The 459,522-nt window shown below is 46.0% G+C and overlaps 11 protein-coding genes across 24 annotated transcripts; 3 read left to right on the top strand and 8 right to left on the bottom strand.

The window, feature by feature from the left end:
* Positions 1 to 1,317: 1,317 nt before the first annotated feature.
* Positions 1,318 to 13,766, bottom strand: SRP54 (signal recognition particle 54). The gene is made up of 15 exons (XM_078858652.1): positions 13,229 to 13,766; positions 11,229 to 11,320; positions 11,044 to 11,128; positions 10,110 to 10,214; positions 9,242 to 9,308; positions 8,413 to 8,470; positions 8,001 to 8,151; positions 7,668 to 7,816; positions 7,196 to 7,296; positions 6,983 to 7,069; positions 6,306 to 6,379; positions 6,053 to 6,161; positions 4,633 to 4,803; positions 3,725 to 3,820; positions 1,318 to 2,978 (listed from the first exon to the last, which is right to left on the bottom strand). The coding sequence occupies exons 1-15, from the start codon at positions 13,304 to 13,306 to the stop codon at positions 2,887 to 2,889; spliced, it is 1,515 nt and encodes a 504-aa protein (XP_078714778.1). The 5' UTR covers positions 13,307 to 13,766; the 3' UTR covers positions 1,318 to 2,886.
* Positions 13,767 to 17,172: 3,406 nt separating this feature from the next.
* On the bottom strand, positions 17,173 to 24,847 carry POLR3F (RNA polymerase III subunit F). Of its 3 annotated transcripts, XM_078858653.1 has the most exons (10): positions 24,665 to 24,847; positions 23,556 to 23,658; positions 20,688 to 20,805; positions 20,234 to 20,301; positions 20,060 to 20,127; positions 19,802 to 19,914; positions 19,165 to 19,308; positions 18,535 to 18,642; positions 18,216 to 18,407; positions 17,178 to 17,463 (listed from the first exon to the last, which is right to left on the bottom strand). In XM_078858653.1, the coding sequence occupies exons 1-10, from the start codon at positions 24,717 to 24,719 to the stop codon at positions 17,386 to 17,388; spliced, it is 1,047 nt and encodes a 348-aa protein (XP_078714779.1). In that variant the 5' UTR covers positions 24,720 to 24,847; the 3' UTR covers positions 17,178 to 17,385. The 3 variants fall into 3 exon arrangements, with proteins under 3 accessions (XP_078714781.1, XP_078714779.1, XP_078714780.1); XM_078858655.1 differs by lacking the exons at positions 23,556 to 23,658; positions 24,665 to 24,847 and adding an exon at positions 20,963 to 21,674 and having other exon boundaries at positions 17,173 to 17,463; XM_078858654.1 differs by lacking the exon at positions 24,665 to 24,847 and having other exon boundaries at positions 17,179 to 17,463; positions 23,556 to 23,887.
* A 423-nt stretch (positions 24,848 to 25,270) lies between these two features.
* On the top strand, positions 25,271 to 31,669 carry LYSET (lysosomal enzyme trafficking factor). 6 transcript variants are annotated; one of them, XR_013637070.1, is made up of 2 exons: positions 25,271 to 25,586; positions 26,376 to 26,576. XR_013637070.1 is itself a non-coding variant. In XM_078858656.1 (2 exons), exon 2 carries the CDS (start codon positions 29,265 to 29,267, stop codon positions 29,667 to 29,669), a length of 405 nt encoding a protein of 134 aa, XP_078714782.1. In that variant the 5' UTR covers positions 25,294 to 25,586; positions 29,243 to 29,264; the 3' UTR covers positions 29,670 to 31,669. The 6 variants fall into 6 exon arrangements, 2 of the variants coding, with proteins under 2 accessions (XP_078714782.1, XP_078714783.1); XR_013637069.1 differs by having other exon boundaries at positions 25,271 to 25,568; XR_013637071.1 differs by having other exon boundaries at positions 25,271 to 25,510.
* A 2,055-nt stretch (positions 31,670 to 33,724) lies between these two features.
* On the bottom strand, positions 33,725 to 46,897 carry LOC144933358 (ankyrin repeat and SOCS box protein 2-like; the record flags this gene model as incomplete). The annotated part of the gene is made up of 9 exons (XM_078858041.1): positions 33,725 to 33,938; positions 34,491 to 34,644; positions 35,916 to 36,483; positions 37,894 to 38,065; positions 39,124 to 39,369; positions 40,589 to 40,744; positions 41,867 to 42,036; positions 44,188 to 44,295; positions 46,632 to 46,897. Coding segments are annotated over 9 exons (1,995 nt in total), but the record flags the coding sequence as incomplete, so codon positions are not given.
* A 4,452-nt stretch (positions 46,898 to 51,349) lies between these two features.
* On the bottom strand, positions 51,350 to 68,892 carry LOC144933314 (ankyrin repeat and SOCS box protein 2-like). The gene is made up of 9 exons (XM_078857997.1): positions 68,624 to 68,892; positions 65,160 to 65,264; positions 62,032 to 62,201; positions 61,235 to 61,390; positions 58,207 to 58,452; positions 56,514 to 56,685; positions 54,602 to 55,163; positions 52,268 to 52,421; positions 51,350 to 51,492 (listed from the first exon to the last, which is right to left on the bottom strand). Exons 1-9 carry the CDS (start codon positions 68,890 to 68,892, stop codon positions 51,350 to 51,352), a joined length of 1,977 nt encoding a protein of 658 aa, XP_078714123.1.
* A 21,147-nt stretch (positions 68,893 to 90,039) lies between these two features.
* LOC144933639 (ubiquitin thioesterase OTUB1-like) lies at positions 90,040 to 99,884 on the top strand. Of its 5 annotated transcripts, none has more exons than XM_078858660.1 (7): positions 90,040 to 90,103; positions 94,547 to 94,605; positions 94,755 to 94,877; positions 95,942 to 96,060; positions 96,379 to 96,463; positions 96,607 to 96,801; positions 97,440 to 99,884. In XM_078858660.1, exons 1-7 carry the CDS (start codon positions 90,052 to 90,054, stop codon positions 97,638 to 97,640), a joined length of 834 nt encoding a protein of 277 aa, XP_078714786.1. In that variant the 5' UTR covers positions 90,040 to 90,051; the 3' UTR covers positions 97,641 to 99,884. The 5 variants fall into 5 exon arrangements, with proteins under 5 accessions (XP_078714786.1, XP_078714785.1, XP_078714787.1 ...); XM_078858659.1 differs by having other exon boundaries at positions 90,042 to 90,103; positions 94,544 to 94,605; XM_078858661.1 differs by having other exon boundaries at positions 90,042 to 90,103; positions 94,544 to 94,605; positions 94,755 to 94,853.
* Positions 99,885 to 100,013: 129 nt separating this feature from the next.
* Positions 100,014 to 109,102, bottom strand: LOC144933315 (leukocyte elastase inhibitor-like). Its single transcript, XM_078857999.1, has 5 exons — positions 109,067 to 109,102; positions 105,546 to 106,431; positions 102,873 to 103,146; positions 101,378 to 101,531; positions 100,014 to 100,337 (listed from the first exon to the last, which is right to left on the bottom strand). Exons 2-5 carry the CDS (start codon positions 106,363 to 106,365, stop codon positions 100,149 to 100,151), a joined length of 1,437 nt encoding a protein of 478 aa, XP_078714125.1. The 5' UTR covers positions 106,366 to 106,431; positions 109,067 to 109,102; the 3' UTR covers positions 100,014 to 100,148.
* A 14,825-nt stretch (positions 109,103 to 123,927) lies between these two features.
* LYST (lysosomal trafficking regulator) lies at positions 123,928 to 263,454 on the top strand. Of its 2 annotated transcripts, XM_078858664.1 has the most exons (56): positions 123,928 to 124,410; positions 126,945 to 127,050; positions 152,960 to 153,051; positions 175,795 to 176,164; positions 178,644 to 178,734; positions 191,522 to 193,883; positions 195,441 to 195,678; positions 196,983 to 198,137; positions 198,631 to 198,792; positions 199,379 to 199,553; positions 200,264 to 200,514; positions 201,307 to 201,373; positions 202,015 to 202,124; positions 202,790 to 203,285; positions 204,682 to 204,835; positions 205,362 to 205,535; positions 206,892 to 207,058; positions 209,220 to 209,410; positions 210,810 to 211,061; positions 212,184 to 212,357; positions 214,356 to 214,508; positions 215,826 to 215,963; positions 218,227 to 218,425; positions 219,259 to 219,405; positions 219,924 to 220,944; positions 222,039 to 222,219; positions 223,211 to 223,380; positions 224,492 to 224,725; positions 225,364 to 225,530; positions 227,622 to 227,774; positions 229,248 to 229,382; positions 229,733 to 229,927; positions 230,687 to 230,880; positions 232,693 to 232,899; positions 233,666 to 233,851; positions 235,126 to 235,202; positions 235,337 to 235,525; positions 236,459 to 236,604; positions 237,449 to 237,548; positions 238,840 to 238,901; positions 239,227 to 239,282; positions 239,536 to 239,688; positions 240,167 to 240,411; positions 242,981 to 243,047; positions 243,515 to 243,671; positions 245,295 to 245,435; positions 246,517 to 246,734; positions 248,559 to 248,798; positions 250,294 to 250,486; positions 250,864 to 251,000; positions 252,142 to 252,240; positions 252,528 to 252,667; positions 254,175 to 254,272; positions 259,055 to 259,211; positions 259,724 to 259,795; positions 260,526 to 263,454. In XM_078858664.1, exons 2-56 carry the CDS (start codon positions 126,973 to 126,975, stop codon positions 260,659 to 260,661), a joined length of 13,122 nt encoding a protein of 4,373 aa, XP_078714790.1. In that variant the 5' UTR covers positions 123,928 to 124,410; positions 126,945 to 126,972; the 3' UTR covers positions 260,662 to 263,454. The 2 variants fall into 2 exon arrangements, with proteins under 2 accessions (XP_078714790.1, XP_078714791.1); XM_078858665.1 differs by lacking the exons at positions 123,928 to 124,410; positions 126,945 to 127,050; positions 152,960 to 153,051 and adding an exon at positions 164,589 to 164,810.
* A 1,563-nt stretch (positions 263,455 to 265,017) lies between these two features.
* On the bottom strand, positions 265,018 to 305,891 carry LOC144933316 (guanine nucleotide-binding protein G(I)/G(S)/G(O) subunit gamma-2). The gene is made up of 3 exons (XM_078858000.1): positions 304,560 to 305,891; positions 268,790 to 268,917; positions 265,018 to 266,073 (listed from the first exon to the last, which is right to left on the bottom strand). The coding sequence occupies exons 2-3, from the start codon at positions 268,874 to 268,876 to the stop codon at positions 265,945 to 265,947; spliced, it is 216 nt and encodes a 71-aa protein (XP_078714126.1). The 5' UTR covers positions 268,877 to 268,917; positions 304,560 to 305,891; the 3' UTR covers positions 265,018 to 265,944.
* A 9,871-nt stretch (positions 305,892 to 315,762) lies between these two features.
* On the bottom strand, positions 315,763 to 346,835 carry LOC144933359 (FERM domain-containing protein 6-like; the record flags this gene model as incomplete). The annotated part of the gene is made up of 14 exons (XM_078858042.1): positions 315,763 to 319,418; positions 321,726 to 321,829; positions 322,496 to 322,594; positions 323,199 to 323,420; positions 326,144 to 326,318; positions 328,446 to 328,514; positions 329,497 to 329,562; positions 331,172 to 331,327; positions 332,596 to 332,782; positions 333,136 to 333,209; positions 333,643 to 333,722; positions 335,524 to 335,614; positions 336,017 to 336,196; positions 346,695 to 346,835. Coding segments are annotated over 14 exons (1,989 nt in total), but the record flags the coding sequence as incomplete, so codon positions are not given.
* A 91,180-nt stretch (positions 346,836 to 438,015) lies between these two features.
* DACT1 (dishevelled binding antagonist of beta catenin 1) lies at positions 438,016 to 447,614 on the bottom strand. 2 transcript variants are annotated; one of them, XM_078858002.1, is made up of 4 exons: positions 446,962 to 447,614; positions 445,030 to 445,147; positions 442,166 to 442,492; positions 438,016 to 440,664 (listed from the first exon to the last, which is right to left on the bottom strand). In XM_078858002.1, the coding sequence occupies exons 1-4, from the start codon at positions 447,328 to 447,330 to the stop codon at positions 438,497 to 438,499; spliced, it is 2,982 nt and encodes a 993-aa protein (XP_078714128.1). In that variant the 5' UTR covers positions 447,331 to 447,614; the 3' UTR covers positions 438,016 to 438,496. The 2 variants fall into 2 exon arrangements, with proteins under 2 accessions (XP_078714128.1, XP_078714127.1); XM_078858001.1 differs by having other exon boundaries at positions 445,030 to 445,162.
* Positions 447,615 to 459,522: the final 11,908 nt, after the last annotated feature.

Genomic DNA, 459,522 nt, shown 5'->3' on the forward strand with positions numbered 1-459,522 from the left:
CTTTACGCCATACGTATTCGTCACTCGTTAACCCATACTGGAAATAGGCGTCGTCGTTGTGCTGTACCCTAAATATCTCAGTGTCATGTGACCCAGGTCACCAGCTACCTGGAAGTTGTTGGCACAAGGGCCAGACATCGGGGCTTTAAGTGAGGTACCGGAACGATATGATTTCGTGGCTTAGCGATTCAATAAGGAATAATTGCTCATTGTGCTATACGGATGAGCAACTAAACACTACTGCCATCATGCGGTTGGGTCGCAGTCCGATGCCTCATCGGTGATGTGCCATTAATTTTGAGTTTCGACGTCCGCTCATTATGTGAACCAAGTATCAATCTTGTGCGTAGTACGTGCAGTGTACGAGTAATAGCCCCGGGGATTGTCGAGGTCTCAAAGGGAGTGTCGAATATGATGGCACTGTCACCGTGACCTGCTCTTTTGACAGCTGCAAAGAGACGAATCGGTTGGACATCACCTCCGAGCGCTGGTCTGCTTAAGTGATGTTTAACTATTAAGCGTGCCCTTCTGAATGTTATCACCCTTTCATAACCTCGCTGGCATGAATAGCAGCTCATCGGCAAGCACTCATCCACGGTCACCGACTTGTCTTGTAAATAAGGCTCGTCGGAAAAATATGGGGGGTTTATTTATTTGTTTTGTGTGATGTGCATTCAGTTCATGTGCCGGCTAATCACTTACTTATAAACGAGTTATACGTATCTCAGTGTGGTCTGGTGACTGTTGTTTTTGCTGCCTTGGCCAAGCTTGATAAATCGGACTTACACAATGTATTTGTTATAGCTACTTTATGTACCCTTTTCTCTATTGTGCACTGATGGTTGTACCTCGCTGACCCCGTGGCCATACTGTACACCCGTGAAAGAGCCTCATAGCTCATCGGATTCCTTCTGCAGTGTAAATATTAATTCTGATATATCACGTGTATATGTGTAATGCATTTCTGTCGTGTATTTTGGATGAAGGATCTTATTAGATACTTGGCAGCCATAGACTATCCCCGAATGTTGTCTGGCTAACACAAACTTTGGCCAAATTATAAAATGAGCCCTTCTTATTATTGGTTCTTTCGGTAAAGTCACGTGGAAGGGAAATAATAAAATAAAACACGATCAGGATAGAGAGTGTTATTGTTTTATTGGTATTATTTTATTATCTCCCTTCTACGTGACTTTACCGAAAGAACCAAGAATATGAATCCCTGCAGTCACGAAAGCTTTAAATCGAAATTTGAGCCCTTCTTGTTCGGTATTCGATTCAATTTAATACCAATGAAAAACCACTCCATCGTATCAGTAATTGTTTATTCAAATGAAAAGACAACAGCACGCTTTAAGAACAGAATGTTAACATTTGTTGACCGTTTACATTTTAAAAAGTGTCAACCCTAAAACATAAAAACAAATCTAATAGCGGCATTAATGGGGGTGGCAGATGCGTAACTTTACGCTTACTTCCGAAGGTAATCTACGCAGCGAATGTACGCCTTTGGCTGCTCGCTACTCAATTAATCTGGGTAAACGTTTACAAGTGACGTGGCCATATAAACTTAAAATATATATAAAGATCTCATTTAGAATTTAGCAAATGTTTTATAGTACATGCTTAGACCAAGTTTCCCACCATACACAACCAACACGGCGAGTGAAGACACCCGTGGTTTGTGTTGCCAATTATCCTCAAGCATTCTGCACTCATCAGCCTCTAACCGTATAACAAGCAGCTGGGCGGAAACGAGTTCAGTTTGGGAAGACAACGCTGTCCCACATTGTACGTTGCATTTAAAAAGTCAGTGCCTGCTCAATTATGCTTCGAACAAAACTCACCGGTTGGCAGTTGCGATCCAACCGTGGAAATCTCACTCTCATTGCAAGCGCCTCGCAATCAACCAAAAAGACAAACCGCTGAGTTACGTTCCACATAAATGCTACTGAAATTTACTGACCCTGAAAGGGATGGCCGAAGTTTAGCCAGCCAGGATTTTTACTTGTAACCTTCCAATTGAGTCGAGCACACAACCAAAGGAACAATAGGATACATACTCAAACCAGATTTAACCACGAGGCACCTCAACAAAAAGAACGTTCAACTTTTAACACCTTAGGTGAGAAAGTTAACAGTATACATTTTTTTGTTCCGTCAGATGTCAAAAACACTTGTGTTGATAATAGGTGACGCTTTGAAACAACGGCCCTTCTTTACAGCACAGTCCTCTCTGAGCTATAAATAAACGTTACCTATTATGTTACTTTTTTGTTTTTATTTGTGCTTGTGTACCGCTGCCAACCCAGCAGCAGTAGCTGCATCACAAGATATTATCATTTAATGCAATTCTACACGTGTGCCTCACCATCCACATCTTTGAATGAAAAGTTGACGATGCATCCTCTTGTTACATCACTGTCACACTTGTATTTAAGTATTTGAACACTTCAAAGAGTGTGTTTATAAATCACATCTAATTGCTGGATATAAGATAATTTTCCAAATATTTTTGGAATAGGCATACAATTACCAAAACATAGTTTGAAAGCAAAAGCAATGCTAAAGAAGCCAACAGTCCCAGTTAACAATTCAGATGCCTAAATTGTAAACCCCTTACAATTTCCCAAATAATCGAGTACGATCATTATAAATAAAGTAGTATTGTTTACAGAAAATAACCCTCATCAGCTGGAATATTGTGTTGCAGACTGGGACAAAGTCAATATGCATTTTAAGTCAACGTTGACCAATGTATGTACACGAATGTCCCATGCACCACTTTTAATCAACAATGGTAACGTCAATGGCGAGGTTACTTTAACAACGAGTGAACTTCTTCCTGCCAAAGTTGCACGCCGGATCCACAGAGGTGAACAACCTTTAGAGGCTATCCATGCCCAATTTCCCCTTGGCACTGCCTGCAGCTCCTTGCTGGAATTGCCTCATTATGTGCTGCAAGCCTGACATGCCACCTGCAAAGGACACAGAAAGAACACTGCAGATGAAACGCTGTCCCCCCCCCCCAGTGCCGCTGTAGAGTCCAACACAGTATGCACAATCAAATGTGGGGCCTGATTGTATTAGAAATGTAAACAAAAAATATAAATTGCCTTTTTTTTCCTGTTAAGTAGCATACAACTCATGACATGTAGTTATGGAGCATCGGGGGGGGGGGGGGTAAATGGTTTGATATTATTATGCAGAATTTGTTTAAACAGGCAAGACTCGGCACCGATTTCAACTTTCTGGGGTCTCATGACTAGCAGCCCTGATGTTAAGCAAATAGCACTGAGTTTGCCAGATGTCATTGGCCTGGTCGTTCCAAATCTAAAAATCACAGGGTTCTAGGTCAACACAAAAAACAATATACAAAAAAAACCGGTGCATTTTGTGGAGCATGATTAGTGATGAACAACAGATATTGACCTCTGTTCCGTAAATCCACATTTAAGTGTATTTGATTTGTTACACTGATGCTCCCATTAAGCCAGTTTCCCGGCTATTTAAGAAAAGAAACATCCATATTGCAGCGAACAAGTACAGCGTCCTTATGCAATATTGAACAAAAGAGGTCGTAAATGAAACACGAAAATAAAAAAACAATGCAAATATGAGGGCATGAGGCACCATAAAAAAGTTAGGTGCATGCACAAGTAAACTGTGCGTTTTGGCTTAATGGTAAAAAGAAGAGGGGGAGAGAGTGAAGGAAGGTGCATACCCATCTGCTGCAGCACACGGGGGTCCATCATCCGCGCCATCTGCTGGTTGAGTTTTGCCATCTGTGCCGAGTTCACGTTCTTTGCCATGTCGCCACCTGATGCCACACGCAACGGAAACGACGCTTAACAGCTTCCGAAACCGATGATCGGTGGTACAAGCCTTGAACCATTACACGTACCCTGAATTTGAGTTAACGAGTACAACTTTTAAGATGGCAAGGTGACACTCGTGCAACGTAATACCGTGGCCTCATTTTCATTGTAGAAATATAGATGTTATGTATACATAAACACACATTTATTTATGCACAAAATGCAATATCTGTTTAACATGTAGGCTTTCGCGACCTATATTATCCATAAGAGGGTGTTTTTCAGGTTAGATCATGTAAATATAAACGTGTCTTTAATCCCCCCACAGCCAATTAATAAGGTTTGCCATGTAAACAAAGCACGCCAATTTGTTACTAATTCAGGATACTCGTGTGTTGGGGAGTAAACCCACATTTACGTGACAAACCTTACGAATTGGCTGTGTCAGGTGATGGCGGGTTTAAAGACACATTTATATTTACGCCAGCGAACCCAACAAAAACCTTTCTTATGGAAAATGCGATGTCTTATTATTTTACTTTGTGACAGCCATGACACCAGGGAGGGATCCCCACTCACCTCACTGGTCAGTGAAATTAGTGGAGGGGGTAGTAGAGGCCAAGACAGATTAAGTTACCACTCACCACTGATGTTAGCCGTGGCCAGGAATCAAACTCGATTAAGTGTCAGCCGGTTCAAACCACTGCACCACTGATGCCCCCTGACACTATATTACTCCTCTCATACAAAAGTTCATTCCTCACAAATTGCCATTCGGATGGTCATTGTGCCAGACACTGCTTCGCACTGGTACCTTTGAAAAGCCCCTTGATTCCTCCCATCTTCTTGACCATCTGTGCAAACTTGGTGTACTGCGTGAGCAGCTCCTGCACCTCGCGTGTCGACACCCCGGCCCCACGCGCCACGCGCTGCACGCGCCCGGGCTGCTTCGTGAACAGCTTTGCCCCGTCCTTGTTGTCCAGCTCTGCCACCATAGACATCCACAGCGTCGCTCCAATCAATCAACACGCAGCCAAAGCCACACATCTCACAACTTGTCGCTCTCCAATTGGTTAACACACAGCCGTATCCACACAACTTGTGTTTCCCCAATCGGTCAACATACAGTCGTGTCCACACATCTTGTGTCTCTCCAGTTAATAAACATGCGGGGGAAAGGTGCACGTGACCCGATGGATGATGTTATACACTGACAATTAGTGTTGGTGTCCTCTATACACAATGCATGAATGTAATTAGTACTGAATTCATGAATATTCACAAACACAAGCGCAGAGGAGGTACATATCAATAACGCATTTTGTGCACTGCCCTCTGCTGCCCAACTCGTAGTTCCGCAGCTCCGTGACAACCTGTGCGTACATGATGCTTGGCCATCCAAGCACCTGGGATTAGCGTGGTTGGCTATCTACGGTGCGAAATAAGTTCAACATACACACATACAAGCACTACCCAGACTGAACCCTGTGGAGCTGACAAGATTAGATGCAGTTCGGATGGTTTCGTCACAGGCAGATATTATGAATAAAACACATTCCTGCGGAGGGAGCTGGTAGGAACGTTGGATTGCTCGGTCAATGGCCAGGGTCAACGGCGGCGTGGTGTATTCCGCAAATATGCCCGACTGTGAGGGCGGGCACAAGCCGGCGTGAGTAGGTTAAACGTTGAGTTTTATAAGGGCACCACGGGGTGACCAAGCCTCTCCCCACCCAGCCCCACCCCTCCCACACCCCACCCAGCCCCACCCCTCCCACCCCCCACCCAGCCCCTCCCCACCCTCCCCACCAAGCCCCTCCGGACCCAGCCCCTCCCCAACCAGCCCCTCCCCACCCTAAAAAAAAAGTCGATCTGCATGTAAAGTGTCCATATAACTGCATATATAGTATTTGTCAATCAACGCTTCTGTTAAGGATTGAGAAAGTAGTTTGGACTTGAACATTATCAGAAACATATTTATACTGGAGGAATCTGAATGAACTACAAGCTCTTTTTCACAGATGTACAACATAATTTTGCTGTTGGAGAAAAGTGTGCTCGAACCCACCCAACAGTCTAAACTACATTGATAATTTTCAGTCCAGGTATGGATAATGGGACATTCTACGTATTGTACGTCACAATGTTTGCAACCATGCTCTCTTTTAGATGGAGAAGATGAATACAACATTATAATGTATGTCCTGTTCAGAAGTGCAATGTCCAAGTCCACACACCTTGGTCATTCATGCTGTCCATAATGGTCATGAGCTTTTTGAGACGCGCCATCGACTCTTGTTCGTTTCCTTTGCTCATGAAATCTGTCCCGAAGCCTGGGATCATACCCTAGACAATGGAAAAAATTAAACATGTTACGTTCGAAAAAATCGAAACTTCAGACATGTGCAAACTTTTTTTCTTTTCACCATTGCATTATTCGTTGATATTTTGTATTCGTTATTGGGAAAAATGCAGGAGAAAATTGCTCACCATTATCTGACTGAAGGGTCCCATTTTCATGATGTTCTGGAACTGTTCGTACATGTCTCGTAGGGTAAATTGACCTACAAAGATAGATAAGTCCTCGTTTAACAAGTTTTCACAATAACACGGTTCTTCTACGAGGGAACACTGTTCGCAAAACAAGGAGCACACGGTCGACGATAACCTACTTTCCTGAGCTACGCGGCTGAGCGGTGCGGGAATTCTGGCTATGCGCCCCTCCACTCTCCACCCACCACCACAATAAGCAACCACAATCTCAGGTAAGTGAAATGTTGCATACATTTTATTAGTTTAATAATTGTTACATACATCTCTATCCTCGCTCTCCCTCCCTCACACACATAGCAAATGTAACGAGGCTCACATACACGCACACATGTATAGGTACATGTGGCATTTAAGTTATTCAGGCGTGTTAAATACGCGAGTGAGAAAGTGTGCACTTTGGCATATATCCCCGATTAGAAGCCGGGATTACACCGTTGAGGATATCCTTCTCTACTGGTTGCCTACGCCATCATCAGCTCGGGAGTGAGGTGGTGTGACAAATTTAGAGGGCCGGTGTATCTAAAAATGCTAAACCTTTCAAAATGACGACAAGAATGATCAGGTCTGATAGTGATGGAGTCGTCGCATGATTACATTCTCCAGAATCGGCTTACCGTGCTTGAGTTTATCAATCAATTCTTCATTGTCATCAAGTTTGAGCTCATTCACTTTATCGATAAGCCCTTCAATATCTCCCATTCCTGCAAGAATAATGAGAAAACAATGTTAAGTTCATCCAACTCGCTGTCATTAAGATCAAAATCAGAGAAGTAAACAAACAACAAAATCAGTGACTTAAAAATTATTCAATACAAGGTGCAACTCACCCAGCAGTTTGCTGATGAAGGGCTGTGTCTTAAAAGGCTCAAAGTCATCAATGTGTTCTCCTGTGCCAATAAAAATGATCGGACTTCTTGTGGCTGCCACTCTGTTGGAAAATGTTATTAAATGTACTCATCAGACGTGCTGAATTCATAACAGAAATACCAGAAAATGTACACCAATGCAAGCAAACTTTGAACAAAAAATGCGTGCTCTGGCGTTGCAGTGTTGCACATGCACAAAGAAAAACTTAACACATTCAACAATAGCACTGCCCACAAAGGGGAATAATACGCGATTTGTCAGCAAACGTCCAACTCGTCGTCTACGATTTCCTTTTTAAAAGCGATTGACACAAACGTTGGGGTTTATGAATCGTAGAACATCGCAATACACCACTGTTTAAAGATTAAAAAGCCAGGCATTCCTGAGGCTCAAGCGGGTGACATTGTTTAGAAAAGGGGAGGAGACACCTACGCGCTGAGTGCACCGCCGCCCTTGGCATGGCCGTCCAGCTTGGTAACGATGACCGAGGCCACGTCCACTTTGTCTTTGAAGGCCCGGGCCTGTGCTTCACACGCCTGGCCGATGGAGGCATCCATCACGTACACGATGTTGTCTGGGTTCTGAAAGATGAAAATTGCAACATTTTCAGTCGGTACGAAAGTAAACCGATTCAACATTCATCACGTAAGAACTGAATCGCTTCCGCAGACTGTTCCAGCATGCGGAGTGAAACGTGAGGAATGCTGAACAACTCTTCGTTGCAACCCAAAAATGCCCGAGATCACTCTGGCTAAGAGTACTGACCACAGCATTGGAAACTTGCAGCATTTCCTCGAACAGCGACTCCTCCTGCTTGTGACGGCCACTCGTGTCCACCACAATAATCTCAAAGTTCTCTCTCTTAAACTTGTCCACTCCATCCGCCGCGATCACCACTGGGTCAACCTCTGTGTAACTGCAAACATAAGTTCGTCAAAGTCGCTCAAGCTACAAAGGACTGCAAAAAAAACACGTTAAAAGGTCATGATGAGGTGGTGCTTATTAGTAAGCACGCAGCTTTTACGCATGCAGCCCTTGATCAATCCACCAATGGATGAAGGCCTCCCCACACCGTGTGGGTCGTGGGAGATATTGAACCATACTTCATCACACAGATCAGTGCGGGTTGGTGAAGATGGAGAGCACTGAATGTTGAAGCATATGACATGCAGCTTACCTGCCGTAGAACGGTATGCGGGCTTTTGTGGCATTTTGCTTCAGTTGATCGAAGGCACCTATGTGGGAAAGAGTAAATTACACTCAGTTCAGGATGTATTTGTGGATGATGGAATATGACAACATAAGATGTTCCCACTACTTTTGTATTGAAAAATAGTTTTACTGTGATTCTTTCTTTAGTCGACAGAAATTAGCTTTACCGTGTGAACGAAGTTAAAAATACATACACAGAACTGAAAATGGTATATAAGCTGTGTTTGGAGTGGTTACTACAGATAAAATCTTATACGGATGCAGTTAAAGCATACAAATATATTACAGTAAATTACGATACATTTCTAATGTAGTCTACTACTTTTTGTAAGTTACAAAATACAAATACCACAAAACAATTTCATGATGATAACATTTAGAAAGAAAAACATTATTTTGTTCCTTGCTTAATTTTGACTTGAAACTTTCATGACTGCAGGAAATCATATTCTTGGTTCTTTCAGTAAAGTCACGTGTAAAAAAAAAATTTAAAGCAAAAAACCCACGACATTTCGATCGCAACACAAGCGGTCTTCATCAGGCGGAGAAATGAAGACTGCTTGTGTTGCGATCCAAACGTCGTGGGTTTTTTGCTTTTATTTTTTCTTTTAATAATATTTTTATTTTCTATCTACGTGCCTTTACCGAAAGAATTAAGAATATTAATTGCTTAATGTTTGTCACTAATTACAGTTCACTGTTGAACAAAGTCTTTGAAAAACGATGCCACTTCCAGGTTGGCTACAGTATCACAAGGTGTGTTGAAATTTAGTTTCCATGACAAAAGAACTTACCAGCTCGGAAAGTATCGGCACAGACCAGACAAGCTTTCCACCCTTTTCTTTGGTAATAGTAAGCAAGCTATGAAAGGGAAATTAGGAAGCATTAACCAATACACATAGCACCAGTGCAGTCACATCTTAAATGCTTTTGAAACCACAATTAACATAAGAGGTACCCCCCTTGGACTCCAGGATCATTTTAAAATATTTTCAAATAAATGTCATTCTCCCAATGTATCCATTGTGCGACCGGCTTTATGTCCTGAGACAAAGTATCCATTCCGATCTCTCACAGAGCAACGCATCCCATTGTGTTGAGGATAACCTAAAGAAGAGGACATCAGAGCTATCGATGTGGTCCCTTGAATTGGCTTCTGAGCTACAAAGGAGATGCCAACACTTTACCACTTGCTCTGCCAAAGAGATTAATGTTGGTTGCATGGCAGTAACATTTATATTTATATCTCAGAGCAGGCTTCATGCCATTAAGTGTAGCACCAAAGTTAATGTCATGGTTATTTTGTGTGTGTTATCATTGGTCACCTGGGCGACCTGGCCACCTCCGATAATTGGATCTCAGAGGCTGTCTATGGCTCTAATTTGTGTGGGTGGGCTATTTTATCCCTGGGTCTCCGATGCCCTTTACTCCTTGTGCTTTTACGTCTAATTTTTTTCCCTGTTTTCTTTTTTCTCCCTGTTTTTGCCCTGGTAACTTTATTTTATTAATTGAGTTTCTTAAGGTGCTTTGAGACACTGTGGCATTTAAGCGCCAAAAAAAGTCAAATCCTGATCCTTCAAAAAGCACGCACAGAAACCCTGCGAATACAATCTAGTATATACCCATGAGAATATTAACATTCATGCTTTTTCAAGGTCTCACTTTTGTGCACGTGGTGGTTTTTCCACTGCCCTGCAGTCCCACAAACATGATGATGTTGTGTTTTCCTTTTACAGGGGTCCATGCCTTCACCCCAGGGTCCACCAGCTGGAAAAAAAAACACAATCAAGTGAAATTAGTGACCTCAAAAAGTAATAATAGTAACCATACCAAAATAAGTAAACCAAACATAATTTTTGGTGGCAACTCCTTGTTTTATACTGGCCTCTATGAACTCCAAGCTTATATCAGTGTTGGCTATTATTGCTAAGCATAAATGCACATTGTGACATTACTTGATCCCATTAAACCTTCACCCTCAGACAACCCAGCATCACTCGTTTAATGTCACATTCTGCTGATGAGATTCAGAAGTTAAAAACCAATCCAAAGGTTGCCATGTGAAACAAATGTTGCTGGAAACATATGGGTCCAGAAGGCCCATAGAGCAATGGACCAAAATGTTATTTAGTCCTACATGGTGGATATCTCTTATTTTGATATTGGTATAGGCTACAATTAGTGTCAAGATGGTCTTGCATCCTTTACTCAGCCAACACTTTATTTTTGGAAATGTAATGGTATTCATAATATTACAAAACAGAACCTTATACAAAATATGAGTGTTCTAAATCTTGGTCAATAAACATGTTTCCCATAATGGGAAAAAGCCAAACCTACATCAAATGTGTCACAAAGTATAAGTGTGCACGTCACCTGTAGTCTTATTGAGTGTTAGGATTCCCTTTCAAGATGGTGCTACATTAAGATGTATGGCCAATTCGATTCGAGTGTTTGGCAAGTGGGAAAAAATCACAGCGTGCAGAGAAAACCCACACGAGAGGACAACACTCAAAAGTTCCACAGAATGTGACTCTTTTGCTTTCCTGTCATGTACTGGCCACGTCCGAGCCCGAGACTCAGAATGTGATACAACCTTGACAAGTTCCTTGAACACTGTGTGCTGGATCATCCTCCTCTTGTTGAGGCCAGTCGCCATCTCTTCCAAGTCGATCGCGGACCTGCACACACAAAGCCACTTATAATATATCTACTTTGTTACACGTTGCTGGACTTCATGTCACGTTAAGCAAGGGAGAAAAAGCGTGCAACACAACATACTTGACATTTTCTCTCAGTGTCTTCACAAGCTTGACGTTGACATCCGATTCCAGCAGAGCCGCACATACTTCCTTCAGCATAGAGTTGAGGACCTAGATTTTTCAAACAAGGAGAAACGACCATTCGTTACCCAATGTACACACACACAACTCAAAACCTGTTCCCCAATAATAGACAGCAATCATTGGCAATTTTGCAGTGGTTATGTCAACATGAGGCTTGTACCAGGCTAGGTGCACTTTGTGGCCAGTAAATATTTTAAGGCTCACTGTTAGGTCAACCAGACATCATGAGATTTACTGGTTAAAACAAACCGTGGTTATTGGCAGCACCTAGCATTGAGATACGCAGCTCAAGTCATATGATTTCCCCTAGAGCAGTACTCATGATATGCTTTGGGTCTTTCGGTAAAGTCACATAGAGGTTGAAAGAAAATTTAAATAACAAAAAACTACGACGTTTCGATCACAATGCAAGCTGAGGCCTCAGCAGCTTTCCTCTGTTTTTTCAGCCTGAAGCCGACCGCTTGCGTTGAAATCGAAACGTCGTAGTTTTTTGTTATTTTCTTTGAACCTATCTACGTGACTTTACCGAAAGACCCAAAGAATATGAATTCCTGCAGTCACGAAAGCTTTAAGTCAAGAAGTACTCATGATCTTTATAATGCGCAATTCTTAGAATCGGTATCAAAGCTCACTCTGTTGTTGACCAGGAGCATTCCAAGGGTGGAACATTCCGCATTCCTATGGCGGGGTCCAGTCTGTACATCAACATGGACCATATGGTTGGGTTGCCAATTGACCACATGAGCCACTTAACAATGTTATGCTGACGGCCTTCCAGCACTGCCTGGTCAACACTCCGCGAGTATAATCGAACAGGAAGACATCTGCATGAGTGGTCTACGTTAATAAATATTAACAGGGATCATTAAAATGGTTAACCTATAGCGTATAAACGTAGACGAATACACATACATATCGTTATTCAATGTGAATACGTCGTGGACATAAACAGAGTCAATGGCATATGGGTGCTGTAACTTTAAAACTCATGGCAGTTTCTAGAACTGTGTTGTTTTCATACTCTTTGGTTTTTTCGGTAAAGTCACGTAGGTAAAATTTTTTAATAAATTTAAAAAAATTAATACATTTTTACCTACATGACTTTATCGAAAAAACCAAAGAATTAAAAAAGTAAAAATACATTTTTACCTACGTGAATTTACCGAAAAAAACAAAGAGTACGAATCCTTGCAGTCACGAAAACTTCAAATCTAGAATTACGTGTTGTTTTCAGTTTTCTTAAATGACACAATCGCATCTAGCAAATCATACTGTGGCACCTTTGTGAGCCTTCAAGGCGCAAAGCGCCAGTCCCTTTTAGGCTTCACAGAGATCAGTGCCAATTGTCAGAAGGCCGAGCCGCGCTGTTGAAACACTTGGGATCCATCCCATTCGGTGTTAAACCCCTGGAGGAGCACGGTTACCCAAGGGCCAGGCATGTCCCCGACCCTTGCTGGTGGTTCGTGTCCATCACACGGTCTCTTCGTACCAAGGCGACCTTTGAGGATTCGCGATTTTGGCACGAGGGCCCACAAAGCCGCATTGAAATCTCCACGAGGACGCCTCTGGTAACCGTGTGGAGGCCATCCTCATGTGAAGCTTTCGTGACTGCAGGAATCCATACTCGTTGGTTCGTTCTTTCGTTAAAGTCACGTCGGTAGAAAGCTAAAATAATAAAACATCACGACGTTTCGATCGCGACACAAGCGGTCGTCCTCAGGTGGAACAAATAATCCAGAGGTGCAACTACTGAACCAGCGAGAGAGATGTTACAACAATGTTATATATACACCGTTATATATACACAATTTGTGACTTCTGGAGGTGTTCTTTAACAGCAACAACAACAACAATGGCAATACTCTCGACGGCGGCGTGAGGCCATCGCCGGTCACAGAGAGGCCCCCCCAAGATGGTTCGACGCTTCGTCGTCACCTCCTCGTTGATGATGGTCGCATTGCTGAGGGAGCGCAGGGCCGCGGTGATCTTCCTGCCGAGGTCCGCGAGCACCATGGTGCCTGCTGTGTCTCCCCCGCGTCTTTATATCAGTGCGTCTGTCGTCTCCCCCGTGTCTGTCTCTCTATCGCTGTGTCTCTGTGTATGTCTCTCTCTCCGTGTCTCTATCGCTGTGTCTCTCTCTCTCCGTGTCTCTATGTGTGTCTCTCTATCGCTGTCTCTCTCTCTCCGTGTCTATGTGTGTGTCTCTCTATCGCTGTGTCTCTCTCTCCGTATCTCTGTGTATGTGTCTCTATCGCTGTGTCTCTCTCTATCGCTGTGTCTCTCTCTCCCTGTGTCTCTCTGTGTATGTCTCTCTATCGCTGTGTCTCCCTATCGCTGTGTCTCTCTATCGCTGTGTCGCTCTCTCTTGTTTCTCGTTATTTTTTCGTGGTCGAGGAGCCCCCGGCCCAGCTAAGCAACAGCAGGCGGCGGTTGTGGACGCAGCGATTGGGGCCCCAACTCTCCTTGAATCGATTCCCACCGGAACGATTCGAATCTCGGATCGATTCCTCTTTCAGAATGAGAATGATTTATTTATTTATTTATACAGAAGGAATCCGATGAGCTATAAAGCGCTTCCCCCTCCCCCCGCCACCACACAGATGTTTCCAGCAGGGGCACGTCAGGTCAGATTAAGTGTGTACAGGGCGATCCAGATGTCTTGTGACTCTCGTTTCATTATTTAAAACTTAAAACAAAGTAAGGTGTATTGCAAACATTAATTAATATGCAAATAGGATAAAACAATTGTGTGTGGGGGGGGGAGGGTAATTAATTGGGGGTCACAAGACATCTGGACCACCATGTACATATCCGTACAGTACTGTGCATTAGTGTCAATCCACTGCTGGATGAGGGCCTCCCCCAAGGCGTGGTGCGGGTCAGAGGTTGATGTCGTTACGTGCCACAAGTGACTCGGACAGGAACAATTTGGTTCGTGTTGTCACCGTTCACCGTGACGATTCATCTATCCATGTCCACACGATGAATCTCTTCCTTGAGCTGTCATTTGTGGCCAGCTCGCTTCTAAACACATTCCTGCGGAGGGAGCTGGTAGGAACGTTGGGTTGCTCGGTCAATGGCCTGCAGGGTCAACGGCGGCGTGGTGTATTCCGCAAATATGGCCGACTGTGAGGGCGGGCACAAGCCGGCGTGAGTAGGTTAAACGTTGAGTTTTATAAGGGCGCGGGGTCACGAATAAGGTCTGAATTGGTCTGCTATATGGTAGGGCACTGATAAGGGGTTGACAGGGATGATTTTCTGACCCCCCCCTCCCTACGGCAAATCAATTAATAGCCAAGTTGTTTGACAATAAAGATTCGATTCAAGAATTGTATCATTTTTATTGGCGGCCTCTAGAGGCTGTAAACCGCACACACCTTAGAGACGATGTGAAAAAAAAACAAGTATGTGTTTTACCCTCTCTGGCAATAAAACAGGAGTTGTGTTAAGATGTTCAAACACCAAATATAAACATTTTGCAAGGAATCAAGGACTGCATTAACCACAGAGTACTTGTGGCGAACATTCAAATATGCTCTAATATATGGCATCGTCTATACCAGAAACATTAGCCTTCTAGATTTGAAGTTTTCGTGACTGCAAGGATCCATACTCTTTGGTTCTTTCGGTAAAGTCACGTAGGTTAAAATAATGTTTCTATTTTGTGGTTTCAACATCTTACCATTATTTCTTGCTGTGGCTGTCCTACCTGATAACGGAGGCTTATGTTGCTTCCGAAAGGTCGTGATTTAATGTAGTTGTTTTCATTTTATTTTTATTTTATATTTTTATTTTATTATTTGTTATTATTATTTTCACCTACGTGACTTTACCGAAAGAACCAAAGAGTATACATCCGCCTTCTTTATGGCCTAGTCTCGCCAATATCAGACCAGAGAACGCCAACAGACGAACATCACAAGGGCAATGCACTATCAGGGCATGTAGACATAGCTCTGGGTGAGCTGCTACAAAATGGGAAATGTTTTGCCAGTATAAAAGTATTAAATTATAATAATAGGTTTTTACCCTTTTTGGCAATAAAACAGGCGTTAAGATGCTCAAACACCAGATGGCAAGCTTTTGCAAGGAATTAAGTTCACATTAACCACACAGAGTACTTGCGGTGAACATTCAAAATGTTTATATTTGGTGGTTTGAACATCTTACCACTTTTTTTATTGCCAGTAAGGGTAAAACCTATTTTAGTTTTTTTCATACTTTGATACTGGCAAAAAAAGGTCCCATTTCTTCAGAGACAATGTTGAACTTTAAATCAATCCGTGAATCGGGAAGTGTGAATCGAGTTCACTTCAGAATCGATTTCTGCCTTGTGGTGGGAGGAAGTCCGGTTGGGGGTGTTTCCGTCGCCTTCCGACGTCAGCGACTTCCGGGTCAAATTAATTCAAGGTTCGGAGCTTTAATGGTGTCATTGCCTTTTATTTATTTTAAGTCAATTCTCTTGCTGACCAATTAGACGAATAAAACGCCGCAAACATTGAGATAACCATTCGTGAAAATCCGTTTTAGTGAGTGTCACCCACTTTTTTTTCACCGTCACATGTTCATTTACACGCGGAACTCAATATCCGAGCGGACCGAGCTCGGGGGATTACCGCTCTGAGCGGCCGCCGATTGGCTGGTTAGCGAGGCCACGTGTTCCTTCCACGCGTGCCACGTGGAGCTTCCACGCGATCACTACTCAACCCGTGCACGGCGGAGGCAACGTCGTTTTTGTTGTTTAGAACTGGTGCCCATGGTCGAGGTGTGGAGTGCGCCTGCCAAATAACGAGTCAACTCGGCGGCGTGTTTAACAAGCCTGCCCGCCTATGAGACACAGGATGGTCGAAAGCAGTCAAAATATCAGAATGTATCTTTATACTGGAGGAATCTGATGAGCTATAAAGATTGTAAATATTGTGGATTTGCTCTCCCAACACACCGGTGTTGCTGTACTTAATAGCGAATTGGCATGTTCTGTTTACGTGACGATCCTTACTAATTGGCTGTGTCGAGTAGTGGCGAGTTTAACGCCACATTTACGTGATCTAACCCAAACACCCTATATTATGAGCTATAACGCTTTTTCACAGATGTCCAGTACAGTAGTTCTCTTGATTAAAGGCCGCTATTGGGTTATATTGATCTGAAAGTAGTCCGGTGGATAAATTGTTGGTGTGTAGACGATATATGCAGTTACAAGCACTACTAATCGGGGCTGTCCGCTTATGCTGGTGGCATTCAGCTCACCGTGCAAAATCCTACATTGTCCCTTTTTGTGGACTTTATTTAAAAGTGGACTTGAACATGACACCTTGCTGGAATGATTGGCAACCAAGAGATACATCCACATCGCAGGCTCATGAACTATGTAAACATCCTCCGGAGGCCTTCATCCAGCAGTGGATTGCTCATGGCTAATATAACTACTTTCAAGTGCAGTTTTCAGCCCATCTACGTGGAAGTCACTGCTGCTCCGAATCAGGGATTTGTCACTTGGCCAGTTCTGCAGTATCCTGAATATGGACATTTTTTTTTATAATTCATGATCTTTGTACAGCAGGAATGGCTTGAATACCAAATTAACTACTCGTCATACACTTAATTTCAACATTTATACAAGCCATGTCCAAACATGAAAATACTTTTCAAGATAATGTAAACTTGAGTTGTGCAAATATTCAGCGCTTCCAAGTTAACGTGTCAATAATTTTCCAAAAATTAAAGATTATTTTAATATCAATGTTTAAACGTACAACTTTAATACATCTTTCATACAAAATAAATAATATTCCATTTTAAATAAAGCTTCCCAGATGGATACCTTCAGGTAACTAAAGTAATGGTTGGCAATGTACAAGGGGTTTGTTAACAAACATTAAGATATGATTAACTTTGGGCATTTTGTGACACGAAAGTAGTATCTGAACTTGACCTGATATTTTACTTTTCTTAAAAATAAAAAATGTATCACATGGTTTGCACAAATTTAAATCATGGATTTTGTTAACATTCAAATAAATTACATTTTGCAATAAAGATCGCATTTATAGACTAATTTCAAAGCAAAATGGACACATTAAAAAAATATATCAGAATGCCATCCATTCTGTCATGTAGACGCATGTTTCTGGAGAGATGTCTCCACCTTCGTGACATTCATGAAATATCTGGTGAAAATGAAAACAGTAATTAAATACCATACTTTATGCATCTGAGATGTGTAAAATTCTCATTGACAAAGATGTGGTCATCTATATATATAAAAAAGGGAAATTTGTGAATACGTGTGTCTGTTGGAAATGTTTAACATACTTCCCGACATGCAACAAACTTGAAATGTAGCATGTGGGTAGCTTCCAGACTGTACACAATGCAAAATGTATAAAACTAGACTTTTGTATTTTGGGGGACGGCACAATGGATATATTTTGCACTGCAAGTGAGTGGTGACGTCACATCTGTGATGTCACCCGCATGCGGCAGCGTCACGCATCCCCCACCCTCCGCGTAGACCGTGTACTAATCCAAGACAAGAATCCAAGTCTCGGGCGAAGCCGGGTAGTAAAGCTAGTCTGGTTATAAAGTCAAAAAATCAATGGATATGACACAATTTCTATTTTTTTGGTTATAGCCACATGAGGCCTTCCACTTGATATATACCTCTTTGTCCATCAATGCAAGCTGCTCAATTCGGTAACTATAGAGAATAGTTTCCACTTGGCAACACTGGTTGCCGTGAGCTTGGTCAATTTATTTGTGTCTGAAAGAATCTCTTGTGGAGATATAAGTGACTGAGATGTGCTAATATATGGCCTGCCAAAGTATCTGAAAGTTGCATTAGGCCCTCAAGAATGAAACGATTGATTCCCCACACCCATTACAAAAGTTGAAATTGGTTTGTGAGCATGGCAATACTTACGGGGCAGACACCACATGGTGTCCGTACAAGCCCTGTGGGAGGCACCAGTGGGTTGATGGCACGGAAAAGTTTTATGTACCCATCGACACATCCTACAGTGCCCTCCTTCGCAGACAAAATCGTCCTTTCTACCTTCCCATCGTAAATAAGCGTGTTCAGAATTGTCTCCACATCCTCCATTGAAAGTTCCACCTACCAGGCAAAGCAGACAGTGATGCATCTGTCAACCCACATCTTAAGTAGATTGTTAAATGCTGCAAAGAGTCAGAATTTACTGCAGAATAAAATATAGAAATGTGTGTGAGGTGCAATGAGAGACCTTGCTAATGCCGAGCTCACAGATGTATTTCCACACTTCATGGGAAGAAGCGTAAGAACTATTCCTTTGCAGCAATGGCCCCTGCTTGCTCTCCTGGGCTGCTTCAGCCTACCGAAACAAAACAATTCAAATTACACATTCTACAATACGGAACTGATTCCCCAGTAGATTGGATCGAATGACAACTACAGCCACTCTAGTTTTGCACAATATGATCCACAATAACTTACATTGATATTGCAAAATATATTTTAAATCTGTAAGTTACAGTCAACTATCAATTTTTCAGAGTAATATTAGGGAGGTCCAGATAAAACAATAACATACAAAGGTATATTCAAATTAGATGACACACATGTATTAGTTTACCTTTGTAGAATAGGCGTGAAGATATAGAATGCATTGTCTGTTTTTATTGTTACTTAAGAGTGAATGTAATCGGTCCCTAAGTGTCACGTGAGCAGTTAATCGTAGAACCAGCACATGTGTAAAGGCAAGAACGAGTGTGCAATGCCACATTTTCTATGTTACCGTCGTCACAAGCCCAGTTAATCTGCAACCCGGACAATCGACACACGGAAAGTCGAGAGTTAACTGTTGTTTACTACTACAGTGATACATGCTCCATACCTTTTGCTGCAAAAACTTGCAGCACTGCTGGTTGAGGATTTCCACAAACTCCGCTTCAAAATCTTGATCACTGTACCAGGCACCGCCAGTTACAGAGCGATCCGGCTCAATGTTGTACAGCATGTACACCTTTTTCTTGGAAGCCTACATAATGCACAAACATTTAAAGTTATAGAATTAATATGCACGTGATCGGTTACAGCACAAGTTAACCGACTGAAATCTCCATTGCGACTGATGTAATAACTCCCCTTTTCCTCCTCCCCCCACTAGTCTGATGCATTGTCTAATTTCTACCATTTATACTGCAGCTACTCTCTCGCTTGTCAATTCTTGTTTGTACTGCCTTATTCATTCCCACCAATCTTCAAATTATATAATTTGCGTAAACAAGTCATTTAAATAATTGATTCTCGCACACATCTTGATACACATGTATTCTGGACCCAAGAGCTGATTTTACTCTGATTATTACATACCTACTTATGACCCACCATAGTGCTATTTTCTGAGGTAGCTAATAGCATCATAGCAGGTAAAACGTGTTCATAAGTTGGCAGTATAAAACATTGGGCATATTTTTTTTATAGTGCATACATGTTTATGGCAATGACGTGCGTTTCAGTCATTTCCATACCGCAACAGATTTGACTGCTTTGATGAGCTTCTTGCTTTCCAGACTTTTGAGGATTTTGTTAATCTCGGTCAAGGGCAGGTTGCTCTTGTACCTTATATCTCTGCTCCAAATCCCTGCGCCGGAGAAACAGAACATGCCATTTACATAAGTGACTAGATTCTTTATCTTTATTCACCACAGTATGTGGTTTCAGCCTGTCACTAAGAATGGAGCCTTTGATGCGGAATCATATCTTGTAACGTGCGATTACATCCTTACCTTTATTCCCAGCGTCCTCTATTATTTGATACACGAGCTTTTCCTGATTATCGGCTCCTTTCACTTTGCTGCAATGTAAAAAAAAATGCACTTTCTGTAAAGAATGCTTCAGTGACGAAATCTGATGCAATGAATCACAAATGTAAATAAGTTGAAAACAAAACCAAACAGTACCTGGCAGCTTGAGCATCCTTAAGTCTGTAAAGTAAACCTGCATTGCTTCTTAGTAAGTCCAGCCGGCCCTGTGTAAATAATACTTTCAGATTACGAAGGCAATGATAAAACAAATATATATAGACACATACTATTCACCTATATTCTACGTGCAAAGTAGATTGATAAATATTGAATACACGATCATGCAGTAAGACAGCGAGGCGGTTCAGCTGTAGAGTGAGCAGCCGGAATTCAAACTCTAACGGACAAACAAGATTTATTATGGTGTAGACACGGAACAATATGCTCACGACTTCAGAATAGTAGCACAAGACAGAGAAGAAAGTATAAACAAATGACAAAATGGGATATCTGCCGATGGATTGTGACGATACCGATGATAAGACACAAAACTATTTGTACAAATTTGGTAAATCACGTGTGTGTGTTGCAAATGCGAAACTCAAGTCACCGTAGAGAGCAGACGGTTGATGGCCATGGCTCTCTGCTGGGGCTCCAGTTGTGGCATGTCATTTTGGATCACCTGGTCCGTGATGCCATGTGGGAACTGCTGGCACAGCTCGATTATTCTGAGAACGAAGACGGCAATTGGTAGTGGCGTTACTGCTCCATCATCACCATGTAGTGTCTGTATTGTAAAATGTAAATGAAAGCGAAAAGATGACTGAAATGCATTATAAATATGCAATCAGTGAAATGATCCTATGCCTGAAATGCCACACGCACCGTTGTAAATTATTGTGGAAAACAAAGCTTGTCGGTGCCGAATATAAAAAGCAGTCGTAATGAATTTGGTTCCGATTGAGCTAAACTCGATGCTATATTTCTCCATTCTTCTTGTCTTGTGGTTGTTGTTGTTTGACTTGCATCCCACTGGGATTTTTGCACATCGTTGGTGTACGGTGCTTTTTTTTCTGGAAGACTTTGCAGTTTTTTCCTGGATGTTTCTGTTTGCGCATAGTCACACAGTCACTTTAAGATGTTTTCTTGTTCATATTTTAGTTTTTTGTTTGTTGCGGTTGCACCCGATTCAAGAGCCGAATGGCTCACAGGGCTATACCAAATAAATGAAACTGAAAAAACTGAAACTGTCTAGTAGTGGCCTACAAAGTCTTTGATTTAATCTTGCCATCTTCCTCCGCTGTCTCCCTCTGCTTCTTTTTGCCTATCTCCACTCCGCAGATAATTTTATCTCTCATCTCTCGACATTCTTCTTTTGATGCGTTCTGCCCATTTCCAATTTGATTTATTTTGCTTTTTTTTTTAGTAAGATCACCAGTGACCACTGTTAACCTTATTTAATAATTAATTCATTAACCTCTCTACAATATAAAGTACGTTTAAAATACTTCTCTCCATAGATCTTTGGCAAGCGTATAGTTTTCTTGGCTCGGTTTAGCTCATCTAAAACTGAAAAAATAGAGAATACACCCTGCTGAAATTAACACAGCACCCCTTATAAAAAGGTACATCGTAAGCTTAAAACAAGGTAAACAGCACGTATTTAAGTGTTGCTACTTTATTGTAAACCTAAAATTTCAAATTCATCTTGTTTAACCGGGTGAGAACTAGGGGGACAAGGTTAAATTAGTCTCGTCTGCAAGACTGATCTGGGCCACATTTGCAAAGCTGTTTGCAGAGGTGTGGACTCGAGTCATGTGACTTGGACTCGAGTCAGACTCGAGTCATGAATTTGATGACTTGCGACTCGACTTGGACTTGCATAACAATGACTTTGTCCCACCTATGAGATGTGGACTCGAGTCATGTGACTTGGACTCGAGTCAGACTCGAGTCATGAATTTGATGACTTGCGACTCGACTTGGACTTGCATAACAATGACTTTGTCCCACCTCTGGCTGTTTGTCACCATTGCATAGCTACACGCACCAACCTTTTGCTTGAATACTAATGAGTCCTGTGTGCGTTAAATGCATGCATGACCTTCCAACGATTAGCGGGAGTGCCCCTACTGACTGGTCATGTTCACTTATGATTCATGCTCACCAGAGGGCTCATGTATAGAACTCTTAATTGGTGTATCTGCTCCGAGTTCGTGTAGTCCAATACTGTAACTCAATTAGATGTGTCCATCGTTCATAAAATGCTGGATGATGACCTCAAGACGTCACCATCTCTCACGGACCAGAGATGAAACGGTCCATTTGACTCACTCACATGAGCTTCATTGCCGCTGCTTCATCTCCGCAGTCGAGTACTCTGTTGTGTCTGCCACTCCGTCGTTAGTCTCGACCGCCACGTTGGCGAGGTGTCATTTCCAAAACCTGATGATATGCAAGGAGGTCGTGGGTTCAATCCCAACCCTGACCGCCTGCTGTATATTCGGAGTTTGCATGTTCTCCCCCGTGATGGCGTGGGTTTTTCTCCGGTCCTCCGGCTTTTCCCTCCACATTTCAGAAACATGCGTTTACATTATTTGGCTGCAATAGATGTCCACATAAGCCACTTCGTTGCGCCATCATCTCTGGCCAGGTGGCTTCTGGGAAAAGAGCTGCAGAGCTGTGTGCCTTACCTGATACAATAAAAAATAGTATAGTATAGTCATCGTCCCTTCTAGCTATGACATGTCCTGACCAAACTCGGCCTTCCTGACAATTCATTGCCTCTTTACTTGCTTTCTAAACTAAGCCTATCTCGTTCTCTCGGTGTCACTTTAAGCGTGCGCCTTAACTTTTCAAACTGTTCAGCTTTTGTTCGATTTGCTTTGCCTATATACAACCACGGAGTGGGCTAAAGTACTCGAGCGAGTCTACGTTCCTATAAACCGATAAAAAAGCCAACAGGTGGATGAGCTCCTAGTCCAGGTGCTCTCATTACGTCAACAGGATGCTGCTGTTTACCCACAAGTATGAGCACGCCTTGGCAGTCAATCGGCAGGTTGCTTGCGGTCACGTATCGTGAGATTTCCCCCACCTATTTATTTTTCCAAGATGCCTAAACCACGGTAATGTTGTTGAACTTCTTTCGCACCGTACGTAGCCACTCGTGATGATCGGGGGTGCGGGCGGGGGGGAGAACAAACTCAACGCAACAAACCGTTTTAAAGAAATTAGTTTTCGATCTAGATTTGGCAGAGGAGTTCAATGGCCATTTAGACAAGCAGGCCCTTCCGCTAGCAATGCGACGGAGCAAGCAATTGCAGGGTTGCGCCTTTATATAAATAGGCGCAGGACATGTTCACGAATTTGCTCAATGGGTGGCCCGTGTGTTCGACCCATGTGTGCCCCGTCCAGCAACCCTGGGGGCACGTGGGCGAGTGGATGTAGCCACTGCTCTTCTCCAGCTCGGCGCCTCTACCTGCTCTCCAGGTCCACGGCGTCGGTAGCCTCTTGCTTCACCACCACGTCCGTCATTGTCGCCTCCACGACAGCGAGCGAGAGAGAGACGAAAAACCTCAAGCCTGAACCACGCGCGGGGAATAGACGCCCCCCATCCCGATACTCCACGGCGACGGATCGATTCGGGCTCAACTCAACGCACGTGTCGTTCGCGCGTTATGTCAAGCACCGATTGATTACGGTTTGTGGGAAAGTTGCGCAAGATGCACAGTTGACCCGTTCGGTGTGAGAGCGAGATAATTATAATAATGACTTTAAAAAATAAGAGACCGAGCGAGGCGAGAAACTTTATCTCGCCTCTTAAATGGAACGCAGCGGATCGCGGACTCGAATCTTCGATGCACGGGTACCAGCTGACTGGCGTTACGTCACGTCCGGTGGAACCCCACCCCGCCTGCCTCCGTGTAACCCCTCCCACCCCCCCCGTGTAACCCCTCCCACCCCCCCGTGTAACCCCGCCCACCCCCGTGTAACCCCGCCCACCCCGTGTAACCCCTCCGAACCCCGTGTAACCCCGCCCACCCCCCCGTGTAACCCCTCCCACCCCCCGTGTAACCCCGCCCACCCCCCGTGTAACCCCTCCCATCCCCCGTGTAACCCCTCCCACCCCCCGTGTAACCCCGCCCACCCCCCCGTGTAACCCCGCCCACCCCCGTGTAACCCCGCCCACCCCCGTGTAACCCCTCCGAACCCCGTGTAACCCCTCCCACCCCCCGTGTAACCCCGCCCACCCCCCGTGTAACCCCTCCCATCCCCCGTGTAACCCCTCCCATCCCCCGCGTAACCCCTCCCACCCCCCGTGTAACCCCGCCCACCCCCCGTGTAACCCCTCCCATCCCCCGTGTAACCCCTCCCATCCCCCGCGTAACCCCTCCCACCCCCCGTGTAACCCCTCCCATCCCCCGTGTAACCCCTCCCATCCCCCGCGTAACCCCTCCCACCCCCCGTGTAACCCTGCCCACCCCCCGTGTAACCCCTCCCACCCCCCGTATAACCCCTCCCTCTCCCGCCCCCCGCGTGCCCCCGCCCTCAAGCTGCTTCCGGCGGCCATATTACGTGAGGTCCCACCTGATGACGGAGACTTGTGTTTCCTCCGAAACGTCGTGATTTGTTTTATTTTCATTAATTTTGATGTTTTACCTACGTGACTTTACCGAAAAAACCTAAGAATATGATTCCTTGCAGTCACGAAAGCTTCAAATCTAGAATATTACGTGAGGTTTGGGAGGCGTCAGGCGACGCGGGCGTTCTGCGTTAAGCCTGGCGATGCCGTCTGCACGTTACCCCCGCAGTCGACCACGCCAATAGGACACAGCAAGCAGCCATGTCCCTGCGAGTGTTCACATCACAACACTGAATACATGAAGCTTAGTGGCCTGCGATCCCTTACAGCAAACCCCGCCCGCCTGTCCCATCCTATGTTTTATTTTTGTGTTTATTCTTGTTGACGGTCCTATTCGCTCCCCCTCTCTGTACGTCTGTGAAAAAAAACAATCTTTACAAGCTCATCGGTTTCCTCACGCAGTTCTAAGTGAGCGTTCTGATTCCATCGGCGTGACACGGAGCGCACCAGAACGCACCAGCCCCTTTAGCAACGTGGCCGCTGGATGCCGTGCGCACGCGTGACGTCATCAACGACGACGTCGTGACGTCACGCGTCGGCGTATCGCGGCTCGCGCCGATGCCGCCGGCTTCCTTCTGTGGCCGCTGCAACAACAACAACGACGACGACGACAACGACGACGGCGGCGGCTATCGACACAAATACGTGGCGACGGTAACAAACGCCACGACTCCCGCGGTGCCTCCTCCGCCGTCAACTCTCTGCGCGTGACACCGGCACGCGAGGCACTGCGCGCACGTGCGCGGGACAGTGAGAGACGGCGAGTCACGTGACGGGTTCTCGCTTCCCGGGTGAGGAGGAGGAGCAGGCGCGATCGCGAAGCCCGACGTTTCGCCGCCAGGCCCTTGGGTAGCTCTCGCGTTGCACGTAAGGGAACCTTCATTGTCTAGAAGGTGGGGTTTTTTTACGACGCGTCACCTCTAAGCCGGTGACCTGGGATGTCTTCATCCAGCACTTGGGTGACTTTCCTTTAGGACCTGGGACATTTTCTCGAGGAACTCTTTCAGAAACTGGGATGTCCGTCTGGAACCAGAGACCTCTCCTATAGGACCTGGGACATTCTCTCGAGGAACTCTTTCAGAAACTGAGAGTTCCGTCTGGAGCCAGGGACCTCGCCTCTAGGACCTGGGGATTTCTTACCCGTTCCGCCTAGGATCTGGACGCGCTCTGCTTTAGGATTTGGCATTTTTCACCACAGGACTTGAACCTGCTCGTCTAGGACCTTGGGATTTTCCCCTTGGATCTGATACCTCTTCACACGAACTTGGGATCGATACGAGCCAGATTGCCTAAGACCTAGGAACGCTTATCCAAGATCTGGGAATTGGTGTCCCAAGTACATTGTGCTTTGTACATTGTGGGGCCCGCTCAATAGTTTTGTGCCTTGTAATAAACGGGACATGGCTGGACCTTTGCCTCTCGCAGTCCCAGAAGCTCAACATTAGGCACTACAGAATTGGAGACCTCTGCTCTAGTACTTGAGAATTATCGTCCTGGATCTGGAACCTCATATATGAACCTCCATTCTAGGACTTTAACATTCCACAACCAAGATTCCTCTCATCTATGTCACCCCATACGTACCTTATAGTTCTATGGGATCTGTCGTGTAGGACGTGGACCTCTCATTTGGGAACCCTGAAATCTGTCTTCCAGGATCAGAGAACTCCTCTCTCGGGAGCTGTAACAACACTAGACTCTGGACTCTCCACCACTCACCCCGGACCTGAGCTCACGCCTTCTACCCGGGAACCAGGGCCGCTGCTTCCGAGCTCATAAAAGCCGCCCCATCACCGCTCCAACATCTCCCGGGGCCTGAGCTGAACAGCGGAGCAACAAAGCACCTGGGCCGCTCCTCCCCCCCCCCCAGGAACCGAACCAGAGTCGTCCTCTTCACCACTTCTTCCTCCCTCTCCACTACATCAGCAGCCGTGGTTTCAACCACGTCCGAACACGGGTAGATACGTACTTGTGGTTGTTGTTGTTTGACTTGCATCCCACTGTGATTTTTGCACACAGCGTTGGTGTACGGTGCTTTTTCTGCAATATTTTGCTGTCTTTTCTTGGATTGTTTTGTTTGCGCATAGTCACATAGTCACTTTAAGATGTTTTCTTGTTCATGTTTTTGTTTGTTGCGGTTGCACCCGATTCAAGAGCCGAATGGCTCACAGGGCTATAAAAATGAAACTGAAAAACTGAATCATCCTCCTCCTCTCTTCTCCCTCTTGACTACATCAGCAGCCGTGGTTTCAACCACGGGTAGATACTCATCCTCCTCCTCCCCGCTTCACATCTTTTCACTACATCAGCAGCCGTGATTACTCATCGCTTGCACAATTAGAGATGTTCAACCTGCCGATGTGTGTTAAGGATAAAGACATTGCACTCTTGGCCTGGCTTAACAAGTGCAACTCATTCCTTGGGCCAATTTACATTTTTCCTGTGGAGTTTATTATTAAACGGAGCTTGCCGACTAAGTAAATGTCGACGCGAAAGAGGCTCTTGGCAATTTTGTGTGGGTAAACGCCAAGAAACTGTTGTGTATACTTGCTGCCTATTCGTGAATATATGATTGTTCCTTTTAGGGGGTGACTTTATGATGACAGATCTGACATGTGACACGGCTTTCAAAATAACTTCAAAGTCTGCCAGTTGCCATACAGTGGTACAAGTCAGGGCTTGTGCTCAATGTTTTATTATTGCAGTGGTTTAATGTACATTGACAAACTATAGAATGTTTCATGCGTCTTCAATACGTCTAGGCCAGGGGTCTGCAACCTTTAAGACATAAAGAGCCACTTGGACCCGTTTCCGAAGGAAAAAATAAACTGGGAGCCGCAAAACCATTGCAACTATTAAAACAAATATAACACTGCATATATTGTTTCTTACCTTATTGCTATATACAGGATCGTGCAGTCAGCTGTCAATCTGAATAAAAAAAGGACTTTTTCACTTAACAATGTAAAATATATTTTTGCTAATTAATAGCTAAATTACCTGGTTAATGGGATTTTTGCTCCTGAACCTCAGTGCACAGTGTCTGCACATCAGGGCTGTAAGACGTCACCTTCATTTTCACACAGGCTTGCAAGCTGTCATCTGTGAGGCGTGATCGATGTTTGTTTTTAATATAGTTCATGTTGGAGAAGACCTGCTCACATACATATGTGGAGCCGAAGATCGACAGGACTCCAAATGCATACTTTTTCATGTTTATATAAGTGTTGGGGATGGCATTCCATGTTTCGAATACAAGTTTGTCCTGTTTGGGAAGGTTTTCAATATCACTCCATTTATGATTCTGAGCCAGAATGGCCTTCTGACGGGCAACATCCTCAAGAGTAGCGGTCAAGCATTTGAACTTGGACACCCATATATCTTTGTCAGCTATATCGGCCAGTTCCATCTCAAGATCAGGTTGACTTACACCTGCAAATGCAGTCATATTCAATAGGGATGGATCGATCGCCAGGGGAGTGACAGGGAAGGATAATGTCGTTTTTTCCTCTCTGAACTCACAGAATCGTTTCCCAAACGAACTTTGCATTGTGGTGATTGCAGACTTGAAATATTCCAAATTTATCGTATCATGACTTTGTTTGAACTCTCTCAAAGAGGGAAAGTGAGACAGTGTACCTCTCTGTAAATCTTTGACAAACACTGTCAACTTGCGCTCGAATGCCAAAACCTCCTCCAGCATGTGCAGGGCTGTGCCTCCTTTCCCCTGAAGGGTTGTATTTAGCGTGTTTAGATGTGCTGTCATGTCTACCATAAAATGTAATTTTTCCAGCCACTCTGGCTGTTCCAGCTCAGCAAAGGTGAGCTCTTTGCTGCCCAGGAAGGTTTTTACTTCTTCCAAACATGTGACAAAGCAACGGCAACGTTATTGCCTGTCACCGGGCGGGCAGTGTGGAGCGGAGCGGCGACCTGTCAGCAGCGGCAACGCCAGAGCAGGTGTCACAGTGCGCCTCCTCCCCTCGCTAGCATCCGCCCCGGAGCCGCGGTCAAGGTTCAAAAGAGCCGCATGCGGCTCCGGAGCCGCAGGTTGCCGACCCCTGGTCTAGGCAGAGTACATGTGTGCAGGTGCTTGAGATAAAAGAAAGAGTTCGTTTTACTTGCCTGAGCTATTTGTAAGTAATTTATTGATAATATTTGTAATGCTTCGCAAATGAAATAAGGTGGAAATCGTTTGTGCATTAACTCTGCCCGTACCTAACAGGATCTTCTCTACTCGTGCAAACACAACCCCGTATAAACCAAACCTGTAGCGTAAAGTTTTTGCTCCCAATTCGCAAAGTGCTCTCTTGACAGCTACACAAATTGATCAAAGGCTTTGCCCAACACTTGGAGAGGAGACTGAAACCAAAGCAATAAGGACTATTTGCGAATTCAGGCTACAAATTGATATTACCCCTACAGCTACCCGTCGTACTAACGAGCATTACACAACCGACACGTGTGCAGAATAATTTTCACCAGCTTGTTATTTATTTCCCCCCCCCATACCCACGTCATTGCAGGCATGTTGGCTTCAGCATCCATATGGCATGGAGCAACATGAACTTCCGCCAGCGGATGGGCTGGGTGTGCCTGGGTCTCTACATGCTGGCCAGCCTGGCGCTGGCACACTACATGTTCGACGTGAGCGACTCGTACGGGGCCCTTGCCCTGGACCGCGTGGCCTCCGAGTCTGGCGCCCGCGCAAGAGGCAGACTCGCGTGGCTCAGGGACGCTCTGCTGTCGGCGCCGCTCGCGCTGTGGGTGGCGCTGCTCCTCTTCGTCTACCTCCAGGTGTTTTGCTTCTTGGTGTCGTGCACCCGAACCGAGCCCAAGAAGGTCGGCTACTGCCTCTTCCCGCTCTGCCTGCTCGTGCTGCTGAGGCCACGGCAGCCACGCTTGAAGACGTATGCTCACGCCAACAATGGTGTGCAAGTCATTAATATGTGAGGACGCTTTTGAGTACCGTGTGTGTGTACCGCCTATAGGCGCTCGCTTACCGCCCCAATAGTATGTTAAGGCTATACGGGGGATCTTTGTTATCGCCTAACCATCTTAGCGGGGATAGGGTGGCCGCGATGGGCCATTGAAGGCTCAGTTGGACACACGAGTTCCTTGTGCGAAAGAAAATAATTGTACAGTTCGTTATTGTGAACACCTCAATTTGGGGGATCTATTCCACAATGAAAAACAGATGGACCAAGGCCCATGATGCTTGTATTTGCCTGTTGCTGTGATAGGTGTATTCGTATAAACACTATCAAAAGCTAAAACATTTATTTGTGACCCTTTTTTTCGACATATCACTGCTTGGGCCGGGATTGTAATTTATAGAGATGTACTATGTTTCATGTTTGTTAAAGGTGGCTTTGGGAAAAATAGATTATTTTCAGAACATGGCTTCACGTAAGAGTATATTATTGGAGAGTTTGAATTTGATGGTGGCTTTTTGTATTATTGACATTGAATACTGTGCATTTTACCCTGTCTAATAAATGATCAACCAATTTTATAAAAATTCAAACTTTGAAAAATATGATGTATAATTATTACAAATTATGGTTTCTAACAAACTCTCGTTACACACTAGCTATCGTATTTTACAAAGATGGTATTTGTACAAGCGTTACCATAATTGTGGTGATTCAGCAATATTGCACGCTTCAATTTGGACATCATCTCATGAGTTTGCAGTTGGTCTCCTAATTGCACCTCCTAAATGTCTTTGAGGAACAATATATTTGTATAGGATTAAAAAATGTACCATTTACACTCCAAAAAGTATGGAGACCAGGCCTCCTAAATAGGAAACTTTTATTTATTTTTCCCTTGAACAATTAATTTTCTCTTTTTTTTTCTTTAATGATTTATGTAAAAAAATGTGAATTTCAATTTGTATTAATTTTTAAAAGTGCCTTCTATAAATGGTTGTAATATATTTGTGTTAAGGATATCATTTGTACGTGTGATACCCATGGTAACGTGTGCACAAGAGCAGGTGCTGGAATATTGCCGTTATGTCTTGATTATAAAACATTACACGACGCACCTCAAGAGCTGGGATGCGTCACATAATCTGTTAGGTACGTGTGTGTGCTTATGATCAAGTTTGTATAACCGTATTGATGCCCGGCAGAATTCTTTGGGATGTCTTACTTTCAGAAGTGTCTTACAATCTGGAGGATATGGTAAATTGCTTTAACATAATAGAATGTAGAGTTATACCTTTTTTGTTTGGCATTTTTTTCCATCCAATATACGAATATGATACATTGTATCACCACTGCATGATGGGCAGTATAATAAGAGTTTTTGGTGTATTTTACCCTTGGTTTTATATGACACATAAAACTGGGATATCTTTTATATATGTATATAAATGGCATAATGAACAAATTGCATGACAGTATACAGGATCTGTTTTTTGGCCAGTGTTGACTACATGAGACTTAGGTTAAAGTTGATTGTCTATGACTCGGAGTTTGATGCTGCGCTATTCTATACTTACAAATGCATAAGGTAACTTTGGGTTGCATGTTAAATGGCATAATCCGGGGTGAAACCTTGTGGTCTCTTCGTGGTTTGTCGTTTTTTCATAAGTGTATTCTGTGGAGCTGTTGGCAAAGAAACATTTTGGAAAGTGTAACTTCAACCAAATTAAGTAATTCAGGTAACATCTATGTAAAATTGCACTTTTTCCATCTTTTGTACATAAGGTGTACATATTTCTATCCTCCGCCATATTTCCAAGCCCTAGCGATTACAAGCATATATTACAATGGCTTTGTAATTGCAAATAACATTCACTGCAAGGTTAAAGAGCGAATTAAAATACTGTACATACATTCAAGTTGAATGTTTCTTCATTGAGGTGGAATAAAAGTGATTCACAATACATCTCGCAGTATCTGCTTCGTGTGTTGTATGGTATAACTGCAAATTACAGCTCTTTGTTAATCCACTGCTGGATGAAGGCCTTCCCGCAGAGTGTCAGTTGTGGATGTTCGACCATACTTTTGTGAAATGTGATTTTAAAGAAAAATATAGTCTTCTAAATGTTGTGCTCATGTTCTTGGCGTCAATGTGCAAGAGGGGGCACTGTTGAGTTCTGTCCAGAGGATTGAGGGCTTTTCTGAAGAAGAAAAAGAGAAAATAATTTAGCCCTACTCTTTGGTTCTTTCGGTAAAGTCACGTAGGTCAAAAAGTAAATAAAAAAATTAAGAATAAAAATAGAAATAACTAAATTAAATCACGACGTTTCGGAAGCAACACAAGCTTCCGTCATCAGGTGGGACAACCACAGTAAGAAACAATTTTTTTTGCCCACTCCAGTAATTTTTGTTTCTTACTGTGGTTGTCCCACCTGATGATAGAAGCTTGTGTTGCTTCCGAGACGTCGTGATTTAATTTAGTTATATATTTTTTTTATTCTTCATTTTTATTTTTTCACCTACGTGATTTTACCGAAAGAACCAAAGAGTATGGATCCTTGCAGTCACGAAAACTTCTAATCTAGAACTTAGCCCTAATCACAGTGAAGTGCACTAACCACTGTGCCACCACTCCCCCTGGAGCTCCCTCTTGGTGAGCCCCTACTGCTTAGCAGTGGTGAGCGATTGCAGGGCTGAGCCTTTACCTTGTGAAATTAAACACGAATTGGCAGTGATATATTTATAAAGTGGGATTTGCCAGCAGTCATTCTTTAATATTGCAACGTGTATGCATGAGTCGTGTTCATGTGAAGATGTATATACATTTCCATGTGCACACGAATTCACTTTATTATTATAATTGCACAAGCATAACAGACAATTGAAAATGCATTTTAAACATGTCTGTTCATGAAACGCTTAAAAATTTACTTTCAAATCCAGGCAACATTTTCTATGGGATAATGTTTCACTGAAAAGTTCTTGAAAGTAAATGATTTCAATGTACGGTGCGCAATTACAAAAAATAACATTTATAAGCTATGTTCTATTGTGGTTCTTAAATGTATACCTTTCTATTTTTTATTAAAAATTACACTACCACAAAAGGTCCTATTCTGTTCACCTAACCATAAATAGTGCTGGGATTATTTTCATAATTTGCACTTAGGATGTTTTGTCTTGACTGTATAGCACTGCGTCTTTTGAAATTAATTTTCTGCTTAAATGTACTAAAGCTATTGCACCATTTTTTTTGTTGACATCCACAAACAATGCAAAGCTATTTCAAAAGTCATCCAAATGAAAGTGCAAAACAAACAAAGTTAATGAATGAAACCTCCATTAACTTCGTTATACATGGACGCATAAAAAAAAGAGCAAAGAAATGCATCTGTATAAATGTGGAGGGGCAGATAAAATATAAAAAGAGCACCTAGGTGGACCGGGTGGAAAAAACAATCGTCGGACTGAATCCCCACCATTGTCATCCTGAGTTTACATACGAATTTCAGTCAACCCTTGTTTAAACCTGGTTATCAAAATGTAGAAATGTGATGGTCTCAAGCCAGTCAACAGTGACCGCACACACAAAAACGCACTTTACATTATTTTTTTTGTTTCACTTAATATGGCTATAGTCCAGGTCTTACAGTCACAATATTGTTTATATATATATATGTCGCAGGGCATTTGGATACGGGAGGTGACTTGAATTTATGTTATTGATCATTTTTCAATATATTCTGCAGGTTGAAGAACTGGCTTGCATTCCGAACGAACGCTTTATCTCATTGGGAAACACTCATACGGAATAATTGGAATAAAAATTGGCAAATAAAATGAAATGGCACCGACCACTTAACCAATTTCAAACTCACCTCCAACGTCGGCAGGCATTAGTGGCCCGAAATACCAAGGAGCCAGCAACAAACAGCACCCTTAAACTTGTAATAAATAAAGAGCTAATACGTGGGCAGAGCAAAGTTATTAGGACTTGGAAACATCAACGATAAGCGGGAAGCAGGAGAAATAGAAGTACCTTGACCCGCACTGTTATAGTTGAACACTGGGTAAGACTGATAGCTAGTCCATCTGGGTGGACGAATCAACGTATGGGGGGAGTTGTATTGCCATCAGACTGCCACGCTGTCGGCGTCGTTGTCTTTGTGGCGCAGATAGTTGAGCAGCGGGCGAGGCAGGGGCAGCTTTTCCAACAAAACCACTCGTTGAGTTCCCACGCTGGCACGGATCTGCAGCCTGCACAGGTGCGCCAGCGGTCGTGGGCATTCTGTCGTGCGAGAGTGACAGGCCAACAGGGTAACTGGCATATCGTCACAGTACGTTCAAATTTGGAATGTGACTTAAACCTGTTTAATCAGCTGTGCTGTGCCCATTGGCAATATCTTGATGGACGGCCTCGGTTGGTTCACTCTTATGAATGCGAGCGGTTGATGTTAAATGTATACTCTTAGTTTTTTCCGGTAAAGTCACGTAGGTAAAAAAATTGAAATTAAAATTAATAAAAATAAAATAATAATAATTTATTAATTTTATTAATTTTTATTTCATTTTTTTACCTACGTTACTTTACCGAAAAAACTAAGAGTATGAATCCTTGCAGTCACGAAAGCTTCAAATCTGATGTTAAATGCTCTATTTGTGGTTGCTGTGCTCTGTAATTTTCTTATTATTCATGACCCCCCACCCCCCCTCCTGTCACTTGTACACTGAAACAACTTTCTATAGCAGCGAGCATCTCTGGATCACCTAGGATGGAAGCAGACTAAAGGGAATCATACTTCATGAGTATGAGTTTCAACACACACACACAAATACGCACCTGCAATGTCTTTGACCAAGGTCCATTCTTTGAAGGTGTCGAGCTGCTCCTTAAGTCTGGAGCACAGGCGCACGTTGGCCACGAAGTGCAGGATGGTGTCTATGATGGGCCCGGCCCAGCTGTTTATCTCTGAGGACGCTATCATCTCACAGAACTGCACACGGAACAACAACAACGACGACGACGACGGTGCCGTTCGACCCCAATGGCAACTTTCATTGCAGACACCACACAGCCATTATGTAGCCTACAGTTTAAAGCAAACTTTGAAATGTATGTTGAGCTTCTTTCGCACCGTAACTAGCCAACCGTGCTAAGCGGGGAAAGGACAACAACCTAAACACAAAAGCAGTTTTACAGAAATGAGTCTTCAATCTAGATTATTTAATAGTGCACAGCGCCAGTGGCTTCCTTTTTTCGGAAAGAAGAGCATTCCAGACGGCCGCAGAAGCACATCTGAAAGTACTGCGATGTGGTGACAGTCTTTGTAAATCCGACACGTCCGTGCATGTACAGCCCCCTTTGTAAATCCACCGTGGGATGAGGGCCTCCCAACGGCGTGTTAGTCATGGCCGTTGGCTGACCATACTTCACCACGATGGTCAGTTCATGCTGGTGAAAGGGGTGGTGGGGTGGAACCAATTCACTCGCTTCTGACGTTAGGGCTAGCCTGGATTTGAATAGAAGTTGCCGGAATCGTAGTACAGCGTGTGAACCACTGCGCCACCGCTCCACTCTCACACAGCATCGTATACCAATAGCAAGTGATAATGGATCTCGAATATTTGATACACTGTGTGTATCGTGAGCGCAATCGATTTTAACCATAACCAGTATAGCCAACTTTGCAATTGTGTCGTATCAACATTGTGGGTTTCCCGAGTGACAACACTGTCAAAACGACGTTCTGAGACGAGGACCTTGTGCAGGTTGAGGAGCGATTCCAGGCCCTGTATTAAATAATCTGCATTAGTTTTGACTTCGTGTAGAGTACTTTGTAAATTGCCTCGCGACACGCTTTACTATGTTGAATTCAAGTTTTTTTTTACGTTGGTAAAATCGTCCGGTCATTTTTATTAACTCAAAAGGATCTGCGCAAGCGACAACGAGCGACTCTTCCAGGCTCCATAAGAGGTGTTTTTTTGGGTTAGATCGCGTAAATATTAATGTGTCATTAAACCCGCCACCACCCGACACAGCCAATTAGTAAGGTTTGCCACGGAAACAGAACACGCCAATTCGTTACGAGTACAGCGCACCGGTGTGTTGGAGAGTAAATCCACAACATCTACAATGTGAGTACGACGTTTCGCCAGTTGGCCAAACGAGGCTCGATTTGGCCAACTGTGCCCCCCCCCCCCCCGCCACCTCTCGAGGAGTGAACAACGCCGCGCATCAACTCGGCAGGTGACCGACCGCACAGACCTGCAGGACGTTCCCAGGCCCGTTGAACCACCTCTCCTCCCACGGCTTGAGCTTCTCGGGCAGGGGCGGGTGCTCCCCGCTGCCGAAGGGGCAATCGAAGCAGGCGCCGCCGTCGGCGCCGCGTTCCAGCACCAGCTTGAGGATGCGCAGGTCCCGCAAGCACACCATGATTGTGGCCGGGAAGGCGGTGGGCCGCGCGGGGATGTACGCGTTCACATTGGCCCCATGGTTTAGCAGGAGCCTCACCAGGGCGTAGGCGTGCATGCGCGAGGCGACCAGCAGCGGATTGAGGAGGTCGATGTTGGGATCAGCACCCGCCTCCAGGAGCAGCTCGGCGCAGCGGTAGTCGCCGTTGATGATGGCGAAGTAGAGCGGCGTGGAGCGGCAGTCCTCGTAGAGGCGTGCGCGGTCCATGGAGAGGGTCGCGTTCACGTCCAGCCCGCCGCTGCTGAGAAGCAGCTCCAGGACGTCGCTGTGGCCGTTCTTGGTGGCCAGGTGCAGCGGGCTGATGCCGCTCCGCCTCACCTGGAGCTCGTTGGTCACGGGCATCAGCAGCTGCTCGACGATCCTGCGAGATAACGCGTGTTCGCGCGCGTGTGTACACACGCATTCGTGTGTACACACACGCGCTTGTACATAACACACACCAAGGCCGTAGCCATGGAGTCAACATGGGGGGGACCAAATCTTCCGGGGCGTCTGGGGGGTCCCCCCCAGAAAAAAAATATCGAAATTTGAAGATGAATTCCCTGGCTAAAATATGAAAAAAAATCACTAAAACACGGGATTTACTTTTTTTTATTTTATACAATAATGTCTAATAGAGTATTGCATTACATTGCTCTGTTTTTTCTTTTTTACCTTTTCTTGTTTCATTGTATGTAATGGCAGAGATTGGGGATTTATAAAGTACAACCATAACCACAATCATATACGCAGAAATCTATTTTATTGCAATATATTGGGGGGGGACATTTTGAGTATATTTGAATATTGAGGGGGGTGTGTCCCCCCCAATACATATTATAATTACGCCCTTGACACACGCATAGGTGTGTACACGCGCGGCGGTGCAGCGATTATTGACGCTGCGCTACGAACCCAAGTTCGATTCACGCTCACGGCCAACACCAGTGACGATTATCTGAACCGGTTCTGGGCCTCCTCCCCTAGGTCGACTGAGCCTCAAATGAGTACCTGGTGCGGTGTGTAAACATCGCCACGAGGGAGACAAAGGCGGTCGGCAGAAAAAAATATTTTAATAGCAATTCCAGCAACCTACCCAGTGGGCTTCGGGAGGGATTTATTTTTGTTATTTGCATCCCGAAGTCCTAATATCAGAGAAGAAATTGCCAACTTTGTTGAAAAATAAATACTTGTGCTCAGGAGGTGACTGGGTAGGTCAAAGGTCAGAGTGCTGAACCAGCACCGCTGAGATCCTGGATGTGAATCCAGGCCTGTGATTAAATCGGGCTCAACAGTATATGGAGTTGATGGTCTCCACCCCGGCACCAATTACGACACAAAATACGTAATCACATTTAATTTGTTTCTGCACTCAATGTCTAAAATTCCAGCTCTTGAGAATTATGCAACGAACATGTGCGCTCGGGAAAGTGCTGCCCTCTGCTGAGTTTTCCAGCAGGGTTTCCACTTGTCCTATTTATTTTCCAGGATTGTCCTCTTGTTGATGTAGCAGCTATCTTGCTAAATTATTAAGTCTTTCCGGGACATTAAAAGCCGCATTTTTTTGTCAGTTACACAACAATACACCACTCATATTCTTGCTCCCGTGATGTCCCATTTTATCCTTCTAAAGTGGTAGCTTTGCGATATCCACCAACACGAAGGGTCACGCTGCCCTGCGTGATATTTCAATGGATAAAGAATTAATTAGTCTCATGACAAGTGAATAAAATTGGGTGGGGGAAAACAGAAATATTATTTTTCAAAACAAGATAAAATATTCGTCACATACCCTTCATTGCCATTGGCTGCCACCACGTGTATGGGCAGCAGCCCGTCCTTGGTAGGTCGGTTGGGGTCGGCTCCCTGAGACAATAAGAACTCTACCACATCCGCGTGGCCGTTCTTGGCGGCTTCAAACAGCACCGTGGTGCCGTCACAGGCCTCGCTGTTCACATCAACACCTGCAAAAAAGCGGTCGTCAAACCAGTGGCTCAAGCACACGTTCGTGATGGTGGTGGTGGGAGTGCCTCCAGGCAGACGGACGCCAAGTTGGACAGGGGGCACGGAAGGGTTTCTGCAGCCCCCTCGATAGATACAAATTGGTCGTCAAGTATAATAAAAGGGTTTTTCCCCTTTTTTCTGGCAACAAAAGTGAAACCTTTTTACAAGGAATCATGTGTGCATTAACCACAATACTTGTGGTCAAAATGCAAACAAAAAACACACTCTGATAATATATGTATTGTCCATGAAACTGATTGGTCCACACCAGAGACGGCTTTCTTTTGAGCCTCGTCTCAATTGGTACTAGACCAGAGGACCCCAAAAAGTGTACAGCTCAAAGACAATGCACTATCAAAGTAACTATTATTATATTTTGGTACTGGCAAAGGAGGTCTAATGATGTAGATGCTTACCCCGAGCCCTCATTACCCCCTCCGTGTTCCCCGGAAGGGATGCCGTGAAGGTGCGCGTTATAACTACTCCCTCTCTGCGTTCCTCCTCGCCTTCATCACTGGCGTCAATATTGGTGGTAAACTATCGCCTATGCCCAGCAAAACAGTAAAAGGACAGCACGGTTGTGCCACAGTGATGCTATCATGTGCGCACAGTTGGGCTTAAATGAAATTAGCTAAAGTCATCATTGTCACCATCAGCCATGATCTTTCCACTGCTGGATTAAGGCCTCCCCAAGCTGAACATAGTTTGTATGGTCAATCCATGTAGATCCTTGGCACGAGCTGATTTTCATTGCTCTTTGAGTGGCGATGCTGTTTGTACTCTTCAAGCCCCGTGGTGCAAAGTGCAGTCTCCAATTCTTATTGCCCACCCTGTCTCTCTAACCTCTCTACTTGTGTGTGCTACGAATAAGAAGTAGGCCCATTGCCCGAAACGTTGCCTATCACTCACTTTTCTTCTTTACGAGGCCACGGTGTTATTGAAGGACGTGTTGTTGTTGTTTTCAAGGAAAATATTCGGTAAAAAACCGAAGACCCCCCCCCCCCCACGTGCCGCTTACCCAGAGACACGAGGTACCGGACGACCTTCAGGCACCCGCACTGAGCCGCCATGAAGAAGGGACAGATGCCGAACTTGTTCTTGAACTGGAGCTTGGCCCCGTAGGCGACGAGCAGCTTCACCAGCTCCAGGTTGCCCTTCGACGTGGCCTCGTGCAACGGCATGTTGCCGTAGATGTTGCGGTAGTTCACGTCGGCTCTGCGAGCGATGAGCAGCGACGCCACCTCGGAGTTGTTGATTTCGCAGGCTGCGGCGACAGGTTTGTGAATGCGGCAAAGAGTTTATTCAGAGATTTTGTTTTTCGAGACAGGGTCCATTTAATCGCTTTGCCAGTCGTAGCAACTGCCACGTCCGGGAGCTTGCATCGGACTGGCGACGCATCTATTTAAGCATTTTTAAAGTGTTGTACATACATATAATGTGTACAATGTATATCCATAAATGCAATGCATGTACATATATTCAATGTATGTAAATACGTTCATGCATTGAGCCATAACCATGGTCATTGAATAATAGTAAAAGGTAAAGGTAAAGCCCTACAATTACATGTTCATGACATTGCCGCCAGAAGGACCGCCATTCACACTGCTGGGTGGATAGAGGTTCAACTTTCATGCTGGGAGATTGAACCGGTCATTTCTGGACTGCAACTCCAGTGTGCTAACCATTCACCGTGGCAGCACGCCTCCCCCAAGAACTGGAGATTACTTTTAAGGATTGCAGCGGGGGTTTGATGGCAAGCAAAGGGTGGAGATCAAGATCAAAGTTCAGACCACAAGACAGGCCTCGTCGAAATGTATCAGTGGCACTGCACTACGAAACTGGTTATTGGAGTTCAATTCCTTGTCATGGCCAATATCAGTTAAGCGATATACCAACCGGTCCGGGGCACCCCCCCCCCTCACCACACACCCGTCACCAACGCGTATTAACCAGCATGGTGAAGTATGGGCACAGAGGGACATGTGTCTGTCAGTGGGTTCAAAAAAGGTTGTGCACTGCAGCACGTGAATGATACAGTCCAAGTGTAAATGGGGACAGGGAGATGGCAACGTCATTCGGGGTTGTGGAAAGTGCACGGAATTACAAATGTATTCTGACGTGAACAAAGCAAAAAAACGTAACATCGTCCTTTAATGTTTGAGTTCGGGCACTCCATGTCCACACTGGGTACGTGGTGGTTTATATACTGGGGTGGAAGAGGTGGCAGTGGCAGAATGAAACTAAAACAGCACCCACAGACGCAAACACGCATCCACAACAGCATCATCATCATAATCCCGACAGTGGCCTCAACCTAAATTGCTTCCCACCAGCCTTGAACTTAACCTTGACCTTGTGGCTTTCAGCGTCGGCCACTCATCCCTTTGTCCTCGTGGGGCGGGGAGGGGGCCGTTGTTCCTCCGGACTCCGAGACGATTCGTCTGCTTGCGCGTGTGGATGCCGGATCGGGAACGACTCGCCTTTGTAGAGCGGGGTCTCCTTGACGTGCCTGCAGACGTCCACGGTGGCGTTCTCCGCCAGCAAGATGCGAACGCAGGCCACGTGGCCACGGTACGCGGCGAGGTAGAGCGGCGTCTCGTTCTGCTTGCTGCGAGCGTCCACCGTGTCCGGGTGAGCTGCAGCAGCGGGCGGAAAGTTGAACGCGACGGCACAGCCAACGTGGCGACATGCTACGCCGACAGTGGCAGATGCATGGGTCGTGGGGAACGATTGGGGTACACCCCACCCCCCATAATGAGACCCTGAAAATTTGTGTTTTATTGATATTCGCCTGATAAACTATTGTTGAATGTTCTATTCATTTTTTCATTTATTTTTCTTTTGTTATGTTTGTTGCCAGAAAAAAGTGGAAAACCTATTCTCATACTGAGAGTAGGGCTCTTTTTTAAATGTTGGCATTTCAGATCCGTCACCCCCCACCACCACCCATTATAAATCTGCGTTTGTACATTGATGTGTTTGTTATGATTGAGTTTTTGGTGTTGTTTTATTATTACGTTCATGTTGGATAATTTACCAGAGTTATTGTGCGTATGTGTGACACATACAGTTGGAAACCCTGTGGTCAATGTGGCTGGTTTTTTTTCCTCTCGGGTCAGTCCCTGATAGCAGGAGCACAACTTTTACGAAGTTTTGTTCAAATTGGGCAGAGAGTTCTCGCGTGCCCACGGTACAGCCAGACGGACAGAGCTTATTCATGCGTGGAGCCTTACGCGCTCATAGTCACTCCATGAGTCCAGATCAGACATTTCACTCGTCGGTGCATCTTGAGGTGACATAACGAGAGCGGTTCTGATTTAATGATGCGGCCAACAACGGCGAATTGTGTGATAACTATTTGAAATGAGTGCGGATATCAAATAATTCACTCTCATTGGCCGTGTAAATAAATAGTTTCTCCTAAAGTTGTGCTACCTTGGCTGGTACCGAATTCTGCTATGGTGTATCGATTATTTCAAACCCAACACTTTCGTTAATAACACTACCTTAAAAGGAAATATATATAATGCGCGACGTTTTGGGCAAAGGCCCTACTTCATAGCACCAAAGAAAAAGCCATTTACCCAAAACGCAGCCTTATATATGTTTTCTCTTTTTTAAAGCCACGGTGTTATTGACGGGCGTGTTGGGAATTTCTGAGTGTTCAGAGTATTTGTGCCGCTGCACAACGCAGCAGCAGCATCACCAACTACAAGACACGCGGAGCGACCAGCGGGCTGCAGCTGCTGCTCGCTCACCCTGCAGCAGGATGCCGAGGCAGCACGGCTTGTCGTGGTAGGCCGCCTCGTGCACGGCCATCCAGCCGTGTGGCGTGGTGACCCTCAGCTCCGCGCCGCTGCGCCGCAGCCGAGTCAGCGCCGTGCCGTCATCCGCGGAGACGGCTTCCCACACCGGGTCCAGCAGCCTCCTCAAGGATGGCAACAGACGCGGAGCCTCTCTCAGATATCGGAGATTCGTTTTAGCCGCAGCTGTCCCCGGGCTACTGAGCTCCAGAAGAAAAAAAAATTAACCCGTAAAAACAAAGTTTTTCACTCTAAATCCTTTATATGCGTGGCGGCTAGAGTCCTCTCGTCCTCTGGCTTGAGATGACTGCCACCTATGGGTCAGATGATTGTCTGCCAGCATTAAGCAATTGGTAATTAAATATTTTTAAAAAATTCCCTAAACAGTGTAAAATTTTAGAAAAAATGTTTCACGAAAATTAATTGTCACGCACAACGAGTCTGTGTGGAAAATGTCAGCTCGATTTGATCACGGGAAGTGGGTTCAAAAACGACCGAAAGATTTGCACGGTCGTAAGCAAGCACGCAAGCACGCAGGCAAGCAAGCAAGCGAACTTAATATAAAGGATTTAATAAGTATAACCCGTAAAAACAAAGTTTTTCACTATAAATCCTTTATATGCGTGGCAGCGAACTTAATATAAAGGATTTAAAAATATATTCGCCTGTGGAGGACGCGGGGATCAATCCCGCGACCTTTGGCATGGGAAGCGAGGGCGCTACCAACTGCGCTACTCCGCCACGGCCTGTGGAGGGGTTACGCTCTGGGCTCTTATACTGTTACGTTCAGCCAAAGCGATGAATGAGTTCTATTTGAATATATGTAAAATAAAAAAATTTTGCCTAAAAAGTGTAACATTTTGGGAATTTTTTTTCACGAACATTAATTGTCTGGCACAACGAGTCTGTGTGGAAAATGTCAGCTCGATTGGATCACGGGAAGTGGGTTAAAAAACGACCGAAAGATTTGCACGGTCGTAAGCAAGCAAGCACGCAAGCAAGCACTCAAGCAAGCAAGCATGCGAACTTAATATAAAGGATTTAAAAAGAGAGAGATTTCTGCGCTCTGAACACCGCATCAAGTAACGCCTTTCGCAAAGCCGGTGGTGGCTTCTAGTTCTGCAATGCACCACACCTCCCGTTCCTACCAGGGTCTCCAGGATAATGTCTCCACGCCCGGCACATGTATCAGTGGCACAGTTGTAAGAATACCGCACCACAAACCTGGTTATCGAAGTTTCGAATCCTGGTCATGGCCAACATCAGTTTAGAGATATATGAACCGGTGCTGGGCATCTCCCCCCCCCAACACACCCGTCACTAACTCGTATTGACCAGCATGGTGAAGTAGTATCACCTCTCGCAAAAGGCTGTAGTCACGTGCCACCTCCCGTTTATACCAGCGCCCCGGATAACATTCATGCACGCATTAAGCCCTCGGTCACCGTAAATTGTCCGCCTTATTTGGAAGAGTAGGAAGAGCCCCTTGTTGGCAGTCACGGCTATGACCCGGTGCGCGCGGTCCCCACACACGCGGGAGGCGCGCGCGTGACACGGGGGAGACGCGCGCGTGACACGGGGGAGACGCGCGCGTGACACGGGCGCGCGGCCAGCCAGCGCCGTGCGCCACGTGGTGTTTGCTGTGGTTCCATGTGGTGGCTATTTAATCGCCTGTATTGTATTGCAGGGCGACAACACTGAGCCCTAGTCGTGTTCGCCGCATGCTTATTGCACAATAATAGTAACACGTAAAGGTGCAGCCCTTGCAATTGCTTGTTTACGCTATTGCTGGCGGAAGATCCTCCGATCCAGTTCTAAAAATAAATGCTCAGTAGGTGTCCATGTTTATATGTAACTTGCATACACGTTAGGGATGAGTTTTGGGATTCTTACAAATATATCTGAATGAGGACTTTCACATTTCTAAGGTCCATTTCGGATGTTCTCTTCGAAATTTCGGAGAATGTACATTCTATGAGAGCTTAACGTTTCTTCTAGCTAGCAAAAGTAACATCGTCGTATGCCATGTGATGCCACTATTAGGGGGGGAGCACAGAAGTGGTGTAATCTAAGTGACACGTTTTTCTGTGATAGCAAACATTTTTTTTGTAATTCTAGAAAAAAAATCTATTCTGATCAGAAGTTTCGTACTGAAGCCTGATTTCCAGATTTTTTTTTCGGCTTAATCACACACTCCGAGACACAAACTTTGGAGTTTATGCACAGAGTATATGCACGGGAGAACCTTTATTAAACACATACACACACACACCTACCCTGTCTGTTCTTGAACTGGTGGTGCAATGCTCCTCCATGGACTGACTTTGTTTGTTGGAGGCTTGAAGAGGCCCTCCTGGTCCTGCGAGCCATGTGAGAACACGACCCTAACAACCCGAGAAGGGAATAATTGTTTGATCATCATATCAGCCATTGTCGATCCACTACTGGACGAAGGCGTTCCCATGCCAACACCATCGCTGGTGGTCCTGCGATGCCACAATCCATCTCAACGAGAAATACATATTTGGAACAAATATAAAAAATATATATATACTGTACATTACAAACAAGTAAGGTTATAGGTGGCTTGAAATAATATATTAGTGCTGAAGCAACAATTGACAAATTGGGAATTTGATTCAATGCAGGCCTTAAAAAGGAAAAAAATATCTAAATATTGAACAAATTAAATTATCAGGCATAATGAATCGGTTCCTTGCCTGCCACGACGAGGGGTTTTAATGGACTGCATGGGAAACAGCGAACCAGTAAATTGGATAAGCCGCAGTGCGAATAATGCCCAGCCTGGATAATGTATGTAAGAATACATTTAATCTAGCCACAGATGCCAGATGTTCCCTATGCCTGGTAACGATGGGGGAAGGCACGGCACAGTCTGTTAAACAAAATTGAATCAAATGTTAAACGCTAAGCAGAATGAGTAACGATACGATCCGCTTGTGTCTATCGTGCATTCCGCTCGAGCTCCTCTGATTAGCACGCACCTCTAATGAGCACAGTTGGCTACGTCTGGTGCGAAATAAGTTCAACGTACACACGTACATCGCTCCCACCCCCTCCTGTGTCCACGAGGAATGGCTGCGACACCCATCGTGTCATGGCACTCATGTGTGCTCCAAATGTTTAACGCCACGGTGGCGAGATGCGAACTACCTCGTCTCGTATACATGAAGTTGTAGGTTCGATATGGAGCCTGACGCTTGTATATTTGGAGTTTGCGTGTTCTCCCCGTGGTGGCGTGGATTTTTCTCCGGGTCCTCCGGTTATTCCATCCACATTTAGAAACATGCGCTGAGAGTATTTGGCTGCGATAAATTTCCACACGATGAGCCACCTCGCTGAGCTGTCATTTGTGGCCAGGCCACTGCTGAACAAGCTCAGTGGGCCTTAGCTAGTAAAATAAAAAAAGTAAAAAAAATACTTCCATAATACAGGTTTTTTTTATGGGTTAGATCGCGTTAATATAAATGTGTCGTTAAACCCGCCACCACCCGACACAGCCAATTAGTAACGTTTTGTCACGTATATAAAGCATGCCATTTCGAATCTGGCTGTCACAAATCTGGCTGTCCGCCTGATGATGCTGGTTGTAATTACTGGCGAAACGTCGTGCTCAGATTGTAAATGTTGTGGATCTGCTCTCCAACACACAACCGGTGTGTTGTACTAGTAACGAATTGGCATGTTCTGTTTACGTTCCAAACCCTTACTCATTGGCTGTGTTGGGTGGTGGCAGGTTTAACGAGACATTCATATGTACTCGATCTAACCTAAAAAACTGTATTGTGGATGATATTGGTCACGAAAGCCTACGTGTTAAACAAAAAAAATAGTTCACTATAATAACAAAAATGTTTTACTTCCTACCGGGAGTGGGCTTAGCTCACTTCAGCCAACACTCCTAGGGCTGATGCCTGGCATGGAATTCACCGACAACCCCTAGCAGTGTCTCACCACCCACGAACATTCTGAACTGAGATCAGCAGACAGGGGAGGGCTAATTTGAAGCCAGGGGTTGTACACAACGCTAGGTGATTATACGGTACAAGTCAATGTCACGGTGTCTCCACACTTAGGCGAGCTTTGGGAAGTGTTCACATACATTGGTAAAAGCAAATATCAGCAGAACTCCATTCTATCTCGCCACATATAAATATGTTTTAAATGTTTGAGTCGATTAGCCTATTGGGCTACCATATCAAGATTATCAAGCAGCACTGGCCCAAGTCAGCAAAATCTGAACCGATTGCAATATTCTGCGTCCTGTTGGCAGTCAGGCTTGCCAAACATGCTATAGGATTACCAGATGTTATTGGCAAAGGCACTCCATACAACATGCGGGACCCTGTTCAGCGGCATATACGGTATTGGACAAACCTGAATGGGTGACGTTATTTCATTACTTAAATGCCCTGGCGTCTCAAGAGTGACTTACAAATCCATAGAAAATACAAAAAAAACATCAAGGCAATAAACGGAAGAGAAGAATAGTGACTACCCTTTTGACCGCTCCAGCTAAGAGCGTCAGCCGGCAAACATCAATCACTAAACACCTCAACTCAACGTGTCGAGCGATGCGCAACGCCTATTGTTTCGACTGCCTCGATGCCATTCGCACTTCTCGAACAACCCACCGATTGTTTTTTTTTCCCCCTCGAGCGCGTGACCTGTGGGCGGAACTCAAGGGTTTGGAATTCACCGGCGGCCCTGGCTCCCCGGCTGCCTGCGAAGGCCCGGGTTCGCCGTGGCCGTGGCCGCGTTGAGTTGCTGGAACGGGGCGCCGTCACCGCCACACACCTCCTGCAGACTCTGCTCCACGCCCATCCTGATGAGCTCCTCTTCCCCCAGGCTGCTGTAGAGGCTGTAGTCTTCCGCATCGAGGCTGTGGCCCGATGCCATGCTTTGTGAAGTGTGTGCGTGCTCTTCACACCGATCCGAGATGTGCGTGTGCGCGCAGAGGGCACGGGCAATGGTTTTGTCATTAGAAAGTCAGGGCCGTCTGGAGCACAAATCTGTTCGGATAAATCGATTGCAATTTTGGTGACTATTTTTTTTTTTTCTAATAATACCGATCGTGCTTTATGAGTTTCATCCCATTCAAGGAATATAGGCAGAGGAAGCATATTCTCGAATTTTTGAGTTCTGAAAATGTTTTGATCAAATTCTTAGACACACTAAAACGTCTTTGAGTAGCCTGCCAAATGTATTCTCAGTACAGTGCAGTGGTTGTGCTTTAAGAAGCACCGTGCCAGCACAAATCTGTGACATTTCCTTCAGCAACCCGACACGGACACTCGATGCCCCACTCCTGCACAAAGCCAGCCACATGTCGACGCACATTGCGATAAAGCTCTTGAGCATGTCAATAAACCATTACACCCTTCTACTTTAGCTGCAGTAACGATTCAGCAATCTCGTATGTACGTATGTTGAACTTTTTACGCACCGCACGTAGCCGTACTGCGCTAATCGGAGGTGCAATCTCGATAGCAATTGGCCACTATGCCGCTTCTTAATATTTCCGTACAGTTTAGCAACACGGTAGAACAAAACAAAAAACATGCCGCAACGCGCCGTCAACCTGTAACAAGTGGCAAAAGCATGTGGCCTTCGTTACTGACACTGACAAAAGATAATATGAGCACATTTAAAAAAATACATTTCAGTTTCAAATTTTATTTTTACATGGCTACGCGTAAGGGCGGGAAACCCGTAAGCGTTTCCCTCCGGCACGTTCTCACCGTGAAGCTGTGGCGACAGTGGCCAGGGTCCCAATGTCAGGGTCCAGACCACGTGAGTGGAGGCTGCTCGGTATTTTTGGACGAGTACATGGCATGACTTTGGTGGAGGACAGGCGAGTTTACACTTTGACTTTTACATAACTACGCAGCACCGAGTAAAAAACAACTGCAGGAACTTTCTCTGTGAGTGGGGGGGGAAGGGGGGCAATGACGCAGCCCAGTGGTAGGATGTGCGCCGATTGTTGCGGAGGTTCGCGGTTCGAATCCGGCAGGCCACCCTGATTCATGCTGCAAGGCGTAAGTTGACCGTTAATTGCTATGCTCCGTCTGCTTCACGGTGGACCTTAAAGATCCCGTGTTGTCGTTCGAAAAGAGTCGGCAACTGTGCGCTGGCATCGTGCTCCGAATAAAAAAAAATACTGCAAATTACTCAATTACGACGACACAGAGCAACAACACACAATGCTCGTACATTACATGTATGCATGCACGTTGAACTTCTTTCGCACCATACGTAGCCAATAGTGCTAATCGGACATTCTTATACTTAAGAGGAATTGCGGAAAGGCTGAGCGGAAATGGAGACAAACCAAATGGTCAACTATGATATTCTAAAGGGGGCATCTCACTATATTAAATAACGCAATTAGAAATGCTCGATGGTCTTATTTTTCGAAATCGGTTGACGAACCATCAGAACAAGCCAAGAGTACTTTTCTCAACAATTGAGAGCCTTATTAATCTGGCCCCTAAGCACATCTCGGACCACATCGCTGTTTCGAAATGTGAAGAGTTTGCGGCATACTTCAGAGACAAAATAACTACAGTTAGCAATTAGGTAATCCAAGATAAACATGACATGTGCGAATCCTTGCTCCAGTGCCCCAGCCCACTGCATAAAAAAACAATGAGCACCTTCACTTTTGTCAACTCGGAGATGCTAAAAAACAGAAGTAATGCACCTCGACCCTTCAACCTGCTCACTTGATCCTATCCCGACCTCCTTTTTTCAAAATGGTTTATAATTGTGTGGCCGAGGATTTTCTTGCCATTGCAAACCACTCCCTAGCAACAGCTATTTGTCCCAAGAAACTTAAGGCCACCATGGTGGTAAAACCGCTTCTTAAGAAAAGTCACCAGGATCCGCTGATGGCTCAATAATTTCAGGCCAATTTCCAACATTGCATTTTTAAGTAAAATTCTAGAAAACTTAGTTCGCAAACAACTAAATGTTTACCTCAATACTAACTGTATATTTGGAAAAATTCCAATCTAGTTTTCATGCTCTACATAGCACTGAAACAGCTCTTGTTAAAATTGTTTATGATCTAAGAGTTCACACGGATGACAACAAAGCATCCGTTCTTGTACTTTTGGACCTGAGCACAGCATTCGCATAGGTTGATCACAATATTATCTTTGATTGACTTCGGAGATGGGTTGGCCGCTCCGCCACAGTGGCTATTTGACCGGTAGAGATCATTTTGTATCTCTATGTGATCTTTCTTCCTCAAAAATTGAAATTACGTGCGGTGTTCCACAAGGCTCCATTCTTGGACCTGTTTTTATTAAATCTTCATATGCTACCACTAGGCGGTGTCATCATGAAAGAAAGGATTCATTTTCATTGTTATGCTGATGATACACAACTTTACATTTCTGTATCGCCTAATGATGTAAGCCCCATTGAGTACCTGACGAAGTGCACTGATGATATTAAAATGTTGATGTCACAGAGTTTTTCTGGTACTCAACAAAGATAAAACAGAGGTGCTAGTCATTGGAGCAAAGAGATCACAAATTTAAGTTCGTTGACAGAAAACGCCAAACTGCAGATTAAAAATGTCGGTGTTTTGTTTGATCCGGATTTGAACTTTGAAGCCCACATTAGACATGTCACTAAAACCGGCCTTTTATTATCTCAGAAACATATCAAAGGTACAGCCTTTTCGCTCTCGGTCTGCATCTGAGGGCTTCAGAATCATTAAGCACTTTTAACATATATATCTAAGAACTTACTTTTTTAAACTTGATTTTAATAAGGATTCTCCTACAATTTAACTTCCATTGTTCATGCCTGTAAAGCACTATGTATTGCATTTTTTTGCACGAAGTGTTACAGAAATAACGTTTGATTGATTGATTGACAATACACTAAACACAACAAATAAAAGCGTTTCCAAGTAAAATGCATTTATTGCACATTACAACACTGCCTTTGGATATCTTACAAACTGACTGATGATTTCTATGCAATAAAAAAATGCAAGTAAAAAATAAAATGCACATTGAACGTAAAATGAAATCCGAACGCTCTCATCTAGTGCAGAGAGGCATCGTTAGAATGCCTGTGCATAGAAAGAGTGTACACAATCAGCTTATAAAATAGAGTAGACATCATTAAAGATATGGCTTTGCAATGCTCGTGCCAATAAGTTGTAGAAGTCTATAGATTAGATGTGATTTAAAGTAAATCCTGCTTATCGTATATCGCATATAAACAGTACACACAAGGCGCTTAATAATAGCAAGCCAGTTTACGCTATTAGCCTGAATTCAGCTTGTTTACATGCAGATAATCCAGGCACAACTTACTATGGAGTTATCTACACTGTTGAAAAGTATTTGCAGCGTACAATTTGGATTGCATAATATATTACTTTCACATTTTTGTTTAGCACGTGTGTTATGAAGCTCAAAGCCCTATACTGTATCGGGCCTATAGAGTCGGGACATGTGATAGGCACGAAATAAAGCATCCCTATGAATTGTTACGACATGGGACCGCAATTAAGATTCGAGATTCGATTATTTTTTATTTCGCTTTTGTGGTTCACGTAGAATCGCGAGTGGATCCAGGGTTATAGCGGATAGAGGACACACCGATCAAAATTAACAGACTCATACGTGCACAGTTCAACGTGTGGACAATTATAAGCCGAACAATCAATCTGAATTGACGTATCAATGCATCGCTGCATTCAGAACCCTGTGTTGTGAATGCTGTACAATCACATATCCCAGGATGAGTTACTGCACAATTGGATTTTACGTAGCTCCCAGCATGCTGTGGCCTTTTGTGGAACAGTTTAACACGAATTGGCACGTTCTGTTGACGTGACAACCCTTACTAATTGGCTGTGTCGGGTGATGGCGGGTTTAACGACACGTTTATATATTTACGTGATCTAACCCCCAAAAAACCTGTATCATGGATGTGTGGAACTGCAGATAATATTTGACGAAACGACCACAGTTCTGGTATACATTAACACACTGCTGCGGGGTTGTACTGCACCCGAGGAGAGAAGAAGATACGACCCCTGACTGACCTAAACATCATCTTCGGGGATGGCTCGCACATCAGCCATGTAATTGTAAATGTTGTGCATTTACTCTCCAACGCACCGGTGCGCTGTAGTAGTGAACTAATTGGCGCGTTGTTTACGTGACAAACCTTACTGGCTGTGTCGGGTGGTGGAGGGTTACGACACATTTATACTTAGGCGATCTAACCCCAAAAACCTTTATTGTCAATACACTTGACGTATCGGTGGCACGAAAGGACGGCTCGCGCTCGGAAGCATGAGCCTCAGTGGAACACACAGAGCCACCCCTTACCAAGCGAGAAGTCTGCTCTCAGTAATGGCACAGACGTGCGGCGTGAAATTCATGCTCAGTCCTCTTCTCCTGATTTGTGGAGCAAGTAGTCACGCAGCCTCTTGGGCAAAGGCAGCGAATCGATCAGGCGCATGCGTTGAGATTTAAACAGGCTTCTGATCGTCATCCTGCACAGGTGGGAGAGCGGACGTGGGTTTTCTGCGGGAGCACAGAGAGCGGAGCATTACCGTCGGCACAGATAAACACCCGGGACGTTTTTTTTTATCAGTTCGAAACTCAGGTGCGCGGTGTGCAGTTGCTATCGGGAGATCAATGCAGAGCGGCAGGAAAACACCGAGGCGTTCGATGTTCCTCCAAACTGAGAACTCAACGTGTTTGTCAATGCCACTGTGACCTTACAAAGAAAACGTGTATAATGGACGACATTTCGGGGCAATGGGGCTTCTTCAAAGCACCTAAAACATCTACATCTGGATATTTTATGTTTTTGGATTGTTATCCGTCGAGCAGCGGTGTAAACAACGGGCATCTGACGACGTGCGTTGAGTTTTATGAAACTGCATTTGACCATTTCTCAAGTCCACTTAAATGTATTGTAAAGCAGTACATTGTGTGATGCTATACTCAACTCAGTACCCATGACGGACGGCTAGAGTTTAAGCACGAGTTTGTTGTTGTTTCCACCCCCCCTCCACCAAAGGCTCAGCACAATCAATTCACTGCGCTCGGCAGATCGAAACTTTTGAATCGACGGCGCTTTGTCGCCCGTCAAGGAAAAAAAATACTCTTCCCCAACAACGACGCAGCGACGACGTTCGACCGCGACGGTCGCTCGCACACTTCCCCCTCCAGGCACGGCCCCCCAATCGATCGGACGCAAGTGCGCGCACCCCTCTCTCTCCACAGCCCCCCTTTTCCGAAGCCCGCGTACGGAAACGCGGCGCGTAAATCACCCGCAAGCCGCGCCACGCACCTGCCATCTCGATGATGGGGCTCCACTCGTGGTAGCTATCCAGCTGCTCCTTGATGCGGGAGCACAAGCGCACGTCGGTCACGAAGTTGAGGAGGACGTCGACGATCGGCCCAGCCCAAGACTCGAGCTCGTCGGAGACCAGCAATTCGCAGAACTGCACACGCGGAACGGCGCGCCGTGGCGTTAGGACCCTTTCGCAGCGACTTACGCCACGCGCGCAATCGTTGTTTGTTGTTGTTGCTGTTGTTGTTGTTGTTGCCGGCCTGTGACTTCCACTGGTGGACAAAGACCTCCGCCATCCTCCTTCACACCCTTCCCTTGCTGGGCTGCTCTTGTCCACAAGTGAGCTCGTGATGCGTCACGCACCTTGTGCGCTTTCATTTGTTTTTGTTTTAACGACGGCATCGGCGACGTTCTTATTCTTCTCCTTATTTCTTCACTGCTAAACCCATCGCCCTCGTAGATGACATGCAGCTTTTATTACAGGCGCCAAACATACTGCGGATGGAGCCTGCACTTTAAATCGAGTTTTTATTATATCCAGCACGTTTGCACAATCCACTGCTGGATGAGGGCCTTGTCAACCTGCGCAGTTCATGGAATTTATTTGACTAAACTTCGCTGCACTTGTCAGTGCGGGTTGGTGAAGGCGGGGTGGATAGACGTAAGGGCAAAGTACAGTCCAACAATAGGTTTTTTCTGCGCTGCCCTCTGAAAACCAGCGCATCACCCCATAAATGTTGAATCATTACACTCGGCGAGAATTGCCTTTGCCACATATTGATGGATGGCAATGTCAGCACGACCTGCTACACTGCAGGATGATGTGGATGCCTTCTCAGTAGGAGCTAAGAGGCTCTATGCCTTCCACATGTAAGTGCAATTGATCGCTCTGTGTTTGCAGACTCGAAGTTGTGTTTTTTTCCCCAATCTTACTGACCTTGGTGCTGTTTGGCAATACTTTTTGTGTGTGATGTGTGCCATCAGCCACGCTGTGCTCTTTGCCTTGGTTGTGCCAGCCTGACGCACAACCAAGTTTCCTTGGTGCCACCAGGTCCCTGATTGAAAATGAGCAATTATTGCCCAATGGGGTTTACCCGTGCCACAATAATCCAAACCAAACGCAGGACTTCTAATCGGACTGGAGAAGCTTCCAATCAACTCCTTTGTGCCGGCAGGATGAGTTGAGAGAAATCAGGGATCAGCTCGGGAGCTCGGCCTATGGATTGTTGCATCGCCGCAAAGAGCGGTGATGACTTGGGAAGGTCTTCATCCAAAAGTGGATAAAACATGGATGATTAGGATGAAGGTGTTGATGAATCCACTGGCTCTCGTTGGATTAAAACAACTCTAAAGCACAGCACAATGTGTGCAATGCACTCAGAACTCAACTGAATATCCTCAAAACAAATGCGGGTGTTACAGGCCCTTCTTGTCAATCACACCGCTGGATAAGGGCATCTCCACACGGTTCCAAACAATTCCCAGTGCGATGGATTTTTCTGCACCACGCTCTGCACGGCGGTCACACGTGCGAGCATCACCCAGGGCTCTTCAACCCTGCCGAGGTTGGCGAGACCCCATCCTCGACTGCCCCCCCCCAACGCGTCCACCCCAAACCGGACACGGACACATAGACACAAGGACATGCAAAGACAAAGATCCCACTCATAGCCTGAACAGACTGTTGGGGCGAGTGCTGTTAGCGAGTAGCAGCACCTATGAAGGCCGGCACGGCACACAAGGGGGTGGGTGGCCAGCACCACACCCGAACCGCCTTTGTTTCCGCAGCGGCGATGTTTACGCACCGCACCAGGTACTCATTTGAGGCTGAGTCGACCTAGGGAAGGAGGCCCAGGACCGGTTCAGATAATCGTCACCAGTGTTGGGCGTGAGCGATAAATCGATCTCGGGTCGCCGGGTTCATAGCGCAGCGCGCTAACCGCTACACTACCGTTCCCCACACGGACACACAAAGATAAAGATCCTCCGTATAGCCTTAACAGACTTTAGGGGCAAGTGCTGTTAGCGAGCACCTTTGAAGGCGGGAACGGTACACGAGGGGGTGGGTGACCAGCACCACGCCCGACCGCCTTTGTCTCCCCAATGGCGATGTTTACACATCACACCAGGTACTCATTTGAGGCTGAGTCGACCTAGGGGAGGCCCAGGACCGGTTCAGATAATCGTCACCGGTGTTGGCCGTGAGTGATAAATCGATCTCGGGTCGCCGGGTTCATAGCGCAGCGCGCTAACCGCTGCACCACCGCTCCCCACACACGGACACGCACAGACATGCGCGCTTCTCCCGCACGACACGCCGCGCGCACTTACGTGCACCACCCTGGGCTGGGCGTTCACCCAAGTGTCGTCCGAATTCCTCCTCTTGGGCGGCACGGGCGGGTGCTTCCCGCCGCCGAAGGGGCATCGGAAGCAGGCCTCCCCGCTGGCGCCGTGCCTCAGCACCAGCTCGAGGGTGCGCAGGTCCTGCAGGGAGAACATGACGGCGGCCGGGAAGGCGGTCGGGTGCGTGGCGACGCACGCGTTCACGTCGGCCCCGTGCGCCAGCAGGAGCCCGACGAGCGGGTGAGCGTGGAGGCGGATGGCGACGAGCAGCGGGTTGATGGGGTCCAGGTTGGGGTCGGCGCTGGACTCGAGGAGCAGCTCGGCGCAGTCGACGTCGGTGGCGGCGACGGCGAAGTAGAGGGCGGTGGTGCGGCGGTCCTCGTAGAAGAACGAGTGGTCGTCCGACAGCTGGAAGTTGACGTCGAAGCCGCTGTTGATGAGGATCTGCAGGACGTCGTAGTGGCCGTTCTTGGCGGCGAGGTGCAGCGGGCTGATGCCGCACCGCTTGATGCGAGCCTTTTTCGTGCCGGGCAGCAGGAGGCAGACAATTCTGTGTGGGTGGTTTGCGGACAAATGGGGGGGGTGGGGGGTCAAAATTAAAAAAAGTGTTAAAATATTTTTTTTATTTTACGTATACCGTTAATGCATATCGCATCTCAAAACTCTGAACACTGCGACGCATATTTTTTACCTATAAAAACGGACGAAAACGCCGCAGAGAAACAAAACGGGAAAGATCAAGGGTACAGGCATAAACAATACGCATGACTGTAACATTAAAAGTTAGGCATAGCAGTTTGCAAAAAAAATGTTTCTTGATTTTACGTGAGATTCAATAAAATCGGGTTACATAGGCCACGAAGCGGCAGCCAAGGAATGGAACACGTGTGAGAGGCAGCCCGCCGTGGAGACGGAGCTATGATATCAGTGAATGTGCGGGTGCTGGGTGGACTAATTATTGCGTAGCCAGGATCGTGAGGGGAGACGGCGGCTAGGGGAAGGCCTTCATCCAGCAGTGGATTGACCACGTTTTTTTAGAATGATAGGAAGAAATTGCATCTTTTTTTTCTTTTTACGCACAAGATGAAATGAAATCAAGTTGCATCGGCTAAATGAATGCGGTGGTGCCTGGTGGCAAAAGTATTGTGGAGCACGGAAGCCGTTGTGGGTGGGGGGGAAACCAGTGGTGGTGTATACGAGCTACAACACTGGTCAACAAAAAAATACATTTTTTTCTGGCCTGGACTTTTGCAGCTGTTTTAGACTAATTTCAGGGTGCTGATTCCAAATCTGATCTCAGATTTTCTCTATCGCATCTCATTATTATGCTATCGGCATACCCAATTTTCATTGATTTTACCCGAAATTAACTCTGTCACTTATGATTGCAAGTTGTTGCGAGTCAGTGACTGCTTTAGTGTTAAAATATGGTGCTGTATTTTTAGGATAGTGTGTTTATAATATCATTTTATGTAGATATCCACATTTATTTAATATTTTTCTTCTGCAGTATTTATTGAAAATGCTATATTTGATATCTCAAAAACATGATGTGATTGACAAAAACTGATGCCAGATTTGGAATCAGCACCCCAAAATTACATTAAAACCGTTGGAATACCTTATGCCAGAAAAAGTGTGTTGACCAGTGCAATCTTTAAAAATAAACCGGTGTTTTTTGTTTGAATTATGACTGCAGGTATTGTGGTCTATGCAAACATGACTCCTTGTAAAAAGGTGTCAGTTTTGTTGCCAGATAGAAGGGTAAAAAACCAATTATCATGAACCGGTAAGTTTTGATCAGGTTCAGTTTTGATGTTTCGGTGAGTGGCGGCCGGCCCCAATGTCCCCCCCCCCCCAACCACCACCGACGAGCCGCTACGGTGCGTGGGGGTCTCACTCCTCGTTTCCGTTTGACGCGGCGATGTGCAGGGGCAGCAGGCCCTCCTTGGTGGGCTTGTTCGCGTTGGCGCCCACCGACAGCAGAAACTCCACCACGTCCCCGTGGTTGTTCTTCGTCGCCTCGTAGAGGGCCGTCGCTCCGTTCCTCGCCTCCGTGTCAATGTCAGCACCTGCAGGCGGCCGTTCCGGAATGTTTTAACCAATTAACCCTTTAACTGTCCCGAGACGTCTGCAAGTCGCAGGGTGGGTGGTCCCGTTCACCGCTGAATCTAGGAACTTGCGAGCGATTCAGTATGTTAGTTTTGTTTGGAGAGGCGTAGCGCCGTCGTTTTTAAAGACGCTGTACTCACCGCAGAGAACTGTAGCGACACGACCGCACTCTACAATAGCTGGCACCAAATTGTGCCACGCACTCCCGCGTGGCCTTGTGGGAGCCTCGGTACCGATAAAGTTATTTTACTTTTAAAACGGATGATGTACACGTACGTCATCGGAACGGGAAAGGGTTAAGTTATCGCATATTTAACTGCGCCGCTTGAATCAAATATGTTGACGTTCCTTTGCCGTATCTTTTCGTAAAAATAATTGAAAAGTATATATTTTGACAAAGTGTATTTGTAAAAGACATTCTCGAGAAACACAATAATCATTAGTGTCATCGTGGCAGAGGTGTGGACTCGAGTCATGTGACTTGGACTCGAGTCAGACTCGAGTCATGAATTTGATGACTTGCGACTCGACTTGGACTTGCATAACAATGACTTTGTCCCACCTATGAGATGTGGACTCGAGTCATGTGACTTGGACTCGAGTCAGACTCGAGTCATGAATTTGATGACTTGCGACTCGACTTGGACTTGCATAACAATGACTTTGTCCCACCTCTGCATCGTGGAAAATATAAGGTACCCTGAATGCCGAAACAAGTCCACAGTTCGTTTATGTTAAACCAAAGTTTCTAAAGAAAAGAAAAAAAACACTCGCAGAAGGCCATGTCGTCGATGGGATGACGTGGATACAGATATGGGAAGGGGGCGTATTGTCTGCTTATTTATTTTGAAATTCTGAAAGCGCCTCTTTGGCCGACAAGTTTCACTTCATTCATTTCCAAACAAATAAAAATCAGCAGACCATCAATCACTCTGGGAATATATCTCGCGCCCTATAATTCCTATCCAGTGGAGATTTAACGTACAACCTTAACCATTGCGCGCTCCCCGAATTGTCAGGCCTGCCTCAAAAGAACGCTCTCCCACAAACACGATTTTTCTCATGCCCTGCTGGTCGCACTCATTACACACGAAGTGCTTTCTTCAGAATAACCACAATACCTTGCTGATTTCGTTAAGGCACATAAACCATCACGCAAACTCCGGTCATCCTCGCGGCAGCGGCTTGTGCCAGCCATCGAAATGAAGACGGCCACCGCATCGAGCGCCGTCTGGAACGCTCTTCCATCCGATATTAGGAAGCCACTGGAGCGATGCACTTTTAAATCTCCATTGAAAACGAATTTCTTTAGAACTCCTTTTTGTGTTTAAGTTCGTGGTCCTTCCCCGGCACCTCCGATTCGCGCGGTTGGCTACGTACGGTGCAAAATAAGTTCGACATACATAGACACACACGTGCATGCATACATACATACATGGACACACACGTGCATGGATGGATACATACATACGTGCTCGTACCAAGGCTCACGAGGTGTCTCAGGATGGCCAGGTGGCCACATTCGGCCGCGACGAAGTGCGGTGAGACACCGTAATCGTTGACCACGTTCATCTTGGCCCCGGCGGACATGAGGAGGATCACCATGTCCAGGTTGTTCTTAGAGATTGCCTCGTACAGCGGCGTGTGGCCGTGGTTGCCGCGGAAGTTGACGTTGGCGTTGAACTTGATGAGGAGCGAGGCTGCCTCGATGTTGGCACATTCGCAGGCTGCGGAGGACAACGAGTTGGAGCGTTCACGGCGAGACTACGAACGCAGGTATGTTACAAACAAACAAAAAACAATTTCGATTTAAAGCTTTCGTGACTGCAGGGATTCATCTTCTTGGTTCTTTCGGTAAAGTGACGTAGAATGGAAATAATAAAATAATAAAAATAAAACATTATAAAATAACTCTCACGACGTTTCGGCCACACGCAAGCTTGCGTTTCGGCCACAACGCAAGCTTGCGTTGTGGCCGAAACGTCGTGAGAATTAATTTATTATGTTTTTTTTTTATTATTTCCATTCTACGTGACTTTTCCGAAAGAACCAAGAAGGAGAAACAAAAACACTTTACACGCGTATCTTAGCAGTTTGAACAATGGTACAAATGGATTAAATCCCGCCCCCCTCCATCTCTGCTTATTTCCACCCTGCAGCGGAACTGGGTCTGCAATCGGCAGTTTGCGAGTGGCGGGGGGGAGGTGTGGGTACTCCCATCTCTTCCAAGACACCCGGCCAGTGTAGAAGAGTAGGCCAAGATACCATCTAGAGGGGCTGTCCAGAGCGCCCTCGAGTGGAGGCCCTTCTGCCAGCAGCGCCATGAGCATGCAACTGCAGTGCTGCGACTTTACCTTCAGATCACGGACTTGACACAGCCGGTCTTTGGAGAATGCATATTTTCAAGTTTGAAGTTTGCTTCAGAAAAAAACGCTAAGTGTCATTTGTTTTCTTCTCTGGACCAATGGCGCTCATTTATTTTTCAAATAGCCGTAAAACAGACTTCACCGAAAAGAGCTATCAGTCTCAGTTCAACAAAAAAACATCGATAATATAACATTTTAAAGTCACCTCCTCTCTCAACACATTTTGGCTACCCCCCTAGTGACGTCTCTTGACCTTATAGCGACGTTGAGTTTTTTTGTTGGTATTTTTTTAATTTTAGTATTTTTGTTAGTATATTTTTTGTTAGTATTTTTTTGTGAGTGTATTTTTTTAAATATTTTTTGTCAGTATATTTTGTTGTTGTTTTTTTGTTGTTGTTGGTATTCATTCGTAACATTGAGCAAACAACAAAACGCGCAATGGCTCTCGCGTTGACGCATTCCTTTCTGCTTTCGGCTAACGGCGTCGTGCTCAACAATCCACGCGGTGTCGCTCGCGGCTCGTCTGCGTTCCCAAAGCGCATGGTGCCCTCTAGGGGAGAGTGACCACCATCGACTCAACACCAACTACAGTACCGTAAAAAAAAATGGGACCTTTTTTCCAGTATTGGCGTTCTCTGGTCTGACACTGCTGAGACGAGGCTCTAAAGAAGGCTGTCTCTGGTGTAGACCAATAGGTTTCAAAGACAATGCCATTGATTATTATAAATGATCATTATCAGAGCGTGTTTTGTTTGCGTGTTCACCACAAGTACGTGTGGTTAATGCAGACACGATTCCTTGCAAAAGGTTTCATATCTGGTGTTTGAACATCTTAACACAACTGTTCTTTGCCATAAAGGGTAAAACCTATTCTTATTTTTTCATACAAACAACCGTATGTCCCTTCCATCAGGACCGAGATCCCATAACGTGAAGCCACGGGCACCAGATCAATAAGACATGAATACAGATTAAACCACAGTCCCGCGGGGCTGGCGAGGGTAATTGATTTTTGGGAAATAATTTAAACGTCACACACTTTTAATGTCGCAGAACTATTACGAGAAACCCCGTGGCTTTCAGTTGTAGGAATGTAGCACCACAACCTCTCCTCGGCACGGCAACTCGTCGGCTACACATGAGCAGACTGCAACGAACGCAACGGTGTTCAGCTCGTAACTTGCAGCACGACTGATTGGAAGCATGCCGCTGTGCAAGAGAAGCAAAATTCCTGCCGAGGTGGCCGTGATTGGGACTTGAAAACCGCGCAACGCTCTTGAGATGAATCTCAGCGCCACTCTGAGTGTCGTGTGAGGGTGGTCGCGTGGGGGTGGGTGGTCACGCCACACGATTCATCACCGCTTCAGTTTGACGATCCGTCGTGATTCGCGACCGCAATTCGACTCGCAAACCCCTTTTTTCGGTTTACCACGGCTTTCGCGACCAATATTTATTCATAATAAAGGATTTTAGGTTAGATCGGGTAAGTATAAATGTTGTGTCGTAACCCTCCACCACCCGACACAGACAATTAGTTAGGGATTTGTCATGTAAACAAAACGCCAATTAGTTACTGCTTCAGCTCACCGGTGTGTTGGAGAGTAAATCCAGTAGTCCGACGTTTCGCTGGTAATCACATCAATCAGCATCATCGGGCGATTTGCCAGAATCGTTTTTTTAATTGTAATGCTCTTGCCGTCTGGCTTGCTTATTGATACAGATTCGTGTGCGTCGGTAGCCTAAATCTAATGTGAGCGTTTATTTATATATATATAGTATGCACTCATCGTAATTAGTTGATTCTTAAGTGCACGATTCAATTACAAATGCATCTAATTTAGTCCATGAATGGGTACATGTTTCAACATCCCTGCTCGCAGCTGACGTTTCTCAGTTCCAATCGTGCAAGCTTTCCAGAGAACAAGATATTCATGTACGCCAGGTAATTGATATGCGTTGCACTTAATTCAAATTAAATTTAAACGTGCTGGCCTTGCACAAGAAGCGGAATCATCGCGTAGCGGTCACGCAAAATCGGCCTTGAAAACCGCCAAGACTTGGTGATCAATGTCCCCTCCCTCCCTCCCTCGACATTCGGAGCGAGTGACCTGGGGCGTGCGTCACGACATGCGAGCGGATTTGCCTTGGTGCAGTGGCGTCTCCTTGTAGCTCTGGCAAACGTCCGGGGAGGCGCCCATGCCCAGCAGCACCTTCATGCATTCCAGGTTGCAAGTGCCAGATGCCAGCGTCAACGGAGTCTCGTTGTTACGCGACCGCAGATTCACCAGCTGCGGGTACTCTGGATTCCAGAAACACGCGCGGTGCAACGTCGCATATTCGAGCCGCTGGGGCACGGAGGTACAGGCACAAATGTGGAGAGGTCCGAGACGTGAACGTCTACGGCAAAGAACAGGCTACAACGCCACCGTAACACCAATAAGTTGAACGTATGTATGTTGAACTTATTTCAAGCCGTGCGTAGTCAACCGTGCTAATCGGATGTGCCGGGGAAGGGCAACAAACTAAACACAAAAAGCAGTCCTAAAGTTTATCCCACTGATGAAACGAAGGTAACCAATTGCTGCTACGCGTGGCGGCGTAGTGGTTAGCACTCACCGCCATAAACCCAACAACCCGAGTTCAATTCGCAGCCACTGCGAACGTCAGTGTTGAGTTGACACCTGCACCTGTCCCGAGCCTGCCACCTTCACCTGCGATTAGCAGTGCACACGTACGTACTGACCCGCACCAACTAGCATGGTGGAGTAGAGTCAAGCAACCCGTGTGACCGACATGGCACGGATACGGCCTCCGTTGACGATCGAGCGTGAGAGCTCCGAGGTCGAGGGTGGGAGGAGTGAGGACTGGGTGGTGAAGGGAGTGGAGGGGGGGGATTGGTGGTGAGCAGGGTGGGAGCGCGTCCATTCAGGCCACACGTACTCTGCAGAAGCAACCGCAGGCAGCGGGGCTTGTTGAGGAAGGCTGCCGCGTGGACCGGGTGGACGGTGTCTGGGCCCTGGACTTTGCTGAGGTCGGTGCCGGTCACGATGATCCTCTGCAGCATCGAGACGTCGTCATTCTCGATGGCCAGCGCCACCGGGTTTGTGCTCCTGCACGCAGACGCGCGATGACAGTTACTGGTAGGAACCTCCTGGTTACACCAGCCCACAGGGGATTATTGTGTCCGTCGTGCATGGAGGGGCTGGGTGGGGAGGGGCTGGGTGGGGAGGTGGGGAGGGGCTGGTGGGGAGGGTGGGGAGGGGCTGGGTGGGGAGGGTGGGGCTGGGTGGGGGGTGGGAGGGGTGGGGAGGGTGGGGAGGGGCTGGTCACCCCGTGGTGCCCTCATAAACTCAACGTTTAACCTACTCACGCCGGCTTGTGCCCGCTCTCATAGTCGGGCATATTTGCGGAATACACCTCGACGCCGTTGACCCTGCCCATTGACCGAGCAATCCAACGTTCCTACCAGCTCCCTCCGCAGGAATGTGTTAACAGGGGCGCCGTGGCGGTGAGATATGAATGATCATCCTCGCCTGGATTCGATCGCGACTCAGTGCCGGATTATCCTAGGAGCAAAAGTAGCAAATGCTCCAGGCCCCGCACTTCCAAGGGCCCCGCGCTAAATGCTTTGAAGCTATAAAATTTCTGATCGTGTCCGCGAGCACAAGTCAGATCTGAAACACGGCAGAACTGATTCTTCTGCCGTGGCCGATCATTGCTACAACTCGGTGGGCTCTCATGAAATTGTCTTTTCCGAGACCAAGGTTCTCTGCAAACCTCCCGGCTACCATCAAAGGTTTGTACACGAAGCCATACAAATATACAAACACAGACATAATTTCAACCGTGATGATGGGTACAAACTTAGTAATCATTGGAAAGATGTTATCAACCACGCAAAAAAGACTTAATCACAAATTTTTTGGACCATCTTATCTGACAGGCACTATTTTACTGTACTTTACCGAGTGTTAACATCCCCAGTTATTTTAACAGTACTCTCTTCATTGTTCAGCCAGCATAGGTATAAACATGGGCATTTTCGTTCTTTTGTCTATCATGTGTATCAGACCCCCCACTCCCCCTCTCTCTCCATTGTGTTGGCGTGTGCAGTAATTGGCCGCTTGCGCACAAGCGCTTCCACGTCCGTCGCCCACCCTTTGGCCTCGCCCCCCCCCCCGCCCCCCCCTCCCTCCCGAACACGTTCCATTCATTGGCTACCATAGTCTGATGAGCTCCCCCTAAGTTTGTACCCATCATCATTTTCGTTCTTTTGTCTATCATGTGTATTAGACCTCCCCCTCCTCCTCTCTGCCCATTGTGTTGGCGGGTGCAGTGGCTGGCCGCTTGCGCACAATCGCTCCATTGTGTTGGCGTGTGCAGTAATTGGCCGCTTGGGCACAAGCGCTTCCACGTCCATCGCCCACTCTTTTGGCCTCGCCCCCCCTCCCTCCCGATACGTTCCTTTCATTGGCTACCATAGTCTGATGAGCTCCCCCCTCCCTCTCCCTCCCCCCTCAACTCGCTTTTAAGGGATTACATCTTGAATCATTGCCTCACTTGATACAGCTAATCTGGCTGTGACGGTCCCACCTGATGACGGAGACTTGTGTTGCCTCCGAAACGTCGTGATTTTTGTTTTTATTTTATTTTACTTTCTACGTGACTTTACCGAAAAAACCTAAAAAGACTATAAATTACGGTTCAGTGATTCTGAACTTGCTATATTACTATAGTACTATACTGCCTTCAACTTTTATGAACGACTGGGTGTTTAAGGTTAGCGATTTTTCGTATTATCTGGCTGTATAGCAAATGAAAAAATATAATTACTTTACTATGCAAGTAAAACATGTGTTTTAATATTTACGTTTTTTTTTTCATTTAGAACCCCTTTATAACATATGCTACAGGCCCCGCACTAGCTTAATCCGGCACCGTTCCGACCCTGACGCCTGCTTGTATATTTGGAGCTTGAGTGTTCTCCCCGTGATCGCATGGATTTTTCTTCCTCCGGTTTTTTTTCCCCTCCGCATTTAGAAACGTGCGTCTTAAGGGTATTTGGCTACTACTATAAGTTTCCACGTGATGATAAGCTACTTCTCTGAGCTATAAAAAATATCTATATAAATCAGTGGGCCTTACCTGGTAAAATAAGCCAATAGTTAGAAAAACAATCATGGTATTGTTAGTTACATTCCGAGCCAGACGAGACATCACACGGCACGCAATGCGTTGTTTCGCGAGATGATGTCAAGTGCAGTGACGTCATCGGGAGCTTAGTTTTTAATCGATTAATTATCAATATTTCTTATTTACAGGGCAAGTTCCTAACAGCAACACAACTTTTAGACTTAAAGTTGACTTTACAAGCGTTAGCGTAACCTCCCGCTACAGAGAGCCAGAAGAGGTGGTTTGAGAGTTGAGTGTATCTCAGGCCAGGTGCTGAGTCAAAGATAAAGATTCCCCGTATAGCCTTTAACAGACTGTTGGGGCAAGTGCTGTTAGCGAGCAGCACCTATGAAGGCCGGAACGGCACACGAGGGGGTGGGTGGACAACACCACGCCCGGCCGCCTTTGTCTCCCCAGCGGCGACGTTTACACACCGCACCAGGTACTCATTTGAGGCTGAGTCGACCTAGGGGAGGTCCCGTGACCGTTTCAGATAATCGTCACTGGTCGCTGGCCGTGAGCGAGATTCGAACTCGGGTCGCCAGGTGCTGAGTCTCACGCACGCACACAACAAACAGCGTTGAGGATCTCGTGAGCAGTGCCGGATTATCCTAGTAGCAAAAGTAGCAAATGCTACGGGCCCCGCACTTTCAAGGGCCCCGCGCTAAATGCTTTCAAGCTATCAATTCCGGTTCAGTGATTCTGCACTTGCTCTATTACTATAGTACTATAGCGCCTTCGACTTTTATGAACGACTGGGTGTTTAAGGTTAGCGATTTGTCGTATTATCTGTCTGGATAGCAAATGAAAAAATACAATTACTTGACTATGCAAGTAAAAAAAAATGTGTGGCAATATTTACGCGTTGTTTTTTCGTATTTAGAGCGAGCACTCACTGCTGATGCTCCTGAAAGATCTGGCGAGGGAGGGAGCGCCAGTTGCGGGCGCCCTGCCGTGACACGAGCCCCTCTGTCGTCTGCTGCTCGTTCCTCTGGTTGCTCCTACGAGGAAGAGGGGGGGGTTGAGAGAGAAATCCACACCGCGCGCGAGTCAGTCAGCTGAGCGGCGCTCCCCGTCAGCGATTCTCATGCAAGGGGGCAGCAGCGCCGAGGACAGCAAGAGTGCTGAGGTTGCGCGTTCATACAGCCCGGTGCATTAGAATTCGACTCTGAGCGGTCCCCGATGCTGCGGTGGATTTTTGTTCATTTTATTTCGCAGAGACATGGGGGGCGGGGAAGGTGGTGGTGGTGGTGTTCACTGCACCACTGCCCTATCTCTTGATTGAAATCACGAAGTGAATTTAGCTGTGATGCACAACTAAAGTTTGACAAACGGAAAGTGATGCCTTTGAACGTGCGTGAACCAGCTTTCCGATTCGATTGACGCGCATTTCAAGAATCTTGAAACGCCAAAAGGTAGCGAATTAAAGTTTACAACAACGGGAAACTCGATGGTCTATAGCGTATTTCGGAGTTTCACAGCTCAGCAAAATGTATGCGAATTACACCTCTTGTTCTCACACTTTCTTGTTTGTCAGGGTAGACGTAGACTATGGACGCTTGCAATGGAAAACACGACCTGTCAGTACGTGACAGATCGACACCAGCGCCTTGTTTGCATCGTCTACGTTGAGAGTTCAGTGTGCCAGCCAACCCCAAAACGGGGTCGCACCTGTCCCCGAGTGAACCTGTGTTTTCAAGTTGCGCTGTTGGAGAGTGCTGGAGGGTTTCGGCGGTGTCATTGGGAACTGGAGCTGGGGTTGTTGGCTTGTGTGTATGTAAGTGACTCGTACGTTAGGCATGGAGAAAAACATACTAGCGGCTAATTATAGTCTTGGAGAATGTAGCGTGCACTCGGTCAGGTGAAGCCGCAGCAAACATCTGATCTGTGCATTCGTGTCGCTGCTTCACAGCCATATCATCAAGGTGCCTTCCGTGTGTTCCATGTGTTCGACTTTTACAGGCGTATACCACATCACGTGACGGACACATCGCAGGTTTTTTTCCCCACTCACGTGTTGTCAATATGCCACAAAGTCAGATTTCAAGACCTCTCTAAATACCTTTTGTATTTGCCCAAAAAAGCCTCACCTACACCCAGACCATGTATTTATCTCTCTCTCTCCAGGAAGATTGGGATGTTTCGCCAATTCTTCATTTGTAAGTTTATTCTTGCAGTCGTTAAATCCCAAGAAATTATGACATTTACAAATCTCCATCCATGCGGGTATCATACAAAATGCATCGCTCGACATGAAAAACACAACAATCTAGAGGGAACAACACGTGCATTGAATGTGTGTTGTACTTCTTTCGCACCGTACTTAACCAACCGTGCTAATCAGAGATGATCACCTCATGTCAAACATTAATTAGCAAAGATTTGAAAAGAAATCGGTCATGCTCAATCCACCGATGGATGAACGCATCCCGGCTGGACGGGGAGGGGGCAGTGTTTGAGCATACTTCACCACATTGGTCACCACATTAGCTTGACGAAGGGAGTGCAGGCAGGACTGTTTCTAATATCGCCGCCACTGAACATTCGCCGTGGTCAGGAATCGAACTCCGTTCTCCGGATTCATGGGGCAGCACGCTGGCCACTTTGCCACCACTCCACCCCTCCGATGTCGGCCGAGTGAATTTAAAGACAGAAACGGAAAAGACAAATTTCTCGAGGCCGTGTTCTGGCATGTCTAACGCAAGGAATGCAGCTTCTTTAAATGATACAAAGATGTCCATTTAAAATCACGGGCAGGTGTGTTGTCATCGCGCTTTCGTGATGTGACTGTCTAGAGGTATCACAACGGACGCGTCACATCGCTGCACAGTCATCGTGATAAACCCTGAAAACAGCTGTAAACTTTTTTTGTTTATGAACATAGTTTCAAACTCGTGTCTGACACAGCTTGGGTATCGAGAGAGCCGTGTATATATTCAGGGTTGCGTCTTCGACGTTTGGCACGTCTGCAAAAAGCGAAACGTTGAGCCCAAGAATAGCGCACTTCCCTCAAATAGAAAGCCGTGAAACCTCAGAGCGGGTTCTGCACGGTCACCGCGGAGACGGCGAGCACTGGGAGCAAGGCGTATATGTGAAGGCCAGCTTCAGTTTCACGTTCGGCTGAGAGCTCCTCTCAAACTCGCCCTCAACACGCGCCAATGTCCAGGAATCACAACAGACGAGAGACAACGCCATCGGCCAGGGGAGAGCCGAACACATTTACTCAGGAGCCAATAGGACGCGCAAAAAAATACCTACTCTTAGGCTTTTTCGGTAAAGTCACGTAGGTAAAAAATTAAAATTAATAAAAGTAAAATAAAAATAAAATAACAAAAATTCACGACGTTTCGGAGGCAACACAAGCTTCCGTCTTCAGGTGGAACCGTCACAGCACGATAGCTCTTACTTTATACAGATATCGTGCTTTGACGGTTCCACCTGAAGACGGAAGCTTGTGTTGCCTCCGAAACGTCGTGAACTTTTGTTATTTTATTTTAATTTTACTTTTATTAATTTTTTACCTACGTGACTTTACCGAAAAAACCTAAGAATATGAATCCTTGCAGTCACGAAAGCTTCAAATCTAGAAATAAATACCTCTTGGTGGAGCCACGCACACACACACACACCTCAGCGCTACCCAACAATCAGTGGGGGGAGTACACATCGACCAAGTAAAGTGTAAAGAGGCCAGGGAAGCGAGTGAGCGCACTAAAATTAGAAGCACCGCTGTTGCCACGGAAAAAATATATTCCCTCTACGTGCCCAATCAGACACTGCCGGTGATGGATGGACGCCCTTTGCTGGCCGCTTCGAAGTTGGTGGGTCCCGTCCGGCCGCAACCCGAATGAGATCAAGTTTTGCAACCACGGCCAGGTTCTCCAGTGCTGCCATAGGCGGTGCCACTTGTAAGAAGGCACTGGCACTCCCGACTTGGCAAACTGGGTGGGTACGATATATACATTTATCCATACCCCAGTTAGGAAGCCAGATTACTTAATTTGCACGGTAAAATGTGTGTAAATTAACACGTGCGTATTGCTTTGGACAAAGTGAATAATTGAACATTACTCAATCACACACTCCCCCCCCCTCTACCACCACCGTGGCCTCGCTCTTGCTGCCCCCTCCCACACCTGCTGCCCCCCGTGCCCCTCTGTGCCCCACCCCCCCCATTGCTCACGCCCCACTCCCGCTGTCCCCACTACCACATTCCCCTTATGGGCCCCCAACTGCTGCCCTCCCTCGTGACCCGCCCCCCCTCCCCCATATACTGCCACGACCTCTCCCCACCCCCTTGCCAACATCCCCTTGCCACCACCAACCACCCCACGCCCCCCCCCCCACCAACCCCCACCACCTGCTGGCCACGTCGTTCGCCGCTACGGGGCGATGCGTCGGTGCGGCCGGCGTATGGCTCCTGCCCGTGACGGCGAGCACGGGCGCCGCGCCGGGCTTGTGCGGCGGCGAGCCTCTGCCCGCGAGCTCCTGCAGGCTCTGCTCGATGGCGAGGCAGATCTGCTCGTCCTCGCTCAGGCTGCCGTACAGGGAGTAGTCCTCCTCCACGCACATCCGCTCGGCGCTCTCAAAGTCGGGCGCGCTGCTGTGGCGCTGCAGCCCCGTCGCCATCGCAGGCCGTGTTTTGTGTTCCTACTGAAAGGGGGTACGGGGGGGGGGATGCGAGTGTGGATGTGGTTCACCACGGTTTTTTTATATTACAAGCAGACCTCGCTTAGCGCTCAAGATGCGTTCCTGGAGAAGTAAGCGCTCGTCGAATCGGCGCTAAAGGGGTCATTATAACCATTGTATACGTGGGGATGCGTTCCCGACAGCGTTAACTTCTTTCGTTTGCTCAATATATAAGGGCTTTATTGGGGTATTGTTCATCGCGCTAATATTACATATGGTAAACATTTCATAAATGCAAATTTATTATAACATATACACTAATCGGGTTGACTGAAAAAAACGATTACACCGGTTATGGCTCGGTTGCAAATGGCCGGTTTCGTTCTGGTTAACCGATTGCCTAACACCCGTGTAATCCGGTGCTGGGCAATCGGCCAATAGTATCAAGCAACACACATCCAAGCAAACAAACGCTGGACCGGTTACGACGTTCTGGACCTCAAAAGAACAGCACCAACAGCAGTGCACACGCCACGAGCAATCACACCGAACAATACACGGTACAGTACCTCAAATTTGATTTCATTATTTACTTAAATCTATTCCAGCAAAATGCTACAGCTAAACCCTGACCCGATTAATTTTCCTTCGAAATGTTAAGAGAAAATGAAGTTCGACTCGTCGGCGGGACAGCCACCTCTATCCGTGTGTCCGTCTGCGTTATAAGTCTCTGTTGAGTCTCCGCGTCTCGAGTGGGGGCGTCTCACCGTGTCGTCTGTGCCGAGTGCCGACCTCCCTGCAGAACTTTTGCCCCGACAGATGTGGGCTCCCCCCGCCCCCCCCCCTCCTCTAGCGTCCTCAAAGTGAACTTGGCACAGGGATCACGATCGGTTTCACTTTTAATAACCCACAGCCACACAAATTTGGCTGTGGACCGGTTAAAACCTATAACTGAATTTAAATTTTAAATTTCCGGATGAAAAAAAATGTGTTCGGGTTCATGACAGCGGTTAGCAGTGTTCTGCACGGTTCGACGCTAGTTGTCACGCTTTCCATCTGAGCGTGTTAGCGTTAATCCACGATCTCTGTCCGTATGTAATCGGGAGTGCACATCAACTTTCCCAAAGATTAAGACGAACGTTTGTACGAGGTTGTGTTTCTATTAGGGACGTAGTTTCCCATTGGAAACCGACCAGGTTAAATAAGAAGTACCGCCCAAACATTTGCAAACGCAAACCAGAGCAAAGGGAATGTAATGACGCAAACGCACCTTGCTCCAATAGTTACTCGTCGACTTCGTTACTGCTGCTGCTTGAACAATTCCACAGATAAATACGCATGTTTACAAACGCGACGGAATCCATGCGTATGGGGGGGGGGGTTTCTTCCCCCCGGCCCCGACTTGTTTTTAGCTGATACTGCCCACTTCGTTTGCCTCCGAAGCCCATGCACCGCTCAACATTGAATTTGTATTCGTTATCACAGCTTGGACTGATTGTTACAAACCCAGTGACGGTTCGCTACGTCGTGGCCGCTTGATGTTGTTGGCTGCGAAATTGACACGCGGTGCCCTGTGCGCATGCTGTGTTTATACCCTGCACGCTTTATAGCTCATCGGATTCCTCCGCTATGAGTAAATGTTATGATTCTGAACTCCACGTGCGTGTGTGGCCGTGGCAATGTGGCACGCGTTATCACGACCACGTGAGCGCTGCACGTTGCAAGCGGTGGTGGCGCTACGACTTAAATTAGCAAAAGCAAAAACGTAGGAACGCCCGTCTCAGCGCAAGATGCTCCGGGTTCACGAAACAAACGTGGGCGTGCATCAAAACTCACCTCGAAATTTAAACGCCAACAATCACGAGCTCATCAACATCGCACGTGCAGCCAACTATTATCTCGACCCGATTATTGTCTTGCGTCTCTTTTGCCTCACCCTCCCCACATCTCCTACCCCTTGTCAACACCTCTTCGGCCACCTCATTAGGGTTTTAGAAACTGCCGAGTTCCCCCATTTCGCCACCACCACCACCTCTGTGTGCAAGTGCCTTCTTACTCCACGTGTGCCACTCACTCGCTTACACGTGCGCGTGACATTACGGCTCGCTGCCGCGTGCGAGCCGTGCGTGAGGTGCCCGCCGTACCTCTGTCTCTCTGTGTCTCTCTCGGGACGTGTCGCTGCGCTCGGAGCGCGCACACAGCGAGCGGGTGAATATGGGGCGCGGGCCTCTGCCACGGAGGACTTTTATAGCGAGAAAGTCGGGTGTGTGTTTACATGCCAACTCCTCCTCTCCTCCACCGCCGCCTCGAAATAGCTGCAGAGCGCATGACCCTCCTGCTCGCCGGAAGAACGTTCCATATACTTCCAGATGTGTTATTTCAGGCCCCAGCAGGTGGAGAAAAACGTCGGACCAAGGAGGCCAGAGTCGGTGGAGTGGCGGGAGCTTGCTGGAACGCATGTACTGTATGTATGTTGAACTTCTTTCGCACCGTACATATGCAACCGCCCTAATTGGAGGTGCGGGGAAGGACAACAAACTAAACACAAAAAAGCAGTTCTAAAGAAATGAGTTTTCAATCTCGATTTAACAGTGCCTATCCCCGGTGGCTTCCTAATAGAGGAGATGTACATATATACAGTACATTCATTAAATAGGTATGCACACAGAGGACAGCTCCGGACAATGAGCTCAGTTTATAAACATCGTGCAGTCATCTCCAGGGCCAAACACAACACACCTCTCACCAGGGAGGCCGCGTGTGCTTGGATGCCCTATGTAGTATGCAGCGATTGAGATGTGGTGCCAATACAGTTCACGAGTAACGTTGCTCGTGCTAATATTGTCCCTTTGTCAATCCACTTCGAGACGAAAGCCTCCCTGCGTCGTGTCAGTCGTTTGTCCATACTTCACCAAGCGGGTCAGTGCAGGTTGGTGAAGGGGGTAGGGAACCTCGGTCTGGTTCATGTATCACTCTCAGCCGGTGCTAGCGGTGGTCGAAAATCGAACTCTGGTCTTCAGGTCCATGGCACCGCGCACTAACCACTGCGCCACCGCTCCACCGCTCCACCCACAACTAGCAATATCATCATCCTCCTCCTCATCATCGTCGTCATACCTGTTGAGTAATACTCGTTCCGAGCTTTTCTCTATGCCGGTATTCGCGAATATTCAGTCATTCATTCAACATTACGTGCATGGGATAGACATTGCGCAAAGAAGACGACAACAACAAAGTCCGTTTATAATCGTCGTCTCCAGGGCCTTACTCTCGCGACCACGAAAATCGTGGTTCAACGGCCACGAAAATCGTGGCTTCACGGCCACGCGTCCGACGACGCCTCCGGCCGCCCTCGTGTACCCCTCCTCCATCCATCCTCGGCTGACCCCATTCTTGAAATTTCATGGCACGTTCATTTATTTTTAACCAGGTGCGTGCCCCCCCCCCCCTCCACCGCTAACACGATGGCCGTACATCAATTGAAACACGCAGCGCTTGGAAAATGGCTGCAGGTGGAGGGATAACCGTTGCGATGTTTCCTGGTGGAGTCTAGTTGGCTGAAACGTCGAAATACTGTAATTTTGTGTTCCTGTCGGTGAGAGTAAAAAAGTTCAGCTTTTGTTATATTTTACATTTTCATGGGATTCCGTGTACAGGCTCATGAGAGTAATTTGAAGCATTGCGTTGATCGTGGGAATAGAGCAAGAAACACATACTTTGCAACCTAGAAACACTACAAAGTAAACACGTGCTCTTAGAAGACAGGGCAATTGTCAACGACGTTAAAAGATAACAGGTAAACCGGCACCTGTTTTCAAAATCGAATCACGATTCCGAAAGTTTGGGACCAATAATCGATTGCAGTAGAATCTGTATTCCTCATAAGTGCACGAATTTACGCCTGCGAACGTACAAACCACACGGTGGCAGGTTTAAGGGTAAATAATAGTTTTGTAAATAGAATCAGAATCGGCATCTTTATTTATCCCGGAGAAAATACAGGTAAAAGGTGCAGCCCTGCAATTGCATGCTAACACCACTGCGGGCAGAAGGGCCTCCATTAAAGGTATCTCCGTAGGGTATTTGGTCTACTCTTCCACATTGACCAGACGTGTTGTATATGTATGTTGAACTTCTTTTACACCGTACGATTCCAACCGTGCTAATTGGAGGTGTTGGGAGAAGTTGGCGTATCCACACGTTACCCCACCACATGCAAACCGCCGACCAACTAACTGTGGAGCTACAATGTATACCAATGGGTGGACAGAAGGGGGTGGATTTAAGAAACTTCCCCCAATGTTCCACTGCCTCAACTGCCCCTCCGGGCGGCGCAATCGAAGCAGCCACCTCGAGGTGGCAAGGCCGGCCCAGTGTGACACCCGTTACACCACCGTGACATATCTCTTCATTTCCCAGTTAAAGAGGTGAACACGTGACGTTTATACCGAGACATTTCTATGTGTGCGGTAGTCTTTTTAAATCCTTTATATTAAGTTCGCTTGCTTGCTTGCTTGCGTGCTTGCGTGCTTGCTTGCTTGCTTACGACCGTGCAAATCTTTCGGTCGTTTTTTAGCCCACTTCCCGTGATCCAATCGAGCTGACATTTTACACACAGGCTCGTTGTGCGTGACAATTAATTTTCGTGAAAATTTTTTTCCTAAATTTTACACTGTTTAGGGAAAAAATAAATATTTAATTACCAATTGCTTAATGTTGGCAGACGATCATCTGACCCATAGGTGGCAGCCATCTCAAGCCAGAGGACGAGAGGACTCTAGCTGCCACGCATATAAAGGATTTAGAGTGAAAAACTTTGTTTTTACGGGTTAATTTTTAAATCCTTTATATTAAGTTCGCTTGCTTGCTTGCTCGCGTGCTTGTTTGCTTGCTTATGACCGTGCAAATCTTTCGGTCGTTTTTTAACCCACTTCCCGTGATCCAATCGAGCTGACATTTTCCACACAGACTCGTTGTGCGAGACAATTAATGTTCGTGAAATTTTTGTTTAAAAAATTTGACACTTTTTAGGCAAAAAAATATGATTTTACATTTATTCAAATACAACTCATTCATGGCTTTGGCTGAACGTCACAGTGTAGGAGCCCAGAGCGTAACCCCTCCACAGGCCGTTGCGGAGTAGCGCAGTTGGTAGCACCCTCGCTTCCCATGCCAAAGGTCGCGGTATCGATCCCCGCGTCCTCCACAGGCGAATATATTTTTAAATCCTTTATATTAAGTTCACTTGTTTGCTTAGGACCGTGCAAATCTTTCGCTCGTTTTTTAACCCACTTCCCGTGATCCAATCGAGTTGACATTTTCCACACAGACTCGTTGTGTGTGACAATTAATTTTCGTGAAAAAATGTTTCCAAAATTTTACACTGTTTAGGGAAAACAAATTAAATATTTAATTACCAATTGTTTAATATTGGCAGACAATCATCTGACCCATAGGTGGCAGCCATCTCAAGCCAGAGGACGAGAAGACTCTAGCCGCCACGCATATAAAGGATTTATAGTGAAAAACTTTGTTTTTACGGGTTTACTTGTTCCATTTTGTTTCCTGACTGTGGCCTCGTGATAATACAAGCAATGTTTGTCTATCTTGTTTCAAAATGCAAACTCACCAGACCTCGACTAAAATACTCGCCAACCAATTATTTGTTGAAATGCTGTGAGAGGAAAACAAACTAATTGACAGCTGATTTTAAATCTGTTCCGTTATCAGCTGGTGAGCTGTGGGAGCACATGCGTTATTTTTTAGACACCTCATGCTATTATTAGGAGTAGCACTGTGGTTGTTTTTTTCTACTTGAAACCCTCCTGAATATAATTTTCCAAAGGCCAACCTTCTCAATTGAGTGTGCGTCTCAGTGACAAGCCAAGTTATACATCCAGCATTCACGTGGCCATCAAAAACAATACTCAATGTTGCGACAGAGTGAACACAATCATTCATGTTGGTTTAGTATGTTGACAAATAATACCCAATACAATGTTATGATATTTTATTTTTTAAACAGTCTTAAAGTTTGAAACCCAAATGGTATAGTTGTCAATATATGAAATATATTGCAGAACCTGTTGTTGAATGCATCTTAGTTTGAAGTAATACGATGTTGGAAATGATATGGACACTCATTAAACGTCTATATTTGTACGTTGAAGGTTCGTATTAAAAGCCGAGTTAGGATATTTTACAACTACAAGAACATTTCAAACGGACTGATATCGTATAAAATGATTTGGTGTTTCTGCGTTGGCAGTGGTGTACAAGCACACAACATAAATAAAAACGGTACAGACATTACTCGCCACTGATGTCAAGCCATGGCAAGGACTCGAACTTGGGTTACCGGTTTCATCATGCAGCAAGCTGTGCCATTACTGCACGTGGGCTCTGTATGTATATCGTTGTTGTTGCTGCTGCTGCAAACATGTGCTTAAACCGGCAAAGCGTAACCAGCCATAATCGCAAACTAAATGCATTGCAAGCATTTTGCAACCACGTGGATACAAATGCACGAGGGGCCGTCTCCCGTGAGCTCCTCCAGAACGCATCATCCCATCACTCCATGGCAAGTTCAGCCGTGGGCAACCCAGCTGACCTTGGCAAGCCAAGCAAGCAAATCTGGGCCATGTAAACCAATGCGCAAAAGACACGACGGGAATGGGGAGGGGAGGGTTTGTGTTCTTGTGTCCTTTTGACAATAAACGCGTGTATGCAGTCGACACCGAGCATTTTGGGGGACTATCGATGCACCGATTCATCTGTTAAGATCAATTGCTAATCTCAGAGGTAAATGCGTCGAAGTCATGTGAGTGATAACCGATGGTGTTTCCGATTTGTACATTCAAGGATGGGCAAAAAAAATCATGAACACATCCGTAAGACCGATGTTTTTGTTGAGATAAGTCGATGTTTTGACATCGATGTTGACCCTATCTGAACATCAGGGTTTTCGTTTCGATGTTTTTTTGTCGATGTCGATGTCGTATGTGTGTGTGTTTTTTTTTTCACGCTGAAAAAAAAGGTAGAATTTTTTTTAGGCTTTGATTTTTTTTTTTCAAAAGGTCCCTCTCTAAACGTTGTTGCTAGGTGTATAAACCAGAAACTACTCTAAAAGTGAACACTTATGTATCGTAAACGGGATTGTGCTATTTTCGTATTCTTTTTGTTCTATATTTACATTGCACATTTTTTTAATACGAAGTTTATTTGGAGTGAAAAAAATCGAACATCGATGTGATTGTTCCGATGTTATGATGAATATCGTCGAGTGTTCGATGTGTCGATGCTCTTTTTTCGATGTGCCAACTCTCATGTCACGGCTGCCAGAGGTCGCTACATACGTCCCAATGTTGAAAAGAAATCATTGATTCTGAAATCGAATCGTGACTATTCATTACATCAGTGCACCCCGTTTACTTAGTGTGAAACATGACAAAAAAGTCAAGTTCACTTAGACGAGAGAAAACATATTTTTCCTTAACAGTAGCCTTATCCGAAAAAGGCCCACTGCCCGAAACGTCGGCCTATTTTATATGTTTACACGGCCGTGTTCGTACGAAGGCGCATGTGCATTGTGTATTCACCACATGTCATGTGACTCATTTGGAGGTCAGTCATTGAAGTCCAGTCAAAATGAGTGTGCAGAGTGTTACAAGTGCCTGCTGGCATACCACAAATAAGTCACGAGTGTTAGGGGACAACAGCATCACAAATGCATTTTGGGTGAAGTGGGCACACGGGGAATAAAGCAAGCTGAGCTATGCACCCAGCTGATGGCACAGAGTAGGGAATTGTCTCGACCCCCTTGAGAACGGCAGGAAGGTGTTACAAACTGCGACTGAACGAGTTCAGTTAGGCGCCGTGGTGGTGAGATGTTAACTACCTCGCATGGTATACAGGAGGTCGTGGATTCGATCCCGACCTCGCCCTTGACGTCTGTATAGTATATTTGGAGTTTGCGGTGTCTCTCTCTTCCCGTGGTCGTGTGGAATTTTTCTCCGGGTCCTCCGGTTTTCCCCTCCACATTTAGAAACATGCGTTTTTAAAATTTGACTGCTATACATTTCCACGTGATATGCCACATTGTTCAGCTATCATTTGTCGCCAGGTCGCTTCTGACAACAAAAAAAGATGTCAAGCTCAGTGTACCTTAACCTGGCTAAATTTAAATAGTTTTAGTTTAGATTTTAGTTTAGTTGGGATAAGCAAGTCTGGTGCTACTGGCATGCTCTGCTTCTATAGAACTCAGACGCACGCTTTGTCGTGCATGCGATGAACGTCTACATCTGTTTCTACGGATTAATATGATTACATTTGTTATCTGGCCATGATCTTGCTTAACACCTGCAATTATATTTACATATTTACTTACACATCGTCTTCGCCAAAACCCGCACTGACCAGCGAAGTGAAGTATGGTCAAATTTCCCCCAAGACCCGCAAGGCGTTGGGAGACACTCATCTAGCAGTGGACTGACATATAAATAACGTGTGCCATACATTTCATCATCCACATTTAGCGCATTTAAATCATACAATACCTTGTAGGCTTTTACTATGTTGCCTCGAATAGAATCTGTCATCGAGGCACCTCAGCTGCACTTGGAGACAAAAATAGGACATAGTGAATGTGTTAAAGGGTCACTGGATCATACTCTGTTATTTATTCAATGCAAAGTTTTGTATTATTTAGCACCGAGCCTTGAACAAGTGTAATCCAAGGAGACTGATATTTACGGACCGAGTTCGTTTCAAAGGGGATGGAGCAGCAGTGCAGTTGTTAGCACATTGAGCTATGAACCCGCAAACCCGAGGTCGATTCCCAGCCACGGTTCACATCAGTGGTGCGTGGTATCTGAACTTGTTTTGGGCCTTTCCCCCACTGTCACTAATCCACACTTGACCAGCGTGGTGAAGCACGGTTGAACTATCGCCATGACTGACGTGTTGTGGAGATGACACCATCCATCTGTAGATTGACAACCCGCTGATAACTATTCTGGAATATGCTCAATATACAAATAACGATCGTGTTAATGTCTCTTTTTTCATAATACAGGTTTTTTTTGGCTTAGATCGCGTAAATATATAAATGTGTCGTTAAACCCGCCACCACCCGACACAGCCCATTAGTAAGGGTTGTCACGTAAACAGAACGTGCCAATTCGTTACTAGTACTGCACATTAGTGTGCTGGAGAGCAAAGCCTCAACATTTACAATCTGAGTACAACGTTTTCGCCAGTAATTGCAACTGGCTTCATCAGGCGACAGCCAGATTTGTGGAGAAATCCTCCTTTTTCGTTCCTTAAATAGAGGGGTAGATGTGATGACGTCATTTGTGTGCTCTTTTTGCGCGAAGTGGGGTGGGGGGTTAATGAATGCATATAAATGAATATGGGTATCCATTGCCGTTTGAGTTATTTATATGGTAATCAACGTACATTATGCAGGCCCACTGCTCTTGCCCCTCCTGTCGATTGTGTGTAGTAAAATATATATTTACGCCATCTAACCCAAAAAAACTGTATAATAGATGATATTGATCGCGAAAGCCTACGTGTTAAACCTCCCTTTTTAATGTAAAATGTCCCTACGTCTTGAAATTGCTATTACTGTACAGTACATTGCTCTGCTTCTCTTATGCTGTTGTCTTCCCATCTTCCTCGATCTTCCATTGCACTTACCTGGCATGATGTCCTTTCTGGGATTTGTCACTGTGTTGTCAGCCCAGCTCTGCTGTAGACCCAATAGGGAAATGTTCTGTAAAGCTAACAACGTACCGCATGAACACAGTGCTTTCATTTATCGCCTTGTAAGCTATAGGGAATTATGTGAATACCAAATGCACTTACTCAGTACTGCCGATCCCAAAAAGGGAGGTGCATCCTGGGGGGGGGGAGGGGGGGGCAGGTGCCACGTTATGAAGATGGGGCACATTGGATAGGGGGCCTCATTTAATTCCTCACACCAGGGCCCCCTACCGCTTACTAACTAATTTTTTTATTTTACCACGTAAGGCCCACTGAATTTTATAGCGATTTTTCAGAAGCTACCTGGCCACAAATGATAGCTCAACCGAAGTGGCTTACCAATGTGGAAATTGTCCGAATACTAAATGCAATGTTTCCAAATTAGGGGAAAACTGGAGGACCCGGAGAAAAATCAATGGGGGGAACACGCAGACACCAAATATACAAATAATCTCAGCGTTGGGATCGAACCCACAACCTCCGTCATACCCAGGCAAGCATGTTACCATCTCGCCATCGTTGCTCCCACTAATGTCAAGCCGCTGGTCACAGTGCTCATATTTACACCGTATTAAAGGGTGCCATTGCTCTACATTAGTGTATGTCGCTGTGCAACAAAAGGGACGCGTGCTTAGGCACTTTACAATAAATGGAGAAAATAACAATCGAGTGGGTTTGTTTATTGTTTTACGATTTGTATAATCGGCATAAGATTGTGGGCAGTCGTAACACAAAAAAATTACGATGTGTGTCCACGACAGCGGACAATGTGGTATAATGTTTTAGGGTGGAACCGTAAAATGTCATGGGCAAAAGGTCAAAATTATTCGAATGTGTCATGCACCTATCGCATGCGATAGGCTTCAACTTGCGCGGTAATGCACCGTGAACACATTCCAGGAAGATCATACTTTATTTAAAGTAACAACAACGCCGCCCAACGCACACATTTGACGTATCGTCACCGCGTATAAATAGCGCCGTATGCACAAACTTGGTTTCTTTCGCGTGTCTCTATCACGGCGCAAGAGTTGGCAACAGCAAAAACAACAATAACAACAACAACACTCGAGCGTGAAATTCGATCGGTTATCATAAAGCCACATCTACAAGCAGACAGAGACATAGAAAACCCCCGTCGTTTGTGACCGTGGAAAGAGTAGAGGGGCAGAGGTCCTGATTACAAGGCTGCACCATACATTGGGCGTGCAATGATTCACTGGCGTCCCCCCCGACCAATCTAAGTTTTTATCTAGACTAATAAATAACCACAATTATTTTTTTACTTAAAACTTATAAGAATAAAATAATAAAAATAAAGTGAATATTTTTTATTCACTTCATTTTCATTTTTTTTTACTTTTAATTCACTTTCTTTTCATTTTTATAATTGTATTGTTATTATATTTTTTTTCTATCTACGTGACTTTACCGAAAGAACCATCGAATACCACGTTTTTTGTATAATTTTTACTGTCACATTTGTATTGGTCATGGTGTTATTTTGTTTCTCATTTGCACAGTTTTGCTCACTCTGTTTATCCTACATGTAACAGTTCGGATTTGCATATATATTTAGTACAATGCATGTTTACATGCATGAGTGAATGCAAGCGTTCGTGAGTATAGGAATCGAATTTATTCGATGAATCGATGCCAATCAAAGCATCCAAACACTTTCTCGCCAGTGCATCAGGTCATAAGCTGCTCATACGAATGTAACGCAATAGCCGTGCACACTGCGTTTAGAAGTAAAATAAACATCCATGAATAAAGACGGAACAGCCGCACTAAGATCCCACGACGTGCCAACGAAAAGGTGATGCGCTCTTCGCCAAAGGTCATTCCCAGCGTCATCAAGAGACGTTTCTGCGATTGGAAAAACGAAGGAATGCATGTTCACGGAGAAACACGTGAATTGACCATCTCAGACTTGCTGCCGACGCTCACGTTAGCGATGCAGATTTTCACGGCTCGATGTTTGAGAAATGAGCTTCAAAGGACAACAACTGACAGATGCGGACTTGGAATTACATTGAGAGAAAGAGGAGCGCGTGGATTGAGGAACATACGTAGGTGAATGGCATCATCCAAGCTATTTTAAAAAACACACACAATAAGTGGGCTTGGGCAGGACGTCGTGGTTACACGGACGATGTATGAGTCAAGAATAATGATGGGAGTGGCGGCCAAGGAATGGAACGCGCGCGGGGACATCCACCGAAGAGACGCAGTGATGAAGCTAGTTCACGTGCAGGTGCTGGAGAGGTGGTTGCTGGCTTGGGGAGGCCTTAGTCCAGCAGTGGATTGAGCGTGGTCGATGAGCTGTGCACGCGATGCAAAGCAATGCGCGGGACTAAATATAGGCGGTGACGGTACGTCTCTCATGCTGTTGTGTGTGTTTTTTTTTTATTTTGGCACTTGACCCAAACTGTTGAGGTCAGTAACGCTCTCCACATGGCACAGCAACAGCCTGCTGAGTGTGGGGTGGTTTGTGCTTTATAGAGAAGCTCGCACACTCCTCGCAGTAGCCAGCTTATCCCACGTGTCGTGTCCGTGGCACACACGGACGTGCTGCTTTACAACAGATTTAGTCATCAACACCCATCACTCTTTTTAAGCAGAATACACTTACAATAGGGACCGATACTTTGTAAAATATAAATGAAATAGCAATGTTTAGGGTTTGAAATGGGGCACCATCACCGCTATCAAACATTCACTAGCCTGATTTAAAGCTTTCGTGACTGCAGGGATTCACATTCTTGGTTCTATCGGTAAAGTCACGTAGAAGGGAAATAATAACATAATATAAATATAAACAAGTGCTGTCGGTGACACGGAAAAAATTCATACGATTGACGGTATCTGATCATTGTTTTATATTTATATTATTTCATTATTTCCCTGCTACGTGACTTTACCAAAAGAACCAAGAATATTCACTAGCCTTTGATCTTCCACTGAATATCACTGATTATAATGAGACGGATGATGATGATGATCAACGGTAACGGTGGTGATGATGTTAATGATGATACTACTGCTGCAACTATTGATTATCCACCAACCCCTAGTTCACCTACCTGCTCCAACACCTATCTCGTGGTTATCCACTCACTATATGCGCACACCGCACCTCCGATTGCCACGGTTGACTAAGTACGGTGCGAAAGAAGTTCAACATACTGTACATACAACACACCAAGCAAGCATTCAAGGCTGAGTTGCTCGTAGGGGAGGCTTGGAACAGATACTACAGCAGGGTCATTTCGATATAATTATCCATATTGAATATAGCTTCAAATGTTACGTAAACATTGAATATTATTCGAGATGAAAAGGAGGGTTTAAATAACCATCTTTACGAAGGGTGGAAAGCTTTGTTTTAACAGTTGGAATGCTACCGGTTAATTGTAATCTTTAAAGGGTAAAGCATGAGAAACCATGAACTTAATTTAGAACTCGTCGGCCCGCTGTGTTGGCAGCTAATGCTGCGAATGTCAACAAGCCAAAGGGTGCAGGGGGATAATCTGTCACGGAGGACAAACAGCAGCCACGGAACGAAAATATCAGCGAATTAATCACCAGCATCTCTTCTCGCATACGCACATTGTCCTCTTTAATGAGTCGCTGAAATAAAAAATAAAACGTCCCGCGTGAACGTGCCTATGTTGGGACCAATGCAGTGCACGCCGAGAGGAAATGGATTGCGTGCAGGCGCTAGATTTCTGCATCACAGCTCTGTGCCGTCTACTCAACAATGGATAGATCATCGCTAATGATGATGACCTTTATCCAGTAATAGATAGATCATGGCTAATGATGATAACAATAATTCTTAACCTATAGATTCATAGGTTAAGAATTATCCAGTAATGGATAGATCGTGACTAATGATGATAACAATATTTCTTAACCTATAGATTCATAGGTTAAGAATTATTCTTAAACTCACAATGCATGCATCGAATCGCGTAATAATCATTGTTTAGATTCGTCAATGTTTATTTATTGAGCTCAAGTCGCCTCTATAGCCACTAGAGGTGCTATCACGGACCGGAACGCACAAAACAATCTGATCGGATCGCGACCCTCATCAAATTGACGGAGGGTGGTGATTTTAAGTTGTACCCTGTATGCCCTGTACAATTTACAATCAACCTGGGCTTGTTCCAGTGGTAAAGACAACCTGCAGTTTGTATGACTTATCGATGCACCGCCCTCTGCTCGACTAAGGCGAAACAAAGCTACCTGCTTGCCTTATAGAATGGCCTTGTCACAAAGCATAATGCCCCTCATTATTTACGTGCATGGAGCCCATTAGCGGGTAGTTGCTGATTGATATTTTGGCTTGGAGGCACGGCGCCCTTCGCCCTTAGAAGAGTCCACCCTGTACGACCCTCTGGTTATCCATTCGGCTCCAGGCGTGGTTCACGGCCAAATTCCTCGCCAAGCCACTCCATCGGTGGTTCTGCGCCATGACCTCAGTGTCGAGGCACGCCTGGCCGGGTGCATGTGACAATGATGAAGCACCAGCCCTGGAAAATATCACAAATTACAACCGGTCCTGGCGTGTGGTTCTGCACGCAGGCCGACGTGGAATCTCGAGGTTGAGGGCTCGGATCGAATATCGTGTGTCTTGGCAAGAATTTACAATTTCCTGAAAATGCCCTTTGGGTTGAAATATGTTGACCTTATACCCCGAGTATGGGCCCTTACAAGTGGCCAGATACAGAACGAGAGATAGCCGAATGAAGGCTGCTACTTACACTATCTTGCTGACCTACTTTTTTTTTTAAGTGGGGCTCTGCTCAGGATACAAAGTTTGTCAATATTATGCGGTGTTTGCCTGTGTATTTACGAGGGTTGCCGTGGTATGACGAGCCTATGAGACGTTGTACGATGCAATATCCACGACCATTGTGTAGTTTGTTTGGAAAGCGCATCGTCGTGTCGTTATTGCCGTTGCTCGTTTAATCCGTTTTATTTCGAATAAAATAATAAACTCAATAATTAAACAGCTATTACGCATTCACTTACTAATTTGAAGAAAAAAGGCATTTACGCAATGATTAGATACCGTCAATCGTATGCATTTGTTTCCGTGTCACCGACAGCACTTGCATTGTAAGCATAATGCAGTAGATGCACATCGCAGCGACCATAGCGTTTGGGTAGACACCACAAAACCCCTTCACGACACTTCTAAAAAGTCTGAACCGCAATGCTACGACTTTAGGATATAATTATTTGAGTGGGAATACAGTGTTTATAATAGTTCGCACTGTTCTGCGGGTGTTTGCAAGAAAACAAGGCAAATCATGGCATCCAACTTTGCAAACATGTTGAGTGTTTAAAATGAAACAGATGTACAAAATATACTAATCGGCACAACACTGACCATTGCTAAATTTACGCCCAAAGACCTTTGCCCAGAATAAGAGCACAGGGTTTCTAGATCGGTCATTCTAGGGGCCAGTGGTTGGTTCGATCTCAAATTGCCAATTATTTTGGTCCTCTCTGATCTTTGCGAAACAATGTACACACTGCAATTGGTCGAGAGAAAAATAAAAATAGGAGGAAAAAACAACAACAACAACGCTTTCAATTGCGCATCATAAAGGACTGGCACTGGATAAAGTGAACTTTTACTTATTCAAGAGCACTTCTTTACTTAGGCGGCTGCTCTTAGCTGGAAGTAACGAAGCCGGTGGGCTTAGCCCCCCAGGCAAACACGCGCGAGCTTGTGCCACCCTTGCCACCTGCTGTGAAGCAATCTCGTCATCATCATCATCATCACGATCCATGGGGCAGATAGCCTCGCAGCTGTCCACTGCACGTTTGTTTCCACTTTCCTCCTCTGTCTTGTAGCGCCAATATGCTGAAATAGCGCCACGTGTCAATGGCACCGATCTCTTGTGATGTCGTCGTCAAGCCATGACTGTTAGGTCTTCCTCTCTTTGCCGTTCCATCCATTTTGCGAACAACACACTTTTACATGTTCTTGTTTGTTGTCAATCCTCAACATGTCCCAATAGTTCCAGTTTCCTTCTCATTACTGCCTGCGTCATCAGGTCGTCTTTTTTTCTGTGCAACATTTTTCCTACGTCTACGTTTCGATGCAGCATCCTCCTGTAGCAATGCATGTCGAATGCCAATATCTCTTTTTACTCAGTGACAGTAACTGAATTAGCATCGGCATGTATTACACCACTGCAGCGGATATGCACGATGGCGCACGCGCTTTATTGTTGTTTGAGCATTGTTGTTACTTTGAAATGCCGAGGCACACCAGCCTCGGTCCCTTTTCATTCTCCTTACTGTGTTTAAATACCTGAATAACAGGAACACACCTTGCCCCATGGCCGGAGTTTGGGGGGGAGGGTAATGCACCCCAAAACTGAACACCTGTAATTTATTTTCAGTAGTTGACAATTCAGATTTCAAAATATATATAAATTATTATATATGCTCATGCCTTGCCCCCTTCCATCGCCTCCGTCCACGACAAATATATACCACACTAGACAAAATATACCCAAGGCCTTCGGGGATTAAATTGGGACTGCGTTCCTGTTCGGGCAATGACAAATCACTTGGCGCTACATTGCTGGGCGTATTCATCAGAGGTGTGGACTCGAGTCATGTGACTTGGACTCGAGTCAGACTCGAGTCATGAATTTGATGACTTGCGACTCGACTTGGACTTGCATAACAATGACTTTGTCCCACCTATGAGATGTGGACTCGAGTCATGTGACTTGGACTCGAGTCAGACTCGAGTCATGAATTTGATGACTTGCGACTCGACTTGGACTTGCATAACAATGACTTTGTCCCACCTCTGGTATTCATATACACGTTACATCGTGACATAAATCCTTGTCAAAGGAAAAAGATATGCTAATCGAAGTAAGTAAACAATAAGCATGTTTGTATAGCCTAATCGACAACTGTAAGTTTAATGCTCTGATTTGCATGATGAAAATATCCCGGCCAGATGTGTATACAACAAATAACCGAGAGTTCGTTGTACTTACAAATATCAGTATATGTTGCTGTCACTGAGTAAAACGTAAGATTTCGGTGTTTCAGACAATTGCATTTTTCAGGAAATTTTTAGATTTATAAAGACATGGGGAGCAGCGGCATTTTTTTTTGCCAGATGAACGCCGTGCAGATCGTGGAAGTTACTCTGACCATGGGTCATTTCAGTTTGTTGAAGGCAGGGATAATAAAAGTAAGGTCCATATACGTACAGGACAATAGTGATATTAGTAAGTAAGTCAAACTCAGCTGTGCATCTTGCGCCATTCACACAAGACCTCACGGCGCTCTACAATACAATCCCAATACGAACTCTTAACATTAAATGAAGAGGAAAACAACAACAACAACCTGACACAGATGGATACGCGAGAGGAAATGAATGTTTTTAAATCCTTTATATTAAGTTCGCGTGCTTGCTTGCTTAGGACCGTGCAAATCTTTCGGTCGTTTTTTAACCCACTTCCCGTGATCCAATCGAGCTGACATTTTCCACACAGACTCGTTGTGCCAGACAATTATTGTTCGTGAAAAAAAAATTCCCAAAATTTTACACTTTTTAGGCAAAATTTTTTTATTTTACATATATTCAAATAGAACGCATTCATGGCTTTGGCTGAACGTCAGAGTGTAAGAGCCCAGAGCGTAACCCCTCCACAGGCCGTGGCGGAGTAGCACAGTTGGTAGTGCCCTCGCTTCCCATGCCAAAGGTCGCGGGATCGATCCCCGCGTCCTCCACAGGCGAATATATTTTTTAAATCCTTTATGTTAAGTTCGCTTGCTTGCTTGCGTGCTTGCTTGCTTGCGTGCTTGCTTACGACCGTGCAAATCTTTCGGTCGTTTTTTAACCCACTTCCCGTGATCCAATCGAGCTGACATTTTCCACACAGACTCGTTGTGTGTGACAATTAATTTTCGTGAAAGAAAATCCAAAATTTTACACTGTTTAGGGAAAACAAATTAAATATTTAATTACCAATTGCTTAATGGTGGCAGACAATCATCTGACGCATAGGTGGCAGCCATCTCAAGCCAGAGGACGAGAGGACTCTAGCCGCCACGCATATAAAGGATTTATAGTGAAAAACTTTGTTTTTACGGGTTTGCTTGTTTTCGGATGAGCCCTAAAAAAATTCGACTGAGGACAAGACATTTCACAATCGAGGCGCCTCTGCCACCCGCTGAACGCAGATGTGTCCTTGGTGCACTATTGTTCTGCTCTGCCGTCTGCCACCCCACGACAGCCCCCATAGTATGCAACAACTGATAATTGGTTTTTTACCCTTTTATCTGCCAACAAAACTGACACCTTTTTTACAAGGAGTCATGTTTGCATAGACCACAATACCTGCAGTCATAATGCAAACAAAAAACATAACTCTGATAAAGTATGCACTGTCCTTGAAGTTGATTGGTCCACACCCAAGACAGCTTTCCTTAGAGCCTAGTCTCACATGGTGTTGGACCAGATGACGCCAAAAGGCGCTCTAAGGAAAGCTATCTTGGGTGTGGACCAATCAACTTCAAGGACAGTGCATACATTATCAGAGTTATGTTTTTAGTTTGCATTATGACTGCAGGTATTGTGGCATATGCAAACATGACTCCTTGTAAAAAAAAGGTGTCAGTTTTGTTGCCAGATAAAAGGGTAAAAAACCAATTATCATATTTTTTACTGGCAAATGAGGTTCCAATGGTATGTAACACCTGTTATGCATGGTGGTCGCCTATGCCAGGCATTGTTCACTCGCGACGCAGCTTGTATCGAAACCACCCCCTGGTGGATGCACAGTGAATGTCCACAACAGTCGCGCGTGCGGTCAGACGAACTCGCAGTCACGGGGTGTCCCAAAAACTCCAGTCTTCGCGATCCATGCGCGTTGACACACTTTACTCCCATTCAAATACACGTCAACTCCTTCCACGCTGCACGCGTCCGATGATTGTTGAACACGGCCCGCCTGACGCGCTAAGCAATTAACGCTGTTTACGTTATTCGGGCAGATTCAAATAAATGTTGAATACTGTGTGCGTGTGTGCACGTGTTCTGCGGGACGCTACTCACGATAAAGAGGGCTTCAGGAGTTCGTGTAAAATATTATTGAACAAAAATAGTAAAATTGCACAAAGATGTTGATGAAGTCAACACTCATCTGCAATCTTAAGTTTACCTTCAGAATATGAACAGTAACTCTATCTCCAGCATGCACACCTGCCAATAACGTTTAGAGAGGAATAAGATTATTCATCACGAGATTAACAAAAATGTGTTTTTTTTTCAGCAGTAATAATACGATCGGAAGCAAAACATCGCATTCATGTTCCAATGCTTTTGTTGGTGTTCCTGTGCGGTGCAGAACAGTGCTCCCTGGACATCTGTGAAAAAGAGCTTTATAGTTCATCGGATTTCTCCAGTATAAATAAAGATTCTGATTTTAATCTCGGTTCAATTTGGGTTGTTTCTTTTTAAAACTTATTTTTCATTAATTTTTATGGTTCATGTGCGAATACCTTTCGTCGAAGTTGATTTATTTTAGTTTATTATTTCAGTCCTTAAGGCCGACCTGCACTGCGTGTTGTGCGCCCTGTGCTTCCTGACTTCTTGCACATGTTTATGTTGTACTATTTTCTCTTTTTATCATTTACATTTAACTTCTAGTTGATTTTCTTAATGTTAAAAATGCATTTCATTTTCTGTTACATTTTATTTGGTGTCATTATCTTTTCTACGGCCTTCCTGTGTCTGCCGAAGTGTAAAGGCTCAGCCGTGCATTTGTTTCCACGAGAGAGGGCTCTTGAAGGTATTTGGCCTACTCTTCCACGCTGGCCAGACGTCTCGGAAGAGTTTGGAGTACCCACAATTTACTGCAGCACACGATACCTGTCCCTACCGATCGACTGACTGTCGCGTTACGCTTGATATTGCTGGTTAGAGTCCAGCGTGCCAACCATCGCAATACTTAAATAACACCTTCACTTTCATCAGTAGCGTCACCAGCGTGGGGGCAGGAGGTGCCTTGGCTCCCCTGGTGGCTAAATCTACGAGTTGGGGCCTCCTTGACAACCGCCATGAGTTCTGTTTTCAACAACAGTGAAAATAACATAACACCATATTTTAAAAGCGGTTTAAAATAATTTTTAGTGAAAATGCTTTCACATAGAACACGTTTTCTGGGACATTTATATAATTAAATACGCGCCAATTGTATTGCAAAGAGACAATTACGGAGCAGTAGTGGCTGCATTGTGCGAAGACGGAGCGACCCCTACAGCGTCAGATGTTCGAGACCGTGAGAGTAACGACGATGCGATTCGGGCAAGAGGAGTCGGCGAAGAAGCATTAGCCTCTTAGGTGCGAGCGTGCGAGACAAATCAAATATTGGGGCCCCACCTGACCAATTTCCGCACCACCTGAGCTGATAATGTAGTTAGGCCACTGACTTGCGTGCTTTATTTGGGGAGGGGGGTACTTTTCGCTCGAATGATGATTTAACATAGCTGTGAACCCATACGGTTAAGGAATCGCTCTTTGGTTATTTCGGTAAAGTCGCGTAGAAAGAAAATAAATTAAATAATAGAGTACGACGTTTCGATTGCAAGACAAGCAACCGTCCTCAGGTAGAACTATTTGTTTGTGTTTCTTCCTTGTGATGGGACTTTGTAGAATTAACGTTGAGATTTACAAGGGCACGGGGTGATCAATAAGGTCTCAATTGGCCTGTAATAAGGGGCCGTCCATACATGACGTCACGCGATTTTACACGATTTTTGACCCCCCCCCCCCCTTGTCACATGGCGTCACAAAAAGTCAGACCACCCCCCTAAAATATGACGTCACAAAGCTCTGCCCTCCCCCCCAGGTGCGTGACGTCATTTATGGACGGCCCCTAAGTTAGGGCACTGAATAGTCCATACTATTCTGGCAAATCGCTCGATGATGCTGGATGTAATTACCAGCGAAACGTCGTATTACTCAAATTGTAAATGTTGTGGATTTACTCTCCAACACACCGGTGGGCTGAAGTAGTAACTAATTGGCGTTTTGTTCACGTGACAAATCCCTTACTAATTGTCTGTGTCGGGTGGTGGAGGCTTACGACACAACATTTATACTTACGCGATCTAACCTAAAAGCATTTATTATGAACAATATTGGTCGCGAAAGCCTACGTGCTAAACTCACTTATACGTCGTAGACCGGTTATGATTTAATCTCAGAAACCGCGATTAATCGAAACCGGCCCACAACGAACTCGCAGGTCACGTGGCCCCCCTCCGCCCCGCCCCGCCCCCCGCTTCCACCCCCTCCCTCCTCCTCCTCCCACAAGGCACTGCGCGGCGAAGATGGCGGAGCAGCAACAGCAGCAGCCGGAGCAGGTTAAGCTGGAAGTGCAAGGTTCGTGTTGAGCAGTGAGAGGGCTTCGTCGATGCAACCAAAATAAAACCACACACGCAGTCCTCTCTCGCGGGGGGGGGGGCGTGTAGCGTGGGGAACGACACGGAAGCCGGCGAGGGTTTTGAGTTGAAGCGGGCGGGGGGGGGGGTAGAAAGTGCGGCGGGGTTTTCCTAGCGAGGGCCCCGTGGACGCGGCCCTGTCTCTCCCGGCGACAAAGGCGGCGGTCCCGAGGCCTCGAGTTTAGCGCCGGGCAGTGTTGCCGACGTTACAATATATACACAGACGTGTACACATGAGTGGCAATGACGATACACTCGCAGGGTTGGTGCGGGGATTTTAAGTAATTGTTGGTTTCCGAGGGTAAGCAGCACCTGAGCAGATGCCGTGGTGACGGGGGTTGAGGGGTAATCGGTATATTTATCATCGGTATTGGCTTTATATATTAGCACCGTTGATGAAAACATACTCAATCGCACCCGACTGTGAAAAACTTGGCCTGGAGCTTCCTGAATGAAAGAGTCGTGAACCCCCGCAGAGGCTCTCCTGGGTGATGATGACAATTGCAAATAGTTGTGCTTGCTGGCACCCGCCATATTCAGGTCATTTTCTCCACTGGTGTTGAGGACCACCGGTCGAAACGCACGTACGGGGTGTACAGCACTTCCTCGTGGTGTTATTGTTACGTTTGAGCGCGGACACATCGGTTTTAGGTTCTTCGAATTTTAGTGGTGCAGTCGGCGTCGTACAAATCCAAATGGGGACTCATTTCGAGGCAGGATCAGTGGCATCCCCGTGCCAAGAGAATCGTGACTCTGGGATATGACGCCACGCGACTTGTAAATTCGGAAGACCCGACGACATTGGGAGGTTTAATTTATATTACCTGCCTCGTGTTCGACGCATGCCGACCGAACTGAATTTATTTTTACTTCTCAAAAGCTGGAATAAGACAAAACGGATTGTTTTTACACCATTGGAACCTCCTTTGCCAGTAGCAAAATATGATAATTGGTTTTTTACCCTTTTATCTGGCAACAAAACTGACACTTTTTTTTTACAAGGAGTCATGTTGTGGTCAATGCAAACATGACTCCTTGTAAACAAATGTGTCAGTTTTGTTGTCAGATAAAAGGGTTAAAAAGCAATTAAAACTGATTGTTTTGTTTATGCAGCCACTGATGTGGTATGAGCATAAGCCACGCTTACACATAACCCATGTTGCTCGCGGGCAGCTGAAACCCGGATTCAAACCCAGAATCTCGGCAGTGTTGACTTAGTGCTCTGACCATGAGCCAACTTGGACACGTTGACTTGCTGGTCGTCTCTTATTCTAACTGACCCAGAGTTAAAGTAACCATCCTGGTCACCCATGATCAAACAAGCCCAATGCCATTGTTGTAATGCATTTCAGCAAACAATAAAATTTGGCTTTCACTCATTTGAAATGTAATTTCAGTGTACAATATATGTCTGGAGTTATTGATATCTGGTGAACCACTCGTTTCATTGCACGGAGTGTCATATAGCTTTAAGTGAGAGAGACCTGTTTCAATTGCACTGGGTTATGTCGATTTCCAAGAGTGTGCGTTGCATAATTTCCATGACTGGCTTGAGTCAAGTTCTGCCAAGCTGGAAACTGCCGAGCAACAATATGGGGGCAAGCTCCACACCTGCAGTCATTGGACACGATGCTCAATATTAAAATGGGTCGATGTTAAATCGGCCTTGACAATGCCTACCTTGCTTCCCTCCTATTCCACTTACCACGTGACCTCGTAGCATGGTGACTAAACCAAGTGGCATGCTGTTTTGTTACAAAATATAGCATGAAAACTGTAGGGTCGGGTATTCATGGCAATGTAGTTTTCAAGCTTCAGTGCTATGGACAGGCAGTTGAGCAAGGTGTGTGACAGTGCGGCTCTCACTGCCGAGGTACCCATTAAGATAGGAGTGGTTGCAGGGTTGGCCCAGCTAAAAGCAGGTAATTCATTTCTGAATGTTCCCCAGCCCTCTAGGTGAACCATGCGCAAACTGTTCTGTCAATAGAGAGATTGCATGGGGATATGGACTGTCTGAACTTGCCAAGTTCCAGCATGGTTTACAATTATCTAAGAAAATGGGGGCATTGACAGGTTGCGAGGTCTTGGAGGAGAAAGGGAGTTTATAAATGTTTCCTTAATAGATACGTTATCACAATGGGGTTATGATTGGTGATTTTTAAACATGCCATTATAAGGTATTTGGTCAATACTTACATCTCTTAATTTAGGCTTTGACATGCGCAATAATGGTGACCTACTACTGATATTTTTTTGTGTAGAGCACACAGTTGGCAGGCTTGGGGTAATTCACCTGGGAAATTCTGTCCACGGCACCTAGAATCAAACATTATACACACGCTAACCTGCACCATGTTGGCCATGGGGGATATCCAGGTTCCTCAGCTACTTTAAATACATTTATATCGATAATTACGTAAAATAATTCACTTGAAGGGCAGGCGAATTTAACTGAATCAGATCACGCAAACATTTTGAACATTTCTATAGTGACGTGCAATAATGGAAGATTTATATTTACTTTTTGTAACCATGGTGTACATTTAAAGTGATTGGGTAATTCACGTAAACATGAGTAATATATAACTGGATTTGTTAACTTATAACTCAAATGTTTAGCTTCACCCACAGGTCAGCAAATGATAATAATTATAACTCAATAGTATGGATTTAATATCTAAAGAGGCAAGATTATTGTCCACATTTAAGTGGCATAATAACACATTCCTTGAAGTATTGCAAATAGTACCCGAATTGTGTTTAGAATCCTAGCAAATTGCAACCAATGACAGAACACGATGGACTTAAATGAACTGAGGAAAAAGACAGTTTTCTTTACAGTTGTTGGGTGGAGCAGTGGGAGGGGGGTGGGGGGCTTGGGATTTGGCAGTGCATGTGGCACGAGTTTCCATGGTTTTTCATTGTCAGATCTACAATGGAATTGCCTTCTAAAGGAAATAAGGGAAATTACTGAGGCCCCATATCCCATTGAAGGCAGTTGTCATTCCGCATAATGAGTTTAAATAGCTGTGATATTTAAATAGATTTTTGGCTTTTGAATGTTTTTGATGCCTCAAGATAACGTTGCAATCTGAGGGGGGAAAAACACAAAAAGGCTACAGGTAGAAATATGTACTGTAGTTCAATTGATGCATAGATGTATTATATATTTGTCATCCCATTGAACTGTGATATGGACTCGCATAATATTTGATAGTAGAGAGAACATTGTAAACTCTTTCGCTAACATGAACTAATTCTGGCTGTCCCTTTACCAACCTGCACTGACAAGCATGGTGCATTATCGTAAAGCAACCTCCATTACTGACATGGTTATTTATTTTTCTGTTTGTAGAAATCCAAATCAATAATTTCATATTAATGAAAGAATAAAAGTAATTTGACCTTGTAAGAAATACTTCCTGTTAAAGGGTGCATTAACGAGGTAAGATACACTGCATATTATTGTAATTTAAGTTATAGCTTTGGGGCAGGATTTTACACGTACAATTTGACTACACAAGACCTTGCCTATGCAACTAGTGCTAACACTACATCTTCACAGTTGGAAGCATCTCAACGATTTTTGCCACGTGAACAGCATTCATTAACGTTCCATTAATATCTAAAATTATATGGAATAGCACTTGTAAGTGACAGTTAATTTCTGGCATTTGAGGTGGAGCGGAGCGATATAGCATAGTGGACTGCGCACTGCGCTGTGAACCCAGTGAGCTGAATTTGATTCCCGGCCACGGCTAACATCAGTGGGAAGTTATATCTGAAGTAATTCTGTCTGTCCCTTCGCCAACCTGCGCTGACAAGCATGGTGCATGATAGTAAAGCAACCTCCATTACTGAAATGGTTCATGCGTATTCAGTAATGCCTTCATCCATCAGTGTATTCACAAACAGCTGTAATTAAGCATTATATGTAAGGTCATATTTATAACTTTAGTTGAACATTGTGTTTTGGTGGCGTTTTTTAGTTGAAATTATAGTACATTTACATATGCAATATTTAATGTCTAGCATAGATATTAAGATATATTTATTGTATATCTTACACGGTTCGTTGCATACCACTTTTGTATTTTTCTGACTTTTCAATAATGCTTCTCAAAAAACTGTTGGAACAAAAATGAGCATTTTAAATACTTGTCATTCGTTTTAATGACCGTGACTGATGTATGAACAGGTTGTTTTGGGCTTGGAAAAAACAAAGTGCTTGTCCATACACCTCGAACGATTATTCCTCTTGGCTATTCCTAGGATTTGAGTAAAAGTAGAATTTAAATCTGAAGCGTTTGTAAAACTTTGTAATTCGATATTGAGCCACTCACCTGATGCATTCATGTGAATTATTTTTTGTCGGTTTTAGTAGACGACACTCAGGCGTATGATGAAGCCATTATCGCCCAACAAGAGAAAATCCAGCAAGAGGTAATTTCAGTTTTGCATCGTAAGTTATTTGAAAAATATTGTAAAATGTTAACACTTCCTTAACACTATAACATATATTGTAATTCTTAAATATTTCATGTTTTTTGTGTTTTTGAGAACACACTTCAACTAACATGTTTGTTTTTCAGATTGCCATGGCAACACCTCTAGTCTCAGACAAGCACGACATATCTGTTCTAATGAGGGAATACAATGATGATGATGAAGTTTACCAAAAAAAGATCAAGGTATTATTTTGCTTTTCTCCATCGGTGATTTTTTTTACCTTCGCTTCACAATCCACTCCTTTGCTGATGACTACTCTTCATCGTCGTCGTCATTAAAATCACAAGCAGAGAGTAATAGACTCTTAAATTCCGAAAGTGCCAAAACATCACTACTGGCTTGAACACATTTCTTGAATGGGTTGACAAGTGCCTGCACAAATTATATACAATGGATATGAAATCAAGAATGTACAAATCAAGAATGTATATGAAGCAGAAATTCGCTATTCTTACATGCCCCTTTCTCATGTACGTTTTGTGGGTATAAAAACCGATGAATCGATGCATTTGTCATTCCAATAACGTTTAATGATGTTGATCGTGTCCGTAGTGAATCTATCGAATGTGCTGGGCATGCTAATTTATCATGCCGAGTCATGGAGCAGCTAAGTAATGCATCTGGCAAAGCAGACATCGAGAAGCTAAAGTATGTTTTGAGTCAAAGGCTTCATCGCTTCTGGCTAGTTACTTTTACTGTTATAGAATTAACTTCTACTGTTATAAAGCACTGATTTGGCTGCAGTTGTAATGCTGTGCTCATGTCTTGGATGTAGCCCCTGTTTCATATATTTCAAGCAGTTCAATTGGGTCATGATTCTACACTCACAGATTCACTCCAATCACTTCCCGTCATTATTCAGTTGCTGCTTTCGTATCGCTTTAATTATTAAGACCTGAAGTAATTGCTTGCGTGAGCTGCACACCTTGATACCTAAACACATTTTTGCGGACTCGTTCTGCCAGATCGACTGGTTCTGCTTGTGCATGCCTTATTGTAGATTGCATTTCTTCTTCTTTCCTCTGGCGGCTCGGCTTTGGAATTCCCACATCTCTCTATCCAGGGTTCCTATAACCTCACTCAATTAATTGACGCTCTGTATGTTGCTGCCTGCGTCACATTATTCAGACCTTTAGGCGTACGCTCGGCATGTGATTATCGAAACAAAACGATACATTTGCAAAACCATTAAAGGTACGAATTGTTTGATGTTTAAACGTACAGTATAATGTGTTTTCAATAATTGTTGGCTTGCGATTGAATTCTGCAGGACTTGTGCAACAAATACTCTCACATCAGGATGACGCGACGGGACGGCAACTGTTTCTACCGTGCCTTTGGCTTTGCGCATCTCGAGGCACTGATGGACAACCCGAAAGATCTTCAAAAGTTTGTTAACTTTAGACCTCACGTCTGAGGAAGCCTGAGATCGAACCTTTTTTTTTCCGCATCAACTGTATATACATCATTTCGATTTAAAGCTTTCGTGACTGCAGGGATTCATCTTCTTGGCTCTTTCGGTAAAGTCACGTAGAAGGGAAATAATAAAATAATATTTTATTATGCTTTTATTATTTCCCTTCTACGTGACTTTACCGAAAGAACCAAGAAGATATATATACATGCACGATGCTATTTGGAGTGTTACGTTAAAACGTCTTTCGTAACTTTACGTGAAAGAAACCCTGTAATTCGATATTTCAACAGGTTTAAGGCTGTTGCAGCAAAAAGTAAAGATGAGCTGGTGTCGTTGGGTTTTCCTGAATTCACGATAGAAGATTTTCACAGTACGGTGAGTTTGGTTAGACTCTGTTTTGTCTTGAGAAAAAAAAACTACTTTGAAAGTACAATTTTCTTGTTACACTAAAGGAAATAATATTGTCACTCTATATGTTGACCAACTTTGCAATTTGCTGTTGTCCTTTATTTTTGTAGTTCTTGGATATCATCGAGATGGTAGAGAAGCAGGCCACTCTCGAGGATGTGCGTGGATCCTTCAACGAGCAGAGCACATCCGACTACGTTGTTGTCTACCTACGCCTTCTTACCTCTGGCTACCTCCAGAAAGAATCTATATTTTTTGAACACTTTGTGGAGGGTGGACGGACTGTTAAGGAGTTCTGCAGCCAGGTTGGCAGAAACGTCTGTGTGTCGATTGACATTGATGGGTCCGATTTTCACACAAAAACATGCCGCTCTTAATGTTTTGTGTTACGACATAGAATTGTACGGGAATATTTTAAAGTCAAATTTCCAATATCTTGGTGCTCATCTGACAAGTGCCATTTTGGGTTTTTAGCTGTACTCTGTAGTTAAAAAGCTTAAATGTTCAATATTTTGATAATTTTTAAAAAACACACAATTTCATTGGTTGTTTCTGCAGTGTTGGTTTTTGTTTGTTTGGAATCTCAAGTGAAAAAAATATCTGACAGATTCTCAGAAAAACGTCTAACCATCCATATGCCTAATTTTCTTAGTTCATGAAGGGCATGTGCAAATATAAATTATGTGAAGCTCTTGTAATACGTTGAAATTGAGTGTAATACAATACTAAATGCAGCTGATAAATTCGCAGGTGTTATATATTTAATACCGCGTCTAAATGACATGTATACGTAAAAACAAGCATGATAGCATTACATTTTTCTTGCTGATACACACTATAGCTCTAGTAAATTCTAAAACTTGAAACCATACGGTGATGGGGTTTTTTCCTCCCCATTGATTGCAAGAGCCATTTCCATGACCGATCGTTGTCGTTGTGGCAGGAGGTTGAGCCGATGGCGAAGGAGAGCGACCACATCCACATCATTGCACTGGCGCAGGCCCTTGGCGTCTCCATCCGCGTGGAGTACATGGACCGGGGAGAAGGCGGTTCTGTCAACCATCATGACTTCCCCGAGGGTACAGAGCCCTTTGTCTACCTGCTGTACCGCCCAGGACACTACGACATCCTTTACAAGTGCTAGACAAGCGTGCGTGTAGCCCCCATGCGTTGTGTGTGCGCGCGTAACAACATGTGAAAAGTTTTTGTGTGTTGCACGAATGCCCCAACCTTCAGTTCCAACTTCTGAGCATTAAGGCATCCTGGTACTGGTTTTAAAATGCATAATTTTGCAATTTGTTTGATCCATGGTAACAGATAAAAACAAATTGAAAGTTTCATCCCTGGTTTCTTTTTGCCTTGTATCGTAAGAGGGCGATTTAACATCCTGTACAAATACTGTAATCACGACAAAACATGCCGCATACATAAATATACCAACTTAGATCTTGCCTGTTGTGCTGCCTTTTTAATTGCTACTTGCTGTAAAAATCCCCTTTTCTTGCAATTCATGGTGTTTCTGTTTAATGTGCTTCTGATGTAATGTGCTTCAATGTACATAACCTACCCTTCATTGATAAAGTAATGCATACATTGCACATTTTCTGAGTTGTATTTAAGAGTGATATTGCCCAAACAGGTAAGAAACAAAAGGTTTGCTTTTTGGAATCTGTCCTCAACAGATGTTAATATTCGTTTCTAATTAAACCGTTTGCCATTGCAGTCATTTTCATTGAAATACCTCGACATTTAACAATAAATTAGGGAAAATTTTCATCACACTTATTTAACGTCTTGTGTGTTCTTGAATTGCCAAGTGTAACTTATTTTCACATCTGTACCCCTGATTATTTGTTAGCCTTGTGAACATGTTGCTACATCTGAGGCAAATGTGTAAATAATGGGGGGGGGGTGTGCTGGTTGGATTGATCACGATCGTTTATCCAGGAAAAGCATCGCTGAGTTTCAAGACTCTTTTTCAGGAGGGTCCTGCCAAGATTTCTTATTGGTGATGTTATTTAAGTCACAAACAATGCTTTTTAATTGGTTTATGCTTTTGAGATGGGTTGTAATTTGATCAGCTTAACAGCATTCCATCTTTAAAAGCATATGGTTAAAATGTGGAAATATGGTAATAAACTGTTACTCTCTGGCTTCTAAAAGCTGACAAATGGTGCATTTACAATTACCGTGTAATAAAATGAATTGATATTCTTGAAAAGCAAAGGAAATATTGTCTATGTAACACGTATTTTAAAATATGAGCATATACAAAGTTAAACACTTGAGGTGACTGCTTGGTAAAGTAAACATTTTTAAACAAAATATTGTAAAGTATTCACACGTCTTCACCAACTAAAGGTTATAATTGATCCAGGTTTGCCAAATACATTTTACAAAACATTCAAACCCCTACATAATGGCTCATTACAGTAGTGTCATTGTAGAACTGGCCAGATTTGGTGGAAAATATGGGGAGCATTGGTGTGGACACCGACAAAGGTGCGTGTAAGTGGCCAGGATGATTTTGCTCGTTTAAATGGTTGTAAAATATTTCAATGATTTTAATTTTGTTGTTTAAAGATTTAATTTATCATAAAACCATCTGTAAATGATCGAATGAGATCATCTCTGTATTCTTCCCAAAACAGATTGTCACTCAAGCAACATTAATGTTCAGATTATTTGTACCAACACATGCTTGTGCATGGAAAGCACATCGTCTTAAGCATCATTTCAGGCATCCTGCGTATTTTTCTTTGTGCTTGGGATATCCACCAGCCAACAGTAATGCTCAAAACATTGCACATTTTGTAAAATATTGATCCAGTGGCGTGCTCGTTCCTCGTGCGCGCACGTGTGGTTTATCTTTGCGCAGCCCATTTACACGTGGACCGATCGGTGATGCAGCAGTTATGGGTCTTTTTTTCTGTTGGGTTTTTGTTTAGCGGTGTTGGCCAACTTTGCAACCAAATTCCATGGTTACCACGCATTAAAGACTGTTTTCAATTCAACATGTACGATGGATTCAAGTGTTCTAATTTAAATGTGGGTCAGCTGGTCATTTACCTTAAAAAGCCAACGCCTTTGAAGCTGAATTCTTAAGCAATTCTACCTTTCTGTGTCTATAGTTAATTTTATATTCAGCCTCGTAAGCAAAATAAAGGTATGACAATAAAGACAATGCAGACGTTTGAATTTGCGTGTAATTGCCCAAAACGGTTCAAGTTCACAGTCTCCCAAACCAGCCAAGTATGTTTTGGTTCTTGAGGTATGATGGGCAGCTTTATTTGTCTTCATACAAGATATCTGCACTCTACAAACAGGTTATACATTGTCATAACTTTCATTTTATTACGAAGCCTCCAATAAAACGTTTTGTTTCTACCAGAATGCATGGCGTGTGCTCCCTTTTATTTTAAATGAGGGGGGAGGGCAACTTTGTAGATGTTACGAGTATGGTATTAATCCTGGTCATTTTAGATGTGTAAAAATCATGGTTACAATTAGGAATTGATGCAAGTGTATCAAATCACATTTTAATGTTTGGGGAAAAAAAGTAAAACATTTTAATGCTTAAATGGCATTTTCAAACATTTGGACAAGGATCAGCAATAAGTTTGCTAAGCTCTTAAGAATGTGAAGTGTGTCATCACTGCTTGGGATCTGCCACTCGGCCCATAAAGATCACAGCTCTCGTTTTCTCATCGTATATGAGCACCACAAAGGGCCTGTCCACGGTCACCGTTGGTGGCATGGATATGGGCATGATGCCAACGACGGTCTCGGCCTTGGCCTCTGTCCCTTCCTCGTTCACATGCAACACTGACTTATGAGTGATCTGGAAGAAAAGAGACATGTGGGTGCTTAGCAACACGATTTTTTAAAATGCATATTAATCATCGGTTTTTATAACATTGCCTAAGGTGGTTACAGTCCAAGGAATGTCCTCGGTTCAACTCGCCCCATCAACCGTTTGTAATCAGACAATCTGGTCATGGATTGCATGTCATTGTGCCTTGGCAATTGCACAAGAGGCATGCTACTTCAAAATTAAAGTAACCATTAACGTGTGAGTTATAACTAATAGCATCTGCCAAGTTGGTTGTGGACATTTCTAGGATGCCTAATTTGAACAGGTTTTGTGTATAAATGGTAAAAGTGTTTCCCCATTCTTGAGTTATAAGACATGAATGCCTTGTTTCCACTGCTAGTGGGGACCATGCCGAGTTAGTTCGCCTTCCCAGCTGGGCTCAGGAGCGGGTGTGTTTGAAATCCCAGCCTGGCCACACTGAATCCCATGGTATTCCAAAGCCCCAACGCTTCTGGGGCCATTCCATACACTTCTAGCCAGGGCACGCCTGGGACAGTTTTGCGTCACGGTGGAATGCATTTGCCGTGACGCCACTAGCTTTGCATTTCGTCAGCTAAAAATGCATTCGTACGACAAATTACAAAAGTGATATCCTGACTCTCATCCCGTGCCTACACGGAGTAAAGGAAATTGATTAGGGGAGGAGCACAGGCCTGGACCTTGAGGTGAGAGGATTGGTGGTTTGTGTGGACCAGGACCTGGGCCCTGGTGTTGTTTCTGGACCAATCTGGGCCATTCCTGGGCTGCAAGAGTCTCGTTTCCAGTGGGCATGGAAATAAGGAATCAATTAAGCAGCTACTAAATTTTACAGGCTCTGCACATTTGGGTAATGTGACATCATTAAAAAACTGAACACTTGTATTTTACGGAAAGGCAAACTTTTGTATCACGGCAAGAGAAGAGACTCCACTCTCTAAGAACAACTGAGCTTCACAGGGCTTTGAATGCACCCTTGTTGCTGCACGTGAGAACAGGTATGCTGTTTCCACAACCACACGCCAGCTTACCTTGTCCACGTGTAGCTTCTGCATGCCGGTGATCCGAGACAAGTCTGCTCCGTAGCTGAACATGCTGGACATCCCCATTGCACTCAGGTAGGCTTTCAGGTCATAGGACACGCTGATCTTGAACTTTGGAAGAGATAGCTGGACATAGTGGTTGCTGTAAGAGTTTAAATGTGTCAGGCCACTGTCGGTATTTTCACAGTCATGGCATGGGTTGGTCCCACATAGGCATTCACACATGTAACAGTGCAGTATAAAACACTTGATATAATTTCATTGTTTCTCACATTGCGGTTTTATGTGGGCGGTGAGGGAAGTGCATGGGGGCACTTATGAGTCATGCTGTTTTATTTATGGGAAGGACATTTATAAACAGTTATTCAGGAAAGTATTGACATTTACATCATAAAAGCCATTTTCCTGATTAAACCTCATTATTCATCTGGTCATTTAACTTTGCTTGTTAGTAAAAACAAAACAAATGTAGCTTGTACAGCACTGATGTGGAATATTTTCATAGTGGCTAGGAACCTTTCGAAAATTAGCTCTCGAGATATAACACGCTATGTGTGAAGAGGTACAAAAAGGTGTATGTTTTTTTGGCCTCAAAGGACCTTTGCTTGCCTTCTGTAAATGCAATAGATCCATTGATCCGTATCAGTTAAACCATAACAACAAAGGCTCCTCTGTAAAATGTGGAATTTGCAAGAATCAAAGACATAATACTTGTGAGATTAATTATGTAAGTAGACATACAACTCTGACAATCCACTGTTAGATGACGGCCTCCCCACATCATTTGGGTTATGGGGTGGTTAACTAAACTTCTGAAAATGAAGCAATCAATTTGACGATTTTGCAATGAACGTTACACTCATATGCACAGTCGGTGGATAAGCGCTGCCCTCGACTGTGTGGACCAGAGATCAACTGAAAGGACCTCAGAGATAGCTTCGTGATACCTGCTTCTGCGGATCATTCTCTAACACCAAGGGTTGCACTACTCTGCAACAGACCCGAACGGATACTTCGTCTCATTACATGATGCCAATAGCACAAATTGGGGTAACATTGTTGGGGCTGGGGTGGGATAATAATAATGATACTTTAAAGCTTTCGTGACTGCAGGGATTCATCTTCTTGGTTCTTTCAAGGTACGCCTTCTGGTGTCATCTGGCCCTACACCAATGGGGACTAGGCTCTAAAGAAAGCCGTCTCGGGTGTGGGCCAATCAACTTCAAGGACAGTGCATATTATCATCCTTATCAGAGTTGCTTCTTTTTGTTTGCTTTTTTGACTACTTGTGTTGTGGTCATTGCAAACATGATGCCTTGAATAAAGGTGTCAGTTTTGTACCAGTTAAAAGGGTAAAAACCTACTATTATCTTTCAGTAAAGTCACGGTGACTTTACCGAAAGAACCAAGAAGAATAATGATACTAATTTGCTAATGTCATTGCACCTGCAATCATTGTGCTCATGTCGTACACTTTTCGTACCTGGGACCCAGCAAAGAGAGCCACTCCTCCAGCTGCTCCTGGGAGACGCTCTCCTCCACCTTGGGCAGGTCCTCTGTCCTGTGCGGAACGATGACCAGCATGCTCGCGCCGCCCTCATACGGCAGCTTGACGACTGTGGAACGCAACTTGCGGTCCTGTGTGTAGCTGAGCTTGGCCCTTTGGTGCATTGTGGGCACCATCATCGAGTAGCTGCTGTTGACCCAGAAGCGGACGTTCTTCGTGAGGTCGGGTTCAAACTTGTTTCCCCACGATCCTGGTGACGAATAATTCACATGTTCAGACCTTGAATGTGTGTGTGTGTGTGCTTTAATGTGTGTGTGTGCTTTAATGTGTGTGTGTGCTTTAATGTGTGTGTGTGTGTGCTTTAATGTGTGTGTGTGCTTTAATGTGTGTGTGTGCTTTAATGTGTGTGTGTGCTTTAATGTGTGTGTGTGCTTTAATGTGTGTGTGTGCTTTAATGTGTGTGTGTGCTTTAATGTGTGTGTGTGCTTTAATGTGTGTGTGTGCTGCAAAAGGAAGGAAAGAGAATCACAGTTCTTTTAAGCGCATCAGATCTCAGAAGCTTCGTGGGTCTAAGCTTGGATAGTACTTTGATATGCGATCACCATACATAAACAGGTTGTGTGCAGTTGAGTGCAGTGCAGTAAAATCCATTAGTGTATAGTAATATACAGTACTCTCTCGTCTGTACTCATCTTCACCAACCCACTGACCAGCATGGTGAAGTTTGTTTTAAAACCTCAGCAGTGGATTGACAAAAGTTACGACATTTTGGCTAGCAATTAAAACGTCTATATTTGCGAGTTTTATATTTGTTTTATGTCATGGTCACAAACAGATTTGGTTCCACTCATACAATAACGTGTTAGAAATATCAGAGCAGAGTCAACACCTTTGTGGTGCTCTTAATGTTGAACTATCCGCATATATATCCTCAGCGTTTACTTTGGCGTTATTGTATTATTGTTATAAATCTCATCGTGGTATTATAGAAATGTAGAGTGCAACAAGATAGGCCTGTTATAGACATGCATGGCCTTGTACTCTAGTGGTAGTGCCGTACACCAATAATCCCTACTCCTAACTCAGCCTAGCAGCGTTCCGTGAAAGAAGAAACGCCTTAGACATCAAGCTCCCTTTCTTGCTTTTCAACGGGCGAATGGACATGCCACACCTCGTGACACCAGCGACACGGGTTCGATTTGGGATTGAACGGAAAGAGTGGCAGAAGCTGTTAATAGCTGAGACTGTGGGGATATCTATAAATGGATCAGTCCACCCTAAACACGCCGAGGCTGACTGAGTTACAGCCTCTCCTGCGAAAGTCATTATCGTCTCCTCCCGAATTATAAGATGCACATTTTCCTCCTGTGAACGTTGGGGGTGCGTTTCATAATCCGTTAAAACACATTTGTGTACGTTTATTGGCACATGTCAGAGGTTTGGGTGGGAGTGCGTCTTAGATTATGGAGCGTCTTGTTAATCCGGAGAACGTCGACTCAATACCGTAACTACACTGTTTGGTTAAAATAAAATAAGACTACATTGCGGCACATGTGTCGCGTAAAATGTTACCCCTTGTTTCATAGGGAGCCAGACGGCTCCAGCAAATGTACGTCTGCCCGTTAATTTGAGGACACCTCCAAATTGTCACGAACACTACAAAACAATAAACCTACCGCTACGAAACTTTACCACGCTGCTTAACGAATGCCAATATCCAGATCCGTATGGAGGTTTTTTTGGACAAGATTGGCAATATATATGTATTAATAAAAGTTTCGTATATTTTTTTATATCTTTCAAAAAGATTATTGTGCTGCTTTCCCAGCGAGTTTAGGTCGCGCGCTTTGAGGCCCCCTTAATTGAGGCTACCTTCGTAGACCGGTTTGCCAGTAACATCGCTTTTTAAAGCCATATTTGATTAAATCCACTGCTAAATGAATGGCTCCCACGCCATGTCGGTCACGGGGGTTGTTTGACCATACTTCACCACGCTTGCCAGTGCGGGTTGGTGAAGAGGGAGCTTGCCTGCAACCGGTTCAGGTATTACTCGCCACTTGATGGGAACCATGGCTGGGACTCGAACTCAGGAAGCCGGGGTCGCAGCGCAGTGCCCATAGCTGTCAACCCACACGGTTTACCCCGTGTTCTTGTCCAGGTCCATACGGCGTCCAGCAGTTTCAATACGGGTAATATTTTATTTACTCATTGTTTTTTTCGGTAAAGTCACGTATGTAGAAATAAAATAACATTTAAATAAATACAATTAAATTAAATGAAAACATTAATTACATTTTATTTATTAAAATTGTATTTTATTTCTACATACGTGACTTTGCCGAAATAACAAATGAGTATAATTTCTGCAGTCACGAAAGCTTCAATTCTAGATTTAACATTTGTTTTGTCTATTTGTTCGTGTTTCTCCCTTGTGATGGGACTTTGTAGGATGAACTTTGAGATTTATATGGACACGAGGTATCCAGTAAGGTCTGAATTGGTCTATAATATCGGCACTGATAAGGGGTTGACAAGTATGCATCCCAGATTTCTATCGCTTGATAAAAAAAACACAATGAGGTATAGTTTTACGATTAAAACAACTGAGAAGGGGTGGGGGGGGGGAGAAAGCAATGAGATGGGTGGTACCTTTGAAATAAATGACATTGACGATCACGAGGGAGGTATCCGTGTCCACGTCGGAGATGACATCCGGGAATTTCTTCGAGGTGACCTTCTCAATGTAAGCGTTCATGAGCTCCACCGCATTCTTCGAGTCGCCAAAGTCCACCGACCTCACGTTGCTCTTGAACAAGTGGGCGACCGTGCGCGTGAACTGCCGGTACAGCCAGAGGCCCCTCTTGCTGAAGACCACGTTCTTGCCCATCAGCTCGAAGCCCGCGCTTCTCTTGTAAAGGGCGCCGTTGAGCCTCGCGAAGTACTTCATGGACTTGGCCTTCTTCTTTCCGTGGAGGAACTCCTTGAAACCGAGCGCCGTGTCCAGGTCGGCCCGCGTGCTTCCGTTCGCGCCCGCGGTCACGACACCCAGAGCCGAGGCGATGCTCAGGGGCGAGAAGAAGATGTTGTCGGCCGGTCCCGCGCCTCCCAGCACCTGCTTGTAGAGCCTGAAGCCCAGACCGTTGACGGCAGAGGCGATGCGCTGAGTCTTGGACTTTTTCTTGTCCTTTCTACCCCTTTTGCCTTCGTCTCCGTGGGGCTCCCTCTCGTCCCCCTTCTCCTCGGAACTGCCCTCTTCCGATGAGGCCGCGGGACTTTGGCCGGGCGCCAGCGGCTCGGGGTAGTCCCACGTCTCGTTGGAAGCGAGCGGTTGCTCCGTGGCCTGGACGCTCAGGGAAGGTGGGATTAGATGGAAGGGCTGCATGTAGGGCCGTTCGTCGTAGTCCTCTTCGCCCACGCAGGGGGAGCAGAGAGCAGCGCAGAACGCGAGGAGTACGATGAAGAGCTTCATCGCGGCAGCTTCACCACCGCCGAACAACCAGCTGCGGGCGAGCAGAGAGAGAAGAGCTTCTGGAACCTGAGGCATCACAGGGAGATGGTATTACAACGCGCGCGTGTGTGCGTGCGACAGTGCTCGCTAACGGCACTTGCCCCAACAGTCTGCTAAGGCTATACCGGGGGGAGGGGGTTCTTTGTCTTTGTCAGGGGGCACAGCCACAGGTTACTAATGGTGAGCGGCGGTGCAGCGGTTAGCGCTACGCTGCGCACACGAACCTGGCGGGTGACCCGTGTTCGATTCCCGCTCACGGCCAACACCCAGTAACGATTATTTGAACCGGTTCTGGGCCTCCCCAAGGTCGACTCGACCTCAAATGAGTACCTGGTGTAGTATGTAAACATCGCCACTGGGGAGACAAAGGCGGCCAGGCGTGGTGCTGGCCACCCACCTCCCTCGTGTTGCCCTGCCCGCCTTCATAGGTGCTACTCGCTAACAGCACTTGCCCCAACAGTCTGGTCAGGCTATACGGGGGATCTTTGTCAGTTTAACACGTAAGCTTTCGCGACCAAGTTTATTCATAATAAAGTTATGTTTTTATTAGATCGCGTAAACATAAATGTGTCGTACCCCTCCACCACCCGACACAGCCAGTCAGGTTTGTCACGTAAACAATGCGACAATTATATTCTTGGTTCTTTCGGTAAGGATCCAAGAATATTAATCCCTGCAGTCACGAAAGCTTTAAATCGAAATTTAAATGCGCCAATTAGTTACTACTTCAGCCCACCGGTGCGTTATTATGGGGGGGGGGGGGGGGGTCTTCATTGTCTTTGCCACATGTGGTAAGCAGCGGGTGCCCTACCAGCGGAATGGTTGTGGAGCCTTCAGACGCCTGAATCGGCGCTTCGCCTACTGCAGCGGTAGTAGATGCGCTCCAAGAAAAGGCGCACAAAGCGAAACGGTTCGAGACAGCTGCCTGCCGAGGAGCGCATAGAGCAGAGGCGGGGAACCTTTTTTCTGCCGAGGGCCATTTGGATATTTATAACATCATTCGCGGGCCATACAACATTATCAACATAAAAATTAGCCCGTTATATTTGGTCAAACATTTAATTAACTCGCCCCTAATGCGATGGCTGGAACTGCTTCTCTTTGGCGAGGCGTGTGATGTTAGCTGGTATTGATGATGTTGCTGCTGCTACTCGCAACTGCTTTTCCAGGTTTGCTCCTAGATTTATTGAATTTCGAGTCCCGCCTGCGGTTGCCTTGGCAGGGCCACACCAAATGATTTCGCGGGCCTCATACCGCCCGCGGGCCGGACGTTCCCCACCCCAACAATGACGCACACAATGTTTCGATTTAAAGCTTTCGTGACTGCAGGGATTCATCTTCTTGGTTCTTTCGGTAAACGTAGAAGGGAAGTAATAAAATAATAAAAAATAAAACATAATAAAATAATTCTCACGACGTTTCGGCCCTTCTACGTGACTTTACCGAAAGAACCCAGAAGACGACACACAATGTTGTCACACGTCCAACCGCGTATCCGCGTATGTATGTTTAACTTCTTTCGCGCCGTACGTAGCCAACCGTGCTAATCGGAGGTGCGGGATATGAGTGAATTCAACCCGAATCCTGAATAACAAAAATGCGGATATAAATAGGTTCGCCACATTTACCCGAAATCGCACCAACAACCGAACCCGCACAAAGCGAGGGAAGTCGGTATTCGAAGTGCACCGTCGGCATTTATCGCAGCTTGACGAAGAGAGAAATCGGCGGACTCAATGAGCGCGTGACCACGTTCACACGGAGCGCTTGGCACGCCGTTCGTTTTACGAGCAAAGACCGAGACCACGTCCACAGCGGAGACGGAGCGATGAAATCGTCTGGCTGTTGCCGGTGCGAGGTGGATTAACGATAAGTCGCGGGGGACCGTAACGGCGCGGGAGCAGGCGGTGGGTTGGCGAGGCTTGCCGAGGCTTTTCACTCAGCAGTGGATCGATGATGTGGCTGATCGTGATGGAGAATACGCGCCTGCAATTGATAGGTTTCGTGGAACTGGTTTTTGGGTGTGGGGGGAAAAGTACCTGGCTCGAAATCGATCAAATTCGTCTGTGTAGCAGCCTCGGTGGTAGACGCCACGTGTGTGGTGAACACGTATCACGAATTGCACGACTGCGTGGCGAAACATATTAAGATTATAGGCCTGCCGAACGCAGGCAGAGTCATTGTCGGGTTTTGCTCGAGCATACATCAGCACGCGTAAATGTATCTTGTAATTGTATTGTGTGTTGCGGTTGCACCCGAATCAAGAGCCGAATGGCTCACGGGGTTATTCCAAATAAATGAAACTGAAACTGTACCTTCACCGGTTTAGATTTCACTCGCCGCTGACGTTCGGCGTGGCCGCGTGTCGAACTCGTGGTCTTACAAAATGCGCCGCCGCTCTCCTCCGCACATTTGATGAAATTATTTGAAGCAAATTTTGAGATCGAACAGCTCTTATACATTTCGCATTCATAGATAATAATAATAATATCGACGGTCAAATTAAACACAAAAACACACGTTTACTGTAGTAGTAGTATATACATTGCTTCTTCAATAGAGAGCTACTTGCGCGATAAGGGCCAGGTGGAGGCTGAACAAGAACAGCGCTGAGGTGCCTTGATGCTGGTGGGATGACAACCGCGCTTCGCATCATACTCACGACCAGGAGATGATCCGAGTCAAATCCACTCCCTCTGCCGAGCCGACATACGCATTTATGCGAGGCACACACGCGACTCGAAAATGTCAATATTGTCTCTTCTGCTAATGTTGCATCTCTCAAAGTTAATTATTCACGCTGTGCCATCCTAGCCACCCCCCCACCCTACCCCGGGCAAACAACGGCCCTGACCCCTCCTCGTGACTAATCACCACGTGCACGACTCCCCTCGATCGTCCCACGCGTTGACTTCCCAACGCAAGACGAAGTTAATTCGCAAGGCGCATAAATGCGACCGCATCTCAAGACGGCTGTGTTAGTCGCTGAAGGTCGTGGCGGGTCTGTTTTCTCATTCCCGTTGATCTGTGCAAACCCCCCCCCTCCACACCCCCGCTGTGTCGTTTCCGTTCTGCTGGAGTGTGCACCGATGCTTACTTTATTGAGGGCGACGTTGGCACATGAAATAAAGATTGACTGAGAAAGAACGCCATATAGACAGTATCCATTAGTTATTGGAACGTTGAGGACAAACGGAGATTACAAACGAACGCGTGTTTCGGCTATCCGCGGTTGACCTAATGAGGTCTGTTTTACGGAACACGGGGATGATGTTTTCGGCTATGCGCGGCTTGACGTTGCTAAGATTGTTGCTAAGATAGTTGTTGGATGGGCATAAGAGAGGTAAGAGTTGCTGCATCCGTTGGAAGGTACATACCATAGGTGGGACAAAGTCATTGTTATGCAAGTCCAAGTCGAGTCGCAAGTCATCAAATTCATGACTCGAGTCTGACTCGAGTCCAAGTCACATGACTCGAGTCCACATCTCATAGGTGGGACAAAGTCATTGTTATGCAAGTCCAAGTCGAGTCGCAAGTCATCAAATTCATGACTCGAGTCTGACTCGAGTCCAAGTCACATGACTCGAGTCCACATCTCATAGGTGGGACAAAGTCATTGTTATGCAAGTCCAAGTCGAGTCGCAAGTCATCAAATTCATGACTCGAGTCTGACTCGAGTCCAAGTCACATGACTCGAGTCCACATCTCATAGGTGGGACAAAGTCATTGTTATGCAAGTCCAAGTCGAGTCGCAAGTCATCAAATTCATGACTCGAGTCTGACTCGAGTCCAAGTCACATGACTCGAGTCCACATCTCATAGGTGGGACAAAGTCATTGTTATGCAAGTCCAAGTCGAGTCGCAAGTCATCAAATTCATGACTCGAGTCTGACTCGAGTCCAAGTCACATGACTCGAGTCCACATCTCATAGGTGGGACAAAGTCATTGTTATGCAAGTCCAAGTCGAGTCGCAAGTCATCAAATTCATGACTCGAGTCTGACTCGAGTCCAAGTCACATGACTCGAGTCCACATCTCATAGGTGGGACAAAGTCATTGTTATGCAAGTCCAAGTCGAGTCGCAAGTCATCAAATTCATGACTCGAGTCTGACTCGAGTCCAAGTCACATGACTCGAGTCCACATCTCATAGGTGGGACAAAGTCATTGTTATGCAAGTCCAAGTCGAGTCGCAAGTCATCAAATTCATGACTCGAGTCTGACTCGAGTCCAAGTCACATGACTCGAGTCCACATCTCATAGGTGGGACAAAGTCATTGTTATGCAAGTCCAAGTCGAGTCGCAAGTCATCAAATTCATGACTCGAGTCTGACTCGAGTCCAAGTCACATGACTCGAGTCCACATCTCATAGGTGGGACAAAGTCATTGTTATGCAAGTCCAAGTCGAGTCGCAAGTCATCAAATTCATGACTCGAGTCTGACTCGAGTCCAAGTCACATGACTCGAGTCCACATCTCATAGGTGGGACAAAGTCATTGTTATGCAAGTCCAAGTCGAGTCGCAAGTCATCAAATTCATGACTCGAGTCTGACTCGAGTCCAAGTCACATGACTCGAGTCCACATCTCATAGGTGGGACAAAGTCATTGTTATGCAAGTCCAAGTCGAGTCGCAAGTCATCAAATTCATGACTCGAGTCTGACTCGAGTCCAAGTCACATGACTCGAGTCCACATCTCATAGGTGGGACAAAGTCATTGTTATGCAAGTCCAAGTCGAGTCGCAAGTCATCAAATTCATGACTCGAGTCTGACTCGAGTCCAAGTCACATGACTCGAGTCCACATCTCATAGGTGGGACAAAGTCATTGTTATGCAAGTCCAAGTCGAGTCGCAAGTCATCAAATTCATGACTCGAGTCTGACTCGAGTCCAAGTCACATGACTCGAGTCCACATCTCATAGGTGGGACAAAGTCATTGTTATGCAAGTCCAAGTCGAGTCGCAAGTCATCAAATTCATGACTCGAGTCTGACTCGAGTCCAAGTCACATGACTCGAGTCCACATCTCATAGGTGGGACAAAGTCATTGTTATGCAAGTCCAAGTCGAGTCGCAAGTCATCAAATTCATGACTCGAGTCTGACTCGAGTCCAAGTCACATGACTCGAGTCCACATCTCATAGGTGGGACAAAGTCATTGTTATGCAAGTCCAAGTCGAGTCGCAAGTCATCAAATTCATGACTCGAGTCTGACTCGAGTCCAAGTCACATGACTCGAGTCCACATCTCATAGGTGGGACAAAGTCATTGTTATGCAAGTCCAAGTCGAGTCGCAAGTCATCAAATTCATGACTCGAGTCTGACTCGAGTCCAAGTCACATGACTCGAGTCCACATCTCATAGGTGGGACAAAGTCATTGTTATGCAAGTCCAAGTCGAGTCGCAAGTCATCAAATTCATGACTCGAGTCTGACTCGAGTCCAAGTCACATGACTCGAGTCCACATCTCATAGGTGGGACAAAGTCATTGTTATGCAAGTCCAAGTCGAGTCGCAAGTCATCAAATTCATGACTCGAGTCTGACTCGAGTCCAAGTCACATGACTCGAGTCCACATCTCATAGGTGGGACAAAGTCATTGTTATGCAAGTCCAAGTCGAGTCGCAAGTCATCAAATTCATGACTCGAGTCTGACTCGAGTCCAAGTCACATGACTCGAGTCCACATCTCATAGGTGGGACAAAGTCATTGTTATGCAAGTCCAAGTCGAGTCGCAAGTCATCAAATTCATGACTCGAGTCTGACTCGAGTCCAAGTCACATGACTCGAGTCCACATCTCATAGGTGGGACAAAGTCATTGTTATGCAAGTCCAAGTCGAGTCGCAAGTCATCAAATTCATGACTCGAGTCTGACTCGAGTCCAAGTCACATGACTCGAGTCCACATCTCATAGGTGGGACAAAGTCATTGTTATGCAAGTCCAAGTCGAGTCGCAAGTCATCAAATTCATGACTCGAGTCTGACTCGAGTCCAAGTCACATGACTCGAGTCCACACCTCTGGTACATACTATGGTGTAAATGAATCGACTTTGAGAACGATATATTTACCACGCAAGTTATGTATGGTTTTTTCCCGTGTGTATTTGTGCAATAGTGTAAAACTCGCCTTTTGCACGTCCATGGACGGGTGTATTGCAGTAAATCTGAAACTAGCAAGCGAAAAGCAGACCGCGACATGATATTCATTCATTGCTTCCATTCGTGTGACACAGACCTATTTAATTTTAAGGTTATAATCCCTTGTTCATCATGACGTCCTTTTTACTTTGATGTCTCGACAGCGTTGCGGAGATCACGTGACGCGAGGGTTTTGCCTTTGTAGTGAGGGTTACAAGTTGACGCCGAGGAGGGGGGGGGGCAGGCGCCTCGCCCCCCCATGTGGTGTGACGTCACCCGCTAACTATTATTAATGGGGGGGGGGGGGGTGTCCATTTGAAGGACGCTACCTATATTCTTTGGGTCTTTCGGTAAAGTTACATAGATAGGTTCAAAAAAAATAACAAAATCTACGACGTTTCGATCGCAACACAAGCAGTCGCCCCTTTTCCTGATGACGACCGCTTGTGTTGCGATCGAAACGTCGTAGTTTTTGTTATTTTCTTTGAACCTATCTACGTGACTTTACCGAAAGACCCAAAGAATATGAATTCCTGCAGTCACGAAAGCTTTAAGTCAAGGACGTCACCTGCTCATGATTATTATTGAGGGGGGCTGTTCGATGTGGAGTGGCGTCACTTGCTCATGATTATTAATGAGAGGGGTGGTTCTCCAGGCGGAGTGACGTCACCCGCTCATGATTATTAATTAGGGGGCTGGTCGACGTGGAGTGACGTCACGCGCGGGACACACAGACATTCTTTTCAACACGCATCTAGCCATCCGCTCGTTGAGGACGCCAGTCATACGGACGCCTATAAGGTGGTGAATAAATATAATTTACGTTGACGTGACAGTGTTCGGGGCGAGCGTCTGGCTGGCAAATCAGTGTCAGGGGTTTTGTGTTGAGATTCAATTAAAAGTAAAGAGTTTAGACATGCATGCACAATAATTGGAGACCGACTTAGTATCGTTTAGTACAACAAAGGCGGAAATCATGTAGAATTAGTGAAACAAAAAGGGAGGGGGCCTGATAATTTCGGACCGAGGAATGCAACCATATTGTTTCCCCATAAGGTCCATTATTTGATCCTCATGGCGGTACCCGGGGGTTCCAAATAATACAAAATGTCCGAGGCAATTATATATTGTATTTCTGGGACACTATTTTTTTCAGGGGTGTACTTAACTCCACGACTGGGGTACCAATCCGAATTCATTGCTACTCTGCGATGTCGAAACGCCAAACAGCATTAAAAAAATCCGTTATCGAAACATTTTACTTGGAATGGTGCATCGGGTACAGCTCGTCGAGATGAGTCGATTGCCTCATCGCCAACCATCAACAGACTAAAAATGACTGCATCACGGATATTATGCGAGAGCCGGGGCACTATGGGACTCCGGGGTACCGCCATAAGGTTCATCTGTCAAACGCGGTTTTGCACAACACAGCATTTTCCAGGAACTTAAACCCCCGCGTTCGGCGAGGTTTTCATGCCGGATACTTGTTTTTAAGTGGAGGTGGGGTGGGTGTGTGGTGTCAGTATGGCCAATGAGCAAGGTCGCTGCCCCAACACTGGACCTCTACATTTAAACTTTCCCCAACTTATTTGTGTCTATATGGGAAAATAATTGCTCCTCACCACCAATGTCAATACCTCATATTCACTGTATGATAACCAAATCTGTAAATGACAATAACAACAAAAACCCACCAACATAAAAAATAGTACAGGTCGGAAAACCAACATTTTCAAAGAACACACCAACACGTGCACAAAAGGATATCGGCCTCTGCACATTCCGTAACGAAGCACCACTATCTTCTTGGTTCTTTCGGTAAAGTCACGTAGAAGGGAAGTAATAAAATATTAGAAGAAGATGAATCCCTGCAGTCACGAAAGCTTTAAATAGAAGCACCACTATTTACCGGACTCTTCTGCCCTTTCCCTCTGCTTCGTGGCCTTCTACTTTTCACTGCCGGTCTCTGACGATGAAAACCCTCTTCTTTTGATCGTCTTGATGTACATCTTTCTCGTTCCGTTGCATTTCCTCGAGATGCTGTCAGAGTGGGGTACTTTATACGTAAATACAAATTGCGTTGTATGGAATGCGACTTTCATGATTCCAACCCTTAGTCAGAGAAGGGACTGCAAAACATTTTTGCTGACATTTGCAGGCCAACGTTTACTCACAACAAACCAACAAGCCATATTTGCTCCGATCGTTGCGTTCAATAAGTTCAGAGATAAAATTACATATTAACCAGAATAATGAAAGTTAGCTTTACTTACATTCATGTGCCTCGGTTTCTTTTGAAGTATTGCATGGGGGGTATACAACATTTTATTACAAATGGGGAATTGTGAATACAGTATACATATGTTTTACACATGTGAAATATATTGATATTGAAATTTACATTTTATTATGCTTGTGTACGGAATTTAGTTGAATTCTCTGCATGTACGATCATACCCTAATGATTATACACAGTGCAAATAAATGATTGTGTGCTGAACATAAACTACACATTTCGTTTTTGGTGATTGTGAAATTTTAGTGACGCTGTAAGACAAAGACGCATTTAGAGAAATGTCAACATCCTCTGTATAAAAAATATGCCCATAATACAGCAGTAGAGTTTTTCTTTTTTCATCCATATATTGTTGTGCAGGAAAAATTGCACGTCTAGCCACGTGATGCGCTTGTTGGCTTGTACTGCCTACGCGGCATTGATATCCAACGTTTTACTCCGTGTTACTTCGAGCTTCCTCGGCAAGTGACTTCTTTCTGAACAAGCTTCCAGCACGTGGAGCGAAACGTCGGACATCAGGCAGCTCAAAATGTTGTACAACCTGAAAACACCTATACTGCTAAACCACAAAAAATCTACTTCATTGGAAAAAAATGGCAAATCTGTCGGTTAAAGACGAACTCCGCTTACTTTCCTTTTCTCGTTAAGCACCTGGCTGGGCAATCTTTTTCTCTTTTCTCCAAATTACCTTTGTACTCCTACTGCTAATGCATGTGACCGGCGGTGGGTCATCGCGACCTCCACAAAAGCCAGCTACGAGCAGCGGCGCCACATGTGATCTGGAGCTCGAAACCAGAGCTACCACAGCCGGGTAGGTGGTGGTGGATACGACGATCAGGGGTTCTCCTCCAGGTTCGTTCCTACCTGAGCCCGTGGTACATCTGAATAGTGAGCTGGAGGACCAGTTGTGCTCGAGCCAGGTCATTCATCTGGCAGACATGCCCAAATAATGTTCCAATTGTGATATCCATGTCGTGCGATGAGACGAAATTTATATTTGGAGCCCTCACAGCAAGCAGTGCACGACATTGTCTCAATGAATGGTCCTGGAAGTTGACATAACATTACTATTTCCGAAGTCACTTTATCCACACATCCACAGCTTCTATATTCCATGTCATGAGTGTTTGTTTCATATCAAACTTATTTTCTATTTCAGACCTGTTATAAAACTCACGATGCCAGAGAAGACATTTTAACAATGTGTGACTGCTCAGATTGGATCCCGGGATTTCAACCGTGCCAGCTGAAATCTCGAACGTGGTGTTAGCACCCAGAACCACCCAGCCACCTCCACCACGTCAAACTGTAAACACTGCAGGCAAGGCAGAGCAGGCTCTCCCGTTTTCTGTGAAGCATGGCAGATGCGTGTTGTGTAACAGCAGACCTTGCACGAGGAGTGCATGCGGACAGACAATAATTCACATAATTGTAACATTACGTAGGGGCACGATCTAGTTGACACGTGTTGCTATTCATCAGCGATAGCTCTGTGAGGTTCGCTTCAGCATTGACCCATTTTTCCCGAAAGTAACGAATTGCCGGTATTAAATATATATCAACTCTTACCGACACTTCGTCACATTATCTGCTCCCAACACATTATCACCGTTCACTTTAAACATTTGAAAAGCAATTTTCCGTCAATTGATGATTTACAGAGGTGGTCTTATGCACGGAAACGTGCCTGTCACAGGGGGATGATAAAGAAAAGAAGACCGTTGCTCGACCGCCTCCCGAGTGTGGCGCTATAATTAAGATAACTCTGCTAAGGTTATAGGTCAAGGTAAGTGACAACTGTCTGCACTTGACGAGTGTTGATGGATCGCTCTGCTGGCGCTGCATTCAGCACACAGCGTGCAAGCAAAGCTCAAAATCAAGCCGGCATGCAACGGGAATATTCAGTTTAACACGTAGGCTTTCGCGACCAATATTGTTCATAATCAACGATTTTTGGGTTTAGATCGCGTTATTTATAAATGTGTCGTAACCCTCCACCACCCGACACGGCCAATCAGTAAAAAAAAGTGTCACGTTGACAAAAGACAAATAGTTCACTGCTTTAGCCCACCGGTGTGTTGAAGCGTGAAACCACAACATTTACAATTTGAGTACGACGTTTCGCTGGTAATTGCATCCAGCATCATCGGGCAATTCGCCAGAATGGTGAGGCTCTGCTGTGTCTCCCGTTCTTATATAGAGCAGCAGCAGGGTGACGTCATCATTAACTCATTAATTCATCAGGTGCAAAGATTTGAGGGGGGGGGTTATTGTAATTATATACTTGATTAGTAATAAGGCTATTGTTACGATGCGAGTTGTAGATTAGTAATCATTTGGAATGTGTTCTATTGTGATTATGCTACATTAATAATCAGTTAGTGCTTGTTTCCCTTATAAGGAATTGTAATGCATCTTATTTAATAGAACACATTAGAACACATTCCAAATGATTACTAATCTACAACTCGCATCGTAACAATAGCCTTATTACTAATCAAGTATATAATTACAATAACCCCCCCCCCTCAAATCTTTGCACCTGATGAATTAATGAGTTAATGATGACGTCACCCTGCTGCTGCTCTATATAAGAACGGGAGACACAGCAGAGCCTCACCATTCTGGCGAATTGCCCGATGATGCTGGATGCAATTACCAGCGAAACGTCGTACTCAAATTGTAAATGTTGTGGTTTCACGCTTCAACACACCGGTGGGCTAAAGCAGTGAACTATTTGTCTTTTGTCAACGTGACACTTTTTTTACTGATTGGCCGTGTCGGGTGGTGGAGGGTTACGACACATTTATAAATAACGCGATCTAAACCCAAAAATCGTTGATTATGAACGGGAATATTACAAGACGTGGTGGCTCTGGTACACCGTGCCAATTGGTGACGACTTTTTTCCATGGACAGAATGTATTCATATAAAATAAATAAAGGCTGTGGTGTGTGACACTTGTGTAAGGGTAGTCAAATGGTTTTGAAAATGTAATATTAGATGTTTCGACGCATGAACACTTAAGGGTTTAATTGTGACTAAACGTACCAAGTTGGGCCCACGTCAAAGAGTGCTGAGTAGTTGTATGGCGTTTTCCTGACTAAACATATTGCAGTATTATAATTTATCTATTGTTATGATATTTGTCATATAACGTTTTGGTGGTCGTGATGAAGCTGCCCCATCACTACCTCCTGACTCGGCCCACCACTACCGCTGTTGAACGCACTCCCTCCCCACACCCCCCTTCCACAACCCCCACCACTACCCACACCACAACCCAAACCATTATACCCACACCAGCCTAACCCCGTGTCCGAGATGAAGGGGCGGGCAAATACAAAAAGAGGCGGAGCCTAAATAATAAGGGGCGGAGCCGAAAAAGGAAAGGCGCGCACCAGGGCCGAAAGAGGAAGAGACGAAGGCTGCGATCGACCAGCTCCGTATGAATGCAGTGAATCGATTGGCGTACTGGTTAGCTCACTGCGCTAACAGACCCGACTACCTGAGTTAGATTTCTTTCCGGTAATATCAGTGGCGAGTGACATCCGTGCCAGTTCTGGGGCTACCTCTTCATCAATCCGCGATCACCGGCTTGGTGAAATGTGGCTAAACAAACCCCGATGGCCAACTCGGCATGGGGAGGCTTGGACGAATGGCGTGACAGCAAGAGGGCAGCTCCCATATGTAGCTGGCTCCCAACATTTATTCAGATCTGCTGCAAATGAGTACGCATTTGTATGATCATAACAAGTATTAAGATATTAAATAGAGGAACGCTATATTATAGAATGCATGTAGATTTAATAATTAAAACCGATTGTGAAACTAAGTGGGCTTGATTTCGATTTAAAGCTTTCGTGACTGCTGGGATTCATCTTCTTGGTTATCTCGGTAAAGTCACGTAGAAGGGAAATAATAAAATAATAAAAATAAAACATTATATTGTATTTTATTATGTTTTACTTTTATTATGTTATTATTTCATAATATTGTATTTTATTATGTTTTACTTTTATTATTTTATTATTTCCCTTCTACATGACTTTACCGAAAGAACCAAGAAGATAAGTGGGCTTGGGCAGGAAATGTCACGGGCAGGGATGCCGTCCACCAAAGAGATGGAGTGATGAAATCTGTTCGCGTGCAGGTGCTAAGTGACATCGCAGAGATGGCATCGGCTTGATGATGCCTTCATCCAGCAGTGGATTGACCATGGCTGATGATGTTGATATGCTTACTCACTCGCCCTGGTTGCCGCTGTCTGGAAGAACAATTTGCTTCATTTTCCAGTGACAAGCAGCCATGTGATGAGCCACACACGGGGCATTTTGTAATTTAGCCTCGAGTGTAGTCGTGCCTCCGCAACGGATTTCATACACTATGTCGCGGTGTTCGTGTTATATTCGTGACTAATGCAGCCTTCTATTAAAAGACGGGTGAATCAAGCAGAACAAGTATGTCTGGGATATCTGCATTGTCATCAGTGAGAGCAATCACACTCGGAGACAGAATCCATTACCAGTGCTTTCTAGCGGCATGAATGTTTTCTTTTGTAATACATTATAGGGCCCTATTTGGGGCGGTAAACGTTGTTTTAAAACCATTGTTCCTCATTGCAAGGTCTGTGGGCCATTGGCGGCCGATGGCGGTCTTTCATGCGGCCCTTGACAATACACAAATGTGAAAACACCCCCATCGTGCTGCCAACCCCCAATCGTTTCAAATGTGTGGTGGCCCTCACACCAATGCCTTATCGGCGAAAGTGTCCCCCCCTCTGAAAATTAGTGAAGAACACTGTTTTAAATAGTTATCCATTGCGAGCCAAGTCTAGTATAGGTTTTAAGATCTTTCATATCCTGCTCAGTCTCACAACTGTGTCTGTGTACACAACAGTCGTTTTGTCAATCCCCTGCTGGATGAGGGCCTCCCCATGTCATGTGGGTCATTAGGGGCTAATTGACCATACTTCACCATGTTCGTCCATGCAGGTTGGTAAAGGTGGGTAGCATAGACTAGGGAGCATCGAATTATAGACAACAATGTATTCTTCTGCATTGTCCTTTGCACACAATAACACACCCGACGGCCTATAACACCTGTGTGGTATGACAATCGCCCGTTCAAACAAACCAATGTCCAGGCTCTTCCTGCGTGACATCCGAGATCTGACAAGATTGGGCGCATTCCAGATGATTTGGTCATACTGCACATTATTTGTAGTGCCCTTCTAATGTATAAACCGGGCGACAGTTCACTGCAATCATTATTTTTCCAAGCAGACACGCGGCGTGAACATTGTGTTTGAATCATGTCTCAAACAATAAAAATCAATACGAGCGTGATACACCACTGTCCTTCACAAACAATGCAAGCTTGCAAACACATAAACAGCACAGAGCACAAAACACAATTTCAACTAAATGTGTAGCTTCGTGCAAAGCAACGGCGTGCAGTATTTTAATGTTTTATTCGTTTTATATGTGAGTTTGATTTTCGAATTCTTCTCCAGTATGGACCAATAGCTATACACATAGGGATAATCTCGTGTCATATTTTCATTGCGTCTAGCTATTAACTTAGCACCACGCACACGTACTTCTGTTGACTGTAATCTTCCTCGTGAGTGCAAATTGGAAATGTATTTCAGAAGTAAATATTAATTCATTCTGACATCAACAGATAACAAGTTCACATTGGCAAATATAATTACACAGAGGTGATGTCAAGCTAAGTATAATATACAAATGGCATGCAATACTATATGTTTTCCTCTGTTTAAAATGTAAAAATGGAATGAGGATGAGCCTTTTAATTACTGTTTAAATGTACATTTAAATGAATGTGTTTAATTCAGTGGATACAGATTACTGCACAGAGGCAAACCTGAAAGAACTTCATGTAAAATTCACAAGCTACAACATGGACTTTACGTATTACCATTGCAATCTGAATTTATAGAGCATCTAAATGCCACTTGTCACGTCACTGTGCAAAAAGTGGGACTTGTACATCCTTCCGACAAAAGGTAGGCTGTTCATATTTGTAACATAAGAAATTCAAGTTTTCAAGTAAATGTTGTTTCACCCGGTAAGAACGCATTGAGACAAGGGTAGGCTGTTTTACAAGAGTGACGTCGTTCACCAAAATGACAACAAAACTAAAATTAAGTACAGCAATGAGGCAAATGGAAATCAGGGCAAAAATCAATTGTGTCCTATGAGAAATCGAAAATATTACACAAACCTTAAATAATGTTAGATAATACATTTTGCTGGAGCATAAGTCACTTTAAAAGTGGGGATCAGTTATATGCCTTGAGCTTGGACTGATTGCTGAAGTGTGGCATTTCCTAATCCTCTGGGGCAGCAGTGAAGAAGGAGTCACCTCCCATGGAGTTGATATCATAAAACACAACACGTTACTAAATAACACTTCCTTTAAAGAAAACATATATAACGGACGACAATTATGGCAATGCCCCTTCTTCATAGCATGTAAATAGAGGCCATTGAGTGGAGTTTGATTGAGTGTGTAGTAGGAAAAGTCAGATGACGAGAGCAGAGTGAGTCCGTGGAGGATTCTTTTAATTGTGAGGTTATCCATGTGGTTGATCGGGATTGAACTGGAAGCCACCGGAGGGATTTGAGGATTGGGGTGATTTTATCTAATTTGAATGTGTCGGTGAGAAGTCTTGCAACGGCATTCTGGAGAATTTGGAGTTTCAAATACACCCCAAATGTACATCATACTAAGAGCATGCTTAAACCACTACGATGTATAATTACTTTAATTATCGGAGCTGATAATAAAAATGAGAATTTTTTCATAAGTAGTCATCTATTTGAGTGTGTAGCCAGCTAGCAAATGTGAAATGTGCATGTGCATTTTTCAAGCATCACTTTCCATCTGATGAAAGTATTTGACTGCATCATGCACTCAATTATATGTTCCAAATTGCAGCCCAAATTCCATTACAGCTGCTTTGAAATTCCCAAGGCGTCCTAGCACTTGTCTGAGTGTTTATAATGGGTTATGTCAGGAGAGCATATTTAACTCTCAGCCGTTTTGGAGCGGAAGTTCTGCCGGGTCTTCGATGCCCATTGTACCTCTCCTGAATTATATCCGGATGCTTCCAATGCCCCAGAATGTTAAAAAAGATATCGAGTAGATTACTCACTGCCTGCATTTGCACCAGCGAATATGTGTTTCTGTTGCAGGAAGCATTTGCATTTAGATGCAGACCGTACAGCTTACAGTACAGAATGAATTGTGTTGTATAAATCTAACTCTGTTCAAAAATCATATATCATACGAAATAAATATATCTCATTGGCCTCACAACCATTTGGGAGGAGGGATTTTTTTTGCAGCAGCATTGGTTAAACGTAAGCAAAGGGTGGACTAGTTTCACCGTTCATTGTCTCATCAGCAGAGTCCGATTGTATAAATCAATGCTGGTAAACTGCCAGATGGCTATCGGCAAGTTTCTATATGGGTACTAGATCGACACAAATCTTTATAATACGTGACCAGCAATATAAATGGGTACACCATGGTTGGTCAAACAGCAGACAACTTAACTCAAGGTCTCACACGTCTAATTATGAAAAAACATCAGACAATCATGGAAACACCACTTAAAAAAAATCAAGTTATCCATAAATTCGAGATTTGGGGGGAAATCATACCACTGAAACGCAGTGTAGAATGTCATTCTGACTCACCATGTATAGGGGCCGTCCATAAATGACGTCACGCACCTGGGGGGGGGGGTCAGACATTTGTGACGATGTGTGACGAGGGGGGGTTTGAGAAATGTGAAATCACATCAAAATGCGCAACTTTAAATAAATATATAATTGCTATAACAACACTAATTGTTATAACAACACTCCTACAACATCAGAGTGCAGCGCCACATTAAATACGCAATACAATGACAATAGTTTAAAGCGATTTGAAGCATGTTTTAATTTCTAAATGGAAATATGGTTTTGGGGGGGGGGGTTAGAGCTTTGTGAGGTCATATTTGAGGAGGGGTCTGACTTTTTGTGACGCCGTGTGACGAGGGGGGGGGGGTCAAAAATCGTCCAAAATCGCGTGACGTCATTTATGAACGGTCCCATAGCAGGTTTGAAATCCTCTTTTTGATGTGGCTGTCCTAGGAAATCGAATTATTCCCGGCACATTAAAAGTCCCGAGTTTTGTCAGTTGCATAATACAAGATTACGCATTTTAAATATTCTTCTCGCCTCTTCCAGTACATTATTGTGAGAAATGCCTCTTCCCATGACAGGCCCTGCTTATTGTTGCTGTAACATTTGAAGGTGGGAAAACTCTCAGTGGCAGGCCCTCATGCACATGTCCACGGGCCGTTTTAAAGTGAAGTCGTGGGGCCATTTAACCTCAACAACAACAACAAATATATTCTTGGTTCTTTCGGTAAAGTAACGTAGAAGGGAAATAATATAAATATAAAACAATACAAATTGTCACGACGTTTCGACTGCAACACAAGCAATCATCATCAGGTGTGAAATCCACAGCAAGAAAATCTACAGCAAGAAAATGTTCTTGCTGTGGATTTCACACCTGATGATGATTGCTTGTGTTGCAGTCGAAACGTCGTGAGAATTTTATTGTTTGATATTTTTATTCTTTTACTGTTTTATATTGTTATTATTTTATTGTTTTATATTATTATTTTATTGTTTATATTTTTATTATTTTATCGTTTTATATTTTTATTATTTTATCGTTTTATATTTTTATAATTTTATTGCTTTATATATTTTTTTATTTATTATTTCCCTTCTATGTCACTTTACCGAAAGAACCAAGAATATGAATCCCTGCAGTCACGAAAGCTTTTAATCAAAAACAACAAAAAAGTTGCATTGCACCGCCCAATGTCATGCAGCAGGGGGCGCTTAGCCTCCCACTGGAGCCTCGTCCCCACGGACTCACGTGGGCCCGGGCACCGTCAGAGGAGGCCGATATCCGCGTTGCGTTGTCGGCGTGGGAGGGGACCGAATGTCGACACCCAATGCATAAGAGGCGGAGCGATCCCACGACGTTCCGTGGGGGGGTGGTGGCGGTGGTGGGAAGTGGTGGTTCACGTTGCGAACCGAGTGCCGTTCGCAGTCCCACACGCTACAGTCCACGCTCTGCGTGCGCAAGCACCCAGCATATCTGTCGGCAGACAGACGGGCAAGATAAGACGAAGAGGAGGAGGAGGACGAGGAAGGAGGAGGTGGTGGAGGTGGTGACAGGCCTGTGTTGTACCGTGGTCCGCCCGTGTTCGAATTGCCCAGCATGGGGTGGTTGAGTGGGTGAGCAGCTAGCGTGGAGCGGACGAGGAGGAGGGCAACGGGGAGAGTGGTGGCGTGGTGGGTTAGAGGAGGTTCAGAAGAGGTGAAAGGGGGAGCCCTGTTCTGTACAACTCGAATGAGTGCGCGTTGAGGCGGTGTGGAGCAAGTGGGGGTGGCTCCGGTCTCTTGCCGAGGGGAGAGGGCACACGGAACGCGTCCTGACCGACGTCTCCATCCTGAGATCTCGACGCGGTGAGTGGAGGAGGTTGTTGTGTGTGGAGGAGGATCATTCAGCCAGGGACGCCGCAATGACCTCTCGCTTTGACAGACAGACCGACCTACATCTCACACATCTCTCTCGTTGAGCTTCACGGGCTGTGTTGAGCAGAGGGGAGTGATGTTTGGTGTTGAGCCATCGCCGTTTCATGCGTGGCACTGGTTGGTAATGCTGCTGCTGCTGCAGCTGCTGCTGCGTTGGCAGTGGTGCACGGCGTTTCGGGCAATGGGCCTCATTCAGGGCGCATAGATGTTGGAATGCGTACCGGGTTAGAGTAAGCGGCGCAGTGGTTTGCTCGCTGAGCTGTGAAGGCAGTGAGTGAATCGTGGCCCCGGGCAAATGTCAGTGGCGAGTGATCACGAATCCGGTCCTGCGTCTCAAATTTACCAATCCGCACCGACCAGCGTGGTGAAGTATGGTCAAACAAGGCGCGTGATTGACAAGGCGTGTTGTGGGGAGCCATCACCTCGGAGATCTGTTGCCAAAAGGGCTCTGAAATGTGTCATTGTTTTATACATTGTTGGGGGCCACTGCTGTATAGATCAGAATCCCTCTCTGTATGGCACACACAGAATACTGTTTGTGCACTTAAACATGTGTTTGCAAGTGGTCCCAGTATATGTTGAAAGATTTACTGATGGGTTTTTGTTGTTTGGCCAGCGATAGATAAGGCCACACAATGATGGTTGCTGGCACATTTAGGGGCCCTATGCAGAAATAATGTTTTGGCCCATGCTCTTTTTTTTTACTTACAAAAAAACTCCTCGTGGAGATGACAGAAGAAAAATAGGCAAGAGATGGAGATGTTGATTGGTGAGAGAGAAATGTGGACAAAAGATAAAGAAGTGTAATTCGAGGTGGGAAGAGCGATTCAGATGATACTGAAATGTGGAATGCATGAATGTTGATCTTCGACGTAGCCAAACGTGCTCGTCATAGGTGCGAGAGATTAATTCACTGATTGTGTTAAATGGATTTTTTATATGCGTATTAGGATCTGAATTCGAGCCACTGATGCAATCATATTTGATCATGATTTTGGATCCCGCTTGAGCTACTTGGAGCACGACGCTTTTGTTTACTTTGCTTGTGCCTAGCGATACCACAGAGACCCACACACGGTTGTCAGAGCCTGGAGAGGGATCAGGCTACCTGTCCGATTCATTCGTTCTAGAATGTATTGGATATTAGTCCTGCTTAAAAAGTGGATTCGATCTTGGTTTTGTATTGTTGCGTTAGATAGGTTTGCCTCCGTGTTTCCATGTGAGTTTCATTCGCATACAAATGTTTTTTGCACGAGGAAATTACTTAATCACGTGCATGCATTTTTTAAATCTAATTGCATTATTTATCCTTTAATCCAGTGCAGAATGAATGCCAGTTAATTCACACTGTGATGAGAAGAGGTTTTCCCCTTTTTTCTGGCAACAAAACAGGTGTTAAGATGTTAAAACACCAAACTGAAACCTTTTACAAGGAATCATGTCTGCATTAACCACAATACTTGTGGTCAGAATGCAAACAATAAACATACTCTGATAATATATGCATTGTCTTTGAATCTGATTGGTCCATACCAGAGACGGCTTTCTTTCGAGCCTCGTCTCAAACGGTGTTAGACCAGAGGACGCCAAAAGGCGAACAGCACAAAGACAACGCACTATCAGAGTAATGAGAGCACGGGGTCAGCAGCTACATCATGGGACCTCCTTTGCCAGTACCAAAATATGATAATCTTAAGCATAATAGTAAGCATATATTATCAGAGTATGTTTTTGGTTTGCATTCTGACCACAAGTATTGTGGTTAATGCATACGTGATTCCTTGTAAAAGGTTTCAGTTTGGTGTTTTAACATTTTAACACCTGTTTTGTTGGCAGAAAAAAGGGGAAAACCTATTCTCATATTTTGGTACTGGCAAAGGAGGTCCCATAATGTAGCTGCTCGCCCCGAGCCCTCATTACTCTGATAGTGCATTGTCTTTGAGCTGTACGCCTTTTGGCGTCCTCTGGTCTTGCACCGTTTGAGACGAGGCTCAAAAGAAAGCTGTCTCTGGTGTGGACCAATCAGTTTCAATGACAATGCATATATTATAAGTGTGTTTTTTGTTTGCATTCTGACCACAAGTATTGTGGTTAATGCAGACATGATTCCTTGTAAAAAGTTTTCAGTTTTGTTGCCAGAAAAATGACCAATTTGACTTTTTATATATATAAAAAAAATACTTGACATAGCCCCCCCCCCCCCCCAAGTCTGGAATTTGATATAATCCTTTTTGTAAAGGTGGTTCAGACTGGATGCACATTACTTACCACAGCATCACTTACATTCACAGATTAAATAAAAGGGCATTGACCCAGGTGACAAAGGGCACCCGTTATTCTGCATCGCCTTCAACAAATACACGAGTCCAAGCTTGGAGAAGTGGGCTTTGCATTCAGGAGGGTTATTATTTGAGCCGTTGTAGAGATATTCATTGCGATGCTCTTGTTCTGGTGTTTGATGTTAGAGCTGTGACTTTGAAGCCAGAAGAAGCGATGTACAGAGCCTCGGCACTCAGCCTGTACCGGGCGTGGGAGAGCTTCAATGAGGCACGATCTGCTGACGATGCCGAGGTAAGGCTGGGGGGGGGGGGGGGTCTCGGGGTCTCCTTCAGGTTCCCACTATTGGTTCTAAATCAAGAGGTTTTACTCCAGATAAAAAAAAGCAATACTGCTTCCATGTTTGCCGACTGTGGGTGGATTTATGTAAAATTGCAATTGTGCTGCAAGCCACAAATGGGTGTGACTATTCTTATTTAATTCAATGCGTATAACATATTTAAACTTTGTGACATATAGGGGGCTCATCAGCATGAAGAAAGCGCTGATTAGTTTAATTGTAGGCTCTTTATTTATCTCAATATCTTCTTAAACTGTAAAATTTGCTGAAACGTTTGGGCCTGTAATATCGCTATCAACATGGCATAATCTTAAAGAATGTATTCGTTTTCCAGCATAATTAGTGAGTGCTGGTAGGCACCGAATCAATTTCAAGTTCTAGGATGTTCATGTGTCTATAATTATGAGGCTACGCATGCCTTCAAGCACTGACCCAGACCACAGAACACCCAGTTTGGGCAGCAGTTTGAAAATTAAGATGTTTATACCTGAGCCTTGATAATGACTTTCTTTTTTGTATTTATTTATGTATGTTGAACTTTTTTCCACCGTACGTAGCCAACCGTGATAATCGGAGGTGCAAAAGTTTTTAAATCCTTTATATTAAGTTCGCTTGCTTGCTTGCTTGCGTGCTTGCGTGCTTGCTTGCTTGCTTACGACCGTGCAAATCTTTCGGTCGTTTTTTAACACTTCCCGTGATCCAATCGAGCTGACATTTTCCACACAGACTCGTTGTGCGTGACAATTAATTTTCGTGAAAACATTTTTCCAAAATTTTACACTGTTTAGGGAATTTTTTTTTAAATATTTAATTACCAATTGCTTAATGCTGGCAGACAATCATCTGACCCATAGGTGGCAGCCATCTCAAGCCAGAGGACGAGAGGACTCTAGCCGCCACGCATATAAAGGATTTAGAGTGAAAAACTTTGTTTTTACGGGTACATTTTTTTTATGCTGATGGTCTCTTACATATGTTATCTGACTACTGTCACTGGACAGCCGTTTTTGTCTTTTTCGAGTCTGCTGGATTATGGTGGAATGTGGTATAATATCACTACTGTTTACTCGTGAGAAGTAATTATTTTACTAAAGTCTTCTTACAGACATGTGTACATGTGTTTCTTGCTAACATTCTCAACTGGTAAACGCTTCCTTCAGGAAATTGAGCAATGCATGGCTACTTGTGATAAAAAGATCAACATTGCAATATCTAACAAGAATTTAAATTTCAAACCGCGATCAAACTTGGCACCAGTGACTGTCTTTGTGCAGCACTTTTTGGGGATAGAGAGAGTTAAAATCTGCTCATGTTTGAACACATGACTAAAATGGCTGACAGTTTCCACCTTGTTCTCAGCTCACACCTTATGTATGTATGTACGTATTAATCTATCTACGGACATATTTGGAGTAAACAGAATTAGCCTTTGATCTGGTAAAAATAAGCATGGCCGTTTTAATCAAAGCACCTGTGTTTTTGTTAAAGCACAGGAGAAGAAATACATAAAAAGGCACTGCTATACTTTCATCTTCCACAGATCAGTCAGTTTGAACATCGAACGCACATGCCACATAGATGTTGAATCATTTCGAGCTAATTTGGACAGCGAGAGTGCTGTTTCACACATCGTTATCAATTCTATGTGCCCTCGGTGCTTGCGGGCAAATGCCCGCGAATGATGGTAGCTGCTTTTTCTAGGCTAACAAAGCAACCTGGCTTTAACTATTTACTCCCCACATCAGAAATGTAATGAATCGTCGCGATTCAGGGTAGTGATTCGATGAATTTATTTATTGCATGGTTAATGTACTGGTCTTCAGTGGCTGCAGGGGTCACGTGAATCCCATTTACAAGCAATGCATACACATTTTTAAATAAAACAACCCATCGATTCTTAAACGTGCAATTCTCCGCCTGCGTCGTGAGCCGAAGATTCAATCATAAAATAAACGATGCACCATTTTCACCTCTGTTGGATACAGATCTACTTGAATGCATGTTTTTTTTGGTAAAAAAGACACATTTCCCATTTTACTGTACTCCCAAATCAAATTAACACATGGAAATGGTGTTATTATGTTGATGCGGATTATTTTTAAATAATTTTCTGGTTTTGTGAAATCACAACCCTTTGTGTTCTTAATGAATCGGGAGTAGATGATCACTAATGTATTCCCCTGATGGATGTTATTTCAAGTGACTTTGCATGGGAAACGTGTCGTCACACTGCAAACCGGGCACATTGTAAAAGCATTTACTGCCAAACGGACATTTGGCTAAATATGATATTTGATGCAATTATTATCATTTGTTTAATGTGACCGAACAAAAAAATAATTAGAACTTATGAACTCGAAATTTTACATTTCTTAAATTGATCAATGCTTTTAAAGCATTGCTTTACTTGAGCACTTAGTCGATCGACATGTTGTGTGCAATTGGGGTAAAGCGTGGGTGCTGCCACTTCTTCCAGAAACACCTGGCGAGCGTGGACGAGTGGGCCAAAACCCCTCTACAGGGCTCTTGAGTTGCTTCGTGTAGCGAAGGCCCATCGTCCAACAGTGACGCGAGCAAGCAATTGCAGGGCTGCACCTTTACTTGAGCATGGTTGATCTCCGACTGCTTTTATGGGTGACTACAATCCTTGAAACAGGTGCTGTATTGCTACTGTGGGGCTAAATTGTCAGCAGTGCAACTCGGTGCATTGTATTGTACTTTGCTCCTTCGTCTGTCCCTCCCGCCTTGCATGTATGTATGCTGAACTTATTTCGCATCGTACGTAGCCAACCGTGCTAATCGGAGGTGCGGGGGAAGGACCACAAAACTAAACACACACAAAAGCAGTTCTACAGAAATTAGTTTTCAATGTAGGTGATTTAAAAGTGCGTTGCTCCAGTGACTTCCTAACATCGGAAGGATGAGGATGCCATTACCCAAGCACTGGCTTTTTATTTCCCTTGTACATCTAGAAAATGTTTGGCTGAAGAGAGATGCGTGCATCATTACCCCCGAGGATTATGCGGTGGCAGAATGTGACACCTTTACGTGAGACCAACACGGGCTTGGCTCCGTTTAATACCAGCTGCCCTGATTATCATTCGCCATTGAGATTCCGTTCCCATAACGATGGGCGCTTATCCCGTATGCCATTGAATAAATAGTGACGGGAAATGCAGATCTGCGTGACATTATGCACAACAGATAGGGCGAATAACAATGATCGTCTGGATGCTGTTCTGAAAGCCGGACTGATTGAGTGGAAAGCCTTTCTAGTGTTGGAGGATGTCCAGCTTTCTGAATGATTGTACAATTGAGAAATGATATGTGTATGTCATTAACATCAAATACAGACAAATACCTGCCAAAGATATGACACTTTATATTTACAATTTGATAACAAAGAACACCACTGCGCAGTTCCACCCCATCGCCTTGAAATAGAGGGTTGAGCCTGGCGTTCACTGCATGTGGAAGGCTGAATAGATTTTCTAATGAGCATGACAGACTTATTTTGGTTATTAATAAAATGAAGGTAAATTAAATGTAAAGAAAACGAGAGAGAGCACGTGGTTTTCCAAAGGAAGTGATTTCTGAACTCCGTACAACAGACCATATCTATATAGCTTTACAATTTCTCATGCACATGCGCACCCAGTTTAATTAGCGTGCTAACAATGGTCCAGGCAGATGTACTGGATGTTGAACTTCTTTCGCACCATACGCAGCCAACCGTGCTAACCGGAGGCGTGGATTTATTTTCATTTATTTCAGGAAGCCGTGTGGATTAACCTCATTCTTTTTTCTTACTCGAGTCCTGCTAACAGAAGATGTTTTGCTATACATCACGCTTATTTGTGCATCTGTTTATTTTTTTGCATTGTAGAATATTTACTGTATGCATCACAGCATGTCATTTCATGACGACGCTCCGCTATATGTGTGGCATGTTAATAACGAAGCGTTAATTTTGGGATTCACGACATATTTAAAGAGAATCTGGCGGCGGCGCTGGGGACGCAAATCGTTTAGTTTTGTGAATCACGTTCCACGGGACGCGTCTCCTCCACAAAGCCTCCCAACCAGTGACAAGTCTTGGTTCGGAAGCTGCAGCTTGCAGTCACGAGATCTGGTGAGGGTTGTTCAGACTGTGGAATTTCAACTTCGAAGGCAAACACCCGGGGAATAGAAAGCCACAGGGACATACATGGGGCACAAATACATTACCGTCCTCAAAAACCGTATGCCTTCTTCATATCAGTATCGTGACTGTGGCTGACAGTATTAAGGACTGCTCATACATTTTTAAAGTACTGTACACTACATCAGTATGATATTTCCAAGTAATTCAAGGTATACCTAAAATACATTCCGCTAGGAATTGTAATTTATATCCCCTGTGTAATGGTAGTTGTTTGACCATACTTCACCACGCTGGTTCATGCGAGATGGTGAAGGGGGTTGGAGGTTGCATTTAGGACTGATTCATTATCATTCACCATCGCTGGGATTTGAACTCGTGTGGGCAATTTTATATTACAATAAGCTAACCGATGTGCCACTTCTAATACTTGTCTAATATATTTTTGAAGTTTTAACTTATATTTTATAAAAGGGTGGCATTAACGTTTTACTACATCATGTGACCTCCTTTACCAGTACCAAAATATGTGAATAGGTTTTCCCCTTTTTCCGGCAACAAAACTGAAACCTTTTTGCAAGGAATCATGTCTGCATTAACCACAACACTTGTGGTCAGAATGCAAACAAAAAACACACTCTGATAACATATGCATTGTCCTTGAAACTGATTGGTCCACACTAGAGACGGCTTTCTTTTGAGCCTCGTCCCAAACGGCGCTAGACCAGAGGACGCCAAAAGGCGCACAGGGCAACTGCCCCGGGCCCCGCGCTTTGAGGGCACCTATGCTTCGACGTCACGATGTCAGACGGAGTATAATACTTGCGGTTTAGTTTGAAGTTGTCGGGGGGCCCACACAGTCGCATTTTCCCCAGGCCCCCTCCTCCCCCCCCCCGCCATGGACGGCCCTGGTGATGAGTATTAGTGTACGAAGTGGTCTAAGATGAATAAATACGGGAGCACAGCTCCTCCGTTCACTACTGCATCTGCGATTCGTATTCTGTGCGGACACGTTTAAATCCGTCTCGGTATTAGACCCCGGATGCTTTGCTCATGTCATTGTGATGGGCCAGTGGCCTAGCATGTCAGTTCCCTTGTTATATTCATTGCTTTGGTTCTTTTTTTTTAAACAACCCTGGAGATTTACCAGTGCTGCTGTATCCTTGTCAATCATTCTCTCAGTACTTAACGTGACAACAACCCACTGCTGTATAATGTATAACTTTTAGCCTCGATGCAATAACTACAGTAGTAGAATGTACTTGAACACGTCCAATACAAATCTTTGCTGTGTAACATGCGAGACCAGAGAGACTTACTGCTTTAAAATGAACTTTGTTTCATCGGTGCAGTTGTAAATGCCCAGATTGTATGGATGCTCGGTCGTTATAAAATAAGTAATTTCTCAGTCATGTGATTGTGGAGAGTTTTGGGCACACCAGCTGGGGACAAATATGCGCATTTTTTTTACATTTGCAGGAAGTTTTTTTAAACAGTTATGGTCAACGTCAAGTTGAACAACGCACCACATGCGTGCAACGACATCGGTTCAATTGTCAAAGTGATTTCCTGCTCACCATGAGCCAGTGCTGGAAGACCACATTTTTCTATGGCGGGCATGAGTCTATCCATAGCACAACCTCCGGTGATGTACCCGCAACGTGGTACTGTACATATTTTATCGACCCTGGAGGGATGATTGGCTGAGTCAACCCTCCCCAACCCAGACCAGGATGTTTGTGTTTGCTGTAATTATGAAAAGGTTAACATTTACTGGATGCAGATGTTTACTGGGTATATTTAGGGGGAGTGAAATGTACTTTTGTGCTAATGTACATGCCAGGTAAGGTATCAAATCAAATCAAACTTTACTTATATCGCACAAATCGTGCATAAAACGCATTACAAAATACTTTACAAAACACATTAAAAGTGACTGACACAATTTGAACAAGAATAAGCTTAGAATAGGGTTTCCCCTTTTTTTCTGGCAACAAAACAGCTGTATTAAGATGTTAAAACACCAAACTTAAATCTTTTACAAGGAATCATGTCTGCATTAACCACAATAATTTTGGTCAGAATGCAAACAAAAATACGTACTGTAATATATGCTTAATACATTAAAAAAATATGTAACATAGTGAATTGAAGTATAATAAAAAGCATAATAAGCACACAATCATGGCATCCTAATTAAAAGCCAATTTTGAAAAAGGTGCGTTTTTAAGATGTCGTTTAAAAACATTCACTGATTCTAATGCCCTCACATCCTCTTGTCAGGCCGTTCCAAAGGCCAGGACCATAGAAGAAGCTAAAGGCTGCCCCTACTCATTAGTTTTACTGGTAGGAACCTCCTGGTTACACCAGCCCACAGGGGATTATTGTGTCCGTCGTGCAGGGAGGAGCTGGGTGGGGATGGAGGGGTTGGGTGGGGAGGGGAGGGTGGGGAGGGACTGGGTGGGGAGGGTGGGGCTGGGTGGGGGGTGGGAGGGGTGGGGATGGGGAGGGGCTGGTCACCCCGTGGTGCCCTTATTAAACTCAACGTTTAACCGACTCACGCCGGCTTGTGCCCGCCCTCACCGTCGGGCATATTTGTGGAATACACCACGCCGCCGTTGACCCTGGCCATTGACCGAGTAACCCAACGTTCCTACCAGCTCCCTCCGCAGGAATGTGTTAGTCCTGGCCTTTGGCACAACCAAGACATCAGCGCCGGAGGGCCTGAGTGATCTCCTGGGTTCATTCCTTAAAAGCATGTCAGACATGTTTTCAGGTGCCGGTGCATTTAGTTACTTAAAAACCAAAAAAATAATCTTGAAATAAATGATAAAACTGACAGGCAGCCAGTGTAGAGACTTTAAAACAGGTGTAAGGTACAAAATCAAATTTTAATTGCTAAAATTAGGAGTGATATAAACACAAGGTGAGGGGATGCAACTTACAATGGGGATCAATGGCTTAACTTTATGGAATGCAAAATAATAATAATAATGCGAACATAATCCAGATGATCTGTTTGAGTCTTTTCTTATTTTTTTTTAAGATTACAGCCTCCGAAGGATTTAGGCAATGTATCAAGTGTGTGCCAAATCATGCACGTGTATCTGAACTGCAAATTGCCCTGGACACCAAGTCTAATACAGATATTTTAGGATATTTCATCACTTTGTGTGGATCATTGGATTTTTGAGAAGTCTTTATATATATCTGTGCACTTGTGTGTGGTGCTCTCGTGCAGTTAGTTTCACATGTAATTCTAAGATATGCACGTACTGTTTGAAAATAGAGCTGGGATGATTAGTGGATTTAATCGGCCCAAAAATGTAAATTGACAGTTTTGTTGTGCTTGATTCCTCTAAACCCTTTACAAAATCAATCTGCCATGTGATGCGGCCCACGATGTGGATGACCTCATCAAGCCCCGCCCATCACCTCCCATCCAGTGGCACTCGTGGGAATGGAGGCGAGAGTTTTTTTTCTCCCCAATTTTTTTTCCCCATGCTATCCGATTTCATCGAGTAATCAGTAGAGTGACCGATTGCTAAAATGATCGGATAGCCCGGCTCTTATAAAATATTAGTTTGTGAAGTCCTTTCCACTTGGTAAAGTGTTACTTTGCCAAGACTCAGAGTAAATCGCAGCCAATGCCGATTTCTGCCACCACAACACCTGCCCTTGCTTCCTTATACAACTTGAAGTTATTGCAAAATGGAAGTCAGCAAAATGTGTTGGAAAACCTAATTTTATCCAGTGGGATGTTTGAGCGGCGATTGGCTTGACTTGGCCTGAGACCACGAGACCCCTTCACAGAAGAAGCTGCTTTAATCACCGCCGGATACTCACGTTCTCGCCCTCCTCCTACCACCCAGCCACCACATGCTTACCCTGTGCTCATTTAATGGATTCATTTAATGTGCACCTCGTGCCACGCTTTATAACCGCGAGTAGCGGATATAAAGTGTATTAATACGAGTGTAGTCTTAAAGATACAAGTTAAATGTTTCGTTTTACAGTCTGAACAAATACCGTATTTGTAATAATTTGTCTCACTTTCTTGTATTATATTATTGCTGTAGTAAACGCATGTCTATTGTAGTATGTTGTACTGTTTTATATTTGTAAATGTAGTTTTTGTTAAGTTAAATATTTATCAACATTATTAACCAGTTTAATGCCTTATAGAGAAATAAAAACAGATCAGTCAATAAATGTTTTTCTTTGTAACAAAAAATTCATACTTTTTAAACAGTCAATATTTTCAGGTCACAATTATGATCAAATTTAGTAGTTTGTGTAACTGTTCCGATCGTGAGGAGCAATTCTAACTTTTCTATTTTAATTCCAATTGAATAGTAGGAAATATCATTGTGTAACCATACATTTTTGGCTAGCCATCGAACGGAGATGGTCACTGCATCGCGCGTTTTCAGATGTGCTTTTGCGGCCGTCTGGAACGCTCTTCCTTCCGATATTAGGAAGCCACTGGAGCTATGCACTTTTCAATATATATTGAACACTTATATCTCTAGAACTGCTTTTTGTATTTAGTTTGTTGTCCTTCCCCCACACCTCCGATTAGCACGATTGGCTACGTATGGTGCGGATTGAAGTTCAGCGTGCATACATATCAACAGAAGTATTTCTGGTCGTATTGCATCAATCAAGCAATCGGGTCGCAGCAGGCCTCGGCTGGAGCCTAGCGGATTATTACTGAGAAAGGCCGTCGATGATTGCACACACGCACAGAGTATCACATGGTAGAGTTATAGTTAACTGCAATTATGGTGTTGCAGTGACAGTTGAATGGCATTGGAATATATGGTTGTAGTGGGATGATTGCTATTAAAGTTGTGATTTATAGTCATCACATTGGTAAAACTGTAGTCACAGTGTTATTTGTGGTAGCGGAATGTTGGGTTGTAATAGGAGTTGTGATTGTCGTAGTTTGTTGCTGGAGTCAGCTGTAATTTCTATTTCTCGGTCGTGGTTTCATGGTCGCCTGCATGAGCAGAATACCATTTCCCCTCTGTTGAGTGGGTATCTTCACTTCCCCACGCCTACCAGTGTGGTGAAGTACCGTTCCGCATTTCCCGCAATGAACCACAGCTTTGGCGTCACTAAACATCGCATTGGCTGGGAAAGTGAAGGAGCAGGATTATGAAATATTAGGTCGTCACCATTTTACCACCCCAGTAAACGTGAAACATTGAGCCAACGTTGGCTCATTGTAGGCTCAAAGGTTCCAACCTCGTGACAAAGTTGGCCAAAACGTTTGATGTCTACTGTGATCACAATGCACAAGACGCGGGCTCTATCTAGAGAACTTGACATCTGTGAAAAAAGAGCTTTAGTAGCTCATCGGATTCCTCCAGTATAAATGCCTTTTCTGATTCTGAGCGAAACCTTGTCGAATTTGAGACAGAACTGAGCGGAGTAGATCGTAGCGCGTGGTTCAACGCGGGGAGGTGAGAACAAAAAGGGGTTAATTCCATACATTCGGAAACGGTGCCGTGTCGTGCATTAGCGTTGCCGTTACCGCACAATACCTGCCCTTGTACAGATTCGCTGGCGTGTTAACCCAACGCCGAGCTTGAAAAGTTGAGGGCAGGGTTAAAGAAAATATGATTTTCATTATTGACATTTGCGCGCCCCAATGCAATATGTGTACCCCGTTGAAAATGTTGCTGAAGCTGCATGTTTTATGTGCTCATGCCTCCGGGGTAACTGTACAGACTGTCCAGTGCGAAGGGAGCAATGTTCTCATTCGTCTTGTATGTGCATTATATTGTGCGGGGGGGGGGGTATTGGTGAGCGTATTCGGCTACTAACCGGCTCGCATGAGTATAATACCTGGCCTCGGTTCAACAACAGCGGCGATTATCTGAAATGGTTCTGGGTTTTCCCCAAGGATGACTCAGGCTTTAAATGAGTAGCTGTCGTGGTGTGCGAACATCAGCACTGGGGGAGACAAAGGTGGCCGGTCCGCCGGCTGGTGGAAGCCACACCAACTCCACGTGCACCGGGCAGGCATTGCCGCACTCGCTCAAACAGTCTATGTAGGCCACATCGGGGATCTTTGTCATGTTTGTTATATTGACAACCCGGTTAGGTGACACTGCTTGTTTACTAAAAAATCTGGAGAATGAAAATAAACGCAACTATTGCGCGCACCCAAAAAATGCTACTCGTTAGACTGGTTGCCACACAAGCTCTCCGTGTGATGGGCGCAGATGCTTGTGCATGCGTGCACTCGTGGCATAAATTGTGACGTGTTTATTCTGCAGACTTGGTGCACAAGGCGGGGTCGAGTTGCCGTTATTGCCCAGAGGCTCTTCACGCAGGCCAGACAGCTGAAGTCCTGCCACCCAGTGCATGCGTGGGTGCTCTAACAAAGTGTGCCAACATCTGATCTAATACTCTTTGGTTCTTTCGGTAAAGTCACGCAGGTAGAAGAAAAAATAATAGTAGATCACGACGTTTAAATCGCAACACAATCGGTCGTCCTCAGGTGGAAAAAAAAAACAATCCAGCTGTGGCTTTACCGAAAGAACCAAAGAGTATGGATTCCTGCAGTCACGAAAGCTTCAAATCAAGATCTGATCTAAGGTGGATGCTAAATGCCCTCCGATGTAAGGGTTGGTTATGGCTCCCGTTGTTTTCACTTGCTCATACGAGTACTGTGCAGCCCCTTTTGTCAATCCACTGCTGGGCGAGGGCCTACCCCCACACCGGGCAGGTCGGTGGGGCTTATATCACCATATTTCTCCACGCTGGTAAGTGCGGTACAGCTTTGTTGAAGTTGAAGGGCATAGACGGATTCGTGAATGCAGTACGATGATGGGTTTTGCCGCAATGCCCACTGCGTAGCCCCGCAGCCATATGGCAATCCTGTATGTACTTGGTGGCCACGCAAATCGAGCACGATCCAGGTTCCACTCCAGATTAGCTTTCGACATGCGATGAGATTGGGCACATTCCAGCCGGTTTCGAAATAACACGCCACGAGTTTTCCATCTTTGAAAATTACATGCAAGATATGTAAAAAGAGATGTAAATATATAGCCCTGAAATGTGATTCTCAACGGTTTATTTTTACGATTCAAAAGCAAACTACTGTATTAGATATTTTCTTACGTGGAAACATGCATGTAATATTTAAGACCGAAACGGGAGGTTTTCTCCACAACTTTGGCTGTCGCCTGATGGTTATTACTGGCGAAACGTCGTAATCGAATTGTAAATGTTGTGGGTTTACTCTCTCACACACCGGTGTGCTGTCCTCGTAGCGAATTGGCGTATTTTGTTACGTGACAAACCTTACTAATTGGCTGTGTCGATTGGTGGCGGGTTTAACGACACATTTACGCGATCCAACCCAAAAACCTCTAATGGATAATGTAGACATTACTTTCTCTCCCATGTTGGAAAGTGCTATATGCAGCACTGGCCTCTAGGTGTCAGCAAGGGAACATCTGATAGTTGAGGAGGAGGCACTTTATATCTTCTGCTCGCCTCCACTAAACAAACCCCCCCCCGTCTCCCCCACCCCACGAACAACCCATCTTCCCTATGCCATCCCTCCCGTAGCTCACACGTGACAATGAGCAGCGTGGGCGGGCTGTTTTAATCTTTCTGACTCTGCGGGGTGTAACAGATTGCATAAAGCTGTCTGGGAAGGCACTTTGTGGGACTGCGGCATCTTCATTTGTGGTCAATTTCAGAGGCTACAGCTCAGCTGATGGTCATCCGCTGAAGGTAATTATCGTCCGGACGGTATTTACTCCTGCTGACGTGGTGCGTTTTGAATTGAGTAAAAAGAAAAATCATTATTTTACCGAGTGAGCGACGGCTGCTTTAATTGAATGACGCGACAGGGACACCCATGGTAACGTGCGTAACAAGACCAGGATCTGCGCTTTGATCAGTCGAGCCGAAATGATGGCAGTGGTTTGTGAACGTGAGCGACGAGGTGACGTGAACCGGACCCAAGGTCGCTGCATTATTCGTATGACTTAATTGGCGATATGTCGTCGCGTCTCCTAAACACAAATATTGGGTAAATGTCACGTCCCATGTAGCCACTGGATTTTTATTCCAGCAGTCAAAATCTGACCTTCCATTGTCGTACCAATTGTGAGGAGAACGTGTCTCCGTTACCTCTGGTTACCAAGGTTGGCTCGGAGAACACGCACGCTCTGACGGTGGATCCCGCTCGAAAGACATTCTCTCTTCACGCTGGATTTCTCTTGGTGCCAGCGCTCTCTGACGAACACACGTGCGTGCCTTTCAATCGCGGTGGCATCTTGCGCTCAAACAGAGTCGGCGCCGCCAGGGATCCGAAATCTGTCCGAAACCATCAGGTGGTGGTGCGGAGATGCTATGCGCATCGTCGCGCCGTCTGCTTCTCTCTCTCTCTTTCATCTGCGGCTGATTGGTTAGTGTGATGGGAGAAACGCGGCGGAGGGGATATAATGAAACAGAACTTGTGCTGTTAAGGTTACGTTGCCTGCTTGTTGTGTGTCATGGTTGAGGCACAATGTGTCTGCGTTCGTGTTGCTCGGCAGGCTTGCCGGCTGAAATGGTGTTATTTCGTTTGATTTTTTTAAACAATTCCGTGAACATATGTACATATTTATGTTACTGTTATTGAAGCAGCTGCGCTCCATGCAATGCATTTTTATGCACAGTAAACTGTAGGAGACACATACGTTGAGTTACATATTCATTTCAATCACTGTATGATCCACTTAAAGATGTTGCTATATGTTGTGTGTGTGGGTATAGTGGGGAACGTTGGCACAGTGGTTATAACGCATGTGGAGCTAAGTTCGATTCCTAACCACAAGGTCACATCAGTGGCGATTTGTATCTGAAGCAGTCCTGGGTCGTCTCCCTCCTCTGCACAAGCCCACAACTCGCTATTGTGGTGAAGTGTGGTTGGTCATGTAGCTCCCATGACTAACCGGGCATAGAGAGGCCTTTATCCGGCTGCGAATTGATAAAGGCATGCTAATTATTATTATTATTATTTATTTCGTTCGCATGTTGATTTGCATTTAATAATCGTGGTCACACGCAAGCAGATGTGCTTAGTAAAAATCAACCATTGCTCGTGGCTGGCCATCATGCTCCATTCTCTACGCAAGCTCCACACTATTGATTGCAGATATTTGGAAGGAGCACTTAGGATTTTGCAGAGACAAACAAAAAAATCGGTCGGTTTTATCTTGATCTCACCTTGACGTGGTTCGTGAGACGAGTGCATCTAAAAGCACGATAGGCACATATTTCTAGATATTAATTTGGCAATGTAAAAACTGGCCCAATAAGATTGAGCACATGCCCGGTTCATTTGCATCGTCCGCATTAGCCGTCGAAATAGAGGCTTAGGCAACACCAGTGGTGTTGCAGCCACCACAAATCATACATCCGTGTGGCAGGATATTTTTTGTGCTCCAGCAATCCAGAGTGTGTGTGTAGACCTAAGGTGCCGCTATCGAAGGCTGATCGTGACCAAAGTTGAGACACTGAAGAGTTGTATGAGAGTAGGTTGTAATGCTTTTGGAAAATGTAACTTGGCAGTGAAGAGCAGCATAACAACGTGTCTAAAGGAGAACGCTTTACCTACCCTGACATTTGGAGCAGCAAACATGGCCCACGGACAAAGGGAATTGAGCAAAACAAAGTGTATAAAGTGCGCAGAGAAGCATTGTGGGGGAACATGCTTCGAATTACGCTGAGAGGCTGAATGGATCGGAGACGGGAACGTAAGTTAGAGGCGTCGTAATGACCGTTCGGAAAAGTAAGGGGGGGCTTTGGCAGGATTTCGTGCCGGATAGGCTACGTCCACCACGGAGGTGAATCTGTGAAATTGTCTCGCTTGTGGGAATTCAACGTGAGACATGGCGATGGCTTGGGATGCTCATACAGCAGGGGATAGATCAAGAATGATGATAGTTCTTCACAACGGTGCATTCTGTGCTTTAAACCTCGAGTGACGAGGCACATGTGGAAGTCAGACTTTTTCCAGGAGGAGTTGCCCATTTCCTCTATGTGTACTGTAGTCTTCTTTCACCGTCTTATTAAGATGCATTTCATTAACACAATCAGCCAACGCTTGAGCTGATTTCTTTTCTCAATCTGTGAGAGTTCTTCTCCTTTGGTTGCCACTCGATAGTTCGTATATTGATCACGGGCCATCGTCCTTTCCAGCGACGAGTCCTGGCCAAGCCCGCTTACTTTCATTATCACTCAGCGTGTCACTTCATTTTTGGAACTAAATTATACGATGGAGAAACGAGCATATTTTCGTTGTCCTTTTTTATAAAAATGTCTTATATAGCCATGCAATCTGGAATTTTTCACTTGCGGTTATGAATACAGAATCTGTATAGTACGGTGCATTAAGCCGCAGGAAATTTATGCGGGGCCACTTTGCAAAATGGCATCCTGCAGGATTCTCCGGAAAAATAAAGCAAAACGGTTGGTAATTACGTTGCTGTCATGTCCCTTTATCTGCAAACTATGTGCACATGCAATATACCCAATCTTCCGATTAGTCGCAGCGTTCCATTATGTGGTGTGTTTTAAGTTAACGGGATTTTTTTTATCCTCTCCCCCTTGATGGAGAGTGACATTTATTAAATATTTCAACTGGGCACGTGGACACATCGGTCAACAGCCTGCTGGAAAGCCCCTGCATTCATTAACTTTTGCTTGAAATGTTGATGAGGTGGATCAATTTATATGTTGGCATGTGATACACGGGGATAAAGGTCTAGGGCGCAAGTTCACAATTCAGAATTTTTTTTTAATAATTATTTGTTGGATTGCCGTCATATTGTTCCTCCGGTGTTTACAAGTCAGCGTTAGTCTGTCTTCTGTGAACCCTCTTCATGAATTATAACCAGCGTGTTTATGCATATGCACGTGTACACGTGCGTGTGTGTGGTTATCTTAGACGTGTTCATGTTTGCGTGCATTTATGTCCGTGCCGTGCTGGGTGATTTTTTTTTTTGCCGATCAGCACAGACCGCCAAAACCCACAGCAACGCTTGTTCTGTATGTAAACAAGAGATCCAATTTCACTTTTGAAAGAAGTGGATTGCGTAAAAGTGATTTATGTTGTGTGTGCGTGGCTTCCTCTTGTTTAATGTACCTCCAAACAATACGGCCTGGCTAGAGGCTTGTTTAATGGGCCCTGCCACCTGCTTTAGGCTTGTGCACAAATTGGTTTCTAAGGACACAGGCCAACGGACGGAAGCTCTTCTTGGTGTGTGTAAACCCCAAGTGTTACCACACTGTCCTCTTTTGATAAAAACTCAACACGGTCGTCAATAAACCCTCTTGCATTAAAACCACACTTCTATCAGGGCCCCCCTAATGTGTATCCTACCATATTCAACTTATTTGCTCAATATTCTTTGCCCTCTCCTCTATCTCTCTGTTATAGAAAGGAGCTGTTGCCCAAACTGTTGGAAATCATCTAATTTTTCCTCTTTTTTTAAGGGCAGTGAAATTGACGAATATGAGTTTGTTTTATAATTTTATCTTGTGCACCACTGCGAACGCAGCATGCAACATTTTTGTCCTCTTTTTACCATTAACACAACGGCCAAAGTATAATTTTAAATCCCTTCACTCAAGAGAAAGGTATCTTAAAGTCACGGTCGATTATAATTGCAATGATATTAACACGAGGGGTGCATGTATGCAAAATAAATGACAATATTGTCATGCACGTGCGTGTGGAGTGGTTGTGCAGGCGTTACGTTACAACATTGTCTTGTATAAGGAAGTATTAGACCATGCTGTCAGCGATGTTGTGAGCACAATTACAGCCAATGGTTTCACAGAGACTGTTTCTCAAGTCTTGCTGTGGTTGTCCCACCTGATGACAGATGCTTGTGTTGTGCCCAAAACGTCGTGATTCAATTTATTTTATTTTTTTATACCTACGTGACTTTACCGAAAGAACGAAAACTTCAAATCTAGATTCCCAAGTTTTGTTTGTAAAGATACTTTGTCTTCATTATGGGTTCTAACCTGGATTATGTATAGAAATGCATTTAGAGTAAATAAAGTCCTTTGCAGAACGATTAAAACGCAGCAAGAAGAGACAGACTTAGTCTTGTTTTCAAGCATGGGAGAGAATGACAGTTTATGAGTGACATGTTTACTTCAAAACTACAATGGCTGCGATGAACTCAACTGTCATAGACACATTGGGATAGCTGGGATGGTTCTCGACTGTTTCGCGTGCATACTCAAAACTTCGTGCCGTATTCATTATTCATGATAGTCCATCATCTGTCTTCCATTTAAGTCCTGTAGGATGTGATAGTGCTAGAATTCATTTGGCTTACTTTCAGGCACAAGGTCATGGGGCCAGCTGTGTCCGAGTCAAACTTCCGGCGAGACATTTATCCGCATATGGATGATGCCTTTCAATGCCATGTGGTGGCAGGATAGCTTAGTGCACACGCATCGGATAGGCAAGGCACACACGGAGGATTTCCGAGTCTAAAACCGTTGCCTTGAGTCCTCCATCAAACAAGATATGCTGCACGAGTATGCCCCGTCACTTACATGAACCACAAGTGTGGTAATGATGATAATAAATATCATTCACGTGGCATAGTGGTGTACCCAAGTTGGGGGTCGCTTACAGGAGGAGCACACGTTCTCGCTGTCACTTTGTCTTCTCTGGGCACCACGCTCACCTCCGTGGCGACAGGGGGAACTGATGTGAGGTGCACAGCAAGGGATGGGCTATTACATACGAGTTGCTTTGTGTTGTTGAGGAGTAACACCGGTAGCCTAGTGTGGCTTTTGGCATGGGCCGCCCTGGTGCAAGGAATGGAATGGGACCACCTGTCCAATATAACAACTCCTTTGGCCGGCGCCTGGACCCCCTCGACCCCTGGGCCCTCGGGCAGTTGCACCGCCTGCACACTTGATAGCTACGCCAATGAGTAATGCACACCGCCAGACCTCGCACTGGGCAAGAGCCAGGAAAACGAATAAATAATGCAGCGGTGCGTTTCAACTCTGGCCACGTGCGAGTCAGTTGCAAGTCGTTCATCCACACTGTCTATCGTGTTGTGCATTTCTAGGGAAACACGTTTACTGCAGATTAAGCAGGCCTGTTGGTCGGTGTGTGTGTGTGCGCGCGCCTCCGTTGTGTGCCTGAGAGGTGCTGCAGACTTAAAAGCTAGCCCCGAAGCAGACACTTGCTCCAATGTTCGTCACTCGGCACATGTCATTGCACACGTCGCCCCCCGGTCATCCCACTCTGTGTGTTATTTTGGCACAAAGCAGCATTATGGAAAATTTGGCGGGGGTCAGGGAGAGGCTCTGCTGCTGCACACCTGGGGGGCCTGGGGGGCCTGGGGGGGGGGAGCTGTCGGGCCACGTGGACTAGCCGTAGACACACGGCCGATGCCTCGCCCACAGAACTTCCCTGATTCCACCCCGAATTGGTCGTGGAGTTCGCTCAAGACGCGAGGGCCCATGGGACCTCGGTAGACATGCAGCAGCAGCAGCAGCTCCGTGTGTTTCCTAGCATATGCACGAGCCAGCTATGTGTGTCTGTAGCCTTGGCTGTAGCTGAGTACAGTGGTGCTTCACCCAACAGTTTTTTTCAATGGCTTTTGTGTTTTCTGTTTATAAGCCAGGTCCCACGTGAACAAAAATAGAGTCGAGTACCGGGTACTTTCCAAGTTGTTATATTTAATAAAAAAAAGACCCGAGTTAAATGATCAGCCAAATCATGCACGTGTTAATATGAAATATGAAGTATAACAATTCCCGCGGTTGGAATTTCGTGGGTTGTGACTTTGGTGTATGCATGCTTGTGGTCGCAAAGAAATTATTGTCTGGGAAATTGAGAGCCAATTGGGCAGTGTGTGAAAAAGAAAAAACCCAACTCACCCAACGATAATACTGTGGTCTTAAAAGGAAAATATATAAAAGGTGACGTTTTGAGTAATGGCCCTTCTTTGTAGCACATTAAATGTGCTATGTATGTACGCATGTTGAACTTCTAACGCGCCGTACGTAGCCAACCATGCTAGTCGGAGGTGCGAAAGTATTTCTTAATCCTGATGGTCTCTTGTATAGGTTGTCTGACTACTGTAGCTGGGCAGACGTTTTTGTCTTTTGCGAGCCTGCTGAATTGCGGTGGAACGTAGTATAATATCACTGCTGTTTGCACGCGAGAAGTTATTATTTTACTAAAGTCTTCTTGCAAGCGTGTGTGTGCGCGCGTTTCTTTCTAACACCGTACATTCTCAACTGGTAAACACTTCCTTCAGGAAATTGGCAAATGCCGTAGCAATGTTATTGATGATGAAAGTTTTGACTTTTTTTGTTATTTGTGGTTGTGCACCACTGCAAAGGCAGTAGCTTCCCAATAAATGAACAATGCGTAACGCTTGGCAACATTTTATTTGATCGCGAACCAAACGAGTAAAAAAAACTGTGTGTCACATTTGCCGTTTTAAAGCCGGAGTGCACATCGGTTTTCAGTTACAGGAGAAGGCAGCTCTTACCGAAGGGTTGTCCCTGTAAATGTTTGTGCTGACAACTGCTGGAGGGGTGTTGGTGTCCTGTCAAGAGCGGGTTCGAGATGACGGCTCACAGTCCCAGCATCAAGGGTTGACAACGTAAAAAATATTAAATACTTAATGGGATAAAAAGCTTTGCTCGTTATCGCTCCCAAGAGTGGCACTGTAAGTTGAATAAGAAGACTGTAAATTCATTTATTTATATTGACAATATTGTGGAATGAAGGAAAGTATGAAGTGCTTTACATTTATTTTTGTAGAAAGTGATTTTTTGCTGTTTAGAAAATGCACCGAGTATCAATCGAACTCTGGGTGATGTTTGGAGGAGTTTTTATTTTATTTTACATACCACCACGTGGTCTGTGTCGATCAGATTTGGTGAGTCGATTCAATTTGCCACGGTTTAGATAATATTTTAATAATAATGCAGGGTTAGATTCATTAACTAGAACAGGTTAATCGGATTATGCATGGAATGAGTGGGGCGTGCAAGAATCGATGGCATCTTTTATGATCGACGCAGATCTGTAATGGTACGTAAACGTGCGAGAATCAGACTGGAGGAGGAATCTGATGAGCTATGAAGCTCTTTCTCACAGATCTCCAGTGTGGGCACGGGGTCAGCAAGTTACAAAAAAATAGAAGGAAGCTCAAAGACGAGACAAATGGAACCATGAAAATACATGAGGAGTAATTAGGTTGTGTAATTGACCCTTGAAGATGAATAGTGACAAATTGTTTAATCATGAGGTTGCTGCACCATTAAATGTTACTAGTTATAAAAAAAAACAGTTACAAGCCAAGATAAGAGAGTCGTTTGCAGTATTGGCTTCTTCTGTTCATCTATTTAGTCTTTATTTCCAGTTTAATTTTAACGGTCATCTCTGCTTGTTTTAAATATTTATTGTTATAAAATTATACTTTTACGACGTGCAGCCACTCCGTTTATTTTCTTAGTTTTTTTGGTAAATTCACGTAGAATAAAAATATGAATAATAAAAAAAATGTCATAACTGGCTGTAATGTTTCTATTTAAAACCTGGCAGCCCTTTAATTGGTGGGAGCCCACCACCTGTAACATCATTACCCACTACTACCATCACCTCTAGCAGCAACCTCCACCGTCAGCCGTGCGAGTGTTTAAAGAGAGGTGCAATGATTACTTGGCAGCCCTTTAATTGGTGGGGAACCCACCACCAAAGCCGGCCATCACCCATCACTTACATTAACATGAGCTGCCCCGCCCATGCTGCTGACAATTGGGCTACGCCCATTTTAAACCTTTATAGGCAGTTTGCCTTTAGAGGCTATAACCCCCTTTTCCTGATGACGACCGCTTGTGTTGCGATCAAAACGTCGTGGTTTTATTTTTTTTCTACGTGACTTTACCGAAAGAACCAAAGAATATGAATTCCTGCAGTCACGAAAGTTTTAAGTAAAAATTTCACTCCATTTATTGTTATATAAGATTTTGACTTTAATCTGTGCGAGTAAAGTAAATGATCAATATAAAAGAAAACAGATTCTACATAATCGAAATACAACAAATTATTTAGCGATCCAATGGTCTTTCCAGTCAATTGTGACGGCAGTACTGTTCAGCCGATCGCCCAAACATAGGTCTGTGACTGAGCAGTTTCCCTGTGATGACCCCTGTGATGGAACACTCTTGATGCAGATCATTGGGGTGTTTTTAAAACACATTGATTGTCAGCGGTAAAGGTGCAGCCCTGGAATTTGTTGCTCAAGCTGCCACAGGCAGAAAGGGTACTCTTGGGGGCCCCTCCAGAGGATATTTGGCACACATACTCTTCCATGCTGGTCAGATATCTTGGAAGAAGCACCCACACTTGACCCCATGGCACGTGACCGGCTGTTTGACTGTGGTGCACCCATTTATACTGCTGTGTGGACAGCGCGAGGGGGAATTGAATATACTCACCCATTTGGTTTCAGTTGCCATACCAGGGGAATAGCCAGTCCAGTGTGCTGACCATGACGCTCGGATGGCATCCGTATGAATGCAGCGTGTTGCGTAGCAGGTGTACCTTTCACTGGTGAAATATTTCTGGCTGACACTGCTGCTTCGTGTTTCATATTTCATTTTTAGAAGTGTGCGTGTTTTTTATTCATGCAAATGTACAACATTTTACACAAAGTAATCGCGTCAAGCAGGTGTGTAAGTGTTAAGTAATGGTCTGCAAGTTTGAAATTGTGTTATTTGCTAAACTGCAAATAGTGCAAAAGGGCTGTTCTGCTCAGTTTCAATGGAACAATGTGTTATTGTATGCTCACTGCAGCTTATGATTATGTGAACCTGTACCTATACTTTAGTCTGGTAATGGATTATTTATGATTGTATCCACTACAATATCTTTACCAAACAGAACTGTCTTGCAGGTTTGCCCGATGTGGAGTTTGCACAGGCAAGCATTGTCACTGCCCAACAATTGTGAATTGTAATCGTTAAGTGAAACAAGGTTGATGCAACAAGCATTCGATAATCACGTTGAGTCTTGAGTTGGTAGCACTTCGAGAGGTTAATTGTTGGGCTCACTACAAACGCAACATTTCAAATGGCATATGCTTTGGCACGTTGGGCATACAGCTTGCAGCAATTTTAACAAATGTTAAATGTTTAAGTGCTTTCTGTAAAATAACATTTAAAAAAGGTCCACTATTTATTGCGACCACATATTGCGCAAAATGTGAACGGTCAAAACTTAGAAACGAGATAATTAACTCCGCACAAAAGTTTGGGAGCCAGAGAGTGCGCGGTGAGATTAAATATTCATGCTGCCCCCTTGACGGGTTGCTTACGAGTGTTTCATTAACATTTGGAGAAGTGCTGCCCAGTTCCGGCCGGCCTCTTGCCAACTGGCCCCCACAGGACACTTGAGGGGCAATTTATTTATTTATTCATTGTTGTCATTTCTCTCTTCTGTCAAAAGGGGTGGATGTTTCACGGGATGAGCGGGGCGGCTCGGAGGCCACGAGGGGTGGGCGCTATCTTCCTGTTGGTCACGCTGGATAAGTGGAGGCCTTGGAATGACGCTCTAGAGACCCCCCCCCCCCAGCTGCCAATTGACCGCAGGGTTTATTTGGCAAAAACTCCAAAGCAATTACGGCTACTTGAGAGATAGAAGCTGTCGGGGTGCCCACCGGAGCGCCGTTTGAATTTAATCGGACGACTCCCTGTTTTTTTTCGTACATTTTCTAAAATAATTACGTCAAGGCCTTCTGTGAGCACCACTGCTTGGATGATGCCCCCAGGGCCTCCCACACACTGGTGCACATTGTGAGGCTTATTTTGACAAATGCTCCACCTCGCTCGTCAGTGTGGGTTGGGGATAAATAAATAATGTTGCAACGTGTATATATATAAAATAAGTGTGTGCTGCACTCTGTACGATTGATATCTGCTGTACTGAGATGGTTATGAGTCACTCCTTCGGTAATTCAATGAATTGTCACGAATTGAACAGACTTTTAAAAAAATGCATCAATCGTTATGCGTGTTTCCACTGACGTTACGTGCTTGTATACTGAAGCAGTGTGGGAAGGTAAGGTTTATAAGCTACTTTTTTAAGGGGGGGGGGGCATTTAGATCTTAGGGCTAGGGTAGTTTAATCAGGATAGTTTGACTAACTTCATTTTTAAATGAAATATAAGTAAAATATGCATTCATGTCCGAAACAAGGGGTATAAACTTTGTCATTATTTCTGGATCGACCTGCGTATGCATCACAGCCCCACAGACCACCTGGAAGATTGTCGCAGACCACCCACTGGTGGTACCGGGGAACCAACACTTTTGTGACCTTCATCGTAGCGATTCTAATGTAATTGCCGAATCACCTAAACGCCCCGGTGCAGGCACGCACACACACAAAGATCCATGCACACGCGTGCACATGCACGCGTGCACGTGCACGCGTGCACATGCACGCAAAAAAAGGGGAAACTTGACTGCCACGTTCGTTGTGAAATTGTTGCGCCCGGTGGAAGTTGGCACAGCCGAGGTGGTGTGGGTGGGTTTGAGTGGAACGAGATAAGCGCAGACGCAGATGGCCGGTTGCAGGCCCGGCTCGATGCCAGTGTTTAAATCCAGGTCCGTGAGCCGCTTTTGTGGTGGGCTCATTTTTTTGTGTTGGGTGCGCACGGGAAATTAATCTCCTCTTGGACAGAGAGCCCTTCAGGTTTGGCTTTCTTCCGTGCCTCATTTGCGCACTGTACCCCACGAACACTAAAAGCTGCAACGTAAATCTAGAGAAGGGTAACCTTGGCTTGCTTCTGCATGGGAGCCACTGTTACACGTGGTAGCTGTACGTACGTATGTTTAACTTCTTTTGCACCGTGCTAATCGGAATTGCGGGGGAAGGACGGCAAACTAAACACAAAGTAGTTCCAAAAAAATTAGTTTTTAATCGAGGTGATTTCAAAGTGCATAGCTCCAGTTTGCTTCCTAATATCGGAAGGAAGAGGATGTCGTTACCCAAGCACTGGCTTATGCATAAATGTTTGGCTGCACGAGGATTTTTAATGCATCTCAATGGTAATTGCACTGCCTGGAGAGAAGTGCATCTGAAAGCGCGTGATGCAAGTGACCGTCTTTGTTCGATGGTTCGCCAAAAAAGGAAAAGCCTCACTTCTGATGTCATGTGCTGCAAAGTAACGCATACTTTGCCCAGCATTTTCTGCTTTTTGGAATCTGTCCTCAACGGATGTTAATGTTAGTTTCTAATTAAACTGTGTTTGCCATTGCAGTCATTTTTATTGAAATACCTCTACAGGTCATAATAAATGGGGGAATATTTTCAGCACACTTGTTTAACGTCTTGTGTGTGTGCTTGAATTGCCAAGTGTAACTTATTTTTTTTACATCTGTACCCCTGATTATTTGAGGGTCCTGCCAAGTTTTCACAGAAGGAGGTGATGTTGTAATATGTACTCCCAATTGTATGTATGTAGGTTGAACTTCTTTCGTACTATACGTAGCCAACCGTGCAGGTCATTTTTTACAATAGGATGCTTTAGCCAACACCGGTTACATTGTACGTTTGATTGTAGCTTTGGGGGGACACTGTGTAAAACCTAGAGGAAACGCATGCAGAACAGGGGGAGAATATTGCAAACTCCACACCAGTCCCTTCTTGCTCTGAGGCATGAGCGGTAACCAATGCCCGCCGCCACCCTGCTGCCCAGTTTTTCCCGATCACCAAATCGCCCGAAATGCACCCGATCTCAACAGATCTCAGCAGACCAAGGCAAAGTTGGGCCTGCACAGTGCGTGGATGGGCGATGTCCACGCGTAACACAGGTAGTATTGCAGGCTGCTGCGGGGCTATGTGGGGGGCAGCAGAAGGAAGTCACAGCGAAAATGAATTGTTGCACTCATTTTCAACGCTTCCACATCTGCAAAAAGCAATATCAAGTCATAAAATTCCGCTATTATGTAACGTTGCTGTAAAACTGTCAGAGGCATCGGGCGGAATGGTGTCTCGTACCGGGAATGGATTTTTTTGTGCGACTACACGAGCCTGCAAGCGTTTTAATGTACTTTTTATTATTACATTAATAACACAATAAAGTCTCAATGTGTGGTGTCACGGGAATGAATGCAAAGTGTTGCGTAAGACTGCTTCGCATTTATTAGATCTCAAATAAGGTGCAGCCTTTGAAATTCCTGAATGATAGGCAGCCTGGGAACTATTTCAGCACATAAACATCACATATGCACACACATTACATTGATAACCGCTGCATTTATATGCAACTCGCATTATAGTAATTAAACTTATACTTAATAAGCACGAGTCAGCATGTTGTAAAGTTTGTGCTTTTTGAGACTCTGGCCTCTGTCTTCTTTCTGCGACTGTGATTTTTTTTTCATATTTACGTGATCTAACCCAAAAAGAAAACCTTTATTATGGGTCATATGGGTCACATGGGTCGTGGAAGCTTACGTGTTTCACTGATTTCTAAAGTCTGCACTTAGGGGAAGTATCTGACTGGCTCAGAGGTCAGAGCAGTGAGGCCAACGCAGCTGCGACGGCTTCAGTCCAGGAAGCCGCCTGTGATGCAATACATTTCCCAAATGTAATTCACTGGTTTCTCCACGCTTCTTGCTTGTGTCTGCGACTTGCCGTCATAGATTTGTTATCAATTAAACTTATTATTCTTTTTGTGAATTCATGGTCTCATGTTGTTGCCATGGTCTGCACACAAAAAAATTGACGTTCAAATGTTTTTTTCACGTGATGTAGCACAAATTCCTGACTAATGAACATATACGTATTAAATGTCGTCAAATGAACGTGTGTGTGTACAGCAAGATACAAAAAGTTGACTTAAAGGGATCTAAGTTTCGGTCCTGTGATTTCTGCCTCCACTAGTTGTTCTCTAACACCTTGTCTCTTATCTGTAATGCGATTGTAACGAAATTGAGAAAATATGTAAAAAATAGAAAAGGCTTCTTTCAGGCAGACTTCCATTTCAGATTGTTTATTAGGCACAGGTGGAGCGTTTGCTACTTCCTTTGAAACCCCTATTGAAAACCAATAAGTAAATCACACAATAACACATCCAGTGACTTTCTATTTACAGTTTAACCTTCAGTGCTGCTGTTCATTGTCTGCACATTTATCAGATGCCCTTCCCTTAAAGATGCTCGCCCTATTGATTTTGCGCCCGAAGCTCCGTTATACTTTGGGTTTTTACTGCGGTAAAATATACGCTTGCAACTTAAATAAAATGTTCTCGCTTGATCTTTCTGAACCAGCTTGTTATTTTGAGACTTGGAAGTTTTCTTGGCCATCTATGACATCAGAATGTGCTTGCGAGCACATTTTGTGTGTACGGTACACACATCTTTTTTTAACGATTCAGTTTGAACTATATCAAAGTGCATTTGAGAATCATATAACAGGCACGGAGTGCCGCTATTCTCTTTGATTGAAGCAAAAGTTTAGTGGAAAAAGAAATGACCGGCACCTTAATATTGTACCACTCCTTGCAATGGCTTGGTTGAATCTTTTTTTTCAAATGCAAAAACTGCGTTATTGATTAATTGCCACTTTAATTCATCCTTTCACGGGAAGAGTTGGCGATCTGCGCATCTCTTAATGCTCTGCGTCATTGTTTGTGCTGCAGGAGAGGGAGGCCCGGCTCGACAAGTTCCTGGCTCTGCTCCACCATTACCGCTGGAAAGGAAACCTTTGTCTTTTCGAGCTGGAAAAAATCTGGTAAGATCTCGAGTTATCCCACGTATGTTGAACTTCTTTCGCAATGTACGTAGCTATTCGTGCTAATCCGAGGTGTGGGGGAAAGAAAACAAATGAAACATAAAAAGTAGTTGTAAAGAAATTGGTTTTCAATCTAGAATTAAAAGTGCACAGCTCCATTGGCTTCCTAATAGCAGAAGGAAGAGCGTTCCAGACGGCCACTGAAGCGCATCTGAAAGCACGTGATACAGTGACCATCTTTGTTCGATGGCCAGCCAAAAGCTGCCCTGAAGGTTTACGCTCCTTGACAAGATGGGCAAGGTATTGTGGTCCATCCCAATGGTTAATGTGGTGTTCGATCGTTAGATTTAAGATAAAATTACTGCAGCCACTCTTGTCACTCATTTTCACTTACAATACCTAATTAATATCTTCACGATATAGTAATAAGAGTAATAATTATATTATTGATGTAGTACGATCAGAAACCTGTTACTCTCACTGAAATGCTTGTGGGAAGCTGTGACATTATATTCCTTCCAGCCGATGGCACAACACCCGAAGGATTCACCAAAATATTTGTTGTCGACAGTAACACTTTTGCAAAGACGTGAATGCCCGTTTGATTAAATTATCTGGTTTTGTAGAAAGTTGCATGTCATTAACAGCCTTTTTTTTCAAAGTAAGTGGAGCGGTGTTGCGTAATTGGTCGCGCACTGCGCTGTGAACCCAAAATCCTGAGTTTCCACTCCTGGCCATGGTTAACATCGATGGCTCGTGATGGCTTAACTGGTCACCAACCGGTCACCAACCCGCACTGACCAGCACGGTGAAGTGTGGCACATTATATTGATTAATTTTCTCCCTTGCCCCAGTTTCATTACAGTTGAGATGCCTCTTTATATATGAAAATTGCTCGTTATTTCACATTCGCCACGTGATTTTCATGCAGCGACCGGATTTGGACGCGTCAATATTGATCAGTGCTGTCAATGAGAGCGTTCATTTTAAATACAGGGAATGTCTACTGTAAATGCTACTGCATGCGCCAATATATTACTCGCCCAATTAGGCATTTCTCTGCTCGCGCGAACTTGCATTCATTAAGTGGCTGTCTGCTTTCACGCTCTGCAACGCTGTAAGTGCATGGCATATACCCCATGGCTTGGAGAACTGCAAGAGATTGTGCGCATTTATTGAAGCAATAAATAACGAGAATCACAAAGCGTGTTGTGTGTAGAATATGTAAGCAGAATCCCGTTCTGTATCTGCACGTTCAGATAAAAATACGTTTGGCCCATCAAAAATTAGTCTTTCTCGACTAATATTCCTCGGCAGCGTTTTGTTTAAGGAAGCAAACGCTGTGCCGGTTTCTACCTGCTGGATTTCATCAGCAGATTTGATATTTGTCGAATTAATTCACGAAGCTATCTTGAATTATGAGCTTGTTGCAGCCTAGAGACCCTTTTTAAAATGAATAAAAAAACGTGGGCTCTGTGGACCATGTCTCCGTGTTTTGGTGACAGACCAACCCCCCCCCCCCCCGCAGGGAGACTTGACGCGAGTGCACTTTACAAGCTGGATATTAATTTCCTCTTGAGCAGCACTCCCTAGCGCGGTGCACGCCTACGTACACTTTCGGTTGCGGGCGGGGGGACGGTTATATTTTTTAATTTTATGCTGCCAGTCTTACTTGAGGAATCCCTTGATGGAAGAACTGGGCGGCATGATTTGCGCCTCGTCGCGCAGCATGTCTCCCCGGCAGTGCGTTCACGAGAGCCCTCGTGTGTGTGTGTGCGTGCGTGCGCGCGCGCATTCGGTCATGAGAGACCCATCCTGCTGTATGCTGGACCACGTGTGCCTCGAGCTCGAGTCGTCTGGGAGATAAAAACGAGTGCGTGGAGGCAATGAGGGAGCAGACGGAAAAACACTATGTGCGAAAATAATTTCATGCATAGCTCTCTGCAATGTTGTTGGCAGTGTTTAGCTCAGGGGGGGAGGGGGGGGAATTTGTTTGTGATTCGCTGGAGTTTAGCCGAGAAAATGGAACATACGGAGACGGTGTTTGCGCTGAATTGTCATGCATTAGTCTGACATCACGGATAACAACGTAGACGTGAAAATTATGTACGTGGGCAATTTGAGCTTTCACTTTTGGAGTCAACGGGATTTTCTACCGGTGCTCACATTGTGGGCCATACCTGCAGAGTGTTTTTTCATCGCCAATTGTTTTAGAAATGTTTATTTTTTGCATTATGTCCTCCATTGAGAAGTGTTGCCTCCTTAGAATTGTGCTGTTTTTGGCAGCTCATGGGAAGAATAAAACATCTGTTGAGTGAACAAAGGCATGATTTTATGGCACAGACTGCTCCCGCGGGGTAATTACCCATCATTGCATACATTACGAAGTAAACATCACCATGCCATTGGCTGTTAGTGTATGTTTTGTATGCCAGGACTGCTTCATCACCATATAATAGTGCAGTTAATTTCTGCACGATAAAAAAATTACCAATTGAAAAGAAAGACCTGAAGAAGTGGCTAAGAGTGTCGATATAACAGTGTACATTGAGAGACGTGTCTGTCCATTATCACAGTGCTGTTCTAGCAATCGCAGCGATTTCATGAAAATTAAAATTAACTGCAGGTCTAAAAGTGAGTGCCCCCTTTGGCTTAATGAGGCGGGTTTGATTGTGCCACTGTTGATGTGAGATCACAATGTTATTTTGGAAGTGCACATTATTTTATCGATCTGTTGGAGGTTGATTTGAAATGTTACTATGGAATGAGAGCATTTGGCACGGGTCCGCTTTGGGGGATCGAGTGGTGAGAGGCCATCGGGGACACGAGCCTATCCTTCACTTTCCCCGTCTTAGCTCGTGCTATCTATGAAGCGCACGTCGCAAATAGAGTATTGCAATCGTTCCATCGTTTCAACTATACACTAATGCTGTATGATGATGATAATAATAATTAGCAATGCTTTGTCATTCCCTTGCTGGAGGAAATAAACAAATATCCACGCCGTAGCGATCTTAGAGGTTTATAAAAAAAGTTTTGTTCCTTGTCACTGGGGTTTGTATCCTGTATAACTTGCTTTTTCATGAACTGGAAGAGGCGTGTATGATGTGTACATCGTTGTGTGTGGTTTTTTTTCCGTTCCTCATTTTTTATCTTCCTACACATTACTCTGCCGAAAAAGGAGGGTGGGTGGGTAGGTGAGGGAGACATTATCCGTGAAGCGTTTCTGGATTTACCCACATATGCAGCAAACACAAGGTGTCAATATGAAGGGGGGGGGGGTGTCGACTCAAACAGTATACATACGGAATATGCAAACGAATAAAAATGCACCGCGTTTTTTTCCTTTGATGCAGAGCGACGAGCTTCATCAAAGCGCAACGGTTAATTGCGCGTGCCGTGCCATTCGCATTGTGCCCTGCGCACACCCATTTCCTCCGCGGGTTTTGCGAGAGCTCACCCGCATCCTTTGCGAATTGTTCGACGGCCAAATGAATTTTCTATTTAGCTCGGTGTGGAGTAAAAACCCTATTGACTTGCGATCAATGCTGGGTTTTTTTACGAACGGTTTTTCGTCATGGTTTTTATATTGCTGACGCATTGTCTGGATCATGACACCCTCCAGGAAAATCGGCCGCACACCCCTGAACTTGCACCCGGTGTCAGTGACGTTGCACAAATCTGGCCATAGCCAACTATGCTCGCCAGGTAATTGATTATAGTGAAAAGCTGCGTTCACAATGGTGCAGCAAGCACAATTAACAAACGAACACAAAGCTCAAAACATCCGTCCATAATATTGTCTCAAAAGAAACAAATATATAATCGGTGACATTTCTGGCAACGACCCTTCCAATTTGTGCTCTAAGGAACGGCCATTGCCCAAAGCGTACCCTATTTTATGCACGCTTTATTTTAAGGCAATGTCATTGATGAATGTTTTTGACTTTGTCAATTGTACCAGACAATAAGAAAAGCGTGTCTAATAATCCAGAAAACGTGGGAGCTGATTTTAGTTATTTCTTTATTTTTTCAATGTGGCCCAACATTGGCATAGGTGTGCACCTTAACCAGCAGCAGCAGTCTGCCGTCTGGGTTACAGACGGGGGGGGGCGGGCGGGGGGGACACACACACTCGAGCGCTGTGAGAGGCATGCGCGCACACCACAACAACAACCGTCATTCGCCACTAAGTGGCGGTGACGTCACCACGACGCTTGTGCCAGGCCATGTGCACCTTGAGACCACGTGAAGTGTCGAACGCCTGCTGGCAGGAGGTCACGGGGCAGACCCAGCAGGTGCCACGGGTCGACTGACCGAGACCGCTCACACACACACGCACACAACAAAAACCCTCGGCACATTAGCAATATGAGCGCACGTTCCGTGGTGCGCGCTCCTCTGGTTGCGCGGGTCAGCAGAAACAGTGGGGTCGGAGAGAAATGATTAAATAGAGTGAGACAGCACGCACGGCAGGTGAAATCAGTGTAAGCTCGGCTGCGGGATAATTCATGACTCTGTCGAGTAAGCGTGTCCCGCTTTCATTATCCTAATCTCTGTGGCTCCGGTATATATCTAGATATATGCAGCAGATACTGCAGTGTTCTGTAGGGTTCATTTTTTTCTGTTATTCCTTCCCGTGTTATTGGCTCCTTACACGTTCTCTTTTACACGTGCTACACTGTAAGCATCGCCCGGTTTTCTTATCTCCGTGTAATGCCTTGTCTTTTTTTTATCATCACTACAACGGAGTCTTTTGTGAGCGGGAACCCCTGTTATCTGGTGTCACGAGCCCATTTCCTAATCCCAAGTGTTGTGTGATTCTTTTTTATGGAGAAGAGGCCTTGGGGGAAGTTGGTGTAAAGAGGTTTCGTTTGGAGTGGAGGGCAGGAGTCGTCTATATATTTATCTCCCACGAAGGAAAGCAAAAGAAATGTACTCTGTCATAACCATAGTTATCATGGTTATTGTCCAGATATTTCAGACTGTCAGGCCTTGTCAGAATGTTACGAGGATGAACCACAAATGATCACGTGTGGAGTATTTTAATGTAAATGCTTGTAAACTGGAACACCTACGTAACGATAATAGGTCACGTTTAAAACTAGTTTTTTGTTCTCTTTGGTGGCAGAGACATTGTTGACTTTTGTGTATCCAATATAATCTGTTTTAATGTAAATGCTTGTAAACTGGAACACCTACGTAACGATAATACGTAATTTTTTTAACTGGTCTTTTCTCTCTCTTTGATGGCAGACACTGTTGTTGACCTTTGTGTTTTCAACAGAATCTCAATATTTAAAGGTAATCTCAAGTCGAGTTTGCTAATAGATGTACCCCATGTGCGTGACGCGTGTACCGTACACTTCAGACGTAAGTGCGCTCCGGTGAGCGTCGCGCAAATCACACCGCCGGTGATTAATCACGCATCTGCAACAGAGACTCGCTTGTATCAATCAGGCGTTGTAGGCTTCCCCCTGCCTTACGGGGGGGATGTACATTACATGCTTACAACTAGTTTATATTCGGCATGACTCCCTGCTCTTTTTGGGGGCGGGGGGGGCTCTCTATCTCGCTTCGCAAGCCCCCCCCCCCCGCGTGTCGCGAGTGCGCACCACGAGCTTTTCAGTTTGCGGCTCTTGACTCGGGTGCAACCGCAACAAAATAAAAACAAGAAACATCTTAAAGTGACTACACGCAACAGCAAAAATCCTGGGAAAAAACAGCAAAGTCTTCCAGAAAAAAAACACCGCATTTCAACGCTGTGCGCAAAAAATCCCAGTGCTTGGTGTGGTCGGTGGTGCCGTGACGCACATCGACCGCCGCCCCCATCACGTTATCGGGACACCAGTCAAGCGGCGTATATAATTCGCAGCTTGGACGTCAAATCCACTGCTAGATGAAGTGCCTCCCGCACGACCGACACGGCGGGCTTGCGGGTTGTTTGACCGTGCCTCAAACACGCTGGTCAGTGGGGAGAGGCGGTCAGGACCATTCCAAATATCACACGCCATTGATGTGAGCCGTGGCCGGATGTTGAACTCGGATTGATGGGTTCATCGTGCACTGCACGCTCCACGGAGTGTATCCAATTCTGACGTTTTTTCGTTTCCCCCTGTAGCTTTACAGCAAAATGGATGAGTTAGCGCAAATAATTGGTTTAAAACTACGAATACAGTATATGCGCTTTCCATTGTTGTTGGAACCAGTCTATCAGTGATAACTAATATAATGTATTTAAAATGCAAACAATGCAATGAGCTTACGTGTTAAACTGAGTCATTATCCCCCACAGAGGCAATGTCCCATGAGAGATCTACTCCCTGTCGGTCAGAGCACTTTGAAGCTCTCTCTCGCACGGAACGCAACTTAATCACCGAGCGTCATTGTGCAGCAGAATATAAACAAGACAATAAACAATCAGACGAAACACCTTCTTCCGTTATCTGTCCCTTCGGAAAAAAATAAATTCGGTGCAATTATTTTTTTGACAAACGTCCCATCAGCCACGCGGTCTTCCGGGAGCGAATTTATTTCGGAGTGCGTAACCCGACGAGTTGCCAACTCGGAGGAGGCACACTCATGATGTGCAGCAGGAGTTAAAGATACCCAACTCCACCCGCTCCTCTTTCCGTCCACGAAGCATATACCCCCCCCCTTCCCTCCAATCCCAACCCTCATTGGCCGCAGCCTTTCAATTCCTTTAGATGATTTGTGTTGTTCAGTGTAATTACTGATAAGAAGCTTGAAGAGGGCAGATGGAGGATGAGCACAGAACCTTTGTGTTGCGTCCGAAGGGATTAAACCCAGCACTGTGCTGTACAATCATGTCTGATTTTTCCCAACAAAACAAGACTGTTGGGTATAATAATTGTGGTCGCGTGACATGTGCGATATTACGTTTTACTTGTGATGTGCAGTCTAAAACTCCTTTTAGTCTGTCTTGCTTTATTTAATCATAGCTGCTGCTGCAGCAGCTAAATTGAATCGTTCCCCCAGCATGCGTTACACGGAATGAAGATTCGGTTTTTGGGGGGGGGGGGAGGGGGCGGTTATTCGTGGGGGTAGGGAGAAAAGGGGGGCTGATGTGCTCATTTGGTGGATTGCAGCCGTTAGGAGCTATCTCTGTAGTGGAATTTGATAAAGTGCAGATAAATTTGGAGTGGGGAGTAAAGATGGATTAGGGGGTGTTGGGTTGGCTGAAAGGGAAGCCAGCGAGTATATGTTGCCAGACGTAGCGACGCGCAGTGTTGTGCGCGAGCGCGCACAACGCAGAAGAGGATTTCAAAGCGGAGCACTGACGCACTCTTGATGTGTAATGCACGGTGTGCTGAATGTCCACGGCGAGCGGTGCCAAAGTGGTTAGCCGCTGCTTGATGAACCACCCGGAGCCCGAGTTGGAATCCCAAATCGCGGGTGACGTAAGTGGCGAGGGTGTATCTGAACCAGTCATCGGTGGTCCCTCCTTTGCCAACGTCTATTAACCAACGTGGTGAAGTATGGTCAAACTAATCCCACTACTAACCGGATATGGAGAGGTGTTTAAAAATCCATGGATTGGCATTCCTTTTATTTCTATAATATAGTTTTTATGGAACGAAATATTCGTGTCGTATTCTAATTGTGTACACATTGTAATGCAAAATGAATCGGGTTGTTTATATTTTGTATCCACAGCACAAGCAGGGTAGGGATCCAGCTAATAAGCTGTGGCTTCGGTGGTGTGAACCATCAACATCTTTACTCTTTAGTTTTTTCGGTAAAGTCACGTAGGTAAAAAATAAAAGAAATTTTAAATGAAAACAACTAAATTTTTATTTATATTTTTTTATTTTTTACCTACGTGACTTTACCGAAAAAACCAAAGAGTATGGATCCTTGCAGTCACGAAAACTTCTAATCTAGAATACATCAACATCTTGGCTGCACACAGCCACACCCTTCACATTCTCCCCTATTCCACTAAGCCCGGAAGTCGGATGTAATATTTATGAAATCGCTTTCAGTAGCTGCAGCTGCTCCTGTTGTAGCATTTCATTACTGCGCGTGTGTTTTTCATTCACGTCGTAGCATCGAGTCATCCTTTACTGGGTGTCAAACAAATGAATGAAGTATACTTTGTCTAAACACAATGACTTTTGTGGCTCTGAGGAATGGGTCGTCATCCTTGATGGTATTCTATTTCCACATAATCATTGTAATGCACGTACGTTGTTGTGCACGTATTACTCATTAAAGATCAATTATTTCCTGCCTCGGTCAACGAGTTCAGCCGCTGACGTAATTTTCAGATCAAAGAATGAATGTCAACTTTTATTTTGTCGGGTTTTTTTTTAGCTGACGTCTTTCTCACATGAAAATGATTTCACTATCAACGACTTGATGAGTCTAGCAATCGCTTTGAAATGTATCCATCGAGACATCATCAAGATTACATTGTATAATTTATCAGCGACCCAGGACATTTTACAAAAATTCACGTTAAAAGTTCGACTCGGAAAATCAGATATAGTATATTAAATTAGACCTTTGTGTAGAGGGGGCGTGTGTGTGTGTAGAGGGTGTAGTGATATTTCTGTGTGTATGCACAGTGTTAGGAGAGGCAGCAAGCTTTAAAATAAAATGTCAATTTCATTGCAAATAGCGGGGACGTCCATCACAAAGCCATAGCCTCTGGCAGGGTTTGCTGTTGCTTCAATTGACGCTGCATTACCGTGCTCGCAGGAAAGGTCCCTGAATTAGCTAAAATGAAATGTCGGCATCTCAACCTCATCTCTTGATGCGCAAATGTAGTCCCGTGTTTCTGGAGAAGAACATGCAGTGGGTTGGCAGTGCCTTTTTTGGAAAGTAAAGCGAATCATTGGTGCTGCCTATGGACTTCGTGGCCTAAGCAACAAATATTATTTGAACTCACGGACGACAAAAAAACCCCATGCGGTGGAGGGAGCTTGTAAAATCCATGCAGCACTAGGTAAGGTAATGATGGAGATATCAAATACTTTGTTAAGCATTTAATGTATGTTCTCATGTCCCTGGATTTTTTTCGATTTTTTGTTGTTTTCCCCCACGCTTTTTATTAAATGTCACATCTTTAGATGAAATTTCATACGCGATTTCTGCCCAAGGCTTTTTTTTTTCTTGTAGCTGTGCCAAGTTTAACAAATTGTTGTTCATTCAATCTTGCAGAGGTCTTTCAAGTTAATTGGTACCTTTGGAAAATACCAACAGAAACTCAAATTTCCTCATCATGTATTCATGAAATCCACAAAAAACTCAGACATTCAAATGCTGCACAGCATTGTATGATAGTATAATTGAAAATACTATGGAGGAAAAAATGTGGTTTTAAGTTGAAACTAAATACCTTGCGTTGCTTCCTTCCCCGACGAGAAGGGATCTTGCGCACGTACCACACAACGCTACGGTCCGACACGTCCACATTGATTGTCCGAGCCGCCTATCCCACTATGCACCACTCGCCTGTTGCGGAAGTTCTACACCCTCCCACCGTGGTTGGATCAATAAAAAAATAATTTACCAAAAAAATACCTTGCGTTGCAATAACCTGCAGTGAATGCAGTTTTCCTAGTTGATGCATTGCATCCATCAAGAGAGAATTGCAATGACTATCAGTCAGAAGATTCCCTTGTGCATACATAATCCCACCTAACGCCAGCATGCCGGGGTCAGGCAACCTCATAACAAGGGCACTCATTAGTGATCCTTCTTTAGGCTCATCTATCTCTGGGCGGCTTAGAATGCTGCTTGCCAAGTGCCGGCACCGCACGCTGCAAGGAAGCCCGGACGGTGGTCGCTCAGAATTCCATAAACCTCATCATCATTGTTTCCCGGTGCGGTTAATATCCGTTTCACGTGTGTATCTTACTGGCTTCGTTAACCACACGCGGGGCTTCTTTCGCGCCGATTCATGTGAGAGAAATTGGATAATTTCGCACGCACCGTTGCCACAGAGTCCTGGTTGTGCTAATTGGTCGGCACACGCACAGAAATCCGTTAGAGATGGCGCTCCTGTTTTTGACGAGCATGATTAATCCATAATCATTCCCCCCCCTCCCTTCAAACCACATGCACAGTTCACAAATCTGTCCACACCCTGCCATGGTGAATATTAAATAATAATCCCTTGCATTTCACGTGTCCTGTTATATGCGTGGCCACCACTGCTCTTGAAGCGTGTACAGCAGCTTCTGTTACAAAATATGAAGGCGTCTGAACCTTCTTAAAGCAAACGTTCATTTTTCACCAAACGTGCTCTCCCATCATCGATGCAATTAATGTATCACTTTAATTACCAATGCAATAGCTTGGTTTTTACTGCTCCCATCGTCTTAACCACTCCCTCCTAATTTTTGTTATTGCTTAATGCCAGGGGCAGAGGTCTTGACGATAAAATTGCTTTGCTGAATTTGTTAGTGTCAAATAAATAGCTTCTGTGGACGCTCTACCCGCGGGGAGTGGTCCAGAAATCTCGGTCGGCTTACGTCTCGTGCGCCAAGGGAACGCGTGAAATGTGAAGGAGGAAACATTAATAGAGATTGCCCACAAATTGGATGGGCTTAACCAACTGTGATGGCGGTATAAGTTAATGAAGGGTGTTCCGTATTCACGGCAGCGCTCTTACCGATGTGACAGTGACGTCATTATGGGACTCCACGTCACTGGGAGGAGGGGAGGGAAGGTGGGGGGGGGGAGTTACCCTTGGCCCAGCAAGGCCGCTGGTTAAGATTAGTGGGGGTGCAGTGGCAGTGGGGGGTGGTGGGGGTTTTCTCTTGGAAGGAAAAGGAATCTGGTGAATGAATGTCTATGAATGAATGTCTATGGCTATAAAATTGCCGAATCGTTTGCAGAGAAAGTCCCAGAGGCAGCACTTTGAAGACGATTGAAATTTGGCAAAAATTGAATTCCATGATAAGCTCCCTAAGGGATAAAAGAATGCTTTTGATGAATTTGTTTCTGCTTTCACGGTTAATACACATCTCGTTTAAACGACATGCTTCAAATGACATGAATCATTTTTATTGCATGTCGCTTTAATTATTTTGCTTATGGATAGTAATATTAGCTTGGACACGCGCAGCACCGCTGACCACGTTGTTGCCCTTGCTTGCATTCGCCACCGCACAGCACGCTCTCCGCATGCGTCGAGGGGCTTAGCCAGTTTTCGGCAAACGCTCGCAAAGGCGTCCAAGCAAACTTGAGCAAGGGGGACGCGCCGGAGCCCCGCGCTCGCCGTGCATGGTGGCACCGCAAGCCCCGCTGTGATCGAATGCACGAGGGCCGGGATGCAAATGCTCGTGCGTGAAACAACGAGCGCGCGCGCGCTCCTCTGTGACCGCTCCTTGGGGGGGGGGGCGGCGGTGGTGGGGGTGAGGTGCGTGCTGCGTGCTGCAGAGAGCTCAGCCCACGCACAATTTGAAAGCGCGCGGCCTGCGCGGAATGTGGCCGGCGTCGTTGGCGCAGAGGGAGAGCTGCTCGAGCACGGTCCCTGCCTTCTCCCTCCGCGCTCCTCACGGGGGGTGGGGGGGGGCACGTCCTGCAGCCGAGACGGCGCGACCACCGTGGCGGGCGAAGTGTCGCCACCGCGTTGTCCGGTTTTTATTTCGTTGGCCATCGGGGCGGAGCGTGCAGCTGCTCCCAGCATCGGATCTGCTCGCCAATCAGGAATGCCTCCACTTGGTCCCTTTGTGAGCAGACATGGAAGGAGGTGATCTCACCTGTCTGTGCATCCCCGACAAAAGGTTGGTTCTGTTTGATCTCTTGCCTGCAGGGGCCGTGCCTGCCATTCATCTTCACTCCTCTGCATGGTGAGTGAGGGGCAGAATGATTAGTTGCATCTTTCCGTTGTCGTCTCTAGATTTTAAACACTACCTTACTTCTTTTTGCCTGTGGTGGTAATTGCTACGGTCAATTAGTGTAAATGCTTGACAGCAAGCACAGGTTCCCTCTGATACCACTAATTATGCAGATATATCTCATTTAGCAGACTGATGATATTGGTTAATTTGAAAGTTTGCACGTCTCTCTTATCATTTGCATGAAATCTGCATTTACAATGCTAATGATGGCATTAATGTCATAGTTTATACTGTAGGAATTTGTTCGATTTTTGTTCACATTTTTTTTGTTCTGAAAGGCAACATGACAAATAACAAACGTGTTTTGGCAGTTAAATTATAAAGCCACAGTTTTTATTGTGTTAGATGCATGTGCAATACGTCACCGCAGTGTCTTGGTTATTGACTCAATCCACCCTTGTGTATTTAATTGCATATGACCAAATCATCTGAAATGCACTCAATCTTTGTCAGATCTCAGAAACTAAGCTGGCTTGAGCCTGGATATAGATGGGTGACTACCACTCATTAAACAGGTGCTGTAGGCTGCTTGCATGGGTCTCGTTTTCACCAGAGACCACTATATCCTAACGTCTGTTTGTCCCGCCTTCACTCACCCCCCGTACTAACCTGTTTGCGGTGAAGTATGGTCAAGTAACCCCCACGAGCCCCACGACATGAGGAGGCTCTCATACAGCGGTGGATTGACTATGAAGGGTTGATTCTAGATTTGAAGCTTTCGTGACTGCAAGGATTCATATTCTTAGGTTTTTTCGGTACTTTTATTAATTTTAATTTGTTACCTACATGACTTTACCGAAAAAACCTAAGAATATAAAGGGTTGTGCACGTATTTAATTATTTTCCAGTTTGTTGACAATAGACTGACTGCCTTCGATTGAATTCTTCATGACTCATTGATGATACACGGCCATGTGACATTGGTATCCGAATGCCGTGGTATTCGCTTGGGATTTAAAATAACAAATGCGACCCTCCATCCAGATAGTGGGGGCAGTTTAAGCGTTCTTGATTGTACGCGTATAAATATTATTCTAAGTGGATTTGCGGTGGCTCAACCGTGTGATTCTGTTTGTCTTTTGGCACTCAAAATTTGACATTGGGAGATTTCAGGTTTTTTTGCGTTATTACGTTCATGCGACGAACTGAGAACATTCATATGTGCACACGAGCTTGATTTGATCATGCGATGGCAGAAGCTGTCCTGAGGAAGCAATTGGTTTTTGTGCTTAATCACGCAAATGAGTAGAGCAGTATTATATTCCGTAGTCAAAGTGCACTCATGTGAGCTCATGTTTTTGTTTTATCAAAAATAATATGTTTCAGCCATTGGCTGGTGCAGCCCCGCTATTTCCTGCTCTCGTGCTACCAATACATAATGCATCTGTCAGCTCGGTGTTTATATGCGTGCCATATAAAACTTGTTATGGAAGAAATTTCTAAAAATTACTTTCACGTGGCCTTCAATGGGTATTTAGTCCTCCATGCACTGCCAAGAAGAGTAACGTTGCCCTCATGCACTGATAGCCACTCACTTTTTTGAATGCCAGATTGCATTTTTGTTGTTGTTGTACCTCTCGAGAACCGTTGTTGTTGTTAAGATTTTAACTCTGTACTTTCGGTGTTATTACATCGTAGGCTCATAAGAGATGACAACTTTGGGGAGGCCTTCATCGTGGTGGATGATGCCCGTCGCGGGCCCCGAATGGGGCATAGCGGCCAGGGGGCTGGCATGGCACCAAATGGATGAGTCACGGATTGATTATGGTCTTGATGATGTTGATTTTAGTTTACTGCACTCTAGAACCATTCACCAGTCTGACCTTTGCAAAGAACATCTTTGCCGTATGATGTGTCATGTTTTAAAACCAGTGGGGGGGGAAAAAACTTATGGGCTTTGATTTAAAGCTTTCGTGACTGCAGGGATTCATATTCTTGGTTCTTTCAGTAAAGTCACGTAGAAGGGAAACATTAAAATAATAAAAATATGAAACAATAAAATTCTCACGACGTTTCGACTGCAACACAAGCAATCATCATCAGGTGGGAAATCCACAGCAAGAAAAAAAATTCTTGCAAGAAAAATTGTTCTTGCTGTGGATTTTCCACCTGATGATGATTGCTTGTGTTGCAGTCGAAACGTCGTGAGAATTTTATTTTTTATATTTTTATTATTTTATTGTTTCCCTTCTACGTGATTTTACCGAAAGAACCAAGAATATGAAACTTATGGGCTCTTTAAAATGAATTGAATTGACATGATACCTCATAGAATGTTAAGCCACTGTCCAGACAACATTGTGGAGTAAAAAAACACACTTTATTGATTTAATTAAACGACTAACTGTAAAATTCTGCTGCTGCTGCTGCTGCTGCTGCACTCATTATTGTGTTCAAAGATCATTTTCAACCGTCAAACTCACAAGTGCAATGAGACATTAGTTTTTTTCAAAGAATATGCAAGCATGCTGCCGAGTTCTTGGACAATCTCAGCAGCAAGAAAATTATAAAAATATATTTTTTTAATCTTCACATGTTTTTTTATTTGAGCTAGTTACATTATAAAAACACCATTAACTATATTTTCAAAGGGAAAATGTAATTGCACAAGCTTATTTTGTACCCCTATAGTCATTAGCATCGTTATCATCCATATGGTTTGTAATGCCTCGAAGTTTATCGCAGAGGAGAATCCTGCCGGCTGGTCGTGGAGGCATTAATCTGCCACTAATAGACCGAACATTTAGTAATTCAGGGATAATTACATTTGCTGCATTACAGCATATTACGGCCTTCCAGTATGTATAGGTATCCCTCGATTTACGAAAGGGATGCGTTCTTCAAAAACACGCTTAAAAGAAATGTCGTTAATCTGAAATGTCTTTTTTCCTTTTAATGACAAAACGGGATGTGTTTTGGACAGTCATTCCAACTCTACTCCTACCTTGAAAATAAAATACACCTATACCACTTTTTACAGTACAAAAATAATATTAGACGATGTTAATATTAAAACGATTGAATATGAATGAATTTAAAGCAAAAATAATTAACCTTTTTAGGGAACACCACAAACGATTTGCATGTGACTCTTGTTCTGCAGGGACAACACCGTGACGATGTCGCGGATGGATGAAACAGCCTCCCGGCTGCTTCTTATGTGACCTCGTGGCGCGTGGCCGTAGCGAAATTTTTCTCAAGCGGAAATTCGATTTCGTTAATCACAATTGTCCATAATTTGTCAATTGGCATTCACGTGAAATGTCGTAAACCGAGCGTTCGTAAATCAAAGGATACGCCTGTATGATGTCCTTGGATAAGTTACTTTCGTGCAAATTAGTGAAGCCACTCTTGTATGATTACACTGTCTAACAGAAAAGTGTTTTGTCCCTGGGCAGTAAGTGTTATGTCCTAATTCCTTATGCCTCAAAAGTACAGAAAATGGCTTATTCCCCACAAACTTTGCTTTTGTGACCAGGACAGTGATATTTTGAAATTGACCTATTTTCAATGAGAAAACGTGGTGTGCATTTGTGTCATTCCTTCCCATAAAGTCCTGGTCACAAAAGCAAAGTTTGTAGGGAATAATAGACATTTTCTATACTTTTTAGGCATAACTAATTAAAAAAATAACACTTACTACCCAGGGACAAAAATCGTGTTACAGAGTGTAATGCTTGTTCAGTACATTTTAAAGGGGCTGAGGCTTGATCTGGACCCAACATACTTGGAACCATAGACCAATGGCCCACCGAGCTGATTATGTTAACTAAATATTTCATTTATAACAACAATAAATATTTCAGTACGGTTACAGCGATTCGCGTCCGCTCGCGGTTCGCTCAATTGTCACGATTCAGGGCTGCGATGCAGTTCAAGATGATTTTTTGTTCTTTACATTTTAGCCTCTCGTGGCTGGATGTCAAATAAAGAACCCATTCCAAACAAAATACACGAACTTAACATTGATTCTGACCCGTGCCATTCTCTGCGTGTATTGTGTACTAAAGAATTTGCACACCTAATTATGAGTACTGCAAGAGTACAACAAAACCTTGGCACCTGTCCCCTCGCTCAATGTGTAATTTCAACTCGGTAGAGATTATTTGCGTGTTGCTTGTTGCTTGTTGCACACGCTGTCCTGGTAGAGCCGATGGCAGCGGTGGCTGATGAGATAGAAAAGACACGCATTGGGAACACTTTTTGGAAATGTAGTGCCACATAATCTAATGACATGCTTCTATTGGGACACCAAAGTACCGTGGTGACAAAAATACACATGTACTACACGACCAATTCTACAGATATATATATACACACACAGACAGTGGAATGAAGGGGTGGCACAGTGGTTAGCCTACTGCCCTATGGATCTCGTGACGGTCATGGCTAACTCGGGGGCGAGTGATATCTAAACCAGTCTTAGACCTCCACTTCCCCAAACCCACTTTGACCAGCGTGGTTATATGGTCAAGCAACCTCCATGACACACATGGTATGGGGAAGCCTTCACGCAGCAGTGGATTGTCAAAGGGCTGTAAATGATGTACTTTGATGTCTTACGTATACAGGATGTGGTGCAAGTACATGAAATGTGGAATTTTTTGAAGTCCGTGATGTCTCATTAAGCCAAATTTGAGTTGTTTATTTGTTACGATGAAATTGTCACGATTCTCGGCTGCGATTGTCTTTAAGAGTCGAATTTTTTTTTACATTCTGGTGAACGGATCGGCCTCTAGTGGCGGGTGGGGTAATCTGAACTCAATGGATATAATAAATATGAATTGAAAATATTTTTACACTTGAAATTTGATGGATGTATCATGAAGTTAAGAATCCATATGAATTAGAGAATCGACCCTACCCATCATTCTTACAGAGTATATAAAATAAGTACCATTGTGTGGGAAGTGAATAGTGGTTATACCGGGGGATTGCTGCCCCCTCCCCCCCAACTTTGGGAAAGTGGAATTTCTAACATTGTCTGAGGGCCCTCGGCGGAAGTAATTTTAAGTGATGCCCCATTGTTTCATCACGCCATACATGGTGATTGCATCATGCAGACAGCCTGATTTTTGACCACTGTTCATCTGACTTGAACATGTCTCGTATAAACCTGACGTTCTCTATTGGGCCAATCAAAGCAGCCCATCGAGGTTTTGGTTTTCACATTGATCTCTCAACGTTTGATGTTTGATGCCACCCTAAAGGTTACCGTTGAATCCATGGCCCTTGCATTACAGCGCCCCAACTCTCGTCCCTGTACCACAGTCCCAGCCACGCCTGTCAGCTGCTTGCTTCTAAAAAAAATCTGCAAAATAAATAGTGGGGAGAAAAGAACTTGGTCTCTAATATTGTAACGTCTTCTAATTTTCTACAGTGCAAATTTAGAAGTTTTGGGGGGTAAGTGTATGAATCGTACTATACCGTATTACCAAAATCTGACCTTGCTGCGTCCAATTGATTCTAGATTTGAAGTTTTCGTGACTGCAAGGATTCATACTCCGTCACAGTAAAATTACTGTATCAAGATGATACAAGATGATACAGTAATTTTGCTGTGACTGTTCCACCTGAAGACGGAAGCTTGTGTTGCCTCCAAAACGTCGTGATTTAATCTATTTATTTAACCTACGTGACTTTACCGGAAAAACCAAAGAGTATGCGTCCAATTGCTTTCGTCAAGTACTGAGCCCTTATTGACTCGTATCTTTTTGTGAAATGCCGACAATGTCATATTTAAATGAGGCTCAACCAGCCTGAACATATTTCAATTCAATCATTTAGTGGGCCAGTGTCTTTTATAAAAGCTCAATCTCTCTCGGTTGAACACCGGGGACTTAAGTGGCCAAGCAGTGACAGGAGGTCAGCTATTGTGGCTGGTGCCCGGAGCGCACAAAAAAGCACACTCTGGACATGGCCTGGAGTTCATTAAAATTCAGAAATCCAATCCCATCTTTTTTTGTTCCGTCGTTAGCTCGCGACACGTAAATTATTCAGGGTCGTTGGATGCTTGGGTGTGTGTGTGTACAGGTACAAAAACAGTTTTTCAAATGCATTGCTGGGCAGAGCGTTTTGCCATGTTTTATAATAGAACTGTTAACCTCGAAGAAATTATCCATTTTAATGGGTTTTACAGGACGTATGGCAGTGCTTCCGTCTGCTCAGATAATCTGACAGAAATGCACTGGGAATGAGTCAGGGTAATGCGTGCTTGTTATTTTTGGGTTCATTACCCATCGGCAATGAATCTACCTTTTTTGCCCGTCTACGCGGTTGATTTGTCTCGGCTTATGATGTCCGATGCATGGCTGCGGCAGCAGCGAATATTGACGGCGGTTAATATATCGAAGAACTGCTTTACTGACGACCGCTGACTGCTTTTGTAAGTTTGTTTCCTCACTTGGCATTTGGAGGCACTTCATTTCATTACTCGCTTGCTCGTGTGTTTGTGCGATGTGACCCACTCGGAAGACGCTCGAACATGCGGTGTGCGGCTTCAAATACCTCCGGCGAGAGTCTGAATGGCCAAACGCACACTGCGTGAAAAGTGAATATTGTAACCCCCTTCGAAAACCATACTTTCTTGTATACAGCTGTCAGTAAGTTCATTCAGTCAGTCTCGTCCTTGTTCATGCACTGTGATGTTGGCAGAGCAGTCGGTGCCGAGTATGTACGTTTTGAAAACTGTGGGGGGGTTTTTGTGTAAAAATAAACTCTGCTTGCTGCTGCTAGAAATTGAAAGCACAATAGTAGCTGATGTTCAATTATAAATGTTGTGGTACTTGGCTAAAGGTCGTTGTTAGTGTGCTTCTCTTGCGGTTTCAACTTTGAGTGATCTCTCTTGCGATTTCAACTTTGAGTGATCTCTCTTGCGGTTTCAACTTTGAGCGATCTCACATCTTTGGTTACATCTTGCTTTGCGGTGCACAATGCATTTTATGCAGGGGATTATAGATATAGGAGTTCTACATTGAGACATTGCTGTTTGACATGTATTGGCTTGCTCTTAATAAAGTGTTAATAAGATGACGTCAAAACATCCACGTGTGTATAATTCATACTTCCCAATTCCGTAGCATTTTCCTTTAATGTAATTTCACGAAACTGTTTTATTTTTACATTGGCACCCCCAGCTTTATGTTATTATGAGTAAAATAAGGTAAACGTTATTTTCCAATAAGTTTACATTCCCATGCTACAAGCATGGGAATGTACACAAACGTCTTGAAGATAATGTATTAACCACGCGTTTGCAAATCATCAGGGGTTATTGTTAGGGGGCAGGGCTCTGAGATGTTAAGGATTTTACCCAGGGGTTCACACATCATCAAGGGGACCTCAAAGGCAAAGGAGAGTCCACTACACTTTGACCTTGGCTGTGAGGGGTTCTTGACCCCAGCAATCTTGAGAGCCACTGCAGAAGGCTGCCGCAGTAGCTCTGAAACCAGATTCCTCAGTTTGTCTGACATTATTTATGTATCGTTTAGCATAGTTTAGAAATATTGCAGTATTGCTTTTGTCTGCTAACAGGATTTGCTATATTAAAACCCTGCGGGTTCATATTGCATTTATTTACGTAACGATTTAATGACCCGAATTGATTTGAACCTTGTGTTTGCTGATGGGGGTTGCGTAACCCTAGTGAAGGAAATTGCATGAAAATTCATGCTTGCGAAAATGTCGACTTTTGTCAAATGTTAATGAGCAGGGCTCGTTTGCAGCATTTGTCCAAAGTTTGGCAATGCTGTGCGCAGATATTTTACGTCGTATTTGAATTGGTTCTTTCCACGATGTTTAAAACTATGCTGCATTGCAGACCATAGCTTCGACTGGGATGCGTGCTTGCCTGTTATTGGTATGACTGGGATGTGAGTCAGAAAACTAATTAAAATGTTCCGAACAATTATTTTCAAATTATTGGCTATGCTTTTTATTCCGGGTAATGGTCCCCTATACCTGATTTTTTTTCTTTTTTTACAAACTGGCTATAGCACCACATATCGATTGGACAAATGTCTGCTTGACCATAACAAATGAGCGGTCAAACACCATTAACCACTGAGACTGGCTCCCAGTGGATTTAGCGAAGCTTGTGAACAATTGAACGATTCTGACAGCCTTGATATTTAGCTGCTTTCACCCATATTTTTCAGATAAATGTATTTCAATGCATTCGTGGATTTCTTAGACATTTCGAGAGGCGCTGTTGGGCTCCGTGATTAACTTGTGCGGGTGAATTTGTTAAATGGCCCACTACCACGTTACTCGAGAACAGATTTGCGTCTTTATTTTGTAACAACTGAGACTACTGTCTGTGTCGTTTGATTATTTGTGAGCCATGATACGGGGCGCAGTGGTTCGCTTGCTACTTTATGAATTGCCAGCAATGCTTGAGTTTTAATCTTGGCCACAGAAATCGTCAGTGGTGAGTGATATCTAAACCAGTCCTGGGTTCCCCCCCCTTCCCTCTCTTTTGATCAACTCACACTGATGAGTATGGTGAAGTATGGTCAAACAACCATTACGATGGCATAGAGAGAGGCCTTCACCCGGTGGTTGATAGACAAAGGGCTGTAAACGATATGAATCGTGTATTTTTATTAACCATGATAACCCTTGAAGCCAATACCTAACAATCACTTACTTATTATTGATGAGTCATTGATGCCCCCATTGAATATATGTCATAGTTAATTGATGTGCATTGAGGTCCTGTTTCGTTTGCATAAACACAGTATTGGCGTGTTTGTTGCTATAGATTTATGTGACCATTACCACATTTGATACATTCACACAGCTCATCTCCTCTCTTCATCTGGAATTGATTAGATGTACGTACGTACGTATGTTGAAAATCATAATAATCCACGGACTTTGGAAATCCACTGCTGGATGAAGGCCCCTCCCCGCACAGTGTCAGTCATCGGGGATGTTTGAACATACTTTGCCGTGCTGGCCAGTATGTGTTAGTGTGTCAGGGGTTCAGAGCCGGTTAGTACATTATGTCTGTATGTATGTTGAACTTCTTTCGCATCGTACACAGCCGACCGCGCTAATCGAAGTGACGTGAGCCAGTGCCTGGAATTTATTTTCTTTCATTTAGTTTCATTTATTAGGTATACCCCTGTGAGCCATGCGGCTCTTGACTCAGGTGCAACCGCAACAAAACAAAAACATGAACAAGAAACATCTTAAAGTCGCTACACGCAACAGAAAAATCCAGGAAAAAACAGCAAAGTCTTCCAGAAAAACACCAGTAGCAGAGTTTCAAGGCATCACATCCCCTAGGACTGCATTCTTTAAATGAAAATTCAGAAAACACACAATATATTTTGGTTTTTATGGTCAATTCTGGAACAATATAAGAAGAACCAGTTGATGGCTCGGTAGATTGTTTGCTTGCAAAAAAAAGAGATCATGGGTTTCAAATCCCAGCACATAACTCTTTCTGTTCTCACGGGTCTCAACGCTGAACTGATCCATTGAACTAAATAAATGCGTTCCTCTGCTTTTTTATAGATGTGATCCCATGTACAGTATACCAATGTGTGCAATGAAATATTTTTATTGATGCTAACGGTAACTTTTAGTCCCAGCTCGATATATCCGTACTTATTTCTCGCACTGCTTTGATTGAACTAAAACGGGCTGAATATAATGTACGCTTTTCATTGACAATACGTATCGGAGTAAATATCTCACAATTGCGGAGGTCAATATTTGTGATTATTGAGGATTATTCGTCTCCCCACGGTTACAATTTAGCATCTGCTCCTCCTCGTGGTAGAGTCGGGATGTCTGACTTTGCTGCATGTGCCAGGAGCTTCTTGAAGAAGAACCTCCGAGCTGGTGGAGCGGTGTTTGGTATACGCTTGAGTTGATGACCGCCGGAGTTTTCCAGGCATTCTACGCTTGGCAGAAGGGAATTATAAGGGGGAATACTTTGCACTAAAGGGAATTATCACGTTGTGTTTTCAGGTCTGGGCTTCAGGGCAGCCGCATCCAATCAGATCCCTCTGCCAATCCATCGTCCGCTGAATTCTCGATTCAAATATTCCCGAATTGGCAGGACATCGTGTGGCTAGAGAACATTAATGTTTTATGCAAATGGATTCTGGCCGCCCTGTACGTGCACACACAACACCATCGTTTATGTTACTTTGTTTGTTCATGCGATCTAATTGTTGTTCAACATCTCTCTCTCTATTATCCGGGATAATGGGAAGAGGGGTGGCACAGATAAAATAAAAACACAAATAACATTTAACACGTAGGCTTTCGCGACCAATGTGTGTTGAAGCCACAACATTTACAATTCAACACACCGGTGGGCTAAAGCAGTGAACTATTTGTCTTTTGTCAACGTGACACATTTTTACTGATTGGCCGTGTCGGGTGGTGGAGGGTTACGACACATTTATAAATAACGCGATCTAAACCCAAAAACGTTGATTATGGACAAATAACATTATATGTTATTAGGCTTTTAATAAAATCGTGTTTATTGCTTATCTATGTAGATTGGGAGTGAAGGTGTAGAATGTGTTATCTCTCTTTTATCGTGTTGTTTTAAGCAAGCCTTTTACTTGCAAAACATTTTCGTGGACGAGTGTACACCAAGTCAGTGACCCTCGACGAGTGAGGAGCTGCTCATAATTAAACCATCCGGCGAGTAAAAAAAATACACGATTGAGCTCGGTTAAACCCGCAACCCTGATAACCCGGCCTTGGATAGCCGATAAGTTAACCGCCGTGTATTACAACGCCTGCATTTATGGCAAGTCGGTTGATTTGTCCAAATTGACATTCAAATCCCCCCCCCCTTGCCGCACCCCTGGCCTTGTTCCAACTTCTGCCCCCTTAGCCCGGCCATGAATGCAGGCGCCTGTAATGTGCTGGCACGGGAGCTGCTCACGGACATCCACCAACTGTGCCGCAACCTGGCGGAGCAGAGCACCTCCTCGCCGGGCGGCTCCGCACCCGTCACCAGCGGCACAGTCTCGGGGCCCCAAGACAGGCGGGTGCCGGGCAGTGGCGACGGTGACGATGATGATGGAGGAAACGGTGATGGAGATGAAGACGAGGAGGAGGAGGTGGAGGATGACGAGGAGGAGGAGCGGCGGCAAGAGCAGCAGCGGCGGCGCGAGAGTGGACACGTGACGGCGCTGGCGGATTACCTGCTCGCTGGCCGCGGGTTCACTTTGCTGCTCACGCTCGACTCGCTGCTTAATCAGGTATCGGCGTATAAACTTTTTTCTTTGTTTTGATCCGTTAGCATTGTCTCTCTGTGTGTCCGTCCGTCTGTGCATCTGTAACGGTGGGGTGGGCGGGGCGGGGGGGGGGGTCGTGATAATTCCGTAGAGATGGTGCAATATATGCAAAACTTCAGATTCGGGAAAATCGACTAAATTGAACAAAGGTTTACCCAATAAGCCTCATTCTTTGGGTCTTTCGGTAAAGTCACGTAGATTGTTTCTTAGAAAATAACCAAAAACTACGACGTTTCGATCACAGGAGGAAACAGGATGATGACGACCGCTTGTGTTGTGATCGAAACGTCCTGGTTTTTTATTTTCTTTGAACCTATCTACGTGACTTTACCAAAAGACCCAAAGAATATGAATTCCTGCAGTCACTAAAGCTTAAGTCAAGATCCAATAAGCCTCGTCAAGCTTTGTGATGTTACACGTTATGCGCCGTAATCTCATTAAACAGCTCAGAAGGCAACGTTAACATCAATTGAATATTGATTTAAAGCTTTCGTGACTGCAGGGATTCATATTCTTGTTTCCCTCCTACGTTACTTTACCGAAAGAACCAACAATATCAATTAAATATTTGGAATTACGAATTGGAATTACGAATGCAAGTTGGATAGTGTTACAACAGCCTTCCTTGTTTAATCTTTTTCCATAATTCTATCCCAATTGTGCTGTCGGCATCATGAGCCGAGAGCGCAGGGCAGTGCAGCCCTTGGTGTTAGATAGCGCACCACAGAAGTGGATGTCGCAGAGCTATCTCCAGAATACCTTCAAACGACCTGTCCTGAGCAGTCTGCTAATTTGGCCTGCTTCGGTTTGACACTCGGCAGTTTATTAACGAGCGGAAAGTCTCTCGCGCCGCCGTGCTGGTGTCTTCACTCGAGCTCTCGCCCCCGTGTGACAAGTGCCAGTGGCACCGCCACTCCTACAACCCGTGCCCAAGCCTCGTGGCCCAATCATGTGCGGCTGGGTGGTGGGGCAGTACCAGCCAGAATTCCCTGTGCTTTGGGTGGGTGGGGGTGGTATAAGCGGGATGCCAAAACCGCAGCGCACTCATTTTTGGAAAACTTCTACGTGGAGAATGAGTTAGAGTTTCTGAAGGATATTTCAGTTTTATTTGTCTTTTCATGAACACATTCCGCAGCTTTGCGGTTTCGTCTTGAAACGAAATTGTGAACAAAATAGTGGCGAATGATATCCGTGAGTATCATTGTTTTTATCTTATTGTGTAATTTTCACAATAAATGCTTAATAATTAATCAGTGTAATTTCTCATCTCAGTGGTGGCTAAACTATCAGATAAACCAATAATCATAATAATCTGGAAACATTTCTGAAAGCCCAGAAGTTAACTCAAAATAAGCTACTTTTGATTTTATCCGGTCCCCTAAATATTGCCATCCTACTACTGCTTCTCTAAGCAACCTGGGTGTTGTTGTTAACAAGCTGCATTTTATTTGAAATAATGCATTTTAAAGATTTGCTCTTAATGACCTTTAGATAGCTGTGAAACGGCTTTGTGAAAACATTGTGTATTATGGTAATGGCGCCAGTTCATTGCGTATTTCGCTACCAAATGTCTATGTGCTGTTTTGCATTTCCATGCCCTGCTGTTGTTATAAGAAATTAATCAAAAACTCCCCATGAAAGGTCCGTTTATTTCATTATTTCAAAAACTCTTCGCAAGTGCATCCAAAACAAATCTACGTTGGATGTTGTGTATGCCTGCGGGCGACTCGTGTTAGGCTTCTTGTAATCTTCTGTGTTTACTTTTGGCCCGCTGCTGGAAGAACGTGTCTGCAATACATCAACAGAGCCATGCTGGTGTAACAGCGGACATTTTGTTTGATGTTTTCCTAAGCCTCTCGCAGCAAGTGAAACTTAGTTACGACGTGGTCGGTCGTGGTTTTGTTTTTCTATTTCAAACACTGTACATTTTGTTTCGTTTATAATTAATATACATTTTTATAAAATACAAATGTCTCCGTTTTAGGGAATTTCTGCTTCATATTTATCTTCAATTACAATAGAAAACGAGCAATCCACTGAAAAAAAAAATCACTTGCAGCACCATCCTTAAGGAGAACGATGATGACCTGATCTCTGGCCCCAAGAAACAGGTTTGCAGATTTGCTGAGTGCCAGATCTCTAAATACAAGGTGGCACAGTCATCATTTAACCCATAACACCTGGGCATGCACTGCAACCTCTGTCCAGTGAACCTTGGAATCTTCAAAGTGCACTTAGCCTGGAACAAGCGCGGGTGGGGCATACACCGCCAATTAAAGGTGTATCGTGTTTGTTTTTGCATGTGTATCGTGTTGTGTGTGTATATGCTCAAAACAAGCCCACTGTTTCTGGACAGCATCTTGAGATGTGGCCACATTTAGGCGCGATGTAAACCCAAGTTGTATTGTACGGTATGCCTGTGTGTGTTTTTTTTTTTGCACAGGAACTGGCCTGCCGAGAAGATCTTCTGAATCTGTTGCTCTCCCTGCTGCCGCTGCTGTGGAAAATTCCAGTGCGAGAAGAGCAAGCACGTGGTTCGTCCACAATTGAATTAAATACACTCTATACACTGCTAATCTTCAATGTATTGATGTAAGATTATGGGTTTTTTTTGTACCGTCAACGGTGATGGAGCTAAGAGCATCAACTCTCTGTACTTAAGAAACCATTTAATTCCCAAGATTTGCTTGGAATTGAACCTCGGATGTCGGCCTTGCCAGATTATTTCTCTGACATGGAATTAGTGCTCTGAGCCGCCTGGATATCCCGTTATGGACGCCAGAGGCATCCATCATTTTTCGTATTGAGGCTTACCTCTGACTTGACAAGTAGGCCACCACGGGGTCCACGTGACTGTGGTTAGCGAGAGAGTTGGGGTGCCACGTCTGATCTATAACATCACAAGTCAAAGCAACCATGCCATCTGCGAACCAAGATATTAGCGATGTATTAATATACCATAATATAATGGATATGAGGTGAAATTAAAGTACACATACAGCATTGTAAGTAGAATATACTTTAAAACTGTGCGCAAAAAAACGTCCATCATTAAACCCACCAGTATTGGCTATTTAAACAAAAATTTAAGGTTTTCCCACACAATATCCAACTCATAGAACACTGTTCACATATCAATACCAAACTGAATTTGTCACCTTTCTTAACAAGACCTCGTTTTCATTGAACACCACAGTGTAAGGAAAAAATGTTTCCAATATAAGCGCAGTAAATCACTCTGCTCTCCCCGTGCACTCTCTCCAAAGCGTCAGCCTTTTTTTCTGTTATTACTGCAGCGTTCGGTGGTGACTTTCTTAAAGAAAGTGATTACACAGCTGCTAGTAAAGCGATGAATAATTTGTATAATCTTGGCACTATGTTATCCATTTAGGTATTCTGTCCACTGAGTCATCGATGCAGATTGCACACCTGGTGCTGGCGGGGGGAAATCATAGCTCATACTGCGTTACCATTTACTTTAGTCTTGTATTTTGGAAAGAATCAAGTTGTACTTGAAGTTACTTTCTTCACAGCAATTGCTCTGATGTCGTGTTTTCTTGTGCGCCTGTGCGCACCCAAGAAGCCCACTGCTGTTGCTATCTTCAAGTACATCTTGAGACGTATTCTTTCCCACTGGATTTCCCAAAAAATGTTATCATTATTTGCAGTCCCCATAGTGTAAATTGCAGTCTCAAGCTCTTATTATATTTTACGTATTATTGTCTCTTTGACCTCTCTATGTACGTGCCATGAAGAAGGGACCATTGTCCAAAACGTAACCGAATGTACATTTTTTGTTTTTTCAAGGCCGCTGTGTTGTTGACAATTTTGTTGACTTATTTACATGAAGGATTATTTTCTTCAATTGCCACTCAACGATGCGCCGTGAGATTTTCTGAAAGTGTGGAATGCAATGGAATTATAAATGTGTAATTGTCATACGCTAACTTAAAAAAGAAAGTTTATTTTCACTTGAGTTCAAACAGGTTAGGTTTAGTGATGCTGGAGATTGTACGAATCAATTTCCGAACTGAAGATCTTTGTGTTTTCACAGTAAAACCTTTAATGGCCAAAAATACAGGACACATGGAAAAGCGCATACATGCAACTTGCTGGTATTTCCTTACACGTGGGTTTCGTGCAATTAAAATGTTTCCTGTTAACCTAGCTGAATTTAAAATATTTCCCAAAGAAAAGTAATTGCATAGATATGGGATGTGAAGATGAAACCTTTGATGGCCGAGTCGTGATGCCGCGTTCTTCGCAGTGAATACTCACGATAAATAGTTCTATACCGCACTGATATAAGTGCACACAGGGATTGACACACAGCACAGGAATTGACACACTACACAGGGATTGACACACAGCACAGGGATTGACACACTACACAGGGATTGACACACAGCATAGGGATTGACACACAGCACAGGGATTGACACACTACACAGGGATTGACACACTACACAGGGATTGACACTACACAGGGATTGACACACTACACAGGGATTGACACACAGCACAGGGATTGACACACTACACAGGGATTGACACACAGCACAGGGATTGACACACTACACAGGGATTGACACACTACACAGGGATTGACACACTACACAGGGATTGACACACTACACAGGAATTGACACACTACACAGGGATTGACACAAAGCACAGGGATTGACACACTACACAGGGATTGACACACAGCACAGGGATTGACACACTACACAGGGATTGACACACTACACAGGGATTGACACACTACACAGGGATTGACACACTACACAGGAATTGACACACTACACAGGGATTGACACAAAGCACAGGGATTGACACACTACACAGGGATTGACACACTACACAGGGATTGACACACAGCACAGGGATTGACACACTACACAGGGATTGACACACTACACAGGGATTGACACACTACACAGGAATTGACACACTACACAGGGATTGACACACAGCACAGGGATTGACACACTACACAGGGATTGACACACTACACAGGGATTGAAACACTACACAGGAATTGACACACTACACAGGGATTGACACAAAGCACAGGGATTGACACACTACACAGGGATTGACACACTACACAGGGATTGACACACTACACAGGGATTGACACACAGCACAGGGATTGACACACTACACAGGAATTGACACACTACACAGGGATTGACACACTACACAGGGTTTGACACACAGCACAGGGATTGACACACTACACAGGAATTGACACACTACACAGGGATTGACACACTACACAGGGATTGACACACTACACAGGGATTGACACACAGCACAGGGATTGACACACTACACAGGAATTGACACACTACACAGGGATTGACACACTACACAGGGTTTGACACACAGCACAGGGATTGACACACTACACAGGAATTGACACACTACACAGGGATTGACACACTACACAGGGTTTGACACACAGCACAGGGATTGACACACTACACAGGGATTGACACACTACACAGGGTTTGACACACAGCACAGAGATTGGCACACTGCTGGATACATTCCTGATGACGAACCTGATTACTGAGTTAACTATCACATCAGGACATAACAATGTGTTCATGACAGTGGTCTGAGCAAGTTTACAGGTTTTATATTGCATTGAATTAAGAGTGTGCAGTATCTACTTTATTTTCTATCTGGTACAGTGTAAACAGAAATATATAGTTTTGTACATTGGAGAGGTGTGAGCGTAGTTATAGTGTAATGTTTTCATACACTCGGAGATTCTGTCTTCATTAGCGTTGTTATTAATAGACGCAATCGTGCAGAATAATTATCTTTGCACAGTACTAATGGCGTTAGATATTACGCAAAAATAAATATCAACGGCATGATTTTCGGAACATATACGTGTATGCCTCCTGATATTTAAACTTTTATGAACCATAACCTTTTGCAACGTAATTGTATTCGCGTTTAGCACGACGCTTCATATTTCAATTTTATACAGACTCTGCGTTGTTCTTCGAGTCCCTTTTCAGGTTAGATTCTATTATCGTATTTTCACTTTCGCCTAATCTTTGAGAGCCCGTTAAATAGTTGAAATTTCAAACGGTCTTGTTTTTGAAAACAAACATGAACGTCTTGTTATGAATCGACAAGCACGTATGTGATGATATTCTGCTTGGATTACGGTATACATCCTATCAAGATTCTGCTCAGGCAACCATGCTGTGTTTAAACTGCCACAAAGAACATGAAAATGTTTGTACTGTGGTACCACGGTCGGTATCTTTATATATGTGTGTGTTTTTCAGTAAATGCTGAAATTTAGGTGATTTCTAGTTGTCTGTATTCAAACGTGTCAATGGCCTTCAGTTATGCTGCCAGCCTTTTGATTTATATTCTTAATGGCATTGTACCACCAAAGATTAGTAAGAATAGTAGACATGTTTCACTTAGGTTAAGCTTTGTGCACATATACAGTATCTGCTTTAAATATTTCAAAACTGTGGCATTATTACGTTGTGCAAATATGGTTTTCTTAAAGATCATATAGTTTCTGGTGCTGTTGCTCCTTAATTTGCAATGGCAACATTTCCCCCATGAACTACGAAGCAAAACGCAATGAAAATGTGTTAATGGCAAACACGGTGCTTTGTTGTGTCACCAAAGTCGCGCAAACGGTATCTCTGGTGGTGAAACGTTAGCTGTGTAAGGAACCAGTTAATCCTATTTTTGTATTCGGTAAAAATCTTTTGCCGATTTTCTTGAAACCACATTGTGTGTGTACCTTAGCAAATTGATCCTTCCTTGGGGGCGGGGGGGGGTGGAGAAGATATCCTGCCCTGGAGCCTTCCCTTTCTTAGCCACTGCAAATTCCAGAGTGTGTGCTCTAATGTAAAACGCTCAGAGACACATGGCAGAGAATAGAAATTAGTTTATTAAAGTGCACATTTTTTCCCCCCATCACATGAAGAGCATGCCATCGATTAGTCAGACCAACAGTGCCGGCGTGACTTCTGATTTTAAAATAGCAAACATCTGCATTCAAACATGCACGGTGCTTCAGCAAGGCAAAAGAAAACATTAAATATTTGAACAAGCTGCTATTCCAGTTCATTAAATGAGGATGATGTTTTTTTTTTAATGCACTGGATCATGCTGTGTTATTTTCAAACATGCCCAGCATTTACGTTTGTCACCCAATATATAAGGGCACCTTAGTGCCATTCCCTGAGCTACAGATATTGATACGGCACAATAGGAGTCTTAAAATTGCCGAGTTGGGCTTGTGGAGTCTCGGATATAAACGCTCCTTCGAGAGGTCCCTGAGATCTTGGGATGGCCTTCTTCTAAGTAGTCCCGAGGTCAAGGCTCTGTTCCTGGGGTGTTTGGGATTTTGACATTGTGTACCTCCCAGACTATGGAACAACGCTTTGCCTTTGTCAGTAAGACAATGGGAGTCTTTAGAGCTAGTTGAGTTTGAAAACGCGCCTCTTTAAATTTGTCTTTACCCCCGAGTTCTGTCCATTTACCCTGCAGTTCCCTTTCTACTCTTTGGTTCTTTTGGTAAAGTCACGGAGATAGAAAATTCATAGATAACGACGTTTCGATCGCAACACAAACAACCTTCATCAGGTAAAACAAACACAGCGGCAGGACTGCTGACGTAGATCCTGCTTTCATAAATGGTGCACATTGGGATCTACGGATGAAATGCGCCTTTACAAATGTAGGATATTATTATAACTCGACAGGTTCCCTTTTATAAGTCTGTCTTTAACGTGTAACCCTTTCATAATGGTTACAGTTTTTTTTTTATAATTACGAAGGGTTCAACAATTCCCAGATTTATGGCTTTCAATTGACAGACAATCGTGGGAATATCCCGGAGAAAACACATCCACCGCTGAGATGGAGTGATGAAATCGGCTCGCGTGTAGTAGGTGCCTGATGGATTATGACATCTTAGAACCATGAGAAATAGTGATGGCTTGGGGGAGCCCTTGCAGCAGTGGATAGATCATGATCTATACTGCTGCTGATCATGATAGAAACGTTTTATATTCGTATAAGGGAGAGCTTTACTCGCCTTGTCCAATATCCCATCTTTTGAGAATTAGAATTCCGTCTAATATAATTATTGCACAATAATATACTTAAAGTTTCAATATACATATCTGGAAGTGCCTAGGGTAATTGGCTCTCTTGAGAGAATTCAAACCGTTTTATTTTCACGGTTAAGCTGCTGGAGGTTCTTGTGGAGGCCACCCGAGTCTATAAATACACCTTAATCATGCTTCACATCACAGGGTCACTTGGAATTTGGCACGGTTAAAAATAATAGAATATTTTTCAAATGTGACTCAAACCGGAAGTGGGTGTCGGCTTACCGCCCACAGTCATCCATTACGGTATTTGGGGGGCGTGGAACGTTTCGTTTTTTGGGGGCATTAATCCTCGACTTTTTAATTGGCTTGGCGCCGCTTTTGTGGGCCAGAACAAATCAAGTGAGTGGGGTCATCCTTTAGAGGACAAGTTCTGAATGCTTCATGAATGTAAAAAAAAAATCACGAGTCGTGTATCACTCGTGTAAAATTCGGCAAAAGACCATGGTGACCCGAGTTTAATATATGAAATAAAGTGAGTATTAGTGAGAATTTAATTGTTTTATATTTTTATTATTTTATTGTTTCCCTTCCGCGTGACTTTGCCGAAAGAACCAATAATATAAAAGTGAGTGTTTTTCTTCCACATTTATAAAACCTACTTCAATAAAATGGGAATGAAAACAAATTGCGACCTCAAAAAATAATATATAAATAACCATGACCAAGGTAAGAACTCTTGATTTGAAGTGATTGAGCACCGGGTATCAGCTCTCAAGAACCTGGTTCGAACTCACGTTGCTGACCACCAGAGCTTTCCAGGTGTTGTAGGTGGGGCTGTGACATTGTGGCCAGGAGATGGCGGCAAGCATGGGGATTTTCTGCTGGGGTGTTAAATTGCCCTCCCACTTACTGACGGTGGGATTTAAGACGTGCCCCATTGTTTCAACTGCCTGCTGGTAAAGTGAGGCCGTTAACCTCCTCTGGATTGCGAGTCCCAGTGGCAGAGGTGTGGACTCGAGTCATGCGACTTGGACTCGAGTCAGACTCGAGTCATGATTTTGATGACTTCAGACTCGACTTGGACTTGCCTCATCTTTGACTCGACTTGACTCGGGACTCGAGAGCAAAGACTTGAGACTTACTTGTGACTTGCACAACAATGACTTTGTCCCACCTCAGAGGTGTGGACTCGAGTCATGCGACTTGGACTCGAGTCAGACTCGAGTCATGATTTTGATGACTTCAGACTCGACTTGGACTTGCCTCATCTTTGACTCGACTTGACTCGGGACTCGAGAGCAAAGACTTGAGACTTACTTGTGACTTGCACAACAATGACTTTGTCCCACCTCAGAGGTGTGGACTCGAGTCATGCGACTTGGACTCGAGTCAGACTCGAGTCATGATTTTGATGACTTCAGACTCGACTTGGACTTGCCTCATCTTTGACTCGACTTGACTCGGGACTCGAGAGCAAAGACTTGAGACTTACTTGTGACTTGCACAACAATGACTTTGTCCCACCTCAGAGGTGTGGACTCGAGTCATGCGACTTGGACTCGAGTCAGACTCGAGTCATGATTTTGATGACTTCAGACTCGACTTGGACTTGCCTCATCTTTGACTCGACTTGACTCGGGACTCGAGAGCAAAGACTTGAGACTTACTTGTGACTTGCACAACAATGACTTTGTCCCACCTCAGAGGTGTGGACTCGAGTCATGCGACTTGGACTCGAGTCAGACTCGAGTCATGATTTTGATGACTTCAGACTCGACTTGGACTTGCCTCATCTTTGACTCGACTTGACTCGGGACTCGAGAGCAAAGACTTGAGACTTACTTGTGACTTGCACAACAATGACTTTGTCCCACCTCAGAGGTGTGGACTCGAGTCACGCGACTTGGACTCGAGTCAGACTCGAGTCATGATTTTGATGACTTCAGACTCGACTTGGACTTGCCTCATCTTTGACTCGACTTGACTCGGGACTCGAGAGCAAAGACTTGAGACTTACTTGTGACTTGCATAACAATGACTTTGTCCCACCTCTGCCCAGTGGTGCTAGAACCGGTAACACCACGGCAGCATCAGTTGTGTACGCCGTATACAACAACATACATTGCAATACATATTTTGGAGTGTGGGGAAAGATTCTTTTAGCAAGCCACTGTAAAAATGTTTTGTGGCAGTTGTATTTTCGCCGATAGCTTACGCTAACGTGTGACTTCTCGAGTGGCCATGCAAGTTTGTTTAAACATTCTTTCTTGCAGTGCAGTAAACAAATGCAGCCCCACAACCCAGTGGAACAAATGGTAGTCAAATCATTCATTGCAATCCCAGTGGTGCAGCACCATCTCCCACCATTCTATGATCTCAATCAATCAACACGTTTGATCAGTTCTAGATTTGAAGTTTTCGTGACTGCAAGGATTCATACTCTTTGTTTTTTTCGGTAAAGTCACGTAGGCAAAAAATAAAAATAAATTAAATGAAATCACGACGTTTCGGAAGCAACACAAGCAGCCGTCATCAGGTGTTGACTGCTCCAGCAAAATTACTGAGTCTGATGCCTCCGTAATTTTAATTTAATTTATTAAAATTTTTAACCTATATGACTTTACCGAAAAAACCAAGGAGTACATTTAATCAGGTCCTTTATCAAAGGTCAGTTTAGAGCCACTATTTGAGAACTTTGTTTTTAAAATTTCAAAATAATTTGAGAGCCCTCTTTCAATCCCCGCTGCTGGATGAAGACCTCCCCATGCTGTGCCGGTTTCTGAGCATACTTCACCATTCTGAGCATACTTCACCATTCTGGCTAGTGTGGGTTTGCGCAGCAAGGCAACCCAGGGCTGATCACGGCATCCTTCGCCAATCTAACGTAAGCCGTGGGTGGGAATCGATTGTGGTTTGCTGGGGCTTCTAGCATAGTGTGTGAGCCACCATTTAAATTACAATTTGAAGAACATTTAAGCACCATTAAGATGAAACCGAACGTAATATTTGCTCGTGCTTTGTCGACTCGTGGGCAGTGCAGGGGTTTTAGCTGCTACGTGCGCAAAGCATTTACGTAGTGCGCGCGCTATTGCGTCACTCGGTATTATGGCATGCAGGTTTGTGCTTTGGATTATAGGGTGGCGAAAATTAAATGTCTTTTTTTACTACCCTTTGTACGCATACATTTTTTTCCAAATAATAACAAAATATATAGAGGGCATGACTTGCGTTGACAAGAAGCGGGCATTTAATAATGACATCAATAACGGTGCCCTTTTCGAAGCCGTTGAGTGACTCATCGATTTGTATTGCAAAGTAACTGAGATGCGTACACAATGTGCAGATTACAGGGGTGGGGGGGGGGGGCTGGTAAACAAGTCTTCTGTGTTGGCATAGCCGCCATGTGGCATTCTCACCCACGACAGTGTCGGTGTTGGGGGCCGTCCGTAAATGACGTCACGCACCTAGGGGGGGGGGGGGGGTCAGACATTTGTGACGATGTGTGACGAGGGGGGGGGGGTTGAGAAATGTTACGTCACATCAAAATGCGCAACTTTAAACAAATATAGACAACACGTTCTACTTAATTAAATATACTGTACTTTTAAATAAATGTTTTCTCCTACAACATCAGAGTGCAGCGGCACATTAAATACGCACTACAATGACAATAGTTTAAAGCGATTTGAAGCATGTTTTTTGGGGTGGGGGGGGGGCAGAGCTTTGTGACGTCATATTTGAGGTGGGTTCTGACTTTTTGTGATGCAGTGTGACGAAGGGGGGGGGGGGGCAAAAATCGTCCAAAATCGCATGACGTCATTTATGGACGGCCCCTTGGGACAAAATTAACCTGACCTCTTTTTGTTAAATGTTGATGCATAAATTAAATACAGGTTTCCCTTGAGCTTCATGCGGGAGATACGTTCCGAGAAAAAGGGCTCGCACAGCGGAAACCGCACGAGGAGACATTCGCCTGCCGAGTAGCGCGTAGAGTACACGCACAACGTTGTCCCGCGTACGACCGCATAGCCACACACGAGCGAATTCAGGCCGCATTCAGCGAATTTTTGGTAGAAATAGCTTAGCTCTTCATATGCCCGTCACATCGCACAAACCGAACCCGCATAGAGCGAGGGAAACCTGTAACCTCACTCGTGGAATGGGCCCATCAAGTAATTCTTCTCTTTTAAAAAGCTGTAATAATGGACTTGTATTGTGTGCATGCACGTGTGCTTTTGTTTGGGGTAGTTTTATAATTTTCGCGCAGTCAGCCATATTATCTCATGCTTTTGTACATCTGTGCACACTGCACATTGTGTGTATTATTTGCAAAGGTTGTGTCTCCTTTCTATTTAATAATAATTACATTCATCTAATGTTTTTCATCAAGGATCTCAAAGCGCTGAACAGGACACAGCAGCAGCTGACACTCAGCATAAAAATAAGAATAATTTACAAAATGAACTAAAGGTCTAATAAGCAGAAGTGTATAAATAGGTTTTAAGGCGGATTTTAAAAATGAATATATCATTTCATTTTTTTTTTAAATGTGTTCATGTACATCTAGGTACAGTACATTGCCTGTTTTTAAATAAAAATGCACTTGGAGCTGTGTTCCGGTATAAGCAGTTGGCATTTGTTATTTAGTCAAAATAAAGCATATTCAAACGCAGCAGTAGATAACATTTAAAGTAAACCGGAAAGACAATAGTTGTTGTCCGTTGCATTGTTGCAGCTGTGGTGTCATTTGAAAGCTCGGTGATTAGATAATGTGATGTCACAAAGATGATCGCAGGGCGTGGGAATGTATGAAGTACAAATAATTCAAAATACCACCAGTAAGTAAATAATAAATGCCATAATCGATCAAAAATTCCATGATGATTTTGGTAGTAATATGTTACTGGTGCATTCTGTAAACTACTATATGAATGTAAAATAACTAATGAGTAAATAAATAATAATCAAGTAGTTGCCATCTCTCACAGTTGTGCGATTATAACAATCCACCCAGCATTGTTCCTGACCATCACTGTTCCTGATCATTGGCTAAGATTCCTTTTGGTGGTGTCTTAGCGCGTCTCAACGGTTTCGATTATGTTACTGACCTGCGTATGTTCTCCCATGTGCTCTTCATTCTGTCTCTCATTGTCAACACATAGCAATGACTGCAACAAAATAAACACTTGAATCGAAAAAAGTATCACATAATAACTTGGCAATGATGAATTATCCTGAAACCCTGCGTGGCTGTCATTATATTAGGTTTAAAAAAATGTATTACGAAGAATATGGTAGATCAAATTGGAGATTTCGTTTTTATGAAAATAGATGTATCACTGCACATTTTAAAAATGTTCATGAATGTACAGATGCTGACAAAAAAAGAAACCTATATAGAGGCATACTCCTGCATATGAAACCCCTGTGGATAAGGCTAAATTAATAACGCTGTGATCAACGTTTTGAAATACAAATACGGATGGCAATCCTCATCAAGATATCCACTTATGGGAGCCAAATGTTATGCCCAGCTTTTCATCTTGGCAGCTATAAATAATTCTCGACAGTTCATTGCATTTCTATTGAAGCAGAGATTTAAAAAAAAGCATCCGATTCCTTTATGAATATTGTAGAGGCGGGCTGTGCTTCCTCGTGTAAACATCGTTTCGTGGTCTCTAAACGCCGGCGTCACGGCTAGCAGAGCTCACAGGCACGCCAACGTCTCTCCTTTACACTGGGCCCAGTGGTGGAACAAGGCACAAGCAAGAGGCTAGGGCCCTAAAACGCTCAAGGGGCTCTGGATTAATGAGATAAAAAATATATTCCAGCTCAAAATCAGTTCCAAGGAAAGATAATTAATGTAAACAAAAAAAACTCTTATTTCTCTCCTGTCAGTATCTCTCTTCTCTCATATCACCACACCTCTATTCTTAGTTACATTTCTCAATTGATGGGCAAGGAGCCCCAGTGGACTAGCTGCTAGCACCACTGGTCAGGCCGTCCACGAGACTGACGTCACGAATGGCCTCCTGTGCACTGTCTACATGGCCGCTCCTTAAATGGCCATACTCTCATCATTGTCATTGTGCAGAGTTGCTCACTGTGGCAGAGAATTATTTTGGCTATCAATGGGGAGCCATTCATATTCCACTCAGAAACTAGAAATGTGGCTTTTCTTCCAGACATCAATGTCAATAACCATCAATAAAGCTTGTTATATTGAGCACAAGGACTGGCCTGCCTGTCCATCATTTCACATTGGGAACCTGTTCTATTTTGCATCACAGATTTATTTTCCAATTTTCTGGTTTGTTGTAAAACTTACAAAGACCTGAACTTTTTCTTATTATTAAAAATATTCCCATTCAGTGTATTTTACAAAGTGCATAATTGTCATGTTGAAGTTGTAATTTAATACTAAGTAAGATTGAATTCTTGACAAGGACAGAATGTGTATTACGCATATCTGAAATGTTTTACCTCTAAAACATTTAAATATATAATTTCTTATATTTTGACCATTTTAATTTTTGGGAGCTATAACATACAACGGTAAAAACTCACTGCAATCATCAAATGATGATCATTTGAAATATGAATGCTCATCATTATATTGTGCGTTATTGTATATATCGTTCATAACTTTAAATGCCCTTCTGCACTTTCAAAAGACATTGTTATCTTCCTTTGATAAAGACCTTGAGAAAGATATGCGTTTTTTTTAATGGTGAGAGAATCCTCATCTGATTTACCACACAAATCAGATATAATTGATGATCAAACAAGCCTTCAACCCTTTAGATCAACACATATTTAAAATGTAGCAAGAGTCCAGTTCAAGGTCGACACTGCTTGCTCTTTATAGCAAAGACAAGCGGTCAACCAGCCTACCTGAGCGATGGACCTGCTGCTGCTGCTGCTGCTGTGGGTGAAATCCACTCGGCTTAGGACAGCAGAATGGAGCTGTCCATCTGCTGCCCCGGCGGTCTGGAAGGGTTTGCCAATTGAAGTCCAATCACCTGTGACAACCAGTGATTTTAAGACGAGACTAAATACATGTATCCTCTGTTTAGTTTAAATTAGTTTAATTTTCTCAGCGCCATCCATGCTTCCATCTCAGCTTTGCGTGATAAATGTGTTTTTTTTATATATGGTGTGTGATAAATGTTTTTATTGATTTGAATGTCTTTGTTTTTTGTTTTTGCAGCTTACCATCTTCCACCCCTCGGTGAAAATCTCTTTTCCGCAAGCAGCAGCCAGGCCTCCTCACAGCCGCAGCCCAGCCCTAGCCGCAAAGGCACGGCCTTCCCCCTCTCGGGGCGGTACAACTGCAGCGGTGGCAGCGCCAGCCGGAAGCACCGAAGGCACCGCAAGGGAGGGCCTGGGCATGAAGCTCGAGACAAGGCCCAGGCGCCACACGCCTCCACCGACTCCGAGCTGAGCTCCAGCGAGCGCCCCACCGCTGCCGCCACATTGCTCGCCAACTGGAGGCAAGTGGCCCCCAACCGGTCCCTGGCATCAACCGGCCTCTTCACGTCCGAGGACTTTAGCCCGCCCAAGCCCGGAGGGTCATACCCGTCGCCTCTGGGCGAGTCCCTGGAGAGGTTCGGGTGCGGCGGCGCCGCCATGGAGGAGCAGGCCGCTCGCCTAGCGGACGTGGAGGCGCACGTGCAGCCGAGCATCGAGACCGAGGTTCAGAGGCTTCCGGTGTGCGAGCTGGACGTCGTGAATGCCAACGACCCGTCCGGCCTCGTGCTGGGCCTGGGGCGGGACGCTCACGTTGCCGACGGGACGCCCTTTGAGCTGTGCCGGGTGCTGCTCTCTCTGCTGGGGAAGCTGTGCGAGGCGGAGTTGGCGTCGGCGACGCGGGGCCAAGCGTCCGTGTGTACGGTGCTGCCCTCCCTCCTGCGCTTCCTGTCGGCCCTCGGGGGCGGCGACAGGAATTCGGAAACGGGCGTCATGGCCGCCGGGTGGACCGGCGAGACGGTGGCCTTCGTGCAGCGCATGCTGCTTCACGCCGTGCTGCGCCTGCTGACCGCCACGAACGCCGCGCTGCACGGGGAAGCCGACGGCATGCCAGACGCGCTGCGCACCGCGGCGCTCGACCTTCTCAACGCTGCCCGTCTTGCAAAATTGGGCCTAGAGCGACCCAGGGCAGAGCCCTTTGCCCCCAGGCTGAAGCGGACTTTAAAAGAGGTTCAGCAGCAGGAGGAAGAGGAGAAGCTGGCCCTTTACAAGTGCCTTGAGCCACAAGATGACTCTAAAAGTAGATACCATTGGTTGCTTCTCCTGCCAGAGCTTATCCATGCGACCCTGCAACTTATGCTGCGGTACGTACAAGCAGCCGGTTCTAATCCCTTTCTGCTGAATCAGGCAGTGGATTTGATTCAGGAGTTCGTCAAGCAGCAGGGGTTTGATCTCCTGCAGGAATCTCTGGTTGACCTGGAGGCACTTGTGTCATCTGTCGCGACGCAACAGCAGCAACGGCAACACCACCTGTTGCTCCCTTCACCGTCGCTGCCGATGGGCGCGCTGGAGGTTCGAGATGCCCGGGTCTACATCCGCATCCTCGTAGATGACATCACTGAGGTTATTAGCGCCCTAAAGAAGGCTCGAGTGGAGCAAGTATACCCGGCCAGTGGCCATCGGAAACGCCACCACCATCAGCCATTCCACCACCGAGCGTGCCCGCAGCCCAGCTGCCCCCAGGAACACCATCACAGCGACCTGAGCGGCCTGCCCATGTGTGCCTTCACCCCCAGCCGAATGCCGCTCAACCCATTCGAAGAACAAGACGACGAGGGCAGGGAGGATGCCGCGAGCCTCGGGGCGACGGGCAAGACGACGGACGGACTCTGTTGCGTGGCCATATTTAGCGCCCGCTGCCTGGCGATGCTGGAGTCTGTGCAAACATCTGAATTTGCGCTGCGTGTCCTGTCCGGCACAAGCGGAGCGGGTGTCTGCTGTTGCCTGGACCTGCACGCGGCCCTGAGGCCCATCCTGCGCAGCCTCTGGTCACCCGTCGGCGCCGGCAGCAAGGCGTACCAGCAGTACGCGCTCGCCGTGCTGGGGAAGCTGCTGCTGGATCAGCTGGGGGGCAACCACCAGGGCAACGTGGACGGCAAGCCCAAACCCTCGACGGCGTGCCAGATCTGCGAGTCCGCCGCCGACGACGACGGTAGCGGCCTGGATTCGGCGGCGCAGAGCGGTGGCAGCAGTCCGTCGTCCGCCCAAGCCGTCGACCGGCCGCGTCGCTGGGAGGCGCTGGCGGCCTACCGGGGCCCCGTGCTTGGCGAGGCCGGGCCCGGCGCCGCCCTGCTGGTGGCTAGGCACCTCTGCCATCTGGCGCGGCGGGGCGGTCCGGAGCTGCGGCGGCAGCTGTACGTGCACGTGCTGTCGCCCGCTATCCGGCAGGGTGTGGAGGCGACGCAGCACGCCCGGCAGCTGGGGCTCGGAGGGGAGGCGGCGGCCGGTGGGTGCGTTCACGCGTGCCACCTGCACGCCCGATGCCCCTCTCCGCAGCTCATAAGGAAGTGCCTGGAAGCCGTGCCCGTTCTGTTGCAGCACAGGTGAGGAGGCCCAGTAAAGTTAGGCCCTTTTACGATTTGTTATTGTTGTTTAAATATATCTGAATTTTTTTGATCTGATTGAATGAACATTCTTGAAGAAAGAGATTACACCAGTATGGATTGACTTACTTATAGAACTAAATGTGTAATTTGTAAATCATTCGTGGCCAGGTTGCCTTGCCTGGTAGGATGGGGAAAGTTTAGTTTCGTTTGTATCTGTTAGGGTGATTTGTTTACCTTTCCTGTATTTTGCACTGTCGTTGTAACGTTCTTACCCACTCTTACTGGACATCTGTGAAAAATAACTTTATAGCTCATCGGATTCCTCCAGTGTAAATAAATATTCTGATTCTTAAATCATTAATCAAGGTTTTTGCTGATATAAACCTCATTATTCTGCTTGACAAAGTAGTCGTTTTTTAACACTTGTTAGTCTAGGTAATTAATCACTCTTACATTTTGACCGACCACTAAAGTGAAATCTATTTAATGTATTGTCATTGTTAACAAGGTCACATATGTCACATGTAATGTGTACAGCGCAATTCACATAATGGCGTAAGGATATGGCTATCGCCTGTCATTACCGCTATTGCTGTCTGCATATTTAATTCAGAGGTACCTTCAGGAGGGTCACCCAAAATTACATATTCCTCAACATTATAATGTTGAAACTCTTCGGAATGCCTTAAGTTTCGTGTTAGCGCACCTGTTTGTCAGTTATCTTACTTAGAGGGCAGTCTGGACAAGTTAGGGCGAGGAGAATTCATGAGCGAAGCGTTCCACTTCTTCGTCTTGCTATTTCACAAGTTGACAAGTCCTCCTGTTGTGTTCAACTCATGTGACGTGTTACCGTGTTGCCATTTTTTGCTTATGTTTGAAAAAGTGATTACGTAATTGCACCATTCCTGGCACAAAAAGGGGAGAGAAAAATCCCCCCCCCCTTCAAAATGCCGTAAAAACATTTGAATTGAGAGTCTTTTTTTTTCATCTTAAGAACTTGTCACGAGAGCATGTTGGCGTGATCACGATGTGGCTATTATTCAACATTTCACGGACTGCTCCTAGTAAGAACTTTAACCCGTCGTGACTTTAAAATGTACAAAGTCATCCCGAGCCATTGTCGAGGCTAAGCTCGCCAAGGACCGTAACACAGAGGCATTAAGAGCTGACAAATCACATGGTTGTGATTAAAAATAAATGCTTTTGCTTTGCTTGTTGGTGAATGAGGTCAGATTATACCCTTTCTGTTTCACACGATAGTATGCATATTTTTTGTGATCTCCAAAAGCAAAACACATACATTTAAAAAAAGTGATTTAAAAAACATTTATACAGTCACTTTAGGTTGGCATCGGTCTTCTCAGTAATGAGACCAAACTGTATTGGAGAGCCACACCCCAGTCTCTAACCCATTTCCTCAGTGGATTGAAAGTGTATGTTTTGGAAGAATCTGTCAAAGCATTAGACTGTTTTTCATATGACTCACAGCTTCCACAAACCCGGCAGTTGAAATGGTGGTGGTGGGGCGGGGGCTGATGATCCCCCTGTGCGCAGGTCGCTGCTGGAGCTGTTTCTTGTCAGCGACGGCCTCTCCCAGGTCACGGAGCTGCTCTTCCTGGAGGAGGTCAGGCCGGCCGCCCTTGCCGTCTTCCACACTCTCATTCTGGCCCTGGAGGGCCAGGGCCCCGAGGAGGCCGAGGGGCCCGAGCCCGTGCAGAGGAGCAGCGAGGCCTCGCAGCGAGACGCCGCCAACTCCGCTCACTTGGCTCCCGACTCCCCGCAGTCCGACGAGGTACGCGGCGACGTAACGTGTCGCTTCAACAAGAAACGATCCCTAACAAGCTTGGAGTTGACAAAAATATTATAATGATGCGATGATTCCTATCTTGGCTCAGTTGTTTAGCAATAAAAATGTATTCCTATGCTCCGTGATACATGCGTCGCATCGCGTGTATAAACATTTATTTTGTTTTATACTTGATGCAAATGATCTAAATAAATATTACTTCTACACGAACTGCCTGAAGGAGACAAACAGTAGAAACGCAACATACAATACAAAGGAGACAATAGGAACGAGCCAATAAGGGAATAGGTTCATTGAATCGTGAACCTGAATTGTGTGAATTCGCCAAACGTTGAGAAGGTAAAATGTAAGAAGCCTCGTGAATGGAGATAGCCGGGTAGCCCAGAGGTCAGATTACTTGAGCTGGTGTCAGTGATATCTTGGATTCTAATCTGGGAAACCACCCATGTGATTAAACTGGATTCTGATGTGTAGTGATGGGCTCAGCTGGGTCACCAGTGACACCAAAAAAACATTGTATTACATTCGATGTTCTGTTTGTTTTGGCCACATTCTGAGATTTAAAAGTAGTGGTCGCATGACAGTTATGCCAGTCAAACTGTTATTTATAAGTCTGAGAATTAAAATAGTGGTTTAAACGTCGGAATTAAAATAGCAGTTTGTCATGCGACAAGCCCTTTGCAGAATACGTGCTAAGATGCGACCCCTACTGTTTAAAGGAAAGAAAGGCCACTGGAAGGATTTTCCAGAAGTCCTGCGAAGAATCTCTTCCGCAGGCCATTCCCTGTCACATGTGTCCCGTCATCTCAACAACTGGGATCTTGAGTGATCCAGTAAATAAAGTCCTTGTTTTGCTAGAAACATGTGACCATCATACAAAAATCCGGCATAAACATACAACATTGTACAGATGATGACGGGATAATTTTCTTTTTTGCGATAGTTGTAGAGAAACAGTCCATCTGATGATATTAATGTATCCACGGGATTGGATGAAATAAGAGCCAGACTAGCTACTCACATGCATTCTAAGTGGAAACAGACAGATACTAATTGTTTATTTTGTTATATTGCTATAATGTGCTTCCTTGCACATTAATTGGTAGTTTTTATGTTCACAGATGTGTGGGAATTTTGCTTCACATATTAGACAATTGTTTACGCACTTTGAGATGCAATGACATGTGGGGCACATTAAAATCATCCAATAATGACAACGATGGTAAAAGCTCATGGTTGCAAAGTGGGTGCGCTCACATCATGCTGCGTGTGACCGTGGCTGTGTCCAGGCGGGGGCGGGCTCGCGCAGGAGGCTGAGCCGACTCTGCGCCGGCCTGCGGGATGGCCACGTCACCCCGATGAGACGAAAAAAGAGTCACGGGGACGGCAGCCCCGAGTTCCATCACAACAATCACCACCACCATCAGCACCACCACCACAATCAGCATCATCATCAGCAGCGAGCCGCAGACCTTTTCCTGTGCGTGACTCTGCTGAGCGTGACGAGGGACGAGGGCGGGGAAGACTCCACCGACCGGGACTCAGAGGACACCTCGGGCTACGACAGCACGCCGTGCGTCTGCGTGGGCGAGCGCTACGGAGCCTCGTCCCTGCCCCGACTCTCGCCCGATTGCGCCGCGCTGCCGACCTCCGACGGCGAGGTGCGCTTGGCGGCGGACGTTTGGGCGTCGTGCCGACGCTTGTGCCAGGCCAGCCTGGCTTTTAGAGGCCGTCTGGCCCGCAGCGGGGCGCTGCAGGTGTGCCGCCGGCTCACGGCGATCATCATCAAAGACCTCTCGCCCTCCCCCGGTGCTCCCCGGCAAGACGGGCTGGCGGGACGGAGGCCCAAGGCCGCCCCCGCAGCCGAAGACAACGACGCCGGGGCTTCAGCCGCCCTCCCGCGAACGCAATCCAACACGTCGTCGGACTTTTCCAGCACTGAGCAGCTGACGACGGAGGTACACGTCGCTGCCGCCGCGCTCTCAGAATCGAGTGAGACCATCACCCAGCAAGAGCCCGCCGATGGCGATCAGACCCTCCGCGCGGAGAGCTGCGACGGGAGCTTGCAGCGGCCTCCCGACGACGATGGCGACGACGCGGATGCCCCGGACGCGGAGGTCACTCCGACGTCGGAAGCGGGCGACGGGTGGCCCGCGTCGTGTAGGAGCTCCAGCATCGGCACGAGTAAATCCGAGAGCGTGGGACAGAGGTTGGACGGGCACGCGGCCAGAGCGGCCGACGGGCACGCGGCGCCGGATGTAAAACGGGAAGCGACGAGCAACAACGAGGAAGGACGCTGGTGTGCGTGCGAAACGGAGAGGACGGATAGGCCGGATAGGCCCGAGCTGGTGAAGATCAGGCTTCTGGAAGCCCTGCTGGCTGTCTGCCTACATGGCTGCACGCTCACGGGCAGCCAACAGAGGGACAATGACCTTCCTGGGCAGGTGCGTGCTGGAATGAACAACGAGGTTTAAATTCAAGGAAAATATGCACGTGTGATTGTAACCTAACACTTTTTCTGTATTTATTTAGATTTTTATAATAAAAAATATATATATTTGAGTCACTTTTAGAACATTTCTAAAATCTAGTATTAAAATTTTTTATTTTATATATGCTTTGGGGAGTGGTGATGCAGTGGTTAGTGCCCTGCGCTATGAGCCCGGTGACCTCTGTTTGATTCCTGGGTGTGACGAACATCAGCTACGAGCGATGTCTGAACCGGTTGTGGGCCACCCTGCACCGAACAGCAAACGATTCCCACGTCCAGGGGTTGGCTCTGGAGCCGCATGCGGTGGCTCTTTAAAGACCGCGCCGTGACGTTATTTATTAAGTAACCACCGTCTCGTATTCACCACACGGTGCGTCGCGGCTCTTGAATATTGATAATTTTTTTACCGAGTGTGACGGCCATTGCTTGCGCTGGGCTCTCGGCAGGGCTTTTCGACGAAGGATCTCCTCAAGGAGCTGTGGGGCCTGCTGGCGGAGAGCGGGCTGCTGGCCACGGAGCTGGCACGGCCACTGTGCGAGGCCCTGCTCCGTGTGGCCCTCACGGGAGGCCCTCCGGATGACGCCCTGCTCGATTTCGACGACAAAAAGGTCGGCAGTCTAGCTCTAGTCGATTGGCATTGTACGTACGTATGTATGTTGAACTTCTTTCACACCGTACGTAGCCGACTGTGCTAATCTGAGGTGTGGGGGAAGGACAACAAACTAGACACAAAAAGCAGTTCTAAAGATGCATCGCTCCACAAAAAAAAAACTTTTTTTTGCTGCGGTTGTCCCACCTGATGACGGAAGCTTGTGTTGACTCCAAAACGTCGTGATTTAATTTAGTTATTTTAATTTTTTATTTTCACCTACGTGACTTTACCGAAAGAACCATAGAGTATGGATCCTTGAAGTCTCGAAAACTTCAAATCGAGAAAGAACACATCACTAGCAGGGATTATGGCCGATGACCAAGGAAAGCGTTATCCAAAAGATGAAACGCATCTAAGAGGACATCCACCAGGCGGATGGAGCGATGAAATCGGCTTGTGCCATGTATCGTTAGATCGCAGAACCATGGGAGATTGCGACGGCTAGGGTTTGATCGCGGCCGACATTGATGCAACAGTCATGATTTCACCGTGCGCCGGAGTGCGTGTCTGACCCTTGCGCCGCGTGGTTTCTCGCCGAGCAGCGCGCGGACGAGGAGCTGTTCCCCCTCGATGGCGAGTGGAGCGCCGACCCGTTTGACGACCCCGAGGAGGTCAAGGGAATGCAGCCGGAGCACTCGCCAGGGGGCGGCTGCAGCGGAGAGGAGGGCGGCTATGAAGCGGACAGTGAGAGTAACCCGGATGACAACACAGAGGAAGGTAAGCAATGATTCGATGCGTGTGTATGTATATATCGGAGGCGAGATTATATCAGCCTCGGCTGGTATGCAGGACGTCGTGGGTTAGATCCTGACCCTGACGCCTGTATATTTTGAGTTTGCATGTTCTCTCTGTGGTCGCATGGATTTTTATCCGGGCCCTCTGGTTTTTCCCTCCACATTTAAAAACATGTGCTTAGAGTATTTGTCTGCTATACATTTCCACATAAGCCACTTCGTTGATCGATCATTTGCAGCCAGGTAGTTTCTGAAAAAGAGCTATATAACTCAGTGGGCCTTACCTGGTAAAATATAAATAGTTCATAGTTTATTTATAGAATCGATGCAGCATTACATGCCCCAAAGCAATAACGCCTGCTCATTCTGAGCTGCATTTACTCCACCGAATTGTCTTGGGAGACACAGATTTGTTTCAAACTTAATGAGCAGCCACCGTCGTGATTTTATTGCCCATAACCTTTAAATTGCATGGGTCCCAAACTAATTTTTGTAAATGCACACAACGAGCTGCGTTGTGGTGTCAATTGAAATTCATTGCTCATGTAGCAATCGCTTAGGGGTTGGAGGCTTTTCGAAAACAATCGTAGACAAGGCAGAGTGCGAGTGGCTTTTCACAAATCATTTCAAACTCTATTGCAAAAACGTTCACTCGCATTTGCCTACACGGTTCCGGCTGCCTGTGACGGGCAGGCAGCAAGGACGAGTCGGCCCCTCGTTTGGCCCCGGGACCGGCCTTTCCTTTGGGCATGGATGGAGGGCCAGCGGCCTGCGCCAGCCCTCAGCCCCTGCCGGGCCAGCTGGCCTACCCGGAGCTGTGCGTGCTGGTGCTGAAGCTGCTCGCGGCTGCTCCTCTCGAGCTCTCTGTGGCCACCCGCGTGTTCCGCACCCTGCTGGAGATTGCCCGTGGCGGCGAGCAGAACCGCGTCGCGCTTTACCAGCAGGTTCGTCCGTCACACCTGGGAGCCGGAGCACCCAGTTCCCAACTCACGGCACTTTTTGTTGTTGTTGTTGTTGTTATAGAATTCAGTGTAAAGCTATTGGGGTCGATTAACGTTCCATCGTTCTCCGATTCACTCCGGTCACTTGCGCGCAAATGAGCAATATAATACGATTCCGTCTAAATGCAACTGCATTTCGAGATGCTATACAGAACAGTGGAACATGGGCATTCTGGGGCAACGATGGGAGAAAGCCGACCTCCCACCCGAGTGCGGGTTCGCTGAGGCCTTCGACAGAGAAAGCCTTGGGTTTGTTGGTGTCATGGAGAGTTCAGAAAGAGAGAAGAGTGACATGAGAGTGCATATCTTGAACACGTTTATGCTGTATAGTTTATATTCTTTGAGTTTTTCGTTAAAGTCACGTAGATAGGTTAAAATATATATTTTTTTAAACTACGATGTTTCGATCGCAACACATGATGACGACCGTTTGTGTTGCGATTGAAACGTCGTAGTTTTTATTTTCTGTGAACCTATCTGCGTGACTTTATCGAAAGACCCAAAGAATATTAATTCCTGCAGTCACGAAAGCTTTAATTCTGGATGGTTTACTTTCGTTGTGAAACTGAATTTAGTATGCAAGCCAAAATTAGAATCAAGTTGTTATTGTTGTTGGGATTTGATGACCGTGTGTTGAAATGCGAAGGATTGGTACTTTGCGCGTGAGCATTTTAGTCATTGCCTGTGAAAAGCTTTAATTAGGTTGCTGTTCTTATTTGTGGAAATGTTTTGCAGGGAGTGGTCAAGACTCTTCTGATAGGATTCACAGCATTGCTTGGCCAAGCAGATCCGGCTATGAGAGGTGTGAATAAAGGATGGCAGAAAACATTTCGCTCCGTAACAACACAATTGATCGGCATGAAGGGATAGCAATGGTTTGATTGTGCATTCGTTGGGGAAAAAGCTGTATGTATTGTACACATTTTTTTTACGATATTTTAAATTTGTTTGGAGTGCGTCATAGGGTAGTTATGTAACTTTATGCTATATTGGGCGCCTGTGCTTGTTTATATACAGAAATGCGGCATGGGTAATTCGCAACGGCTGCGAGTAAATCTATTTTATATAAGTGCCCTTTGCAAATTTAATATTATCCCCAGGGGAAGGGGTTCGGGCATGAGTGACGAGAGTTGTGTGGAATGGAGAAAAACCCTTACTTTGGAAGTGAGCATTGCATTTTGAGAGGCTGTGCACAAAGAGATAAAAAAAGGCTTTGAGCGCAGAATGTTCAAACAAGTCCTTCTGCTAAACTTTATCTAAAAGTAAAAATTCTCGGTCCAAACCGGAAAATATGGACAAACCACATGCGGTGCCGAGAGAGTAAATTACTAATGCACCGCGTTTTGTGTCGGAGAATCAACACGGCCGAGCGAGACTGCGTGGCATGTCGTTCTGGCCAACACATATCCCGTGCCTGGTCTGGTCTCGTCCGCAACTGCCCAGAGTGTCAGACGGCGCTGGTGGACCTGTTGGTGGCCATGACGACGAGCCACATGTCCTCCGAGGAGCTCGCCCTGCTGCTGCGCCTCTTCTCGGAGCAACGCCCGCCCACGGTGCTGCAGCCACCGCGCTCAGCCTCTCATTCGCCCTGCACACTCGCCCCACGAGTAGTCGCCATGGTTAACTCGTAACGTGCAAAAAAAGTGTGAGCGGCTTAATGATAATGAAGACGTGTTTACGCTAGCACTGGGCCTTGTTGGTTCGGGCCTGTGTCATACAGCTGTTTGAAACGGAGATCATACCTATATATATGTATGTTGTGCATGATGCAATACATCTGCAAGACTATTACATGGCTTGTGTTGTGAAGTAGTACAGAAAGTAGGTTGGTGACTATGTTTTTTTAAATGTGATTTCCTGATATTTGTGGGATTTATCCACGTTATCCATTTCCCTCCCACGTGCAAAAATACTCATCATTGCATGTCACCTAACATCCCAGTTCAAGAACGCGACAGTTCATCGGTCAGCAGGTAGTATGTAGTGGGGTAAAGTGTGAGTACTCCCACCTATGTCAAAACAACAAGTCTGTGTAGATTTGGCCTAAATTACTTCTCGAAGGGCTCTTTAAAGCTATCTCTAGTGGGGTTTTTTTGGCCAGCAGTGGCATGAGCAGGCAATTGCAGGGCTGCACCTTGTACCCTTACCTTACTCATTTAAAGGCCGCCCTGTACGAGCAATGTATAACGATGTTGCTGTATATCGTCTCTGTATTCAGGAGCTGCTGCTCAGCGGGTTGTCACAGGTGGTGCAGGCGAACACGCAGGCGGTGCCGTCGCACTTCCTCAGCTTCCCAACGGCACAGGGCGGCGGCGCCGCACTCCACGCCATGGCCCGCGTGGCCACGGCCGGCGTGAAGGCCCGGGCCGCCAGCCCCGTGCAGAGGGCCTTCCAGGAGTTCCTGCGGTGCACGCGGCCCGACCCGTCCCGCAAGGACGACGGCGGCGGCGGCGGCGCCGCCCCCCCCCGCGGCCCGGCATCGCCCTGGGTCATCTCCTCCGTCCGGCTGGCGCTGCCGGCAGAGCACCAGGCGTGGGGTCAGCAGCACACGGGCCGCCCGGCGGGGTTCAGCGCCTCCCTGTGGCTCCGGGTCGGCTGGGGCCCTGGGGGAGAGGACAACGGCGCCGCCGCGGCCGGAGGGGCCGGCGAACGTGTTCGCAGGTCCAAGAAGAACCGTCTCCTCGTGTTCCGTGACAGCAGCATCGACAGCCCTGGTATTTTCTTTGATTACTTTTTCATTTTCCTTTTTGTAAAGAGTCTACGGATCCTGTCGTTATTCGTACCAATTAAGGGTCTTAGATTTTACACATTTTTGCAGAACATTTGATTAGCTTTTGAGCAGCCTCTTGCAATGCAGACCTTTTGAATTCGTTATTTATATATTTTATCTTTTGTGGAATATCAGCAAACGTTAATTTGCATATCTTTTTGTGTTATTTTAAGGGATATTTTATGTATTTAAATTAAACATTAAGAATTGTATTGCGTTGATTCAAATAGTCACATATAATATATTTTAGTGAGAGCCACAACCATGCATTATCAAAGCATATTTCTTTGCATTTCTTACCCCAAGTATGCCTGGTGAATGCAGACTTTATGACTTGTTACGGGTGTCTGGAGTTTGAACGTCTTAACACCTACTGTATTTATCAATTCAGTTCTTGATATTGGCAAAAGGGTACAATAGTGCAGATTAAGAAACGTTGTGCAATCATTCGTATTGGATTACATCTAATGGTGTTGCTTTTCTTTTGATTTTTTTTATTACAAGTCAATGGACGTTGGGAACAGAGTACAATTTAACCGTGTATTTGCTTGTTCGTCTATCTACTCCGGGTGACAACCGGATCAGGAGGAACCTTGCACACTGCACTGTCTCCATTCTCATTTGATCCACTAACCCATGGGCGTGTAACAATTTTCCTAACCGAGAACAGAATAGGGTTTTCAAATACCTTTGGAACGCCACACACATTCATAGATTCTAAAACATTGATGTGTGTGCTCAGAAGTGCTTAAAATATAACCGGTGACTAAGAACGGTCTTGCCAGGTCAAAGATATTCTCATCGAGTGCCTGATTAGCACCGGCAGCGAAGATGCTCACAGAGACATGTAAATATAAGTTGCGGGCCGTTTAGGCCTTACGTGGCCACGGGGCCGTATGAAATAAAATTGCAGCCTGCAGGCCATAGTCGTTAATTATAACACTTTTTTAAGTGATGAGAGGCTCATTGTGCAGAGAAGTGCATGCAGGCAGGAAACAGAAAGGAGTATTTATTTATCGTATTATTCGAATTATGAGGCACTCAGAAAAGTAAGACGCACCCCAAAACGCATGCCGATGGCGCCAGGTTGCTTTTCCACTGCAGAAGCCGAACTGTGGTGCTTACCCAGTGTACTGACTGATGCAACTTAGAAGGAAATCGATTTAACCCCTACCTGACCCGGTTTGTTTCCGGCTCTGCTTGGCAAATACCTCGTGGGAAAAAAACCCACCCGCACCACGAGGGTCCGCACTGGCGTGGCTCGGGTGTGCCAGTGATAAAAAGGGGGCTATGAGACGCATCCAAAGCTAATGGACGTTTTGATTTGTGGTCCCCTACAGAGGGAGAGCGGGTGGTGGTCATCGACTACCCCAACCCCCACAAGGCGGGCGACCGTATGGTGGACGAGGGTCTGCTGCACCTGCTGTCCTTCGGCTCGCGCTCGCTCATGCTGCAGGTGTGGGCCGAACCAGACGCCGGCCTGCTCACGTTCAGGTAAGGGGCGCGGCGCGGCGTTGGCACATGTTGGAGCTTGGATGCCTTAGAAGAAGTTTAGAATGTTTTCGTTGCCCACCGAGTAAAGGCCATTGAGCTTTAAGAAGGTATTTTTTAAAGGCGATTCGGCCGACTAACAACCCCAAAGCATGTTTAGCAAAGTCAAAACCCCTCATTAGAGATTTAAATTCATCGCAGTACAATTAAATGTGTGCGCTTTGCCAGTGAAGGACTCTCTATGCGTTGGTCACAAGGGTTCCTTTGAGCCCACTTCACCACACTTGTCAATGTCGACTGAAGGAGAGGGGAGGGGTGACGGCGGGGGCAGCAAGACCAATTCAGATATCACACTCACCACTAATGTTATCCTTGGCCAGAAATCAAACGACTATTCAGTTACCAGCCACTTAATATATGTATGCAGGCACACACGTAAATACATTTTTTGGAACACGTATGTGTAATGGCCCTAACGGTGTGGTGTAAACTGTGCCCCGGTTCCGACACGCATTTCCCCCTTTGCCAGGGTGGTGGTCGACGCAGGCGATGGTAAGAAAGTCGATCTGCTGGCGCAGGCAGAGACGGCGGAGGACGTGCTGGCGCTTGGCCAGTGGCAGCACTTGGCACTGTCCTACCAGCAGCGTCCCGAGGGGAAGAGGAACGCCCACGGCAGGCTGGCCGTCTGGATCGACGGGTGCAGGTACCGTCGCCTCATCCGCTGTCTCCGTCGATTCTAATTTTAAAGGTTTTGAAGGTCAAGATGTCGTCATCGCCAATGCTGCTGATGCCTCTGCACCTGAGCATCGCGTTGTCCTTCCTCTCGCTAGATCTCTTGAGTTGTTGTAAGTCTACACCTGACCGTTAACGTCAGCTCTTGCAGTATCCCACCGTCTGGTGTCAGTCCTTCCCCTTTATCGCCGATCTGTGAGTGCCGACTGCGGTGTCTCTCTTGGAGACCTGGCATCCATCCTGCACACACGTCCCACACATCCACAACCTCCCGTACAACAATTTTATTGCCATATTCTGTTGCAAACGTTCAAGTTGCTCACCCTATCCTTCCATGTATTGCCTGGCATCTTCAGCCTGTGTCTGCCTGAGAAGGCTGTAATCTTTTATCTTTCAGTGGCCTTGTTAAAGTCAAATTCTCCGATTCATACGACAACACAGACATAATTTCCATCTCAAACTTCTAACTTTTAACACAAAAGTTGAGATCTCTCCTCTACCAAAGTGGTTTATGTAGTCCATAAAAAAACCTGCAATGCTGATGCAGTATGACATTTGTATTTGACACATGCTTTAGCTTAATGTATGCATTGCTTTTTTCTATTTTTTGCATACACATCTCAACAAAAGGCAAAGATCGCCGATATAGCCTTTTCAGGGTCTGAGGGCAAGTGCTGATAGCGAGCACCCATGAAGAGGCAGCCTTTCACACGAGAGGGTGGTGTGGCTAGCACCACACATGGCCGCCTTTGTCTCCCTATTGCTGATGTTTAAACAATGTACCAGGTACTCCTTTATTGCTGAGTCGACCTCAAGTGGCCCATGACCTGTTAAGATATTCGACCTTAGATGTTGGCCGTGACTTGGAATCTAAATTCCGGCTACTGGGTTTGTTGCGCAGTGCTCTAACCACTTGGCTACTGCTTCCTAACACGCTATGCGCATACACACACGAACAAAATTAACCCGTAAAAACAAAGTTTTTCACTATAAATCCTTTATATGCGTGGCGGCTAGAGTCCTCTCGTCCTCTGGCTTGAGATGGCTGCCACCTATGGGTCAGATGATTGCCTGCCACCATTAAGCAATTGGTAATTAAATATAATTTATTTTTTCCTAAAAAGTGTAAAATTTTGGGAAAAAATGTTCACGAAAAGAAATTGTCACGCACAACGAGTCTGTGTGCAAAATGTCAGCTCGATTGGATCACGGGAAGTGGGTTAAAAACGACCGAAAGATTTGCACGGTCGTAAGCGCGCAAGCAAGCAAGCAAGTGAACTTAATATAAGGGATTAAAAAATACAAGTGTCCTTTTGGATAATTCCAGGGTTTCCGAGATGGCCTTGGACTTTGTGGTTCCGCCCGCACGCAAGCCCACCAGCCCGGCTGACGCTCAGCGCTTGCACTGCCTTCTGGGCCACAGCGTGGGCAGCCAGGAGGAGGCCGAGCGTCTTCTTGGCTCATGGAGCCTGGGAAACCTCATGGTGTTTTACGGTACGTTTGCACGAGGTCGCAGGTCACGTGTTGTGGTGGGATCCAGCGTGGGTACTCCCACCTGTTCCGGGACGTCTGGCCAGCGTGGCAGAGTAGGCCAAATACCCTCTAGAGGGGGCTCTGAAGCTCCCTCCAGTGGAGGGCCTTCCATCAGCAGGGGCATGAGCAAGAAATTGCAGTGCTGCACCTTTGCTACCTTGTGTGGATGGACCGATAGATAGATAGATATATTCATTTAAAACCAACTGAGACTAAAATTAAAATTTTCAACAAAGACATGGGTCACAAAGGCAATGCAATGCAATATTTGTGAAGTGATGCATCAATTCGTTCATTACTATTGTTTCCGAATGACACGATAATAATTCTAATAATTTACATTCATTTAGCGTAATGCACTTCTGCATGAAAACCTCCCCATGCTTTTCCATCATGCAGTTGTTTTTCCATACTTCACCAAACTGATCCATGTGGGTTGGTGCCATGGACGGGTTCAGATATCACTCGTCACTGACATTAGCCGAGGCCAGGAATTCAAACTTGACTTTCTCAGTTCATAGTGCAGTGCGCGAATCGCTGTGTTACTCATCCACCCCTCATAGTACTCGCCATACATACACGTAATTGCATATCTACTCATCAATGTTGTTCAATACGTCCGTTGTACTAGTGTATGTCACTCCTGCAGCCACGGGAGGCGCTACCATTGTTGTCTTTAAAAAAAAGAGAACATTCCTGCATAACATCACAATCATGAATTGCGACAGTTTGTGGCATTCCTTGGAGGTTTGTGAATTGTAACCACCCCTACAATGCAGTAAACATTGATACAAAAACGCACATACAACGGCACAACGCGCATGGATGGAATATTAATCGTGCCAACAAAACCTTGAATTAATATGAAACGTTAACTCTTGAGCAGTACGAATGTACATGCCGATGTAACGCATGAGCTGTAGATCCCATCTTAATGGCTCCGTGGTGAAATTCCATGTGTACACGTTATAATTGTTCTCCCGGGTCTGTAATTATGCAAGATAATATTTTATGACTGGGCTCGAACAATTTTCTCTTGACTATGCGCGTAATAATTGTTAGTGGTGCTGCGTCCTTGAGATTGACGATGTTCAATTAAAACACTTGGCTTCATTTCTTTGCCATCGCTTACGGGTGCATAACGAGTGTTAAGTTTACAGCCGATTCGGCATTTGTAACTGCCAAAATTGAGAACATTAAGAGCGTGCCATGTGTATGTACGCGTAAAGCTAGCCTAGGGGGGCACTGACTGGCTTTACAGCAACTGGGTGGTAACGTTGCAAGGCATAGCACTGCAAGCCTAATTAGTTTATTGATTGTCAAAGCCAAGGTTCAAGGGACAATCAAGGAGTAATACATTCCTCTGTATTACTACTGAGTCACTGTTGATCACAAGTAACACCCACGCTCATACTTTATCTCCATAATATTTGTTTTTACTCATTTGTCCAGGGTATTTTCAAATGCAAGCATTTGCCTATTTTGGTTACTGCTTCAGTTGCTACTCAAATTGGAATATGCACGGCAAGCATCGCCCCCCGACTACGAAAATGTGGCAGAACCCTCCTGAAAAAGTCATGAGACTCAGTGAGGCTTTCCTGGGTATGCACAAAATTTCTTTCCACAAATGAACCACGATGCCTTGCTGATCTCGTCAAGGAGCATAAACCATCACGCTAACTCCGGCATCCTTGGAGCAGAATTTGGTTGTCCATCTAACAAAGATGGGCACTGCATCGCACGCTTTCAAATGCGCTTCTGCGGCCTTCTGGAATGCTCTTCCTTTACGATATTAGGAAGCCACTGCAGCTAGGCACTTTTAAATCTCGATTTGAAACTCATTTCTTTAGAACTGCTTTTTGTGTTGAGTTTGTTGTCCTTCCCAAGCACCTCGGATTAGTATAGATGGCTATGTACAGTGCGAAAGAAGTTATACATACATACATAGTAGATGGAGTTATGTGATTTGTATGTTCCACCTTTAACATCAGATGCTGCATGTATGTTGACCTTCTTTCGCACCGTACGTAACCAACCGTACTAATCAGAGGCACGTAGAGCAGTTGTTTCCCATCACTGTCATAGCCGAAGGGTGGTTTCGTGCGGTGCGTGACGATGCCAGATGCCATCCTCACGCCGGAGTTCGCCTTCCACCTGTTTGCGTGCGGACCGGACACGCGCAGCATCCTGCCGTGCAAGCAGCGCTCGCCCGCTCCCGTCTACAGCAAGTATGTCACCCTAGCCATGCTCGAGGGAGGCAATCTCAAGGACCTGCTCGCCTGCAGCTCCGAGTTCAACCTCAGCCCGCTTGTGGTTAGTTTCTCAAACGGCAGAAAAAACAAACGCACGCGTTGGGCCGCTGGCCTGTGGGTGCTGCTGCCCTCGTCTGTGTGGTCAAAAACGTTTCGCGCCCTGGATTAGACCCGGTGCTTAAAAATGTTTTTTTAAAATATATATATAAGGTGTCCACGTTGCTCAGAGGTCTTAGGCTGAGACAGCGCTGCTCAAGTGACAACTTCAAATCCAAGTTTCAACCACCTGTAGCGAGTGGATGGTCTCTGCTCGGTAACCAATGACCACAGAAAAACCCCGTGACATTTAAATTAGTTAAAGCTCTGAGAATTTGAAATTTGACCTCGCTGCCATCCAACAAACAATTAATTGTAACCAGGTACCCAGGGTGTCCGTGAATGTTCCCCCTAGTGTGTGAATAATAATGCTCATTAAATTGTGATGAAATTTATCAAAAGCATTTCTATGAAGTACTACTGCTCCATGGGTGTTCCTAATTGATGATGTATCTCATTACACGACTTTGATAGCACAATTGTATTGACATTGGGAAAAAAAGACCAGCGAAAGTTAAAGGTTTTCTTGCATTCAGTTGCTAATGGTTTCACAAAGGGACCCTAAAATTGTCCTGTAATCTACTGTAGCCGGATCTCGATGTAAGACAGTGCATAGAATATAGATCCTAATGTGTACATGTGTTCCCACAGCTGAGGAGTACATTCTGTAACATAAGCCCTGGGAAGTTTAATGAATGAGAAAATGGGTTTAGTGAGGCAGTAACTTTATCAAAGGATGTACAGTAAATCCTTGGATTGCGAGTAAGTTGGTCTGCGAGTGTTTTGCAAGACGAGCAAAATTTTTAAATAGATATTAATTTGATGAACGAGCGAGGTCTTGCAATACGAGTAGTACATATACGCTTTGTCTGCCGAGCGTCACGTGATCACAACTGATATACGAGTGCTTTGATATACGAGTGCTTTGGATTACAAACACGTTTCCGGAACGAATTATGCTCGCAATCCAAGGTTTTACTGTATTTCATTTCTCTTCGATTTTTGTATTGTTTTGCTGTCCACAGGAGGTTCTTGTGTTAATGATAGTTTAGGTGTTTACACTCGTATCACAATTGACAAAATATACAGCTGTATATACGAGTACGACAATATAAAGATCTTATAAAGATGTCAACGATTCACAACTAAAGCCTGGTGACCTCAAAGTAACAGATAGATCCTGGATGGATCGCATCCTATATTGTGGTCAAGTATGTACGTGTGTATGTTGAATTTCTTTCCCACCGTCCGTAGCCAACCGTGCTAATCGGAGGTGCGGGGTAGGGGAACAACAAACTGATAAACACAACAACAAAAAACCTGATCACTCAGCTTCAGTGCCGTCTTTCCCCTATTCTTTCCAGATGAACCTGTGCCTCACCTACTGCCCGAGCCACCCGACGCGCTACACGGTGTACGACTTCCCCGCGCCCACGCAGTCCCGCGTTCCCGGCAGGGCCCCGCCGCCGGCCAAGGCCCCGTCCCCGCGTGACATCAAGCTCGTTCCTGACGGCCCAGAGGTGCTGAGGGCCCCACAGCCCTCGAGCCATCGAGGTCTGCAGAGCAGCGTCTACAAGATCGGCGGCACGAGTGCCTTCATCTTCCTGTTCGCGAGGGTACGCGGACTGCCGTGCGTGTCTTTTGCTCCTCGTCCTCGTGAACTGTATGATGCAGCTATATATTCGTACGGCGTAGCCACATCTCAAGGCGCTGTACAGAATCAATGCGTATTTATTTTATAGAGGCAGTCAGTCATAGGTAGAGGGAGAATGAATACTCTTGAGCCTTGGAGAGTCAACAGTATGGATCGCTGGGGGTAAGGAGCAATGATTTTGTTGCACATAATCAAGTCAAATGTATTTATAACCAGGTGACAAGACAAATACAAAGATCCCCCGTGTAGCCTTTCACAGACTATTGGAGCAAGTGCGGTTAGTGAGCACCTATGAAGGCATGGAGAGACACATTTTTGATAGGAAGACCCTGGCATGCAAACAAAATATTGCACCAAATAAACAACGCAATCCTAAATTAAAGCGATTATGTGCAAGAACGACAATTCGGTACAGTGCTGTTGAAATGATTTACTGCTCTTATATAAAAGCTCCATCCCCCTGAGCCGCCCAGCCATTTACAATGTGAGGTTTGTGTTTTTACACCGGGGTAGCTGCCATAATTGCCCTTGTGAAATTATACAACATCGACAGTCATAAGTTCAGGAAGTGATTAAATTTGAAACTGCACAGAGATGGCAGGGCTTGTATGTGACCTGAATCGTGGCACTAGAATCTCTTCCAAGACGATTTTACACTTTCATTGTTCTTTAGATGAAGCAAATTTCCTGGGAGGCTCAACCAGGGGACGCGTGGAGAGCTTGCAACACCTTCCTCCGTTAGCCCCTTCCCACTTGAAAATAGTCACGACCACTCAGCCACTAGCCCTGCCCCGCGCAGTGAGATGCCTCCTCCTCCTCGCTCTTTCTGACAGTGGCCCCCAAACCATTGCTTCACATGGCCTTGCCATCCACTCCTTTGCCAACCCATGTCCCACGAAAATGAGGCCAGAACGCTTTCATCCCGAGACAAAAATTCCAATGTTTGCAAATGCTTCGGGGTACCCAGGACAGCCTTTCTGAAAACGGGACTGTCCCAGCCAAACCAGGACGTTCCGGTAGCTTTATCCTGACCCCCCCAAACCCTCACCCACCCCGGCCCGCCCCTCTCCGGCGCACACGTCAGGTGGTCGAGCTGAGCGAGAGTGAAGTTACGCAGGCCAAGGCGCTGGAGGTGGCGCTCAGCCTGGCGCGCCGCCACCAGAAGCGCGTGCAGGAGATGTCCGACTGCCACGGCTACGCCATGATCTACGAGGTTCTCACCAAGAAGCGCTGCCTCGTGGGCTTCCACACTCTCAAGGTCAGCACCGCTTCGTGGGCCTACGCATCCACTGTGCCTGTCGGGGGCGCCGCGGTGGCGAGATGTTAACTACCTTGCCTGGTGTGCAGGAGGTCGTGGGTTAGATGCCCGACCTTGACTCCTGTATAGTTGGAGTTTGCGTGTTTCCTCTCTCTGTCGTCGTGTGGATTTTTCTCCCTGTTCTCTGGTTTTTCCCTCCACGTTTAGAATCAACATGCATTGAGAGTATTTGACCGCTACAAATTTGCACATGATGATAAACCACTAAACTGAGCGATCATTTGTGGCAGCCAGGTCGCTTCTGAAAAAGAGCTATACAGCTTGGTGGTCCTAAACTGGTAAAATAAAAAAAAGTTTCAAAATTGTTTAAAAGTAGGGTGTCCAGGCACTTCCAGCGTTTTTTACGCTCCTCAAATCTCGGCGGTGGGTAGGTGTGAATCGTCACATGTCTCGAAATAATGTTAACAAAATTATCAGTGTGCGCAGTGCTTCCCGCACCGCGCTATGAGCCGGCGGACCCGAGTTTTTGTTTCCGTCACAAGTGGCGAGAGTGAGATCTTAAACTCAACTAGTAACCTGCTTGGCAGAACGCAGTCCGTTCTTAGATGGACGGGAGACATACTTGCTGTATTGTCTTCCCGCAGGAACTTTGTTTTCCTGCAGATATTTCTCAAAAACATTGTGGATGCATGCCTTGTGTGATCCACCAACCCTGGTCACTGCATTCTAGGCTTGCATCGATTCACGTCTGCTGATACGTTATCTACGTGAGATTGAGTACTTGCTTGGTCGAACATTATCGCCACATTCATCATCATCATCAGTCATTCTCTCCACACCTCTGTTAGATGGTCTGCCAGTGGTTTGTTAAACATAATCCGTCTAAAATGTCGAGGATTTTTCCATTCCCTTTGAATATTCGCTTGAGTAGACCTGCCACTTTTGCCACTCGCCTTACAAAGCGTACCTCTTCACAGTGCGTCTCGCCTGAGATCAAGGGCTACGTATCAAATTTGTTGCCATTTTGCTGCGAGAGGCTACGTTTTGAACGTGCAAATCAAAAGGCCTAATTGGTCTGCCCTGTGAATTGCCGCCGTCGTTGGTGCATTTTTTAATTGGTCAATTTGGAGTGACTTTGCTTAGGTACAAAGCACTCCTTGACAATAGACGGGGGCTCCCCGCGGAGTAATGAGCGCCTGTCAGGTGCAGGCCGAGCGCCGAGTCCCTAACGGCCGTCTCCTCTCATGCCCTGTCCACTCCGGCCGGCCGTGGCCGTGTCTCCTAATTGGCGGTGGCTGCTGCACGTTCATGATGGAACATGCCTGGCACGAATGGAGCGGGAAGAGAGAAGGGAAAAGTTGTGTTGGGGGAGATCGGTGCAGGTTTGTGTATTTTAGAAATTAAATTATTGCCAGTGATGTACGCAGGATGAATCTCAGTCTAAAGACTCTTTGTTAAGAGGCTCCTGCATTGGAATGTTTGGCCAACACTATGAATGAGTGTTTGGCTCATGGAAAGCGACTGGATTTCCCCTATCCTTTTTGCTTATTGTGCTATTGATGTCATGTCACGAAAATACCTCTCACAGAGCAGTGCATCACCTTGTGTGTTATTGAACGAGCCTTTGCAGGAGAAATAGCAGACTACATTGAAGAGCCCTTCTAGCGGCCCCTTCGATCTACACACCGGGAGAACACCTTACCGTGTGGTGTGCTGCGTGGTGTGGTGTGCTGCGTGCTGCTGCCGCGTGGTGTGTTGCGTAATGTGCTGCGTGGTGTGCTACGTGCTGCTGTGTGGTGTGCCGCATGTGGTGGTATGCTGCCTGCTTCTCGTGTGCTGCGTAATGCTGCGTGATTTACCATGCGGTGTGCTGCGTGCGGCTGCACGGTGTGTTGCGTGGTTTACCATGCGGTGTGCCGCGTGGTGTGCTACACGATGTGTTGCATGGTTTACCATGCGGTGTGCCGCGTGGTGTGCTGCACGGTGTGCCGCGTGCAGGTGCTGCTGGAGGCGTGCTGTGACGGCGTGGTCCTGCGCTGGAGCCGTGAGCGCAGCCGCTTCGAGCTGGAGCGCGAGTCGGACGCCGTGATCCAGGACGTGGAGCTGCTGGCCAGCCTCCTGCTCGCCTGGAACGTGTGGATGCGAGCACCGGTACGTGGAGTCTGCGTGTGCGTGTACGTGTGCGTGTACGTGTGCGTGTACGTATGTGGGCAGCGGTAGCGTAGCGGTTAGTGCGCTGCGCTACGAACCCAGCAACCCGCGTTCGATTCCCACTCACGGCCAACACCAGTGACGATTATCTGAACCAGTCCTGGGCCTCCCGTAGGTCGACTTAGCCTTAAATGAGTACCTGGTGCAGTGTGTAACCATCGCCACTAGGAAGACAAAGGCGGCCGGGCGTGGTTTTGACCACCCACCCCGTCGTGTGCCGTGCCAGCCTTCATAGGTGCCCACTAACAGCACTTTCCCCAACAGTCTGTTAAGGCTATACGGGGGATCTTAGTCTTTTGTGTACGTATGTACGCGTATGCCCAAATTGGGCACGTAACACTTCACCCAGCTTACTGCGAAACAATTAAATTAATTATCACGATTCAGATATCTTCATCTAAGATATCAATTCTTTCTCGTTTGCATTTTTTCAAGTTCATTATTCTTCTGCTCCATTAGCTTAAACATTGACATGTTTTCACATAATTGATTCTGTGACACATTACTCCGTTGATGTATCTTGAGCCAAAGAATCAATTACAATTGATTAACTGATACATCCTCATACGCCTGTTTAGCATGGGGATTTACTTGTGTACCATATTGATGTTGATTTGAAGTTCAAAACATGCCGAGCGTGTATGCATGTGTCAGTAATTTTATTTTGGTCATACCATTTAACTGTCAAGAACATAATCCGATTAGACCGGGTTCTCAGGTGTAGGGAGTTAATGCTATACTCTTTGGTTTTTTCGGTAAAATCACGTAGGTAAAAAAAAAAATGTTATCACGACGTTTCGGGTGCAACACAAGCGTCCTTCTTCAGGTGGGGACAACTTAGCGAAAGCACACCGCTTAAGTGTGTCACAAATGACTGCATAAAAACAAAGTAACATCCAGCTTGTCTCCGCAATTCATTTGGCCTAATTCCAGCCCCGATAACTCAAATATCGGTTGGGCTATCGTGAGCGTTACTCTCGTATGTAGAGCGAGTGGGGAGAGCGCTGCCCTCCGCTCTGCGGACCAGAGGTCACTTGAAGGGATTCAGAGGTCACTTGAAGAGATTCAAAGGTAGCTCTGTGATGTCCGCGTCCGCGGTGCGTACCGCTCTGCAAGAGATCCGATTGGACTATTTATCTCGTATATCAGCAATAGACAAATCGGGATAAAATTATGGGGAGGGGAGGAGAGAGTAGAAATTTTTATATTTAAATAAAAGAGTAACCTATCACGTGATGACCCACCCACTTCTGGCAGGCTGGTGTGTGGGAGACCCTCCTCACTGCCCTGGAGATCCTCATCCGGCCCAACCACCCAGCGCAGATGTTCAACATCCAGCAGCTCCTGCGCGCCAGGGTGGTGGATCAGCTTCTGCTTACCTGCCAGGTTCTGCAGGTAATCGCACACACTCGGTTCACACTCATTGCTCTGGCAAGTGGGCCATACTCTTCGGTTCTTTACCGAAAGAACAAAAGTGTATGCATTCTTGCAGTCACGACAGCTTCAAATCAAGATTGAAGTGGGCCATAGTTTAAAGATAAACTTGGAAAGGGTAAAGGCCTCTATTAGAGAGAGCCCTGAAGTTCCCATCTCGAGGGAGATTAGATTCACCTAACTTGATGGAAAATCACTGACGAACAAATCTATTGAATGCAGAGTGCATTTGTTGATGTAATGAGTTTGCTTTTGAAGCACCGTTACGCGAGAAGAATCTTATTTAAGGTGGCTATCGGGCACTTATCTGGGACCATGTATTATTTACCCGTGGCACATAGCCACCAGTTTGCTCTGGCTGCTGGGCATTAACCCCCTAATGATTACCTCTCTAGGGTTTCAGTCTGTCTATGGGGCTTTTCATCAGGATCAACAGTGGGGAAACTTTGAATCTGCTTTTACTCCGGAACATTGGAGGGACTGCTCTATTTCCCCCCCCCCCCCCAGCGCACCTATTGCATTGATGAATATTTTGTGGCCAACCTCTTCAAACAATCGCCACTGGCGTGCACGTAAAGCGTGGCGGCGGGCTGGAGATGGGGCAACAGCAGCTGTGCCGAGCAGAAGCGTTTGTGACGCCGAGCAGGATTTGTCCTCGTTGCAATTTATACATAAGACCATTCGAGAGCTGGTAACAACAATATCGAACATGCCAGGTGCTATTCTCTTTGGTTTTTTCGGTAAAGTCACGTAGGTAAAACAATAAATAAATGAAAACAACTCAATTAAATCACGACGTTTCGGAGGCAACACAAGCCTCCCTCATCAGGTGTATAAAGGCACAGCAAAATAACTGTAGCAAGAGTTATTTGTGCTGAGACATTGTTATATACGGTCTCACCACAAATAGCTCTCGCTACAGTTATTTTGCTGTGCCTTTTTACACCTGATGAGGGAGGCTTGTGTTGCCTCTGAAGCGTCGTGATTTAATTTAGTTATTTTCATTTATTTAATTTTATTGTTTTACCTACGTGACTTTACCGAAAAAACCAAAGCGTATGAATCCTTGCAGTCACGAAAGCTTCAAATCTAGAATTAATGGCAGGTGCTGTGAAATGAATTTAATGCGTCAATGGGCGATGTACTCCTCCACTGTGTAAAGGTTTGCATTTAAATATCTTGTATGATGATGAATCTAGATGTTACATAACCTGTATTTGTAACCAGGTTAGAGGCCTTTGGGACCAATTAGTTTTGCAAGCGAGAACTGGGGTTGTAATTAATATATAAAGCAGCAAATTCCAATGTGGAAACAAAGTAAAGCAAATATAATGTTGAGTGTTTCTTACAGTGAAGGATAAAGTAGAAGGTGTAAATATGCTCAATTGTTAAATCATAAACAATTTCACATATGCATGAAAGAGAGAAATCACTACTGTGTTTGCATTATTCTCACAATTTTTTTCCTTCATCTATGGAACATTTTCATCATTGTCAAATCGTACTTCTAACAGCATATTAAACCTACATAATGTGGCTTCTGTGCTTCTTGTAACAGATGCGGTATCATCCTATGCATGAAGAAATTTTTAAATAAGCCCACTTAGATATTAACTTTTTTCACCTGGCTGAAATATATCTAAAACATGCATTCAGTCAAGAGGATTTGCTTTGGGGCTTAGCGCCAGATTTAATTGGGGTTGTGAGATGTTTGTATGCACTTTGTAATTATGTTTAACTTGTGCGTGAATTATTGAAAGAAAAGAACACGTAGTTTTAATGTCATATTTGGAGACGAAAAAAAACCCTCCAACCTCACCAGCCGTATGTCTCATCGCGGGCCTCCACAGCGGTCGTGATGCATGAGAGTGTTAAAACCGAGTCAATTTACTTAATACCAGCGGGCACCAAGAGTTCACTCTAATGCATTAATAAGTTCACTTGCATGCATCTTCTTGAAGAGAAGACATGAAGTTCGTCGGCACCCACTCAAGTTTCCAATTATATTTTTTATCAGTCCCTAATTTTACAATAAAACATGCATTTCATGCGAGCCGGTATATAATTATCAAAACGTTCATACATAATTAAATGCTGTGCCCGAGCGAGTTTTATCAACAGAACCAAAATATTGATTTATACTGGAGGAATCCGAGGAGCTATAAAGCTCTTTCACAGACGTTCAGTAGTTTCACAGATGTTTGTCTCTGCCGCGCGGCCGCAGGAGAACCGGAGTGAGGGCAGCGCCAGCCTGCCGCTGGCCGTGAGCCACTCGTTTGTCAAGATCATCGGCGAGGTGCTGGGCTCGCCCCCCGACGCGGCGCTGCTGGCGTCCGTGTGCCGCTTCCTGTTGGCCGTGCACCCGCCGGACGCCACCTACGTGTGCCATGCCAGCGTCGGCTTCTACTTCACGCTGCGAGCCAGTGAGAGCCCTGCCTTGCGACAAGGCCAATGCAAAACGGGACGGGCGGTAACTCGTATGTTTATCTCGCAACCCTGACAAGCCATTGAACCGTGGAAATTGGGAGAGAGGGCTTGAATCGTAACATGCCTAAATAATATTTTAGATATCTGGCTTGATATGTTAACTACCTCACCTGGTATACAGGAGGTCATGGGATTCTATACTGACCCTGACGCTTGTTGTATATTTGGAGTCTGCATGTTCTCCCTGTAGTCGCGTGGATTTTTATCCAGGTCCTCTGGTTTTCCCTCCACATTTTTGAAACGTTCTTTCAGAGAATTTGGCTGCAATACATTTACACGTTATTTGTGGCCAGGTCCCTTCTGAAAAATAGCTATATGGCTCAGTGGGCCTTACCTGGTAACATAAACAATAGTTTAATATGAGAATAGGTTTTCACCTTTTTTCTGGCAACAAAACAGGTGTTAAGATGTTAAAACACCAAACTGAAACCTTTTACAAGGAATCATGTCTGCATTAACCACAATACTTGTGGTCAGAATGCAACAAAAAACATACTCTGATAATATATGCATTGTCTTTGAAACTGATTGGTCCACACCAGACAGCTTTCTTTCGAGCCTAGTCTCAAACGGTGTTAGACCAGAAGACGCCAAAAGGTTTCAGTTTGGTGTTTTCACATCTTAACACCTGTTTTGTTGCCAGAAAAAAGGGGAAAACCTATTCTCATATTTTGGTACTGGCAAAGGAGGTCCCATGAAATAGTTTAATCGTAATATTCAAGGCACAGCGTGTGATGTTGGGAGCTAACGTGTGAATGCGTGCGCGCAGATGGCAGGGCACTGGACGAACGCATCTCAGCAATCTCCGCCCTGCGCAGGGACCAGGCGCAGAGCTCGACTCCGATCATGAGCCCAGCCACAGCCCCCAGCACCACGTTCCCTTTCCACCCCGCTACGGTCCCGCCAGCAAGCAGAGGTGAAGCATGGCTCAACTCTGGACGAAGTGCAGAGAAATGGCTTCAGTGTATTCTTGCTGCCACCACAGCCGGTCTCTTCTAAAGCTGCACACAAATTGTTGGCTATGTGCAATATGGTTGGAGTTAAAAGTATTCAAATTTGGCTTGTTTTTTATGATTTTAAAACTTAATATATTTGGTAGGGGGGGGTGGAATTCACCCGCCAACACATCCTCCCTGCAATTGATTGAATTGTAGTGCATCAGGAGTTTGTGATTCAATTCCCTGTGGTATATATAGTAGCACCCCAAGTAGTTATACAGTTGACGTGACCCCATAAAATTAATAATTATTGTTGCAACAATGACTTGTAAAAGCATTTTGATTGCGAATTCATGAGCTTTCAGGCATCCACATGAATCAATGCATCTTGCGTTCCTCTGGCAGATGCCACTTTTCCCATTCTTTTTTTGTGCGGTGGCGTTCAGTGAAACGCCGATGCTGTTTCACACTTTAAACGCTTTTACACCTTTGACAGGGTCTCCGCGAGACTCTGTTGATCTGGTGGATGCTCAGCCCGACGTGGGCCGGGTCCAGCCGGCCTCATCCGGCGGCGGCGGCGGCTCCCCCAGGCTGCGGAGGCAGCGTGCGATGCGCCAGCGCGAGGCAAGCCTGGACGAACTCCGCGAAGTTTCGGAGCACGAGTCCGACACGCCCAGCGCCACCGTCCTCCGAGAGAGCCGCTCCACGCGGGTGCGAGCCCGCCGAGCCAGCGGCGGCAGCGGCAGCATCGTGAACTCGGGCGGCTCGGCACGCCCAAAGGCCGGCGCCGATCCGGGCCCGACGACTGAACGCGGCGGCGATGCCGTCTTGTCAAGCGATCGAGCCGGGCTCCGCGGCACCGTGGAAGAAAACTTGCCAGACCGAGATTGCGTGAAGGCGGCCTGCAACGCAGCCGGCATGGATCAAAGTGCCGGCCCGGCAGTTACCGGGCTTGACAATTGCGCAACCGGCAGAAGCTCGGCCGGCCGTGAATGCCATTCCGAGATTTTAAAACGCAAGTGTGGCGTTGGCCGTCGGGTCGCGGACACCGAAAGCAGCCTCAGCCCGAGCAGCAGCAGCAGCAGCAACGTGAGCGAACACGTCCGCGGGTCGTTGGCCACGGCGGACGCTTTTGCGGCGGCGCAACAAAGGAGTCGGCATGAGCACCAACCCGTCGGCGAGGCCGCGGTCCCGGCGCCCGACGCGCGCGTGTTTCGCCGCTCCAACACAAACGAGTTTTCTGCAGAGGGCACCGTGGACGAGAGCAGCGGGGGCCCGTCCGAGCAGGAGGGGATGGGGGAGCAGACGGTCTCCGACGGTGGCCGCGTGCCCCGGCTGCAGAGGATGATGAGCAGGCACTGGGACCTGGGACTCGCTTTCCCTGGGAGTGGCGCGGGGCTGGGCAGCAGCAAGGGCGTGTGGAAATCGTCGACGTCGCTGGGCGAGTGGGATACAGTGTCCGGCGCCACCACGGCCTCTGGGAGCACCTTGAGTCTGGGCAGCCCAATGCAGCACTGGTGAGCTCACGTCGCAGCACAGCTTGATAAATTGTCGACGTCACAATTGGCGGTTATTGTTATTTTGGGTCACGATTTATTTCAAGAATTGTTTTACTATTTTTGGTCTCATGTTCGTAATCTCATTTGTAGTGTTAATTATGTCTTTTTTACTTGTTGGTCAAACAACAGCTGTGGCCTATGTGTTGTGGAAAGGCCTTAATGCAGCAGTAATTTGACAAAGGGATGTGAATTATTATTCCTTGTATTATTTGAGTCACTGCATCAGCATCCCTGGAGTTTATTTTTTTACTAAATAAGCATTTAAAATGTAGCGAGCGTTCTTGCATTATATTTATTGCGTACCTTTTCATTTCGCTTCATGACATTTTCGGTAAAGTAACACAGCCAGATTTTTCGATTTAAAGCTTTCGTAACTGCAGGGATTCATATTCTTGGTTCTTTCGTTAAAGTCACGTAGAAGGGAAATAATAAAATAATAAAATTAAAACACTAAAATTCTCACGACGTTTCAAATTTTTTTGCTGTGGTTTTCACACCTGATGATGATTGCTTGTGTTGCAATCGAAACGTCGTGAGAATTTTATTGTTTTATTTTTATTATTTTATTATTTTCCTTCTACGTGACTTTACCGAAAGAACCAAAAACAGCCATATTTGTTTTTCATATTGTAGTCCTCTCGTTAAGTAAGTTCGTTATGAGAGCACCTGGAAGGGAATCTCTTTTGTACAAAATTATCGGAATTTCCATCACTGCCGCGGTTAGTTCGTCACATTTTCTTACATTAATTGAGATGGTGATGTAAGACAAGAAGACCACAATACGCTCTTTCAGGGAATATTGATGGGTGATTTTTTACGTAATTCATCAGTGGATATGTGTGTCAATCCACTGCTAGATGAAGGCCTCGCTGTGTCGTGCCGTTGCGCGATAAAGTATCGTCAAGAGGAACTCCATGCCTCTGACATGCTTATTCTTACACGCGTCATGCTTACTCTTACACACGTGCACCCAAAAAGCCCCGGAGCGCGTGCGCCCTCGGCGCGTTCTAACGCCGGCGACGTCCCTGCCTCCCCCTGCTGCCCCCGATCAGTTCTGTCCCGGAGGACGGGCTGATGCTGGTGTGCTGCGGCCTCTACCACCTGCTGCAGGGAGTGCTGCTCAACCTGCCCGACTCCATGCTGCCGCTCGTCACCGAGCAGCTGCTCACGGCCGAGACGCTGCTCGTGCTGGCCAATCACCGCTCGCCCCTGCAGCGCCTCGCCGTCGTCAAGGTGACTGACGGCTCGTGCTCGCGGAGGCCGAACACGCACGGTCGGGGTCACGCTCTCGATTCGCCGGGATTTTTTACCTCCCGCTTGCAAAAATGCATTCTCGCTGCGCGTTTGTTTTTTAACGTCGACGGGACTTTTTTTTTTTTTGCCGTGCGACGCAGAGTCTGCGGAACGAATGCGCATCGTCCGAAAGTAAAATGCGAGCGCTCGTAAAATAATCCTCTCGTTGTACACGCTCATGCACACGCTCATGCGATGCGAGGCGTTGGGCTTTGAAGTTGCAATAAACATGCCAGTCAAAACAAATAACAAAAAAAAGTTGAAAATAACTGTAAAAGCGTGCCATAAAGCAGTGTTTAGAGTAGGCAGGTTCGTGTGCAGTCATGCACATTCACCTGCTTGCTGTAAAGGTGGCTACGTGGTGGTCAGCAAAGGGCAGTGCAGCATAATCAGTTTAACACGTAGGCTTTTGCGACCAATATCATCCATAATAGAGCCAAGCTCTCCAACACACCGGTGTGCTGCACGAGTGACGAATTGGCATGTTCTGTTACGTGACAACCCTTGCTAGTTGGCTGTGTCGGGTGGTGGCGGGTTTTAACGACACATTTATATATTTACGCGATCTAACCCAAAAACCTCTATTATGGCAGCATAATCAATTGTCTAACCATACTTCTACGCTCTTACATGTGCACTCCCCACCTTTACAAACCCACACTGACCAGTGTGGTGGAGTATGGTGAAACAACCTCCACAGCGCGCGTGGTGTGGGAGGGCCCCCCATCCCGTGGCGGATTGACAATAAGGGCTATACGTGTACGTGAAGTTCAATCCTTCACCCAGTGCTGCGCTTTTAAAAGACGGGAGATTCCAAAGCGCACACCCGGGACAAACATTCTCACACCTGCCGCTTGACGTCCGTAACAACAAAAACAACAACAACAACAATGACGCGTTCTCCCACTCTTTGGTGTGCCCGTCGGCGCAGCTGCTGGACGTTTATTTCCAGCGCGTCTCGGACGATCAGAAGGCGGCGTTCGTGAAGATGCACGGCCTCTACCTGCTGGCCAACCAGCTGCACCAGCGGGCGGCCACGCACGGCCTTGCCGAGGCGCTCCTCTCCATGCTTCTCGCCTGCCCCTCCGCTCTCGACGAAGAGTACGTGCGGATGACGATGACGACGCTCGTCCAATTCATCGCTTATCCGTCTGCGGTGCGGTGGGGGGCGGCGATGCAGCTGTCAGCGCGCCGCGCGCTGCGAACCCGGCGACCCGAGTTCGATTCCCGCTCACGGTCAACACCGGTGACAATTATCTCAACCGGTCCTGGGCCTTCCCTAGGTCGACTCGGCCTCAAACGAGTACCTGGTGCGGTGTGTAAACATCGCCATTTGAGAGACAAAGGCGACCGGGCGTGGTGCTGGCCACCCACCCCCTCGTGCACCGTGTCGGCCTTCATAGGTGCTCACTAACAGCACTCGCCCCAAAATCTGTTAAGACTATACGGAGGCTCTTTACCTTTGTTCTTTTGTCGTTGTGCAAAGCGAATTACATGCACCACAATAGCGACAACAAAAACACGGAAGCGTGGGTTTGAACCACGACACCGAATTGAGGAGAGACAAATTGTTTGCACGTCTAATAGTTTCATAGACCCACAGCACTTGAAATTGTTACTCGTGTGTTAGGCAGCCAAAAGACTAATCGGCAGGAGTACGACAATCTCTCTGTCTCGCAAAGAGTTCATCCTGACTGCAGCAGTGGACAGCTTGTTTGCTGCTGCATCGCACGATTGGGGCGGGTATTTATTTGTCAAAACATCGTTTAAGTAGCGAAGCGATCCGATGACCCGCGACGGCTCTCGGAGCAGCCCGCCGAGCTATCTTCCGACCAAGAGGTACGGCTTGCCGAGACGCACAGCGATTCGTGAGACGACAAAACCGAGAAGAAACGGAGAGAGATGGGATTCCTGGAGACGAGAGTGGGAGATGTATGTGTGTATGTTGAAGTTTTTTCGCACCATACATAGCCAACCGTGCTAATCGAAGGTGTAAGGTGGGGGGGGAAGGACAACAGACTCAACACAAAAAGCACGGCATGAAATAATGACACGTCGTATGACGTCACGTGACTCCACAGGCAAATAAGAGAATCATTTCCTCCCACTGGAGGAACTCGGTGGGGGGGGGGAGGGGGGAGGGGGGAGGGGGGCGGGTTGCGAAGTGAAACTCAAAGTGGCGCCTGCTGCCGCTGCCGCCGTGTGTCCCCAGGCTGGAGCTGCAGGCGGTGCGCGAGTGCCCGTCGTTCCAGCGCCGCTGGGGGGTGCCCCTGCTGGCACTGGCCGAGAGCTCCCTGCACGACACGCCGCTCGCGCACAACCTGCTGTGTGCCCTGCTGCAGCTGTTCGGGGCGTGCACGCGCCTGGCCGACGTGCTGCTGGACAGCGGCCTCCTCTCCACGCTCTGCAACATCGTGGCGCTGCTCACGGGCATCGCCGAGGGCGGGTAGGGAGCGGTGTCCCATGCGGTCGCACCCCCACCCTTCGTCGTTAATAGTCTAACGAACTAATAGGCGCATGTAAATATATAAAATGCCAACCTGTATATTAGTACGGTATAGAAATTGCCTCGTATGACGTAATGCCCAATACTTGTCTCTGCCATTTATCGGTCCACGGCTGGACGAAGGCCTACCCACGCCTTGTCAGTCATGGTGGTTGTTTGACCATACTTCACCGTGCTGGTCGGTGCGAGTTGGATGAACTCGTGCCCCGTTACTGGTAGATATATCGCTCGCTACGGATGTAAGCCATGGCCTGGGATTGAACTTCATAGCACACTGCAGACCACAGCACCACCTCTAGGGACACAGAACCGCAGCGGTACATATGCATAAAACCGATCAGCACCATGGAGATGAACGGCAGAATTATTTCTGCAAATCAAGGGCAGTGGTTTAACTATTGAGTGTGCAGGTGAGTGCACCTGGACCTGGGCCCGTGGCCAGGTGGGACACATCCACTGGGCTATAAACATGGAGTGACATTAGACAGGAGGCCACACAGGGCCCATTGCAGCCACGCGACGCCACCGATGTGGGCAGTGTCGAACGTACCGCCCGCCCGCTGTCTCCGTTGGCGCAGCCTGGCGCAGTGGGAGTGCCGCCTGCTCCTGGGAGACGTGCAGCAGCTGCTCGTGGCGGCCACGATCCACGCGTGCAGCACGGGCGGAGGCCAGTACCTGCGCCTCCTCGACGACCTGGTGGTGCTGCTCAACTGCCTGCAGGGCTCGGCCAACCCACGCACCCAGGGTGAGATGCGCGCGCCCACCTCGCCACCTCGCCGGCATCATAGTCGCGTGTGCGGGTGTGTACGTGTGTGTGCGTGTGCGTGTGTGTGCGTGTGTGTACGTACGTGTGTGTGCGTGTGTGTGCGTGTGTGTGCGTGTGTGTGCGGGAAGCACTAGTGTAGCGGTTAGTGCGCCTAACTACGAACCGACGACCCGAGTTCGATTCCCGCTCATGGTCATCACTAGTGACGATTATCTGTACTGGTCCTAGGCCTCTCCTAGGTCGACTCAGCCTCAAATGAGTGCCTGGTGTGGTGTAAAAACATCGCTACTTAGGAGGCAAAGGCCGCCGGGTGTGATTCTGGCCACCCACCCCCTCGTGCCCCGTGCCGGCTCTTCATCGGTGCTCGCTAACAGCGCTTGCCCCAACAGTTTGTTTAGTCTATACCGGGGATCTTTGTCTGCGTGTAAATGGATGGTGTGTTGTTGTTTCCCTGGAGACGGGGAGATCGATGATCGATGTTCGGTCGCCGCATTGACGGCATTCGTCGTGATTTCTCGCTGAACAGAGTGGGCCACGTGAAGGCTGCCATATTTTTCCACTCCAAATTGAAAATTTAAAAACTCTCCATTGTGTAACTGTGGCCATCCAGAACAGACCATACAACCTCCAACAATACAATGTTCGATCCACAAATACGAAGGAGACATCGCAGCGATACACAACTCCGCTGCTCCTGGCTTGACCAACTGAATGTGAAATTGTAGTTGTTGCTCTGCATCTACATCAGCCATACAAAAGAAGAAGAAGAATGGATGGTGCGTGTCTTATATGACACACCCACAATACCTGGGTCTGTTTCCGTGACCTCATGTCAGGGAGCCTCTGACACTTGACATAGCATAAAGTGCATCTGGCCTGGCACAAACGTCGTGGTGAAATCACCAGCCCTAAGTGGTGAATTGTGACCATGCAACTCACACTATGGACCAGATAGCATGCCACTGCATTCTTTCAGTGGATAAATAGCAAAATTACATGAACTCTCTCCTGGAGCCCTGTCGTGGCTAGCAGACCTTGCCATTGGCATTTAGCTCCAGAAACATATTGCCACACGCAAGAATAGAATAGTGGTGAGTGACAGCCGTTGTTGTTTTTGTCTCTCTGACTGCGTGTGTGTTTGTGGTTGTTTTGTCTCTTCTGTGTGTGCGGGGAGTGGTAGTGTAGCACTTAGCACAGTGCGCTACGAACCCGGTGACCCGAGTTCGAGTCCCTCTCACGGCCAACAAAAGTGACAATAAACTGAACGGGTTCTGGGCCTCCCCTCAGTCGACTCGGCCTCAAATGAGTCCCTGGCACGATGTGTAAACATCGCCACTGGGGAGAGGAAGGCAGCTGTGCTTGGTGCTGACCACCCACTTCCTCCTGTGCCGTGCTCGCCTTCATAGGTGCTTACTAACAGCACTTGCCCTAAAAATCTGTTCAGGCTATATGGGGGCTCTTTGTCTTTCTCTGTGTGTGTATGTCTGCCTATCAGTGCGCCGAGCACAAGGGCTGTGATGATGGCGTGGTCGGTGGAAAATGTATGTCAATCCTGTCCACATGAATATGTACAACGGAGTGATGGATTCATGCTTTTGTGTAATGGTTAGCAGCCCACACTGGACTTGCAATCCAGAGGTTGCCAGCTCGACTCGATCTCCCGGTGCGGCAGTTGAAACAATGGGGCACGCTTCTTCAATGCCCCCCCTGCCTCTGAACCGATCCTGGGCAGGTTGTTGTGCATTTGGTTAAAGTGTTCACTATTACCACCTATTCCAAGACGTCTGGTCAGCGTGGAATAGTAGGCCAAATAACCTATTCGCGGAACTCCCTTAGAGCTCTCGTGATGTGAGAACAAAATCGTAAAACGATCAGTGGAGGTCATAACATAACATGCGTTTCGAGTACTTGACTGCAATAAATGTCCACACCATAAGCAACTTTGTTGAGCTATCATTTGTGGCCAGGTCGCTTTTGAAAAAGAGCTGTGTATTACTCAGTGGGCCTGTTTAGTTTTAGTTGGTTTAACATCGCCAGCTTGGGGTCATTAACCACCTCCTCCCCCCTTAGGCGTGGCTGTGGCGCTGCAGTTCAGGGTTCTGCAGGCGGCCGTGGACCTGGTTCGCTCCGTCGCCGACACCGAGAGCCAGGGCATGACCAGCTCCTTCGTTCTCCCCAGCGCTCCCCACCACGCGCTGCAGCAGAAGCGCCGCAGCATCGCAGGTGGGCGATCGGCACCCAGCTATGCATCGCGTGAAGCGAAAAGGGCTCGGTGTTTTAATGCCGAAGATGTTAATGCGGCGCCGCGTATATGGTATTCGGTTTAACGAGTAGGCTTTCGCGACCAACGTTTTTGGTTATATCGCTGGTTGTAATTACCGTTGAAATGTCGTCCTCGAATTGTAAATGTTGTGGGTTTACTCTCCAACACACCCGTGTGCTGTACTAGTAACTAATTGGCATGTTTTGTTTACGTGACAAACCTTACTAATTGGCTGTGTCGGGTGGTGGCGGGTTTGACGACACATTTATGTATATGGTTTTCGCGCCGTTTTTGTCGTGCGAGAGTATTACGAAGGCGCTATTTTGCACAGACGAGTATAGTCTGCCCAGTGAGGGTAGACGATGCTTTGTGGTTTGAGCCAATACATCGGTTTGTGGGGAAATGTAGCAAATTTGGACCGTTAATTGGGCACATATGGTCTACTCTTTTTTGTAATAACGTCATTGGATCTTTAACATCCACTGTCAAGCGGACAGCGCTTATTGTTTTTATGAATCCACCCGGAGTGTTAGCTAGGATGGCCACAATTCTCGAACCTCTGCAACAAGTGGCAAACGTGCAACCACTTGGTCATATCACCATCATGTCATCAGATGCGGAATCCATTTGAACATTTCAGAGAGCAAACATCACAGATTATCTTCTAAGATACCTTAAGAGGCTGTTTCCATACCCCCAGTGTGCACACTTCCAACACTACCTGCTATGAAATAAATGTTTGCCACTCGACTGTCAAACCAATATATATTTTATCATAAGAGCTGTTATTAAGTCAAATTAAGTGCAACAAAGATTGTTATATCCAGTCATTGGTGAATGGGCTAAAACCATCAACTCACTCTGCTTGAGAACCTTTTTTAATCACAGGTGGCTGGATTCTGGACTCTCACCCATAATCTCTTAACCATCCAGCCACTCCGACATGCACTTCCAAATCAATATTAAACGTCATTTATACATTTTTGCCCAGGAACATTTAACCGGGTCGCAAGTTTATTTTCTGAACGATCCTCCTTAGAACTTTTGGCCTCTTTGTTAATGAGTGTTTTTCATTTCATGTGAGAAGGGACCAGACTGAGTGGGATGCATGACAAATCACCTATACAGGTCACTTAAATGACAAGACATCATGTCCAAAAGCCCAGGCAACTTAAATGTGTTCGCATAAATGACCTCCAAAAAAATTCCAACGTTGCCATGGCTAACCAATTGATTAAAAAAAACTGAAATTGACAACCAGCAACATTTTCTCTGGCGAAGCATCTCACACCACCACCACCCCGTGGCAGAGAAACTGAAGGTTTTTCAGTTTCTCTTCCGCAGGGTGGAGCTCTGGTTGTATCTTACGGCCTGGTTGGATGGCACGACACCATTTAATGTTTTGCCTACTCGGTCGGTTTGTGGTGGGGTAGGAACTTCGGTGGTGCGAGATTCCATCATACCGCGGCAGCCCCGGCAGCGCCTCGCCCCCTTTGCCTTCCCTACGGGGTCGCCTCCGCTCGGCCGGCCCGACGCTTCGCTGCTGTGCACCCTGGGACATGACGCGGGTGGGTCAAGCCTTTCCGCATCGGCCGCCTGTCGAGCTGTGCCGTCTCAAAGTAATGTCCGCCTCGAGTAGCCAGCGTCTGGCATTTTAAAATGGCTGCCAATTGAATTTATTCACACAAATATGCAAATATTTGTTTATTTTAGCATGTTCACGAATTAACCACTGATGAGCTGGAAGCAAACAGTGCAGAGGGATAGGGCCTGAACAGATGTTGCATGGAAATTGATTTTGACGGACAACACAAAGTTAGCAAACTTTAATAGTTTTCAGATAATAAAACGTTTCTGAACTAAACGTGTTACGCAGTCGTGCGCGTACATATTTTTTGTTCATGCGCCTGTACGACAGGCGCCGGAGCGTCGATGGCGCCGCAGTCGGACACGCTGCTGCTGATGCGCATGCGCAGCGTGGCGAGCGACGAGCTGTCGCGCCTCGTGCAGCGCCGCATGAGCCAGGACAACTCCCTGCGCGCGCCCGAGGCCGAGCTCATCCAGCGCCTGCAGCGCGTCACCGTCATGGCCGTCAACCGCATCCTCTTCCAAGGTCGGGTGTCCCATCCCGTACTCGTCCATGGGGGGGGGGGGGGGGGGTGCGGGGGGCCCCCCGACAATACTGTCCAACTAAACTATTACATCTGACACCATGACCGCACCATGATCGCACCTCTGATTAGCACGGTTGGCTACGTACGTTGCGAAAGAAGTTCGACATGCATATATACATACACGCATGACGTCGAAGCACGGGGCCCCCCAAAGCGCAGGGCCCGGGGAGGTCACCCGATGCGCTGTACCCTAAGGGTGGCTCTGCCCGTACGATTAGAGGAGGGAAACTCACGGAGGTGGGGGGGGGTAGTGGGGGCCCAGAGTTTGTTGAGGCCACTGGGTTTATCGTGCAGTATGCCACAGCTTAATGAAATATGAATTATTAAAAACAACATAGTCTGTCTAAACAGGCGAACATATATGATTGGAAATAAAATCGTTTCGGCTGTGTGTGAATATTTCGTAATATGATGCGTCCTGGTAACGTGAACGAGAGCGGGGAGCTATGTGGAGCAAGCTAAACAGTAATCGTTGTCTGCCACAATTAATCAACGGTATCGTCAATCACCTTCCCAGTGAAGGCCTCCACCAAAGCCTCCTGTCATTATAATATGCCTAAATTAAAAGGACTAAACATCGGCATATAGTCCTCTTGAAAAGAAAAAAAACACTTTAATGGCCAACATTTTTCTTTAATTTGCTGCTGCTGCTGGATATGCCGCTAAGTGTAAGTCGGGAATAATCGTGACCTTCACAGACCCCGTTCACGATGAGGTGGAGTTCGCCGACCTCCCCATGACCCCGTCAGCTGGTCAGCCGCCTTCGATACACTGCGGCTCCCCCTTGTCGGACGAAGAGGACAGGGCGGAGTGGCCCATGGCTGTCAGCACGCGCCTGGCCTTCCAGCGACAGATCTTCCACATGATGCTTGATGGTCTCAAGATTGCAGTCGTGAGTCATGGAGATGCGTGGGAGGGGGTCGAAGATTTGCAGTATTGTATGTGACCCACAAGCTGGCAGCTGCCACCTTATATGGTCGCGGTTATTTAGTTTGTACGATTTTCTCCTCACTTGTTACAAACTCATGTATTGTTGTGTTGCCTTATGGGTAAAAGCATATATATATATAGCCCCAAAGTTTAGATAGAGTGCCCTTGCCAATAACTGCTGGTAACCCGGCAGTATTTGTTGTTGATGAGACCTAAAAGCTTGAAACCACTCCAGAGTTTGCTTGCTTAATCAAATGTTCCAGGATAAACATGGTGTGAAAAGCAACAGGCCAATGGGCTAAACATCTTATATATGTGTGGAGTCATAAAACTAAGTTCTGCTGCTGTTTACTCACTGGTCATTGATTGCGATTTCATAATATTACAAGCATTTCATAATTCTGCATCTCTAACACTTGACAGACATCTTAGTAATGTTTCCGTAATAATGGATTAATGTAGATTACTGTATATTGAAACACGAGGAACTTAATTTGTCCATCACTCTGTCAGTGACGGCAGTTGAGTACAGGGACTCCTCTACTTATCAAAATTGAACTTGTGAACTCTCAGAGATACGAACAAACCTGCCCGTATGTCCAGTTGCCTGCATACGTACCTGCGCGTTTTCAGTTTGAAATGCATCACTAATTTCTAGAACAAATTTTTTTCCCCAGCTGCTAGATATGGTCAACCTTATTAAGCTGACGGGTGATTTGTTGGAAAACTTTTAGATCTTTGTTTGAGTGCCGTGCATAATATGTGAGTGGTGATTCATGCCACATTAAATATTTGACATCAACGTGACACCCAGCTGAAAGCACAGTTAGTTTTTCATTTTTATTTGAAAAGTAAATTTATGCCACCATTAGCTATACGATGGCCAACAAAAAAAACAGTGCTCTGTCTTCACAGAGGCTGCTTGTCTTACATGTATGCCTCCTGTGGCAAATTTGCCTGGCAGAATGCTTGCCAAGTTTATTTTTTATAAAATTTGGTCCACACGGAAGAGAATCGGTGCCCTTTGCCGCTGAATCCTCAGTTGCTTGCGTGTGCCACGATTATCACCATTAGTCGGTGCAGCTCATCAAGCATCCATGCTCTATGGGAATTCAAGCTACTTAACACGAACAAGGAAAACAGCACGAAACGCCCACCCTGCCTCCCGAAAGGTGGCTCAATAGGCCATGAATCCAGGTGCTCATTGACAAGACCATTAACTTTCCATTATCCGTGGGCGGGTTAACCGTGCTTGCGGGAATATGAATGAAATATCTTTACATGCAAGCTGGCTTAATTACAGTAGAAGCTTGAAATAAGGACACCCCTTGGGAGCAAGGCCAACTAGGCTTGTGCTTGTATGAGAAGTTGCCATTGGTCTCCTCCCACAAGGATTATATAAGGATGTGTTGCTTGCATCAGAACTATGCTCACAATGTGTGCTTATATCCAGCTTCCAATTTATTAACTGCTTCTCATTCATCGACGGTCAGTGACTCGGCACCCACATGACCCCACGCAATTCTTGAAAATGACACGTGACACGTTCTATGTCTTCGCCCTCACTCATTGCACGCAAACAATGAATACCTTTTTATAGCCTAATTCAAATGTTTTTTGCATTATTTGTGTATTCTTGTTTTAATGCGGGCTCAGGCCTGACCTGTATGATTGAGAGTTGATTACGCACAAGCGGACAAAGTTGTGCTCACAGCCGTGGGCCGTTTCCCCCCCCCCCTCTCCCCCGCCGGGTCCTCCGTTGCTCGGCGAGCAGGAGTGCGGGAAGAGCACCGCTCCACGGCAGCAGTGGCGGCGCATCCTCTGGGCGTGTCGCGAGACGTTCCGCGCTCAGCTCGGCCGCCTGCTGGTGCACGTGCTGTCGCCGCTGCGGTCTCCCGCCGAGCGCCGCCTTGGCCTGGAGGTTGTGGCGGAGCCCAACTGCAAGGAGATGCTGCGCGAGACGCTCAGCAGCCCACCGCAGGCACGGGTTGGCGCACGCACGCACGCACGCAAGCACGCACGTACGCACGCACGTACGCACGCACGCACGCACGCAAGCACGCACGCACGCACGCATGCGTGAGTGAGTGAGTTTGAAAACTACGAATCCAATGATAACAGTTGGCCTTGATGTGCCGCCAGAAATGCCACTGTGGGTATATTTAGGCTTCGATGGGGCAGTTAAAAATGTCACTTTAAATATGTTGAATTTCGACTGGATGTACTTGCTACATGATTTGGTGCAATGCTACGACTATACGAATATGGTTGTTTGCAATGCAGTTCTACATCTGGCTCAAATTGAAGGTAAAATTATGTTCGTGGTGACAGCAAAAATAAACACTAAGTTCATAGCCTACACTGTCATATCAATCGCACCGCAAATAATAACTGTAATTTTTAAGCAATTACTCTCACGGCTGCTACATTTTACATTTAAACTGAATTTCATTGAAGAGACGGCACAGGCCTCACATTCATGGGGATGGCCATTCCGTCAGAAATCGCTCCTTCTCCTGGTCATCCGTACTACTCAGACCCTTTCCAAGTCCCAACTGAATTCCTTAATTTTCTCCTCTTCCTATGGCTATGAAGTTCCCTCATGGTCAGGTGGTAGACCCCATAGTGTAATTTACGAATGCGTTGAGTTTTGCGTTTTTTTGTTATCTGTGCTCGTGCACTGCTGGCGGCAAATAATTCGTTTCAATTGTGAACTTGGCGCCCGTGTGTGTTCCTGTGGCGACCAGCACGGGCCCAAGCTGGCGCTCTACGTGTCCGAGCTGCTGCGGGAGCAGGGGCGGGAGGGGCGTACACTGGGACGCAAGGAGCAGCGAGCGGCCGAGGTGCTGCTCAACCTGCTGCGGCAGTGCGGGTACAAGAGCGTGCCGCCCGGAGCGCCGCCCAAGGCCGACGTGGTCGAGGCCGTACGCGAGGTGAGCCACCGATGGGGCCGCCACCTCTGCAGTATAAAAAATATATACAGAAATAATATTAAATCATTGTTCTTTTACCATGGGATATTCTAACGATGAAGGGCAATCTTATCGATTAATGTTTCAAAAGATATTCTTGGTTCTTGTGGTAAAGTCACTTAGCTAGAAAATTTTAATAAAATTTTAATTAAAAATATATTTTATTTTCTATCTACGTGACTTTACTGAAAGAACCAAGAATATGAATTTCTACAGTCACTAACGTTTTAAGTCAAAACTTTCAAAATATGTTTTTCATTTAATTGTACCTCAACTTGGGCAGCTGTGAGACGGTGGTCAGCGCACTGCGCTGTGAAACAGGCCAACCTGAGTTCAGTCCCAAACCGTGGCTAATAATCACAGTGGCGAGTGCTACCTGAATTAGGCCTGGGCCCCCCCCCCTACCCTTCACCAACGTTTATTGAACTTCTGCTGGGTGAACTATGATCAAACTGCCCTCGCATACAAGTGGCATTCACCGATCAGTGGATTGACCAAGGGCTGTAAATCATGATTTGTGATGATGGCCCTTCTGATTGCACGGAATATTTCATTGTATTGCTGACATTGCAGCCACACTCCACGGGTAAATATTGACTATGCTGATTTGCAATTGAACGCAGTTTTTTAGTTTGATATGAGATGCCTGATGTGTTCAAGGAGATGACTGGGGGTGGCCTACTTTCAATTCTATCTCAGGTCCAGTGCAGCCTCTCTGCAGCTCATCATTGAGGGTTAGGCTATTGGTGTGATTTCTACAAATTGGCTTTTGTTTTGGATGTACAGGCAATAACTAGTGGAATTTGATTAACTTGTAATAATGCCCTTGATTTAATCAGGAAAGTTTCACTGAGCTTTGTGACTCTTTTCTTGTTTTAAGGACGGTATTCATGTATTGGGATGTTTGGCATGTGGAAGAAAGCGATAGTGCTCTGGGAAAACCCCCATGAGGCTCAAAGCTTCGCACAGTTGGATTCAATTTGTTGCTCTGCTGCCATCTCCTGGCCACCTCGCAGCCCCAGCAGACAACACCTCTGCTATTGCCAGGCAGTCTCCCAACCAAGCATTAACCACGCTTGGCACTGCTTTGCATCCAAGATTAGACAAGATCAGGTACATTCAGGGTGATTAGATTCACAAATGTAGTTGCTCCATTGACATGCGGGTTAACGTTTAATGCGAGGCGAACCATCACATTGATGAATATCGCCTGACGGAGCGATTCTCCATTGCAGGAGCGCGAAAAGTTTCAGAAGGAGGAGGAGTCGAACCGAGAGGCTTGGGTGCGCCGCATGACGACCAACGGGCAAGCGTACGTCTCGAAGCCACGTCTCTTTCTAGCACCTCACAAAAATCCCCAAAAAATTCACATGTCACTGCAAGGTCTCGGATTGGCGGGAGGAGAACGACCATCTTGACAGCTGGCTCCCCGCGCTGTGTACTCAGGCTGCTGGGACGCATCGAGACCCGCGCGAGGTCTGTGTCGCGCGTGGCGGCGGAGGTGACGCAGCGCGTGGCCGGAAGGCAGGGCTTGGAGCGCAAGAAGGTGATCGCTCACATCCGCGAGGCCTACAAGGCGGAGCTCAGTGCTCAGCGCTGCTGGCAAACGCTCTTCCGCCAGCTCACGCACGAGAGGTGACGACGATGGTGCCTTGTCCGTGTTGTCTCATCAGTGTGCCCTCCTCGATGATCTTTTGAATACCAAGGATTGGGATTTGGATGTAATCACCTTGCAATGTATGTTGTTAGCAATGGCGACTTTGCATAAGGGGCTTGTGGGATCGGACCCCACTAGAATACATAAAACATTTGCAAATTCATAACTGCTCCTTTTAAATATTTTAAACTGTGTTAAACCTCTCTCTCTAGGGATAGAAATTATTTATATGATGAATCAATACATCTTTATATGCCTAATAATCGTGGTACTTAGTGCAGCATTTACGATCACTTTTAAAACATCTTACTCGCCATTAATATATTTACTAGCATGAATAATTTACACACAAATCCGTTGTGCATATTAATCTGTTAACGTTTTATGAGCACATGCTTCAAAGGGCTAATTATAAGTACTAATAACTTAGAGCCCATTGTCGCTCACCTTCTGGATGAAGGCCTCCCTCTTGCCGTATTGATTATTGTGATTTATTTGACCACACTTGACCATGCTGGTCAGTGCAGGTCGATGAGGTGTGATCACCCATGACCATTCCATATATCACTGAGCCACTGGATGATAGTCGTCGCGGTGAGCAATTGGTTATCTTTGTTTAACCAGGTAAGAACACACTACGAATGCTAACAAGTCTCGTCTTCTAAAGGTGACCTGGGTCAACAAATGACAACAAAAACTATACGAACAGACAGGCTAATTTTCGATTTAAAGCTTTTGTGACCTTTCCCTTCTACGTGACTTTACCGAAAGAACCAAGAAGACAGGCTAATTATTGATGACGAAGGCTCCGCCTGGAGCTCTCGTGGTGTCCAGCTTTGACACCCACGCCTGTGCTGCCGTGTGCGCGTGACCCGTGTTGTGGCGCCGCTGCCGCCGCTACCACCGCGCAGGGCGGTGTGGTTCGATCCCGTGGCGTGTCCCTCCTCCTGGCAACTGGACCCCACCGAGGGCCCCAACCGCGAACGACGCCGGCTGCAACGCTGCCACATCACCATCCCCAACAAGTACCTGCTCAAGGACCGCTGGACCAGCGCAGGTGACTGTGAAGGAAGCTCGGCCACTTGAACTCGCTTCAGCGGCCCTCCCCGCGGCACCTCCCCCCTTGAATAGACCCAATTGGCTTATTAGAAACATTGAGGTGTTGCCCCCCCCCTCCACCTACTAATGGCATAACCTTGCCAGTTACCCAAAAGTTGTAAATCTTTCTCACAATAAATTAATGATTTCTAATAACCTGCTGTCAGTGTGAAGTTGTGGAGTAGATTATTGTGCTCATTAATTATTTTCGGGGAGAATCAATTTCATCCTTATTGCCCTCTGGCCCTGCCTCTGATTTTAATTTAACTTTGTACTCTACGTAAAATGTAGCCTCCACCAAACTAATTTCCACAAAGACATCGCATCCCGAGCGTGTTTCCCCACTTAAGATATGTATAAACTAATTTGGCGAAAGCGATAACGTTCGTCGTAATGCCTTTCAGTTTCTAAGGTGAGTGAAGGGTCATTGTCGTGCGGCTGGGGATTAATTGCCACGCTTGTATCTTTCTGTGTGTCGCCTTCTCGCCCTCGACGCTCTCAACCTTTGCTGTCTCTCTCTGTTCCTCCTCCTCCTCCTTGTGCTCAATCCACATTTTCGCTCTTTTTTTCTTCTTGACCCCCTCCCTTCACTGGAACAAACTTCCCCCTCCACATTGAGCAGTCCCCTTCGCTCACTAGTTTCCGCTCCGCACTCAAAACTCACTTATTTTCTCGAGCTCACCCCGCGACCCCTTAATCTCCCCCTCATAACCGCCACCGTTACTTTTCCTTCTTCGTATTCTCATTTGGCTTTCACTCATTCAGGTAATAATTGCGTGGCGTGGCTCTGTTCTGTCTCACAGCTGACGCCATCAAGTTGCCGCTGTCATTCCTCTTTGATGACAAGAGCAGCTCATCGGGCTCGTCGGCAGTCAAGGATAAGGCAACGAGCGAGCCCACCAAGTAGGAACCCGTCGGATTACGTGCCGAAGCGTTTAAAGCCACTTTGCATTGTAGTCGTGTAATGCCCTTGTCGAATGGTGAGAAGAATGTTGGGAGGAGATCACACACACCGCACTGTGAAACATATGGTGTATAAGCCACGGTGCGGGTTGGTGGGAGGGGAAGCCGTGGCGAGGAGCAGCGGTGTCGATGGCATTGGCTGTGATGACCTCTTCACCGTGACCTTTGTTATGCAACCCATAATGCAATTCACATGCCAATTTCAATACGAGTCTTCAGAAATTTTTTTTTTTTTATTAAATTCTCATCAGGTCCCATAGTGTAAAGTGAAATCTCCAACTGTTAATGCCACTCCATTTATGTGCTTTCAAGAAGGGCCATTGCCCAAAACATTATTGATTACATATATATATTAACTTTTTAATATTTATTTTTATTAAGGCAATGTGCGGGCGCGATACATCAGGTTGTGACGCACGGGTACACACCCATAATAGAGGAATTTTTGGGTTAAATTACGTAGATATAAATGTGTCGTTAAACCCGCCACCACCCGACACAGCCAATTAGTAAGGTTTGTCTCGGAAACAAAACATTCCATTTACATGACATATCTTACTAATTGGCTGTGTCGAGTGGTGCCGGGTTTAACGACACATTTATATTTACGCGATCTAACGCAAAAAAAACCTGAATTATGAATGCTATTGGTCGCGAAAGCCTACGTGTGTACACACCGTCAACACAAGCCAAGCCGGTTATGAAAAGCAGGGGATAGGAAGATGGCAAACGGACACGCTGCCCCAAACCATACGCGGTCCCACCGAAGGGGAAAAGGGTAACTTTTATTAAGTCAGGTGACATATATATTTACTCTTAAGGCGCCACAGTGTTATTGACGAATGTTGAGAGTTTTTTTCCATTGTGGGTAACACAATCGCCGACAGCCGAGTGCTTGGTGTTATTGTCACTCAGTCCTGATGATGCACCAGTGAACTCAGAACTGCTCGGCGATGTTGTTGCTGCTGCTGCACTGCAGTTTGTTAACAGACTGCTATCGGGTTAAATGTGGCAATTAAATACTTGGTGACATCATTAAAAAACGAGTAGGTCATTGTGTGCCTTTATCACAGCCCGCATCAGAAATTATGAAAATTGACTTCAGATAACTTTATGGAAAATTAATGTCATAACACAGTTGACCCTTTCAAAGTCTTCACAGGGTTGTCACCTATTTAATTGATAAAAATAATAATTAGCATGGTGAATCCTGCCCTAATTTTCCTGCCAGATTTACTCGACGGTGCATCAGCGTGGTGCCCTCTAGAGAGACCCCCGGGGAACTGCTTCTCGGTAAGTGCCAGCCGGGCTGAAGCGTGCATGGCATCGCGATGATATGATGGGCCACGCGTGGAGTGGCTCTCTGGCCTGTGAGCCAGCACTTTGGAAACGGGGGTTCAGTTATTCATCTCGCTAGGTTTTGAAAAACTCCACCCTGAGATATTTTGTTACGTGATGTGCACAATACAAGTGCAAATCTTAGTCTTGTTTACAACGCTCCCATTTTGCAAAGAAGACTGCGGGATTGAGATGTAACAACGCCCCCCGGAATTCCGCGGTCGTGACCGTGCGCTTTGTGAGTGAGGCTCAGCGAATGCTTGGCTCCGTTCGTCTGCAGGAGAGACTGGAATGTACTTTGTGGAGGACAGCACTGGAGATGCAACTGAGACTCCGGTACACACCTTTCCACATTTGTGGCTATTTTAACGTGATTAACAGTTAAATTTAAAACGTAAAACTTTCGCAATATCATTATGTCCATTGGAGTAAAAGTGATGAAAATGTGAAGCTGATCTATTGTGTCCCTTAGTCTCCCTTCTGCTACTTAGGCATGCAAACACTGTGGCTGCAGGTGTGATTGTCTCTTTTCACAATAAAGTATAAATATAACACTTTCTATTGGACCTTCCCTCAATCGGCTGGGCAGAGCTGTGTGGGTGAGGCCGAGGCTCTGTCCTTCTCCTGGACCTACGAGGACATCAAGGAGGTGCACCTGCGCTGGTGGCAACTCCGTGACAACGCCCTGGAGGTCTTCCTCACCAATGGTCGAACTCTCCTGCTCACCTTTGATTCCACCAAGGTGCCCCCTCCACGCAGAGCAAACTTGCACTGAGGGCCACCGTTTGGATAATAATAGAATATTGATTGGGGGGTTGAAGGGTAAATATTCGACGTCCACTCGCCACGTGTTGATACACAAATCATTTGGGTGATGGCCAGGTTGCTCAGGGGGAGGGTCACTTAGAACTGGAAAACGAGATTGTGATGGGTTGGACGTGGCTCAGGGTGGGGGAGGGCAGAGGTCACCGAGACGGGCATTGGAGTGGCGCCCAGAGGTCAGAGACCAAGGGGAAAGCCCTAAAGGAAAGATGGCGGGATACTGTAAGAGCAGGCATTGGAAGATGGGTACCGACTGGGAAATCTAGAAGAGGGTAGGAAGCAATTGCTAGGATTTTTCAGCATCGGTAGCATTGGCCATGACGAACCTTTTGCAACTTACGTGCGTTGATGAAAAAAACTAACTAACTGCAGTACTTGTCCCTCATTCCATGTCACAGGTGCGCGACCAGGTCTACCAAACGATCCTGAGCTCCGATCTCCCCAACCTGCTCGAGTACGGCAACCTGTCGGCCCTCACGCAGCTGTGGTGCGCCGGGCAGATCACAAACTTCGAGTACCTGACGCACCTCAACAAGCACGCGGGCCGCTCCTTCAACGACCTCATGCAGTACCCGGTGTTCCCCTTCGTGCTGCGTGACTACGCGAGCGAGACGCTCGACCTCGCCGACCCCAAGGTCTATCGGTAAAGGCTTTGACCCCCTCGCCATATTCTTAGGTTTTTTCGGTAAAGTCACGTAGGTAAAAAATAAAAATTTATAAAAGTTAAATAAAATAAAATTCACGACGTTTCGGAGGCTACACAAGCTTCCGTCTTCAGGTGGAACCATCACAGCCACGACAGCTGTATCAAGTAAATGAGAGATTACAAGAGCTACCACTCCGTATATATAATGGTTGAAGAGGGGAAGGACCAAGTACGGCACACTTTTTATTAATATGGTAAGGTGAAGCTTAAGACTAAGAATAGACTGCCATCTCTCGTGCGCCCGGGATTGCGTCGACCGGCGGAAATGTGAACCGCGCGCGAGGGTTGTCGGGCATTGATTCAAACCCGTTTAGGAAGAATGTGAAGTGGGGGATCGGGCTGCAAACGTTCCAAGGAAGAGGCGAAGTGTCGCTCAAGAGTTTTCTGCGTGCCGGAGAGCTCATGCAGCTGATTTGTCAGCGTCCACGCTGTTCGTGTAAATTTTTTATATTTCAGAATCATATTCAATAGAATGGGATTGGGATTTTCCTTTCTCGTTTAAATGCTCGTGTTTTATGTATGTTTTACTTGACTGTTATATATTGCATGTATATTGCATTGCAGAGGTGTGTAACAATTCCTCTCCCCTGACGATGTGATGAATTGTCGTGAATCAAAAGTCACGATTTGACTCGAGAATTATCAATTATATTTAAACATTGCAGTGGATATAGCAGCCACAGGTGGCTGCAAGTGCCACGTGAATCCATTGCATCGAACATATATGAATCAATCAAAACATTGATTGTTAGGCATGTGAATCAATGCATGTATCAAGAGCTGAAAAATCTATATTTATCGGCGAGTCTGTATTGCTACACGTTTGTTGACAGGCTTCATCTGAATACTGTCGAGCAACTGGTGATCAATGGTTGTCAGTGTTGATGAATAAGCTTTGTCCTAGACCAGGGGTCTGCAACCTTTAAGACATAAAGAGCCACTTGGACCCGTTTCCGAAGGAAAAAATAAACTGGGAGCCGCAAAACCATTGCAACATTTAAAACAAATATAACACTGCATATATTGTTTCTTACCTTATTGCTATATACAGGATCGTGCAGTCAGCTGTCAATCTGAATAAAAAAAGGACTTTTCACTTAACAATGTAAAATATATTTTTGCAAATTAATAGCTAAATTACCTGGTTAATGGGATTTTTGCTCCTGAACCTCAGTGCACAGTGTCTGCACATCAGGGCTGTAAGACGTCACCTTCATTTTCACACAGGCTTGCAAGCTGTCATCTGTGAGGCGTGATCGATGTTTGTTTTTAATATAGTTCATGTTGGAGAAGACCTGCTCACATACATATGTGGAGCCGAAGATCGACAGGACTCCAAATGCATACTTTTTCATATTTATATAAGTGTTGGGGATGGCATTCCATGTTTCGAATACAAGTTTGTCCTGTTTGGGAAGGTTTTCAATATCACTCCATTTATGATTCTGAGCCAGAATGGCCTTCTGACGGGCAACATCCTCAAAAGTAGCGGTCAAGCATTTGAACTTGGACACCCATATATCTTTGTCGGCTATATCGGCCAGTTCCATCTCAAGATCAGGTTGACTTACACCTGCAAATGCAGTCATATTCAATAGGGATGGATCGATCGCCAGGGGAGTGACAGGGAAGGATAATGTCGTTTTTTCCTCTCTGAACTCACAGAATCGTTTCCCAAACGAACTTTGCATTGTGGTGATTGCAGACTTGAAATATTCCAAATTTATCGTATCATGACTTTGTTTGAACTCTCTCAAAGAGGGAAAGTGAGACAGTGTACCTCTCTGTAAATCTTTGACAAACACTGTCAACTTGCGCTCGAATGCCAAAACCTCCTCCAGCATGTGCAGGGATGTGCCTCCTTTCCCCTGAAGGGTTGTATTTAGCGTGTTTAGATGTGCTGTCATGTCTACCATAAAATGTAATTTTTCCAGCCACTCTGGCTGTTCCAGCTCAGCAAAGGTGAGCTCTTTGTTGCCCAGGAAGGTTTTTACTTCTTCCAAACATGTGACAAAGCAACGGCAACGTTATTGCCTGTCACCGGGCGGGCAGTGTGGAGCGGAGCGGCGACCTGTCAGCAGCGGCAACGCCAGAGCAGGTGTCACAGTGCGCCTCCTCCCCTCGCTAGCATCCGCCCCGGAGCCGCGGTCAAGGTTCAAAAGAGCCGCATGCGGCTCCGGAGCCGCAGGTTGCCGACCCCTGTCCTAGACCATCGTCATTGGTATCATCAGCCATGGTCTATCAACTGCTGGATGAAGGCTTCCCCTAGCCAGTGCCATCCCTTAAAGTCCTGCAATTCCACAATTTATTTCACTCTTCATGCTTTTAGTGTTTTTTTTCAAACTTTTCATTTTTGTTTAATTCATGTGCCGGTATTCTATTACTGTCTAGGTGATCCATTTGTCTTGGCTTAAAATATGCAATGGTTAAAAATGTTATTCTTCCTTGGGCACAGCAGACTATTTGTATATTTGCTGTGCATTAAAATTGTCGTTTTTGTCAACAGAAACCTGGTGAAGCCTATAGCCGTCCAATGTAAGGAAAAAGAGGACCGGTACATTAACAATTATAAGGTGAGAACAATTGCCTGATATTTATAATCATCAACATTTGTCTTTTGTTTCTTTAAAAAAATATGCCACACAAAAGTAATAAATATAATAGAGATGTATCTAGGCTTTGTGTCTGACGCTGTCCAACACGAGTCTGAAGCTTTAATAATGGGACTAAAAACTCCAGTGTCACTTCTGGCATTCCGCATTCGTGCTCCGGTGATGTTACCACAGTGAGTTAAAAATGCACAGGATGCACACTCCATTAGCACGCTTTAAGCCCATTTTCAAATCTGTTTAACTCACCTCTCAAACTTCAAACGCTAATCCGACGTCCCAGGGCACCCCCCCCCCCCCCCTTCTCTTGAACGTACCTTTTGTGAAATTTACCGTCGTTTGACTCCACCTTCCCTGCAAGTGCACTCACGTCGCCTTGACTGTGCTCTCTCCTTCCGGCCTCTTCTGCCTCGCACCTGCGTCGAACGCAGTGGCTGGAGGAGGAATACCGCAAGGGTGGACGGGAGGACGACCCCATGCCCCCCGTGCAGCCGTACCACTACGGCTCGCACTACTCCAACAGCGGCACGGTGCTGCACTTCCTCGTGCGTCTGCCGCCCTTCACCAAGATGTTCCTCGCTTACCAGGGCAAGTGTGCAGCCTACTCCGAAGCCACCTCTCTCCATGCCCGACTCTATGCTCACCGCTACCCTAGCCGTGACTCGAATGCTACATCTCCGTAAAGATTAGAAATCGGGACCAAGCCTTGCTGGACCAGTACAGGAATGGCCCAAGCCGGTTTGACTCCTGTTTTCTTGTCTCACTGCCATCGAGTTGCCCCTGCCTAATTCTCCCCTCTCATCTCACTCTACTCCCCTCAGTGTGTTCACCTACCACTGCCCTCTCGTATCACTCCACTTTCCCCCTCCATGCATCCTCCGCTCCAGGAACCACAAGGCCTTTTATTGAAGCCCCCGATCAACCTTCGCTGAGTCGAAGGTCACACTTCCTCCTGTGCTGACCCTGTTGCCTGCAACCCCCTTTCCTTGTCCGTACCGTTGACGCGTTGAGATGCGGTCACGTTGCGACGCTATGGAAATCCACGTTGTGTTTTATTGTCCCATCGGGTATCTAAATGGGCTCGGCAACCTGCACAGACCCCTTTCCGACTTGGACGTGAAGATGAACACGAACTATGATTTGGTTGCAAAAGTTAAGCGTGAACATTACCAAAAGGGTCCCGCTCGATGCCGTCACACGTTAAACCTCGCCACGCGACGCAGGGCACATGAGAGATGGCTTTGATCGCCTTGCGCTCTGTGAGGCCATGGGTAAACGCTCGTACTTATTAGCATCCAGGAGGCGCTGCGTGAATGTTTCATCGTCAGTGGATCGTGATGGGCCAAAGTCCACGGGAACAGGTGTTGACAAAGTACATAACGTCACTGTGTTTCAATGTGCACTGAACCTGAAGACGATTGCTTGTGTTGCGGTCGAAACGTCGTGATTTATTTAATTTTATTATTTTTCTATCTACGTGGCTTTACCGAAAGACCCATAGAATATGTATTCCAAAAGCTTTAAGTCAAGTTATTATAAAGTACGTTTTTTGGGTGAAAAGGGTAACTTTTGATGCCATCGGAACGAATGAAGCCTTTAACGCGTATTTCCTATACTCGCTTAACGACCAAATCACTAAATAACCGGTTTCGTGGAACCAATTACCGTCGTTAAGAGGGGTTCTACTGGAGAGGAATTGATGTAGATTCACTGCTGTCCACGAGGTAACCCCAAAGTCTATTTCCAGCCATACTTTTGTTGATACATCGCAGTTGCCCATCCAAGCAAACACTCTCGAGGAGACTCAATCCTGATTAGCTTCTGAGATCATACGAAGATTGTGCACATTCTGGGTGATTTGGTCAACGGCATTTATTTGTATATATCTCTCTCTCTCTCTTGGCCACCACTATATCCAATTTGGTATTTCTTTCAATTTAACTGTTGCCGCATTTCCCCTGTCCGCATGTGGAATTCATCTCAAGCGAATCTTGCGTGACCTGTGCGCTCGCTCATTAAATCACTGAGGCGTCCTCTTCATCCCAGACTGCCGAGTGAAGCAAAAAAAACGTCCATCCGTGTTGCTTCTCGTTGGAGCCTGATCGATCGGTTAGGGTTGAGAGTTTTATTATCCAAGAGATTTTTTTTTTTGACAACGTGATTTGATGGATGGGTTTAATTGAGAGTGCTTCATGAACTACTACCCTGCAGACCAGAGCTTCGACATTCCCGACCGCACGTTCCACTCCATGGTGACCACGTGGCGTCTGTCGTCCTACGAGTCGACGACGGACGTCAAGGAGCTGGTGCCTGAGTTCTTCTACCTGCCCGAGTTCCTGGCCAACCGCGAAGGTGAGCTTGAGTCCCATCCCTCGCTCGCCCTTGGACCACCGTCGCAATCAGACTGCGCCTCCCTCCCGTCCATCGCACACCCCCGTTCACCGTTTGGAGTATTTGCGCTTCCTCGGCCGTCTGGAACGCTCTTCCATCCGACATTAGGAAGCCACTGGAGCTATGCACTTTTCAATTATCTCGATTGGAAACTCATTTCTTTAGAACTTATTTTTGTGTTTCGTTTGTTGTCCTTCCTCCCCCCGCCCGCACCTCCGATTAGCACGGTTGGCTACGTGCGAAAGAAGTTCAATATACATACATTTGGCTGCCATAAATATCCACATTATAAGCCATTTCATTGAGCTATCATTTGTGGCCATGTCGCTTCTGAAAAAGGGCTATATAGCTCAGTGGGGCTCTTACCTGGTAAAATTAAGTAAAAATAGTCGACTTCTCCACACGCACTGTACAGTTCCAAATCTGGACATCGGTCACGGGAAGCAATGTGTGCATTTTCTTCGAGTAGAAATCTGCACTGGCCGTTGCATTTTAAAAGTTTGCCTTGCTGTCTTAATTCGTGTTTTGTTTCAGGACAAGTGAGCCATTGTTTAAAGCTCTACAGAATCTGACCTTGAATGAATGGGAAGCCGTGCTAACTGTTATGCTTCGTTTAACATTGTCTCGTTGCACCATGCTGCCCAGTTTTGACAATATATCAATAGATCGTACATTTTTAATGGGCAGTTCAAGTCTGAGGAGGCTGTCTTTATTCTCCCAATCCTTTTTTCTGCTCCTTTGTTGCTGATCTAATCCTCCTCTTGCAAACAATTCCCTTTGTGCATGCCTCCTTTATTCACTCGTAATGAACGCAAGCCACTGTTTCTTCCCTTCTAAACTTAATATACATATTTTTTTTGGTTGTATTTCAGTTCTTTGACTTCAGTTGAAAATTTTTGCATCGGTTTTATATATTTTTTTTATTCCTTCCTGATCCTTCCCTGCCCCCCCCACCAAACCTCCACCCTCCCACCCCCCTAACCCCACCCCTCCCACGGCCCAACTTTACGACCCCCCCCCCACCCCACCCCCGGGGGAGCAGGATTTGATTTCGGGCTGCGGCAAAACGGCGACCGCGTGAACCACGTGACGCTGCCGCTGTGGGCGCGCGGCGATCCGCGCCTCTTCGTGCTGCTGCAGCGGCAGGCGCTCGAGTCGGAGAACGTGTCGCTGTCGCTCTGCCACTGGATCGACCTCGTCTTCGGACACAAGCAGAAGGGCAAGGCGGCCGTGCAGGCCATCAACGTCTTCCACCCCGCCGTGCGTCCCCCGTCCCCGTCATTCCGATCTCGACCCCCCCCCCCCTCCGACCCCCCTTTCTCCCCCTGGGAGGGTTGTGGTTGTGGAGGTGAAATTGTAAAGCACTAGGTTGCATTTGTAAAATTGTCAGCAATAAGGTTTGTGTGTGCATGTGTGTCAGTTGCCTCAAGATGTGTGTGGGGAGCGGTAGTGCAACGGTTAGCGCACTGCGCTACGAATCCGGTTACCCGAGTTCGAATCCCGCCCACAGCCAACACCAGCGACGATTATCTGAACCGGTCCTGGGCCTCCCCTAGGTCGACTCAGACTCAAATGAGTACCCGGTGCGATTGTGTAAACATCGCCACTCGGGAGACAAAAGGACGTGGTGTTGGCCATCCACCCCTTCGTGTACCGTGCCAGCCTTCATAGGTGCTCGCTAACAGCACTTGCCCTAACAGTCTGTCTAAGCTATAGGGGGGTCTTTGTGTGTGTGTGAGTGGCATCGCAGTGAACCTGGCCTGGCACAAATGCCTTGGTGACATCACTGCCACTTAGTGGCGAATGGCTGCTGTTGTGTGCGAGTACACACTTGTGTCACCTGGTCTGCAAGTGTGCTTACACGCACCAATTCAAGTTGGCACAGTGGTTAGCACAGGTGGTGCATCGGCAAGCCTTTGGTACTTGGCGTGGACTCACGTGGCTGCACCTAGCCTGGCACAAGAGCTGTGGTGACTTCATCGTCACTTAGTGGCAAATGGCCGCTGTTGTGGATTATGTTTTGCGAGTGAAGATAGGCTGCGTCGTATTTCATTAATTGAATAACTTGAATCGATGTACTTATTCTGTCTTTGGTTATTAATATTTTAATGTAATGTGAATATAAATTAGGCTTGAAATAGGACTAAGGTTACGTTTATACAGCTTCATCAAACTCATTCTCAAAACTTTAATTTAGTGCACCGGTTGTTAAAAAGTCAGACAAAATAGTCTTGTAATAATAATAATAATCAAAGCAGATGCTGTAAGCAACACAACTTTAATTAACACCTTAATGCAGTCTGCTAAATTCATTATCAGTTTATAAATCCCAAACGGATAAAATGTTTTGCTCTCCTGGAGTGTAGAGATGCGTTTGCAGCTGAAATGGCTCTCAAATGTCATCAACACAAACAATGAAATGTAATCACACGGTCAAATTGCATTATTATATTTGCAATTCAATACTGCGTCTATTTTTAAACACAAGCCAACATGGCTTATAAATTACTTTAATGATATATTCACATTTTATGTTTCCTAATGGGAATCAATATTGAAATGATCACTTACCATTCTTATTATTATTGCAGTTCTTTCGGGGCATTGTTAAAATAAAAAATGGTATCTAACCTACTCTTCAATACCAGCCATGTGGCAAAGAAGAAATGCTAATTCCACACCAATTTAACTTACAAAGTGCTCATTTCAATACAGGGGAAATGGAAAACAGTGTCAGAGAAGATTTAGTCAGATATTACACAGGTCAATTAACGTTAAGTGAAACCCAGTACTTAGATCTTTCCATATCACTTGCCTACCTGTGCACTGTGACTTGAATAATTGCTGACTCATTTGTCAGTGATGGTTCCCTTTGTTTCCTCTGTCAGAATGGATGAGCTTTGAGCGGCAGATTTGCGCTGGAAAGGCACTGCGTATTTTGACAAGAATTTATTGTCTCGACGGCCATAAAGATCCAGCGACGTACGTCTTCCTTATAAACGACCGACGGTTTTTCCCTCCCGATTCTGTGCCCCCCCCCCCCCCATTCACTGTGCGCCGCCCCGCCCGCCCCCCCCCCCGCAGACTTACTTCGGCATGGACGTGTCGGCGGTTGAGGACCCCGTGCAACGCCGTGCGCTCGAGACCATGATCAAGACGTACGGACAGACGCCGCGCCAGCTCTTCTCGTCGCAGCACCCCACGCGCGGAGCGCCGCGCTCGCCCGTGGAGGCCGACATCACCTCCGCCATGGGCATGCTGGTGCAGCTGGCCTTCCGAGAGACGCGCGAGACGCGAGATCACGCGAGGGAAACCGTCGCGCCGGTGAGACTCCCCACCCCCCCGCCCTGCCTCGATTTTCTTTTACACCGTTCAATGCTCCGTCGTTTGTTCGTTGAAATTACGAAGTTGCGGGGGGGTGTTTTCAGGTTGGTACCGCGTGTTGCTCAGTTTCTTCGTTCATTTGCTTGAAGGAGCTCCCAGGACACGGAGCAAACCATCGGTCATCTTGCCAAACGAGACGCGGTACAACCCGAAAACGCATCGCAGGGCAATTCTGCGAAGTCGTCTGCCAATCATCATCGGCCAACTAATTTCCATGCTGGGTGAAGACCTCCCCACTTGTGGCCATCTCTCAGTCTCGGGGTGCAAAAATCCATCTCGAGCCTGCACACTTGCTCTCTCCTTGGCCTGCCATTGTCGTTGGTCTCCACCACTAACCATCAACCCTTCCACCTTTTTTGTTTCTAACACAGAAATGCACTGAACGAAATGAATATGCGCAAAGCATTATGCAATCACCGCTCGGTCAAGAAGTGTCTTTTGTGTGCAATAAAACCGATGCCAATGAAGTTTTTTGCGCAAAGTGAATGAGTCGAGTTTTAATGGGCACGGTGTGGCTGCCACGCCAATAGAGGTTTTATGTTCTTTGCAGTGCAAGAGCGTATATTAAAATATCGCATCGCGCAAACTTTAGTGTGCATATTGCATGTAAAAGAGAGCCGATATATACGATCCATTAAGATGCCTCATTCATTGTGAGCTGTGCGACATCGGTGTCTGTATAATTATACAGACAAACCTCTTTACCCCAGGAAATTGCTTTAGATGTGGCATACTGATGCCACCATATCACGCTCATATGACCCGTCACTAAATAGAAAAGTGATCCTGTGCATTAGGAACAGTATTGCAGATCACAATTATGCTTGTACACGTGTGTTTATATGATGTTCACGCACACTGGAGTTTGCGTTTTTACACACACCGTAATTGTGCGTTCTGCCTCTCGGGAAAATAATTGCTGGGGCTAAGTTGAGTTTTTTACTTGGCATGTGTAACGATGCATCGATTCATTGATTTTAATTTGTACTTACGATACATGCATCGAACGTCCATGTGGGAATCACTTATGATGTATGCAAAAAAATCACCCCAAAATTACAAATTATATTCTCATGTTACCTTGCAACGATCAAAATGCTACAAATGACAAACAATACAAACAAGATGGTAAAAAAAAAAGAATCGACCCTGAATCGTGACAGTTCATCAAAGTGAATCGTTGCATGCGGCGTTTTCACAGAAAAACGATTATTCCTTACTGCCATTGCTGTGAAAGTTATTGAAATTGTAACCAGGAGGATGGTATAACAACGGTATAGCGGAGCTCATAAACGTAGATTGCGGGGGGGGGGTGGTATTTTCATCATGGAGGCAACAAAATACTCGACAATGAGTCGAACGACGAAACACAGTTGTAGTCAAATTCACTGCCTGGCCTGGTTTTCAGTTTATGCCTTGCGCCCCCCACCCCCAGTCTCCGTTGCCGTGGATCAAGGGTCTGCGCTGGGGCGAGTACGTGGGCTCCCCGAGCTGCCCGGACCCCATGGTGTGCTTCAGCCAGCCGCACCCCGGCCAGCGCTTTGGCTCGCTGCTGGCCCTGCCGACACGCGTTGTCTGTGGCCTGGCGCCCAACTTCTGCCTCATGATGACGTACAGCAAAGAGCAAGGTGCGCCAAGCCGTTACCCGCAAGCGCACGCTGGCGCTCTAACTCACGCACGGCCTTCACGCGTTGACGTTTTATTGCAGAGATATTTCATTCGGGGAGTACCGGTTTTTTATTTTACAGGAAGCGCAACGGTTGTTTTGTCGGGGAGGTTGCTGTCACGCAGTCCTTTCCAAACCTCGTGGACCCATTGCCAACAGCCTGCCGTGGCTGCTGGTAGCCGAGTCGTGCCGCCCTCGTGCTCAAGTGTGGCAATTGTTTGTCATAGAGAGCAGCAGCCTCGCAGCCATGTTGCTGCTCACAGCCTCCTGGAGAGCTGGGCCCTACTCCGGTGGTCAGCCGCTGTAACGGATCCTCCTGGTGTTGCCGCCCGTTCACAGGCGTTCGCAGCATGCACAACACGGACATCCACTGGTCGGCCATCTTGAGTTGGGGCTATGCAGACAACATCCTCCGTCTGAAGAGCAAACAGACCGAGCCTCCAGTCAGCTTCATACAATGCGACGCGGCTGATCAAGTGAGTAAAAACAACGAGGACACGTGTGTGTGTGTGTTGCAACAGTGACCTGATTAATCCCAAGCGTACATGCATTGCATGGTATTTTCACCGGTGTGCTTTATTTGTTTAACCCTGTCGTGTGACATACTCATATTATCTCATTTAAGCCACGGGTTGTGTGTGGCTTTGGGTGTTTCAGATTATCACCTCAGTTTTGTTATTTGTTTTCCTCTTCCACTATCCCGATACATAATAAACGTGTAGATTTACTGCTATATTTTTATACCTTATGCACAAATCGCTAGCTGCTACAACTCACCCCGCTTTATGTATTTGTATTATGCAAATATTCGTTTTAAATTACAACCTTGTACTCTCCATGATGTGGAAGAGAAAATAGCATTGCACACAGCACATATTCAAAATGTAAATGACAAAACATCTAAAAAGAGCACCCTCCAGAAAAATAATCTTAACGCTCAATGAGGCTTTTGTGGATGAGTGAAGAACATTATTATTATTTTATGTATTGAATGTTCAAAATACAAGTACAACTATTAGAGTGTAATATTGATAACGGCTGATAATCATTAGAACGTGCCCAAAGTCACAATTCAAGCCAAGAATGGGTGTTTTGTTTCATCTCTTTTTCCACCATCTAATTAAAACAAAATGTACACCTTATTTGTACTTTTTTATTTGCATATCATCTTGATCACGACACACACTTGTTTTTCTATGCCATTTGCACAGCTTTGTTCTTTAAAGCCTAAAGGTAACATTAGCATATCAGTCGTTTTGTTTCAGATAAGGTCCCTTGAACTAAGAAGCTCTTTCTTAATGGTGACCCCGCCAAGGCAGCAATCACATTACATGGGAAGAAAGGATTTACAGGGGTTGCAGAGAACCGAAGCAGGGGAATTTTATAAGCACGAGGACCACTAATAATGAATAAAAGAATCGTGACAAACAACCAGAACTACGTGCAATGGAAATCACTGTGAAATGCATGCAATTTCCTTAATTGCAAATAATTTATGATTCAAGTGCACGGTTCATTGCATGTATCACAAGCATAAGAATCTGTTTTAATCGTGAATGGACGCGTCATTGCCATGCCTACCACAACCGGTGGTGCCTCTGCCGTGCATCGTCCCAGGTGTCAAGTTGTGCGTGGGTCCCGGATGGCTGCCAGCTGTTCACAGGGAACCAGGAGGGAGTGGTGACTGCCTACGTCACTCGCTTCAGTGCAGCCACGGTAAGTTCCACCCTCGGCGTCCCACCCGACGTCTTTAGATGGTTTTGCTTTATCCACGAAGCGAACTCACGACTTTCATTGATTGATCTCCAAATTCTTATGTCGCCCGATTTCAGATGTTAGCCATGGCCGGGAATCGAACTCATGGTGCTGCGTTCATAGAGCAGTCCACTTAACCATTGCATAGCTTGTACGCAACACGCATTCACGGCAATGCAACCATTGCATGATACATTTGTTTCTGTGAACGCGCCCCGTTGGTTTACTTCTGTCCCTCTTCCGTGCAGCCGTCGGAGCTGGAAGTGGAGTCGTGTGTGCACCTATACGGGCACACGGACGCCGTGGCGCTGCTGCACGTGTGCAAGCCGTACAGCGTGCTCGTGAGCGCCAGCATCGATGGCACCTGCATCGTCTGGGACCTCAACAGGTCACGTCGCACACCCGCATAGCACACGCTGCAACGACGGATGTCGCTCCGCCACCTTCTGCTGACCTACGTTAGCCACTGCTGTGTAGCCATAGCAATGTGCCGAATGTGGATGTCAAGACGTACAATGCTGTCCATCCGCATTTCGGGTGTATCGTGGGGCTACGTTGTCAGCAGAGGGCAGTGCAGCAAAAGTAAAATCCATCGTTGTGCTGTACTATTCTGCAACGTCTACGCAGTCTGCAATCACCAACCCGCACTGGCCAGCAAGATGGTCAAATAACCCCCACAGTGCGTACTCGGCCGTCCCTTGAGAAGAATGCTGATTTAATTGTGACCTTACCTCTTCATACATTTTGCATAGAAATGGATTTATTAAGATTATTGTTCGTCATCTTTTGGCACTCATTATTAGAGTAGACGTTCAAATATATCTATTCTAGATTTTAAGTTTTCGTGACTGCAAGGATTCATATTCTTAGGTTTTTTCGGTAAAGTCACGTATGTAAAAATTTTAAATTTAAATTGATAAAAGTAAAATAAAAACAAAATAAAAATCACGACGTTTCGGAGGCAACACAAGCTTCCGTCTTCAGGTGGAACCGTCACAGTCACGACAGCTGTATCAAGTAAGAGAAATTATATATGCATCCTATTGTAAAATACATGCTGCCAGTCACGCATGGCAAGCGACCCATTCGCCACTTCATTTAAACATTCCTATTTACACCCAGTAGCCGCTGCATTGAGCTATTGACCCAACTACTTGAGTTCAGCTCCCACTCGCAGCGAGCGTCAGCTGCGAGTGACATGAACCATCCGTTGGCCCACCCTTCACTAACCCACACTGACCATTTGTGGTAAAGTAAGGTCCGATAACCCCCTGTGACTAAGACGGAAAGAGAAGACCTTTATCCAGCAGTGGATTGTTTTAAGGGCTGTAAATTATTACTTGAATTATCATTACGCAAAGTATACCCACCCACTACTCAGACCATAGAAAATATATCATTTGTAAAAATAACCCCCTTATTATATTCTGAGGCTCGTTTCATAAAAAAAAATATGCACGCATTATTTTGGGCTACTGCTGAAAATACATCCATAAAAAATAGATAAAGTGAGATTTGGCTAATTGGTGTTGGAGTTGTGGGTCCCCTGAGGCTGTGACTAACTGGATGGCGCTGTCATGTTTCCTGAAGTCTTCGCTACAGCTTAATGAGTCGGTGCTGCACTCGTGATTCCCTAAGGTAGTAACTGCGGGTTTTGGTGCTGCCTTGCGTCCTTGAGGCTGCGACTGATGAGTTTGCTTCCTTATCGCCGCTTGTCCCTTGGGACCGTGACTAATGAGGAGCCATCGTCGCGGTTCCGTGCGGTCACGACTAACGGCTCCGTGTTGTCGTTGTGACGCGTCTCCGGGGCGGTGACTAACGAGTCGTCGTCGTTGCCGTGGCTCCCTGGGACCCCTGACTTAATGAGTTCGGTGTCGTTGCCGTGGTTTCCGCAGGCTGTGCTACGTCCAGAGCCTGACGGGACACAAGAGTCCTGTCATGGCCGTGTCGGCGAGCGAAACGACCGGCGACATCGCCACGGCCTGCAGCTCCGGTACGGCACGGTGCCGGATCCACCACGGTGCAGCAGAGAAAAACTACGCTGGAGTTTCACGCTTCATGCCACCCAAGAATCTCATAACGTAGAGGGGGTTTAGTCATCATAATACACCCCGCCCACTGCTGCTGCCGCCCCTTGAGTCTCGTCTTCATTTTATTTTTATTATAGTCATCGTCTCTCTGCTCGTGTAATAAGCTCAGCATCGTCCGCGCTTTCACGTCAACTCGTGTGCTCGCCCGGCAAGGGATGAGGCTAATGAATCGGCAAGCTCAGACGCACGCGGGCTCTCGAGTGTGCCAGATAACGCGATGGCAAACGTGTGTACGATCTGTGCCAGGAATAGCATGTCGTATACGAGTGACGCCTCCGAGGGATTTTGCGCGTCTCTTGTGTGCTCAGTTGAACAAGAGGTCAGCCGTTTTTAAAAAGCGTTTGTAACTATACGGTTGTGTTGTCTACAGCAAAAGTATTTTTTCAAAAATTACCCGTTAATATAGGTCGTGTCGGTGAGCATTTAAGCTATTTGTTCTCGCTGATCAGGGCAGGGAATACGGTGATGAATCACGTGTCATTTTTGTCGTTATCATCGGCAGTGATCATTCTACTGCTGGTTGAAACCTTCCCAAACAATTTGTGCACCACACAAACATTTCAAGAGTAATGCTTTGTTAAAAATTTAGGGGGAAAAAATAAAATCCAGACGCAGCATTTCTTTCAATCAAAATCAACAATCTGCTCTCATTGTACATTCTGTGTTGTTCTTATTCAGTTTGTTTAGCCAGGAAAGCCTCATTGAGTCTCAAGACTTTTCTCAGGCCGATCCTGTTAAAACTTTCTCAAAATGGGGGCGATGTTGTGATTTGTAATCCCAACTGAGTAACCTGCAGGTAAATTTGTAGCATTGGGATGTTTTTTTTTCCAACAACAGACATCTTTTTTTTCTACTGTGGGGAGAAAATTGAGAACCCAGAGCAAATCCATGTAAAATAGGTGGGATAACACACAAATCAGACTCGGATCAGATCAAAGCTCCACCTAGCAAGGGCGCCGTATTGAAACATGTATCACTGCGCCGCCCTGCCGCCCAATATGTAGAAACAATATAGAAACACAACAATTTCTTAAAATAGCACCAGAGCTTGCTTTATGATTACGGAAGGAAAAAAAAACCTCTCCTACAGAATGGACAAGAAAATGGTAGATTAGTACTTGCGCGTATGTCAACCGCTGTAATTATGCGAGCCATTTGTGATTTTGCGGTGGGCAGCAGCTGCGTGTTAATGGCCTTGGTGTTTTTAATGCCATGGTACGCAAAAACCACGTTTTCCTCAAACACAAAACAAAGTTCCCTGCATCCTGGAAACTGCACGCTGCGCGTCACGTGTTTTCATGAACATATGAATCCAATTGTCTTCCTTTCTGTTTGGCAGGGCTTTTGCATCAAGTTCAACATGTATTTGTGGTTACGTGAGAGGCAATTCATTGCTCCTCTAATGCTGTCATGCTACGGAATGCATTTACAGCATAATGCCCATAATTCAGGATTAAAAGAAGAAAAGGGTCCGTGTTAGCCCATTCTATGTTGTTTTTTTCAGAAGGTAGCATACCCTGGGCCTAATCGCACAGGCACATTGTTGTTCATTGGCTCTGCAATGGCTGCTTTGAGAGGCCAATAATTGCCCTGATTTCACACTAATAACCTCGTCCATCATGCCTATTTGACAATGCCACATGGGACTTTATTGTAACCCAGAAACCTTTATGCGTCAGCGTATATCTCATTCGATTCTACCTCTTTCGCAATCTTAAGTTCTATATGCGTATGGTAACCTTGGTTTAATAAAAGGGCAACTTGCTGGTTATTGTGGGAAAATGCTGTTAAAATATTTAAAGGTAAACTTTCGTATCTTCACGCAATTACAAACAGATCCGAGGTTTAAATATAATTTGATACAAGTAACTTATTAAATTATATATAAAACGTAATGTCGCTCCTGGGAAATTAGCAACGTAGCCATAAAACAGAATGGAGTGGATTATGTGTTTAGAAACAGTCTTTACAAAATACCATTATTATGGAGGTGCAGGTTTAAAATATTATTATACTGACTTCTGTGTATTTTACCATATGTAGTAGGTTTATTCAATGTTAATGGCATTTATTTACCCAGAAAAGCCTCCATGAGAATCAAGACTAGGAGAGTTCTGTAATAGGATGTTTGTCCAATATCATTAATGAGTATTTGGCAAGTGGAAGGACATGCATACTAAGAGAGGATGACGCTCAAACATTGCTCTACTGCCTTAGCCAGGCCATATCACACAGCCCAGGCCTATGCCACCTGGTGTTCTCACGCAATCTACCTTAGCAATGCTAACCAGGCTCAAATCCCTGCTTAGCTTTCGAGATCTGATGAGGTTGCTTGCATGAAGAGTGATTTAGCCATATCCATTTGAAGCAATGCTTGTGGAATTCTTGAGCAATAACAGTCTCAAAGCTTCCTGCTAGCTGTAATGAATCTTCTCCACAGATGGCCAAATGATGCACTATTTCACTTACACATTATTCATTTCATTCATTTCTTTCATCTTTTGTTCCCCGCAGTGGTCTTATTCCAACAGGCAATTATTTTTAATTGTAGTTCAACCATCTTTGCACGTGGAACTTCTGGGTAAAATCAATCTAGAATCCTTTCAAGCAGTGTTTGTCAAACTCCAGTTGTCGAGAGTCACCGAAGTCCGCCTTCCACGGTTACCAATCTTTGCTTTTAAAATACTAATTAAGTACAACACATGCGCCTGATGAGTGATAGTCACGTCCCACGTGATATACCGAGAGCAGATCTTTTTTTTTTAAAGCAGGCCATAGTGGGTTGCTCAGAGTTCAGATCACTGAGCTGACACCGCTGATATCCTGCGTTAAGATCCAGACAGTTGCGTTCGATTAAACTCGGTTCTCAAATGTACTGAGTTCACGGTTTTAACTCGGTCAACCAATGACTGTAAAAAAAAACCCGCAATGTTACATTTTGTTTTGCACTTAATTTGAAAAAAATTCAAGCTCTAAAAACTAAATTAATGTAACTGCTGTGTGATGAAAATGTATCGATCTGTACCTGACCCCGAGTGTGGATAAGAGGTAAGTTAAAAGAGATTTCAGAAGTATTTCTGTCATCTCGTTACACCTGACCCTTCTCTACCAGCAACAAACGGTACAGTTTTGCGATAATTGTGAATGAATTCTTTGTCGGAATAAAATTAGGCAAAGAGACGAATATCCCAAAAAAATCAAGAGAAGCAGACCATAGTGGGTTCGCGAGGACTGGAGTTTGCGAAACGCCGCCTTAAGAAGTGCAATAAATTGGGATGCTGAATGGAGGAGTGCTTGAGTAACGCTAAGTACTGGAGCTGCTGCTGTTGAGGTTCAGGGCCTGAACCTCTGGGTGGATGAGAGTTAGAAAAATACAAATAATACTTTTGTTAGTATGAACAGTGTTTCCCTCTTAAGACCATGTTACACATGGGAAATTGTACAGAAATCATTGGCAACAAACATAATCAGCAATGCTTGCCTCACCATTTTCCGTCATGAAATATGTAGGTGCCCAGGTTTGGACAAATGTAATCGCTGTCTCTCCCCTTGCGTGCAACTTGAATGGTAATTTACAATGAAATCACAGGGGTCACATATGAGCAGCCTGGGGTTGTGGCCTATCAAATGCACTTTTCAACAAACTCTGTTTTCATTGGCCAGACAGAACTCCCGCCTTTTTGTTTGCCATTCCCGTACCAAATTGCGACAGTTGTTAATGTGTTACCGGTGGCAGTGTGCCCTGGAATTGCCCTCAGAGATCGAGGGCTGTGTCTGTATCTTGTTACTCAAGCCGTCAGCTATGGCCCTGTGGGAACAAATGAAAATGATCAGAAATGGACTTTGCGAGTTATTTTTACAAAATCTAGCTTCTAATGAATGTTTTGCATTTCCAAAGCCAATGTTTAATTTCCGTGGGTCACAACATAGCATGGAGTGTAATATGTTTCCTTCATGCTCCTTAATGTCATTTGTATGAGGTGGAAACAGTCATGAATAATCAATAATTCTAATATTTTATTTATAACCAGGCAAGAACCAATTGAAACGTAATATCTCGGTCATGAAATATGAACATTAACATTTTGTTCAAGGTGATTACAGCAGAGTAAGCTACTCCGAACAATGTTGTCTCATTCCACTCCGCACTGTTATGGACATAGTTCTGAAAGTTAATTTGATGATGGGACTTTGTAGGGGTAAATGTGCTACTTAATTCTTTTCCACCTATGATCAGATCACCCGGAACATGCCAAGTCTCATCAGAGCAGCTAAGCAAGGGTTGTGCTTGGATGAGTGACCACCATGCCCAAGGAAAGGGTGTATAATAGGCATTATGGCCAGAACAGGACAGTGCAGCAAATCCATTGAAATTTTTCCATAACCTTCAACAATCTGCTCTTACCAGTGTGGCGAAGTATGGTCACATATCCCTCACGGTCCCGCAGGACATAGGAGTGGTTTGTCAAAACGGACTATGCACGGACATGCCAAATACGTACCCGCCGTTGCAACATATGTGGCTTACATACAAAAGAAGCAAAGCAAATTGTTGCTTTAAATATTGGTGGCCATTTTCCTTCCCCGGGCGTGGAGAACGGTGTGCAAATAATAGGTGAAATTAAGATTCCCCCCCCCGTCGTTCGTGGTTCTCACGTGAGGTGTTGTGTATTTTTCGACGACAGTCGGGGGTGGCAGTGACCTGCGGCTCTGGACGGTGAATGGTGACCTGATCGGCCACGTTCACTCTCCGGAGATGGTTCGCTCGTTGGCGTTCTCAAACCAGCCGGAGGGCACGTCTGTCAACGTGATTGCCGGAGGCCTCGAAACGGGAGTCGTCAGGTGATCGTCTTCGTGTCTCTATTTCTTCACCGGTGCCCGGGCGTGAGCCAACGGGCGCTCGTAATGCCGATCCTCAACCCTTCATAGATTTCTTCATGTAACATTTATAGGAACACAGCCTGGGGAAATGGACGATGTTATTCTACAATTCACACGAACCTGAGAAATTATCTTTTGTCCCACCCCCCACCTCCCCCAACTCACATCGAGACGGGTTGATGATGTGACCAGCATCGGTTTGCCAAGTCTGAATATGCACAGCCAATGCATTCAGTTAGATTGGGTCTGTGCATGCAGACATCATAGCTCAGAGATAAGAAAAACAAATTGAACATAAAACTAATGCAACAATGTTATGAATGTTTGGCTGTACGCTGTGTGTTGTATAAGGAATTACTTTAATTTGATTGTTTCTAAAATTGTTATTACCGCAATCCAAATTAAGGTTTTTTGCTAGTACCATGCAGTAATCCTGATTCTGATGTTCCGCTATTTCTCTAAAACGTGTGTAGACTTTGGAGCACTTGGGATTTGAAACCAGTTCGGGAAATTGCATACCCCAAGTCTGGCCTAGCTGTTATCAGGTAAATACATCCACAAAACAAATATTTCCTAATGTACTTATTCTGTGACAGTAATCTTACAGTCCAGAGATGTTGGCTTGAGCCATGTGATGGCAAATAAAAATGAGTGTCTTATTTTTGTCATAAATGTGCTGATATCTGGATTACTAACAATTTCATGTACATCCCTTTTTTCATTCACTGCCGGATGAGGGCCTATCTACCCTATGTGGCTTATGGCGATTATTTGACCATTCTTCACGCTTGTCCATGCAGGTTGGGCGTTACCAACATTGAGACAAATTTCCAAGGTCATTGCAATCTGGCCCTTAGTCATTATTGATTTTACATCATTTTCTTAAATTGCAAAAAAATACCTTACAATGGCAAGTCACTTCTTTGCTGTAGCATAAAAATAAAATTGATTCTAAATAAATGTATACCAGGCATTTGAACGTAAATTTAAAAAAAAAAATTTGTCTGCTTGTGCGGTGCCTTTAACTTTTCCCATTTAATGTCTGAACTCATTTATCATGCACAGCTCAACTGGGTTATCTGTGATTTATGTATGAGAATATCCCCAACAGAGTTCAGCAACTGACGTAAAAGAGCATCGCACCAGCAAGCACTCGTGTCCTTAATCAATCTGCCAAACCCATTGCATCCGGAGCAGTCGCGTACCGCCCTGACCTCACGTCACTTACTGTGATGTCGCTGTGGTGGTACTTGCTTCCCGCTTCTTGCCCCGCAGCCTGACATTCTCGTGCGATGGGCTACACCTCTTCACGGTGGACAGCGAGGGCAAAGTGGTCGCCTGGTGTCGCAGGGACCATGCCCGTTCAAAGCCGCCCCTCTTCTACTCCTTCCTGGGAAGCTTCTCAGCATAGCGGCCCGCTGCCCGTTTCTTAAGAATATATCAAGTAACGAAAAAAAAAAGTGCCAAGCCTGTGGGGACATGATTTCTATCTTATATTCTCATTGATGTTCCAGGGATCCACCATCTGACGACTGTAAAAAAACGTTCTTTGATGCCATTGACGGATACACGCACTTACCTTCATGCTGCTCGACAAGATGTTCCAGCCACGTGTGCTCCATGCAAGTTGAATTTGAAATTAGAACCACAGGCGTTGTGGTTCGGAATTACTGCGAGGGGAGAGAAGTGTGTACCCTGTCGATGCCATCTGGGGCAATTAATTGTGCCAACATCGCGAGAGCATGGCCTCCGACTTATTCTCGTGATGAAATACACTGCTCAATCAGGGCAAGCCTGGGCTCGTCTTTACGCGTTATTTTTATATTCCACAGCCGATTATGTCACATGGCGTTACGAGCATTCATCCATTTTGAACAAAACAAGTTTTGATGTTTAATGTAACTTATCAACAATCGATTTGAGTGTGGACGCTTACCCTCAACATGTCCGTGACTGTAACCAACTCCACCCAGATTTGAAATGCAAACGTGCTTTGCTAAAAGGGTGCGCATGTGAAAATATATGAAGTCTTTGAGCTTGGAGAGATAAAAGCACTTCCAAACGAAAATGTTTACTGCCTTTTGCTGCCAACACGTGACACACCAAATGTAGAGGAGGTCAAAGAGTAATGACGTATCACCGTTTTTGACAGTCACAAAGTCTACGTTCAAGGAACAACGTTGCTGGATTATTATTAGCTTCAACTCTGACTGGTTACATCTGGTATGCCTAGAATTCACGTATCCTCTTTGTTGCGTTATGTCCAACATGCAAATGGCCGAATGCAGTCCCGTTACCACTGAAGAGTTTGCTTTGAACGGAATGCTGTGTTAGCCGTGCTCCTTTTATACGTTTTATACTGCCTGGCACGCTGCAATATAAAAACTCGTTTACGCCTAGCACTTGCATATCTGAGGAACACAACAACAAAACTACATTTTTGGGTCCTAACCCATTGGTTTCACTTCATAGACACATCATGACAAAATGTGATATGTCCACGTAGTAATAACATATGTTGGTATGTAATCGTTTACCTTCAACGCTAAATGGTATCTACTTCACTTCCACAAACCTAACGTCATTTTAAACAGAAACAAGGATTAATCTGTTTCGAGCTCATGAATACATTTAAAACCTTTGCTCTAATTATAATTTAAAGAAAAGTACATCCTCAGAAATGTTCCCCCTAATTTCACTAAAGGCAATGCTAGTTGCTGAAAAACGAAAATACTGCAGTACTGCAACTCGGTCAAAGTTTCGTGCTTTGTTTTATTGATTAATTGCTCACGTTAATTTAGCGGGGTAGAAAGCTGCAGATTTTGATTCAAAGGTTGCCGGCTTAAATTAAAAGCTCTGTACATTTGTATCCGTACAAGAGACTCGGAGTTGTAAGGCCCTCCTGAAAGAGTCATGGGACTCGACGATGGCTTTTGCCGGAAGACTCAAAGACAGCGGCAGCAATGAAGGCTCTCTGCATAAAAACACAATGCATGTGTACTCGTATGACTAGTCTATAACAAAGCGAATGAAAGACAAGGACAACAAATGATTTGTGTACATTGACCTCCGTTTACTTTATAATTTACCTTCTTACTATGCAGTGCATGTAGCAAAATGGACATGGCATGTACAGTTATGCATTGTCGTAATCTGCGTGTATTTATTTTCGTGTGTACGATTGGCGAGTGTGGGGGAGCTGCTCCCGTTTATTTTCGTCGCCGTCGTCATCGGCGTGAAAGTTGTCCTTGGCGATGCTGTTTCTTCTTCGTTGTTTTAAAAAGGATCAAATGAATGATTGTCGAATGATGCTTGGGCTAAACGGAGCGAGGATAATAATACACTAGCGTAGACGACGGACCGGCATTACCAACATGCGTTCGAACTGTCTCTTGCGAGCACTGCCGCATTAAGAAGACGACACACTATTGCTGTTTTCGTCAAGGACTGCAGACTTGTTTTCAAGCAGACGAGTTGTTCGTTGATTCCTGTTCCAGCACACAGAGTTCCTCTGTGGTGGATATTGTATACATGTAAAGCTTAAAAATACCACTTTGATGGACCACTGTGTTATTTGTAAAGCATGCTGCAGACTTTGTAAATGTTGCAGGTAAAAGAGCTTATTCTTTTTTGCAAAATCAACAGTGTCACGGAGGGGGGGGGGGAGCGTGCAATTCGGTGCATGATGTGAACCGTACACGTCACGTATGGCGATTAATTTTAATAACTTTTTTGCCGTTTCTATTACACTAACATGTCCCATTTTATTGTTTTCAGTTTATTGGTTCCCCTTTTTAACGAGCAGGAGCCAAGTGTTACCAAAAATTAAATGTAATGTATTTTTGTATGTTGCTTCAATGTTTACTGTGGAATGCAACAAAACGCAGGCTGCTGTAAGACCGTAAACAAATTGCTGCTGTAAATTCGGGACGTGGTTTTTTTCTTCTGCGAGTGGATGCGGGCGATGGGTGTAAAATAAAGTCTGCGTTCCGACCACACGTTTAATGAGATGCACACTTTTAACGACATTTTCTACCAAACTATAGGACGATTTGCTGTATGTCTTTTTTTTCTATGGGAAATGCAATGCTGTTGTGTAAAGTGTAGAATAAAAGTATACTGTCATAAAATGGTCTCGGTTTGCTGTGCTCTGCTTTTCCCACACGTTTGTTTAACCACCGTACTGCCGGACATATGTCGAACTTCTTTTGCACCGTACGTATTAGCTAACCGTGGTAATCCGAGTTAGGGGGCGGGGGGGGATAACACATTAAACACAAAGCAGGAAAACCCACTAATGCGTCTTCCCTCGCACTGCTCGACTTGGGAATCTTCTCCGATCGTCAGTTTTTTTTCCCCCAAGGTATTTAAAACGTTGCTCAAATGAAGACATGTTATTAACTATTTATCCATTTGAACTTTAATAGGACTGTACTGTTTGTTGCTGGCCAGTTGGCGTTTTGAGCCTGTGCTCAGGATAAAAAAAAATCCATAATAACGTTTTTTTTTGGGGTTAGATCGCGTAAATAGAAATGTCGTAAAACCCGCCACCACCCGACACAGCCAATTCGTGAGGTTCGTCATGTAAACAAATACATGCCAATTCGTTACAAGTTCAGCACGAACTGGTGTGTTGGAGAGTAAAACCCACAACACATTCCTACGGAAAGTAGCTGGTAGGGACGTTGGGTTGCTCGGTCAATGGCCAGGGTCAACGGCGGTGTGGTGTATTCCGCAAATATGCCCGACTGAGGGCGTGCACAAGCCGGCGTGAGTAGGTTAAACGTTGAGTTTTATAAGGGCACCACGGGGTAACCAGCCCCTCCCCACCCAGCCCCACCCCTCCCACCTCCCCACCCCCTCCCTACCCTCCCCACCCAGCCCCTCCCTGCACGACGGACGGACACTAATCCCCTGTGGGCTGGTGGAACCAGTGGGTTCCTACCAGTAAAACCAACATTTACAATTCGAGTACCGTAAGGTTTAAACTTTGTCACGGTAATTTGACCCCTCATGCAAACGGTTCCATTTCAGTGCGATGCGATTGGCACTGGTGGTAAGATATCGCTTTGTGTCGCTTTGATAACGTAACAATTTACGTGTGAAAAAAGTCCACGTGAAATAGATTTCTGATTACACTTTTTATTATATATATACACAAGTTAATAAGATGTAGTAAACGTTCAATGACTAAAAGTTGTACAATTAAATATACAACACATCCTGATTTTGGGTACAATATCAAGCAGAGCAGATACATGTTGTGCAAAACAAACTAAAAGTCCACTTACATCCACTATCAAGTGGCAAGCAAAGTGGCTATCAATGCACAATGAGTTTTTTGCTCTAGAATATTTTCATTTTATATGGGTTGATGGCATTTACTAAATCACCTGGAATTCAGCCGACTTTGTCGGATCTCTGAAGCTAGGCGATCACCATGCATATAAGAGGCATTATTGTCTGTGGGTTGTAGGCAGTAGATAATATGCCAATGCTCCACACATTCACCGACCCGCACTGACCAGAATGGCAAATTATTATTAATATCCAGCAGCAGATTTACAAAGGGATGTGCATGTGTTGATTACTATATTTCAATTGCATAAGTGATATTTAGGTCATGTAAGTCACCTGCACGCGCCACGATGCTGTGTATAGAGTAAGTGTTTATCTTGCTATCAATGTTCATCCAATTAGAGGCAACCTATTGACAATGGAAGTATCAACCGAACAGGCTTTTTTCAGGATATACCATGATGGACATTTTATTTTGGGCAATACATTGCAAAGTCACAAATGGAATTCAAACCATAACGCCTGTAACAACGTTGATGGACAACTGCAGTGTACATTGGTGGAATATTATACGATGCATGAAAGCTGCATCTTGGATAATTTTAAGTTTAGTACCAAAAGTTTATTTAAATTCAATGCAAAATTGACCCAGCTTAACAGGCATACGGTAGAAGACAAAAGTGAGGGTGCAGACCCAAATATTGTTACGAAGAAATTCACTTGCGTTTCTAAATCATTCTGCAAGTAAAATGCAAGTCTACCCATTCAGTGTTCAGTGTTTAGATGCATGCACATTTTAAATAATAAAAATTGTGAAAAGTATTTACATTGCCACCTTGTCAAATAAGATAATATATAGTTAATGGCAACATTTCAGTTACTGTAATTATAAAACTGCTATAGCGCAATGGACATAACAGTCACCTATCCTAAAAATATTGTCCATTCAGTCATGGAAAACAACCTTTTACCATTGCACCATTATCAAGTTTTACGCATTAGCTAGGCGAAAGGAGCTCTTCGTGAGCACCTGCAAAGGCGTACAAATCATAAAAAGGAAAGACTTCAGATAAGGGGGGGGGGGGCGGCATATTTTTGTTTTTACACAAGCATTACCTAAAACATGTCTGCTATCACGACCGCTCGTCAAGCTGTTTCGTTTCAGCCACAGGAGGTCGGCTGTGGCCAGCTGGGTGGCTCTGCCCAGTAAGGCAGCCCCCCCCCCCCCCTCATTCGACTCGTGCTTTGCTCTTTTTCTGCCTTCATTTTCCACCATTCTTGATGATCTCTGCGCCAGCGTTGCTGTAAAATGTAGCTGGGGGCTTCCAATTTTTTTCATTAACTTTTTTCCTCTCTACTGTGTGGGTGTTTTTTTTCTTATTGTTTGGCACGCACTCTACAAGATGACACAAAAGAGTTTTTTTTCTCGAAATGGGTTTTCTGAGGCGGGGACGGGGCACAGCAGAGGATCGTCCTTGGCGTGGATTTCGCAGTAAGCCATCAGATCCGCTGCTGCTTTTGATACCTGCAAGGACAAAAGGGTTAGTGACAGCGGTGCATCACGGAGCATGTGGGCATACAAAAGCAACATCCATTCACTGCAATATTGCAAAGAGGGTTAGTCGATTCTCATACCCACAGTGCACACGTCAAATTGTGCGTGCACTGCAATGCATCGTCTAAAATATATATACTAGACTCCTGAATTGTGCACAGTTCATCAAATTATAAGGAGTGAACATTTTCAAGTTATGAAATATGGTTGTTCTGGAGGCCCTTTCATCTATGCACTTTCTCAGCATCTAATTACCACATTAGGTACAGTACTGATAAATATATATATGATGGTGACCATCAATAGCCGCATAACCAATGAAGAGTTTTCAAACTTTTACATATATCATCCTCATGTTTAGAAATATAAAAATGTATTACATATGTACTCCCTGGCGATCTCCTAAACGTTTCTTAGTTGCACATTTTTTCCTCTCAGAAATTAGCTGCTAAGTCTTAACTCCGACAACCTAAATTGTTGGTTACAAAAGCATCAACATTTCTTTGGAAATGAAAGCTTCCGGCAATAGGCGCCCACCGTATACCGACTGGTTGCATAAATTGTGGGCAGCTGAGCACGAGTGACAATACTTCACGAGCTTGTTGAGCCCTAAAGGCATCAAACTTAAGCGACAATAATCGTCACATCAAGTTGTGTTACTTTTTAAGACTTTTAACATGTCAAAATCAGCCAGTAATAATTTATGTTGTTTTTTGACAAAGTATGAAAATATTAAACGTGGTTGCGTTAAAACGGTTATACACTCATAAATCAAGAGCAATTATTTACTATTTTTTATTTTCCCTCAAACTAGGACCCCATATGATACATACACTGTCCTTGTCTCTAAGATCGCCAGTTCACCAGAGTTGGTTCAAACAAGCCTGCTGATGAGATACTGAATACCGAAACTGGTCCAGAGTTTGCTTTTCTTAAAACATTTCTGCTGAAATGGTGCACTCTCAAATGGCCGTGCGGCTGATGGGTTGCATAAGAAATACATTAACTTTTTATGTGGAGAGACGGATATGTGACAAGAGATGTACTGTCTGCTTATTTATTTTGCCATACGATACATTATTTAAATTAAGAGCTGAAGATGAGATTGGTCGAATTTTCTTTCAACTTTTTCACAAAAGTTTTGGCAAACCAGAGCGCTGCATAAACAATTCATTCAGCTTCTTGACAAATACAGATGTTTGCCACAGTTCCTCAATATTCTTGGCCATGGTAATATTCAATTACAGATCAATCTTATTTGATTTGTAATTGAATGGCTATATTCCTGGAAGTCAGGCCGATTGATAAAACTGTAATAAAAAAAATTGTTCCTGGATAGTAAGTGTTATTTCCTAATTGCTTATGCCTCAAAAGTACAGAAAATGGCTATTATTCCCCACAAACTTTGCTTTTGTGACCAGGACAGTGATATTTAAAAATGTACCTATTTTCAATGAGAAAACCGGCGAATTTGTGTCTTTTCGTTCACATACAGTCAGAAAAAACATGAATCAAAATTAACATGTATTTATACTCCATATCACTCTTCTATCGCTCCTACCATGGTCACTGTACTGGTGAAATTTCCTCATTCACTCCTTTACCCGTGTCAAGGACTCGTTCTACCCGACTGACTGGCTGATTCATCTAATCCACACCGGGCTCAACCACCACATTGCAGGTCATATCACTTCTCTTTCTGCTTCTTCCCTGGCTCTGCCAGACTAAGGAATGTTTCCACCTGCACCATATCTGTTTTTCCCAAAGGTATTTAAACCTTGCTCAATACAATAATGTGTGAACTATTCTGTTGCAACATTAATAGTGCTGTTTGGCATTTTGGGCATTTAGACCTGCACTCAGCAGTAGTACTTAAAAAAGTATATATAGATACATTTTTAAACCAAGAAAAATCCAATCCGCTGTTAATTAGCGGATTTGAGAAGATATTTTAAGCTGAAAAAGTGTATGACTTAATTGCTGTAATTATATTTGGTATGCACTGTGCACACATTTTCCTGAGCTGAGAAATTACTTTACTACATTACTGAAATAAACAAACTGTATTCGTAGAAATAACATCCCGAATGTTTGTCGGCAAAACTATCTTCAGCTGCTCCGCGTTTTTTTTCCCTGCATCATGAAGGCTCCGACTGGTATTTGGAGTGGGATACGCACGTTATAAACAATAAACTCAACTTGTTTTATCCAGGATAGCCACACTGAGTCATAGGACTCTTTTTCTCAGGACGGTCCTGCTACATTGGGGCTTTTATCTTAAGATATTTTCAGCCAATTAATGATGAGTTGTGTCGATTCATACAAGTGGCACGCACACCACAGTTAGTTGATCAAGCAGCTCGCGTGTGGGTAGGACTAAGGATAGCTCCCACATCTTCCGAGAGGTCTGGCCAGCGCCAAAAAAGTAGGCCAAATACTCTCTAGAGGGGGCCTCTCTCTAGAGCTGAGCGCCCTTCTCGCCAGCAATAACGCGAGCGAGATATCTGATGGCTTTGCCGCACGTTTAAATTCGTCCGTTGTCTTTCGTGGACTGGGAACAACAACAACAACAACCCCCAACGCAATGGAACTCAATCGAGCTGTGGCCACTGAAAAGCTTGCAAGCAGAATATTTCCCGAAGCGACCCACCGAACAACCGAGCCTCTCCTGCCAACGCCCTCGCACCTTAATTCTGTCCATGTTCGCCTCCAGCTTCAGCTGTTCCACCGCTTTCCGCGCCTGCGCTATGCTGGCGGTGTTGTTGGCTGCCATCGTCGCCTCCTCCCCAAGACCTCTTCTTCTCGTCTCTCTCTCTCTGCGTGTGTGTGCGCGCACAGAGAGAGGGGGCAGTGTTGGTGAGTGACACAGCGAGGTTCACGCAGATGGGTTCTTCTGTAGCATCACAATGCAACACTGCAACACAGAAGCCGGCCGGCTGCTGTCCATTGCAGGCGTCACTCGTTACAGACACGAGACATTTTTTTTGTCTGTTTATTCGAAGCAATTCGAGAGTGAACACGAGTAGGGCATTGACGACACCGCGTCCTCCTCTGCTTGTGTTTGAAACGTGACTCTGCTGCTGTGTAAATAAAAGGCAGTTTGGCCAGTCTGGGTCTAACTTTTGAGTCCTGCTGCATCTTCATCTTACTTCACACACATTTGCCTTTTTTGTTTAGAAAAAAAGAGCACAACTCTTTACCGCACCTACGATTGAGCACGGTTGGCTACGTACGGTGCGAAAGAAGTTCAACATTACGTGTATATACTGTACAGGGTGGTCCAAATGTCTTGTGATCCCCCCCCCTGCCCCACATTTAATTCTCTAAAACTTAAAATTTCAAAAGGTTTATTTAAAACAGAAGTGAATATGCAAAGGTGGGGGGGGGGGTGTTAGGGGTCAATTAATTGGGGGTCACAAGACATTTGGACGAACCTTTTTAATTGGCGCCCATCTAAACCTCCTGACAGGTTTATCTGTTTAAAAAAAAGGCACGCACTGTACAGCTGTACAGATCATCACCTGCGGCACATCGCCACCACAAACAAAACACCTGACGCTAAAGTTGACAAAACAGCGCAACACAACATCATAACGACAACAATAAACCCGTTCGACCATTTCCTTTACTCACCTTTTGCAACCGACAAGATGCAGAGCAAGGGACGGCCCAACAATATTAATACAGCACTCTGTTCTAAATATATAGACGAGCAAGCGGGCGTTTTGTTTAAATCCAACTTTGTTCGTTCACGTATCGTGGTAAAATCGGAATCTAAGTTGACTCTTTGTATTATAACAACACTAACTCCGTTCCCCTCTCCTCTTGCGTTCACACTCTGTGAATGAAGTGCCCAAGGTGAGAGTTGAGACAGCCGGTCTCGGAACAAACAAGACCATCAGCAACCTGTAACTAAGCCCCTCTGAATGTCACCTCCTGTTGCATAATAAACGCGGCGCCGTCCAAAGGTCGTTCGCCAGCAAACGTGTCTTCAATGTCCCTTTCACAGACCGCGACGTTCATGCGGAGATAGTAAAATTTAACGGCGGATACGTTCTGCGGTGTAAATATCTCAATACCCTGGTGGGCTTCGTGGTGTGTGGGCTTGCTGTGAAGTCCACGCCTGCCTAGCCTCGTTTCTCAATCTTACCGTGTCGTCGTTGCCTCCACTGTGTGTGTAAGGACCTTGTGTTTTTCACCCCAAACTTCCTCTCTTGGGCACACGAGAAGGTCACAGGTTAGCCACGACTGTGCAATAACCTTTGCACACATGACGATTTTCCATCAAGACTTTAGTGATGAATTGTCTAGAATCTAGATGGTCATACGCTGAACTATCATGCAATGTGCGAACGGCTCACTGAGAATGTGAACTCAGCAAACCTCAGTTCGATTCCCTGACATGGCAATGCGTTACAAACCCTGTCTCTCTCTCTCTTTGCTCTGAATTTTTCTGGATGGGTTAAGTGAACATCGGCCAACATCGGTGACACCGATGGTTTGGTTGCGATGAGTCGATGTTTTGACATCGACGGCGGTCCCTCCGATGTCGGCACATCCATGTTGCACTGTCGACGGTTTTGTGTTCTTCACGCCAGAAAGAAAGCCCCGAGAGTCGTCTTGGTAAGGACACTTCATTGTTCCAGTAACCAATACCAACACCCGCCATTCGCCACTAAGTGAAGTCACCACGGCGCCTGTGCCAGGCTAGGTGCACTTTGAGGCCACGTGAAGTGTCGAAGGCTCGCTGACAGGTCACGGGACAGACCCAGGTACTGACTGAGATCACCAGCTGTGCCCCCTACTGTGCCAACTCGCTGTGTTTTAGCCGCCCCAGCGCTCCGCTCGTTGTTGTGAGCGTCGCTCCTCTGCCCTCCGTTGTTGCTGGAGGGCGACTGCCTCCAACTGCCCAGTAGTAGCAGCGTCCTTCACGAGCCTCCTCGTAGGAAGCTCTCTCTCCACCCAGCCTTCTCTTCTCCCAGAGCCCCGGAGCTCCTGACACACGCCCCTTATATATATCCTCTCAGCCCCTACTTCTTGTTTCCCGCCGAATATCTCTCCCTTGAGCCTCCTCCATTCCCCCATCTCCCTTTTCGCACCTTCGTAAGCACCATCTTCTTTCATTATTTGTCTTGAGTATGGTTCCGCACCCCCACGTGACCCTTCCATCCTCTCAGCTATGGCCCCGTGTCCCGTCCCGTCCCCCCCCCCCCAAATCTCAGCGTGCACCCTGTACGACCTTGACATGACGCTCCTACCTTGAGGCCAAGCCGTCTTCAGCGTTGCCAGTTCATGCTTCCCTAATAACTACCCTGAAGCGTAAATGCCCCCCCCCCCATCGAATTTAGCCCTCCTAATGCTCCCAACGCGGACAAAGAGAGAGAAAAACAAAATAATTAACAGTAAATAAGAAAACTGCACAACAAAACCAAAAAAGTTAATCTTCCAATGATAGCCCATACTGTGCAAGAATAACTTGGAAAGGTGAAGGGAAGAAAGGCGATGAGTGAGATGCACGAACGCATGTTTGCAAGCGAGAGGGTCGAATGCATCAACGGCGATTTCCCAATTTAATCCGGACGCATTGCGGCCGCAGAACCTGTAGGACCTTGACAGGAGATGTGCCGACTGGCACTTGCGAACAATGCAGCCATGCCAAGTCATCTACTTTCCACTTCATTGCAGGTCGCGACACTTTGCCCCGAACCCGTTTGTTCGCAGCTTGGTGACCTCCCTCGCTTCCTCCTGGAAAAGTGTACATGTGACCGGAAAGACGCCGTTCATGAACTCGCGCGAGCCGATGCCTTGGCCAGATTCATCTCAATCGGGGGTGCGGGCTCTCGGCCGTACATCAAGTAGAGCGATACACATTGCGAGAACTCCCCGAATGTGTACATCCCAATGGCTTTGTTTCTCATTGACTACTTGGCATAGTATGGTCGAAATATTGTACTTCAGCATTTGAACCATCCCAACCCGTCTGCGGGCTGTAAGACGCTGTGCGCAGCTTTTTAGTGTCCAAATTCGCGCACACCTCCTTGAGCAACTGGGATGAAAAATAACAACCCTGGTCAGAAAGTGTTTGGGGGGGGGGGGGCCTTATACTCACTTTTAAAGGCCTCTGTGATGGATTATGCCATCTGGTCTGGGAGAGGCCACGCCAGGGGCCAGTGGGTCAAGTTTTCAGCCCCGACCAACAGTCACGGGGAAGGGGACGCAGGATATCTAGGGCAACTTATCTTATCTCATTTACCCCAGAAACAGTGATGGATTGCAGGGGGGTGGTTGGTGTCGTGCACAATCCTCGTACGCTTCTACCCAGCGATGAACGTCCGTCGACATAACCAGCCAATCATCGTGATTTTTCAACACGGCCCTCCCAACTTCAAAAGTGTAACACACCCGACAACCGAGATGCAGCCCTCTTTGTATGGAGTCCCGAACGGGGTTTAAGGATACATCTTTGTCCTAGCCTTGAATCTAGTCGGCCTTTGCGTATCCCAATCCATAGTCCCCAAGGGAAAACTAGTCTCAATCCAGCCCTGCTGACACTCAGGCAATAATCTGACGTCCTGCTGGGTCAATCTCCTTTCAGCGTGTAAATCCTGTCATACACGTGCACCCTACCGGGGAGCCTAGTCGAGAGAGAACATTTGCACTGCAATTGCCGGTACCCTTATGACGAACGACATCAAATTTGTATTCCTGCAGGTGCTCAATCCATCTCAACATCTGGCCAGGAGGCTGGTCAATTCGAAGAGAGTAGTGTAAAGTCGTGTGTTCATTATGTACTATGAATTTCCAGGCATACAGGTACAGGCAGAACTGGTGCACAAAGTGCACAAGTGAGAGCAGCTCTAACACAGTATTTTTGCTCGATGGGAAAGAAAACGTGAATACCGTACGCTATGACCATCTCCCTCCCGGTTTGCGCCTGCGCCAACAAAGTCCCGAATCCGACATCGCTAGCATCAGTGTCTAGAATGAAGGGTAACAAGTAATCTTGGTAAGTTTTAGGGGTGCCTCAATCGGGCACATGCGCAGCTGCTGGACAGCATCTTCCTCCTATGCACCCCCACGAAAACCTCTGGTTCTTACTTGTAAGCGCATGCAGCGGATTTGCTACGGTGGCAAGTTGGAGTACAAATCGCCGAGAGGGCAAAAATTCGAGGAATCTGCGCACGGCCAACACTAACATTGGCACGAGCCACTGCCTTACATTGGCTGTCATTGCAGGGTCAGTAATGACCCCCGTCACACTGACGACGTGGCCCAACTATCGTACGGTTGAAACAGATTACCTTTTGAGAGTTTTAGCTTCAACTTGGCCGCCTGCTAAACACCTGACGCAACTGGTTTAGGTGCTCCTCGAATGAGCAACCAAACGCAATCACATCGTCCAGATATATGAGGCATGCATCCCACTAGAGGCCTGCAAACACTAAATCCATCAACCATTGAAATGCACCGGGAGCCATCATTAACCCCATCGGCAAACAATTCAATTGAAACAGTCCCTGGGCTGTTCTAAATGCCCTCTTTGGTCGGGACTCTGCATCGAATCGAATCTTACAAAATCCAGACGAGAGATCCGAGGTACTGAATATGTTTGCCCCTGCCAGTGACGTCTTAAGTCGTCAATTTGCGGCAAGGGATAAGCATTAGCCAACGTCACCTTTATAGGGGCCGTCCATAAATGACGTCACGCGATTTTTGACGATTTTTGACCCCCCCCCCCCTCTCGTCACACGGCGCCACAAAAAATCAGACCCCCCCTCAAATATGACGTCACAAAGCTCTGCCCCCCCCCCGAAAATAAAACATGCCTCAAATCGCTATAAACTATTGTCATTCTAGAGCGTATTTAATGTGGCGCTGCACTCTGATGTTGTAGGAGAAAACATTTATAAAACGCCTATTTAATTAAGTAGAACGTGTTGTCTATATTTATTTAAAGTTGCGCATTTTAATGTGACGTCACATTTCTCAAACCCCCCCCCCACCCTCGTCACACATCGTCACAAATGTCTGACCCCCCCCTCCCCCCCTAGGTGCGTGACGTCATTTATGGACGGCCCCTAAATATCGAGTCGTCGGAAGTCTACGCAAAATCGTTGCGGGCCATCTGATGATATCTTGACGTGGACCAATGGCGGCACCCCGAGAGGCGAGTGGAGGGAGAGACGACCCCTGCCCGGCGCACGTGTTCCGACTCGGTTGGGACTGCTTCAATAACGAGTTTTGCCTAGTAGGTGTCACGTTCCCCGTATCAATTGTTGTGCACTTCGGTTTCAAGTTATTGATTGTATTCTGGAAAGCAGACATCAGTTGCATTCAACAATAGCATAGTGCCTTTGCGTGTCATTGTGTAATAGAGAATTTTAAGTAATTACACTCAAGATTGTGGTTGAGCATCGACCGTTCAACCACAGCCTTGTGAAATTATCTTTTTCCCAGAAAATTACGAATAACCTTTTTTTACAACAAATCTTTGTAAAGTAACTCAACTTAGTGTTGGCCTTGCAACACAAACCTTTATTATATTATTACATTTCTTTCCCTTTTTAAATTGATTACTGTGCATCATTTTCTTTGATAATAATTATTGCCTTTGAATATTTGCATTGCTCTGTCTTGTAAAAGGTGAATTTAAATACACATTGGACATCGAATAACCATTGATGTTTTAATTCCGATGTTCTCGTAAAGAAAGACCACGGGGGGGGGAGGAGGGGGGACCATGACACGCCGACAGAGATTTACAAATGAAGTCGATGCTGGTGAACTTGTCCCTTAAAACATCATGGGACTTTAGAGCGAGCCAAGAATCGGCCGGTGACGGTGTGGAGTCGTGCCATAGTTGTGATGGAGAAGAGGCATTACGTTTGGACGGGAGTTGACGCGGGTGGTTAGCAGCAGAGATTATGCCTTCGTTTATGTATGATGCCAGAAACAACATTACGAGCTTGTTGGTAGCTTTACGGGCAAGACGACATGATGTGGTCAGTTTCACAAGTCTGAAACGTGGGTAGATGGTTTCCAGTCAATTAGCGAGAGCCTCTGGTTGTCGGGAGAGGCAGATCGGCTGGTTGAGGCATTTAACGGGTGTGTTGAGGTCAAGTTGATTGGCACCGTAAGTGGAGTGAGATGATGGCGAAGCCAAGCGGGAGGTGGATGTGTGTGGTTTCTTCAACGTGGAGTATTTTAAAACGGCTCAAAAGGTGCATCAATACTTGTCCTCTCGGTATGTCCTCAGCGATGTCAATTCTCCCGCTGTTAACCAAAATCAATTAACACATCACATAGCTGTGCTGCTTGAAGCAAAGCTGCAGTTGCTATAACGGTGCTGCATGGTCTAATTATGCCTTAGGAGGCAGCGTCGTGTGCTCTCTTCACTGCACACGACACTGTGAACAACAGGAAACAGGTGCAATCAAATTGTTTTATTCCAGAACATAAATGTCGGGTTTGCTAATAAATGGACTTTGCCTGTTTAGAGCCTTTCACGTCTAACACTGATTCACGCTTACCAAAGGGCTGGCGAGTCTTGTATCGAGACATTTCTAAAATGAAGTACAGTGTGTATTTCTGTTATGATTTGCCCCCCCTCCTCCCACCCCTTTGCCCTCGAAATTAAAATGAATTGTCATAATTAGTGGGAGTCGCAATAATGAATAAAAATTGAGTCTATGCTTTAAGTAAAAACATGAAATCAGAACAACTTTTTAAACAATGGTCCACCAAAATTGGGGAGCAAAATATTTTTTGCGTTGTTGGAACCTCGGACTACAAATGTGGATTTGAATGGTGCTGAATACAAATGTGATGTACGATTTTTACATGGAGAAAACGCAAAAGATTACAACCTACCAAAAAAACTACAACACAAAGGGCTACAGGGATGAAATGGGCACGAATATAGCAGAGTCTGTCTTCAGTCCAAAGGTGACACCCATATTTTAGAAAATTCAAGATTCAGGGACATTTTTCGAAACTGTGTAAGAAAGTGAACAATGTCTGCTACCGGTTACCCGCATTTTATTTAGCTGTATTTGAAAATACGCACAGTATCGGAGTGATGTCCGCCATGGTGAATATGGGTTAAAAAAAAAACATGACACAAATGCCTTCATCCATTGGTGGATTGAGAATGGCTGAAAATTATTCCTAATTTTACTTACACGATATATGCATGCATCCATCCATCCGTACACACATACATAAAACCAATTAATGTAATAATTTTACGTGCCATGAAGACCATATTATATATTCTTTCAAGGCAGTGTTATTGACCAATGTGTTTCGTTTTTTTATGCTGTGCACATTTTAACATTAAGCTCGAGGTGTTTGCAGAGGAGGGTTTTTTTTTTATTCACCGCATCCCTCTCAGCTGCGCCACCAAGAAGGAAACATCCCAGATCGTGCAGCTTACTCTTCTACAAACCAAGGCGGCTATTATGGCTGATCCATACCCACTAATAAAAAAATATGGGACATCTGTGCTGTAATTATCCATGCCCCTTGCTTCAAAGCTCCCCACTTAAATATGGAGATCGCATCTGTTTATCAGAGGAAATCTGCACACAGTTGCCACCCACAGGAAGGGCGACTGTCTTTGTACAATTTGCTTGTGAGTGTGTATGCTCTAGTGTGCATTTCAATGAAATGTTTGTCACATTTATGCAAGACACACAGTTTAGCATTCATAGTTGTACACGTTTTAATAGTTAACATCATTAGACTCATTTAAGAGTAATTTGTTCGAATGGACAAAATTATAATCGTAGCAAATAAAAGCGTTTTGTTATTGTAGCATTTCTTTCCTCTTGGAAAGTCTCACGGAGTCTCAACATTCCTTTTTTAGGAGGGTTCTCTAAAATGTTCGCGACGATCTGAAACACGACGCCCGGGACACAACGGCCTTCTCCTCTCCGATCGACGTCACGGCATCTTCTTGGTTCTTTCGGTAAAGTCACGTAAAAGGGAAATAATAAAATAAATAAAATAAAACATAATAAAATAATTCTCACGACGTTTCGGCCACAACGCAAGCAGCCGTTCATTCAGACGCTGTCTTTCCAACAGACCTGTTCTTCACCTGAGGACGGCTGCTTGCGTCGTGGCCGAAACGTCGTGAGAATTGTATTTTATTATGTTATATTTGTATTATTTTATTATTTCCCTTCTACGTGACTTTACCGAAAGAACCAAGAAGATGAATCCCTGCAGTCACGGCATCGTTCACTTCCACTGTGAAGCAGACGGAGTGAATTGTTTCGTTAATACAACCGCACTGCTTAAACACCTTGTCATGTTTAATGTTTTACGTCACAAACATATGGAGAAATTAAAAAAATATATAGCATTCGTAACTAAAACAATATTAACTTCCTTGTTGTCTATCAGGCTAAAACTATATGACTCCTTGAGACATCAACAATGCAAAGTATTTACATCTGCTCCTGGATGAAATTCCAGCTACTTTGCTATTAATGGTAGTTGTTTGACCATACTTCACCGTGCTGGTTAAAGCGGGATGGTGAAGGGGGGCCAGGGCAAGTTCAGGTATCACTGGAACTCAGGCGGCTGGGGTCGCAGTGCAGTTTTGTTAACCACAGTGCGTAACATCACAAAGTGAAAACATGGTCAGCTATACTCTTAGTTTTTTCGGTAAAGTCACGTAGGTAAATTTTTTTTTTTAATTAATAAAAGTAAATAAAATAATACAAATCACGACGTTTCGGAGGCAACACAAGTCTCTGTCATCAGGTGGGACCGTCACAGCTAAATTTGCTGTATCAAGTGAAATTTGCTGTATCACTTGATACAGCAAATTTAGCTGTGACGGTCCCACCTGATGATGGAGACTTGTGTTGCCGTTGCAGCTAAATTTGCTGTATCAAGTGATACAGCAAATTTCACTTGATAGAGCAAATTTAGCTGTGACGGTCCCACCTGATGACGGAGACTTGTGTTGCCGTTGCAGCTAAATTTGCTGTATCAAGTGATACAGCAAATTTCACTTGATACAGCAAATTTAGCTGTGACGGTCCCACCTGATGACGGAGACTTGTGTTGCCTCCGAAACGTCGTGATTTTTTTAAATTAATTTTAATTTCATTGTTTTACCTACGTGACTTTACCGAAAAAACTAAGAGTATGAATCCTTGCCGTCACGAAAAATTCAAATCTAGAATTAATGGTCAGCTATCCCAGAGGACTATCGGTAATATTCAACTAACAGTTGGCCAGGCATCCTACTTAAACGAGCTGTCAACAATCCTGAACTGGAGGTGAACATTCCACGTTGCTATCAAAAAGTGGTAGTTGTTTACCAACCACGGGGAGGGATGGTGGGCTTAGTTAACGCACGCTGCTGTTGACTGGGAGTGATGTGGAAGCTCAATCAAAACTACATCCTCCATAGCTGCATTGTGTCACATAAGCCAGTGTTGCTGGAAAGGCGTCTCGCGGATGTGCGAGAGTGAATCGACCACCCCAGCGTCAATTGTAATCGATGAACGCAATCAAGATCGTCGTGCACCTATAGCTTGGCTGACTTGCGTTTCCTGCGTGTGCGAAATCAAACGGCAGTCCCCCAGAGATGAAATCCCCAGTCGCCAATCACGTATGGTCAGTTAGTCATCTTCGTGTCACCGCTTTGCACCAGGTCATGACACAGCGTCACGGTGGCAGACAACGTGATAGCACTCGAGGTCTCAAAACACAAAACCGAGAACTTCTGTACTCAACCTGGCTGACATTCGTGATCCCAGACTCCAAATTGAGGAGATAAAGTGGTTGCCCGCAGGTTTTTCTTCTTTTTCCAAAAATGTTTTTCTCTGTCACTGCTGTTACCCCTTATGGCCACCGACACCTGCTCTGCTAAATATTTGGGGGGGGGGGGGAAAGAAATGTATCCCTTGCCACGAGAACGAAGCACCGCCAGCGTCCAAGATGATTATTTTTTTATTTTACTTTTATTCATTTTTTTTTACCTACGTGACTTTACCGAAAAATCCCAAGAGTATGAATCCTTGCAGTCACGAAAGCTTCAAATCTAGAAATGATTAATTAAACGGCTCGCCTAACCCGATTGAGATTGCCGCGCGCTCCCTCCGAAGACAGCACCGATGTGCAGTGTGACAATCTCTGTCCACACATCACAACTTGAATACGCCCGTCCCAAGTGGCTCCCAGTCCTCATTGTGGACAGAAAAAAAAATATTTGTAAGACGACCACAGTAATGGTGGTTACAAATCATCCGATAGCTTTGCAGCAGTACAAAAACATCAGCCTCCTGAGGTTCGCATCTCTCATCAAAGTTTCGTGGTGCGAGGCAAATCTCTCTCTTCGCTGCTCCTCAGTAAACCACCCTTCAGTATCCACTAACAGTGTCCTCACGCCAAGCATGCAAACCGGGAGAAAAAAATCAACAGATCAAATCACGCCGAAAGGTGTTACATTTATTGAAGTCTCAGAAGCTAAGCAGTTTTGAGCATGGTGAATACTGGTGATGGGAGAGTGGACACGCCAGGTATAGTTTGCGTGGGTTGGAAGGTGGCCAGGAGATTGAAATACAGCAGTGGAATCTTGAATCTATCTGTGCAAAGCTTTGAGTTGTTACCCAGCATAATTTAACAATTTGGTGAACGGTGGTGCACAAGTGGATTGTGCACTGCACTTCAAACCCAGCGACCTGGGTTTCCCGACCCAGCTAACATTGTCTCTGAACTCGTCCAGGATAATGCCAATTTTTAACCCACACTGGGATTTCTCCAGATACTATGGGTTCCCAACGCAGAAACCTTCTTAAATAGAATCTTCAGACTCGGTAAGAGTTTCCTGGCTAAAGAAAGTACATCGTTCATCCTATAATGGGTGACAAAGGCGGTTATAACCGATGCAATGTCCATCTCGAGCACTTGTGATAGAAGGTCTTTATGTAAGCTTTGTGTATTATTTCAACATAAAACACACAATCTCTAATTGGCCTAGTAACGTGAATACTACCACATTATTTATTAATGTGTATGTGTTTTCTGGCAATCTAAATGCTAATACTGTATAGATTGATAATTTGTACATCGCGATTCTTTGACTGAGGTGCATCTGGGTCATAATTTAGATCTTTTGTGTTTATTTTGTAACCAACAGTTTATGCAATTGTGCACTATATTTCATCTACAATGCTATAAAATCGATGCTGAAATAAGCAATTATTGACTTTGAGAAAATTTACTCTGTGCAAACATGTTAATTCATTGCCACCTATTTCCCACAGCACAATACAGTGTTACCTAAAGATTTCATTCAATATCTGTTGCTCGCATACACCACGATGCTTGTGCAAGAAAAAAAAGATGTTGAGGGGAACACCGAAGTGAGAATAGCAGTTTATTACGTAGATATATGTGTGTGTGTTGAACTTTGTTCGCACCATAGGTAGCCAACCGTGCTAATTGGAGGTGCGGGAAACGTGTTATTAGAATACAATACAGGGAAAAATAACCGTTTGTTCCTCAATGTTATCCACGTAAAATAACCAAAGTATAACATTAAATAATTTTACCCTATTTATTTGGTTATACAGTATTACGCTACAGGCCCCACGTGATTTCAGTTCCTGGCCACGTCTCACAATCCTTGGCAGTCGTATCTGAACCGGTCCTGGAACCCCCACGACATACAACCCTCGCTGCACAATTCGCAAAACCCATACTCTGACCAGCGTGGTGAAGTATGATCAAACAACCCTCCATTACTGACACAACGTAAGGAAGGCCTTCTTCTAGAAAGCAGTGTACTGAGAAAGGTTGTAAATTATTACGTTGTTATTAACACGATTTTAGAAATTGCATACAGTATCTGAGGGGATTATCGAATATGTACATGTTTAGGTCTTGAGCTGTATTCTAAAAATATATATAGAGAACATTAGCAAGCCATCCTATTTAAGCAAGATTTAATATTTAATGCAATGTTTCATTCTCAAATAATAGCTTGGCAATAGGTTTTGACCCCCATTGACCGTCTCACTCAAAGGGCTGTAGAATAATTTAACTTGAAAACATATCCAATTAATTATCGATGCCATCACAATGAACTGTTGAACTAATGTGTGGTTTTTGAGAATAATTGCGTCAACGTCGGAAAAAATGATCAGGTAAGGCACAAATAAAATACAAATCTTAAATGATCAATCTTGTCCTGGGTGTCAATATCTTATTGCCCGGATATTCATAAAGCTAAACCCAAATATGAACATTGGGCAGTGTTTATCAAACATTGGCAACTGTGAGCCAGTGGTGGACATTCTTCAGCACTATGGTAAGGGGACTTTGCATCGTTACAATACCACACCATTACCAAATAAAGCAGCACAAAAAATACTAAGCTCGGAAAATACCTATGACTAAACAGATACCTCGCTCTCAGAGCAGGCTATAACCCTTCGTATTAAAAAATGACCCGTGGAAGCGGACATCACAGAGCTACCCCCTTTTATTGACCTCCCGTCCACTCAAGAGTGGGTGGCAATTTCCCATTGACTCTACTTAGGGGAGTAATGTTCGATATTTAAGTGTCAGAGCCGGGAGGAGACCATCGACTAATTTATCCTTTAGCTCCAAGGATTCAAACTCAGCTTACCTGACCTCTGAGCCACATGGCCATCTCCAAATAAAATTTTAAAAACAAGACCAAAAAAGAGAAGAATAGAATTGAGACCCAGAATTATATCAATGGAATTGGTGATGAGATGAATCTGTTACACGGCTGTTAATTAGCGTGGCTCTTACCTGCTACATTTATTTGCGTGACCTAAATTTGGCCTGGCATATTTTGATGCTTTCAAGCGCAATGCGCATTGTTAGGCTGCAATTGAACTGTCACAGACAACTTAACAATGGTGATATAACCTACAAATAATTGAGAATATGTTTTGAAATATATTCCCAGACAGAACATAAGAAGGGGGTGCATTTTTCAACTTCATGTGACCTGTGCTGCATTTACTGTAAGAATAATTTCCTAAGACTGGAAATTTCAAATCCACTAATAGGTGAAAGCCTCTTCACGTCACGTTTGTAGCAGGTTGGTGTTTGACCATACTTCACCACGTACGTCAGTGCGACTTATTGAAGGGGAGACCGGGATTAATTCAGATAAGAAATATGTTTCAGATATTTATTTGAAATAGTAAATTAGTAGAAATTGATTTAGTGATCTAATCTCACCAAAGAAGGCCTACATTTAAACATAGATTTTAAATAAAAAATAATAATTGCCAAACAAAACATATATATGAAGAAAGTAACGATATACATACTCAAAATGGGAAAGAGACAAGTTGACAAGATTTCGAAACATTATTCACACCAAGAGTTGAAAATAGTTTCATAAAATTGGATTGGAGACACAGTTGCATAAATATTAATGGCGAAAATATTAACCCTATCATATTTTGCTGGCAACATAGTTGGCAAAACGTCCAATGAGAATGAACTGCGGGAAATGATCCTCATGTCGGTACCCCGGGATACCAAATAATAAAAAATGGCCGAGGCAATTAAACACATTGTCCTGCGGAGGGAGCTGGTAGGAACGTTGGGTTGCTCGGTCAATGGCCAGGGTCAACGGCGGCGTGGTGTATTCCGCAAATATGCCCGACTGTGAGGGCGGGCACAAGCCGGCATGAGTAGGTTAAATGTTGAGTTTTATAAGGCACCACGGGGTGACCAGCCCCTCCACACCCAGCCCCACCCCTCCCACCCCCCACCCAGCCCCTCCCTCCCCACCCAGCCCCTCCCTGCACGACAGACGGACGGACACAATAATCTCCTGTGGGCTGGTGTAACCAGAGGTTCCTACCAGTAATATTTTATTTCTGGGACACTATTTTTTCCAGGAGTGTACTTAACTCTGCGACTGGGGTACCAATCAATCCAAAATCAGTACTACTCCGTGATGTCGAAACGCAGCGAGGACGATTGCGCTGAAACCCTCAACGCTCGCGGTACGCACCGTAGCGGTGCATCGCGTACAGCTCGTCGAGATGAGTCGATTGCCGCATCGACGACCATCATCAGACTAAAAATTACTACATCACGGACATTATGTGAGAGCCGGGGTACTGTGGTACCCTGGGCTACTGCCATAAGGTTCAAATGTTAGAAAGGGTTAGGCTGCTCCAACTTTGGACTAGATAAATGTCAGAAAAACAAATGGCAAGTAGAACGAGTTTACTCGACAGCTGAACATATCTGTTGGAAACATTGACACTGGAAAACACCGCAAAAGTGTACAAGGTTCCTGAAGACTCCTATCAAAAGTGGACGAAAAAAAAAGAAACAGAGAGATGGAAAAACATGCCTGCGTGCCAGCGTGCCAGAAGAAGAAAGTGTTTAGTCAGTACTACCTTCTGTGAAATATATGTATCAGCAACAGAATATGTGAATCGAAACAAAAAGTGGAGATTTGTTGTATGCTTGGGATTGCCTTGAGAGACAAGAGGAACCATGCGGATTAAATAATAGTGGCAAGTTTTAAAAACAACACGTCAGAAAAAGTAAGTGGGCAAGAATAATAACGGAGTCGCAGCCACGGAAGAGGAATCTGATGATCTATAAAGCTCTTTTCACAGGAAAAAGAACGAGCCCGACAGCACGCCTATCAGTGGAACGAAGCGACGATATTGGGTCGCATGGCGGTACGAACTAGGTGGATTATTAGCTGACAGGATCGTGAGAGATGACTTGGGGAGGCCTTCGACTGATCAACGCTGATGATGACAGTGTCATGGTTGATCACGGCTGATCTTTACAATGATCATTTTAAATATCCTTCTCGCATGTAACTGAACGCACCTCCCGTGCGTGCGTATACGCTGATAATTATGAGCTGTCGTCGCGGGAGGCCTTTGTGTTTGTGATGGCGGAAACATCGAGCAGACAAGGTGATCGCATTACGCAGTGATAGTGACGGTTTCCAGGCGAGCATGCTGGCGTGACGTCAAGCACGTTTTAACTGTTACCTGAGTCGCATGACCCCGTGTAAAGGATTGGCTCTGTAAAATATTAATTCTCGTACGAGTGGTGATGTAAGGGCTAGTGGTGGTGCAGTGTGGATAGTGCACTCCACCATAAACCCGACGGCGGACTGAGTTCGATTCCCGACCAGTGGTGAGTGACATCTGAACCAACCTCGCCTTCCCCAGCCTTGTCCCGTTTACACCAACCAACACTGACCAGCGTGGTGAAGTATGGTCAAACCAATCCCCATGACCGACATTGCCATGAGCAGAGACATCTTCCAGCAGGTGGATTGTCGGGTGGGGGAGGGTTGCGACACATTTATAAATAATAACGCGATCTGACCCAAAAAATAGACAACAGACAAAAAATATTAATTGATAATCATGACCATGACTAAATTACCCTTTCGCTACGGGATAACGGGAGCGGATGTACATCGTAAAATTTTGACATCGATTAACTTATCCTATTACATAACTCATCCAGGAAAAAATGGATAATTAACAAAATAGAACGTTAACTTGGCATAGAGTTATTAGTGCACAACCAGTGTACATGACAGCCCATGCATAAAATATGAAAAGCAAATTGGCAACGTTAATGCTCACAGATTGTCACAAATAGGATATACCCCCTGCCTTATGTAACATATTTTGCATACAAAAACGAAAACGTTAAACATTCTTATAAATGCACTCCAATCCCAGCACAGTGTCTCGTGGCTGAAAAACCACTGCGCCCAATCTGCCCGTCTCAAAATGCATCATCACAAACCCCGTGACACCGGATAGCTGCAAACTCGGAAGACGCTGACAGTCAAACATCGTGCGTGTGTGCACAAGGCACGAGCCGTGAGAAACGGTTCGCTGTCTGGGTGCGCTTTTCCCCAATTGCTCGAGTGACCTCCCCCACAACGTCAACAAACGTGGAACGAAGCGTCGAGTCGTTTTCGAGGCGCGCGTCCAACCACCTTCGCAAGGAGCAGTCGATGAGATGCATTCAAATTATCCGCGAATTATACCGCATCCCGTTACATTTAAGCTCGTGCGGAGTTAATGTTGTTTTACAAGACACGAGGGAATATACAATTGTTTTTAAATGTACAAATACGGTACAAATGAAACCACAATGAATCAATTCTTGAATGGAATCGCAGCAGCTGATAGAATAGAGTGTGTGGGGAGGGGGGCACTGTCCAGACGGTACCACGAACGCGCCTGCACTGAGATTATTTAGATGATTCTGGTGCTATAAATGTCCAACTGATAGGCCACTTTGTTGAGCTATCAACTGTGGTTCTGAAAAATAAGTTCAGATCTCAGTGGGCTTTGCCTGGTAGGAAGGGGATGGTTTAGTGTTTGGGTGGTTTGTTTTTGCACTCCCATCGTGTTTGTGTTTACTCTTTGCTGTTGTAACGTTCTTACCCCGTGGCCCCTAACTGGACATCTGTGAAAAAGAGCTTTACAGCTCATCGGATTCCTCACGCAGTCTAAATATGCTGCGTCTGGCGACAACGCACACGCGCTCGCTGGCGCCCGTCTGGAGCGAGCAAGCTGAAGCACAGAGCACACACACACACAATGTGTAACGTCGCGCTCACGATTGAAAAAAAAGCCTTTACAAAAATGTGCACGCGAGAGAACGAGCTGAATAAATTAAAGTGGGGCGCTGCAACCGTTTCGTTGCTAATTCCCCCCCCACACACACACCCCCCCGAGGCGTTCCATTTGTCCCAAGCCACTGCTAAAGTGTGTGGGAGTGCTGTAAATGTTTAATGAAGTCGTTCGGTGCTCTGCGGCGGGCTGGCGGAGTGGTGGAGGGGTAGTCGGGATGCCCCATTGTATCCTGCGGAATTCCCCAAATGGTTCATTGGTGACGTCGTCAAAGTCCACCGTGGATGTGTCCCTATTGGTATGCATCAGTCGTGTTGCTATCTCATTATTAGTAGTTTTGCTTCGGGGTAACTCTGCGCACACCCGAGTGTGCACTTGTGTTTTGTATTTTCAAAGTTTTTTGTTTGTTATATATATGCACATGCAAATCAATATATTACCAAACCGGGTCACCATTTCGTCGTCAGCTTTTAGGCGCTTTGTTCTCTTCGTGATACGCGACACACCGCGGAACAAGGTTTCGTGGCCTGTTAAATTAACCACGGGCTCCGACCGCGGAGGCATTTTCTCTTCAATTCCAACGGCGAATTTGTTGCACGCCACGCGGCACGGGATTTCCTCGGGTTAATTGCGAACCGGGCTAAGATGCATCTAATAAACAATTTATACAAATCCCAGGGGCGAGGAGGGAAGGTGAACTCTCAGTGAAACCCATTGCTGCTGCTGCTCCTGCCCCACAACGCAGAAACGACGACGACGCGGCCATAACCTACATTTGTTTTTTTTTTACCGAGGGGCCCAAATTCCCCAACTGACGAAACGTATTATAAGATGGGGTTTTTTGGGTGGTTAGAGCGCGTAAATATGAATGTGTCGTTAAAACCCGCCACCACCCGACACAGCCAACTAGTAAGGGTTGTCACGTAAACAGAACGTGCCAATTCGTCACTAGTACAGCACGCCGGTGTGTAGGAGATGACAACCCTTACTAAATTGGCTGTCGGGTGGTGGCGGGTTTTCCGACACATTCATATTTACGTGATCTAACCCAAAAAAAAAACTGTATTATGGATAATATTGATCGCGAAAGGTGGTAAACTGACGAATTGTTACTGTGCGCTGGTGGTAAAATTTTCCTTCGGCGTGTCTCGTGTTGGGTGGACATTAAATGAAAACGTGATTTCCGCTCCCGTGAGAGAAATCTCATTTACCGCACTGTGCGACGTTATTTTGAAGCGCTGATGCGCACGATACATTCACTACGCAGCGACACAATTATATCAATGGAAAACAATTTACGGCGCGCGTATTTGTTTAAAATAGAACGACAGGTCAAATCTAAGAAGGAGTGTGCGGATGATGTTAATATTGACCAACTGTGTTGATATGAAAAGGACCTTAATGTAAAAAAACAAATGGTATGCAAAGCATAGGTCATGATGAAATGTCCTGTACTGGTGTCAGGGAATGGGATTGAACAGTCTGTCATTTAACTATAATACTCCAACAAGGCGTCTTTGATGTGCTGAAGTTATATTGGCTGGATTCTGAAAGCAGTTACCTGGCCTGTTCTCTCTTTGCATCCCAACCGGCCGCCTCTCACACCGTTGAGGCTGGAAAATGTTTCCCCGCCTCGACATATGAATCCTGTGGCCATTTATCAAATATTTGCAATTTCAGAGGCACCCCTCGAGCATCCATTTTAATCACGGACATAAATTGAGTTAAATATGTTTCTTTTAGCTTTGTCGCCTAGCAACCCTCTACATAAGCATGTACAAATAATGTATTTGAACAGCATGGGGCGGACAAGGGGAGCACTGGCGGGGATGACTACCAAACTGATGAAGGCTCCATCCCCTTCTAAATTATTAAGTATCAATACTCTATTTGGTTGAAGTTTGTTTAACATATGCCGAGTGTGTGTATGCCTCCCTATAAACAAGGTCACACCACCGGTCCTCGCCCCAGACCTCAGAGTGACAGGACACATTGCATGGGATGCCCCGGACACGTATCACCATATAGATACATTTTAAATGTATGAGGTCTGCAAAGGAAGTGCCACATTTAAACTGATAGGTGGTATTATCTCCAGCTTGACTCATGGTTGAACGTGTAACACTGCATCAGCTCAGTGCGCTGGCGCTATAAAAAAACATATCACAGACCGTTCAGGACAAGGGAGGTTTGTGGGTTCGTCGTTATCTTCTGATAACGGGGAAAATAAATGTTGGCTATCTAGTAGAAAAAAAAACAAAAATAAAGGTCATGGCTAAACAGCAAAAATAAATGCTCCCTCCCTGTAATATGCACATGCACTACACTGAATAAAATTACATTTAATTATCTGCACATGTTAGCAATGTTACAAATCACATTTCACAGACACGTTTTTTTATGGCTGGTTTTCTGTTCAATTGGACATTAATTTGAATGTCATTTTTAAACACATTCATGTGAATGTCAAATTTATACATTCACGCCTTTCATTTGCAACAATACATCTGGTCATGGGTCGCACAGACGTGACAGTTTGGCCAGTGTAAAGATTTACAGTACTATACAATCCCACGTGTTCTTACATGCAAATGAGAATACATTAAATTGACGTGGTGGAAATACATTTTGATTTAAAGCTTTCGTGACTGTAGGGATTCATATTCTTGGTTCTGTCGGTAAAGTCACGTAGAAGGGAAACAATAAAATAATAAAAATATAAAACAATATTTCCTTCTACGTGACTTTACCGAAAGAACCAAGAATATGTGGTGGAAATAATTCTAACAAATGAGTGGGTACAATCGCCGCAATGCAATACAGCCTTGAAAATTATTTGTCGGTGAATTTTAAAAATAAATAAATACTCTTTCCCCAGCAGGTCTGATAACACACTGGACGTCAAAACATTTCAGTTTGCTTACACTGAATCAATGCTGCTGAAATTATGTTGTCGGGCGGTTGGGTTGTGTACAACGCTTCTGTTGAACGACAGATAGATGAAGGATAATTATTGCCTGCTTATCTTTTTTGTCGTCATTCAAAATTTTTTTCAGGAATGGATTATCTCCGCTAATAATATCCAGGAATTCAACCAAATAAAACGGTACAAAAAACACAACTGAGAAAAAACCCGTCATAAAGGGGTGGCGTAGAGGGCAAAGTGTATTAAAGTCCAGCTGTCGGCACTTTATGACTGACCCACAGCAGAGAGAGCCATCGTCAGAGAGGCAAGGATTCATAGGGTGAGGATAGAATGGGCGTCGCAGTTATACGTAAGCCATGCCTGCCTCTTCGTGTGACTGGCACAGCCTATTAGACAGAACAGCAAGGACAAATAGCTCACGTTGCTGCCCAGCGAGCCATTGCTCATACAATTCTGATCGTCAATACCGGGTGAACCATACCGGAAACAAAATCCACTGCGGGATATCACCTAAACGGCGCAGCTGTGAGCCAATCACTCATCGCTGCCAATCCAAATCCTTCGCTCCGACCGAATCAGCAAACCCTCCGCTCCCTCGCCACCCCCAACTCATGCCCATTAGGTAGTGCATTAACATTTCCATTTGCAGGTTTGATATAATGTGGAAAATATGATTAAATGTAATTGTCAATTAGTGCCAGAAACAGACCTCTCTTTTTAGTTTATCTTCCCACACCTCGGTGGTAATATGACGCACGGTGAAATAGGCTTACACGGAGATTGCTGGCGGTGTGTGGGTACTTGCTACGTTGGGCCCATTTCACCAAGCAAATTAGGGCAATAATACAACCGGATAATTCTTTGTTGGATCTGGATGAGTGGCGTTTAAGTGGGATATCTGGATGTGACCAGATCCAGTCCGCTGCAATCTCGCGTGTGATGAGTGAAGGGAGCTGTGATGCAAAGCGGTTCAGGCACTGCACTATGAACCCAACGACCAAAGTGCAATTCCCAACCGCAGCTAAAGTAATATTTTAACAAGTCGTTTATCCCTATTTCACCAATCTACGATGATGGCGAAGTAAAATCAAACGCCCACGTCTGGCACGGTATGGGGGAGGCCTATCATCATAGCAGTTGATTGGTGGGAATGCTGCAAGAGGTCCAACAGAGTAAGACGATGTTTTATCAGGAAACGGGGATTAAACATTGTTACACATTCCTTCCACTTCGATGTTGAGCTGCACACGAGGAAAAATTTGAAAATGTACCCCAAGCCAATACGCAGCCTAACGGCTATTTGAAAGTAAGCAAAGGTTTCCGATTGGTGGAAAGAGGCCTCCACGGAGATTGGTCGGGGGGTAGACTTTTAAAGGGTTTGGAGGAATGAGGTTTGAACGAGATCGATCGGAAAACAGAGAGAGTATCCGTTAGAGGGGAAGGACAGCGATTGGCTAAGGGAAAAACGAGGACAAGAAGGTTCGAGAAGGGAGGCTGAGGAATGTAAAAGGGGTGAAGCACGAGGAGTGGGGACGTTTGGAGGAAGTTACAAGCTGGAAGACACGCACGAAGCCTAAGGGTCCCTTATTGTGGCTGTGTCCAAATAAAAGTGGCTATTACTACTTCGTCGTCAGAGTCGTTGCACACGGTTTACCGAAAGAGCCATGTTTTCCTGAACACGGCGGTGGGGGAGGGAGTGATGTTCATCTGCTCTACGCGCTTTGACGCTAATATTCTCATCTCCACTTCCAAGTAGTGCTGCGAGAGTGCTCTCATCCGTCGGAAGGTGTGAGTGAATCGACTGTGAGAACGAATTATATACCACGTATGTTTTAAGTGTGTGTTTTAAGTGCGCTGTTGTCGCCGTGCGATAACCGTAACGCGCACTCAACACGCGCAATGGCACAGTGTTCACACTCGCGCACATTGCATCTCGCCGTCCCGTCGTCGACGCTAAGTCATCAGGAAGGCGAGCCGTTAACGTTCACGATGACGTAGCCAGGGCGAGCATCGGGGTGTGAGTGCTGATGCGCGAGAATGGTGGAGGCGGGAGGGGGGTGTTGAAAAATAGTGTACGGTAAAGTCACGTAGATAGAAAAATAATAATACATTAAAAACACTAATGTAGACTGTAGCCTGGTTCTTAATCGGAGTGAGTGTACTGGCAGTCTGTAATGTAGACTGTAGCCTGGTTATTAAGTTTATTTTATTTTTTATTATTTGTAATCACTTTATTTTTCTATCTACGTGACTTTACCAAAAGAACTAAAGAATATGAATTCCTGCAGTCACGAAAGTCAAAATTGATAGTGTACGCACACGAGAAATCGAGTGACTTGGCATCCTTTAGTACAATAGCAAGGGCGGGAATTATGTAGAATTAAGTTAAATAAAGAGGGTGATCATTTCGGACCCAGGAACGCAACCATAATTATTTCACATGAAGTCTATTTTTTGTCAAACACGCGGTTTTGCCCAACACACCTTTTTCTCAGGAACGTAAACCCCCACGTGCATGGGGCTTTCATTTTCCCTGGGTGCTCCGGTTTCCTCCCACGTGCTAACCCTCAGAAATTGGCTGAAAACATCTTCATATATACAGAGGACCAGAGAGAGCCTGGGAGATTGTCTCCAGCTCACCGCCTGGCGTGCGCGCGCGTGTGGGTGTGTGAGCTACAAGTTGAAGTGATGAATTCTATTATTATGTGGATTGCCAGCCAAGGTGGGGGGGGGGGGACTTTTGGACACTTCGCGTTAAGGGCACTCCTCCAGAACACACCCTGGGGAGCCCACATTTAAACAGTCAAAACTACAGATCGTCAAAGACATCATCGGCAAGAGCAATGGCCTCGAGCACCGACTCATCTGCAAGAGCACGGAAAAGCTCACGCCTTAAAATGCCCATTACGCCGGAGCCGCTACTATCGGTTACTGGCTGTGTTTAATTACTTGAGTGATTTCAGGCCAACGCATACATCACCGGAGACAACCAGTGCAGAAATACGCACGTCGCGAAATACGTAAGATGCAGAGGTGTGGACTCGAGTCATGTGACTTGGACTCGAGTCAGACTCGAGTCATGAATTTGATGACTTGCGACTCGACTTGGACTTGCATAACAATGACTTTGTCCCACCTCTGAGATGTGGACTCGAGTCATGTGACTTGGACTCGAGTCAGACTCGAGTCATGAATTTGATGACTTGCGACTCGACTTGGACTTGCATAACAATGACTTTGTCCCACCTCTGAGATGTGGACTCGAGTCATGTGACTTGGACTCGAGTCAGACTCGAGTCATGAATTTGATGACTTGCGACTCGACTTGGACTTGCATAACAATGACTTTGTCCCACCTATGAGATGTGGACTCGAGTCATGTGACTTGGACTCGAGTCAGACTCGAGTCATGAATTTGATGACTTGCGACTCGACTTGGACTTGCATAACAATGACTTTGTCCCACCTATGAGATGTGGACTCGAGTCATGTGACTTGGACTCGAATCAGACTCGAGTCATGAATTTGATGACTTGCGACTCGACTTGGACTTGCATAACAATGACTTTGTCCCACCTATGAGATGTGGACTCGAGTCATGTGACTTGGACTCGAGTCAGACTCGAGTCATGAATTTGATGACTTGCGACTCGACTTGGACTTGCATAACAATGACTTTGTCCCACCTATGAGATGTTGACTCGAGTCATGTGACTTGGACTCGAGTCAGACTCGAGTCATGAATTTGATGACTTGCGACTCGACTTGGACTTGCATAACAATGACTTTGTCCCACCTCTGAGATGTGGACTCGAGTCATGTGACTTGGACTCGAGTCAGACTCGAGTCATGAATTTGATGACTTGCGACTCGACTTGGACTTGCATAACAATGACTTTGTCCCACCTATGAGATGTGGACTCGAGTCATGTGACTTGGACTCGAGTCAGACTCGAGTCATGAATTTGATGACTTGCGACTCGACTTGGACTTGCATAACAATGACTTTGTCCCACCTATGAGATGTGGACTCGAGTCATGTGACTTGGACTCGAGTCAGACTCGAGTCATGAATTTGATGACTTGCGACTCGACTTGGACTTGCATAACAATGACTTTGTCCCACCTATGAGATGTGGACTCGAGTCATGTGACTTGGACTCGAGTCAGACTCGAGTCATGAATTTGATGACTTGCGACTCGACTTGGACTTGCATAACAATGACTTTGTCCCACCTATGAGATGTGGACTCGAGTCATGTGACTTGGACTCGAGTCAGACTCGAGTCATGAATTTGATGACTTGCGACTCGACTTTGACTTGCATAACAATGACGTTGTCCCACCTATGAGATGTGGACTCGAGTCATGTGACTTGGACTCGAGTCAGACTCGAGTCATGAATTTGATGACTTGCGACTCGACTTGGACTTGCATAACAATGACTTTGTCCCACCTATGAGATGTGGACTCGAGTCATGTGACTTGGACTCGAGTCAGACTCGAGTCATGAATTTGATGACTTGCGACTCGACTTGGACTTGCATAACAATGACTTTGTCCCACCTCTGAGATGTGGACTCGAGTCATGTGACTTGGACTCGAGTCAGACTCGAGTCATGAATTTGATGACTTGCGACTCGACTTGGACTTGCATAACAATGACTTTGTCCCACCTCTGAGATGTGGACTCGAGTCATGTGACTTGGACTCGAGTCAGACTCGAGTCATGAATTTGATGACTTGCGACTCGACTTGGACTTGCATAACAATGACTTTGTCCCACCTCTGAGATGTGGACTCGAGTCATGTGACTTGGACTCGAGTCAGACTCGAGTCATGAATTTGATGACTTGCGACTCGACTTGGACTTGCATAACAATGACTTTGTCCCACCTCTGAGATGTGGACTCGAGTCATGTGACTTGGACTCGAGTCAGACTCGAGTCATGAATTTGATGACTTGCGACTCGACTTGGACTTGCATAACAATGACTTTGTCCCACCTCTGAGATGTGGACTCGAGTCATGTGACTTGGACTCGAGTCAGACTCGAGTCATGAATTTGATGACTTCAGACTCGACTTGGACTTGCATAACAATGACTTTGTCCCACCTCTGAGATGTGGACTCGAGTCATGTGACTTGGACTCGAGTCAGACTCGAGTCATGAATTTGATGACTTGCGACTCGACTTGGACTTGCATAACAATGACTTTGTCCCACCTCTGAGATGTGGACTCGAGTCATGTGACTTGGACTCGAGTCAGACTCGAGTCATGAATTTGATGACTTGCGACTCGACTTGGACTTGCATAACAATGACTTTGTCCCACCTCTGAGATGTGGACTCGAGTCATGTGACTTGGACTCGAGTCAGACTCGAGTCATGAATTTGATGACTTGCGACTCGACTTGGACTTGCATAACAATGACTTTGTCCCACCTCTGAGATGTGGACTCGAGTCATGTGACTTGGACTCGAGTCAGACTCGAGTCATGAATTTGATGACTTCAGACTCGACTTGGACTTGCATAACAATGACTTTGTCCCACCTCTGAGATGTGGACTCGAGTCATGTGACTTGGACTCGAGTCAGACTCGAGTCATGAATTTGATGACTTGCGACTCGACTTGGACTTGCATAACAATGACTTTGTCCCACCTCTGAGATGTGGACTCGAGTCATGTGACTTGGACTCGAGTCAGACTCGAGTCATGAATTTGATGACTTGCGATTCGACTTGGACTTGCATAACAATGACTTTGTCCCACCTCTGAGATGTGGACTCGAGTCATGTGACTTGGACTCGAGTCAGACTCGAGTCATGAATTTGATGACTTGCGACTCGACTTGGACTTGCATAACAATGACTTTGTCCCACCTCTGAGATGTGGACTCGAGTCATGTGACTTGGACTCGAGTCAGACTCGAGTCATGAATTTGATGACTTGCGACTCGACTTGGACTTGCATAACAATGACTTTGTCCCACCTCTGAGATGTGGACTCGAGTCATGTGACTTGGACTCGAGTCAGACTCGAGTCATGAATTTGATGACTTGCGACTCGACTTGGACTTGCATAACAATGACTTTGTCCCACCTCTGAGATGTGGACTCGAGTCATGTGACTTGGACTCGAGTCAGACTCGAGTCATGAATTTGATGACTTGCGACTCGACTTGGACTTGCATAACAATGACTTTGTCCCACCTCTGAGATGTGGACTCGAGTCATGTGACTTGGACTCGAGTCAGACTCGAGTCATGAATTTGATGACTTGCGACTCGACTTGGACTTGCATAACAATGACTTTGTCCCACCTCTGAGATGTGGACTCGAGTCATGTGACTTGGACTCGAGTCAGACTCGAGTCATGAATTTGATGACTTGCGACTCGACTTGGACTTGCATAACAATGACTTTGTCCCACCTCTGAGATGTGGACTCGAGTCATGTGACTTGGACTCGAGTCAGACTCGAGTCATGAATTTGATGACTTGCGACTCGACTTGGACTTGCATAACAATGACTTTGTCCCACCTCTGAGATGTGGACTCGAGTCATGTGACTTGGACTCGAGTCAGACTCGAGTCATGAATTTGATGACTTGCGACTCGACTTGGACTTGCATAACAATGACTTTGTCCCACCTCTGAGATGTGGACTCGAGTCATGTGACTTGGACTCGAGTCAGACTCGAATCATGAATTTGATGACTTGCGACTCGACTTGGACTTGCATAACAATGACTTTGTCCCACCTCTGAGATGTGGACTCGAGTCATGTGACTTGGACTCGAGTCAGACTCGAGTCATGAATTTGATGACTTGCGACTCGACTTGGACTTGCATAACAATGACTTTGTCCCACCTCTGAGATGTGGACTCGAGTCATGTGACTTGGACTCGAGTCAGACTCGAGTCATGAATTTGATGACTTGCGACTCGACTTGGACTTGCATAACAATGACTTTGTCCCACCTCTGAGATGTGGACTCGAGTCATGTGACTTGGACTCGAGTCAGACTCGAGTCATGAATTTGATGACTTGCGACTCGACTTGGACTTGCATAACAATGACTTTGTCCCACCTCTGAGATGTGGACTCGAGTCATGTGACTTGGACTCGAGTCAGACTCGAGTCATGAATTTGATGACTTGCGACTCGACTTGGACTTGCATAACAATGACTTTGTCCCACCTATGAGATGTGGACTCGAGTCATGTGACTTGGACTCGAGTCAGACTCGAGTCATGAATTTGATGACTTGCGACTCGACTTGGACTTGCATAACAATGACTTTGTCCCACCTATGAGATGTGGACTCGAGTCATGTGACTTGGACTCGAGTCAGACTCGAGTCATGAATTTGATGACTTGCGACTCGACTTGGACTTGCATAACAATGACTTTGTCCCACCTCTGAGATGTGGACTCGAGTCATGTGACTTGGACTCGAGTCAGACTCGAGTCATGAATTTGATGACTTGCGACTCGACTTGGACTTGCATAACAATGACTTTGTCCCACCTCTGCTAAGATGTAGTTGCTAGAGTCTCACGCTGCATACGTAACACATTTGCAGACACTGTTTTAACAGAAAAGAGATAAATCCAGCATATCAAAGATAATGCGTATTCAATGCATGTATTACAAAACGAATACAATGTGGGTTTACTGCCTCACATTGGATCTAAATGCGACCGCATCTCAATCCAGAACTGCGTCGACACTTTTCAAAGATACGTTTTATAGAGCGTCACTTTATTATGGACATATTTTAACACAAAAAATATGGCTCAACGGATAAGCTGCCAAAACATGCACTCAAAACGTAATCCTCTGTCCAGTTGTTTTCCCAAGGAATGTCCTGCATTGGGATGTTTAGCCAATACTATGCGTTTAATTTGTATGTGTTTGAGTGATTTGTTTGCCTTGTTCTTTTGCACTGCTATCATGTTTTTATATGTATTGTTGTTGTAACGTTCTTAACCCGCCCCGACTGTGAAAAAGAGCTTTATAGCTCATCGGATTCTTCCAGGATAAATATTTTGATTCTGAGTGTTTGGATTTCATATTTGTGGGAAGAAACCAGAAATGAGCTTCGGACATCTCTCAGCCATCTTGTAGGTCCACCTCTACAACACGTGGTGGAGCCCTGGCAGTTACCCATTCGAGTACAAACCAGGCTTGAAATGCAGGTTACCCTTCAAATCATACCAAAACGACTTCGAGGTTTTGAGCTAAAAACGAATTGATCGCTTTTACAATTACTGCACCAGAAAATGAAAACCCCTACGGAAAATGGAATGGTCCCATAAAACAGTTCGGCATTAAATGAGGGATTTGTATTTACTGAAACACATGAACAACCCAACTGATGCTGTGTGTGTTAATAAATAATGTACCAGAAAAAATGGAGAACCCATAAATCATCGTTTGCGTGCAGATGTCCTGATGAATATTTAGTATTTTTCTTCAACAGGGATGGATAATTTCCAGTAGATATTTAATCGTGGGGGGGTGATTATATTATCGATGCCCGGCCAGGGATAACATCAGCGGCAAGTGATTTCTGAACTGGAAATTCACCAACCTGCGCTGACTAAGGTCAGTTGGTCAAAAAAACACCCACGATTGACGCACGGCAAGGGAAGCCTGCATGCAGCTGTGGATTGATACATGTATCCAAGAAATAAAATATCACACTAACATTTTTTTAGCCAATTAACATTCATAGCCATGTATTAATTGGCAACGGAAGAGGCTGCCAGGAAGGTTGACGAAAGAGCACAGAGTGGAGAGGTTAAGAACATTTGAGTGACAATTTGCACATCGAAGCAAGTGCTGCAGAAGACATATTGGAGAGAAATCCTTAATTACACAATGTTTAATATTGTGTGCAGTCTGCACTTCCAAAATTGACAATTTTTAAATTACTTAGCCAGTGTGAATTCCCCAACATTAAAACACCGACGTTCTATATGCATACACTATAATTGCATAATGAAAAGCATTTAAAATGCAAAATTAAGATCGATGCTTTAAATGAAACAATCTGAGCAATAAAATGTCATTTCCCTAGCCAACGCCCAGCAGCCTTCCAAAACAGGAAAATTAGATTTGTTTTTTTCTATCGCAAATGTATGCACACATTTGCGATAGCCCATCAGACATGCAGTGGTGGTGGTGGCATTCATCCCCATTTGGGGAGACCGATCTGTTCGCACAGTAGCTTATGAACCCATTTCTCCAATTCGTTTGCTTTCAACTCACGCGTGTGTAACAACATCGTAATAAATAAGGCAACACTACTTACCCCAAAACGTGACAAGCATTTTTCACGTTTCACCACCATCTTAAATAGCCAACCTTTGGTTTTAATAACACATTGTACGAAATGTGTGACAGCGCTTCCAGGAACGACATGAGAAAATCATCTGATGGTAACACGGGATTGTACAGAACAACTGAGGCTTCTTAGCCTTTACACATTCGAGCAGCCTGTTTTATCTGCAGTAGAAACAGCCACTATACCAATCGAATGAGATGAGCGATAGCTATATTATGGAAGAAGTGATTAGAGTGTAAGCCTGTAGTGCGCCTGAGCATTAAGGCACAACCACAATGTGCCCGACTTTCTGGCTAGTAACTGGTATCCGGGGTATGTGACCAGTTTTTTTTCTTATTTTAAATATAAATATATAAGAGCTATAACACGTGTGTAGTGGCATCCACGGAGACACTAGAACTTGGAGGCAACACGTTTATTACAACACCCCAACAGGGTAACTACATAAACGTACGGGATAACGACATAGGTGGTAGCTAACTTCCACTAGCGACTAAACCACGATAGGCAACTACATAACCGGGTCAGTAACGTACCGCCTGACCCACGATGCCGAACGTAACGACCGAAGACCGAGGAGACGTAGCACGGCGGGTTGATTCCTGAAGACAGCCCGGATCGGCGCTCGGGACTTCCCTTTTATGCCCCTGAGCGTGGCCTGGCCCCGCCCTAGACCACGCCCCCTTCTAGATCCTACTGTCACGTGTCCATCTCGCCACCCCTTGCCCCCCCCCTCGCTACCGTCTCCTGGTCACGTTCCCTCTCGGGTTCACCCAGACTGTCATGTCCTGAAGTGCCCTCTCTCTGGACGTCACCAGAAGCATGCCCCCATAGAGCCCGCTTCTTATGCCATACACACTATGGTGCCAGAGAGAGACGCTAACATGCACAGTAAAAGAGGGATGACATCGTCATCCTCTCAGCCGACAAGGGCAATGCCACGGTCATCATGGACAAAACCATATACAATAACCAAATTCAGGACCTACTCAATGATGGTAGCTACACAAAATTTAAAAGAGATCCCACCAACAGCCTCGTCACAAAAACCAACATCATCACTGATTCGGCTTCATTAATTGAACAAACCAAACGGTTTTCCTTAAAACCCTCTGCTGCTGGACTTCCCAGATTGTATGACTTACCAAAATTCCATAAAGAAGGTACACCCCTTCGTCCCATCATCTCCACCCACCTACAAAATGGCCCGGTTTCTGTCTGAGACCTTGCAACCATTCACTGGTAAGACCACCTCATATGTACTTAACTCAGCTCACTTGGTATCCTTAATTAAGGACATCTTACTATCTCCAGGTGATTTGCTCATTAGTTTCGATGTAGTTTCTTTGTTCACCAAAGTTCCTGTGCCCTTCATCCTTGCATTCATTGAAAATTTAGTCCAACAAGGATTGAATGCTGATGTACTGGCCCTGGTCAGACACTGCCTCACCAATACATACTTCACCTGGAATGGAACATCTTACAAACAAGTTGAAGGCACCCCAATGGGTCCTCCCTTATCTCCGGTTGTAGCCAATGTTTTCATGGAAATTTTGTAAATAGACGCCATCCAAGGCATCCACTCTACGTCCGACCTTGTGGAAGAGGTACATAGATGACACGTTCGTCATCTGGCCACATGGCCGACCAGCTGTGCTATGAACCAATTCCTCAACCACATTAATTCCATACACCCACCCATCAAATTCACCATGAAGGTGGAAAAGGATGGCAAGCTACCATTTTTGGATGTTCTCATCAAAAAGAGACCAGATGGCTCAATGGGACACTGTCTACAGGAAAGCAACTCATACGGATGCCTACCTAAAACCTGACTCCCACCACCATCCATCCCAGCAGAATTCCCTCATCAAAACTCTACACCATAGAGCTCGATGCATCTCCGACCATCATCACCTAGCCAGTGAACTGAAACATGTGCACCAAGCTCTCAAGTTGAATGGATTTTCAGACCACACAATCTGTAAAGCTATCACCCCAACCGTTGGGAAAGAACCATCTGAGGACCCAATTAAAACCATCACCTTGCCATATATAGCAGGGTTCACCAAAAATATTTTCAAAATCTTGAGCAAACACAAGATCCAGGCTCGATTTAACACAGTACATACAATTCGTGATCTGATCCCATCTGTGAAGGATGTAAACCCTGACATGCAATACCCCGGCGTCTACAAACTAAGCTGTGTCTGCGGCAGTAGTTACATTGGGGAAACTAAGCGACATGTTTCGGACCGTGTTCGTTAGCATAAGGCAGATATGAAACACGGTATGACCAACACGTCGGCCGTGGCTGATCATTGTTTTAATGCGGTTGACTCACATGAAATATATTTCTCTAAGACGAAGGTACTTTGCAAGCCCACTGGCTATCAACAAAGATTAGTTCATGAAACCATCCATATATAGACACAGACACAGTTTCAACCGAGATGATGGGTACAAACTCAGCAATCATTGGAAAGACGTCATCAACCAGTTTAAGTCATAACTGGCTGTGATGTTCCCATCCTGCCACTTTCCGATGTTACAATTTTTATCTTTTTCCCCGTGGCTTCGGCTCTCCGATTTCACATTAACAGGTTAAATTTCTCGCGCCAACGTGGTCACCACCGGACACCGACCGCGACGTGGCGGCGGCTCTCCGATCTCCCATTAACATGCTAATCTCTACACTAACATCGCCACCCGCGCACTCGTCGCAGACGCCGCTCTGCGATCTTACATTGACATGCTAATTTATCACATTAACATCGCTAGCCCCACCCACTTCGTTCATGACCCTAGGACAACACCCTATAAGACAGTCTGCATTCAGCAGCTTCCCCCCTCTTCCCTCCTGATGACGATCGCTTGTGTTGTGATCGAAACGTCATAGTTTTGGTTTATTTTATATTTATTTTTTATTAATTTGTACCTTTCTACGTGACTTTTACCGAAAGACCCGAAGAATATGCACAGTACCACTCTACTTACAATAGGTGGCGCTAGATGCCATAGTGACTCAATATACATCACTACACGTGCAACTAACACATGCCTTCTCCAACTCCACTTCATATTACAGAGAGATGGACTTAACTGTGACCAATAGTCTACTAAAGTGAATGTCGAATATCTCAACTTGTCCATACCGCACGTGCCGGTGATGCAAGCACTTTGGAACCCCCAAATCCGTTGCGCTATGAGTTAGCCAGGAGATGACAGTGCAGTGAATGGATTCTTGAATTTCATCATATTTGGTACTCCCATTTCTTCCCAAATATAAAGTTCTCATGAAGGGAATTGGCCAAACATTCCAATGCAAGAGCCTCTGTAAAAAGACTATCTAACTGTAGTGATTACACTGAGAAAACACTCTTAAATTTTTACAATGTCTGTGGATCAAGGGCAGGGTTAAGCAAGGAATGATAGTTTAAGGGATGGAGGAGGAGCAGTTGTATTAAAGCATGAGCAAAGCCGCTTTGAGACATGGGCGGTGGAATGTGGAAATCACGTGGACATTTTTCATAGGTTTAGCTCATACTCCGAATAATCCGACGAGTCATTTCATACAATTTTCTAGAATACGATTTTCTAAGAAATTAAGAACAAATTACAGTCTGGCTTTTGTTATTTTTGTATCCCTGAACAAGATGATGTGACAAGATCGCAAGCACTCATTACAGATTAAATTTCAATTACCAGAAAAATATAGTCACTAATTAAGTTTTTGAGAAAGTAGTTTATGCCTCTCGAATAATACAGCAGACTCATTAGTAATGGTTGACAAGCCCGGCTTTTGAATATTCACGCAATTGTGCCATTACTCAAGTTGTATGTGGGTCAACGCAGTAGCTGCAACATTCCTCTGTCACCCTCACGACGACGCTCGTGTCACAACGTGCACGGATTAGATTTCACTTTGGCCAATTCTTGGGAGGACAGGGGCACAAATTATTCATTTAAAAAAAAACCACCACGCGGCAGTGAACGATATCGGCGTGAGCACCGAGCGTCACCTGGATATGTTTTATTTCCCTCTCTTCTCAAGGTGCAAGGAAGCTCCCCCCCCACCCCCCAACACGATTTTCTGCACGACGGCGATTGGCATGAAGCTGCGTCTGAAAGGAATATTGGACAGGTCGATCGCATCCATTTCAGCAAACCTACAACTGACGTACGGAAACGTTACATGCACAAGATTACACAATAATCATTCACGCCCTCCACCGCAGGTGCTAGAGATGGTCATGCAAAGCATGCAATCGTCCGTTTCCGGCCATCATCGTAAAGAAAGATGCCCCTTCATTTACCCAAGAAAGCCTCACCGAGTCTTAAGCCTCTTCTTAAAGGATGGTCCTGCACTCGGATGTTTCGCTAATTCCATTCATGAGCGTTGGGCATGTGGGAGTAAATGTGAGGACCACAATATAAGCTATAATGTTTACAAGGGGGTAAAACGCCAGAAGCTCTTAAGAATCCATTGCTGTTGCTGCCCTCCCCTGGCTGTCTGGCAGCCCCCATGCCCACCACGTCTGACGTCACCGCCAGACTTCGATCCAAGTGCTGACCAGGGTAAACCCAGCTTAGCTTCTGCAATCTAACAAGATCAGACACAATCAGGGTCGTTTGGTCAAATTGAGGGTGATTTGTGAGGTACAATACCGGTGTGCTGTTATATTATATTGCATAAAAAACACATTTGGATGAAAACATTGATCTGCTTGATTTCACACGAAGAAAAAACATCGGAACAATGAACTTAGTGGATGTGGCAGCTACTTTGTGGGGATTAGGATTTGAAGCGTAACAAAGATTTGTTCTGCGATTTTCAACATCTTCAACACATTTCTTAAACCTTGTGCATGTTATAAAGCATCCTCCAGAACAAAGACTCCGGTAAGTGCAAATTGAAACTCTTTACGTAATTTAATGATATAAATAAAATGTAATAATATAAATAATAGACATAAATTATCTTCTGCTTTGCGTCTCACCAAATTTTTTTTTTATTGTTTCGGCTTATTGGCCTTCTCGACTTAGGTATTCGAGTAGCATTTGTAAAAAAATAAACAAACTCTGTCAACAGGATTGAGTGCGCTAAAGAAATGTTACCGGTTACAGCAGTCAATTTAAACGATTTAATTCCATTTCACAGTTACACGTGACAAAGAATAATATTCCGTTTTTAGAAATCTGGTATGATTTGAAATATATATTTTTAGAACACACAATACAAAACTGGAGAATGAAAAAATATCCTAAAGAAAAATAAATGGAAAATGAAGGTTTGCGAGATGAAGGAGAGATTGCTGAGGTAATGAGGTCTTTGGGGAGATTGGCACTCAAAACCCAGCATGAAAGTGGCGTACCTTATCCTCTGCACCCCTGGCTCCAAAGCAAAGCTTTGTACCTATTACAAAAACTGTGATAATTACTTTATATATATAAAAATCCACAATTATTATAATCCTTAACCACATGTTGTGTCCATTCTGTATGTCCCCGGGACATAGCTGATGTATTTCATGAAGAAAAAAACAATATACTGTATATTAAAAAAAAACTGAAAATGGCTCAAAGTATTTGGGGCACATTAATGTCAAGTGTATTGATTCGTTGGCAATTTTAATTTTTTCATATAGGGCAGCAATAAAGACCAATGAATACAGAATGTTGTGGCTCTGTATACAAACCCACTCATTCTTCCACTGTAATTGATGATGCAGCCAGCTGATCCCAGATATATTGTTTTGCTGAGGACACATTTGTCATGTAGAATAACATGACAAGGATCATATCATCTATATATATACACACACCCTGCCTGTGAAATATAAATGAATACTGTAAATAAATGAGGCATTATTTCAACAAAGACTGTTAAGCAAGGCAAAGTGCCTTTAAGGGTGAAGCCAACCATAGTCTGAACCCTGCCACACACAAAAAATCGACAAAACAAATACAGTACACTACGGTATTTATACAGTCTATAGATACATATGACGTATACAATTGCTGCTGGTGTGATGTCGAGACGACAATAAAACATCATTTGCAAGGGAGCGACCTGTCACCACTACCGGCTGCTTGGACAGAAATGTAATTTCCTCACAATCAGGTGACGAATGAGAGCCCGAGAACACGGACCAACATTCATTACAATGTCCCACACAGACAGCTTTCTGTGAGTTCACTATATTTGTTTAAAATCCGCTACAGTACTATATTTGCCAATGCCGAGTTACGCCGTGGTGAGGAATACAATGGACCGACGTCGCTCTATTTTTACCGGTATCGTGAGAGGCGTGTGTTGCCCAATGGCTGCTGATTGGGCGAAACAGTAAATCATTCTTAGAGATGCATTCCAACGCACCCGTGGACAATCGCATCGCCCTGCCTCTGCTTATAATGACGAGGAGCCGACGTGGGAGAGGGGGTGTGGGGGGTTTGGGGAGAACCCACCTGGATAAAGATATTCATGGATTCCATCGAGTACAATAAAGGTTTAACCTACCCGGCACGTGATAGCCGCCTCCACGCTGTGCGCGGGTGGTGGTGGTGGTGGACGACGGCTGCCTCGCAGACGACACAGAAGTCGACCCCCCTGGAAAGTGTCTCTCTCGAAATTCACTCTTTTTGTCTCCTGCTCTACCCTGCCGAGCTGGGGAGGCAGCGTCGGCTTCTCTTCCCCCGAGTCCCAAAAACGAGGAGACGCGGCGAACGTCCAGGTTGTTGTTGTTTTTTTTAAAACGCAGGAGGAACGCACAACTGGTTATTATGTCAGCCGCACGCAGAGTATTAATTTCACTTGCCCCCTTGGCTCGTACGTAGTCGGGATGAGTTGATTCGCGCGTTCGTTCGTTCGTTTTCCTGGATGCTTCGAGCTCTGCGTGAAGAAGATGCGGGCTCTGTCGTATGCGAGCGACTAGGCAAGCCAGCAAATACAGGAAGAAAAAAACGTTTCGCGAGCCCAAAATTCCTGCTGTCGCTGCTCAGATGACAATTCTTGCCCCGACGATGTGGCTCACGTGCGGGTTGGTCAACCGTTGCCCAAACCAGCAACAACCAAAAATAACAGGTAAGAAAAAACAACAACACAAACGCTGTAATAAATAAACAAGCCTCGAGAGAGAGAGAGACACGAGACTGTTGCTGCTCTGGCCGCTGCTGTGTTGCAGTGCGTGTGTGTAAAGACGAGGTTCCCTCCAACAGAACGCGCAGGCAAGGCAAGGCAGCCCCTCTTCACCGCCACGCTCAGAGATTCTCTCCCCGGAGCAGCTGTGACGTGGAGTGGCTAAAGACGACGCTGCGATGGGGTGGGGGTGGGGAGGTGGTGTTGCGGAGGGATGTGCGCGCAATGGAGAGGTCTTCGTTTGCGACGCCGATTACGAGGCTGGGCACCCACCGCGGAGAATCCTCGAGACGAGAGACTCCAACGCGTGGTTCGGCTGCTTCGTTGAATGGAAGCTGTGTCGTCCGCTACCTCGCAGTGGTCTTCACAGCCGCTGGGTGGTACGATCCGCCTTCCTGCGCAATTTAAAATTCGGCATCACCCGAAATTGTTACGTCCTCGTGTTTTTTTTTTTAACGCACATTTTGTATCGCATTTACTCCGATTATATCTCACACCGGCCACACCCCCCCACTCCACCACGGTACACATTCATCATCACCACTCCTGGGCCAGTCCCACTTCTGGATGGACGCCTGGAGCCGCCGCCTACCCTCTCAACGATCCTGTGATGTAACAAATCCACCGATAGCACGAGCACACGGAACTGATTTGATCGCTCCGTCTCCCCCGCGAGACGGTCACGCGGACACGTTCCGTTCTTCGCTGCCACTCCGTGTTTATTTTTTGACCATCGGGTATCGTCCCTCTTCGAGATGTGTCCTGCCCAAACGCACTTTCATTTCGAGTTTGAATATAAATCGCCGGTGGGTTTTAGCTGCGGCGTCCTGTGATGGGGCTTCTCAAGACTTTCGATTTGTCCACGTGTACGTGCGTGTGTGTCGGGGGGTGGGAGCGGTGGTGGAGTGATTAGCGCACTGCACTGCGAACCCGGCAACACGAGATCGATTCCAGGTCACGGTTGATATCAGGACCGGTCCCTTGACTCAGATTTAAAATCAGTACCTGCTACGGTGTGTATCACGGTAACCTAACGGAACTGGGGAGACAAAGGTGGCCTCGGGCGAAGTTCTGGCTACACCCACCCCTTCAGTGGGTCGTGCCGGCTATGATTAGGTGATCGCAGACAACCCCCCTGTACCCAGAGCCTGTGTGTGTGCTGGACTTTACGGGCAACTTTGTATTGCGTGTTAATTATAATACACGTGTTCACGAAGCACATTAAGAATTGCTTCCTCGTCCGTTACACTTACATGAGCTTCCAAGAGCGGATGTCAGAGGCCTTTCAACTCGACCCATCGTTGTGTACAACCAAGCAGGGCTTCATTTTCAGCCCCACTTCAGATCCGAATCAGAATCTTTATTGACACTGCAGGAGGAATCCGATGATCTATGAAGCTCTTTCCCACAGATGTCCCGATGGGGAACGCTACAGGTTCTCACTGATTACGCACTGGCACGCTGACCACTCGTTATTTAAATCCAGTGACATTTATCGTGCAATTTATGTACTGTAATACACAAATATAAGAATGTAAACTCTTCAAAACAACCACGTCAGTCGAACCACTAAATGTTATACAAATCGATTAACGCTCTAATTGTATCCACACACCCTGACCCAAATCTTGTTGTTTGGTGTTGCTAAATCACCATATCGCTCACTGAAACTTTCCCAATAAGTAGAGTATGATGCCTTCTTGTCTATTTTACATTGCATTTAAAGGAAGGTAAAACTATACTTTGAATATATCACATGTAGTACCATACGTATGATAGTGCAGCGAGAGCCAGTTTGGCCCATTATGTACACAGCCATGTAATGCCATGTATTATTTGTTGTAGAATTATGCACAATTTGTTTTACATCCCCTCCGTTTCATGAAAAAGGTCGACAGAACGAGTGCTGCCCATTTCTGCCCATTGCTTTCCGCTACTGCCCTCTGATGCACATTATACGTACAGCAAGGCACGAATGAAAATTCCTCATGAAACATTGCCAGATATCATCTTTCCCGTACCGCCCTCTGTGGTTAATTTCTGCCCATTGCTGCCGAATGCTGACAATTGACGACCATAATATTCACAGCAGTGTAAAACTGTATAATGTAACTACAGTGTTTACTATCAGCCCGAACGTCTTTTGGAGTTGATCGTCTCTTCCCTCCCTTCCTTCCCCTCCTTTCCCTCCCTTCCCTCCATCCCTCCATCCAGCACAATCTGTTTCGAATATAGCAGCATCTGCCCATCCGTCCCGTCACTCTCTCGCTCCTTGCCAGCAAGCAACACTTTTTTTTTCTAAAATAGTAATGATATAGTACGATGTCGACACAATTCGAGAACATCTTAGCTGGGCTGACCGACTCAGGTGGCCGGGCTCTTCACCCAGTGCGCGATCCACTGTGCACCACCCGCTCCAGACTCTTATGAGTCGAAAAATACACGAATCAAACTTGCGTTGCTTTTCATATTCTTTGTGTCTTTCGGTAAAGTCAAAGAAAATAACAAAAAAAATACGACGTTTCGATCGCAACACAAGCGGTCGTCATCAGGAAAATGGGGGTTAGCTTCTAAATGCAACCGTGTATAAATGTTTGCAAGGTTTCTGCGTTGCTTTAATAAAAAAAAAGTTTTGTGAAATAGAGCAATCTGTTTTAAGAGCATTACGAACGCTTAAATTGACTGTTTTCCGTGTGCCACTACGCATGCATGGATGTGTTGGCGTTACAAGCCTCCCACCATGGGGCTGAGTGATCGTTTTTAATTACTGACGGTATGTTTGTTTGATACTCACCAGAGTAAGTCGGCAGTATGGTTATTGAATGTAAGAGGTAAAAGGTAAAGATGCAGCCCTGCAAACGCTTTCTCACGCCACTCACTGCTGGTCTACTCTTCCACGCTGCTCAGATGTCTTGGAAGATGTGGGAGTGCCAACACTTCACCATACCACACTCGACCAACCGCTCAACGTAAATGCGATGTACCCATTAATACTGACATCTGGACATAGGCGGGGGTATTTGACGAAATGTGTCCATTGTTGCAACTGCCGCGTCTGGAGATCGAATCGAACTGGTGACCGCTTGATTTCAAATCCATTGCCTAACCATTACACAATGCGGCAGCATCCCTGCCGCATTGTGACGTGGGCCCCTCGTCGTCGGAGTCGGTTTGTATTTCCACGCAAGGTAATTTTCCCAATCGTCATCTCATTACGTAACCCCTTCGGCACGAGAAAACTCACTGTGCACTTGAGGTTGCAGGCTCCTGCCCCACGACATAGGTCGACCCAATCTGTGTCACTCTGAACTTGTAACGGGGTCATTTGCCCAACTATCCCTTTCAAAAGAGGGTTTCGTTGGTTTTTTCTCTCTCACTCTCTCTCAGCGAGGTCGGTCTCTCTCGGATATATAGCTACGCATCGTGAATCACGTTACAAAGCTGAAGGTGCAGCCTTGCAGTGGCTCGCTCACGCTACTGTTGGCACAAGGGCCGTGTACGTTACAGGTAACTTTTTAAAGGCCCCCCTCGAAACTCTTTGGTTCTTTCGGTAAAGTCACGTAGGTATCAAATGAATCACTTGTTTTATTTTCTGCCCACGTGACTTTACCGAAAGAACCAAAGAGTATGCATTCCTGCAGTCACGAAAGCTTCAAATCAAGATTGTAACGAGTTACTTGGCAGCTCTGTGTTGAGCCACTTCTGGATTAAACCATGTAAGGGTGCGAACATTGATCATTGCATCGCAAGACCGAAAGAGACGACACGGGTTTTGCGGAGGCCTTCATCCAGCAGTAAATGGAGAAAGGCCAATGATGATGATTAAATACAAACATTGTAGGCCTTTGTCAATACACTTTTGGATGAATTCCCTCCCCGTGTCGTGTCGGTCAGGACGGGTTGGTCAACCATCGGAGAAAGAGACCAAGCGTCGTCCAATCTCACTCCCGGTGACACTCACCTCTCTCTTTGGTTCTTTCGGTAAAGTCACGTAGGTATAAAATAAAATCAATCAAATCACGACGTTTTGGGCGCAACACAAGCGTCCGTCATCGGGTGGGACAACCACAGCAAGAAACAATTGCTGAAGTGGGCCTTCGAGTGGACCTGACTTTACCGAAAGAACCAAAGAGTATGGATCCCTGCAGTCACGAAAACTTCGAATCCAGATTGAACTCACCTCTCTCTTGCATAGCCTGTACCAGTCGCACAGCGGCTCATCGTGTGACAGGACACGAGACACTCGGTATCCTCACGGCGGTCGGTCTAAGTGTTGCTTTTGTGAACACTGCAATTGTAGCCGTTGAAAATGAGCCTTTAAAAAGGTCACTTATATGCCTGTCTGCTGGTTCTAAAGTGGCCCGACGCGCGCATGATACGGCTTTTATGGTAGCCGTGTCGAATGCGGACACCAGAGAAGAGCAAATGACCACCGACAGTCCTCTTCGCAACCACTTAGTTTCGAAGCGCGTTGATGTGGCTGCTAATATTGCGGTCTGTTTTCAGTTTTATTACATTTTGTAAATGTGTGGCTTGCAGAATTGCACGATTATCTCCGTGCGCAATAACGCTTATCTCGACCGGAATATCCACCGAGGAGAGATGGAGCAATGCAGGAGCGAGATGGATTGTTGCGTTCCGTCGGAGTGAGGCTTTCATCCAGCAGTTGAAAGATTTTGGGTTTTTTTAGTGACCAAATCACCCGCGAAGCACCCGATCGCTTCTTATCTCAGAAGCTAAGCAGTTGTGTCAGGTCGAAGAGCGACGCGGTGGTCAGCAGATGAGAGTGCAGACAAATCCATTGCTGTGCTGTATTCCGTTCCCCAGGTCTATGCTCCAAAGACGAACATCCCCCAGTTAAGTCTTAACAGACTATTGGGGCAATTGGTGTTAGCGAGCACCAATGAAGGCCGAAACGGCACACGTGGGGGTTGGGTGATTAGCACCACGCCCGGCCGCCTTTGTCTCCCTCGTGACAATGTTTTTTTACACATTTGAGGCTGAGTCGACCTAGGGGAGGCCTCAGACCGGTTCAGATAATGGTCACTGGTGTCGCCGGGTTCGAAGCACAGCCGACATTCTGTAGGTTTTAGTCTGTTGTTGAAAACCTGACTTTAAATTTAACTCAAATTAATCTGTATTGGCTGTGATCTTATACGCTTTAATGTTTTGTTTTACTTAGCATTCTGGGATTTTAATAATTGTTGTAAATGGTTTAACCCAATTAATCCTTCAAAAAGAAAGTCTCAACAGGCCTTCGCTTGAATTTAAATCATTACTTTTACTCGTGTTTCAATTTAAAGTTGCTATTTTTTTCCCATCCACAATCTCATTTTCTGCTTCCTAAAGAGGGGTCTCCACCCCAGCGTCACTTCACCAGCACTGACCATCGTGGTGAAGTATGGTCAAACAACAACAACAACCATTACCGACACCGCGTGGGGAAGACCTAATCCCGCCAATGGGCTCAACAAAGTGAGAGTAGCGCTGAGCTCAATATACCCGGTCACGTGTCAGATCGATATCTATCCACGGCTAAAATCAATGACGAATACAATTCTTGGCCCTCCCCCCACCTTGCCCATCACCAAACCCCCACTGACCACCCTGGTGAAGTATGGTCAAACAGACGTCACGATCTGCACCGCGTGGGAAAGTCCCTCATCCAGCAGTGGATTGACATAATGGGCCGTCCATAAATGACGTCACGCGATTTTGGACGATTTTTGACCCCCCCCCCCCCCTCGTCACACGGCGTCACAAAAAGTCAGACCCCCCTCAAATATGACGTCACAAAGCTCTGCACCCCCCCCAAACCATATTTCCATTTTGAAAATAAAACATACTTCAAATCGCTTTAAACTATTGTCATTGTAGTGCGTATTTAATGTGGCTCTACACCGATGTTGTAGGAGAAACATTTATTAAAACGTCTATTTCATTAAGTAGAACGTGTTGTCTATATTTATTTAAAGTTGCGCATTTTTACGTGACGTCACATTTCTCAACCCCCCCCCCCCTTGTCAAACATCGTCACAAATGTCTGACCCCCTCCCCCCCTAGCTGCGTGACGTCATTTATGGAAGGCCCCTAAAGGGGCTGTGCCAGAGAGACCCCCCCCCCCCCCCGTGTTGCTCTCGCTTGCCCCTAAGCCGCAATACCCCGCCCTGGCCGCTAGGTGTCCCTACAGGATTGTCAGTGGAAGCACAAATAAGCGATGCAAACGATATCATGAACACATTCCTCCTGCGGAGGGAGCTGGAAGGAACGTTGGGTTGCTCGGTCAATGGCCAGCGTCAACGGCGGCGTGGTGTATTCCGCAAATATGCCCGACTGTGAGGGCGGGCACAAGCCGGCGTGAGTAGGTTAAACGTTGAGTTTTATAAGGTCACCATGGGGTGACGAGCCCCTCCCCACCCAGCCCCACCCCTCCCACCCCCCACCCAGCCCTACCCTCCCCACCCAGCCCCTCCCCACCCAGCCCCTCCCCACCCAGCCCCTCCCCACCCAGCCTCTCCCCACCCAGCCCCTCCCCACCCTCCCCATCCAGCCCCTCCCCACCCTCCCCTCTCCACCCAGCCCCACCCCTCGCATTTTTGGATGCACGACGGACGGACGGACACAATAATCCCCTGTGGGCTGGTGTAACCAGGAGGTTCCTACCAGTATAATAATTCCCAATTTACCCATGAAAATAACGCTGAGTCCAAAGACTGTTCATTTTCTCACGAGGGTCCTGCAAAGGGATGTTTGGTCAACACCTGTGACACGCACTGTGAGTTATTAGCCAAGCAAAGTTAAACAAGCAAAGCCAATGTTTATATATATTTTATAAAATTGCACGGATGATCTCGTGCGGTCAGTTTCCCGTCAAATTTACAAGGGAGATCCGTAGTGCTTGAGCACCATAGCAATAACAAGAGAAAGTAAAACAAATCTCACATCAATATGGGTACACTTTGAGAAGGCGATGGATTTTATTTTCTGTCAAAATGGTACTTATAGTGGAGTGATTAATTATTTAATCTGTCAACGCTGTCCACTGACCCACTTAATCACACGTCCAGAAGCAACTTGTATTGTGGCACAGAAATCATACATGTCCGGAGAACTCCTCTTAGACGAGTACATGATATAAATTACTGATACCAATGATATGCAGTTTATGTGAACGAGGCCGACATTTTGATAAACATTTACATTTGACCAACTTAGGAATCCATACTCTTAGGTTCTTTCGGTAAAGTCACGTAGGTATAAAATAAAATACGACGTTTCGGGCGCAACACAAGCGTCCATAATCAGGTTGGAAAGCATGATATGCTGCTGAGGCTGCTGAGTATGGATTCCTGCAGTCACGAAAGCTTCAAATCAAGATTCAACTTAGGAGTCTTGTGCCGCTTATCCGTTCTACTATTTACACTATCAACGGATAGGCGTAAGTTTTGTGTTACGGTATATGCGTTGCAACACTGTTGCATTTTCCTTACGAGACTAATTACAACAGTCACAGCACGCTTGCTGTATCAAGTAAATGAGAGATCCAAGAGATACTATCCCGTATATATACTGGTTGAGGGGGGGGGGGCAGGACAGGCCCCCTTTTTATTATTATGGTAAGGTGCGGCTTGAGACTACGGCTAGTCTACATAACACGGAAGCTTGTGTTGCCTCCGAAACGTCGTGATTTTTATTTTATTATTTTATTTTACTATTATTAATTTTAATTTTTTACCTACGTGACTTTACCGAAAAAAACCTAATAATATGAATCCTTGCAGTCACGAAAGCTTCAAATCTAGAATTAATTACAACAGTGTTGTGCCAGAAATTGTGTTGTTATTGTTGTTATGGTTGCAAACACCTGAGGTCCAGGACTTTTTGAGGCATGGGTTGGTGTATTGCATGAATTTGTGAAACTCCCAGGAGATGGCAGTACAGCCAAACAAAAGGGCTGATAAAACCACATATTAAGCATTGTGACTTGTTTATACGCTCCTGTGCACGCTAGATTTTCTCCGACTACGCCCTTACCACACGCAACACGCCCTTTATGAAATGTTTAAAATGTCATCAATTCAGGTGTGGACAATTTCACACACAGTGATCAGTCGACATGCATTGTCTCCACTTCACATCGTTGATGTAAAGAAAGGTAGCTTCTATACAAATCCCCCTCGTGCCTATTTCCGAGCTGGTTGCTTTGCTTCATAAACCCAACGCATTCACGTTTGAGTTTTTTTGTTGTTAATTTACAAGGCAAATATAGAGTATTAAAGCTTCTGCTGTTCAAGCCATACTAGATTTCAAATTAGATGGCAGCATCTGTAAAACAAACAATTTTAAATGAGCTCATCTAATTATGGCACAGTTTGTCTCGACAAATCTGTCAGCACACCAAGTGGAAACACAAACGTTGATGTTTAACCAGTGGAAATGTAGCTTTGTACAACGCACCGTGCGCACTTTAGGTAAAGTTGTACAAATTTCAAAAGGCACATTTTGTGTCCGCGTTTAACCTTCTGGTCAAAACGTGAAAGGCTGACTAACTTTCCGATAGCCTTGCCAAAAAAGAACAAAGTACGTTTTTACGACCTTAGTGTGCCCAAATATCCAGCTGGGTTCAAAGGGTTTTTTTTTAAGTGTGGTTTGGAAATCTTTCATCTTCTCTCAGATAGGAAAATCATTTGTGACATCGCCAGAAACTGTTGGAGGTGAATTAAAAAAATACAACTCAAAGCTTTCTCTGGCATACCAAAGTGTGCACTCCATTGTCAGTAGCACTGCAGTTGAGACAGCGTTTAGGTAAGGGAGCAGCCCTGCAAGTGCTTGCTCACGTCACTGCAAGCAGAAAGGGCCTACACCAGAGGGAGCTCTCGATATCCGTCGAGAGAGCATGTTGCCTACTCTGTCATCCTGGCCAGACGTCTTGGGAAATGTAGGAGTGCCCACAATTTACCGCACCAAACGCTACCTGCCGATTGTCTGACTCCAGTAACACCCAATTACACATCCGGGAGTCCCAACGGCGATTTAAGAAACTATCCCATACTTCAACGTCCGCACCAGGAGATCGAATGGGCGTCTTCTGCATTGCAAGTCCAGTGTGTTCACCGTTACACCGTGGCAGAATCCCTACCTGGAAGATGGAAGAATGGCAAATGCGTAATCATTGGGCAGTGTGCACCCCGTGTCTGAAAGTCACTTTTATTGAGGGGCCTTTCCCGCTTAACCATTGTTAAATAACGTATCCGCTTGTAAATTGCAGTATTTGCTTTATTTCAAGCGTATACACATGATACGCAAGTAATGGCTTGTTGTGCGTTCTATTATGTATCATTCACCCACAAACGAGATGGAGACATGAAATCAGATCTCGTGCAGGTGCTGGGTGCATTGTACATCACAGGATCCTGACAGGTGGAAACAGCTTGGGGAGGCATGCATCCAGCAGTGGATTGAGCACGGCAAAAGATGACGATCAGTAAACTATAGCTTTGTACCATTTGTAAAATGTGTCGCCCTCAACGGCTGAATTGAAGACCCATCTTAGTTTAACTTACACGTGGCATCGTCATCTACAGACTTGGCAGGGGTAGTCTCCTGAGCCACGGGGGGGGTGGGGGGAGGGTCCGGTTATTAATCAGACCTGTTTCAGTTCTTAAGCGACGCTGATAAAGAATGGCATTCATACATGAATTTGTAAAGGTAAATATAACACACCTTGTGCATGATTTTTTCGGTAAAGTCACGTAGGTAAAAAATAATAAAAGATTAAAATAACTAAATTAAATCACGACGTTTCGGAGGCAACACAAGTCTCCGTCTTCAGGTGGGACCGTCACAGCCAAATTTACTGTATCAAGTGAAGGGAAATCCAAGAGACAAGATCTTAAATACTGGTTAAGGGGAGGAGCTTAGCTAAATGTGGCAGTCAGGGACTGGGAGCGTGGGCGGGGCTAGAAGGGGAGGTGGGCGGGGCTAGAAGTGGAAGGTGGGCGGGGCTAGAAGGGGAAGGTCCAGAGGTTAAGGACCTCACAAGAATAATGGCCGTGATGACTTACAAAACAAAAAAATATATATAGCAGCACTGTTAAACGCTGGGGATGTCAACAACTCGGTAAAATAGACTAGTAGCTGTCAAATAAGATGGTACAAATATGCGTAGTTAAATATTTATTTTTTACATGGTTAATAACATCTTTCCAATGATTGCAGCCACATTGACGTCTATGAATGCATACATTGAATCAATGGCTGTTTCATTTACTGCTGAAATCATGCGGACTCGTGCAGTTACGCTTTGTGGTGGGCATCATCGCGTTCCCTTCCATGGCTGCCACTCCACCATGAGTCTCAAGCACCAGATATTATTCATTCGAGGGATGTGTCCTGCTTTTGGTAAACTAAAGTTAATCATGAAAAGCCAAGGTCATATGGGCAGTCAAAATACGTTTTATTGCCGACACTCGATGTTCAGTGAAAGTGTCAACAACAATAAATACTGGAACCACAACTGTGCTCAGAGGGTGAGAGGAGAAAGATGGACCGTGGACGAGACTTAAGTTACACAGGATAAGTTTATTTTAAGCACCGTCTCTCCATGGGAAAGTACACGCGGACAGCAAAGCTTATTGTTGGTCATTTCTTTCTACACAAAACACACAACTACTGTCATATTATAACGAAACCCAGTGACGTAGCATGGTTGGCATGGGCCCTTATGCAAAGGATGAAATGGGCCCCCCCCCCCAACTCCTGTCCAATGTCTCCCCCCACTGACAGCTCGGTGCCTGGGCCCCCTGTTCCATGGGCCACGGTGTCGGTTCATCGGCTGCACACTCCACCGAGTGAGGCAATAATACCTTCACATTGATTTAACAACTCTTTTCTTAACTTTTAAAAATGCAAATCCACTGCAATTGCAAGAACCTGATTGTATACACAATGCTTGCATAGTTACATGACTGCATAGTGGACGCTGACAAAACGATAACAGTAACAATTGCCAAGTGTATTAATAATTGCAAAGTGTAAATGAATGAATAATAATAGAACACTTATACGTACAAAAGTGGTGCTGTAATACAAAGGTAATTTACAAATTTTACATTTGAAATACAATTTGTTCTTGTTGACAAGTTGAAAATACTGTTACCAGAAGCCAATGCTCTGGGAAGAAAAAAAAACTGCTCACATGGTTACGTTGGTCACATTTCAAAACTTTGTTCAAATGGCCGTAACCCACACACGCACACAACCCGGCATACACAGGGAGCCTCCAAAAGTAGGGTTTGCCAAAGCTGGCAATTCCTACTTTTGAGTCGAGGCTCTACAGAGATTTCCCTCCACTCAAATTACCGTAGGGTTATCTTGGTTTCTCCTGCTGTCTGGCATTCGTATCTGATGGGCCACGGAATGAATGATGAGTACAATATTGTTCGGTAAAACAATTCCAGAAAAAGTCAAGGCTGGGGGAAACATGATGAGAAAGAGAAACCGGTGACAGTGTTAACAAAACATGTCCCTTCTTTACTTTCAAAGCTGAATAGCGTCAAAATGTCAATTCCATCGATTATAATTATTTTTTGGAAAAAGAACGCATCCACAAGTAGTGTGATAAAAATCTACCACGATACAGGGCAGTTGCACCAACACGTGGAGGCCTGCATCCAGCAGTAGATGGACAAATGGCTGTAGGTTATTGTACAAAACAGTGTAATGTTAACGTTTCAGAAATTACACTCATTATAATTACGGATGGATAGCTGTCGGCCAAAAACATCAGGCATCTTATTTTAAAAAAGATAGTTTTTTTGCCAAAATAATTACTGCAATTTACTAATTAGATTTTTTTTTCATAGCTTGGTGGTGTCTTGTGAAGCTATAGGTATTATTTTTGTCATTGATCCAGTCTTAAAAACATTGTGGCGAGTATTTATAAAATACATTACCCCTTTGGGAGCCAGATCATTATTTCATACGCCTTTATTATTCGAGGCACATGAATGCTTCTTTTAAACTGACTGCACCGCATTCATAGCATATTGTTTCATAAAGTTTAAATGTACACATTAGGAAGTGCTGAATATTTTGGCACACGCTGGTAACAATATAGGTATTTCAAGCAAAATGTACAGCATCTAACAGCTTAAATCGATTTCTATCAGGATTTAATAAATAGTATTTCGTGTATAAATAACCATGCAGTTGAAATGTGCACAACTGATGAAAATGCTACAAGTGACCTATAAACAGAGCACAGCGATGAATCGATCATGGCTGATTTTGATTGTGAATTAAACAGTATGGGGGGGCATTTTTGTTAGCAACTGTAGTCTGTGCTTTTGAAGCGCTGCAGAATAAAGGTTGGAATGCAGCCACTCATTGGATGAGGTGGCAGTGTGCTTCTTTCTGCCAGACTGCAATGGCATGGAATAACATGGGATTTAGGAATGTGTCAAACCTGACTGCTCAAATGAAGGTCAACAATTCATCGCGAGTGAGGTGCAGAGTTCAGCACTACGCACTATTGACAAAATTACCTCTTGTGTAAAGGCTTTAGACACATTTGTCACCCGAGGTCGTTACCTGCGTTCAAGGAGTGTTGTTTTCTTGGAATTATCTGCACCACGTGTCATTACCTACACACGCCACTAGGTGGCGCACATATGACATTGGGAAACAAGATTCTTTCACGATTGGCAAATTTGTAAATACCACAGGAACATTCCACGAATGCACAATACACGTAATTACTTCTGTAAATAAATTTCTAATGTATCATCTCAATGTTTCCCTCTACATTTCATTGTATTTACAATTGACGGTAGAATAATACTTGGCACGAATTAAGTTGTTCGTAAAGTTTCTAAATACAACAATCCCTTGATTTTGGGTTGATGAATCCATGTCAGGCAAAGGTTGCTGTAGGTTCTCAGCTACATCCCACAAACAAGCAGCCTCGTGAAGTTACATTTCAATTGTGGGATATATATATATATTTATTTCGGTACAAATTAAATACTTTTTACTGGGTTTTTTTGGTAGAAAATAACGCTGCATGAAATAGCGTTCAACTTGGCCATTCTTCTGACAATTTGAAGCAGAACCCATCATTGTGCTACCATATGCATCAAAGCACACATTATTTGTTGCTCCGAACAATTGGGCAAATATTTGACACTTCTAGTGCTTAAAGGAGAAAAAAATCCTCTCAGCTCTCAACGCCAGCCACTCTAATACAGACATGCACATCATGAAAATAATTAAGATTAATGTCATGGTATCTGCATGTAAATAAATACAATTAATATCAATACGTACTTTGTCCAAATATAATTAAGCGTACATACTCCGAGTTCATTTGTAATTGCAAATTAACACCACGCGTTGCCCATACATTTTTTTCCACATTTACGTACTCCTTTATAAATATTATTAGACATTAAGTGTGTTTATACTTCACTTGCAAGTTAAGTCTGGCTTTTATATATTACCATACAAATTTGTCAAAACTGCCAGAAGAGTTGCGTTCTACACTAAAATCCTATAATTATTATAAACACCGGAATGTGTACACACTTGCTTATAATAGGCAAGTTTGATTTTATTTTATTTTCATAAGATATTGTAGAAAAACTCATCTTTGTTCATCACATTTGTTTGTTGCTTCACAGCACCATCCCTTTAATACAGCTATTCGAGAAGCAGTGGAATTTATGTAGAGGTGAAGCCCCTGCAATTTCTCGCTTATGCCACTGGTGGTGGAAGGACTTCCACGAGAGGAAGCTCTATAGAGCCTCTCCGGAGGGTATTCTGGTCTACTCTTCCACGCCAGTGGCCTTTAAACACAACATAAATCCACAACGCGTCATCGTATGCTAATGAATAAAGTCAAACCACAAACTCCAGAAAACCATCGCCACCAATTAAGTCGAGCGAGAGGCAGTTGCTGGCGCGCTTGACGAGGCACGGCCGGTGCAAGGGTCCGAAGCCGTACTTGTCCGAAGGCCTCTCCCCCCTCGACGCGGCGTGGTATCCGCCGCCACCGCCACCCCCATGGCAGCCGGCCGCGGTGACGCTGCCGCCCTGCAGCGAGCAGCCAAACGTGTAGCTCTGGGACACATCGGGGTCAACGGCCACCGCAAGGGGTCGATCGCCCTGGTAGAGCCGCACGTCGTCCAGGCTCTGGCTGTGCCGGTCGCTCGAGACGCGTGGCTTGGGCGCTCGTGTCACCACCTGTCCAGGTCAGGCCAGAAGGCACCTTTTTCGTCAGCAGATGCCTCCTCCGTCAAGCAATCGCACGCTCATTTGTTGTGTTAGCTTGAACTGCGTACCTCCAAACTTCAAGATTAATATTCATTTGTTAGACGATTTAGGTAATGAGTCTCAATATTAATAAGAAAAATGAGCTGCGGGGTTCATGGACTGCGTTAAGTTACATTTCTAGCAAAATAAGAAAATTTTGCACTTATTTGACGAGCGAAACTTGATATTTAAGGGGGTCGTGGATTATTGGGTATATTTTTGTAGTTTTAGTGTATGCATTTTGACCTACATTAAATGGATGTGGTATCCGTTTTTCAAAATAATCTATATCTATTTATACTTTATATTTCTTTGTCGACAACAAACACAGATGTTGAATATTTCTGCAGGGAAGGTAAAAATGTTCGAGATCTCCTTCAGAACCAGATTTCTTGTTCACTTTTTAAAATCCTCAATTTAGCTTTTTCTTGCCTTTGGCAGACCCCCTCTTAAGATAATCTTTCTTAAATTCTTAAAATATCTCATTTTCTGAATAAAATCAATGGCATTGAGTTATGTTGGTCTGGTTATAGCCGCTCAGAAACACAGCTGGCTTTTGGCACAAGATCTGAGCTCTGTGGAAACAAAACATTTGAGCACAAATAGTATCTGGCTTCAGAACAAAAGGCTAATAACATCTGTTATGTGGTTATATTACGAATCAGAGTCTTGGCCACCATTTTGGTTTACTGCTGAAGTATGTTGTAAATTATATTTCTGGAATTTGAAATCTGAAAAAAGAATCAATGCCCACCACTGTTCACCAACGTAAATCAACATTTTTATGGCTAAATATAATTTAAAAGGTGCTGAAAGTACCCATTAGAAGCATGTGGCTTTGGGAAATTAATTGTCTCAAGATTGTTCACAGTACAGTGAATACAATCCTCTTTTCAATCAAAGTGTTTTCATGTAAGTGCATACTACCAAATAGCCACGGGATACAAATAAAAAAACCAGAGTGGAAAATACCACAACTACGAGATCAGTGGTGAATAATATTTGATCCGGTCCATGGCACACCTTCGAATAACCTGAACTGACCAGCATGGTGAAATATGGTCAAACAACTCCAACAACCGACATGGCCTGGCAAGGACTTCATCAGCAGTGGGGATTTACAAAGGACTGTACTTTATCATTATCATCATTGAACCACTTGTCAATGCAGAATGCAAATCGACACCTTGTGTAGTCACTTGACAGATTGGTATTTAGGATGTTTATGACATACAGAAATGTGGCATTGCAGTATTTTGATAAGAGAAAAGAAAATTCGACATAACAGAATGGAGAAATATATCGATCATTGGCACGGCTATTGAGTGTGCAGGCGGTGTAACTGCACCAGGGCCCAGGCGCTGGGCTACTCAGAGGGGGGACATTTAATTGTTTTGCTATGAGCACGCATGCCAACCCACGCTACGCCACTGCTGTTAGCCTTTCAATAACAGACATGACAGCGTGATAAAATGCTAATTACAAGTGTAACCCTATAACGGCAGAGGTTCAATATAATTACGTTTTAAAAGGATTTCAATGATGTGCATTTAGAAATGAGATTGTATTTAGCGCATTTAAATAATACTAAGTAACTCCCTGTAACTAAAGTATACAATTTCAGAAACCCATGCTCATCGAAACAGTTACTGATATGTCTAGATTTACAATGAGAATTGTTGACAAGATTTTACTTCTTTGTAATTCTTAACAGTATATCTGTTCTCTTAACTTGAGCATTGTTAAATCCTACGAATGTTTGTTGTTTTAGTGATAAGCGCTCCGGTTGCCTGGGTGAAACATGGGGCAAAATCTATCTCTGCCCATTTCTGATCAGCAGGCTCATGACTTAATAAATGAAACATGTAAAATACGTGTATGTCGACATCCCTCTCGTTATATACTAATGTTATGATTAAACATGGTGCAGTGGTTCACACGCCGATCCGTGAGCCCGGTGACATGAGTTCGCTGGCAATATCTAAACCAGTCCTGGGTTCACCCTTCTTCACCAATCCACATTGATCACATGGTCAATTACGCTCAAACAAACTCCCATAACCGGCAATGGAGTGGGGACAGCCTCCAATGCAGTAGTGGACTCACCAAGGGCTAGAAAGTATTTTTTTTTTATTCAAATAAAAAGCACACAGAAGTCAAAGTGACTCGTAAAAAACGAATCTCAATATAAATGTGCCAATTGAAGAACACAGTGCTCCTTTGCTAAGCGCTGCGTACCTGGGGCAAGCAGTCGGTGCTGGTGCCACGCAGTTTAACGGTGGTGGACCCGACCGCCGCCGGAGCCACCAAGGTGCCGAGGTCTTCTTGGTACACACTCATCTCTGTCAAGCCGGCACACGGACACACACCATGGCCACAGTCGACTTCATTTACCAAAAACACCTTCGCTCAACGATATGCAATGAACACTTTCTTACACTGCTACAGATTATGGTTGCGAGTGTTATTTTAGGGCAACATCAACGTAGGTAAAAACATAACTAAAGACTTTAAATTGAGAATGCCTCCCTCCAGGTTAAGTCAGAATGTGTAAAAAAACTATATATTTTTTATGGGTTGAAATTTTAGTTCTGAAGAAAGTTCACCAGCATATTTGCCCTCATATAATAGTAATACACATTAGCCACAAAAAAAACGAAGGGCCCTTTCAAACAATACATCTGTTATTATTTAAATATATATACGCATGTAACCGGGGCATTACCACCACAAAAAGATTGTTATCTTAGGCTTCCATTGCTTACATCCGTCAGGAAAAGCGTACAGGTGTTTTTGTTGTCAGAGGAAAATCAAGCATGAATATATACAGGACATTTTTCTCTTGTTGACTGCATAGCTTTGACCCCTTCAGCTGGCATTAATCCTGTTGAAAGTGACTTTGATAGAACACGCACAGAGCACTTTCACTGCTGGCCAGAAAGAAAGGCGCACAGTATAATGGAGAGCAGATGGCCACTGAGAGCACATCCCGCGGGGATTGACCTCACCTTGGCCAGAGTGCAGGCTGGGTAGCAGGTCCTGCATCTCCTCACTGAAAACCATCTGCTGTGGCTCGTCAACAGAGACCTCCACCGCTTCAAATCCAACTGAGCCAGAGCACGCAACAACACTCTGCGTTACCACCAGCCAAGCATAGTACCCCTACCCTCTCTTGCGCGTAATTCACTTTAAACTTTTATGTACGGCCATTTGTGTCAGCCCACCACTGGACGTACTGCATGGGAGATGCAGTGTAAATAATCAACAGTGACGATGACGGTGGGTTACGGCCTCTCCATGCCGTGAGGGTTGTTTGAGGGTTATTTGACCATACTTCACTATGTTGGTCAGTGCAAGTTGGTTGACGGCCACTGAAACTTGGGCAAGTTTATTTTTAATCTGCCGCCCCCCCCACCCACGTATGTCCACCCTGTAATAAAAGTTTATCCACCACGTTTGGTCAATCGGAATGTCGCACGCGGTGGGGTAAGGTGTATGGGTTCTCCTACCTCTTTCAAGGCATGTGGACAGTGTGAAAAAAATTGGGGGGGGGGGCTCTCTAGAGCCCCTCTTAGTGGTGGACCTTCCACCAACAGGGGCTTGAGCAAGTAATTGCAGGGCTGCGCTCTTACACTTTTTTTTTTCAGTGTCACACCATGCCACGGTGGCAACCCTGATCTTCCACAATCAACCGCCGTGTCCTCGCGTCACCTTGCTTGGAGGACGCCGTGCTGCCCCTGTCAGCCAGACGCTGGCGCGTGTCTGCCTCGATGCCCGATGTGTGCGTGCTCGCCCGGCTCGCGCCCGAGTGGCCCGACCAGCGCTTGTCGCCGGTGCCTCCGCTGCCGCCGTGAGACCGCGGCGCTCCCTCCAGGGTCTCGAGCTCCAGCTCCAGCGTGTCGCTGATGTACGACTCACGGTAGCGCAACTTGGCTGCACGCGCGACAACGTCCGGATATATGAACAAAAAAACATTCTGTGTTTACACGGGCAGGATATGCTGCTTCCTGTTGTACACCACATTCATTCTGCTCATATTTATCCTGAGCCCAACTTTGCTGGCTTCTTTATTCAACTTTTGTTTCATTTCCTGTAATTTATTTCCATTAGTTAGAATGGCTACGTTGTCAAAAAATATGATATTTCCTCCATTATTATTCATTTTTGGAACACGCCTTCTCCTGTAGTTGTGAATAATAATTGCATCCATATGCCGCAGACTCCCTGACACAAGCAATTATTTAAAAAAACACGACTTTAAATTGCCTTTCATGTGCACTTAAATGACAGCGCTGTGGCACACTGCCTATTAAACATGTCACTGCAGAGAGTGACTGTAAGTTACTTTCAAGTCTTTCTTCTCAAATTAACAAAACTTCAAGCTTCACTGTGTACCTAGAAGATATGAGTTATTTTAGGTCGAGTCTTATTCTGAATCCTTGCAATAAGATAATATTCTAAATGTATAGAAATTCAGGGAAATACACAATTTTATCAGCCTTTCCGATGCATCTATAGCAGCGACCTTTTTGGCACCAGGGACAAGTTTCGTGGAAGACAATTTTTTCACTGACGGGGGGAGGGGGGGGTCATCATTGGGTCTTTCCCCCTTTTCAAAGAAGCTTTCCAGAGACGTTTGTTTTTGTACTCATTTTGGCTAGGGGTTAGCAGCTTGTGGGCTTACCAAAACTGTGAATGAGACAAGTCCGCAGTCGGGAAAGAGGCGCGGATGGAAGTGGTGAATAATGAAATAATGGGGGCGGGCCACGCGCGGACTCACCGCTCTCACCTCGTGCTGCTGTGCGGCCCGATTCCTAACAGGCCACGAACCGGTACCGGTAGCGGTCCGTGGCCCGGGGGTTGGGGACCCCTGCTCTAGACCATTTAGAAATATTCCTGTAGAATCCAGTAACTTTTACTTAAGTTGAAAAATCGAAATACGTTATTATCCTTTAATACAGATACTGTATTTACAATCCGCTCAGAGGATTTTTCTCTTGTGAATGATATGGAATGTCAAATTCAGTAACTAAACAATGATTATTTTATCTTTGTGCCAAACCCGAGTGAAAATGCATACCTGGCGAATGACCAATATTGACATTAAACAATTAGTCAGCTTTTCCCACAACAGCCCTGCTTTAAAAAGATCCGTCAGTAGCACAGTAAATAAAAATCCCAAACGGGTCAAACCAGATTAACAAATGTGTGCAAATTAGCGTACATGACAGAAATTAGAATGGAAAACTACTCCACAAAAATGCGAATTACTGATACAAATGCAATATATTTTAATAAAATACGTGAACACAGTGACGGTGCATAATGATCAGATCAAGCAAATGCGTATAATCATGAGTGAAATGCGCAGGTTTAGTTAAAACTTGTATAACTAAATAACACATTATAATCAAAACTGTGGCATTTAACTTTGCCAGTGTAATGTGGATTTACATCGTGGCTAGGGGCGATCAAGTGAGTGGTGGAGCAGTGACTAGCACACTGCACTGTATTATAGTCTTTGGCATTGTTCGGTAAAGTCACCGTGTAGGTAAAGGTAAAAAAAATGTTTTTTTAAATTAAAGCACGACGTTTCGGGCGCAACACAAGCGTCCTTCTTCAGGTGGGGACAATGTAGCGAAAGCACAATCGCTTAAGCCCGAAACGTCGTGATTTAATTTAGTTGTTTTCATTTTTTTTTTTTAAATGTATCTACGTGACTTTACCGAAAAAACAGAGTATGAATCCTTGCAGTCACGAAAGCTTCAAATCTAGAATTAATGCACTGTATAAACCTGGCAACCTGAGTTTGATTCCCAGCTATAGATAACACCAGTGGCGAGTGATATAATACCAGTGGCGAGTGATATAACATCAGTGGTGAGTGGTATAACATCTTTCGCGAGATCTGATTATCTGTGCCAACCAGAAAATTATAATTTTATTAAATATATACTACAGAACACTGAACATGGCACTCCAGATTTGGCCAGAAAATGATCGTAAAGCAAATGTAAATTCTTAAATGCATCTGTGTGGAGCTTTGTAGGTTTTCTCCAGGCATTCTGGTTAACTGTCACATGCCATCGGCCAAATATTCCGATTCAGGACTCTCCTGAAAAAGTCTTGACACTCAGTTAGACTTTGCTGGGCAAAGAGGCGCGCTATCATTATAAATACCGATGGAGGGAAAAAACACGCACACACACACATCTTGTGCTATGACAAGTATTTTTATAGACCGAACGTAGTCCAAGGTCACTGTGAACAGTTTGTCCTTTCGAATCTCCCATTCCACGTGCCCCATAATAAGATCACATGCACAGTTTTTCTTCGACTTCTCAGCCAAAACAGACAGTGGGTGGACGCTCGTGTCTCTAGAAGGCCGTCTCTGGTGTAGGCCAATCAGTCTCAAAGACAATGCTATATATGATCAGAGCATGTTTTTTTTGCATGTTCACCACAAGTACGTGTGGTTAATGCGGACATGATTCCTTGCGAAAGGTTTCCGTTTGGTGTTTCAACATCTTAACACAACTGTTTTATTGCCAGAAAGAGTAAAACACCTATTCTTATATGCTCATGGCTCTCTCGGTATTTATTGGCTTTGCACACGATGGCCGCCTGCCACTTTGCCCCCTCCCGCACTCACTCACCCTCCTTGTCTTCCAGGCGCTGCAGCTTGAGCAGGCGCTGCTGGGTGCTCAGGAAGAGGCGGTGCGTCTCGCTCAGCAGCCGCAAGAGGTGGCGCGAGCGTGTCGGGCAGCCCGTGTAGTAGGTGAGCTTGCGGGCAGAAGGCAACCCGTCCGGCTCCAGTTCAAACTTCTTACCCTGGACAAAATCGCGGCGTGAACAAAGCGCAACATCACCAACACCGCCAAGACCACAATCACGACTGTCATTTCATTTTAGCTCTCGTTTTCCTAACGCGACCCATCGCGTCAAGATCTCGGAAGCTAAGCAATTTTGAACCTGGACAGTCCCTCGGATGGGCGGGTGGGTGACCGCCACACATAAAACAAGTGTTGGAGGCTGCAGAGGAGCTACGTTGTCAACGGAGGTCAGTAGAGCAGCGAAATCCACTGGACTCCCCAATGCTCCAACACCTATGCTCCCTACCTTCACCAACCCTTCTTCAGGAACAGGGCATGAATTCAGTTCCTGAAGAGGCTCCCAGCACATACAGTGAAAAGTCAGAAATCGTGCCAAACACCGCACAGCATGACCCGAAAACATAGGAACATTATAGAGTATGAACGCAAAAATTCTGCGAACCTTTTAGACCGGACTTTGTGTGTATACGCACAAGTACACACTACCAGAGCCAATTGACAAGATCTACCGTGGTGAATCATACATCACCTCCCAACTCCCCTTATAGCGCAGGTAAGTCGTGCATTATATAATTATTATTACATAACCCTTATAAAATAAGGAACAGAGAGGAAGACCATCGTTTCACGTAAAATGTTTCAAGAATGTCCATGAGCCTCGTGACCAACTGGACCAAGGTATTCGAGTGGCATTTGCTGAAGGAGGCAAACCCTGGGCCAGTTTCAACCTTGTTATCATCTCCATGGCTTCATCGGCAATTAGGATATTACGGCCGCACGCAGTGCCAATGTACCACGAATTAATCCAATAAAATCCTGAAGGTATTTGATCAAGTGTGAAAACAAACCCTTCCCGATTCAAAAGTGAACTTGCACTGAGTGGTGCAATAACGCTGACTGTGTTTTTTTCTTGGAAGTTTTGTGAAGCATCGGTCTAAAAGTGTCTTTGCTACCAAGCTATCTGCGCCGCCAACTAAACGTTACGTCTCTCTGTTTTGAAAAACAAATGTTACGAGGCTTACTTTACATAGATTTTTTTAAACCAAATAAGCCTCTGAGAACACTTACACAGTGCTGTGTACATTTAGCATAACCTGTCAGGCAAGAAAAAGGGGCTTTCACGGTAATATTTGATTAATTACTTCCAGACATATACGTTTCCACTCTGCTAAAAGTAACCCAAATGGATGTATTATTGACCTCTTCCTGCCAGCCTGCTATGTCAATTCTTATTTTGCTTTGTAAACCTCAAGAATGTCAAGAACGTGTTGTAAATAAGGCAGGCTCTTTGACTTGTGACTGATATGAGATTTACTGAATTACACCACAAGGCTTTTAAGAGAACATTTTTTGTTAAATCTAAAAGCCAACATTCCAACTCTTGTATTTATTTTTTCAAGCACCTAATGCCCAATTTATTGACAAATGAATAATTCGCGACTTGTTTATACCAAGCTGCACAGTTGTTGATTTACAACCTTGATGTTACCTAATGCATTGTTTTATTCATGAAAATTGTCTTTCAATTTTCTTAGGTTTTTTCGGTAAAGTCACGTAGAAAGTAAAATAAAATAAAAACAAAAATCACGACGTTTCGGAGGCAAAAAAACGTCGTGATTTTTGTTTTTATTTTATTTTACTTTCTACGTGACTTTACCGAAAAAACCTAAGAAGATGATTCCTTGCAGTCACGAAAGCTTCAAATCTAGAATTGTCTTTCAATTGCTCCCCCTGAGAGCCCACATATGAACTCTGCACCACAAACAGCAGCGTTGTTGTCAGGAGTGTTTATTTCCTGCAGACTATCTGTTCACTCCGGGACGAATATTTGTGGGAAGTAATATTCATTTACACAAGTTCAGTGCTCCAACATGTTATTAGCCCCCATAAACACCTGGCTACCTCCAACAATTATATATGTCAGGCATTGTACATTCCTGATTTTTAAAAATATATATATAAGGAGCTCATTCCCTGAAAACCTGCATTTTTCTCACAAGAAAAGGAAGGGGCTGTATAATTCCACCAGCTGACCAAGGCTGCAAAGATTTACAGCTATGCAGACTTTCATATATATACAAAAAAATGTACACATACTGCATAACATCGTCTTATTTCCACTTACCAGAAATGTTAACTTTCCGACATTGAACCAGGGAAAGTCATAAAGTAAGTGTCTGGTTTCTCCGGCCTCCTGGACACACAACAAGGAATACACACGCACGCACACACACACAGGTATCTTAAGTGGAACATTCAGTTTCTTCCAGACAAAAGAAGGAACAGAGTGCAGTAATTTCAAGTTCTTTGCAGCGGTGCAATTTGTTCCTGACATTCTGCTGGAACAAGTCTCTCGGCACGGTTCTAAAAGTGAGCTATTGATGAGACAGGACAGAGAGCATGTCACGATAACCTGTGACACCTGCGATTACTGGCCCCGATCATAAGTAAAAAATATATAAATGAATGCCATTCTCACTCCACGATGGATGCTGGTCAGTGTGGGTTGATGATGGGGCCAGGAATCGAACTTGGAACAACGGGTTCAACGCGCATTGTGCGAACCACCGCAGCTAATCTTCACAACTGTTTATATTCGATACACTGTAAGATGAATATTAACCTCACAATGCATCGATACTTTATCAAGATAATGAACGGGTACAACTTGGAGGATACAACCCAGAAAGGTTTATTGGCGCGACTTTAATGATGTTGTAAAGTGTTAACAAAATTATTAAAATACATTTTTTTAAAGATTAATGAGGCTAACGCGAACTACCGTACCAAACAGAAACGTGTAAATGGCAAACAAAATAGTTTAAATACAACGTTTTAAGTTGGCATAACTAAATAATAACTTAATTACACATGATTCAAGATGTTTAACACTTAGCTCCATCACCAACAGAAAAAAAAAAGTGTGAATCAGGTTTAAGAAGATACAGTGTATTTATTGCAGTATAATACCTACATCATAATGACACTGAAAATAGTTAATTATCCTTGATATCAAGGCTTGATAATTGTATTTTTGTTGTCCTTCCCCCGCACCTCCGATTAGCACGGTTGGCTACGTACGGTGTGAAAGAAGTTCAATATACAGTACATTATCTCTACTAAAATATAGTCAAGTTCTCGATGTACAACTCATCATCATGTGTACCTGCACTCACCTGGTAAATCTGAATTCCTTTCAGCATCACGCCCAGCAACAATGAAGCTTCAGACTCTTTCTTATTCTGCAAAACAATGTGACAATGGATAATGTTTAGGAGTTGAGCCAGGAGGCTATACAACTGAAAATGTCACGTGTAAAACCCCCAGGGTAATGCAAACGTCAGAGCAATTACAAATACATCTTCTTGTTCTTCATCTTTTTCATTTATTTGGCTACCTCTAAAAAAAGCTGATGTGACACGGCATGAATTACATGAGAGGTGTAAAATGCGCACGGGAGTTCAGTTATAGTGTCAGAAATTATAGGCATTTTTTACCTACGTTCTTTTGGGGAGTTACTCAATTTAGGGAGGAGGTTTGGTAAACATTTCTGTTTATTAAACGCAGCGTTCGGAAAATGTTACGATAATATTGGGGCACAATGTTGGCAGCATACTGCCAAGAGGGCATCCTTGCCTCTCGTTGGGAGATAGTTTGCGGGAGTGCTGTGGAAGGAAAAGTTGGGGTGGGGGGGGGGAGGCGTAGGGTCATGGGGGTTAACTTAAAAAGACCGCCGATTACTTATCCGTTCTTAACCCATCTCAAAGGCTTAGTGGCATTGGCGCAACACATTATTGACATTCCTACGGTTAACGGCACCCTGATTTATTGCAGGAGAAGTGAGTAGGGTGACTCGAGGAAGTCTTTCATTCCACAGGATTTAATTCCATCGGTGGACTGTGCACATGCCGATGGATGAGATGGAACGGCTGGGACCTGTCGGAGGTGCTCTGCAAAACCCAACGTGGAGCATTCCTTTTCACTGAAATGGATTTCCCTTGAATTTTGGAATTTGGGGGGTAAAGGTTCTTGCAGCACTCAAAAAATAGTACGCTGTCATTTAGGCAACCGTTATTTGATTGCAACGAATATATGGATTTATTATGGTAATATATTACAAAACTACAAGGTGTATTTGATGGATATTGATTTGCTGCATATTTTACAATTGCTAAATATGTTGGAATAATAATAACCGTTTATAGGAATTTATATGCACGAAAGATAACAGGTGATGGACCGGTGGCACAGCGGTTAGCACACTGCACTCTGAACGGACATCGGAGTTGAGCTCTCAGCTAGGACTCACAAAAATCTGAAATTATATCTGAACTCGTCCTGTGGCCCCTCCTTCACTAACCTGCAGCATGGCAAATTGTGGTTAAACAAAGACCACAACTGACAAATTGCTGGATGAAGTGGCCTTCATCCAGCAGTGAATTGACGTAAGGCTGTAATTATGATAGCTAAAAATCCTTCTTCAATGAATCTGTGATACTGCGCCAAGAATAAATCAAGTGCGGGAACAAAACTATGAAATCGGCTCGTGCGCAGGTGCCAAATGGATTGCTGCCTCGCAGCACCATGACAGACGGCGACAGCCTAGGAAGGCTTTCATTCAGCAGTTGATAGAACATGGCACACGACGATTAAAAATACAGGCCGGTTTTTAATCTTTAGATGTGCATTTCACGTGGTGGTAGTGTTGTCGTTGTTATATTTTCCCCCCCATCTTTGGAATCACGGTGGAGCCCGTCCCCCGCTGCTGGCGGGGCTGGCGGGGCTGGCGGGGCTGGCGGGGTTTGCCGTGCCCTGCCGTGCCCTGCCGTGCCCTGCCGTGCCACCCCTCACCCGCTGGAGGCGGTAGTAGTGCACCGCGACATCGTCGAGGCGCGACGCCTCGCGGATGTAGCGCAGCTCGGCCTCCTCGGGCGAGATCCCCGTCTGCTCGCGGTGAACCCCGGGCACATGCCGCAGCAGGTACTCCATGCCGCGCTTCCGCACCACCTGCAACAACATCATCGCCGCCACCACCGCCATCGTCATCATCGTCGTCGTCGCCGCGGGCATCGCCGTGCCACCGACGCGGCGTTTACAGAGACCGCAAACGTCAAACCGCGGCACCGCTTGACAGTGGCGGATCCAAGGGCAGCGGCAATGGGATTGATCGTATCCCCTTGAGACACCAAAAATTAAAATGTTATTGATTTATACGAGGTGATTTATTATTATGAATGTAGGGCAATTTTTTCTAAGCTTGAAATTTTGGGACTGACCCCCTCCCCCCCCCCCCCCCCTGGGATGTTTGAAGATCCACCTCTGCCACTTCCGGTGTTACAGGTGGACTAGGAACGGAAAACCTGCGCAGCGAAGTGGAATCAACCGAATCACCAAATCCCACGGAAAAAAAACCTCCTCACCGTTTTAATTTACTCCGCAAAAATATAGTCTGTATAGAACCACACAGCTGATGTGGCTATCTAATACAACAGTGGACAATGAAGAGTAGCCCAGTGTGACTGTGGTTACCCGTCTCATACCATGGACCACACAGTAATGCCAAACACCCGCTTTGATAGTTTCACTGGCAGCATTTCAGATGTTCACCAGGCCACTCCTGAAGCCGTCCACTGGCTCACTCGTCAACCTTGACGTGAAACATACCAACTGTTGTATACAAAGGTATATGAGATGCAGTGCAGCTTTATTTAATTCCATTAAGCATGCACGTTTGAATGCTCGGCTCAGATCGATACATTACATAAATACATATGTACATCACCTGGCGGTTTCCCATAATGCATAAAACTCGCTCTTTGTACAGTGTCTTGAGGTGTAGCAACTCTATTTAGAAGTTATACAGTAAAACCTTGGATTGCGAGTGACTTGGTCTGCGAGTGTTTTGCAAGACGAGCTAAATTTTTTAAATAAATATTAATTTGATGAACGAGCGAGGCCTTGCAATACGAGTAGTACGTGTACACGCTTTGTCTGCCGAGCGTCACGTGATCACAACTGATATACGAGTACTTTGGATTACAAACACGTTTCCGGAACGAATTATGCTCGCAATCCAAGGTTTTACTGTACATCCAAACTGCACTGTGTTGTATAATTTTCCTAGAAGATCAGCGGAGATGAGTTAGTATGTTGAACTTCTTTTGCACCGTACGTAGCCAACCTTGCTAATCGGAAGTGTGGGCAGGAATTAATTATGTTTTTTTGGAACCGATTCCAAACTGCGCTGGAATTCAGACCGCACGGGGACGACGTACCCATTCCGGGAAGTAATTCTTGGGCTGGAAGTAGCCGCTGACGTGCTTGCTCTTACGGTAGTTTCCCACGTCGGCCTGGAGGGCGTAGGCAGCCAGCAGAAAGTAGGCCTCTTCATTCTGCGGGCACCGTGACGACAGCACCTGCTTCCTCATTTGCAGGTAGTAGTAGTGGCGAGTCGTCTTGTCACTTGGAGAACAGGGAAAAGATAAGGCAATGGACATGGGCTGAAGAAACAGCCAACGGAAGCTGCGTGCTTGCGCCCTGGATGTGAACCGCAGCAAGACATGTCCATCGACGATTAAAAATATAGTTTTCGTCACTAAAAATTAATAATACTGTGTAAAGTGTCATGCATAGACATTTACTTAGGAAGCATTCATTGCAAGGGGAAGGCACATTATGAAATTAAATGATTACAATGGTAAAACTAACAATGACGATGACTGCAGTGGTGGTGACATGATATTTGTTACCACTATATAATGCATTACTATGTGACAAAGATAAATAATTAAAGCCATCCAATTATCATAATATACCTGATGAGCTTCCCATTTTCGACGTAGAATTGTACTTTAAAAAAGAGAGTCAGAGGGGGTCCAAAATCAGCACCCTAAAAAAAATACACACAAAAACCACCAAACAATATCAACAAAAACCGCACACATACTTCGATGTAATAGTACATTCGAATGTTTCATTGTCCCCTCTCAGACTGGGACTGACACTTTCAAAAGTGAGACTGCGTCAGTGACTGAAATTTCCAGACTCATACGGCACTTAGTGTCGGCGATGTCTGGCCTAGGGGTTGCCCATTGATAAGGACTGGCAGACGGACACATGAAAAATCACGCACACACCAACAGCCAATGGCATGGCATGGGAATTTATTTAAGAGTTGCATTTTGTGCACGGAATGCATAAACGAACGGGCCAAGTGGCTGCGCTGTGGATTCGTCACAAGCTAGCACGTGCCGATTTGAATCTGGCTTTTATACTGCTTTGAGTGTCTTTTTACACAATGTTACATGATCTGTCATACATACGCGGCTGCTTTCCTTCTTCCATTCCTTCGGGCAGTATTTTGTCAACTTTTGTTCGAGATCCATAAATATGTGTTCGTTGTCTGTTCATGAGAGAAAAAGGTGCAGTGTTGGTATGACAGCGCGGGAAATAGAGGACAAGTAAAATATTCGCACCGTTAGCAATCTTATAAAAGGTAAAGGTGCAGCCCTGCAATTGCTTACTCACGCCACTACTGCCAGAAGGACCTTCATTAGAGGGAGCTCTAGGAAGTACCTCTCGAGGGTAGATGGCCTAATCTTCCACGCTGGTCGTACATTTTTGCAGTTATAAGTATCCATACTTCACCACACCACAGGCGACCTACTGATCGACTGCGATGCATGACATTTTTTTTTATTTGTAAACAAATTCTGTAAGTTTACCTATATTTGCACGGCAATATCCCGCCATGAACAGACATGCCCCAAGTAGCGATTTAAGCGCCAAAAAAAATAACAAGACCATTATATATTCTTCACATCTTGGCAAACGCTCCCCAAGCATAATTACATTTCAGACGGCAAGCTTTTGTGCACAAATACAGTTATTAAGATGTGAAAAAGCCATCCTCCCACACGGCCAGGCTCAGTGTGAGGCTGACTTGAAAGAGGAATGAAAGGAGATGATTTCACGCCAGGTCCCAGAGCCATGGAACCCCCACTGGCTGATAATATCGCGGAATAATATTTTTTCTGTTCTCGCCCCCCCCCCCCACCACCACCTAGATTTTAATTAAGGGCGGAATTCCGGGCGTAATGAGGGTGAGCACTGCTTGAGCACCGAGCTGGGGTCTTCAAAAATTAAATCCTTTGACAGTGCCCTCAAGGGAGAGGAAGGCTGTGTGATGGGGGCAGGTTGTTCGATAATTACGAAATCAAAGTGAAGTGTGCAAAACTTTGCAGCAAATCGTTCGACAAGCGAGTAAGAGGTTCAACACGAGGAGCAACGGTCACACATGGGATTAGGTTTGTTTTTTTATCTAAGCCGCTATCATAGAGCACACGTATCTGCGTCCCTTTTACATTTGATTACGCGCAATAAATGTATACTTTTAATTCTATTTTTAAAAATACGATAATAATTTACACGCCACTGACAATCCAACGCTGGAGGAAGGCCTCCTCACACCGCTGGCCACGGGGGTTGTTTAACCATACTTCACCTCGCTTGACAGTGTGGGTTATATATATTTACGATATATTTTATGGAAGACCTATTTTTAAAAATCCTATTAAAAGGCAAAATACATTTGATGTGAATTGCTGAACATATCATAATTGGCCTATGACTCGGTTCCTGACTCTCTCGAATGTCCATAAAATATAAAGATCCTGCTAAAGCCTGAACAGACTGTTGGGACAAGTGCTGTTCGCGGGTCCCTATTAAGGCCAGCAATGGTGCACGAGGCAGTAGCGTGGCCAACACCATGCCCAGCCACCTTTGTCTCCTCGGTATTGATGTTTACGCATTGCACCAGGTACTCCTTTGAGGCTGAGTCGACACACATACACACACGCATGCACGCGCGCAGTGTGTGCACACGCAAACACAACCCACGACTCATCTGGATTCTCATTAGTCGAGGTGTCCGAACTAGCTACGTGACCACACGCGAGCCGAAAGCATGCGTGCCAGTGTGCGTGTGAGTGTGCGTGTGAGTGTGCGTGCGAGTGTGCGTGCGAGTGTGCGTGCGAGTGTGCGTGCGAGTGTGCGTGCGAGTGTGCGTGCGAGTGTGCGTGCGCGTGCGAGTGAGTGTGTGAGTGTGCGTGTGAGTGTGCGTGCGAGTGTGAGTGTGCGTGCGAGTGTGCGTGCGAGTGTGCGTGTGAGTGTGCGTGCGTGAGTGTGCATGGGAGCTGCCGTACTTGCAACGACACTGAGACCAAAGAGCTGCGGCTCCTTCACGTGCAGGGTGTCGCACACCTCCACAAATATCTCATGTCCTGTTGTCTTCAGCTGTGGGTCAACAACAATTGTGCGATGTTGACTGGAGCAAATGGCCATCGTGCCTCACACACATACATACACGCTGGCGGAGAGGCGGAGGCACCCGTGGCGGTGGTGAGGTACTCTGGCGGAGGGTGGAGTGGGCAAGGTGCTCATGATAGTGGTGAACGTGTGGTACTCTCGGTGGTATTGAGGGTGAAGTACTCGGGGGGGGAGGGGGGAGGCGGTGTGAGGGTGAATTCCTCAGGGGGAATGTGGTGCGGTATAAACAGTGGTGGTGATGGTGGTGACGAGGATACTCACCTTGGTGTTGAGGGTGAGGTACTCATGATGGTGACGAAGGTGGGGTTACTGACAGTGGTGTTTGAGGGCGAGATACCCAGGGGGACGTGGCGAGGGTGAGGTACTCACGGTGCTGGATAGGGTGAGGTACTCGTCGTTTGGGAGCACCACGCACACGTAGCACTGCTCGGACGCATGCTTGCCCCCCCCCGCGCCCGAGGCGGGAGCCCCCGCTCCCCGCCGGCTCATAGTGCCCCTTGCTCGGTTCACTCTGCAGCCGTCTTCACGGCCGCCCTCCTCGCGCACATCCTGCGGGGCAGCGTCCGGCGGATGCACGCTCGGCACGGTCAAACGTCAAGTCGCGGGGGAACTCTTTATAACCAACCGGAACATTTTACGATTCCGTGAGGCTCAGCAAGCCCCAATTAAGTCATCTTCGCAAAGAGGTCGCACTGCTAGAACAAGCAAGAAAACTACGCGGACATAATTATGACGGACTGGGAATTGCGCTCATTTTCTGTGAGTTGTTGTATTTGTTGGGCAGCCATGGCGATTGTGCGGGGGAGATGACAGTACAAGCGGTTTCAACTGCTCCCTCTAATTATTTGCCCAAGTTATGAAAGAAATTTGAAACGGTGACAGCACCTCTCTTGCCAAAGACCAGTTAAGACCAGTAGAGGTCACGCTCTAAAAATGTGAGAAAAAATATGCGTAAGCTCAGCTCAACGGAACCACTCCGTAGAACATCCTAGACTTGTGGGAAATGCATAACAATAAATATATTTTAGCCCTCTGTAAATGACCTGCTGGATGAACGCCTCCCCATGGCGTCAGTGACAGGGGTTGTTTGACCATACCTTGCTGCAAGTTGGCGAAGTGAGGAATCCAGAACCAGGTTCAGATATAACTCATCACTGACATTAGCCACGGCCAGGAATACATTTCAAATTGCTCAGTTGATAGCGGAGTGCAATAACCACTGTGCCACTACTCCCTTGTTTTCTGTTCATTATAATGAGAACCACCACTTCCTGATGCTGCTTTGGATAATAATGCCAATGTGAGACTCTTAATTCCTGGGAAATAAAAAAAAATCGTAGATACAAAAGTAAAAGCTCCACACGTCAAAAAGAAAACAATATGTATCGAACTCAGAAAATGCCTTTCATGAAGTTAAATATATATATACAAAGGCAATTTTATGGTGCCCACGTCTCTAATTTTTTCCCCACCAGAGTGAATTGTTAGAGCTGTCATACGAAGCTCCATGTTGAGCATCTGTAGACACAAAGCAATCTCCAGAGGCATTTAAAAAAAAGCACTGACATGGCGACATCTGATCTAATTGCTGCTTAATGCATGCATCGCCCTTGACGGAAAATTGCCAACTCGTGCTTTCAGAGCATCCCAGAAGCAGAATAATGAGAAAATTACACAATCAGCGAAAGATGTAGGTCAAACGCTTATAATACACTCCAGCAAGATCCTTTGATGTGTTTTTTACAACTCTACATATTTCATTTAACGCCACGCGAGAGCTTTTCGTGAGTAGAATATCTCTTTATCAAAGGAAACGTTAGTAACCGGACAATAATGTTGCTTTCATTTTCGTATTTTACGATTTGATTTACAGCTGTTAACTTGATTAAGATGAAGGCCTACCCATGCGACATCAGTCAGGGGATTGCTTAACCATACTTCGCCACACTGGTCAGAGAAGGTTGGTGAAACAGGGACAGAGGGCCAGTTCAGAGAAACTACTCGTCACTGATGTCCGACTCAAGGAGGAGTAAGAAATAATGTTGCCCGGTTCATAGTGCGGGGCACGAATCAGGACAAGCCTGGTGATGAAAATGTCAGTTAACGGGTCGAATACACCCAAGAGGATGGCAATCGTCGAGATGGATTAACGAGATAAGTTGACGGTGCATGAGCAGAGTGGATCGTGGCATCATGAGCTAGAGGAAAGGCGATGGCGTGGGGAGGTATGAATTCACCAGTAAATGAGAACAACGGCTGATGATGATGATGATTTGAAACTCAATTTTGATAAACGGAAAAACAAATGCACAAAACATATCAATTGTTCACTTTTGGTAGCCGTCCAGACAGAACATGATATACCTGGTAAAACTTTGTAGCTCCGGTGAAATACAATTTAATGGACACGATCAAGTAGGCCCCATTATCCTTGCTGTTTTGAAGAGACAACAGCTGCCATCAGAGCTTCCAAAAACAATTCCCCATGCCTCCCATGGCACGCCCCCCAACCCCCCTTTTCCACATTCACCAATCTTCACCATTCAAATGATAAATGCATTGGTTACACAATGCACGTGTCTGGCGACTGGCATATGTGGAAACCAGGCACTGTCACGGGTCACGGGCGGCACCCCTCGCGACTGAAACTTTGGAAAACCGCGTGTTCACAGAGCCTAGACCTGCATTCTTCACAATGCGTCTCATATCAAACTTCCGTGCGGCACGTTCCCCCGTTGTTATGGAGTGATTGCATACTACTGGCAGGGCCAATAACCAAAATCACTCAAGAGTGCACCCAATGTTGTCAGATCTCGGAGGTTAAGCAGGGGTTGAGCCTGGAGAGTGCTTGGATGGGCCACCACCATGCATAAAATAGGTGTTAGAGACTGCTGCAGAGGGCAGTGCAGCCAAGTCAGTTGTTGTCCTGTCATTGTGCTCTGGCATCTATTCACACCATCTCCACCAACCCACACTGACCAGCATGGTGGTGTATGTTTAACACGTAGGCTTTCACGACCAAGATCATCCATAATACAGTTTTTTTTTTGGGTTAGATCGTGTAAATATCTAAATGTGTCGTTAAACCCGCCACCATCCGACACAGACAATTAATAAGGTTTGTCGCGTAATTAGTATGTTTTGTTTACACGACAAAATCTACTAATTGGCTGTGTCGGGTGGTGGCAGGTTTAACGACACATTTATATATTTATGCGATATAACCCAAAAAAAACCTGTTTTATGGATGGTGTGTGCTTAAATAACCCCCAGGACAATAACGGCGAGGGGAGGCCATAATTCAACAGTGGATTCACAAAAGGGCTGTACATGTAAATTGTTTTAAAAAACTAACACTGCCTTCAAAGTAAATACTGTACTTATATATATCATCGGATAGTTGTGCTTATAAGAGATTATTTGTACTTATGTGTGCTTATTCACCACTGCCAATGCATTATCCCCAAACAATTTGTACATGTAATGGATGTATTGGTGTAAATTTGTATGCAAGGCACTTTACCAAGAAATTTACAACTCGGTTTATCTGCATTTAAAATAAATTTTCACTTGCAATTAGACGAACAGAATCGCTATGATAAAGTTAGAGTTGGTAAGGGGCTAGCATCACGGTCAACGTTTCAACCAGCAAGCGACCAAGCAAGTAGGCCCATTCAGCACCAGTGGATGGCTATGTGAAAAATAAAATGCTTTGGTACATATGTCCAATAATGGTCAGAGCAGGAGAGTGAAATAACCGAGACACGAAGAGGAGGATATCTGAGACAACATTGTGGTGCCCACCCACCCCCTTGTCTTATTACTTCTCAGTAAAGGTCACGGGCAGGTCAGCCGACCGAGGTGCAGGTTGCATCCATCTATCTGTGTGGAAAGAACATCCATCCCAACTCCACAATGACCCATCCGTGGAATGTTGTTTCGCTGAAATAGATGGAACGCTCCTCTGCAGAAATTAAATTGTGAACGAGTTTTTTTTTCTGCGCCCCCCCTCCCTCCCCGTGTGGGTGAATTATGTGAATGTTTATTAAAAAAAAAGATTCTTGATATGAATTGCGTTTCAATTGTTTTATGATGCAGTGGCTGTCTAAATGTGCAACTGCACAAATGCAATCCCCCTTGGCAATCGTTGTAGGATGCTTCCCAGAATGCAGTTTCACACCATGGGAAGTTTGATCGTTTCACTTTTAATGCATACGAGTTTGTGTATACTTTATAGATTTGACTTTTAAAGGGCTTACTCAAAAAACAGCATCTGCTAAAGAAAACAAACTTTCACATGTCGTTTCAAAACCTTTCAATTGTAACCATTTCCAGTTTTCACAATCTCAGACGACCAGTCGGTACTTCGGTCCCTCTAGCTGCTCTGAAAACGAGCCTCGACCTGAAATGTCAGTGTACTCTTTATATTTCTCTTATCAGGTAGCGTTAATGAATTTGACAAGTTTCTGCTTGTGTACCAACAGAGCTAAGTGACAGCAACTGTAAAACAAAATAGTCATGGATAAACGTTTCCTCCTTTTACAAGCACTGTTTGCAAACTGCTGCAATCCCTTTGAAATCCCATTCGATGTGTCACAATCAAGTTCACCAAATCCCTGCACTCTCGCGTGCCTCCGCTGTCTTCTACGCGCTTGCGCCACCAAAGCGATCCCTGAACATACAGTGCGGTCTCATAAGTGTGCATTTTGTGCGAAGACTTTTGTGGGGTAAGGCATTTAGAATATGCACAGCACAAGAGCTATCACAACAGTGACCTGAAAACACAGCCAGCTGCCTGAAAGGAATCCACTGTCTGCAGCTCTTTGCCACACCTCTGGCTCGGCGAACTGCACTTCCAACACCTCACGCTATTATTTTGCTGGTTTTTTATTTTTTCACATCGACGCCCGTTAAAAGGTCGTAACAAATGCCGCGTGAAAGGTAAATGTGTGAAAAGGTGCAGACCTGCAATTTCCAGCTCACGCCACATACGGTGGAAGGGCCTCCACCAGAGAGAGAGCGAGCTCTAGACGGCGCTTCGAGAGGATACTTTGTCCGACTCATTTCACACTAACCAAATGTCTGGGAAGAGGTGGGAGGACCCACACTTTACTCCACCGCACGCGAGCTGCTGGTGGACAAAAGCCTCCGCGCGCTGGGAAATCGAATCAAATCAGTGGACTATCCTCCCTGAATATCCCTATACGCTTCATTAATGTCAGGACACGTCACGTAGATTGTGTAACACACTGGCGTTGCATAACAGCCTGGGTTTTGGTGGAATTAATATTATTTTAATAATCAGTTCGCAGAGTTTTGTTGTTGTAAGAATGTGTGCGATTTTAGGAATACGTTTGCTTGCTTGTACCACCGTGATGGGTCAATCGCCGTTGTATCAGACTTATTTTTGTGTTGGTTCGCCTAATGGAATCTTTCGCCTCACCCCAACGTCCCCTTGCCCTGATTGGGGACTCAAAACCCACCCTTCCTTCTCCTGCGTGTGCGCTTTCTCCCAAATAAACTCTTCTCCATCGCTGCGCGCGAGGGGGGCTCCTGACCGAGCTCGAGGCCCTTCTCTCCGTCCTCGTGGGGCTCAACGCGTCCCCCTTTAAGTTTGTGTCATACAAAGCACTCGTGGCACAAGATTGCCAGAGTGCCCCTTCATTTTAAAAGCATGCAGCTGCACTCAAGGGGACCTTCTGGATGTCCATGTTTTTACTTTGAGATGAGGAGCCATGTAAATGTTCACGACGGTCCAATTCCAACACGTGACACCTGATCGCCCCGTGTGTCTGTAATATTGCAGCCATTGCAAATGCACAAGGTGGGGTCGGTTGTGCAAGCCGTTCGTGCACTGTGCTATGAATCCGGTGACCTCGGTTCGATTCCAGGCCATGGCTAACATCAATGGCAAGTGGTATCTGCATCTGTCCGAGGTTAACCCTTCAACAACCCACACTGACCAGCGTGAAGTATGGTCACATAACCCACATAACCCACATGGCCAATACAGAAAGCGGAGGTTTTCACCCAGCAGCGCACTGGGATGTTCATTATAAACGATAAAAGTTAAAGCTACTTTGCATGCTGCAAGTTCCCAAACGTGTGATACGTAATCACCGTGGTGCGTTACACTGTCAATAACTTGGAGGAGAAATGGTAAGAATTAGCTTGCAATGTTAAACATTTCACACCCTAGAATGCATAGCATTCCACTCCGGTGTGAACACCAGTTTGCGTAATGGATTTAATACAATGGCAGGAAGACACTTTGCTGGTCTAACATTTCACAGACCTTTGAAAATTCCACAATCAATTATAGAAACAAATTCCTGTCCATCACTCTGCACATGACGAGGGCGTGGTGCCCGCGAGGAAACAGGAATGCCCGCCCTCAATCACACCACGGGTAAACAAGCACGTGATCATGCATACTCGTTCACACAAACACACACACAAAGACAAAGACCCTCCCTATAGCCTTAACAAACTGTTGGGACAAGTGCTGATAGCACCCATGAAGGTCGGCACGGCACACGAGAGGGTGGCGATGTTTACACACTACAACAGGTACTCATTTGAGGCCGAGTCGACCTAGGGGGAGGCCCAGGACCCGTTCAGATAATCGTCACCGGTGTTGGGCCGTGAGCGGGAATCGACGAACCCGGGTCGCCGGGTCCACAGCGCTGCGCACTCCACGCACACACTTCCACAAAGGTGGCACGCTTACAAAGCCATACACCAGGCAGGGAGTTTGTGTCAGGGCACCACACCTGAGTCACTAAGTGAGCTCTATCCGCCTAGAACTCACTGCAGCACCATCAGCACACAGACAATCATGAGAGATAACGATGACGTCAAGGGGGGCTGCGGTGATCTCGCTGGAAGAGAGCCATTGGGGGGGGGGGGAGAGGAAAAAAAAACTTCACCGCAAATATTGACCGTGGTGGGCTGTCGTGACGCATGAGCAGCAGTGTTCTCGAGGTCACAGCTCAATACGAGATCGGCGCTTATTAAATAAAATCAACAACAAAAAAACAATTTTCTCTGAATTGTGCACGAGGCGAAATGTGCACAACAACCATCTCGTTGTTGTCTTGTTGTTGTCGTCGTTGTTGTTGTTGCGGTTGTGTGGCCTCAGAAAGAAACAAAAAAAAACAACATAAATAGTGGGCGGGAGACGTCGTGTTTAACCTTACACGCCACATGTCGCACGCATTAATCATCCGCTGTCACTGGGGAATGGCTAAGTGGGAAGTCCTATGTCGAAGCGCCTAGAAAACAGAGTTATCGGGCTTAAACAACGCTTGACAGATTGCGCACACAATGGGGGTTTTGCCCCCCCCGCCACCTCATCTATGAACGCATGGCGTCACCACGCGAATCTCAGCAGATGATAAGCACGGCCCGGCTGGGTTCCCACTGGGCCACCCTGATCCACCTCCCCCCCCCCATCCTGTCGCTCTCAGGTCCAACGTCCGTCCACACAATTCGCGCATACCCCGGGCACATTGCCATTCTCCAGCGAATATTCTACCCTTGCGCATGATGGCAGCACTACGTTCAGCAGCTAGATGACAGCGTCACGTTCAGTGGCTAGATGACAGCGTCATGGGTCTGCTAGCCAAGACCAGAGGGCTTTACAGGAGAGTTTGTGCAGTTGTGCTATGTATGTCCATTGAAATTATTTCGCTAATCGGAGGTGCTCAACGTACCTCCTCCGTTGGCCCATAATACTGATTGCGTGGACACAGTCGCCCTCCTGTTGCTTTTCTCTTTAATATTCCAGATATGCGCAAGAGGCCTGTTGATGTTCTGATGCGACGGTTCCAACAGTTGTCTTCATGGAAGAATGTCAAAGCTAAGAGGTGCGATGTCTAGGACTCGAATTAGGTGTTGGTTGCCTAGATGATGGTATTAGTTGTGTTTAAGATACTAACACGAAAATACATAACAGGTGGGCCGTGAGAAGGCTACGATCGCAATACAAGCGCAGCGATGTAATACGTCATCGAAGCATTAATCCATAACTATGCTCGTGTAAATATATTTTATATATATATGCACACAATACACGTTTGGGAAACAAATCAACCATATGTTCACATTGTAAAAGTCGGATAACATGAAAACATGTACTCATCACTGTGAGCACAGTCAACGTAAAATAAAATAACTTTTCTTCATTTTTTTTTTCTTGTTGGGCCAGTACTTAGATCAGAGAGTAAACGCAGATGACTCTGACCACGCAACAATGCGTTAAAAACAAACCCCAATCCGTATTTAACAAGTTTGAAAAAGGTTCGCCCCTCGACAGCAGCAGTATGCGTCACACGTGCGAGGAAAGACTTTTTTTTTGTTTTGGCGGGGCACAGGTCAAAGCACGTCCCCTTACCACTCCAGGAAAACTCTTACATCACAAGTACACTTTGAGTCATTAGAAACACATTCGTTAAACGGCCTGCAACGCAACGCTGTTGTTTGACGATATCACGGAGATGTGCGTATCACGCGCCTGCGTTAAGATTATTTTAGATTATTTTGCTGCTATAAAGGTCCAAATGATGGGTCACTTTGTTGAGCTATCATTTGTGGCCAGAGTGCTTCTGAAGAATAAGTTAATACCTCAGTGGGCTTTGCCTGGTAGGATGGTCTAGTTGGTGTCTGTATGTGTTTGGGTGATTTTTTACCTTTATTGTACTTTGCACACCTATAGTGTTTTTGTTGTTGTAACCTTCTTAGCCCGTGCCCCTACTGGACACCTGTGAAAAAGAGCTTTGCAGCTCATCGGCATCCTACCAGGCAAAGTCCATTGAGCTATTAACTTATTCTTCAGAAGCGACCCGACCACAGTTAAGAGTTCCAGATGGGTCTCCTCGCCTCTATCTTTAAAAAGATTGAGCGTGATTTGACGTAATTCTAGATTTGAAGCTTTCGTGACTGCAAGGATTCATACTCTTAGGGTTTTTTTCGGTAAAGTCACGTAGGTAAAACATTTAAATTAATAAAAGTCAAATAAAACAAATTAAAAATTCAACCATTATATATACGGGGTAGTATTTCTTGTGATCTCTCATTTACTTGATACAGCTGTCGTGGCTGTGACGGTTCCACCTGAAGACGGAGGCTTGTGTTGCTTCCGAAACGTCGTGAATTTTTAATTTGTTTTATTTTACTTTTATTAATTAAAATTTTTTACCTATGTGACTTTACCGAAAAAAAACCTAAGAGTATGATTTGACGTAGTTGTTCGAGACACCTACGTAGTCATCATGTATGGCTCCGAGCAGCACTGTGCGTTGTGACCTTTGTCAATTCTTTATGAAATCCGACTGCGGAAACCCTAAATCGTGCCTCCCACCCCTCCTCCCCATAAAGTTCACCATGGGCCAAGATCCGGTCTTGACTCACACATTGCAGGTGGATGACCAATACATTCCTTGAGCCCAAAATAATGCGGGTAGCAATGTTTGATCTTATCAGTGACTCGTTAAGTAATTTCTTGTACAATATTACCCTACTAAACACGTGACACCAATGTGCACGGTACTCCGAAGAATGTCAAGTGATAGAGAACACATTCTATGGAAAGCACCGACCGTCAGATATCACGGCCACCTCTTTAACCCTAATCACAAGCGTCGAGTGCGTATTCACACTCGCTTAGAGCAGACAGAGACGCCGAGATGTTACCACCGATTAAACTGTGATTTTACAGCCCTCTCGTGGAAACGTGTTCTTAATGTCCATAATTTCTTTTCCAAGCAGCGTGGTGAAGTATGGTTAAGACGACCCCATGACCGACACGGCACATAGGATGATGGCCTTTGTCCAGCAGTGGACAGACACAAACGATAATTGCATTGTTTACAAAAAAATTATAATTTGCCATTTGTTTATACCACGACTCCCCCTGCACGAGTATGTACGGCCATGACGAAAAGTTATCTTAAGTGAATAAATGAGGATTACTTTATAAGAGACGGCGCACACCCGTAAGTTACAAGCTGCTGTGGGTATCATCAACCTGCTGGTCTATGCTGCACGTTGACCCTGGCTCTGGAGGTCAGGGATCTGAACCCTGGCTATCCAGAAGCCGTCTCATCATCCCGAAAGATCCCAGCGGCGGGGCTTTAATCAGCTACACAGCGTACTGCCCCCTAATGAATGGCGCTATAAACCGATACACATCACGCGTCACAAACAACACACTTAAAGGTAAAACTTTACATCAAAAAACAAATCCGCGTTTTGAATGCTGCTGCTGTGCAAGTCTACTAACCGTGACGAGCACGTGGAGTTCACACAAGTTGCAGCTGAACACACTGCGCATACAAATAATTGTGAAATTAAGTAGCCAACAGAGTTGCCCCCCCCCCCCACCATGAACAACCAGTACGTAGTAGACGTTCTCATGAGAAAGACGCAGCAGTCGACGTCGAGCGACAACAAATGTTCAACCAGATTTAAACAAAGCACGGTTAAACGATTACTGGCCTCAAAACGATGCATTGCTGTAACTTACATTACTTTTGTCTTTAAATGAGAATGTCGCGTTCTGCGGTCTTGCTCTGCTGCATGGCACAAGTTCGACCAAAAGCGTTCGAGAAGAGACGCACACAACCTCGCTTAGCACGCAAAGTCCAAGAATAGTCTCGGCGCTAATGCTCCACTCGCTTTAAGGCGACGTCAACTTACCCAACATAAATATGACAGATTCCTTCAAACACACTTTTCGGGTTTGTCCTGTGGCTCTTTGCTGCCGTTGACGGCGACCGCAGCAGTTGGCTGCTGCTGCTGCCTCCCCCTCCCCTTCTTGTTGCCACCCACCAACCCCACCCCTCTCGTCCCTCCTTCCCCGGCAGCTGAGTTTCAAAACAAGCCCCGCCAAGCTCCCCGCGAGGTCCCCGGCGGCCACGCGTGTCGATTCCGCGTTTCCCGCTTTTTTGCGCGTGTCCCCGTTCAAATCTCTCCTCTCCTGCGCCGCTCGGTGGCTTTTTGTTTTGTTTTGGCCGTCTTCACGACAAGTGACAAACAGCGACGATACCTTGGCATCAAGACGACGCGGCGGCTCTCCGTGCGATCGACCAGACACGGACAGCGGAGAGAGCGAGAGCTGTGGACCCACCCCGCCTCCTCCCTTCCTCCTCCTCGTCACCTCGCTCGGCTGCTGTAGCCGACGACGAAATTAAACCGGCGCAGAACAAAAGCCATGAAAGAATGCAGCAGCGTGACTCAGGGCTGGCTCCACCCACAAGGCTGACTACTCTCCACTCCTCTCCGCATCCCTCCACCCCCACCCACCCACCCGGCATCCCTCCACCCCCACCCACCCACCCGGCATCCCTCCACACCCACCCACCCGGCATCCCTCCACACCCACCCACCCGGCATCCCTCCACCCCATCTCCATCCCTCTTCATCTCCCCCTAAAAAAAAACCCTCATCCGTGCTTAATTCTAGATTTGAAGCTTTCGTGACTGCAAGGATTCATACGCTTAGTTCTTTCGGTAAAGTCACGTAGGTAAAAAATGAAATTAAAATTAATAACAAATAACAAAATAAAATCACGTTATTTTATTTATTTATTTTTTATTAATTTTAATTTCAAAAATGAAAAAAAAAGAAAAAATTAAATAAAAATCACGTAATTTTATTATTTTATTTTTTATTAATTTTAATTTCATTTTTTACCTACGTGACTTTACCGAAAGAACTAAGAGTACTCATCCGTGCTTCCCCCGGCCCGAACGCAAACCCAAACAAACGCCTCTCCCTCAAAATCTACCGCAACGCCCCCAAACAGACTTTTCAATCAACATCCTTCCTTCCTTCCCTTGCCGAACGCTGTGTGTGTGTCTCTCTCTCCCTCGTGTCCATTAACCAGCCAGCATTTACGAAGTGATTAATATCATTTCCTCAAGAGGCACAAAGCCTCTGTGACCACAACCTGGAAGCTGATACATATGGGAGAGAGAGAGAGAGAAAAAATATACACAAAGGCGTGTTGTTTAGCAATGAACAACATCGGCGAGGGAATTAACAGAAAATAACTCAAATGTGACCAATTCTGCCACTCCAATAAATCCAAATTTAACCAGAATTTACACAAATAGGAGGCACTACACAAAACCTAAAGAAAACTAAACAAGGGAAAAAAACAACAAAATTCCTGAGACACTTAAGAATACTGGGCTTCAACTGAAGTATTTTAAAAACACTTTTCATAATGTCAAGTGGCTTGAGAAGTGCTTTGTGGGATGGTCCACGGGCACATATGCCACTGAAGGGCCTATTAGAGGGCATCTAACCCTAACTCATTGCGAATGTTAAGATGACAGTATGGGGGCCGGAAAGTAAAGTTTTGTGCTTAAAAATAACATTCAAAACCATTTCTCAATGTCCCCCCCCAAAAAAATAAAACTCCACAACGACAGCTACCCAAAATGAATGGAGGCAAAATGCGCTCACAGTATTTATCTAAAAAAACAAATCTATAATAAATATTTAAAAGCCTGGATCGGGTCTGTATTTTGTTTTCCATACAGTAGCCGGCGCGATGGGGGGGGGTGGTAGCTGATCACGATATGCTAATGAAACGTGGACGTGCAAAAATGCAAGCTGGGGGGGGGGGGCACGTAGCAGCAGCGCTCGTGCGTTGCCGTTTTGTCAAAAGCCCCGACCGGTCGCGGGTTGACACCCCCAGCTGCCCCGGGACAAAAGGGACCCGCAGCGGCGCCCTCGCGCAGACACAGCCGCGCGTTGTTCACGCGCGTAACGTCGTGACGGCGCGCGCACGACAATGACTCTGCTCGTGTACAACGTGGACCACAATGCGTGCTGTACGCTCGCTCGGAGGGGGTGGGGGGGTGGGGAGGTGAAGGCGCAGCCCTGCAAGTGTCTCGCTCACGCCAACTGCTGGCGGAAGGGCATCCGCTCGCGGCGGCTGTAGAGAGACACTATCGATGGTATTTCGTTCTCTTCCACCCGGGTTTAGCCATGTTTGTTTTTTGTGGTACAGAGTTAGTCTGATGACTTTAATCTACATTGTCTTATGGTTGTTATTGTTTGACTTGCATCCCACTGGGATTTTTTTGCACACAGCGTTGAAATACGGTGTTTTATTTCTGGAAGACTTTGCTGTTTTTTCCAGGATGTTTCTGTTGCGTGTAGTCACTTTAAGATGTTTCTTGTTCATGTTTTTGTTTTGTTGCGGTTGCACCCGAGTCAAGAGCCGCATGGCTCACAGGGTTATACCTAATAAATAAACCTGAAAAATTAAACTGACCATACACCTTGCAAGAGGAGCGAGTTGACTCTTACATAACCCCAACTACGTGCAACCTGCCCGTCGACTAGCCGCCATGTACCTGTTTATGCTGATCGGTGGACATGGGGGGGGGGCGTTAAGAACGCGACCATTCTTTCAGACATAACGGAAGCGTCGACCTCTGGATTGTAACTCGAATGTTGCTAACCATCATACCGCGGCTGAATCTCTGGAGGCGAGGAGCAGCGTGAACTCACGACGCCAAAATCCCATCCACCTGGGTTCAATTCCTTGCTATGGCGCAGTAGTCAGCAATTGGCCGTTGTAGCGGATCGCCTGTACAAACTTCCGGGCGGCTCTTCATAAAATGAGTACAGGGTGCAAAGTATGAGCACAAGACCAAGGCATACATCTCCCACGGCATAGCCATAATGTAATGATTTACCCAGCCAGCCCTTCACCCCCTCCTCCAGCAATTTTATGAATTGTCACGAATCATAGTTGCAATACGATGCAATAATACAGTACGTTCTTTTTCGTGAACTTTTTATCTTCTCATTTGTACGGTTTGATTTAAACCATATTGTTCACTAGCGTGTATCATTTCCATATAAGTTGCATTAACCGTAAATGATCAATTATTTCCCTACAATGTGATGCGGGTATCGCGAGTGTGCCCATCGATATAATCGCTGATTCGATGGATCGTTCCATGATTCGATGTATCGAAATGTGCCTACCACTGCATCACCACCCCCCTCGTGCACTGTGCCAGACTGATATGCGCTCACCAATAGCACTGGGAGATAGAGTGGTGGCGCAGCTGTTGTCTTGCTGCACCACGAACCCAACAACCTCAATTCAATTCCCAGCCACGGCTAATATCAGTAGTGATTGATATGTGAACCGGTCCTGATCCTTCACCCCTCATTTTTTTTTACCAGCCTGCATTGACCAGCATGGTGAAGTATGGTCTAAAACAAAACTACATGACTGACATGGAATGGGGAGGCCTTCAACCAGCAGGGGACTGACGAAGAGTATTACAAGAGTCTTTCCTGTTCTAGGAGGGATTTTTGCAAGCTTGTCCAATGTATGTGCACGCATGCACCGCGGTGCTAATTAGTTTCTGCACCATAAGTCGTGGCGTTTGCACAAATAGCTCATAAAAATACAGACAGCTTCGTAACTGAACAGCCAACGCGGTGGTGTATGTTTTTTGAAACCCAACATTATAAAACGCAAAATCAACAAGCAAGAAAATACTTCACCCTACAAATAACTTGTGCTGTGAAAATATGAACTGCAGTCTGTTTTCCTGTAACGTGAAGAACACCCCGTTATGAAAAAGATCTCGTTATAATTAATCATATATAGTGTGGGGTAAAGCACAGTCTGCGATAACACGTGAGATGCGTGTGCAGGCTGAACAAAGACTGAGGCGCGTGGGTAGCATCGAGAAGCATCCAGCAGCATCCCAATGCCTTGTGCGATGCTACCCCGAGGCATCCATGCAACCGCGTATTCCTACTCGCGCGACGCAGTTCCATTAACTAGATCGCGTTATATCCAATTCGCGTCATGAAAACACCACGCGGCGTTATAGGAGAAGGGACTGCATTTTAATATCAGGGAGCGAAAGCTGCCAAATTCCTTTTTTTGCACAGATGGGCCTGATTCAATATTCATGGGACTGCAGGGAGGACATGCGGTGGGTGTGAATGGAAACTCGCGGAATGCATGACAAAATTGATGTATGTGACCTTACCAGACACAGCATATCCTGGGAATTCTCCTTTTTGGGCCCAGCCAATGCATTTGTACTTTCCCTCCTACGATTAAGGACAGCTTGAGGTTTCCAGTGTGCCGAGGGAGCAGAGATTGCACTCATTAAAAATGTGGCAGATTAGCACCCGGAAGGCCAACCATTTAATCATGACACGTGTTTATCCTTTAAAGGTCCTCTACTGAGAACCTGGAATGACTCGTCTCATTTTCGGTTAGCTTTGTTAATATTTAGCAATTTACTTCCCGTTTTGTTTCTCATTATTTTTCTAACCCTCAAATGACACCTATTATAAGACTTGTTTACGAGTTTATTGCTAGCCTAGAAGCACAATAGATCGAAATGTAACTCCTTGAAAATCGTACATTCGATACATCCCGTATTTAAAATTGTAAACAGTTAAGTGGTATAATTATTTGAAGGAATTAGTTTGAGAAGACCGTTGGATATGTGGAAGCCATTAATCACAATCAACAGGGTATGTATGCACAGCATTTATGTCTAAGTGTGTAAAAGTATGTGAAGATCAAATGCCTTTTATCTGAATGGATGCTGTTGTAAGCCCAGCAGGTAATGACACAAGTGTGAACTTTAAATTACCAAAGAATACATTCCGGAGGTAAAACACACGGTTCACACCCCCTTGAGAAACAGTGGGTGTAGTGGGGAACGCCGTTCCCTGGCAGAGCTACTCTGCATCTTAAGCAGTGGGTAGGAATGGCTCGCGTAAGGAATGTGTCGCACAGGAAAAAACCTGGGTGAGATATTTCCTTTTCAAAGATTTCACAGGTTGAACATTCAACAAGCCCTAACTTTTGCCATCAAATGCTTTTGCTGTTACCCCCTCCCCCTCCTACACCCAACATATTGCATTTTAAATAACTCAGCCTGTGGTAAACATTAACATTCCATGACTCTTGTATGGTGCGCAAAAGAGATTTCAGACTTTAACTTGTTAAATCTAGAGCAGCTGCTCCGTGCGTATCAGGTAACAGGAGGGGACGGAGGGGACGGACGCTGTTTTAATAGACAATATTTTACTAAATTATTTGTTCAGTGTAAAACCTGTAAAGTGCCGTGTCACACTAAGGCCGTGTGAAACATTTGCAGGTACTACATAACAATAGCATCACTTTGTCCTCACTGCCGCTTGATGGCATTTCCATTTACAGATTATTTTTTTATGTCAGTGTTTTTTGACTGGCAGTCCTCGTCATGGTCACACGCATGTAACAAATTACAAAGCACTTCATATGGTGATTATATATATATCTTTTAAATCTAAACACAGCTTTTTTATATGTGTGTGTGACAAACGTTTACTACATTTCTTAGAGCAGGCATGTACAATGTGCTGCCCCACCATTCCTTTCGAGACTAGGAAGCCACTGGAGCCGAGCACTCTTCAATCTAGATTGAAGACTCATTTTCTTTGAACTGCTTTTTTGTGTTTAGTTTGTTGTCCTTCCCCCGCACCTCCGATGAGCACGGGTGGGCTCCGTACGGTGCGAAAGAAGTTCAACATACATACGTACATCCCTCCTTCCACCAGCTGCCTAGCGGCCCAGGCCCAGGCGACAGGGCGACCAGCCATGGTGTCCGCTGGGGCTGTGTTGCTTGAACCTGTGGGAGCGGATTCAGATGAGCCACGTAAACCAGCAACAGCCCTTCCCACGGCAGCTGCCACACAGTGGGGGGGGGAGGATGGGGGGGGGGGTGGCAGCTCCTGGCATTCACATTTGGACACCCGTGACCCTCTTTCCCACAGGACCTTGGCGACAGTCACCGTTTGACTCCCAGCACGAAATATCACGCAACACTCGTGTGAAGAAGAAGACGAAGAAGAAGAAGGAATCACGTCCAAAGCCACCGATGCCAAATATGTACGATATGCGCGAGTCGGTGTGTGCGTGTGTGATATGCACACACACGCACGTGCACGCGCGTGCATATGAGCAACACGCCCTGGAGTCCGCCCGACCGATCTCAGATGCTAAGCAAGCAGGGGTTTGATGCCTGCATAGTGCTTGGATGGGCGACTCATGATAAGTAAAGCAGGTGCTGGAGGCTGCTGCAGGGCTGCATTGTCAACACAAGGCGGTGCAGACATGTATGATGTTATAGCGTACTCTGCTCCGACATCTATTGCTCCCTACCTTCAGCAACCACAAATGGTCAGAGTGGTGGAGTATGATCAAATTATGTTCTCATGTTGAACTGATGGTAATGTAGGAAATAAAAGCATAACCCAGAAAAAATACTAAGGAGAAAGATCATGGTTTTTTTATATGCAGGTGAATCACGACTCTAAATCTTGATGATTCATCCAATCACGGAGATGTGGGAGGCCGATTCATTACACGCCTAATACACACGGTGCCATACATTCCTTGCATACTTTCCACATTGCTTCAAGCAATAGTGGTAAAAAATAATTGCATATAATGCAAGACTGTGCCGTGACCATCCGTCCGTTATTTGGCACATCATATTCACACCTCATTTCGGGTTGTCACCTGTCCTGGTTTTCTCAGGATCATGCTCTCCTTGAGGCAGCTGTCCAGGGGAATCTGTCACTCTTCCCAGGCCATTAAACTTGCCAGGTTGTTTTTGGCAGTTGTGCAATAATAGGCCTCGAGAGACAGAGAGAGAGTGCACATCGTTCACGGAGTCTCTCCCCCTTATTCCAGCACGGCGAGGTGTTGCGCTTTCCACGAAAGTTCTCTTGTAACTCAGATGGCAACCGTGGCGTCAATAGCGAACTCCACGACTGCTCCTTGTGCATTTCATGACCTATTTTAATGGGCCCTTTTAAATAAGTTAATAATAATAAACTATAAATGTCATTTTACCCAGGAAAGCCTCGCTGAGTCTCATGACTTCTTTTTTTAGTAGGGTCCAGGAGGGAGCAATTATTGCTTATGTAGATTCCAATTATGTAGTTTGTGGGTAGCATTTTTTAATTCGGGCAATACATCATTCATGGTCCGATATAGAAAACTATAAACAGTCACCCAATGTTTAGACAGTTACACGTGGTGCATTTTCCACCTTTATCTGCCAAAAGAGCGATGCACGCGTAAAGCCTGCAATTGCATTCTGTTTCAGATTGAGTAAATCCCTCCGTTCGAGTTTCACAACGGAACCAATGGATTTAAGCCTCTGTAATATCACACCGCTTGCTGTACGATGCTGACTTAAGGGGTATCACAATTTCCCTTTGCTCTGGCATCCTGTACACGTACAGTACCTTTGGTTCATTCCACGATTTCGGATGTACATTAGAGACACGATAAACATGTGGGTTTGATGCGAGTTATAAAGTGGCTTTTCACATGTGCACGACAGAGTCGGAATGGGAACCAATTCGATTTGGACTTCAGATGGAAATGATTTTTATTATTTTATTTTTATTAATTTTTATTTCATTTTTTACCTACGTGACTTTACCGAAAAAACTAATAGTATGAATCTTTGCAGTCACGAAAGCTTCAAATCTAGAATGGAAATTATTTGTTCAACTTTCCGAGTGAGGGGGAAACGTTCGTAGAAGACTGCCGTGTCGGTCTTCCTCGGACCAACTAACTTTTCATCCATGCTGGCGATGGTGCTTTCAGATTCGACTTAATCCTAAAATAAGCCATGTTCTCTAAAATTAGAGATGATTACCTTCAACGTGACACCACGAGGTTGCCTAACTTGTGGAACTGCCTATTTTTGCCAATTTGGATGTCAAAAGCACACGGGTTTATCCGTTTCTCAAAATATATCGTACTTTACATACATTAAAATATAAACAAGAGAATCGCTGCACTTGGGTGGAGCGGTGGTGCAGTGGTTAGCGTATTGCGCTACTAAACATGGCGACCTGAGTTTGATTCCCTGTCACAGGTAACAACATCAACGTATGCTGCTGGCCAGCTTGGTTGAGGATGAACAAACAAAATCCTCACGACCGACACAGCATGGGGAGGTCTTCATCTAGCAGTGGATTGACAAATGGCGATACATTGTTAACTTTACTCACTGCACATAGCCTGCTTTAATATAAGCCTCACGCTATAAGTTAGCGTGACAAATTACTTAAGTATTCTCGTCATCAAAACGTTGAATGTCTTGTCTGGTACTTTGTCTATTTGGTGCGATGTCCATGTGCTGAGTTATCACAGATTATTGTGAACCATGATGCTCTATGTGAAACAAAATGATTAGGAGGAGGAGAAGGGAGGAGGAGGAAAGAGGATCGTGATGTTGGCTGTGTGGATAAACATTCTGTTCAATGCCCCAGCATGATGCTAATGAACAAAGCGATGTAGCAGAATCGACGCAATCTTCTCCTTTGAGATGCGAACCCATTTGCCGGGTCTACTTTTTGGGGGGCAATAAAGTTGCCATGGCAACCCTTTCAAAAATAACAAGAGATGGTAACTCGGGTGTTTATAGCTTAGGTCACAGCACACATCAAAATGGTCTCTTCTCAAAATGATCCTCCATCAACGTTAATGAATGAGTTACCTTTGTCTATCGGCCCTGGATGCATCCCCTAAACCCAGAGGGGTAACACATTCCTGACTCTGATCTGTTAGTCTTTGGAGATTACTGACCTTAAAGGAATTTTAAAACGCCTTCATTTGGAAATCGACTCCTGTTTTTTTAATGCACCGTAAAGATTTTAAATACGCTTTGTTGGACTCCACGAGTCTGAGGATTTTCATTTAACTCTGAGAATGCTGAACCACAAACATGCATTACGTAGGAGGCTGACGATTTATTCACACATGCTGGCGTGCAAATGCAGTCGTAAGAAACTTCCTCCATTGTTTTGATGGTTGAAGTTTAATGAGTGGACAGGGAGCCGATGGCACAATGTTGTGGGCTTTCTTGGATTTGTTCAATCTTCCTGCACTTTGCACTCCCATCGTGTTGTTGTATTGTGTTCGTTGATGTAACGTTCTGATCCGCCCCGGCTGAACATCTGTAAAAAAAAAAGCTGTATAGCTCATCGGATTCCTCCTGCAGGATAAATACATATTCCGATTCTGATTGATGTACCGTGGGGCGAGCGACACACGGACGAGTGAGGTACGGGACACGTGAGATGAGACGGCATGAGTTGAGATACGGGGCAAACAGAATTAGACACACGGGCGAAGGGAATGAGCAAGACACAGGAGACATGGGCCGAGCAAGACGTGCAGCGCTGTGAGACACCACGTGTCTGACCGGCGACTTGAGAGAGAGAGGGCATTGGGCCGGGGGGAGACGAGGTGATGGGGTGAACAGGATTCCCAAGGCGTGAATTATACACGGGACAAGTTGAGTGAGATACGTGTTTAAATGAGGCAAGCGAGGCAAGCGGCTGCCTTAATATGTGGCGACCACTATCAGAGAGGGATGTATGTGCGTACTGTATCTTGAACTTCTTGCACTGAAAAGCCATCTCAGATCAAGCCGACCAGTTGCGATCTCATTCATCCCCACATCCGCTCACGGGCGGAGATACGCTCCTCAACCTCCACAAATCCCCTGACCTTTCCTGACTTCGCCTTGTGCCTCGCTTGCCTCATCCTGAACTCACCAAGGAGCATTAACCATAACGTCAGTCATCCTCGCAGCGGCTTTTGGATGGCCATCGAAAAAAAGAGACGGCCCCTGCATCGTGTGCTCTCAGATGCGGCCGTCTGGAACCCTCTCCCTTTCGATATTAGGAAGCCACTGGAGCTACGCACTTTCAATCATCTAGATTGGAAACTCATTTATTTAGAACTGTATTCTTAGGTTTTTTCGGTAAGAATATGATCATTGCAGTCACGAAAGCTTCAAATCTAGTATTTAGAACTGCTCTTTGTCTTTAGTTTGTTGTCCCTCCACCGCACCACTAATTAACATGGTTGGCTACGTACGGTGTGAAAAAGTTCAACATGCATGTGTGCATGCATACAAGAGAGAAAATATTTTTTGGGTAAAAAAAAGGAATTGACAGAGTGGGGGGGGGCTAATGCAATTTACACGATTAGCAACCGTGCTTTATCAGTGTCCCTTATCACCGGTCTCAAACTATGTTGAACTTCGTTCGTAATCAGACACACGTTTGAAGTGTATGAGGACTTACGACTGCATTTCTAGACGCCGTAGAGTACATTTATTTTGCAGAAATGCAGTCGGTCATCGGCGGAAGAAGAGAAAGATCTTGAGCCTGAACTTGAACGCTAGGAAGTCGACAGCACTGATGGCTGAAGGAAGGAAGCTTCGAACCACGGGGGCAGCGGAGGAGAACGAAGTGACTTCCCACTTCGGGAAGATTCGTGGCCGGCATCGATAGACAGCCTGGAATTACTGGAGCGCGCGAAAGTGCACAGAGGAGAGTAGAGTGGCATGAGAGTGGGAGCTGGAGGATGCATGTGACGGTTCAAAAACAACCCAACACCGTTGACCGCCAACGCATCAAGCAGCCGCATTTGTCACCTGCTCTGACCGGCAAAATGCTGCAGCTCGGAATCTCGGAATTTCGGAATTTTCGTTCTTGACCTGCAACCTCCACCCCCCACCACCAGTGCCGGATTAAGCTAGTGCGGGGCCTGTAGCATATGTTATAAAGGGGCCCCCAAAAAAACAATCATATTAAAACACACATTTTTTACTTGCATAGTATAGTAATTGTATTTTTTCATTTGCCATACAGCCAGATACTAGACAAATCTCTAACCTTACACACCCAGTCGTTCATAAAAGTTGACGGCAGTATAGTACTATGGTAATAGAGCAAGTGCAGAATCACTGAACCGGAATTGATAGCTTGAAATAATTGAGCGCGGGGCCCTTGAAAGTGCGGGGCCCGTAGCTACCACATATGTAGCTACTTTTGCTACTAGGGATAATCCGGCACGGCCTCCCAACACCCACGTCGCGAGAACGGATTTCGCTTGGGCGAGGTCACCATCGCGCGCGATGTACGCGTAAGTCTACAGCATCTCGATCTTCGCTGGACGATTGCATTGGCACAACGGTAACGGGATGTCAAAGCTGTCGACCCATACGGTTTACCCAGTATTCTTGTACAGGAAAGTTAAGTTTTCAGGTCCATACGGCGTACAGCTATTTCAACACCGGCAACACATTTTTTTTGTCTGTTTGTTTGTGTTTCTGCCTTGCAATGGGACTTTGTAGGATAAATGTTGAGATTTATAAGGGCACGGGGTGACCGATAAAGTCTGAATTGGTCTGTAATAAGGTAGGCACTGATAAGAGGTTGACAGGTGTGGGATGTATCGTCCTCGTTAAACACAAAACGACAGCAACAACAACGAAGTAACAATCGAGTAAGAAGAAGAATGACAATGACCACTTTGCTTGCCAAAAAAAAATCCATTATCATTCCAGCAACATACAATCGTGCGACACAAAAAAATGTCACAGCAACAAGACGAGGTCACTCATTAGCGAAGCCGGCTGGCCAACAGTGGTCTTCACTCGCTATATTTATTACAGAAACAAATGTCCTTGTTTATTGTGCGACATCAAAGGGGTGCCATCAAAGCGGGGCGTGGTACTCTGAAGGCTCGGCCGAGGGGCAAGGCGCTAGGGTTGACGAGGTAGACGGACGCTGCCCCGTGCCGTGCCCTCGCTGGCACCATGGTCCCGGGAAGATAACGCGGCCACAGCCTCCGCACGAGCCGCGCGACTCTCGCCAAAGAGCCCCCGGGCCACCACGCAAGCGGCGGTGTTGTCCGAGGACGGAAGGGTTCTCGCTCAACACATTTGCGAGTTGAGGTCACCGTTGTTGTTGTTTCGGGAATGCTTGCGCACGCGTGCGTGTGTGTATGTGCGTAAGTTGGCACAGTCGAGGGGAGAAGGTGGTGCTTCGGCCAGTGATCTCAGTCAGTCGACCCATGGCAGCTGCTGGGTCTGTCTCGTGACCTCCTGCCAGCGGGCGTTCAACACTTCACGTGGCCTCAACGTGCACCTAGCCTGGTACAAGCGCTGTGGTGACGTCACCGCCACTTCGTGGCGAATGGCTGTTGTTGTATGTGTGTGTTTAGTGCGCTGCGCTATGAACCCGGCGACCCGAGTTCGAATCCCGCTCACGACCAATAACAGTGTCAAATATTTGAACCAGTCCTGGGTCTCCCCTAGGTCGACTCAGCGTCAAATGAGAACCTGGTGCGGTGTATAAACAGCGCCACTGGGAAGACAAAAGTCGACCGGCCGTGGCGTTGGTCCGCCACACCCTCGTGTGCCGTGGCGGCCTTCATAGGCGCTACTCGCTAACAGCACTTGCCCCAACAGTCTGCTAAGGCTATACGGGGGATCTTTGTCTTTGTGGCCTTCTGTCAACAGCGAGAGCCTTTGACACTTCATGTGGCCGCAAGGCGCAACCCAGCCTGACATAAGCGCCGTGGTGACATCGCCACCACTCAGTGGCGAACGGCGGTAGTTGTTGTTTTTGTTGTGAGTGGGTGCCAAAGAATATTCCAATAATTTTGCTAAAAGTAATGCGCAGCAGACCTGGAGTCAATTACAATTATAAATGTGTCAACTTTAACAATGTGCAACCACAACGTAATTGTACTTTTAGATAACAATACTCCTGTGTTTATAATTATATTTAACCCGAGGTCTGATGTACATTGGGTAAGCACACTCCGCTCTGAAGCAAGCCAGCCGAGTTTGATTCCCCAAAGCGCCATGGCCTGGAATCAATCTGATCCGGTGCGAGACATTGTCCCTTCACCAATCCACATGATCCGTTGATCAGTGTGGTAACGTATGGTCGAACAAGCTCCATGACAATTACGGTGCGTTAAGCCTTTATCCAGTCACAAAGGGCTGAAATTATTTGAGATTTATTTAATTAGAACAGTGCGTACAATGATAAATTAATGCATGAATTTGAAGAGGTGGTTATCTCTTTATGTCAGAGTCACATTCGCTATTTCCAGTCACACGGTGACAAACAGAAAATATAAGTTACAGAGTGAAATATCAGCTTCAGTATTTTATATAAACAAGCAACCATCATTTAGACTCTTTAACATATTACAAAATTTGCAACTCAACCATCGTTCAAATGCAAGGCAACACAACATTCATATTGCAAGGTCTTTCAGTTCACACTTCTCTACCAAAACACTGGTCAATGCTATGATTTACCCCTCCAATTTGATGGACTGTCATCATTCTGGAATACAATTCAATTAATGACTATATAATTTTGAACATTTTTACAGCCTTGTATATCTTGTTTTTTTGCTTGTTTCATTTGTGTAGTTTTTCACTCCATTTGCACAGGTGGAACAGTCAAATCGTGATTTGCACAGCAACTGCGTGTATATTCAATAGTTAAACCTTACACGCTGTAAAATTTGATTTCGAGCAAATATTCCATGCATTGTACATGACCGCTAATTACACATCGACTTTATCCTAATCATTTACAGTCCTTTGTCAATCTACTATTGGAGGAAGGCCTTCCCATGCCGTTTCAGTCATAGAGGCGCTATATATATATGAATTAAGTAAACACTAAGCAGCGATTAAACCAGACCGTATGTATGAAGAAACTGACATTGTCTTCAACTCACAATGATCCTCCTTGTTGTGGCACAATGTGGCGGGGTCCCTGGTTTTCATTGAGCTGTCACTCCAGCGAAACGTGACCCCTCTATTAACCTGCCTCTCGGCCACCCTCTGAGTCGCACACACTCAGCTTGTCACGTTCCCAAACACGGCCAGATATTCCGCGTAAACAACATTTCATGTGGAACACATTACTGGGGGGGGGGAGAAAACACATTCTCAGTTGACAGAAAATGCCCTTTTCCACAGAGCCTGTAGCTACACTTCGTCTCATTGCCCGAACTCCTCCAGGGGAGTGCAGAATTGATTTCACAAGGGTCGACAATTTTACCCACGTAGCCGAGGAACGGGGACCTTGTTAGTTGCAGAACGATGCGCCGACTCATGATATATTCATCGAATTGTGTGATTTTTCGATTCATGCAAATAATACTGTTAAACGCACAAGGATAATGTTCCATACAGGCTAATTTAGCAAGCACAACTGTACAAACGAGATTGAAATAAATGAGACGATACAAACACGACGGTCATACAAGACAAGCAGGGAATCAATTATTGAACGGAATCACAACCCCAAACCATGACAACTCATAGGATCAATGGGGGGGGGGGGCGTTGGGGGTTGTATGATGACACGCCTAGTTATTGTGGAGCGTTGCAATGACAGAACGTAGCACACGAGGCTGTGACGAGTTCCATGTTGGAGTTAGGCCTCACCAACACTCCCGAGTCCCAGTTGGTGTCTGACGCTGTGGCCCAGTCCTGGGGAGAATGCAATGGCATGGTATGCGTCCAATTTGTTGTGCTGCCCCAATTTAATACAGCAGCTGCCATTATAAACTGCCATTCTCATTTGACCGCGAGCTAACACGTTCCTGAAGGTTCTACAAATTCACTCAGCCCTAAATGAGCCAACGAGCATCAATTTCGTATAAGTTTTAATATTGCTTGGAGTGTACAGTGCTGTAATAATTCATAGGGGTGTAACGATGCATCGATTCTTCAATATCAATTCTCAAGCTTACAGTACACCCATTACACCTGTGATGCACGAATATTCGCGTGCTATATTTAATGGTTTTATAATGACCCTAGAGGCGGCTACATTTACCGCAATGTTTAAAATAAACTATCCATGAATCGTGGCAAGTTATTACATTCCGATGGGGGTAATGTTATGATGTTGAACTATATTTAAACCATCATTATTGCGTCATCCAGTTTAAGCGCTATTAAAGATTACCATCCCACCACGACCAGGATTTGACATGTTCCAGTTTACGGTATTTTGTGACACCCACATTCCGGTTTACTCATCCCAGCTGCAACCTTGATAAGATGCTCGAATTGGCATGTCCGAAGCCGAACAACACGCCACGCGCTTCCCAGCAGCATTGCCATGCAATGTGTGTACAATTAATGTGGCTATTGTAGGGGAGCCGAGTCAGCAGGCTCATCGCCATTACCCTTAACTACAGGAACGCTTCATTCGATACTCGGAAACGTGACCCTGCGTGACACGGCGCTACGCGACACCACAACTCGCCACACATTATACCTCGTCCATTAACTTACTCCGCCTACCTCATTAACGGTTCGATGTGGAAACCATCGCCACTGGGGAGACAAAGGCGGACGGGCGTGGTGCTGGCCACCCACCTCCTCGTGTACCGTGCCGGCCTTCATAGGCGCTAGCTAACAGCACTTGCCCAAACTATATGTTAAGGTTAAACGGGGGGACCTTCATCTTTGTTTAATGTACGTACAACACACACAAAGTGATCTTTACGCACTTTCATTCCATATACCTCAGGCCACCACGTGCGATTTGCAAAAGTCTGCTAAATCACTCGGGTTACAAAGCTTTTATTGGATACCGAGGTTGATGCCTCATCGGCCCAACCCACGTGGATGCCTTCTGGGTTAAAACACAAAAATTAAAAAAACACCAACAACGAAATAAGTCACCCCAGGCTGCTGCAGACCCTTGACGTGGGTGACTATCCGTCATAAGCTTTTATTTTTTTATTGCACTGTCCACTCAAGCATGGCCATTTGCAGGTAAACGCACCACGGAACGTTGACCATTGTTTTCATTTCCACTCAATAGGCAGCGGGCTCGTGGTGTTGTTTCTGTTTAGGGAAAAGCCCCAAGTCAGATCGCACACCAGGCGGACCTGGAGATTTACGAGGAGTTCCTCTGCCCGTGCCACGTGCGTGACACACATGAAAATCGGTGAGGCCTTTCATGTGATACACGTACAAAACACGGCCCTAGAATATCACACCACGCTTGTCATGATAGCAAACACCGCTATCATATACTGGAGGATCTGATGAGCTAAAAAGTTATTGTTCACAGATGTCCATTAGCGGCGGGATTAGAACGTTACAACAGAACAACAACACGATACGAGTACAAAGTATAGGAAAAAGTAAACAAATCACTTTTAAAATATACAAATAAAACGAAACTATTTATTTCTTACTCTTTGGTTCTTTCGTTAAAGTCACGTAGGTAGAAAAAATAATACATCACGACGTTTCGATCGCAACACAAGCGACCGTCTTACCAGATAAAGCCCATTGAGCTTTCAACAATTAACATATTAATAATTATGTACATATGACAATATAAATGTAAATATAGCTGAGGGAACAGTGGCACAATAGTTAGCGCTCCCGGCTATTAAAACCGTCGGAGCAGAGTTAGATTCCTGGCTATGGCTGACATCAGTGGTGATATCTGAACTGATTCTGGGCGACTACCCCCCCCCCCTTCATCAACCCGTGGTGAAGTATGGTCAATCAACACCGGCAGTCCACCATCAAGCAGTGGTTTGGCAAAACGGTTGTGAATCACGATGACATCTGCGTGCGTGCGTGCGAACGTCTCAAGCGACGACTCCAGAGCGGAGGGTGGCAGAGGCAAGGCCATTGGACAGACGCCGTGAAGCCATCTCTGTCTTTAGGTGCCAGGTTCAGAGTTTAGAATGTGGATTCTCCATGATAGAGGGGATCATTTTGGGTTAGATCGCGTATATAAATGTGCCGTTAAACCCGCCACCACCCGATACAGCCAATTAGTATCATTGATAGTATTGGTCGCAAAAGCCTACGTGTTAGAATCTGGATTGTAGCCTCCAGTTTATTTCCCTGACAATATATTGTAAATCCTGCACATATTTCTCAGGTGATACGCTGCAGCAGAATTGGAACTCTGTGTCCGCCTCGCTCTTTAATAAATTGTGATTAAATTCAAGTTAGGTACTGTACTGTATTCGGCTGCATTGTAGCGCCTCGCGTGGCTGCAGGATTTACATGAACTATGATGATTTAACAAATTGATATAAATCACATTATTGTTACAAGTAATTCGATGGTCGTATCGTGAGCAAAGGAATCGATATAACCGTGTGAAACGGTGCAAGTGGCTGTATCCCCATACTTTGTAGCAAGTGAAAATCAACTACAATAACGTAGTTTATTTAACTGGCCACGAGCCCATTCATACGAATGATATTTTTTGCAAAGGATAATTGTTATTACATTACATATATCGCTATTGTACAAATAAATACTGTGTATATGATTACCAGTATTTTTGTTAAAAAGGGAACATATACAGTTCCCACTGCCAGACGAATTATCTTCATTCAATACAACTGGGAAAATAAACCATCAATAACATAAGACCTTCTTTGGAGCAAAACATCCTTAAACTTGATTAATCTCTTTTATGGCAGCATTTCGTGCTGTCGTGAAACTCGCAAGGACTTATGACGTCACACGCAGGTCTGTGGTCACGTGAAGGCGCAGCCCGTGCAACGTCTCGCTCTCGCCACTGCTGGCAGGAGGGCCTCCTCCGCTCGAGGGAATAACGCAGAGCCTCAACGAGGGCATATTTAGCCGACTATTTCACGTCTTGGAAGTACCCACACTTTACCCCACCACGTCCGGCCTGCCGATCGACTAACTGTGGAGAGCCCAGTGATAATTAACGACAACGAAACTATTTTTTTATTTTACCAGGTAAGATCCACTGAGCTATATTGCTGTTTTTCAGAAGCGACCTGCCCACAAATGATAGCTCAACGAAGTGGGTTGTCATTTGAACATTTATTGCAGTCAAATCATCTAAACGCATGTTTCTAAATGTGGAGGTGAAAAACCGGAGGACCCAGAGACAAATCCACGCGACCACGGGGAGAGAGACACGCAAACTCCAAACATACAGCAGGCGTTAGGGTCTGGATCGAACCCATGCCCTCCTGCATACCAGGCGAGGGAGATTACATCTCCTAGCCACCGCTGCGCTCCTTGCTAGGTGGACAGAAGCTGTGGTAGGTAGGGAAGGATTTATGAAAAACTTGCTCCATTACCATTGTTGTGCTTGGGCAAATTTTGCCAAAGACACCCTTACGCCATCTGCTGGCTTCCTTTGAAAAAATGGAAGTAACGGCTTGAAAACAAAAAAAATTAAGCGGCCAAATGAAACGACCGGGGTTGGCTTGCGTTGAATCGAAGGTAACGCCCTTCAAAAAGATATGCATCACCAAAGCAAAATACAGCTTTATTGTAAATACATATATTTATTTAGTTAAATATAACAATCCTTTCCAAATCCAGCAGCGACTGTAAAGCACTTTTAATGCCAATAATGATTAAACCACGTATTACATTCGGGATCGCTTTAACCTTTAAACAGCATAATCCATAATGCACTATTTTTTTTTTTATTTTCATTTTGCTAAATAAATTCTCTTATATAGAAATACAAATACCTAATCTTCAAAGTATAACGGAGAAAGCAACAATGTTAAAGGAGGCTTAGGGCTCACGCTCCCCGTGCAGTGTGGAGAGGATTTTCGCGTTGCCCGGAGATGATTTTGTCAAAGGCAGAGCGGAGAGAGAGAGAGGGATTCAAGTGAGAGGGGAAATTCGGGAGTGAATATCCAATTTACACACAGACACACCTATAAGACTGTTGTGGCGCGTGCCCCCCTCCCCCCCCAATGATCCGATCGAAATCCCTAATTTCGAGCGGATCATCGGGGTTTCTTAGTAATAAATCGGCATTTTGCGACCCCCACTGCCACTGTATAGCATATTATTATGTCAGAGACTCTATGAGATGATAGAAGAGTCTGAGTCCATAATTGGCAATAAGTAACGGCAAAGCGGTTATAAGTGACTCACAGAATTGTGCGCAGTTGCGTGTACAGCACACGACTTCCCTGAAGACATTCACCTTCAGCGAGCGCGATGCCGATCACACACGGCTCGAATTCGACCCTCGATCGATGGCTGCGCCATCGCCGCACACGCGTCGAATAATTAATAAGTAAGGGACAAGTCCTTACTTACTAACAACTCCTTACTTACTAACAACTATCATTTTTCATTGCTGGGGGGGTTGCCCCCTCTACCTGAAAATCCTGGCTCCGCCATTTGTGGCACGTGCTGTTAGTGAGCACCTATGAAATCCGGCACGGCACAAGACGAGGTGGGTGGCCAATAGCACACCGGCCGCCTTTGTCTCCCCAGTTCCGATGTTTACACACGGCACCGTGTACTCATTTAAGGGCGAGTTAACACGAGTGAAGAGACATCGTCGCCGATTGTTCAGAGAAGAGCGAGTGCGCTTGGGCAGTTGCGCGTCACTCGAAGGAATGATGGCTTGCGGTCGAGACTAACGATGGAATCGCCATCCAAAGGAGCGAACACGCTCGAGAGAGATTGTCCGTCAAAGAAGATGGGAGCAATGCGATGCATTCATGGATTTGGTGGGTTGCGTCAACCTCGAAGGAATGGCGATGGCTTTTGAAAAGTCGTCAACTAGCAGTGGGTAAATCACGGCCGACGATGACGACGACGATGGCGATGGTGATGAATGGCACGCGATGAGATTCCTCCGCGTGCGAACAGGTGGCCCCGTCGCTGGGCTCAGGCAGGCTTAACGCCCCTCGGCTAACCGGGGGATCTTGGCCGCACGCTCGCTCGTGGGGGTGGGGGGGTCGTGTGCGCTGGGAGGGTTGGTGGTGGGGGGTGGGGGCACGAATTCCAGCGGTGCCCACGCCTCCAACCCAGCCGACAGGTGCGTCGGATTAGGGGCTGTCCTGAGCGCAGCGGTGGTGGCGGGGAGAAGAGGGAGGTGGGGATGGAAACGCGCGGTGGGCGAGAGGCTGGGCGGTGGTGGTTGGAGGGGGGGCACGTGATTACGCACAGCAGGGAAAGCAGGGAACACAAAGAAATGGATAAGAGCACAGGATAAGGGGGGCCCACAGCTGGAACCCGGCTCTGAACGGGGAGCGTCAACACGGAGAGGCCTTTGACTGGCCACGTGTCCCCTTATTTGGTAAAGATGTCACATCAAATGATCCCCCAGTGTGATCTAACAAAAAACCAAACCACTCCTGGGTTTGAAAAGAATATGAAAACAAAACTCAGCAGCTCGCCATCCCTGAACAACTGTGCAACTCCGATTAGCACGGTTGGCTACGTACGGTGCAAAAGAAGTTAAACGTACAACCATGCTCGCTGTTGAGGGTGTAACGATGCATGGATCCATCTCGTATTGTCATCTTAAGCTCACGTATTTTAATGGGATCGTGTGATCAGCTGTGGCCGCTACATCCACCACGATGGCCTCACTGCACACGAGCCGATGCCATTGCTCCATCTCCACAGCGGACGTCCACTCAGGCGTGTTCCTCTCCTTTGACTACCATTCCATCATCAGTCTTAACCTATCAATAGGCATGTTATTAGTTCATGCAATATCATTCTCACTATTCCATCCGTTTTTTTGTAATCATTTATAAATAAATACAGTTTCTGGGATGTTTATTTTCAATTGTTTAAGAACCGTGACGTAAAAAAAAAATCTAAATTAAATCAAACGTAAACAATTATATTCGTAAGAAAACACAAACACGCGCGAGAGAGATGTCTGGTAATCCAGAGATCTCAGATACGGCACCGCCACTGGCAAACCAGAGCGCATTCTTGCATCGTCACACAAAAAAGTGTGGTCTGCTTTTGACAAAGCTGCGTAAACTACGGGGATTCATTTGCAAACCACTCCAACACCCACGTGCTGTAAATCTCAAGACTCTTAAATCTTGACTTAAAGCTTTCGTGACTGCAGGAATTCATATTCTTTGGGTCTTTCGGGAAAGTTATTTTTATTAATTTGAACCTATCTACGTGACTTTACAGAAAGACCTAAAGAATCTCAAGACTTTTCGATTTAAAGCTTTCGTGACTGCAGGGATTCATCTTCTTGGTTCTTTCGGTAAAGTCACGTAGAAGGGACCTGTTCTTCACCTGAGGACGGCTGCTTGCGTTGTGGCCGAAACGTCGTGAGAATTATTTTATTATGTTTTATTTGTATTATTTTTTTTATTTCCCTTCTACGTGACTTTACCGAAAGAACCAAGAAGATGAATCTCAAGACTCTTGTATATTTTGGGTCACACATTACGCCTACTGCGAAGATGTTGTCTTTGGCTCTCGACCGACCGCCGATTCGTCTCGTTAGTAAGTTTCTACAACAACAACAAAAAACCCATCAACCATTTCCTCGACACATTAAGCACTCCCGATGATTATTATCGCACAACAGAAACTTATAAATCCACCAGAAATTCGGGCAGACGTCGCGACCTCTCTCCACGTGCGCAAGCCCTTGCCTCTGGGACACGCTTCGTCCTTGGGGCCCAGCTCCAGCGGGCAGCAGGGGGCGGCACCGCGATGGGAAAGCGACCGTGAGCCGTGAGTGAGCAAGAGAGACACGCAAAGACCCCCCCCCATCACACACCACCCCCGCCCCTCCCCCAAAAAAGGGGACCTTTTGCTTATTCTATGGACTCAAAACGGTGAAGAGGCTTCTTCTTCTTGGTTCTTTCGGTAAAGTCACGTGAAGACCAGGTCTGTCGGGGAGACGCTGTCTCCCCGACAGATCTGGTCTTCACCTGAGGACGGCTGCTTGCATTGTGGCCGAAACGTCGTGAGAATTATTTTATTATGTTTTATTTTTATTATTTTATTATTTCCATTCTACGTGACTTTACCGAAAGAACCAAGAAGATGAATCCCTGCAGTCACGAAAGCTTTAAATCGAAATTCAAGAGGCTTCTGTTTCACCGACTACGATGTGATCAATCGAAACGGCGACCTCTGTGGGCCCGATGTTGCCAACCGTTACATCACGGCGCTGCATTTGAAAACAATGGGGCAGGTTTTGTAAATACTCCACCCGGCAATATATAAACTAAACTAGTAGCACACGGAGCTAGACAGCTCTTTTTCAGAAGCGACTTGGCCACAAATTACAGCTCAACGAAGTGTCTTATCGTGTGGAAATGTATCGCAGCCAATTTCTCTCAACGCGTGTTTCTAAACGTGGAGGGGAAAAACCCGAGGACCCGGAGAAAAATCCACGCGACCACAGGGAGAACACGCAGACACCAAATATAGATATGGGCATGCCACATTTAGTCTATTGGCAGGTCGCGTGTGGTGGGGCAAAGCGGGGGTACTCACACCTCTTTGAAGACGTATGGCTAGAGTGGAAGAGTAGGCCAAAACACCCGCTACGTGGAGGCTCCCTCTGGCAGCAATGACGTGAGTGTAGTTGTGACTATTACTGTTACTATTATTAGAAGGTCTGCTGACATTGCCATCATCATGGGCCATGATCTACTGCTGGATCAAGGCTTCTCCAAGAATATCACCATCTAATTTCATTGCTCCATCTCTATGGTGGATGTTTTCTCTGGCACGTGATCTCTTTTCCACTGGCATAAAATTGTATTTTGCCAACATGTTGGAAAAGAGCAGCAGTAGCAGAGAATGAGTGAGGTGCATGCCAGAATACCCGTGACAAAGGGGCTTTAGGTATAGATGATTTGGTAAAATGAGATTACGAAAAATTCCTGTTGTTAATACACGCTACATTTCTGCTTTAACTCAGCAAAAGCAACATATTTTTAAAAAGTGGAAAACAGTGGCAGGTGTGTAATACTTTGGAAAAACTTGGGGCTTACATTTTTCCCTGCTCTTAAACTCATATATACTAAGACAGCTGACAAAAGCAAGATAGTGTCCAGTGTGCATTAAAAATACAAATGTTGCACATTCGTCAACTTCACTGCATCTGTTTTTTTGCAAAGACACGCATGGTGGCTTCCTATTATTCAAGTCCCAGATGTATTCCCCTGGCCTGCATGTCAACAGCACGGAGGCTTATGGAGGCCCTTAGATCTGCTTAGTGTCTCGTCCTTGGATGATTAGTAGAACAGTAACAATAGCTTGTGTGTGTGTGCTCAGCAAAGCCGAGTCTTTATTAAGCCATGCTTGTCCCTGTACTGGAGCTGATATTCCCAGTAAACACTCTGTAAATCATTACGTTTGTCCAAGTCGTTTGGGGTTTTTTTCTTCTTTGGCAAATCTGTTTTTGTTTTTCTTCTTTCATCTTTTTGCTGCAGATTTTATATTTAGGGTGCCACTGCTTCTGATCTCGAGGCCTGACCCTAAAATTATTGCGAGTGAGGTTGGGACTGTGCAAACAACCACAGCTGCTGTCATCCTTCCTTCAAGAGATGTTTGTCTCCAAAAACATGGCTATATCATTTACGATTCACCCACTGTTGATCTCCTCCACCGCTCGTTTCATGTTTTTTTTTATTCCCCTCTCCTCCCTTTTCGCTTCTGAAGTTCGAAGCTCACTTGACCTGTGACCCAGCACCTTTCCCATGAGCCCCTGGCGAAAGACCGCAGTCAGCGGCACACGTTTGAAGGCCGGCAACGTCAAAAGGCCTCTCAAAATTAGCGGAGAGAGCTCTCCGACCTCACTCCACCGTCTAGGCCCATGGGCCTTCTGCTCCGTAACCTTTCCGCTGACACTAACGAGGAAAGGCGCTTTGGTGTCGTCGGGCATTTTGCGGCAGAGGCCGCACAAGGAAATAATTTACGGGCGGGAGATGCAATGGGTCTTTTGTAAATCCTCCAAGTAAGTCTCAGATAAAGGGATAACAAACTGATGACATTTGAAAAGAATAATCCGATTCATATTTCCAAAAACCACGCTCGATTTTCGAGCGTTTGAAAGCCAACTGGATAAGGCAGTCGATACAATACGAATATATCAGAAGTGTATTTGTTCCACGTGCACATAAGGAGGGCAGGTTATGTGCAGCTCATGGACACGTAAGGGAAAGAGTGGTGGAGCAGTGGTTAACACACTGCGCTACGAGGCTGGCCACCTGCGTTCGATTCCTGGTGGCAAATGTTGAATTGAAACCATTCAGGCAGGCCAACCGCCCTCAGCCAGCACTGACCAGCGTGGTGAAGTATGCCAAAACAACCCACATGAACAACATAACACGGGGAGGCCTATTTTCATCAGTGGATCGACAAAGCACACTTACAGCAAGGCACCCGCAGAGTAACGCACCACCACAATTGTAATTTTTCCGCCAAGTAAAATGTCAGTCATGCTTCAACAGCTCTATGCTTGTTGGAATTTTTTTTGTTAAACCATATTAACTGCCAATTGGAAACACATGCCAAGAATTGTTGAAAGTGATTTTCCCTAACCGGGCTAATTTATTTGTTTGACTTAATGAATCGGGACTACAAAGGGCGGCGATTTGATAGACTCATTCATGTTAAAGTGGCTGGATGTGGTTATTAAATTAGCCGTGCTGGCAACAAGACGCGCCGTGATTAGGACTGGAAGGAAGGCAACTGGAACACTTGCCTAGCGCAAATGAGGCATTAACAACAGTGGCAGACTTTGGCGAATTTCAAATGTTAGGCCAATTACACAATAGCGCGTAGCCAAGTAAGTTAATGGTCACAAAGTATCAATGCTGGTTCGGCTAATTCTAGTGTTTGATGCACGATCCCTGCTTAATTCACTAACCGACGATTAATAAAGTCGATTCACGTATACGATATTTATCTGGCAGTGACGGGCTTCATAAAGTGTGTGAAATTAACCAGCATGCCCCAAGCACAAACCTCATCGGGACAACCCCTGTTGTCCCGGGAGAGCAATCGACGGCCATGATCTATACAACTGTCGGATTAAGGGCCCTGCCCACACCGTCGCCATCCTGCACGACTCTGCAACACCCCAATCCGATTCCCTCAAGCAACGGGAATTGATCTCAGCGCTCCATCTCCGCGGTAGTCGCCCTCCCTGGCGTGTTCTCTCCATGCACGCCGCACCATCGTTAGTCACGACCACCACCGGACATCGTCCGTTCCAGTGACGCGTTCTGCCCAATACCTATTTTACTTTATTGTTGAATTACTATCATTTTATTAATCAAGAGCCCTGTGCAAAGCACAATCGATGGGGAGAAGGAGGAGGGGGGAGGGGGTACAGATATTCCGTGGACGAAAATCCCGAGGCGAAATGCCCTCGGGGCAGGATAAAGGGAAGGTGGTGGAGCTCACTGCCCCGCTACTCACGTCTTTACTTCTCAGTCAACGTGACCATGTCTCCGAATTTGCATTCGTTCCCCGATCCGCGCGTTCCTCTCTTTCTCTGCCTTTCACGTAAATTTCATGAGCGTGCTCTAGCCTCTCCGTTCTCATTTGCGCGCCTTGTTTTTGTGTATTTGTGGTTGTTGTTGTTGTCCTTTGAATGTGTCGGCATCCGCGTCTCCCGGATCCGTACGTCGCCACATCGCGCGACCCGACCGAAAAGCGCTCTTGATTCGGGCACGTCGGCGCGCGCTGTCGCCCTTCGCGATCAAGTTCACCCTTGCCGGACAAAATCCGCCGTGAAGGCGACCGCGGGTCACGCCACCTCCGTGGGAGGGGAATGCGTTTTTGGACGCGGCGGCGAGGTCAGGCCTCGCTAGACGGAGCGAGGAGCCTGCTCTGGCGCTGACCCTGCCGCTTCATTGTCTGGGGCCGCCGCTGGGTCGGCTGGCGCCCCCAGGCACAGACTTAAGGGGCTGCTGCATTCCCCATTCACTTGAAAATTGCATCAATTGGCGCTGGGCTGGAGCAGTGCCCCTCCTTGTTTGGCGCCTTGTGCGGTCAAGTGCTAAGCCGTTGCCCAATTTTGTCCCTCCACCAGTGTGTGTGTGTGTGCTTTTCGTAGACGCTTACACAGCAGAGACGGGTACACACCGTTCCGCCGTGTAGCCATGCGGGCTGCTGGAGGCAAGTATTGTGCGCGAGCTTTTATTTGACGCCAGCATAGCGCAACAAAGGAGTTGGTGTGGCCAGAACCACGCCCGAGGGTCTTTGCCTCCGCAGCGTTGATGCTTAACATGCAGCACAAGGTACTACTCATTTATGGCCGAATCAGCTTAGGGGAGGTCTAGGACAGGTTCAGATACCAATTGCTGCTGATGTTATCATCGGCTAGAAATTGAATCTCGGTCGCCAGGTTCATAGCGCAGAGCATTGCCCACTAATGCCACACGCGCACACACACGGACAAAGATCTCCCTCTGTGGACCACAATAGGCTATTATGGCAAATATTGTGAGTGAGCACAATCACATACACTCGCACACGTACGCACACAGACACACTCATACACGTGTGCACACACGCACACCAGGCCTGCAGGCAAGCAGAGATCTGCACGGTTGGGCTAAATTCAATTTCATGGCAGTTTAGAAATTCTGGGCAACATTTATTACCACTGAAAATTGGGGTAAAATTATATTTAAGGTAAACCTCCTGTTTTCACCTGGATTTAACTGTAGCCTCCTAATGTGGACGATACATACAGAGAGGGCAGACAACACTGCCTCTCCAAATCAGGATTCACACACCACTGTTTTTTGTACTAAGTTCATGATTCAAGCATCCAGAACCTGCTTTCTTCAACGAAAGGCTCAAAGACTGCAACGACAACAGCCGCTGTTCACCACTAAATGATGGTGACGTCACCACTTCCCTTGTGCCAGGCTAGGTGCACTTTGAGGCCCCGTGAAGCGTCGAAGGTTCTCGGGCAGGAGGTCACTCAGGTGTCATGGATTAACTGATACGACTGGCAAATTGCACCACCTATGCTCCCGTCTGCCAAGAATACTGCACACAAAGACACGTACATACACACACACACGCGCGCGTGCGCGCATCTCCACATCTGTAATTTCACTGCAAAGGATTGGGAAAATCCGTTTACTCACCCACAATACCTGTCATAAACATCCCAGCACAATAAACATACTAGCACAAAAAAATACTAATTATTATACGGGAAAAAATAGTAATAAGAAATTACATTTCAACAAAAAATTATAAAATAATAGAATAGTTTATTGGCCATTTGCGTTGTTCCACGCTTGGAGTTGTTTGACCATACTTCACCACACTGATCAGTGTGGGTTGGTGTAGGAGTGCCCAGGATTTAGTTCATATATCTCTCACCGCTGACTTTAGCTGTGGCCGGCAATTGAACTCAGGTCACCAGGTTCATAGTGCAGTGCTCGAACCAATAACCACTGCCACATTTCTCCATCCCAATAAATGTTTGTGAACTGCTGACTTTACTGCACAGCTAGAATTTCACCATCGAAAACCATGTTATTAGCAGACATAGGGACTTTTATTGAAAGGCTTGGTAAAATATATAACCTAAACTATAAGCACTGGGAAAATGTAATGCAAAAAACATTTTTTTTTTATTCCTTCAATGTTGTGGAGATAAAACAAATTTAAATGCAAAACATGCAGCGACTATAACCCAATTAGAATATGTCTACTCAGCAATGGACTGCAGGCCAGCTTGAAAGGGTGACATTCGCGAACTCCCCATGTGCCTCTGCTTATATCCACAATCACAACAACTGTTCCCGACCTCGCCAGACAGGCCGTCGTAATTTATGCACGTTGCACGAAAACCAAAGGGATCAACAGATAGCACTGTGAGTTGTCGGGAGAGTTTTTGTCTTCTAAGCATTTTCTCCTGGGTCATTTTCAGTTTCAATTCTACAAACTATATCGCAGGAGGAGGAATACGTTCAATAGATTCAGATAACGTACAGGGAGAAACGTTATCAAGGGCTGCAACACGCGTTGAGTTACAATGTGCTTCGATTTCAAACGGGGTCATGAATACAAAGTCAACCCCCAGGGCTTCTCTTTTTGTGTTTAGCCCTGAACACCAAAGATCGTTTTGAAGCTTCATCCAAAATTGACTCTGGCCTCATCACCCTCGTGAACCCCATCGCAGCTGAATGCTGCCCACGAGACATTACGCCCGTTTTCTCGTGATTTACAGAAACTCAGGGAGCCTCCCCCTCTACCCCCCCCCCCACCCCAGGGAAATGGGGAGGACCGCCTAATTCCATTGGTGCTCCACACCATCAATTAACCGGTGGCCAAAGCCCTCTCTCCCGGTCTCAACCCCCACCCACATCCCCCACGTGCCTCCTTTTCTCCACAAAAAAACCCAACAACAGTTAGGGCACAGTTCACGGGGCCAGAGATGAGGTGCGATGCAGGGGAGGATCAAGAGGTGACAAAGCGACCAATTCATAGCCACGGCATTTCTGTTCTTAGGCCGGTGGGTGGGAAATCTTGGCCTCCTATCCCTCGTAGTTACGTTTCTGCTGGCTCAGAGCTAATTATGCCATCAATCTCGAGGAGCAGCGACTCGTGACTTGTGACCCACAATCCAAGCCACGGACAAACCCAGCTTCCCCACGCCCCTCCGCACAATCTCCACTCTCTCCCCCACGCCTTGTACACCACTCGCAAACTCGCCCCCTCCCTCCAACAATCGCCGCACTTTGCCTGCAACACATGCCTACTACCCTCAACCACCCAGCACGTTGTCCCAAGACCACTCGTCCCAAAGCGCCACCTCTCTATCCCCTCTCGCGCACGCACAGTCGGCAAGTCAGGCTGCGGGGAATCATTAGGCACACGTGGCCAGGGGACACATCTCCCCCACTAGCTTTGCGAGTCGGACTCAATCGATCAACCAGGTTGCACACGATGACAACATAGCGCCCTGTTTTGGTGTGGTGGTTTATTTTGGTTACATCACTGTCATGCTGGAAAGTTCTCCAGAGATATACATTTCGGGTTGGTGGTGATTTCCCGAAGGCGTCGCAAAACCGTCTGTGACTTTCAGTGACAAGCTATCGGACTTTTGGAGAACCTCCCAAGGGGTTCAATCTGGCACCGTCTCCGATCCAGAAGACGTTGAGCATGGGCATCACCGAAGTGGGCCCTGGTCGCTCGGACATCGGAGCAATGAGCTGGCACCGCTGATATTCTAGGTTTCATTCCGGACAGCCACCCTTTGCCAAGTGTAATTGGTGTTCTCAGCCCAGCGATCCATTGACTACACAGGCACAAAAAAAACATCACGTTATTTTTTTATTTGGCAAAATTCCAGCACTGAAAATGTTAAATATTGTTGGGAAAGTGTGGCTCCTCCTGTGTAAAGGTTGCTTGAACTTTTCAGAACGATTGGCTGTGTACGGTGCGAAAGAAGTTCAACATACAACAAAATATCGTCTGCACATTCTCTCACACGCGATGGCACCGACTGCTCTGGAGGATTTATAAATAATTTTTGCTTTGTCTCATGACATGATGCCAATAGCACAGTTGGAATAAATTTGGGAAAATACCAAGAGCGTATCTTGTGTTGCCCGATGCACGCGTTCAAGTCCATGCACAATGGTGAAGGCCGACACAAGGAATAGAAAAGAACGAGACCTGTGCTCGGCACAAACCACTTTACGTGACACCACGTGGCATTGGGACTTGCGGAGGGCCATTCATGATACCCTCTTAATATTACAAATACAGCTACCGTCTACATTGGCCATCTTATAGTCGACAGGAATTACACGTTTTAAAAATTCTATTTCCCATGCACGTACAGGTTTCCCTTGTTTTATGCGGGTGCGGTTTGTCCGATTTCGGGTATAATGCAGCTCAAGTATATTTATGCGAAATTCGCTACATTATGCTGTTTGAATTCACTTGTGTCCTGTGTGTGTACCGTGTGTGTGTACTGTGTGTGTCCTGTGTGTGTACCGTGTGTGTGTACTGTGTGTTTGTCCTGTGTGTGTACTGTGTGTGTATCCTGTGTGTGTACCGTGTGTGTGCGCTGTGTATGTACTGTGTGTGTAGTGTGTGTGCTGTGTGTACTGTGTGTGTATAGTGTGTCCTGTGTGTCCTGTGTGTGTATCGTGTGTACTGTGTGCACTGTGTGTGTACTGTGTGTGCTGTGTGCGCTACTCGGCAGGCAGCCGTCTCCTCGTGGTGTTTCGCTTTGTGTGCCCCTTTTTTGGAACGCATCTACTACCACTACTACCGCTTTGTGTGCATAACTACACATACGTTTGGCTCATGTGTGAGGTTGGTAGGTAGGTAATCTTTATTTACAGCCAGGCGAGAGCTCATGGGGACAAGCACATATACACAAAACCTAGAATAATAACGTAGAACAATAATGTTTCAAGGAAGACCCGGGTCACAAAAGCAATACAGCTCACACGTGACAAGCCTTTGTAAATAAACTGCCAGATGAAGGCCGCTCTCTACACCATTCTAGTCGCGAGGATTGTTTGACCACACTTCGCCACACTGATCAGTGCTGGATGGTAAAAGCGAGGCCCCTCTGGAATGTTCCAACTATCATTTCTCACGACTGTTCCAGTCCAGGCTCAAGAGCTTCATTTTTTACGCTGCCTATGAGCGACTGCCTTTATCTCTATGAAATAATTGTCTGTCGTTTCTGAGTCTTGAAATATGGTTGCATTTCGACGCCGCATGAATAAAAAACTGCGGTGTAATGTATTTGTCACCATCGCCGGGAATCGAACTCAGGGGGCCAGGTTCACAGTGCAGGGCATCAACCACTGCGCCATCATCGCTTCACGTATGACTAAGGGCGAAAACAAACGCAGTAAACTGGCATAGAGATTAGAAAATAGCTTGATTTGTACAAAATTTAAAATATGAAAAAGCAATAATGCAATTTAGTAAGTCACATAACCGCCCTGACCAATGAACCCACGTGCAGTATCTCTGTGCACGGCGTAGCTCTCATATGCTACAGCGGTTCATCAATATGATCTTTTCACGCTGACTAATGGATTTGTTAACTCGTGTAATTCGCTTATTACTAAAGTAAAAAAAAAAGCATGTTAGCACGGTTGGCTACGCACGGCGTGAAAGAAGTTCAACATACATTTATACATGTTCAAGTAGTTTGTGTTTTTTGTGTCTTTGTCCAGTTGCGTGATGTAACTGTCTTTTTCGATCTTGATTTTAAGCTTTCGTGACTGCAGGAATCCATACTTTTTGGTTCTTTCGGTAAAGTCACGTGGGTAGAAACGTCGTGATATATTATTTTTATTTTGTTTTATTTTTCTACCTACGTGACTTTACCGACAGACCCAAAGAGTATGCCTTTTTCGAGTTGTTCACACGTATCCGACGGTTCAACATATCCGCCAAAACCACCGAGCGCTCGGGGAGTCCGATAGGCGACGATGCGCTCCATGCGGCGAACGTTTTGCGTTTTTCACATTTCCAATGCGAGTCGCAGACCCTGGGGAACGTAACGGAGAAGGCCGCGCTTGTCGTCGGAAACGGGACTGAAGGCTCGCAGGAGAAACTTCGCCAGGAGCCCCCCCCCCGCCCCCCCGGGCGGAAAGGGAAGACGTCGTTTAAAAATGCACCACGCGGCTCGGGGCTCCACGGGGTGGGCCCGAGGCCTGGCTTATCAACACCACGTGAAGAAAGCTTCCAATTCTCAACGCCGGATTTGCCAAAAAAAAACCCAGCATATGCTCGTGTGTGCGTGTGTGAGACTGGAGCATGCCACTAAGAGGTGGGGCCTTACCATCAGCCCCACCAAAACTAAGCACCTGCCTGGGTATTTTGTACCATCGGACACTCCACCCCCACAACTCCCAATTGGTGATGGGGCAGTTGTGGAGAGAGTGGAGAGTTTCCCATACCTGGGTAGTGTGCTTATGACCGGCTCAAGTTTATTAGCAGAGTTCTCACTCCGAATCAGTCGAGCGGCAATATCTTTTCATTGGTTGGGTAACGCTGTGTGGAAGCTACCTGGTCTGTCGCTCCGCACGAAGCTTCAGGTCTTCTCGGCCACGGTCATTCCCTCCCTTCTCTACGCTTGCGAAACGTGGACCCCCCTAGTGGAGCATCTTCGCCGGTTGGAAACATTTAGGCTGGCCTGCCTACGATCCATCCTGGGTTTAACCAGGCTGGATTGTGTGAGGAGCACAAGTCCTTGAAAGATCTGGGCAAAGTCCCATCAGTGAGCTCCTCCGGCAGCCAAGGCTGCGTTGGCTGGGTCATGTAGCCCGCATGCCCAGCCACCGCATGCCTAAACAGCTTTTGTTCGGCCGGATCGAGGGGGCTAAACGGGCGCGGCACGGGCTAGAGAAGAGATGGAGTGATGTGGTACAGGAGGATGTGGAGCTGAGTGGACTTGCCGATGACTGGTACCAGCGGTGTCAAGATCGGCCTCTGTGGAGGAGGCTCGTGAAGGACGCTACTGGGCAGTTGGAGGCAGTCGCCCTCCAACAACAACGGAGGGCGGAGGAGCGACGCTCACAACAACGAGCGGAGCGCCGGGTGGCTAAAGCACAGCAAGTTGGTACAGTAGGGGGCACAGGTGGTGCATCAGCCAGTCATCTCGGTCATCTCGGTCAGTCGACCCGTGGCACCTGGGTCTGTCCCGTGACCTCCTGCCAGCGGGCGTTCGACACTTCACGTGGCCTCAAGGTGCACATGGCCTGGCACAAGCGTCGTGGTGACGTCACCGCCACTTAGTGGCGAATGGCGGTTGTTGTTGTTGTTGTGCGTAGGGAGCAGTGCCGCAGTGCTCCGATCAATGCTGCACTGAGAACCCAGCAAACCTGGGTTCGAGTCACAGATCCCATTTGTTGGCGAGTGGTACATGCACCTAACCTTGTGTACTCCCCTCCCTCTCAACACATAGGTCAACTCAGCCTTACAATACTGTACTGTTCGTGGTGCGGTTTGTTAACATTGACAGGCAAAGGTGGAAAAGAGTGGTGCTTGCCACATCGCCTCTTTACGTGTTGTACCAACCTTAATAGGTGCTCACTAACAGCAATTGTCCCAGAAGTTCGCATAGCTATAGGGATTTTTGTTTTGTGTGTGTGTGTATTGCTCTGGCTATGCTAAAAACAAAAAAACCAAGTCCATAGCAATATGGTAGATCTGACTGTGGTTTGCTGCTGGATATCCTCATGGTAGAGCCCACATAGATCATATCCTCATGGTACAGCCCATACGCCAATGCGACATTTTGTACGCGGCGAGAAGCTCAGCTCCATGCTTTATCTTAGTAAGAAAATAAACCTCGTCTTGAAAGCAGCACTGCAAATAAATCTTACGATGCAGATGCCATTCCCGTTGAATAAAAACCGAGCCAACGAGGTGGAGGCAGAATATACTTGCAAGCCGTGGATGTAATTCCATATTTCCCACAGTGATGAGTCACATTTATCCAGTAAATTACACCAGTGAATCCCCAACAAAAAATAAAGTGGCCGGTGTTCGCGTTGATGCGATCCAACCGATTATATTGCGCGGGGTAATTAAACAGCTGAGAGAACAGTGAGGTCACTTTGACCTCTGACCATCAGGACGCTGTGGGTCAAAGCTCTGCATTGAGGCTTCCAATTGCAGTGAAGGCGGTGGAAGGACAGGCTGACGGGGGAGCGATTGCCAGCTGTGATGGGCAGGTTTTTTAAGAGGGGACAATTGAGCCAAGGTCAAATATATTTACATCAGCAGACATTGCCATTGCTTGACTCGTAAACAATTTATAGCGCAGCCCAACTCGGCGAATTTAAAATGCAAGGATAGGCTTAACGAAACGATATTGAATGACGTTTGGCTTTTGTATTTCGTCACAAGTTAGGTACATATTTCATTGACTATTGAATCGTTTGTGTGCAATTCAATTTTAATTCACATATACTCAACAGTAAAAAAAAACATTGTTATCGCAATAAACATTTAATTCAAGGTTTTTTTTTTATAAAATGAGAATGTATGTAAAATATATGAACAAAATTTTTACACAAATAAAGGTGTGGCCAGGTGGCTGAGGAGTCAGAGCGCTGAGCTCCCTGGGTACCAATGCGGGCAGCCAGTTGATGGTTCTCATGCGAACCGAGTTGATGGCTCTCAAGCGTACCGAGTTCCTGGTTCTCGACCCGGTCGCCAATGACTGTGCACACAAAAAATCCTCGGCCAAACATATTCCATCGAGTTTATAACTTTTAATTTGGCTCAACTCCAACCCTGAGATGGGTTTAGCATGGGACAAAGCGTATTTAAAAGTGTGAGTCCTACCGCGTACCGGACAAAAAGGCCGCTTGAAAGGTTTTTTTTTCATAAATCCCGTGAAAGATCTCTTCCACAGACATGTATCTTGACAGGTGTGGGGGTGCACTGCTTTGCAACATTTTGAAACCTTCACCTCGTGGCTTGAAACGGAGAGCGGATTTGGAATATGTGTTTTAAAAAAGGCCACGTACAAATGAAACAGAGGAAATATCAAGCAAGACACCTATAAGATTTGGTAAAGCCATTCGAAGCTTATAACAAAACAGGCTGATTTAAAACGCGCTAAACGCCACAAATGGCGAGTAATTCCACGCAATCCTTTGCTTCATATACTAAACCCGCGCCCGCACTTTGTTAAGCGATCACTGTTTTGCCGTTTGGATTCAGTTAATCCCATCAATGAGCCTCCGCTGATTCTTTCTCTTCCCCCCCTCCCTCTATCCCAAGACATTTTCTGCCTTTCGTTTCGCAATCCCTAATCCAAAAGCTTGAGCAGCACCAGGGGGGGGGGAGGAAAAAACGAAAGACGGATTTTTTTCTTCTTCTTCTTAAAGAGAAGGGATTATGCAAAAAGAAACACAGAGAATGAGACTTAGTGTGTGGATGACAGGCCCATATCAGGCCACCCTCAAAACGGGGAGGAAAGAGGTTAATCTGGGGGCAAATATGCAAAGGGGTCGCCAGCGAGGTGGTAAGACGCGAGCGAGCCCACACAGCTGAGTCGACCGCCATGCCCGCCGAGAGGGCGGAGTGGACACGCGCCGCTCCGCCGGTTGACCCCCGCGCCCTGCGCTCCTCCGCTCGTGCTCTTGGGATGCGGTGCAGCAGAGGGGCAAGCTGCAATGTTAAATTGTTGTTTTTATTCTAGATTTGAAGCTTTCGTGACTGCAAGGATTCATACTCTTAGGTTTTTTCGGTAAAGTCACGTAGGTAAAAAATTTAATTAATAAAAGTAAAATAAAAAATCACGACGTTTCGGAGGCAACACAAGCTTCCGTCTTCAGGTGGAACCGTCACAGCACGATAGCTGTATCAAGTAAAAGCTTGATACACCTCGCTGTCGCTATGAAGTAAAAGTTTGATACAGCTATCGTGCTGTGACGGTTCCACCTGAAGACGGAAGCTTGTGTTGCCTCCGAAACGTCGTGATTTTTTTTATTTTACTTTAATTAATTTTAATTTTATTTTCTACCCACGTGACTTTACCGAAAAAACTTAAGAGTATTATTCTCTTTGTTTTTCTACCCAATTTTAGCTCGATTGTGCAATCGGTGTCACGTCTTGAGACGAAGCATTCATTCGGATCTCTCATTGGACAGTGCAGCTCATCTCGTCAAGAGACCGGCCCACGGAAGTGGTTATCGCAGAACTACCTCTGAGATTCCTTCAAGCGACGCATTCGAGAGCAGCACTTTCCCACCCCCCTCTGCACATGAGAGCAATGTTTTGGTGCGAGACAGTCAAACCGATATTTTAAATTCTCATCGCTGGAATTTAGCCAAAGTGCAGAACCCAATTTGAATGTGACCCATTTGTTTTATGCGCAGTAAATTGGTGAACGGTCTGAGACCATGAACGCTGGAGAACCCATGATTCATAATTGGGTTTTTTTTTGGGTGATGTCGTGTACAATAATGTGTTGTAAACCCTCCACCACCTGACAGCCAATTAATAAGTGTCACGTGAACAAACGTGTCAAATCTATGACTGCTTCAGCAGACCAGTGTTGTTAATCTCACACTATGTTAATGAGTACGACGTATCACTGGAGATTACACACAGGTTAACAGCTAAGATGATACATTGACTGTGTCGGGTGGAAGATTTACGACACTTTTTTTTAACACCATAACCGAACTCTAAAAACACCAATTTAATTATGAATGGTAATGTTGGTCGTGAGAACCTCAGTATGAAATGAACTAGAGAATCCGGGATTTGAGCATTGCCAGCTGAGCACCGTGACCTCTGGGCCACCCGGGGCAGTGGTTTGACGGGGCCTGTGAAGTCCCCGTGGTATCCCCTCCCTGGTGGGTCATCGCCCGAGCGCCACGCAGGATACGGCCACGATGCAGATTGGCAGCCAGGCAGGCAGGGAGCACAGCTGGAACGCCAGGACTGCTCTAGCTTCCCTCCCCGATGTGCGCTAGGGTCGTAAGCGCGGCCTTGTTTGGCGTAACGTCGGGCGTTTTCTCTCCGCGCAGCTCGGAGCTTTTCCAGCAACCGAACGAGGCATCGGAGAGCCACGCAACTGAATATTTTCACGCAGTGGCACTTTCGCAACCATTTGGATGCGTGCCCCCGCCAAACCGACGCGCGTCCAAATTGGACTGCGTTTTACTAAGCACCGTGTGCCGGCCACAGGCCACTTAAAATATGGCTGCAAACCCCAAATCCGGCAAGCGCGGTTGGCTACGTACGGTGCGAAAGAAGTTCAACATACACACTGCAAATACATTAACAGTGACCATAACTAACCGCGGTCTCACCTACAGATGTACCGCTGGCTGCAGCAACAGCGTGGGCACATTTGTTAAACGTCAGGAAAACATTGTGCTAAGTAAATGTAAGGCATAACATAAAACCGCACACGTACTGTATTGTACGTGCATTCAAGTTGGCAGGTCCAGACGGCTAAGAGAAGTTATTGTATACGCCTGAGAGCGCTTGAGACTGTGTCACTCGACATCTAAACTCAATAGGTTTGCTAATAAGACTGCCCTAAATGAGAATATATATATACAAAAATAAAGAACAAGTGAAGTGTCAGGTTATTTATTATTGTGCAACGCTGCCCGACGCTGCATCGCGACAGCGTGAAATGTCAATCTCTCATCGCAGCCTCTTTTAGTCGTTGGAACTTTTAGTCAAACAATTGACACCACTGTACAAAACCAAAACGATTCGTTCCGCTTCATATTGTTCATATTCTGTCTTGCTCTCAAGACATCCATCCGACTCGGCGCCACTTGAAGACGAAGCAGACATTTGTTTTTGTCCGACGACGAACCACAACAACAACCACAACAACATCATCAACACACCTCAAGGACGCCAAACACGGCACGGGTTCAGATTGAATGAGAACTTGAGGGTGCAATTGAGTCGTTGCTTCGCTGCATTAATTCCTCAGGCGGCCTCTCTGTATCGGCACTGCGACCCTACCTCCTCCTCCTCCTGCTCCCGCTGCTCGAGGAGGTCGTCTGATTAAACACAGCTGTGAGAGGGAACAAACAGAGCGGTCCCAAACACTTCGCACTGGAAGATTTACCAGAGCCGGCCGTGTTGACTGTACCTCTTTGCTCGGCTGGAATGAACAAATTCCAATCTTAATACCACTGTTAACGCCAGCCAGGCACTTGTGAAGAGAGAGAGAGAGGGCGCGCGCGGAGACAGAATGGAAAAAAAAGACTCCCAAAAATAAAAGATCTCTGTGTAAACATCTCGAGTGCAATCATCATCATCACCATCACGTGCACACCACAACCCAGAGGAACAAACTAATCAATCAGAGTTAATTGTGGGAAATTAATTGGTGAGATTAAAACACACAAGATAAACCCCCTATGTTGGGCAGTATGGCCGTATTAACACTTTCATTTAAAGGTTACGTTTTGCAATGAAGATCGATCTTCCAATTGCCTCGCTCTGTAACAAAAAAGAATCCCGTTCTCGCCAAACGCTTCCCGGATAAAGAGAAGGCACACGACGGTTAGACGGGCGCCAGGGTAATTCGGAACACGGGGGTGGGTTGGCACGGTTAAACAGTTTCGTGACACGCTCATTGACTTACAGCGCTGTAAGCGTTCCGAGCACTGTGTTCGGGGTTCCAAGAAAAAAGAATCTGGCGCGGGTTCTTTGCCACGATCCGCCGCACACAAAGAAGTGGTTGTTGCTGCCAGTTGTATGATCTGTGGACGCGGGCGTTCCTTCCCTTGTGGCTTTATGCGGGATATATCAGCGGAGGAATTATGACGGCTAAGGCATAAATGTTCCTAAAAACGACAATTGATTTATGTTTACGAAAACATCCTCCGTACTGCCAATGGAGTGCAACTGTTTTAGATTCAGTTCGAAGCGACTGTTGCTTCATCCGTGAGATGGTTAATTGTAGGACACAGCGCATTCACATTCACATTTGGGGCAGTGCGAATGAGTCACGGTGACCTGGCGTATATTACTGGAGCGGCTGAGCAATAGATTGCACACTACACTGTGAATTCGGTGATCTCAGTTCGAATCCCAGCCACGACTCACTTCAGTGATGGGTGATATCTAAACCAGTCCTAGGATCCACCGACACCAACTTGGTGAAGTATGGTAAAAAAAATACCCATGGCCGACAAAACAAGGCCTTCATTACGGTACGTATGTACGTTCAACTTCTTTGCACCATACATAGCCAACCATGCCAATCGGAGTAAAAGCTTTCATACATAAATAGCATGGCAATAGAGCCACACGATACATTGCATTAATATATATATTTTTCCATACGGAATTCACCAGTTTAACAGCAACCACATTGAGTCTACAAAAGAAACAAGAAAATATATAATCCAGAAACCCAACACAGGACGAGGCGTTGACGCCGTAGGTGAGTTTCGGTTCGCAGCGTCCGCCTTGTGGATGGAGGTGACGCGAGGGGGCCGAGGATAACATCACAAACTACGTTGTGCTCGTTGGAGTTCTTCCTGGGAGTCGTTTGCGTGATTTACGACGGCTGGAGACGGAGTGTGTGCGCGTGCGTGCAATGCCTCTAAACCCAGATGGATTACGGCGATCCTCCGTGTGCCTCAAGTTTATTAGCGTCTGCTCTCTTCAGCAACTCCTCCGTGTTTTCACTGTAAACACGGCGAGAAAGTGACCCAAGCACACGAATTCAAACAAAAAGATCGAGAGAGAGAGATCTTGCATGGAACGTGTGGACTGTATAAGCCATCGATTTGACCTCATGGATCGCAATCACCGAACGCAAAAGCACTTCTGCAAGAAAGTAACGGAGAATCTGACAAACATACATTTACAGACGCGCTCAGTTCCGTCAAGATTTATTTAGGTGAAAATAATATGAGGATTGGTATAACACGACGGCTTTCGCGACCGATATTATCCATAAGAGGTTTTTTTGGTGGTTAGATCGCGTAAATATAAATGTGTCGCTAAACCCGCCACCACCCGACACAGCCAATTAGTAAGGTTTGTCACGTAAACAAAATACATGCCAATAATTGGCTATTTATGGTGGTGGCGGGTTGAATTTAAATTTACGCGATCTAACACAAAAAAACCTCTATTATAGATATATAAAGCTTACTTTTATTGAACGTCTCCTACCACATCCTGACCAGCTTACATGAGCCTGACCACCAGGGCTTGCCAGGTGCTGTAGGCGCGTGGCTGTGAGGTGACAGGAGATGAGGATGCTGAGTGGGCACCCCCGTGTATGCGTAAATGAGTTTTCTCCGGTTTTCTCTCAAAATCAAAATGGCATAAATCAAATATCCCAATGCAGGATCTTCTTGAAAGGGTATTTAACATTCAGTGATGACTTTCTCGCACAATAGGCATTATCATTTGATGATTCTATGAATGTTGAGAATGGGCCTATTTTTCATTTTCCCTACGGTAATCTATTTTCTTTGGCATAAACTGAACCTAAAAAAACTACGAACATAAATGCGAACGGTCTGAGATTGCCTCCTCATCGCAGGGTCGTTTAACTTCCAGCTCGTTTCATTTTGGGCAGATATTTATTTTGAAACTTGGGAGACCGACTGCTCGCAACAAGTAAAAATAAACCAGACCATTATCAATCTCCCTTTCATCCTCTCTCTAGGTTTGGAGCTGTCGTCGCGAGCAACCTTTCAACCCCAACAAACTGTCGCTTGTTTATGAATCGTGATACGTAAATGTGTTTCTTAGTGAATGCTCATAAAATCAGATGCGCACTCTTTGAAGGAATGTGGGAACTCGACCGTTGTGACGAGTTCCCTTCCGTTCCGCATCACCTCATGGGTTGTGGTTGACAGAGACGGGATCACCACAGACAACAGTTGTGTAACGACGCATCGCTTCAAATGAATTAGTCTCACACTTATGAAACGGTCATCAAATCAATCGTGCCAAGAGCTATTCTTTACGATGTTTGCAAGCGATACACATGGATGTTCCATATAGGTTCAGAGAGCACGCGAAACTGGACGGGACGGAACCGATAAGGAACAATACAAAGGGAGACTTCCCAAACGAGAGACAAAGTCGAGCACCGATTCTTGAATCCAACTGTGATATTCGCAAATCACTGTGGAGATGAACCGCCGAATTCCTGATATTGAACCTTCCACATGACACTTTGTAGGTTTTGTGATGCCATGTAAAGAAATGTGCACACGGTATGAGCGTAAATGTTTGAGTAGATAATTAGAAAACAAATCGCAACGATTTATTGAGTAGATCGTTATCTCTTACATTTATTGATTACCCTCAAGTCTACCGATCAGTTCAAAGCCCAGTTCATCACCACAGGAAAAGACAAATAACATGCACGAATCAATTATGTAATCAGCACTGTGCAGCAGTGTGGTCTTCTGCCGTTAATCTCATACAAGCCAGAAACTAACATCACGCAAAGCTCAAAGAAACTCGGAAACATTGTAAGTGGTTTCACCAAATTAATTCAACAACAAATGAAAATTAGAAAAACGATTATTGTTTTTCAAGGTTAACCTGCAATTTTAGTTCTAGAAGAATGTTAAGTGATACTCACCCCATTTTCCAAGGTATTCTCCTGCTTCACTTACGCATTGTCACATGCGTGTTGTGATACCTGAATACCGTAGAAGCGCAGAATCATTGAGGACAGATACGCAGCCATTTCACGACACCTGATTTGACATAATTGATTTTTACCGACCATTTTTTAACTCATAATCAACGTTGATTATGAATAATATTGGTCGCGAAAGCCTACATTTTTTAACTATCTGCACCACACACACAAGCACACTTCTGGGTACGAGACGCTCATCGCAGAACTGTGCAGCGAACATTTCCCTTCACCGGAAACTCCATTTACGCAACGATGCACGACAACAACAACACCTTTCACCGCCATCTCACCTTGCCGATCTCGTCGAGGAGCGTAAACCTTCACGTAAACTCCGCTCGCCGTCCTCGCAGCGGCTGTTGGCTAACCACGAACATCCCTGCGCTCTCACAGACGCGCTTCTGCGGCCGTCTGGAACGCTCTTCCTTCCGATATCACTGGTCAACAAAAAAAACGTTTTTTCTGGCCTGGACTTTTGCAGCTGTTGTAGACTAATTTCAGGGTGCTGATTCCAAATCTGATCTCAGATTTTCTCTATCGCATCTCATTTTATGCTATCGGCATACCCCATTTTCATTGATTTTACCCGAAATTAACTCTGTCACTTATGATTGCAAGTTGTTGCGAGTCAGTGACTGCTTTAGTGTTAAAATATGGTGCTGTATTTTTAGGATAGTGTGTTTATAATATAATTTTATGTAGATATCCACATTTATTTAATACTTTTCTTCTGCAGTTTTTATTGAAAATGCAATATTTGCTATCTCAAAAACCTGATGTGATAGACAAAAACTGATTCCAGATTTGGAATCGGCATCCCAAAATTACATTAAAACCGTTGGAATACCTTATGCCAGATAAAGTGTGTTGACCAGTGTATTAGGAAGCCACTGGAGGCTATCCACTTTTAAATCTAGATTGAAAACTAATTTCTTTTGAACTGCTTTTTGTGTTTTAGTTTGTTGCCCTTCGCCCGCACCTCCGATAAGCACGGTTGGCTATGTATGGTGCGAACGAAGTTCAACACACGTGCATACACACATCTTGTAAATACCAAGACTGATTTGCGCACCTGTTGCTACTTCACGCAAGAGTCGCCAGATGTCCCTTCTACCACTCCACAACTCTTCAGCAGTGACCTGTCATTCTTTTACGATTATATACAAGTACAGGGTAACCTTGAATTTCCATCATATTAAATGACACTACCACCTCCTGGCAGTTTTGTGGAGACACAAAATCATTTTTAGCACATGAGCTTTAATGTATTTTTTACACTTATAAACGTACTGTTCTTCATTTTAAATGACGAGCCAATGCTTGCACTTTGGTGACGGTGCATCTGGCTGCATTCGCTCAATGACGGAGGGACTGCGGTCCCTTTCACAGTGGACTGCCTGAACCGGCTTGAATATCCTTGGAGAGCAGCAGCAATTGAAACGGTGGCCAACCTTTCCACCCGTAGCAACACAAAACTCAACGCACAGAGAGAGAGAGAGAGACTCGATAAGAAATCCTTGTGCGTGGGGGGGGGGGGCAATGGTTAAATGCTTACGCACCACACCAGGTAGGTTACAGGACTAATTTTTGACAATCTAGTAAGAGGCTCAGGATCGGTTGAGATATCGCGGGGCCACTGATATTACCCCATGGGCGGGAATCAAACTCGGGTGGCATTTTAAGTTTAACACGTAGGCTTTCGCGACCAATATTATTCGGGTGGCATTCTCCACTTATCCTCTTCATGCTCAACTTCGGAATCCCCCCCCTATGGTTAACCCTGCTCCATTACAGAAGCGCATTCACTCATCATATATTGCACCTTCGATCGTGTTGTTTGTTGCTGCCCGCCTGGGATTTTGGGGCCTGAGCTCAACAACTGTACACGTACCTTCAACTTCAATTGGAAGTTGCAGAGGTGAGGGTCGTTTTGAGGAGCATCGTGTTCAAGGAAACATTGAAATGGACGATGCCAATACGATTGCAAATGCGGCAAACCCTTTCTGTGCCGCAACTTACATTGCACACAGAGACACTCCCACGAGGAATCCATGTGGGAAGAACCCCACCGGTTCGGAAATGTACAGGAGATTGAAAAGCTTATGGAGAACAAACACCTGCCGTTTTGACGACTGTTTTGGAACCACTCCAGTTTGTGGACACGAGCAAATGAGCAAAGGGTTTCAGGACAAGATTCGGCCTGCATCAGGGGTGGTGGGGGAAGGGGGGGGGCAGGAGGCGCGGGGAAGCTGCTCAAATGTAGGCCAATCAGGAGGGGGGGGGGGAAACTAATACATGGACAGACTCTTTAGAGAATTTGCTGCCCCGACTCTTGACAAGAGCAATTTAGGCGCGAGCACGTTTGGCCGCTGGCTCTGCGACAGCATCTTTCATCGCAACCCCCGCGAGTGCTGGCGCGGCGATTTGGGCCTCTGACCCAAAGGCGCGTGTCAGCACGTCCGTGGGGTCCTCTAGCAGGCCGGACGAGCCGGGGGGGGGGCGGGGGGGGGTGCCTCTCCGGCCACTCGTGGTTGAGTGTTTGCTCACGACACGTCACAAGACAAAGTGCGCCGGCCGGCTTGACGGGACCTCAAGGAAGCTGATTTTCAAATTTGGACATGATGTGCCGAGACAATATTTAAATATTTAATAAATTATATCTTTAAAAAAAATTATATATCCTTTGTCAGTCTACTGACAATACTTGATGACATCGGTGAGTGCGGACTGGTGAAGGAGGAAAGGCCAGGACCGGTTCGGTTACCACTCACCGCTGATGTTGGTTGCGGCTGGAAGTTTAACTTACGAGACCAGGTTCATAGTGCAGTGTGCTAACCATTGCGACACTGCCCAAACCATTAATTGATTCAATTATAAATCTTACCATTTGATTGTTTCTTAATGCATCATTTAAAGTCATTGAGATTCCCATATATGCAAAGTGAATTAACAAGTCAAGTGTCCCCACGCTCAAACGAACATTGAGACAATGCTCATCTCCATTGGCTGCCAGTGGTGGAAATTCCACATTCCTATGGTTGCTAACCAGTCCTACCACGGGGACAACCACCGTCAATGAATACAATTCTGACTGGGGAACTATAAATGCCATTGCAATTTAGGTTTCCTCGCTGTAAACAGCGGAAATAATCATTGGTGGGTGGAGGGGGGGGGTGTGGTTGGAGCTGCTCTGTGCGAACATTTGACACTGCTGTTAGAATCTGCTCCGCGCACACAGCGTGAACAGTCTGAGCGCGCAGACGACGACGGGGCAGCCTGGCCCCACAGGGCAAGCCGACGTGCTGTTTATAATGTGCCGCCCAGCGACACTCGGCCAGCGCGTGTTTGCTGGTGTGGGCGGGAAGGGAAGGGGAGCCCGCTTAGATGCCCTCATCTTCAGTGGACCTGGACTCGGACGAGCTGGCAGACAACGGAGGCCGTCGCAGGCTGAGCGACGGCAGCGCTCGCGGCTCAAGAGAACGACCGCTATGGACACCGCGGCGGTGCCGTCCTCGGTCGGTTCGAGCCGACGTGGTCTAATAAAACAAGCGGGCAACGCGCAACGATCACAAAGACACTGGGGGCCCCTTCCAGAAAGTTTCCCTGGAATACATGCGGGGAATGTGACATAGTATTGCCTCGAGGGCTGGTTACAGAATAAACAGTAGCAAGTCAAATAGAGACTATAATGACAAACCGTGCATATCTTGGAGGTCGTTGCTAAGCAGCGTGTGTTTATGTTCATAAATTGCCAGCACTTGACTTTTTTTTCTCTCAACTGTTACAAAAAAAATGCATTGTTCCTCCCAAAGTCATTTTGAGCTGCAATAACGGCACTCGCTATTAAGGACAATTACAGTCTGTAAATAAATGTGAACCTTACAATAATTAATACAGTTTGAAAATGTTGGTATTTTCACGTTGATGGATTGTAAAAAAAAAAGAACCCTCTGCATCTTGCAATCAAGGAGCAATCTACTCCAGGCCAGGTAGCTCACAATCGGAAGGTTGCAAGGTTCAACTCCAGGTTGGGGCGGTTGACTCAGCCCATCATCCCTCCGGGGTCGATTCAGTGTAAACTTTGTGAGGAAGTCAACGGTGGTTGTCATACGGGTACCTTTCCCTGCCATAGGAATGTGGAATTTCCACCGCTGGGTCGGGGCTGTGAAGAGGAGACGAGCACTGCCTCATCGCTTGTTTGAGCAGTACACTCCATGGACCTCAACGTTTAGCTGAAAAAAAATGTATTTTTAAACGTGCAATAAAAACACACACAAGGCATAAACACACTCTAAGAAACACTTAGAGATGGTTTGGGTCCTACTTAGGATCTTTCGCCTGAAGAGGCTTATAGCTAATCTACTGGGCTTAAAGTTAGGCAAATATAAGGGATGCACGGCTTAAAAAACCAAGATTTCCTTTCCAGCCTTGATCTCGCCTTGGGAAAACTATGTCTGTCCCCCACCCACCCCCACCAAATCAGGGGAGAACCGTTGATTCTCCTGTTCGCTCCCATGGGTTAACATCTGTCAAAACAGTTTTAACGAAGAAGCCAGCATCCTGGCTCAACCTAATTAAAACTTCAGAGAAAACGGGGGGACTACAATCCGCTAAGTCGCCGCTTTGCTTGCGTCCGAGCGCGCGTGCCTACTTGCTTATGCAAAGCCGTTTCCGGTGAGACATCAAAAAACGGGCCTTTTGGGCCACGCAGTTAATCTCAGATTGAATCGGATTTTTGAACCCAGATGGGTTCAATTCATTCCTAATTTCTACCCCTTTAAAGCCTTCCATCAGTTAAAAGATCCACATCATGGGTGGTGGACACAGACAAAGGGGAAAATGGAATTCTTTTTGCTCGCACAAATCTTCATGGGTTGAAAAGAAAAATGTAGCTTTCACAATGTGAAGATGAAATCGGTTTGTACATCTGCAAGTGAAATCTATAAATATATTATTTTCATTCAGAAATGAAAGGGTGAAACTGCAATTATCAGCTCAATATTAGGAACCTTTTCCTTATCATTCAGTGTAAGAAAACTGTTTAATAATTTACACATATTGAACAATGCCTTTGAAAGGAACAACAATCTTTTCTTTAACAGTGATAACAAACCACAAAGCTTCACGGCTTTAGGAAATGCTCCTTCCATCACTTTCCTTTTCTTAACGTAACATTCACCAAGAAAAGAAAAACTGGCACAGCGCGGGCGTGACCCCACAGTGACCCTTGTGTGTCCACCAAAACCTTCGCATGGCCTCCCGGCTGCGGTGATTGGCGGCGGAGGTCACCGTTGGGTCGTCTGCATTGCTATACCAACACAGAGGGCACTCACACGCGGAGAGGCCGAGGGGCTCCTCAAGTAGGGGGGGGGGGCAGCCTCTTCTACAAGAGCTGGGGCCTCGTTGTTTGGGTCCTACTGTGCAACGCCCGCCACTCACCTGCGTCACTCCAGGAGACGGGCGGGGGGGGGGGACAAGGCAGATGGTCCATGACAGAGAGGTTTTTTTTGCGTTACATGGCGTAAATATAAATGTGTCGTTAAACCTGCCACCACCCGACAGAGTCAATTAGTCAGGTTTGTCACGTAAACCAAACGTGCAAATTCGTTACAAGTTCGGCAGACCGGTTCTGTTGGGAGAGTAAACCCACTACAACAGTTACAATTCGAGTACCGTAGCGTTTCGCCGGTAATTACAACAACCAGCCTCATCAGGCGACAGCCACAGAGTTGTGGAATATCCTCCTCCTGTATCGGTCTTAAATAGACGGGATAATTGTGATGTCGTCACTTGTAAGCCAATCAGGTGCAAAGACCGGGGTGGTGGGGGGGGGGTTAATGTATTCATATGAATTACAATGGATAGCTATCAATGGATGCATTATTCACAGATAACGGCAGATGGCTTTTCTATTTATTACGACGATGCATCGACGCTTTAAATACCACCGATTTCAATGGAATTTTAAACACTTTTTCATTGTCACCGTCGTCGTCGTCATCATCATCGACGTCAAAAGAGACAATTGGCCAAACGTCGCAGCGTTGCAGGGACCCTCCTAAAAAAAAAGAACCTCTCAAGACTCGGCGAGCTTTTCGTGGGCAAAGTGCAAGGCGATCGCTGAGCCGACTAAACATAACACGTGCGCAAACGTGTCTTGAAACACGGAGTCTAATCCAAAGCCCTTTGCCAATCCACCGCTGGATGAAGACCCGTCCATGCCGCGTCAGTCACGGGGGTTTTGTTTGACCATATTTCACCACACTCGTCGGTGCAGGTCGGCGATGCGGTTAAAAATGTTAAATGTACATTAAAGATATTTCTCAAGTCTGTAGGCTTGACACCTTTGCATATGTGAGGAAGGCGTGTGCCAAATATATCACAATAACAATAAATACACGCACTAAATAATAAATACCCACAACCAGCATTCGTTGAAAGAAAATGGACAAAGATCCGGGCAGCTGGCAATGTTCTCCGGGGTCACGTGGCAACCGTGCGACCGTCTTCACATGGTCGCCGTGCTTCTTGTTTGCGCATTCCTGGCTCCCTCTCGCACCTTGTACCCGCTGTTCAGGAAGCGACAACTTCAATTACAGTATCTCTTTTCTATTGGCGTTGCGTCATTGTTGGTGACAAGTAAAATGAATAAGAGAAAAAGTTCAATGCGCTCCGACAAAGGAGGAAAGAGGAGAGCCGACATCCGAGATTCCTCCCTTTTTCTTTCTCTGTCCGCTATTATCTGATGCTTCCATCCGGCCGTGCCATGACATTGTAACAAGAAAACAATATTTAAAGGGGGCTGCAGTTCCCTGTTTTGACAATCGTGATGTATTGCTCGAGTCGGTCGACAGTAGAAGCGGCATCGGTTTCACAGCTGAATAATAACAACCCACGGGAGGCAGGCATGACATCACTGCCACATGGGGGCCTCTACCAGGTCTTGCTTGTCCACTAGGCCGGTTGACGGCTCCAGACGGGACGTAATTTTACAGATTCTGACCGTTTACCTCCCCCCCCGCCACTGCCCCCCACCCTTCTCACAGCGCACTTACCTCACCGGTTAGGCACGTCCCAGTCTGAGTGAGTGAACTGCCCGCGAGTGCTGAAAGTGCTGCGGGCAGAGACGCTGACCGGCAGGGCACAGGGGACACCCCGGGAAAGCGCAGCGGGCCTCCCCCGCAGGACCCCAGCGCCATTCCAGACGGGTCACAGGGGTGCTCGCCGATTATCCATTGTCTGGCGTTTCAATTGAGGGCCCAATTTGTCACAGTCACGCCAGTTCAGAGCAAATCCTGCGCCAGACAATTATCGAAAACCCCGTGCGCTGGGCAAGAGTGCGAAAATGGATTAAGTGGTAAAGAAAATTCAAACGTGATAATGTGGATTTTAAACCCTGAAATACAAGCCGATGATAAACGTAGGGATGTCGTGCTTTGCATAAATCACCGTGGCTTATCCAAAGCCCATTTGTGATGGCTTTGGTTGAGGTTATTTTATTATATGACATTATATTTACACTTTTGCATTTTTGTTGTCAGACAGCAAGACTTAAAAAAATATTCTCAATATTTTTTACGTATAATTACACACGTATACAGTATTAAATAAACTGGGTGAGAGCCAGATAAAACAGCCGTCTCTTTGACAAGTGAGATTTAGAATATAAAAAAAAAATCGCTCTCAGATGCGTTTTCGGGTTGTACCGCATGTTGTTCGGCACGATGTCCACCGTTTCTCCAGATGCTGGGACCTTTTTCAGTTCCAGCAAGTGGAGCGAAACGTTGGACAACTTGCCGAACTCGCCGTTCAACCCAGAAACGCATCGCAGAGCTCCGCAGCAGCAGCACAGCCTACGCTGTGGTGAATAAAAAAACCGTGCCAAAGCAACCACTGAAGAAACTCTTCTGCCATGCATATCACACACTCATATTGTAAACACGAAGACATGACAGCAGTCACGGGAGTCACCAGGTCACCGATGACAATAAGTCACCAATTACGACACCTCTGGTAATTGATAGAGATGCCATCATTGCGATTACGCACAAAAAAAACCTACGGCCGTGTTTGCCAACAGCCGATTAAATTTGCATAATGACACTCGACAGCGGATGCCAGAGATGACGAATGTGTTGGAGGATAACGTTTTGAGCGTGTTGCCTATTTTTTTAAATTAATTACAACAACAAAAAACGCATTAATACTTGCGCCGAGTTATGCAGCGCCTCCAAACCTGCATGCCTACAATGGACCAACCCATCAGCGTCACCTTGTTTAAAAAAGCTGGTGGGGGGGGTGAACTTCTTTCGCACCATACGTAGCCAACCGTTCTAATCGGAGGTGCCGGGGAAAACTCAGGGGTGGGGGCCCGACACAGCCAATGTCAAAGGAACTCCAAACACGCTGGACAGAATGAGTGACTATCGTGCGTTCTGCTCTCGCTCGCATCCCCCCCCCCCCCCCCCCGTGTACGATGGGCAAAAGCTGCGACCCCCATTGCTGAATTGCACTCGGTCTCCCCCTCCCCCCAACCGCAGATTTCATGAATTTGCAACGGTAGTGAGGGGGCCTGCAATGGACTGAACCACCGCCATCGGAGACGACACGTCAATGCGCGCGATGTTACACGCGCCCGGACGAAGTAAGCCGTCAAAATGTTTTTGCCCTTCATCATCTACTGTCAAAGGTGCCCTTTGGATGTGTCCGCACGGAAGAGCGAGGAAGAAATGGCGCGGGATTTCGTGAGGTTCGCCGAGCGGCAGCGCCCGTGTCACCTTCGAACCGTCGCTGGCCACGTCCTCTTACCGCCATTACCGTCGCCACGTGCCAATAGCTGGGCACTGTCGGTGCTGTCCCCCTCGTCAGCGTTGCCAAAATGATACACCACCCATGAATAAATATTCACTTATATTGCTTCTTCCTCTAATTGAAGACACTGCGCTCCTGCACGAAAGGGACTGAAGAGAAAATAAAATGTTCTTGTCTTGCCGGATTTACGACCGGTTTTAGTAGTGCTCTGTATTCGTATAACAACACTAGCGCATGCTAGTCTCAACTGTTTAAAAATAATATACAGATTAATGTATTAATCTTGATTTGAAGCTTTCGTGACTGCAGGAATCCATACTCTTTGGTTCTTTCGGTAAAGTCACGTAGGTAGAAAATAAAATAAATCACGACGTTTCCCACCTGATGACGGACGCTTGTGTTGCGCCCGAAACGTCGTGATTTATTTTATTTTATACCTACGTGACTTTACCGAAAGAACCAAAGAGTATAGATTAATGTGTTGATTGCTGCTTCTATCAATCAAACTAAACATGAGTATAACATTTGCATGACTCTTTTTCAGGAGTGTCCTGCCAAGCGTTCACAGCAAGGAGGCACATTATTGCTACGTACAATCCTTGATTGGAGTAATTTGCAGGTATTGCGGCAGGGAACGGCCGACTCTTCGTGTCACGGCATCTTTAACGTCCACGGTAAAAGCGGGCGGCGCGTCGCATTTCCATCGTTAATTCCCCCGCACTATTAATCGGGGCGGCCGCTGACTTCAAACCGGGAATCTCTGCAACGAGTGCTACCTGCTTGGGCCTCGTCACCGGCCGGATATAACAAAGGTTAAGGCGCAGCCCTGCAATTGCTTGCACACGCAGCCGCTGGCAGAAGAGCGTTCATGAGAAAGAGCTCGAAAAGTCCCGACAGACGGTATTCGGCGTATTTTTCCCACGCAGGCCAGACGTCTTGGAAGAAGCGTAAGTATTTGTTATCATCCGTTTTGTTTAAATAAATTATCGTCTCAGCGCTGAAGAGGAACCCTCGTAACTGGCTGAAGATGACCCCCCCCCTCCCGTAACACGGTTAACCCATTTCTCTACACAAGCAGGCACAGCAGTACGCCGCCCGGACGCGGCTCCACGCTTCCCTCCGCAGCGAGGGGACTTCCCCCTTGAGCGTTGCCACGGCGGCGTCGCTGCCTGGAATGCGGGAGACCCACAGGCCCCAGCGGGCAGCACCCATCTGAAGACGACAACACCGGGCACACAGAGGCCACGGGGGGGGGGGGGGGGCGATAAGGCGATCGGCACACGCGGCGCGCGCGTTCGCGGCGGATGGGCGAGAGGGAGAAGGGCCCTGGTAAGGGGCGAGCGAAGGTGGGGCAAGAGAAAGATGAGGACCTGGGCAGACAGGGGTGCGCAGACTTGGATAAAAAAAAAGAGGGAGGTCAGCACCTTTGGCACGGAGGTTACGTCAACAGTAACCGTTTGTGGTTCAAGAGTCCTCCCTTCACAGCACTGCCACTCCAACCACATACCACACTCACCCCACAGCCCCTTGCAGCCAATCTCTGCCCTAATCAAAAGGGAGTAGGATTATCTGGTGCCCGGGACAGACGCCTCGCTGAGAGAGCCACCCTTGGGCCACAAGAATTGTGTGTGCGTGCGTGTGTGTGTATGTTTAAAGACCTCACAAATGAAAGGCTCTTTTTTTTCAGTGGCCCCGTTTTGAGCAAAGTATTTTAAATCACATTTAATCAAACCTGACCGGTTTTTTTGTTGCTCTGCCAGACCCACGATGACCCGTTAATATCTTGCAGAAGACGCACGTGGCACAAACTAAATTTTTCTGCCAAGGCTGATAATGCGTCAATTCTACAGACTAACGACAGTGACGTGGCGCATTTGAAATGGCTAAAACGTGTCACAGACCTAACGCAACTTTGCAGTGATGTTTAAATAATATTTTCTCACGCCCAACTGTAAGTATCACGCATGCGTTTCGTTATAATTTATACAGGTACGCACTATTCAATTCGTTATACAATGCAAACGGATCAATCATTGCCGGAGCAACTTCTGTATTTACTCGCGACCGAATATAACTCCACCACTTTGCGTGCACTCTGAGACTATGTATGTTGAACTTCTTTCGCACCGTACATAGCCGACCATGCTAATCGGCGGTGCGGATGAAAGTCAAAAGACTAAACAAAAAAAAAAACAGTTCTTAATAAATTAGTTTTCAATCTATATTTTTAAAAAAGTGCATAGCTCCAGTGGCTTCCTCATCAAAAGGAAGAGCGTTCCAGATGGCCGCATAGGCGCATCTGAAAGCGCGTGAAGCAGTGATGGTCTTTGTTCGACGGTTAGCCAAAAATTCGATGGTTAGCCAGAGATCGTGGCGATGCAGATGAGACGAATGTCTAGGCTCCCAGGGATTTAGCGCGCTGTCGCGCCAGCAGCACGAAACACTCCAGTTGCAACTTTGCCTCCGTGTATCTTCTTTAAAGCCCTCCCAGAGGCGACTCGGTTGCAAAAGTAAGACCTCGGCAAATTCCAGGATGAAAAAAAAAGATCCCGAAAAACCCCAAGGAGAACCTCTCCTTCAAGCCCCCTCGCACAATTAACGTTGTTTGTTTTCCTCCCGCCCCCCCCCCCCCCCACATTGGTTTTAAACAACTACCCAAAGCAAAACACCTAAACAAACAAACAGAAGCAACTCCAATTCTGCACTCACTCACAGGTTTTTTTTCTTGCAGTTCGTAACGTCATCCATGCTTAGCGTTAACCCGTGGCATTGCCGTGCGCACACAGTGACGTGTGCAGGTGTCGATCAACGCTGGATGCATCGGTCACGACAGGCAGCAGCAGTCGCCGCCGCCATGATCTATCCACTGGCGGATGAAGGCCTCCCCAAGCGGTCCACCTCGTGGTCACGCAAAGCACCAATATCCACCTGGCGCACAATATGAGCGATGTGTTAGTTGCGAGGCTTTTCAGGGGGTGAAGATGGGGAGGAGGTGGAGGTGAACGGGGGACGATGGGGGCAAAGTGTGGGTTCATTTGAGAGAATGGATCCCGATTGTGTCCATTTGGTTGGAGCTCGCTCCCCCCACCCCATCATGAGCTACCCCCATGAAGTTGTTGATGGGGTGAGCGAGGGGGGTCGAGCAGTAATTCTTCTTTCCAAGCATCGCAGGCGCCCCCTCCCACGCTAAAACAGGAAACAGGTCTCCAATTAAACCGAGGCGTGATAAATGGCCATGAAATTGGCTTAATTACACCTTTAGTCCATAAATTCCAATTATAATATTTTTTTCTCTCCAAAATCCCTACTATGCCACCTTTGAAACAAACCAATGATGCATGTTTGCAATTATTACGTGTTGGTTTTTTTTACACCCCGGGATATCGTTGTCATTGGAAACCTGAAATACACCGCGGGATAAATAACGCATATTCAAACAACAACAACAACTCGCCCTCTTCTTCTCCTCGAATTGACAAAATAAAAACAAAAAGCCCTGTTGCCGAACGTAGTTTTTTATTTGCCCGCTTAAAGGTATGAAATCAAATAACAAATTCTGGTAGAGGGTACCAGCTCATGGCAGGCAATTAATTTACCCATTTACCCTAGAGGCAATTTCACTTAATAAACATCAAAAGAGAGAATAAATTGCTGATGAAAAAAAAATTCACGGTACACCAAGCGAAAATTGCCCACAATTTTAAAAATATCAGACATTTTCTATAAAAAATATTGAATAACTGCAGTTGTTACCATTATATTACAGCATTACAATATAATGATCTATTTATTAAACACACACTTTGTGTACCATGCATCAACTCACAGCTATAAAAGGTTCACCTCAATTAGCTCGACGATTTGTTCAGAACAGCGAAACACACACTAGATTCCCCAACCCACATCAGGCAGTGGCCATGCTAAATCTCCGATGTCTCTTTAGGTTGTACTATGTGCTGTTTGGCATGATGTCCGATGTTTCGCTGAACATGCTTGGAGCTTCTGCTGGAAATCAGTCCCTGAAGAACCTCCCAGCACGTGGAGTGAAGCGTCCAACATTGTACCGAACAACACGTGGTACCACCCGGTCAGACGTGGTACCGCTGGTGAGGGCGGTACCACGGTTGTGAGATGTTAACTACTTCACTAGGTATACAGGAGGTTGTGGGTTTGATCCCAACCCCGATGCCTGTATAATTGGAGTTTGCACGTCTCTCTGCCCGTGGTCGTGTGGATTTTTCTCTGGGTCCTCCGGTTTTACCCCTCCACATTTATACTCAACGTGCGTTTAGACTATTTGGCTGCTACACATATCCACATGATAAGCCACTTCGTTTGTGACGGCCAGGTCGTTTCTGAAAAAATAGCTATAAAGCTCAGTGGGCCTTACCTGGTAAAATACAAAAATAGTTCAGTTTAAATATTGTAGACATCGGCGAGCCACGCAGCGCAACCGCAGGCACCGACACCAGAAGTAATGAAAGGGCCAATTTTTTTCAAGCAGGCCCAGCTCTGAGAAGCCGACGTTGGCTTTCATCAACGGGGGCACGGAAACTGTGGAGACAATGCCCCGCTTCCTGTGCCGCGTGCAAAAGTGCGGGCGTTGAATGGAAAGCAGCAGCGGCAGCAGCGGCAGCAGCAGCAGCAGCAACGGTTGTAAACTGTTAGCAGCCGGGATTGTGATGCACGCGAGAGGCCGCGAGTGAAAGTGTGGCCAGAGGGGCAGGTGAGAGCTATTTCCTGTGCATATGAATGCATTTGAGAGGCCTTCCTGTTACAGCCCCCTAGACCCCCACTCCCCCCCTCAACGTTTCCTCGCTCCACACCTCTGACCCTGTGCAAGCACCCCATGCTTCCTGTATTTTATACCTGGTGGTTTCAAATACGTGTACAGAGACACGCGAATGTGCTCGGGCACATGCCCAAGCAAAAACACGCACAGACTCTTGGAGCGAGTGCTGTAGGCGAACGCCTATGAAGGCTGGAAAACAGGGCCGGTTCAAACAGTCTCCACTGTCATTCGTCATGAGCGGGAATCGAAGTCTGCGTGTCGGGTTCGTAGCGCGGTGCGCGAACCACTCCACAGCCACACATTGAGCACGTGCACTCAATGCGTACAATCGTTCTGCTCTTACACTGCGACCCATGGGGTTCCTTTTTTTTCATTACATTTGATTTCATCAACAATAGACACAGAAAGAGGCAAATGGTGGGAACTAAGGGACAAAGTAACAATAGAAGAAGCAGAAACAACAACCATGATGTGCACAGCCGGCAGATACAAATAATAATAAAATAATCAACTTACCTCAGGTGACATCGATCGAGCAAGGTCGAGTGACAGCTGCGGGAACGGGCCCCCAGACGCTGTTCTATCGGACCTGGTCTTCACGCACCGCCGATCCCAGGTGCGCAAACCCTGTTGACATTTTTTTTTTGAAATCGTGCCTTCCTGGAAATTCGACCGATCAGTCTGTCAGTTTTTCAATAAATCCGTTCACAGAAAACACTGTACACCTCCTAGCACGGTTGGTCACGTGCGGTGCAAAAGAACTTCAACATGCACGCTTAAAGCAAGTAAAAAAAACATTGCTCAACCCCTAGTTTATCACGTCATTGCTAGGGTTTTATCGCGAATGTTTAATTATTGCTCATGCTTTCCCACGTTCGGGTCGGTGTCACAGATGTATTTATTTTGCTTGCGCTTGTTTAGCAAAGAAAACTTCGCGACTATTTTGTTTAGTAAAGTTCTGCCAACTCTTCGCAGTAGGGGGCGATGTTGTTGGGCGTCATCCCACTTCGGTCATTTGCAGGTTATTTTTCAGCAACGGGAATTTTTGGCCAATAAAAGCGACGTTGTATTTGCTTTAGCCGTGGGAATAAATCTGAGAACCCGTTGGGAACTCGTGCAGAACAAAGGGAGAGAAACATGCAAACTCCACAGAAAGGAGCCCAAGTCTGGGAATCGAACCCAGGTCATTCTACCTGTGAGGCACACGTGTTCTAGCCGTATAACCCTGCCACAACTAAATTGACCGAGGACAGTGATTATGTTAGTTTTGATGACCAGACATTCACTTCATTGAGGCTGTTTAATATTCACGTCTAGCATCAAAGTACAAAGCAAATAAGCCCACTAAAAAGTATTGGGAGAAAATAATCCTGCGTGCGAAGAGATCAAGCAATGCTTTCCAACACGCGTTTGTCTTCGGAAGTATTCAACTCGCAGTAAGGAACCCAACGGCAGCTATCAGTGCAGCATGCATTTTACACATTTGCTCATGCAGGACTTTTGGATCTGGTTTGTCTCGAAGTTTTTGGGCAACACTTTGATCAATTTGGCCGATTTGCAATCACGCAAGCCCCGAATAGAACGTCAACATGACGGTACCGTTTCGTTCACATTGGGTCATCTTTGCGAGAGTTATCGTGTGTCCCACGCCCCCATTCGGGACAGAGCTCGTGCGTAAAGCTTTCAACCATTCGTCGCGAAGCATTAAAATACTTGTCTCAGAGATGCTTACACAGCCAACGACAAGTTCAGGAAACGTACGAATTCCGGTCTATCGCACCATCGAATGGTGGTGTTTGTTGCTCTCAGCTTGCCGCTTTGACCTTCTGAGCCTGAGCTCAGCAAAGTGTGATTTAAAAAATATATATATTTACACGAACGCGTACTCACGCTCGGCTGCACGAGTACGCGTGTGTGCGCACGCGCGCGCGTGTGTGCGCACGCGCGCGCACACACACAGCACGGCTGGTTCTAGCCTCCGCCGCTTCACATCCTTTCTGTCACCCGCGGCTCCGCACAAAGCATCTCCGTGGCTTCTATTGCCGAGCCAGGAAGTGTCGCCCGGGACTCCAATCCCTGTCCCGCTAGGGGAAATTGCCCTTCCCTTTGTGCCGATCGCTGGCCTAAGCTGGGGAGGAATTGTCTCCTCTGAAATCTTTACACTGGCGGCGACACCTGGACACCGCACGCCGTTCCAGTGCGAGCGCGCGGCCAATCCGTCTTGAGCGTGCCGCGAGGGAACGGCGCGTTAAATGATCCGTGTGTAGCTCACGTGATCATATTTGATTTATAAGGCAGGCTTATAAACCGTGAAGACGAACCAATGGCATAACAAACATACGGACACTCTGGAAAAACCTGCGAACGAAAGGCAAAAAAGCCACGATCGCGACTCTTGCGTCCAGTTCCTGTGGATGGACGTGCGCACGACACGCCACTGCTCACGCCGAGGCTAAAGGGGGCAACCAAAACGGCACAAACCAAAACGGAACAAAAATGTGCTGCAACACGAAAACAACGAGACCACAAGATTGATAGAAAAAACACGATTGGCTCTTGAATACAATCGCAGCTCTGAATCGCGCCCTTTCACGTACTGTACCGCGTGATCCCGTCAGGTTCCGAAAGCCAAGCAGGTTGGAGCCTGGCGTAGCGATTTTGGCTGCACGAGATCCACGCGTACGACTCGCGTAGCTGCAGACGTTGTCGGCAAGCGAAGGGCAATGCTGCAAAGTCCTTTGTTGTTACTAATCCCCCCCCCCCACCAACGCACACTGACCGGTGTGGTGAAGTATGGTTAAAACCCACACTGCCTGCATGGCATTGGGAGATGTTCATACAGCAGCAGTGGGTTGACGTCTGTACGTGTACAATACAAAAGATGACCTTACAAGCGTTCATTATTTTGAAAGAGAAACAAACACACACACATTTACTCCGAATGGCAGGACTATATATATCCAGTGGTGCCCAATGACTTGATACCATGTCAGAAGAGCAACTGACCCAATTGGCTACAGCGCAAAGCAGCTCAGGAAATTACGGATGATTCTGGAAACATTCCAAAATTTGCTGAGAGTGAAACTCTTCGTTTGCAATTTAAATGAAAATAGAAGCACACGTGGTGTCCATTGTATACTGTACGACACGTGTATCGCTTTCATCGATAACACTGCGGCCTTAAAATAAAAACGTATAAAATAGGTGACTCTTTGGTTCTTCCAGTAAAGTCACGTATAAAGCGAAAATAAATTAAATACTAGCATACTAATTTATTTTTTTATTTTCTCTTTACTGAAAGAACCAAAGAGTAATTCCTGCAGTCACGAAAGCTCCAAATTAAAAATAGGTGACGTTTCGGTCAACGGCCCTTCTGCTTCGTAGCGTCTTGACGGGCGCGTTCCCAGAGTGGGTTTGCTGTTGCTTCGCACACCACTGCTCGTGCAAGCTCGCCAAATGATTTACACGATTAAAGTGAGAGTGGAGGAGAACACGGAGCTTTTACAATAATTCATAAATTCAGTCTCCCGGCTACGGTTTGGATATGGCACAGCCCCAGAGGGTGAGGCCCACGTGTGGGCACTGAATTGGGGCAACACACAGACGGGGAGGGGGGCGTGTGGGGGTGGTAGTGGGGGGGTGGGTAGAGTTTGTGAGTCCCGGATTTTTCCCACCGCTCCAGCCCACTTCCCCTCTTCCCCTGGGTACGGGGCTGAGAAACACAGTTTTAGTTCTGGCTCGACTTACAAAGTTTAGACGTAAAATAGACGCGCAAATTATTTAAGGCACCACTATGCTTTCAGAAATTTCCGGCCTAGAAATAATTTTGTACTTTCACGTTTTTGTGTGTGTGTGTGCGTTAGTGCGTTAACAGAGGGTCGGGTTAAATACAAATGGGGGCATTGTGTGCATTTGCAACGGAACTTTTGTCTTCTTGCGTAAACCCGTGAGCAGATCTAATACACGCTCGTCTTGTACACGCTGTTGTCTACAGCACGGAATAAATGCGCAGCTTCAAGTCACTGCATATTGGACAATGGGCTCAAATCCACAGCCATCTTTTAGACAAACCACATTATCATTACAAAACTTGTTTTTTTTCCAAATCTTCTTCCGATTGTTCTACTGGTGCCATGTCATGAGCTAAAAGTGTTCATTCGGACCTCCTGCAGAGAGCAGTGCATCACTCACATTAAGGAATGGCCAACGTAAAGAAGATATCACTGCATCACAAAACTACTGTGCGTACTTTGGTATCAAATTCTGCACCGGTCAACATTTGTCCAGAGTTTGTTTGCTGTGAAAAGTGCTGCTTGAGAAGCAACAGCATCATCCCATGAGATAGACACTCGGATGATGGACTAAAAGACATTTTTGTTTGTGTGTGGAGAGATATAATGGAGTTCTGCTTATTTGCTTTTGCCCGTGACATCTCTGTTTGTTATATGACGAACACTATGATACAGAAAACCTTTCAAATGACCTCTGTTACCCACACGAAGATATACTGCTATTCCCCGCATGCCCTGCTGCAGAGAAAATGTCGATGATACAACAGTTACACGAATATTTGTAATTATCACCTACAATTTAGCTAAATTGTGTAAACAAAAAACTGGGTTGAGATCATCACTGCAATTGAAAACCCGGTTTAATCCCAGGCAGCTGAGACTTGGTTTCAAACCCAGGCTTCGCAGCTGTGTCGCCTCAGTGTCTTCTGACCCTTGAGCCTCCCGGCCACTTCCAGGTTATGTTTGTCGACGTGGCCGAGCCTCGGAATGGCCTCAAAAACAAACTTGGACGACGGCGTATTTAACTGGACGTAACCTTGGCTGGAACAGCCCGATCACATGGAGGAGTTGGAGATACTAATGGGAGACAAGAGTGTGTCTGTAACTGGAGTCAGTGCTGCTTCAATAGAAAACCGTGGGGTTATATGTGCTGAACGGAAAGGCGCAGCAACCGTTAAGCATTCTTGATCACGAACTTTTTTTTTTGTAAACTGGAAAAGGCGCTGCAGCGAACAACTGCAGCCAATAGCTTTAAAAAAGTAAATGTGGTCGGTCACACGATCCCCTTACGGCGGTCGTTCTGTGTTGGTTCCGCCCGCGGAGGCCACGTGTCCGTTACGAGGGGGACGCTTGCCTCGTTTGTGCTTCTACCCGCGGAGCTCCGACGTTGACTGCTGAGCAACGTGAACTCACTCCGTGGACCCCAAGTTCAACTCTCCATATCCGTTGTTAGGTCTTCTAAATTATATCTACGCGGTGTATTGGGCGCTTACTGTGCATCTGTTTATGCAAACATGGAAAGCAGACTGGATTCTGGCCATAGGACTGTCCAGCGTTTGACTAATGCTACATTTCCACCACAATTTGGAAATCAGAACCCAGCTGTGCTGAGCTGCTCGAGGTAGGACCCAGCATGCTCCGTATCTTGCCCCAACGCTTCAACAGACGCTTTCCCATCCATCGCTGAAAGGGAATTGTAATCGTATCTGAACATTTAACCAGGTTTAACATATGGTTGGGTTAGCTCACTCCCACGTTTGACCCTGCGCCATCACTGCTGTTTTTCTGAGGTGGCTCAGCTAAACGTCTACAGCTTCCTGAGCAAAGCGAACCACGTGGCCTACCATGAGGGAGCTGCATATGGCCCACTTGAAGCTGAGCAGGGCCTGGTTAGGCTGCTGTGGAAGTCCGGGCCAAAGCCAGTTTTTTCCCGGTACACAAACTGGGCTGGCTCACTTCAAAGTGGCTGAGGAAACACTGGATAAGAACCAAAATGTTCCTGGAGGATGGTTTTCACATGCCTCTAACAGCCAGCCGCTTTGTAGTATTACCTAAGGGGGGCTTCTCACTGCACACTTCACACGAGGTGGCGTATCCCAGATCTGAGGCTAAACATTAACCCAACATTTCTGGTTGAAACAAAAAAACTCCACCACATTCATGTTTATACACAGATGCCTTTGGAAATGTTCAAAGGTGGTGAACATCTGTATTTATATAACACACACACATTTTATTCCTGAAGTCAGCCCCAAGACTAACTCTGCACGCTAAGACCCAAATTATAATTCTGGCACTAAACCGAGATCTGGGTGTGAATTCACGTTTTCATTCACGGTGCTTCGCAGATGGGATGGTGATGCATTGCCTTTCAAGAATGAACATTTATTTATTGACGAAAAAAATGCATTCTACATTTATATGCCGCAATGCCCCGCACGAACATTTTATTTGAACCACTCGCCCAGCGAGGCGCCGGCACTTTGGCTGCGGCTCAACGAGCGTTTGTTTCCGAGCCAAGCAACGAGTTAACCACCGCCGAAATGTGTCCAAAAGCTGTTGTAAAGCAATTAAATGGGGGGAAAATGAACGAGGCCAATTCTTGAAAAGCAATTAGAGGAGGTTATAACTCTGACACAAAAAAAAGAGATTTCCTCGGCGAACCGAACCCTCTACGCCACGACAACCATGGCCCCCTGCACCCCACGTGCATCCCTCTCGCTACTACCCACATTGCCTTGCTGCAGACCCCTCTCCCGTCCTCCCCCTGCAGCCCCCCACTCCTCCGTGTTTTGCACGACCACCCCCCCCCCCCCCCCCCCCCCGAGCAACAGTCTCAGCCAAAGCTGTGATTCGAGCTGACAGCTGCCAGGGTGGTTTTTGTGGAAAGGGATTCGGCACGCGCCATCGGTCTGACCACTGCGCTTGCACACACGTACACGCACACACACATGTGAGCGCACGCACACACACATACATTCACACGTGAGCGCACGCACACACACACATGTGAGCGCACACACACACACACTCCACATGTGAGCGCACGCACACACACACACTCACACGTGAGCGCACGCACACACACACGAGCGCACGCACGCACACACACACTCACACGTGCATGCACGAATGTGAAAAAGTACACACAAGTACAAAAGGCAAAGATCACCTGTAAAGACTTCACAAATTCTTGTTGCAAGTGTTGTTAGCGAGCACCTATGAAGGTGGATGGCCAGCACCGCGCACGGTTCAGATATCACTCGCCAATAATGTTAACCGCGGGCTGGAATCGAACCCAGATGGCTGCGTTTGTCGTGGCAGTGCGCTAACCACCACACCACCGCTCCACCCTTAAAAAACACCTACACAAACACCCACACAAGCGCGCGCACACGCACACACACGCACAGGAGCGTTATTGTGCACGAGTCTTACACGTGGGTGTGCGTGCGCTAAGCCCTTGGCGAGCACACACTCGGCGTGCCAGTTCAGATGTGGACGCGAGCCATGCACACGCACGCACGTCTGTACGTGTCCGCGTTTGGAGTGTGCATATGCGTGCGTGCGTGCGTGCTCGCGAGCCGCTGTGGGCCCTTGCAGCCTTCTGCACTCAGAGCCAGCGCATGCCCAGCGCTCGCCCGGGAGCTCTAGGGACCGACTGTGAGAAGCTCTGCGCAGCACGGAGGAGGAGGAGGATGCCTGCAGAAATTCTTTGAACATAATACGACCACCCCCACCCCACTTTCCTGCCAAACAAATATACATTTCTTTTTAAACGAAGCTTGTTGGGGTTTTTTTTTACTCAACTAAATATTGTATGCCATCTAAAGTGGTAATTATCGAAAAAACATTTCTTAATTAGTGTTAACATAAAATCCCATGACTCTGTTTGGGGAAATTGACGCATTTTGTTGGTATCAATTCGGTGAATTAGCGCAGTTACCAAATGACCTAATTGTCGCCTCCTAAAAAATTTGGTGGTGCTGGAAACCGACTCCTGCTGAAGTGCGGAGATCCCAACTTTGAACTTTCAACTTCGGAGAGGAGAGCCTCACCGAGTCTCAGGGACTCGTTTTCAGGAGGGTCCTGCCAGGGGACGTGGAGCCAACTCCATCGACGAGCGTTTGGCATACGCGCAACGCAACCAGAGTAACCAGAAGAAGAAACACGCGCTTGACGGAATAACACTCCAAACTATGCACAGGTGGATTCAAGAATCCATTGGTGCGTCATCAACTCTTTGCAACATTTGCACCCCAAAGCCTACACCGCACAGTATCGCACTAAATTACTAAACAAACTCGAACCTATTTCGCTTGGAGAGATCTGATGAGATCAGGCGCATTCAGAGTCGCTTGGTTGTAGACAATTAGCGCATGAACGCCCGGTATATACACACACACACGACACCCACGTGTGCGCGTGTGTGTGTGTAGTAGCCTACAAGCACGTGCACAGCAAGGCATGGTCATGGCAGTCAGGGGGCCAAGGCCCCGCTATTGCCCAGAACAACACTCAGCACGGGCGTGCACATCTGCTGTGTGGATGTGAACGTCGGGAAGTCCACGGTAATCGCTTCACAGCAGGAACGAGGACCCGTTCGAATTGCGCAATCTCTCGCACGTGCTTACCAGCGGCGAGCGCGCCAGCTTGTTTACTCCCACTTATGAGCCGCTGTCCTCGTCAAATTGTACTTCAGCTAATTCTAGATTTGAAGCTTTCGTGACTGCAAGGATTCATATTCTTAGGTTTTTTCGGTAAAGTCACGTAGGTAAAAAAATTAAATTAATAAAAGTAAAATAAAACAAAATAAAAAATCACGACGTTTCGGAGGCAACACAAGCTTCCGTCTTCACCTGAAGACGGAGGGATCGTCTGGTATTTTTTTAAATTTTCTTGTTTCTTTTAGTCGGACCAGGCCCCACCAGCCCCGAACGATCAGCCACCACTGCTGTGTGGATGTGCACCGCATTTGACGATTCCCCCGGTAAGCTTGGGAATACTTTTGCGGCAAGTGTCGTTGGTGAGCTCCAAATATGTCCAAAGTAACAATGGAAAGATGAGGTGGTTTTAACACCACACCCAGCCACCTTTGTCTCTCCGATCACGATGGTAACTCCTCGCTTTTGGAGCATTTTACATTCACTTTACCCAGGTGAGATCCAGGAATATTTTTTTGCATTTAAATATTTTGGTACTGAACATTATTTGTGACTTCAAGTCTCCCTTTTTTCAACGGACTCTCACGTGGTTATAAAAAAAATTAATTCACACATGTGGATATGTGTATGTACATACATTTGTGAGGAGTGGCCGTGCAACGGTCAGCACACTGCACTGAACTCAGCAACCTGAGAGCTTTATTCCCAACCACAGATAGCATCAGCAGTGAGCGATATCGGAAGCAATCCTCGGCATCCGCGAGGCAAAGGTGGCCAGGCGTGGTGATGGCCACACCACCACATCATGCACCATGGTGGCCTTAATCGGTTCGGTACTCAAAAACAACACTTCTCACCAAAGTGTAAATCGTGATCTTTGTCTTTTTTACTTTGTACATATATAGCAAATACCACGTATTGTCACGGCTAGGTTGAACAACATTTTAAAGAGTCATAATAATACAAATATTACACTCCCACCATGCAAGTGCCCACCATCTATGAACGTGCACACACACGCACAGATATAACGCACATGATGGATATGCACACTTCTGTGCCTACGCGCAGGTAATTATTGGCAAGAGGGAATGCCCCCAACCAGCCCCCACTTTAGTGAAAGTTAAACCAGTGTAAACACACACTCCAGACGCACTCCAGACACACACGCAACCTTTCCTCCATTAACCCTTTCCTCGGCATGCGCGGTCCTTTCTGGCAGGATAATCTACACCTTTGACCCTGAAAGCATCTGGCAGCGGGCAGCTAACAGGCACGGCCTGACCCTTTAAATAGGAAGAAACACACCATTCACTCCGCAATCAGGCATGACGTGTGGCCCCACCCCCTCGGCTGAACTTCAACAGATATTTGTTTTACGACGATGCGAATGTTATTTTACACTTGCACTTGGAACAGTGCTCAAAAGCTTAATGAAAATGTCCATGTAAGCCAGTCATATAGAACAGTAGGAATTAGTTACAGTGATGTTTTACAGCAATGATGCTGTAACAACCCAGATTACCATCGCCCCCCCCCCCCCTTAAGAAAATAACCTCACCAACCACAAACGGGGTCTGGAGGAAGATGGGATGACTGCAGGGAAGGGCACGCTGTGGGGAGGGGAGGGGGGGGGCATGACCTCCTAAATTTTTTAGTGGAGGAGATGGGGGGTGGCACGCGATGGCTTGTGACCCTCTCCCCACTGCCCATGGCGAAATATTTCATCTAAAACAGACATTCTTGAAGGGAAATCACTTAGCAGTCGACGGATGGAAACTCTCGCCATTGTTTCGGTGGCAAATGCCAGACACCCATCAACCGTAGCGTTTTTAATTAACGCACCTTACCTGTGCGTGTGGTGTTGTGAATTTATAAGCAAGATTCACACGGATTATTTACATCTTTTACGCGGGCAAATGAATCCGTTGCAGATGAATGTTCAATCGGCACGTCACCACTCTTGTGGAAATAACAAAACCTGAATCTTACATCGCCGGATATTTTCTTCTTATTATTTTTCTAAATGTGAAGAATGTACAGCATAAAAAAATCTCGTAAACAAATTGATGAACTCCAACCACTACAAAAGGGACCTTTTTAACGACACGCTGTCAAATTGGCCAACTTTCCATAGACCATGGTAAGCCGAGTGGCAACACGAGGCACATTCATTCAATGTGGCACATTCGCATGCAGCGCGACGCAGACTTCCCACGGCTGACTGCTGCTGCCGCTGCTGCTACTGCTACTTCCTTGGTTAATGGGCTCGTGGACACGGTGGTTGCAGCTGCACACAGCCCAGGCTGCATGGCCGTCTTGACCAACACAGCATTACAAATTAAAACATTTGTCCATTTTCATAAGGTGCTGCTACTGCTGCTGCTGCAAAAGGAAAAAGCCCCCACTCACACAGCAACATCGCGAACAAACAAAATATCGTGATTGTTAGACACCATTGTGGCTCGCCTTTTGCAGACAATGAAAAGGCAATTGGACTCGGTGCAAATTGAGGCGGTCGTCCAAGAGCTCTTACAAACCAAGGCCGAAATAAATAATGGAATGCTCTGAAATGAAATTACAACAACTTCAAGCTAACAAACGCTGAAAGAGTTCGGTTACCCCTTGCATATATACCGTAACGTTTTAAAATTACCACGTTTCTACCTTTGTGTGTGATGTCACGAAGCAATTGCGCAAAGTCACGTGGATTATGTACATTGTGACGCAGGCAAGTGCATCCACTGCAGTCCGGTTTCATAATTTGGTGATTAACCCTAAAAGCGAAAGTTCATCCTCATTCGACGAATCAATCAGATCGGCTACAAAGCAGCCCCCTTACGGCGACTGCGGCCGAGACGGGCCGGCGGCTCGTGGTACGGTGGTCCACGCCACAGTCGTGAACCAATTCTGCAAGCGTGTGGCGAAAACCATGCTGCAAATGAAATTCTATTTGGATTTAATGACGTGTCAAAATGCCCTCTACGAATACGGCGCTGCGTGCACATTCAGGGGGGAGCGCGGTTTGACGATTTACGTCGAACGATGCCACGTTAAAGTCAAATGAAGGACACCACCTAGAGAGAGAGAGACACACAAAGAGACAGAGTCGGTCGTAGGCAGGAGAGGAGAATCTTGAGCCTGAACTTGAACAGGGCACCGTGGACGGCTGCAGAAAGGCAATTCGAGACGACGCGGGCAGCAGCAGGCGACGGAGCGGCTTCATTGGTTGTTGTTGCAGAGAAAAATCCAAAGGTGGCCGAATATTTGAAAAAAAGTGAACGTAAATAATAAAATAATCGTGTCGACCACGCTTGATTTGACGGTACCGACCGCCGACAGTGGAAAAACAAACGGACACTTGAGTGACGGCACATTCATTTGTCCGCGCGGCAGCAAAACGCTCTGCTGATTGAGGCACGCGGGCACGTCGACACGCACTGACAAGAGTCAGAACAAAGGGCACCCCCCCCCTACACCCCCCCCCCCCGCTCGCTCCATACCTGCTCGGGTGGAGTCACTGAAAAAATGCAGAGGTTGCCGCCGCTCTACGACTGTGACCCTTCCAGCATCTCAGCCGCGGCGGATGACAACTATCCTCCCAGCATCGAACCCCACCCCCGCCACCCGCCCCCCCGTCAGGGAATACTTTGCACCAAAACCAAATAAGCTCCCCTGAAAAAATCGCCCGTGAATCCAGCGGAAATACACTTCACGGAGTGTCGATGGAGCCAAGTCAGAATGTGTCCACAAACAGGATCACGCCACCTTGTCGATCTCCTCCGCCAACCGAGACGGGATCTCCTCCGTCTTCTTCGCGTTGAAGCCGGCAGCGGGTCGTCGTCGTCATCGTCGTCGTGTGCCAACGACCGTGACGATTATTGGCACGCAATGGAGGTTTGCCGATTTCAAATCGATTCCATTGCTGCCACTCAAGAGCGGCGGGGAGAGCTCCTCTGTGGATTTCACTCGAGCCCGCGTTTGTGCTCGCCGGCTCGTATTCAGGAGGGGTTGTGCCCTAACCGTGCCCACCGCCGATTCAAGGCAGTGTTAACGATGTGTAATATACATATGCATGTTGAACTTCTTTCGCACCGTACGTAGCCAACCGCGCTAAACGTAGGTGCGGGGGAATGACAACAAACTAAACAAAAAAGCAATTTTAAAGAAATTAGTTTTCAATCTAGATTGAAAAGTAGATGGCTCCAGTGGCTTCCTGATATCGGAAGGGAGAGCGTTCCAGACGGCCGCAGAAGTGCATCTGAAAGCGCACAATGCGGTGTTCGTCTTTGTTCAATGACTAGTCAAAAGCCACCGCGAGAATGGCCGGAGTTTGCGTGATGGTTTATGTTTCTTAATGAGATAAGCAAGATAAAGCCCCCAGTGGTTAAGAGGCACGGGCTGTTACATATTTATGACTTTACATTACTACTTGATAGATCGACGATTTCAATTTAAAACCGTACGCGAGCTCATTGGAGAACAGGCATTTGTTTTTCAAGTTAGACCTTGAATACCAACACAATTCATTGCATTGTCTTGTAATATCGATTAAAATGACTGCAGTAAGATGTATGCATTGATGTTGAACTTCTTTCGCACCGTACATAGCCAACCGCGCTAATCGGAGGTGCGGGGGAAGGATATGAACTATAAATGCAAGCGGCAGACGACAATGGCACCAACATGAAGAGCTTTCATCCAACAGTGTGACAGAGAATGAAGGACTATAATAATGAGAACGGCTGGCAACAATATTTCATATGTACAGGCAAAGGAGAATGACATCAGACACCCAGCGAGGCTCGTACCTTCACAAACCACTGTGGTGGCCGGAGTGCGCTACTAACAGAGCAGCGTCGCATTGCAGATCGCTGCACGACAGCCGCTGCGTGCGTGCAGGCAAAGGTCACGGGGTACACTGGGTCAACAGACAAACCGCACGAAAGAAAGTTCAGCTCCTGCAGGAGCTCCCAACGCGTGGAGCGGAACGTGGGACATAATGCCGAACAATGCGCGCTACGACCCGGCAACACATCGGAGAGCTGTACGGCACCACCCTGAATACCCACGCAATGAGCCGCCGTCCGGATGATAGTTAAGGTGTAGTCCACTTTAAATTCAAACCACTGTGCTGAGTGGCTTCCCTTGACACCCTCGCAAAGCAATGGTGTTTATAGCCCACTCAGTCTAATGACCGTGTGATGAGCAATCAGAGCTGCCGATGTCCTGAAAGCTAGAAAGATGCCCCATCAACCAGCCGTCGTTTCTGTAATCGCGCGTTAGGGTGCAACAGCGCGGCGGAGATGAGTGGCGTTTACTGGAGAGAACGACACCAGTCGGTATCTCGTTGTCCATAATGATGTAAGAGGCCATTGAGCCCAGGAGTGCCGGTTCATCAAAAAAGACATGGGTTTAAATAGCTCCAGCAAAACAGAAATGTATGAACGTACTGTGCAAACAAAGCCAAGGAATGCAATGCATCCGAGAGGACATTAACTCATGAGAAGGGGCGATGACATCACTTCATGCACTGGGTGGATTATCACATTGGCATGATCGTGAGAAGCCTTCGTCCAGCAGTGGAGTAGCCATGGCCGATTATGACCAACAAAACGCAAACACCATCGCAAACATTTTCCAAAACAATATCGACGTTATATTGTTTTTGCTGTACATCTGTGAATAATGCGCACGTGTGCAATGTCGATTTTTTTTTTCCCCGCCGCCGCCACAAAGCACAAATCTAGAGGCTCCCGCTGACCGAATGCATGTCGCCGCAGCGGGGAGTTTGTGCCAGAAGAGATTTAGAGCGAAGGGGGGAGCGCTCAACGCAATCCTTGCACGCTCGCGCGCTGCGCTCCCAAATCGCGTTTACGATCCTGAGCGAGCGCGGAGCGACACGAGGCGCGAAAATGCTCGGACGCGTCGCTCGGGCACACCGACGGCCAGCCACCCGAGTTGACGTGCTTTGCTGGTACGCACGTTGAACTTCTTTCGCACCGTACGTAGCCAACCGTGCCAACTGGAGGTGCTTCATGTCGCGCGAGACACAACGTCTCGCTTGCAACGGAGGCTCGCTTGGTTGACCGCGCGAGGGAATAATCGCGACAATTACTTTTTTGTGCATAGAATTAAGAAAAGGATATAATGTTCACGTTCGCAATTTACAACGGTCGGCCATCAGAATGGCCTCCTGTTGTAAATTGTATCCAGTGTAGCACATTTACATATTTATGTTGAACTTCTTTTGCACCGCACGTAGCCAACCGTGCTAATTCCACTGCTGGATGGAGGCCTCTGAACGCCGTGAGTCGTGCGGGTTGCTTGACCATACTTCACCACGCTGGTCAATGACAGTCAGTGAGGCTGGAGCGCACATAGAATGGAGATAGAGTACTATTTCTGTGACTCATGTCGTGGAGTCTTTACTATTAAAGTGTACTTTGGTAATGCCCCACAGCATTTCTGAGCTGCTTTAGGATTAAGTAACATTAAACGTAACAAAAAATACGTCGACAAATCCTAAAAGTAAATATGGCAGTATATAACCCGATAAATCACGATTTCAAAAAATAAAATTCTGCTCGACACAGTCATGCGTGCAATTTCAAGTCGAATCAACGATAATCCTGGGACGGAGCAAAGAAAAACACACGGCCACGAGCGAGAGGAGCGCAAGAAGGACCACCCCCTACCCCGTGACCCCAGCGTGGCCCGCGAGCCAGGGATTAGCTCCTCCGGGTTAGAGTTTACACAAATAAAAGGTGCAAAATTTAAAAACAAAACATAAAAGAGAAACACGCGCGCAGGAGGCCGACGGCTCGTCTCGTCGGCCGAGCGTTCTGACACGAGGGCCCCGTGTTTGTTCGGCCGAGGCGCAGGCCCACACCCCCACTCTCCCCCCCCCCCCATGCCCGCTTTCGCACAATGGGCCCGCTGTAGCACGCGGGGCCCATGCACGGCACGGCCCTGTGTATATTATCCATGGCAGGGGGGTTGTCCCGACAGAGGTAAAGGACGCAGACCTGACGGGTTTCCAACAACACAGTTGCTTGTAACGCGACGACGGTGGTGGTGGTGGCGGCGGCGGCGCACTTTGAGAAACAGATTCGCAGCTTTTGGGGATCGTAACCTCTGGAGGGAAAGGTTGAAATATGCAGCTTCCAACAAGGGTCCACATTCGAATTTACAAACTGAGAAGCAAAAAAGTAAGACTCTAACTTGTTTCTTTGTTCTCGAATGCTTATTTTCAATTTAGCTCGTGTTGGCTCACGCACGCGCACTGTATGAGATTGTTGTGCAAGGGAAGGATTTTTTTTGTTTTTAAATAAAGTTCTTTCATCGTCGGCCACAGCCAATTCACCGCTGGATGAAGGCCTCCCCCACCGAGCCGTCGCCATCTCTCACGACTCTTCCAATGCAAAGATCCACCTCGCAGCTGCACAGCAGCCGATTTCATCGCTCCATCTCCATCGCAGACACGCACTCTCATTGGGTGTTTTTATGGCAGAGCGGAATCATCGTCTCTCTGATATCAAACAATAACTTTGGACGAACGCGTACATCTATTACTAAGCATATAGGAGTCGCCCATTACGAGCAGAAAATACATGCACATTTCGTAGCTTAGCGCAATCTACCGTAATGAAATGGCAAACTCTGCTACGCAAAAACGCAGCGCAAACGTATTCGCTTTTTCAGCAGACATTCTCCTTGAAATTACATGCTGAAAGTCACGCTCTTTGTTCGAGCAAATAAATAAATAACCTCATAAGAGATGCATGCGTGAATTATACAGGAGGCAGACTAACTAATCTGTCCCTTGATTATGCCGAAATCCATCATTCTATTGAATCAAAAATAATTAATTAAAACAATCTAGACGGCAATCTGCCCCCAACAGCTGACGGGCTCGTAGCCTCGCCGGACGTTCGATGAGTGTCCGGCCAAGGCAGCCGCCGACCACGACGAGACGTTTCAGAGCTGCCGCTGTTCGTGGCACACAAATCCCACTTTGTAGAAATGTTCCACAAAGGCGATGAGAGCAACTGCCCACGGCCGGCCCACCGAGATGATCAAAACGGAGGAGATGCGGAATCCAAAGCGCTATTCCGCTCCCGTGAGCATTGAGGCAACGCTCATCTCCCGTTTACAGCCTCTCCCCCTCCGAACCAGCGGTGTAAATTCGACGTTTCTATGACAGGGGCAGGCTGGATGCGGACGGATTTCGGTGTTGACGATCGGTGTGCGTGCCCCTGCGTGGCGTTGTGCGGTCGTGCTGTGTCGCTTCTCCCACGTGTTTTTGGGTGGCTCCTGCGGTGGTTCTAGATTTGAAGCTTTCGTGACTGCAAGGATTCATATTCCTAGGTTTTTTCGGTAAAGTCACGTAGGTAAAAAATTAAAATTAAAATTAATAAAAGTAAATAAAATAAAAATCACGACGTTTCGGAGGCAACACAAACCTCCGTCCTCAGGTGGAACCGTCACAGCACGATAGCTGTATCAAGAAACGTCGTGATTTTTATTTTATTTTACTTTTATTAATTATAATTTTTTACCTACGTGACTTTACCGAAAAAACCTAAGAGTATGAATCCCGCGGTGGTGTTCGGAGCGGTCTCCCACGTTTCGCCGGCAGCAGCCGCAGTCTGCAGTGGCGTACAATGGAGGGAGCGCATGAGCTGTGTTCAATTCAGTTCCTGAAGAAGCTCCCAGCTCGAGAATCGAAACGTCGGACACCGGGCCGAACAACACGTGGTACAACCCGACAAAGCATCGCACAGCTATCAATGTATATAGCTCGACAAAGGGGGGTGTATGTTGATCACAGCAACAACACACGCAGTGATTGACAGGTGCGAGATAAATATTGAGCAGAGAAAACCTATCACTGCCAATAGCACCTCTAGCAACTCTCACTGCCTTACTATGAGCATAGTCTTGATACTAATGCTCTTTATTTAACCGGGAAAACCTCATAGAATCCTGAGACTATTTTTTCAGAGAGTCCAGAATTGAGATGCTTGCACGATTCCATGAATGAGCATTGGGAATGTAGGGAGAAACGGTACCCAGGGAAAATCCACGCTTGCGAGCAGGCAATACTCCGCACAGATAGATTCAAGAATCCATCTGCTGGCTACCTCGCAGCACAAGCTACATAACCTGGTTGTTGCCAGGCAGTGCATGGACAGCGACGATAACTCACACTGCCCTTCAATCGCTTTCCTCGCCTTATTGCCCTTCTCTCCACATCATCACAACACGCTGCAAACAGCACGGTTGGCGAGGTACGGTACGAAATAATTTCTACATACATGCTCCCACTACCTCAAAATCTTACACCCCGCCATTTAGCCTAACCGCTTTGCACGGGGGACCCCCACCCGCCCTGATCCCACGCAAACGCAGGCCGGACGGAGCAGATGTTACCACGCCCGGCCGCCCGCTAATAAAACAAGACTCCCCGAGCCAGCTCCCAGCAGCGCTGCTCACCGCTTATTAACCGCACCCTGCACGCCGCCTCCGCCAAAGCGGCCACTCGGCGGCTAAGAAACGGCCCCGCTGTTCTGCCCATTAAGGTACACGGGAGCACTCGTCTGGGTCAAACAAAGTGCACTTTTGTTTGTACGAAGCCCCGTGACTGACGAGCAGACCGAGAGACTGCAACGCCTCGGCTCAACCTCTTTTGAATATGTGCGTCGGTCGGCTCTCATGAAAATGTGGTGACCCAACACTTTGCCAAAAGGATCTGTCCGAATCTTTTTTTGTTGTTGTCGTGCAAATGCAGCTCTTTTGTTTTGTTTTTCTGCACAAAAAGTGTTCACCTTAAAAAAAAAACGAATGCGACGACCGCAGATGGTACCAGATGGCGGACGTTACGGGCAAATAACATTTGAACGAAAACATCATCTGCAGAATATGCATCGGATGAAAGCATCCTCGCTCAGGAGAAAATGAATATGAAAATGGCAAAACTGCTCTTGCGAAGACCGCTCGACACGCTGCGATTTGAGTGCACGCTGCGCTACGTTCCACCTTGCTCTCACCTTTCTTCACGCCGTATTACGTCTATCCTTGCAATAACAGAAAAATGAGAAACTAAATCCCACTTCGGCACCGTCTTCATCATAGAATTGTCACTTAGAAAAACGCTGCACGCATTTAAAATCGTATATTAGTCATGATTTGTTCTGCACTTCCAAACACTGTACTGATAGGATCTTTCCATGTTCTAGAATGTGTGATCCAACGAATTATGTGATGCCTTTTGCTATCTATCTTCATTTCTGCTCCAATCGGAGGACTTTCAATTGCTGCACAATAAATCACTCTATTAATAGCCAAGCCAGGGCGAACCAATATGTCACAACCATTTTTTGGGGGAGAATACGCTCCCAAGTCCACCAGAATAAAGTCGATACTTTAATTTACACAGGGTGGTTTCAAAATGCCACAATTGGGTTATGACACCAACACACTTACAGAGCCACCAGGTCTATGGCATTCACGTTCAAGCGAACAGCATGTTGTATTAACGCCCTGCAGTGTTCTCTGGGAGACGCAGGGAATGAACCTTGAACTCTGCCGAAAAAATCTGCTCTTGGCAATCGCGCTCACCGTGACGAACACAAATAATGACACCACGGGCTCCTCTGCCTGCCCCGGTTCTCTGCGCGTTGCAGCAGTGAAACGTCTAAAATGCTAATGCTCATACAGTGCACGTCACTCGTGCGTGTGGCCGTTTTGAAAGCGGTCCCTGCGTAACCTGCGGTCAGACTGGTGGCTGCACAGAACTCCGGAGCAATAGCTCTACCTCCGATTAACACGGTTGGCTATGTACTGTGCGAAAGAAGTTGAACATACGACGTAGTGCTGTCGCTCACGGTGGAGCTTTTTACATGGGGTAGAGAAAGGTCGGAGAGTGACCGTTATCGCAGAGAAATTGTGCGCTTTAACCCATATGAACACCCAGATAAGAGACGGAGCTCAGATCTATTCGATACTGGCACATGTCGACTTTGGGCCAGTTGAACAGGAACATCGTGCATCCAATTTTAATTTTAAATGGATGCGACAGGGCCTCCCCCACCACACTGCCGATTTTTTATGTTTTAATTTTAATAACGTTTAGTTTCATGTCGCATGAACATTCATGCAAATTGCATCTAACAAACATTGAGGAATCACAGACAGGTGGTGAGCCAGTGCCAACAATTGCTCGAGCTCTGCAGTCCTCTTCATATCAAGATGTTTAATGTACAGAGGGACAAATTATATGGGTCCGGACCAGAAAGGAAGTTTTCTCATCATATGGGATTCATGGAGCTGGAGTACAGGCCACGTGCATAGCCACCACTACCTGTAATTAATTTCAGTGAGTGCATTTAACCTTCTCAGCATTTAAAAATTCATTATCCGTGAATTGATAACGTTGAGAAATAATGAAATGCATTTCCAAAATAATAACAGTTTAGATACAGTATACATCAAGGTTAATGTAGATTATCATAATATTTGCGCAAATATGTTTAAAAATAAGTAATTCAACTTGTTTTCGACAAGTTAGGGTAACATATACAGGTGTTTACTTTACGAGTAAAATACATTCAAATTAATTACAGTCGTGTGCTAATTTGTACTCTGTAACGTACTGGTGTACTGTGGGTGTTAATTTGCTTGGTTGTGATGTTGGACCTCGCAAGATGGAAAGGGGGGAGTTGATGCCAAGGTTAACACGGTGGGGGCTCATGGAAAATTGGTTCGCCCTTCATTTCAAAGGCAAACGTCGACCTTCGCTCGCTCCAAGTCGACCTTTCGCTCGCTCGAAATTCCTCGGCTCATGTGAACACCTGATTTGAAGCTGACATTTCTTGAACGTCGACCTGCAAGATCACGTTGCCACAAGGGGTTCAATCAGAGCCCGGTCTGGGTTCAACACTTAAAGATTTGTTTCCGTCATGTGGACAATCAGGCAAGGAGTTAGTGGTTTGAAAGCGAAACAAAAAAAATATCCGTATAAAAATCTCGAGTGATGTATTGTGGCATGTTTGTAGTTACAATAAAGTATATACAGAGGGTGGAGCGGTGGTGCAGTGGTTGGCATAGAGAGGCCTTCATCCAGCAGTAGAATTGACAAAGGAGCTGTGAATTATTATTTTGTACAGTACGATATGATGTATTAATTTCAACATAAACTACTCAATGACATATTGCATTTTATAACTGGCATGACAAAAAAAGGCTTTGATTTCAGAGCGAGTATCGATTACAACGTTTTTTTGACATTCAATTGCAAATTTAAGCCGTAGAATTCACGCCGTCGTCGGCGGCGACATAATCCGAGCCCCGTTAGCATTCGCAGCGCTCTCCTTCTGCCACGAGTGCGGGCGGAGGAAGCGTCCTTGTACCGCCACGGTTGGCGATGGTTAATAATGGAAACGTCATTATCACCCGCAAGGCAGAAGGGACAGCCGGGCGCCCGGCTTACGAACCGCCGCGATCAGCACTCTTGAGCGCCGCAGCGACGAGCCGACAGAACAACGTGATCTCATTATGTAAATCATATTTAATAAAGCTATTAACATGCTAATTCCAAAGTTAATTACATCGGCCTAAACAAAAAGACTCGTCGAGCCCCCACCCCTCCCCCCACGTGCCACATGGATGTTTTGCCATTTAGATAAATACAAATGACACGTTATTACTGCCGGGTATTTAACTCCTGTGGTCGGGTTTTTTTTTTTTCGTTGGCTCGCCAATGCTTTAAAGAAAATGTTCCGTCTGTAAATGCAACCGATGGTTCGGTTGTCCGATTTCAAAAAAAGGGTGAAAAAAACGTAAGGGGCGCTTTTTTCACACTCGAAAAATAAATTCACCGCAAAATCCCTTTTTCCATCAAAGTTGAATCCCTCATTGACTTTGCCGCGTACCTGGAGGGCCAGAGAGCGAGAGCATTCGTATCTGGCGGGCGGGAGAGAGGGGATGTGTGTCTGAGCACAGGGCGCGTGAACTACACGATTAAAACTCCTGCAAATTTTCCAGGAAATAATTTTTACTCAGCCCTCGCCAGCCACTCCAGCCACGTCTGGCGTGGAACCAACATATAAAAGTTGGATCAAAGCACTTTCACTGAAACTCCGGCCGTACTCCAGGCTTACACTTTTCACTTCATGAGGTTTTACAAAATATAACCCCTTCGCACCAACCCAACCTCCACCCTCCAACTCAAGTCTTTTCCGCTCATTATGAAATGGCTTTCACAACGCATTTCGTGTGATGTGGCGCCAAAGAAGGAGGTTGTGTGGCAAGGCATGATATTTGATTCGTAACAATTAACATGTGCGGTAAAGGACCCCTTTTATATATAAAAAAAAAATAATCAGCTGCACGCAGGGGGTGAGAGCAACACGTGTTTTACGATAATTTCATGAGTGCAATAGAAACAACCACACCGCTTCAGAAAAACATGCTGCTATTAACGACTGCGCAGGGGCTCCTGCAGGAGAGCTCTTGGCAATACCCGAAAACTTCAACTTCTGATTGACACGGATGGTATCACAAGGTGGGTGAAGTTTAATGCGGTTATGGTGTTCGCGACAGACAGTGTACGCGAGACACTTTGTACATGCGTAAATGAACAGAGGTATACAGATTGTGTTAGGTGTAATGTCTGTCTCTGTGGAGCATCATCAGTGGTTCCAATGAGGGGCTCAAAAACATATCTCCTGAAACATTGCCCTTGAATTTGGCTCAACAGGTTTATGGTAACTCGACAGCGAGGCGTAGCGAGTGGCTCAAAGTGGGATTCCAACTCAGGTATTCATTCTGCAAGGCACTCATTTGCACATCCTCCTGCATTAGCATCGACAACCTACATTGCGTCCATTTTCTGTTACGACGTTAAAAGATACTTTTTTTGAGTTGCAATATAAATCCAAATAATCATTCGACTGCACTTGTACGTTCGCAAGTAGAGCTTCCTTCAAACCGTACGGAGCTAACCGTGCTAATCGGCTGGCTACGTACAAACTGTATTCAAGTTTGTAATGTGCCACTAAGTGTCCTCGGAGAAGGTTATTTAACAATTCACGTCTCCGTAAGAAACCTGTACGGCTTAAGCACAACGTTTAAAGGGTCGTACAATGCCAGAAAGTATAGTTGAGTCAACGCTTTGCCACAACACTCGCCAAAGGCCCCCATGCTCAGCAAGACAGCCGCAAAGGGAACCCAACCTCATGCCACCACCCCTCCGCAGCAGGGCTGCCAAATTACGCCAAAACGAATTTTTAAAACTCAGCACAGACACAATTATACTAAGTGCCCTCGTTAAGAAGAAAATACAACCGTGGATGACAAATGGGCAAGAACAGACGCTGGCTGCTGCAACGAGCAGCGTCGGGCAGCTTGCGATCCTCCAGCCAGCAGACGACACCGTGTCCATCGCAGGCTTCAAAGGGGAAGTGACACAAATGATGTATCGTTCAGAAATCATTTGACAAGGAGTGCCCGATGGGTGGCTGAACGGCTGGCCCCAGATAAACCCGACGCGATTCATTTATTTCTCATCACCCACTCACTCATCTGCAGTCCCGTGTGGGTTGGGATTGTTAGGGGGGGCGGGGGGGGGGAGCACTCTCAAAATCAGCTGGAGGCCTTGCCCATTGGGAAGTTTGGTTAGCCGAGAGGCCAGGAAGAGGTCACTGGATGAAGAGGGATGATGTATGAAGCCAGTTTCGCACAGCATGGGTTCCTGAGGGGACTCCTTATCAGGCCATACCCAGCGTCCCTCTCCCCGCCCCGACCTTCTGTTGACCTTTCCCAACATCCCAGCTGTGGCTGGCTGAAGAAAAAAAATTACCATCAGAAACAAAAAGCGACACCAACGAATCGCCAACACCCCCCCCGCCCCACCTCCCCTCTCGCCCATTCAACATCCCCTCCCGCCTTCTTTTAATGGAAAAAAGAATAAGCTCAATCTATTCAGACAGCCAACCGCATTTTATCATAAATTAGCACAAGTAAAGAATGGCTTTTTTTTCTCCACCACCCCCCACGCAAACACTGCCTCCTCCACTCTGCTCAGACGGCGGCTGAGGGTGGAAGAAAAAAAGCAGTGGCGACGCTTTTTGGGGACGGGGAGTGGTGGTAGTGGTGGTGGGGGGGGGGTCACGAGGAGGCTGGCCGTGGCAACACGGGGGGGGGAGTGGGGGGGCTTCGGAGGGGTCAGCCGTCGCGTGAACTCCAACGCAAGGTTCGCGCACGAGAGCGGCCGAGAGCATCGCGTGAGCGGCGCCCCTCGAATCGCCCGGACAATGCGCGCGTGCCGCGTCGCGAGAGACGCCGCGCGCGGCAGGAACAACGCGGGGACCCCCTTTTATTTACGAGCTTTCTCCACAATAATAGCGCCCGCCGCAGTGAGCGCTTTAAATAAACAACCCAAAGAGGAAATGAAGGGAAACTTGTTGCCTAATCAAGTCTGATGGGGTGTTTTTTTTAAAGCATTCAGCCCAAATTATTAAGTACAAAGACACTATTGCTCATCATGGCTAGCATATACCCAGGTACAAACATATTGGTGTGTTAGAGGAACAAAAGAACAGGCCGATGCCAAATGCTCACAAATGAGATTTTGACAAACATCCCACGGCAAGACATTCCTGAAAAAGTCTTAAGATCCAGTGAGGCTTTCGTGCATCAATAAAAACGAAAATAGCATTCTTGAGAATTATTTCTACAAATCTCGAAGGTGTCCGCTTCTGTGGGTCGCTCTCCATCACGAATGGCTCCAATGCTCTGCAAGAGATCCGAATGGATTCTTCTACGCACGGCATGCCACCGATAGCGCAATTGAGATAAAATTAGGCTAAAGTGTACATGTTTGTTTTAAAAGTCAAGAATGTTTATATGGAATGTGTTCACCTAAACACCGATCGCATCAACTCTTCTATTTTAGCTGTTAAAAGAAATACGTAGGCGGAAAATACATTGCAAACAGGCAAATAAACAGCCTATTAAAACAAAATTAAATCCCGTAACGGTAAATTCCACGCAAGAGCAAGGGGTTAACATATTTGGTGTAATCAACACTCAGTGGAGAAGACGCGACCGCCCCGGGCGTGATCACTCCATTAGCCAGGAACTGCCCCCCCCCCCCCTTTGCGGACACAGTATAGCCCGTGAGCGCTACCCACACCTCGTCGACAGACGGTCACAAGAGCCGTAAATTCTCACTCCTGGAACATGCGATCAGTAATTCAAATTGGGTGGCTAATGATGCGTCGGGCTGGGGATTATTAGGGTAATCGTAAATTCGCATGAGTTTGCTACATTTGTTCACAGATTAAATTCAATTGCTGTGATGTGCATATAAAATAGCCGTTCATGTAGGTGTTCATTAAATACGAATTGTCATTTATACAATGTATTATGTGTACGTTAAAGTCTGAATATATGCAAGGTAGAACTCCTTTATAATGTACTTTACTTAGCCAAATAAAAGTTAAATAAAATGTATTGCATTTGTTTGAAGGAAGGTATGATTATGGAAATTATTAAAAAGACAATAATTACCATGTACTTATCATGCAGCACGGTAACTATCCAGCATATCTATAGTATACGTGTGCAGACTCATATAAAGACTCGCATTTTAATAGATTCATATTCATGTTCTTATGACAATTTTAAGCCTCAAAATCGGGCTCCTGTTAATGTCAGACCAAGCTCAGGTGTTCCAGCACACATGCATGAATAAGTCATGATTTATCTCGATGTGCTCGGGTTTCATAATGAATATATAATCTGGAATTAAATGCCACCTACCTTATTTACGAACGCAGACACAAAAAAAACAAAGCTGGGGAGAAGCATTTATTGAACGTGGCATTTCTTCGGGGTGACCTTAGGGACGGTGTGCTTAACATTTCTGACTTTTAAACATCCTCATTATTGGCTCATTAATGGGCTCACAGGGAGGTGGCCCTCCAGCCTCAACCATCAACCTCCCCCCCTTACTGACAAAGCCAGACACACACATGAACAAACAATGGACATTTTGGTGCGTACATTCTGATAATCGGTTGTTATCCCTGCTCAGAAAATGTGGGGGGGGGGGGGAGGGGGGACATACCCCAAAACAACCCAGCAAACATTGCGAGCTGGTGGTCTAAAGTTTATCAATCAGATCTCGGTCAGACGGGCGACAGCGCCAGCCTCCTTGTACAAGCGGGTCAACAGAGTTCTCCCCGCGTAATTGCCACTCGCAGCGACGGATGGAGTGTCTGCAGATGGAAAGCTCGCAGGAGATGTGCCACACTTAAGGGCTTCTGTAGAAGAAGCTTTTGCACTCGGGTGCACCGAATGCGAGTAACGAGTCACAACTAATTGCCCCGTGTCTCCAACATTTATTCGCGCTCTAAACATATCTTGTATTTCTTATTTTCTACCTTTTGACCAAAGAGTGTTCATTTTTACTTCATGTAAATTACTCCGACACGCCTTTATTGATGTGCGATGCACTGTATAAACACTCGTGTTCATTTGGATACGTTTACCAGCAGTCCAGTGTACGGCACGACAAAGGATGCAGTAACGTTTGGCACTTACGAGAAACGTGGCTCAGTGCATGTTGAACATTTCACTGCTCAGTACAAAAATAACAAAAAACTAAAATGGCGAATTACATTTTATTTTAAAAAGGTTAAGTCTTCACAAGCATTTTTATTACATTTAGCTCTGCAAACAAGTACACATGTTTATCCAACATATGACTGCTAATCCCTGACACAGGCTTTGGCCTAATTTTGTTATTTCCCCAACAAGAATAGGAGCTAAATATTCATGAATTTAATTTGAGCTTTGGCAGATTTAGATGAGCAGTGGTTGTAACACTTCTGGCTAATCACCAGGCCCCTCCCTTCCTCTTCTCACTCCTTCTTGACCTCTAGGAGTCAAGCAATACATTTCACAGCGGGTGGCAAATGCAGCCACACATTGAGATGATCATGAACTGTAATCCACAGCATCCACGACGCTTCGACTTACAAACCAATTTGCCAGTCACACCTCAGCCACACCCGATGGCTAGAAATAAATTGGGCGCAGCTTGCTCCAGTGATTGGAACCCCAAATTCAAAAGTGAAATCCTCTATTTTATTGTACTCCCGATTTTTTTTTTTAATAACTTTATTTGTCTATTTACTTACTATCAACGGATCTATAATTCTAGATTTGAAGGGGATCTATAATTGTATCAATTGTACAAATTGTGTGTGTGCATCTGTATGCACGTGTGTGTGTGTTTTTTTGAAAGATATTGTTCATTTAACTTGAGAAAATGTTTAATTAGTCAATTACACCCCAATCCATTACAGGCTTAAACTAAGTTTTTCGGATCAGGCAAAAACGGACTTCTGAAGACTCCTGCGGCGCACACAGTCCTGCAGATTAAGCACTTCAAACGGTAAATAACACGAGATCGCGCGGAATCCATGGCGCAGGGCGGACCCCGCCGAGAAGGCCCGTTCGGCTCCTCTTCCCGACAGGGCCCAGCAGTAGCACAGCAGCCACAGCACGGGGAGAGAGAGGGGGGGGGGCGCGGAAAACAAAGAGCCGTTTGAGTGTTGTTCCCGGGACCAGGGCCATCTCTTTGAAGAACGGCAGGCGTGAGCCTCTGCAGATTAGAAACTCCACCGATCAGCCGGTCACTCGGCTTGATCAACACTCCCCAGCCGGTGCTTGCTGGTTGCACTCGATGGCCTGGCGTGATGGGCTGCCGCACTTCAAGCTGCTGGAGATGCGCTGGAACGCCTGGCCTCCTGCCGTGGCCGAGCCCGACACCCTCGAGTCTGGGTGAGAACAGTTTGCGTGGCCAGGCAGCTGTGCGTCACCGCAACCTCGCGAGCAAAACACAACACCCACAGTTGCATTTTTTATTATGTTACCCGACACCCAAGACAGTCTATTACAGGATAATGTTACTGGATCTGTGTTATATGCGACTTCTTTAATTGGTATTCTCTTATGGCGCCCAAGTTGCGGTCACATTTCCTGCGAACTTATAACGTCACTGAAATGACCAACATCGTCCGCTCTCAGCAATAGGCAGGTGATTTTGTATGAAGTGGAGTGCCACCAACATCTGTTTCAGGTTTAACATTTCATGCATAGCAGCCCACAGCCAGTAACATTCAAATAAAATGCCCTGGAAATTCTTAATGGCTCAATTTAATTCCAATTATGCAAGCAAATTTGGAAAATGTTTAAACTGCCCCATGTGTCATCTTTGAACCCACATTCTTATCCATGAGCGTGGCCGAGCGCGTGGACAACGCATTTTTCATTTTTTGTTAAAGCTTTAATTAGGAATTGACCATTGTATACTGTTTTTAAAGAAAACATTTTTTTTTATTTTCAGCTCAGTTTCCATCATATGCATGATGGAAGATTAAAACATGGAATTGGTCCGCTTACACATTACTATTTAATATTACTCAGTTGTGCGAAAATGTATGTTTTGCTGGCTCCGTTTTAAATCCAACCACCATGTTCACACAATGGTGACAACATATACCAAGGAGATCAGCTCTTTAATTCTGGACAAAGACAAAACATTCTTAAAACTCTTAACTGCCTCCTCTTCGTTTCTCCATATTGTCACCTGAGGAATGCTTTGTGTGTCCCTCTTGTAACACGCAGACATTCACTGATGAGCGGAGATTGCGACATTAGTAAATGTGACCACGATTGTTAGCTAACACAAAACCAAGGCAGAAAATGCACGCGGGGCACAGATCCGCCTGGCAAGTGGTTTTGCGTTGTTTTCGTTCGTCTCTTGAGATGAAAGAGCCATCAGTGAAACCAGCAGCTGTGAAAGTCGGTGCGTCCGCGTGAGAATAATTACTGGGCTGTTTGCTCATTTCCCAATCTGCCGCCCTCCCTCCGGCTGCTCCAAAAACCCCCCTCTTGGCCCCCTTGTTTGTGTTGTCCTGTCTGTAAACACGACGGCGGCCGTCTGTGTAAATACAGGTGACACGGGACCCCGTGGGTGCCACCGTGAGGACACTCGGCGTGGCAATGACAAAAGGGGGCCACACATTGCGTGCTCACGCCCAGGCGAGCTCAGTTCTACTCGGCTGATCCTCGCCCCCCACGTACAGAGATGCCCCCCCCGGTACCCACCAACTCTATCTCTCTCATTCAAATGCACAGCGTTAATCATGCACATTCGGAAACGCATCCATTTCACGCGTCTGCAGTTCGGAATGCGATAACGACAATGAGCGAGGTTGGCAGAAGACTTCGCCCGTATCGTTTGCATGTTTTTAGCTCCGGCAAGAATGCAACAAAGCGGACGACCACATGACACCATGGGGAGAGGACTGTGTCTCAAAATAAATGCGCCAGCTGTTTCTGCACAGTGTCTTGAGACGCAGTCACATTTAGACTGTGCTATATAGATCCACGTTGTAATTGCATTGTAACAAATATCTGTGCGCACACCCCACCACAGCGACACCGAGCTATGGACATTCTCCGACTCCAGGCACAATGCCGTGAAGTCATCCTTGCAGGGCTGAGGATGGCCTAAATTATCTCTGAGGTCATTACTATGGTCCAGTGGTGCATCACTAATTATATTTGGGTGCGAGAATAATGGGGATGAAAAACATTAATGGATGCATTGGGAGGATCGGTGCATTAGCACATGCAGCGTGTGCATATCCACACCCACCTCTTGACACATGGTAAAATATTCTCTCCTGTCGATAACAGACGAGGATTCATTTTCAACAATAATTCTCGCTCTAAAAATTTACCTACAGATACCCATTGGATATTCCCTACGAGTGAATAAATATCAAGACGTTACAACCGAGGAAAAATACTCGAAATGCACTCAGTTTGCAAATGTTCAACATTATTGAATCACTTATTCGTAACAAAAAATGTGTACCGTTACCCCAACACCTATGAAACTCACCACTCACAAGCAGCCTCACCACACACCTCAGCAGCTCCTTGCTCTTATCAAAGCCTGTGGGTGGCTAAAAGACCATCTATAATGCCTCACTTTCCCAGGGGTCCCAATTTAATCCAAAGTCAGTAGATATCCGGTGATTCCCGAACATTTAATAGTATGAAGCCAATTTCTTTAAACCTGAGAGGCCAGGCTTGGTCTGCAGATTCGACACGCCAGGATAAGCCCACAGACAGACATGGCCAGCTGATATGAGAGCGCAGGAATACGGTGGCGGGGATGTGCACAATGAGGAAGGACGGTAACTGTGGGAGACTCTTCGGGCGAAGGGACATCATATCCCAGCGGGGTGAGGGGGCATGTCCCAACAGGCCCCCCATGGGTACAGGCCCTCCCACAGCAACAGCGAGCGGCCTCGTTCAAACGTGGGCCCCATGCACTGCGACCTCCTACCAATGAAAACAGTGTCAACATTAAAGTAGACATTTTACTGCTCACTATCGTTTACATTAATTAAGAGTTGTGCAAGTAAAATATCTATTTAAAGCAGGTGGGCAAACGTTGAGGGAGCGGGCGGGCGGGCGAGCGGGCGGGGGGGGAAGTTTATTTATCACGTAAATCACTTCACGTAAACACAGAGAGGAGAGAGTAAACTTGCTGGATGCCGCTAAACAGGCACCATTGATGGCGGCTGTGGCATGGTGACGGGGGCCCATATTTATTGTCGGAAACCGCCCACGCCACGGCCGGCCATTGTGCGAGTGAAAAAGAGCGTCCCGTGTCGAAGGGAACCACGCGACACGAGATCACGGAGCCAATGTCTCGTCGCTTTGTATCGATGGCAGAGGCGTTGTTTACCAATGAAAATGACAAGTTTAATGGAGGCTACGATCGATGGCAGGAAAAGCACCAACACCGCCTTTTGCTGCCCAGTCACTGCTGGGATCACTTAACAGCTCCCAGTTTTACTGCCATGTGCGGTCCTTTAGTAAAAAAACAAATAAATAATAGACACGCAAGTAATTACACGTTCCGATGTATTTTTCACGCTTCGAATTAAAATCGCCATTAAATGAAATCCATGTTAAAAAAAACATACTCGAACACAAGGGCTCAGCAAGACGAACCAGGCAGGCAGGCAGATGTCTTCACCATTGGTTAACGCACCCAATGGTGAATATTTTAAGGGAGCCACTAAATCGTGATAACAGTTTCGATCACCCGAATGGGACACCGCATCTTCACTCTGGAGCGCTGGAGCATCAAATTAACTATTTGTGAGATTTCATTTCCCACATCTGACCAGCGCAGGTGAAGTATGGTTAAAACAACCTCCATGACCCACAACGTGTGGGGAGGCCTTCATCCGGCAGTGGTTTACAAAGGGCTCTAAATGGTTATTTTGATCATTTAATTTCACGTATAAATCTGTCAGGATGCAATTTTTACTTGCGATATTGTAAGGAATGCACATCTGTGATTACCCTTACATTGCACATTTCGATGTACGATAATAATAATAATATATAATCTTTTGTCTATCCAATGCTGGATGAAGGCCTCCCTGTGCTGCAAGGATCATGGGGGTTGTGGGTTCATGAAGGGTGGGAGGACCCACCACGGATATCAGCTACGGCCTGGAATCTAACTCAGGTTTGCGGATATACAGCACCGTGCGCCTACTACTGCACCACCGCGGCTCCTCCACACCCGCAGCGTACGACGTTGTATTTTCTATATTCAGTTTTTTTTTACATACTCTTTGGTTCTTTCGGTAAAGTCACGTAGGTAGAAAAATTAAACCAAAAATCATATATAACGACGTTTCGATCGCAACACAAGCGGTCGTCTTCAGGCAGATTATTTTTTCCGCCTGAGGACGACCGCTTGTGTTGCGATCGAAACGTCGTGATAAAAAAAAAATTTCCAACCTACGTGACTTTACCGAAAGAACCAAAGAGTATGGATTCCTGCAGTCACGAAAGCTTCAAATCAAGTTTTTTTTTTACACTTTGCGTTTTTCTAAGAGCAAGGAGCGATAAAAAAAACCCCACCGTGAAGGGCACGAGGAGCGCTATAAATGTGAAGCTATGTTGGGACAGCCACACCGAGCTGCCCTAACTTGAGCATAAATAACGTGGATGAGGATATTACGGGAAGGGTCGTAATTCTTGCCACGTTGCCTCCCCCCCCCGCCGCTGGTCTCCGCTGCCCTTTGCCTCCAACCCGCGGCTCCTCAGGCACCTGTCCCATGCCAAGGGCTGAGCACGTGTCTCCCCGGATTGCTGCTTTTGTGTGTTTGGCCGCCCCCCTGTTTTGTTACCTGGAACACGGAGACCGAGGAAAACACTGGGAAAGGGGAATGAAGTCCATTAAGCCTGCCACGCGCTCACAGGCCGGGTAGTACAACGCAGATCCACACGGCCAGTAACCCTCTCGCACAAATCCTACATCGACATTGTAAACTATTTTTGTTATTATGCAGTGGACGGGGAACACTTTTGCCACCTAAACACGATCACACCTCCATCTGTCGTTCCCTCAGGGATCCCGGGTAAATGTTGGTGCATCGTGAATGGCAAACAGCAGACCGTAAGTAACAGCCACCACGAGATCTTTCGGCAAACGTCCGCACTTCAAAGGCCAAAAGTGACATCTTATTAATTTCTTAAATGTACGCGGAAGACGTGAGTCCTACTTTGGCAAAAGTGCGGTTCAAGACCGTGGCTGAAAGTGAAAGGAATCCACTCGACCTTACGAAACCGCTTGAGCAATTTTTATTTAACAAAACAAACGCATCTACAGGCATCTCGAGATGAGTGCAACAGCTACAGCAGCAGCTACATTTCAAACATTCACTTTTGCCAACGCTAAAACCGTCAAGCCGCGTTACAATCACAGGGGGTGGGTGGGTCCCTCTTCACAAGTTCCATTCGAGCCCCGACTCTCTGTTCAGTCACCACAACGTAGATTCGAGCAGTCGACCTGTGACGCGACACATGAAGCGGCACGAACACCCGTATCTTCGTAAAACAAGGTCGACCTTTAACCCACCGTGACCTAGACATGTGACATATGCAGTCACGACCAAGCTGCATAGGTATGCCCAGGTTTCCGTATCATCACTATTATTGTTTGAATCAAAGGCCACTGCAGTTGAATGAGTAAATAAAACAGGCACACTGCAGGGTCGCTTTGAAATGACCACGTGTAAACGAACGGCACAAACATATCCCCTGCTGCTCATCCCACGACATGTTGTTGTTGTTGTTGCAACCTCACATCAGCTCCTTGAGAACAGGGCAACAAAATAACCCCGCCCCCCTGCCCCCCCCCCCCCTCAAGGACAATGCACAAGAGGCAAAGGTCCCATAAACGCTTTCGATTTTAAGTCACAGATAGGGGCACCACGTGTTTGCGTTACGAAGGTTATTCGAGAAGGCGTTGCTGGTGTACACCTGCAATAGTCAACATGGGACCTTTGTTGCCAGTATCATAGTATGAAAAAATAAGAGTAGGTTTGACTAAGACAGATGTTCAGATGTTCAAACACCAAATAGGTCGCACGTTGTAGCTGCGCAACCTGAGCCACAATGCCCTGACAGTGGCATTGTATTTGTACTGGTCGCCTTTTGGCGTTCTCTGATCTGACACTGTTGAGACTAAGCCCTCGAAAAGGCTGTCTCTGGTGTAGGCCAATTAGTTTAAAAGACTATGCCATATATTATTCATAATATAGGTTTTTGGGTCAGATCGCGTTATTTATAAATGTGTCGTAACCCTCCACCACCCGACACGGCCAAACAGAAAAAATGTGTCACGTTTTTCAAAGGACAAAATAATTCACTTCTTTAGCCCACCGGTGTGTTGAAGAGAGAATCAACAGCATTTTAAAATTTGAGTAGTCCGACGTTTCGCTAGTAATTACAATCAGCTTTATCGGGCAAGAATGGTGAAGCTCTCCTGTTGCTTCCGGTCTTAAATAGAGCAGCATCAGGGTGACGTCATCATTTAATTCAATCTGGTGCAGTGATTCGAGGCAAAGAGGGGGAGGGTATTGTAATTATATAGATTGGTAATCATTCAATTGTTATTCATTGGTATTTGTTTCCCTTCCAAGGAGCGTGTTTTTGTTTGCATGTTCACCACAGGTTCGTGTGGTTAACGCAGATATAGTGTTCCTCGCAATACTCGCTTAACGTTGGTTTGTACCTGGAAGGGTGTGTACACGTCCAATCCCCATCCCTGTCAACCCCTTATCAGTGCCCTCCCTACCTTATTACAGACCAATTCAGACCTTATTGGTAACCCCGTGCCCTACAAAGTCCCATCACAAGGGAGAAACACAAGCAGACACAAAACTGCACGTACTCCAACGGCCGTGCGCCGCATGGACCTAAAAAAACAAATTTCCCTATACAAGAATACGGGATAAGCCGTATGGGTTGACAACTATGAATCCCTTCTGGGAGATTTTGACCATACTTCACCCACACCGGGCACCAACAGCAGTTCTAAAAACAACCACGTTTCTGGCGCCATGCCACCCACGTGTATTTGTTTGATGGCGTTGTATTCCGGTCATTACAACGTTGTGTTGTTAGCTAAGCCATAGGCGTTCTTACCGACTGGAGGATATATTCCCTTCACTTACGGGGCGGCCAACCCCACAGTTCCGATTTGTTGTGCATCTCACGCGAAACACTGTCAGACGCCGACCGACATTGAACCGAGTTAATTCCACACCCCCCCCACCCCCCTCCGTGGAGTGCGACGCCGCAGCCGTTAAAAAGCGCGCTTGCTCGCCAATGTATAGGGGGGTCGTTTCAAGGCGCCTTGGTCATCATCATCAAAGCCGTCTCTCGCGATCCTAGCAGCTGCCACCCAAACACAGCCGACTTCGAGCCGGCACCTGCACAGCAGCTGATCACGTTTCGATTTTCCGCGCACCGCCACGTGTCGCTCCGAGATGGTGCGCCTGTGTCGAAGGCGCTGGTGCCGCGCTTGGCGCGACGCTGCGCCTACGAAGCCGGCGACCCGAGTTCGATTCCCGCTCACGAACCACCGACATCGGTGGCGATTGTCCGAACCGGTCCAGGGCCTCCTCCCCTAGGTCGACTCGGCCTCAAATGAGTACCTGGTGCGGTGGTGGAGTAGACATCGCCACCGGGGATCTCGAGGCGTCCTGGCGTGGTGCTGGCCACCCACCCCCTCTTCGTGTGCCATTCGCTAACAGCACTTGCCCCAACAGCCTGTTAAGGCTACACGGGGGATCTTTGTCTTTGTGGGGACGAGAGGCGTTCATCCAGCAGTGGACAGACCACGGCTGGCGATCATGCAAACCGAGGGGCTACATTTGCAGTCCCCGATAAGATTAGGCCTCCCGCTTTACCCACCTCATCACATCCCAACATAGAATGATGATGATGACGACGATGATGTAATCCATGTTAGTGCGACGGCTGTTTGTGCACTCATTGGCGCGCGAGCCAATTGATGCGGCAACTCGCACGCGGTCTGCGGAGTCAATGAAAGCGGCTCCATTGATCCACCACTGAACCGCAACGCTTCACCTTCGTTTACTTGCCTTCTCCTTGACACTCGAAACGGCGGCGCGGAGATTGGACGCCCTCCCCCCCCTCCCCAGCGAGGGGTACGGCCTCGACTCGCCAACCCCCCCCCCTCCCTCGGGGTGCCTACGATGATGATTTACATGGGGGCCCGGTCGAGGTTTAGAAGGGCGGTGCGGTGCGTGCGTGCGTTTATGTATTGGCCAGGTCGTTTCGCTATGCTCATCGTCAATGTGTGCTTTCCAACGTTCCAGCGTTCGGCCGACTAAAACATTTTTAAATGGAAATTCGCGCGCGTAAGACGCGACAAAAACCATACCGCCCGCAGCGGACGGGACACGATTCTTTGTGTTGGCAGTGGCCTACAGATTGCACCTGGCATGGCACAAGCGCCGTGGTTACGTCGCCACAACTTCGTGGCGAGCGGTGGTCCTTGTTGTTGTTTAACGCAAACAAAACCCGCTTGCACGTGTCACACTGTTTCACAAACAGTCTGGGGGTCCCTTCCTGGAAAATCCCTTCTTAAAACACAGTACTGTTATAGACCCCCTCTGTATCACGCCCCTGAAGTTGTAAATCTAAACAATGAGAAAATTGGGAACAGTTAAATTATTGAAATTGCTTTTGCAGTTGTGTACAAACACCCCCATGTAATGCTGCCCTTCGAACACTCTTCTGCTGTCTAAGGAAGGCCACTTTCCCACACAGTCAATTTTCTCAATTGCTTCTGCAATTTTCACGAAAATTAAGTGTGCTCATTTCACAGGTGGAAGTGGTTTAAGTTTTTTGTAATTAATAGCATCAAGTGAGCTAAATGCAGTTGTTGAAAGGGTTTCCCTTCTGAACACAGCCTATGAACAAATTACTCAAAGTGTAATCATAATAAAGTCGGGTTTGCTTGGCTTATGTAAATACTTCTGGAAAACATTGGTCCAGAGGGGCCAATGTTGGACTTAAATGTTACTTTATTTTGGCAAAGAAACAGACCTGTATCAGCGTATTACTCTGTTGCCCACGGGCAAACAAAGTAGTGCATCATTATTTCTGAAAAATAAATTTGCGTGTTTACCCTTATTGGACATGGAAAACACGTTTCCTTTCTGAATTATTAGTACTGTCATTTATAATAATGCAGACAATTTTCCATTCCAATGCTGGATGAAGACGTCCTCATGCCGTATATTTATGTTGGACTTCTTTTGCACCATACGTAGCCAATCGTACTCATCGGAGGTGCAGGGAAAGGACAACAAACTAAACACGTCTGCCAATGCTGCGTGTTTAACCATACCTCACCACACTGGTTAGTGCGGGTTGATGAAGGGCAGGTGCTAATAATGTTAGCCGTGGCCAGGAATCGAACCGGGTTCGCTGGGTTTATAATGCGGTGCGCTAACCACCGCGTCACCACACCCCCTGAGAGGCGATCGTTAGTACATTCATAAAGCACAGCCAATAAGATGGGATGCCTCCGATTTCTTTGCAACTTTAATTAACCACTGCCAGCCCACCAAGATTGCCTCGGCCATGGCACGCGGGGCGGGGGAATGGTCTGCTCGTGCCAAGAGTCAAACTGATTGAGGGAGTCGGAAGAGACATGGAAATGAGTGGAGGCCACGAGAGAGAAAGAGTCGATGGGTGGGGACACGTGGCAACCTCCCTAACGAGGCCCCCACCACCCCCCCCCCCCCGTTTGTGGCGCCCGCCGCAAATAGACGCGTCAGCCCGAGTGTGCATAATTGAAATGTCTTCAAAACCACACGCGGGGCCTGTGCGTCTTCGCCATGTGCGGCGGGGTACGGAATTCACCGTTACGTTTTTTTTTAAACGAGCGTGCCTGAATGTCCCGCAAGGAATCGCGTCAGGCAACCAATGTCGGGCAGATGCAGTGAGTTTTTTTTTGTAGGAATTTATTAACCTCTCTCTTGGCTTCTTGACATCGTAAGAACGCACGATTACAGATTTACAACACTACATGACAACAGCACGAGCGAAACGTATACGAATGTACATTTGTACACAATACAAAAAAAACTCCATTCCATGACCATGCAAACATAAACATTTGTAAATGTGCAGTTATACAAGGGGATATTATCTTAAATAAGATTGTCATATTGCTAACTATGTATATATCTATACGAAAGTCTGCGTGAGACAAAGCACCGAGGGCCCATATGGGTTACAAAAAAACTCAGCGGACGAGTATGAATACGCACTGCATGTTCCTAAGTACTGCGTACTGCAATGTCACATTGAAGGTTTGTTGTTCATTATTACTGCTGTTTGCGCTGTGTGCAAAATGCAATCGTGGAACAATGTGTGCCAAGGTAAATAAAGCAACGGCTTCCATCTCAGAAAGGCTCGCAGCAGTCCATCATTCGGCTCCTCCTCGTCCACGAGAGCTGACGAGTCACACGGTCGTGATGACCTTCAGGGAGCCCGATCGGAAATGCATCATCTTCTTCTTGAGGGACCTCGACGCCTTGATGCGGCACGCCGCGTGCTGCTGGCCCCGCGCGCCGCCGCCCCCCCGCGCCTCCGGCCCCCTCGCCGCCACCGGAGCCGCCACCGCCGGAGCCTTTTGACCGCCGCGTCTCCCCGAGAGGGGCACTCCCTTGCTCTGCTGCCGCCCTCCGTTGTCAACGTCGTCCTCCTCGTCCGAGGCGGAGGAACCCGTGCTCACGCTGAAGCCGCCGGCGTCGCCGTCGCTGTCGCTGTCCGTGGCGACCTCCTCCTCGTCGTCGTCGTCGCGATAGTCGTCGTCGACTTCGGAGCACGGGACGCCCTCGCTGGCGCTCGTCTCCCCGTCCCCAAAGCGGTTGGTCGTGTGGTCGCTCATCTCATCCTCGCTCGTGTCCATCACCGTGCCGTGGAAGAGCGACTCGCACTCGGCGGAGTACTCCGAGCGCTCAGAGTCACTGTCCGCCCGCGCCACGGCCGTCACGTACGCGCGCGCCATGCGCGCGTGCGCCAGCGCCGGCGGATGCACGCGGACGCGTGCGGGGGCCGGCCGCCTGCGATGATGCGGCGGCTGCTGCTGGGGCGGCGGCGGCGCCTGCGCTCTGCCGTGCGCGGCTCCGTGCGGTTGAACGGGCTCCCGGGAGTGACCCTTTGGTTGCTGCGCCAAGCGCTTGACGCCTCGGCCGCCGCCACCAGCAGCGGCGGCGCTCTTGCGGCAGTCGCGTCCATCGGCCCTCGACACGACGTCTCGGCAGCACCGCTCGGTGCAAGCGGCCGGGTTCTGCATCCTGTCCTCGTCCCTCCGGCGCGCACGCGGCTCCTCAACCTTCGGGGGCCTCGCTTTTGTTGGGCCGAGCCTCTTGTTGCCGTTCCAGTCCGCGTGCGCCCCGTACTTCTTGCTGCTCTTAATGGCAGTTTTACGTCCGCTCCCTTTGCGTCTGCTCTCCACGCTCTCCATGCTGCGGTGATGCGGTTGCCCAGACCTGTTTCCCTTGAGAAGCACGTGCCCATTGCTGGTCCTGCAGTTACCTGTGTCGGCCCTCGGTTGGGCCCGTGGCACCATGTTGCGTCCACCCGTCCGTTTGTCCAATTTTCCATGAGTCGCTTTGACGACCGCTCCGTGGTTCGACACATTCAGTGCTCTGGACCTGTCCTTTGGCAGAGCGAAGCGCTCCTCGACGATCTGCTGCTTGCTCGTGGCATCCCTGTACCTCGGTTCGACTCCTTTTCCTGGTGTGGCGTGGATGCCTCTGGGCACCTGATGGGACACTCTTGATGACGACGGCTTAGAGTCTTCTTCATACCTCTCCACGCGCGATGAGCCTTTGACACGGCTCAAATGTGAGGGGAGGCCTCCGGTTCTTTTTGGAGAATCGTTACATCTCAGAGGCAGCACATTGGCAATGAGCTTCGTCTGCTCTTTGGACTTTGGGCTTGGCGAGAGTTCGGACCTCTGCTGATGGAACCTCGGAGCTTCACTCTCATTAATCGTTTGCACGTTTTTCTCTGGAATTACCTCTTTGCAACTGTCCACGCCTTGTAAAGTGTCCAGTTTAGGATCTGCTCCCAGATTGATGTTTTCCGGAGTCACCGCCTTTTCCTCATGCTTGGGCTTGAGCCGCCCATTCGTGATGGGCATGTTGGAACCCGCGTTAAAACTCTCCATCCTGCTCAGTTTCGCTCCGGTGCCTCCGCTCGCACCTGGCACGCGTTTGCGGTCAAGCAAGTTGCAAATGTACCCGCTCACCCTCTCGTTCGCTACGCCGTCCCGGGAGAGGGGCACGGGCCCCGGCGACGGAACGAACCCGGAGCACGGCCTCTGCGCGCTTCCGCCGGGACGTCGAGACGTCCCGGCGTCGTGAGGACCCGACGCGGCGCCGGGGCAGTGCAGGAAGAGCGGGCTCTGGATCGCCACGGCGTGCAGCGGGCTCGGGTAGCGGTACACGTCGCTGCCGTCTCGCGACGTCAGGTCGGAGACGTAACGGCCGCTCGCCTCGATGCCGCGGGCGGAGGGACAGCCCGCGGGGGGCGGGGGGCCCGGCGTGGGGTCGTCGGGCAGGGAGCGGCGGGTCGCCGTGCCAGCCCCCGAGGTCTCGCTCCGGATCCGCAGCAGGTCCCCTGTGGACGACGAGGGGGGTACGAGGCCCAAGGCACGCGTCAGAGTCGTAACGAGCGCATCGGTAAGGCGTGAAAGAGAAATAGGCCTGCTCGGCAACGACAACCCCCGCAGAGCTTGTGTTAACACTCCCTGCCTTATGGAATCTTATGGTACGTTAGCAAGCTGCCGTAAATAATCGGGATGAATGGCAATAAATATAACTCTTGTATGGAGTACAGAAACATATTTGTAGAATATTAACCATTTAACCGAGGGGTGGAGGTGCAGCAGTGGTGCTGTCGGAAGCAGACTCCGCGAGTTTGATTTCTGGCCATGGCTAACACCAGTGGCGAGTGATCTCTGAACCTGTCCCGGGCCCCCCTCCCTGCCCAACCCACACTCCACAGCGTGATGAAGTATGGTCCAACAATGACTCAACGCAGTATGTGGGAAGGCCTTCATCCAGCAGTGGATTGACAACTGTCTTTAGTTTATTTATTCATTATTATTTATTTAGTTTATTTATTCATTATGATTTGACTGATGCGATCGACTTCCCACATGGCCGTACTCATTGCACATAGCCCAGAAGAGAAGTGAAGGTTTGCGCTGTCCCCCAACGGGATTTGAACCCTGAACCTTCTGATCGGCAGCTGTGTGCTCAAATCACAGCACCACCCAGTTTGCTCGGGATTTCAATTTGCAGGAAAGCTTTGTCTATTTGCTCGACTGCTGTGTGCAAGTGGGCCCTCTGTACACAGGAGGAAGATGAGCTCATGATGAATAGTCGAACGTTTACCGTGTGACCTTACAACAAAACGCGTTTGCATCCATGGCAGGGAATCAGGCGTGTCACGGCTGTGATTGATTATAGCTAAACACAAACAATACCAACGAGTGCTATTTTTGCTTTTTACCAAAAACATTGTTACATTATTGTTAAACAGGAGGACACATATACTGGCTGTTATTTAAACATGTTTATATTTTCGACACAAATCATACCTCACCAATCGAATATAATTGTGACTGGTTAAATTTGAAGAGTTTTTTTTCCTGTTCCGTATCCACTGAGCTGCGTATGCAAGTCCATCAATCACCTACAAAGGTAAAGATGGAGCCCTGCTGTGTCCGATTCGCGCCACCGACTGCCCAAGGGAAGGCCCCCCACTAGAGGGAATGGCTTGTCTAGAAGGCACTTGGCCTACTCTTCCATGCTGGTCAGACATCTTGGAAGGTGATGGGAGTACCCACACTCTACCCCACCGCACACGAGCCACTGATCGCGACTGGTGTGCGCATTTTACTGTATGCTGCTGGCTGGACAGAGGCGGAGGCGGGGAAATTTTAAAAAAACTGGCTCATTGTTCTACTGCCGCGAATGGAACTGGTGCGCGAACCATCACACCAGAGCAGCATCCCAATCACAGCAACTATTCAGTCTATTGTACAGGATCAAAATAGCATAGGAATAAGCAAATTCTACACATTTCAAAACGTAAACTTTGGGGAGGCATTTACCCGAGGAGAGAGGCCTCTCACGGGCCCGGACCTGCAGCTGGGGGCACGGAAGGGCCGCCTTCGCCGCCGCGGTGGCCCCGGCCGCCGGGAGAGGGCCGCACATCTCCCGGGGGTGCTCTCCGGGCCCCCTGAAGAGCGGCAGCTCGGGGGTGAAGCCGGGGTGCGTGTCGGCGGCGGTAGCGGGGGCAGCGCCGGGGCTGGCCGGGCTCGGGGCGGCGCGACCCGGGGGGGAGCACGAGCCGAGGCTGGAGCGCGAGCCCGAGAGGCAGTCGCTGAAGATGGAGTTGCACGAGTTGGAGAGAGAGCCGTCGCTCAGGTCGTAGTAGCCTGCATCCGTCACCAGCAACGCCACGGACGATTTAGCTCAAGAGTCAGCCGGCGATGGCGCACAACACCAACAACAACACCAACTACAACACCGGCAACAGCACCAACAACAACAACGACAGCAGCAGCTAAGGCGCCAAGGGGTGTTGGTGATGTTTCCGCAGCATGCGTGCCAGGCGAGGTGAATTAAGTGCCCAAAGGCTCGCTGCTTGGCAAGAGGTCACGGGACAGACCCAGGTGTTATGGATTAACCGATTGAGATGACTGATATATGCACACATATACAGTACAGTTTCCACACATGCACACAAAGAGAAAGATCTCCCCATATAGCCATTGACATACTTGGAGCAAGTGCTGTTAGCGAGGGTCTATGAAGGCAGGCACGGCACACCGGAGGGTGGGGTGGCCAGCACCACGCCCGGCCGCCTTTGTCTCCCCAGTGCTAATATTTACACATCTCTGCAGATACACATTTAAGGCTGAGTCGTGCCTGGGGAGGCCCGGGACAAGGTCACAGGTGTCACTCACTAGTCGTGGTTGGTAATTATCAAACTCAGATCACTGGGTTCAAGGCATACATTGGTACACAAATATAGATACTGTATAACAAGTGCGCATTCACACAGTTAATCCATTCGGTCGCAGAAGGGGAAATTCCACATTTCTATGGTTCGGGCGAATGGGTGGTCGAATCAGTTCCTTGAACAGTTGTTCAAGGAACTGATAGTTATCAAGAGGAGCAAATATAAATAAGGCTGATGTCAGCGTCACCGGCCATTGAGATGTAATGCCACTCGATGAATGCACGCCCACTTTGCATAATAAATCGTCTGCGTGCCTTGTTTGTTCACACGTGTTTGCCGTCCCACTTGAAACCCATGGGCTTTTCTCGCCCGCACAAATGTAATCTGTCGGAATGAAGGTTTCTCTCATTGTACAGCTTTCATTGCCGTGCGCATCTAAGCCAATTAGCAGATCGGTTTCACGATAGGGTGAGATTTTTTTTTTTAAACTAGTGGGTATTTATATTTTTGTTTTGTTTTATAATAATTCCTCGGCAGAGCGCTGGCCACGGCTGCCCGCCTTGCTCGCGCTCCCACCAGACTGCCTTGTGTATTACGGCGGGGTCCCGCGTCGGCACCCTGTATGCGAGCCAGCCCCGTCCCTTTCAAAGCAGCCGATGCCCGCAGGTGACCCACCCTACGCGCGCGTTACAGCGGGGGGGCAGGCGTTGGATTTTCAAATTGGCTCCCCCCATTGATCACGGGTCATGAATGCGGGGAATCCGCTTGCGTTCGGTCCGGGAACTCCCGGGCGACAACCTTTCGGTCTCCTGGTGCCCCATTATCCCCTCCTCGGCGGCGGGAGGCAACAACAACCTTTGTGCTGGCGATGCGCAATGAATACAACTCAGACGATAGCGACTACGGAGTGTATCGGAGGCAGACTCCTCCTCTGTGCCATTGGAACCGAATTCACATCTCGCACCACGATGCCCGATGCGACTAACTGTATTTACGATTACTCTATAATATTAATAGTGTATACCATATTTTAATAAACTACGAAAAAGCTGCCGTGTGTATTACAGTATACAACAATAAAGCGTGCAAGCGGTGTCGCAGTGTCTGGCGCACATGGGTTCAATTACCGGCCACGGCGAACGTGAGTGGCGATTGTTATCTAAACCGGTCCTACCAGCCCCACCCAACCTCCGCTGTCTATCGGCGTGGTGAAGTATGGTCAAACAATTCCCGTGGGCGACACTGCGCGGGCACGTCAGAATACAGCAGTGGATTTACAACGGGATGCGCATTGCTATTCCTATTCAGTATTGAGTGGTTAGTCGTAAGTTGCTGTGGTTATGAATCATAAATACTCTCAAGAATGTGCAGCTTCCCCTTCACGTGATAGGCTCCGCATTGCTATGCGTGAAGAATGTAAAACACCGAGCACCCATCGCGTTGGAGCAGCACATTAAATATGGCACGTGAACATCACTCTGCGCATTGCACGTGCCGCATTCTGCACGCGCTGGTGTTAACTTCGCAATCGGTACTGCCACCGCAGTACACTGCGGTGGCAATGTACGCAAGTTCTCTAAAATGCATCTCATTCTTATTTCGTGTTGTATGCACGGGGATCAAAGTGTGGCGAGGGGGTTGCGCTCTTGAACCGCCGATGCAAATGCGCTCGCGTCGGATTGACCGTGCGAGTCGGACTCTCCGACTCAGTGACGCTGTCCACGTGTCCGTTATTTATGGACCTCCCCTGTAGGTCGACTCAGCCTTAAATGTGAACCTTGTGCAAACATCGGCACTGTTGGGGAGACGAAGACGGCTGAGCGTGATGTTGCTCACCATGTGGTTCGTGCACTGTGCCGGCCCTTAACATATGCTCGCAAACAGCACTTGGCCCAACAGTCTTTTACAGGCTACACGAGGGATATTTGTCTTTATCCGTTTGTCTCAGCGTGTGTCCGCGCGTGTGTCCGTGCGTGTGTCTCAGCGTGTGTCCGTGCGTGTGCCACGCACCGGAGCTGGGCCGGCTGTCCGTCTCCGACTGCTTGACGGCCGCTCTGTCCATGTCCATCTTGAGCTCGCTGAACTGCTCGTTCAGGTGACGAAGCCGCGACAGGAGCCCGAGGTCGCGCTGGGGGAGGCAGCCCTAGGGGTCAACGCGGGGGGCAGTGAATACCCTCCCCCCCCCCCACAACTAGTCCACATACAGAGACAAAGATTCCCCGTGTAGCCTTAGCAGACTGTTGGGGCGAGTGCCGTTAGCGAGCACCTACAAAGGCCGGCACGGCACACGAGGAGGTGGGTGGCCAACACCACGCCCGGCCGCCTTTGTCTCCCCAGTGGCGATGTTTATACACATCGCACACGGTACTCAATTCAGGCTGAGTAGATCTGGGGGAGGCCCAGAACCGGTTGAAATAATGACCACTGGTGTTGGCCGTGAGCGGGATTCGAACTCGGCTCGACGGGTTGGTAGCGCAGCGCGCTACCCGCTGCGCCACCGCTCCCCACACCGACCCAACAAACACACACACAGTGACGCGCGCACACACACCGACCCAACAAACACACATACACACTGACCCCGTACGCACACCGTGGCCGTTAAGGTGCAAAATAAGGAATGGCATCCGATAGCCGAGGGCGAGAGGCGCTGCGAAGTTTGCCCCCCACCCACCCGCCCACGCCCCTTGCCCCGCAGCTTCGCTGCGCCCTCCGACCCCGGGGGGGCAGCAGCAGCGCCGCGCTAACTTGAGCCGGAGCCGCCGTTTGGGGATTGGCGGCGTCTGCGGTGCCTCTGTCGCTGTGTGCAGCGAGCAGTCAGCAGACTGCGACTTAAGAGAGAGAGAGAGGGGTCGCCGCTTCGATCTCCCGTGGCACGGCAGTGTGAAACATTCTTAAATCTCCCTCCCAGCCACCCCTACTACCCTTCCACCCTCCAGCCGGTGACTGTAACCAAGCAGCACGAATGTGTACACGAGTGGGTACACGATGGGTACACGATGGGTACACGAGTGGGTGCACGATGGGTACACGAGTGGGTACACGATGGGTACACGATGGGTACACGATGGGTACACGAGTGGGTACGCGAGTGGGTACGCGAATGGGTACGCGAACGGGTACACGAACGGGTACACGAACGGGTACACGATGGGTACACGAGTGGGTACACGAACGAGTACAGGAATAGGTACACGAATAGGTACACGAGTGGGTACACGAATGGGTACACGAGTGGGTACACGAGTGGATACACGAGTGGTTACTCCACAGCACGCGGATCTCCAGGTCGCACAGCTTGGTGGTGGTGGTGGGGCAGGCACAGTGCGGCTACTCGAACCTCGACCACGAATTTGCCCGGCGTGGAGTAGCCCAAAATACCATGGAAAGGGGCCCCTTCAATATTAATAATAGTCGTAGTAGTCATTCACGGCTTGCCAAGCCGTTGCTGGGTGAAGACTTCCCCGCACCGCGTGGGTTGTGGGAACTGTTTGACGATACTTCACCACGCCCGTCAGTGCGGGGTTGGCGAGGGGGGGCGGCCCAGGGCCTGCGAAGATCGCTCGCCACTGACGTCGACCGGTGCCGGGAATCGAACCCGGGTGGTCGAATTTGTAAAGCGCGACGCGCTGACCACTACACCGCCGCGCTCCAGATAACGATTCCTCTAGCGGTCTAGCCTGACAGACGGAGTGGGCTATGTGCTGTTTTGCGAGCACCCATTTCTGTCTCACGCACACACACAGAGTTGTTCTCACGCACACACAGAGTTGTTCTCACGCACACACACACAGAGTTGTTCTCACGCACACACACACAGAGTTGTTCTCACGCACACACACACAGAGTTGTTCTCACGCACCCACACACACAGAGTTGTTCTCACGCACCCACACACACAGAGTTGTTCTCACGCACCCACACACACAGAGTTGTTCTCACCAGCTGCTCTTTCATCGCTCTGAGCGACTCCACGAAGTCGCGCTCCAGCGGTTGCTGCCGCGCGCTCACGCTCCCCGAGTGATGCTGATGAGGATGTTGATGGCGCTGATGCTGATCCTGGTCGGCACTCACGGGGGCTTCCAGGACGCCCCGCACCAGCGCCTCGTGCCTCCTCCGCAGCAGCTCCAGCTCGGCCAAGCCGGCCATACTCGCCTCCAGACGCTCGCTCGCTCGGCTACGCTCCGGACTTCCCGCTCCGGGACCGCGCTGCGCTCCGCTTTGCGCCACGAGCGTGGCCGGGTAAGAGCAGCCGGGTCCCTGAGCGCAGGGCACAGTGGCCACGCTGCTGCTGCTGCTGGCGTCTTGCATGCTGCTGCTGCTGCTACTGCCAACACCGCGTCTCTCCTGTTCCCGTGGCCACTGACTCACTTGCGCGGGTGTCACAGCGCGATCATCTGCGCCCCGTCGATGTTGCTCCGTGTACCTGCGCGCGCGCTCTGAGCCCCCACTCTCGGGCGGCGCAGTGAATATCTCACTCCAGGCCGCGATCCCATTGGTCCGCGCTGCCTATTGGGAGCGGTTACGTCACCACCAGATGGAGCCCCAAACTCCTCCACCACCACCACAACCCTCTCGAGTCTTAGTACTTACCCAATGCGGCTCACTCCTCCCCCCAATCTCTCTCCCCTCCGCCCCCACTCTCTCCTCCAAAATCTCCAGCCGCTCTCTCTCTGTCTCCCTGCCTCTCTCCTCCCTCCATCACTCCTCCTCCCCCGCCAGGGACACGACTCCCCTCGCCCTCCCTCCCGCCCTCCTCCCATCCCCCGAAATCAAACCTTTCTCCAGACCCGCGTCGAGGCTGAAAAGCATCTGGCGGGACCTCTGCTGCACCCGTCCCGCCTGCTGTCTGCACCCCACCTCCTTTGCAATGCGTAATTTCAACCGGGCTATGAGACCTAATGAACCGTGATGTGGGAGAAACCTATCGTGGCAATAGTAATAATGGCAGCAGTGATTAGTCTCGACGTGCAACTAAACCCGACTGGCGCTCATTAAAAAGAAGGTACCATTGTTTTACCGCGGGAACACTGCCCTATAATAGAACCCCGGAATGCGCCCCATCCCGTTAAACCTTGGAAGTTAAGCGGGATTTTTTTAGGAGCCTGGATAGTGCTTGGATGGGCGGCTATCGTGCGCAAAATACTGATGTATAGTAGGCGTTGTGGGCAGTAGAGGGCACGTGTGGCGTTTTAATTAATTTATTGAAGCAGCGACGTATGACAATTACAGCCACGTGGCGGCAAAGGCAATTGGGTTCGGCGTCAAGAAACACAGCCTTGCAGTTCCCCCACAGACACCCCCCCCACCTCCATTAGTTTTTACCAGCTAAAGCCCATTGAGCTATTATCTCTTTTTCATAGGCGATCTGGCCACACGTGATAGCTCATCGAAGTGGCTCTATGAACATACGTGTGGATTTATAATAGCGGCCACATAATCTAAACCCATGTTGTTTCTAAACGTGGACGACAAAGCCGGAGGAGCCTGGAGAAACGTTCACGTGACCACCACTGGGAGAGAGAACTCGCGAACTTCAAATATACAGCAGGCATCGTCAGGGTCGGGATCGAACTCCCGGCCTCATCTCGTCCAATAAAGCCACTGGCCGTGTAGTTGCTCGCACAGACGAAGCGAACACGTGACCCAAAATCCGTAAGTGTCGTCCAGCTTGCCACCCATTCCTGCGGCGCGCACGCGTCCATCGATTGCAACGCAAGGGGAAGTGGCGGTGCTTGGATGCGACTCGCGCGATTGTATCGGGCCGTCTGTGTCACGGGCAGATTGCGCGGGGTAATGAGAGCCTTCACCAAATGTGCGGCTCGCTGGGGAGGCCACCCCCGTGGCATCTTGAGCTTCCAGACGCTCGGCGGCTTCCTGCACACGGGGGGGTGGGGGAGAAGAAAGGGGGGGGGAGTGGCTGGAGGTGGGGGGGTGTCGAGATAAAGGCTGCGATTAACGGCAGCGAGCGACGAGAACGCCTTTTGTGCGAGGCCGGCGCGGCGCTGTGACCGATTGCGCAAGTCCGGCGTGGCGACTCGCACAAATCCCAGTTGGGCGCTCTGTGCGGGCAAAGATCACGCAAAGATCTGGAGTGAAACTCCCAAACACGCCGAGGCTGCGAAGTGGCCAGGAGGTGGCAGGGAAATGCCAGCTTGCTGGGTTGCGTGAACCTCGTCTGTGCGTAAATGTGAGCGCTATCTCCTTGTTGAGCGTGGTGGTGGTGGTAGTGGTGTGTTCCCTGGATATTCCGCTTCTGTCCCACAAGAAGCAAGCGCTCCTTACGCGGGAGAGGGTGAAGCAGCCTTGAGGCTTGCCTGGAAAAAATACATAAATTACGTGATCATCCCGTACAGCTGATTGACCGTAAACTGTAAAGCAGACGTTAAACACCCCGTGGCGTGATTTACGAGAACAAGTTATGGTGGGTGGGTGTCATAGGAAAAATCACTGAAAAAAATCCCAAATCTTTAAATGATACACAATTAAAATAAAACAATGGTAAATGTCTCCCGCGCATATAAAACCTCCCATATCTCCCTCGCCAGAGGAAACCCTCGCCCTTCTTTACAGATCAATAAAATGAATTGTTAAAATTGGGCGTGCGGCTCATCAAACGCCGCGATAAAGGAATGAACTCGTTAAACGAACTGATGGCCGTTCGATAGCGAAGTGACCACAAGCGTTATGCGTGCATGTGGCAGTAGCTTCCGGCAGCAGCGGCCATTCGTATGATTGCGTAGTTTGTATTCGTCCACGGAGCGCGTGCCTCTCCCGAGAGGGTCTTAGAGCGGTGGCGCAGTGGTTAGCGCACTGCCCTGTGAACCCGGCGACGTGAATTCCATTACCAACCGCGGTTAACATCCGCACTGGCCAGTATGGTGAAGTATGGTGAAAACAACCTCCACCACCGATATGCTGTGGGGAGCCCTTCATCCAGCAGTAGATTGACAAAGGGCTGCACGTTATAACATACTTTTATTATGTCTTCCAAAACCCGTACATGTACTGTCTCTCACTCAGAGTCAATGTTTGTGGGGTGGGGCGGTTGCGTGGTAGTTAGCGCACTGTACTCTGAACCCCTTCACCAACCCACACTGACCAGCGTGGTGAAGTATGGTCAAACAACTGACACGACCGACAACGGCGTGGGGGGAGGCCTTCATCCAGTCGTTGATTGACAAAGTATGTGTATGTATCCATATATAACTCTGTAAGCATACTTCGAAGACTATATCGGGTGATATGGGAACTCTGGGTGTTGATAAGGCACCGGAGGGAAGCATCAGATTCTGTATCGTTTAAAGATGAAGTACAGCGGTCTGACACAGGCGCACAGCAGCACCGATGCAAAGGAACTATAAATCAGCGGATGAATTCAGGAACCATCACTCACGACGGAGATTGCACATTCATAAACTCCGCGCCGAGCTGCCGAGTGACGGATCGTCGTGACAAGAGGGTCGCGGGTCGCTTCCATCGCAAACATAATAGCAATAATGCCCTTTGCCTCGGAGAGTCCCAGCTGAACCTCAGGACCCGTTTTCGGAAGTGTTGGCCAACTCCACGAGTGCGCATTGGTGAGCACGTGGGGGGGGGGGCGCAGTGGAGTCAACATCGGCACCGTCAGCCATGGTTTATCCACTGCTGGATGAATGCCTCCTCACGCAGTCGCCATCCCACGCGGAACTGCGATGCCACAATCCGTCTCACGCCTGCACGGGAGACGATCTCATTTGTTCCATATTCACGGTGGTTCGGTGTTGCCCTGCCATTCTTCCACCAGTATTGTCCATCGGGCCATCATTCCTTCTCGTGGCGTGTCCTGCTCAAGCCCACTCATATTCACGTGGTGCCAATACCACGATGCCTCTGGTTTGCGTTTGTTCTCTGAGACACGTGTTCTTGGTGCAATTCCAAGCATGAATCTCCCCACGTGGGCATTTCAACTGTTGTTCTATTGCCTGCGTTAGTGTCCGTGCGTATGATACGTATGTACTGTATGTTGAATTTCGTTCGCACCGCACATAGCCAACCGTGATATTCCAAGGTGCGATATTATAGCGGGCAATATTCACCGATTGAAAACTTTCTTTTTCAAGCATATCGGTGTGTTGCTTTGCGTTATCAAAGTAATTTTTTTTAACTAACTCACTTCGTTTTGTTTATATCTTTATTTCATAATTGGATTCTAATTTGCCTTCGATAATTGCCCGATAGCTGTACATATTCTGCTGTTTTCCAGTCGCTTGTTTAGGAAACTTGTAGTGCACGTGTCATATGTTTCGCTCCTTTTAATCTTGAGCCCAGCTTTGGACTCCTCTTTGTTAATTTCATCAATCATCTTCTGAAGTTGTTTGTTATCGGTTGTCATGGTGACCGTTTCCATCAAGTCTTGGACGATTACTTTACTCCTTTCTCTACTATCGTTCCTGACGATATTCCTCCAATCCCGTTTGAAGAAAATAACCTCTGCATTTGCTGCCAATGTCCTTCGTGAGTGCTGTCGCCTTACATATTTCTCAAAAACGCTATGGACTTAAGAGAACATGTAAAACAGGCGACGTTTCTTCACGACACTGACAGCAAACGATCCGGGGCCTTTCGAGAGACACGGCACGGCTAGCAGCAGAACGCCTCTGCGTCTCAGACAGTCTTGCCGGAATGTTTCCATGGATTGCGAAGCTGTCCCTACACACCCTCTAGCATTCCGGGTAATTTGCATGTTTTGTTTTTGGAGGGCAGTCCCGACCGGCGGTCTCACGCAGTCGAATTAACCACCCGATTCACGTGTTCACTTCATCACTTACCAGACAACACAGCGGCATCAAACTTTGGACCTTGCCCTATGAACCCGGCCGCCCGAGTTCGCGACCCGGCAACGGTCACTAATTAGTGGCCAGCGATGCCTGAATGCGCGCGTCGTTCGCCGAATTGTAGCTGCGATCGGATGGACTCCGTCACGTGAAGCATCACTGGACCCGAACGCATCCAGTGCTGAATATGAAATGCGCCCGTCTTTGCTTTCCTCGCAGATGCTGAACGTGGTTTTCTTTTTTGCAAGTACTCTACAGTACCTGCACACGTTTAGTCGTCCGATCGAATTTCCAGACTTTTAGTGGAATTAACGACGCCGATTAATTTCTGGCTTAGAAGGGAATCGACGAAGAAAACTCGGTCAGAAGCAGGTGTCAAGAAGCGTGGGGAGAGCATCGCGCTGCCGCCGGGGTTCTGTTTAGAGTGGGTGAGACGAGTCACATTCGGGGTGGCGAATAAGGGAAACGACTCAACACAAAGATAACATGGTGGCGTTTGTTTAGACGTTGAGACGTCGTGAGAGCGGCCCCCTTGCATGATGGGTGGCGATGGCGGTTGCCTTCAGCTGTCCGTTTGTTACAAACACGCGAGATTACGCGAAGCAGCCGTTTGATGTTTATCGGCTGTCCTTGGGCAAGGTGCACGGCCGACCTGCACCCTCCTCCCCGACCTTCCTTACCCCGACTCCGTAACCCCACCACATGGGCCCAGGGGATGCGGGGAGGGGGTGGTCAGCAGGGGGAGAGGTCGGAGTGAGTCGGTCACTCTGAATGGGGCGTCCACTCTGGCGTCACTGACCCCTCGTTGTCTGCCGAGCGAGATCTGCGTGAGAGCAAACTCTGGCGCGCAGGGCTTTAGCGGCTCTGCTGTTTAATCCCTCTGATGCGTTCTCTGGTTGCGTCGCCTGTCGTGTTCGGCGTGCGTGTCCGACGTTTCGCTCCACGCGCTGGGAGCTTCTTCAGAACGTGAGCCGGGGTCTCTCTCTCTCTCTCGCCCTCTCTCAGCCAGCGCGTTTGGCTGAAACACGGCGACACCTGCTGTTTGAGAAGTTAAACAAAAAGGCCGCCGATAGGAATATCGTCCGCTGAAGGAGCTTGTTTTAAAACGCAAGCTCGGGGGAGCAGCGTTGCATGGAGGCAACTTACATTTAAAGAGCGCAATGACACGCGACGAGGTCGGCAGCGGTGCACGAACCCCTTAGCTCACCCACGTGTCGTTACGATAGAACGTATATACTGTACTATGCCGACGTTTCGGGCAACGGCCCTCCTCCACAGCAAAAGACGGCGAACGAAACTGCGTTACTTGTTGGGAGTCGTTAAGAAACGAACTGAGGTTGCGATTAAATAGATTATTTGGGTGCTGCCGCTCTTTCTCCAAGGCTCAAGTGGCGAACGCACTGAACGGCAAACCGCACTTCACCTTTAATGAAACTGAATGGGGTATGGGGGGGGCTCAGTGATGACTCGAAGGGCTACACCGGGCCGAGGGGATTGATGCGGAACGAGCTCAATAACGAAGAGACATATCGGTGAACACTTATTGTACAGCGCCGGTCCACTACATCATATCAAAACTTTAGGGCCCTTTATCAATTCACCGCTGGATAAAAGTGTCGTAACACCGTGTCGGTCACGTGACGGTTCTTTGACCATACTTCGCCACGTTGGTCAGAACCGGTTGGTGAAGTTTTCGTTGGGAGGGGCACGTAACGGTTAATGTATTACTCGTCACTGATGCAAGCCGGGAGTTGAACTCACATCACTGGGTACATAGCGAAGTGCGCTAACCACTGCGCCACCGCTCATTCATACAGGGACTCAACATCTTGGCAGCTGTGAGACCAGCGTTGGCTCGCTGATGAGCGCGAAACAGATCACCGTTTGTTCTGCAGAACTGTCAAGAGGGAATATTGTTCTGCCAGACCAGCTGCGCGAAAGCTTCGGTTTAAACTCGTACACAAACTGGGCTTTGCCCCGTAAATATCTCCTGGGTTTTCCGAATCTTCTGTTGTGATGCAAATCAACATAACATGGCGCGCTGACATATCTTGTGGCACAAGTTTATTCACATATTATGCGATGCGCGATAATAGTGTATAGTGAGTTTGTGCTATACTGTATCGGATTGTCACACGGTAAACCGTTAACAGTTTCTCAACTGAAATTGGCATATAGCTCCTGAACATATTGCCATGCTCAAGAATAGAACATTGATTACCGATTACACAAGACGCTTAGGGCGAGGTGGGCATGCCCCCACTTGACTCCGCCATACGCGACGTACCGATCCGACCGTGGTGAATCAATTTATACCGCTGGGTGGACAAAAGCGACGTGATCTTAAGAAACGCTCTCCATTGTTTCAACTAGCACGCCAGGAGATGGAATCGAACCGGCGACCTCTGGATTGTAATTCTAGAAATCATAACTTGCCGTGTTGGTATTTGTGCCCACACTTGTACTTTTCACGGGGTGTTCGTACGCCGACCTCACTTGATCTAATGTGCGCCTCCTGTGTTCGAAAGAATGCCATTGGTACCGTAATTGTTCTAAGAATTGTACCACGAGTGACTCTAAGAGTCTAGAGGTTAGCCGCGACGCGTCTTGGCGTGGATTTGTCTTTCGCTTGATTGGACCAAACAACCGCTGATGTCACAATTGCGCCACTTGTGGGATCTCGTCGCTCGGTATGTGAAGGTCTAAACTGCACTGCTCACGTTTGTGGACCCAGGTCACCCTTGCGGAAAGGGCCTCGCGCCTCAGTTTGGTGCTCACCCGGTGAAATGAAGTCATTGAAGATGACGATATTCCTGGGCGACCTAGGGGTTTTCGACCATACTTCACCAAGCGAGTCAGTGTGGGTACCGGGAGTGGCCCACAGACGTTGGCGAACGTTACAGTTTTGATTTAAAGCTTTCGTGACTGTAGGGATTCATATTCTTGGTTCTTTCGGTAACGTCACGTAAAAGGGAAATAAAATAATATTTCATTTTATTATTTCCCTTCTTATACCGCTGGGTGGACAGAGGCGACGTGATTTTAAGAAACGCTCTCCATTGTTTCAACTGGCGCGCCAGGAGATGGAATCGAACTGGCGACCTCTGGATTGTACCACCAAGAATATGAACGGTGCAGTACTGTACACCAATGTATGGTGCCACACCGACCTATTCTGACGACGTAGACCCGCAAGCAGGCTACGTGTTTTGTGTGCGTGGCGGTCGCCCTGCAATCTTAACGCTTTCCAGGCTCCAGACCAGCTGAGCTTTCATTGAGACAAACTTTTTTGTTTTACTTGCATTCAATTGTAAACTCGTATTGTTACCACCTGAAGGAACATCACGTGCGCTAGCCAAACTCGGCTTCAAAAGGGAAAATAAAGAGCACAAACCCTGGGGTTAATATTTTACAGGCGCGCAGATAGCATCACTTCCTACGATGTCGTGTGCCGATTGCCTATCTGACCATCCTCTCTCTCCAGAGCACACACCCGGGCACAAAGACAACAACAGATCCCCAGTGTAGCCTGAACAGACTGTTGGGGGACGACGGGGGGGGGGGGCAAGTGCCGTTAGCGAGTAGCAGCACCTACGAAGGCCGGCACGGCACACGAAGGGGTGGGTGGTTGCGTTGTCCAGCACCACGCCGGTCACAGAGCGGAGACTGAACGCAAAGGTCACCTGCGGAGTTTGTTTTGAAGGCAATTGTTGAGATACGAGGTGGAGACATGGCCACGTGTTTAGTCGCAGTGGCCGCATTGTTGGTCCGATAATGCCCCGCGCCGAACGTCTCACACCAAAGCGCGCACTGGTTCCACGTGCACGTGTCACTGCAGTACCTTAGGCGCTTACACACGAGCTGATGCGAATGGAACCACCGCCATTTAGAGGGATTTAACATAGTACATTGGTACTCTTAGGTTTTTTTCGGTAAAGTCACGTAGGTAAAAATAAATAATAATAATAATAATAAATAGAAATACAATTATAAATCACGACGTTTCGGAAGCAAGACACGTCTCCGTCATCAGGTGGGACCGTCACAGCCAGATTTACTGTATCACTTGATACTTGTGCTGCCTCCGAAACGTCGTGATTTTTCTATTATAGTTCTATTATTATTTCTATTTTTTTACCTACGTGACTTTACCGAAAAAACCTAAGAGTAAGAATCCTTGCAGTCACGAAAGCTTCAAATCTAGAAATAATACATTGGTGCTGCTTTGTATTCCACTATACCGATACTTTGCGGTGACCTAAGTTCGACTCGCGGCTAAACATCAATGGTGAGTGATTATCTGAGCCCGTCCTGCATGGCATCACCATTAAACAAAGCTGCACTGATCACCGTGGTAAAGTGTCATCAACTAAGCCCCACGATCAAAGCACGTGGCGAGCAATTCAGCAGTGGATTGATCGAGGATTATAATGATCATATACTATCATCACCTAACGTGACATTGAGCACTCCACATCCTGTATAAATTAAGCCACATGCAGTAAAGATCGCATTTAGTCAGCCTGGCCTCACGTAGTCTTTATAAACTACACAAAGACGACATTCATCTCTATCTTGTATAACAATACCATACGCTTGTTTGTCCGTCTGTAACGCATCAAAAATCAAGTCGGTTTGGGGGGGGGGGGTTATGACGTCACGTAATTCTGTCGAGGTGGAGGGGCGGGGTTGATTGGGCTGCGGTGGAAGGGGAGGGGGGCTGATGACCTCAGAGACCCCCGGGCTCTTGGGAAGACTACTGACGTCACGCAACGCTGGGGTGATGTGAGGAGAAGGGGTTTGACGTCACGAGACGCAGATGGCAGTGAGGAGACAGGGGAGTTATTACGTCACGCGACACCGGTGAGCTCGAAGCAGAGGGACGACGTCACGCTGGTGAGGAGTCGGTGACGTCACCAGACGCGGGAGGGGGGGGGGGTTGTCGACGTCACGCGACACGGGTGGGGTAGACGACAGTGAGTGATGACGTCAGCAGACGCGGGAGTGGAGGCAGGCGGGTTATGACGTCACGCGACATTGGTGAGGTCTCGTAGAGCTCCACAAATAAATGAACACAAACATTATCTAGGTTTTTTTTCGGTAAAGTCACGTAGGTAAAAATAAAAATACAAATAATAATAATAGAAAAAAAATAAAAAAAATCACGACGTTTCGGAGGCAACACAAGCTTCCTTCATCAGGTGTAAAAAAAGGCACAGCAAAATAACTGTAGTTTATTTATATTATTTTTATTATTTATTTTTACCGACGTGACTTTACCGAAAAGAATCCTAAGAGTATGAATCCTTGCAGTCACGAAAGCTTCAAATCTAGAACAAACATTATCATTGATTCGCGGTAAAGTTAATCGTTTGCAAGACGGGGCTGAAGCTTAAATGCAAACTGTCCAACTTCGCTTTGATGTCTCATCGTCACCGTTGTAAACATTGCACGTGGCCGGCAGGCTGGGCACACAGCAGGCTGGACACACAGCAGGCTGGGCACACAGCTCCTCACCCTCGTTCATGCCCGACCCTCGGTGGGGCTGCGTGCCCGCCTCGACCCGTCAATCGGACAACGACCGGTGTCCCCTCTTACTCTGCACCGCCGCCGTGTCTTCGTGTTGTTTGTTGTTGGGACGTTCTGACAACGCCCCTGCTGGACATTTATAACAACAACAATTGCTAATATAAATACTATTAGGTTTTTTCGGTAAAGTCACGTCGGGGAAAATAATAATAAATAAATATTATTTAATATTAATTCTAATATAAATAATATTTATTTTATTTCTATTAATATTTCTATGTTTTAGTTATTAATATGAATAATATCTATTTATTTTATTATTTATTTTATTTTTATTTATTTTTATTTTATTTTTTACCCACGTCACTTTACCGAAACAACCTAAGAGTATGAATCCTTGCAGTCACGAAAGCTTCAAATCTGTTAATACTGTATAATGTTTGGAAATGTTGTGGATTTGCTCTCCAACACACCGGTGTGCTGTGCTGGTGACGGAATGGCAACGTTCTGTTTACGTGACAAACCCTTAACAATTAAATGTCGGGTGGTGGCGGGTTTAACGACACATTTATCTATTTACGCGATCTAACCCCCAACAAAATGTACCTGTATTACGAAAGAGCTAATATAGCAGCTTAATCGGATTCTTCGAGTATGAACTCTTCTGATTCTGTCTCGATCAGAAGTCGGCGACCTGCGGCTCCGAATCCGCCTGCCAGGCGACGTTTCGCGTCGAGGACCACCGCCACCACCGCCTCGTGCTCACCGCAGTTGCATTGAAACATTGAAAGGGGTTTTACACATATATTTATCTTTTACCGAATTTTAAGAAGAACAATGGCTCTTCTTGTTATTGTGGTTGCCCGAGCCCCTGTTGTCGGTAGTAAACAAGAGGCTGGTAATCCTAGAGGCCTTTGCTCGTAATTGTAAAAGAGTCGTAAAATAAATAAAAAGTACGATTAATGTATTACCATATTGAAAGCATCGCATACCAGTCAACCCTTTATCAGTGTCAACTTATTCCACACCAATTCAGACCTTATTGGTCACCCCGTGACCTTATAAAAAGTCCCATTACAAGGCAGAAACACAAATAGATTTTTAAAATTGGCCCGTATTGAAACGGCTATACGACGTATGGACCTGAAAACTCAATTTCCATGTACAAGAACACGGCGTAAACCGTATGGATCGACAGGTATGGCAACGCATTAATTACGAATCAATTCAATATTGGGCCGTATCATCTGAACTGAATTATGGGAAACGTATTGCGAAACAAAATGTTGCCCTCTTAGAAATGTCCCAGTTGGGTTGCGCGCCTCTTCATCGCGAGTCTCCCAACACTGCGATGTTGGTAAATTGCTGCTGCCGATGCCGTGGCGCCGATGTGAGCCACATTCATCCACAATCACCGTGATCCTGCGCCTCTAATTGCTCGAACCCCAAAGCAGCGCTGCGGCTGCTCTGGTCGCCACCCCCTCTGCGCCAGAGGTCGGCACGACACGGGGGCCGATCGCGCGCTCACCCTGCCCGCTGGCACGCGGTCTGGCAGCGCGGGGTCTCGCCACCAAACTCAAGCCACGTTGATTGGCTCAGATAAATAAAACCACGTCCAGTGCTCGGCACTCAATGGATTTGCGCTGTCACTCGATCAAGCGCGGGGCTAACTCGGCGCCACCACGGCGGTCGGAGCGGTTTTAAAACCGTGCAAAGCACGCGGGGATTAAATGTTCACGCGCTCTTGATTACGGGCGCAGATAATGCAACGCACACAAGCTCCGCAGACCGCCTTTGAACGAGGCGCGTTCAGGAGGAGGGAGGGCCCCGTCTCGGTCGGCATCGGTTTGCGCGCCTCCACCGCCGCCCCTTACCTGGCGCGCCACGTGTTGTATTTGTGCAGCACAATGCCGAGCAGCAAAGAACCAAGAGGGGGGAAAAAACACTCCCTCGCCCGCAATCACGGCGCGCACCCCGCCCGCCGTGATTGCGTGGCGTCAGGCTGGCCCCCAGGTGAAGCTTTGAAGTGCGGGCAATTTACCGCCCTCCCAAACCCAACCACCCAGCCACACACCCATCCACTCACCATCCACCCCCCCGTCATCCACAACTACTGAACCACTCGCAAACCACGAGCGCTCACCGATCACCCACCAAC

This window comes from Lampetra fluviatilis, chromosome 7 (assembly GCF_964198595.1).
Source record: "Lampetra fluviatilis chromosome 7, kcLamFluv1.1, whole genome shotgun sequence".
Taxonomy (NCBI): domain Eukaryota; kingdom Metazoa; phylum Chordata; class Hyperoartia; order Petromyzontiformes; family Petromyzontidae; genus Lampetra; species Lampetra fluviatilis.

What these genes read in the sequence shown, in the direction of transcription:
- LOC144933316 (XM_078858000.1), bottom strand. Translation starts at nt 268,876, where the DNA reads ATGGCAGCCAACAACACCGCCAGCATAGCGCAGGCGCGGAAAGCGGTG. An exon ending in CGAACATGGACAGAATTAAG is followed by an intron (nt 266,074 to 268,789) that starts GTGCGAGGGCGT and finishes TTGTCCTTGCAG; the next exon opens with GTATCAAAAGCAGCAGCGGA.
- LOC144933639 (XM_078858659.1), top strand. Translation starts at nt 90,052, where the DNA reads ATGGCGGAGCAGCAACAGCAGCAGCCGGAGCAGGTTAAGCTGGAAGTG. An exon ending in GGTTAAGCTGGAAGTGCAAG is followed by an intron (nt 90,104 to 94,543) that starts GTTCGTGTTGAG and finishes TGTCGGTTTTAG; the next exon opens with TAGACGACACTCAGGCGTAT. An exon ending in TAGAAGATTTTCACAGTACG is followed by an intron (nt 96,464 to 96,606) that starts GTGAGTTTGGTT and finishes TTATTTTTGTAG; the next exon opens with TTCTTGGATATCATCGAGAT.
- LOC144933314 (XM_078857997.1), bottom strand. Translation starts at nt 68,892, where the DNA reads ATGGCGACGGGGCTGCAGCGCCACAGCAGCGCGCCCGACTTTGAGAGC. An exon ending in CCTGCGGTTGCTTCTGCAGA is followed by an intron (nt 61,391 to 62,031) that starts GTACGTGTGGCC and finishes TCTGGAATCCAG; the next exon opens with AGTACCCGCAGCTGGTGAAT. An exon ending in GGAGACGCCACTGCACCAAG is followed by an intron (nt 58,453 to 61,234) that starts GCAAATCCGCTC and finishes TGTCCTCCGCAG; the next exon opens with CCTGCGAATGTGCCAACATC.
- LYST (XM_078858664.1), top strand. Translation starts at nt 126,973, where the DNA reads ATGTACAGAGCCTCGGCACTCAGCCTGTACCGGGCGTGGGAGAGCTTC. An exon ending in GAAGCGCCGCAGCATCGCAG is followed by an intron (nt 227,775 to 229,247) that starts GTGGGCGATCGG and finishes GTGGTGGGGTAG; the next exon opens with GAACTTCGGTGGTGCGAGAT. An exon ending in GTTCCTGGCCAACCGCGAAG is followed by an intron (nt 245,436 to 246,516) that starts GTGAGCTTGAGT and finishes CCGGGGGAGCAG; the next exon opens with GATTTGATTTCGGGCTGCGG.
- LYSET (XM_078858656.1), top strand. Translation starts at nt 29,265, where the DNA reads ATGGCATGGAGCAACATGAACTTCCGCCAGCGGATGGGCTGGGTGTGC.
- SRP54 (XM_078858652.1), bottom strand. Translation starts at nt 13,306, where the DNA reads ATGGTGCTCGCGGACCTCGGCAGGAAGATCACCGCGGCCCTGCGCTCC. An exon ending in TGCAAGTTTCCAATGCTGTG is followed by an intron (nt 7,817 to 8,000) that starts GTCAGTACTCTT and finishes TTCATCTTTCAG; the next exon opens with AACCCAGACAACATCGTGTA. An exon ending in GGCGGCGGTGCACTCAGCGC is followed by an intron (nt 7,297 to 7,667) that starts GTAGGTGTCTCC and finishes ATTTTCCAACAG; the next exon opens with AGTGGCAGCCACAAGAAGTC.
- LOC144933315 (XM_078857999.1), bottom strand. Translation starts at nt 106,365, where the DNA reads ATGAAGCTCTTCATCGTACTCCTCGCGTTCTGCGCTGCTCTCTGCTCC. An exon ending in CTCTCTTTGCTGGGTCCCAG is followed by an intron (nt 101,532 to 102,872) that starts GTACGAAAAGTG and finishes AAACTCTTACAG; the next exon opens with CAACCACTATGTCCAGCTAT. An exon ending in AGAAGCTACACGTGGACAAG is followed by an intron (nt 100,338 to 101,377) that starts GTAAGCTGGCGT and finishes CTTTTCTTCCAG; the next exon opens with ATCACTCATAAGTCAGTGTT.
- DACT1 (XM_078858001.1), bottom strand. Translation starts at nt 447,330, where the DNA reads ATGCAAGACGCCAGCAGCAGCAGCAGCGTGGCCACTGTGCCCTGCGCT. An exon ending in GAGCGATGAAAGAGCAGCTG is followed by an intron (nt 445,163 to 446,961) that starts GTGAGAACAACT and finishes GTTGACCCCTAG; the next exon opens with GGCTGCCTCCCCCAGCGCGA. An exon ending in TGAGAGGCCTCTCTCCTCGG is followed by an intron (nt 440,665 to 442,165) that starts GTAAATGCCTCC and finishes CGTCGTCCACAG; the next exon opens with GGGACCTGCTGCGGATCCGG.
- POLR3F (XM_078858653.1), bottom strand. Translation starts at nt 24,719, where the DNA reads ATGAAAATAAAACAAATCACGACGTTTCGGAGGAAACACAAGTCTCCG. An exon ending in AAGCAGTCAAATCTGTTGCG is followed by an intron (nt 19,309 to 19,801) that starts GTATGGAAATGA and finishes TGCATTATGTAG; the next exon opens with GCTTCCAAGAAAAAGGTGTA. An exon ending in GCAAGTTTTTGCAGCAAAAG is followed by an intron (nt 18,643 to 19,164) that starts GTATGGAGCATG and finishes TTGTTTCGGTAG; the next exon opens with GCTGAAGCAGCCCAGGAGAG.